General features: G+C 44.6%; 2 protein-coding genes and 1 long non-coding RNA gene across 16 annotated transcripts; 2 read left to right on the plus strand and 1 right to left on the minus strand.

Annotated features, from left to right (window-relative positions):
* The first annotated feature begins 26952 nt into the window (after positions 1-26952).
* Positions 26953-57038, plus strand: hsdl1 (hydroxysteroid dehydrogenase like 1). The gene is made up of 5 exons (XM_041187471.1): positions 26953-27037; positions 27208-27689; positions 50378-50823; positions 51529-51756; positions 55546-57038. Exons 2-5 carry the CDS (start codon positions 27470-27472, stop codon positions 55639-55641), a joined length of 990 nt encoding a protein of 329 aa, XP_041043405.1. The 5' UTR covers positions 26953-27037; positions 27208-27469; the 3' UTR covers positions 55642-57038.
* LOC121277812 lies at positions 56316-65123 on the minus strand. Of its 3 annotated transcripts, none has more exons than XR_005942975.1 (4): positions 64898-65123; positions 61185-61510; positions 60773-61033; positions 56316-57345 (listed from the first exon to the last, which is right to left on the minus strand). It is a non-coding gene; the product is annotated as an uncharacterized LOC121277812 (long non-coding RNA). The 3 variants fall into 3 exon arrangements; XR_005942973.1 differs by having other exon boundaries at positions 60773-61048; XR_005942974.1 differs by lacking the exon at positions 60773-61033.
* Positions 65044-483409, plus strand: tbc1d32 (TBC1 domain family, member 32). Of its 12 annotated transcripts, XM_041187465.1 has the most exons (35): positions 65044-65316; positions 82163-82241; positions 106432-106590; positions 109211-109372; positions 113438-113615; positions 148951-149022; positions 149406-149531; positions 163079-163157; positions 191939-192042; positions 192147-192208; positions 192557-192707; positions 201881-201940; positions 207333-207429; positions 207662-207799; positions 209695-209787; positions 210151-210293; positions 211761-211888; positions 214188-214386; positions 225790-225872; positions 231197-231335; positions 241707-241794; positions 256171-256289; positions 266869-266988; positions 268528-268616; positions 283898-284020; positions 284115-284223; positions 329482-329575; positions 356255-356371; positions 359824-359901; positions 406391-406460; positions 407306-407421; positions 419374-419528; positions 420967-421107; positions 441553-441741; positions 482987-483409. In XM_041187465.1, the coding sequence occupies exons 3-35, from the start codon at positions 106436-106438 to the stop codon at positions 483095-483097; spliced, it is 3888 nt and encodes a 1295-aa protein (XP_041043399.1). In that variant the 5' UTR covers positions 65044-65316; positions 82163-82241; positions 106432-106435; the 3' UTR covers positions 483098-483409. The 12 variants fall into 12 exon arrangements, 7 of the variants coding, with proteins under 7 accessions (XP_041043399.1, XP_041043397.1, XP_041043398.1 ...); XR_005942968.1 differs by lacking the exons at positions 82163-82241; positions 482987-483409 and adding an exon at positions 424133-424256 and having other exon boundaries at positions 441553-441671; XM_041187463.1 differs by lacking the exon at positions 82163-82241.
* The last annotated feature ends 81210 nt before the right edge of the window (positions 483410-564619 follow it).

Below are 564619 nucleotides of genomic sequence, written 5' to 3' on the forward strand. Positions count from 1 at the left end.
AGCGGGGACATGTTATTAATGAAAAGTTAAAATTTTTATTTTATTTTTAATTGCTGTTGGAAACCTCATCCCGCCTGTGGATGAGATTTCCTAAAAAATGCAAAGGCCACTTGACCTTTTCACCTGCCCGTCAACCATAAGGTTGGACGGCAGCAAAAAGTTACATTTAACTGGTACTTCAATGGCCTTAGTAGGCTGTTAATTGTCGGCTGGCGCACTGCCAACTCCCACGCACACCCGCCAACCGAAATATCACGTGAGTGCGCGATGACGTCGGGATGCTCACCCGACCTCATCGCATATCATTTTACGCTTGTTTGGGTTGGGTGCACGCTTGCCCAACAAGCAAAAAATTCAGGCCTAAAGGGCATGAGTGAAGCAGACGGGTCTTTACAACAATCATTTCAAGATCATCTTTTAGTTCCAGTTTTTTATTGAATTTGAATTCTACCAACAGCTGTGTGGGATTCAAACCCAGGTCCCCCGATTACATCTGGGTTTTTGGATTACTAGCCCAGCAACAATACCACAATGCCATCGCCTCCCCGCTAGGAGTGAGCCAGATGGATTTTTATGATAATCAATTATAGTTTCATGATCACCATTACTGAGACTAGCTTTCAGTTCCAGATTTTTTTTTTATATTAATTGACTTTAAATTTCACTAGCTGCCGTGGTGGGATTTGAACCCATGTCCCCAAAGCATTAGCCTGGACCTCAGGATGACTAGTTATAGCTCGCCCCAAGTCCCATTTACGCATCATATCTTGTTGACTTCCATTCACTCCCTGTCTGAAAGCGCCTGAACTTCAAAATTCAAAGTTCCTCGTTTTCAAATCCCTCCATGGTCGTGCCTCTCCCTATCTCTATTATCCCCTCCAACTTTACAAGCCTTCAAGTTATTTGCACTCCTTCAATTCCAGCCTCTGCCAAATCCCGGATTTTGATTGTTCCACTATAGATAGCTTTGCCTTAAACTGCTAATGCCCAAGCTCCAAATTCACTCCCTAAGCCTCTCCACTTCTTTCTCCTCCTTTAAGATGCTGCTTAAAATCTACCTCTTTGATCAAGTTTGATCAAGGCCATCCATCTTAATACCTCGTTTAGTAGCTTGGTGTCAAATTTATTAGATAACATTCTTGTGAAGCGGCTTGGGACATCTTATTATGTTAAAGGCACAATATAAATGCAAATTGTTTGTTTTGTATGAAATGTTTGTTGTTTGGATGGCTTGTTGATTTTTGTTGTTAGAAAAAAACAAAAAAAACAAAAAACTGCAGATGCTGGAAATCCAAAACAAAAACAGAAATACCTGGAAAAACTCAGCAGGTCTGGCAGCATCGGCAGAGAAGAACAAATGACGTTTCGAGTCCTCATGACCCTTCAACAGAACAGTTCTGTTGAAGGGTCATGAGGACTCGAAACATCAACTTTGTTCTTCTCCGCCGATGCTGCCAGACCTGCTGAGTTTTTCCAGGTATTTCTGATTTTTGTTGTTGTTGGTGCTTATTCTAGAATTTGCTATCATTGTCCTTAGTAGATTACATAATTTTTCAACCTTGTAGGTTGTATCTTACATTAACATCGCAATGTTTTATAGACATTTAACAATCAGCATTGTGTGTCACTGAGATTTTGTTGCATAGTGCTGGATGCTACACTGCTATAATCGGGTCACTAAGTTTATTTTCTACCCAGAATGTTTGTGGTTTGATTGCATGTATGTTTTTTGGAATTGAGCCACAGGTCAAAGAACTATCATGTCCTTAAGTTAGCCACTGAGCCACTCATCCTCGAACCTGACTTGGTGCATGTAAACTGTGCAAAGTCATTTTCGCATTCACCTTATTAACTGGAGATAACCAACCCTGTATGTGATAAGAACCTAACAAAAATAACTTGCATTTATAGAGCACCTTCAGCATAAAAGAATGTCCCAAATGGTTTATAGAAATCTGCGGAACACAAATGCTGAGCCAATGAAAGACAGATTAGGAAAATGCTTGGTTAAAGAGATGTGCTTTAACAGGAGTCTCAAAGGAGAAGAATGAGGTGGAGAAGGATTTAGGTAAGAAATTCCAGAGAGTAGGACCTTAGAAGCTGAAATCACAGCTGCCAATAGTGGCAAAAAGGGAGGAGGTGTGCATATGAGTTAGGGGAAAGTTCAGAAAGGGGTGCAGAAGGGAATGGAAAAAGTTAAAGAAATAGGCAAGGCCAAAGACAAAGAGCATTTGAATGAGAAGTATCCATTCGGCTCACAAAACTCATTCCTTCCATGTATTACTTAAATACATTCTGTCTTGAACTCTACACAGCCTATTTAATCTGTTGAGTAAAGCTTCTGCAAAGTTCCTCCCTCGCACCAAAGGTAAATTAAAGAAAGCTGGATCTCTCAGAAGTAAAAATCAATAAACTGTTATCAACACTTACATGTTCACCCTTGACTCGTTGACTTCCCCACCATTACATTTGGAGTTCAGCAATAACAACTTGCTTTTCTATAGTACTTCTTGTGCAGGGAGATATTTCAGGAGGGTTCCATCTAAACTCACATGAAAAGAATGCAGCCGCCCCACCCCACATCAGCTACCGAAGCCCTAATATGGAATAATTTACGTTTGCAAATTGGGACTGCTGTCATCGAGTGCGTATGTAAAGTCCAGCGTGATGATGTCGGGTTATAAAACTGACACACCAGTTTTAAAAAAATCAATAATGGGCAATTGAACTTGTTAACCCCCATATTATGCTGCCCATACCATAATGTGATTGTTGTGGACAGGCAGGCAAGACTGGGGAGTCCATTTTTTCATCATCAGAGGTGAAAAAGAGGGAAGGAAGGTGGGGTACATAATTTGGGGGAAGCACTGTGCCCATCCATGCAACCTCAACAAGATGATACCACCTTTTGTGGCTCTGCGCCAGGCTTTCAAGACCGCCCCCCAACCCCTCTCGCCCCATATCCCTAGGTGCTCGATCCACTAACACCCAAAAATCCCGGATTTATCTGAGTCCAGGATCCACATCATCGTTGGACAGCTTGCAAACCCAGCAGCACCCACAGCTGAGTTCTGATGCTGCTGGGACTGCTAGAGCTGCTGATCAATCAGTTATCATTGAGGGTTGACTTTTTTTAAAATCAGTTGGTTTGCGACTGACTTTTACAAAAGGGTGTGGGGGGGGGTGGTTTGAGCAATATGCACCCCTGCCTGTAAAATACAGTCCTCTGACTCAGCCTCCAATCATTCCACGCCCCCTCATTCCTGACTCAAGACCTGATTGTCTGACCACTGACCACCAATCACTCCTCCATCAGCCTAGCAAACACACCCATTACCCACACCCCCACCCCCAGTAAGCAATTATCCCCGGCCAGCAGCCCCATCCCACCACAACAAATTTGGGACATTATTTGTAAATAAGTATAGTAACCCCTTATTAAACAATTAGCATCGATAAAGAGTGTAGCAGGGCAAGCCAGGAGCAGCACCAGACATACCCAAAAATGAAGAGTCAATCTGTTGTTAGGAAATAGAGACAATTTAAGTAAGTTATATTTGTATTTGTGGGTGTTAAGAATGGGATTTAGCTTTAAAGCTTAAGGTCAAGTTGAGTTTTAGTTTGACTTTAAAAGGTGAAACCTGGGATTTTGAGTTGCTGTGAGGTATATTATGCAGGTTGGAATCTGAAAAGGCTTTGGAGATTGCCAAGACTTTTTTACAGATGGAAAATATAACCCTAACAGGTTTACAGAAATTAATCAAGAGTAAGATAATGGAATTGGGGAATAAGCTGGAGTTAGAATTACCCATAGGGGTGAAGAAAGTAGACATAGTTGGGATAATAGTGCAGCATTTGAAACTGGAATGGATACTACTCCTCCAGGGGGATGAGTCAATTGAATTGGCTGAAAGATCCAGTTGCAAGCGAAGCAACTTGAACATGAAAAGGTACTGAAAAAACTTGAGTTAGAGGTGAAAGAAAAAGGATTGGAATTGAAAAGGCTGCAGGCAAAAGAAAAAGAAAAATAAAAGGCAAGAGATTGGACATTTCAAAGGGAGCAAGCAGAAAGGCAGGAGAAAGAAAGGGATCGAGATAAGGCAAGCAACCTTGACTTCTAGAGGGAGAAGTTAGCAATGTAGGAAAGAGAGAAGGAATGGGAAAGGGAATACTGACTTAAAAAGCTGGACTTTAAAAAAGAAGCCTCAGATGCTGAGGATGAAAAAACCTCAAACCCAAAGCCCAGTGGTGAAATGTTTAGTTTGTACAAGCCCCCCCACCACCCCTACAAAGCTTGTGGAAAGGGATGTTGAGGCATTCTTTACCTCATTTATAAAGGTAGCTAAGCAAATGAAGTGGCCAAAAGAAACTTTGACAGGGTAGGTTGGTGAGTAGAGTTCACAAGGTTTATGCTTCACTTTTAGAAGAGGTTTCTGTGGGTTATGATGCAGTAAAAAAGGCTATTCTGAGTGCATGTGAGTTTATCCCGGAGGCATGCAGGCAGAAATTTCAGAAGATAAGGAAACAGCCTGGGCAGATCTATATTGACTTTAAGCAAAGTAATTTTGTCCGTTGGATACAGGCATTAAAGGTAGAGATGACGTATGAAGCTCTTAGAGAAATATTTCTCTTGGAAGTACTTAAAGATTCACTTCTTCCTGTAGTTAGAATCCACATTGAAGACCAAAGGGTTAAAATAGCTAGACAGGCAGAAGAGATGGCAGACGATTATGAACTGGTCCATAAATCTAAACCCTTTTTCCAACAGCCCCCAAAACCCAAGAAGGATATAAGCTGGGAAGGTGAAAGGAAGGCATGTAGCCAGGGAAGAGAAGGGACAATTGGGAATTCCCAGGAAATTCCTCCTTAGACCAAAAAGAAGGTGGATCCTTGCAGAAGGCATCCGAGAAAAAGTGTTGTTTTGGGAGTAAATTCCAAAGTGAGTTCTTGGAGAATGGAGATTGGAAACCCTCGTGTGAAGGACGGAGTTCAGTGAGACTGGTTGGCTCACAGTGTGACAAGCATCTGTGGGGAGTTGACGAGAGACCCATAGCATCTGTCTGGGGTGGCATCTGTCACTTGGTTTCAGAGTATGGTGTGTCTTGGTTTACATGGGCTGTGTACTTACTATGAACATTAGAGTATAAGATAACTTTTGTAACCTGTGTTATTCAGACAAATCTGTATACATCTATAAAGGTGTGGCTATTGATGAAGGAGTGATGTAATACAGTTCATTTTTTCTTGTTTAATTAATGTTTTATTCTTTTGTTAAAAGTTCATGAACTGACTCCGGTGACTCTGTTCAGTAGCCACTCACCATGTATCTAAACAAACAAGTATAAGTTAGGATCCATCAAGCCAGATCCCACTCTGGGATCAGGCATGTCCACCAGTAACACTGGTGAAGCTACAGCTCAGGGCTACTTGCATGCCAAGTAGCGTAAGAAGCATACGATAGGCAGAGCTAGGCGATCCAACAACCAATGGATCAGATATTAGCTCTGCTGCCCTGCCACATCCAGTGGTGAATTGTGGTGGACAATTAAACAACTCAATGGAGCAGGAGGCTCCACAAATATCCCCATCCTCAATGATGGAGGAGCCCAGTACATCGGTGCAGAAGTTAAGGCTGAAGCATTTGAAAAATCTTCAGCCAGGAGTGCCAAGTGGGTGATCCACCTCGGCCTTCTCCAGAGGTCCCCAGCATCACAGGTGCCAGTATTGAGCCAATTGATTCACTCCACGTGATACCAAGAAACAGCTGAAGGTACTGGATACTGAAAAGGCTATACGCCCTGACAATATTTAAGCAATAGTACTGAAGACTTGTGCTCCAGAACTTGCTGCACCCCTAGCCAAGCTGTTCCATACAGCTACAACATAGGCGTCTGCCCGGCAATATGGAAAATTTCCCAGGTGTGTCCTGCAAGCAAAAAGCAGGACAAATACAACCCAGCCAATTACCCTTGATCATCAGTAAAGTAATGGAAGGGGTCATCAGCAGTGCTATCAAGTGGCACTTGCTTAGCAATACCCTGCTTACTGACACCCAGTTTGGGTTCCACCAGGATCACTCAGCTCCTGACCTTATTAAAGCCTTGGCTCAAACATGGACAAAAGAGCTGAACTCATGAGTTGAGTGTATCTGCAGGAACTTCCCAAGGCTCCTGAAACAGCACCTTCCAAACCCAGGACCACTACCATCTAGAAGGACAAGGGCATCAGACACATGGGAACACCACCACCTGGAAGTTCCCCGCCAAGACACACACAATCCTGACTTGGAAATATATTGCTGTTCCTTCATTGTTGCTGGGTCAAAATCCTGGCACTCCATCCCTAACAGCACTGTGGATGTACCTACACCACATGGACTGCAGCTGTTCAAGAAGGCAGCTCACTACCATCTTCTCAAAAGCAATATGGAATGGGCAATAAATGCTGGCCTAGCCAGCGACGCCAGCATCTCGTAAATAAATAAAAACAAAATCATCTCAGTTCCAGGACATCACTGCAGGAGTTCCTCATTGTAGTAAATAGGTCCAACCATCTTCACCTGCTTCATCAATGACTTTCTCTCCATCATAAGGTCAGAAGTGGGTATGTTCATGAATGATTGCACAATGTTCAGCACCATTCACAACTCCTCAGATATTGAAACAGCCCATGTCCAAATTCAGCAAGACCTAGACAACGTCCAGGCTCGATAAGTGGCAAGTAACATTCACACCTCACAAGTGCCAGGCAATGACCATCTCCAAAAAGAGAGAATCTAACCATCATCACTTGACATTCAATGCCTTTACTATCACTGAATCCCCCACTATCAACATCCTGGGGGCTAACATTGACCAGGAATTGAATTGGATTGGCCATACGTATACTGCCGCTACAAGAGCAGGGCAGAGGCTTGGAATTCTGTGGCGATTAACTCACTGCCTGACTCCCCAAAGCCTGTCCACCAACTACAAGGCACAAGCCAGGAATGTGATGGAATACTCTCCAATTACCTGGATGAGTGCAGCTCCAGAAACACTTAAGAAGTGGTGGCATAACGGTATTGCCACTGGACTAGTATTCCAGAGACCCAGGGTAATTGCTCTGGGGACCTGGGCTCGTTTCCTACCATGGCAGATGGTGAAATTTGTCTAATGATGACCATGAAACCATTGTCAATTGTTGTAAAAACACAGCTTGTTCACTAATGTCCTTTAGGGAAGGAAATTTACTGTTTTTACATGGTCTGGCCTACATGTGACTCCAGACCCACAGCAATGTGGTTGACCCTTCAATGCCCTTTGAAATGGTCTATCAAGCCATTCAGTTCCCAAGGGCAAGTCGGGATGGGCAATAAACGCTGGCCTTGCCAGCGATGCCTACAACCCATGAATGAATAAAAACAAGGAATTCAACACCATTCAGGACAAAGCAGCCCACTTGATTGGTACCCCATCCACAAACATTCACTCCCTCCACCACCAATGAACAGTATCACCTACAAGATGCACTGCATGAATTCACCAAGACTCCTTAGGCAGCACCTTCCAAACCCACGACCACTACCATCTAGAAGGACAAGGGCAACAGATGTATGGGAACACCACCACCTGGAAGTTCCCCTCCAAAGTACTCACCATCCTGACTTGGGAATATATTACCATTCCTTCACTGTCACTGGATCAAAATCCTGAACTCACTCCCTAACAGCACTGCAGCGGTTCAAGAAGGCAGCTCACCACCACCTTCTCAAGGGCAGTTAAGGATGGGCAATAAATGCTGGCCTAGACAGTGCTGCGCACATCCCATGAATGAATTAAAAACATATCTGGCACCATGGATGCCAGAAATAACTAACAAGTTTTCTTGTGGGGTATCTTATGTTCTGAAGTATAAATTGGTGGCAGGAGTGGAAGTGGGAGTGATTTCTTCTTGGGGTTTTGACGGCTGGCTAAGCACAATCTCATGCTGTTCATCTCATTACATATGCATGTGAGATGCACGGCGCATCATCCGGTGGGGGCAGGTAGGAATTAACTGACCTGCCCTTGCCTCCTGGGGTTGAACGTACTGGCACCATATTTAAAGAGCACCTGGATAGACATTCACTTACTGCAAGCCAGGATGGTGGAGTGTCTGGGGAAGGGTGGTGGGAGGGGTGGGAGTGCCTTCGCGAGCTGGGTCGGTGGTATTGACAGCGAGGTCCTGGGGGGAGAACTCAGGTACTGGTGATAGAAGGGAACAGTCACAGTTGGAGGGGTGAGTGGGATGCGGTAGGATGGTAGATGCAGGGTGAGAATCTGGTGTGTGAAGGTCTCATTGGGGTGTCACGGAGGGGGACAAGACAGGAGGCTCAGATAATGGCAGGCAGCAGGGTCAGTGTGAACATGGGGTCAGTGATGATTGCTGACTCTGAGGAGAGGAAAGGCATGCAGAGGTGGATCACTATAGTGTCCAGGATAACGGGAGATTCAAGGGTGACAAAAGGGAAAGTAATGGTGATATTGGGTGGGACTATGGTGGTGGGAGGAAATAGGTGAGTGACAGGGGAAGGTAGAAGTTGGTGGAGCGAGTTTGAAAGGAGATGGGCACCATTTTTCCAAACTGACTTTGACCATGTTGTTAGTCAGTGAGATCCCTCGAGATGGAAGGAGGGTCTTTTCAGGTGGGTGGAGTTCAAAATCAGCACAAGTGGCCGACTAAAGCAACACTTTAATAATCATGAGGCAACTGGTTGTTAAAGATGCTCACTTGTGTTCTCTTCTCAATGGTGAAGTCCGCATTGCAGCAAATTTGTTCTCGACTCATGGGTCTCATAACATCAAGATCCCAGCAAGGTTTGGAGCTATCACTTATTTTGTACCATTTGCCATTGGCTGCAGTCAGAGGCAGGGGTGAAGGGAGGGAGGGCAGTGAATGCCACCAAGGGCAGAGCTGGCAGAGGGCAGCCAACTCACAGCTCCAAAAATCCATCCTCCTGGGTGAAGGGTCATGGCTGACAAAGGATCATGCGGTTAGTCTTTCTATACTGCCAAGGCAATAGTCTCTCTATAGAGTTTTGAGGGTAGTGGGGAGAAGTGGAAAAGTATCCACTTGAGGCTTCTCATACATGGCCCTCATCACACTGACCAAAGAGCAATGTCTCCATTCGCATTCATGTATGAACAGGAAGAACACCCATCTCTGTTCCTCCAGGATGTCCTTAATCTGGAAGGGTTGGGATTGGATGTCATGTCTAGATAAAGGCCAGGTGAAGGGCTTGGCACTCGCCTGCAGGCTTTGAAATGGAGGGAAACCTGTAAAGGGCATGCTCACTTGATGTACCACTTCAATTCGTTCATATATCTTCTGAGGTGTCGATGATGCAGGCTGCAAGCAACCCTGCCTTGGTAATGATTCACATCTAGATGGGGAGAAGGGGAGCCATCGTAGGTTGGCACAGGGCCAGGAGGAGCAAGGACCTGAGCAGCAAGAGGCAGTGGGGCCTCAAGAAGGTCGAGTTCCTTGTGAACAGGGTACACCCTAATGGCGAGCACTGGCCTGGCCATGGATGTATGAGCAAAAGGCAATGCCAGAGGCACATTCATATGCCCCAGGATGTGGATTCTCACATCTGCCAACTTCTCCAGTTCAAGCTGCAACCGCAAAGACTCTGGAGGAGTAATGTGGATCTCCTGGCCTGCGTTGAGTAAATAGTCCCCATGCCATTTTAAAATGGTGCCAGTACCTTCAGCCCCACAAGGTCACAGCAGGGCAGGTGACCTCCTGTTCACCCCACCATGAGATTCGCCAAGCTCCTTGTTGATGCATAATTAATGAGCTGAATAGTGGAAGATTGTGTGTGTTCAGCCATCCCACCACCCAGCGGGAATCATGCCGACTTTCCCGACTACCACTGGACTTAAACTCCAGAAGATTCCGCCCTAAGTAAAAATAATCCAGTAACTACGGGACAATCAACTTAACCTTGGTAGTGGGAAAGCTTTCAGCACTTATGCGGATTAATTAAAGAAATCCAGCACATATTTGTTAAAGGCAAATTATATTTAATTAACTTGATTGAGATTTTCCATGAGGTAACAAAAAGGGCTGATGAAGATAAACAAGTTTTGTGGTATACATGGACTTGCAAAAGGCCTATGATGAAATGCATTGCAATAGGCTTCTCAGCAAAGTTGAAGTTGAATAAAAGGGACAGTAGCAGCATGGATACGAAGTTGACTGAGTGAGAGGAAACAAAGAATAGTGGTGAACAGTTGTCTTTTGGAATGGTGGCAGATATACAGCAGGATACCCCAGAAATCAGTACGAGGACCACTGCTTTCCTTGATCAATATTAATGACCTAATTTGGTGTACAGGGCAAGATTTCAAAAGTTGCAGATGACACGAAACTTGGAAATATTGTGAACTGTGAGGAGGATAGTGAAAGACTTTAAAGGACATAGTGAAATGGATGGACATGGGACAGGTGAAATTTAATGCCAGGAACTGTGAAGTAATGCATCTTGGCAGGAAGAATGAGGAGAGGAAATATAAAGTAAAATGCACAATTCTAAAGAAGGTGCAGGAACAGAGAGACCTGGGTTATACTCTTTTGCGTAAAGCAAATAATCAAATTAACAAAAACTGAAAATGCTGGAAAAACTCAGCAGGTTTAACAGCATCTGTGGAGACAAAAACAGAGTTAACATTTCGAGTTCATATGACTTCTTCAGAGCTAAAGAGAACTAAACACATGACGAAATTTGTACTGTTTAAGGGGGTGGAGCAAGTGAAGCTAGATAGAAGGCCAGCAATGGGTGGGGGCAAAGGAGACACTGACAAAGATGTCATGAACAAAAGAATAAAGAGGGTGTAAATGGTAAAGGTAATGGCTAAAGAAGATGCTGATAGTGGTATTAAGTTGAGAAAGCAGAATGTGATAATAGCAGGACAAGGGAAACCACTGTGAAAAAAAAACATGAACAAGTGACAGATGGCCAGTGTGAGGGTAGGGTGGGGGGAGGGAACAATGGGGTGGGGGGGGGGGCGGCGAAGAAAGATTGAAAATAGGATAAAAGGTGGGGATAAAACAATGCCTCCGCATTCAAAGGATCATCCTCCCCCATTTCCGCTAGGGCCATCTGTCACTTGTTCATGTTACATAGTGCTTATCCTGCTATTATCACATTCTGCTTTCTCACCTTAATGCCACTATCATCACCTCCTTTAGCCCTTACCACTACCATTAACATCCCCTTGGTCCTTTTGTTCATGACATCTTTGTCAATCTCTCCTTTGCCCCCACCTATCGCTGGCCTTCTATCCAGCTTCACCATAAGACCATAAGCATAGGAGCAGACATTAGGCCATTCGGCCCATTGAGTCTGCTCCGCCGTTCAATCATGGCTGATAAGTTTCTCAACCCCATTCTCCCACCTTCTCCCCATAACCTTTGATCCCCTTACCAATCAAGAACCTATCTATCTCAGTTTTAAATACACTCAATGACCTGGCCTCCACAGCCTCTTATGGCAATGAATTCCATAGATTCACCACTCTCTGGCTAAATAAGTTTCTCCTCATCTCTGTTCTAAAAGGTCTTCTCTTTACTCTGAGGCTGTGCCCTTGGGTCCTAGTATCTCCCACTAATGGAAACATCTTCCCCACTTCCACTCTATCCAGGCCTTTCAGTATTCTGTAAGTTTCAATCAGATCCCCTCTCATCCTTCTAAACTCCATCGGGTATAGACCCAGAGTCCTCAAACATTCCTCATATGTTAAGGCTTTCATTCCTGGGATTGTTCTCATGAACCTCCTCTGGACCCTCTCCAGGGCCAGAACATCCTTCCTGAGATACGGGGCCCAAAATTGCTCACAATATTCTATTGTGGTCTGACCAGAGCCTTATAAAGCCTCAGCAGCACATCCCTGCTTTTATATTCTAGTCCTTTCGAAATAAATGCCAACATTGCATTTGCCTTCCTAACTACTGACTCAACCTGCAAGTTAACCTTAAGAGAATCCTAGACTAGGACTCCCAAGTCCCTTTGCACTCCAGATTTCTGAATTCTCTCCCCATTTAGAAAATAGTCTATGCCTCTATTCTTCCTATTAAAGTGCATGACCTCACACTTGCCCATGTTGTATTTCATCTGCCACTTTTTTGCCCATTTTCCTAACCTGTCCAAATCCTTCTGCAGCCTCCCCGCCTCCTCAATACTACCTGTCGCTCCACCTATCTTTGTACCATCTACAAACTTAGCCAGGGTGCCCTCACTTCCTTCATCCAGATCATTAATTATAAAGTGAAACGTTGTGGTCCAAAACTAACCCCTGCGGAACTCCACTAGTCACCAGCCGTCATCGTGAGAAGGACCCTCTTATCCCCACTCTCTGCCTCCTGCCAGACAGCCAATCTTCTATCCATGCTAGTACTTTGCCTCTAACACCATGGGCTGTTATCTTACTGAGCAGCCTCCTGTGCAGCACTTTGTCAAAGGCCTTCTGGAAGTCCAAGTAGATAACATCCATTGGCTTTCCTTTGTCTAACCTACTCTTAACCTCCTCAAAGAATTCTAACAGATTTGTCAGGCATGACGTCCCCTTGACGAAACCATGCTGACTTTGCCCTATTTTACCATGCACTTCCAAGTATTCTGAAATCTCATCCTTAATAATGGACTCTAAAATCTTACTAACGACCGAGGTCAGGCTAATCGGCCTGTAATTTCCCGTCTTTTGCCTCACTCCCTTCTTAAACAGGGGGGTTACATTAGCGATTTTCCAGCCCTCTGGGACCCTCCATGACTCCAGTGATTCTTTAAAGATCATCACTAACGCCTCCACTATCTCTTCAGCTATCTCCTTCAGAACTCTGGGGTGTAATTCATCTGGTCCAGGTGATTTATCCACCTTCAGACCTTTCAGTTTTCCTAGCACCTTCTCCTTGGTAATGGCCACCATACTTACCTCTTCCCCCAACTCTCTTGAACTTTGGGGATGTTACTCGTGTTTTCCACCGTGAAGACTGACGCAAAGTACCTATTCAGCTCCTCTGCCATTTCTTTGTTCTCCACTACTACTTCTCCAGCGTCATTTTCCAGAGACCCAATGTCCACTTTTGCCTCTTTCTTACCCTTTATATATCTAAAAAAACTCTTGCAATCTTCTTTTATATTACTGGCTTGTTTACCCTCATATTTAATCTTCTCCCTCCTTATTTCTTTTTTAGTTGTCTTCTGTTGGTCTTTGTAGGCTTCCCAATCCCCTGGTTTCCCACTGCTCTTCGCCACATTGTATGCTTTCTCTTTAGCTTTTATGCTGTCCCTGACTTCCCTTGTCAGCCATGGTTGCCTCATCCTCCCTTTAGTATGCTTCTTCTTCCTAGGGATGAATTTTTGCTGCATCTCCCAAATTATTCCCAGAAACTCCTGTCATTGCTGTTCCACTGTCTTTCCTGCTAGGCTCATCTCCCAGTCAATTCCGGCCAGCTCCTCTCTCATGCCTCTGTAGTTGCCTTTATTCAACTGTAATACCGTTACATCTGATTCCAGCTTTTTCCTCTCAAACTGCAGGGTAAATTCTATCATATTATGGTCACTTCCTCCTAAGGGTTCCTTCACCTTAAGCTCCCTTATCAAATCTGCCTCATTACACATCACTAAATCTAGAATTGCCTGTTCCCTAGTGGGCTCCACCACAAGCTGCTCCAAAAAGCCATCTCGTAGACATTCCACAAATTCCTTTTCTTGGGATCCACTATCAACTTGGATTTTCTCAGTCTACCTGCATATTGAAGTCTCCCATGATCACTGTAACCTTGCCTTTCTTACACATCTTTTCTAGCTCCTGGTGTATCTTGCGCTCCACATCCTGACGACTGTTCGGAGGCCTGTACATTTCTCCCATTATGGTTTTTTTACCTTTGCGGTTCCTCAACTCTACCAACACAGATTCTACATCATCTGACCCTATGATCTGATCATTTCTTGCTATCGATTTAATTTCATTTCTTACTAACAAAGCAACCCCACCCCCTCTACCAACCTGCCTATCTTTTTGATAGGATGTATATCCTTAGATATTTAGCTCCCAGTCCTGATGCCCTTGCAGCCATGTCTCCGTGATGCTACCACATCATACCTGCCAATTTCAATCTGTGCCACAAGCTCATTTACTTTATTTTGTATACTGCGTGCATTCAGATACAACACCTTCAGTCCTGTATTTCCCGTCCCCGTTCTCACTGTCGTCCCTTTATCTGATGTGCTTGAAGTTAGATTCCTAGGCCTTTCCAAACATTCTGTCCTATTTTGTGTTCTGGAGACTTTAATAGCCTCTCCTGGGCTCTCCTTTCTTTTCAGTTTTTTCATAATTTTCCATGAAGTTGAATCCACCCCCCAAACGCTAACCTGCTGCTGCTTTATTTCCCATTTGTCATACTTCTTGGAGTTTTACCTTTCCCTCCCTCCACTTTCCAGTTTAAAGTCCTGTTGACCATCCTATTCACCCTTTTCGCTAGAACATTGGTACCAGATCGGTTCAGATGGAGACTGTCCCAATGGTACAGATCCCTCCTATTCCAATACTGATGCCAATGCCCCATGAAATGGAACCCCTCTTTCCCGCACCACTCCTTTAGCCACGTGTTTAGTTCCCTTATTCTCGTGTCCCTATGCCAATTTGCATGTGGCTTGGGTAGTAATCCGGAGATTATAATCCTTGGGGACCTATTCTTTAATTTAGTTCCTAGTTTCTGATAATCCCCAAACAGGTCCTCTTTCCTAGTCTTACCTATGTTATTTGTCCTGACGTGGATCACAACAACTGGATCCACCCCCTCCCTCTCCAATATCCTTTCAAGCCGGTCAGAGATGTCCCTCACCCTGGCACCGGGCAGGCAACATACCATGCGGGACTCTCGATCCTGCTTACAAAGGAAGCTATCAATTCCCCTAATTATAGAATACCCTACAACTACCACTTGTCTTTTTGCTCCCCCTTCTCGAATGGCCTCCTGTGCCACAGTGCCATGGTCAGCTGGCTCATCCTCCCTGCAGCCCTGTTCCTCATCCACACAGGGAGCAAGTACCTCATACCTGTTGGACAAGGTCAAGAGCTGAGGCTCCTCTGTCTCTGAACACAGGATCCCTCTACCTGCATCACTTGCAGTCACACCCTGCTGACTCTGACCACTGACTGAACTTGAGGTACTTAATCTACCGGGTGTGACCGCCTCCTGAAACAAAGCATCCAGGTAACTCTCCCGCTCCCGGATGTGCCACAGCGTCCGGAGCTCAGACTCCAGCTCATCAATTCTGAGCTGGAGTTCCTCCAGCAACCAACACTTGATGCAGATGTGGTCACTTTGGTTCACAATGGGATCTGCCAGCTCCCACATCATATAGCCCATCACCTGCCCAGCCATCTCGACTTCGATAAATAATTTATTAATTAGCTTTGCAGTGTTTTTTTTTCAAATTTGGTGCAGATTTCCTACCAATCAATCAGGTCACAGCTTTCCTGTGATGTCACATTTTCAGTTTTGGCTTCAGTTACTCTGTGCCCTGAGGTCACCGCTCCGGTGCTCCTCCCTCCGAGTCTGCTCCCTGGAGACAAGACCGCGAATCCCGACGTAAGCTAGATTTATACTCACTGCTCCGGTGCTCCTCCCTCCATGTCTGCTCCTAGGATTTGCTCACCAATCATCTGCTTTTTCTTTAAAATCCACTTTCAGAAGGGTGTCCCTTACAGGTCTGGTGCACTTCTGAAGGCACTGCCTCTTCCTCTCTCACACTTTTTTTTAGGATTGAGGAGGAGGGAGGGACGGAAACACTACAGCAATGTAATGTTTGGAGCTATTCCATTCTTTGACAGTGGGTCCTCCTCGATTCCCTCCTGAGTCACAGTGGCTGCGGTGACTTCTCCCAGAATGCTTCAGGCACTTCTCACCAGCACCCTCTGTTGGATGCTCTTTCTCCTGTTGAGTGCAAGAGTCCTTCTCCTCGATTCCCTCCTGAGTCGCGGTGGCTGCAGTTACTTCTCCCAGAATGCTTCAGGCACTTCTCACCAGCATCCTCTGTTGGATGCTCTTTCTCCTGTTGAGTGCAAGAGTCCTTCTCCTCGATTCCCTCCTGAGTCGCGGTGGCTGCGGTTACTTCTCCCAGAATACTTCAGTCACTTCCCATCAACGCCCTCTGTTGGATTCACCTGCTCCACCTCCCTTAAACACTATAAATTTCATCACATTTTTACTTCTCTTTAGCTCTGAAAGAAGAGTCACATGGACTCAGAATACTAACTCTATTTTTCTCGCCACAGATGCTGTTAGACCTGCTGAGTTTTTCAAGCATTTTCTGTTTTTGTTTCAGATTTCCAGCGTCCGCAGTGTTTTGCTTTTAACAAATTAACAAATTGGCAAATACCTTAGCGGGGGCAAAGACCTGGAGTTATATGTGCACAAATCACCAAAGGTGGCAGGCCAGGTTGAGAAAGTGGTTAAAAAAGCATACAGGATCATAGACTTTATGGGCAGAATTTTCCCCCCGTTGGGGGGAAAATTGATGGGCGGCATGGTGCCATTTTACGTGGGCGGGCCAATTAAGGCCCGCCCAGCCTAACATCCGCAGGAAAGTGCTATGCGCTCCCTGTGTGGGCGTGGGGGGTGGGGGGGGGGGCGGATGCCTAAAATCGAGAGTGTGCTCTTTCGCGCATGTACATGAAAGAGTGCACTCATCTCCCTGAGGCTAAGTGCGGCCTCAGGGAGATTGCCTCGACTTTTAAAAATATTAAAAATAGAAAAAAAATTTCCCTTACATGTCCCCTCATGTGACAATGTCACATGAGTTGGGACATGTTCATAATTTCCAAGAAAACTATATTAAAATTTTTAAAGTCCTACATGAAACCTCATTCCGCCTGTGGATGAGGTTTCATGTTTTTTCTAGTTGCCGCTGGGGCTCCTGACCTGCCCACCACCTTTAAGGTTGGATGGGCAGGTCCTCTAATGACTTTAATTGATCTGTCAATGGCCTCGGAATGAGGCCAGGTCAGTGGGCACACAGCTGATTTTGCTGCGCTCCTGCCTTCCTGAAAATTTAAACGGGGCACGCCCGATGTCACCACGCGCTGATGGTAAAATCCTGCCCTATATGTAGAGGCATAGAGAATCTTGATAAAATTCTAGTTCAGCCTGAACTGGAGTATTGTGCCCAATTCTGGGCACTGCACTTTATGAAGGATGTGAAGGCTTTACAGAGGTGCAGAAAAGATTTACAAGAATGGTTCCAGCAATAAGGGATGTCATTACGTGGATAGAACGATGAAGGTGGGGTTGTTTCCTCAGGGAATATTGAGAGGGGATTTGATAGAAGTTTTCAAAATCATGAAGGGCCTAGACAAAACGGATAGAAACTGTTCTCATTGGCAGAATTGGAGAATGAGCACACCAATTTAAGGTAGTTGGCAAAATAACCAAAGGTGACATGAGGAAAAACAGCGAGTGATTAGGATCTGGAGAGCATTGCCTGAGACTGTGGTTGAGGTAGATTCAATTGTGCCTTTCGAAAAGAAATCAGATAAACACCTGAAGAGAGAAAATTTGCAGGGCTGTGGGGTAAAGGGCGGGGGAACTGGACCAGCTCAGCTGCACTTAAAGCGAGCCTGAATGGACAGGACTGGCCGAACAATCTCCTTCTGTGTTGAAATCATTCTATGATTTTATCATTCTAATGCATAGGTAGAAAAAGGCAATGGGGTTGACAGGGTCTGTTTAGATTATGCTTTACGCCAATAAGGCAGGTGGCACGCTTCCAGCTGGAAATGTGCATAAAAACAGAAAATGCTAGAAAAACTCAGCATGTCCGGCAGCATCTGTGGAGAAAAAAAGAGTTAATGAGTAAAAGTCCCCACAGCACTTTTTGTGGTGGGTGGGAGCGGTGAATCTAGTGGCAAGCAGAGTTGGAAATCTGCATAAAAATAGTTTGCAATTCTCCCAATGGCGGATTAATGGGGGGATTGGTTATCAGACTGACTAATGGCGTGAACGCCATCAGCATTCATTAACACCTCATGAATGCTCATTAAAACAGCTGCTTGCCAGAATCTTGCCAGGCCTTCCAATCGTGCATCACGCCAGTGGGAAATTATATCAACCTTAAACATGTTTGAAAAGGAGTGGCATGCACAAGTTGGACCTCAGTTCGCTCGTAGATTTGAGGTGGGTACAACATTCTTAGCCTACCTACCACAGCGCTGCGTCGGTCTTGTTGCGATGAACATCACACTGCTGGAGCTGTAGGGTTGATCTGCTCCTGCTCTTTGCCTACGTTGTCCCAAAGAACAGCACTGTGCTGGGGTACTCATGCAGGCCTCCACTTTCAGACAGTGACCAGTACAGTGGCCGGGACTGGGGAGTGCAGGGGTTTCCTACTCCTGATGCCTGAGACCGTTATCCACAGGACAGCACTGTGCAGAACTCCACTTTCAGGAAATAGCACTTCAGCTAGGGTGGGCTGTGAGGCGAGGGTGGGGATGACAAACACGAGGTGGGCAATAAGGTAGGAAGGCTGTGGAATTGCAGTAAGGCAGAAGGGCAAACATGAGGGGGTGCAAAGGGGAGGGAAGGCTGTGGAATTGCAGTGAGGCAGAAGGACAAACACGAGGGGGGAAAGAGGAGGGAAGGCTGTGGAATGGCAGTCAGGAGGAAGGGCAAATATGAGGGGGGCAAAGGGGAAAGAAGGCTGTGGAATGGCAATCAGGAGGAAGGGCAAACAAGGGTGGGCCTTTCTGGGTCACCCTCTAACCTCTTGTTGCTGCAAGAGTGAGCAGGAATCTGCTTAGAAAGAAAGGAGGAAGACCTCCTTGCAATGAAAGCCACTGAAAGCGAATGACTTCATTAGCACTGTTAAATGGCTACTGAGAACTCATTGGCTTCACATCACAGTAGCTACATCGCAAGAGTAACACATAAAAATTTAGAATTTGGGAATGCAGCCAATAGTGAAGGAAGCAAAGATGTATTATATATGGCATTCCATCAATGGTGTACCTACACCACAGGGACTGCAGTAGTTCAAGAAGATGGCTCATCACCACCTTCTCAAGGGCAATTATGGATGGGCAATAAATGCTGGCCTAGCCAACGATGTCCACATCCCAGAAATTAATTTTTAAAATTCCAACAATGAAGGCCTATCATGTGTTCACCAGATCTGACACTCCTAACGGGCCAAAGGACAACCACTTGTTGACTGTGAGCAATTGATTAGTCATTAATATGCCATATCGGAGATTGGAGCACAGAGTTAGGTTGGGTCACACATCTCAATTAAACCATAGCATCCCATGAGGGGCTCAAGGTGTTACATATTTGCGATACCGTCTTGGTCACCTTGATGTGTGAGCTAGTGTCTCAGGGACAAAGCGGCATCAGCCACCATGCACGTAGAGCAGGAAAATTTAAGGACCCTTACAGTTACCATATGTTTCATCTTCTGAGCTTCACTTTCTTGCCCCTTGAATCATTAATGTCTTCAATGTTTCCTTTCATCGAGGAGGGAAAAGCACATATGGATCCGGGGCTCAATGCTGCCTTTGTCAGGGTCCTAATTAATGGAGGAGGCGAAGGAGGAAGAGGCAATGCTGCACGCAGCTCCAGCAGAAGGTCAACCCTGAGGGACATGGTCAAGTGGAGCCAGGGCATGAACGGGAGGGACAGGAAGAGAGACCCAGACAATGGAGGTGAATCACCAGGCCAAAGATGTATCGTAGAAGAGTTTCTTACTTATAAATGAGTGAGAGGCAATGCAGTGCACGTCTGTGCTTGTCCCAAGCTCTGGTACATCACATATGCCACATTCTTTGTGAAGACCTGACGCCACGTGGAGTTGGAGGATATGCCCCGCCAATGGTTTTGAAGGTGATCCCAGTAGTCAATTTCTTTGCCTTTGTGTCTTTCCAGGGTTCGACAGGGGACTTGCACGGCATCTCTCAGACTGCAACACAGCGATGCATAAAGGAGGTCACAGGTGCCCTTTACAGGAAGACCCATCATTATGTCATGTTTGCTCGGGACAAAGATAGCCAGGCTGCAAGATTCACCAGCTTCGCCACCATCTCAGGCTTCCCAAGAGTGCAGGGTGGCATAGGCTGCACCTATGTGGTTATATGAGCTCCATGGCAGCAGCCCCAATGTTTTTAAACCACAAGCGCTACCATTCCATCAATGTACATCTGGTGTGTGATCACTGGAAGCACATACTGCATGTTTGTACACAGTACCCTGGGAGTTGCCATGATTGCTACATCCTGAGTCACTCCCAGATGCCTGAGGTTATCGAGGGGCCATTACGTCTGCAGGGATGGCTGCTTGGGGATAAGAGGAACCTAATGAAATGCTGGCTGATGACACGTTTTGCCCTCAGAGTCGTTCTGAGGAGAGATACAATACTGCTCACAGCTCCACATGCTCTCTTATAGTGCAGACCACAGGGCTTCTGCAGATGCGCTTCAGATGCTTGGACTGTTCAGGTGGCTCACTACAATGCACTACCGATAGGGAATTCCGCATCATCACAGTGTGTTGCGCTCTTCACAATCTGGCAATGCAAAAAGGTGAACCTCTGCCAGAGGATGAACTGGAGGAGGGTGAAAACTCATCGAAGGATGAAGATCTGGAGGCCCAGGAACCTCAGGAGGCTGCTGAGTGTCAGTATGAGCGCGATCACACCATGGAGGAAGGGAGGCATGGGAGACGTGCCCGTGATACATTAATGGCTTACAGGTTCCAGGAAGAGTAAAGTTAAGTGAGGGCACATGGCCACATCTCTCCTAGCCCTCAATGTTATTCCCTTTCATCTCAGGGGATATCCAACCACTTGCAACGAGAACGAGTCCTGCATGCACACTTGCGCATTCTGGCCTCATGAATTGTCAGGCCATGATCTCTGATTTTGTCCATACAACCCTGTGAGTGAGCTCACTCTGGGAACTGAGAGTCCATTGAGGAACAAGATCGATATGAGAGAAGTCTTGAAGATTTTGCTGCCATCTAATGATGCAAACACTGCTGCGACTGAGATGTGGACATGCCTAGGGACCTACTCCTTCTGTGCATGTCTTTTCTTCTCCACTACCACTGAGGAGACACAAATGCTGCTAGATGATCAATGCTGATGAGCTGCCCTCACTCTGGTGTTCCTTGAGGAAGAAGGGCTAGAAACACTTACATCACACGCTTGAAATAAAGATTTAAACACATCTCCCTGACAGCACACAAGAGTGGGGAGATTAGTTCAACTGAGGTTGACATCACAGGAATGTGAATCTCACAATGGGACACTAGCACTGAGTGGGAGGATGGCTAAACCTCAGCATAAGAGGATTCCAATGTACAAATTCATAACGCCTTCAGTTGCCCAAAACATTCACATAATCACCAAATGTATTCACAAAAGTGCAATTACTTTACATGTATAGCACACCCATGACCCAAAAGGGAATACAAATTTTCTTAACTTTCCTAACCCGACCACTAAGCCTGGGTGTAGCCTTGACATCTGCAGCAGAGGTGGAGGCAGCCTGCTGACTGCTACGTGCTGATTTCAGTGATGACCGAGGCCTGGAGGGCCCTGGCCTGGTAAGGGGTCTCTTGCTCAGGGTTGGAAGCGCCCTCAGTGGCCTGAGCAGCTGGAGTGGATGTGGCTACAGGCAGAGGGGGCCGTGAGCGGCTGCACATCCTTGGGGTGTCCTGAGAGGAGGCCCCCGGGGTATCTGGATGACGCTCATTCTCCCTGTGGGTGGCCGGGAGTCCCGGCCTGACTCCTGCAGGAGGTGGTGCACCGGAGGTAGATCAAGGTGCCTCATCCCCATGTCATCTAAATCTTGACTGTACCCACCAGGGTGTGTGGCCTTGGAGAGCAGGGGCGAGCACAAATTCGGCAAGACCTACTGAACCAAGATCTCCATGGTAGTCGCACCTCCCCATGTGACTTTGAGGCGCTCGCATGTCGGAGCCATAACATCAGACAGAACGTGGGCATACTCCTCCACTTTCGCTCTAGTTTGCTGAGTGTCGAGTCTCTGCCTGATGTTCCGCCGCCTGTCGTTGTGTCTCCAGTATTGAGTTGGCAGCTGCTTCCAGAGGCTCATTATCAGACTTGGACTGAGCGGGTGGCTGTTCTCCAACAGATCCTCTGAGTGCCGGAGACCTGGGCTGTCCCTGCCTCCGACTGCTGTGGGGACGTGTCAGTGAGGTGTTCTCCAGAAAGAGCTCAAGCCTGACCTATACCTATGCCCCATCAACATGTGTGTCTCTGAGCTGGTGGAAGGTGCATGTGAGCGCCGTGATGGTTCTTCCAGAGATTCCTCCTCAGACGTGGTGTGGGGGCTTAGACTTGTGCTTGGCTGCTTTGTGGGCCTCGGTCTGTTGGTGCCTAGAAAATAGAAAATTTAGTTTCAGTTGATGACCATGAGCTATATAAGACTGCATTTGAGTCACTGTAATTGTCAGGATTTGATGAAGTGATGGAGCTGTGATCCGTACTAGGTTGCTGGGAGACGCCGATCTCCCCTTCTCCAAAGGAGCAATTCCTGTCCTCCCCAGCCAGTTCGGCTGCAGCTTCCTTAAACTTGCTGAGGTCAATGATGTCTGCCATTCCTCCTCCGGTCTGCGCTCTCTCGTGCCTGTTGTGCACCAGCTTGGACTGTATGAAGAAGAAAGAAAGGCATGTGATGAGAAGTGATGGAGCAGAAGTTGGATGAGATGCAGGTCCCCTGTGTGTGGTGAGCCTCCCCAGAAGGGCCAGAGGATGAAGTGTGAGCAACATGTTAGATGGGATGGTGGAGATGTGAAAGTCTCGGTGAGAGAATGAGTGTTGATATGGGTCCCCCGCTAATGGTTGTGTGAGATCCCTCCGAGTCCAGAGATGTGAGGCTGCTTTGCTTCCTGGATCCATCTCTGGGATACAGGGCAGGGCTGAGTACTCACACTCCTCTCATCAAGGCCTGGAGGTGGGTGAAGCAGGTGCTACTGTCTTCTTGAGGCTTTCGGCCTTCTCCTGGTGGCTGGAAGACATCTCTGCACCTGTCCTGAAGGACAACTGGTGGGCTGGGGAGAGTATGATGTGTATGTTGGACTGACATTTAAATGTGGTGCCCAGACCTTTGACCTTGCCAGCTGATGGCGGGCAGGCGAAGCAACTCCCGACTCGCCTGTGCATAATTAATAAGTTTCCATGCGTGGAATCAGACATGAGTTCCTGCCATTCTGGCCAGTGGGGTGGGTACCATCGAAATCACCTGCCATTGCACTTGGTCTCATTAATGGAAAATTCCTCCCAATGTTTTGAGTTTCTTCAGAGCTCTGTTGAAGAGTCATACAAACTCGAAACATTAACTCTGTTTCACTCCCCACAGATACGGCCTGACCTGCTAAGCTATCGCAGTATTTTCTATTTTTATTTCAGATTTCCAGCATTCCCAGTATTTTCCTTTTATCTTAGTGGAAATGTGCAAACATTTTCTATCCATCATATTGAATGCTTAGGAGGCTATTTAGTGCCTAAAAGTGGATGCTGCAGAGCTAATTTTTACATTAATGTCTCTGAGGGGTAGGATATAAATAATAAATAGATCACGAACTATGATGTTCCACACAGCAGTCTATTACAGCTATGTGCGCTTATCTTTATAACCTTCAATCTCACTCATAATCAGATAAAATCCATCTTTTTCAAAGGTGCAAGTCAATACAAGATTAATTGCTTTTGCGGGGAGCATATTCCAGATATCCTAAGTGGCGAAAACAAACCCATCTAATCTCACACCCTGTTTGAGGTGTGCTAATTTTCTATTCATATTCTCTATTTTTGCACTCATAGTATTAAAAAAGGCTTTGGCCTTTCATATTTTAGAAATGTCATGTGTTCTTCTGAGACCAAAGCTCTTGAAGTAATGAGTGTCATGGTTTTCCTGCCAACATTACGAATGTAAAGGTCAATTTGAAAGGAATCTAGCATGATAATATATTCAGACTTAACTCACCTAATCATCTGGAGCAGCAACAAATAAAGTGAATAAATTGCTGAAACATATTGCTTATTCACTGGAGCATAAGTCTGGAAATGTCATGTTTGAAACATATAGTTGAAAAAAAAATCACTTTGAAAGTTGTCTCTGAATTTGACAATCAAGACCATAGTGGCAGAGGAGAGCCATCAAATTAATCCATGGAAGAGGGGGGGGTGTGTGTGGAGGGGGTGGCAGTGAATTTTACCACTCTCCCCCCCCTAAATGGATGGGAGAGACATTACAAGGGCAGAGTAGGGATGTGTTTAAATTGTTAATGTGAATGTGCTTATTCCCACTTTAACTCCAGCGGGTCAGGAGATGGCATACCTGTGCAGTGCCCACTTTGGCACTCCCCTTGTAAGTGCCACACAGCCAGCCTAGCTGTACTGCATCCACCATGCTGAGAGACTGCAGTTTGAAGCCAGGCCCAAAGGACTCAGAACAAAAACAGAAATACCTGGAAAAACTCAGCAGGTCTGGCAGTATCAGTGGAGAAGAACAAATGTGATGTTTTGAGTCCTCATGACCCTTCCACAGAACTAAGTAAAAATAGGAGAGGGATGAAATATAAGCTGGTTTAAGGTGGGGGGGGGGGGGGGGGGGGGGAGAGAGAGAGAGAGAGAGAAGTGGGGGGGTGGGGGTGGTAGGGACAAGCAAGCAGTGATAGGAGCAGATAACCAAATGATGTCACAGACAAAAGAACAAAGAGGTGTTGAAGGTGGTGATATTATCTAAAAGAATGTGCTAATTAAGAATGGATGGCAGGACATGCAAGGTACAAATAGCTCTAATGGGGATGGGGTGAAATAAGACTAAAAGGGCATAAAAGGTATAGATTTAAAAGTAATGGAAATAGGTGGGAAAAGAATATAAATTATTGGAAAAAAAGAAGAAACGGAAAGGGGGTGGGATGGAGGAGGGAGTTCAAGATCTAAAGTTGTTGAATTCAATATTCAGTCCAGAAGGCTGTAAAGTGCCTAGTCGGAAGATGACATGCTGTTCCTCCAGTTTGCGTTGAGCTTCACTGGAACAATGCAGCAAGCCAAGGACAGACATGCGGGCAAGAGAGCAGGGTGGAGTGTTAAAATGGCAAGCGACAGGGAGGTCTGGGTCATTCCTGCGGACAGACCGAAGGTGTTCTGCAAAGTGGTCGCCCAGTCTGCGTTTGGTCTCTCCAATGTAGAGGAAACCGCATTGGGAGCAACGAATGTAGTAGACTAAGTTGGGGAAATGCAAGTGAAATGCTGCTTCACTTGAAAGGAGTTTTTGGACCCTTGGACGGTGAGGACAGAGGAAGTGAAGGGGCAGGTGTTGCATACTTTGCTTATGCATGGGGAGGTGCCATAGGTGGGGGTTGATGAGTAGGGGGTGATGGAGAAGTGGACCAGGGTGTCACGGAGGGAACGATCCCTATGGAATGCCGTCAGGTGGGGTGGAGGGAAGATGTGTTTGGTGATGGCATCATGCTGGAGTTGGCAGAAATGGCGGAGGATGATCCTTTGAATGCGGAGGCTGGTGGGGTGATAAGTGAGGACAATGGGGACCCTATCATGTTTCTGGGAGGGAGGAGAAGGCATGAGGGCAGATGCGCGGGAGATGGGCCGGACCCAGTTGAGGGCCCTGTCAACGACCGTGGGTGGAAAACCTCGTTTAAGGAAGAAGGAGGACATGTCAGAGGAACTGTTTTTGAAGGTAACATTATCAGAACAGATGCGACAGAGGCGAAGGAACTGAGAGAATGGGATGGAGTCCTTACAGGAAGCGGGGTGCGAGGAGCTGTAGTCGAGGTAGCTGTGGGAGTCGGTAGGCTTGTAATGGATGTTGGTGGACAGTCTATCACCAGAAATTGAGACAGAGAGGTCAAGGAAGGGAAGGGAAGTATCAGAGATGGACCACGTGAAAATGATGGCGGGCTGGAGATTGGAAGCAAAATTAATACATTTTTCCAGATCCCGATGAGAGCATGAACTAGCACCGAAGTAATCATCGATGTACTGGAGAAAGAGTTGTGGGAGGGGGCTGGAGTAGGACTGGAACAAGGAATGTTCCACATACCCCATAAAGAGACAGGCATAGCTGGGGCCCATGTGGGTACCCATAGCCACACCTTTTATTTGGAGGAAGTGAGAGGAGTTAAAGGAGAAATTGTTCAAATTGTTTTTGTTTTTATTACCAAAGGACTCAGAACTGCTTGAGGTCATTCACTATGCCCATCTATAAAGTGCCCTTAAACTCAGCAATCTTCCAATCACTAGGCTTCATTGGAGAAACACTAGTTCGAAAATTAGCACAAACAAGTGCTAAATGCTTGCAAAAGGGTGACTTTTATTTTTGGAAACTGTTTGCGATCAATAGAATAGTGTTGTTTGATAATCTGTGCAGCCAGATGGTTAGTACGAGATACAGCAAAAATGGGCAAAGCAAGAGTGGAAAAAAATGCATTAATACCACGTGTTGTTTCCCATGGACCATGTTACCTACAATTTGCCACTTAAAACCATGTTTATGCCAGTCAAGTATAACTGATATTCTCATCTTTTGGTGCTTAGTCCTGAGAGTGAGAGAGACTTTAAACGCATTTAAAGAAATGGAGGAATTTTCTTTTAATTTAAAGTGCATCAAAATAAGCTACATTTTTAAAGCAAAATGAATAAACAAGATTTATCAGGCTTGAATAATTGTAGCAGACAGATTTTAATCAGATTTCTTAAGGGGCAGGATAAAAACAAAACTAGAAGCATTCAATGGAATTAAAATAAATTGGTGGTAATATTCCTTACCTGAAATTATCTACTGTTTGTCATATCAAATAAAATTACAGTTATAGGTTGAAGGATTTTTTTTGTAAGGCATAGTATTGAACACCTAAATCCTGTAAGCTCCTCCTCAACACTCTAATAGGGGACCTTCAGAGGTCACTGCCTATAACTTCCTAACAGCAAGTACTAGCTGTACAATTCAGCAGGCCTGTGAGCAGAATTCAGGTAGAGATTATTTCAATTGTTCTATAATCTTGTGAAATAGGAGATGTTTAGCAGAATGAAGGAGCACATATCTGCATAAACAGTTTAAGCCAAATGCAAGGCATGTCTAAGAATAAATATTTATAAGGAATTTCTGTATGCTGTAACCAGTCTTATTTGTTTGCTTACAGTGGGTAAAAAGAACAGAAACTTTGCCAGGGGACTAAGACAGACTATCATCAAGGGATGCAGCACTACGAAATTCTATTGCATAGCTAACTGTCAGATTTTGTTTGAGGAATTTTCCAACAAACTCTATTTGGCAGCCCATTCTGAAAGTCAGACTGTTGTCTTAGAACACTTGCTCGAGTTGCACTGAAGTCACAAATTTGTGCTGTGACGGATTACTGCAGTGTCCTTCCTCTAGGATAGAGGTCATCCCTATTGTATACAATGGCAGCAGTGGACAGTTTCCAATTACTGTACAGACAGATTGCCAGGACATGTAATACCTACATAGATGCACTAGCCATTGTGGGAGCATGGTACGTGACAAGGAAAAGCATCTGCCTTATCTGTGATTTCTACAGCATTATCCGACTACATTTCATCCCGAGACTGGTAAGCAGAAGAGACCTGCTGAAACACTTCGGCAAATGGGCATTGGTGACTGGTACGTTCCTTTTCTCAGTCTTTATGTGAATGGCACTGACTAGATAAATTAAACTGTAGTGGCAGTGCAAAGTAGTTTAATTTGCACTAATGCTGCAGGTATACAATAAATGCAGCTGCAACAATACTCAAGAAGCTAAAAACCATTCAGAAAAAAGCAGTCTGCTAGATCAACATCCCATCTACCAGTTTAAATATCTAATTGTTCCGCTGTCAACATACTGTGGCTGCAGTGTTTACAATTGCAGGATACACTGCAGCAAATTGCCAAGACTTCTTTGGCAGCAACTCCCAAACCTGCATCCTCCAGTATCCAGTAAAGATCAGCAGACACATAAGAACACCATAACCTTCAAGTCATCCCAAATTGGATGTATATTGCAGTTCCTTCATCGTCACTGTTCAAAACTCTGGAATTCCTTACCTAATAGTATTATGGGAACATCTCCACATGGACTGTAGAGGTTCACAAAAGCAGCCTGCCAGCATCCTCTTGAGGCCAATTAGGAATGGGCAATCAATGTATGTCTTGCAAGCATCACCCACGCCCCTAATTATTTTTTTAAATCCAAAATTGTGACATGAACTGACATCAGAATGAAGAAGTGTGAGATTCACTGGCGGAGGTGGTCTCACTCTATTTCCTTTTATTTGGACCTCGATACATGATTTACACTCTGCAAGTTTAATGCTGGTGCAAAGCCAAAACAGGCACACCGATGATACACTTGTCTGAATGCACCATATAAGAGACGTTTGCACCATTTAATTTTAATGGTTGTTTATCGGTATAATATTTTGGGCAGAATTGTCCCAGATTTGTGGTAGCAGGCAGGAAAAAGAACGTCTTAGCCACCAGCCACAATGCTGGGTTTTTGCACTGTATCGTCCCATTCCCGGCATGTCCCGCCTCATTAATAATGCATTTCTGGGAAACACACTGGGTCACTGGTGGGGCGGCCTCTGATTTGCTTGCCCCACCATCACCTCAGGCATTCAGAAATCTGGGTGCCATATTTATAGGGGGCCCCTGCACAGAGCTAGCACTCTAAGGTATTGGAAACTTATGGCTGCCAAAGGGAGGAAACGTGCTACCCTCAAATTTAGCAACACTTCCCTCGAGTGCCTACTGGACACAAGAGGCCTGTTGTGAAGTGCTCTATCACTGGTCATGGCAAAGATCAACAAGCAAGGCGACAAATCCAGCATGGGTGGTCAGGGCCAACGCCACGCAAAAGAGGACAGCCACCCAGTACCGAAAGAGGATGAATGATCTCCTCCGTTCTGCCAGGGTAAGTCACTCTTCTTATCACTCCCAACTCACACGCTCACAAACCCATGACACATCCACAGGGATCTCACTCACTACCAGTTCAAGGGACAGCACCATTCACTTTCTCTCACACACACACCTGCATCTGTCCTGCAGATTATGTCCTCATCCTGTCCAATGGCACCACTCAACACCCACACATGACAGACATCCTTCTCATCTGGCCTGACAGCATCTCTCCATCTGTATTCATGCAGGAAAAGCTGGCATACAACAAAAGGGAGAGGTCATGGACTTGTGGAGGAATGCCTGACATTAAGTTCCTAATAGACTTTGAAAAAGGATTCATCCAGCTGGGGCGACGATCTGGACCGTTCCTGTGCTGATGGTGAGGTTGGCGGTTCTCAGCCAAGTGAGGATGCAGCAGTGCAATATCAATCAGAGAACCATGCTGTGAGTCTGTTCCCCTGTTCCGCAGTCCCCTGCCATGTACTAATTATCTCTCATTGCTTTCACAGGCACATCTGGGAAGCAGCCGAGGGGGTCCGTGACCAGGCCCTTGACTCAAGCCCGAAGACACCTTGGAAGAAGAATCTGATGACACCCTAATTGAAGACCTATCACAGTGCTCACACATACCCTCCACCAGCACAGAGACAGACACTTCAGTGGGACCTGGCTCTAGGATAGCCTTGGGATCAGAATCTGGTGAGCACATTGCACTGTCTAATCAACGCAGGCGGCAGCAGGGACTTCCCAAAATTTCTGGCACTTGGAAGACTGCTGGAAATCTGCTGAGTCCGAGTCAGATGACGAACCTCTGGACTTGGTTACATCTCAGTTGTTGAAGCTGCAAAGGCGAGCTCAGAAACATCAGGAAGGGATTTCCGCTGCACTCCTCAGATTGCAAGGCACGATGGAAGAGTCCGCCAGCCTTCACTCTGAGGTGATAGCACCGGCATACCAATACACCGAGGTCAACACTAGTATGATGGTGGTTGCCATGGAGGCCGTGGTCCAGGAAATCGGCCCTGCACTGCTGCGCGGGCTCAACTCCATCGCTGATGCCATAGTTGGCCTGCAATAGTGTCAACGCAAGAGGGGCAGCTCGATCTTACTCCAGCTACCCCTTCTCAAGGAGACAGCCAGGGGCCCTTGGGCACCCATAGGGAGGAGGATCAGGTGCATAACCTGGGGCCATTCACCCAGGTGACTCTGGGAATGTCTGGCCTATCCGAATCCCCCCTTCCTGTGACCCCAGCAGCTCCAAATCTACAGGCCGAGGAGGGTGCCACTGCCACACAGCAGGACCCAAAAGCAGGCCGGGGCCCTCCAGAGGATGCCCGTCAAGATCATCACATTCAGTGCGCAGTAGTCAGAAGGCTGCCTCCATCTCCACTGGGGAACATCACACCATAGCAGCAGGGGATCTGGATTCGAATCCCACATGGTGGAATTTGAATTCAGTAAAAATTAAAAGCCTAATGATAACCATGAAACCATTGATGATTGTCATAAAAACCCACCTGGTTCACTAATGTCTCTTAGGGAAGAAAATCTGCTGTCCTTACCTGGTCTGGCCTACATGTGACTACAGACCCATCGCCCTCTGATTAAGGACAATTAGGGATGGGAAATAAATGTTGGCCTAGCCAGCGAGGCCCACATCCCACATATAAAAAAAGGGTTCAGCTTAAGAAAGATGCCATGGGGTTAGGAGAAGTTAAAGTTTCCCCGCTGCATCCCACAGGGCGTAAGTGACCTGCCATCAACCAGACAGGAGTCAAACATTCACATAAGCTATGTGAAGACGTATGGAGTGTCCCCACTGCATGTCATCATCGTCCTCCTGAACGTAGGGACTATGGGCATCTGCTGCATCTCCATGATAGAAGCCTTATCATGAGGGTATATGCGCTGCCATCAGCCAGTCAGGAGTCAAACATTCATTTCATCGTCATCATCCTCCATGAATCTGATGGTTATGAGGGCCCCCCTAGTGCGTTTGCCTCATCTGGACAATGAGCCATCTCTGTCTTTCCTGCCTTTGAGGACCTCATTACCCTCATCCCCATCAATGTCCTCCTCAGCGGAGGAGCTGCGCAGCTCCTCCATTTCCTCCTCGGCCAGCTTTCCTCCCTCCTGTTTGTAGCACCAGGTTGGGAAGGGCATAACAGGCGACGACGATGCATGGCACCCTCTGGACCATATTGCAGGGCTCCACCAGACAGGCCCAGGCACCGGAACCTCACTTTTAACATCTTAATGGTTCACTCCACCAAAGTGTGAATTGCAGCATGAGCATCATTGTATCATTGTTGCAGTCATCAGCCATGCCCTCTGCGGGTAGCCCTTGTCCCCGAGGGGCCAACCCAGCAGCCTTTGTGGACTTTGGAAGATGTCAAGGATCTGAGACCTACTGAGAATCTAGGAGTCATGGACACTCTCTGGGAATTGTGCGCAGATCTGCAAGATGTGTTTGTGGCGGGTGCACAGTAGCTGAACATTCAGTGAGTGGAAGACCTTGTAGTTTACTGCGCATTGCCATGGAGATCTAAGCATCATGTGAGTGCAGTTGGTGACACCCTGCACCTGTGGGAAACCTGAGATCTGGGCAAATCCCAGGTGAAATGCACAAAGTTGTCTGCCTTCGTGTATATGGTGTCCATGACCACCTGGATGTATGTGGAGGCTTGCGAGATACTACAGGTCACCTGTGGAGCCCTGGAAGGAGCCAGTAATGTAAAAATTGAGCATCACAATCACTTTCATGGCCACAGGCAGTGGATGCTCTCCAAGTCCCCATGTCACCAAATTCTACAGCAGGTGACACATGTGACCAGCCAGCTCCCTGGACATGCACAGTCTTCAGCGACACTGGTTCTCGGTAATCAGCATGAATGATAGGCGCCACCCCTGGGTCTAGCTAGGTGCTAACTGGCGATGGTTCACTGTGGCTCTTCTGCAGCATGTGGAGGAGCCCCAGCCGCCCCTCCTTCTTGAGGGTGCTACTCCTCCCTCTGCCCAGCCACGCGTCTCCATTGTTCTCTGCTCCTTCATCTCCACTTGCTGTGAGCCATGAGGCACACAGCCAAGTCACCAGGCTCCATGCTCCTTATGTACTTCTCCTGCAGGATGAAAGGGAGACACGTGGGTTAGCATTGGTGTCCTGGAAACTTCTCATGGTTACTGGTGTGGTTCAGGCTCCATCTCATCGTATGCCAGAGAGTGCTGGCCACCACTTGGATGGCCAGAGTTTAATGCACTGAATGGTTGTCTGAAATGCCACTATCCTCCCCCCCCCACCCCCCCCACTCCACGTGACCGATTGGTGCTAGCTTCTGGACTGCATGCTCTCAGCTCAGGTGCTCAGGCGCAGGCATTCTCCTAACCTGTACTGCAAGGCTCATTGTTAGCTTGAACCATGGGGTAGATTAGTCCAAAACTTAATGACGGCATTGCAACGTGCCCAGTTGTCTAACTGTTCTGCAGCCCCTTAAAACACTCCTTAATTTACAGTCTGTGCCGGAGGGTTGAAAAGTTCTGGAGCATTTGGTGGCACTTTCATGTCTCTGTGTTGCTTGAGTGTGCAGATAAGCTAGAGGCCTGACTCCAAGCATGTCAATGTGGCTACGCCGGAACTGTCTCAGCTGCGGAGCAATGGTTCCTTTACACAAGGTTTCCCTAATGTGTGGCCGCTTCCCCTCATCCCCGCCTCCTACATGTGCTAGTACGCTACCATCAGACCATGTTGCTTTGCACCCTGCCCCTCCCCCCAACCACAGTGCAGCCAGCTGGGATAAGGTGACTTGCCTGTGCTCTAACCTGAAGGCACGGCACCTCTTCCATGGAGTTGAACAGGTGACCCTCGCGAGCACTGCGCAACATTAGTGTATACTTGCTTCCCAGTTCCCTTTGAAATGCAGCTCACCAGATGCACACCTTTTAAATACCGTTGTGAAACATCGATATGCCAAGATGGTCCAGCGTGGGGGGCTGATTCCAGCAAGCAGTGTTTGTAGTGAGACGCTAAAGTGGTGAAATTAGATTCCCGATGTGCGGAGGTGGGAAAGGTGGCCAGCCATTGACAGGTGGAGTGGATGATCACAAACTGGTTTCACGAAGGCGTAAAGCAGATTTTTGGCCTTCCTGCCGTGTTGTTATCCCCCCACCTCTGCCCCACCACACCTGCCATGACACCCACTACCAATGGGGGCAGAAATTTCTGGCCTTTCTATATTTCCTACGTTATATAAAATATAAAAATAAGCCTCTGTTTTAGTGGTCTCCTGCTCAAAATGCTTTTGACAAGCATTACCAAAATATGGAAGGACATCACCTGCAATTTCACTATTGGGTGTGTCAAATATGAAAGTGTTATGCACGCACAACTGAAATTCTAGTAATAACACTCTATTCCAATTTATTTTAAGTAGCATTCAGTATACCAGACATAGTATTGGTGACACACCATTAAAAAATCAGGAGAATGATCAGTCCATAAAAGCTGGTACCAACAGTTCCAATGTTTTTGGAGGGTAGGGGGGGCTGACTGGGTGAATTGACCTGTGCCACAAAACCAGAGGTATATTTCAGCTCATCATTGCCAAAATGGAGACTAGTTAGCTCAGTTGGCTAGGTGGCTAGCATGTCGTTCAGAATAATGCCAACAGCATGGGATCGATTCCCATTCCAGCTGAAGATGACATAAAACCTACCTCCACGTTCTGCCCCTGAGAGGAGAAGGCAATGGCAAATCACCGTTGTCAAAAACTGCCAAGAAAACAACATCAAGCAGGCAATGAGCCAAAGACCTGTCTTTGGGCAGACCACACATAACATGACGTGAACTGCTGAAGCATGCCTAGACTTAACTCTAAGCCATTTTTTTAATATTCTGTTAATAATAAAGTGAGCATTTTGCCTGCACTTCGCCAAGTGTAATATCTGGACAAAATGTTTTTAATTTGCAGGTACTTGACAAATGTACATCATTATTACCTTCATTTCAGGTGATATATGGCGACATTTTGTGAGACTGTGTTCTACTGTGGTGTGGAACTTTGTTAAATATATCTTGTGCATCTTCTTTTTGGCTTTTTTTCCTGATACATATTTTTTGCCTGGAAACAGAACCCTTTTAAATGGCCTTATATATGGTGGGCAATGCTGAATAGCCCACTGGATGTATTGCTTGAAAAAAAAATTGTTTTTGACCTAATGGAAATCCAGTGCATCTTTTTTTTTAGAAAGTCCTGCTTTTTTACATTTGAGAATGTTATATTATTGATAAAGTCTGGCTGCTGAGAGCTCAGTACATCAGCTACACTGTTTTGCCTTTTTAAAGTTCTTTTTGGAATGTATGTATCACTGGCTAGGCCAGCATTTATTTCCCATCCCTAATTGCCCTTAAGAAAATGGTGAGGAACTGTGCCTTGAACTGCTGCAGACCACGTAGTTTAGGTACAACCACGGTGCTGTTAGGGAGGGAGTTCCAGGATTTTGACCCAATAATATTGAAGGATAGTTTCAATAGTTCCAAGTCAGGATTGTGTGAGACGTGGAGGGGTCTTGGAAATGATGGTGTTCCCATGCGTCTCCTGCCCTTGCTCTAGATTATAGCAGTCGCAGGTTTGCAAGGTGCTTTCAAAGAAGGCTTGATGAGTTGCTACCGTGCAGCCTGTGGATGATTTACATAAATCTGGAATATAACGCTAGGATCAGTGACTCTGACCATGAAACCATCATCGATTGTTGTATAAACCCACCTGGTTCACTAATGTCCTTTAGGGAAGGAAATCTGCCATCCTTACCTGGTCTGGCTTACATGTAACTCCAGACCCAGAGCAGTGTGGTTGACTCTTAATTGTCCACTGAAATGGTCTTACTTGCTAGCCACTTAATTCAAAGAGTCAGTGGGCAACAGATGCTGGCCTTGCCAGAAATGCCCACATCCCATGAAAGAATAAAGAAAAAAAAAGCTACCACTGTGTGGCGTTGGAGGAGGGAGTGAATATTTAGGTGGTGAATGGGGTGCTGATCAAGTGGGCTGTCTTGGATGGTGTTGAGCTGCTTGAGTTGTTAGAGCTGTACTTATCCAGGCAGGCGGAGAGTATTCCATCAAACTCTTGACTTGTAGATGGTGGACAGGCTCTGGGGAGTCAGAAGATGAAGGTGTACAATGTGGGTTTTCATTATTTTTAGAAACTGAAAATTTTAATGAAAGGTGGAATTATGTTATGACATTTCTTATATGTTCATTTATAATTTCTTAACCTGGTGCACTCAAACGCCCTTTTACAGATAAGTAACCATACTTGGCAACCTTCATGAATGTTTTTGAAGTTTACTTTCTTTTTTGTCTAGGTGCATTCATGTTTGGTGAAGGAAAGTTTATCTTTCTGTTGTGATCACTTGGACAGACAAATACTGTCGTCTGTTGGGGAGATTTATGAGTTTCAGCATTTCATTTATGGTTTATTCTTTAGTTCTGTTCCCAGTTGAAGTGAGCTAAGTTTAATATTGTAGCAATTTATTACTTATTTTTGCTATGTTTGCCTGATACTCCAGTATTCACTGTCCAGTGGTATCCAAGTGACCATAAATTTATTTCCTTTCCCCTCCCACCTATGTCTTAGTGACTGTGAAACTATTTGCATATCCACATTATTGCTCTAAGAACTATAAATGTGGAATAAACAAGTGATAGCATCTGGAAATGATATAGGATTCTGGGAGAGTTATTTCCATCAAGTGTTCTAAAACAGGTTAAATGAAGAAAACTTGGATCTTGGAATACGGAGTAAAATTTCAAAATTTGCAGATGATTCCAAACTAGGAGGGAACTTGGCAAACGGTGAGGATGATATGGATTGCCTGCAACAGGGATAGGCTAGTAGAATGGGCAGGCAAATGGCAGATGGAATTTAATACAGAGAAGAGTGAGGCGATGCATTTTAGCTGAAGGAATGGGGAGAGGCTATATGGACTTAATGTCACAATTCTAAAGAGTGTACAGGAACAGAGGGACTTGGGGGGGTGCATGCACGTCAATCTTTGAAGGTGGCAGGACATATTGAGAGAGTGGTTAGCAAAGAATATTGGATCCTGGGCTTCATAAATAGAGGCATTGAGTGTAAAAGCAGGGAAGTTATGCTGATCCTTTATAAGCTCTGAGTAGGGCCCAGCTAGAGTATTGTGTCCAGTTCTGGTCACCACACTTTAGGAAAGATGTGAAGGTCCTGAGAAGGTGCAGTAGAGATTTACCAGAATGGCTCCAGGGGTGAGGTGGGATGGTGGGGGTTGGCTGGTTACAAATTTAGGTGGGAAAGGCTGGTGTTGTTCTCCTTGAAGCAAAAGGGATTGAGGGAAGATTTGATGGAGGTGTACACGATTATGACAAGTTTAGATAAGATGTCGAAGGATCATGAGGACTCGAAACGTCAACTCTTTTCTTCTCCGCCGATGCTGCCAGACCTGCTGAGTTTTTCCAGGTAATTCTGTTTTTGTTTTTGTTTTGGATTTCCAGCATCCGCAGTTTTTTTTCTTTTTATATATATATATATTTATATATATATATATATATTTATGAGGGAAAATTCTTCCCATTAGCTGATGGAACAAGGACTTATGGACACAGATTTCCGATTTTAGGCAAGAGATGCAGGGGAAATGTGAGGAAGAATTTTTGAACACAGCATGTGGTAGTAACCTGGAACTTGCTGCACAAGAGGGTGGTGGAAGCAGAAACAATCAATGATTTCAAAAGGAAAGTGGATGGCACTTGAAGGAGATAAACTTATAGAGTTGCAGGGATCGAGCAGAAGTGAGACTGACTGAGTTGCTCCATGGGGAGGCCATTTGGACTCGACGGGCAGAATGGCCTCCATCTATGCCATAATTGATTCCATGATTCTGTAATTCACGAATATCTTTTCTGATTGCTTTTAGGTGGCCAACATGAGTGAGTTGTACAAAACAACTTTGACTCATTCAAAAGTAGCCAAATTCTACTGCCTACATGCATGAAATTGCTTTTTTTTTCCCCGATCTTGGTGCACCCGCGTTTATCCGACCTGTGTTTTTTTTTGCAGGTTGACTTGAACCTTCAAAGCTTGAGCTAGAAAGATACAATTTTCTGAGAATCCCATGTTAAGGTGCTTTTAACATCTTAGTTTTGGCCCTGGAAGAGTGATGCCCAGTGTCGATGCTTCAGAAATAGAGCCATTTATATTATATTATTAATGTTTTTAATTATATTTAGGATGCTGCCAACAGTGTAGAAAATCAAGAATCTGTAGAACCAATATGGTAAAGGGGCATTAAATTAAAATGTATTATTTGAGAAAATTTCAGTGTGACCCAAGGCATAATTTCTGTGTTGCAGAGAGTTGTAACGAGCACTTTCCAGTCATTTTTGAAAAATAATGTTTAAGTTTCCACAGCTACTAATAATCCCGGCAATAAACCAGAAGTTTAGTTTATAAGTTTCCTTATTGTTCAAAATTATTAAAGCAAAAAAAGCAATGGGCTGCCTTTATCCTAATACCCGGTATCAGTGCCACCTATATGTGTGAACCTGATTATTTCTACTTCAGCGTTTAAAAGGAAAATGGATGAGTTCCTCAGTGTGATCGACACAACTGCATAATTGGCAAATTTGTCTCCTAGTTACCATGGTCTCCTAGAACTTGGTTGCCTTCATACATTGGAAAGGCTTTTTTCTAGATTTTCTTCCCTAAAGTGGCATAAGATTTTTTTCTCTGTTTATTTGCCTCTCCTGGGAAATTGCATGGTTGCCTGGGGGAGGGACTAGGGAAGGTAAATGTACTCTGATATTTTCACTGTAACTTTTTTTTGCAAAAATATACTTTATTCATAAATCTTCAAAAACATTTTGAACCATTTCAAAATCACCATTACAAAAATACAATCAGGTTCAACTTTTACAACATGAATCACAAGGTGTATCAGTACAAACAATGAATATTACAGTCATTGGCAGACATTCATTTTAAGCTGTATAGCCTGAGGGGCTCTTTACAGTTCCCAGTCCCTCAGTGCACTGTGGCAGAAAGGTCTTAGGCAGCGACCCTTCCCCATTGCGCCTTTGTAGCGGCTGCCCCAAGCTTAACTGTGTCCCTCAGCACGTAGTCCTGGACCTTGGAATGTGCCAGTCTGCAATACTCGGTCGGGGACAACTCTTTGCGCTGGAAGACCAACATGTTTCGGTCAGACCAAAGATCATCTTTCACCGAGTTGATGATCCTCCAGCTGCAGTTGATGTTTGTCTCGGTGTGTGTCCCTGGGAACAGCCTGTAGAGCACAGAGTCCTGTGTCACAGAACTGCTCGGGATGAACCTCGACAGAAACCACTGCATCTCTCTCCAGACCTTTATCGCAAAGACATAATCTACAAGGAGGTGAACAACGGTCTCTTCCCCACCACAGCCACCTCGAGGGCAACGTGCAGAGGGGGTGAGACTCCTGGCATGTAGGAAGGATCTTACAGGGAGGGCCTTTCTCACCACCAGCCAAGCTACATCTTGGTGCTTGTTGGAAAGTTCTGGCGATGATGCGTTCTGCCAAATGACTTTGTCAGTCTGCTCAGGGAACCATCCCACAGGATGCACCCTCCTTTTCCCTCAGGGCCTTTAAGACGTTACATGCCGACCACTGCCTGATGGACTTGTGGTCAAAGGTGTTTCTCTGCATAAATTTTCCCATGAGGGACAGGTGGTACGGCACGGTCCAACTACTTGGAGCGTTCCGCGGCAGTGTGGCCAGACCCATCCTTCGTAACACTGGGGACAGGTAGAACCTCAGCATGTAGTGACATTTGGTGTTTGCATACTGAGGGTCTACGCACCGCTTGATGCAGCCACACCCAAAGGTGGCCATCAGTATGAGGGCGATGTTGGGCACGCTTTTCCCCCCTTTATCTAGAGGCTTGTACATCGTGTCCCTGCAGACACGATCCATTTTCGACCTCCAGACAAAGCGGAAAATGGCTCGGGTGATCGCCACCACACAGGAGTGTGGAATGGGCCAGACCTGCGCCACGTACAGCAACAGCGAGAGTGCCTCACACCTGATGACCAGGTTCTTACCTGCAATGGAGAGGGAGCGTCGCTTCCACATGCCCAGTTTCCTTTTCACCATAGACACTCGCTCCTTCCAGTTTCTAATGCGTGCCCTGGTCCCTCCGAACCATATCCCCAGCACCTTCAGACCGTCAGCCCTGACAGTGAAGGGGACAAAGGATCGGTCAGCCCAGTTCCCAAAGAACATGGCCTCGCTCTTCCCACGATTTACCTTGGCTCCCGAGGCCAGTTCGAACTGGTCGCAGATGTGGATAAGTCTGTGCACCGACAGCGGATCTGAGCAGAAAATGGCGACATCGTCCATGTACAGGGAGACTTTGATCTGAGTGCCTCCACTGCCTGGGATTGTCACTCCTCTTATGCCCTGATCCTTCCTGATGGACTCAGCAAAGGGTTCTATGCAACACACAAAAAGAACAGGTGAGAGAGGGCAGCCCTGCCTGACTCCAGATTTAATAGGAAAGCTATCTGATTCCTATCCATTGATCGAGACTGCACTACTGATGTTAGTGTAGAGCAGTTGGATCCAATTGTGAATTCCCTCCCCAAACCCCATTTTGTAGAGCACGTCCACCATGTAGGTGTGCGATATTCTGTCAAAGGCCTTCTCCTGATCCAGGCTAATGAGGCAGGTGTCCACACCCCTATCCTGCACATAGGCAATTGTATCCCTGAGCAGCACGAGGCTGTCAGAGGTCTTCCTGCCCGGCACAGTGCAGGTCTGGTCAGGGTGAATCACCAATTCCAGAGCGGATTTGACCCGATTGGCGATGACCTTGTACAGAATCTTATAGTCCACATTCAACAGTGAAATGGGTTGCCAATTTCTAATTTCCTCCCTTTCCCCCTTGTGCTTGTAGATGAGGGTGATAATGCCTTTCCTCATGGATTCTGACATACTGCCAACCAGGAGCACACTCTCGTACACTTCTAGCAGGTCCAGGCCGATCCAGTCCCACAGAGCCGAATACAACTCCGCCGGCAAGCCGTCGCTTCCGGGAGTTTTACTCTTCTTGAAGGACTCAAGGGCCTCAGTCAGTTCGTCAGGAGTTAGCGCTATGTCCAGACTCTCCCGTGTACTGTCGTCTAAGACCTCCATGTTAGAGGACAGGAAGGACTGGGAGGCCGTGCTGTCTGTGGGCTTCACGTCATATAATCCGGCATAAAAGGATTTGCTGATCCTCAAAATGTCGGACTGTGATGACTTTACTGAGCCATCATCTTCCTTCAAGCTGCTGATCACAGAGCTCTCTCTGTGTACCTTTTGGAAGAAGAAACGTGAGCATGTCTCGTCCTGCTCCACGGAGCGGACTCTGGAATGGAAGATGATCTTGGAGGCCTCCGAGGCAAAGAGCGAGGCTTGCTGGCTCTTCACCTCTTGGAGTTCCTCCTTGACATCGACCCCCATCGACTGCAGCCGGAGCAGATTCTGCATGTTTTTCTGGAGTCGGGACATTTCCCTCTGTTCCTTTCTAGCTTTCTGGGTGCCTTTGAGGATGAAAAACCTCTTGATGTTTCCCTTGGTCGCTTCCCACCAGTGTGTCAGTGACTCAAAGTGGGGTTTCATGGTTCTCCAACCTTTGTAATCCCTCTTGAGCTCCTCAATGTTCTCTGGGGTCAGCAGTTTCGCGTTTAGCTTCCATGCCCCCTGCCAACCCTCTGGTCCTTCTCTAAGTGACAGTCAGCCAGTAGGAGGCAGTGGTCAGAGAAGAACACCGGCTTGATGTCGGTGGATCTGACTGTGAATGCACGGGACACAAACAGGAAATCTATCCTGGAACAGACGGACCCGTCAGGCCGCGGCCAGGTGTATCTACGCTGCGCTCCGTCTGCAGGGTTGCTGAAGACGTCATGCAGCTTGGCATCCTTTATTGTTTCCATCAGGGATCTGGATGTAGCATCCAATCTGCTGTCGGCCCTGCTGGATCGTCCATCCGCATCAATGATGCAGTTGAAGTCACCACCCAGAATGACCGGCCTGGAGGTTGCCAGCAGCAGTGGGAGCTGCTGAAAAACGGCCAGCCGCTCAGCCCCTTGTGACGGGGCGTAGACGTTAATTAACCGGAGTGGAGCATTCTTGTACATTACGTCTGCTACAAAGAGGCGCCCGCCCACCACCTCCTTAACCTGGGAAACGGTGAAGCTGCCTCCCCGCAGCAGAATACCCAGGCCGGAGGAACGAGAGTCGTTTCCTCCCGACCAGATCGATGGCCCATGGGACCACCATCGTGACCACTGCCTGTAGGAGCTGAGGTGTGGTATCGCACACTCCTGCAGAAACAACAGGTCAGCTTTGACCTTGGCAAGGTAGTCCAAGGTCGCAACACATCGCGTAGTAGTTTTAATGCTACGCACATTTATGAATACAATCTTTACACCCATTTCAAAGCAGTTAGTCGCTTACCAAACCTGTTGTCTCTGAGAGTTCCAGACCTTTGGTCTGCTCCTTCATGCCTGTAGTGTGCTCAAATTGCTTCACTTTGGATGGGCTGAAGAAACCTGAACCTCCCCATTGGCGGTGTTCTGCTCAGGTGGCATCTGGGGGTCTGTGCAGAGAGCGGGGTTTGAAATGTCCTCTGTTGGAGAAGCTTCTCCAATCCTCTCCCCCTCTGGGGCGTTGCTGCACCCAACTTCCCGGAGCTGGGGTGCGCTGAGTGCCTCACTGTTCCCACTTTCCTGGGGTTGTGGTACACTGGCCTCTTCGGGTTGTGGGCAAAGTTGGGGTGCGCTGGTCTCCTCGTTGTCTCCAATGTTCTGGAGCTCGGGTGTCTCCTCCTCCAACTCCCTAGCATTTTGCCGCTTCTTCTGTTGGCGCCGCCCTGGCCCTTCTTCGTCCGAAGAGCTGCTGCTCTTGTTATCCATGTCGGATAGGAGACGCCTCTTGACTCTTGTCTGGGAAGTGGCTTGGTTTCTTTTTAGCCCCTTCTTCCTTTTGGCTCTCTTCACCAGCTGCCACTCCCCCTGCTGCTTTCCCACTGCTGCCTCCTCCTCCTCGTTGATTCGCTCTCCTGAGGAGTGGGAGGTTCAGGGGGCAGTGCTGTTGGTTGGCCGTCTGTTGCCCCAAACTTTTCCTCCACCTTGTCTCTCTCTGTGTCCTCCTTTGTCCCGTTGTTCTCCTGGGGGCCTTGGTGGTTGGAGTGACACGAGGCATTTCTTCTGCTTCCCCCTCGTTGGCTTTGGCTGCCTGTGCATTAGTACGGCAACTTTTGGGGCAGGTCTTGTAGAGGTGACTTGCCTCGTCACACAGGTTGCAGCATTTAGCCTGTTTACAGTCTTTTGTCTGGTGCCCTTCCTGTTTGCAGTTCTTGCAGAGGACGGCACTGCAGTTGGCCGCCACATGACCAGACTTGCCGCATGAGCGACAAAGTTTGGGTTGCCCAGCGTAGACCAGGTAGCCACAGCTTCCCCCGATAGCGAATCTAGAAGGGGGGTGGAAGACGGCTCCCTTACCGTCGGTCTTGAGCGTTACCTTAACCTAGCGTTTACATGTCCAGATCCCCAAATCATCTCTAACCGCGGTGCAGCTCCCAACCTTATCGAAGTACCTGGTAAGGAAGGTGAGCACGTCAGCGACAGGGACGTAGGGGTTGTACAGATGCACCGTCGCAACCCATTCTCGTTGCAACGGCAGAGCAAAGAGCGGCTGCGCCGTCAGGATCTTCATTTCTGGCAGGTCTTTCTTTTCCTCAAACACCTTCAGGAGTTTGACACAAGCTGCCACTTGCTTGAAAGTCACATCAAAAAATCCAGCGCTGGGGAAATCCTGTAGGCAGTAGATCTCCGCAGCCTCGAAACCACACAGCTTGAATAGGATCCTCTTGGTGAAGAAAGTCCTATCCGTTCCTGTTCCTTGCTCGCTGCCCTTCACCATGACTCGGATGGTGTTAGGTACCCCATGGTAAGGAGTTCAACTGGTTATAACCATTGCTGTTTCCCTGGTAGAAACATGATGAAGGTCTCTCCCCTGCCAGGTAAGTCACTGTAACTACAACGAAAATGTTTATGCTGCAGAAGATACAGTCAAGCATGAAAATTAATGTGACTTCTAACATAGGTTGTTCCTCTCACACTTTTCTCAAAGTCTGGTTTTTGCTCAGTTATACAGGAATTGGCTTGGAAATGTAAGCGACAGTCAGAATAGAGCTGTACTTTGATTTATGGGCATTAGAATAGTCAAGACTGAAAGACCAGCTGCATCAAACCCATCCTGTCATTACATAACTTCTGCATATTCGCTGTCTTTCTCTTCCCTAGCCCCTCCCCCAAGCAACCATGCAATTTCCCAGGAGAGGCAAATAAACAGAGAAAAAAAATCTTATGCCAACTTCGGGGAAAAAAATCTCGAGAAAAGCCTTTCCAAAGTATGAAGGTAACCAAAGTCTAGGAGTTCATGGTAACTGGGAGACAAATTCCCCTATTATGCAGTTGTGTCGATAACACTGAGGAACTCATCATTTCCCTTTTAAACGCTAGGTAGAAATAACAGGTTCATACATATAGGTGGCATTGATACCAGGTATTAGGATAAAGGCAGACCCATTGTTTTTCTTTCTTAATTTTCCTTATTGTTCAAAATTATTAGACTAAATTATATTATTCTTGGTGTCCACAAAACACTGCGGTCTTATATGATACAACTGTCAAAATTCAACTCAGCATCCACATTCTTAGACACTGTGCAGCACCTGACTCTCAGATTCCAGAAAAGAGAGAGGACAGCTCTGCATCAATAAATGGAGCATTTGTATGCATGCTGTCTGTGCTTTACCCTCTATGTCATTTCCTTGTCTCATCTCTATCCTAAGAATTAATACTGGGATAGAAAATAGTGAATTTTTGTCTTTAACGTGGGCAGAGAGCACACTCCTGTTATGTGCTTTCAGCATGTGAAGCTATGTACCCAAACGATAATTTATCCTAAAGATTGCAGTTTAAACCTCAAAGTTATATGTGCCTGCAGGTTGATTTCACTCCTTGATTCATCAAAAATATCCAATTAGACAGCACTTGACATCCAAGGAAGTTTTGGTATTTTAGCAGTATTAAACCTGAAACTCCATAAAGCATTACCAACAAGTAGTCATCGTTCTGAAGATAAAATTAGCTTAACCCTGATTCAAAGGGAATTCATCACTTTGTAGGGGAGGCGGTGACGTAGTGGTATTGTCACTGGGCTAGTACTCCAGATACCCAGGGTAATTCTCTGGGGACTTGGGTTCGAACCTCACTACAGCAGTTGGTGAAACTTGAATTCAATGAAAAATCTGGAATTAATGATGACCATGAAATCATTGTTGATTGTCGTTTTAAAAAAAAACCCATCTGGTTCACTAATGCCATCCTTGGGGAATGTCATCCTTGTCTGGCCTACATGTGACTCTAGACCCACAATAATTGACTTTTAAATGCCCTTTGTAAATGGCCTAGCAAGCCATTCAATTCTCAAAGGCAATTAGGGATAGGCAATAAATGCTGGCCCAGTCGGCGACGCCCACATCCCATGAACGATTAAAAAATTTTTTTGACCTTCTATGGACACCATTGCTTTCTTGCTGCTTTGTATTCTGTTGAAAATACTGGTCATTTCTGATCACCATTCCTCACTTAGCTGTGGTCTAGTTTCCAGCTAAACAGCGGTCCCCAGAAGGGTTGTGATCTCTTAATTTTCTGCTCCCGTAGAAAATGGTGCTTTCTGGTTCTAGAGTGTAATGCCCATAATTGCTATAGCCAAGAACCCAAAGAGAAGCACTAGCCTGAAAGAGGCACACTTGAATAATGGAAGAGATGCACATGGCTTGTGAACCATGTGTTGGCCATTATCACCATACAGAAATCACTATATAATCAGTTAGTTTATCACTTGATCCTTCATTGACACTCACACTGCACATGATTAGGGCTATTGTACTAAGTTGCTATGTTTGTCAATGATTGAATAAATATCTGAACATATCTAACACGATTTTAGAGTATTTAGTCCACTTATATTGCAAGTGCCAGAACTGCGAATTGTTTGTTTTATTTTAGTCTACAGAAAGTTTATACCAGCAGTGTCATGAAGTGACAAATAACTGTGCCTACCATAGAAATAGCAGAGATTGGACATATTATGTACTGTATGTCTTGTTTAGCTTGTCATATTTTGCAAACCTGTGCACTATGAGATCATATAATCCACTTCTGTTTGTTTGTTCAGTTGCTGAAGTAAAATAAAACGGAAGTTACAATGTTCAACCACCTCCGCGCCTACATGTGTATTGGTTGATCTTTGAAAAGTTATTGACATTACCAGTATTAAAACGTAACAAATTGGTGATGAGGATGACGGACCTTTGTGGTAAAGCCACTCGAAAAGCAAAACTAAAGTGAAAGAGTTAGTAGAAGGAAATTACTAGTAAAAGAAATGAAAACGACAGTAAACAAAAAGTAACTGACAAAGAAGAGAAAATAAAAAGGCAGAAAAGACTACACTTACTGGACCGGGGGACATTTTGATGAGACTGTTGAACTCCTACACTGGACGCTTTGAGCTTTTTGCCCTTGCAAATGGAATTGAAGATGACAGAAAGATGGCAACTTTCTTAAGTGTGATGGGAGCTAAAACCTTTGACTTATTAAGAAGCTTGGCGAAGCCTTACAAATCTGGCACAAAATCGTATGAGGACATTGTAAAAGTCCTGGAGACGCATTTTTCTCCTAAGCCACTTATCATAGCAGACAGATTGAGGTTTCACAAAAGAAACCAGGAAAAGGGGTAAACAATTGAACAATATGTTGCGGTACTTAAAACGCTCACTGAGCATTGTGAATTTAAGGAGGTACTAAACGATAACCCTCCATGACAGGTTGGTCTGTGGCCTTTGTACTGAAGCATCCCAGAAATGCCTCCTGACAGAGGCTAACCTCACTTTGCAGAAAGCCATAGAGATTGCAGTTTCCATGGAGCTGGCTGCAAAAGAAGCACAGCAGCTTAGTGCATCAACTCAAGTGCACAAGCCAGCTGAGTGTGCACACAAGATAGCAAGCAGCTGAGAATGTTACTGTTGTGGAAAGCCTGGTCACCATCCATCTGAATGTTGGTGCAGAGACCTTGAATGCCGTCAGTGTGGCAAGAAGGGACACATTGAGTGTCCCTGTAAAAACAAAAATGTAGCAGTGAATCAGAAAAGCAAACCAGAGAAAAAGAAATCTGTCATCTAGCATAACAAGAAGAAAAATCTGCATGTTATACAGCAGGAATGGGAGGACCAGAGTGACACTGAGTCTGAAGAAGAAGGGCCCCTCCATATCTTGTCAGTGGCAGGTGGTTCACAGGACAACTAGGTAACACTGCTGCTGGAGGGCCAACCAAATATGTATGGAACTGGGTGCAGGGGCAGCAGTTTCTTTGGTCCCAAATGGTGTGTATAAGAAGAAGCTTAAACATCTTTCCTTGACATCTGCAAAAATCATTCTGAAAACATATACAGGGGAATCTGTACCTATGATGGGCAGAACGGAAGTTAAAGTGGAACTAAATGGACAGACTGCTAAGCTACCACTGTTTGTGGTGAAAGGCAACTACCCAGCTTTAGTTGGATGGTCATGGCTTGAGAAGATCTGGTTAAACTGGGCAGAGGTGCACAGCATTGCAAAAGAAGAAACTGGCCTGACAGCTCTTATAAAAAAACTTGTTTTCGAATGCGATTTGGGAAACATTAAGGGAGTTACCGTAAAAATTAAATATCAAAGCTGACTCTCAATCAAAATTTCTGAAGGCCAGAACAGTGCCTTATACCATACGACCAACAGTCAAAGCTGACCTGGACCTGGTCAAGATAGGAGTCTTGGTACCTGTCTCCCATAGCGAATGGGCAACACCCACCATTCCAGTGCTCAAGAAAGATGGCCCCATATGTATCTGGGGAGATTTCAAGGTTTTGTGCAGAACAATATCCACTTCCCCAGATTGAGCACCTTTTTTGCTGGCCTGGCTGGTGGACAGAAATTCAGCAGACTAGATCTATACCAGGCCTACTTACAAATGCATGTTGATGAGAAGTCACAAGAATATCTGACCATTACAACACACAAGGGACTGTACCAATATTGCTGCTCGCTTTTTTGAATAACATCAGCTCCAGCCTTGTTTCAGAGGACCATGAACCAGCTCCTGAGTGGATTGCCTGGAGTTGAGTGTTACCTTGACAATATCTTGGTAACGGGCAAGACTGATGAGAATCATCACAAGAACTTGGGTGCCACCCTACTAAGGCTAGAGGAGTATGGCCTATGGGTTTGCAAAGACAAATACGAGCTTTTTCAGCTCTCTGTGGAATATTTGGGGCACGTCATTGCTGCTAGGCTTCACAAAGCACCCTCCAGGGTCCAGGCTGTTGTGGATGCTCCAGCTCCTGATAATATCAGCCAGCTTTGCTCAGTCTTATGGCTGCTGAATTATTACAGGAGATTTATTCCACAGCTGGCAACCCAACTGACACCCATATATAAGATTGTGTCAGTACAAATCCTGGAAATGGACAGAAGACTGTGATGTTGTGTTCAAGAAGGCTAAAGCAGTGCTGACAGATTCCAAGATACTGACGCACTTTGATCCCTCCTTATCTCTACAATTTGAATGTGCTGTATCGCCTTATGGAGTTGGGGCCGTTGTTTCACACACAATGCCCTCAGGTGTGAAGAGGCCCATAGCATTCATTTCATGGACTTTAAGCAAAGCAGAAAGCCAATACACTCAAATCGGACGTGAAGCACTGGGAATCATTTTCGGAATCCAGAAATTTCACTAGTACCTGTTTGGATGGAAATTCACGCTGCTGACTGATCATCGGCCACTCACCTCAATATTCGGTCCACGTGGGCATCCCTTCGGCAAGTAGGATGCAGCATTGGGCATTGATGTTGAGTGCTCACACATGTGACATCAAGTATCGAAAATCTACTTTGCATGGCAATGTAGATGGTCTTTCGAGGCTGCCCCTCCCAGTCAGCCACGTGGACACTGCTCAGAAAGACATCTTTTACTTTGCACACATGGAGAGCATACCCATCACTCCAGTCCAAATCAAGAAAGCCACTCGAGTGAACCCAACATTGTCCAAAATCATGGACCTTGTGATGCAAGGCAACTCTTCCCTGAACTTCTGAGTCTACCTGACCTTCATCCTTCTGTTTCCAGGATGATGGAGTTATCAGTCACTTTGGTACTGTATGCTTTGAGGCATGCGAGCTATCATTCCACCAACATTGAGGAAACCAGTCTTGGACCAACTGCATTCTCGACACTGGGATAGTTCACATGAAAGAGATTGCAGGAAGCTACTTTTGGTGGCTTGACCTGGACTAATATGTTGAAGCCAAGGTAAGACCTTGTTCTTCATGTCAGAATGTGAGAAACATGCCTCAATTGGCACCGCCCCATCCATGGGATTGGCCAGAAAACCCATGAAAGAGCATCCACATCGATCTTGCTGGTCCGTTTGAAGGAACCATGCTCATTCCAAATAGCCAGAAGTTTCATTGATGTCCTCTACCACTGCTGAGAGTACAATTCAAAGGCTAAGAGAAATGCTCAGTCATTATGGGTTACCAGAACAACTTGTGTCTGACAATGGACCTCAGTTTGTCTTGCAGGAGTTTGAGAACTTTTTGAGAAGCATCAGAATTCATCACATCACCTCAGCATCATATCACCCATCCATCAATGGATTAGCAGACAGATTTGTTCCAACCATGAAACACGCTTTAAGATCAACACAGGGACATTTCTCCATTCAAAAGCGTCTGGACACATTTCTACTGACATACCGAAACACGCCTCATGCTATGACTAAAGCATCTCCAGCGTTCCTACTAATGGGACGGCAACTGTGCACTTGCTTTGATCAGCTGAAACCAACAGAAACACGACAAGTTGCGCAAGATCAACAGTACAACCAAGTGAAGAGTAGAGCACAAAGATCAAAGCCAAGAATTTTCTGTTCTGGACAAGAAGTTCTAGCTTGTAATTATGCTACCAGAGCTAAATGGGTTCCTTCTACGGTGATTGCTCAGACAGGGCCTGTTTCATACACAGTCCAAACTGCAAATAATCTCATCTGGTGGAAACATGTTGACCAACTGTTGCCAAGTCAAGCATCATCTTAGGATACACCTCTTATGGAAGAGCCTGATTTTACCACTTCGAGTGAGCCATCTCCAAATCAAGGAATGCCGACTCCAGTCTCACCTCCTCAGTCTAGCTCAAGTGAAGTTGAAATCGTCTCACTTTCACCTGCATTAGAACCAACTTCAGATTCTGCTACAAGTCCAAAGTTGTCATTTAAAAAGCAGAGTGACTATCCACAATTAAAGTATGGCTTGAGGCTTCAGTCAATACAATGAAAGTCAGCAGTTTTGCTGTACAGCGATTATTTTCAAGATTAGCATAGGCACTGGGTTCCACAAAAGCAGAGTAGAGACGAAAATATTTGAAAAATGTATCCTGTTACGTTTTAATGCTGGTACTGCCGATAACTTTTCAAAGATTAATCAATACACATGTAGGCGTGGAGGTGATTGAACATTGCTCAAAATGTCATTAAATGAAGTCTTAAATGAACATAACTCTGTAAAAGCACCAGAAGTCTACTGTAACTCACACCGGGAGAGAAGACCTCCTGAGTGTCTTAAGTTATAGTTAAGGGTGAACCCATGTGTTTTTTTGGGGGGGTGGTGATGTACAGGATAATCCCCAAGGTTCAACCGGGAATAGAGGCAGTCTTTCCCTGGTTCACAAAATGTTTTGTTAAACTGACATTTCCAATAAGGGGGGAGGAATATGTATATCTTGTTTAGCTTGTTGCACTTTGCAAGTCAGTGTACTATGGGATCGCAGAATCCATTTTTAGCTTGGTTGTCGAAGTAAAATAAAACGGAAGCTGCAATGTTCAATCACCTCCATGCCTACATGTGTATTGATTAATCTTTGAGAAGTTATCGGCAGTACCAGTATTAATACGTAACAGGATACATTTTTCAAATATTTTGACCTCTACTCTGCTTTTGTGGAACCCAGTGCCTATGCTAATCTTGAAAGTAATTGCTGTACAGCAAAAATGCTGACATTCATTGTATTGACTGAAGCTTCAAGCCATACTTTAATTGTGGATAGTCTCTCTGCTTTTTAAATGAATTTTGTGAAAAGGTTTTAGAAATATTCATATTTTTTCTGTTTGTGTGTTAATGGGTAGACTGAATTAAATCTTTCGGTCAGTCCACATTGCATGTTACCAAAATTCATTTTGATAGTAAGATTTATCATTGTTTCCTCAGGTGGAACAGATGGGATTGGCAAGGCCTATGCCGAGGAGTTGGCTAGCGAAGGCATTAATCTGATTCTCATTAGCCATGACCGAAGCAAACTGGAAGCTACAGCCACAGCCATTTCAGCGATGTATAATGTTGAAACCATTATAATAGAAGCTGATTTTACCAAAGGACGAGAGATATATCAGCCAATCCGAGAAACCGTGGAGGATAAAGAAATAGGCATCCTCGTGAATAGTGTGGATGTGCCCTATGATCACCCACAGTCTTTTTTAAACATATCTGAGGACAAACTCTGGGATCTCATAAATGTAAATATTGCTGCAACCAACATGATGATCCATATTTTGTTACCAGGAATGATACAGAGGAGGAAGGGAGCTATTGTTAACATTTCCTCAGGGTCTTGCTGTAAGCCCACACCGCAGATGGCCACATATTCAAGTGTTAAGGTATCTCTAATGACTTCTGCAATTATAGCATGCTTTATAACACTGTACCCAGAGGAGAATAGGTTACTTGTGGAAAGCTTCAGAATGATTTATCTAAAAACCATGTTAATAGCCCTTCTGAAATTTTAACTCTGAATGTTGTACCTAAAATTATAAGTGCACTCTCCATATAAAAGTATAATGTGAGTTATGTGTCACGATTGTTTAATTATATTAGGATTTTGCATAAGGAATGCTTTAAATAGCCATTGATGAGATATTTAGGGTGATCTTTTTGTCTGCATCATCCACTAGAAACTTTTTTTAATGAGGAAGAATGTTAATTGCAAATTCTTTCCTTTTTTAAAAAAAAAAAATTTCTCTTTGCGATTATCCTAGCTAAGCAAGCAGGAAAGGAACCTAGTGCAAGTATATGACAAATGGTCACAGCAACTTTACATCAGGGATGGGTGGGGGAAGGCTTGCCTGCTGAATTAACCGAATTTGTAAGAGTCTTGTTGACCTTTGACTTTCTGCCAGCAGTATTTTTCACAAGGAAATCTGGAACTATAAGCTGCTGGAAATCATTTTTTTAAACTAATTCTAGGGCTGTCATCTTGACTTTTAATGAAAGACAGTTAATTTTGTGGCTCTATTAATTCAGAGTTAGCCTGAATTTGTCTTCATGAATTATACATTTTGAGATGTGACTTTGTTGTTTTTCAGACTTATTTGGACCATTTTAGTCGAGCTTTGCACTTTGAATATGCATCTAAAGGAATCTTTGTTCAGAGCTTGTTGCCATTTTACATAAAAACCAACACAGCCACATACACCGATGGATTGTGCATCTACTCCTGGATAGCACCATCAGCTAATGTATATGCACGCCATGCAATTTCTACCCTTGGAATATCCCACAGGACTGCTGGTTACTGGATGCATTCAATACAGGTGATTATAATGTAGAGTGTTGGAATTGTTGAGATTCAAAAATTACATTAAAGGACTTGAATTTATATAGAGCCTTTCACAACCTCACAGCATCCTAAAGACTTTCACAGCCAATGCAATATATCACAAGTGTAGTCAGTCACTGTTACAATTAGGGAAGTGTTGCATAGCAAGGTGCCACAAAGTTAAAAGAACAGATTTTAGTGATGTTAGTTGATGGATAAATGTTGGCCAGGACATGGGAATATTCTGTTCTTATTTTTGAAGGGTGCCATGGGATCATTTACGTTCAGTTGGTAGATGGCATCCTTTCTTACTGCTATATTGCAGCATCAGCATATGCTATGTGCTCAAACCTCTTCTGTGAGTCTGAGGCCTTGGCTCAGTGGTAGCACTTTCACTTGCATCACAAAAAACGTTTTCAGCCAGAGGTCTACTAGTCATCTGCTTTTCTGAAAACAGTGACTCATGCATAGAAAGGTTTACTGAAACTCAGCAGCTCTCCAATGAGCCATTCTTTGTGGAAATTGGCTGCATTCTTAACTATAGGTCAGAAGGTTGTGGAGCTGAGCCACACCAAGATATGAGTACATAGCCTAGATTGTATGACAATTTAAGTCGATGTTAAAAAGAACTCAGTTCTTACAGATGTGAGGTGAGTCCAGAGGTGGGGTGAGAGTGACTGCCCTTGACATCAAGGCAGAATTTGACTGAGTGTAGTATCAAGGAGCCCTGGAAAAATTGAGTCAGTGGGAATCAGAGGGCATACTTTCTGCTGGTTGGAGTCATACGTAGCACAAAGGAAGATGGTTGTAGTTGTTGGAGGTCAATCATCTCAGTTCCAGGACATCACTGCAGAAGTTCCTCATGGTAGTATCCTAGGCCCTATCATTTTCAACAGCTTCATCAATAACCTTTCTTCCATTATAATGTCAGAAATGGGATGTTCTCTGATGATTGCACAATGTTCAGCACCATTTGTGACTCCTCAGATAATGAAACTGACTGTGTCCCAATGCAGCAAGACCTGGATAATATCCAGGTTTGGGCTGACAAGTGGCAAGTAACATTCATGCCACACAAATGCCAGGCAATGACCATCTCCAACAAGAGAGAATCCATCCATCACACCAATGGCATTACCATCACTGAATCACCCACTATCAACATCCTGGGTTTACCATTGACCAGAAACTGAACTGGACTAGCCATATAAATAGTGTGGCTACAAGAGCAGGTCAGATGCTAGGAATCCTGTGGCAAATAACTCACCTCCTGACTCCTCAAAGGCTGTCCAACATCTGCAAGGCACAAGTCAGGAGTGTGATGGAATATACTCATCCAGGCAAGTGGAGGGTATCTCCAACAACACTCAAGAAGCTTGACATCATCCAGGACAAAGCAGCCCGCTTGATTGGCACCCCATCCACAAACATTCACTCCTCCACCATCGATGCACAGTGGCAGTAGTGTACACCATTTACAAGATGTACTGCAGGAACTCACCAAGCCTCCTTAGACAGCACCTTCCAAATCCAGGACTGCTACCATCTAGAAGGATGAGGGCAGCAAACTCATGGGAACACCACCACCTACAGTCCCCTCCCCCACCTCCCAAGCCACACTCCACCCTGATTTGGAAATATATTGCTGTTCCTTCATTGTCGCAGGATCAAAATCCTGGAACTCCCTCCCTAACATCACTGTGGGTGTACCTACACAACACCAGTTCAAGAAAGCAGCTCACTACCATGTTCTCAAGTGCAGTTAAAGATGGGCAATAAATGCTTGCTTAGCCAGCAACACCCACATCTCATGAATGAATAAAAAAAAGGCTCTGAGCAACATCTTCCCTTTAACCAGTATCAAACAGGCAGATTAATTATTTATCCCACCAAATGAAAGAGGTCAGCTAGTGAATTATGTTAGATGTCAAAGATTTGATGCAAGAACCCCAGTTGTTTATAGCATGAATAGTGTGACAATGGATTATACAATGAAGATCAATAAAATCCAAGTGATAAATGTTTCTAGGAATGGGATGCAAGAGTGAGCATTTTAATAAACAAGCAGTTTGATCAGGTGAGACAATTTAAATACCTGGGAAGTGTAATAATTGACAATGGCAGATGTGCCAAGAAAGTGTGAGCTAGGATTACCATAGGGAATGTTGCATTTAATAGAAAGAAGAGGATATTGACTGGCCGACTGAATAGAGAACTGTAGAGAAGATTAGTGAAGGGTTTTGTATGGAGTGTGATGTGAAACAGGATGACAGGCTTTAAAACAGCTTTGAGAAGCATGGAAAAAGTAAAGTGAAAAAATAAGAAAAGTAATAAGGAAATATTGGCAATGATACTAGAAGAATGTTATTTGGTTGATGCCATCAGAAAAAGCCAAAATAATTGAATTGGGCATGTGCTGATGTGATGTTGAAGGAGTTGTTAGGAAGGTTGAATGGCAGAAGACCAAGAGGGAGGAAAAGAAGGATACGCCGGAGCCACTCGACTAATAGGCAATAGTATGCAGAATTGAATGGAGAAGCACAAGACTGAAGTTATTAAGTGAGGCAGAATAGAGCCAAAATCGTTTGAGGATGATTATTAATTTTCATAAAAGCAAAATACTGCGGACGCTGGAAATCTGAAACAAAAACAAAAATTGTTAGAAAAACTCAGCAGGTCTGACAGCATCTGTGGAGAGAAGGACTGAGTTAACATTTCGAGTCCAGATGACTTCTTCAGAACTAAAGAGAAGTAGAAATGTGGTGAAATATATACTGTTCAAGGGGGGTGGGTCAGATGAAGCTGGATAGAAGGCTAGTGATAGGTGGAGGCAAAGGAGAGATTGCTAAAGATGTCATGAACAAAAGGTCGAAGGGATGTTGATGGTGGTGATACTGGCTAAAGGAGGTGCTATTGGGGACATTAAGAGTAGAAAGCAGGATGAGCAAGTGACAGATGGCCCTAGTGGGGGTGGGCTGGGGGGGAAGGGGACGGCGTGGGAGAAAAGATCAAAATAGGCTAAAAGGCGGGGATAAAACAATGAATGAAAATAAATTTTTAAAATAATAATAGAAATGGGTGGGAAAAAATGTATATATTAAAAATACAAAATAAGTATTTGAGAAAAGGGATTAAAAAGGGGTGAAGATGGAGGAGAGAGTTCATGATCTGAAGTTGTTGAACTCAATGTTAAGTCCAGAAGGCTGTAAAGTGCTTAATTTTCCAAAAACCATCTGTCACTTGCTCATTCTGCTTTCTACTCTTAATGTCACTATCAGCACCTCCTTTAGCCAGTATCACCACCATCAACACCCCTTCGACTTTTAGTTTATGACATCTTTTGCAATCTCTCCTTTGCCTCCACCTATCACTGGCCTTCTGTCCAGCTTCATCTGTCCCACCCCCTTTAAACAGTATAAATTTCACCACATTTCTACTTCTCTTTAGTTCTATAGAAGAGTCATCTGGACTCGAAACATTAACTCTGTCCTCTCCACAGATGCTGTCAGACCTGCTGAGTTTTTCCAGCAATTTTTGTTTTTGTTATTAATTTTCATAGTTGATGTGCTGCATTTTTTTTTCAAAGGTATAAAATTATTTTCCTTAATGATCTTAAACTGACTCCCAAGTGCAAAAGTTTATGAACATTGCTAACTTTATTAGGCTGTTAAATTGTTTTGATACGTACAGTGGTACAGAACATCTTTAAGTGAAAGGCATCTATTGTATGAAAGAAAAGGTTTATTGGTTGGGTGAAATTATTTTTGTGATTTTTCATTTTCAGTTTTTATTTGCCCAGTACATGCCTGAATGGCTGTGGGTGTGGGGAGCTACTCAGATGAACAACAGGTTGTATGCTGCCTTTCTGCAGAAATCATAACCCAAAGACATATTGGCTGGCAGCAAACCTTTCAACACCCTGTGAGCAGGATGAAATAATATAGTGTTGTTTGTGACCATAGAAGATTTCTATTGCATAATCACTTCACTCTGAAACCTACTTAATGGGAAGCGACACGGACAAGCATCTAACAACGTTATATCACTTGTATATCTTCGAAACGCTCAAAATCAAAATACTGTATGTACCAATAACATCAGTACAGGTATCTTTATTGCCACCCACACCTGATGCACCTATATAAATGATTTCATTTTTAAATCTACAAAAAGCTAGTTGCCTCAATGAGTTAATCCAGTAAATTGATGAATCATACCAGTTCAGAGAAAATCCAAACAGTATTTGTAAGCAAAATGTGAATTCCTTTTGCGCCAGAGAACCACCAAAATTCTAACTGGATCCAGCTATAAAAGCAGTTCTGCATGGAATAACAGTGCTGAAATATCCTGAAGAAAACTAAAAGCCACCGATAACTATTGAAAAGATTGAAGCACACATTGTACTTCTATTCATCCCCAGCAATATCCAATTTAAAATATATATTTTAAACTTCTGATTTGAAAATATGAAGAATTACAGGTTTGTATTCTGTTTTTGAAGAAACATGAATTCATGAATTTCCTGATTACCTATTGAGTATTCTCTCTCGTACATTCAGACACTTGCCATATTTATTTCACTTATGTATCTACATATATGACAAACAATGCCAAGAAATTAGTTATCAGACTATAAACTATTAAAAAGTTTCACAATGCTATTCACTGGCTTTGCTCTTCAGCTTATAAGTGAACTTCAGTTTGCCTACAGTCTTCTATCTTTTCTGGGCATCATTGTGCATATGAAATTTTTTATATATAGTCAATATATTTACTATTTTTGTGCATTAACTTTCTTATTATTGTCAAAGTTTCATATTGATCTGCGGCTAAATGTTCATAGGAGTTGTACTAGCTCAGTGATATAGCAAGTTTTGAATATAAGCATTTAATGCTGTGCAGGACACTCCTTAAGTGTTAAACTATAACACGTTAAAATTGTGTATTGCATTATCACAACTGGGTGAGGTATGCCCTTCAACCCATTTGATCACATCCTCCTAGAATGCCAATCTTACTGGCTTCTCACAACTTCTAGCATTGTTGTCGGCTAAATACTTGTTCATGCTCATTTGTGTCTTACTAAGTAGAATTTGTATGTTGTTTAACAGTAATGTGAGGTAAGGTGCTCTAATTATAGTTTAAGGTTTTATGGTACACTTTTGTTTTAAATGATCTGCTATCCTGAAATGTCTGCAACTCTATCTTATTGATGTTCTGGTGTGATATTTGTAGCAACTAACTGGAATACATTAAAATATACATTGACTGCAAAAATATGCACATTTTCATTGTTTCAGTTTGGCAGTTGATCCTATTTTGTAGGAGATCCATTAAAAAGATATTTTAAAAATACAACATTTATTCTTAAATCATTGAAAATATAATGAAGAGGAACACAATATAGTAAACAAGGAGACTATTTTCTTCTTTCCCCTCCAGAAGCCAACACTGCCCCAGCCTCTGAGCACTAGTCAGGCAGAGTGCACTGAAATTTATCTTTTGTTTGCAGTTCCTTATAATGGGCAGCGTTCTAGTGATAAAAGCAGAAGATGCTGGAGGTACTCAGCAGATCAGGCAGCATCTGAGGAGAGAGAAACAAAGTTAATCCATCAGGTCAATGAAAGGTCATCAATCTTAATCATTTACTTTGTTTCCCTCCACAGATGCTGCCTGATCTGATGAGTAATTCTAGCATTTTCTTTTAGTACAGATATCTAACATCTGCGATATTTTGCTTTAGTATTCTCATGAATCTGTACTATACACGAACATTTAAATATGCTCCTTGTATTGTGGTGCCCAATACTGAAATAAAGTAATATATAATTATACAATATATAATTAAGATTTTACGTAAGCTCATTTTTACCAACAGCTTTTATATTCAATACTTAAAGTATTAAACTATAATAATCCAATCTTCAGCCAGAAGTGCTGAGTGGATGATCCATCTCGGCCTCCTCCAGAGGTCCCCAGCATCACAAATGCCAGTCTCCAGCAATCCATGTGATATCAAGAAACGGCTGAAGGCACTGGGTACTACAAAGGCGATGGTTCCTGACAATATTCCGGTAATAGTACTGAAGACTTGTGTTCTAGAACTTGCCGTGCCCCTAGCCAAGCTGTACCAGTGGCATCCAACCGACTATGTGGAAAATTGCTCAGGTACGTCCCGTACACAAAAAGCAGGACAAATCCAACCTGGCCAATTACCGCCCCATCAGTTTACTCCCGATCATCAGTAAAGTATTGGAAGGGGTCATCAACAGTGCTATCAAGTGTCACTTGCTTAGCAATAACCTGCTCACTGACGCCCAGTTTGGGTTCTGCCAGGGCGACTCAGTTCCTGACCTCATTACAGCCTTGGTTCAAACATGGACAAAAGATCTGAACTCCTGAGATGAGGTGAGAGTGACTGCCCTTGACATCAAGGCAGCATTTAATCGAGTGTGGCATCAAGGAGCCCTAGCAAAACTGGAGTCAGTGGGAATTGGGGAAAACTGTCTGCTGGTTGGAGTCATTTCTAGCAAAAAGGAAAATGGTTGTGGTTGTTGGAGGTCAGTCCTCTCAGCTCCAGGACATCACTGCAGTAGTTCCTCAGGTTAGTGTCCTCAGCCCAACCATCTTCAGCTGCTCCACAAATGACCTTCCTTACATCATAAGGTCAGGAGTGGGGATGTTCACTGATGTTTGCACAATGTTCAGCACCATTTGCGATTCCTCAGATACCGAAGCAGTCCGTGTCCAAATGCAGCAAGACCTGGACAACATCCAGGCTTGGGCTGACAAGTGGCAAGTAACATTTGCGCCACACATGTGTCAGACAATGACCATCTCCAATAAGAGAGAATCCAATCATCACCCCTTGACGTTCAATGGCATTACCATCATTGAATCCCCCACTATCAACATCCTGGGTGTTACCATTAACCAGAAGCTGAACTGGACTAACCGTGTAAATACTGTGGCTACAAAAGCTAGGAATCATGTGACGATTAACTCACCTCTTGACTCCCCAAAGCCTGTCCACCAGCTACAAGGCGCAAGTCATGCGTGTGATGGAATACTCCCCATTTTCCTGGATGAATGCAGCTCCAACAACACTCAAGAAGCTTGATACCAGCCAGGACAAAGCAGCCCACTTGATTGGCACCACATCCACAAACATTCATTCTGTCTACCACCGACACACAGTAGCAGCAGTGTGTACCACCTAGAAGCTGCACTCCAGGAATTCGCCAAAGGCTCCTTCGTCAGCACCTTCCAAACCCATGACCACTTCCATCTAGAAGGATAAGGGGCAGCAGATAGATGGGAACACCACGACCTGGAAGTTCGCCTCCTGACTTGGAAATATATCGCTTTTCCTTCACTGTTGCTGGTTCAAAATCCTGGAAATCCTTAACAGCACTGTGGTTGTACCTACACCACGTGGCCTGCAGTGGTTCAAGAAGGCAGCTCACCACCACCTTCCCAAGGGCAATTAGGCATGGGCAATAAATGCTGGCACAGCCAGCGAAGCCCACATCCCGGGGGTGAACAAAAAAAAAACTACTTATGATAAAACTCTGAAAATCATTACCATTTTTTGATACAACCTTAGGACCTTGAATATTGTACTCCAAGTTGCGTGAACTTGTTTCATACCACCCACCACCTTCCGCAAACCCCACCTGCCCTTCTCCACAGCCCCAGCACCTTTCCTCAGCCCCCTTTCGTCTCAACTCCTCTCATCTCTGCACTCTGTTCACATCCCTCTCCTCTCCCTCCTCACCCCTTCTCTCCATTCCCTCCTCACCCTCCACTCTCCTCATGCCCCTCCTCTCACCTCTCCCCTCCCATCTCACCCATTTTCCTCTCCCTCCTCATCCCTCTCTTCTCCCTCCTCATCCTCTGCCGTCCTCATGCCCCTTTTCTTACCCTCTGCTCCTCTTCCTCATTTGCCTCTCCTCATCTGCCTTCTCTCCTCCTCCTCCTCTCCTCCCTTTCCTCACCACACTCTCCTTGCCCACCCCTTCTAATCGCCTTCCCCTCTGGCTGCCCCTCTCCTCGCCCCTCCACCCCACACCTGCTCCTCGTTCCCCCCACCGGTCCTCAACCTCCCCCTGCTCCTCGTTCCCCCCACTCCTCGTTCCACCCGCTCCTCGTCCCTCCCCTTTCTTCATCCCTCTCCTCATCCCTCTGTCCTCTATATGGCCCCCACCTCTCCTCGCCCCCTTTCCTGGGCCCTGTTTCCGCGGCCCTCTTCTCCCTGGCCCCTTTTCCTCCCCTCCCACCTGCTCCTTCTGCTCAACTCCTGCCTGCCCCCTTCTCTTCGCCTCCATCCACCCCCTCCTCACTTGGCCCACTCCGCACTCCATCCGCCCCCTGTCCTCGCCCAGCCCACCCTATGTTCTCGCCTGGCGCGCCCCCTGTTGTGCCTCACAGAAATACAAGGCTAGACGTTTGTTGTCAGTGCCCCTTCTAAGTTCAGTGATACCTCTTAAACAAGTTAAAAGATTATCCTTCACTCTCATATTTAATATTTTATTCATTCATAGGATGGGAAGGCCAACATTTATTGCCCATCCCTAACTGCCCATAAAACTCCCTGTGAGGGGGAATGGGGGCGAGTGATGGGAGGGATATGGTCAGGTGAGCTTCACTGTTCATCACTGGCATACTCACAAAAGTATCCATGCCAATAGTGTGCAACAGGCCAGGCCAAAGTCTTCGATGCTAAGGTTAGTGTTGGAGACGTTTCTGCAGGGGCACAGGGGAAGGGGGTGGTGCAATTCTGTCCATCGGAAATTTGAACTCACTGGGCAATTTATCATGCATGTGCACAGGTCAGGACTTCCGCAACATCCCAATGTGCAACAGCATGAAATTACTTAACGATCTGATATATTAACTTGCACACTGGTAGGATAACTCAAACAAGCTAATGTTTCAAGACACAAAACACCAACTTAAGCCTTTAAACATCGCTGTTCGAAATCATCATATAAATGTGGAAATGTATAAACCTATAATCTGGACGCTTTGCTTGATTTGCAGCTCCAAAGAGGTGGTCAGGACCATGTTCTAACTGCAAGTCCAGTTTGTGGGTGTTAAGGGTAGTTGGGGGAGAATGTCCTTTTCTGAAGAGTTCCATGAACTTTGCAGTCACTTAATCTGTCACACCACAAAATTTGAGGAGATCAACATACATAACTTCATGATTGTGGGTATTCTGAATCTGGACAAGTGATGCAAACTTTGGAAGATGAGGATCTTGGGGTTTGGCCCTGTAAGAGAAGTATCTGTAGAGATCAAAGATTTAGTTTTGACAGTAATCAACAAATTACAGAAAACAAAATAGCTGAGTTTCCTTGTATTTGTATTCATCTCCTTGGGTACAATTTCCCTTTGATTCAAAGAAAATATTTTGACGCTTACTTGCTTTGTTTCCCAGGGTTTCTCATTGTGATAACCACTTGTGCAGGATAGAATGTGTTCTTCAACTTAAGATGGAGATCTGCCTTATGGGATCGGGACAAAGTGTTGTGCTGGCATTGAAAATAAACTTTGAAGAGATTGAATTTTCCACTTTCTGATCTGGTTGTTTGTACTCCAAATGTAATTTTGCTCTTCTCCTGGTACCCTGCAAGCTACCTGATGGCCCCTTCTTTATTGGTCAGGGCTACACAAAATTCCATCTCAAAATCTTTGCCAAGAACAGTTACGGAGCACAAGTGATACTCATAGCCAGATGGGTGGCTTCCCTGGAGAATGGACAAAGCAAAACAGAAAAAAATAAGCATATAATGTAATTTCCATGCAACTAGTGTTTCATACAAAAGGAAAGTCAAAGGTGGAATTTTTAGGGCCCAATTGACATTTGTGCCCTAAGCTCATTTGGCCATAGATCCAGCCTCAATTTATGATTATCGTAAATAATGTTATAATGCATCAATTCAATTGAGGCAAATACAAGGATAACTAAATATACCGAAAGTCAGGGATAGCTGTGTACGAATGGCAATGTCTCATTCTCGCAGTTAGTGCTACAGAAGCAACAAAATGACAACTGCTGTTGTGACATGGTCACATCTATGCCTGAGTCTAATGTTCCAATGAACTAATATGCAAGAACTATAAATCAGGTAGTCAAAAGATCAAGGGAGTCTCTTATCTAAAAATCTCTGCTTATCTCCCCCTGCATGTCTTGGGTAGCAGCCGTATTATCTTAAAAATATATTAAATTCTCCAAGAGAAAGCTATCAGTTTAGTACTCTTGTCTACCTCTTCACCAGAGTGTATATCAGCACCAGAATGAAATGTAACATTGAGCTGCACTCAAAATGAGTTCCTTCAATTTCCATTTGGTGTTACATTTTTGCTTCCTAACTCTGTTCTACCCTCAATCATTTTCTCTCATACCAGTTTACACATCCCATTAGTTATCACCCCAACTCATTCATGAGCCCTGAAGAAACTTGGCTGCCCAATGCTCAAAACGCCAATCCAAAAAACAATCACCTTCACAGGAGTTGATTACAAACTACTCACGGACTTATTTCAACTCAATTCATCCTGTCCCCTCACATTCCCTTACAACTGTTCTCTCTCTCCCACTCCCTTTGCCATCTCTGTCACCCTCTTCTCCCCTTTCCCACTTTTTCTCACACACCTCTTTCCCACTCTGTCTCTGTCACTCTTCCTCCCTTTCCCACTGTCTCCCTCCCCCTCCCCCATGCTATCTCTCTCACTTTCCTCCCTTTCCCATGCTGGCTCTCTCCTTTCCCCCTTTTCCATGAAGTCTTTCTCTCTTTCCCCCCTACTTTCCCATGTCATCTTGCTCAGTCATCCCCGTTCCTACTCTGTCTCTCTCCCTTTCCCATTGTGTCTCTCACTCCCCCCTTTCCCACGCTCAATCTCTTTCGTGACCCCCCTTGCTTGCTCTGTCTGTTTCACCCCCTTTTTCCCAAGTTGTCTTTCTCTCGCCCTCCCCCCAACAGTTTCACACTTCCCATTTCCCAATCTGTCTTTCTAATTCTTCCCCCTTTCCCATGCTCTTTCTTACTCTTCCCCCTTTCCCATGCCGTCTCCCTCACTTTCACCCCTTTCCCCTGCCGTCTCCCTCACTTTACCCCTTTCCCCTGCCGTTTCCCTCACTTTCCTCCCTTTCCCCTGCCGTTTCCCTCACTTTGCTCCCTTTCCCATGCCGTTTCCCTCACTTTGCTCCCTTTCCCATGCCGTTTCCCTCACTTTGCTCCCTTTCCCATGCCGTTTCCCTCACTTTGCTCCCTTTCCCATGCTGTTTCCCTCACTTTCCTCCCTTTCCCATGCTGTTTCCCTCACTTTCCTCCCTTTCCTCCCTTTCCCAAGCTGTTTTCCTCCCTTTCCTATGCTGTTTTCCTCCCTTTCCTATGCTGTTTTCCTCCCTTTCCTATGCTGTTTTCCTCCCTTTCCTATGCTGTTTCCCTCCCTTTCCCATGTTGTTTCCCTCCCTTTCCCATGTTGTTTCCCTCCCTTTCCCATGTTGTTTCCCTCACTTTCCTCCCTTTCCCAAGCTGTTTCCCTCACTTTCCTCCCTTTCCCATGCTGTTTCCCTCACTTTCCTCCCTTTCCCATGCTGTTTCCCTCCCTTTCCTCCCTTTCCCATGCTGTTTCCCTCCCTTTCCTCCCTTTCCCATGCTGTTTCCCTCCCTTTCCTATGCTGTTTCCCTCCCTTTCCTATGCTGTTTCCCTCCCTTTCCTCCCTTTCCCATGCTGTTTCCCTCCCTTTCCTCCCTTTCCCATGCTGTTTCCCTCCCTTTCCTCCCTTTCCCATGCTGTTTCCCTCCCTTTCCTCCCTTTCCCATGCTGTTTCCCTCCCTTTCCTCCCTTTCCCATGCTGTTTCCCTCCCTTTCCTCCCTTTCCCATGCTGTTTCCCTCACTTTCCTCCCTTTCCCGTGCTATCTCTCTCCCCATTTCCCATTCTGTCTTTCTCACTCTTCTCCCATTTCCATGCTGTCTCTATCACTCTCCCTGGTTCCTATTCTCCCTCTCCCTTTCTCAAGCTGGCTCTCTCAGTTTCCTTCCTTTCCCATGCCGTCTCTCTCTCTCTCTTCCCCCTTTCCCATGCAGTCTCTCTCACTCTCCCTCCTTTCCCATCCTGTCTCTATGTACAATATCCAGGCTTGGACTGACAAGTGGCAAGTAACATTTGCACCACATAAGTGCCAGGCAATGACCATCTCCAACAAGAGAGAATCTAACCATTGCTTCTTGACATTGAATGGTATTACCACTGCTGAAACCCCCACTATCAACAACCTGGGGTTTACCATTGACCAGAAACTGAACTGGACTAGCCATATAAATGCTATGGCTACAAGAACAGGTCAGAGGTTAGGAATCCTGTGGCGAGTAACTCACCTCTTGACTCCCCAAAGCCTATCCACCACCCATAAGGCACGAGTCAGGAATGGAAAACTCCCCATTTACCTGGATGAGTGCAGCTCCAACAACACTCAAGAAGCTTAACATCATCCCAGGCAATGCAACCCACTTGACTGGCACCCCATCCACAAACATTCACTCCCTCCACACTCCTGCAGAGTGGCAGCAATGTATACCATCTATAAGATGCACTGCAGGAATTCACCAATGCTCCTTAGACAGCACCTTCCAAACCCACGTGTGCTACCATCTAGAAGGACAAAGGCAACAGACACATGGGAACACCACCACCTGGAAGTTACCCTCCAAGCAATACCATCCTGGCTTCGAAATATATCGCTATTCCTTCACTGTCACTGGATAAAAATCCTGGAACTCCTTCCCTAACAGCACAGTGGGTGTACTTACACCACATAAACTGCAGCAGTTCAAGGCAGCTCACCCACCACCGTCTCAAGGGCAATTAGGGATGGGCAATAAATGCTGGCCTGTCCAGCATTACCCATATCCCATGAATGAATGAAAAAAAATCTTCAGGCAGGAATGCAGAATAAATGATCCATCTTGGCCTCCTGACCTCCTATAAACTACCCCAAGACCTATAAATTACCAGCAAACCCTCCTTTGGATTACCCCCAGACAACGATCCCAGCATGCGTCACCCCCATGACTTCCAAAAATTACCACCAGCACCATTTCCTCGATTATTTAATAAGCAACTCACGTTTAAAGTCGCCAGCCTCCAAATCATTTTTTTCTGAGCTGAGTGCCCACACCCAACGAGAGCGATTTTCCTACAGATCATGCACGAGACTGCGCGGGTACGCGCCCCGAAGCGCGTCCTAACGGCCTTGGCACGAGCGCGTCCGTGGAATTCCTGATTAGCGACCATTTTGGGAAAGAAAATTCGCGGCCGCCGGAAGGGTTCAGCAGCCGGAGGTAGCAAAGTCCCAGGCCCGAGGAGAGTGCAGACAATGAGGGGTTAATATACTCAATACTAGGAATAATTGGTCAGGGATTCGAGGAAGGAGAAGTAAATGTCCAGATAATCAAATGCTGTGCAGAACCAGATGCCGTGAATAGTGGTAGACTAAAGGAAGGCAGCTTGTCAGATATCTAAATGCTTTGTGCGTTTGCATTTAGGTAAGTTTTTTTATGTTTGCTTTGAAGGCAGAGGTTAGGAGAAACCTTATAGCCCCTTTCCTTGAGTGAGTAAATGTCTTGGGTACAGTCTATAATGTTGTACTTTATCTGTGAGCAAAGTGCTCTTAATTCTCCGCTTTCTTACATCTTCAGTTGATAATTGTCGGTTACCTTGTAATTGGAAACCAATGTGTTTACTGTACTTAAGTGGTGGTAAAATGGTGTGCTAGTTCTGTTGTACTGTTTTATTTTTAAAAAAGCCTATTTAAACCTTTAATAGAGTAATACACATGAAAAATATTGACTTAACTTTTTAATTTTTTTCAGGCACGAAAGAAAAAATACATTTACATACATTCAATTTTAACTTGAATGTAAACAATACTTTGTACATTTCATTTCTCCACTGATAGTTCAGTAGTATTGATGGTAATTTGTCAACTGAAGGGAGATGGTTGCGTTGCCATTTGCTTTGGGGTTTTGAATATGTTGTTGTATTCTTTACTTGGCCTGACTGGATACCCCCACTTTTTATTTTCACAGATTAAACAAACATTTTATTACATAAGCTTTGAGTATTTCTGACATTTCTGAATTGCTCCTGAAAATTGGTTCACTCAATGATACAGGCTTTCACTTGAGTCACTAATTTAAGCTGTCAACTCATTCCACAAAGGGGTAAAAGAGTTTTATTTGAGAAGAATATTACTGTCCCTCACCAGAAAAGTCTTTGGATCTTCTGCTTATTTCTTGACCAGAGGCCCAAATGATTGGTGTCCATTCCCTAGCTATGCCCTTCCCTATCTCTGTAACCCACAATACTCTGAGGTTCTCCTTCCTCCAATTCTGGTCTCTTGTGCGTCCCCTCTAGCTATTGAGGATCTAAGCTCTGGAATGCCCTCTGTCATGTCTCACTGGGGATAGTGCGCTGCAATGTGAAGCCCCACTGCTCCCCAAACCGTGACCGATGTGAAGAGTTTGATCAAACCACCAAATTGTTTAATTTAGGTTAACAGAATATGAGCACCAGGTTTGTAAACTTAATAAGTAAATAACTGTTTATTGAACAAATTGTCTTTAACCAGTGGTAAAAAATATAAACTACTAATTTCTAACTCTATAACTTAAACTATAGCACTTCTTAAATCCCTATGCACACACATAAAAGACACACAAAAACATGAATTTTAAGGGTGGGGTAAAACAGTTCAATAGCACCATGGACTGATGGGCCGAAGGGCTTTTTTCTGTGCTGTGGACCTCTATGACTATAACACCAATTCTGGAGTCCAAGATTTGGTTGGGGTTTGGTTGGTTGATTTTGATCGATGTCTTTGAAATTCCTTTCAGTTCTTTGTTGATGACACAAGGTGGTCTTCCCAGCACTTTCAGTAGAGCACTTGCTTTCAATGCCTCTAACATTGATTCCCCTTTCCCTTTTGACTGAGGTTTTCAGAGAGAGAGAGAGAGCAAGTTATAGAGAAATGAGGAAATAAGCCAGCTAGCTATTATTGTAGCATTACTGGAATCTGAGGAAGAGGTTTTAGGTCTTTTCCTTTTTCAGGCTAGGAGCTATTCTGCTGCACTGCTCTCACACAAACCCTGTTCACCTGGTCAGGAGCCACTTAAAATGTTGGTGCCAGGCAGTTCCCCATTAGACCAGACTCCTCGGCACTATCCTGTCTTTCATGGCAGACTCTGTTCCAGGACAGCAACATTGTATATATCCTTCCTACTTTTCAGTAGACGCCTTCAAACTGCAGCCATTGTAATTTTAATCCACAGTCCAACAGAAATAAAAACATATGCTCTTTACATGCCTCCATCCTTAAAAGAGAGGAAGTGCCATTTCAAAAATGCATTTCATCAGAAGGCATGTGACACATGGACAACAAAACACGAGACTTACTTCCATTCATCCTTACTCCCATTCATCCTTCCCCTTATACAATCTTCAGCATTTCATATCCCTTTAACTTATTTCAGTATTTTACACCTGGGACAATGCATCCGCGATCACATTATCTTTGCCGGCAATGTGAACTATCTTTACATTGAATGGTTGAAACAATAGACTTCATCTAAACAGTCTTGCATTTCGAGTTTTATGATCAGTGTAGATTAGTGTTTCTTTGTTATCGTGTTGAATGTAAACTTCAAAGTGTTGAAGAGACAACAACAATGCTAGAGTTTCTTTTTCTGCTGTAGAGTACTTCCTCTGATATTGAATTAGTTTCTTGGAAAAGTATCCCACTGTCTTCTCTATCCCTAATTGATTACCTTGTAATAGGACTGACCCTACCCCCAAGTCTCTAGCATCAATTACCGTTTTATATGGTTTGGTAAAGTCAGGGGTGGCCAACACTGGTTCACTTATTAAGATTATCTTCAGCTTTTCAAAGGCTGCTTGGCATTCTGCTGACCATACCAATGTTGCCTATTTTCTTAACAAATTGGTGAGAGCTGTTGTGCTGAAGTTAGGCACAAACTTCTGATACAATCCACACATTTCCAAAAACCTCATGATTTCCTCATTTAGTTTTAGGAATAGGGAATAAGTGTTCACTCTTGTTGTTCTTGGCAGTACTGGCCCTTGTCCTACAATGTGACCTAGGTAAGTTACCCTTGCTTTTGCAAATTCACTTTTGGCCAGATTTATGACTAAGCCAGCCAGGTGCAATTGCTTAAAAAGGTTCTCTAATTGCTTTATATATTCTTCCCATGTGTTACTATATATTACAGACGTCATCTAAATAAGCTACATAGTTAGGTACTTCAGCCATGACTTGATTCATAAATCTCTGGAATCTAGCTGGGATGTTTTTAAACCCAAATAGCATAACTTGACATTGATACAATCCATTTGGTGTAACAAAGGTGGGCATTTCTTTAGTGCTTGATGTTAATGGCACTTGCCAGTACCCTTTCAATAGATCCATTTTAGAAAAAAATGAGGCACTGCCAACCCTATCGATGCAATCTTCTAATCGAGGAATTGGGTATGAATCTGTCCTCGTAACTGTACTCACTTTCCGGTAGCCTATACAAAATCTAGATGATCCGTCTGGCTTAGGGACCAGCACGACCAGTGAACTCCAGCTGCTTTGGTTGCGCTCAATCAATTGATTTTCTAGCATATATTGGATCTCCTGTTTCTACCTGAGCTTGTTTGTCTGGGCTTAGCCGATAAGAACGTTGTTTTATCGGCACTTGAGTCTCCTAGACATCATGTCTAGCTAACGTAGTACATCCAGGTGTATCTCTACAAATTTCCTTATACTTTCTAAGTAACCTTACGAGATCTTCCTGTGGTCCTTCCTTTAAATATGAGAACACAGTGTCTAACTGTCCCAGTATTTTCGTATTGGTTAGTATTTTCATGTTGGCTAGTCGAATTGTAGGATATTTGCTTTGTGCACTGTCTACTTCTTCCTCTACCTTACTCTTTCTGTCTCTTGTTATCCATCATTATTCCTACCACCTGGCATACTTGCTCTTTCCCAGCATCTACCCTGTGATGATCTTGCTTTAGCATGTTTATATGACATAACCGTTTCTTCTTCCTATGCCTTGGAGTATCTATCAGTCAATTTACTGGCTGTCCTAAATACCCTGTAGGGGCCGCCGAATTTCGCTTTCAGGGGTTCAGCCTGCAAAGGTTATAATACCATAACTCAACTCTTGCTTGGAACGTTCTAGTTGTAGCATGTTTGTCTGCCCATTCTTTTATTTTTACTTGGGAAATTTTTAAATGCTCTCGTGCTACTTTACATGCTCCTGTGAGTCTTTCTAGGAACATGAACATGTAATCCAACATGGAGGATTTGTCTTTCTGCTTTAGGAACTTTTCCTTAATCACTTTTAATGGACCTCTTATTTCATGATCATAGATCAATTCAAATGGACTAAATCCAGTAGATTCACTTGGAGAATATCTGGTAGCAAATGGTAAGAAATCTAATCCTTTGCCCCAATTCTTTGGGTATTCATGGCAACAGGTCTTAATCATGGTTTTGAGAGTCTGATGATATCTCTCTAAAGCTTGTTGTGTCTGTGGGTGATAGGTGGTAGCTTTAGTTGTTTGATACCCAAACTGTTGATTACGCCTGGCAAATTTTAGACATGAAGTTAGAATCTTGGTCAGATAGTTTTTCACTCATTATGGCCTACCAATTGAAAAACAGAGTTAACATTTTCACTACCACCTTAGCTGTAATTGTCCTTTAAAGGAATATCTTCTGGAAATAGGGTTGTCATATCCATGATTGCAAGAATATACTGATATCCTGCTTTTGTTTTGGATAATGGTCCTGCACAATCTACTAATACCCGACTGAATGGTTCTTCACAAACTGGTATGGGTATTAAAGGTGCTGGTTTGATTACATGTTGAGGTTTACCTACCACCTACCATGTATGGCACGTTTTACAAAATTGCAGTACGTCCTTATGAAGTCTTAGCCAGGTAAAATGCCTGTTATTCAATGCTTGGGTTTTCCATATTCCTACATGTCCTGCAATAGGTATTTCATGTGCTACTTGCAATATGCGCTTACGATATTTGGACGGTACCACTATCTGATGAACAACCGTCCATTCCTCATCCGCAGGTCTGTGAAGATGTCTCCACTTCCTCATCAGAACTCAGTTTTTCATGTACTAGTATTCCGGAACTCCTTCAGCCTCAGCTTCAGTGTGAGCTGACTGTGCTAATTGTTTAACTCTGGATTTGCTTTCTGAGCTTCAATTAATGAAGACACGCCAAACACTTCTTTTGAATTATCCCCATCCTTAAAGTTTTGGCTCCTCTAACATTTGCGTGTGGTATTACTTTGACCTCTGGTAGTGAACTTTATTTAGCCATTGATACCAGGAACTTGTTCTTGTAGCTGCTCCGTCTCTTTAGTCTCTCTTGGACTTTTCGTAATTATGCGTGAAGCTATAACTTTCACTTTTGCCAAATCATCTTCTAAGAGTAAATCAACTCCATCCACAGGTAACTTCTTAACTACTACAACCACCGACCCTGACAACAAATCACACTCCAGTTGCACTTTGTGCAATGGAACCGTTATATAATCTCCATTTATCCCGTTTACCAATACTTTAGCTTTCATTGAACTCTCTGGAGGGAAAACTAGGTCCTTCTCCAGCAAAAGAGTTTGAATAGCTCCTGTGTCCCTTAATATAGTAATGGCTTTAGCTGCATCATTTGATGAAAAAGGGTTTATCTTCCCTTTAGACAAAAACCCTTTTATATCTCTCATCTACCTTATTCACTTCACCTGCGTTCACAGCAGTGGTTACCTCCAGAAGCTTATTGAAGTTAAAGCTACAATTTGATCTGTGACAAGTTTCTTTTTGAGTTCCCTTTTTGGACTCTGCACCTACGAAGTCCCTCGCAGCTTCCAGCATTCTGAACGAATGTGTCACACTTTATTATAATGGAAACACCTTAGGCCTTTGAGTTGCACCTCTATCATCAGTAACTTCCTTTCTGATCTGGGGAGAGATCTCAAGGTATTCCCAGCTATCCATTCTTTACTTTGGCTACTTGCCTTCCTTTTACACTTCCATTTTTGATCCTTTTCAAATTTATGGGAGTGGTGGGAAAAAGGTTTAGTTTTATGGATCAGCTCACAATCGTCAGTCATTACTGCTGCCTGTCTAGCATTTGTAACCCCTTGGTCTTCAACATGGGTTCTTATTACAGAAGGTTGCTCTTGCCTTTTCTTCTGCCTCTGCTGAAGCCTCACTTCCAATTTCAAATGCTGTGCTGTACCTTCAATTATCTCTGCCTTCCTAGCTTTGGCAATCGTATTCTTAACTTACTTGCCAATTCGATTAACCTGGCTTTTGGGATACCTTGCATAATTGTTAGGGACATTGCTTCCACCTGCAGGAAAGCTTTAGCAGTTTCCAGTGCCATCTCATTTTTGTACCTTTTAGCTTTTATTCCTTACTAAATCTGCACCCAAATCATTGTTGTCTTTTGCTGCAAAATATCCTGGACCCACTGGGGATAGTGCACTACAGTATCAAGCCCCTCTGCTCCCTGAGCCACGACAAATGTAAAGATTGATCAAACCACTGAATTGTTTAGCTTAGGTGAACAGAATATGAGCACCAGATTTGTAAACTTAATAAGTAAATTACTGTTCATTGAACAAATTGTCTTTAACCAGTGGTAAAGCAATATAAACTGCTAATTTCTAACTCTATAACTTAAACTGCACCCCTTCTTAAATCCCTATACACACACATACAAGACACACAAAAAACAAGGATTATAAGGGTGGGATAAAACAGTCCAATAACACCAATTCTGGAGTACAGGATTCAATGGGTTGATTTTGATCAATGTCTTCCAAATTCCTTTCAGTTCTTTCTTGATGACACAAGGTGGTCTTCCCAACACTTTGTCTTTAGTTCACTGGTTTCAATGTCTCTAAGAGAGCGAGCAGGTTATAGAGATATGAGGAGAAAAAGCCAGCTAGCTATTGTTGTAGAAATACTGGAATCTGAGACATACGGGAGCGAGGTTTTAGGTCTTCTCCCTTTTCAGGCTATGAACTATTCTGCTGCACTGCTCTCACACAAACCCTGGTCAGGAGCCAATTAAAACGTTGCCAGTTTCCCATTAGACCAGACTCCTCTTTGGTGCCATCTTTCATGGCACACTCTGTTCCAGGACAGCAACACTGTATATACCCCTTGCACTTTTCCAGTAGACATGTCCTTCAGACTGCAGCCATTGTAATTTTAATCCACAGTCCAACAGAAATAAAAACATATGCTCTTTACACTTTATTTCTTTAAGATGCTGCTTAAACCTACCACTTCAAGCAAGCTTTTGGTCGTCTCTCTTACTATCGCCGTATGTGATTCAGTTTCAGTTTTCTTTAATAAGGTCCCTGTGAAGTACCTTGGGCTATTTTATTTTGTTAAAGCTGCTACATAAATGCAACTTCTTGTTATCGCTCTTCTGTTTAATTGAAATTGTCTTCACCTTGATAAGCCTCTGCAACCTCCCTTCCAATTCCCACATCTTCCTGACTTGGAACTATATCTCTGTTCCTTCATTGGGTTGAAATCTTGGAGAGCTCTTTCTAACAGCACTGTGTGTACACCTATAACCACATGGACTGCAGATCAGGAAGGTGGCTCACCACCTGCTTCTCAAGGGTAATTAAGAATGGGCAATAAGTGCTGGCCTAGCCAGTGATGCCCACATCCCATGAAAGAATTTTAAAAAAGCTCCTCAATACATGTCAAGTGTCCATCTGAAATGGTGACGCTCAGTGTTTACTGAGTTCTGTCTGGTCAGCATTTTGTGGTGGTAGTGCTATACAGTACAATGGAGAGTATTCCTAGTATGAAAGTGGTACTTTGTCTCCACAAGGACTGTGGAAGTAACCATTGCATAGTCCTTGTGGAGACGAAGTCCCATGGTAACATTGACAACACCCTCCATTGTGTTGTGTGGCACTGCCACCATATTAAAAGGGATAGGATAGGTTCAGAACAAATTTCAGGTCAAAACTGCACATCCATGAGGTGCTGTGGGTCATCAACAGCAGAATTGTATTCAGCCACAATCGTCAACATCGTGACCCAGCATATCCCTCAATAGCATCAGGTCAAAAGATCAGAATAAAAACAAAGTGCTGGAAATACTCAGGCCTGGAAGCACGTGGGGAGAGAGAAGCAGTGTTAATGTTTCCTGTTAATTCTGTTTTTCTCTCTCCACAAATGCCCCCAGACCTGTTGAGTATTTGTAGAGTTTCCTGTTTTCGTTTCGGATTTCCAGCATCCACAGTGTTTTGCTTTTGTTTGTATAAACCAGCTGTTCAACCTTGGTTCAGTGAGAAGTTTAGGAGGGAATGTCAGGAGCAGCACCAGGCGTATCCAGAAATGAGGTGCCAATCTGCTGATGCTACAACACAAGACTATATGCATGCAAAATAGCAGAAGCAGCATGCTATAGACAGAGCTAAGTGACCCCATAACCAACAGATCAGATCAAAGCTCTGCAGTCTTGCTGCATCCTGTCATGAATAATGATGGACAATTAAATAACGAACCGGAGGCTCAATAAATAATTAGGGAGCCCAGCACATCAGTGCAAAAGACAAGGCTGAAGCATTTGCAACCACCTTCAGCCAGAAGTGCTGCGTAGATGATCCATCTTGGCCTCTTAGTGAAGTGCCCAATATCACCAATGCCAGTCTTCAACCAATTCGACTCACTCCACGTGATACCAAGAAACGGCTGAAGGCACTGAATACAGTGAAGACTATGGGCCTTGACAGCATCCCAGCTGTAGTACTGAAGACTTGTGTTCCAAAACTAACTGCACCTCTAGCCAAGCTGTTCCAGGCCAGTTATAACACTGTCATAAAAACAAAAAAACTGCGGATGCTGGAAATCCAAAACAAAAACAGAATTACCTGGAAAAACTCAGCAGGTCTGGCAGCATCGGCGGAGAAGATAAGAGTTGACGTTTCGAGTCCTTATGACCCTTCGACAGAACTTGAGTTCGAGTCCAAGAAAGAGTTGAAATATAAGCTCAAATTATATTCCAGCTTATATTTCAACTCTTTCTTGGACTCGAACTCAAGTTCTGTCGAAGGGTCATGAGGACTCGAAACGTCAACTCTTTTCTTCTCCGCCGATGCTGCCAGACCTGCTGAGTTTTTCCAGGTAATTCTGTATAACACTGGCATCTACCTGACGGTGCAAAATTGCTCAGGGATGCCCTGTCTGCAAAAAGAGGACAAATTCAATCTGGCCAATTACCAGCAAGTTGGATATGACGCTGTTCCCATGCATCTACTACTCTTGTCCATCTATGTTGAGGGTTGCGGGACTGTGAAGTGTGATCATGAGATCATAAGAAATCTGAGCAGGAGTTGGCCATTCGGCACATTGAGCCTACTTGACAATTCAGTAAGATATTGGCTGATCAGATTGTAGCCTTAATGATAATTTATCACCTGTGCCTTATAACCCTTGACTTGCTTGTTAGTCAAAAGTCTGTCTGTCTAAGCCCTGTTTATATTCAATGACCTAGCCTCCACTGCTGTCTGTGGAAGAGAATTCCAAAGACTGATGACCCTCTGAGAGAAGAAATTCCTCCTCATCTTCATCTTAAATGGGAGTCTCCTTATTGTTAAGCTGTGCATCCTAAGTTCTAGATTTTCCTCTTACATCCTCTTAGCATCCATTTTGTCAAGACGCCTTTGAACCTTGTATGTTTCAATAAGATCACCTCTTAATTTTTCTAAACTTCAATGAGTAGAGGCCCAACCTACTTAACCTTTCTTCATAAGACAGGCCCATCATCCCAGGAATCAACATAAGTGAACATTTTCTGAACTTCCAATGCAAGTGTATCTCTTATTAAGTATGGTGACCGAAACTATATATAATGCTCCAAGTGTGGTCTCACCAATGTCAGGCACAGTCTAGCAAGACTTCCCAACTTTTACACTCCATTCCTCCTACAAAGGCCAACATTTCATTTCCCTTCCTAATTTGCTGTACCTGCAAACCTTTTGTGATTCATCTACCAGGGTACCCAGATCGCTCTCTACTGTAGCATTCTGCAGTCACTCTCCATTTAAATATTACTTTGCTTTTCTATTCCTCCTACCAAAGTAGATAACCTCGTGTTTTCCCACATTATGCTCCATCTGCCAAATTTTTTGCTCAATCACTTAACCCATCTATATCCCTTTGCAGACTCATTGTATCCTCCCAGCTTCCTTTCATACTTGCCTTGGTATCATCTGCAAATTTGGCTACAATACAGTTGTTCCCTTCATCCAAGTCATTAATATGGATCGTAAATAGTTGATGCCCTGGCGCTGATCCCTGTGCCACTCCACTAGCTACTGTTCACCAATCTGAAAATGACCCATTTACCTCCATTCCCTGTTTCCTGTTACATTTGTCCAATCTTTATGAAGATTAAAATCTCCCATGATTTTTAAATTCTTTCATGTGATGTGTGTGTCACTGGCAGGGCCATCATTTATTGCCCAGCTCTAACTGCCCTTGAACTGAGTGGCTTGCTAGGCCATTTTCAAAGGGCAGTTAAAAGTCAACCAGATTCCTGTTGTTATTGCAGTATCTTTCTTACAAGCTCCTACTGTTTCTTGATTTATACTTTGTCCTATAGTGTAGTTACTGTCGAGGCCCATAAACCATGCCCATCACTGTTACAGACAGGGTCAGCAGAGAATTGAAACCCTTGTACCCTTTCCCTTACTGTCCCTAATCACTTTTTTTTGAAAAGGAAGATGTGGGTGTATTTCTTGGCCCCTGGGCTGTGTGCAGTCAATTTAAACAACAGCAAGCTTTCATGAGTTTAAATGAAGAGGATAATTTATCCACACATTTACCCCATAAGTCTGAATGTTGTTTTACTCACACAAGTGAGAAAGATACATTTCAAGAGAATGGTGCATGTTTACAAGCTGTAAACAAAAGAATAGGTCATAGTTCACGTGTTTGACTTGTCATAAGAAAAACATTCATCGTGGGCCTGTTGAAGGTGGCTTATTCACTCAGAATGGGTAGTTTAGGTGGGTTCAGTAGCTGGAGTTGTATAACCGGGATAATTGCAGGATTCCCTTGAAGAGATGGATGTTCAGCAGGTTGCAAAGTTAGCCACTTTTTCTGTAGCTCTTCTTGCCATGAGGTCAAGTTTCTTCACAGGTGGACTTTGTCATGACTCCACTGGGGATAGTGCACTGTAATATCAAGTCCCACTGCTCCCTGAGCCATGATAAATGTGAGAAGTTTAATCAGACCACCAAATTGCCCCAATTTTACCTAACTGTATATTAATTTAATTTGGATTAACAGAATATGAGCACCAGGTTTGTAACTTAACAAGTAGATAACTGATTATTAAACAAATTGTTTTTAACCAATTAAAAAAAAGAAATATGAACTGCAAATCTTAACTCTTTAACTTACTCTACCCCTTTTTAACCCCTATATACAAACATGCACACATATAAGACACAAAACAAGGATTTTAAGTGCGAGGGGAAAAAAACAGTTCAATAGCACCAGTCCGGAGTACAGGGTTAGATGAGTTAATTTAGCTTGAAGTCTTCCAAGTTCTTTGCAGACCTGTACTGCTCACATGAGGTGAAGTTTCAGCACTTCCAGTCTGTAGCTTATTAGTTGAAAACCTGCTTTTAATGTCTCTACTAGCGATTTCTCAAAAAACAGGATACAGGGATGTGAGGGATAGCTAGCTAATTACTATGCAGAATTATTGGAGTTTTGCTGAAAACACAGGAGAGAAAGAGGTTTTCAGGTCTTTCCTCTCCTCTTGGCAGGTTGGGATCCTTCTGCTGGCTGCTGCTATCTCCCTGGTCACCTAGTCAGCAGCCAATCAAACACAGTCACTAGGCAGTTTTCTCTTAGACATGACCTTTCCGGCACCAACGCAAACTATTCATTGTGGACTGCACCCACCCCTTCCGGGTCCCCACACACATTACCTCTATGGTCCCTAATTGGCCCTACTCTTTCCTTAGTTATTCTCTTGGTTTTTATATGTTTAAAAAAAAAACCCTTTGGATTTTCCTTTATTCTATGCACTAATGTTTTTTCATGCACTCTCTAAGCTTTCCTAATTTCCTTTTTAAGATCTCCCCGCACTTTTTATACTCCTTAAGGGACTCTGACGAATTGAGCCCTCATACCTGCCATAAGCTTCTCTTTTTCTTCTTAATCATAACTTTTATAACCCTTGACACCCAGGGTTCTCTGGACTTGGTCCCCCCCTTTATCTTTACGGGAACACATCTGCCCTGTATTCTCGCTATTTCCTCCATAATGCCTTCCACTGCTCTGACATAGTTTTATTTGCAAGTAGCTGCTCCCAGTCCACTAGGGCCAAATTGTATCTCATCTTAGTAAAATTAGCCTTTCCCCAGTTTAGAACTTTTATTATAAAAGCAAAATACTGCAGATGCTGGAAATCAGAAACAGGAAATGCTGGAAAAACTAGCAGGTCTAACAGCATCGGTGGAGATTAAAAAAAGAGTTAATGTTTCGAGTCCTTAAAACTCTTCGTCAGAGCTAGAGAGAAGTAAAAATGTAATGAAATTTATACTGTTTAAGGGGGGTGGAGCAGGTGAAGCTGAATAGAAGGCCAGTGATGGGTGGAGGCAAAGGAGAGATTGCCATAGATGTCATGGACAAAAGGACAAAGGGGTATTGATGATGGTAATACTGGCTAAAGGAGGTGCTGATGGTGGCATTAAGATCAGAAAACAATATGATAATGGCAGGACAAGGGTAAGCACTCTGGAAAGAACAACTTGAACAAGTGACAGATGGTCTCTGTGGGGGTAGGGGGAGGGGACGGTGGGAAAAATAGTGAAAATAGGATAAAAGGTGGGGATAAAACAATTAATAAAAATGTGGATAAAAATAAAAATTAAAAAGTAAGAATGAATATTGTAAAAAGGGGATAAAAAGGGGTTGAGGATGGAGGAGAGAGTTCATGATCTGAAGTTGTTGAACTCAATGTTAAGTCTGGAAGGCTGTAAAATGCCTAATCGGAAGATGAGGTGATGTTCCTCCAGTTTGCGTTGGGCTTCCTTGGAACATTGCAACAGGCCAAGGACGGACATGTGGGCATGAGAGGAGGATGGGGTGTTGAAACGACAAGCAACAGGAAGGTCTGGGTCATACTTGCGGACAGACAGAGGTGTTCTGCAAAGTAGTCACCCAGTCTGTGTTTGGCCGCTCCAATGTAGAGGTGACTGCATTGGGAGCAGCAAATGCAGAAGAACAAATTGAAGAAGGTACAAGTGAAGTGCTGCTTCACCTGAAAGGAGTGTTTAGGCCCTTGGATGGTGAGGAGGTAAAGGGACAGGTGTTGCATCTTCTGCAATTGCATGGGTAGGTGCTGTGGGAAGGAGATGAGGTTTTGGGAGTGATCGAGGAGTGGACCAGGGTGTCCCGGAGGAAATGGTCCCACAGAATACTGACAGGGGAGCTGAAGGAAAGATGTGTTTGGTGGTGGCCTCATATTGGAGTTGGTGGAAATGGGGGAGGATGATCCTTTGAAAGCGGAGGCTGTTGGGGTGAAAAATGAGGACAAGGGGGACCCCATCATGGTCTTGGGAGGGAGATGGAGGTGTGAGGGCAGAAGTGCGGGAGATGGGTCAGACACGGTTGAGGGCCCTGTCAACCGCAGTGGGTGGGAAACCTCAGTTAAGGAAGAAGGAAGATATGAACTTTTATTCCCGGCCCAACCTTCCCCTTTTCCATGACTATCCTAAATCTGACTGAGTTATGGTCACTATCTCCAAAATGCTCCCCTCCCAGAGAAACGGTTCCAATGCCCCAGGAATATATAGACCTCCCTCCTGCATCATCTCTCCAGCCATGCATTCATCTGCTGTATCCTTCTGTTCCTATGCTCACTACTGCGTGGCACTCGGAGTAATCTGGAGATTATGACTTTTGAAGTCCTGCTTTTCAATTTCCTACCTAACTCCCTAAAGTCTACTTGCAGGACCTCATTTCTCTTTCTTCTTATGTTATTGGTCCCAAGGTGGAACACGAGCGCTGGCTGTTCACCGTGCCCCTTCAGAATGCTCTGCAGCCGTTCATGACATCCTTGACCCTGGCACCCAGGAGTCAACATATCACCCTGGAGTCATGTCTATGACCACAGAAGCACCTGTCTACTCTCCTCACTAATGAATCCCCTTCCACACTCCTGCACCCCCCTGAGTAGTCAGACCACCCACAGTGCCATGGGCCTTGGCTTTGGTTGGCCGCCACAGAGGAACCATTACTCTCACTATTTTCCAAGGCTGAAAAACGGTTTGCAAACGAGATGTACTCGGGGCATTCCCTCACTACCTGCCTGGTCCCCTTCTTCTGTCTCGGGGTCACCCATTCCCTTTCTGCTTGCGCTTCCTTAAGCTGTGGGGTGACCACATCCTGAAATGTGCTATCCACGAACGTCTCAGCTTTGTAAATGCACCATAGTGCCCCCAGCTGCCGCCAAAACCTGGAGCTCAAGTTGCTCCAGTTGGAGGCACCTCCTGCACATGTGGTCATCCAGACCACCAGGAGCATTTAGGATTTCCCACATGGCACATGATGTGCAAGTCATTGGGCTGAGCTCCCCAGATATATCTTAACTAAATAGAATATGGACCCTTGCTTTTATTTTACTCTTGCTCCTCCTTGAGTATAGACGACATGCTAGATCCCTAAAATAGACTAGAAGATGTGCTGCTAACTGCCTATCCCAGGGTCCTCCTCTTGTGTTCTCCTCTAGGTACTGCTGACTGCCTGTCCCAGGGTCATCCTCTCGCACTCTCCTCTCGACTAAGATATAGCAGTCTCCAGGTTTAAAATGTCAGGGGTGTAACTGCCCTGTTTTGCAGCAGGTATTCTTCAGTGGGTGTTCTTTCCAGACTGCCTGAGTTCTCTCTGGTCCTTGAGATGATAGAATTGTTATCTGCAGCTGGTTTTGGTCACATGATGGCAAGTTTCAGCACCTTCCATTGTCTACATAATGGGCTGGAGCCAATGTGATTGATACACATTGGAGGAATGATTGATAGCTGGTATATTGATGGGCTACGATGAGCTCACTGGAAGCCTTATTTGACATTGCATCCTCACGGCTCCAGCACATCTGGTAGCCACTGTTTATTATATCTCTTCCATTGAGCTCATAAAGATGACAATTTGCATTAGAGAGCTTTTCAGAGGCATTTTCAGACGTGTTAATCCTTTGTCTGTGCAGGAATTGCAATGTCATCTGATCTCTGGCAGCCATCTTAGTAGCCTGTTTAATGTCCATTTTTAAAAGAAAAACAGTCCAGAAAATTATACCGTATATAGAATGTAGTCCACATTTAAAGTTATGAACAGGTCATGCCTTCACTGGGCATGACATGAGTGACTCCTTTCTTTTGCTATTTCCTATCTCCATCCAAGCTCATTCTACATTTTGATCCTCCAAATCAAGATCATTTCTCACTACTGTGCTGATGTCATCCTTCGTTAATAGTAACAGTTACTCCACCTCCTTATCCTTTCTTCCTGTCCTTCTGAAATGTCGAATGCCGTTGAATATTAATGTCCCTGCTATGGTCACTTTGCAGCCATGTCTCTATAATGGCTATCATTTCATACTCATATAGTTCTGCTTGTGCTATCAATTTATCCTCCTTCTTGTGAATGCTGTGTGCATTTGGATAAAGAGCCTTTAATTCTGTTTTACGATTTTTCCCTACTCTACCCTTATTTGCTGGTGCACTCCTTTGAGACTCATGCTCTCAGCTGCAAAAAACAGTGTCTGTCCCCGTAACTATACTATCCCCAACTACAACTACATTCCTTTTTGCTCCCTACATTTGAACAGTGTTGTGGTCAATTTCCTCATCCTCTCTGCAGTCCTTGTTCTCGTCCATACAAGCTGCAAGAACTTCAAACCTGTTGGATAATTGTAAGGACTGAGGCTGCTCCATTGCTACTTCTTGGATCCCCACATCTCCAGCTCTTACATCACAGCCTCCTATCCCTGACCACAAACCAAATCTGAATTGCCTAGCTTAAGGGGTGTGACTGCCTCCTAGAACAATGTGTCCAGGTAACCTACCCCTCCCTGATGCATCACAGAAGTTCGGACTCCAGCTCCTCAACTGTAAGTCGTAGTTCCTTGAGCTGCAGATGTGGCTGCTGTGAACCACAAAGGGTATCTGCCAGCGCCCACATACTACAGCTGCAACACAGCCCTACCCTGCCCCCTTTATTTGATTGGTGTTTAACTAATTAGGCTCCAAGTTTAGATTATCACTCTGATTATCTGTTATTATATTTTGGAATTAACTAGTTAGGCTTTAAATTTAACATAATACTTGTATCATCCTTGTACTGGTTAGAGGGGGAAAAAATTTAAAACTCACCAAATACCTACTTGCACATCTACTTAATACCTCCAGCCTTCAGCTCTCAGGTCTTGCTGTCTCCAGCTTCCTCTCTTGGACCAGCCCTTTTTTGTAAAAGACCGGAACAACATCTCCTCCCTCACTCTGCTGAATTCCCGAACTTGCCAATTTAAGCATTCAGCTTCTAGCATCTAACGTCGTTCGACTGTGTGTTGAAGAAACCTTTGCTTTTTGCTGCAGTGCACCCTGTAATTTTCCAGGAAATATCACTCTTCACAGAAAGAGTTAGCGTAGCTACTCTGGGCAGATATCTTGGACTTGAAAAGTAAATAGAGATTAATACTGGGGGTGTGTTATAGACCTGGTAAATAGAAGAAAGCAGATAGTTTGGTGCATAAAGAGTTTCTGAAAATAAAAATGTTATTTTAAGGATTACCTAAATAAATCTAATATAAATTGGGAAAGCTGTTAAACACAATGCTTCATCACCCAGTGTTTAAGAAGTCACTGAGGGCAGTCCCCTTCCTGATTTGGTAGTCATAAGTGACCTAGTGGGAGGGGCCTTTTGCATCCTGTCAATTTGGGTTGTTCAAGGCACGAAATGACAGTGCTCTAACTCACTGGGCTTTCTGTCTTTGATTTTTTTTTCATGCACTAACAGGCTGTTCAGGCCTTGTTTTTTCAGTATTTGTGCTAGATGCAAATTCACTCCAAAGCCAGCCAACTCGCTTACCGTGTATATTCACAGCATACCTTAAATTTTAGAAATAAAAGTCCTAAGTTAATGTTGTAATGCAGCTGCTTCTGCAGAGCAAGAAAATGCCTTGTCTCTTGACCAAATAACATGACTGTCAATACATTGAAAGACAGTAAAGGGCAATTTTATGTTCATGTAGTGACAGTGCAGCAAAGCATGCCAGGATAGAGGAGAGGTGGTGATATTGCAAAGCGAAGTCAGTGGACAAGTCGTGTGTGGTGAGTATATTGGTAAGACTTGAATTTTTATTTTAATGATTGTGTTTAAATTAATCAATACTAGATCAATTAATTAGCATACAACTAAGGCCAAATATAATTTGAAATTAGTGTTCAATTAATTAATGAAACTTAAGGGCTAAAGATAAAGTTAAATAGGAAGGGATAATGGAGGATTCTAAATTTTTCAAAAAATTAAAATCTAAGGTTTTTAGATATTAGGAATTAAGTTAAAACATTTCAGTTAACCTTATAAAATAGTGGTGTTAGCACAAGAGAAGCAGCTGACTGGTGAGCCTTTTAGTTATGCAAGTTTTAAGTTTAATAGTCTAATAATTAGGCAAAGCCGGGCAGCTCAAATTGCGGTCTGAGCACCCTTTTCCATGTGGGGCCTCCTAGACACATCTTGTGTCCTGGATAACATACGTGCAGAAGTGTCATGAGTTGCAGCAGCTCAAGCTATAGGTTTTGAAGCTTGATCAGCAGCTGGTGTCCCTGTGGTATATGCGTGAGGCTGAGACTTTCCTGGAATGCACGTTTATAGATATGGTAAGAATGGAGTTTAAGGGTATCCAGGCAGAGAAGGAATGGGTGACTGTCAGGAGTCAGGGAAAACCCGTCAGGTAGTGCAGGAGTTCCCTGAATGCATTTCGTTCTTTATCCAGTATTCTGTTCTGAGCAGTGGTGAGAGCATATGTACAAGCATACAAATTTAGGAGCAGGAGTAGGCTATTTGGCCCCTCGAACCTGCTCTGCCATTCAGTAAGATCATGGCTGATTGTGGCCTCAACTCCACATTCCATTTAAACCCTTAGATTCTTGACTAACAAGGGAGTCAATCTACCTCTGGCTTAAAAACATTTACTGACCCTTCCTCCACTGTCCTCTGAAGGAAAGAGATTCAAGATCCTCTGAAAGAAAAAAAATTCTTCTCATTCTGTCTAAAATGCGAGACCCCTTTAGAGCTCAGGAACACAGCTTAAATCTCTCCCACAAGGAGAAACACCTTTCAAGTTCCACCCTGTCAAGTCCCCTCGAGATCTTTTATGCTTCAGTAAGATCCCCTCTCAATCTTCTAAACTCCGATGAATACAGGCCCAGCCTATCCAACCTTTCCTTGTAAGATAATCACCCCACTCATCCCAGGTATCAGTCGAGTTAACCTTCTCTGAACTGCTAATGCATTTGAATCCTTAAATAAGGAGACCAAAACTGTACACAGTACTCCAGATGTGGTCTCACCGATAATCTGTACAACTGGAGCAAAACATCTCTACTTTTATGTTCCATCCCTCTTGCAATAAACAACAACATTCCATTTGCCTTCCTAATCACTTGCTGTACCTGCGTAATAACTTTTCCTGATTCATGTACCAGGACACTCAGATCTCTCTGTACCTCTGAGTTCTGCCATTCCTCTCCATTTAAATTCAATTAATAAAAATTGGAATTGAAAGCTAGTCTCAGTAATGCTGACCATGAAATTATCATCGATTGTTGTAAAAGCCCATCTGGTTTACTAATGCCCTTTAGGGAACCAAATCTGCCATCATTAACCCGATCTAACCTAAACGTGACTAGACCCATAGCATATGGTTGACTGTCAACTGCCTTCTGAAAATGGCCTAGCAAACCACTCAGTTCAAGGGCAATTAAAGATGGGCAACAAATGCTGGCCTTGCCAGGGATGCCCACATTCCATGAAAGAATGAATTTTTAAAAAATCTGCCAATTTTTTGTCTGCTCACTTAACCTATCTAAGTCCCTTTGTGGACTCCTTATGTCCTCTTCATAACTTACTTTCCTACCTATCTTTGTGTCATCAGCAAATGTAGCAGCCATACATTTGGTCCCATCATCCAAGTCAGTGGTATAAATTGTAAATAGTTGAGGCTCCAGCAATGATCCCCCGGCACTCCACTCGTCACATCTTGCCAACCTGAAAATGACTAATTTTACCTGCTCTGTTTCCCTTTAGCTAACCAATCCTCTTTCCGTGCTAATATGTTACCCCCTACACCATGAGCTCTTATTTTGCATCGTAACCTTTGATGTGGTGACTTGTCAAATGCCTCCTGGAAATCTAAGTACTGTACATCTGTAGGTTTCCCTTTATCCATGTTGCTTGTTACTTCCTCAAAGAACTCTAATAAATTAATCAAAAATGATTTTCCCTTTCACAAAATCATAGTGTCTCTGCTTGATTGTATTGAGATTTTCTAAGGCCCTACTGTTCCAGGCTCAAGTTCAACTCCAGGGCTTGAGCACAAAAAAAAATCAAGGCTGTCACTCCAGTGCGGTATGAGGGAGCAGATCCCATGGCTATATTTCAAAGAAGAGGAAGGGAGTTATCCTTGGTGTCCTAGCTAATATTTAGTGCCCTGTTTCTGTAGTGCAGTGGCTATCATATTGGCCTAACATATGAAAGGTCCCCGGTTTGTACTGGGGCAGAAAAATTATAACCTCCTCGTTAATGGATTCCAGCAATTTGTGATGGCTCCTCTGGGGTTTGTATCTTTTCTTTTATTCATTCGTGGCATGTGGGCTTTGCTGACTGGGCCAGCATTTATTGCCCATCCCTAGTTGCCTTTGAGAAGGTGGTGGTGAACTGCCTTCTTGAACTGCTGCAGTCCATGTGGTGTAGGCACACCCATAGTGCTATTAGGAAGAGAGTTCCAGGATTTGGACCCAGTGACAGTGACGAAGTCAGGATGGTGAGTGACTTGGAGAGAAATTTTCAGGTAGTGGTGTTCCCATCTATCTGCTGCCCTTGTCCTTCTAGATGGTAGTGGTTGTGGGTTTGGAAGGTGTTGCTGAAGGAGCCTTGGTGAATTCCTGCAGTGCATCTTGTGGATGGTACACACAGCTGCTACTGTGCGTCAGTGGTGGAGGGCATGAATGTTTGTGAATGTGGTGCCAATCAAGCAGGCTACTTTGTCTTGGATGGCGTCAAGTTGCTTGAGTGTTGTGGGAGCTGCACTCATCCAGGCAAGCAGGGAGTATTCCATCACACTCCTGATTTGTGCCTTGTAGATGGTGGACAGGCTTTGGGGAGTTAGAAGGTGAGTTACTCATTGAACAATTCCTAGCCTCTGACTTGCTTTTGTAGCCACAGTATTTATATGGCTAGTCCGGTTCAGTTTCTGGTCAATGTAAAGCCCCAAGATATTGATAGTGGGCGATTCAGTGAAGGTAATGCCATTGAACATCAAGGGGCAATGGTTGGATTCTCTCTTGTTGGAGATAGTCATTGCTTGACACTTGTTACTTACCACTTGTCAGCCCAAGCCTGGATATTGTCCAGGTCTTGCTGTATTTGGATATGGACTGCTTCAGCATCTGAGGAGTCACGAATGGTGCTGAACATTGTGCAATCGTCAGAGCACATCCCCAGTTCTGACCTTATGATGGAGGAAAGGTCATTGATGAAGCAGCTTAAGATGGTTGGGGTAAGGACACTACCCTGAGGAACTCCTGCAGTGATGTCCTGGAGCTGAGATGACTGACCTCCAACAACCACAATCATTTTCCTTTGTGCTAGGTATGACTCCAATCAGCGGAGAGTTTTCCCCCGATTCCCATTGACTCCAGTTTTGCTAGGGCTCCTTGATGCCACACTCGGTCAATTGGTGTCAAGGACGGTCACTCTCACCTCACCTTGGGAGTTCAACTCTTTTGCCCATGTTCGAACCAAGGCTGTAATGAGGTCAGGAGCTGAGTGGCCCTGGCGTAACCCAAACTGGGTGTCAGTGAGCAGGTTATTGCTAAGTGCCGCTTGATAGCACTGTTGACTACCCCTTCCATTACTTTACTGATGATCGAGTGAAGGCTGATGGGATGGTTATTGGCCGGGTTGGATTTGTCCTGCTCGTTGTGTACAGGACATACCTGGGCAATTTTCCACATAGCTGGGTAGATGCCAGTGTTGTAGCTGTACTGGAACAGCTTGGGTAGGGGCGCGGCGAGTTCTGGAGCACAAGTCTTTAGCATTATTGCCGGAACATTGTCAGGCCACATAGCCTTTGTAGTATGCAGTGCCTTCAGCTATTTCTTGATATCACTTGAAGTAAATCGAACTGGCTGAAGACTGGCATCCGTGATGCTGGGCACCTCCGGCGGAGGCCGAGATGGATCATCCACTTGGCACTTCTGGCTGAAGGTTGTAGTAAATGCTTCAGCCTTCTCATTTGCACTGATGTGCTGGGCTTCTCTATCATGGAGGATGGGGATATTTGTGGAACCTCTTCCTCCAGTGAGTTGTTTGTCCACCATCATTCACAACTGGATGTGGCAGCACTGCAGAGCTTTGATCTGATTCATTGGTTGTGTGATCGCTTAGCCCTATCATTTGCTGCTTATACTATTTGGTATGCAAGTAGTCCTATGTTATAGCTTCACCAGGTTGACACCTCATCTTTAGGCATGCCTGCTGCTGCTCCTGGCATGCCCTCCTGCAATCTTCATTAAACCAGGGTTGACCCCCAGGCTGGATGGTAATGGTAGAGTGGGAGATATGCTGGGCCATGAGGTTACAAGTTGTTTTCGAGTACAATTTTGCTGCTGCTGATGGCCCACAGCGCCTCATAGATGCCCAGTCTTGAGTTGCTGGATTTGTTTGAAATCTATCCCATTTAGACGTGGTAGTGTCACATAACGTGATGGAGGATATTCTCAACGTGAGGGCGGGACTTCGTCTCCACAACGACTTTGTGCGGTGCTTACTGCTACCGATGCTGTCATTCAGCTGCGTTAGGCAGGTTGGTGAGGGTGAGGTCAAGTACGTTTTTCCCTCTTGTTGGTTCCCTCACCACTTGCCACAGACCCAGTCTAGCAGCTATGTCTTTTAGGGCTCGGTCAGTAGTGGTGCTACTGAGCCACTCTTGGTGATGGACATCGAAGTCCCCCACCCAGAGTACATTTTACGCCCTTGCCACCATCAGTGCTTCCTCCAAGTGGTGTTCAACACGGAGGAGTACTGATTCATCAGCTGAGGGTGGGTGCTACATGGTAATCAGCAGGAAGTTTCCTTATCCATGTTTGACCTGATGCATGCGACTTCATGGAGTCTGGAGTCAATATTGAGGACTCCCAGGGCAACTCCCTCCTGATTGTATGCCACTCTGCCACCACTTCTGCTGAGTTTATTCTGCCGGTGGGACAGGACATACCTAGGGATGGTGATCGTGGCGTCTGGTATGATTCCATGAGGATGACTGTCAGGCTGTTGCTTGACTAGTCTGTGAGACAGCTCTGCCAATTTTGGCACCAGTAACGAGGGCTTTGCAGGGTCGACAGGCCGTTGTCACTTCCGATGCCTAGCTTGATGCTGGGCGGTCTGCCTGGTTTCATTCCTCTTTTGTGACTTTGGAGTGATTTGTTACAACTGAGTGGCTTGCTAGGCCATTTCAGGGGGCATTTAAGAGTCAACCGCATTACTGTGGGTCTAGAGTCACATGTAGACCAGACCAGGTAAGGACGACAGGTTTCCTTCCCTGAAGGACATTAGCGAACCAGATGGGTTTTTAATCGACACTTGTTCTATGGATCATTAGACTTTTAATTCAGATTTCACCATCTGCCGTGGCAGGATTCGAACTCGGATCCTCAGAGCGTTACCCTGGGTCTCTGGATTGCTAGTCCAGTGACAATACCACTCTGCCATCACTTACCCGTCACACCATGACTGCCTCAGTTGAACTGGTGGGCAGGAGGTAGTTTAGAAAAGCAATAGTGATAGGGGATTCCTTAGTTAGGGGAGCAGACATGTGCTTCTGCAGTTAAGGTGTGAATCCAGGATGGTGTGTGGCCTCACTGGTATTAGAGTCAAGAATGGCACTGAGTGGCTGCAGAGCACTCTTGTGGGTGGGGATGAGCAGCCAGTGACTGTGGTGCATATCTGCATCAATGACATAGGTGGAAAAGGGGGTAAGGTCCTGAAAGCAGAGTTAAGGACCTAGGAAAGAAACTAGCAAGCAGGAGGTAGTAATCTCTGGATTAGCTTTGGTACAAATATAAGTGAGCATAGAAATAGGAGGATAGCGCAGATGAATGAGTGGCTGGGGAGAGCTCCCTGGAAATCGTGTTTGACAAATTTATTAGTTATTTGAGGATGTAACAAGCAGGGTGGATAAGGGAGTGGGCCAGTAGATGTGGCGTATTTAAATTTCCAAAAGCCATTCAGTAAGTTGCCACATAAAAGGTTACTGCACATGAAAAGAGCTCCTGGCTTTTGGTGAGATATATTTACACAGGGAGTTGGCTAACTAACAGGAACAGAGCCTGGATAAATAGGTCACTTTCAGGTTGGCAAACTGTAACTAGCGGAGTGCTGCAGGGGTCAGTGCTGGGGCATCACTATTTACGATCTACATTAATGATTTAGATGAAGGGACCAGCTATGTTTTAGCCAGATTTGCTGATGATACAAAGATAGGAAAAAAGTTGAGTAGGGTACAAAAGAGTCTGCAAAGGGATATAGGTAGGTTAAGAGTGTGGGCAAAAGTTTGGCAGATGGAGTATAATTTGGAAAATGTGAGTTTGTCCACTTTGGTAGGAAGAATGGAAAAGCAGAATAATATTTAAATGGGGAGAGATTGCAGAATGCTGCAGTACAGAGTGATCTGGGTGTCCTGGTACATGAATCACACACAGTTGTATGCAGGTACGGCAAGTAATTAGGAAGGCAAATGGAATGTTGGCCTTTAATGCAAGGAGAGTGGAATAAAAGTAGCACAGGACATTGATGAGACCACACCTGGAGTACTGTGTACAATTTTAGCCTCCTTACTTAATGAGAGAGATTTTTGCATTGGAAGCAGTTCAGCGAAGAGCTGGTTCCTGGATGAAGGGCTTGTCTTATGAAGAAATGTTGAGCAGGCTTGGCCATGCTCATTGGAGTTTAGAAGAATGAAATGTGATCTTTTTGAAACATGATTCTGAGGAGCCTTGATAGAGTAGATGCTGAGAGGATGTTTCTCCTTATGGGGGAATCTAGAACTAGGGAGCACAACTTAAAATGGATCTGGGTGTCCTAATGCATGAATTACAAAAGGTTGGTATGCAGGTACAACAGCTAATGAGGAAAACTAATAGAATGTTATCATTTATTGTGAGGGGAGTTGATTACAAAAGTAGGGAGGTTATGCTTCAATTGTACAAAGCATTGGCAAGACCACATCTGGAGTATTGTGTACAGTGTTGGTCTCCTTATTTAAAGAAAGATGTAAATGCACTAGAAGCAGTTTGGAGAAGGTTTACTGGATTAATACCAGGAATGGGCAGGTTGCCTTGTGATGAAAGGCTGGACAGGCTAGGCTTGTGTCCACTGGAATTTAGAAGAGTAAGAAGTGACTTAATTGAAATCTTTAAAACCTGAGGGGTCTTGACAGGGTGGATGTAGACAGAGTGTTCTCCTTGTTGGAGAATCTAGAACTAGAGGTCATTGTTTAAAAATAAGGGGTCACTCGTTTAAGACAGAGATGAGAAATTTTTTCTTGAGGGTTGAGAGTCTTCGGAACTCTTCTTCAAAAGGCAGTGGAAGTGGAGTCTTTGAATATATTTAAGGCAGGGCTAGATCGATTCTTGATTAACAAGGGGGTGAAAGGTTAGCAGGGGCCAGCAGGAATGTGAGGTTGAGGTTACATTCAGCTCAGCCATGATCTTATTGAATGGGGAGCAGGCTCGAAGGACCAAGTGGCCTACTTCTCCCAATTCTTATGCTCAAATGTAAAAATAAGGCATCTTCCATTAAGACAGAAATGAAGCGGAATTTCTTCTGAGGTTTATTAGTCTTTGAATTCTCTTCAACAGAGAACAGTGGAGGCTGCACAATTGAATTCATATTCCGGGCTGAGTTAGACAGATTTTTGATTAATGAAGGAGTCAAGGGTTATGGGGGACATGCAGGAAAGTGAGGTTAAGGCCACAATTAGGTAATTTTTAGTAGAAGCTGCCCAAGCAATTGAGATACTGGATGGGCTAAAATTTAGTATCTCGCTCTCGAGGATCAGTACTCAAATAAGTAAATAACTGAAGGGGAGGGTTACCATGATCTTATTGCATGGCGGTGAAAACTCATTGGGCTGACTGGCTTACTCCTGCTTCGGTTACTTATGATCTTATGATGAAAGAATTGGAGAATAAGGTGAATCTGAAAAATGGTGCATATGAGTGATGTCAGGCTAATGATGCAATTGAGAACCAGGGTGAATCTAGAAAGTTCAGGTAGGAAATGAAAAAACAAATGAAGAGAAAAGAGACTGTAGCAGAAAGAATGGCAGCTTGGGAATCCAAGAGTATTCAATGGACATATAAATAATAAAAGAGTTGGAGCCAATTATGGACCTGAAAGAGGGTGTCCACATGGAGGCAAGAGCATGGCTGAGATACCAGATAAGTTCTTTGTATCTATCTTTACCTAGGAAGAAGAAGCTGCCCAAGCATTTGAGATACTGGATGGGCTAAAAATTGACGGAGGTATTAGATCTGCTGGCTGTGCTTAAAGTGGATAAGTCAACAGGGCTGGAAGAGATGCACCTAAGGATGCTGAGGGAAGTAAGGGTGGAAATTGCGCAAACACTGGCCATAATCTCCCAATCCTCCTTGGATACTGGGGTGGTGCCAGAAGACTGGACAGCTTATTCCTTGGTAAAGGTAGATGCAAAGTACTCATTTAGTATCTCGCTCTCGAGGATCAGTACTCAAATAAGTAACTAACTGAAGGGGAGGGTTACCAGATCAGTAATCTGCCAGAAAGATTAGTGTCTGATAGAATTAGGCTACAGGTATTTATTCAGATCAGGGCTGCGAGACTGTAAAGCTATTGGGGCATCGTGCTTTTTCCTGCTGAAAGTGCTTAGTGGGTGGAGCCAACAAAAAACCTGTACTACAGAGCTCTGGGTGTGGTGGAGGTTTAGGCTGCAGGCACAGCAGATCAGCATTGCTTTCCCTTCAGGGAAAACTCAGTTTGAAAAATAAAGGAACCCTTGAAAAGCAAGGAACTTTGGCACCATGGCTACAAAATGCCCTGTGATGAATTGGAAGGACCCAGACTTCCTCTCCGAATGCAAACTTTTTATCCAAACAGTAGAGTTATGCTTTTTGGATCTGGCATTTGCTAAATCTGACAAGCAGGTGATTAAAATTAAAATAGCAATTGGCAATGAAGGATTCATCACATTAACACATCAGGACGCTCTGAAGATAAGACGTTTTGTTTTCCATAAAAATCCAGAGCGTCAAGTTGAGGTGAATTTCAGGATCTACTGACTAGAGTTAATGGCATCCAGGCAACAGTCCAGTATAGCATATAGTCCAGTCAATAGACCAGTTTGAGTGTTAATGTCACAATAAGTGCAGAGACTGTGATTTCTCAGAGGCAGAGCTATCAGAAAGAATCATGAAGCTTGTTATTGCATCAACCCCAATCATAGAGTTCCAGAAAGACTTGTTGGAGAAGGAAAAAAGGACACGCTATCGACACCCAGTTCAAGTATCGTAGGAAATCTGAAGCCGTAGCTGTGGGTAGGCAACACCTACAAGTGCTGGAGGTAGCAAAGTACCAAGACAGGGCAGGAAATGTGGGCGATGTGACCTTATACACGAGTCATGGAATTGTTCTGTATTTCGAGACTACTACAAGGCGTGTGGTCTGAAGGGACATTGGGTGTTACAATGCAAAAAAGTCTAGCTGTGAAGGTGTGGTCAAAGAGTACGGCATGCCATGGTCAAGGAAGAAGTAGACTGCACAGTAACAGTAGCGAGAAAGAGTATACCAAAGGTCAGCCTAAGCACAGGCATATCCATGAATTGGGCAGCAAGCTAGGTCACATAGAAGATAGAGAGAAAGAAATTCTTGAGCTTGAAAGTGAACAGGCTTTCCACACCGTACAGTAGCGCAACATGTGGATGCAATCACTCAGTTGGAAGCAGTACCATAATTGATATAATATGCCCGAGCAAGACTGGCAGCCATACTCTTCATTTTAAGATAGACACGGGAGGTAGTGCCAATATTCTACCATTTAGAATATTTAAGGATATCTATCTGGACAAGTGGGAATCAATCTTATAGCCTACAAGAGCTAGGCTGACAGTCTACAATGGCTTGCCAATCTATTGTGTGGGACTACTAACACTAAAGTGCAGATATGGCAGTTCTGCATGGTCGTCACATGTTTTCTATGTAATAGACACAAATGGTCCAGCAGTAGCTGGACTACCAGCATGTAGGGTGCTCAGATTCATGATAATTCACAAAACCAACAAAGCACTAGTGCTGGAATATAAAGTCAAGTATGACCCCATTGAGTCAGTTAAAGATTTACAGCTAAAGCACCTGGACAGGTTTGAAGCTGTGGAAAGTTTCAGAGGAGATGCTATTCAACACTTCGGAGATGTGCAATTCCTTCAATTGATCCACCTAGGAAGTGTATTGTGGACAGCTAGGACAAGCAATAGATAAAATAGAATGGATAAAATAGAATGCTATGGGATTATTTGTTGTGTTCAGCAACACACTGATGTAGCTCTGTAACCACTGTGATCAAGAAAGATGGTACAGTTTGTTTGTGTTTGGATCCAAGATGATTAAATCAAGCACTTGAAAGGTATCCTTGTAAAATACCTACCTTGGAGAAGCTCAGCTCAAGATTTGCTAGAGCAAAATTATTTTTTTTCTAAATGTGGTGTGAAACATGGTTTTTGGCGGTCAGTGCATTTATCAGAAGGCTCACAGGAATTAACCATGTTTAGAACACCATTTGGGAGGTCTTGTTTTCAGCGATTACTGTTTGTAAGTCAAGACCTATTCCAATAAAATATGGTTAGGATTACTGAAAATGTTCCAAGTTGCACATGTATAGCAGATGATATTGCAGTCATGGTACGCTAAGGAAGAGCAGGATTGAAATCTTCATGTGCTAATGGAAATAGCTAGAATTGTTAATCGAAAAACAGGTGAAATACATGTAAGCCACATCAATTTCTTTGGTTTGATTTGTTCTAACACTGACCAGATGCAAGCAAGATAGAAGATGTGCAGTCAATGCCTTCAACTCCAGACTGAAGATTTGCAACAATGTCTAGGTCTGTTTAATTTCTTAATTTCCTATATATCCAACTTTGCTGAGAAAGCTGCTAAGAAAAGGCGTTCAGCTTGTGTGGCAAGAAGACCACCAACATGTATTTGAATCGCTCACGCAATCGTTGAGAAAACTTGCCCTCTTCAGTACTATGACCTGGGAAAGGGAACAATTTTGGAAGTAGATGCTTTGCAAAAAGGGCTAGGAGCACGTTTAATATGAGAAGGAAAACTGACGGTGTTTGATTTGAAAATTCTTTTGCCGGCTGTTCCTAAGCTAACTACTCTAATAGAGAGCATGAAACACATGCTGTTGTGTTTGGAAACACAAAGTTTCACACCTACCTTTTTGGGAAATGTTTCATTGTTCAAATAGATCATAAGCCATTAAAAATGGCATGAAAAAAACTCTTACCAATGCATCACCTAGACTACAGTGGTTACTGATTAAAATCCGAATGTATAACTGAGGTTCGATATAAGCCAGGGAATTGTACGGTTACATTAGACATGTTAAGCAGTTTTCCTAACCCATGGAAAACATTTCCTTATATCTGTAAGTTGATGGTAAGGATGTAGAGGTTGAAGACAGATACAATGTCAAACTGATGAGTTTTGGGCAGCATGTGTGTGAACAGCTCAAGAAACATCCAAAGATCCCATGCTAAGAGAGTTGTGGCAAGTTTTATTATAAGCGGATGGCCTGACACAATACAGGAGGTTCAAGATAATCTCCAATCTTTTTGGCTATACCTTGTCAAGCTCGGACTAATGAGAGGTATCCTTTAAAGGAAGATAAGTGTTGGTTCCAGAAACACCTTGTCCAGACAAGGTATCACAGCTACATCAAGGCCACATGAGTATTGACCTGACAGGATGCCTGACGAGGGAGACAGTGTATTTTCCTGGAATAAAGGAACATAGGAATAGAAATAGGCCATTAGGTCCCTTGAGACTGCTGCACCATTCAATTAAACCATGGTTGATGGTCTACCTCAAAGCCATTTCTTTGCACTATCCCCATATTCCTTGATGTCTTTACTATCTAGAAACCTGTCAATTTCTGTCTTGAATATACTCAATGACTGAGCCTGCACAGCCCTCTGAGATAGAGAATTCCAAAGATTTACCACCCTCTGACTGAAGAATTTCCTCTTCACCTCAGTCCTAAATAGCCCACCCCTTTTTCTGAGACTGGTTCTAGACTCCCCCAGCTGGGGAAAACATCCTTCCTGCTTCTACTTTGTCGAGTCCTATAAGAACTTTATATGTTTCAATGAGATCACCTCTCATTCATCTGAGTTCTAGAGAATACAGGCTCAGACTCCTCAATCTCTCCACCATTCCAGGAATCAGTCTGTTGAACCTTCGTCGCACTCCATCTATGGCTAGCATATCCATCCTTGGGTAAGGAGATCAAAGCTATAGCAATACACCAGGTTCAGTCTCACCAAGGCTCTATATAATTGCAGCAAGACTTCTTTGCTCCTGTACTCAAAACTGTCTTGTGTTATAGGCCAACATATCATTTGCCTTCCTAATTGCTTGCTGTACCTGCTTGCTAAATTTCAGTGATTTATGATTAAGGGCACAGAGATCCCTTTGGATATCAAAACCTCCCAATCTCTCACTGTTTTAAAAAAAAAATACTCTGCATTTCTGTTTTTCCCCCCCAAAGTGGATAACCTCACGTCTTTTCACATTATATTCCATCTGCCGTGTTCTTGTCCACTCATTTAGCTTGTCTAAATCCCCTTGAAGCCTCCTTGCATTCTCCTCATAACTCTCATTCCCACCTGGTATCGTGTCATCAACAAACTTGAAAACATTACACGGTGAAGAAGAGTCATAAGGACGCGAAACGTTAACTCTGTTTCTCTCTTCACAGATGCTGCCAGACCTGCTGAGTTTTTCCAACATTTTCTGTTTTTTATTGAAAATGTATACATTTGGTCCTCACATCCCAATCACTGATATAGATTGTGAATAGCTGAGAGCCAAGCACTGATTTTTGCAGTACCCCATCAGTCATTGTCTGCCAACCTGAGAACGATCCTTTTGTTCGTCCTCTGTTTTCTGTCCGTGAGCCAATTTTCAATGCCATTACGTTACTCCCAATCCCACGTGCTCTAACTTTGTTTACAAATGCTTTGTGTGGGACTTATTGAAAGCCTTCTGAAAATCTAAATATACCATATCCACTGGTTCCCCTTATCTATGCTGCTAGTTACACCCTCAAAAAAGATCCCAACTGGCTTGTCAAAATTATTTTCCCTTTCATAAATTTATGTTGACTGCCCAACCCTACCATTATTTTCTAAGTGTTCAGTTATCACATCCTTTATAGCATTTTCCCTACTACTGATGTCAAGCTAACAGGTCTGTAGCTCCCTTTTTTCTTCCTCCCTCCCTTTCTTAAATAGTGGGGTTACAGTTGCTACTATCTGCAGGAACCGTTACAATCTATAGAATTTTGAAAGATGATCACCAATACATCCACCATTTCTGCAGCCACCTCTTTCAACACTTTGCAATGTAGAACATCAGACCCAGGGTTGTTTTTTTTTAATCAACTTTCAGCCCTATTAATTTCTCCAGCACTGCTTTTTAACTAATAATTTCTTTCAGTTCCTCCGTTCCCTCTAGTCCCTTGGTTTTCTAGTATTTTTGGGAGGTTTTTCGCATATTCCTCTGTGAACAGACATAAAATATTTGTTTACCTTTCTGTCATTTCCTTAGTCCCCATTATAAATTCTTCTGTCTCTGCGTGTAATGAGCCACATTTGTCTTTGCTAACCTTTTCCTTTTTACATATCTATAGAAGCTTTTACAGTCCATTTTTTATGTTTCCCACTAGTTTACTCTCATTCTATTTTCCCTTTTGTTATCAGTTTCTTAGTCCTCTGATGAATTCTAAGCTCCCAATCCTCAGGCTTACTGCTTTTTGTTGGCAATTTTATAAACCTCTTCTTTTGACCTAATATAATCTTCTACTATTAGCCATGGTTGGATCACTTTTCCTGTTGGGTTTTTGTGCCTCAAAGGACTGTATATTTGTTGCAAACCATGCATTAATTCTTTAAATGCTAGCCATCAACCTGCTAGCCATCAACCTTTTTAATGTAGTTTCCCAATCTACCGCAACCACCTTGCTCCTCATACCTTCATAGTTGTCTATATTTAGATTCAAAGACCCTAGCTTTGGATTGAACTACATCACTTTAAAACTTAGTGTAAAATTCTATCTTAATATGGTCATTCTTCCCTCAAGGCACATTTACAACAAAATTATCAATCAGTCCTAACTCATTGCACAGTACTAGATCTAGAATAGCCTTTCCATATTTGGTTCCTCAACATGCTGTTCTAGTAAACCATCTTGTATTCATTCCAGGAATTCATCCTCCACAGCATTAGTGCTAATTTGGTTAACCCAGTATATATGTAGATTGTAGTTCCCTCCGGATTACTCTTGTTACATGCACCTCTAATTTCCTGATTTATAGCATGCCCTACATGGCGGCCTATAAATAACTCCCAAAAATGTTTGCTGTCTCTTGCTGTTTATTGGCTGCACCCAAACTGATTCTACATCTTGACCTTGTGACGTAATATCCGATGTCACTAATGTACTGATCTCATTTTTTTATTAACAATGCTACCCCACCTCCTCTTCCTTTTTCCTCCATCCTTCCTAAATGTTGAATACCCTTCAATATTCAGCTCCTAGCCTTGGCCACCCTGCAGCAACATCTCTATTGCCAATTATTTCCATTTGTACCATCAGTTCACCTACCTTGTTGCGTATGTTGCATGCATCAAGATAGAGGGACCTTTAATGTTTTTTTTAACATTTTGTTTGTATTTTGACCCTATTTGATGCTGGCCTTAATTTTTGCTGCCTTCCAATTTCGCTTACTACTTTTCTTCCTTTTATTACCAGCTTTGTTTCTCTATCTGAATTCCCCCACTGCCAAGCTAGTTTAAACCCTCCCCAACAGCACTAGCAAATCTCCCTGTGAGGAATTTGGTCCTGGTTCTGCTAAGGTGAACTCGTCCTCCTTGTACAGGGCCCACCTATCCCAGTGCCTTAGAAATCTAAAGCCCTCCCTTCTGCATCATCTCTCCAACCACACATTCATTTGCTCCATCTTCCTATTTCTGTAATTACTAGCATGTGGCATCGCAAGTAATCCTGAGAAGTCCTATGAAGTCCTGCTTTTTAATCTCTTTTTCCTAACTGCCTAAAATTTACTTTCAGGACCTCATTCCTCTTTCTACCTCTGTCATTGGTACTGATGTGGACCATGACCTCTGACTCTTGAATACCCCCCAATGCCCCATAAGAATGCCCTGTAGTCACTCAATGACATTCTTGACCCTGGCATTAGGGAGGTTGCATACCATTTTGAAGCCACCTCATTGGCTCCAGAAATGCCAGTCTATTCCCACTAACTATTGAATCCCCTACTGCTATTGCTCTTCCACTCTTCTTCCTCACCTCCTGTGCAGCTGGGGTATCCATGGTGCCACAGACTTGTCTCTGGCTGCATTTCTCTGAGGAACCATTGTCCTTATCAGTATCCAAAACTGAAAACTGGTTAGTGAGACTGGGATGGACTTGGAACTCCTGCACTACCTCCTAGACTGTCTGGCAGTCACCCATTCCCTCTCTGCCTACACTCTTAATCTGCAGTGTTAACACCTCCCTAAACATGCTATCCATGTTGTTCTTGTCATTGCGGCACATCCACAAAGACACCAGCCATTGCTCAAGCTCTGAAGCATAGAGCTCAAATTTCTGCAGCAGGTGATACTTCTGAATATGTGGTCATCTAGATCACAGAAACATCCATGACTTCCCGCATGTTACAGGATGCGAATTCCATGCAGCCGAGCTCCCTGACATGCCTTAACTTTGTTTTGCCTTAACTTTTCTTCCTTTGTGCTTGTGTTATTTACTTATTTTTAAGTAGCTACTTTTACAGGAAAGTGTTTTTTAAAAATTTTCAACTACTTACAGACACTCCCTAACTGCAGTTTCTCACCAACCAATCAATTTATAGTTTTCCTGTGATGTCACCGTTTGACTTTTTTGCAAGCAGTCAGCTCCTGATTAGAGGTGCTCCCATGCCAGTCCGGTTCCTCTTAGCTCCCTGAAAGTAAGTCATTGAAAGAGACTTAAGGGTGTATGAGATGTGCCAAGAGCACCAACCAAGCCAGTGGAAAGAACTGCCACATTCTCACAAGATTCCATTACACCCATGATCGAGGGGGTGCAGTTGAGGTGATTTTCTCTTGGCCACCTCAAAATTTACGATTGTTTGATAGTTAAGTACATTAGTAGCAAATATGATGAGTGCAATCTTTGTCTGTTTAGGCTGCTTCTGTCTCTGTCCTGACATTCCCTGTCCTGGGGCCTTCCTTAGGACAGCCTTTGGTCATAATGTCTCAGTCCATTTGCCTTCTTAATTAGGGAGCATGCAGGTAAGAGGACTTATTTAGTGTTATCTTTCTTGAACTCCGGGTGTGAAATTTAAAAAATTTCCCGTGAGGAGGAAGGGGTCGGTGTTCATATCTACTTGTCACCTCCAACTCTTCTTTCAGAGATTAACCTCAGTGGGGGAAACAAGGTTGTGGTGGTGACCTCTTCCCTGACCTCACTGGATGAATATGGTTCTTCACTGTCCCCACTCCCACTTCAGTCATTATTTTGTGGTCCTGGCTCAGGTGACCCCACACATTGCCTTTTCCTCATTGTATAGAAAAGGTGGAGCAGAGAAGGAAATTCTCAGAATTATATTGTTCCAGCAAGAGCTGGGGTTACCTGCTCTGGTTTTGGAGACAGCAGCCACACGACCCGCTATTGAAGATCTGTGCCTGAAGCTGTCTGAATTGAGTTAATCATGGGGCGTGCCCTGCTTCAGGTGAGGTGACTGCTTGTTGCTTAACCAACTCCCTCAAAGACCTCATTGCATCTTCTAATTCCTCACTCAATCTGGCATTTCCTGCCTGCAACTTAATGTTCTGTTCCAGTGTTTACTTTTGTTTTTTTTCTTGTATTACACACTCTGTTTTGTGTTTCCTGTTTCGAGTCTAATAGTGCAGGACAGCAATGCTGTTCTGCCAACCATTGCTTTACTTTTGCAATTATCTATCCCTTCCCTTAATTCCTTGTGGTTTTTATTTCAGCTGTAAGGCACACACATGCATTCTGGGCCAACTTATTCCACACCTTCTCCAACTTCATATTTTGTTTTTCTGAACCTCTGTAGAAAGTGCATCAAGGATATACTCGTAATCCCTGTCGCATTCTGAATTCCCAGAATATCTCTTGGCTCGGGCATACCTGTTTTCAATGTCAGGCTCTCTGTCAGTTTTCCTGTAATATGCCATTGCTCCTTGCTTCGCTCAAGAACTTTACCACGTGCTTTTTAACTAAACCTTGATCTTGACCACTGACCCCACTTTTGACACCATGTCTAACGTTTAGTCCTGTAGTTGGATTAAGCTATCATAAGGTCATAAGTGATTTTAATGTAGTTTTTAAGAAGCAACAGATAAAATATGTATAAGCTAATTATAAAGTAAAAACATATGATCTGTGACAAGTGAGAACGGTTAATTGGTCCCAGATCAGATATTTGATGGGGGAAACAAAGGCTTGTTGATCTGTGGTTGGCAGCATCAGCCTCCTCTGAACATTTACTGGTGCTAGCCAGTATTGTTAGAATGGAGCCAGCATGGATCACTTCAACAAACTCTCTTTCCTGTCCAAAGTGCTATTTTTTCCCCCTCTCGAGCATGGATTTTAACCTTTAATCAGTAATTTTGTTTACATAAGGGTCAGGGGAGCCACGTAAGCCTCAATGTAAAAATTCTTATCCTTGTTTTCAAATCTCTCCATGGCCTTGTCCCTCCCTTTTTCTGTATCCGCAACTGTCTGAAATCCGCATTATAGGAAGGATGTGATTGCACTAGAGAGAGAGCAGAGGTGATTTACCAAGATGTTGCTTGGGCTGGAGACTTTTAGTTATGAGGAGAGATTGGATAGACTGGGGTTATTTTCCCTGGAGCAGAGGAGATTGAGGGGGGACATGATTGAGGTGTATAAAATTATGAGGGGCATAGGGTAGACAGAAAGGAACTTTTTCCCTTGATGGAGGGATCAATAACCAGGGATCATAGAATTAAGGTAAGGGGCAGGAGGTTTAGAGGGGATGTGAGGAAGAATTTTTTTCACCCAGAGGGTGGTGGGAATCTGGAACTCACTGCCTGAAAGGGTGGTAGAGGCAGAAACCCTCATAACATTTAAGTAGTATTTGGATGTGCACTTGCGATGCCATGGCATACAAGGCTATGGGCCTAGTGCTGGAAAATGGGATTAGAATAGTTAGGTACTTGTTTGACCGGTGCAGACCCGATGGGCCAAAAGGCCATTTTCTGTGCTGTAAACCACTATGACTCTATGTTCCAAAATTGGCTAAGAGGCAGGAAGCAGAGGGTGATGGTAGAGGGATGTTTGTGACTGGAAGTCTGTTTCCATTGGGGTTCCGCAGGGCTCAGTGCTGGAGTCCTTGCTGTTTGTGGTGTACATAAATGATTTAGACTTAAATGTAGGGGGTGTGATCAAGAAGCTCGCGGATGACACAAAAATTGGTAGGGTGGTAAATAGTGAGGAGGATTGCCATAAACTACAGGAGGATATCAATGGACTGGTCAGGTGAGCAGAGCAGTGGCAAATGGAATTCAACCTGGAAAATACACTTGGGGAGGGCTAACAAGGCAAGGGATTACACTATGAATGGCAGGACCCTGGAAAGTACTGAAGATCAGAGGGACCTTGGTGTGCACATCCACAGATTCCAGAAGGTAACAAGGCAGGTAGATAAGGTGGTTAAGGAGGCATATGAGCTACTTGCCTTTATTAGCTGAGGCATAGAATATGCGAGTCATAGATTGGGTAGGCTGGGGTTGTTTTCCTTGGAGCAACAAAGGTTGAGAGGGGACCCGATAGAGTTGTATAAGATTATGAGGGGCATAGATAGGATGGAAAGGAAGGCACTTTTCCCATTAGTAGAGGGGTCAATAACCAGGGGGCATAGATTTAAGATAAGAGGTAGAAGGCTAAAAGGGGAGTTGAGGAGAATTTTTTTCACCCAGAGGGTGGTGGGAATCTGGAGCTCACTGCCTGAAATGGTGGCTGAGTTAGAAGCGCTCGTAACATTTAAGAAGTATTTAGAAATTCACTTGTGTTGCCATAGCCTCCAGGATTATGGGCCAAGCGCTGGAAAATGGAATTAGTGTAGTTAGATCTTTGTTGACTGGCGCGGGCACGATGGGCCGAATGGCCTCCTGTTCTGTAGACATCTATGAGTCTATGATATTTAACCTTATCTGGAATGTCTTATTTTAGGGCTTGTGCTAGAGACATGTCCTTGGCAGAGATAGCAGGCCACTGGCTGTCCTGTGTTTTTCAGCCAGTAAGCTGCCATGGAAGTTTTCTTCATGAGAGAAGGAGAGAGCTATTTTTAAAACATTCTTAAAATTACTGTTTCTCACAGTAACAGAGAAGATTGATGAGGGTAACATGTTGTGAAAATAGACTTACGAAAAGCATTTGATAAAGTGCCACATAACGGGCTTGACAGCAAAGTTAAGCCCATGGAATGAATGGGACAGTAACAGCAAACAGCACGGATATGAAATTGGCTGAGTGACAGGAAACAAAGCAGTAGTGAATGGTTGTTTTTCAGACTTAAAGTAGATTTGTGATGGGGTTTCCCAGGGGTCAGTGTTGGAGCTAATGCTTTTCTTGATATATATTAATTACTTAAAAATGGATGTACAGGGCAGAATTCCAAAATTTGCAGCTCACACCAAGTGTGGAAGTCATGTGAGCTGTGAGGATAAACATCATCTTGATAAACTTCAGGAAGATATAGGCTGATGGAATGGGCAGATAAGTGGCAGATGAAAGTTAATGCAGAGAAATGCAAAGTGATTTATTTTGATAGGAAGATTGAGGAGAACAACATAAAACAAAGGGTACAGTCCCAAAGGGAATGCAGGAGCAGTGGGACCTTGGGGTATATGTGCACAAATCATTGAAAGTGGCAGGCAGATTGAGAACACGGTTAAGAAAGCATGTAAGATTCTGGGCTCCATAAACAGAATGCATGGAGTACAAAAGCAAGGAAGTTTATGATAAACCAGGCCTTAACTGGAGTATCCTGGGCACTGGATTTTAGGAAAGACGTGAGAGAGGCTGCAGAAAAGATGGGATTCACAAGAATGGTTCCAGGGCTGAAGAACTTCAGTTATGTGGATAGGTTGGAGAAGCTGGGCTGTTCCCCTTGGGTAAGAGAGATTGGGAAGTGCTTTGATGGATGTGCTCAAAATGATGTAGTAGCTGGGTAGATCGGATAGAGAGAAACTTTTCCTGAGAACCAGAGGACACTGATATAAAATATTGGCAAAAGAAATAAGTGACATGAGGAAACACTTTTACACAGCAAGTGGTTAGCATCTGGAAGGCACACTGCCTGTGGGTTTGGTGGAGGCAGATTCGAGCATGGCAAAGGGAACTAGGTAGTTATCTGAAGAAAAAATATTTACACGGCTACAGGGAAAAGACAGGAAAGTGAGCCTAGGAGAGTTGGATTTGCAGAGAACCGGTATGACATCAAAGGCTGAATGGCCACCTGTGCTGTAACCATTGTATAATTCTATCTCTAAGTATGAATGTTGAAAATCAAATCAAAGTCATGGAAAGAAATACTTAAAAGCACAAAAGCCAAAAAACATAAATGGAAATTTTCTGTCACTCTGTAGCTGAGAATGATGTCTTTGATTCTCTGGTTTCAGCTATAGCTGTATAATGGCAGGATTGCTTTTAAGAATGAGTTCCAGAAATGTTTAATTTTATAATGCCATCATACATCACTCAAGGTTGTTTCCGATCGGTCAGGAGGGGCATGAATACTTACAATATGAATGCCAAATATAGCAATAATGAATTCATATTAGAGAAGATTTTCAAAAAAGTGAGGAATTACAGCATCATCAACCGTCAGCCAGAAGAAACCATGGGGAGCATTTTTCCCCTGTTTTGGCGGGGGGGGGGCGGTGGCATGTGTGGGAGCGGGCGCTGGTGGCCGGCCTTCCTATTGGCACCCCCAATCGGGGGGACACCGCTATTTTACGTGAGTGAGCCAATTAAGGTGCGCCCAGTGTGACGTCTGCCAGGAAGCACTATGCGCACCATGTGCGGGTGGGGGGGGGGCGGATTTCCTCAGCCGGGAGTGTGCTCTTTCGCGCGTGCAAAGTGCTGCCTCAGGGAGATCGGCTCCGATTTATAAAATTGACAGAAAGGTAATAAAACATTTCCCTGACATGCCCCCTCGCGTGACACTGTCACATGAGTTGGTACATATCCTCAACTTTTATTTAAACATTTGATAAACATTTCAAAGCCCTCATGAAACATCGTCCAGCCCGTGGATGAGATTTCATGCTTTTTCCAAGGCCCGCCTGGGCTCCCAGCCTGCCCGCCAACCCTAAGTTTGGACAGGCAGATCCACCAGTCAAGATAATTAGATTTTTAATGGCCTTAATAGGCTGTTGACAGTTCGGCTACAACTGAAAGCCTAAATGACACAGGGCGACATTGGGATGCACGCCCGACATATCTGTATCAGTTGACATGTCGGCGAGTGGGCCTTGCCCCGCAGGCCGACCAGAAAAACCTGCCCCATCTGCTGGGTTTTGATAAAGTAAGGAACCATGACTTTACTCCTTGAATTCAGTAGGAATGAGACCACCAAGACTTAGAGGTTTTTTACAAAACTAAATTAAATATTTATTAAAAGAAGAAAAAGGTTTTTAAGCACATACAAAGGTCTGCAAATTAATACTATAATAGCTCCTAAATCTCTTAATTAATCCAGCTCAAGTTACACCTCCATTAAGGCAGCAGTAAAACAATAGATTTCAACAGACCCACGAAGTACACAGTATCCTGAACAAGGATATTCATAATGAGGTTTCTGAGCTTTGGTTTCTGCAGACAGCAGCTTGATGCATAGAATGGTGGATTTTCGCACTGTTAGATCTTAGAATTCCTTCTCCTTACACATAACCTTGTCTCCATAATACAGGTTTCTCCCTTTTTAATATAAATACCATTATCTCAATATGTCTTTGCAACTTTTTCCATAATATAAACCTTCCATAGTGCTCATATTATCAGTAACCTTTGGGAAAAATAAACACACTGGCTTAGCCTCAGTTGGCTAGGTATAACACCTTATCATCTTTTTGAAATTCACGACTCTGGTTTATCTGAAAATGCAAATGTTTTTCACACTTCACATTCTAAAACTTCAGCCATGTTTACGTATTTAGCATTTCAAACCTAGCTTCTCCTTTGATAACGCAAAGTTCCAGACTAGCTGCCTGTAATTCAGTTAAAACCCCCACAGACACAACCTCACGCAGAGAAACTAATCCAAGCCCCAGTATTAACCTACCTTTACAATGCATCACTATAATAAGAAAATTATATTTTCATGACAACCTGCTGAGGCATGCAGCCACACAAGAGTGCAGTTGGCACTGGCAGCCACATTTAGAATGCTGCCTGCATTGGAAGTAATGGACATAGATTAATCCTGCATCACAATTCCTGTGCCCATTTGCATGTACTATCGAATTTAACCAGCACCCTTACATATTATTTAAATTTTAATCCTTTCTTGATACAAACTAATGTATTTTCTAGAATACCTAGCCCTGTGTATTTTAATTTTAATAATTCTGGAGTTTATTTGCAGTCTGTTCCTCAATTTAAAGCTACTTAATTTGAATGATCTGACAAATCACATATTTTTATCATTAAGTTTCTCATTTTGCTGTGTTATTTAGAACCATGGAATGGTTACAGCACAGGAGGCCATTGGCCCATTGAGTCTGTGCTGGCCTTCTGGAAAAGCAGTTCACCTAGTCCCACTCCCCTTGCCTTTTCCCTGTAGCCCTGCAAATTTTGCTTTTTGGATAGTGTTCCAATTCCCTTTTGAAAATCTCAATTGACCCTGCCTCCTTCGTGCTTTCAGGCAGTTTATTCCAGACCCTAACCACTTGATGCTTAAAAAGTGTTTCCTCAAGTTGTCATTGCTACTTTTGTCAATTACCTTAAGTCTGTGCCCTCTTGTTCTCGATCCTTCTATCAATGTGAACAGTTCCTTCCTATTTGTTCTATCCATAATTTTGAATATCTCCATCAAATCTCCTCTCAACCGTCTTTTCTCCATGAGAGCAGTCCCAACTTCTCCAATCTTTCTACATAACTGGTTCCGGATATGAGAAACTTCATCCTCCTGAATCTTTTCTGCACCTTTTCTAATGCTTCACATCCTTCCTAAAGTGTTGTGCCCAGAACCGGATGCAATACTCCAATTGAGGTTGAACCAGTGTTTTATACAGGTTTAACATAACTTTCATTCTTCTGTACTCAATGTCCTTATTGATAAAGCCCAGGAAACTGTATTCTTTATTGCGCTGTCAACCTGTCCTGCCACCTTCAATGATTTATGCACTTGACACCCAAGTTCTCTGCTCCTGCACCTGCTTTAGAATTGTACTCTTTATTTTATGTTGTCTCTCTGCATTTTTCCTACCAAAATGCATCACTTCACACATCTCTGCATTAAATTTCATTTGCCACTTGTCCACCCATTCCACCAACCAGTCCATGTCCTTTTGAATTTCTGCTATTCTCCTCATGGTTCACAATTTTGTAAAGTTTGTATCACCTGCAAATTTTGAAATTATGCCCTGTACACAAGCCTAGATCATTCAGTATATATCAGGAAGAGCAGGGGTCCTAACATTGATCCCTGGGAACTCCACTATAAATCTATCTTCAATTCAAAAAAACAACTGTTCACCATTGTTTCCTGTCACTCCGCCAATTTCATATCCCTTTTTATTCATCCACCCCCTCCCCCCTTATGTTGCTTAACTCATTTTTTAGCACAAGCATAGCTTTGAATTATCAGGAAAAGACTATTGTCACATTCCGAAGTGTAATTGTTTTCATTATATTTACAGCAAAATGTCCCATCTTTCTAGCAAAATTGAATCAGAGCTTCAGCCTTTGCTTAGGCAGCTACTGAAGAGCATAAAGGAGAGAATCTCAGGAGCACCTTCAGTCGAATGTGCAGAAGAGATCTTGTTACACTTGGAGGAAACTGACGAAAATTTTCACAAGTACGTTAAGAAAATGTCACCGTTGGTTGATTTAGATACTAAATTGATGTAGAGGTTGAACCTCGATTTAAGAGGCCTGAAATTGAATTCTAGGTGCAACTGGCATTCACACACTGGCTTCCTCAGAGCAAATTTTGTCTAGAAGGTAGTAAGAAATAGCTGACATCTTCCCCATAGTTATATATGCCTCCTGGTAAGGGGATTCTAGTACAGAAGTGTTAACTTCAATACTTATCTTTTTGAACTGCACTCACCATCTCACTCTCCCAACAATAGAGGAAAGCATGGATCAAGGTGGGAAGTGTAAAAATTACAAAAATAAATTTAAAGGACTTTATCAAAGAATATGGGGAAGCAACGTTTTATAATGGAAATCATTGTTTGAATGAGGGTTTGAATGATGAAGTAATTGGGAACATTCCATTTACTTTCTGCAAAGATGCATGTCAGAGACAAACTATAAAGGGTGACATTCTTTTCTCTCTTAGAATTAAGTTGATTGCCATGATTACTTCTTACAAAATACTGTTTATGACTAACTTAAACTACTTGTGTATTCTATTTTTCTGACTCTTCAGTTTGGACTGTAAAAGCATAATCTGGGCTTTAATGCAGTTGGTAACAATTATATTTTGAGGCAGTTGTTAGCTTTACTGCACCTGAACAGCCATGACACTTATTTTGAGAAATATGCAACATATCAGGGAGAGCAGAAGATAGATTTGGATAGCTTCAATTATCTGACCTACCAGTGATATTAGTGTATAGAACTTGAGCGAAATACAAAGCTGTGATGTTCTCCCATCAGAGAAAGAAATAATAAAATTCATGGAAAGCAGAAAAAAAATATTAAAAAACAAAGTCTATTTTAATAACATTATAGCTAATATATATTACAAATGAAGGTGGAAGAAATTAAGAAATTTGTGCATGAATTGCAAAAGGCTAGTATGCAGGTACAGCAAGTAATTAAGAAAGCTAATAGAATGTTTATCATTTATTGCGAGGAAATTGAATACAAAAGTAGGGTGGTTATGCTTCAGTAATACAACGCATTTGTGAGACCATATCTAAAGTACTGTGTATAGTATTAGTCCCCTTATTTAAAGAAGGATGTAAATGTGTTGGAAGTAGGAAGAGAAGGTTTACTAAACTAAATCCTGGATTGGGCGGGTTTTCTTATGAGGAGAGGTTGGACAGATTAGGTTTGTATCTGCTGGAGTTTAGAAGAATAAGAGGCAACTTGATCAAAACATGCAAGATCCTGAGGGGTCTTGACAAGGTGTGGATGTGGAGAGGACATTTCCTGATGTGGGAGAATCTAGTACAAGAGGTCAATGTTTAAGACTAAATGGTTGCCCATTTAGGACCGAGAAGAGATCTTTTTTTCTCTCAAGGGGGTCATGAGTCTTTGGGACTCTCTTCAAAAGATAGTAGAAGTAGAGTCTTTGAATATTTTTAAGGCGGAGGTAGCTAGATTTTTGATAAGCACGGGAGTGAAAGACTATTGGGGGTAGGTGTGAATGTGGAGTTGAGGTCGCAATCAGATTGGCTATGATCTTATTGAATGGCGGAGCAGGCTTGAAGGCCAAGTAGCCTACTCCTCCTAATCCGTATGTTCTTTAAAAATAAATTTTAGTCCGTATCAATTGAATTTGGCAGCCTAAAACTGACAAAATATGTTCACATAGCATATTTAATTTTTAGTAACTTCACAAGTATATTTTCTTATCCCCTGTTCTCCACTTTCCATTTTCCATTTGAGAGTGGTTGGTGATATCGCTTATATCTCTGAGTCTGAGTTCAGTGGGAGATTGGCAAAAGTTGCATTGCCCCTCCAATGTGACGCCCCCCTTCCCCCCTCCATCTACCCAACTTCAGCCTTACTTCCACTAGGAGGCAATTAGGCTTTGCCTTTCCTTTCCCATGTTGTTGTGAGATCGGTAGCTCATCATATAATTCAAAGATATAAGCCTGTGCTACTTTGGTAGTGTCAACTTAATTTTTTATTCTAATTGACGTTGATAGATTTTTGGGTCTTGAGATAGAAGATCAGCCGTGATCTTATTGAATGGTGGAGCAGGCTTGAAAGGCCAAATGGCCTACTACTCCTATTTCTTACTTTATGTTCCAGTTGACTGCATATTTTTACACCCAATGAATGATGAAGATTTCTTCTGTTCGCTATTGTAGTGAAATTGTTTTATGATTCCATTGAAACAAAGCACAGAGAAAATCTTTAACCCCAGATGTTTCCATTATTCTCGGATGCACTTCAAATTTTAATATAGTTGAGCAATTAAATTAACTGTGATGCCTTATTCGCTTTGCTGATCCAATGGCAAGGTGGGAAACTATAAAGTTAAGAACTAAAGCTCAAAGACTACTACTTTCACAAGCAGCACAATTTCTTTGCTTTTATTTGAGTGAACAAATTTGTGAAGAAAACCAACAAATGGAACTTTTTTGTATATGATCCATTTTTTCACCTTACAATTCCAGACAAAAAGCCTTTTGAGCAGGCTTGCAAAATGGCTAAAGCTAAATGGATGAATGCATCATTTTTGCTTTCGGTTAGAATCCTAATTTCTACTTTTCAAATTTGTTTTTGTTTCTCTAGTTATGAGCTAGTGAAGTATCTACGGAATTATATAGACTCTGCATTGGGCTCTGTGATTGAGGAGGAGACTGAGAAATGTACTTCTGCAGAGGGCCGATCTCTAGGTCCAGGCCAAGATACACTTGTTCAACAAGTTACAAGAAAAACTCGGGAATCTGAAGAGTAAGTTGTATACATTATGGCCAAAAGCTTTCCCTGCATTAACACCCAAAGAGATACTCAATCTGGATAAGGACAACATATGCAACTTAAAAGATTGCAGACACTTGTACATTAGGCTGTCCTCCATTTACAAGGCACAAGTCAGGAGTGTGATGGAATACTGTCCATTTGCCTGGGTGAATGCAGCTCCATCAACACGCGAGAAGCTTGACACTATCTCAGACAAAACAGCCCGCTTGATTGGCATCCCATCCACCGTCTTAAACATTCACGCCCTTTATCACCCTTTATCACTGCATACAGTAGCAGTAGTGTGCACTTTCTATAAGATACACTTCAACTTGCCAAGGCTCCTTTGATAGCATCTTCCCAACCTGACGAGGGCGGCAGATGTATCGAAACACTACCACCTACAAGTTCCCTCCAAGCCACACACCATCCTGATTTGGAACTATATCACTGTTCCTTCACTGTCGTTGGGTCAATCCTCCTTCATAATAGCACTGTGGGTGTACTTAAATCATTTGGACTGCAGTGATTAAAAAGGTGACTCATCACCACCTTCTCCAAGGCAATTAGGGTTGGGCAATAAATGCTGGCTTACCAGTGATGTGCGCGTCCCGTGACGCGCTTAGTCCTTCTCTGAAAGGACCTGAAGTTTCACTCCACAAATGGAAATGAAGGTTAGCACATCCCTCAACTTCTATACATGTGGATCATTCCAGACATCCAGAGGGGACATTAGTTGTCTCAATTTCTCTGCTCCTCTCACCCACTCTAACCTGTATCTTTCTGAACTTGCCTCATTCCGTTCTCTCAGGTCCAACCCTGACTTTGTCATCAAACCTGCTGACAAAGGAGCTGCTGTTGTTGTCTGGCACGCTGACCTCTACCTTGCAGAGGCTGAGCGCCAGCTCGTGTACACTTCCTCCTACCTCCCCCTGGACCATGACCCCACCACTGAACATCAAGTCATTATTTCTAGAACTGTCACTGACGTCATCTCCTCTGGAGATCTTCCCTCTACAGCTTCCAACCTCAGTCTCCCAACCTCGGATGGCCCGCTTCTACCTCCTACCCAAAATCCACAAACAGGACTGTCCTGGCAGACCGATCGCGTCAGCCTGTTCCTGCCCTACGGAACTCATTTCTTGCTATCTTGACTCCATTCTTTCTCCCCTTGTCCAGTCTCTTCCCACCTACATCCGCGATTCCTCTGATGCCCTACATCATATCAACAATTTCCAGTTCCCTGGCCCCAACCGCCTCCTCTTCAGCATGGACATCCAATCCTGCTACACCTCCATCCCCCACCGGGATTGGCTGAGGGCTCTCCGCTTCTTCCTCGAACAGAGGCCCGAACAATCCCTATCCACCACCATTCACCTCCGTCTGGCTGAACTTGTTCTCGCACTGAACAATTTCCCCTTAAACTCGTCTCACTTACTTCAAATAAAAGGCGTGGCTATGGGTATCAGCATAGACCCCAGTTATGCTTGTCTCTTTATGGGGTATGTGGAACATATCTTGTTCCAGTCCTACTCAGGCCCCCTCCCACAACTCTTTCTCCGGTACATTGATGACTGCTTCGGTGCTGCTTCATGCTCTCATCTGGACCTGGAATAATTTATTAATTTTGCTTCCAATTTTCACCCCTCCTTCATTTTCACATAGTCCATCACTGACACTTCCCTTCCCTTCCCTTCCTTGACATCTCTGTCTCTATTTCTGGTGATAGACTGTCCACCAATGTTCATTACAAGCCTACTGATTCCCACAGCTACCTTGATTACAACTCCTCACACCCTGCTTCCTGTAAGGACTCTATCCCATTCTCTCAGTTCCTTCGCCTCCGTCGCATCTGTTCTGATGATGCTACTTTCCAAAACAGTTCTTCTGACATGTCTCCCTTCTTCCTTAACCAAGGTTTTCCACTCACTGTGGGCTCTCAACCGTGTCTGGCCCATTTCCCGCGCATCCGCCCTCACACCTTCCTCTCCCTCCCAGAAACATGATAGGGTCCCCCTTGTCCTCACTTATCATCCCACTAGCCCCTGCATTCAACGGATCATCCTCCGCCATTTCCGACAACTCCAGCATGATCCACCACCAAACACATCTTCCCTTCACCCACCCCCCTGTCGGCATTCCGTAGGGACTGTTCCCTCTGGGATACCCTGGTCCACTCCTCCATCACCCCCTACACCTCAACCCCCTCCCACGGCACATTCCCATGCAACTGCAGAAGGTACAACACCTGCCCCTTTACTTCCCCCCTCCTTACTGTCCAAGGGTCTAAGCACTCCTTTCAAGTGAAGCAGCACTTCACTTGCACTTCCTTCAATTTAGTCTACTGCATTCGCTGCTCCCAATGTGGTTTCCTCTACATTGGAGAGACCAAATTCAGATTGGGTGACTGCTTTGCGGAACACCTTTGGTCTATCCACAAACATGACCCAGACCTCCCTGTTGCTTGCCATTTCAACACACTACCCTGCTCTCATGCCCACATGTCCGTCCTTGGCCTGCTGCAATGTTCCAGTGAAGCTCCATGCAAACTGGAGGAACAGCACCTCCTCTTCCAATTAAGCACGCTACAGCCTTCCGGACTTAACATTGTTTTCAGCAATTTCAGATCATGAACTCTCTCCTCCATCCCCATCCCCTTTCCGATTTCCCTTTTTTCTAATTATTTATATATTTTTAAATATATTTTTCTTTTCCCACCTATTTTTATTATTATTTTAAAATTTATTTCCATCCATTGTTTTATCTCTACCTTTTAGCCTATTCCAATCCCTTCCCCCTACTCCACACCCAGGAGGGCCCCTGTAATTTGCTCGACTTGGTTTCTACCCTTAATGTCACCATTAGCACATCCTTTAGCTATTATCACCACCATCAACACCCCTTTGTCCTCTTGTTTATGACATCTTTGGCAATCTCTTCTTTGCCTCCACCTATTACTGGCCCTCTATCCAGCTCCACTTGTCGCATCCCCCTCAAACAGCTTATATTTCACCTCATTTCTATTTTTCTTTAGTTCTGCTGAAGAGTCATATGGACTCAAAACATTAACTCCATCTTCCTCTCCACAGATGCTGTCAGACCTGCTGAGTTTTTCCAGCTATTTTTGTTTTTGACCCAGAGGGGACCTGTGCTGTCTGGTCAAGTAGCAGTGAGCAACAGCATTCAACAGGTGATCGTTGCCCTGTTCCATAGTGCTGGAGGGTTATCAGATTTGGATTCTGTGGAGAAGCAAAAACAGAAACCACTGAGTTTATTGAATGCCTGGCTTCTCCAGTCATTAGAGTAATTGATTGGATGCATGTGTAATTGAAGGCTGTCATTAACAACCTATAGTTATATAATCCAAAAGAGAGCCCACTCCTTAAAGTGCAGATAGTCTGTAATACAAGGATACAAATACCTCATTTTAACGTGCAGCATGTGGATGCCTACTGTAACACCTTTCAAAACAATTCAGTCATGGCATGCATTCTGGGAGAAGGTTGTTTTACAATGTTTAACAGTAATGACACAAATGACTTTCTGTCTAGCACCTTCAGCCCTTGACACATGCAGGAGGTGATAAATGGGGATTAAAATTCCCCCACTTCATCTAAGCACCTCTCCGCTGAGACAAGCTCTTCTACTAGCTGCTTCATTGTGCTGCCTATGGATGGAGTGTTTGCTTGGGTATGGTTGATGGATGCCTATCTGATGAGCTTTGTGTTTGTTCTTCATTGACACTCACTACCATTTGCTTCTGGAGCAAGGATGATGCTGTATTTGTTAAGAGGATTGAGATCCTAACCTGTCTCATGCAGCCTTCTATGTGCAGGTGGTTTTGTGTCTGCTGCTGTAAGTCTTGCACAGGGATTACCTTTGTCAACTTGATTCTTAAATTAACTTTCTCGTTTATGGTGTTTCAACATATCAAGCCATCAGGATCAAACTTCTGCTTTATAAAATTAGTAAAGGATAATTAAGTACAGTATTACTGCTTTAAGAAGCTAAGGTTTATTACTTGGTAAACTGATAGTTTGTCATGCTTTGTTACAGATACAAGGAGATGATGAAATCGTTAAAAAATACTATGATGATAGTAGTTGAATCTCTGATTAATAAATTTGAAGAAGATCAACTAAAGAAAGAAGAACTACATCGAAGGAAACAGCATGAGCAGCACACTAGTTACTGCATGGACAGTTGCTCTGACAGTGGGTCCTCATTCAATCAGGTAGATAATACACTACTTGTTCTGTGGGGCTTTTCGTTGAGTATTTCATGTTGCTGAGTGTTAACAATCAGACCACTAATGATGATTGTTAGATAGTTATCAAATGCTAGAACCCTGATGAGTTCTGTTTCCTGGGTAAAAAAACTCAAACTGTATTGTTTCATTGGTTGTGTCAGTACAAACCAGTGCATTGATCTGCTAAGTGATTGAGATATTTTATTTTTAAAAACATTTCATTCCATTGCTACCTGATTTTTAAATTTATAATGTTGAATTATGTTACAAATCATCATATTTCTCCAGATTAATTATACCTTTTCTTCTCTAATTATACGAAAAATAATTTCATATCATTCGCCTTATCAGCAGTGGTTAACTGTAAAAATCTATTCAAGAGCAAGGGACTTAAGTTATAAAAATATAGCTATTTCTTGAAAATATCATATCCTGGGTGAATTGAAGATTTAAAAAAAAAATGTCTCCCAGTCAGTTATAGATCAATGTAATGTATCAAGGGCCCATACAGATTGTGGCAGTGCAAAATTTAAGGCTTGGTTTGTGGTGAGCTTGATGCTTCCGGGCATGGATTCTAATAGGCACTACAGGTGATTTCTTCTATGTTAATAAAGGGGAAGTGGGCTTAGTTGGCTAGGTGGACAGAGGGGATGCAGAATAACACCCAACAACACGGGTTCATTCCCCATACCAGCTGAACCATGATTAGCAACACATGGACAACGAGGAAGCTACAGGGTGAGCAATTGAGGGGGAAATATGTCCAGTATTCCTGTTTCTAACACCTGTTCAGCAGAGCACCATATTTGATACTGTATGATGTGGTCACTTTGACGAATGCACCACAGGAGTCTCAGATACAGGTCACAATCGTTTATTCGAGCAATTGCAAGGAGAACACCATCTCAATACAGCTTGAGACAGTACTCTGCTAAATTACATGTATTCAACATATTTATACAATATTGGTCACGTACAAGAACAGTTTCCAGATTCTGATCTCGTAAACATATAGGTTTACATTAAACGGACATCTCTGGTAACAAGTACATGCACTGTATGTCCCTATTTGTTTTCACACAGGCAGAGCCCTCCTACCTAAACTAGGACCATCTATTCTTCTCCTATCTGTTGACGAGCACACTTAATCTTAATTGTTATTGTCATCCTCTGACTACAGTCCAGCTCCAAGGCCTTTCTGTTGTTTGCAGGCCCTTAAGGCTGTGCAAGGTTCATCTGGTAACCTTTAACTACCAATGTGCTTGGAGATTTTAAGTAATTCATTCCCTTTCAATAAGTTCTTATTGTACCCCTATATTCCCCCTAATAATTACTGTATCCCTTTTATTTCCCCAAGGTAGCCAACTACAGTGGTGTTGTCCATTTCTCTCTCTTCTCTCCAACCCCCCCGCCACCCCACACACTTTACATACTGCCACCCGTTGATACTGGTCAGGTATCCAGTTTTAGCACGTAAAGGGTACAGGTCAAACCATCTGTATCATCTGGTCCTTTTAATCTGAACCAGATTCCTGCTCCACCTACTAAAGCTCCCCCAACACCACCTTTTTTGTGACCTCCGGGTGCGGTATATCAAGTGCATTTGATTCATTATCAATATCAGCTGAAGTATGACTAGGGCATGGGAGACATTCTGAATCCAGGGGTGTACCTGTAACGTTTGAGCCCCAATTCCACAGATCCTCCCACCAGGTGGAAGCATCTATTTGCTCTAACCTGTTGCTGCAGTGTATAGTAAGTTCTGTATATCTGCTGAGCCTGTCTTCAAATCGTGATTAGGTGCTCAGGTAATAGGAGAATTTCATAGGAGAACTGGTTCAAATACTGTCAGGTTATCCTTAAGGCTTTCCTTGACCTGAATAGTAGTTGTTCCTCTCTATATTTCAACCTGTTCCACCTTCCCCACCATTGCTGGCACCTGTGGGTATAGGCACACCGAATGATTGTAGATGGGGCATATCTAGTTACCCCCATACTGGATTCTTTCCTGCCATGTGGTGATACAATATCTCCCATTCCCTACATATGCAACGTGGGTTGGTTCTTTGCAGCCCATATAGTTTGCATTGTACAGTTTGCTGCTGCTTTAAATCCACACTTCGCTTCATCTGTCTCGTATATTGGGTGTGCATACCACTGCTGTGGCCTCTATCCTACACTCTTCTAATGTGGTGCTAACTGTATTCCCTTCTATGTCTACTGCGTATGGTGGAATGTCATGATACTTAATATAGTAATTCCCCTGTATAACCCCAATATTTTCTACTTTATATAATGTCCTGCATGGTGTTGACATAGTTATGACAGGTATTACCAATACAATGCCTGAGCATATTACTATTCTCAAAACGTTCGACATTCATTCTATATACGCATGTTAAACCTCTGAGCTGGCAACTGGTTAAGTCATGATTCTTGTGTCGTGAAAGATTCATTAAGTGCTCTTAGTTACCCGTAAAGGAACTACCGTTTCATTAATCTGTCTTAAATTCTCTTGGGCTTGTTCCAGTGCCCTAGATCCATAGGTGTTGCAAACATCATTTCTGCTTGCTTCATCTGAAATATTTTTTCTCCCAATCAGTTTGTTAATAGTCCTCGCATGACCTTCGAGCATGATAGCCAGGCTTTGAATTAAACATGTCATGTCCTGGTCCATATCTAATTGGGTATCCTGGATCCCCTGTCCCCGCCCTAAAACCTCCTTAAGCTTAAAGCTCAGGGTACGGACCTTCTGATCTACAATTGCTAGGTCAATGGAATTAACTATTGATGTCCCTGTATTGAATAACGTGGCAGCATCATTTATCAGGCTGTGCTTAGCTCAGTCCCCCTCTGGGTCTGACTGCACCCTGCCGTTAAACTGGACCGCTTCAGCCATCAACTGGCTCGTCAGAGCCATATAAAGTGGTTGGTTGTGGGTTGGGCACCACTGGGGCAGGGTGACACCAGATATGTTCAAGACTATGGGTACCAGCTCGTGGTGTACATTATCATACAAAACTTCTGATTAACCAGTACCAAACCATTCGTCAGTCCTGGGTGCATAGTCGGCCAAGGTGGGTTGGTCGGTATGGTTTGAGGGGCTTCAATTATCTCTACTTGGACTGTGGAAGTAGATGTGGAAGGTGGCTGGATAGTGACCTAATCTTCTCTTTTGGGTGGACCTCCCACGCCCGATCTGAAGCAAACCCTTACTACAATTCGAAAGCACTTGTTCTCCTGCTGTTACATTTATCATTCCCCGTTGCGTGTCGCGTTCGGCACTGTCCATGCTGTACCAAAGTTCCTCCTGCGGTGCGGGATGAGCAATGATGATCCCTGACCTTGTTGCCAGTACTGATACGCCCACGACCAGGATCGTAGATCTGTGGAGACATTAATATCGGCTCCCGTTCTCCGGGTTACCGCTTGGTCAATTGTCATGTATCTTTAACTGTGTGTAATGCCTCCAATTACTTCCTGTTTTCATATGTACAAGTGCGCATGTATCACCTGTCATAGTTACCTTGTATGGTCCATGCCTGTTCGCTCCAGGCTCACTTTGACCATCTCTGACTTCCTTCCTTAACTCATGCAATTGCTTACTTATTTCCCTCACATAGTCTCACATCCTTCCTTTTAGTTTTAGTGGTCCTCCATCTCCCACTCCTACTATGATCCCCTGGGGTCACTGCATTGCTCTCCTTGTCATTATTTCAAATGAGGTGAACCTGGTGGTCCTGCTTGGGGTAGTCCCTAAGGCACATTAGAATATTGGGCTGTTCCCTGTCTCTTGAATTGCTTTTGTTATTGATTTTTTTTTTGAGGTTGGTTCATCCTTTACAGCATCCCCGAGCTCTGTGGCTGGTAGGGAAAGTGAAATTTCTGTTTAAATTTATATATTTCTTTAATAACTCTTCCTGTGAAATGAGTTCCCTGATCTGAATCCATCTGGATAGGCACCCTCCACTCCTTCCAGTCTACTGTCTCCTGCTGCTGACCCACATCGGACCTCAATTCCTTAAATTGCCGACACAACTCTACAGTGTGCCTTCTTATCCTATCTTTCAATGGCTCAGTGTCTTCACTTCCAGTGACGGTTCTCTCTGCGAGCCGCTAACTCTGTCTGTCATCGTAGTGTTAATCCTGTGGTCTTACTTTTTGTAGCTCGCAGGCACATTAATATAATCACTAGTACATCTATTTAGCCTTTTTCCAGCTTTCCCTTTACCCGTATGCATCTTGTGGTAAATTGTTGTTAAGTATTATTTCTCGTTACATTTCAATTCCTGAACTACAGATTCCACATAGAAGTAAAACTAAGTTTTTTTTTTCCTGACCATGATCATCCTAAGATTCTCTTGATCAGTTTCTCTATTGTCTTGATCGTTTATAATGTTTCCTTGCTGTTTAGGCCGTATTAACCATTCCGTGTCAACGAGGATCTTTTGTCTCTAGATCCTTGCTTATCTCCCCCTGTACGTTTCCAATGTCTCAGTTGATGGCCAGATTATCAAATTCACTTCCCTTAAAGTTTGTATATTGTGTCCTCTTTCCCTAACTCTTTCTCCTACTTGCCTCATACCATTTTACACATGCAACAGCTACCATCTTGTTCAGGTTGCCTGGAGAGACTTTAAAATAAAAAAAAAATTCTGATAACAGTTTTAAAAACAGAGATCAGCTATTGACATGTTTTGCTTCCTTATCTTCTCAAACAACATTTTATTGTCTCAAAAGTAACCCACTAAATTGTGTCTGGCCCGTTTCTTTTAGAATTATCCCACATTCATTACCTTGGCCAAAAATTGGATTTCTGCCAAACTTTGTCAAGGCCTTGAGCATAGCTTCATATTTTGGGAACAGACTTACAAATACAAAAGCTTGCAGCATTTGAATTAGTGCCAATTGTTGCCAAACCTTTTAAAATAAAAATTCCCTTTTGAGAAATTATCAGGAACCAAGCCTCAAATTTTAAACTTTGCAAGAAATATAATTTACGCTATCAAAATTAAAACTACCTCCTTCTTATGTGTATTGATTTGTATCCAAGTTATAATTTCCATATGTTTATCGACACATTCTTTACCTTTGGATAGCATCCTCGTTATTCGAAGTAACCTGTTAAATTACACTGCACTTTACACCTCAAGCCTTGTCCCAACTTCAAATAACAGTGCTGTTGAGATGCAGATTTCCTTTCGTATTTAATTCATCTCTTTAAAAGAAACCCCTTTTTATCCATTGGAACCAGCTAGACAGTGTGTTTATTCCTTTTGGTTTTCCTAAAATCCCTTGAACTTCAAGTAATTTTTTTCCTCAGAATTTTAGAATAGTAACTCGTATGAGTTAATGCAACTCGTATGTATCAATCCCAATCAGCTTGGAAGTTGGTGATGCTAGTCTGCAAAGGGGGTGGTACAAAGGTTGGCTCATCTAACCTTGTCTAGCTTCATGATACCTTCAAATTGTGACCCTTTTTGCCAGAAATCTCAACTCAAACGTTATACTCAAAATTTTGGAATGTTTTAGTATACTTTTCCTTTAATCTAACATGGGGCTTTCACCCTTAAAATGCTGAACTGCACACACAAATGACAATTTACGGAAGAAAACACATTAAAGCTCACATACGAATGCTTCCTTGCACACAAATAAACATATATTCAAAGGTATGTATTTATATTCCTGTATCCTTAACGATTTAAAACTCTCATAATCTAAACGAAACTTCACATAGCAGCGGGGGAAATAAAGGGATCTTGAAATCTTGAAGGCTCCATGTATAGGGACAATCAAACTGACGAAAGCTCACATTTTCCCTAGCTCCTGCCTGTTAGTGCTTATTAATTCCCTAGTGGTACCCCCCTTTTTCTTTCACTGTCACTGTCACACAAACTCTCTCACTCTCACTCCCCTCTTCAGCACAAGCAGTATCATCCTTCCACATTTTCAGGAAAACCTCGTGATCCCGCACGGGATGTGGTCATTTAGCCTTCACCAGTATATGGGTCCAAAAATCTGGGTTGCTATGCCGAGTTTTAAGTCCCAGCAGTTCTTTAAGTAAAACCTGCTTCTCCTCCGGGCTGAAAGGTATGTGCTTAACTTTCTTCGTAACCCCTCTCAATTTCCTCATCCTCCCCCCATTCCTCAGCCCCCTTTCTCCCTTCAGTTTTTAATTAGCCTTTCCTGACTTTTCCTAACTGTTACTGCCATAGGGGCCATGGGATTCAACGAGCACAGTGGGGTGGTCTCAATTCCCTTGTAGGTTTCTCCTTTGGAGCTCTCCTCCTCTTGATCAGTATCACTACAAGCTGCCGCTACTGTTCTGATCTGTCCTGAACCTGACTTTGTCTCTCTCTCTCTCTCTCTCTCTCTCTCTCTACGACTGGAACTTAGTATTAACCCGTCTGCACAACTGCAGATACAAGATAATAATAACCATCACCCCTTTCTTTTCCTTATCCTTTTTCTGCTCCATCCACCACTGTTTTTGTTCTTTGGGGGTTCCCTGTGGATTCCACCCCTCCTTCTGCATTTTTAGTGATTAGTTTTGACTGTTGTTCCGCTATGAACCTCGTAATGGAGTCCACGGTTCCCCAGTGGAGTTCCATAGCGCTATTTTGTTTCCCTGATGGCATTCTGTTCTTATTTTCCATCTATCTCTGTGCGGTATGTTTGCACGGTCCTAACAACTTAATTATCTGATGTATGTGCGGTTTTACTGGGACCTGGCCTCCCTGTGCGTCTTCGGCTAAGGTTATATTTCAAACTGTAACCCGCCAGCACGGCTCTGCCTCCTATCTCTGGTAATGATCCGGCCCTCCCTGCGCGGCTTTGGCACCGCTAGCCCGCCTGCACGGCTCCGCCTCTTACCCCTGGCGCCTCCTGTCCTGAGTCGTCCTTCTGATTCTTTGATACTTGACCGGACCATTCTCGGGTAGGCTTACTGCACTAACTACGGGTGGTAAATAAATATACTCACCCACTTTGCAGAGCTATCCTGATGATCTGATCCAAGCATCCTGCCGACTGCGCCAAACTGATGTGGTCACTTTGACAAACGGACCACAGGAGTCTCAGGTACAGGTCACGATTGTTTGTTCGAGCAATTGCAAGGAGAATACCATCTCAATACAGCTTGAGACAGTACTCTGCTAAATTACAATTATTCAACATATTTATACATTATTGGTCACGTACAAGAACAGTTTCCAGATTCTGATCTCGTAAACATATAGGTTTACATTAAACGGACATCTCTAGTAACAAGTACATGCACTGTATGTCCCTATTTGTTTTCACCCAGGTAGAGCCCTCCTACCTAAACAAGGACCATCTATTCTTCCCCTATCTGTTGACGAGCACACTTAATCTTAATTGTTGTTGTCATCCTCTGACTACAGTCCAGCTCCAAGGCCTTTCTGTTGTTTGCAGGCCCTTAAGGCTGTGCAAGGTTCATTTGGTAACCTTTAACTGCCAATGTGCTTGGAGATTTTAAGTAATTCATTTTCCTTTCAATAAGTTCTTACTGTACCCCTATATTCCCCCTAATAATTACTGTATCCCTTTTATTTCCGCCTAACACTGTATAAGACCATAATCTGCTACAAATAGTTAACCCAACATTTAAGTAGCCTTCCAACAATCACTGTGCAGACTTGTGTATAATGCGTAACCAATTGAGAAACATATTTCATGTTCCTGCTTGTGAAACTTTGAGAGCAGGGGATTTAAATTTTGGAAAAGGAACAGCTTAAAAAAAATTGAAAAATACTGGAGTGGTAGAAATTTTTTCATGTTATGAATTTCATGGATCTCTATAAAAATATAATTTTTCATAAATCTTGGATATGCCTGTTACTGGATTCTATTCAAAGCAAAAATAAAAGCAAAAAACTGCAGATGCTGGAAATCCAAAACAAAAACAAAAATACCTGGAAAAACTCAGCAGGTCTGGCCATCTCCACCTATCACTGGCCCTCTTTCCAGCTCTACCTGTCTTCCCCACCCCCGCCGCCAAACCAGCTTATATTTCACCTCTCTTACACTTTTACTTCCTTCTTTTGAAGGATCATTCGGACCCGAAACATTAACTGACCTCTATTCAAAGCAGTTGTTCTCAACACCTGAATAAATACATATATTATTTAGTACTCCTCTAGGTGGTGCTGTGGCAGGTCTTTTCAGTATTTAGTATCAAATGGTACACAATCCCTGCTCTTTTGTAAAGTATATCACCTCGTGAATGTAAAATCTGGCCACCAAATTTCTATAAATTGCTTAAATGGTTTTGATTTTTTTTTGTTTTCCATTTCTCACAGTAACTGAAATATTTAATGTTCAAAAATAAGGGTTTAAGCAAAATAAATGTTGCAAAACAAAATTATATATTTCAATAAATTAGTACATTTACCTACTGAATTGAATTTTAAATAGCCAATTTTAAATTGGTAGTACAGAACTTGAGTGTTGTTGAAAAAATACTTTTTTGGTCAAACCTTTTCGTCTTATACCCATAAGGACAATTTGCAAGAATGGCAAATGTAAAGGGGAACAGCAATTTATACTGAGAAGAAAGTGCTGATTGCTTGACAAGTAAACTCTGATTGGTAGAGGCATTGCCATGGAAAATGCAGCAGTTGATGGTGACTGACAGTTAACTGCCAAGCATTGCTTGAAATTTAAACCAGGTAGCTTGACTGATTGGTTAAGGCATTGCCCTGAGGAATGAACCAGCGACTGGCTGTCACTTATTTTGTTTAGCTGAAACAGGCACAACGTGTGTACATGTTCTTTCTGTCTGCAAAGAACAGTGCCACACTGAGAGCCCGACTGACTATCTTAAATTGGTTGTCAGCGTAATCCTGAACAAGCATGACTATTTCAACAAAAGGCACGCCGTTCTTAATGACAGGTCCAAATTTGTATTCATTGGATCTGCCGCTCAACATGACCAGACTGCCTTACCTAAAAGTAAGCTGAGAAAAGTTTGCTGGGCTTGAGTAAAAGTGGTCAGCTGCTGCATGACATATATGACATGGTTTGTCCTCAGGACTTGTTGCATCTGCATATGTATGGGCTGTCCAAGGAACACACAAGTGATGTCCCTTTACGCCCTATCTTATTTATGACTGGTTAAGTACAACATGAATTTGCCAAATGGTTGGGCAAATTGTTACAACCAGTTTTAAGCAAGTTTTCTACATACATGGTGAAGGATTCCTTCACATTTGCAAAGACCATACAGGGTTTGCATATTGATAGCAATGCTATGTCCATGTACTCATTTGACAATGCTAGCCTATTCACCAATGCTCCACTTAAGGAAACCATGGATATTTGTGTTGTTGCACTATGTCATAGGGATCTAACCCACCAACATTGTGTGAATCAGTATTCATCGAACTTATGAACTCGACAACTCATGCAGTTGAGTTCAGTTTTAATGACACAATTTATGCCCAAATACGTAGTGTTGCCAATGGAATCTCTGTAGGCCCAACAAACATCTTTGTTGGGTGCTATGAAAAATGCGTCCTTGATGGAATGACACCTAACCCCCTATTATCCCTTGCATATTTCCGATATGTGGATGATACGTTTGCTATATTTAAATCTGTGGCTGCATGTAATAATTTCCTTTACATGTCTTATGGGCACCATCCTGTGCTCAAATTCACCTATGAAATGGAGCAGCCAAATGAACTCCCTTCCCTTGATGTATTGGTTGAGAAATCTGCCATGGGATTCTCTACCATTGTCTGCCACAAGCCTGCCTTCATTGGTCAGTATACCTGTGGGGACTCTTACAGTTCCATGTGCTATCAGATTGCCCTTGTTGTCAATCTCATCATTAGGGCCTGAGCCATTTGTTTACCAAGCAAGCTTGATGCTGCAATAAGGCACATCAAAGGCATCCTGCAGGAAAATGGCTACCCTGATCAGATCATTTTGCACTGTATATTGCGCAAACCTATGAACGGGCCTGAGGCAGTCACTTACGGCCTTGAAAAGTGCCTAGTCTACCTCATTACCCTGGAAGGGCAAGGTATCTTAGAAATTTGAGCAACAGGTGAAGCTAACTATTTGACGCTGCTACTATGCAGTCTTAACACGAATGGCATTTGCCAATAACAGGATGCTGCCGTCAAGCCAAAAGGACGTCTGCCTATCTCACAAATGAGTAATGTAGTATATGAATTTCCGTGCCAGCGTGATGCTGGTTATATGGGCCGCATGTCCCAAAAACTAGTGGATTGCATCAAACAGCATGTCCTTTTCACTGTTCACAACGGGCAAGTTACAGACCATATCCAACCAGCCCATGCTTGCAAAACTCAAAACACGGTGTCCAACATTGGATGTGATTCTGCGATTTGGACACCATTTGCTAAATAATCCACATGGTGCTAAGTACCACAGTAAGCTGTGTTATGATTCCAGCTCAAGTTACTACAGGACAAGTCAGATCCCATGGTAGAAGCTGGCTTGATCGATCTTAACTTTAATTTTTTGTTTAGAAACGTGGAGGCCAGCTGATGAACAGTGTCACAGGAGTCTGCTGATGAACTTCTGACAAAAGAATAAAACATTTAATAAATAATTACCTTGTGTTTCTTTTTTCTCTTATTCCTAGTCTTTTAACTCAACAAAGAATGTTTCATTTAAGTCCACAGCCCAATTGTCCTTTTTGTTAGCTTTAGGGGTAATTCCTTATTCAAACTTCTGAACTTGTGGTAAATTCTCATTTTGAGATAATATCAGAATGGCATTTTTGTGCATTAACAACTAATTTCTCCTCTGATCAAAATCTCTTTTAGCTATTTCAAGGATGTTATTGAGATGCTTCTTATCGTCACTCAGAAGGGTTTCGTACTCCTGCTTGGTTTGATCCGCGAACATTTTACAATCTTGTTTTTTTTCTCCCAATCCTATTTCAAACTAGTCTTTTTCAATTTTATTTGAGCGATGTCAATCACTTCCTCCTTCTGTAGTTTTATGGTTCATTCTAACCCTTCAACTCTTTTACATAAATCTCAAAAGTATCTCTAATTTCAGTTATCAAAACCATTGATCCCATAGCATTTCTTTTTATCTGGCAAATTCTACAAACACCTGATTAGGTTTCTTTTCTGTAGTCCTAAACGATAATTGATAAACTTCAGGGACAAGCTCATAAGCATTTAGTGTTGTCTTCTTAACTGCTTTGTGGCCTGCAGATTGTTCCTCTGACAAATTAGTATACACATTCATAACTGTACCTGATAGGACAATTTGTAACATTAAAGTCCAAGCGTCTTTTGGCCGCTTCAACTTCATAGCTAAATTTTCAAAGTGAGGTGAAATATCTTTCAACTCCATCCTCTGAAAATGTAGGAACTAAATGTAGATTATTAGTTAGATCAAATTCCACAGAGGAATCGGAATCATCCCCTGAACCACTGTCCTCTCTTTATTCCTTTATTCTAAGTTTTTCTCAAGCCAAGTCTTGTTGTCTGATTTCTCTCTCTTTTTGAAACTCAAGCTTTTGCATTTCTAATTCTTGCAATATTTTTCTTTCTCTTTCCAATTTGAGTTTTCCCATTTGCATTTCTTTTGCTTTTTTTCCTTTTCCTTTCTAATTAATTTCTTTTTTCATTTCTGTCTCTTTCTAATTCGCGTTTTTTCAATTCTCTCTTTTTTGTACTTCCAGTTCAAATTTTTTCATTTACAATTCATTCTTAGCTAACTCTAGGTGTGACTCATCAATTTCAGGTTTCCCTTCTTTTAACTCTAAATGCTGGTAATTACTTTACTCACATCATCCTTATGAAATCATGCTTTTATTTCTACTTTCAATTTTTCTGCTAACTCTGTTTAGCCTTAGTCAAAGACTTAAAATAACCCACTGTTACATCTTCTACTCCCTGAAGAGTCTTAGCAACAGCCAAAGCTATTTTGAGTTCCAACTCATGGAATATACCTCACAGCAAATCCAGTTTCTATGCCCAGTACCTCCACATACTCGTTTCTTAAAGTATTCACAGATCCCACTGAAATTCAAGGATTTCTAATCCTATAAGAGATCCCACCTTATTACGAGATCCTGGACCAGCCCCAAAATTATGTTCCCAGCTGCAGTTAGTACTGGACAAGTCAGATCCCATGGAGAAACCTGGCTTGATCGATCCTAACTTTTATTTTTTGTTTAGAAACGTAGAGGGCGGCTACTGAACAGAGTCATAGGCCTCTGCTGATGAACTTTTAACAAAATGATATATTTATTAAACAAGAAAAGATTAACTATATTACACCTTCACCCCCAACTATACCTTTACAGAAAATATATTTATATAAAAATATACTACATACACACATATTTGTAAAGTTAACACAAGTTACAAAATCTGTTATATTCTAATGTAAGTATACAGTCCATGAAAACTAATAGGTGAACTGCAGTCAGACACACTATGCTCCAAAACCAAGTTTCTACGCATTTCTTAGCAGCCCTCCAGGTGCTCGTCACACTGTAAGCCAAACAGTCTCACCGAAATGCTGTCCTTCTCGTGAGGGTTCCAGTCTCCATGTCTGAAGAACACAGCCTGGAATTCTCTCTTGAATGATGCTTTTACTCTGACATTTCCAACAAAGATCCACCTCCAGGGTTTCAGCCTTTTACCAAGGTTCGTTTCTCCTGGATCTCTACATGCATTCGAGCTTCACCTTTCACATGTACACTTTCAGATATCTGGCTGTGCCAAGCAGAACACCACTGCTCCAAAGGCCTGTAGTAAGGATGTCCGTTTACCTCTGTGTTAGCATTCCAAAACTGGTTTTCGTTATCTGTGATTACTGTTATATCTCCTAAGAAAGTGTTTTGCAGGTCATGGTCTTAAATTTCATGGAAGAAATTTCCTTTGACAGAATTCTCCTTTTGTTTTGTGAACCAAGATTTCTTGGAACAGCAGGCCACTTTAAAATGGCCTAACTTGCCACAGCCATGGCACTGTGCAGTTCAGGTGGGGCATTCTTCCCACCTGTGGACCTTCTCCCTACCACAGTGTGAACATTGGAAAATGGCAATTGGTGCCTTTTCAGGGTGTTACCCTGGTTGTTGCCTTGCTATGCTTTTGGTTTTAGAACCCATAAATTAAACGACTTAATCAGGCTGTTCTTGGGAAATTTCCTTCACATCTCAAACAAAAGCCTTATTCTGCCTCTGCAGTTCGGCTGTTGGGTCAGCTGTCCAGCTTTGCTTAAAGCTAAACCTTCCCAAAATTGTAATGAGTTAGAGAAATTATCATCTAAAATGACAGCAACTATTTGATCTCTGATCAGATTGTCTTTTAGTGCTCCATACTCACAATTTGTGGCTAGGCGTTACAAGTCATTAGTGAACGGCTCACTCCCTTCACTGCTTTTGACTGCTCTGGTTAAACCTTGCTCTATCGGTAATGATATTTCTATGAAGACTGAAGTAAGAGTCAAAGGCTCCAATGTCATCCTCATAGGAGGCTGTCTGTTCACCTCTTGTCCGGCAAGCGCATCATCCACTCTGCTCCCAACAGGGTATAACGAAGTGCTGACTTGATCTTTTGTTCTCTTTAGTTGGGAGGCCTGAGGTGTTGTGGTATTAGATGCAGTGTTTGTACCAATTTTGCCATTGATCAGCCTGTCTGGGCCCTCAATATTTTGCCATTGCTCGCCTGGATCTGAAGTTATCTTTTCCCATGCTGCTTGTCCTGCCAGTCACTTGGCTGCTATTGTTATTTGGTGATCTCCAGCGTGCTGCTGGGTTGGCCTGGAAGTCCTTCATTCTCTCAGCTGCAATACTGCTGGGCCTCACTTAAGGTTTTTCCTGTTATTTTCTATTGTTCTCCTTTCAGTGTAGCCGCCACTGCCACCATCTTTTATGATAGGTTTGTCTCTGGATTCATTAGCTTCTTATTCTGGAAGAGAGTCTTGCTGGAGGCAATAGTCTTTGTTCAGAAAAAAATATTTACATGCTATTTACAAAGGTTAAATAAGACTAACATAAAGCTAGAACTTTCCTCTGAGATGCTACTCAGACATCCTCTCTGAGAGTGACATCACTGTGACACAGCTTCCTTTTGCACATTCTCAGTATTCTCTTATTAGAGATGATCTTTACATCCACAGTTTTCATTGCTCAGCATTGATGGCCATGCCTTCAGTTGCTGAGGCCCCAAGCCCTGGAACACTCTCCCTACAACTCTCTCCGTCTACCTCACTTTCCTCCTTTAAGACAATCCTTAAAACTTACCACTTTGACTAAGTTCTTGGTCATCTGACCTAACATCTCCTGATGTGACTGAGTGTCATACTTAGTTATATAATGTTCCTGTGAAGTACTGTGGGCCATTTCATTGTTAAATGTTCTATATAAACATAAGTTGTTGTTGTTGTTGACATGGGTTCGCTGTCAAAGCCTATCCCTATTTGCCCTGACATTGTGCTGGGCTTTCTTCTTGAACCATTGCATTGTAGCAGTTTGATTTTTTTTAAAAGATTCTTTCATGGGATTTGAATGTTGCTGGCAAGGACAGTATTTGTTGCCCATCCCTAATTGTTCTTGATAAGGTATTGGAGTGCCACCTTCTTGAACCACTGTAGTTCATATGCCGGAACATCCACAGCACCTTTATAAGGGAGTTTGAGATTTTTTGATCCAGCAACAGTGAAGGAATGGCGATATTTACCAAGTCAGGATGGTGTGTGACCTGGAGAGGAACCTACTGGTGGTGATATTCCCATTTGCCTGCTGCCCTCGTCTTTCTGTTTGGTAAGAGATCGCAAGTTTGGAGGCTGCTGTCCAAGCAGGCTTGGAGAATTGCTACAATTAATTGTGTAGATGGTACATTGCTGCATCTGTGCACTGGAGGTAGAGGAAATGAATATTTTAAGGTGGTAAATGGGATGCCAATCAAATGGTATTGAGCTACTTGAGTGTTGTTGGAGCTGTACTCATCCAGGCAAGTGGAGAGTATTCCATCACACCCCTGACTTGTGCCTTGTAGATGGTGGATGGGCTTTCGGCAGTCAGGAGATAAGTTACTTGCTGCAAAATTCCTAGCCACTGACTTGGTCTTAAACCACAGTATTTATATGGCTGGCCCAATTCAGTTTCTTGTCAATGGTAAACCCCAGTGTGTTGATGGTGGGGGATTTAGCAGAGGTAATATTGTTGAAAGTCAAGGGGAAATATTCAGATTGTGTCTTGTTAGAGATGGCCATTTCTGGGTACTTGTGTGGCATGAATGATATTTATCACTTATCAGTCCAATCCTGGATGTGGTCCAGGCCCTGTTGCATACAGGCATGGATTGCTTTGGTAGCTGTGGAGTTGCAAATGGTACTGAACAGTGTGTAGTCATCAGCGAGCATTCTGACTTCCGATCTTATGATGAAGGGAAGGTTGTTGATGAAGCATCTGAAGATGGTTGGGCCTAGGGAACCACCCTGAGGAACTCCTGGAGGTGAGATGATTGACTTCTGGCAACCACAATCATTTTCCCTTGTGCTCCGTATGACTTCAACCAGTGGAGAGACTTACCCTAATTCCCATTGACTTCAGTTTTGCTTGAGCTCCTTGATATCACACTTGGTCAAATATTGCCCTGTTGTCAAGGGCAGTCACTCTCACCACCTGAGTTCAGCTCTTGTCCATGTTCGTAGTTCATGGAGGCCTGCCTCCTCATCTTGCCCTATGCTTGTGGAGTGATGTCCCTCAAGCTATATATAACCCATTGTATGTGTGTCTGTCTCTCTAATGGAGACAGATGCTTTCGGTCCTTTATGGACTATGGCTAATTATTACTGGACCAAGGCTGTAATGAGGTCTTGAGCCAAGTGCCTCTGGCAGAATCCAAATGGAGCATTATTGAGCAGGTTATTGCTGAGTAAGTGTTGCTTGATATCTTCCATCACTTTGATGATTGAGAGTAGACTGATGAAACCATAATTGGCTGGATTGGATTGGCTTTCTTTTTGTGGACAGGACAGCCTGAACAATTTTCCATATTGTCGAGTAGTTGCCAGTGTTGTAGCTGGACTGGAAGAAATTGGCTAGGTGGCGCAGTTAGTTTTGGAGCACAAGTTCTGGAGTACTACCGACAGGTATGTTGCCATGGCCTGTAGCTATTGCAACACTAAGTGCTTTTAGCTGTTTTCTTGATATGATATAAAGTGAATCAAATTGGCTGAAGACTGGCATCTGTGATGTTGGGGACATCAGGAGGAGGCTGAAGTGGATCATCCATTTGGAACTTCTGGTTGAAGAGGATTGCAAATTTTTCGGTCTTGTCTTTTGCGCTGATGTGTTCATTCCCCTATCATTGACAATTAAAATATTTGTGCACCCTCCTCCAGTTAATTGTTTAATTGCCCTCCACCATTCACGACCATTCACCACCATTCACAACAGAGCTTTGATCTAATCCTGTGGTGTGTGGCATCTCTTAGGTCTATCATATGCTGCTTCTGCTATATGGCATGCATGTTGGGCCTTTGTTTTAGCTTCACCATTTTGGCACGTCATCTCTAGGTTTGCCTGGTGCTGCTCCTGGCCTGCTCTCCTGCACTCCTTATTGAACCAGGATACAACTGAATGTCTTGTAGGCCTTTTCAGAGGACTGTTAAGAATCAGCCATGTTGATGAGGAGTTGGAGTCACATATAGGCCAGGCCAGATGACAACAGCAGTTGTTTTCCCAGAAGGACATTAGTGAACCAATTGTGTGTTTATGACAATCAAATATCTTCATGGTCATTTTTACTGATGCTAGCTTTTTAATTTCCAGATTTTAAAAAGCTGACTTCACATTCTCAAAGGAGAACACCTGATGCCATATGTGGCTTCTGCCTCATGGTTTTCTTTCTGCCCTGTCCTTTACTAGGCCCAGTCCACTGATTTTTCATTTCTCTTTTCAAAAGCTCATTTATGAGTTCCAAAGTGCCTTGCTGTCAGATGTTCTGTGTGTCTTTTCCATTTTTCCTACCTTTCTCATTCAGAACTCTTCCATCATGTTACACCTACTCTGACAGTTGGCATGGTCTTGGCCAATTGAACTTTTACAGTGTATGAGTTTTGGAATCACCTGTATAATGGCTGTTCAAACTACCGATCAATCAAAAACTCATTTGAACTATTTTTCTTCTAGAGAATGACAAAATGCATCCCTGATCTGAGTCAGTTATAGATGTATTACAGAACGGTTTCTAATTTTCTTTTCCTGCTTGATAATTCTTTTAGTTGAAAGTAATAATCTTTGTCAATCTTTTAACACTCTTCTAGTAGAAAGTAAAACTCTGGGTCATATTTTCATTCTGAGAAAAGCATTTTGTTCAAAGTAATGTTTCATGAGATACTAAATTCTGGAAATTGCTGTGTGTGTATTATTAAGAGACTAGCTGAAGGTTCATTTTGGTTTCTGAGGGTTACAAAGAGTTTTTATTACATGATTTTACTGTTTTCAGCATATTGGTGGCTATAACTCCCTCACAATGGGTCAGCGAATGAAGAGGAATTAGTAAACTTAAGCTGACAACATTCACAAATGATACAATGGGTAAAATAAATGAATTTAACTTGATTTAAACATTGAGCTGGCTCTTTGTCAATGCCTCTGTTAAACTTGGAAATTGCATTAAATTGAATTGGAAAAATCAAGCTTGAAAGGGTAGGAAAAAGTAGTTAAGGTGCTATTACTTTGCAGATCTAGTTTGTAGCTGTGACATATGTTGGAAGTCATTATGAATTAGTGCTTGCTGTATTAGTTCTCTTGCCGCATTGCTGATTCTACAACTAACTCCTGGTCCTTTTCAGTCTGTTACTCTTTTCAGGTTGAATTAAAGAGCATGCAGATGGAGAGATCTGCAGTAAGGTGTTCACTTATTTCCTCCCCCACAAGATCCAAATTTGTTCTTCAATCTCCAGTGGCATGATTGATAATTATTCTGTTTGTGGAATTTTCTGTTTGACGTGTGGGGGGGCAGGCCCTGCACATCAGTGCGTAAAATGATGCGCGGTGACGTCGGGTGAGCATCCCGATGTCATCGCGCGCCATCGCGATATTTTGCTGGGCGGGCGCATGATGAAATTCGATGCACGCCTGTCATTAATTAACGGGCTAGTTAAGGCCCTTAATTCGTCATTCGAGGGCGATTTTCAGGCGCCCGTGCAATCTTTGGGTCGGCACATGGGCGAAACGGGCAGGCGGGTAAGAGACTTGTCTGAACCTCACCCATGGGCAGGATAAGAGGGCTCATGGCAGGATAAGAGGGCTCAGTGGGGTTGTCAATCTGCTTTGTGGAGTATTTATTGGAGAAAGTATTTTAAACTTGGCTGTGTGACTGCAGCAGTTCAGAACGAATTCCAGCAAATTTCTGCGCACTTTGAACCTTCAGGTCAGCACTCTGCAGTCAGTAATCTTTATCGGGCATGCAGCTTTCCGGAGGCCTCCCCTTAGCCTGGGTATGGGTTCTGACATGTCCACTGGAGGCAGCTCCTCTGAGGAGGAAGGGAGGGTTAGAATGAGGAGGAGGCCAGGAGTGCACATTCAGCCTCCAGAGGAGCCACCTTTGGGATTACAGGCGCAGACAGAAGGGGCTGCAGAAAACGCCACTATCCTGCTGCCAGGATATACAGGCGGCGATGCAGCTACCTCAATATGACTGAGGTACAGTGCTGAAGGAGGCTCTGACTGTCAAGGGAGACAGTCAACTATATCTGTCAGATGATTGGCCCTGAGATCTCTCCCAACTGTGTGGGTGGATGCCCCATGCCAGTGGCTCTGAAGGTCACAGCTGCCCTCAACCTCTATGCCTCTGGCTCCTTCCAGGATTTGGTGGGTGATCTTTGCAGTGTCTCCTAATCAGCTGTCCACACTTGTGTCAAGCAGGTTCCGGATGCTCTGTTCAGGTGTGCATTGACCTTCATCCACTTTTGCTGGCACCAGGCAAACCAGGCACAGCGAGCTAGAGGCTTTGCGGCCATTGCTGGCCTCCCCCTCGTCCAGGGTGCAATAGGCTGCATACATGTGGACATCAAGATGCCAGCAGGTGAGTCCGGTGCCTTCGTCAATAGGAAGCGCTTCCACTCCATGAACATGCAGATAGTGTGCGACCATAGGATGCTGATTCTACAAGTCTGTGCAAAGTACTCAGGCAGCTCCCACGACATCTACATCCTCAGACACTCCCAGGTGCTGGGGCTCTTCAGTGCTCCAGCTTGGCTTGATGGCTGGCTGCTGGGTGATGAGGGCTATCCCCTCAGAAGCTGGCTCATGACACCTCTGCATTCCAATATCAGAAGCTGAGCAGCAATACAATAGGAGTCACGCCTGCACAAGGGCTGTGGTGGAGAGAGTCATCGGTCTTCTCAAGATGCGCCTCTGATGCCTGGACCGCTTGGGGGCGCACTCCAGTACCCCCTAGATCGTGTGTCGGTGATAGTGGTTGCATGCTGTGCTCTCCACAATCTTGCGCTGGAAAGGGGGGACACAGTGGATGATGACGACGTTGATGCAGTGTCTGCGGCTGCGCGCAATGAGTCCAGCACTGATTCTGAGGATGCGCAAGCACAGGGAAATGCTGAGGGGCTAGACGCTGACCCGGGACTACAGCAAGGAGGTAGAGGCACCCGGGAGGCTTTAATTTAATGAACCTTGAGCTGGCTCAACACAAATGGATCAGCAGGACCAGCCTTGTCTGGCACTTCCATACTTGGCACCTAAGTGCTAAATCTGCCAGGTTATCAGCAGGAACTAAGGGCTTTGGACATAAACTTGAATGTCCAAACAAACACTCATGACATTTATCTTAAACATACACAGGCAGAACAAAGGAGCCACCCTCAGCCATGGTAACACATCTGATTTTTATTTTAAACATCCGATGTTCTCTCAAATCCAAAACAAAATGTTAAGCAAGCGGAAAAAAATTATAATCTCAGGCCAACACAAAAGCACCAGTGAGAAATCTGCGGTGTACCTAAGGTGCCTTATGCTTTCGTTTATGGGTGCTGTGTCTTGGCTGCCCCATCGCTTGGAGAGGCATCTGAGACAGCCTGCTGACTCTGCTGTCCTGTTGGCCTCAATGACCTTGGCGGTCGTCCTCTGGCCCGTGGAGTCTGTGCTGGGCCTGCCAGAGAGGGATCTGCCAGTTGCACAGCTGGCATCTCGCCCGTCGTCACAGCCTCACCTGATGAAATGGTCACTGGGAGAGGGGCGGAGCAGCTGGTGCCCTCATCCGGAGCGCCACGAGAGGAGCCTGCAGATACGACAGGCAGTTGCTGCGCAGACGTGAGGTCGCCTCGGACCTCCCTGCTCACCTTGGATGGATGGGCAACAAGTTGGGAAGCTTGAAGCCTACACCATCTCCCACATTGGCACTGACCAGCTGTAGCCACTGGCGCTGTGAGGGCTTGCAGGTCCGAGCATAACCCCAGGAGGACCTGATTGTTGTCCTGGAGGCGACTCTCCATGAGAGTTGCCACTCTCTCCATGGAGGAAGCATGATGCTCTGCCATGAGGCTCTTTGCATCAGTGATGCTCTGTATGGACCTCTTCACCACGGACATCAAGCGAAGCACAGCCTCATGTATCACTCCCAGATGCTCCCACACACCCGGCATTTCCTGCAGCTGCTGCTGCATAGCAGATGACTCCGCAGGCACATTATCACGCACCGACTGAGCATGTGCCTGGGCCCCTACAGCCCTCTACTGGTGCCGTCGGCACTCTGTCTCTGCCAGCTCCTCCAGCGAATGTGAAGTGCCCTCTCCACTGTGCCCCGGGACACTAGCCGATGTTCCATTGCCCACTGAGGTGCTAGTACTTGCGCTGGTGATTGCCTTGCAGAAATGGTGTGATGCAGGTGACACTTGAGGGCCCTCAGGTGTGAGAGGGGGCATCTGCAGCTCCTCCTGGTGGCCATGCTCTGATGATGCTGAAAAGAACAACAAGAACAGTGGATCAGTTAGCGTGCACACAGTGACACACTTCATCCCTTTCCCCCGGCTCATTATGCGTTCAACCTTCCAGAACCAATGGACATGAACATTGGTGGGGTGGCAAATAGTGAGGAGGATAGCCTTACATTACAGGCGGATATAGACGGGCTGGTCAGATGAGCTGATGAATATCAAATGGAATGTAATGTGGATAAGTGTGAGCTTATGCACTTGGACAGGACAAACAAGGCACAGGAGTACACGATGAATGGTAAGACCGTGGAAAATAGGGAGGATCAGAGGAACCTTGCTGTGCATGTTGACAGATCCCTTAAGGTAGTGGGACAGGCACATAAGGTGTTTAAGAAGGCAAATGCCATACTTGCCTTTATTGGCCGAGGCATAGAATATAGGACCAGGGAGGTAATGTTCCAAGTGCAGAAAACACGGCCTTGGCCACAGCTATACTTCTGTGTGCAGTTCTGAAATGCGCTTCACGGATGTGATTGGAGTGGACAGAGTGCAGAGGTCATTGAATAGGATGCTGGCTGGCCTGGAGAGTTTGACTTATGAGGAGAGATAGCATAGACTGGGGTTATTTCTCCTGGAGCAGAGGAGATTGAAGGGTGACGTGATTGAAATGTATAAACTTATGACGGGGCATAGATAGGGTTGACAGAAAGGAACTTTTCCCCTTGGCGGAGGGATCAGTAACCAGGTGGCATAAACTTAAGGTAAGGGGCATGAGGTTGAAAGGGTGTTGTGATGAGCAACCTTTGCACACACAGGGTGTTGGGAATGTGGAATGCACTGCCTGAAAGGCTGGTGGAGGCAGAAACCCTCCTAACATGTAATAAGTATTTGGATGTGCAGTTGCGATGCCATGGCATATAAGGCCATGGGCATAGTGCTGAAAAATGGGATTAGTAGTCTTAAGGAACGTGTTTGACCCGCGCATCCTCGAAGGGCCGAAGGACCTTTTTCTATGATCCACACCTCTGACCCTATCACCGTGACCGAGCAATGTTGCAACGATAACAAGTTAAACAATCATCAGTGTTATGGATGTTGGGAGGATGTTGCGGATCTCACTTTTGGCCTCAAATACCTGGCCGTTCCACCCCAGCCTCACCTGCACCAGTTAACCTGGGTGCATGGCGCCTCTCAAGCTCCAGGGCCTCCTGTTCGAAGCGGCTTAACATCATGAGGTGAGCCTGGCTGCCTCCAGTCCTCAAACGCTCCGATGCATTATGATCATTCTTCTCCTGACAAAGAGGACACGCCATTCTTTGCAGCAGTTTGCACATGGACTCTGCACACGTATGACCCACCCCAAACACAGTGGCCCATATCAGGCCTCTAGTGCCTCCTCTCCCCGCTACAGCCAATCAGTCACACAAAGATACTATGCCTGCTCCCGAACCCCCCAACAACCGCCTTGGACACATGTTGCCTACATCACTTTAGGAAACACACAGTCTTTGCTCCCATAGCAAGGAAGTGCAATTACGTGCAGCATTGAGGGCAGCAGATGGTTCTTGGCCACAACACCTTGAGGCTCCCCTTCCACCATCTCATCACTGTGAATAGGACATGTGTTGGAGTTCGGAGTAGGTGCTTAGCTGCACCTCCCGCAGGCTGCCCCCAGACTAGTCATGTGCGACTAAGAACAACACATGGTGCGGGGGAGAACTCATCTCCTCATGGACCACTGAGGCTGATCTAAGCATGGGTTCTATCTGCTTGCCCACCTAGCGTAGGAAAAATGCCAACATGGTTCAATGCAGTCACGACAGTAAGACTTGGGGGGTGGGGGGGCAGGGGGGGGGGGGCGGCGGGGTGGGGGGGCGGGGGGGGGGGGGGGGGGGGGGCAGGGGGGGGGGGGGGGGGGGGGGGGGGGGGGGGGGGGGGGGGGGGGGGGGGGGGGGGGGCGGGGGGGGGGGTGGGCCGGGTGGGGGGCGGGGGCCCTCAAAGGCTAAGGCTCCCTGCTGGGTTAAATGCCTAATGCCACCATGGTACTTGCCCTTCCAGAGCGCAACAAATCATTGAAGTGCTTACGGCACTGGATCCAAGTGTGCTGCACCACATCGCAGGAGCTCACCACCTCTGCCACCTCCTCCCAGGCATGTTTGGTCATGTGGCGGGGGCCTCCTCCCATTCTGGGAGACCAACACCTCTCGCTGTGCTGCCACCTCCTCAAGGAGGGCAGCAAGGCATTCATCTGAAAAGCGAAGTGTGCATTGGCCTACCTTGCAGCCTGCCCTGCTCCTCTGGCAGACCCTGCAGCCTGGCCTGCTCCTCTGCTCTTCCCTCCAGTGTGCCCTGCTCAGCCGACCCCCTCGGTGTGACGTCGAAGTGGCCATTGTGAGCAGCCTACAGGAGGATGCCAGGCCTTCCTTTAAACAGACTGCCAGGTTGCCATTAGACCCGGCGGTCTGTTCACGCCCGCCGCCGCCTGCACACTTCCACTGTCCACAGAAATCAGCAAATATGCCGGGCAGGCCTTAATTGGCCCTCCCGCGTAAAATGGCGGCGTGGACCCAATCACGGCGCCAATTGGATCCGCGCCCGACAGGCAGAAAATTCTGCCCATGAATTCAATTGTACCTATGCTATACTTCTGTTCATATTGGTGCAAAGGTACCTTGACCATTGGCTACAAAGCATATCCCTGGACTCTCCATTAGACATGTTCCTGCACTAGCTTCCCTTCAAATAAGGAAGGGAGAGACGAAGACAATAATAGGAAATGGGACGTTCCACTGCATTATTCTATTATGGCTACAAACCAGCAAGAGATTGAGTTCAAAATCCATTATGTTGGGCACAGCGTTGTGTACAAGGAGCCAAATAGCAATCAGCTGGTTCAATCAGTGACTGTTGGCAAACTCTCAAAGCCAGCATATTTGCGGAATTGTTTTGTTTCCTCACATTGCTCAGTAACAAGAATTACGACGTTGAAGTTAGGTGTCGTGCAGAGGTCCTAAAGGAGCTGGGACAGACTACTGCCTCTGCTGATTCAGTATGAGAGTTAGCCATGCACCACATACTTTTGTGAATGGTATACTTGGCTGTTACTGAACTTTCTGCTGGAAACGACAAGCTTCATTACTGTAATTGATATAAAGGTGCTGTAGTGTTGAAAAAGAAAATTGCAATCATTAGTAATTTCCAGTGGCATGAGAAACGGGTAGGTTGTGCATGGTAGCTGGCAGTCCCAGAATTACATGTTAGGAATGCTTCATTTTCCCACCTAAATAGTGTTTTTTCATTCTTTCATGGGATTTTGACCTTGTTGGCTGGACCAGCATTTTTATTGCCTATCCCTAATTGCCCTTGAGAAGGTGGTGGTGAGCTGCCTTCTTGAACTATTGTAGTCCATGTGGTGTAGGTACATCCACAGTGCTGTTAAAGGAGTTCCAGGATTTTGATCTTGCGACATTGGAGGGACGGCTATATAGTCCCAAGTCCATGTGGTGTGTGGCTTGGATGGGAACTTATAGATGGTGGTGTTCCCATGCATTGGCTGCCCCCTTGTCCTTCTAGGTGGTAGAGGTTGTGGGGCAGGAAGGTGCTGTGGAAGGAGCCTTAGTGAGCTGCTGCAGTACATGTTATATGTGCCACACACTGCTAACACTGTGCTTGGTGGCGGAGTGAATGGATGTTGAAGGCGGTGAATAGGGTGTCAATCAAGCGGGCTGCTTTGTCCTGGATGGGGTCGAGCTGCTTGAGTGCTGTTGGAGCTGTACTCAATAAGGCTAGTGGAGAGTGTTCCTGACTTGTGTCTTGTAGATGGTGGACAGGTTTTGGGAATCCGGTGGTGAGTTACTCTTTGCAGAATTCCCAGCCTCTGACCTCCTCTTGTAGCCAAAGTATTTATATGGCTGGTCCAGTTGAGGTTAGGTCAATTGTAACCCCTGAGATGTTGATAGTGGGGGATTCAGCAATGGTAATGCCATTGAATGTCAAAGGAGATGTTTGGATTCTCTCTTGTTGGAGATGGTCATTGCCCGGCACTTGTGTGACGTGAATGTTACTTTTCACTTATCAGTCCAAGCCTGAATGTTGTCCAGGCCTTGCTGCATGTGGGCATGGAGTGCCTCAGTATCTGAGGAGTCACATATCATGCTGAACATTGTGCAATCATAAATGAACATCCCCACTTCTGACCTTATGATGAAGGGAATGCCATTGATGAAGCAGCTGAAGATGGTTGGACCTAAGACACTACCCTGAAGAGCTATTTGCTGTGATGTCCCGGGACTGAGATGATTGACCTCGCAACAACCAGAGCCATCTTCCTTTGTGCCAGATATGACTCCAACCAGTGGAGAGTTTTGCCGGATTCCCATTGACTCTAGTTTTCCTATGGCTGCTTGATGCCATGCTTAGTCAAATGCTGCCTTGATGCAGTCACTCTCTCACCTCACCTCTTGCAATCAACTCTCTTGTCCATACTTGGATCAAGGCTGTAATGCGGTCACGGGCTGAGTAGTCCTAGCAGAACTCAAGCTGAGCATCAGTGAGCAGATTATTGCTGAGTAATTCTTGCCTGGTAGCACGGTCGTCGACATCTTCCATCACTTTGCTGTTGATAGAGAATAGACTGATGGGGCGCTAATTGATCAGGTTGGATTTGTCCTACTTTTTGTGGACAGGACATACCTGGGCAGTTTTTCACATAGCTGATTGGATGGCAGTGCTGGAACAGCTTTGCTAAGGGCATGGCTAGTTTTGGAGCACAAGTCCTTCGGTATTGTTGCCGGAATGTTGTCAGGGCCCAAAGCCCTTGCAGTATCTGGTGCCTTCAGCCGTTTGATGTTGTGTAGAGTGAACCAAGTTCGCTGAAGACTGGCACCTGTGATGCTAGAGACTTTAGGAAGAGGCCAAGATGGATCATCCAGTCGGCACTTCTGGCTGAAGATTGTTGCAAATGCTTCAGCCTCGTCTTTAGCACAGATGTGCTGGGCTCCCCCATCGTTGAGGATGGGGATATTTGTGGAGCCTCCTCATTCAGTTAGTTGTTTAATTGTCCACCACCATTTATGACTAGATGTGGCAGATTTGCAGAGCTTAGATCTGATCTGTTGGTTGGGGGATTGTTTAGCTCTGTCTACCCATGCTGCTTTTGTTGTTTGGCATGCAAATAGATCAGTGATGAAGCTTCATTTTTAGGTATGCCTGGTGCTGCTCCTGGCATGCCCTCCTGTACTCTTCATTGAACTAGGGTTGATCCTCTGGTTTAATAGTAATTGTAGAGTGGTGGTATGCCAGACTGAGGTTACAGATTGTGGTTGTATACAATTCTGCTGCTGATGGCCCACAGCGCCTCATAGGTGCCCAGTCTTGAGTTACTATATCTGTTCTAAATCTATCCTATTTAGCATAGGGGTAGTGCCACACAACATGATGAAGGGTATCCTTAATGTGAAGACAGGACGTTGTCTCCACAAGAATTGTGTGGTGGTCACTCTTACCAACACTGTCCTGGACATATGCATCTGCGGCTGGTAGGTTGGTGAGGGCGAGCTGAAGTAGGTTTTTCCCTCTTGGTTCCCTTACCATATGCTGCAGACCCAGTTTAGTCCTTTAGGGCTTCGTCAGTAATGGTGCTATGAAGTTACTCTTGGTGATGGGCATTGAAATCCCCCCCCTAGAATACATTCTGTGTCCTTGCCAACCTTCCTGTAAATTGTGTTCAATATGGAGGAATACTGATTCGTCAGCTTGGGGGGGGGGGTGGGGGTGGGCAAGGAAATCTCCTGATTATCACGTCTGACCTGATGTCATGAGACTTAATGGGATCCAGAGTCAATGTTGAGAACTCCATTGGCAACTCCCTCTTGACTGTGTACCGTTGTATTGCCACCTCTGGTGGATCTCTCCTGATGGTGGGACAGGCCATACCCAAGGAAGGTGATGGAACATAGTTATACTCACGGAATTATACATTACAGACAATATCAGTCTGTTGCTGAACTAGTCTGTGGGCCAGCTCTCCCAAGCCCCCAGATGTTGATAAGGAGGACTTTGTAGGATCAACAGAGCTGAGTTTGCTGCTGTGGGTCTGGAGTACTTGTAGGCCAGACCATGTAGGTCAAGGTAGGTAAGGATGGCCTTCCCTCCAGGACATTAGTGAACCAGTTGAGTTTTTACGACAGTCGACAGTGGTTTCGTGGTCCCTATTTACTGAGATTAGCTTGTTTTTTTTAAAATTCCAGATTTACTAACCAAATTTAAATTCTACCAGCTGCCTTGGTGGGATTTAAATCCATGTTCCCAGACCAATAACCTGGGCCTCTGGATTACTAGTCCGGTGACGTTACCACTACACCATTGCCTCCCCCCTTCCCCATTTCTTAAAAGAACACTAGCTGAACTTCTCATGAGCTTTCTCATAAAGTTTTCTTAGTCCTGAGAGAATGCACTTCTTGGACTATCTATAACAGTCATAATTTTAATTAAAGAAAATATGCAAACATGTTCAGCTATGTAGCAGCCCTCTGTTGCAATGAAAATAGGGAATCAAGACCTGATGATACATTTGGGTCAAATAAGGTTAGAGGAAAAGGATAAGGGACGGGAATAGGAAGAGTAGCTTCAGGGCGTAGCAAAGAATGGGTTGGGGAGAGAGGAGGGATGCAGGAAGACTAAGCAGCCAATGAAAGAAGAGTAGTGGAGGGCATGCTTTGCAGGAAAAATGTGCTTGGACTATTTAAAGCCCTACCAATATATTTTTGTCATGGTGAATGAGACAAAGGGGTGTGTAGGCATGCTTATATGTGTATGAGAGGCGTGAGGACTGGAATGGTGTGATATCCTTGACATTGGAAACTCCTATTATAGCACCGCTTACAGGAATAACTGGCACTAAAGGCAGAGTTTGCCCATTCGTACAAGGCTATCCATTAAAGCTTTTCAGGAAACAGCCTATATTAAATATAAATATTAAGACAGTAAGTAGCACACAACAGCCAATTGGTATTGCACGAGTACTATGAAGATAGCGCATGTGCTTTAATTAGTAAAAAGGGCTTAACGTAACATTGTGACCATTGGCCATTTGATGTTGATCAGTTTGTTTGAACTTAAACAATTCCTAATTGTTCTATCTTCCCAAAAAGAATAAATCTATGATTTCTACTGTCTCTGATTTATATAGTAAACATAGCCGAATCACAATCCTGTACTGCTTTGGCCAAACAGCTCCAAATATGCAGAGAAAAGAAAACAAAATTGAGGCAGAGATTTCGAACTGAAATTGTTGAACTCTGTGTTCAGTCCAGGAGACTGTAAAGTGCCTGATTGAAAGATGAGATGCTCTTCCTTGAGCTTGCGCTGAGCTTCATTGGCTCACTGCAGTAGGCTGAGGACAGAGGGGTTAGTGTGAGAACAAGGTGGAGAACGGAGGTTTTCTGCAAAGCGCTCACCCAATCTCTGTTTGGTCTCCCCAGTGTATAGCAGACTGCAATGCGAGCAGCCAATACAGTGTACTGAATTGAAAAAAAGCACCTAAATCGCTGCTTCACCTAGGAGTGTTTGGGGCCTTGAATGGTGAGAAAAGAGAAGATAACAGGACAAGTATTGCATCTCCTGTGCTTGCATGGGTGGCGCTATCGGAAGCAGGCAGGGATTTGGGGATGATTTGAGATGTGATCCAGGGTGTTGCAGAGAGAATAGTATCCTTCGGAATGATGGGAGAGTAGGGGAAGATGCATTTGGTGGTGACATCATGCTTGAGTTGGTGGAAACGGTAGAGGATGATCTGTTGTCTATGGGAGATTGGTGGGGTGGAGGATGAGGACAAGTGGAAACCTTATCATGGTTCTGGGAGGGCAGGGAAGGATTGAGAGCAGAAGTCCAGGAAATGAGTTGCAAACAGTCAAGAGCCCTGCTGTAGGCGTTGGGGGATGGCTTGTGGTAGTTGGAGGGGGTCCTTGGTTGAGGAATAAGGAAGACAAATCAGAATTTTATGTTGGCATCTCCTACTGAACTGATTTGTAGTGAATTGGATCCTATCCCACAACCACACCCCCTCCCACCACCCACCGAGTAGTATTTTGTACATTGTGATTAGATGTTCCGAACACGTTTCCTGTTCTATCCTCCCTTTTCCCTAGACTTCCAGCCCCCACAATGAATCTACATTAAATCCTAGGAACGCCACAGTTAGGAGTACACATTCTACACGAAGCAATAGAGAGGGTACCGCACAAATTTACTGAAATGGTGCCTAGTATGAGGGAATGCAAATACAAAAAGATTAAAAAAATGGTGCTGTTTTTGTTCAGAGAAGATTATGGGTTGGAAATACTCCGGTCTGGCAGCACCTGTGAAGAGAGGAACAGAGTTAATGTTTCATGTAATTGGCCTGAAATGTTAACTCTGTTTCTGTCTCCACTGATGCAACTAAACCTCCTGAGTATTTCTAGCATTTTTGGTTTTTATATAAGATTTCCGACATCGGCATTATTTTCTTTTTTTGTAAGGTTATAGGGCAATTAGTGATGTTCAAAATTGTGAAGAATTGAAACAGAATAACTAAACACAGACTCTTTCTAGTGTTTGAGGGATCTAGAATGAAAGGACATGATGTAAGATTAAATGTAACATATTTCAGGCAGACTGCATGTCAACATTTTAAATAGATTTAGTAGGAAGATTAAAGAGGGGGATATAAAGGCGTATAGAAATATTAGGTATATGGAGAATGAACAGCAACATGGAGTGTCTGTTTCTGAGTTGTGTTTTCCATGGAACTCTCTCCCTCACCCTCACCCCCCACTCCACTTTCTCTCTCCTTTGTCCTCAGTCTTTCCCACTTCAGTCACTCTCCCCATCTCTTTTCTTACCCGGCTACTTTTCCCCTCATGGACCTTGGCCTAATTATCCCTCTGCTATGTAATGCTGCTTGACCAAAATACAACTTTTGGACTTGACTCCCTGCATGCAGCGCCATAACACATTTCTTTTTGGATGAGTGGCTTCCATTTATCTGGGCCCTAAGCTATACCTCTGAGGAAGAAAGTCAGAAACGAGCATTATCTGGCTGTGATGAGTGCGATTCAGCGTTGCAGCCACACAATAAATTGTGCAGTCAATTTGCAGCCACCTAGGACAAAACATGTCCTTTGAATACCTGATCAGTTCAAATTTCAAAATATGGTAATGATTACAAAGTCACTGAAAAGGCCAGGATGGAAAATCATAAGAAATAGGAACAGGAATGGACCATTTGGCCCCTCGAGCCTGCTCCACCATTCAGTAAGATCATGGCTTGTGTTTCAATTTCTACATTCCCATCTACCCCCAATAACCTTTCATTCCCTTGCTTAACAAGAATTTATCTACCTCTGCCTTTAAAATATTCAATGACCCGGCCTCCACCACCTTCTGAGACAGAGAGCTCCAAAGTCGCACAACCTACTTGAGAGAAAAAAAATTCTCCTCATATCTGCCCTAAAAGGGCGAGCCCTAATTTTAAAACTGTGCCCACTGGTTCTGTGCCCACTGGTTCTTGTGGTTCAACCACAAGAGGAAACATCCTTTTGACATCTACCTTGTCAAGGCCATTTAGGATCTTGTATACTTCAATCAAATTCCCCCTCACTCTTCTAAACTCAAGTGGAAACATGCCTAGTCTGTCCAAGCTTTCCTCGTTCCAGGTATCAATCTAGTAAACCTTCTTTGAACTGCCTCCAATGCGTTTACATCCCTAAATAAGGAGACCAAAACTGCACAGAAGTATTTGAGGTGCAGTCTCAACAAAGCCCTGAATAGCTGAAGCACAACAGCCTTACTTTTATGTTCAATCCCTCTCCTAATAAAGAATAACATTCCATTAACCTCCTTAATTACTTGCTGTACCTGCATACTAACTTTTTGTGTCTCATACTAGAGCATCTAGATCCCTCTGTACCTCATAATTATGCAGCCGTTCTCCATTTAAGTATTACGCTGCTTTTTTGTTCTTACTGCCAAAGTGAACAACTTCACATTTTGCCAGACCTTTGCCCACTCATTCAACCTAACTATATCCATCTGCAACCTCCTCATATCCTCTTCACAACATACTTTCCTATTTATCTTTGTGTCATCTGCAAAGTTAGCTACTATGTCTTTATGCCCCTCATCTAAGTCATTGATATGAATCGTAAAAAGTTGAGGCCCCAGCACAGACCCCTGTAGGATTTCACTCGTCACATCCTGTCAATCTGAAAAAGACTCATTTATGCATACCTTCTGTTTTCTGCCAGCTAGCCAATCTTCTATCCATGCTAATACGTTACCCACTACACCATGTGCTTTTATATTCCATAATAACCTTTGTGTATCAAATGCCTTCTGGAAATCCAAGTACAGTGCCTCTATAGGCTCCCCTTTATCCAACATGCATGTTACTCCTTCAAAAAACTCCAATAAATTGGTTAAACATGATTTTTCTTTCACAAAACCATGCTGACTCTTCCTGATTGCCTTGAGCTCTTCTAAGTGCCCAGCTATAACCTCCTTAATGATCAATTCTGACAACTTTCCCATGACAGGCGTCAAGCTAACTGGCCTATAGCTTCCTGTTTTTTTTTTACCTCCTTTGAATAGAGAGGTTATATTTGCTACTTTTCCAGTCTGATGGAACGTTTCCAGAATCTAATGAATTTTGGAAAGTTAACACTAGTGCATCAACTATCTTATGAGCCACCTTTTTTAAGACCCTAGGATGTAGCTCATTTGGGATCTGGAGACTTGCCAGCCCTCAGCTCCATCAGTTTGCTCAGTAACATTTCCCTGGTGATTTCAATTTCATCAAGTTCCTCTCTCCCTTTCACCCCCTGATTTGCAGCTAAAATTCCTAAATGACATTTTTTAAAATAATTGCTCCCTGTACATCTCTGCCTCTCTACTGTGCTGTCCTTCTTTAAGGTACAGATAGTCCTTAAAACCTATCTTTCTGAGTAAGCCTCTATCTATCCTAATATCTCATGTGGCTTGGTGTCATCTTGTTTGATAATGCTCTACAAAACATCATGGGATGTTTTACCACATTAATGGCACTATATGAATGCCAGGTTGTTGTTGTTTGGCATGGTGATGTGGGGAAAGGAGCCACTGAGGGCTGCAAGTTGCAAATTTGGGCTGATGTTTGTAGGGAAAATCTGGCTTCAGTATGTCTCTTTCCATTTCCTCCCCAATCATTCAAGTTTCCTCATATCCCCTCATTTCCTTTGTGACTGCTACCCCTCACTCTTTCTACTAAATACCCTACTTGCTGCTTTCTTCTCCTGGTCCTCCTCCTTTGACCTGCTCAACTGCTGTAATTTTCTCTTCCCTTTGCTCCACGGCCACTTAACTCACCTTTAACCTCCCATCCACTTCCACTCATTTTTCCCCCAGGTGGGTGCCAAAGCTAGTGACCCATCACCTTGAACCATTTTTCTCCTGAAATGAAAAAAAGTTGCCTTGTGAGTCTTTCTGTGTATATGTGCCTATCTCGCTCGCTCACGCTTTCTCTCTCTCTGTGTGTCTCTCTCTCTCTCTCTGTGACTCTGATTAACATTCTCTTTTTTTTAAAAAACCCAATGGGCCTGTAATTATGAGAAAAATAGTGTTTGCCATTATTTGTTCATAAATGCATCAATTTGTGGCAAAGTAGATATGTGCCATGCGTTCCAGTTCTCTACAAATTGCTGGGTGATTTGTTAGCCTTGTTAGTCTCTGTTGTTAGCCTTGACAAAATCGAACAAGTTACCATCTTGCAGTGAGACTCCCCATTAAGTTTATGGTGTGTCATAAAATGGCTGAATTTATGACAGTGCAAATTAATCTTTCCTCAGTCATTTAGGACTGGTAATTAATGTCATAAGGACCCTGCTAATGGTGTGATTTATGGTTCTGACATGATGTGCAACCTTGCGACCCACGATTTTCAGCTCTTGATACTCAAATGCAAATTGGATCGATTATTTTAGAAAATAACATTTTTGAATACAGAATATAAGTAATTTAAGACATGATTTGTTATGTTTAGCATATTTGAGAAGCAAAAGATGATTTTGAACCAATAATTCCCAAAACGCTCTACTGCGGGGTCTTCCTTGTCATTTGAGTCTATTGTAGACTAATTGATAGAAATTGATTGTTATGATTAGTCATCAACTCCATTGCCATTGTGTCATGCATTTACTAGGATTTTAGAACGACAAGTATATGGGTGTAAAAGCAAAATATTGTGGATGCTGAAAATCTGAAAAAATAACAGATTCAGTAGTATCTCCAGCATTTTCTGTTTTTATTTGAGAATTATATATGGTCTTTTCTCACCTTGCATTTCCTGCGTTCCTATGAAAGCAGTTCCACTACTAATAATGATGGACGGTGGCTGCTGATTCTATATTTCATGTCAAGAATCTTTTTAAACTTTGCACACCTACCTTGTTATTTGTTCATTAACTTCTGAAAGATCAATATAATGATTCCACATAGCTGAGTTACATTGTCCTCGTCTTCTGCTTGCTCTTTTAAATTGTTTCCTTCCTTTTCCTTTCTGTCTCTTTCATCTCTCTCTTTATGCCTCTTTATTTAATTTGACACTAATTCCGAAATTAATATCATCTGTTTCTTCCTTTATCCTTTTTTTTCATTGGTTAAGCATATTGACTGTTGGACATGACATTCATGAAATTCCAGAAACAGAATTGATATCACTGCATCTTTATTGTTCAGACTTTGAGCAATTTGCAGTGCAATTATAGTGCAATGTGAACAGTAAGATTAAAAAGGTCAATTAACGTTGTTTGCTGAGAGATGCTCCATTGCCACAATTTCTGGCCCATTATCAATATTACCTCAGAGTTTTTGAAAGTTGCTCTCTTGTTCTTGAAAATTATTTGTTGACGAGCTACTGGGCAGAGTTCCATATGTTAGAGGATTACCCCATTCCTAGAGGTGACTGATACATCTGGGAAAATTAGGTACGCTGCTTGTGCTCAAACTGCATGATTCAAATTTAACTTTGAGTCACAACTTTGATCAAAATGGTTGAAACCTGGCCTTTTTGGAAAGGCTTGGAGCCTTTTACTTAAAATTAAAATGATAATGCAAGCAGCAAAAGACACCAAAGACTATTCATATAATAATTTTATAGTGAAATCTAGATTTTAAAAATATTGAAATCCCTATTTTGGGCATTAGAAATCTTTGTCACTGAGAAAACAGGAAAATATTTCAGGTACTATTTTAAGTGAATTGTAGGTACTTGGTAGCGAGATTGCATGATCCTAGTGCAATATATTCTAGTTTCAGAAAATGTGTTTATTTTTTAAATAATGAATATTAAATCCTGATACTGCATTGATGCCAAACAGTGTATTGGCTAGATTCTTATTGAGCAACTGTTATAATTTTTTTATATTTGGCATCCTTTCATTTACAAAAGATGATGGACAAGCAGCAAACAAGCAGATGAGGTGTCTTATGGTGCACCTTTCCTGATGGCTGAAGAGGCCAGTTCTTGAGAGGCAGGTTCTGCCACAGCTATCAGGTGTCATTGCAGGTTGTTGTTTTCAGTGTTGGCATCTGTTGCCACTGGTCATTCTGGTGGTGCATGTCAGCCCACAGGAGGTGTCACCATTTTCCTCTTGTCAGCGAATGACTCCCAGGTTTGACAATTGATGTTTATGGCCCTCATGTCATGCTTGCAAGCATCTTTGAAATGGAGCTTTGGGCATCCAACTGGTTGTCTGATTCTAGCTACCTTACCATACGGAAAGTTCTCGGGTTTGCGACTGTCTTCCATCCTGTGGACAACCTGAGCCTGTCAAGCCGCCTCTATTTGATGCATGCTCACAAACTTGGGAGCTCTGCCTTTGAGAGGATTGCCTCATTTGTGATTTTGTCCTGTCAGCATCTCCTGTCCTGCAGACAGTGAAGAGGGAAATTTTTGAGCTTTTTTTCTCGATAGCTGTAAGTAGTCCATGTTTCACAGCCATAGGAAAAGTGCTGAGAACACAGGTCTTATAAACCATCAGCTCGATCCTAAGGGTCAGCTTGATGTTATTTCATGTGTGCTTCGTGAGTCAGCCAAGGTGGTAGCCGCTTTCCCTATGTGTGCATCAAGTTCTGCATCAAAGGACAGATTGTCTGTCACCATGGACCTGAGGTGGCAGAATTTTCTAACAACTTCAGAGGATAATTTACAATGTAAGCAAAGCAACAATAAGGCCTAATTGGTGTATGAACCAATGGTTTCCATGTTGTGTGGAAGACTTTTTCACATCACGTGTAGTGGATAAGCACTTGTTCATTAAAGCCTTTAAAAAGTCTGCACATAATAGAAAATCAGTAAGTATGATTTAATATTTCATTGCAGAGCTACACATTTATGAATCAGGAACAGATACAGATTATAGTAGGAAGAATGGATCCTAGCCAACCAAAGGAGGTAAGAGTTTTTATGTGGGAATTATTAGATATACACCATATTATTGCAGATGTCAGTGTTTCTTGAGTATTTTTTTGTTGTAGTGGCAGGTGAAGAATAAATTACAGAAATGAATGTTTCATCTGGCTTCAACAAACAGGAAAAAAAATAGCAAAATGAACAGTTCAATTTTATAGCACTGGAAAAACTGCCTTTTCTTAGCAAACTCCCTGTATTCTCAACTTACACAGCCTTTCAGTTGCCCATGTAAGCATATGTAACACTAATCTGAGATCTTAATATCTTAATCATTAATATATATACAATATTTTTAATATTGATGTGCTTTGTCTTTAATTGTTAGAACATTTTTATCAGAAATTGATTGAAGTTCCTTTTTTTAGGTTCGACAGGAAGCTTTGCAGACTCTCTGCTGTGCTCCTCCATCCGACGTATTAAATTGTGACTGCTGGGCTACTCTCCGCAAGCACCTTGCAGCGGCTCTTTCAGATCCGGACTCTGCACTGAGTGTAATTAATCAAAAATAGACACTTCAATTTACGAAGCATTGATAAGCAACTATTAGATTTAGAATTCAGTAAGACTTGATCAATAAACAAAAATGTTTAATTATAAATAATTCTCTCTTTGCCATACATTTACTAAGATGATTTGGAATCTATTAGGGATGCAATCCTCCTGCTTATGTAATTCAAATGGCAAAAACAGTCGTTAGTAGTACAGAACTTGAGTACTGCTGAAAAAAAAGACATGTTGAAGCTTTTTGTCTTGTACTCATCAAGACACTTCGGTTGAATACCAATATAAGGTGAAAACAATTTATTCTGCATGTTAAGAGAGTGCTGATTGGTTGGCAAGTGGACTCTGGTAGAGGTGTTGCCGTGGAGACTGCATCAGTGATGGTGACTGATAGTTAACTGCCAAGCATTGATTGAAATTTAAACCAGGCAGCTTGACTCTGGTCAAGGCATTGCCTTGAGGAATGAGTCAGTGAATGGCTGCCACTTATTTTGTTCAGATGAAGCAGACACAATGTGTGTACATGTTCCTTCTGTCTGTAAAAACAGGGCCCTGTGCTTTAATATATGTAGCTTCCAGCACACACAAGTGCACCACACTGCGAGTCTGACTGACAATCTTAAATTGGTTGTCAGTGTAATTCTTAGCACGCTGAGGATTATTTAGCAAATGTTGTATAATCGTGGAATCACATCGAATGTTTGATACTGTGTTTTGAGTTTTGCAAGCATGGGCTGGTTGGGTAGGGTCTGTACCTTGCCTGTTGCGAACAGTGGCTTGGACATACTGTTTGAGACGATCCTTCAGTCTTTGGGAGGTATGGTCTACATACCTAGCATCACACTGGTACTGAAATTCACATACCACGTTACTCATTTGTCTGATAGGCAGAACGTCTTTTGACTTGATGGCAGCGTCCTGTTAGTGGCGAATACACTCATGTTGCTATTGCACAGTAGCAGTGTGAAACAGCTAGCTAGCAACCATTGTGTGAATCAGTATTCATTGAACTTCTGAACTCGGCAACGCATGTAGCTAAGTTCAGTTTTAATGATGCCACGTATGCCCAAATAAATGGTGTTTCCATGGGATCCCCTCTAAACTCAACTGTTCCAGACATCTTTGTTGAGTTCCATGAGAAACGGGTCTTCAATGGAATGACACCAAACATCCTACCCCTTGAATATTTCCAATGTGTGGGTAATAATTTTGCTATATTTAAATCAGCAACTGCATGTAATAATTTCCTTATTTGTCTTAATGGGCTCCATCCTGCATTCAAGTTCACCTTTGAAATGGAGCAGTCAAATGAACTTCCCTTCCTTGACATCCTAGTTGAGAAATCTGACCAGAGTTTCTCTACACAGTTTACCCCAAGCCTACCTTCATTGGTCAGTATACGCTATAAGATTGGTTTTATCAGCAACCTTGTAAATAGTGCCTGAGCCATTTGCTCACCTTGCAAGCTTGATGCTGAAATAAGGCGCATCATAGGCATCCTGCAGGATAATGGCTACCCTGATCAGTTCATTTTGCGCTGTATACCATGCAAACTCATGAACGGGCCTAAGGCTTTCACTTTCAGCCCTGAAAAGTTCCAAGTCTACTTCAGATTACCCCAGAAGGGAAAGGTATCAAAAATTTGAGCAACAGGTGAAGCTAGCAGTTTCACGCTGCTACTATGCAGTAGCAACACGAGTGGTATTCACCACTAGCAGGATGCTGCCGTCAACCAAAAAGACATTCTGCTTATCACACAAATGAGTAATGCGATAAATGAATTTCAGTGCCAGTGTGATGCTAGCTATGTAGGCTGTACGCCCCAAAGACTGGCAGATCGTATCAAACGGCATGCCCCAGTCGCCGTTTGCAACAGGCAAGGTACAGACGGTACCCAACCAGCCCTTACTTGCAAAACTCAAAACACAGTGTCCAACATTAGATGTGATTCTGTGATTGGACAACATTTGCTAAATAATCCTCACTGTGTTAAGAATAAGGCTGAAAACCAATTTAAGATTGTCAGTCGGGCTAGCAGTGTGGCTCATTTGCATGTACTGGAAACTACATATATTAATACACAGAGCCCTGTTCTTTGCAGACAGAAAGAACATGTACACACATTGCACCTGTTTCAGCTAAACAAAATAAGTGACAGCCATTCACTGGTTCATTCCTCAGAGCAATGCCTTGACCAGTCAGGGTCAAGTTGCCTGGTTTAAATTTCAAACAATGCTTGGCAGTTAACTGTCATTCACCATCACTAGTGCAGTCTCCATGGCAACACCTCTACCAGACTCCATTTGCCAACCAATCAGCACTCTTCACGTGCACTATAAATTGTTGTTTTCCCCTTATGTTGGTATTTTTGCGAAGTGTCCTGATGAATGCAAGATGAAAAAGTTTTTTCCAGCAAAACTTAAATATTAAAAACTTGGATTTTTGGAAAAAATGTGTATCCCTGGCCACACTTTCTTGCATTCATAAAGTAAATCTTCAAAAGGGCACTCGAGGATGAGGAAAGATCGTTTCTGCTCTGATGTGGAGAAATTATTTGATATGACAACAACATATTTATGTAGCACCTTTTAATATAATAAAACATCCCAAGGTGCTACACAGGAGCATTATAAAACAATATGGCACTAGGTCATATAGGAGATATTGGGTCAGATGACCAAAAGCTTGGGCAAAGAGGCAGGTTTTAAGGAGAAAAGGGAGGTAGAGAAGTGTAAGAAGGGAATTCCAGAGAATAGGGTGTAGTGAGCTGAAAGCATGGCCACCAGTGATGGAGCAATTAACATTGGGGATGCTGAAGAGGCCAGAATTAGGTGAACACATATCTCTGATTGTAAACAGAGATAAGGAGGGGGATTTGAAAATAAGGATGAGAATTTTAAAATCAAGATGTTGCTTGACCAGGAGCCAATGTAAGTCAGCAAGCACAGGAGTGATAGGTGAACAGGACTTGCTCTGAGTTCAGATATGGACAGCAGAGTTTAGAATGATCTCAAGTTTACGGAGAGTAGATTGTGGGGGACCAGCCAGGAATATACTGGAATAGTCAAGTCCAGAGGTAACAAAGGCATCGATTAGGGTTTCAGCAGCAGATTAGCTGAGGCAGGGTTGAAGCCAAATGGCGTTACAGTGGCGCAAATAGGTGATCTTAGTGATGTCACAAATATGTGGTTGTATGATCATCTTGGGGCCAAATATGATGCCATTATTGCAATTTGGAATAGATTGGTTTGGTCTCAGACATTTGCCAGGGATAGGAATAGAGCTGGTTGCTAGGGCATGTGATTTGGACCGGGGATGAAAAATAATGACTTCCGTCTTCCTGGTATTTAATTGGAAAAAAGTTCTGCTTATTACATACGTATATACATGCAAATTAAGAGCAGTAGGCCACTCAAGCCTGCTCTGCCGTTCAATAAGATCATGGCTGATCTGACTGTAACCTCAACCCCACATTCCTGCGCCCCCGATAACCTTTCACCCCTTTGTTAATCAAGAAGCTTATCTAGTTCTGCCTTAAAAATATTCAAAGACTCTGCTTCCACGAACTTTTGAGGAAGGGAGTTCCAAAGACTCACTACCCTCTGAGAAAAAATACTTCTCCTCATCTCTGTATTAAATGAGCGACCCCTTATTTTTAAACAGTGACTCCTGGTTCTAGATTCTCCCACAAGAGGAAACATCCCCTCCACATCAAATGCCTTCTGGAAATCTAAGTACAGTACATCCACCAGTTCCCCATGTGACTGCTTCAAAGCACTCCAATAAATTAGTTAAACATGAGTTCCCTTGTACAAAACTATGTTGACTCTGCTTGATTAATTTGAAGTTTTCTAAGTACCCTGCTATAACATCCTTAATAATAGCTTCTAAAATCTTCCCTATGACGGATGTTAGGCTAACTGGCCTGTAGTTTCCTGCTTTCTGTCTCCCTTCCTTTTTGAATAAAGGAATTATATATGCTATCTTTCAATCTAACGGAACCTTCCCCAAATCTAGAGAATTTTAGAAAATTGAAATCAATGCATCAACTATCTCTCTAGCTACTTCTTTCAAGACCTTAGGGTGATGTCCATCCAGACCTGGTACTTATCACCTGCAGTGCCAGCAATTTGCTCAAACCACTTTCCTGGTGATTGTAATTTTCTTGGGTTCCTTCCATTCCTGATTTACAACTATTTCCAGGATGTTACTTGTGTCCTCTATAGTGAAGACCGAAACAAAATACACGTCAGCGTGCTTTCCCGCCAACATGGATGGACGATACGGTGGGGTTCCAAGAGCCTGGTGGGGTGGCCTTTTTTATATGCTAATGTATTACAATTAGCTCCCCGCCGACTGATGGTGGGAAATACGGCCCGCCGTTGGTGGGCTGAGCGGGAGATCGCGACCTGCCTTCACACCGTCGTGAAGTGGGTCCCGCCATATTTTCCGCGCACGCCACCTATCATGCTTGCTGCCAGTGGGCTTGGAATATTCCTCCCATAGAGCTGCATAAGTAGTGGCAAACCTTTAAAGAAATAATTCAAAATTATCAGTGAAAACACATTCCATTCTGGGGAAAATCCCATGTGAAAAGTGATCCATCCTTGGCTGACAAAAAAAGTTGATCATTTTACATTAAAGGAGGCTTAAATATTTTGAAAAAGCCTGAGGATTGGGTGAGTTTTAGAATCCAATAAAGGTTGACTGAAAAATTGATGAAAGGGGAAAAAATAAAATGAGTGTCAACTGGCAAGAAATGAAGAAACAAATTGTAAGTGTTCCTGTAAACACGTAAAAGAGAGTAGCAAAAGTAAATGTTGGCCCCTTATAGGCTAAGATAGGAGAAATTATAATGGAGGATAACAAAATGGGTAGGGACTTTAATTATTTTACAATTATTTTTTATCTGTCTTCACAGCATAAAGATACAAAAAGCATACCAAAAATAGCAGGGAGCCAAGGGGTTAATGAGATTGAGACACTGAACGTAATTAGTATGAGTAGAGGAAAAGCACTGGAGAAACTAATGGGACTGAAAGGCAACAAATACCCCTACCCTGGTGGCCTACGTCCTAAGGCACTAAGACCAATGGCTGCAGAGATAGTGAATGCATTTGTTATGATCTTCCAAAATTTCCTAGATTCTATAATGGACCCAATGGATTGGAAGTTAACAAATGTAAAACTGCTGTTCAAGAAAGAAGGGAGGTAGAAAGCTGAACTACTGGCCAGTTAGTGTGTCATCATTGGGAAAATGCTAGAATTTCTTATTAGTGGTGTTAATAGAAAATCATAATTATATTAGGCAGAGTCAAGGTAGGTTTTATGAAAGGGGGGAAATTGTGTATGACAACTTAGAATGTTTTGAAGATGTAGCTAACACGGTAACCAGTGGATGTAATATATCTGCATTTTCAAAAGGCATTTGATAAGGTATTACATAAAAGGTTATTGTACAAGATAAGCAGTTGTGGGGTTGGAGTAATATGGATAGAGGTTAACAGACAGAAAGCAAAGCTTTGAGTTGGCAGGCTATAGCTAGTGCGGTGCCACAAAGCCAATGCTGGGGCCTCAGTTATTTACAATCTCTACTAATCATTTAAATGAACCTACCAAGAGTAATATATCCATGTTTGCTAGCGATACAAAACTAGATGGGTCAGTAAGCTGTGAGAAGACTGCAAAATGATACAGTCAGTGAGTAGGCAATAGGGTGGCAGATAAAGTGTAATTTTTTTCTTTATTCATTTATGGGATGTGGCCAGCATTTATTGCCTATCTCTAATTGCCCTTGAGAAGGTGGTGGTGAGCTGTCGTCTTGAACTGTTGCAGTCCATGCAGTGTAGGTACACCCACATTGCTGTTAGGGAGGGAGTTCCAGGATTTTGGCTCAGCAATGTATTTCCAAGTCAGGATGGTGTATGGCTTGGAGGTGAACTTGCAGGTGGTGATGTTCCCATGTGTCTGCTGCCCCTGTCCTTCTAGATGTTTAGTGGCAGGGTTTGGAAGATGCTGTCTAAGAAACTTTGGTGAGTTCGTGCAGCGCATCTTGTAGCTGGTACACAGAGCTGCCACTACACACTGGTGGTGGAGGAGTGAATGTTTGTAGACGGGGTGCCAATCAAGTGGGTTGCTTTGTCCTAGATGGTGTCAAGCTTTTTGAATGTTGTTGGAGCTGCACTCATCCAGGCAAGTGGAGAGTATTCCATCACACTCATGACTTGTGCCTTGTAGGTGGTGGACCAGGCTTTGGGGAGTCAGGAAATGAGTTACTCACCACAGGATTCCCAGCCTCTGACCTGCTCTTGTAGCCATAGTATTTATATGACTAGTCCAGTTCAGTTTCTGGTCAATTATAACCCCCAGGATGTTGTTAATTGGGCACTCAGTGATGGTAATGCCATTGAATGTCAAGGGGTGATGATTCGATTCTCTCTTGTTAGAGATGGTCATTACTCGGCACTTGTGTGGCACGAATGTTACTTGCCACTTATCAGCCCAAGCCTGGAGATTGTCCAGATCCTGCTGCATTTGGACATGGACTGTTTCAGTATCTGAGGAGTCACATATGGTGCTGAACATTGTGAAATCATCTCCACTTCTGACCTTCCAATGGATGAAGGTCATTGATGAAGCAGCTGAAGATGGTTGGTAATGTGGGGAAGTGTGAGGTTATTCACTTTGGAAGGAGGTATAGAAAAGCAGAATATTTTTTAAATGTAGAAACACTTTTAAATGTTAACGTTCAGAGGGATTTGGGTGTCCTTGCACACGAAGCACAAAAAGTTAGCATGCAGCTACGTTAAGCAATTAGGAATGCAAATGACATGTTGGCCTTTATTGCAAGAGGATTTGAAGTACAAGAAGGAGTAGGTCTTACCTTGTACAGGGCTTTGGTGAGATCACACCTGGTGTGTTGTACACAGTTTTGGTCTCGCTATCTAAGAAAAGATATATCTGACTTGGAGACGATACAGCTAAGATTCACTAGATTATTCTTGGGATCAGAGGGTTGCTCTATGATAGCTTGAGTAAATTGAGCCAATATTCTCTATCGTTTAGGAGAATGGGAGATGACCTCATTGAAATTTAAGATTCTGAAGGGGCTTGATAGGGTAGGCACAGAGGTTGTTTCCCTGGATGAGGATTCTAAAACTAAGGGCCGTAGTCTCCAGATAAGGGGTTGATTGATTAAGACCAAGATGAGGAGAAATTTCTTTATTGGGAGGGTTGTGAATGGTTGGAATTCACTATGCTAGAGGGCTGTGGATGCTCAGTCATTTAGTATATTCAAGGCTGAAATAGGTAGATTTTTGGACTCCTGACTATGGAGATTGGGTGGAAAAGTGTAATTGGAGCTGAAGATCAGCCACAATAGTATTGAATGACAGACGAAGCTTGAGAGGCTGTATGGCCTATTCCTGTTCCTGTTTCTAATGCCGTTAAAGCATTTCGAAGAGGACAAGAAAAGATGCATTGGGATTTTTTTTATCCTCCCATGGGATGTGGGTGTTGTTGGCAAGGCCAACATTTGTTGCCCAATCTGAATTGCCCTTGAACTGGGTGACTTGCTAGGCTATTGCAGAGGGCAGTTAAGAGTCAACTGCATTGCTGTGAATCTGGAATCTCATGTAAGCCAGACTGGGTAAGGATGTCAGATTTCCTTCCCTAAAGGGCATTAGTGAACCAGTTGGGTTTTTATAGTTGTCATGGTCATTATTTTTGAGAGTTGCTTTATATTCCAGATGTATAAATTGAATTTAAATTCCGCCAGCTGACATGGTGGGTTTTGAATCCCTGTCCCCAGGATATTAGCCAGGGCTTCTGGATTACTAATCCAGTAACATGACCACTACACCACCATCCCCCCAATATGAGGGAGGCAACAGGAGTGTGAAGTTGTAAAATAATTATAGACTTAAGACGTTATTTTATAATTCCTTTCACTTCCTATATTAAAGAGAATTGGATTTTGTGCACGGTCTCATTTCTGTACTACCATAGCTTGGGAAAAATGGGTCTTCAAAATTTGATTTTTGCTCAGTTACTGATCTTTCCTTGTACTAGCAAGATTGTAAGTAGAAATAATTAGAGTGACAAGAGAGAGAAAATGGGAAGGGTTATCCACATGTTGCATGTTTCCTGGCAAGTATCTTATTAATCCAGGTATTTGGGTGAGGGTGGATCAGGCTCAAGTGGAAAATAATTTACATTTATTAGGGTTTTTATGATACTTGAAATTGAGGAGTTATCTCTGTGTAGACCACCAAAAGTGGATGAACTGGTCAAATCTATTGATCACTCAACCTTCCAAATTAACCTAAATTTGGCAAAATTCAAGTTTTTGCAAAAGACCGTGTGATTGCTTATTGTTCAAAGCAAGTTTAGTTTCTTAAGAAAAAATGCTTATATAGAATTGCTCTTGATAAGAATCCATCCCCCAATACATCAGAGCTGATTGATTTGAACCACATATTTCTAAATTAAAGCCCAGCTTTAATTGTTCAGTTCTGTAAATACTAAGGGTGGAATCATCCCAGATTTGCACTAAGCGCAGCACTGGGCGTGAAAAAAGTCGTTTTACCCGCTGGCTGCAACGGTGGGTTTTTGTGCTGTATTGTGCCCTTCCTAGTGTGTCCTGCCTCATTAATAATGGATTCATGGGAAAAGCTGGTTTGCTGGTGGGGTGCCTCTGATTTGCCCACCCCGCCGTCGCCTTAGGCCTTGAATAATCCAGGCGCCATATTTAAAGCGCGCCCCTGCACAAAGCTAGCACTCAAGGGATCGATAGCTGCTAGAAAGCCATGAGCAAAGACCAGCAAACAAGGTGACAAATCCAGGATGGGAGGCAGTGGCAGCAGGGGTCCGTGCAAAAGAGGACAGCCACCCTGTGTCGAAAGATGATGAATGATCTCCTCGGTTCCGCCAGGGTAAGTCACTTTTCTCATCACACTCAGTTCACACACTCAGATCCATCATTCAGCCACAGGGATCTCAGTCACTGTCAGTTCAAGGGACATCACCATGCACTCGCTAATACACACCTTCATCTTCCCTGCGGATTGTGTCCTCATCCCGCCCATGACAACACTCACCACCCACACATGCCAGGCATCCTCCTCATCTGGCCTGGCAGGCATCCTGCTTACATTCTGTCTCCATCTGTATTCATGCAGGACAAGCTGACACACAACAAAAGAGAGAGGTCACAGACTGGTGGAGGAATGCCCGACATCAAGGTGATCACAGACTTTGAAAATAGTCATCCAGCTGGCTGGCGATGATTTGGACCGTTCCTGTGCTGACAGTGAGGTTGGCTGTGCTCAACCAAATGAGGACCCAGCATGCAACATCTATCAGACACCCATGCTGTGAGTCAGTTCCCGTGTTGCGCAGTCCCCTGCCATGCATTAATTGTCTCTCCTTGATTTCGCAGATGTATCTGGGAAGTAGCCCAGAGGGTCCAGGAGCCAGGTCCTTGACTCAAACCCCGAAGACAGCTGGGAAGAAGAATCTGATGATATCCTAATTGAAGACCTGTCACACTACTTACCCACGCACCTCAATGGGACCTAGCTCTAGAGTAGCCTCAGGAGTCACAACCTGGTGAGTGCATTATACTTTGATCCACAGCAGGCGGTGGCAGGGACTTCCCAGGTTTCTTGTAGTCAGAGGACTGCTGGAGGCCAGAAATCATATGAGTCCAAGTCAGATGAGGAGCCTCTGGGCTCGGTCATACCTCAATTGCTGATGCTGCAAAGGCAAGCTCAGAAACACCAGGCAGGGACGTCCGCTGCACTCCTAAGATTACAAGGTACGATGGAGGAGTCCATCCGCCTTCATTCCGAGGTGATAGCGTTGGCATGCCAACGCACCGAAGTGAACACTGGTAGGATGTCGCCACCATGGAGACCTTTGTCCAGGACATTGGTCCTGCACTGCTGTGCGGGCTGAACTCCGTTGCTGAAGCCATAGTTGGCCTCCAACAGTGTCGACGTAAGAGGGCTGCGGGGCACTTTGATCTCATTCCTGCTTCCCTTTCTCCTCCAGGAGTCAGCCAGGGTCCCTCAGTCACCCATAGCGAGGAGGACCAACAGCTCAACGCCCTGGTGCCATCCACGCAGGTGACTCTGGGAATGTCTGGCCGATCCCAATCCCCTATTCCTGTGACTTGTGCAGTTCCAGCTTAGCAGGCTAAGGAGGGTGCAACTGGCCCATAGCAGGACCCCCAAAGCAGGCTGGGGCCCTCCAGTTCTTGGCCCTCCAGAGTATGCCTGCCAAGCTCATCATAGACTGGACATAGCAGTCAGCATGCTGCATCCACCTCCACCGTGGATGTCCAGGGAGCAGGGTTAGGACTGTTAAACAGATGAAGTTGTACAGCCTGGGCACTGGTGTTAATAATCAGTTTTACACGATGTTCACTATTATAAATAAACTCCCAAGAATGTCTCCTTGCCTATGGCCCTTTGTTATGATGAGGAGTGTTTGTGTCACTCAGATATGAAATTTTGGTTCCTGCAGAAGATAAAGGCAGGTGTCTCAGTCCAGGGCCTCTCCGCTGTGCTTTGTGCAGCCTTCAGACTAAAGTGATGGTCTGGCCTCACACTCACTGGACATATTGGTGATGCCTGCACCTCGATTGTCATTACTGTGAGAATGTTGTGGGCTGGCCTAACAGAGCTCCATCGTTCTCTGTGTGCTCTCAGCACCTTTTTAGGTGCAACTGGTCAGCATCTGCGACTGATGATGGTGTGCTCCTCAAGGGGGACAGGTGCTGATGGCTGACAAAGGATCAGGTGCATTTAAAGTTTCACGGCTGCGTATCCATGATATGACTCTGATCAGAGTGCAAGCGAGATGCCCTTTGCCCCCATGAATGTCTGATTCCTGTCAGGCTATGTGAAGCTCTATGGAGTGTCCTCACTGCATGTTGTCACCATCATCCTGGAATCTGGCAACTTTAGGGCCTCCACTGCGTTGCCATGACATGAACCTGAGACTAAGGGTATGTGCGCTGCCATCAGCCACACAGGAATCAAACATTTACAGCTACGAGGTGAGGATGTCAGGACTTTCCTTACTGCATCTCGTCATCATCCTCCACGAATCTTGCTGCTATGAGGGCCTCCCGAACATGCCTACCTCACCTGGCCAATGCAATAGCCTGATCACTGGCATCCCCTTCAGCGTCCTCCTCAGAGGAGATGTGCAGCTCTTCCATCTCCTCCTCAGCCAGATCCTTCCACTGTTGCAGTGCCAGGTTTTGTAGTGTGCAGTAAGCTACAATGATAATGATGCGCGTCACCCTTGGTGGACTGTATTTCAGTGCCCCATCAGACCTGTCGAGGCACTGGAACCTCATTTTCAAAATGCCTATTGTTTGCTCCACCAAAGTCCGGGTCGCATCATGAGCTTCATTATACTGTTGCTCTGCTGCAGTCTGAGGCCGTTGCTGGGGCATCATCTGCCACGTCCTCTCTGGGTAGCCCTGGACCCCGGGGAGCCAACCCTTCAACCTCTCTGGACCCAGGAAGATGTCGGGGATCTGAGACCTACTAAGGATGTCGGAGTCGTGGATGCTCCCTGGAAATGGTGAGTAGACCTGTAGGATGTGCTTGTGGTGGTCGCGTACCAGCTGAACATTCAGTAAGTGGAAGCCCTTGCATTGACGTGGTTAACTGCTTGTTGCCACAGAGATCTAAGCACCATGTGAATTGGTGGCACCCTGTACCTGTGCAAAACCAGAGATCTGCGCAAATCCCAACGCTTTCTGGCTACCTGGCTTTCCAGATCCAGGTTGAAATGCACAAAGCTCTGTGCCTTTGCGAAGATGCTGTCCATGACCACTTGGATACGCTTATGCATGGAGGCTTGCGAGATCCCGCACAGGCCACCTGTGGAGCCCTGGAAGGAGCCACTGGCATAAAAATTAAGTGCCGCGATCACTTTCAGGCTACTGGCAGCGGGTGCCCTCTGTCCTTATGGCATCAAATCCTGCAACGGGTGGCATATGACTGACCAGTTCCTTAGACATACGCAGTCTTTGGCGACATTCTTGATCATCTGCAGGAATGATAGGGTCTAGAGAGACACCTACAAGCGAGGTCTCTGTGCATCTTCAGCTGCATATGCAGCAGGCCCTGCTGCCCCTTCATCTTGAGGGAGTTGCTCCTCCCTTTGTGAGCCAGGTGCTTCCACCGCGCTCCTCTACTTCTCTGCTCCCTGTAAGCCATGCTAAACCACCAGGCTTCATGATCCTGATCAGAGCTTTCAGCTCTGAAGAAGGGCCATACAGAATTGAAACGTCAACTGTTTCTCTTTCCACAGATGCTGTCAAACCTGAGTTTTTCCAGCACTTTCTGTTTTCATTTCAGATTTCCAGCATCCATAATATTTTACTTTTATCCATGATCCTGATGTTCTTCTCCTGCAGGATCAAAGAGAGAGTTGCGTGGGTTACCATCATCTGTGTCCTGAGAAACTCTCTTGGTTAAGTCTGAAGGCTCCTTCACGCATGCCGAAGAGTGCTGGCCACCACTTGAATGGCCAGTATGTAGTTCACTTCATGGTTGTCCAAAACTCCGCTCTCCTCCGTTTCACTGCACATGATTGATTTTGGCATCTTTTGTCACTGGCCTACATGCTGTGCTCTCAGCTCAGGCGTTCTCCTAACCCGCACTGCAAGGCTGCACTGTTAGCTTGAACCATGATGAGACATTGCAAGGGGCTGTGAGCGCCTCCAACAGGACTTTGCCATAGCTACCTTTTGCAAGGGGATTTTACAACTTACCCAGTCGACCAATTGTTCTTTTTCCCCCTAAAGTGCACATTAATTTGCAATCTACTCTCAAGGGGTGAAATGTTCTGGAGTATTTGATGGCACTTTTATGCTTTTGCATTGCTTGAGTGGGCAGAAAAGCTTTAGAGGACCACCTCCAAGGATGTCAATAGAGCTCCTGCTGAATGGTCTCAGCTCTGCAAGACTGCTAATTTCTGACAATCTTCTCCAGGTGCGTAGCTGCTTCCCTCTTCCCCCAGCATGTGCTTGTGCACTTCCTTCAGTCTGTGTTGACTTGCCCACCCCCCACCAGAAAGCCAGCTGGAAAAAAGCAACTTGTCTGTGCCCACCATCACCACCAACCCCCCCCACCCCAGTTTTGAAACATTGCACACTGATCTGCCCAGACGATCCGGTGTGGGGGGATAATTCCAGTGAGAGGGGCATATAATGAGATGCTCAGGCATTGAAATTAGGTTCCCAGAAATGCGGTCCGCTATTGATAGGTGGAGCGGATGATTGCACACTATTCCCATGGTGCCATGAAACCATTTTTTGGCTTTCTCACCATATTGTTCCCACCTCTCCCCACCCCCCCCCGCAACCCGCATGATGCCCACCGCCAGTGGGACTGGACGATTCCGCCCTAAGTATTTGTGTGTTCCTGGATGGCTAGTAAAATTTCTAGACGCATACAATGGTGATGGAATGTTAGATGATTTAAAAATGATGCATTGTACTCATTTTCTTTAGGAAAAAAGCCTACGATTTTATGCAAAAACATTTTCATCATCACCATTCACCATTACGAGAGAAACCTACACAAGTCTGGGTATGGTTTAAAAAATTGCTTGCGTTTTAAAACTTATAAAACGTTTCTCAAGTTTTGACATTTAAATCTGTTCTTTGTGGCTTGATGATAAGAATGTGTCTTGTTGCAATGTTTTAAAAAAATCTATATTAACTGTATATACACACAACAAACTCTGGTGCCTAGGGTTGTTGGAAGAGTAGTTTATCTCCTGGCTCCACTTATTAGAAATAAAGTGAAATCCAACTGAATGTTGAGGAGATAATATAATAATATCACTGGTATACATTTGATGCCCATTTGATATGAATAGTTTACAGTTTTAATATTGTTCACTTTTGATTTTCCAATTTTATGATCTACTCAAGTGGATTAATTTTGAATGTTTACAGTGAAAAAAATTGGTCTTTATACAGCTTCTCTTTATAAGACTTAATTGGTAAATGAGTTGTGATTACACAATACACTATTGCCTTAATCAGAAGAAATTTCTGCAACTAAAAGCACAAATTGTAACATGTACATTAGCTAAATATGTGGGGATAATAACTTCCTGAGGTTTTTAAATATATTTGGATAGATGTTTGATTTATAGTTGTCACTTGATTCAGTTGTCCCAATAGTGTTATTTGAAGACAAAAGCATTCTGACTTACAGGCATCTCTCTTGCAGCTATTTCTTGTGGTTCTCAATTTGTTTCATTTGTAACCATTGCAAATAAAATAGCTTATAAAATAGTTGTCAATTTACTCCATATTATGGCCATCTCATTTGGCCACATATATTTATATTTTATGCAATAAACCTTAGTACAAAGGCCAACTGCACAAAAGTGTGTAAGATGACAACTGTTTATTTCAGTGTTGTTTTCAGCACATTTTGAAAACAACTGTTTTGATTTTTACAATACTTTAACTTGCCCTTTTGAATCCATTTCATTTTCTATAACCTGTATATTATTTGACTTTTATCTGCTTTTGATTTGTTACATTTGACTGGTTCACAGATTTTGATTACCTCCATTAGTTCTATTTGCTTTGTTAGCATAGATTAACTGTCATCAGCTTTGTCACTTCATTTGTTCAGGTCTTTAAACATGTCTAGGATTTGAAGCATTTAATTTATATGTTTGCTGCTCTGTTTGGTGAAAGCACTATTTATACAGTGATTTTTGACACTCAAGGAAAAAGTGCCAAAGAGTTTAGTAGAGAGCTAGCAATTGTTAAAGAACAATAAAATCTGGAACTGACAGGAAGAGGAATAAGCATAACTGGAAAGATGAAGACATTTGTTCTAAACAAAATGTGACATGAAAAATGTGACATATGGGAAATAATATTTATGTTATTGAAAACATTTAGTAGGTGCCAGTTTATTTCAGTTGGCAGCATAGCCTCCTCAACCTGAATGCTGAGAGCTTAAATCTCAATCCGTGATTTGAGCTGATAATCTAGACCTTTCAGTCTTCTAATGAGGGTTTGCTGCATTTGGAGGTGTCAGTTTTTAATGAGGCATTCAACTGAAGTTCTGCCTCCTTGGTCAAGTAGAAGTAAAAGATCCCATGGAGGCATATAAAGAGCATGCGTCCTGAGGTCTTGATCAACATTCTTTCCTCAACTAACACCATCAAAAATAAATCTTTTTATTCATCTCAATCGCTGTTTTGATTCAATGTGGAAATGGTTCAGCCCAACATTCCATTGCCAAAGTCATATTCGTTCAGAAAACTAATGCAAAACTATCAAAGACGGTTGGACTCTTTTAAGAAATGAATATTATTGAAATGAGAAAGAACTTTCAATTATATGGAGTCTTATCATATTTTTGGACTATCTAAAACACTTATAGCCAACTATTTAATTTTGAATTGTAGTTGGTCATGGGTTTAAAAAAAGAGGCAGCTAATTTTTGCATAGCAAGGTCCCACAAACTGACAACACAGCTCTCCCTCACTAGCACCCTCAAACATGAGCTAATTTACACGTATCATGTCCCAAAGACATTGGAACGCAGTAGTAGGCCATTTGGCCCATCGAGCCTGCTCAGCCATTCAACATGATCATGGCTGATCATCCACTTCAATGCCTTTTTCTTCACATTACTCCCATATTCCTTTACATTATTGACAGATTTCTAAATACCAATTTTTACTTAATGACTGAGCTTCCACAGTCCTCTGGGATAGAGGATTCCAAAGATTCACAACCCTCTGAGTAAAAAAAAAATTCTCCTCATCTCGGACCTTAGTCGCTTTCCCCTTATTTTGAAATTGTGTCCACTGGTTCTGAACTCATGGGGAGGCAATGGCGTCACTGGACTAATAATCCAGAGACCCAAGGTAATACCCTGGGGACCTGGGTTTGAATCCCGCAACAGCAGACGGTGGAATTTGAATTCAATAAAAATCTGGAATTAAAAGTCTTATGATGACCATGATACCATTGTTAATTGTTGTTAAAAAAACTCATCTGGTTCACTAATGTCCTTTAGGGAAGGAAATCTGCCATCCTTACCTGGTCTGGCCTACGTGTGACTCCAGACCCTTAAAATTTCCTCTGAAAATGGCCTAGCAAGCCACTCAGTTGTATTAAACCGCTATAAAGCCTCAAAAGAATGAAACCAGACGGATCACCCGGCATCAACCTAGGAACAGGAAATAACAACAGCAAACTCAACCCTGCAAAATCTTTACTAGTGTCAAAATCACAGATTAGCTGTCTCACAGACTAGTTGAGCAACAGCCTGACATAGTCATCCTCACAGAATCACACCTTAGATCATAATAGATTATGTCCCAAACACCACCATCACCATCCCTGGGCATGTCCTGTCCCACCTTTAGGACAGACCCAGCAGAGGTGGCGGCACAGTGATATACAGTCCAGAGGGAGTTGCCCTGGGAGTCCTCAACATCGACTCCGGATCCCATGAAATCTCATGGCATCAGGTCAAACATGGGCAAGGAAACCCCCTGCTGATTACCACATACCGCCCTCCCTGAGCTGACGAATAAGTACTCTCCCATGTTGAGCACCACTTGGAGGAAGCACTGAGCATGGCAAGGGCACAGAATGTACCCTGGGTTGAAACTCCAATGTCCATCACCGAGTGTGGCTCAGTAGCACCACCACTGACTGAGCTGGCAGAGTTCTGCTAGACTAGGTCTGTGGCAGGTGGTGAGGGAACCAAGGAGGGAAAAACATACTTGACCTTATCTTCACCAACCTGCCTGCTGCAGATGCATCTGTCCATGACAGAATTGGTGGGAGTGATCACCGCACAGCCCTTGTGGAGACAAAGTCCCGCCTTCACTTTGAGGATACCCTCCATCATGTTGTGTCGCACTACCGCCGTACGAAATGGGATAGATTTCAAACATATCTAGCAACTCAAGACGGGGCATCTATGAGGCGCTGTGGGTCATCAGCAGCAGCAGAATTATATTTGAACACAATCTGTAACCACATGGCCCAGCATACCCCCCCCATTCTACCACTACCACCAAGCTAGGGGATCAATCCTGGTTCAAAGAAGAGTGCAGGAGGGCACGCCAGGAATAACATCAGGGATACCTAAAGATGAGGTGTCAACTTGGTGAAGTTATAACACAGGACTACTTGCGTGCCAAACAGCATAAGTGGCAAGTAATAGACAGAGCTAAGCGATCCCACAACCAACTGATCAGATCTAACTTCAGTAGTCCTGCCACATCCAGTGAATGGTGGCAGACAATTAAACAACTTGCTGGAGGAGGAGGCTCCACAAATATTCCCATCCTCTATGATGGGGGAGCCCAGAACATTAGTGCAAAAGATAAGGCTGAAGCATTTGCTGCAATCTTCAGCCAGCAGTGCAAAGTGGATGATCCATCTCGGCCTTCTCCAGAGGTCCCCAGCATCACGTGCCAATCTCCAGCCAATTCAGTTCACTCCAAGTGATATCAAGAAACGGCTGAAGGCACTCGGTACTGCAAAGGCTTTGGGCCCTGACAATATTTTCGTAATATTACTGAAGACTTGAGCTCCAGAATTTGCCGTGCCACTACCAAGCTGTACCAGTACAGCTGCAAACTGGCATCTACCTGGCTAAGTGCAAAATTGCCCAGTTATGTCCTGTACACACACAGCAGGACAAATCCAACCAGGCCAATTACTGCTCCATCAGTCTATTCTCGATCATCAGCATGTTGATGACCCCTTCCATTACTTTACTATCAAGCAGCATTTGCTTAGCAATATAACCTGCTTACTGATGCCCGGTTTGTGTTCCACCAGGGCCATTCGGCTCCTAACCTCATTACAGCCTTGGTTCAAACATGGACCGAGGCGATGTGACAGTGACTGCCCTTAACATCAAAGCCGCATTTGACCCAGTGTGGCATCAAGGAGCCCCACCAAATTGGAGTTAATGGGAATCAAGGGAAACTCTCCACTGGTTGGAGTCATACCTAGCATAAAGGAATATGGTTATGGTTGTTGCAGTTCAGACATCTCCGCTCCAGGACATCACTGCAGGAGTTCCTCAGAGTAATGTCCTTGGCACAATCATCTTCAGCTGCTTCACCAATGACCTTCCTTCCATCATAAGATCAGAAGTGGGGATGTTCGCTGATAACTGCACAATGTTGAGCGCCATTCACGACGTCTCAGCTGCTGAAGCAGTCCACGTCTAAATGCAGCAAGACCTGGACAATATCCAGGCTTGGGCTGACAAGTGGCAAGTAACATTCATGCCACACAAGTGCCAGGTAATGACCATCTCCAACAAGAGAGAACTTAACCATCCCCCTTGACGTTCAATGGTGTTACCATCGCTGAAACCCACACAATCAACATCCTGGACGTTACCATTGACCAGAAACTGAACGGACCAGCCATATAAATACTGTGGCTACATGAGCAGGTCACAGGCTAGGAATCCTGTGATGAGTAACTCATTTCCTGACTCCCCAAAGCCTGTCCACCATCTACAAAGCACAAGTCAGGAGTGTGATGGAATATTCCCCATTTGCCTGGATGAGTGCAGCTCCCACAACGTTCAAGAAGCTTGACACCATCCAAGTCAAAGCAGCCCACTTGATTGGCACCTCATCCACAAACATTCACTCCCTCCACCACCGACGCACAGAAGCAGCAGTGTGTACCACCTACAAGATGCACTGCAGGAATTCACCAAGGCTCCTTCGACAGCATCTTCCAAACCCATAACCACTACCTTCTAGAAGGACAAGGGCAGCAGATAGATGGGAATACCACCAACTGGAAGTACCCCTCCAAGTCATTCATCATCCTGGCTTGGAAATATATCGCCATTCCTTCACTGCCGCTGGGTCAAATCCTGGAACTTCTTTCCTAACAACACTGTGAGTGTACCCTACCTACACCACATGGACTGCAGCGGTTCAAGAAGGCAGCTCACCACCACCTTCTCAAGGGCAACTAGGGATGGGCAATAAATGCTGGCCCAGCCAGCGAAGCCCACATCCCGTGAATGATTATTTAAAAAAAACTCACCTGCATCTTCCCTGTCTATCCCTTTTTAATTATTTTGTGGGTTTTAATGAGATCACCTCTCATTCTTCAAAACCCTAGACAATACAGGCCCAGTTTCCCCAATCTCTCTTCACAGGACAATCCCACCATTCCAGGACCAAGTCTGGTGAACCTTTGTTGCACTTGCTGTATGGCAGTAATATCCTTCCTCAGGCAAGGGGATTAAAACTGCGCACAGTACTCCAGGTGTTGTCTAACCAAGGTTCTATACAATTGAAGCAAGACTTTGCTACTCCTGTACTTAAATCGCCTTGCAATAAAGGCTAACATACCATTAGCCTCACTAATTGCTTGCTGCACCTGTATGTTAGCTTAACTTATTGATGAGGACACCCAGGTCCCTTTGTAGTTCTACACTTTCTAATCTTTTGCTGTTTAAGAAATACTCTCCCATCTGTCCCTCCTACCAAAGTGGATTACCTCACTTTTTTTTCCATTAATTTCCATATGTCATGTTTCTGTCCACTCACTAAGTCTCTCCAAATCCTCTTCAAGCCACTTCGCATCTTGCTCAGCACACAATCTCAATTAGCTTTGTGTCATCTGCAGACTTGGAAATATTAATTTGGTCCCTACATCCCAATCATTGATTTTTATTGTGAACAGCTGGGGCCCAAGTACTGATCCTTGTAGTACCCCACCAGTTACAGCCTGCCAAAGTAAGGATGACCTGTTTATTCCTAGAGTTGACGTTTCGAGTCCTCATGACCCTTCGACAGAACTTGAGTTCGAGTCCAAGAAAGAGTTGAAATATAAGCTGGTTTAAGGTGTGTGTGTGGGGGGCGGAGAGATAGAGAGAGAGAGAGAGGTGGGGGTGGTGGGGGGGGTGTGGTTGTAGGGACAAACAAGCAGTGATAGAAGCAGATCATCAAAAGATGTCAATGACAATAGTACAATAGAACACATAGGTGTTAAAGTTAAAGTTGGTGATATTATCTAAACGAATGTGCTAATTAAGAATGGATGGTAGGGCACTCAAGGTATGGCTCTAGTGGGTTTTTTTTATATAATGGAAATAGGTGGGAAAAGGAAAATCTTTATAATTTATTGGAAAAAAAAGGAAGGGGGAAACAGAAAGGGGGTGGGGATGGGGGAGGGAGCTCACGACCTAAAGTTGTTGAATTCAATATTCAGTCCGGAAGGCTGTAAAGTCCCTAGTCGGAAGATGAGGTGTTGTTCCTCCAGTTTGCGTTGGGCTTCACTGGAACAATGCAGCAAGCCAAGGACAGACATGTGGGCAAGAGAGCAGGGTGGAGTGTTAAAATGGCAAGCGACAGGGAGGTTTGGGTCATTCTTGCGGACAGACCGCAGGTGTTCTGCAAAGCGGTCGCCCAGTTTACATTTGGTCTCTCCAATGTAGAGAAGACCACATTGGGAGCAACGAATGCAATAGACTAAGTTGGGGGAAATGCAAGTGAAATGCTGCTTCACTTGAAAGGAGTGTTTGGGTCCTTGGACGGTGAGGAGAGAGGAAGTGAAGGGGCAGGTGTTGCATCTTTTGCGTGGGCATGGGGTGGTGCCATAGGAGGGGGTTGAGGAGTAGGGGGTGATGGAGGAGTGGACCAGGGTGTCCCGGAGGGAGCGATCCCTACGGAATGCCGATAAGGGGGGTGAAGGGAAAATGTGTTTGGTGGTGGCATCATGCTGGAGTTGGCGGAAATGGCGGAGGATGATCCTTTGAATGCGGAGGCTGGTGGGGTGATAAGTGAGGACAAGGGGGACCCTATCATGTTTCTGGGAGGGAGGAGAAGGCGTGAGGGCGGATGCACGGGAGATGGGCCGGACACGCTTGAGGGCCCTGTCAACGACCGTGGGTGGAAAACCTCGGTTAAGGAAGAAGGAGGACATGTCAGAGGAACTGTTTTTGAATGTAGCATCATCGGAACAGATGCGACGGAGGCGAAGGAACTGAGAGAATGGGATGGAGTCCTTACAGGAAGCGGGGTGTGAGGAGCTGTAGTCGAGATAGTTGTGGGAGTCGGTGGGTTTGTAATGGATATTGGTGGACAGTCTATCACCAGAGATTGAGACAGAAAGGTCAAGGAAGGGAAGGGAAATGTCAGAGATGGACCACGTGAAAATGATGGAGGGGTGGAGATTGGAAGCAAAATTAATAAATTTTTCCAAGTCCCGACGAGAGCATGAAGCGGCACCGAAGTAATCATCGATGTACCGGAGAAAGAGTTGTGGAAGGGGGCCGGAGTAGGACTGCAACAAGGAATGTTCCACATACCCCATAAAGAGACAGGCATAGCTGGGGCCCATGCGGGTACCCATAGCCACACCTTTTATTTGGAGGAAGTGAGAGGAGTTGAAGGAGAAATTGTTCAGCGTGAGAACAAGTTCAGCCAGACGGAGGAGAGTAGTGGTGGATGGGGATTGTTCGGGCCTCTGTTCGAGGAAGAAGCTAAGGACCCTCAGGCCATCCTGGTGGGGGATGGAGGTGTAGAGGGATTGGACGTCCATGGTGAAGAGGAAGCGGTTGGGGCCAGGGAACTGGAAATTGTTGATGTGACGTAAGGTGTCAGAGCAATCATGGATGTAGGTGGGAAGGGACTGGACAAGGGGAGAGAGAAGGGAGTAAAGATAACGAAAAATGAGTTCTGTGGGGCAGGAGCAAGCTGAGACGATCGGTCTACCGGGGCAGTTCTGTTTGTGGATTTTGGGTAGGAGATAGAAGCGGGCCGTCCGAGGTTGGACGACTATCAGGTTGGAAGCTGTGGGAGGGAGATCCCCAGAGGAGATGAGGTCAGTGACAGTCCTGGAAACAATGGCTTGATGTTCAGTGGTGGGGTCATGGTCCAGGGAGAGGTAGGAGGAAGTGTCTGCGAGTTGACGCTCAGCCTCCGCGAGGTAGAGGTCAGTGCGCCAGACAACAACAGCACCACTCTTGTCAGCGGGTTTGATGACAATGTCAGGGTTGGACCTGAGAGAATGGAGTGCAGTAAGTTCAGAGAGAGACAGGTTAGAATGGGTGAGAGGAGCAGAGAAATTGAGACGACTAATGTCGCGCTGACAGTTCTCAATGAAAAGATCGAGAGAAGGTAAGAATCCAGAGGGAAGGGTCCAGGTGGAGGGAGAATATTGGAGATGGGTAAAAGGATCCGTTGAACTGGAGAGGACTCCTGCCCAAAGAAGTGAGCCCGGAGACGAAGACGGCGGAAGAAGAGTTCAGTATCATGCCGAGCCCGAAATTCATTGAGGTGAGGGCGTAAGGGTATGAAACTAAGTCCTTTGCTGAGCACTGAATGTTCAGCATCGGAGAGGGGAAGGTCAGGGGGTATAGTGAATACACGGTTGGGATTGGAAGAAAGGGTGGGGACGGAGGGACAGGCAGGGGTGGAGGGTCCTAGATGGGTGTTGGTGTCGATGAGTTGTTGGAGCTTGCGTTCCTTAGCACTTGAGAGAAAGAGAAAAAGTTTCTTGTTGAGGCGTCGGATGAGCTGAAGGATAAAATGAAACTGGGGGCACGCGCAGCTTTGAAAAAGGGTACGGCGGTGCTGCTGGAGGGAGAGGTCGAGTGTGTTCATATGGCGGCGCATGGCACTGAGTGTGGATTTCAGAATGTGACAGGAACAGCAGTCCGAGAAATGTTTTATGTCCCGGAGATACCTGTAATCCTGGGTGGGTTCGAAACATGAGGGGTGGAATTTCAGTTGAAATCCACGTGGGGTAAGTCGGAGACGGAGACAGTCACTGAGAAAGGAGATATGGCTGTGAAAGCGGGTTTTAGTAAACACCTTGTCAAACACTAGGAGGGAAATGGAAAGCAAGGAAGGTGAGCAAGACAACAGAGAGATACGGAAATCTTGTCGCAGAGAGGAACAGAACTTCTTCAAGGAGGTAGGCATTTCTTGAAGAGCAGTGGCAGTCAATTAAACACAGAGATAAAAACAAAAAAACTGCGGATGCTGGAAATCCAAAACAAAAACAGAATTACCTGGAAAAACTCAGCAGGTCTGGCAGCATCGGCGGAGAAGAAAAGAGTTGACGTTTCGAGTCCTCATGACCCTTCGACAGAACTTGAGTTCGAGTCCAAGAAAGAGTTGAAATATAAGCTGGTTTAACGTGTGTGTGTGGGGGGTGGAGAGATAGAGAGAGAGAGAGGTTGGGGGGTGGTGTTGTAGGGACAAACAAGCAGTGATAGGAGCAGATCATCAAAAGATGTCAACGACAATAGTACAATAGAACACATAGGTGTTAAAGTTGGTGATATTATCTAAACGAATGTGCTAATTAAGAATGGATGGTAGGGCACTCAAGGTATAGCTCTAGTGGGGCTTTTTTTTAATATAATGGAAATAGGTGGGAAAAGGAAAATCTTTATAATTTATTGGAAAAAAAAGGAAGGGGGAAACAGAAAGGGGGTGGGGATGGGGGAGGGAGCTCACAACCTAAAGTTGTTGAATTCAGTATTCAGTCCGGAAGGCTGTAAAGTCCCTAGTCGGAAGATGAGGTGTTGTTCCTCCAATTTACGTTGGGCTTCACTGGAACAATGCAGCAAGCCAAGGACAGACATGTGGGCAAGAGAGCAGGGTGGAGTGTTAAAATGGCAAGCGACAGGGAGGTTTAGGTCATTCTTGCAGACAGACCGCAGGTGTTCTGCAAAGCGGTCGCCCAGTTTACATTTGGTCTCTCCAATGTAGCGGAGACAACATTGGGAGCAACGAATGCAATAGACTAAGTTGGGGGAAATGCAAGTGAAATGCTGCTTCACTTGAAAGGAGTGTTTGGGTCCTTGGACGGTGAGGAGAGAGGAAGTGAAGGGGCAGGTGTTGCATCTTTTGCGTGGGCATGGGGTGGTGCCATAGGAGGGGGTTGAGGAGTAGGGGGTGATGGAGGAGTGGACCAGGGTGTCCCGGAGGGAGCGATCCCTACGGAATGCCGATAAGGGGGGTGAAGGGAAAATGTGTTTGGTGGTGGCATCATGCTGGAGTTGGCGGAAATGGCGGAGGATGATCCTTTGAATGCGGAGGCTGGTGGGGTGATAAGTGAGGACAAGGGGGACCCTATCATGTTTCTGGGAGGGAGGAGAAGGCGTGAGGGTGGATGCGCGGGAGATGGGCCGGACACGCTTGAGGGCCCTGTCAACGACCGTGGGTAGAAAACCTCGGTTAAGGAAGAAGGAGGACATGTCAGAGGAACTGTTTTTGAATGTAGCATCATCGGAACAGATGCGACGGAGGCGAAGGAACTGAGAGAATGGGATGGAGTCCTTACAGGAAGCGGGGTGTGAGGAGCTGTAGTGGAGATAGCTGTGGGAGTCGGTGGGTTTGTAATGGATATTGGTGGACAGTCTATCACCAGAGATTGAGACAGAGAGGTCAAGGAAGGGAAGGGAACTGTCAGAGATGGACCACGTGAAAATGATGGAGGGGTGGAGATTGGAAGCAAAATTAATAAATTTTTCCAAGTCCCGAGTGGTCTCCTCTACATTGGAGAGATCAAACGTAAACTGGGCGACCGCTTTGCAGAACACCTGCGGTCTGTCCGCAAGAATGACCCAAACCTCCCTGTCGCTTGCCATTTTAACACTCCACCCTGCTCTCTTGCCCACGTGTCTGTCCTTGGCTTGCTACATTGTTCCAGTGAAGCCCAACGCAAACTGGAGGAACAACACCTCATCTTCCGACTAGGGACTTTACAGCCTTCCGGACTGAATATTGAATTCAACAACTTTAGGTCGTGAGCTCCCTCCCCCATCCCCACCCCCTTTCTGTTTCCCCCTTCCTTTTTTTTCTAATAAATTATAAAGATTTTCTTTTTCCCACCTATTTCCATTATATAAAAAAAACCCCACTAGAGCTATACCTTGAGTGCCCTACCATCCATTCTTAATTAGCACATTTGTTTAGATAATATCACCAACTTTAACACCTATGTGTTCTATTGTACTATTGTCATTGACATCTTTTGATGATCTGCTTCTATCACTGCTTGTTTGTCCCTACAACCACACCCCCCCCCACCTCTCTCTCTCTCTATCTCTCCGCCCCCCACACACACACGTTAAACCAGCTTATATTTCAGCTCTTTCTTGGACTCGAACTCAAGTTCTGTCGAAGGGTCATGAGGACTCGAAACGTCAACTCTTTTCTTCTCCGCTGATGCTGCCAGACCTGCTGAGTTTTTCCAGGTAATTCTGTTTTTGTTTTAGATTTCCAGCATCCGCAGTTTTTTTGTTTTTATCTCTGTGTTTAATTGACTGCCACTGCTCTTCAAGAAATGCCTACCTCCTTGAAGAAGTTCTGTTCCTCTCTGTGACAAGATTTCCGTATCTCTCTGTTGTCTTGCTCACCTTCCTTGCTTTCCATTTCCCTCCTAGTGTTTGACAAGGTGTTTACTAAAACCCGCTTTCACAGCCATATCTCCTTTCTCAGTGACTGTCTCCGTCTCCGACTTACCCCACGTGGATTTCAACTGAAATTCCACCCCTCATGTTTCGAACCCACCCAGGATTACAGGTATCTCCGGGACATAAAACGTTTCTCGGACTGCTGTTCCCGTCACATTCTGAAATCCACACTCAGTGCCATGCGCCGCCATATGAACACACTCGACCTCTCCCTCCAGCAACACCGCCGTACCCTTTTTCAAAGCTGCGCGTGCCCCCAGTTTCATTTTATCCTTCAGCTCATCCGACGCCTCAACAAGAAACTTTTTCTCTTTCTCTCAAGTGCTAAGGAACGCCAGCTCCAACAACTCATCAACACCAACACCCATCTAGGACCCTCCACCCCTGCCTGTCACTCCGTCCCCACCCTTTCTTCCAATCCCAACCCCAGCCGTGTATTCACTATACCCCCTGACCTTCCCCTCTTCGATGCTGAACGTTCAGTGCTCAGCAAAGCACTTAGTTTCATACCCTTACGCCCTCACCTCAATGAATTTCGGGCTCGGCATGATACTGAACTCTTCTTCCGCCGTCTTCGTCTCCGGGCTCACTTCTTTGGGCAGGAGTCCTCTCCCAGTTCAACGGATCCTTTTACCCATCTCCAATATTCTCCCTCCACCTGGACCCTTCCCTCTGGATTCTTACCTTCTCTTGATCTTTTCATTGAGAACTGTCGGCGCAACATTAGTCGTCTCAATTTCTCTGCTCCTCACCCATTCTAACCTGTCTCTCTCTGAACTTACTGCACTCCATTCTCTCAGGTCCAACCCTGACATTGTCATCAAACCCGCTGACAAGGGTGGTGCTGTTGTTGTCTGGCGCACTGACCTCTACTTCGCGGAGGCTGAGCGTCAACTCGCAGACACTTCCTCCTATCTCTCCCTGGACCATGACCCCACCACTGAACATCAAGCCATTGTTTCCAGGACTGTCACTGACCTCATCTCCTCTGGGTATCTCCCTCCCACAGCTTCCAACCTGATAGAAGCGGGCCGTCCGAGGTTGGATGACTATCTCCTACCCAAAATCCACAAACAGAACTGCCCCGGTAGACCGATCGTCTCAGCTTGCTCCTGCCCCACAGAACTCATTTCTCGTTATCTTGACTCCCTTCTCTCTCCCCTTGTCCAGTCCCTTTCCACCTACATCCGTGATTCCTCTGACACCTTACGTCACATCAACAATTTCCAGTTCCCTGGCCCCAACCGCTTCCTCTTCAGCATGGACGTCCAATCCCTGTACACCTCCATCCCCCACCAGGATGGTCTGAGGGTCCTTAGCTTCTTCCTCGAACAGAGGCCCGAACAATCCCCATCCACCACTACTCTCCTCCGTCTGGCTGAACTTGTTCTCACGCTGAACAATTTCTCCTTCAACTCCTCTCACTTCCTCCAAATAAAAGGTGTGGCTATGGGTACCCGCATGGGCCCCAGCTATGCCTGTCTCTTTATGGGGTATGTGGAACATTCCTTGTTGCAGTCCTACTCCGGCCCCCTTCCACAACTCTTTCTCCGGTACATCGATGATTACTTCGGTGCCGCTTCATGCTCTCGTCGGGACTTGGAAAAATTTATTAATTTTGCTTCCAATCTCCACCCCTCCATCATTTTCACGTGGTCCATCTCTGACATTTCCCTTCCCTTCCTTGACCTTTCTGTCTCAATCTCTGGTGATAGACTGTCCACCAATATCCATTACAAACCCACCGACTCCCACAACTATCTCGACTACAGCTCCTCACACCCCGCTTCCTGTAAGGACTCCATCCCATTCTCTCAGTTCCTTCGCCTCCGTCGCATCTGTTCCGATGATGCTACATTCAAAAACAGTTCCTCTGACATGTCCTCCTTCTTCCTTAACCGCGGTTTTCCACCCATGGTCGTTGACAGGGCCCTCAAGCGTGTCCGGCCCATCTCCCGCGCATCCACCCTCACGCCTTCTCCTCCCTCCCAGAAACATGATAGGGTCCCCCTTGTCCTCACTTATCACCCCACCAGCCTCCACATTCAATGGATCATCCTCCGCCATTTCCGCCAACTCCAGCATGATGCCACCACCAAACACATTTTCCCTTCACCCCCCTTATCGGCGTTCCGTAGGGATCGCTCCCTCCGGGACACCCTGGTACACTCCTCCATCACCCCCTACTCCTCAACCCCCTCCTATGGCACCACCCCATGCCCACGCAAAAGATGCAACACCTGCCCCTTCACTTCCTCTCTCCTCACCGTCCAAGGACCCAAACATTCCTTTCAAGTGAAGCAGCATTTCACTTGCATTTCCCCCAACTTAGTCTATTGCATTCGTTGCTCCCAATGTGGTCTCCTCTACATTGGAGAGACCAAATGTAAACTGGGCGACCGCTTTGCAGAACACCTGCGGTCTGTCCGCAAGAATGACCCAAACCTCCCTGTCGCTTGCCATTTTAACACTCCACCCTGCTCTCTTGCCCACATGTCTGTCCTTGGCTTGCTGCATTGTTCCAGTGAAGCCCAACGTAAACTGGAGGAACAACACCTCATCTTCCGACTAGGGACTTTACAGCCTTCTGGACTGAATATTGAATTCAACAACTTTAGGTCGTGAGCTCCCTCCCTCATCCCCACCCCCTTTCTGTTTCCCCCTTCCTTTTTTTTCCAATAAATTATAAAGATTTTCCTTTTCCCACCTATTTCCATTATATAAAAAAAAACCCACTAGAGCTATACCTTGAGTGCCCTACCATCCATTCTTAATTAGCACATTCGTTTAGATAATATCACCAACTTTAACTTTAACACCTATGTGTTCTATTGTACTATTGTCGTTGACATCTTTTGATGATCTGCTTCTATCACTGCTTGTTTGTCCCTACAACCACACCCCCCCCCAACCTCTCTCTCTCTCTATCTCTCCGCCCCCCACACACCCACCTTAAACCAGCTTATATTTCAACTCTTTCTTGGACTCGAACTCAAGTTCTGTCGAAGGGTCATGAGGACTCGAAACGTCAACTCTTTTCTTCTCCGCTGATGCTGCCAGACCTGCTGAGTTTTTCCAGGTAATTCTGTTTTTGTTTTGGATTTCCAGGATCCGCAGTTTTTTTGTTTTTATCTCTCTGTTTATTCCTACTCTGTTTGCTGCTTGTTAGCCAACTCATGTCAGTGTATTACTTCCTATCCCATGTGCTATAATTTTTCCTAAGCAACCTCCTGTGGGGCACTTTATCCAAATCCTTCTGAAAATTCAGGTATATACTTCCAACACTCCCCTTAATCAATTCTGTTCATAATGTCCTCAAAAATAACTCCCAAAAGTTTCGTCAAACATGATTTTCCATTCATAAATCCGCATTAACTATGTCGAATCAGTTCATTATTATTCAAGTGTCCATTTATCACATCCTTTATAATGGATTCTAGCATTTTCCCTACTAATTTAAAGCTGTTCTCCATTTTCACCCTCCCTCCCTTCTTAAATAGTTGGGTGACATTTGGTACCTTCCAATCTGCAGGAACCTTTCCTGAATCTATATAATTTTGGAGAATGATCACCAATGCGTCCACTATCTGTATAGCTACTGCTCTTAACACTCTGGGAAGTCGAATATCGGGTCCTGGGGACTTTTCAACTTTCGGTCCCTTTTAATTTCTCCAATAGAACCTCCTTACTAATTCTAATTTACTTCATTCTCTCTAGTCCCTTGGATCTCTAATTCGGGGAGATTTCTTGTGCCTTCCTCAGTGTAGACAGACACAAAGTAATTATTTAGCTTCTCTGCCATTTCTGTATTTCACATTATAAACTTACCTGACTTTGCTGTTATGGACCCAAATTTGTCTTAGCCAAATATTTCCTTTTTATGTACCTAAAGAAACTTTTACAGCCTGTTTTTGTGTTTTTTGCTAGTTTACATTCATACTCTATTTTCCCTTTCTTTACCAGTTTCTTGGTCCTCCTTTATTCTAAAATGCTCCCAATCCTCAGGCTTACTACTATGCCTGGCAACTTTATAGGCCTTTTTTTCTTCTTTTATAATCCTTAACCTCCTTTCTTAGCCATGGTTGACTGGCTTTTTTTCTGAGCCTTAAAGGAATGTATAGTTGCTGTAAACTATGAAATAATTCTTTAAGGACTATCCATTGCCTATATACTGTCATACCTTTTAATATGTTTTCCCAATCCACCTCAGCCAATTTGCCTCTCATTCTTCATAATTTCCTTCGTTTAAATCAACACCCTGGCTTCAGATTGAACTACCTCACTTTCAAGTACAATGTAAAATAATGTATAATGTCACTCATCCCTAAAGGTTCTTTTACAACAAGATTATTACTTATCCCTTTTTTGTTACATAACACAAGGTCCAAAATAGCCTGTTCTCTAGTCGGTACCTCAACACACTGCTTTAGAAAACCATCCCTGACACTTCAGAAACTCGTCCTATGAAGGCACCCATGATTACTGTGTTACCCGTGCTACATGCTTCTCGAATTGCTTCATTAATGCTATGCCCCACACTACGACTCCTATTTGGTGTTCTATAAACAACTCCCATCAATATTTGCTGCCCCTTTCGGCTTCTTAGCGCCACCCAGACAGATTCCACGTTTTGTTCCTCCCTACTAACATACTGATCCCATCTTTTATTATCTGCACAACACCACTTCCTTTTCCCTCTCCTTCCTAAATGTCGAGTAACTTTGAATATTCTGTTCTCAGTGCTCGTCACCCTGCAGCCATGTTTCCATAATTACTATTAGATTCTGTTAAGGTGTAACTTGTCCACCTTGTATAGGTCCCACCTGCTTCTGAACTGGTCCTAATGCCTCAGAAATCTGATGCCCTCCCCCCTACACAAATCTCCGGCCATATGTTCAATAGCTCAATCCTCCTATTCCTATGCTCACTAGCACATAGTATTGGGAATAATCTTGAGATTACTACTCTTGAGGTCCTGCTTTTTACTTTCCTTCCTAACCCCCTAAAATCTGCTTTCAGGACCTCCTTCCCTCTTCCTACCTATGTTGTTTGTACCAATGTGGACCACAACCTCTGGCTGTTCACCCTCCTCAAGAAGGATTCCCCGCAGCTACTCCGTGACATCCTTGACCCTGGCACCAGGGAGGCAACATACCATCCTGGAGTCACGTTTACAGTTGCAGAAACACCTGTCAGATCCCCTATCACTATTGTTCTTCCTCTCTTCTCCCTCCTCTTCTGTTCAGCTGAGCCATCCATGGTGCCACGAACTTAGCTCTGACTACAATCCCCTGGGGAACCATTGCCCTCACCAGTCTCCAAAATGGAAAACTGATTAGCAAGCAAGATGGACCCAGGGTTCCTCCACTACCTGCCTGGTTCTCTTAGACTGCCTGGCAGTCACCCTTTCCCTCTATCTGTACACTCCTAACCTGTGGTGTGACCATCTCCTTAAACATGCAATCCACATAGTTCTCTGCCTTATGGATGCACCACAGTGAGCCCAGCCACTGCTGAAGTTCTAAAACCCAGAACTCAAGCTTTTGAAGCTGGTGACACTTCCTGCAGATGTGTTTGTCTAGGACACTTGGTGCATCCATGACTTCCCATATACCGCTGGATGTACTTTCTACTCAGCCGAGCTGAGCTGCAATACTGTAACTTTAAAAACTATTTATTACAATTAGAATAAGTAGAATGGAACACCTTACCAGTTACTCACCAATCAGCCTCTTACCCTGTACCAAAGAACAGCCAACTACTGGAGGCTGGAAAAAGAAAGAAGCACTTCCCTCACTGAACTCCCTCGCTCACCAAACTCTCACTTTATACTGGGAACACTGAGGAAGCACTGAGGAAGATTTATTTTTATGCTGCCTGAAAAACAAGTGATTCAAGATTCTGAAAACCAGTTTAAGCTAGTTACCTAATTAACTAGCTGCAGCTGCTCTAGAGTTTGTGTACTCCTGCCTTAAAGCTGGAATAAAACTTAACCTCTCTAAACCTAAGAGTAATTTTTAGTTAATTGCTAAATTAAGGAAAAAACTAGACTTTAGATATAAATTAACTCTTAAAAGTCTCACTTATCATCTCTCAGTGCAGACTGTAAGAGATGTACAACATGCAAGAGATTGTGTACTGTTTAAGTCAAACCTTACTTTTTGCTTATTTAAAGAGTGGACTTTGCTAAACCAAAACATGGCTCCTTTAGGACACATGATTCACAAGTTAGCTACAGTTTCTGGAAATTTCCAACAGCAGTTACAGGATAAAAGCACAATCTTTATCCTTGTGGTATCTCACAGCTCTCATTTTGAAGGCACATTACAATCAACAAAACCAGGGGCCAGCAGGCAATCTGTCTCCCCAGACTTGTCCATTAACAAAGGGAGAGCCATCTAAACTCATTATACCTGTAGAGGCGCTAATAACCATGATCCATCTCCTAAGGTGACCAGTGGATTTTGGCCAGAGGCATAGGAACTACTTAGAAGATGGTGATTAGTTTTCAGGGGACCTTCCAGGTGGTAGTATTACCATGTGTCTGCTGCTTTTGTCCTTCTAGATGGTAGCAGTCGTAGGTTTGAAAGATGCTGTCTAGGAGTCATGGTGAGTTGCTGCAGTGCATCTTGTAGATGGTACACACTGCTGTCACTGTGCTGGTGGTGGAGGTAGTGAATGTTTGTGGATTGGGTGAGCTTCTTGAGTGTTGTTGGAGCTGCACTCATCCTGGCAAGTGGGAGTATTCCATCACACTCCTAACCTGTGCCTCATAGATGGTATTGGGGAGTCAGGAGGTGAGTTACTGATCTCAGAATTCATGGCCTCTGACCTGCTCTTGTATCCACAGTACTTATATGGCCAGTTCAGTTCAGTTTCCAGCTAATGGTAACCCCCAGGGTGTTGATAGAGGGGGATTCAGTGATAGTAATGCTATTGAATGTCAAGGAGCGGTGGTTAGATTCTCTCTCGTTGGAGATGGTCATTGCTTGGCACTTGTGTGGCGTGAATGTTACTTGCCACTTGTCAGCTCAAGCTTGGATATTGTCTGGGTCTTGTTGCATTTGGACATGAACTGCTTCAGCATCTGAGGAGTTGAGACAATCATCAGCAAACATCTCCACTTCTGATCTCATGATGGAAGGAAGGTCATTGATGAAACAGCTGAAAATGGTTGGGGCAAGGACACTACTCTGAGGAAGCTCTGCAGCGATGTCCCCGGATTGAGATGATTCACCTCCAACAACCACAACCATCTTCCTTTGTGCTTGGTGTGACTCCAATCAAGTTTTCCCCCTGATTCCCATTGACTCCAGTTTTACTCAGGACTTGGGCAGAAGACTCTCAGGAGGATAGTGGTACCATTTTATGGATCTCAGAGCACCCCCGAAGGGACCAAATATCCCTACCAACTCGTGGAAGTCCCTGGCTTGTGACTGATCAAAATGGAGAAGATTTAGCTGGGAAGATATTGAGCACATTGAGAGACTTCGGCAACGTGCAGCGGCAAAGTCAAAGTGTAAGAGAGAGGGCACAACCCTTCAAACCACTAATCTATTCAACCCTTTACCTACCCTACATGTGACAGAGTCTGCAGATCGTGCATTGTACCAATCAACCATCTTGGAACTCATTTAACCTGAGTGGAAGCAAGTCATCCTCGATTCCGAGGGATTGCCTAAGAAGAAGAGATTCCATGAAACTTCAGAGTATCAGATATGCGTGCTGCAATGAACCACCTTATGAAATACTGGAGACCCCGCAATACATTCTGGGTTTACTGGAATCATCCTTTTGGTGGAAGAAGTGCATAACTGGACTGTGCGATGTGGACTGCAACTAGAGTTGCATGGCTGAAATAGAGACCTTTCCTGCAGTTGGAGAAGGGCAACTCAGAGGCCCTTCTGAGTTGGTTCCTAGCACTTTTCCCAAGCACATTGCTGTTTCCCTCTTTCTCCCTTCCCCATTTAGAATTTTTAAGAACTCGGCATATAAACCATCTATCTACGTTTGCTGTTCTACCCTCAGCTAGGTAATTCAGCTCAGAGTCTGCTTCCATTGAACTGGTTCATTTAAAGCTTTCAATTTGCCTTACAGACCTCACTAGTTTTTCTAGCCTCCATGCAAATGACCCTTCATGGTTTGTTGAACCAGACATCAAATTAGTATTCTGTCCCGACTTTGAAGATAACCTCGCTTGTACGTTGGAGAGCATTGGACTTGATGATCGTTTGCCACAAAGAACTTTAATCAAAGAATACAATTTATCATTTTATGTAAGACTGTGTACTGTTGCGGATGAATGGAGCTTTGACCTTGCTTCACCTCCCTAAATGCATACTGGCTTCTCATTATGATGCAACTTACTCTATCTTTGCTGCAGCTAATGATTGCTCTGAGAAGGCTTTAAGTACAGCTTTAAAAGTTTTCACTTTGCTCAACATTTTTCTGTCCTTTTGCACTTTAACAAAGAGTCACTTAGTTATGGAGAAGCAAGCAAACTCTAGCCCAAAACAAAAACAGAATTACCTGGAAAAACTCAGCAAGCCTGGCAGCATTGGCGGAGAAGAAAAGAGTTGACGTTTCGAGTCCTCATGATCCTTCAACAGAACTGAGTGAATATTAGGAGAGTGGTGAAATATAAGCTGGTTTAAGGTGGGGGGGTTGTTGGTTGGGAGGAGAGAAGTTGTGGGGGGGGGTGGGTGTGGTTGTAGGGACAAGCAAGCAGTGATAGGAGCAGATAATCAAAAGATGTCACAGAGAAAGGAACAAAGAGGTGTTGAAGGTGGTGATATTATCTAAACGAATGTGCTAATTAAGAATGGATGGCAGGGCACACAAGGTACAGCTCTAGTAGGGGTGGGGTGGAAAGACTAGCAGGGCTTAAAAGATTTTAAAAAAATGGAAATAGGTGGGAAAAGAAAAATCTATATAAATTATTGGAAAAAAACAAAAGGGAGGGGGAAGAAAAGGAAAGGGGGTGGGGATGGAGGATGGAGTTCAAGATCTAAAGTTGTTGAATTCAATATTCAGTCCAGAAGGCTGTAAAGTGCCAAGTTGGAAGACGAGGTGCTGTTCCTCCTGTTTGCGTTGGGCTTCACTGGAACAATGCAGCAAGCCAAGGACAGACATGTGGGCAAGAGAGCAGGGTGGAGTGTTAAAATGGCAAGCGACAGGGAGGTTTGGGTCTTTCTTGCAGGCAGACCGCAGGTGTTCTGCAAAACGGTCGCCCAGTTTACATTTGGTCTCTCCAATGTAGAGGAGACCGCATTGGGAGCAACGAATGAAGTAGACTAAGTTGGAGGAAATGCAAGTGAAATGCTGCTTCACTTGAAAGGAGTGTTTGGGCCCTTGGATGGTGAGGAGAGAGGAAGTGAAGGGGCAGGTGTTGCATCTTTTGCGTGGGCATGGGGAGGTGCCCTAGGTAGGGGTTGAGGATTAGGGGGTGATGGAGGAGTGGACCAGGGTCTCCCAGAGGGAACGATCCCTATGGAATGCTGCCGGGGGCGGGGGTGAAGGGAAGATATGTTTGGTGGTGGCATCATGCTGGAGTTGGCGGAAATGGCGGAGGATGATCCTTTGAATGCGGAGGCTGTTGGGGTGGTAAGTGAGGACAAGGGGGACCCTATCATGTTTCTGGGATGGAGGTGAAGGCGTGAGGGCGGATGTGCGGGAGATGGGCTGGACACGGTTGAGGGCCCTGTCAACGACCGTGGGTGGAAAACCTCGGTTAAGGAAGGAGGACGACATGCCAGAGGAACTGTTTTTGAAGGTAGCATCATCAGAACAGATGTGACGGAGGCAAAGGATCTGAGAAAATGGGGTGGAGTTCTTACAGGAAGCGGGGTGTGAGAAGCTGTAGTCGAGGTAGCTGTGGGAGTCGATAGGCTTGTATTGGATAATGATGGACACTCTATCACCAGAAATTGAGACAGAGAGGTCAAGGAAGGGGAGGGAAGTGTCAGAGATGGACCACGTGAAAATGGAGGGGTGGAGATTGGAAGCAAAATTAATAAATTTTTCCAAGTCCCGATGAGAGCATGAAGCAGCACCGAAGTAATCATCGATGTACCGGAGAAAGAGTTGTGGGAGGGGGCCGGAGTAGGACTGCAACAAGGAATGTTCCACACACCCCATAAAGAGACAGGCATAGCTGGGGCCCATGCGGGTACCCATAGCCACACCTTTTATTTGGAGGAAGTGAGAGGTGTAGAAGGAGAAATTGTTCAGCGTGAGAACAAGTTCAGCCAGACGGAGGAGAGTAGTGGTGGATGGGGATTGTTCTGGCGTCTGTTCGATGAAGAAGCTAAGGGCCCTCAGACCATCCTGGTGGGGGACAGAGGTGTAGAGGGATTGGACGTCCATGGTGAAGAGGAACCGTTTGGGCTAGGGAACTGGAAATTGTTGATGTGACGTAAGGTGTCAGAGGAATCACGGACGTAGGTGGGAAGGGACTGGACAAGGGGAGAGAGAAGCAAGTCAAGATAACAAGAAATGAGTTCCGTGGGGCAGGAACAGGCTGACACGATCGGTCTACCGGGACAGTTCTGTTTGTGGATTTTGGGTAGGAGCTAGAAGTGGGCTGTCCGATGTTGGGCGACTCTCAGATATCAGATATCTGATAGATTATCTATAGTCGCCCAACCTCGGACAGCCCGCTTCTATCTCCTACCCAAAATCCACAAACAGAACTGTCCCGGTAGACCGATCGTGTCAGCCTGTTCCTGATCCACGGAACTCATTTCTTGTTATCTTGACTCGCTTCTCTCTCCCCTTGTCCAGTCCCTTCCCACCTACGTCCGTGATTCCTCTGACACCTTACGTCATATCAACAATTCCCAGTTCCCTGGCCCCAACCGCTTCCTTCTCACCATGGACGTCCAATCTCTCTACACCTCCGTCCCCCACCAGGATGGTTTGAGGGCCCTTAGCTTCTTCCTTGAACAGAGGGCCGAACAATCCCCATCAACCACTACTCTCCTCCGTCTGGCTGAACTTGTTCTCACACTGAACAATTTCTCCTTTAACTCCTCACTTCCTCCAAATAAAAGGTGTGGCCATGGGTACCCGCATGGGCCCCAGCTATGCCTGTCTCTTTATGGGGTATGTGGAACATTCCTTGTTCTGGTCCTACTCCAGCCCCCTCCCACAACTCTTTCTCCGGTACATCGATGATTACTTTGGTGCTGCTTCATGCTCTCATCGGGACTTGGAAAAATTTATTAATTTTGCTTCCAATCTCCACCCCTCCATCATTTTCACGTGGTCCATCTCTGACACTTCCCTTCCCTTCCTTGACCTCTCTGTCTCAATTTCTGGTGATAGTCTATCCACCAATATCCATTACAAGCCTACCGACTCCCACAGCTACCTCGACTACAGCTTCTCACACCCCGCTTCCTGTAAGAACTCCATCCCATTCTTTCAGTTCCTTTGCCTCCGTCACATCTGTTCTGATGATGCTACCTTCTAAAACAGTTCCTCTGACATGTCGTCCTCCTTCCTTAACCGAGGTTTTCCATCCATGGTCGTTGACGGGGCCCTCAACCATGTCCGGCCCATCTCCCGCACATCCGCCGTCACGCTTTCTCCTCCCTCCCAGAAACATGATAGGGTCCCTCTTGTCCTCACTTACAACCCCACCAGCCTCCGCATTCAAAGGATCATCCTCTGCCATTTCCACCAACTCCAGTGTGATGCTACCCCCCCCCCCCCCCCCCCCACTGGCGACATTCTGTAGGGATCGTTCCCTCCGGGACACCCTGGTCCACTCCTCCATCATCCCCTACTCCTCAGCCCCTACCTATGGCACCTCCCCATGCCCATGCAAAAGATGCAACACCTGCCCCTTCACTTCCTCTCTCCTCACCGTCCAAAGGCCCAAACACTCCTTTCAAGTGAAGCAGCATTCACTTGCATTTCCCCAACTTAGTCTACTGCATTCGTTGCTCCCAATGCGGTCTCCTCTATATTGGAGAGACCAAATGTAAACTGGGCGACCGCTTTGCAGAACACCTGCGGTCTGTCTGCAAGAAAGACCCAAACCTCCCTGTCGCTTGCCATTTTAACACTCCACCCTGCTCTCTTGCCCACGTGTCTGTTCTTGGCTTGCTTCATTGTTCCAGTGAAGCCCAACGCAAACTGGAGGAACAGCACCTTGTCTTCCGACTAGGCACTTTACAGCCTTCTGGACTGAATATTGAATTCATCAACTTTAGATCTTGAACTCCCTCCTCTATCCCCACCCCCTTTCCTTTTCTTCCCCCTCCCTTTTGTTTTTTCCAATAATTTATATAGATTTTTCTTTTCCCACCTATTTCCATTCTTTTTAAATCTTTTAAGCCCTGCTAGTCTTCCCACCCCACCCCTACCAGAGCTGTACCTTGAGTGCCCTGCCATCCATTCTTAATTAGCACATTCATTTAGATAATATCACCACCTTCAACACCTCTTTGTTCCTTTGTCTGTGACATCTTTTGATTATCTGCTCCTATCACTGCTTGCTTGTCCCTACAACCACACCCCCCCCACCACAACTTCTCTCCTCCCAACACCCCCCCCCCACGACCTTAAACCAGCTTATATTTCACCCCTCTCCTAATATTCACTCAGTTCTGTTGAAGGGTCATGAGGACTCGAAACATTAACTCTTTTCTTGTCTGCCAATGCTGCCAGACCTGCTGAGTTTTTCCAGGTAATTCTGTTTTTGTTTTGGATTTCCAGCATCCGCAGTTTTTTGTTTTTATCTTTTGTTTTTAAACTCTAGCCCACGTTTATTTAACTTCAGCTGCAGACATGAGGTGATCTTTGAACCCATATTATTTACTGAAAAGGTACCAAGGACAGAAGAATACAGTTAAATCAGAGATTTGAATATTTGGATTGATTTCAATAGAGCAGAGAAAATTAAAGAGAATTTTGAACATTTCTCTTAATTTCAGAAAGATTTGAAAGGATAAACAGTATTGTTTCCACCAAACAGTAAATCAGTAGCATAAGGCCACAAATTAAAGATAGCAACAGAAGAAAAAGTGGGAAATGGAAATCCTAGAATAGGTGCAGCACAGAAGAAGGCTATTCAACCTAACAAACCCATGTTGGCTCTCTGTTAGTGCTACTTTCACTGCTTTTTCACCATAGCACTACAGATTTATTTTTTCAGGCGCTTGTTTAGTTTTCTTTTGGAAGCCAAGATTGAATCTGCCTGCACCACCCTTTAAACCAGCATATTCCAAATTTTAACCACTCGCTGCAGGATAAAAGATTTTTCTCATGCCTTCTTTGATTATTTTGCCAATCATTTTAAGTCTGTGCCCCCTGATTCTCGACTGTTCTACCAATAAAAACAGTTTATTTCTATTAACTGTGTGCATATCCGTCACGATCTTGAACATCTCTATCAAATCTCCTCTCAGGTTTCTCTTTAAGGAGAACAACCCATTTTCTCCAGCCTATTCACATAACTGAAATAGTTCATTCCTGGACCAGTTTATTTACATATTTTCTGTGCCCTCTCTAAAGTCGTCATATCCTTCCTAAAATGTTGTGCCTAAAATTGGACACACTATTCCAATTGAGTCTGAATCAGTGTTTATATAATGGTTCATCATAATTTCTTCACTTTTGGACTGTATGCCTCTTTTTATAAAGCCCAGGATTCCATATGCCCCTTTAACAACTTTCTCAACGTGCCCTGCCACCTTCAGTGATTTGTGCACATGTAGCTCTGGTGTCCCTGTTTTTGCATGCCTTTAGAATTGCACCTTTTAGTTTATAGGGTAGGTTAGAAGACTTACTTTTCAGGCAAATAGTTTCTTGATTATGGAAAAATGTTAAAGCACGAGGAAAGTGCTGCAAAATGGAATGAGTGTGCGGGTAGCTTAAATTTGAAAGTGGCACTGGCACATGCACCACTGGGTGGAATAGCCTGCATTTATGATGAAATTTTAATGGTTCTACAGCTTACTAGACAAATAGGGAAGGTCTGGTTTAAAGAGGAAAGATAAAACAAAATAAATGAAAATTTAGCATCAGAAGTAACTAGCACCGAAAAGTAGGATGGAAAAATATTTACGTAAGAATATAGTTAAGGGCCTGGATTCTGCAGCAATAACAACAGTGAGACTTTGTTCTCAGTGTTACTACAGAGGAAGTTGGGCAGCAGCATCCAGCATTTGCACATGCACTTTTAAAAGTAGAAATCTTTCAGAAATACCTGCTCTTCCACTGAACGCTCTATAATAGTTCTCACCAATAGACTTGGCTTTGAAAGTCATGCGATGGCATGAAATTAGAACACTTGAGCGCTAGGTCCTCCATTAAGGATGCCATTATAAGTTACAGCTGGTGCATTAAGGAGTAAGAATTACCAAACAACCTGATTGGTGCTGAAAATTTACTTTTTCAATTTTGGAATTGTGGAGTCTCATTCTCATTCCTTCCAAGGTTGATTAGCATTTTATCTGTTTAACACCATCTGTCCATCCCAATTTTTATTCTGCTTTTATGCATAATTTTTATCTAATTAATACTTTCTGCATAGCTGAGGGAGTCTTTGATTTGATTGCTTGAAGAGTTGGGCTGTTCCTTGCTGTGCACTCAGATTCCACAGATCCCTATAGAGGGCGCTGCGCTGAATCGGAAACTATTGGAGCCTGCTCTTAAAAGCCTACAAAACCTTGTGGGTAACCATCAGCAGATGAATGGTGAGTGCCATTTATTTGCTGCTGAGCACAAAATCCTGGCCTTCATTTTTTTTACATGAGCAATATTTCTGTTATTTCATGGCAATAGTTGCACAAATATCCCTGCTGCTGTACGTGAGTATTTTGGATTACCTGGTGCAGCAAGTAGAAATAAAATGGGCAGGAGGATTGTATGCCTGTAAGGAGGCCTCCCTGATTTTTCATCCAAGCACAGAGGCAGGAATATCTATCCTATCTTCATTGAGTAAATAGCACCAAAGTGGAGGGTTGGTAGGGCTAAAGAAAATCACAGTGGACATCACCATAATATGGTATTTTCTAAAATAACTAATGAATTTTCATTTTAATTAATTAACATGCTGTTGAAACGAAATAATATGGAGATGTGTCATAAAGTTTGTGTGTCAACTGAGTCACTAAGTGACAAACTGTATCTTGCTTGTGAGCAACAAAACTTGTGTACTCATGTCATCCTCACCAAGTGTTTTCTATGTATGTTTGATAGGATGGGAAGTAAAACAACAAATGATTTGTATTGATGTTGAAAATTACAGCCAGTTCCTTAGATATTCGGTTACGATATGTGCTGTTTAAAGCCATCCTTGTAGCATGTTTGTGACAGAGAAGAACTTAATTCTGTTTAGGATTAGCTTTCTTTATAAATTACTTGAAAGTCTAATAAGTTACTGATAAGGGAAGATGGTGGTGGTAATGTCATTGGGTTAGTAATCCAAAGGCCTAGGCTAATGCCATGTGTGCTATGTGTTCAACTGGTGGAATTTGAACTTGATTGATTAATCTTAAAAAATCAATTACCTAAAAGGAAAATTTGGAGTTGAAGGCTAGTCTCAGTAATGGTTCCATGAAACTATCATTGGGCGTCATGAAAGTCCATATGGTTCATGAATGCCCTTTAGGAAAGGAAATCTGCCAACTTTGCCTGTCCTGGCTTACATGTGACTCCAGACTGTCATCCATTTGGTGACTCTTAGCTGCCCTCTGAATTGGCCTAGCAAGCCATTCAGTTGTACCAAACCGCTACAGAAAATTGATAAGGAATAAAACTGGATGGATCGCCTTGCATCGACTTAGGCACTGGAAACGACAATGGCACGTCCAACCCTGCAAAGTCTTTCTCGCTAACATCTGGGGCCTTGTGCCAAAAATGGGAGAGCTGTCCCAAAGGCTAATCAAACAACAGCCTGACATGGTCATAGGACAATCCCCTCATTCCCCGGATTAATCTATGAGGAAAGATTGAGGAGACTGAGCCTGAATTCTCTGAAATTTAGAAGAATGAGAGGTGATCTCATTGAAATGTACAAAATTCTTACAGGGCTCAACAGGGTAGATGCAGGAAGGATGTTTCCCTGTTGGGGGTCTAATGCCAGGGGACACAGTCTCAGAATAAGAGGTAGGCCATTTAGGACTGAGATGAGGGGGAATTTATGCAGTTAGAAGGTGGTAAATCTTTGGAATGCTCTATCCCAGAGGGCTGTGGAGGCTCAGACATTGAGTATGTTCAAAGCAGAGGCCGATAGATCTCTAGATACCAATGATATTAAAGGATATGGGGGATAGGGCGACAAGGTGGGGTTGAGGTAGAAGATCAACCACGATCTAGCTAAATGACAGAGCAGACTCGATGGGTTGAATGGTCTACTCTTGCTCCTATGTTCCTACTCCCTTTCATACCTTAAAGACAATGTTCAGGGCACCACATCACCATTCCTAGGTAAGCCCTGTCCCATCGACAGGACAGACAGCGGTGATTGCAGCACAGTGGTATATAATCAGGTGGGAGTTCCCTGGCAGCTCTCAACATTGACTCTGGACCCCATGAAACCTCATGGCATCAGGTCAGACATTGGCAAGGAAACCTCCTGCTGGTTACCACCTACTGCCCACTCTCAGCTGATGAATGAGTACTTCTCCATGTTGAATGCCACTTAGAGGAAGCACTGAAGGTAGCAAGGTCAGAGAATGTACCCTGGGTTGGGGACTTCAATGTTCATCACCCAGAATGGCTTGGTAGCAAGGTTTAGGCAAATCTTCTTAATGATCTAAAATGTTGAACTTATGACAAGATTTATTTACTTATATTACATATTTAATTTTGGCAATTTGCCTCATATCTTAATGGAGTATTCTTTTAATATGTATCTTAATGTTATATTTGTTTTCTTGTAGCTAAGCATTTGGAGTCCTGCTTTACTTCGCAGCAAAGCCCAGTTCCCACACTTTCTGCTGGCATAGATATAACAAGCCCTGAAATTGTACGGTTACTTAAAAAGGTAGCCTTAATGTTTGTTGATGCAAGTTGTACTTTTTATATTTTATAATAATCAGTATTTTGTAAACTTTTATTAAAATTTAAAAATCTTAATGTTGCTTACAGTTTCGCCTCCTTAATGAGTTCCAGAAAGAAGTTCCATCCTTTTGGATACGTCATCCAGAGAAGTATGTTTATAAATTTGTTGAGATTTTATGGATTAGAACTAATGGGCATTATTTTACATTATAACTAAAGACTTAACCATTTACTTTTTGTGGTTTATTGTGCTGAATAGCAGAACACTTAATCACATATATCCGAAAAAATTCAAATACAAAAATTTTGTCAGATGAAAAACCTTGAAATACTCTGCTTATGGAACTTTTCCTGCAAAAGTAAAATGTATTGCTTAGCTTGTCAGCTTAAAAAAGTAGCATGAATAATACTGTATTGCATATCTATGTGATTCACAGCTAAGAATTTGCCACAGCATTAACAACAGTTGTAAATCTCGGATTTTCAATTTTCTAAAGGTTTATGGAGGAGATAGTGGAGAGCACTCTGTCATTGCTGTCAATAACTCATGAACAGAGTCTCAGAGCTGAAACCTCGCACCACGCACTGGAACCTGTCTATTTTCTGGCATTGTTGGATACAAAAGCTTCCTGGTTCAATAAGTGGATGGTAAAGATAATTAATATAAAAGAACCATAGTGATAGCAAACAGTGAACCTTAAAACAGCAGTGATAATTCTACTATAGGGTTGACTTTTGACAAATGAATAGAATCATGGAATTTGCACACACAATCTTGGACTGCACTATTACCAATTTTCAATGCAGATTTAATTGGATTTTGGTCACTATTACCCAATTACTGTCTGAAGTTCAGGTCACTTACTTTGCATGCATTATTATCTAGCGCTGCAACTTCTTCCTTGGATGCACTTTAAGAACCCCTCCCCATTTTAATTGCAGACATTACATAGCTCCATGTACTTTAAAATAGTTGCAACTGTGTTACCACTTCAAAATTCTATATAAATTACATACAAGCCTCACTCTCCATTTTCTTTTGCACTTTTCTGTGGTCTATTCCTTCATTTGTTCTCTGCCCAAAGGCATATCCTTTACTTATTGTCTGCTGATGCTTCAGGCTGAGTATTTTTTCTTTGCAGTTTCTGTCAGTGATGGTTTTCCACTTTAAGGGGCAGGGTAAGGAGGCAGGTCATAAGTTTGCCACAGCTGGAACCAGAAGCAGGCCCAGGCATATCTTAAAATGAGTGTCAATGTGGTGAAGTTATAATACAGGACTACTTGCACACCAAACAGCAGAAGAAGCATGCGAGAGATAGAGCTAAGCGATCCCGTGACCAACATATTAGAGCTGAGGCTCTGCAGTCTTGCCACATCTAACCATGAGTGGTGTTGGACAATTAAACAACTAACTAGAGGAGGAGGCACTACAAATATCCTCTTCCACAATGATAGGGGAGCCCAGAACATCAGTGCAAAAGACAAGGCTGAAGCATTTGCAACAATTTTCAGCCAGAAGTGCTGAATGGATGATCCATCTTGGCCTCCTCCTAAGCTCCCCAGCATCACAGATGCCAGTCTTCAGCCAATTCAATTCACTCCATGTGATATTAAGGAATGGCTGAAGGCACTGGATACTGGAAAGCTGATGGGCCCTGACAACATTCCAGCAATAGTACTGAAGATTAGTGCTCCAGAACTAGCAGCATCCCTAGCCAGGCTTTTCCAGTACAGCTAAAATACTGGTCTACCCGGCTATGTGGAAAATTGTCCACTTTGCTGTGTCTACGAAAAGCAAGAGTAATCCAACCTAGCCCACGACACCCTCCATCAGTCTACTCTCGATCATCAGCAAAGTGATGGAAAGTGTCATCAACAGTGCGATAAAGTGGCAGTTACTCAGCAATAACCTGCTCAATGACCCTCAGTTTGGGTTCTGCCAGGGCCCCTCAGCTTCTGACCTCGTTACAGCCTTGGTCCAAGCATGGACAAAAAAACTGAATGGAAGAACTGAGGTGAGGCTGACTCCCCTTGACATCAAGGCAACATTTGCTGTGTGTGACATGAAGGAGCCCTAGCAAAACTGAAATCAGTGGGAATCCAGGGGGAAACTCTCCATTGGTTGGAGTTATGCCTAGCATGAAGGAAGATGGTTGTAGTTGTTGGAGGTCAATCATCTCAGTTCTGGGGCATTGCTGCAGGAGTTCCTCAGGTTAGTGTCCTAGGCCCAACCATCCTCACCTGCTTCATCAACCGTCCCTTCATCTTAAGTTCAGAAGGGGTATGTTCACGGATTATTGCATATTGTTCAGCACCATTCATGACTTCTCAGATACTGAAGCAGTCAGTTTCCATATGCAGCAAGTACATGGGGAAGTAATTAGGTGACACAAAAATGAATATGGAGAGACATGTTTGGCTAGGAAGGACAGAGGTTAAAATGGGAAAATTTTGAAGAAGAAAAGTGTGCATGTGTCAGAAGGTGACAGTGTTCTGGTATTTATAAAAGTGCATCAAGCATTTAGAACCATCAGTCAGAATAGTAAAGCAATATTAACAAGCCAAATATTGCACCTATACATTTTTAGGAAAATTAGAAAAGGAAGGAAGGCCTGGTCTTATTACAATTCCAGGTTCAATTAAACAATGTGTGTAAACATAATGCTCAGGCTAAGTATGTTTCGGGAAGTAAGTAATAATAAAGCATGTTTCACCGTGTTAGCAGTAAATTACAGAGCAAAAAGGAGCTGGCTAGTGAAGCTGGCTGGATGGTTAGTGCGAGGTTCAGAACAACACCGACAGCGCTGGTTTTGTTCCCGTTCTTTTTAAAAATTAATTTATAGGATGTGGACGTCACTAGCTAGGTCAGCATTTCTAATCCATTCCTAATTGCCCTTGAGAAAGTGGTGGTCTGCTGCCTTCTTGAACTGCTGCAGACTATGTCATGTTGGTACACCCAGTGTGCTGTTAGGAAGGGAGCTCCAGGATTTTGACCCACCAACAGTTAGGAAGGCAATATAGTTCCAAGTGAGAATGGTGTATGACTTGAAGGGAAACTTGCAGGTGGTGGTGTTCCCATGAATCTGCTGCCCTTCCAAAGGATCCTTAGTGACTTGCCACAGTACATTTTGTAGACAGTACATAGCTGCCACTGTGAGTCAGCAGTGAAGGGAGTGAATGTTGTTGGTGGTGGATGGGGTGCCAGAGTGGGCTGCTTTTTCTGGATGGTGTCAAGCTTCTTGAGTGTTGCTGAAACTGCACTCATCCAAGCAAGTGGACAGTATTCCATCACACTCCTGACTTGTGCCTTGTGAATTGTGGACAGTGATTTGGGGAGACAGGAGATGAGTTACTCTCCACATAATTCCCAGCTTCTGACCTGCTCTTGTAACTACAGCATTTATATGGCTGTCCAGTTCAGTTTCTCATCAATGATAACCCCCAGGATGGTGATTGTGGGCAATTCAGCAATGGCAATGCCATTGATTGTCACGGGGCAATGGTTAGATTCTCTCTTGTTGGAGATGATCATTGCCTGGCACTTGTGTGGCGCAAACATTATTTGCCTGTCAGCCCAAGCCTGAACATTAGCTCCTCTCCACTAACTTAGTGATTTAAGTCCTCCCTTACTGCTTTATTTAACCTCTGTGCAAAAGCCTTAGTAAATGTTTAGTTCAGTTCAGTTAAAGCAGATCCCATTTGTAGATCTTTCCCCTTGTTCAGTCCTCTATCCTGTTTTTCTCTATATTGTGTGTTCCAGCATGAACCATAACTTCATATTGCCTTGCAATATTGCAACATCTTGCCTTGCCCTTTCCAGTATTTTCTACATTGGCTGCTATCCTTACCTAGACACTAGGCAAGGCATAAGAGTGTTTGGGATCCTTGTTCTAGAAAAATATATCAATTCCTTTATCCACTGCTTGTGTTTTCTCAGTACTATAACTTCTTTCCTCAGGTAATAATTTGCTTAATAGCGCAATTTCACTGCTTGTGATTTGAGTCAGCGTCCTTTCTTGTGTCACAGACATCTGGCGTTGGATGTCCATCAGACAACTTCAGATTCTGAGGAATTTTCTATACTGTTACTGAGTTCTTCTTTTCTCCCAATGTTTATCCACCTTCCTTTATCTGCTTTGTTTTACTTTCTCCATTCTAAATACTGCTTCCAGGTGTCTGGCTTTATTTCTAACGCTGGTCACATACAGATATAAATATTGCAACATTGAACCTGCTGACTCCTCTGTAGCTTTTTCCTGTAGGTTGAGTACATCCTGCAATGTGCAATTCAGCAACTTTGAGTTAAATCATCAATAGTGACAACAACTTGCATTGATGCATCAATTTTAAAGTTTGGAAATGCTTTGATGTGCTTTTCTTTATATTCCTTCATGGGGCGTGGCATTTTAATTGCCCATCCGTTATTGCCCTTGAGAAGATGATGGTGAGCTGCCTTCTTGAACCATTGCTGTCCATGTAGTGTAGGTACATCCACAGTGCTGTTAGGGGAGGGAGTTCTAGGATTTAGACCCAGCGACAATGAAGGAATGCGATATACTTCCAAGTCAGGACAGTGTGTGGCTTGGAGGGAAACTTGCAGGTGGTGGTGTTCCCATGCATCAGCTGCCTTGTCCTTTGAGGTGGCAGAGGTCCTAGCTTTGGAAGGTGCTATTGAAGGAGCCTTGTTGAGTTGCAGTGCATCTTGTAGATAGTATACATTGCTGCCACTGTGCATTCGCTGGAGGGAGTGGATGCTGAAGGTGGTGAGTGTGATGCTTTCTCTTAGATGGTGTCATGTTTTGTGAGTGTTTTTGGATTTGCATTCATCCAGGCAAGTGGAGAGTATTCCATCACACCCCTGACTTGTACCTTGTAGATGGTGGACAGGATTTGGGCGGTCAGGAGGCGAGTTTTTCTCCGCAGAGTTCCCAGCCATGAAACCTGCTCTTGTAGCCATTGTAATTATGGTTGGATTCTCTCTTGTTGGAGATGGCCATTTCCTGGCACTTGTGTGGCATGAATGTTACTTGTCACTTATCAACACAAGTCTGAATGTTTTCCAGGTCTTGCAGTTTTTGGACATGGACTGCTTCAATATCTGAGGAGTTGTGCATGGTGCTGAGCATTGTGCAGTCATCACCTAACATCCCCACTTCTGACCTTACAATGGAGGGAAGATCATTGATGAAGCAGCTGAAGGTTATTGGGCCTAGGCACTACCCTGAGGAACTCGTACAGTGCTGTTCTGGGACTGAGATAATTGACCTCCAACAAGCACAACCATCTTCCTTTGTGCTAGGCATGACTGCAGTTAGTGAAGTGTCCCCCCCCCCACCGATTCCCATTAACTCCAGTTTTGCGAGAGTTCCTTGATGCCACATTAAGTGAAATGCTGCCTTGAAGTTAAGGGCAGTCATTCTCACCTCACTTCTGTAGTTCAGCTCTTTTGTCCATGTTTGGGCTGAGGCTGTAATGAGGTCAAGAGCCGAGTGGCCCTGGCAGAACCCAAACTAAGCGTTCATGATTGCTTGTTGCTGAGTAAGTGCCACTTGGTAACACTGTCGACAATCCTTTCCATCACTTTGCTAATGATCGAAAGTAAACTGAATGGGCGGTAATTGCCTGGGTTGGATTTGTCCAGTTTTTGTGTACAGGACATATCTGAGCATTTCCACATTGCCAGACAGATGCCAAAGTTGTTGCTGTACTGGAACAGCTTGGCTAAGGGCACAGCTAGTCCTGGAGCACAAGTCTTCAGTACTGTTGCTGGAATGTTGCCAGAGCTCATAGCTTTTGCAGTATCCAGTGCCTTCAGCTGTTTACTGATGTCATGTGAATTGAATTGGTTGAGGACTGGCACCTGTGATGCTGGGGGCGTCAGGAGGCAGAGACTCAGCCCTTCTGGCTTAAGATTGTTGCACATGCTTCAATTTTTTGCACTGATGTGCTGGGCTCCCGCACCATTGTAGATGGGGATATTCGTGGTGCCTCCTCCGCCAGTGAGTTGTTTAAGTGTCCACCACAATTCACGACTGGGTGTGGCAGGGCTGCAGCAAATAGATCTGATCTGTTGCTTGTGGGATCATTTAGCCTACAGAGGCATAAGGAATCAAAATTAACACAAACCAAAGCATAAGCTTGGTTAAAGATCTGGGCTTTTAAGGAGGTTCTTAAAAGAGGCCAGGGAGCTGGACAGGTTTAGGGGGAAAATTATCTTCAAATAGCGTTGATAAAGGCATGGAGATTATCTTTGGGCTTTGAGATGTAGGAAGTTAGATGTACTTAGTTTTAGTAGTCTCAGTCTTCTTAATGGGTACAATTCTTAATTTTGCATTGTCTTTGAAGATTCATAAGAATGGCTGCTGTTAAAAGAAAGAGTTGTTACAGTTGTGACATATGGCTCATTGTTTGGACAGTCATAGTGGATTACATACAGAAACAAGAGATGTTTATTCCTCAGTACTGATATACTTTCTTGGTGAAGTCAACATGGATTAAAATTACTAAGATCTTGTATTTTGTTGAAAACATTATTCTGCTTACCCTAATACATGCTTCTGACAATTCCAGATTCAGTTATTCCATTGCTTTCCTTCCTAAATTTCAATCCTTTCTCTCTCTCTCTCTTTCTCACTTTCACTTTCACTTTCATTGACTTATTGGCCTCCAAAACAAAAAATATATGCTCCTCATGGCTTGACACTACCTTACTTCTGCAAGTTTCTCAGTTCCGAAACTGTTCCCCAATGCATGACTGCAGTGACTTTAACCTTATGTTCCTTGCCATCATTCGGTCCATCATTGGAGGTTGATCTTTGGAACTTTCTCCATAGGCATTACCTCTTCTACTTTCCTACACCTTTACAACATTTGTCAAAACCCATCTCTTAAACTATATCTTCTAATACCTCTGCACCAACTTGGCATTGATTTATTGCCCATTTGTGTAGCACCTTGGGACAGTTTTATGTTAAATGTTCTACACAGGTTAAAGTTATAGCTTTTATTGTTGCAGTTGCACTGCAGATAGAAATGTACCCAGTTTAAAGTGTTTAGAGCAAGGACAGTGCCCTCATGATGACAAGTTTGTGCAGCATGCAAAAGACCACCACAAATCTTGACATGCGGTCTGCTGTGTAGTGCAGGGTTCTTCCAGAATAGTTTGGGCAGTGAATGTATTGTTTAAGCACCCAAATGGTCTGTTGAATTACATTTCATGTGGCTGCAGGCTTTTGTTATATGCATGTTGCCTGGGTGTATGTGGGATGCACACCAGAGTCATGAAATATGTTGTCAAAGAAAATAATCTTTGTCACCTAGTAGCCAAATGCAGGTGGCACAGTGCACTGCTGTATAATGAAAGAATCATGACTGCTGGCAGCTTCCCAACATTGACATGCATGATACGCTGCATAAGGTTGCACACTAGCTGGATGTTGAGAAAGTGGAATCCCTTTCGGTTATGGTACATGTGAGAGCTGACATGCAGTCTCCACAAAGTGAGATACATGTGGCCAATGGAGAAGCCTATAATTCTTGCAAATCCTCAAGTCCATTCTGCCTGCTTCTCTCTGGCAACCTTCTGGCCACTGCCACTGCTGACCTCACCCTGCTCCAAGATTGCATTGCCGCTGCTACAGATGGCAGATTTTAGCGAGCAAGTTTTTTCAGAAGCTGTGATGCCTGACGAACAGCTTCTTGCTGAGGTTCAGGTAGGAGAATTGCTCCCTGAACACCCTGGGCAGATATAGCCTCCTGCTGAGTGCCCTTCTCTCCCATGTTGTCCTACCTTTTTTATTCTCCATGTTATGCTGTACACAAGGTAGATGCTGCCGCATTCATATCTGGGATTTCTGGAGAATCCTTGAATTCAGGATAAAGTCCTGCAGCACGTGCCTCTCCACTCCTTGTAGATTTCAGCGGCTTAAAAATAACTCTGGAAACCACTAAACAATTCAACAATTGTAGCAAGGGCTAGTATAAATCAATTGGCAACTAACCTGCAAGAAGTTGATGATCCCTTTAAATTGCTTTGGTGGGGGCTCTTTCTGCTGCTGAACACATGTTGAGTTGTGTTTGTTTTAAGGGACCAATTTGGCACCACTGGTGCCAAATCAGTGTTACACTGGTTGATGTTACAAACTGTCTATCCTGCATACCACCGGCAGATGTTAACACTCTCACCAAAATGACATTCACCATGGTTAGCATCAGAAGTGTGCTGGTGCACTGTGGATTCCATTTTGGGCAAAATTACACTCCATACCAAAGGACACAACCAAGTTGAATTTCACAGACTTACTGAGTTAATATTTGTATTAAAATCTCTACTTGAGGTAGACAATGTCTATGATGGTAAACTTTTGATGTTTCAGATTGAATTTTGAAATAGTTGTGTTGGGATCGAGCCAGATATTAAAATTTTAAAGTGTGAAACCTGACACCAACCCACCTGCCTCGAAGTTTAATGGAAGCAGGGCAAGGAATAGGCAGCCAACCAGTTCCCAGGAAGCAAGTTGACATTTTAAATTTTGAAGACGCTGACAGCCTCTGATTAAACAGTGTCTGGCCAGGTTTCCCATGCTCGGGACACCTGATAGCTGAAGAGAAGTGAAGACAATTTTGAGGAGAAGTTAAGTGCCTTTACTACACTACTTGTGGGCCAGGAGGAGGAGTTCATCATCCCCCAAAACATCCCAAGGATCAAGTTCTGGATCAGTGCTCTCCCCCTTGGGTTCTGAGCCTCCACTCTGTGTCAGAGATCAGACCCAGCACCACCAGAGGTTGTGGATCAGACCTGACAGCCCTTGCAGCCTGTCATGGAGTCTTCCCTTAGTTGGAAAACTAAGCCTGTGTTATGTAGCCAGGCTTCCAGATGGGAAACCTGCGAAGAATAAAAGTTAAAACTCCACTGCATGCAGGGAAACCCAGATTTACCAAAGGAAACTCTATTGCTATGCCTATGTAACCTACCACTGTTAATATCTAGGCCTGAGGGACTGCTCCAGTTATTTCCCGACCTTGAACTGAATACATTGGATATAAGGTATTTCTTCCCCTTTCCTAAAACTCCAGCTTGGCATTTAAGTTTCCTGTGTCAGCCCTCCAGTGGACCATTTGAGTGGGAATACCAGATTACAGGCATTTCATTTTGTGCCATGAATTCACCAAATAAGGTCTTGTTTGAAGCTTCATTTATTTTATATAGAAGCTTCCTGCTCGACGGAGAATGGACTTTTCCACTCCATCAGTCTAGGCTGGATATAAGCTCAGATCTCAAATTTATTTTAGCTCCTGCATTATAAGCCTTCCAATAAGTCTCCTGACGTTAGACAATTTAACTCACATGTCCAACATCTGTGTACAAATTTACACATGTATACAAATATATATGCTCGGCAACTTTTTGTAACTTATTACAGCAACCCAAAACATTGAAATGTAGGAAATAAAATGATCCTTTACGGCAAAGCATGAACGTGTAATATCAGACATATATAAACAAAGCTAAGAAAATATATGTACAGTTTTTCATACTTGGCATATCAAATGTGAATATTAAGAGAAATCATAATTGAAGTGTCCTAGTTCGGTTATGAATTAATATGTAATAGGAAGTAACTATGGATCAGAATTGTGCTGGGAGTAATGCAAGTCAACTGTGCCTGGCCTTGTTGATAACACACAAAGTTGCCTTTCACAATTGTTTTTTCATACTTAAGACATTATTTCCATAAAATATTGTCTTTAAGTAACTTGGTTTTTGTCGGGTCAGCTATTAGATCTTTCAGGAGATTAATACAATTTGTTCTCATTCATAGCATGGTTACTACAGCAGAACTGTGGTTCTAAGACTTCTTGAAAATAAATACAAGTCCTTGGTAAGTGTTCCAGAAACAAGAATTGAATTTTTTCTCTCACCTGATATAAACTTCAAATATTTCAATTATAAATCCAGTTGGTCCTTGTTTTTCAGTCAGTCAAAATTGTTTTTTTTTCTGTATTATTTATTGAACTTATGTAGTTAACAGTGAATTTTGTTAGTGCAAGAAGTAAAAAGGGATCCATTGGATTATGTTGGACGATGTATAGGAACGCTTAAAGGGCGAGCCACATTAAGAATATTCATGAACCTTCTCCCAAGAACTTCCAGTTAATGATATTAACTAAAATCAAAGCTTACCTCCAGTAAACTTTTGTCTTTGTATTCCAATAACTATCAAACTCTAAAACGAGCATGAAAAGTGATGGCTGTAACAGGACAAGAAAGCTATGAGCAACACTGTAATCAATAAATAGAAACAAAAAGAGGCAAGGAGAATCAAGAGTCAATATCTTAAAAAAAAAAGGCAATAACAAATGCTTTTTACAAAACTTGTTAGGAAAGAGACAGCCATTGGAGAAACGGAGAGGGAGCACAGTTGATCCTAAAGACAGAAATTAGGTGGATTAGAGTGAGAACTGAATACCAAACATGGAAGAAGGATAGAGTGAGAAGAAGCTTCAGTGATGCTAGCCTCTTTCTGTTTCATTTCAATATTAAACCTTCAAATGCAAATGGTAGACCAACAATTATACGTTTGTGAGCGAGGACAAGAGGGAAAGGAGCATGTGACAAATAGGCTGATATGAGGCCTGAGACAGGGAAAGAGAGGAGTTAACTTTATTCATTCATGGAATGGGACATCACTGGCAAGGCCACAATTTCATGCCCATTTGTTATTGTCCTTGAACCGCTGCAGTCCATGTGGTGTAGGTACACCAACAGTGCTGTTAGGGAAGGAATTCCAGGATTTTGACCCAATGACAGTGAAGGAATGGCAGTATATTTCCAAGTCAGGACGGTGTGTGGCTTGTTGGGGAACTTCCAGGTGGTGGTGTTCCTATGCACCTGCTGCCCATATCCTTCTAGATGGTAGCGGTCGTGGTTTTGGAAGATGCTGTCTAAAGAGGCTTGGGGAGTTCCTGAAGTGCATTTTGTAGATGGTACACACTGCTATCACTCTGCGTTGGTAGTGGAGTGAGTGAATGTTTGTGGATTTGGTGCCAATTAAGTGGGCTACTTTGTCCTGGATAGTGTGAACCTTCTTGAGTGTTGTTGGAGCTGCATTCATCCAGGCAAGTGGAGAGTATTCCATCACACTCCTGACTTGTAGATTGTGGACAGGCTTTGGAGAGTCAGGACATGTTAGTTGCCGTGGCATTCCTAGCCTCTGACCTGCTCTTGTAACCACAGTATTTATATGGCTAGTCCAGTTCATCTTCTGGTCAATGGTAACCCTCAGGATGTTGATAATGGAGGATTCAGTGATGGTAATGCCATTGAATGTCAAGGGGTGATGATTAGATTCTCTCTTGTTGGAGATGGCCATTGCCTCGCATTTGTGTGGTGTGAATGTTACTTGCCACTTGTCAGCCCAAACCTGGATGTTGTCCAGGTCTTGTTGAATTTACAGATGGTGCTGAACATTGTGCAATCATCAACGAACATCCCTAATTTTGACCTTATGATGGAAGAAAGGTCATTGATGAAACAGCTGAAGATGGTTGGGCCTAGGACACTACCCTGAGGAACTCTTGCAGTGATGTCCTGGAACTGACACCTCCAACAACCACAACCATCTTCCTTTGTGCTAGGTATGACTCCAGCCAGTTTTCCCCCTGATTTCATTGACCCCAGTTTTGCTAGGGCTCCTTGATGCCACACTTAGTTAAATGCTGCCTTAATGTCAAGGACAGTCACTCTCTGAACTCACCTCTGAAGTTCAATTTGTTTGTCTTTATTTGAACCAAGGCTGTAATGAGGTCAGGAGCTGAGTGATCCTGATGTAACCCAAACTGAGTGTCATTGAGCAGCTTTGAAGAGTCATTTGGACTCGAAACGTTAACTCTTTCTTTCTCTCCACAGATGCTGTCGGACCTGCTGAGTTTTTCCAGCATTTTTTGTTCTCGTTTCAGATTTCTAGCATTTGCAGTATTTTGCCTTTATGTCAGTGAGCAGGTTATTACTAAGCAAGTGCAGCTTGATAGCACTGTTGAAGACCCTTTCCAAGACTTTACTGATCGAGGGTAGACTGATGGGCCGGTAGTTGGCTAGGTTTGATTTGTCCTGCTTTTTGTGTACATGTCATACCTGGGCAATTTTCCACATTGCTGGGTAGATGACAATGATGTAGCTGTATTGGAACAGCTTGGCTAAGGACGCGGCAAGTTCTGGAGCACAAGCCTTCAGTACTATTGCAGGAATATTGCCCAGGCCCTTAGCCTTTGCATTATCCAGTGCCTTCAGCTGTTTCTTGATACCATGTGGAATGAATTGAATTGGCTGAAGATTGACATCTGTGACACTGGGGATCTCCAGAGGAGGCTGAGATCCACCTGACACTTCTGGCTGAAGATTGTTGCAAATGCTTCAGTCTTATCTTTTGTACTGATGTGCTGGGTTTCCCCATCATTGAGGATGGGGATATTTTTGAGCCTCCTCCTCCTCCAGTGAGTTGTTTAATTGTCCACCACCATTCACGACTGGATGTGGCAAGACTGCAGAGCTTAGATCTGATTTGTTGATTGTGGAATCACTTAGCTCTGTCTATCGCTTGCTGCTTACACTGTTTGGTACGCAAGTATCACATGAATTGTAGCTTCACCAGGTTCACACCTCATTTTTAGGTATGCCTGATGCTGCTCCTGGCATGCCCTCTTGCACTCATCATTCAGCCAAGGTTGATCCCCTGGCTTAGTGGTAATGGTAGATGGGGGATATGTTGGGCGATGAGTTTACAGATTATGAATGAGTACAATGCTACTACTGATGGACACAGCACCTCATGGGTGCCCAGTCTTGAGTTGCTAGATCTGTTCCCATTTAGCAGGGTGGTAGTGTCGCACAACATGATGGAGAGTATCCTCAATTTGAAGACAGGACTTTGTCTCTCCAAGGACTGTGCTGTGGTCACTCCAAATGACACTGTCATGGGCAGATACATCCAGAGCAGGCAGATTGGTGAGATTGAGGACAAACATGTTTTTCCCTCTTGGTTCCCTCACCACCTGCCCCAGACCCAGTTAAAGAGCTATGTCTTCTGGGACTCTCCCAACTCGGTCAATAGTGGTGCTACTGAGCCACCCTTGGCTATGGACATTGAAGTCCCCCATCCAGAGTACATTCTACACTCTTGCCACTCTCAGTGTTTCCTCCAAATGGTGTTCAACATGGAGCAGTACTGATTCATCAGCTGGGTGGGGTGGGGTTGTGCTACGTGGTAATCATAGGAGGTTTCCTTGCCCCGTTTGACCTGATGCCATGAGACTTCATGGGGTCTGAGGTCGATGTTGAGCACTCCCAAGGCAACTCCCTCTCGATTGCATCACTGTGTCACCACTTCTGCTGGGATAACGATGCAGGTGTCTGGGACATTATCTGTAAGGTATGATCTGTGATTTTGACTGTGTCAGACTATTGCTTAACTACTCTGTGGGACAGCTCTCCAATTTTGGCACTAGCCCCCACATGTTAGTAAGGAAGACTTTGCAGGGTCGACAGGACTGAGTTTGCTATTGTTGTTTCCGGTGCCTAGGTTGATGCCAAGTGGTCCATCTTGTATCATTCCTTTTAGACTCTCTTTTTAGCTGTTTGATACAACTGAGTGGCTTGCTAAGCCATTCCAGAGGGCATTTAAGAGTCAACCACATTGCTGTGGGCCTGGAGTCACATGTAAAGGGTAGCAGATTTCCCTCCCTAAAGGAAATAGTGAACCAGCTGGGTTGATTTTTGCGACAATCAACAATGGTTTCCTGGTTATAAATAGACATTTAATTCCAGATTGTTATTGGATTCAAATTGCACCATGTGCCACCTTACCCTGGGTCTCTGCATTGCTAGTACAGTGACAGTACCATTACGCTACTGCCTGACACTTGTGTGATGCAAATGTTACTTGCCATTCATCAGTCCCAGTCTAAATGTTGTCTAGGTTTTTCTGCATGCAGACACATATTGTTTCATTATCTGAGGAGTTGCAAATGGATCTGAACATTGCAATCATCAACCAACGTGCAGGAAGATCATTGATAAAGCAGCTGAAGGTGATTGGGTCTAGGACCCTGCCCTGTTAAACTTCTACAGTGATGTGCTGGGATGAGATGATTGACCTCCAACAACCACAGCTGCCTTCCTTTGTGTTAGTTATGAGTCCAGCGAGAGGAGAGTTTTTCATCCAATTCCCATTGACTTAAATATTCCAAGGATTCCATGATACATGATGCCATGTGATGACAAGGAAGGTAGCTCTCAGCTCAGCTTGGAATTCAGCTCCTTTGTCCCATGTTTGAACCAAGGCTGTCGTAACGTCATGAACCGAATGATTCTTGCGTGGATTGTTCATCAGGTTTTTGGTAAACAACTGCCGCTTGAACGGCATCTATCACTTTGAGAGTAGGCTGATAGGGTCCTCATTGTCTGAATTGGATTTTTGGTGCTTTTTATGTACAGGACATACTTGGGGAAATTTCCACTATCATGGGTAAATGCCACTCTTGTGGCTGACCAAAAGAATGTTGGCATAAATGATTGCTAAATAACACTGATCAGTTGGAAAGTAGAAATGTGAAAGCTTATAATCCTGGGCCTATGTTCATTGGAGCATTAAAATATCTATATGGAAGTACTGTTTCAAAAGGAATCCCTCCATTTTGTTTTCAAAAAGCTGAAGACAGAGTTATTGACTCATTTTGCAGCACGCTCTTTTCCAATTAGAGATACAATTTGTCAACCACACCAGCTACTGCTTAGAAAACCTGAAATGTAGTGACATCCCTTTAATTAATGGAAGAGCCTTGATTTAGAAAATGTTTGTGTGGTACCACCAAGTTAAGTTTTCTAAGAAGATTTCATTGAGATAGGAAAAACATTCACGGTTTTTGTCTTCAAATATTGTTGAGAATGAGGAAATGTACGATTCCAATTATAATGTATTTTTGTTTTATAATTGGCATTGCAGGATATATTGGAGGCACTTAAGAGGGAATTGTATTATTAACTGAAAAGGAACAATGTGCAGGTTACGGGGAGAAGGTGGGGGATATGGCACTGGGTGAATTGTGCATTCAAAGAGCTGGCACAGACACGACAGCACGGATGACCTCTTATGTTGTAACAATTCTGTGATCTGATTGTATACAATAGCCACAGAGAAAATATTCAATGTTGAAGTGGTAAGATGAAATGAAGTATCATTGGAAAATGTAAAACATTAATTATATATTTTTGTACAGATAAATGCTGCAGTTCGTCAATGTTTAGATTACTTTGATTCGAAACATTTAGAGGATGATGGTACTGACAATTTATGTACCATGCTGTATCACTTAAGTAAGTAGCTTTGTTAGCTTTATTCATGTCTTTAGAGCAATACACTGAAAATGATTCAATCTAGTATTTATATAATTTTTATTAAAAGTCATGAGATAAAACATTAGCTGCTAAAAAGGTTGTTTTACGGAGGGATATTTTTGCCAAACTGAATAACATTGAGAAAACTTATTCTCCTTCTTTGTGCACGGGTTGCTTTATAGTAGTTCTAATTCTTCTTTTGTTTCTAAAGACAGTGGCCGAAGGACATATTATACAGGACATGAATTGCAATATATTTACTTTGTGCATTCACTTTGTCTTCTGGGAAGATTGTTGATGTATACGCATGGTAGACAATTATTTCCTGTAAAGGTGAAAAACAGAAAAGGTAACAAATATCCAAATGAGTTACTAAAACTTGAATTATAAAATATTACAGGATGCTTTCTTTTGAGCTGCTTCACACTGACAGCTTTATGATTTTAATGTGCATATTTATCAATCTATAGCTGAAATTTGAGATGTAAAAATATGCATATATTGTACGATAGGCACTGAATTATCCTATACTTTTTTTTTACAAAACAGGGACCAAAGATGGTTAAAATGCTAATTAGCTGAGCTTTGATAAGCTGTAATAAGAAACTTGTTTCAGTAACTGCAAAAGACACCACATTCACCCTTCTGGAAGTGCTCAGTGGGGGTTAGTTTGATCTAGGGCCATCCTGTAGGTTATGAAAACAGCAAGGTAAAAATTGAGACAGAAATGTTTCTTTGTCAGTAAGACTGAAATAGAAAACTATGGAAAGTTTGTTCCAGACTTCAGAAATTTGCTGTGATTACCATCTCACCCATTTTCTTACATTTTACTTAGTCCTCCCTTGATTTTTTATAATGATTTCTTAGCATATTTGTTATGCTCTCTAACACTTTTGTTTTAGGCTCATAGAACAGCTTCACATCCTGTTTATCCTATCCTGTTTCTTCAATGCCTTTCATTTGTTTACTGTTGCTTCCTCTTATTTGATGAAATGATCTATTACATCATCCAGCTATCAATCAACTAGTAAATCTGTGCCTTTGTTTGTTTCCTTTTCTTCCTCCTTTGTTTATGTTATTAACTTGCCTGCCCATCTCTTATTTGTCTGGTGACACTGCCTGTTCTTTCCACAGATGCTGACTGGCCTGTGTGTGTAGCCATCTTTATTTGATTCTGTTTCTGGAGCATATGGAGTGTTTTCCTGTGCAGTTTGTCAAGGAAAAAAATATTTTATTTATGAAATGAGAGCTTATTCAAATCCAAATTTTTGCAGATTTTGCTTTTGAAAGGTTTGAAAGAATATGTTTAAAACTTGCAGCAAAATTTGCTGAAAATCAGTTACGCTTGCCATATCTTCAGGGACATGTCCCTAAAGGGGTTTAGGTTGAGGTTTCAGAGTGCTGCTTTTCAGCACACCAACATACTTTCTACAACAGAGCTCCATTACCATGGGAAGCTTTTGTGACATGGATCAAAAATCCTGTCAGTATCAGTAAGTACCTGTTCTATGAGCCTAAAACAAAAGTGTTAGAGAGCATAAGAAATATGCTAAGAAATCATATTAAAAAAATCAAAATAGTTACTCCCAAACTAAGCACTGAGCTCAAATTCAGCATGATTGTAACTGACACCTCAGAAGTAGATTCCTTTCAGCAATGACATACTGCTATTCTGTCAAAAGATTTTTGTTCAAGTTTAAGCACAAAGCAAATGTTTTAAACACTGAAGTATTCCTTCTATTTTGCATTCCTAAATTGCTAGGTTGTAAGAATATTAGAGAAAAGGAAAACACTAAAAAGAATAATGAAATATGCTTTGTAGCCAGGAAACAGCAGAGTAGATAACTAACCAAAAGAAGTGAAACTTCAATACCTTTGATGAAAATATATCCCATTTATTTTAAATCCAACCACAGAAAATGGTAACTGTACACTGCATATTAATTGTGTAATGTGCTTTGTTTGAACTCCCCCTTTCTCTTCATTTCACCTCATCCTCCCTTTTATGGATGCTGCTGTGACCTCTGAAATTACACACCTCATCAGAACTGGAGATAGTATTGACTTAAATACTATTCTGATAGATTATATAGAAAGTCTTGCCTTTCAGGCAAGGCTACCATTAACAACTTACTCTGCACTTCTTGTGATAGATCACTCATATATAAAGCAGTAAGGATTGAAGCCAGGAGCCATGTATTCAGAAAACTAATTCTATAAACTGACAATTTTTTTTAAAATTAGAACCAATACCTCTGATGGACTTGTTAGTACTATTAATCCGGATGATGTACCAGCACCCAACATCAGCACAGAATGGAAATATTACACAAACAGGTAATAACTAAACACTGTGATATGTTTTTTTACAAAAGCTCCGTACAGCCAAGAAGAAAAATACTGCAATTGAAAATTAGAAATAAAAATAGAAAATAGTCGAAATACACATGGGATCTGCCAGTAACTGAAAAGTGAAGATATTTTATTGTTTTCAGTAACAGTTCTGACAATAGGTTTTTACATCAAATGGCAGGTTTGTCATACAGATAGAAATCCATTTGTCAGAACTTTGCTAGAAATGACAACCCATCTTTTCCCTTTTCAAATGCTTCTGGGCCTACTGTGGTTTTCCATCAAATTTTGAAAAGTCAACAGTTGAGCATTGTTAAGTTAAATACTTATCAAACATTTTTCTTTTAGATTCCTACGCTCCTGCAAATCTTGTGATGGAAGTGTTGCGCATGTTATGTGGCCGAAAGGAATGTGCTACTGAGTGCCTCTACAGAAGCATTGTTATAGATTCCCTTCTCTTTCCAATATCCACATTGCTGAAAGGAGAACAGGTAGGGTAATTTCAACAAATTTTATCAGTGCTTTAGGAGTTCAGTTGTAATTGTAACTTTTTCACGTGTGCTTTTAACTTGCATGTAGCCTTTCAAAAAACATTTTGAAATTTTAAAAAAAGTTACTATGCTATTTTGCTTTTTGGGCACTAAATGGCCTACTTTGTTCCCAATATAACAAGCAGGAAATGTACTTCCTGTCATATTGGACAGGATAGATTCACTGCTGGTTGGAATGCCCATTGAGCAGAATAATTCCTGCATGTCTTGTTAAACTTGTTTTTGATTTTTGAACTCCTTGTGTTTAGCTTGCCAAGTACTTAACTCAAACAGCACAATGTGGTCCAACCAATCAGGAAGGCAACTATACTATGCTGAATACAATGTTGAGAGTGGCAGGAAAGTGCTGTACTCCTGCTTCCCTCTACACACTTAACCCCCACATCTACCTCCTACTGCCAGCCATGCCAATTACCATTCCCAACTGTCACAGCTTCCCTTGTCAGAACATCTCTGGTTTCCGATTGCCTCCTTTCATTCTGTTGCTCTGCCTTCCTGGCTGCCAATGCCTGATGTCCATTCTCTCACCCTAGCTCACTTGTCTGAGGACCACTGTGATACCAGCTGGTAGCTGATGACCAATCATGATTCGTCAGAAACAGTAGGCAGCTCGCTAAATCTGTGGAAATTTGGCCTGCGGCCCAATAATGGGGTAGCCTTGCCATTTGGGCATTGGGATTGCACCCTGGCGCACCCAAATTTCTGGGCATATAACACTGAGGTCTGTATCTTTCAATATCAGTAAAGCATGTGATATTTTTACTTTCATTTGGTAGTCATGTGACACAATAGTAAATTTGCTGCATCACAGAGGAGCATCCAGTACAGAATAGAATGTCCAAAAGTGGTTTTCTTTATTTATTTTAACTTTGAAATTGAGGAACACTGAGGTGTGTTTTTCGTTTCTGAGATTAGTGAAACTAATAGGATGAATGTTTTCTGACTTTATCAGTGGTCGGAATCCTTTGTGAAATGAATTTCGGAAATTGCAACATAGTTCGATGTAGGAATGTGTGGGGACAGTACAAAATTGTGTATAATTTGACAGAAGTTGGTAGTCTCATTCAGAAATGATAAGAATAGCTCTTGTCAGAAGTTGGACTAATGAGATTCTTCACTGAGGAACCTGAATGGAATATAGGAGAGAGTGATTTACCATGCATCTACTCTTATTATGTCAAACATGGCACTCCTAGCACTTGCATTCCTCATCCTAACGAGTACAAAAATTCAGTTATAAAAAGTCACAAAAAGTTAGAGCAATACAACAATTGCAAAAAAATCTGTAAAACAATTTTACTGTGTGAAAATGCTATGCCAGTTCTTTAAATAGTCTCTTAGCTATTTTGCTCTGAAGTAAAAGTGCAACAGCTTGGATAATCATATTGATTTATTTACGTTGAATAGATGATGGTTACCGGTATTGAAACAGTGCTGATAAATACAGCAGATATTTTGGCAAGGATAGCCTCCACAGACCGAGGGCTTTCGCTGCTGCTTTTTGGTGAAAATGACAAAGGTTCTGCAAGGAATTGGTAAGAACATGCATAAAGCTTAAGAGAAAACAAAAGTCGGGTAATTAGCCTGTGGTTAAAATATGTGCCTTTTTTATCTCTTGGACACAAGCTCTAATTCTCTTCCAACAACTAAGCTTAGCAAGTGAAATAAAGTTATAGAGTCATTGAGGTCTGCAGCACAGAAAATGGCCCTTTGGCCCATCGAGTCTGCACCGCTCAAACAAGTACCTAACTATTTTAATCCCATTTTCCAGCACTAGGCCCATAGCCTTGTATGCCATGGCATTGCAAGTGCACATCCAAATACTTCTTAAATGTTATGAGGGTTTCTGCCTCTTCCACCCTTTTAGGCAGTGAGTTCCAGATTCCCACCACCCTCTGGGTGAAAAAATTCTTCCTCACATCCCCTCTAAACCTCCTGCCCCTTACCTTTAAATCTATGCCCCCTGGTTATTGATCCCTCCGCCAAGGGGAAAAGTTCCTTCCTGTCTACCCTATCTATGCCCCTTATAATTTTATACACCTCAGTCATGTCCCCCCTCAATCTCCTCTGCTCCAGGGAAAATAACCCCAGTCTATCCAATCTCTCCTCATAACTAAAAGTCTCCAGCCCAGGCAACATCCCGGTAAATCTCCTCTGCACTCTCTCTACTACAATCACATCCTTAAGTCATGGTGCTTTCAGTCTAGTTGCTAAAGGACTTCATAGTTCTCCTGTGTATTCTTCCTATTCATGTTAAATAAGTAGAACACCTTGCAAGTCATTTGACCGTTTAGTTTGCAACCGTCTGTACGTTTTAATTTCATATATACGTTGTTCCCTCCTTCATATACGTATAAATAGTTCAAACTGAAGGACAAGGGGTAACATTCCTTTCAGAATTCTGTTGTTAACTTCTCCTAAGCTGTTTTCCCTCATTCATCATTGCATTATCCATTCTGTTGCTGTTAGTTTTCAGTTGAAGCAATTAATTTGACATTAATTCCATTAATTCAAATCTTCCTTATAAACTTCATATGCAGAGCATTATGGAATGCCTTCTCAAAATTAGATGGACCGATCAACGATTACCTAGGCATCATACTGGTATAACTAAAGTAACCTCAGTCCAGTCAACCCTCCAAAGGCATCCTCACCAATATATGGTGACTGGTGCTCAAATTTTCAAACCAATTATTCAAGCAAAAGCTTGAAATACTCCTACACACAACATCAAAAGAACCTTTTTCACCCAAAGCGTGGTAAGAATCTGAAAATTGCAATTACAGGGAGTGGTTTAATTGAATAGTATAGACGAATCCACTCGAAAGCCAGTCAAGCATATGAGGGAGAAGGGCTACAATGATAGCCTTGGATGAGAAAAGATGGGAGGAGGCTCGATTGGAGCACAAACACTAACATGGACTGGTTGGGCTGAATGACCTGTTTCTATGCCTTATTTCATATCAATCAACCAACATTTCATACTGTTCCATCACCATCATGGAGTTGTCCTTTCCCATTGGCAAGACAGATCCACCATATGTGGGGAGCAGTAATATACAGTCATATGGAAATGGCTATGTGAATCCTCACATTGATGAATTCTGTGATTCTGGACCCAAAGTTAAGGAAATCTGCTTATCACCTTTCAGCTAAAGAATCAGTACTCTTCCATGTTAAACGTAATTTGGAGGAAATTGAGGGAAGCAGGGTGCAGAATATACTCTGTGTGGAAGGTTTCAATGTCCGTAACTAAAAGTGGATTGGCTGTATTACCAAATTGACCAAGTCCTGAATAATTTAGTAGCTACCACACAATTCTTATGCAAACAGTCTCATCACCTCTCAAGAATCTTCTATTGTGTGTTCTGGCACTTTCACCATGCTAAGGGGACAGAGTTAAGGACTGCTCAAGCTTTCAAAACTGAGGCACTGGGAACGATTAGCTGTAGCAGAATTGTATATTTCCACAATCTGAACTCATGGACCAACATTTCCCCGCTTTTTGATCAAGTCAGGAGACTAACTATTTCAGTGCAGAGTATAGAAGGGCATGCCATGTGTGGCATCAGATATATCTTAGGATGTGGTATGAACCTAGTGAAGCTACTACACAGGGCTATCTGCATGTTAAACAATAAAAGCAGCAGACAATATACAGAGCTAAGCATTCCCAATGCATTAGAGCAAAACTTTGTAGTCCTACTGCATCTAGCCAAGATTGGTGGTGGGTAACCAGGCAATGAACAGAAGTTTAAATGTTTAACAAACTAGAAGATGAATTATGAATGAGCCGTGTATCATAAGAGTTATATTTTGTTTTTATCTTGCCAGTCCTTCTGCGCGAGTAATTGCTGAGTTCACCAAAAGGTTACTTGATGGGAAGCTTCCTACTTTAGCTTCAACAGAACCATCCTCTGCTCTGAAGGGGGCTTTCATCTTTGTCTGTCGTCAGATGTACAATACTTGTGAGGGTCTAGAGGTACTGATGCCTTATGGCTTACATGAATCCATCTCCAAAGCACGGAAGAAGGTAATAATTACAAATATAGCATTAATAGCTGCAACCAACCTGGTTATGTTTTTTCCCTTATGTCCAGCCCTTTTGGAAAAACCAACAGGGATAAGCTAATACTTGAACTGAGGAATCTTTATTCATTTAATGTATCATTCTTAACTTCCTGCATTAGTTATATTCCACTGTGCTAACTAATGCACTTGGAAAAATACTTCATCTAGGAACTATTATGAAATTGTGAACAGACAAACAAAATAGTTAAATTTAGCACACAGTAAAAAATGATGCAAGTGTATAATCCAGTGCAGTATACTAAAATTGCTTGGAGGAATTGCAGTTCCATTGCAAAAAATTATTTGGGAAAACTCAGCAGGTCTGGCAGCATCGGCGGAGAAGAAAAGAGTTGACGTTTCGAGTCCTCATGACCCTTCAACAGAACTAGGTGAATCCAAGGAGGGGGTGAAATTTAAGCTGGTTTAAGGTGGGGGGTTGGGTGGGGGGAGAGAAGTGGAGGGGGGGGTGCGGTTGTAGGGACAAGCTTTTGCTTGCTTGTCCCTACAACCACACCCCCACCTCCACTTCTCTCCCCCCACCCAACCCCCCACCCCCCACCTTAAACCAGCTTATATTTCACCCCCCTCCTTGGATTCACCTAGTTCTGTTGAAGGGTCATGAGGACTCGAAACGTCAACTCTTTTCTTCTCCGCCGATGCTGTCAGACCTGCTGAGTTTTTCCAGGTAATTCTGTTTTTGTTTTGGATTTCCAGCATCCACAGTTTTTTGTTTTTATCTCTGTTTTTAGCAAAAAATTATTTTATGTGCCATCCATATTTTTGGCAGTACAGGTTCAGTTTCGACTTCAAAATACGTCCATGCTGCTTGGTCGCACTTCCAGTGCAGGCCACAGCAGGTGACATTTGGAGGAAGTCATTGGTTTAGGCTCTGGGAGCCTACACCAGAAGTATGTAGGGTCAGCAGATCATGACATTCATCAGTGGCTAACGCTAATTTAACTCTAGCGATGTTATTTGATCTCACCACTCCAACCAGCGCCCCCTCTTAATCTCACACAACTGAATATGTGTTCAGCAGCAGGAAGGAACCCTGCAGTGTTGGAACTGAATCACCAATCACTTTCATATGAGTTGCTAATTGATTTCTACTGGCTCTTGCTGAATTGGCAAAGGTGTCTGAAGGTTTGTACTGCAACTTAGTTGTTAAAATCTACAGGGAGTGATGTGGCACATGCTGAAAGTCTCGGTTCTCACTTCAAGGGCTCTGCCCACTTCACTTGCTCCCAGCCATGGGTGCAGTACTTTGTGTCGCTCTTTGCCTGCAGCATGAAAGGGAGAATGAGCAGAGGTAGCACAAGAGAGGCCCTTGTGTGGCAGTACCACCCTGCTAAATGCGATAGACTTCAAACAGATCTAGTAACTCAAAACTGTGCATCCATGAGGCGCTGTGGGCCATCAGCAGCAGAATTGTAGTCAACCACAATCTATAACCTCATGGTCCAGCATATCCCCCACACTACCATTGCCATCAAAATGGGGAAATCAACCCTGGTTCAGTGCAGGAGGGCATGCCAGGAGCAGCACTAGGCACACCTAAAAATGAGGTGTCAACCTGGGGAAGCTATAACACAGGACTACTTGTATGCGAAACAGCATGCGATAGACAGAGCTAAGCAATCCCACAACCAAAGGATCAAATCTAAGCCCTACAATCTTACCACATCCAGTCATGAATGGTGGTGCACAATTAAACAACTAGCTGGAGGAGGAGGCTCCACAAATATCCCCAACCTCAATGATGGGGGATCCGAGCACATCAGTGCAAATTTGCAGCCATCTTCAGTCAGAAGTGCCAAGTGGATGATCCATCTCAGCTTCCTCCTGAGGTCCCCATCATCACAGATGCCAGTCTTCAGCCAATTCGATTAACTTCACGTGATATCAAGAAATGGCTGAAGACACTGGATGCTGCAAAAGCAATGGGCCCTGACAACATTCCGGCAATAATACTGAAGACTTGTACTCAAGAACTAGCCATGTCCCTATCCAAACTGTTCCAGTATAACTACCACACTGTTATCTACCTGGCAATATGGAAAATTGCCCAGGTATGTCCTGTACAGAAAAAGAAAAAGAAATCCAAGCCAATCAATTACCGCACCATCAGTCTACTCTCGATCATCAGCAAAGTGATGGAAAGTGTCATCGACATGGCTTTCGAGTAGCACTTACTCAGCAATAACGTGCTCACTGATGCTCAGTTTGGGTTCCGCCAGGGCCACTCAGCTCCTGACATCATTACAGCCTTGTTCTGAACATGGACAAAAGTTCTGAACTCCTGAGGTGAGGTGAGAGTGACTGCCCTTGACATCAAGGCAGAATTTAACTTAGCATGGCATCAAGGAGCCCTAGCAAAACTGAAGCCAATGGAATTCGGGAGGGAAACTCTCCAGTGGTTGGCATCATAACTAGCACAAAGAAGATGGTTGAACCTGTTGGAGGTCAATCATCTCAGCCCTGGGACGTAGCTGCAGGAGTTCCTCTGGGCAGTGACCTAGGCCCAACCATCTTCAGCTGCTTCATCAATGACTTTCCTCCATCATAAAGTCAGAATAGGGGATGTTCACAGATGATTACAAAATGCTCAGTATCATTTCGACTCCCCAGATACTGTAGCGGTCTGTGTCCATATTCAGGCCTAGGCTAATAAGTGGTAAGTAAAACTCACGCCACACAAGTGCCAGATAATGACCATCTCCAACAAGAGAGAATCCAACCATTTCCCCTTTACATGCAATGGCATCATGACTGCTGAATCTGCCACTATCATCATTCTGGGGGTTATTGTGGATCAGAAACTGACTGGACCAGCCACATAAATACTGTGGCTACAAGAGCAGGTCAGAAGCTGGGAATTCTGTGGAGAGTAACGCACCACCTGACTGCCCAAAGCCTGTCTACCATCTACAAGGTGCAAGTCAGGAGTGTGATGGAATGCACTCTGCTTGCCTGAATGAGTGCAGCTCCAGCAATACACAAGAAGCTCAACACAATCCAGGACAAAGTAGCCCGTTTGATTGGCATCTCATCCACTACAATCAGCATTCACTCCTGTTATGACTGAAATGGGAGGAGTGCATGTATGATCTAGCCCCACTAATCCAGAGGCCGTGCCATTAATTTAAGAGTTTAATTTCCTCACCAAGATGGTCAATCGTCTATCTCCCCTACTGATGCCCAGAATAAGAGTCCTCAACCAGGCTTATTTCAGTAAACTCAGAACAATTGGCTTGCTGCATTGTTCCAGTGAAGCCCAACGCAAACTGGAGGAACAACACCTCAACTTCCGACTAGGGACTTTACAGCCTTCCGGACTGAATATTGAATTCAACAACTTTAGGTCGTGAGCTCCCTCCCCCTTCCCCACCCCCTTTCTGTTTCCCCCTTCCTTTTTTTTTTCCAATAAATTATAAAGATTTTCCTTTTCCCACCTATTTCCATTATATTAAAAAAAAACCCACTAGAGCTATACCTTGAGTGCCCTACCATCCATTCTTAATTAGCACATTCGTTTAGATAATATCACCAACTTTAACTTTAACACCTATGTGTTCTATTGTACTATTGTCGTTGACATCTTTTGATGATCTGCTTCTATCACTGCTTGTTTGTCCCTACAACCACACCCCCCACCCCCCCCCCCCCCCCCCACCCCCCACCTCCACCTCTCTGTCTCTCTATCTCTCCGCCCCCCCCACACACACACCTTAAACCAGCTTATATTTCAGCTCTTTCCTGGACTCGAACTCAAGTTCTGTCGAAGGGTCATGAGGACTCGAAACGTCCGCCGATGCTGCCAGACCTGCTGAGTTTTTCCAGGTAATTCTGTTTTTGTTTTGGATTTCCAGCATCCGCAGTTTTTTTGTTTTTACCTCAGAACAATTGTTTATTATAAAATGAAACTTCTTTTTAACATGTTGCAAGTACTGGTGAACACAATTATAGTTGGGAATTCCCCCAGCAGACACACACACAGGCAAGCAAGGAGCAGATAGAGTCCTTCTGCAGAGATGAGCTTTAGAGGATGGGTGTTATAAAGTAAAGGATAAAGTTCGCAGGGTATCGTCGCTGTCGACCTGGAGTTCCTTCATGTGAATCCCAGTGGACGTCTGGAAGTTCTCACCAACTGGTCTCAGCTTTACAGATCTAAATGCAGACCTGTCACACTCAGATGAGGGTTCTCTGGCTACAGGTTGATAGCCATACACAACTTTAGGCAAGGTAGAGAGAGAGAGAGAGACAGGCAGTTAGGTTAGCCTACCTTCTTCAGCTTGTTCCCCAATAAGACTGCCTTCAAAACCTGCAGGTTCACAACTTCAGTTTTTTTCTCTTTCCCATGTGATTTCCAGCATGTAGCACCCTTTGCCTTTTCAGCTTTTTCTCCCCCATCAATTAAAGTGATTGAAGTTCAAACAACAAAATGTTCCTCAAGTAGCAAGAAGGTCAGGTGATTTCTTGGAAGAGGCCTGCTTGTTGACAGTTCCAAAATGAACTTATGACCTTTTTTAAAAAAAAAATTCCAGGTTAGCATCCAAATGTACAGATAATGCCATGTTCTTCCATTTTGTAAAATAAAAATTCAGTCTTGAGAGATATGATTCTAACACTCCCTCCACTAATGATGTACAGTGGAAGCAGTGTGCACCATCTATGAGATGCACTCCAAAAACTCGGCAAGGCTCCTTTGACAGCACTTTCCAACCTGTGGCTTCTACCACCTATATGGACAAGAGCAACAGATACATGGGAACACCACTAGTTGCAAGTTCCCCTCCAAGCCGTTCACCATCCTGACTTGGAACTGTATCGCCATTCCTTCACTATCGCTGGGTCAAAATCCTGGAACTCCTTAACAGCACTGTGGGTGTTCCTACAATACATGGGCTGCAGTGGTCCAAGAAGCCAGCACACTCTTGGGCAGTTAGGGTTGGGCTATAAATGCTGACCTAGCCAACGATGTTCAATGAATATAAAAAGGACTAAGAGTGAATTTGCCAAGGGACCCTGAGCAGCTAGGGGCTAAATTAAAAAGCACAACCAGAAAGGTGGTAACCTTTGGATTACCACCTAAACCACGAGCAAATTGGCATAGGGTCAATAAGATCAGACAGTTGAATGCATGGCTCAAAGCTTGGTGTGGGAGAAATGGATTTCGATTCTTGGCACTAGTGCCAGTACTGGGGGGATAAAAAGCTGTTCTATTGAGACAGGCTTCACTTGAACCTTGTTGTGACCTATGTAATTAGGAAGTTAAAGAGAAAGGACAAGGCAATAATGTCAGGTAGCATTTTGAGTAATGATAACTAGAGTGAACAGAAAGGGACAGAGCATATAAACGTAAGAGTGCATCAACAAATAGGGTCAGAGTAGGGAAAATGGAAAAAAAAGACAAAATTAAAGGCTCTTGAACTGAATGCATGCAGCATTCATAACAAAATGGAGGATATGATGGAACAAATATATATAAATGGGTATGATCTGATAGCTATCATGCAGACCTGGTTGCAAGGTGTGCAAGGCTGGGAGCTAAATATTCAGGGGTATTTGACATTTCGGAAGGATAGGTTAAAAAGGGAAAGGAGGTGGGCTAACTAATAATAAAGGATGAGAGCAGTACAGTATTGCGAGATGAACTTGGTTTGGAAGATTAAGATGTACAATCAGTTTGTGTGGAGATAAGAAATTACATGGAGAAGAAGCCACTGGTGGAAATAGTCTATAGGTCCCCTAATAGCTACACTATAGACAGAATAAATCAAGAATTAATGGTGGCTTGCAGGAAAGGCACTGCAATAATCATGCGTGACTTCAATTTTTATATTAATTGGAACAATCAAATTGGCAAAGGTAACCTTGAGGACAAGTTCATAGAGTGTATTCAGGACTGTTCGTTAGAATATTATGTTCTGGAACCAATCGGAGAATGTGCTGTTTTAGATCTGGTGATGTGTAATGAACCAGGATTAACTAATGATCTCACAGCAAAGAATCCTCTAGGGAAGAGTGATTGTAACATGATAGAATTTCATATTCAGTTTGAGGGCAAGAAGCTTGGATCTGAAACCAGCATCTTATACTTAAGTAAAGGCAATTACAAAGGTATGAAGACAGAGTTAGCTAAAATGGACTGGAAAAATAGATTAAAAGGTAAGATGATGGATAAGCATTGGCAGACATAAAGCCATAAGTGCATAGAAGGAGGGGATTTGGTTTGGCCCATCAAGTCCATGCTGGTGCCCTGTAGAGCAGTCCAATCAGTTGCATTTCATTCGCTGTATCCCCGTAACTCTAAGTTTATTTCCCTCAAGTCCCCATTCAATTTTCTTTTGAAATTATTGATCATTTCTGTTACCATCACCTTCAAAGACAGCAAGTCCCAAGTCATTACCACTTGCTGCATAATCAAGCTCTTCCGCTTGTCTCCCTGCACCTCTTGCTCAAAACCTTAAATCTATGTCCCATAGTCTTGTGCCATCAGCTAATGGGAGCAGCATTTCTTTGTCTAACTTAATGAAATACTCTGCCTGTTGTCTAATCAGAGCGATGTAAAGTTTCAGTTTAAAGAGATACTTCATCTTACTACAATGATTCATGGTAGGCCAGAAGATTGGGCAAATTTTAGAAAATAACTGGATGACTTTAAAAAGAAAGAGGGAGAAAATGAACTGAGTGAACTAGCAAGAAAGATAACAGGCCGTAAGAGCTTCTACAAGTATATAAAAAGGAAGCTAATATAAACGTTGGTCCCTTAGAGGATGAGACTTGGGAATTAATAATGGGAAGCAGTGAAATGGCAGATACTTTGAACAAATATGTTGTTTCTGTTTTCATGGTAGAAGACGATAAAAGCATCCCAAGAATAGTAGAAAATCAAGGGGGAAAAGGGAGGGAGGATTTTAAAAAGCTGATTAGTTTTAGAGAAAAAATACTAGACGAACTAATAGGACTAAAAGCTGACAAGTCTCCTGAGCCTGATGACCTCCATCCTCGGGTCTTAAACATAATAGCTGCAGAGATATGGGATGTATTAACTATAATCTTCCAAAACTCCCTAGGATCCTGGAAAGGCACCAGTGGATTGGAAAGCAAAAATGTTTTTTTATTCGTTCATGGGATGTGGGTGTTGTTGGCTAGGCCAGCATTTATTGCCCAACCCTAATTGCCTTTGAGAAGGTGGTGGTGAGCTGCCTTCTTTTTCTGTAGCACCACTTTTGCAGAAAAGAGGGAGATAGAAAGCAGGAAATTATCATCCAGTTAGCCTAACATCTATCATTGGGAGAATGCTAGAATCCATTATTAAGGAAGTAGTATCAGGACATTTGGAAAACTGTAATACAACCAAGCAGAGTCAGCATGGTTCTATGACAGGGAAATTGTATTTTTTCCTACTCCTGTTCCTACTTCTCATGTCCTTATGGTGAGCATTTGTCTGTGCAAGTATTAGTGTTTTCTATAGGCTTCCTCATTGAAGTCCTCACCTGAGTCCTCTGGAACAGGCTTTGTGCAATCTCACCCTTCAGCAAGCTGCCTTGTGCTGCCTTGTTCCTCCTGTCTTGCCTGCAGGTCGCTTGTGTCCAGTTTCTCACCATATGTGTAGATCCTGCCACTAAGCTAGCTTCTAAAGTACACAAAATGTCAGTATCTAAGTTGCTGGTTATGCATGCAAGAGTGAATCACGTTTCATCTTCATTGCTGTCTTCCTGCTCTTCCACCTCTTTCTCTTCACTACAGCCTGGCCAAGTGCTAGTTCTTGGGTACTTGAAAGGGTTAAGGCACAGGGGTGATGTTGTGGCGAGGAGAAGTGGAGAAACCAAGGAATGCATGCTTACCCCATCTGTTGCTTGTATATCAGAAGAGATTGTGGGATGAAGGGGAAATGCAATCTGAAAAGCAGGTTAGGTAAGAGCATAACTTCAGCTCCTATTGTTTCGGTCTTGCCAAAGGCCATGGCCTCAGTCAGGACCTCTGCAGTGATGGTGAGCATTGCCACCTTCATTAGTGTGAGGATATTTAGCTGTGCCTCTCCCCTGTTGGTTAGTTCCTGCAATCAGTGCCATCTTGTCCTTTAAGAAGTGTGTCATTGAATGTAGTGCCATGTGTGAATTATACGGCTCTCATTTTTGAATAACTGGCAATGTGTGCAAGATGGGAGTATGAGGCTTGCAGTATTGTCAAGTATACGAGAGTGAGGTGAAACAGTGAAGCTATGCATCTGAGGTATGAGTTGTGATTGAGGGAGATTGTTGGCAAGCGAGTGATGGGGGATGGTGTGGTATGTGTTGAGCAGTGTTTGAGGCCACTGTTGTAATTGGTGGGATATGTCATTTGATGATGCATTCATTGAGTTTGATCGTTTGGACAAGGTCATTGAATTTCTTGTGGCACTGCATTCTGGACCTTGGGGCTGGATTGCTGGCATTAACCACTGACTATCAGGTGCTACTTGCCTTCGCAGTGCCTGTATAGAGGGCCTCTCTCTTCCTGTCCAACCCCTGCACCAAGGCCTCCAGTATTGCAGCAAAGAAACTTGGAGCCTGTTCTATCTCCTGTTGCTCCATGATCATGCCTGCATGTACTTCCCCAACCACTTCCAGCACCTGCTCCAGCTCCAAAGTACACCTCTGCTTTAAGAAGTGTGTGCTGGTTTTAAGTGGTGCAGGCTAGCTTGAACTCATGTTGGCAATCATGCAAATGAACAGGAAGCAAATTGCAAGGGTTAACCATGCATCGTGATCCCTGCACCCATTTTCAGGCCTTAGTGACTTTCACAGCCTACATGTGATCATCTTTTATTGTATGTTCAATATCCATCTAATGGCTGCAATAGTACAAAAGTCAAATTAGAAATAATAAGAATGACAAAATATTTTTCATGTTCAATGCACTCTGAATTTTCAGAATGTAAGCTTATCTATGCATATATTATTTAAATTCTTATGTCTGCATACAATTGGGCAATAAATGCTGGCCTAGCAGGTGACCCACATTCCATGAATAAATAAATAAAAATTCTGTCTGTGAAGCCTTACGCCCTATTATCACTGTCACCACACTTTGTGACAACATTAATGTGTTAAAACAATAACTTAATTACATTGGCCTGTTAAATTATTGTTAGTTTCTTTTAATTCTCATGTCTTCATTATTTTTTTCTGTTTGAAGATCATAGCTTGCCTTAAAAGTCAGGGCTTGGATTTGATATATTTATTGAGAGCTCGGCATTAGGAGCGTGCAGTGTGCCTAAATTCCCAGGATGCATCAGTGCTGTTCAGTCAGCTTTACCAATGAAATATTTTTCTTTCGCTACTGCCTTCTGCTTGGTTGTTTTGCAAACTAGTTGAAAGTTGGAGGACACATTTCAAAATCCTTATTGAAGTAATGTTTGTTTTTTAAAAAAAAATTCATTGATTTGCTGGAGAGCCCTCTGTCGTATGACTTTAAGATGCTGCTCACTGCTGTTGTAATTTACGAATTTGCTGATATCCACTGCTATTATGGGTTGGATTTTACACTCCCCTGCTGGCAGGTTTGAAGACAGGGGGTCATTTAAAATCCAGCAGGTGGCCTTTCCACTGCTTACCTGCCTGTCCTGTTTGTTGGGGGCGGGGGAAGGGTGCATGGAGGCATCAGGCCGATTGCCCTTGGCTTTTTGAGGCCCTTAAGCAGCCAATTAATGGCCACTTAAGGGGCTCATCCCATCCCACTGGTATTTTACTCATGGCAGGGTGAGTAGGCCTAGTCTGCAATCCAGGAAGCCCAGTTATTTGCGTGGCTGGTGTTGGACAAAGTGGGGTGGGTGGAATTTCCTTTGCGGGCCCTCTGGGTCCGTAGAACACACCCCATACCCCTGCCCACGGTCATCCTCTGCTTTAATCCTGCACCCTCTCTCAGATCTCCAATTCTGAGCTTACCTGGGCTCCTCCAGTGTGGCAGGACTGCCTCTGGTCCCAGCCATGGCCACCGATCCTGGTGCTGCTGGGACTACTGATTGGTTGGCAGCTCTCGAAGGCAGAAATTCGCCCTGAGAAAGGGGCAGAAATCATGTCTTAAAACAATTAATATTGCTCCCAGTTTAAATTGCTGCAGGACAGTGGTCTGAATCGTGGGCAGGCTCCTTCCCGACCTTGAAGCCAGGGGGCAGGGACTGCGTGTCCTGTAAAATCCAGCCCTGTGAATTTGTTGATTGAATGCTTCATACTGCTTTGTTAATTTGTTTTACTAGTGTCTATTGAGTTATGCTGTAATATTCATCAGTATCCTTTTGATGTCAGTGAATTGTGAAGCATGAAGACTGTGTTGGTATATGTGAGTTCAGTATTTCTGCTGGAAGTAAGGTGTCAAAAGTCATTTAGTTCTAATTTAAATTCTCATTTTATTCTGTTTAATTAAACCTTCATGTTAATATTGTAGTATTTTCTGTTATCTATAATTTTTAGGATATATTGTCATTCTATTGTATGTGAGCTAAAATATTCTTAGACTATACAGCTCTTGATTTCCCCATTTGGACTTCCACATCCAATTGACTAGTACGTTATTAAAAGTTTGGCATATTTGTGCACTTCTGTCCACAAAGCTTACTATTTGATGTCATGATTTCTGGACATGCTTCAACGTTGACATTTAGTAATGATTGATTGTCCACCAACAAATTATAATGGTGCTTCTTCATATAAACAGTTTCCATGATTTATGTATCAACAAATCAAACCCCAACTGCCCACCCCAGTATGAACCCTCATTCTACCCAGCACTGCTAAATACCAACTATCTTGCTCCATCTTGTACATCTTACATACTATCCTGATGTGTATTTTGAGCTTTAATACTGATATCACATAAAATTAAGTACATAGGTATGAATACTAATAAATGTAAAGGTCACTCATTTACTGTCTTCATAGTTAATGAACAGAGTGGTGAAAGTGAATTCCCAAAACACTAGCAAAAAATATCAGAATGCCTTTGCTGAATGGAATTTAATTTATCCATCTGCTATAAAACAGGACCCTGATCTACCAGCTTCATCACATAATCTCTCCCCTATTGTTATAAAACAGGTTATCATGGGCAATCTGCTAGTAAAGGAAAATGTGCTAGTTGCCTAGCAAATTTAAGTTAATATATTTTATGATCTTGATTTTATTTCAGGATGTAAATTAATATGGTTTTTGTGTATTCTGGTGGAATAGTGTCCATATTTTTTTATGTGATGTTGACTATGACTTCATATTAAAATGTTTCATGCATTCTATCCTTATTCAAAATATGGATTAGACTAAATCTTTATATAATTATTGAGTTGTTCCCATAAATCAATTTTAACATTTGTTTTGTGAACCAGGCCTGTTTACTTTCGGAACGAATACCTACTCCGATAGCAGGAAGTGAATCTGACTCTTCAATGGCTCAGGAATTACAAAATACGTAGGTGTATCTACACTGTTGTTTTGCAGTCTTGTGCAGTCATGCTGGTTGAGGACAATGGGCTGGATTTAATGCAGCCCATTGCAATGGGAAGCATCAGTTGAGGCCTCACATCGGTCTCCCGGCATCAGCGAAACCTCCCTGATAAGCTCTCCAGAAGGGGCCGACATGGGATTCCCGGCTGTCATCACCACGATGTCAATTAGGTTAATTAATTAATTAACTAATTGACACCCAATATCCCTGAGCCCACCAATTTAGGAGTGGCTCCGAGATTAAATGGAGGTTTTCCTGCACCCTTGGAAGGCTGCCCAGCAAACCTGTCAAGTTTGCTAGCAGTCACCCGAGGGGGGTGGATCCCTCACTATTATCCCTCAGCTGGGATCTCATGATGACCCTGGGCCTGGGATAGGTGCATTGCCACCAGCTGCCTTTGCTCCAGCTGGTTCAGGCAGCACGAGCAGCTACCCACCTTTGATTAACTGGCAGCCCTCAGCAGGCAGGGCTTGCACCGCTGGGGACCTCAATCACAGGAAAGAACCGACGGTGGCCACTTAAGTCCTGAAAGGCACTTGATTCCATCAGTCCTCCCTCACAGAACTAAAGGGAGTTCCCACCAGTTCTCCGACTGATGAGCGAGACCATCTTGCCCTGTTGGAATCCCGGCCAATGACCTCTAAGCCCTGATTGTAACTCAGGACATGCAAAATCGGGGTAGATGGGGCGCGAGGTGGGGTGAAAGCCACTGCATTGCGTTGAATGTGGGACCCAGTTATTTCTAACCCCTGGACTGATCCTGTCCAAAGACAAAAAAAAAATGTCATCAGGCCAATGAGCAGATATATCTGATTTTAAGGTTTTGTTCTGGATGGAAGTGCCCGAAACCTGCTTTTGGTGTGTAACGAGGAAGAAAGGCCAAAATTTTGGAGGCCCATAGACTTCTTATGGAGCCCAGGGGTGTACTCCTCCTCCTGACCCACATGGAATCCTCAAAATTTTTAAAAAAATCACTTTCCTGGTACTTTTGGCCACTCTGCTACCTCTTGCCAGATTCATTGATTGATAGTTTGTACTTCATTTTCTTTTTCACTGGCTGAACAGCAATCTTGCAGGATTGCTTGCCCATTATATCACTGATTAGATTTTATGGAAGTTTACCACTTAGGTAGTGAAGATGAAAATTGTATCTGATTATAAACAAAAGAAAATCAAATCCTGTTTTAAATATATTTTTTCCTAACCTTGGAAAGTTATATATTGTTATGGAATCCCAAGGAATAATGCAGCACAAAAAGTTTTTTGAAAAAACAAAATAATTTATATTTGTGAAGCTGGATGAATCATAAAATCAGACTTACTTGTACTTTAGAACTTTAGTTTAGAAATTCATGTTTTATTCTTATATACCATATATAATTATGTAAAAGTCAATTTCATGTAAAATTCGACCCCATAATTTTTAGCCTAAAAAAAAAAAGTTTTTCCCACATGTAAAAGTCAACCCTAATTTTTCAGGGATCAAAGCCCCAAAATTTCCGAGCCAAAGTATAATCTTTACAATCACATTCAAAAACTCAATTCATTATTCGTTATAATTCCTCCAGTTCATACTTGTCAATTAAGGCAAAAACAATGTAGATTGATTTTGATTTTTGTGGGGAGAAACTTACAGACCAGAAAAGAGCAATAAATAGTGCACATGGAAGCAGGATATAGGGAACAACTTCCATCCAGAGTGAACTTAAAATAAATGAACTCATGGGTCTTGTGTCCTCAATCACCACCCTCAGCCTTCCTGGGTAGGAGAGCCTGCAGGCCTTGCCAGTTGGGCCCATGCGAATACCAACTTGGTGGAATTCCCCTGCAGCAAGGCTTAGGTCAAGGGCTGGGAACTGTCAGCGTGACATTTTCCAAAAGCGTGGCCCTTCCTTTTCCCTAACCCCTGAGCAGCATTGAAACAGCAAGTCCAGCCAATGCTGCTGCTTCTGCTCTTAGAGTGTGGGGTTTGGGGGAGACTCCCTAATAAAAGCACAGAGAGAGACAATAAACAGCTGGTATAGGGGCTCTGCTTCCCCTGTTACCTTAAGGATTCATTTGAGCGCCATGTTAGAACAGATGTGTTTTAGTTGAACGTAAGCCCCTCAAGAACATTGGGCAGAATTTTCCCATTGGCATGCGGGGGCGGGACCTGCACGCCGACACGTAAAATGACGCGTAGTGACATTGGGCGAGCGTCCTGATGTCACCACGCGCCATCGTGATATTTTGTTAAGCGATGATATCTGATGTGTGCCCGCCATTAATTAATGGACCCCTTAAGGCGCCAATCAATGATGATTTTTCAGCGCCCGTGTGATCTTCAGGTAGGCGCACGGGTGCAGCAGGCACGTAGGACACGTTTGTATAAACCTCATCCACGGGTGGGATAAGGGCTCAGTGGGGTTGCGAGTGTGTTGTCAAATATTAATTTTTCAAAGTTACTGATGCTTGCCTGTGTGATCTACAATACTTCAAAACGCATACCGGCTGCTTGGATTGGACTCTCAACCTTCAGGTCAGCACTGCAGTGAGGAATCTTTTTTGGGCCTGCATGTTTCAGGAAGCCTTCCGTTAGCCTGGGAATGGGAGCTGAACTGGCCATTAGAGGCACCTCCTCTGAGGAGGAAGGGAGGGCTAGAAATGGGAGGAGGCCAGGAGTGCACGTTCAGCCTCCAGGGGAGCCACCTTTGGGAGGACAGACGCAGGCACAAGGGGTGCAGGGCCAATAAGTAGTCCAAGGAGGAAGAGGCCGCAGAAAGGAGGAAGGGTGGGGGGGGTCACCCGGGGTGAAAGCCTACCTCCTGGGTTAAGTGACCAATGCCAACATGGTACTCATCCTTCCCAAGCGCAACAGATCATTGAAGATATAAAAACAAAAAACTGCGGATGCTGGAAATCCAAAACAAAAACAGATTTACCTGGAAAAACTCAGCAGGTCTGGCAGCATCGGTGGAGAAGAAAAAAGTTGACGTTTCGAGTCCTCATGACCCTTCAACAGAACTAGGTGAATCCAAGGAGAGGGGTGAAATATAAGCTGGTTTAAGATGATGGTGGGTGGTGGGGGGGGGGGAGGTTGGGAAGTTTGGGGGGGGTTGGGGGGGGCGGAGAGAGAAGTGGAGGGGGGTGGTGTGGTTGTAGGGACAAGCAAGCAGTGATAGGAGCAGATAATCAAAAGATGTCACAGACAAAAGAACACAGGTGTTGAAGTTGGTGATATTATCTAAACGAATGTGCTAATTAAAAATGGATGGTAGGGCACTAAAGGTATAGCTTTAGTGGGGGTGGGGGGGCATAAAAGATTTAAAAATAATGGAAATTGGTGGAAAAGAAAAATCTATATAAATTATTGGAAAAAACAAAAGGAAGGGGGAAAAAACGGAAAGGGGGTGGGGATGGTGGAGGGAGGTCAAGATCTAAAGTTGTTGAATATAATATTCAGTCCGGAAGGCTGTGAAGTGCCTGGTCGGAAGATGAGGTGCTGTTCTTCCTGTTTGTATTGGGCTTCACTGGAACAATGCAACAAGCCAAGGACAGACATGTGGACAAGAGAGCAGGGTGGAGTGTTAAAATGGCAAGCGACAGGGAGGTTTGGGTCATTCTTGCGGACAGACGGCAGGTGTTCCTCAAAGCGGTCGCCCAGTTTACGTTTGGCCTCTCCAATGTAGAGGAGACCGCATTGGGAGCAACAAATGCAGTAGACTAAGTTGGGGGAAGTGCAAGTGAAATGCTGCTTCACTTGAAAGGAGTGTTTGGGCCCTTGGATGGTGAGGAGAGAGGAAGTGAAGGGGCAGGTGTTGCATTTTGCGTGGGCATGGGGAGGTGCCATAGGTGGGGGTTGAAGAGCAGGGGCTGATGGAGAAGTGGACCAGGGTGTCCTGGAGGGAATGATCCCTATGGAATGCCGCCGCGGGGTGAGGGGAAGATGTGTTTGGTGGTGGCATCATGCTGGAGTTGGCGGAAATGGCGGAGGATGATCCTTTGAATGCGGAGGCTGGTGGGGTGATAAGTGAGGACAAGGGGGACCCTATCATGTTTCTGGGAGGGAGGAGAAGGCGTGAGGGCGGATGCATGGGAGATGGGCCAGACATGGTTGAGGGCCCCGTCAACGACCATGGATGGAAAACCTCGGTTAAGGAAGAAGGAGGACATGTCAGAGGAACTGTTTTTGAAGGTAGCATCATCAAAACAGATGCGACGGAGGCGAAGGAACCGAGAGAATGGGATGAAGTCCTTACAGGAAGCGGGGTGTGAGGAGCTGTAGTCGAGGTAGCTGTGGGAGTCGGTAGGCTTGTAATGGATATTGGTGGACAGTCTGTCACCAGAGATTGAGACAGAGAGGTCAAGGAAGGGAAGGGAAATGTCAGAGATGGACCACGTGAAAATGATGGAGGGGTGGAGATTGGAAGCAAAATTAATAAATTTTTCCAAGTCCCGATGAGAGCATGAAGCAGCACCGAAGTAATCATCGATGTACCGGAGAAAGAGTTGTGGGAGGGGGCCGGAGTAGGACTGGAACAAGGAATGTTCCACGTACCCCATAAAGAGACAGGCATAGCTGGGGCCCATCATTGAAGCACTTGCAACACTGGACCTAGGTGCGTCGCACCATGTTGTGGGATTTCACAATCTCCGCTACCTCCTCCCAGGCACGTTTGGTCATGTGGGGGGGGCCGCTGCCTCCTGGCTTGGGGTATGAGCACCTCCTGCTGTGCTGCCGCCTCCTCAAGGAGGGCAGCAAGGTAATAGTCAGAAAAACGAGGGGCACAGTGCCCCCCGCCCCACCCTCCTGCCTGGCCTGCTCAGCAACAGCCCTCTGGGGAGCCCTTCCACTAGCCATGATTCACAGCCTTTGAAAGGCTGCAGAAGCTCTTTAAAACAGGCTGCTGGATTGCCACTGGACCTGGCAATCATTGCAGTCCCGCCGCCGCCTGCCTACTCCCGCTGCCTTCGGGAGCCATGATTCACGCTGGGCAGGCCTTAACTGGCCCGCCCATATAAAGTGGCGGCGTGGACTTTATCGCGTGTGGCGATCGGGACCACGCCCACCCGACAGGCAGAAAATTCTGCCCATTATCTGTGTAAAAGCTTACCCCTTAAGTTTTTGCCTAAAAAATGGGCCTCAAAAATTTGACTTTAACATGAGTATGTACGGTATGTAGTTCCATTGTTGACTTTTTGTAGTTAGGAAGAATCCTGTTCTTGGCATATTATTGTAACCATTATAGCATAAATTGCCACGATTTCTTAGGGACCATAAAAATGAAATCTTCTAACTCTCTTGTCAGGATGCTCTTGGAAGAAATGCTGCTAGACAATCTACTAAACTTTGCTGCTACTCCAAAAGGGTTGTTACTTCTGCAGCAAACAGGAGCACTCAATGAGTGTGTAATTTTCATGTTCAGTAGATTCACTAAAAAATTGCAGGTATGTGTGAAACATTTGACAATATATGATTTTTCATTGATATTGATCGTTTGGGAATGAAGGGATGTATATTTTGCTCCTTTTATAATAAACTGTTATTTTATCAGTTGCTAATTTGTGTCTAGTATTTTGGACTGTTGGCTTTTGATCATTCTTTCCTGTATCACCCTGAACCCATTATTAACCCTGACATGGAACTTTATTTCCTCTCGTCCTCCTCAACCTCTCCAGCATTTGACATGATTGACAACGTCATCCATTTACATGGTTCCTTCTGCTTTGTCCATCTCCATGGAACCATCTTTATGTATTTACATTGCTATCTGCCCCAGCAGAGCTTGGTCTTGGTTTCTTCTCCTTGCCTGCATGGTCAACTTAGGAGAGCTCCAGCGTTTTATCTTTGGCATCCACCTCTTCCTCGTTTACATATGCTGAAGACACGCAGTTCTTTTTCTATATCACCCTCGACTCTATGATGAACAATGATTGTTCACTATCAATTCATCAATGATCCTGAACTTCCACAAAATGAAAGCCATTCTATTTAGCTCATGCCATATCAGAGCAGCCTGGCCTTTGTTCTTTCTGCATATGGTCACTTAAGATAAATCAGATAATACAACACATTGGTGTCGTATTTGACCCTGAATTGAGCTTCACACTCCATATTCTGTCCATCATCATGAGCACTTACATTGTCGTCTTCTTTATTTCTGACTTAGATTGAGAGTTTAGATCCCCCTCCTAGTCTTAAGCATATAGGGCCAGATTTTCCCGTCCTGACATGGGGCTGACCTACGTTGGATGGGCGAAAAAGAGGCAGGGACCTGCAATTCCAGGATTCCCACTCCCATTCCTGATGCCAGAAATTTTGTTCATCACGTGTTAAGAGGCAGGTTGCATACCTCTTTCCAGCTGTCCTGACATTGCCGTCTCTATTCAGAATAATTTCAGACCACCTGCAATTTTCAAAGAGCCTGGCCAACTTTTGAAAGCAACGTGATTCACACAGCTCAGAGTTGTCGTGAACCATGGTTTGGAGTCAGGAGCTGTGTGACAGCTAGGTTTAAAAAGTTTCAAATTCACATGTCATAATGAAATGCTGCATCATAAGTTATATCTCTTTTTAATAGTGATTGATGATAGGGCTTTGTATTGAAAAAGTAAGTGAACTTTAAATTGAACAGAATTTGAAAGCGACTTTTCGAGTACATTATCCACAGGGTAAAGTGCTATTCTGTATTGCACAATAGTGAAAATAAGATTTGACTGTGAATTGGCCCTTTGATTTGATGTTTTCCTTGATGTTAAGCGCATCCATCTGTTTGGCTGTTCAAAACTATGACAGATGGTCACGTTTGGCTGACTTCAAGGCTCTAATGTATTTTACTGTGGAGGTTTTGTTAATAATAGTTGTTCAATAGGTTCTCATTATGAAAGCTTGGCTGAATTTAAAACCCACTAGTGGGTTCATCTCATCAGAGGTTGTTTGTGTAGTTGTCAAGAGGAATCTCATTATGAATGCTTAGCTGAGTTCCAGTGGATTCAGCTCAGCAGGGGCTGTTGATACAGCTGTCAAGGGGAATGTGAGTTTTGTCATATTGACATATTTTTGAGCTGTTCAGAGAATTATGGTTCTTAAGAGTATATTGAAGTATGATTTTTATTTTGACAGATTTATGAGCTGTTAAATACTTGTCGATGTTGTTATAGAGTTTCTGAGTTCTGAATATTGTGGATACTGGGAGTGAGTAGGGGTGAGTTGGAGGAGGGTAAGGGGATGTGAGGGAGGATAACAGTAAGGGTGGGCTAGGGGTTTAGGGTACGGGGCCTCACAGAAATGGGCCAACGTCTGAGTGAGCGGAGGTGAGCATTTTAACCAGGCAGCCTTGGCATCTGCCCATCTCCACTTCCACTTCCATCCCTGCCTCAGGCTTCCCGCAGGAGGTGGCCTCGATTCCAGCCTGTGCCCACCACCCTGCTGTTAAGATTGCTACAGGCACTGCCAGTCAGGAGGCTGGATCGTGATGTTGGGAAATCCGACTCCCAATTATGCCTCCAAGATGAAGATCCAGCCTATAATCTAGACTGACACATCAGTGCAAGGCTGACACTTTGGTGCAGGACTGACAGACAGCTGAATTGCTAGAGGTAATACCTTTCAGGTGAGACATTAATCTATAAACCCACCTGCCTGTCCAGTGGTTTAGGTGATTGCTAACATTCCCATGGCGCTATAAGAAGAAAAGCAGATAATTTTCTCTGTGTTGTGTCTACCGTTCCTTTCTCTCAACCAACGCCAAAAAGATTTAATGCTTCATTTATCACATTACTGTTTAGCAAATACAGGTGTGAAAAATGGCTACCTCTTTTACTAATATAACAGTAACTGAACCAAGTAATTCATCTGGAACATTTGAAATATGATCAGGCACTTTATAAACGTAAAGTCTTTACCTTTTGTTTTCTTTTAATTAAACCTCATGTACCAAGACAAATGAGAGATTCTTATGTTTTTAGTTATTTTTTTTCTCTGCCTGAGCAAGTTTCATCTGCTGCCCCCCGCCCTCAACATCTCCACTACTCAAATTGTTAATTCAATGTTGGGATATGATCATATGGTCTATGGGAAGAATTTTACAGTCCCCTGTGGGTGGATTTGCAGGCTGTGGGCCTTTTAAGTTCTGAGTGCCTTTCCTGCTATCTTCCCACCCATTCCCAACCTGGCTGTGATTTAATGGCTGTCGGATGAGACTTTGGGCAGTCCACCCACCCTTGTGCCAATTGAGGCTCTGAAATGGACATTTTTCAACCAACAGGAGGAGATCAGAGATGTGTGGAAAGCCTGGCAAGTAGTCTGCCTGTGCCTAAGGTAGGGATGGGGTCAAATGCCTCCTTCAGAGGCCCCACTAAGGTCTGCCCCTCCTGCCCTTTTCCCCTCAGGTGCCCCCTAGCCCCGTGGCCTTTGCACCACCCCAGATCCTCCTCTTCAGGCCCCCGCCAAGAATCTTCCCAACTGAACTGTCATCTGGCCCCTGTTCTTCGCTGGGGTCAGTTACATTTTCAGCAGTGGCTAACACCTCCCAAATGGAGTGGAACTCTCACCCCTAGTCACTGAACATTCCTCGGAGCGTTAAATGGCTGCAGGGTTGGGTTCACTACCAACTTTTCTGGCAGAAGGGTGGGAAACCCTGCCACCTGTAAAACCTTGGCCTATGTGTGCTGTGCCCTGAACCTGGCCATGCATCATGAGTCAGCTTAGGCAATGATTATCAGACATACATGACCGACCAGTTCCCTAGACAACGGGGCCAGAAAATTCCGACCAGAGAATTCTCTATTAATTAGTGGGGGAGGTTCTCTGAAATGGTAAATTATTGTTCATTTGTAGACATACAGGACAAGACAAAAAAAGATAAATTTATTCTAATAAGTATAATTGGATTAAAAAATAGACATCAATGACTTCAAGAAAGAGGCTGTCCTATACTTCCAATTGTTTGGTTGATTAAATGAGCAACATAGCCCTTGAAAACCAGTAAGCAAAAAGGATGCTAGATAGCCATAGCCTCTCTTCTATTCAAATGAAGAGGTTTCCAGATTCCAGGTCAGTTCTATCCCTAACAATCATTCACAAACAGGGATTCCATTAGAACCTTGGCTGTTGTCCATTCTATCCAAACACAGAGAGGCTATGGCTATCTAGCATCCTTTTTGCTTACTGGTTTTCAAGGGCTATGTTGCTCACTTAATCAGCCAAACAGTTGGAAGTATAGGACAGCCTCTTTCTTGAAGTCATTGATGTCTATTTTTTAATCCATTTATACTTATTAGAATAAATGTATCTTTTTTTGTCTTGTCCTGTATGTTTACAAATGAACAATAATTTACCATTTCAGAGAACCTCCCCCCACTAATTAATAGAGAATTCTCTGGTCGGAATTTTCTGGCCCCGTTGTCTAGGAAACTGGTCGGTCATGTATGCCACCTGCTGCAGGATTTAGCGTCTTGGGGACATTGAAGGAATCCACTGCTAGTGGCCGTTAAAGAGACCCTGGTGCTCAATTGTTGTGGCAGGAGCTCCATCCAGGGCTCCATAGGTGACCTATGCGGGATCTCACAAGCCTCCACGCACAAGTGTTATCCAGGAGGTCATGGATGCCATCTTTGTGAAGGCACAGAACTTTGTGCATTTCGCCCGGATTCAGGAAAGCCAGGAAGCAAGAGTGCTGGGATTTATGCACGCCTGTGGTTGTCCACTGGTGCAGGGTGCCATTGACTGCACTTACATGGCATCTAGATCTCCATCATCTGCCAAGGGCTTCCACTCACTGGATATTCAGCTGGTGTATGATCACCACAAACACATAATACAGATCTGTGCACGATTTCCAGGAAGTGTCCACCACTCCTACGTCCTTAGCAGGTTTTGGATCTTCCAGGGTCCAGAGAGACTGCAGGGTTAGCTCCTTGGGGATAAGGGCTACCCACAGAGGACTTGGCTGATAATGCCAATGTGGCAGCCTCAGACTGCAGGAAAGCACCGGTATAATGAGGCTCATGCCATGACTCGGACTTTGGTGGAGCAAATGATAGGCATCTTGAAAATGAGGTTCAGATGTCTGGATAGGTCCAGTGGACCACTGCAGTACAGTCCCCAGAGGGTGTCACGCATCATGATCGCTTACTGTGTGCTGCACAACCTGGTGCTGCAACAGTGAAAGGACCTGGCTGAAGAAGAGATGGAGGAGCTGCACATATCCTCTGATGAGGATGGCAAAAGGGATGGTGATGATGAGGTCGTCGAAGGTAAGGCTGCCAGCGAGGCCATTGCATTGGCTAGACGTACTCGAGAGGCCCGCATAGCTAAATGATTCACGGAGGATGATGACAAGATGCAGTGAGGACAGTCCTGACATCCTCACATTGCATCTGTGAAAGTTTGACTCCTGTGTGTCTGATGGCAGTGATGATTGTGGTTGGTGGAGGGCAACCATCTCAGTTCCAGGACATCACTGCAGGAGTTCCTCAGGATAGTGTCCAAGGCCCAGCTATCTCAAGCTGCTTCGTCAATGACCTTCCTTCCATCACAAGATCAGAAGTGGGAATGTTCGCTGATGATTGAACAGTGTTCCACACCATTCACAAAAACTCAGCTACTGAAACAGTCCAAGTCCAAATGCAACAAGACCTGGATAATATCCAGGCTTGGGCTGACAATTGGCAAGTAACATTTAGAATCATAGACGTTTATAGCACAGAAGAAGGCCACTTGGCCATCGTGTCTGCACCAGTCAACAAAGATCTGACTACACTAATTCCATTTTCCAGCACTTGGCCCATAGCCCTGGAGGCTATGACAATGCAAGTGAATATCTAAATACTACTAAAATGTTACAAGAGTTTTTGACTCAACCAGCCTTTCATGCAGTGAGTTCCAGACTCCCACCACCCTCTGGGTGAGAAGGTTTCTCCTCAACTCCTCTTTTATGTTCTCCTCTTAACTTAAATCTATGCCTCCTGGTTATTGACTCTTCTACTAATGGAAAAAGTGCCTTCCTATCCACCCTATCTGTGCCCCTCATAATTTTATATACCTCTATCAAGTTCCCTCTCAACCTTCACTGCTCCAAGAAAAACAACTCCAGCCTATCCAATCTTTTCTCTTAGCTCAGACCCTCTGGCCCAGGCAGCGTCCTGGTAAATCTCCTCTGCACCCTCTCCAGTTCAATCACATCCTTCCTATAATGCGGTGACCAGACTGCACACAGTACCTCAGTTGTGGCCTAACCGGCATTTTACACAGTTCCAGCATAAGCTACCTGCTCTTGCTTTTATTAGCCCAGGCATAGAATACAAGTATCCCATGTGCCTTCTTAACCACCTTATCTACCTGCCCTGCTACCTTCAAGGATCTGTGGATATGCACACCAAGGCCCCTCTGATCTTCAGTTCTTTACAGGGCCCTGCCATTCATAGTGTAATCCCTTGCCTTGTTAGTCCTCCCCAAGGGCATTTTCTGGGTTGAATTCTATTTGCCACTGCTATGCCCACCTGACCAGTCCATTGATATCCTCCTGCAGTTTACAGCTCTCCTCCTCACTATTTACCATCCTACCAATTTTTGTGTCATCTGCAAACTTCTTGATTATACCCCCTACATTTAAGTCCAGATCATTTATGTACATCACAAACAGCAAGGGCCCCAGCACCAAACCCTGTGAAACCTCACCACAAAACATCCGTGTACCATCACCCTCTGCTTCCTGCCTCTTGGCCAATTTTGGATCAGACGTTCACTATTCCTTGGATCCCATGGGCCCTTACCAGTCTGCCATGAGGGACCTTATCAAAAGCCTTGCTAAAGCCCATGTAGACCACAATAAATGTGTTACCCTCATCAACACTCCTGGTCACCACCTCAAAAAATTCAATCAAATTTGTCAACCTTAACAAACCCATGCTGATTATCCTTGATTAATCCATGTCTCTCCAAGTACAGATATATTCAGTCCCTCAGAATTCTTTCTAGTAACTTCTCCACCGCCGATGTTAGACTGTCTGGCTTGTAATTTCCTGGTCTATCCCTTCACCCCTTTTTTCATAATGGGACAACGTTAGCAGTCCTCCAGTCCCCTGGCACCTCACCTGTGGCCAGTGAGGATTTGAAAATTACTGCCAGGACCCCTGATATCTCTCCCTTTCCCACCCTCAACAGCCCAGGATACATTTCATCCGGGCCTGCAGATTTATCCTCTTTTAAGGCCGCTAAACCCGCTAGTACCTCCTCTCTCTCATGTTAATTTCCTCTAATATTTCACAGTCCTCCACCCTTATGTCTATACCTACGTCGTCCTTTTCCATTGTGAAGACCGACACAAGGTGTTCATTGAGGCCTGTACCCACATCTTCTTTGTCCACACAAAGATTACCTTTACGGTCCTTAACTGACCCTACTCTTTCCCTAGTTATTCTCTTGGTGTTTATATGTTTAAAAACCCCTTTGGGTTTTCCTTTGTTCTACCCACAATGTTTTCTCATGCACTCTTAGCTTTCCTAATTTCCTTTTTAAGTTCCTCCCTGCACTTTTTATACTTCTAGGAGTATAAAAAGTGCACCACCAAGTTCCAGGCAATGACCATCTCCAACAAGAAAGAATCTAACCATCATCCCTTGATGTTTAAAGGCAGTATCTTCGCTGTATCCCCACTGTCAACATTCTGGGGGCTACCATTGACTAGAAACTGAACTGGACTAGCCATATAAATACCGTGGTTACAAGAGCAGCCCAGAGGCTAGGAATCCTGCGACAAGTAGAATTCTGACTCCCCTCCTGACTCCCCAAAGCCTGTCCACCATCTGCAAGACAAAAGTCAGGAGTGTGATAGAATACTCTGCCTGGATGGGTGCAGCTCCAACAACACTCAAGAAGCTTGACACCATCCAGGACAAAGCAGCCCTTGATTGGCCCTCCTTCCACAAACATTCACACTCTCCACCATTGACGGACAATGGCAGCAGTGTGTACCATCTACAAGATGCACTGAGAAACTCACCATGGCTCCTTAGGCAGCGCCTTCTAAACCCATCCAGAAGGACCAGAGAACACCACCACCTGGAAGTTCCTCTCCAAGCCACTCACGATCCTGACTTGAAAATATGTCGTCGTTCCTTCACTGTCGTTAGGTCAAATTCTGGACCACCTTCTCAAATGGCACTGTGGGTGTATTTACACCACAGGGATTGCAGTGGTTCAAGAAGGCAGCTCACCATGACCTACTTGAGGGCAATTAGGGATGGGCAATAAATGCTGGCCTAGCCAGTGCTGCCCACATCTCATAATTTTAAAAAACATACCCTCAGTGCTCCGGCTCATGTCATGGAGATGCAGCAGAGGCCCTAGTAGTCACTAGGTTTCAGGACAATGATAACAATATGCAGTGAAGCCTCTTCATAGATCTCCACGTTGGCTCTGTGAATGTCTGATTCTTGTCTGGCTGAGGGCAGCTCACTTGTGCTCCGTGATTAGGGTTATATCATGGAGACACAACCGTGAAACTTGAAATGCACCTGATCCTTTGTCAGCCTTCAGCACCTGACCCCTTCAGGAGCACAGTGTCACTGGTCACTGGTGCTGAAGAGTTGGGGGGCCAGCCCCACCTCAAAGGTGCTGAGAGCACACAGAGAGAATTATGGAACTCTGTGATGCCTGCCCACGACATTCTGGCAGCAATGACAAGCACCATCAAGGTGCGGGTATCACTAATGTGCCTAGTGAAGTGGGACCATCACTGTACAGGGAAGAGGCCCTGGGCTGAGACACCTGCCTTTATCTTGTTCAAGGACCAAAGTTTCACATTTGGGTGACACGAACACTGCTCATCATAAGAAGGAGCCATAGGCAAGGAGACGTTCTTGGGAGTTTATTTACGATACTGAACATTAAGTATAAGTGATTAACACCCGTGCCTAGTCTGTGCAACTACACCTTCTTAACCCTGCCACTACCCCTTGGTGCTCGCCCGGCATCCACAGCAGCAGTGGAGGCAGCCTTTTAACCTCTATACCCTGTCTATGATGATCTTGGTGGGCATCCTCTGGAGGACCGAGACCTGAACGGCCCGGACCTGCTATCGGGATCCTGTTGTGTGGCAGTGGCACCCTTCTAGGCCTTTTGGAGCTGGAGCTACTGGGATCACAGGAAGAGAAGATTCAGATGGGTCAGACATTCCTGGAATCACCTTGGTGGATGGTGGCCCCTTGGGTGTGCACCTGCTGATCCTCCTCCCTATGGGTGCCTGAAGACTCCTGGCTGACTCCTTGAGGAGAAGGGGAACCTGGAGCGAGATCAAGCTGCCCGGCAATCCTCTTGTGTTGACACTGTTGGAGGCCAACTATGGCGTCAGCAGTGGTGTTCGGCCTGTGCAGCAGTGCAGGACCAATGTCCTGGACCAAGATCTCCAAGGCACCTACCATCCTATCAGTGTTGACCTCAGTGTATTGACATGCTGGCGCTGTCACCTCAGACTGAAGCTGGATGGACTCCTGCATCGTGCCTCTATGGACTGCATGGACATCCCTTCCTGATGTTCCTGAGCTTGCCTTTGCAGCTCCCCCAACTGAGGTATGACTGAGCCCTGAGGCGACTCATCTGACTCAGACTCAGCAGATTTCTGGCCTCCAGCATTGACCTGAGTGCCGGAAAACTGGGAAGTCCCTGTCTCCTCCAGCTGTGGATCAGACAGTACAATCTGCTGACCAGATTGTGACCCCCGAGGCTACTCTAGAACTATGTCCCACCGAGGTGTGTGTTTCTGCGCTGGTGGAGGATGTGGGTGAGCGCTGTGACGGGTCTTCAATTAGAGTGTCATCAGATTCTTCTTCCTAGCTGTCTTCAGGTCTTGAGTTGAGGACCTAGCTCGTAGACCCCTTTGGCTCTTTCCCAGATATGCCCGCAAAAGCAAGGAGAGATAATTAATGCATTGCAGGGGACTGCATAACAAGGGAGCTGACTCACAACATGGTCACACATGGATGTTGCACTACTGGATCCTCACTTGATTGAGTACCACCGACCTCACTGTCAGCACAGGAACGGTCCAGATTGTCGCTGGACAACTGGATGATTCTATTTTCAAAGCCCTTTTTTTTTGATCCATTCACAGGATGTGGGCTTCGCTGGTTGGACCAGCATTTATTGACTATCCCTAGTTGCTGCTGTCTCCCATGCTGGATTTGTCACCTTGTTCGCTGGTCTTCGCCCAGAGCAGGGTTACAGGACTTCATGGTGGACCTCCACTGTGTCCAGTAGACACCCTGACGGAGGCAGCATGTTCCCTCCCTTGCAGTAGCTTCTGATCCCTTAGAAAGTGCTAGCTCTGTGCAGGGGTGCCCTTTAAATATGGTGCCTTGATTTCTGAAGGTCTGAGCTGACAGTGGGACGGGCGAACCAGAGGCCAACCTGCCAGTGATCCGCTATGTTTCCCAGCTGTGCGTTATTAATGAGGTGGGACGCACTGGGAATGGGACAATATGGTGCGGATAACCGCCATTGCGGCTAGCGGGTAAAACATCCTTTTTCCCACCAGCTACTGCACTTTGTACAAATCTAGGATGATTCCGCCCTCTGTCTCCATCACCATTGCAGCAATTACATTCACTATTGTTATCAAGTGCTGAATCATCCTGAATTCTGATACTATGTACCACACACTAACACCGGAATTCCAATTACAAACTGGCAGACTTGTTTTCTTCAGTCATGGATTAACATTGCATTGATAGTATTATTGATATGGTTAGTGATATCATGCGAAACAGGAATTATAAGCAGAGAATTTACTTACTTTGCCTTTTCTTTTAACTTGGCAGGTCAGCAAATGTGAAAAGTTTGGATATGGAGTAATGGTTACGCAGGTAGCTGCAACAGCCCCTGGCATTGTGGCACTGCAAAGTTCAGGTAAAATATTAATTGAACAGATATCTAGCAAATTGAATATATTTCGCCATTTAGAATAATTTTATGTTTGCAATGTAAAGTGAAATATACGTGCATTGTACAAAATGTATTAATCTTTAATATTGCAGTTGAACACTATTCAGATCATAAATATTTACATTTTCATTTAAAAAATCTTTCTTAGGTTATTTCCACACAGTTTCCATATCAAATAAGTGAGCAGTAGATCTGTTTATATGCTGCAGCCAATGTTTCTCTAACTAGTTGCTAGGAGTTTTGTGTGACAGCAATGTAATAGAAATTGCGCCTCATTTGATCCTCACACCTATGCTTTTGCTAACTCTTCAACTGGAGCTATCAGCTCAAATAATGTTTTTGTGCCATCTCTCTCTGCCCTTCTAATATTCTTCCATTCCAAATACATATCCATTTCCCTTTCAAACTATGATGGAATGTTTATGGTTCAGTAGCCACTTGTAAATTTCATATTCTAATAATCATTCGTTTGGTAGTACAGAAGTTGAGTATTGCTGAAAAAAGAGGCATGCTACTGAAGCTTGCACCAGGACAGCTACTCAAGAAATACCAACAGTAAAGGGAACAACAATTTATACTGCATGAGAAGAGAGTGCTGATTGATTGATTGGCAAGTGGACTCTGATTGGTAGAGGCCTTGTCATGGAGAAGCAGCAGAGAACAGTGAACTCTTAACTACCAAGCTTCCTTTTTATTCATTCATGGGATGTGAGCATTGCTAGCTAAGCCAGTATTTATTGCCCATTCCTAATTGCCCTTGAGAAGGTGGTAATGAGCTGCCTTTTTGAACTGCTGCAGTCCCTGTGGTGTAGGTACACCCATAGTGCTGTTATGGAGGGAGTTCCAGGATTTTGACCCAGCAACAGTGAAGGAACAGCGATATATTTCCAAGTGAGTAGCATGGAGGGGAACTTGCAGCTGGTGATGTTCCCATATATTTGCTGCCCTTGTCCTTCTAGATTGTAGCAGTTGTGGGTTTGGAAGGCCCTACCTAAGGAGCCTTGGTGAGCTTCTGCAGTGCACTTTGTAGATGGTAAACACTGCTGCCCTGTCCGTCGATGGTGGAGGGAGTGAATATTTGTGGAAGGGTGCCAACCAAGCAGGCTACTGTGTCCTGAATGATGTCAAGCTTCTTGAGGGTTGTTAGAACTTCATTCCTCCAGGCAAGTGGAGAGTATTCCATCACACTCCTTACTTGTGCCTTGTAGAGGGTGGACAGGCTTTGGGGAGTCAGGAAGTGAGATACTCACCACAGGATTCATAGCCTCTGCCCTGCTCTTGTAGCCATAATATTTATATGGCTAGTCCAGTTCAGTTTTGGTTCAATGGTAACCCCCAGGATATCGTTAGTGGGGGATTCAGTGGTGGTAATGCCATTGAATGTGCGATGGTTAGATTCTCTCTTGTAGGAGAAGGTCATTGCCCGGCACTTATGTGGCGTGAATGTTACTTGCCACTTGTCAGCCCAAACCTGGATGTTGTCCAGGTCTTGCTCCATTTGAACATGGACTGCTTCAGCATCTGCGGAGTCATGAATGGTGCTGAACATTGTGCAATCCTCAGCAGACATCCCCACTTCTGACCTTATGATGGAAGGAAGGTCGTTGATGAAGCAACTGTAGATGATTGGGCCTAGGACACTACCCTGAGGAACTCTTGCAGTGATGTCCTGGAACTGGAATTGACCTCCAACAAGCACAACCATCTTCCTTTGTGCTAGGTATGACTCCAGCCAGCGGAGAGAGTTTTCTCCCTGATCCCCACTGATTCCAGTTTTGCAAGGGCTCCTTGATGCCAAACTCGATCAAATGTTGCCCTGATGTCAAGGGCATTCACTCTCACCTCACCTCTGGAGTTCCGCTCTTTTGTCCACGTTTGAAACAAGGCTGCAACAAGTTCAGAAGCTGAGTGACCCTGGCAGAAACCAAACTGAGCAGGTTATTGCTAAGCATGTGCTGCTAGACAGCACTATTGATGACCATTTCCATCACTTTACTGATGATTAAGAGTAGACTGATGGGGCGGTAATTGGCTGGGTTGGATTTGTCCTGGACAACTTTCCACATTGCCGGGTAGATGCCAATGTTGTAGCTATACTTTAACAGCTTGGCTAAGGGCGTGGCAAGTTCTGACGCACAAGTCTTCAGCACTATTGCCAGGATATTGTCAGGGTCTATAGCCTTTGCGGTTCTGGTGCCTTCAGCCATTTCTCGATATCACGTGGAATAAATCGAATTGGCTGAAGAGTGGCATTTGTGATGCTGGGGACCTGTGGTGGAGGCTGAAATAGATCATTCACCTGGCACTTCTGGCTGAAGATTGTTGCAAATGCTTAAGCCTTATTTTTTTGCACTGATGTGCTGGGCTCCCCCATTATTGAGGATGGCGATACTTGTGAAGCCTCCTTCTCCAGTGAGTTGTTTAATTGTCCACCACCATTCACGACTAGCTGTGACAGGACAGCAGGGCTTATATCTGACCTGTTGATTGTGGAAAAGCATCACTCTGTCTATCACTTGCTGCTTACGCTGTTTGGCACACAAGTAGTCCTGTATTGTAGCTTCACCAGGTTAACATCTTATTTTTAGGTATGCCTGGCGATGGTGGTGTTTAGACATGATCTGCAAGGTGTGATTCCGTGAGTATGACTATCAGGCTGTTGCTTAATTAGTCTGTGAAACAGTTATCCCAATTTTGGCACAAGACCCCAGATGTTAGTAAGGAGGACTTTGCAGGGTCAACAGGGCTGGTTTGCAGTTGTTATTTCCGGTGCCTAGGTTGATGCTGGGTGGTCCATCCGGTTTCATTCTTTTTCTTAACCTTTTAGCGTTTTGACACAATTGAGTGGCTTGCTAGGCCATTTTAGAGGGCTTTTAAGAGTCAGTCACATTACTTTCGACCTGGAGCCTAATGTAGGCCAGACCAGGTGAGGATGGCAGATCTTCTTCCCTAAAGGGCATTAGTGAACCAGATGGGTGTAGGGGGTGGTGGTGTGTATCAGCTTCACCTCTGACTTCTGAACGGTCCGAATCGCTCCCATTCCCTGGGTTCTAGACTTTAGACTTATTTGGGGGTTGTGACAAAGTGCAGCAGACAACTGGTTTTGGTGCAAGAAAAAAAAATTAGGTTTATTGAAGTCTCAAATGAACTTATAACATTAGGATTACACTGAGATTATACAGACCTACAAAATACACTTAGCTACGAATGGGGAACACATGGCATAACGAGGGAAAATCACGCTACCAATCCCCTTACCCTTGTCCCACCCCCAAAACCTAACTAAATTGAACTAGGAGAGGTCAGGGATCATGCTCACCAACCAGGGTTTCTTGACAGTTTGAAATCCAGCTAGGTAAGCCGGTTGCAGTTTTGGGGTACGCTCTTTGTGTCCTCTGGGCTTGCCGCCCCACGTGGTCCTGGTCTGTGGAATCTGCGAAGGTTCTTCAGTTGGGTGGAGGGCGCGGTTGTGGGTGGTCGATCTTCGTGGAGGGCTGCGGTTGCGCCCTTGTTGTCTTTGGTTGAGCCTGCCACCCCGTGCCCCTCGCTGTGATGTTGCCTGCGGGCCTGCAAATCTCCAGCTCTCCTCCCGCCGCTTGGCTCAGCTACCTCTCCCTCCTTAAACTCTGCTTCAACCGCTCCAAAACTGCACACCCTCTTCCCTTTGTAACTGGTGGCCCAGTTATACTATTTTTCGAATTTCTTATCTCAATCCAAATCAAGGTTAGTTCTTTGTTTGATTTTGGTAGGCTTCTTCAGGTGATTGTTGTCTCGTTGTTTTTAATGGGCTCGCATGATGTTTATCGTTGTCTTCCTGTCCCCGTAACTAGTCTTGAACTGCAAGCCATTGTATATGTGAAGTATTGATAGGTTCGCAGAATTGCATTGATTGCTGCTTTCCTGCCTTAGTAGTTAGTAGCGATTATTTATGCAAGATTTTGATGGGCTTTAGTTTCATGTAAGATGAAGTCTTTCTCTGGGTTGATTGTTTTAAAGGGAAGAATGCATGTTCTGTCTCCCCTCATTGTCTGGATTCAGGCAACAATCCACACTGCACTCAACAAGCCCGGGCATGTCCAGTCCCAGGCTTTCATGGGCCTAGCCTCCTGTCTGCAGGGTTCTACACTTAACTCAGCAGTTGGGTCCTCTGCCACAAAAGTCCAAAAATCATATCCATGTTGATGATATGAAAAATGTGGGGATTTTGAGAACCCTTCATGGGTTTCCAGATGGGTTTTGATGATGGTTTCATGATCATCATTTGACTTTTAATTCCATATTTTTTGTTGAATTCAAATTCCACTATCTGCCATGGTGGGATTTGAACACTGGTCCACTGGGTCACTGGATTAGCAATCCAGTGACAATACCACTACACTACCATTTTGTTTCAAATTCAAACCAGGTAGGTTTACTCTGATTGATTGACCAAGGCATTGCCATGCAGAATGAGCCAGTCCCCCAAGCTCTTGTTTAGTTGGGGAAGGTCCAGTGCCTGTTCATGCCCTTTCTGTCTGCAAAGGACCAGGCTGTGTGTGTGATATTATGTCAGCCGACATTTCCAATAATTGCATGATATGTTTGGTATATTTGAATCCGCAGCGGCATGTAAGAACTTCCTTTTAACCTTAATGGGCTCCATCCTGTACTCAAATTCACCTTTGAAATGGAGCAGTCAAATGAACTCCCTTTCCTCGACATGCTAGTTGAGAAATTCTCTATGACTGTTTACCACAAATCTAACTTCACTGGTCAATATGCACATTAGGATTCCTACAGTTTCACGCTCTATTAGATTGGCCTTATTGGCAATCTCGTATATAGGGCCCGAACCACTTGATCACCGTACAAGCATGATACTGAAATAGGGTGCATCAAAACCATCCTACGGAATAATTGGCCAGCTTGATCGGATCATTGCTCGCTGTTTATCACGCAAACTCATGAATGGGTAAGGCCGCCTCTTTTGGACCTGAGAAGTGCCCAGTCTACCTCAGATTACCCTGAAACAATAAAGTGTGTCAAAAATTTTGAGCAACAGGTTAAGCTAGCCATTGCACCTTGTTATTATGCAGTAGCAACATGAGTGGTATTCTCCACAAACTTGATGTTGCCGTCAAGCTAAAAAGACATTCTGCCTCAAACAAAAAGAAAAATAGCTGGAAAAACTCAGCAGGTCTGACAGCATCTGCGGAGAGGAAGACAATTAACGTTTCGAGTCTGTATGATTCTTCATCAGAACTAAAGAAAAATAGAAATGAGGTGAAATTTAAGCTGTTTGAAGGGGGTGGGACAGGTAGAGCTGGATAGAGGGCCAGTGATAGGTGGAGGCAAAGAAGAGATTGCCAAAGACGTCATAGACAAAAGGACAAAGGGGTGTTGACAGTAGTGATATTAGCTAAAGGGTGTGCTAATGGTGACATTAGGGTAGAAAGGACGAGCAAGTGACAGATGGCCCTAGTGGGGTGGGGTAGGGGGGATTGATCGAAATAGGCTAAAAGGTGGGGATAAAACAATGGATGGAAATAAATTTAAAAATAATAATAGAAATAGTTGGGAAAAGAAAAATATATTTGAAAAATATATTAATTATTAGAAAAAATGGGATGGGGATGGAGGAGAGAGTTCATGATTTGAAGTTGTTGAACTCAATGTTAAGTCTGGAAGGCTGTAAAGCGCCTAACCGGAAGATGAGGTGCTGTGCCTCCAGTTTGCGTTGAGCTTCACTGGAACATTGCAGTAGGTCAAGGATGGACATGTGGGCATGAGAGCAGGGTAGTGTGTTGAAGTGGCAAGCGACAGGGTGGTCTGGCTCATGCTTGCAGACAGGCCGAAGGTGTTCTGAAAAGCGGTCACCCAGTCTGTGTTTGGTGTCTCCAATGTAGAGGAGACAGCATTGGGAGCAGCGAATGCAGTAGACTAAATTGAGGGATGTGCAGGTGAAGCGCTGCTTCACCTGAAAGGAGTGTTTGAACCCTTGGACGGTGAGGAGGGGTGAAGTAAAGGGGCAGGTGATGTACCTTCTGTTGTTGCATGGGAAGGTGCCGTGGGAGGGGGTTGAGGTGTTGGGAGTGATGGAGGAGTGGACCAGGGTGTCCAGGTGGGGGAGCAGTCTCTATGGAATGCCGACGGGGGGCATGAAGGGAAAATGTGTTTGGTGGTGGCATCATGCTGGAGTTGGCGGAAATGGCAGAGGATGATCCTTTGAATGCAGAGGCTGGTGGGGTGATGAGTGAGAACAAGGGGGACCGTATCATGGTTCTGGGAGAGAGAGGAAGGTGTGAGGGTGGATGCACGGGAGATGGGCCGGACACGGTTGAGGGCCCTGTCAACCTCCGTGGGTGGTAAACCTCGGTTAAGGAAGAAGGAAGACATATCAGAAGAACTGTTTTGGAAAATGGCATCATCAGAACAGATGTGACGGAGGCGAAGGAACTGAGAGAATGGGATGGAGTCCTTACAGGAAGTGGGGTGTGAGGAGCTGTAGTCGAGGTAGCTGTGGAAGTCGGTAGGCTTGTAATGAATATTGGTGGGTAGACTATCACCAGAGATTGAGAAAGAGAGGTCAAGGAAGGGAAGGGACTTATCAGTGAAAGACCACGTGAAAATGATGGAGAGGTGGAAATTGGAAGTAAAATTAATAAATTTTTCCAGATCCAGACGAGAGCATGAAGCGGTACCAAAGCAGTCATCGATGTACCGGAGAAAGAGTTGTGGGAGGGGGCCTGAGTAGGACTGGAACAAGGAATGTTCCACAAACCCCATAAAGACGCAGGCATAACTGGGGCCCATGTGGGTACCCATAGCCACACTCTTTATTTGGAGGAAATGAGACGAGTTTAAGGAGAAATTGTTTAGAGAGAACAAGTTCAGCCAAATGGAGGAGAGTGGTGGTGGATGGGCATTGTTCGGGCTTCTGTTCGAGGAAGAAGCAGAGAGCCCTCAGTCCATCCCGGTGGGGGATGGCGGTGTAGAGGTATTGGGCATCCATAGTGAAGAGGAGACGGTTGGGCCAGGGAACTGGAAGTTGTTGATATGATGTAGGGTGTCAGAGGAATCGCGGATGGAGGTGGGAAGAGACTGGACAAGGGGAGAGAGAATGGAGTCAAGATAGCAAGAAATGAGTTTCGTGGGGCAGGAACAGGCTGACACAATCGGTCTGCCGGGACAGTTCTGTTTGTGGATTTTGAGTAGGAGGTAGAAGCGGGCCGTCTGAGGTTGGAAGCTGTGGAGGGAAGATCTCCAGAGGAGATGAGGTCAGTGACAGGTGAGGTCAAGACATTCTGCCTATTGCACAAGTGAGTAACGTGGTACGTGAATTTTAATGCTTGTGTGGTGCCAGGTATGTTGGCCGTACATCCCAATGTCATGGATTGTATCAAACAGCACATCCCTTCGGCTGTTCACAACAGGCAAAGTACTGACCGTACATAGCCAGCTCGTACTTGCAAAGCTCAAAACATACTGTGTAACATTAGATGTAATTCCATGATTGGAAATCACTTGCTAAACTATCCTGATTGTGCTAAGGATTACACTGAGAACTAGTTGAAGATTAGTTGGACTCGCAGTTTGGCTCATTTTACACACGCTAGAAGCCACATGGATTCGCACACAGGGCCATGTCCTTTGCAGACAGAAGGAGCATGTCCATACAGTATGCCTTTTCCAAATAAATAAAAGCTTGGGGAACCGTCATTTCCTGGTTCATTCCCCATGGCAATGCCTTGACCTATCAGAGTTGACCTGCCTGGTTTGAATTTTGAACAAAAGCTTGGCAGTTAACACTTAACTACTTTCACGCTGCATTCTCCATGGCAACTCCTCAAACAACCAATCAGCATTCTCTTCTCATGCAGTATAAATTGTTGTTCCCTTTACTGTTGGCAATCTTGCGTAGCTGTCATGATGAGTGCAAAATGAAAAGCTTTGATAGCAAGCCTCCTCTTTCAGCAATATTCTAATAATTCTCTATGTGAATAAAAAGTATAACTTCAGCCTTCATTTTTTCATTATTTCCTATGTTGCCTTGTAATTATGTCAATCAGTGACAACAGACTTTTGCCACTTACTCTGTCAAAAATTTTCATAAACTTGAAAACTTCTACTATATTCAGTCAAAACTGTCCAAGTTCAGATGAGGAAAATTCAACTATTTGAGCTTTCCTTCATAATTATAACTTCTAATTTCTGGTATTATGTTAGCAGTTACGTACCATACCCTTTTCATAACTTGCATTTTCTTTGAGATGCCCAAAAGTTGTACCATACTATATGTCTGAACTTAACTTGCTTTTAGATTCAGTGTCCTGTTTCTTTATATAAACATTACAATCTCATTTACTTTTTTATAGCTTTTCCTACCTGTGCTCCTATCTTTACAGATCATGGAGTGTAATGATTAACATAGACCTGTTTCAGTGCTGTAGATTTGTATAATCTCTGGTCTGTCACCCTGTAAAGAATCTTACCATTTAGGATTACTGTTCTTTTTATCAAAATATACCATTTCACAATTTTCTGCATTGAACATTCTGCCACCTATCTGGATACTCCACTAGCTATATCTATTCTATGTTCATCCTTATAGTTTGTCATGGTCTCTAGTTTGGTATCACAACAAGCTTCAGTATCATGCTTCCTATGTCCGTGTACAAATCATTTTATATAAATTCTAAATAAGATAAATCATAGCATAGACCCGAAGGAAACTTGCCCTCTGATTTTTAGTTTCCTTTTTTTCTCAAGAAAGCAAATTAATACTGGGAAGTGGTGGGAAGGCAAATAGGTAAGCTACTGCACTCACTTCAACTGCCCACCCCTACCTGGTTTCCACCAATTGCAATGTGTTAAATTCCAGCTCTCTCTGACTACAGAGATAAAACACTTGATGGGATAGAATTGACAGATGGCTGAGAGATTTGCCTTTATTTGCAGAAATATACAGTAATATATTGCCAGTAGGGAAGCAATGAATGCATTGCGTATACGTTCAACTGCTGGAATATGTGGATGAAGAGACAGGTTCAGCTACATCAATTCCCTGAATGTATAAGTGCAATCATATAAAGACAGAAAAAGGCCTTTAAAAGAGCTAATAACATTTTTACAAGGCAATAGTTAGGGCACAGTTAGAAAATTGTGTAGTTTTGAGCAACTAATTGTAGAAAGGTCATCAAAACCAATAAAAGTACAGTGTCACCAGGATGAAATTGATCGTCAGGAAAGACTTGAGAAACTAGGACAATTTCCAGATTTTTAATATATGTGATTTCAATAGAATGAATAGGACAAAACTATTTCTTCTCTTTATGGAGTCAGTTACAAATGTTCATCAATTTAAAATTGTCACTAAAAGAATGAGGAGCCACTGCTCTAACTTTCATAGCTCCTTCCCACCTCCTACTGTCAGCTCATTACAGTGTTGCTTTAATCCCTTCTCTCTACTCTTGTTCCACCTCCCACCTTATTGCCTTTGCTGGGCTGCTTTATGCCTACTCTCCTACTCCCCCAATGTCAACCTTCAGTTCTCAGTACAATATATAAAAATTTTTTAGCAGCACTTCTTTTGCTTCTTATCTCTCTGATCTCTCGACTGCAGTGATTATATTCTTCAGTTGGGTAGAAAAAGGAGCGAAGAGAATGGGAAAATAAAGTGTCATAGAGTCATAAGAGGTCTACAGCACCCTTTCAGGCAGTGAGTTCTAGATTCCCACCACCCTCTGGGTGAAAAAGTTCTTCCTCACATCCCCTCTAAACCTCCTGCCCCTTACCTTAAATCTATGCTCCCTGGTTGTTGATTGCCCCACCATGCGGAAAAGTACCTACCTGCCTACCCTATCTATGCCCCTCAATTTTATACACCTCAGCCATGTCTCTCCTCTGCTCCAGGGAAAACAACCCCAGTCTATCCAATCCCTCCTCATAACTAAAACTCTGCAACCCAGACAACATCCTGGTAAATCTTCTCTGCACTCTCCACTACAATCACCTCCTTCCTACAATGCAGATTCCAAAACTGCAAGCAGCACTCTAGCTGTGGCCTAACCAGCGTTTTGTACAGTTCCAGCATAACTTCCTTGCGCTTATATTCTATACCTCGGCTAATAAAGGCAAGTATCCCATATGTCGTCTTAATCACCTTATCTACCTGTCCCGCTATCTTAAGGGACCGGTGGACATGCACACCAAGGTCTCTCCAATCCTAGGTACTTCCCAGCGTCCTACCATTCATCATGTATTCCCATGCCTTGTTTGTCCTGCCCAAGTGCATCACCTCACACTTATCCAGATTAAATTCCATTTGCCAATGATCAGCCCATCTGACCAGCCTCTGACTATATCCTTCTGTAATCTAAGGCTATCCTGCTCACTATTTACCACCCCATCAATTTTCATGGCATCCGTGAACTTACTGATCAACCCTCCTACATTCAAGTCTAAATCGTTTATATATACCACAAACATTAAGGGACCCAACACCGATCCCTGTGGAACCCCACTGGACACAGGCATACAGTCACAAACACACCCCTCGACCATCACCCTCTGCTTCCTGCCACTCAGCCAATTCTGGATCCAATTTGCCAAATTGCCTTGGATCCCATGGGCTCTTACCTTCGTTATCAGTCTCCCATGTGGGACATTATCAAAAGCCTTGCTGAAGTCCAAGTAGACTATGTCAAAAGCATTGACCTCATCTATACACCTGGCCACCTCTGTGAAAAATTCAATCAAATTGATCAAGCATGACCTCCCTCCCCCCTTAAGAAAACCAAGCTGACTGACCTTGATTAACCCCTGCCTCTCCAAGTGTCCCTCAGAATTGCTTCCAATAGTTTCCCCAGCACTGGGTTAGACTCACTGGCCTGTAGTTCCCTGATTTATCCCTTCCTCCCTTCTTGAATAACGGTACCACACTGGCTGTCCTCCAGTCCTCTGGCACTTCTCCTGTGGCCAGAGAGGTATTGAAAATTATTGCCAGTGCCCCTGCTATCTCCTCCCTTGCCTCACTCAACAGCCTGGGATACATTTCATCCAGGCCTGGAGATTTATCTACTTTTAAGACTGCCAGACCACTTAGAACCTCCTCCCTTTCTATGCTAATTTCTTTAATTATATCACAATCCTTCTGCCTGATTTCCATACTCACGTTGTCCCTCTCACTTGTGAACACCAACACAATTTGTTCATTTAGAACCCTCCCTTTTTCTCTTTATCCAATCCTGTATATCCCTCGACATCTAGGGTTCCCTGGATTTGTTGGTCCCACCCTTTATCTTCACTGGAATATGTTGGCCCTGTACTCTCCCTATTTCCTTCTTGAATGACTCCCACTGCTCTGACACAGATTTACCTAAAAGTAGCTGCTCCCAGTCCACTTTGGCCAAATCATATCTGATCTTATTAATATTGGCCTTCCCCCAATTTAGAATCCTGATTTCTGGCCCATTCCTGTCCTTTTCCATAACAATCTTGAATCTAACAGAGTTATGATCACTATCTGCAAAATGCTACCCCACTGATACCCCTACCACTTGCCAGGCTTCATTCCCTAAAATTAAGTCCAGGACTGCCCCCTCTCTTGTAGAACCTTCTACGTACTGGCTTAAAAAGCTCACCTGGATGCATTTGAAGAATTCCGCTCCCTCTAAACCTATCACACTATGACTAACCCAGTTAACGTTGGGGAAGTTGAAATGCCCCACTATTACTACCCTGCTATTTTTACACTTCTCTGAAATTTGCCTACACATCTGCTCTTCTATTTCTCTCTGACTGTTTGGGGGACCATAGTACACTTCCAGCAATGTGATTGCTCCTTTTTTGTTTTTCAGTTCTACCCACATGCCTTTATTTGAGGAGCCTTCTGAGATGTCATCCCTCCTCCCTGCTGTAATTGATTCCTTGATCAATATTGCGATACCCCCTCCTCTTTTACCTCCTTCCCATCATGCCTGAAGACCCTATATCCTGGAATATTGAGCTGCCAATCCTGCCCCTCTGTGTTAATTTCCATGTGTTAATTTGTGCCCTCAACTCATCTGCCTTATTCGTCAGACACCTTGCATTAAAATAAATACCTTCCAACTTTGCCAAACTCCCTTGTGCCTTAACTTGCTTAATATGCCTCCCAGACTCATTTGCTCTCTCTTCTAATTTTGGCTGTGCATCTTCCCTTGCTGAACCTGCTCTCAGGATCCCATCCCCCTGACAAGTTAGTTTATACCCTCCCCAACAGCACTAGCAAACTTCCCTGCAAGGATATTGGTCCCATTCCGGTTCAGGTATAACCCATCTGCCTTGTACAGGTCCCACCGGTCCCAGAAATGGTCCCAATGTCCCAGAAATTTAAAGCCGTCCCTCCTGCACCATCTCTCCAGCCATGCATTCATCTAGACTAACCTCCTATTTCTAAATCTGCTAGCGCCTGGCACCGGAAGTAATCCAGAGACTCCTGCCTTTACGGTCCTGTTTTTTAACCTTCCTAAATTCTGCTTGCAGGACCTCATCCCTCTTTCTACCTGTCATTGGTACCAATATGTGCCACGATCTCTGTCTGTTTGCCCTCCCCCTTTAGAATGCCCTGCAGCTGTTCAGTGACATCATTTACACTGGCACCAGGGAGGCAACATTCCATTCTGTGGCCGTAGAAACACCTCTCTGTTCCCCTTACTTTTGAGTTTCCTATCACTATTGCTCTTCTCCTCTTCTTCCTCCCCCTGCCTGTGCAGCTGAGCCACTCAGTGCCATGAGCATGGCTGCACTCCCCAGAGGAACTGTTGCTCTCACCGTTTTCCAACACAGAAAAATGGTTGTTGAGCAAGATGCACCCTGGGGACTTCCTGACTACCTGCCTGACACCTTCCTTCTGAATGATGGTCACCCATTCCCCCTCTGCACTTCCGTAAGCTGTTGGGTGACCACGTCTAAAAACATGCTATTCACGAAACACTCAGCCTCGCGGATTCACCTCAGTGGCTCCAGCTGCCACTCAAGCTCCGAGTGCAAGGTCAGAGCGCAAGGAGCGTCTAGGACTTCCCGCATGTTGCAGGTGGTACATAACATGGGACTGAGCTGCTCTGCCATGCCACTAGTTGAAAAAAACCATTACTTTAAGTTAAATACAGTTTTTAAAAAAAAGTTAAATTATTTATCTACTTTAAATAAAAGCTAGATGTCTTACCTTTTCTTAGCTTAATCTATTTTAAACTGGAGAAAAATACTTACCCACTACTCACCAATCAATTCTCAGCTTTGTGTTGACACCACATTTTTTTGAAGCTTCCCTGCACTCGCGCTGGTTCTGATCTCTCTGCCGCTCTCTCGCACTTATGATGTCACTCTTGTTTAATTTTCAACAAGAACTGACTGCAGGACACTATCTTCTTGGACTGCTTCACTGCGATGCTGGCTGTAGGACACTCTTCTTGGACTGTTTCACCATGATGCTGGCTGCAGGACACTCTTCTTGGACTGCTTCACTGCGATGCTGACTGCAGGACACTCTTCTTGACCTGCTTCACTGTGATGCTGACTGCAGGACAGGTCCCAGGACGTAGGAAGTGTTTGAGGGTAGTGTAAAAAGACTGAGGAGGCAATGGAAATGGAAGAGTGGTGGGAAGGGGTAGTGAAGGGATTGAAGAGAGGGCGTTTTGATCATTTCAAGTTCACTGCTTCTGTGGCTTGCAGTCCCCCACCAAACCTTCAACATCCCAGCCTGTCCCACTTTTTGCATGCTGCAGCTGCTCTCATTGCTCTCATATTTAAGTTTTCCCAGTCTCTTGGTCCCTTCCTTGTCTGCCTACAGATACCAGCAACCCCTTCTATTCTTCCTAAACCTAATTTCTCATTACTGCCAGTATTCAGACCCCCTCACCATTACCACCTTACAAATACAGGTCCAGATTCCTCAACCCCCATGGTTTCAACAAGTATTCCTGCATCCTCTAATTTATGGTTGCTGCTGAGATTTATGATTCAGCTTTGCCATTTGAAAATAATATAAAAATTCCCATTGTTATTCCTATCAGCACTTTTGTATATTCCCTTAAATGTTGCCAAACATGCAGGTCTTATTTCTTCCTTCTGCTGATGATATTGGATTTTCACAATTTCAAAAAATGTAAGATGTATGTAATGAGATTACCAGTCTTAGCCACAGTATTAAAAAATATTCAAGGTAATAAGTCATACATGAGTACCTTCAGCTTCGCTAACAACCCATTTGACACGGAATATCCAATTAATCAATATGGTATATGTTAGCTGTCAGATTTTTGATATACTGTATTTTTATTGTGTCATCATTTGACCATTAGAATCTACTTTTGCTATTAGGGTTCATTAAAGCCCTTGTATTGGAGCTGTGGTCTGTTCTGGAATGTGGAAGAGATGATGCAAGAATGATCAACCCCAAACCAACACCAGTGGAGCCTATAGACAGAAGTTGTCAGAAGGTAGGGGAAAGTTTGAAATGGAGCCCTGAATTTTAAATGATGTCAGTGCAAATTAATGATATGCTTTCCATTTCAGGTGACTCATGTCAGAGCCAAACTGTCCCAGGTTAGATACAGTGCAGTAAATAGTTCCCTCTATCAAAGGAGCACCTTGTAGTATCCCAGTTTTCTGTGTCTCACACCAGCTATTACGTGTACTCTCAAATTGCCAGTTCTAATTTGTTTCGGGTAGTTTTCTGCTATCTACACACAATTTAAATTGTCTACACCTATTTTACAGAAGACACCTGTAGCCAGATAAAACTATCAATTCATTAGCTTAAGATGAATTGGAACCTAGATTCCAGTAGTGAAAGCCTAACACTGAACTAACCTGACAAAGAATCAGAATTATGAAAGGTTCTGATAGAGTAGATCCAGAAGAGACTGTTTCCACTTGCAGAGAAGAGCTAAACTACAGGCCACCAATATAAGAGGGTCATCAAGAAATCAAAAAGGGAATTCAGAAGAAACACCCAGAGAGTGGTGAGAATGTGAAACTCACTGCCACAGAGTGGTTGAGGCAAATAGTGTAGCTGCATTTAAGGAAAGCCTAGTTAAACATATGAGGAAGAGAGTTATGATGATAGGGTTAAATGAGGAAAGATGAGAACAGGCTTGAGTTGAGAATAAACACCAGCATGGGCTCATTAGACCAAATGACCTGTTTCTGTATTGTATCTTCTACGTAATTCTATGTGACGCAAAGGTTTGCATTAACTCCAAAGAAATTACCCATTTGCAGTTCTCTGTTTTCCGTTAAATCTCATTTTATTCCTGTAGAAATTGTTTTCATTATTAGTTCATTCCAATAATCATAGGAACTTGCGTTTACTTTTTTATTGCTGAAAAGAGAGACACATCGCCGAAGCTTTTTGTCTTTCATTCATCAGGACAAACGCAAAAATACCAAATTCCAAACAGTCACAACAATTTATACTACAGAAGAAAAGGGTACAGATTGGTTGGCAAGTTGACTCTGACTAAGGTATTACCATGGAGAAAGGATCTGGGAACTATAGGCTCCCCAAACTCTTCGGTGATTCAAAAATAGCACAAGACCTGAACATATTCCTAATAGCTACACTAATGACCAATTCGAGATAATCAGTCGAGTTTATAAACTGGTTCATTTATGCTTTCTAGAAGTGACATTTCTGTGTACAGAAGTGTACACCGGGACCCGTTCTTTGCAAATGAAAGGAATATGTTCAAGTCTTGTGCCTTTCTTTGAATTACCCAGAAGCCTGGGGAGCCAATAATTCCCCGTTGCTTTCTCCATGCCATGCCCTGACCAATCAGAATTGACTTGCCAACTAACCAACACCTTTCTTTTGTAGTATTAATTATTGTGATCATTTGAAATTTGGCATCCTTGTTTGTCTTGATGAGTGTATGACAGAAAGCTTCAGCAACATGTTTTTCTTTTCATGATTTATTTAAGTTCCGTATTTTGTCAAGATATAATAATTCTCAATGTTATTGGATATTTATTGTAAAATAGAGTAATCATGGAACGTGTCTACTCAGCAGGTCTGACAGCATCTGTGAAGAGAAAGACAGAGTTAACGTTTTGAGTCCATATGACTCTTCTTCAGAGCTAAAGAAGTAGCACTGGAGAAGGGTCATATAGACTCAAAATATTAACTCTGCCTTTCTCTCCACAGATGCTGTCAGACCTGCTGAGTTTTTCCAGCATCTTTTGTTTCTGTTTCTGATTTCCAGCATGCGCAGTATTTTATCTTTATCTATGGAATGTGTCTGTGTCTATGGGCAGGATTTTCCCCCCCATCGGGGGCGAAGTTGAAGGGCGGCATAGGCGCGCTTCCGATCGGCACCCCCAGTCGGGGCTGCGGCGCCATTTTACGTGACGTCTGCACAGAAGCGCTGTTGTGCGCTACCTGTGCAGGTGGGGGGCGGGGGGGGAATCATAAATCGGGAGTGCGTTCTTTCGCTGTTGTGCACAAAAGAACGCAGTCATCTCCCTGAGGCTAGGTGCTGCCTCAGGGAGATCAGCTCTAAATGTAAAAAAGCTAAAAAATAGAATAATAAAATTTCCCTAACATGTCGTCTCATGTCCATAATATTTATAAACTTTATTAAAACTTTTTAAAACCTACATGAAACCTCATCCCGCCTGTGGATGAGGTTTCATGCTTTTTCTAATTCCTGCCGGGGTTCCTGGCCTGTTTAAGGTTGGACAGGCAGGCCCACTACTTAGTTTAATTACTCTGTCAATGGCCTCAATTGGTCATTGACAGGTCGGCGGGCCCGCAGCTGATTTTGCTGCACCCCCGCCTATCAGAAAATTTAAATGGGCTGCAGCACGTCATTTTACAATCGGGGGACGGGGCCCGCTTGCCAGTGGGAAAATCCTGTCCTATGTGTCCGTGTGTATGTGTGAGAGAGATTTAATTGAATTAGAGGCAGCTAGTCTGGGTGCTTTAGTCTAAGAGAGGTTAAGTTTGAAATGTTAATTAGATAATCATGTGGAAGTTTAGAAACAAAGGTGTCAAGGGAATATTGGCATTTTGAAATAAACCAGATTAGGTTGTTTTCAAAGGAGGGGTGAAATGTGTCAATAGCCAGGTGAAGTTTAGAAATGGTGGGCAGAATATTGTGCTTGTCGAATGGACACATGCCCGACTTGAATGAGTGTAAATGATGCGCGATATTTCGGTTGGCGGGTACGTGCAGGAGTCAGCAGCACGCCTGCCAACAACTAATAGGCCCATTAAGGCCATTAAAGTTCTAATTAAATGAAATTTTTTTGCTGCCCGTCCAACCTTAGGGTTGGCAGGTGGGCGAAATTTCAATTTTTTGTGAAACCTCATCCACGGGCGGGATAGGCTTTGATCATTGATTTTAAGTTTTATTTTTCCCCTAATTTGTAACATGTCCCTGCTCATGTGACAGTCACATGAGGGGACATGTTATTAACATTTTTAAATTCTTTATTTTTTATGTTCAAAAAGCTTCAGCTCCCTGTGCCCCAGGGAGCTTTTACTGCACGCACCCATGTGCATGCATGCAGTTCTGCGCTCACCCTCCCCCCCACAGGCAGCGCTGCAGCACACGATTCATGCTGTCTAGCCGTTAATTGGCCAGCCAGTGTGAAATGGCGGTCACAGCCCGATTGCGGGCGGCGGTCCAATTTGCAGCCGCTCTCCCCTGCCAAGCCTGCACGGCGACTGGAAAATTCTGGCCCGTGTGTTGATTTTTCCCTAAGATTACTGGTAAAACTTAGTGCTATGTTTCATTGCCAGGGCGATTAAGTCCAAAGACATAGTGAAACAATGTGGATTTGCATTCAAAGAGAAAGATACGTATAAAGAAGGAGCAAGGGCTGCGTGTAAGGGAAGGAATTTTTAAGATCTTACAAGTGTGTGAAAAAGCCTTCAGCATCTATGTCTCAAGCTGCTGCCTTCAAAGGACTGAAGTTAAGAAAACTCATTTGAAAATTGACTTGCTCAGGGTATCATGTTTCTTTGCCAGGGTCTTTTAAAATCTATGTGTCTTACTGTTGCCTTAATGAAAGTATAACTGGGAGTTAAATTGATTAGGGAATTTAGAAATGATCATAGTAGTAATTAGTAGATCTATGTATGTATTTAAAGTCATTTCTTCTATTAATAAATATTTAATCTAGTTTTGTAAAAAGCTATAAGACTTGGTAGCCTTATTACTATTAATGCATGCATCGCAAACTTTATACAAATTGTAAAACAAGCTGTGGCAGTTGTTTCAAGTTCCCCTTTGGGATTTGAACAACTCAGCATTTACCATCGGCTGTGCCATATCGTACTTCCTCTTTTTATTAATTATTTGTCTAGAATTGAAGTTCTGCTGCAAAATTGAAGGTCTTGTGGGTTGTGGTTAGAATTTAAAAACAACTAGCAAATAAGGAAAAGAGCAGTTAAACTTAAATTAAGTAGAAATCTATCTCTTCTACATCTTAAGACAATGTTAAATTTTAAAAAGTTGTAGCAGTTTGATTTATATTGAAACAGGTTCTTATAGGTAGTGATTCTACGGTCAACATTTTTAGGATATGATTTTAGTTGTTACTTAAGCATACATTTCCGATTGCACTCTTGCAACATGGAACCTCACCTGCAACAATGTAAATCATGGATTTATGATAATACAGCCTTTGACTTTCCACCTATTCATTTCATTTGCGGACAAGAGTCTGCAGCCAGAGAGTCCAATCAGAAGATTTACCCTTTAATATTGTATTGGCCTTTCACCCTAATGGAGCAATAACTTGTTCAGCAGATTACTGTGAGTAAGAAAGTTCATAGTTTAAAGGTTGAATCTCCCTCCACTATCTGATTGTGTAAATGTATTTTATGACTTCTTGATTCATTTTACTTCAGTAATGTAGAATTATTTCAATTTTAGTTGTGAGATGAATTTTTGATGTTTTATAGCAGCAAGATTTTGAGCTTCTTTCCTCTCATTGAAAAAAGAGACATGTCTGAACTTTTCATCTTGCTCTCGTCACACTCGCAAGAAAACCAATATAAGGAGAAGACAACATTTTATATTGTATGTGAAGAGAATGCTAATTGGTTGGCAAGTGGTGTTGCCATGGCGAATGCACCACTGATGGTGCCTGACAGTTAACTATTGAGCATTGTTTGAAATTTAAACCAGGCAGCTAGACCCTGATTGGTCAAGAGCATGGCCCTGTATATTAATATATGTAGCTCCCAGTACATGCAAATGCGCCACACTGCGGGCCCGACTGACAATCTTAAACTGGTTGTCGGTATAATTTTTAGCACATTGAAGATTATTCAAAAAATGTTGTCCAATTGTAGAATCACATCTAATGTTGGATACTGTTTTGAGTTTTGCAAGCACTGGCTGGTTGTGTAAGGTTTGTACCCTGCCCATTGCGAACAGCGGCTGAGAAATGCCGTTTGATACGATCTGCCAGTCTTTGGGACATACAGCCTACATACCTAGCATCACACTAGCACTGAAATTAATATACCCATTACTCATTTGTGTGAAAGGCAGAATGTCTTTTTGGCTTAATGGCATAACCTGTTCATGGCAAAAAACACTCGTGTTGCTACTGCATAGTAGCAGCGTGAAACAGCTAGTTTCACCTGTTGCTCAAATTTTCAGATACCTTACCCTTCCAGGCTAATCTGAAGACCGGGCACTTTTCAGGGCCGAAAGTGACGGTTTTAGGCTTATTCATGAGCTTGTGTGATATACAGTGCAAAATGATCTGATCAGGGTAGCCATTATCCTGCAGGATGCCTTTGATGTGCCCTATGTCAGCATCAAGCTTGCATGGTGAGCAAATGGCTCAGGCCATATTTACAAAGTTGCCAATAAGACCAATCTTATAGCTTGTGGAACTGTAAGAATCCCAACACATATATTGACCAGTGAAGGTAGGCTTGCAATAGACGGTGGTAGAGAACCCCCTGGCAGATTTCTCAACGAGTACGTCGAGGAAGGGGAGTTCATTTGACTGCTCCATTTCATAGGTGAATTTGAGCGCAGGATTGAGCCCATTAAAGACATGTAAGGAAATTGTTACATGCAGCCATGAATTTAAATACAGCAAACATATCATCCACATTTTGGAAATATGGGAGAGGTAGGAGGTTACGTGTCATTCCATTGAAGACACGTTTCTCAAGGAACCCAACACCATCTATTTGAGCAGACAGGGTGTCATTAAAACTGAGCTCAAATGTGCAAGTTGCCAAGTTCATAAGTTCATTGAATATTGATTCATGCAATGGTGGCAATTGGTATTCTTGCAAGTGACCTGATGAATGCAAGGCGAGAAGCTTAGCCATGTCTCTTTTTTTCAGCACTACTCAAGGTCTGTACTACCAAATGACTATTCCTTTTCATTATTTTAGTATGAACTTAGAGGGCACTACTAAAATTCAATTCCTGAGCTTAAGTGGAACATAGCAGCCTAGGAACAGGAGTAGGCCATTCAGCCTGTCGAGCCTGCCCCTCCATTCAATTAGATCATGGCTGATAGACTACTTCAATGCCACTTTCCCACACTATCCCCATATCCCTTAATGCCATTAGTTCCAGAAAGCTATCAATTTCTGTCTTCAACATGCTCAATGATTGAGTTTCCACAGCCCTCTGGGGTAGAAAATTCCAAAGATTCACCAGCCTCTGAGTAAAGAAGTTCCCCCCATCTATGTCTTAAATGGTCTGCCCCTTATTCTGAGACTGTGTCACTTGGTTCTAGACTCACCAGCCAGGAGAAACATCCTACCTATGTGCACCCTGCCACATCCTTTAAGAATTTTGTAAGTTTCGATGACACTCTCATATTTCTCATTCTTCAAACTTTGGAGAATACAGGCCCACTTTCCTCAATCTCTCTTCGTAAGAGAATCCTGACATGCCAGGGATTAGTCTACTGAACCCCTGTTGCACTCCCTCTATGGCAAGGATATAATTTCTTTGATAAGGAGACCAAAATTGCACACAATACTCCAGGGACAGTCTCACCAAGGCTATATATAATTTCAGCAAGACATCTTGCCAGCATACCATTTGCCTTCCTAATTGATAGTGGCACCTGCATGCTCGCTTTTAGTGACTTTTGAACAAGGACACCTAGATCCCTTTTGACATCAACACTTCCCAACCTTTCACCATTTAAGAAATACTCTGCATTTTTGTCTTTCCTACAAAAAAAGTGGATAACTTTATAGTTACTCACATTGCATTCCATCTGCCATGTTCTTGCTTATTCGTTTAATCAGTCCAAGTCTGCTTGAAGCTTCCTTGCATCTTCCTCACAACTTACATTCCCACCTAGTTTTGTGTCATCAGCAAATTTTGAAATATTACAGTTGGTCCCCACGTCCAAATCATCAGCAGCAGTGTGTACCACCTACAAGATGCACTGCAGAAATTCACCAAGGCTCCTTCAACAGCATCTTCCAAACCCATGGCCACTACCAACTAGAAGGACAAGTGCAGCAGATAGATGGGAACATCACCACCTGGATGTTGCCCTCCAAGTCACTCACCATCCTGACTTGGAAACATATCGCTGTTCCTTTACTGTCACTGGGTCAAAATCCTGGGACTCTCTTGCTAACAGCACAAACCATATGGACTGCAGCGGTTCAAGAAGGCAGCTCACTAATACCTTCTCGAGAGCAATTAGGGATGGGCAATAAACGCTGGCCCAGCCAGCGAAGCCCACATCCCATAAAATGAATATATAAAAAAAAAATAGATTGTGAACAGCTGTGGTCCTAGCGTGATCCTTGTGGTATCATACTAATAACAGCCTGCCACCTTGAGAATGACCTGTTCATTCCTACTCTCAACTTTCTGTCTGTTAACCAATTCTCAATCCATATTAGTGCATTACCCCTAACCCCAATGTACTCTAATTTTGTTTACTAACCTCCTGTGTGGGACCTTATCAAAAACCTTCTGCAAATCCAAATACACCACATCCACCAGTTCTCCTTTATCTATACTACAACTAACATTCTCAATGAGCTCCAGCATGTTTGCCAAGCATGATTTCCCTTTCATAAATCCATGCTGACTTTGTGCAATTTTACCATTATTTTCTAAATGTCCAGTTATCACATCCTTTATAATGCATTCTAACATTTCCCCTACTACTGACATCAAACAAGGTCTATAGTTCTCCATTCTCCCTTTTGCTCCTTTCTTAAATGGTGGGGTTACATTTGCTACTTTCCATCCTGTAGGAATCTCCCCAAAATTTATATAATTTTGAAAGATAACCATCAATGCACCCACTATCTCTTTAGCCACCTCCTTCAACACTCTACGACGTAGCTCACCTGGTCCAGGGGATTTATCAACTTTCGGTGCAGTTAACTTTTCAAGTGCTACCTCTTTACTAATAATAATTTCTTTCAGTTCCTCAGTTTCATAAGTCCCTTGGTTGTCTGGTAAAGCTGGGAAGTTTTCTGTGTCATCTTCTGTGAAGAAAGACACAAAGTAATTGTTAAGTTTCTCTGCCATTTCCCTATTCTCCACTATAAATCCTCCTGTCTCAACCTGTAATGGGTCCATGTTTGTCCAAGCCAATCTTTTCTTTTTCACAAAACTAAAGAAGCTTTTACAGTCCACCTTTGTTTCTTCCTAGCTTGCATTCATATTCTCTTTCTTTTATCAGTTTCTTGGTCATCCTTTACTGAGTTCTAAACTGCTCTCAATCCTCAGGCTGGCCACTTTTTCTGGCATCGTTAGAAGCCATTTCCTTTGATCTAATGCAACCTTTAACTTCCTTTGTTAGCCACAGTTGACTCACCTTTCTCATTGGGTATTTGTACCTTAGAAGAATGCCGATCTGTTGTAGATCATGTAGTAGCACTTCAAATACTAGCCATTGTTTGTCTATCATCAAATCTTCAGTGTATTTTTCCAATCCACTCCCTATAGCCAACTTGCCCCCATACCTTTATTGTTTCCTTTGTTCAGACTTAAGACCCTAGTTTCAGAATGAACTATATTACATTTAAACTTAATGTGAAGCTCCATCACATTATGGTTACTATTTCCTAAAGGCTCCTTTATAGCAAGGTTATTAATTAGCCCTTTCTGATTACATAATACAAAATCTAAAATAGCCTGATCACTAGTTGATTCTTCAACGTACACACTCCAGGAATTCATCCTCCACAGCATCCACTGATCAGGTTTACCCAGTCTGTGTAAATTGAAATCACCCAAGTGATAATTTTTCGATTGTACAAACTTGTAGAACTAAGCCATTTAATATGTGAAGTTCGCAAGTTTGATTCCTGGTCTGTGCTGAGTTAACTGATCTCAGTTGGGTGCTATGATTGGCCTCAGTCACCCTGATTAAAAACCAGCGAAACTTACTAGAAGCGCAAATATGTGGACATAGGGTGAGGACAAGATTAGACTTGGCATTAGAATGTCTTATTGATGCTCATGCATGACTAATGCCGCTTGAGTAAGCTACCACAGAGTAACAGGTGTCTACAGAATGTTAGATGTTGAAAATGCTTTCAGGTAGGGACGGGGAAATTGAATAGGAAAATCCTATTCAGGATATTTTTGTACATAACTGCTGAAGGCTGCACAGTAATTAGTTCAGAATGCTGCTGAACTTACTCTTATACAATCTTGTGTATACTTAATTCACTAAATGCATTGACATTATGATATTTTATAGTTTTAACAAAATAGAATTATATAGAAATATCACTGCTAATGGAAGCTGTGTAGAAAAGACCATGAATCAATTAAAATTTTCAAATGTGGGTTGAGAAAAATATTTTGTGACATTTTATTGAACAAAACATTTCATCTCACTTTCAACTAGTTGTATTCAATGGGCAGATCCTCGCGAACATTCGGTCAATAAGATGGCCCAATACTGTTGATTTTTGGAAGAATGGCATATTTTCAATATATGAGAATAAAGAACTTCTAGATGACCCAAGTTTCTTTGTGGCCAATAAAGTGTGGTCACTTTTTAAAATTCATTCATGGGCTTCACTGGCTAGGCCAGCATTTATTGCCCATCCCTAGTTGCCCTTGAGAAGGTGGTGGTGAGCTGCCGTCTTGAACCGCTGCAGTCCATGTGGTGTGGGTACACGCACAGTGCTGTTAGGAAGGGAGTTCCAGGCTTTTGACCCAGTGACAGTGAAGGAAGAGCGATATATTTCCAAGTCAGGATGGTGAGTGACTTGAAGGGGAACTTCCAGGTGCTGGTGTTCCCATACATCTGCTACACTTGTCCTTCTAGATGGTAGTGGTCGTGGGTTTGGAAGGTGCTGTCGAAGGAGCCTTGGTGAATTGTTGTAATGTAGGAAACGTGTCAAAGTCCTACAAACAGTAATGGGACAAACAGTTGTGCTTTGTTTTTAGTTGAAAGATAAATATTGGCCAGGACAATGGGAGAACTGCCCTCTTTTTCTTCTTGTCATATTATATGATCACATACGTCAAACTGAGTGAGCAGACGGACCTTGCATTAATATCTCATCTGAAAGACAGCACCACACTTCCTTAGTACTACACAGAAATGTCATCTAAATCTGGAGTGAACTGTTTTCCTGATGTGAGTTTTATGAGTGCAGATTAACAGCTACTTAAAATATCTATCAGTCCATTTACATTGATCAATTGTTCGTTATCACAATTAGCCTTAATGGGGTGAAAAGAAAAAAGAAAGGCTTGCATTTATATGGTGCCTTTCACAACCACCGAAAGTCTCAAAGCCCTTCACAGCCTGTGAAGTACTTTGAAGTGTAGTCACTTTTGTGGATGTTTGTAATCACCATGGAAACAGTTTGTATTGGTTGGATTAGTTACAGGGGAACATTTTTCATTGTATTTTGCTCCAAATAAAATTATGACCTCTGGGTGTATTTAGGCTGGGGACAATTAACTGGTCATGCTTTTGTTGTACTTGTTACCTGTGTTTTATGTTGTTGAATTTTCCTTCATTATTACTATGAACCCCATTTAATTTTTATAAATATTAATATAAGTTTTTGTGTGCTTTAAGTCATTCCTAGCTCTGATAAACCTGCTTTCATCTTTCTACGCTGTATATGAACTGATTGGCAATCTGCCACTGCCAAACAAGGCATCATACTCCTTGCGCGAAGTGCCGACCTCCATTGTTGTAAGTGTAACAGCAATTTTGTGCAATTACTTGAGTTGTTGATTTATTATTTAAAAAATTCCACATAATAATGTTTTAAGATAAATTTGTTTACCTTAAACTTTAGCAGCTGGAGTTATTTTTTCAAACAAAGTGACAGTTTTCTTCTTTTAAAATTCATTCTTGGGCTGTGTGTATCACTGGCAAGGCTGGCACTTATTGCTCATCCCTAGTTGCCCTTGAGAAGGTGGTGGTGAACATCCTTTTTTGGCTGCAGTCTGTGGTGAAGGTGCTCTCACAATGCTGCTAGGTAAAAGTTCAAGAATTTTGACACAGCGACAATGAAGGAATGGTATGCCTGAGTCAGGATGGTGTGTAATATGGAGGACAACTTGGACACTATGGTGTTGTCATGCAGCTGTTGCTCTTGTCGTACCAGATGATAGCGGTTGAAAGTTTGGGTAGTGCTGCTGAAGAAGCTCTTGCATGTTGTTTGCATTGCATCTTGTAGATACTGCAACTATGGTATGCCAATGATGAAGGGAGTGAATTTTTAAGTCAGTGGATGAGCTACTAGTGAAAAGATTGCTTTGTCCTGGTTAGTGTCAAGCCACTGAGTGGTATTGGAGCACATCTATCCAAACAAATGGAGAGTATTCTGTTACACTCCTAATGTGCCTTGTAGGGATAGAGGGGCATCAGATAGTCATAAGGTGAGCTGCTTAATGCAAAATACCCAGTCTCTGACCTGATATAGTAAGCATGGCATTTATGTGGCTGACCCTGTTCCTTTACTGGTCCATGATGTTGATGGTGGGGGACTTGGTGTTGGTAATGTCATTGAATGTCAAGGGGAGATGGTATACTCTCCTGTAGGTAGTACACAATGTAGCCGCAGTGCACCAGTGGTGGAGAAAGTGAATGTTTAAGGTAGTGGAGGCTGTTGATCAAACAGGGCACTTTGTCCTGGATCGTGTGGAGCTTTGAGTGTCTTTGGAGCTACAGTCATCTAAGAAAATGGAGGGTTTTCCATCACCCTTCGGATCTTGTGTCTTGTAGATGGGAGAAAAACTTTGGAGAGTTAGGAGGTTAGAGAGTTACTCATCAGAGAGTACCCAGCCTCTGACTTTCTGGTGTGGCCACAATATTTATGTGACAGTCCAGTTAAGTTTTCATCAATGGTGATGCCCCAGGATGTTGACTGGAGGAATTCAGCAATGGTAATGCCATTGAATATCAATGTTTAAACTTTTTGACCTCGACCCCAGCATTCTTTTATTGTACGGCACATACATGTGTTGTAAACGACATAACAGATGCATGTTCTCATTTATTTCATCCTATATCAATTGCCCCAATACTGTGTTTATCTGCTAGAATACTAGTCTTAAAAAAACTGTACTCAAAATGTGATTATATATTCTGTGATTGTACATAGATTCTTTATACAGACTAATTGAAAGATTAATTTGCCTAAGTGAGTATGTCCACAAAATATACAAAATAAACTTATCTTTATAGTATTTAAAACTGATGTATTATGCTTTTTTCTCTTTAAAGGATGTAATTGATCGACTGGTAATTATGAATTCGAATGCCAAAATACACTCTCTGTTCAACTATGAACATTCCCATATGTTTGGTGTTAGGTAAGCTGGAATCCTATTCATTAAAGCTAGAAAAAAATTTCAAACTCATTTTCTTGTTCATTTAAAATATTGTATCAGGGATTTCTTATTGATCATTTAAAATATAGCCTGTCCTTAGGAATCCTTAATTTTTATTTCTCCCTCCCTAACTTGAGATTGGTGTTGAAACGAATTGTACCCCCTGTCGGTGGTAGGCAGGAATGTGGAGTTGGGGTTACAGTCAGATCAACCATGGTCTTGTTGAGTGGCAAAGCGGGCTGGAGGGGCCGGGTGGCCTGCTTCTGCTCCTAATTTGTATGTTCGACAGAACGGTAGCAAATATTCACACACTTTTACAAGCCTTTATTTTCAGAGATGCACAATACAAACAACGAGCCTCATGGGATGTGGGTGTCGTTGACAAGGGCAGCATTTATTGCCCATGCCTAATTGACCTTGAACTGAGTGGCTTGATAGGCCATTTCAGAATCAACCGCATTGCTGTGGGCCTGGAGCCACATGTAGGCCAGACCAGGCAAGGACGGCAGATTTTCTTTCCTAAATGTCGTTCGTGAACCAGATGAGTTTTTACAACAATTGATGATAGTTGCCCTGGTCACCATCACTGATGCTAACTTTCAATTCCAGATTTTTATTTATTGGATTTAAATAGCTGCTGTGGTGGGATTTGAACCCGTGCCCCCAGAGCATTAGCCTGCCCTCTGGATTATCAGTCCAGTGACATTGCTACAATGCCACTGTTTCCCCCACCCACTCCTTGCCAGCTTAATACCAACTCATGCCCCCCCCCCCCCCCCCCCCCATCCACCACCCTTTACCCTTATACTCTCCATGCCACTATCCACCCTGGACTGACCTCAGGAGCCATGTTGAGATGAAATAAAATAAAGTTATAAATATGTGTTACAGTTTTTACTATTGTAAAAAATCCCATTCATGAAAGCTCATTCAGAACACTTAAATCTCCTCGAATACTTGATCCTCATTAAAAGTAAGCAGACTTGTATCCATAATTCCACATCAAAGATAGTTAACTCTTTAATAATCTCTGAGCTGCCAATCAAAGTGTTAACTTTGGATCCCCTACTGAGATAATGATAAGTTGTGGAAAGTAGCCAAGCATTAATAATGACATAATGATAGCCCGTGGAGTAATGCCAACAAATAGCTATTGCAACTGCCAGAACAGATTTTTTCAATTCCCTCTGACACAGGTAGCCTATTTTCTAAAGAAATAAAGGGCTGGAGATTTAAATAACTTCAGAACTTGACAGTTCTAAAGACCTTACCCATCTTTCAAGAGCATTTACAACTGTTATAAAAATTTGTAACTCCCGTGTTGGGGATTAAGGCCCTTGCTGCAGTGAAAGTGGGGTCTGTTTGAATTCAGCAGAGTTCAAATGGCCTTGCCCAGTTTGTGGCTTACCTCATGTGAATCAGGCCCTCTCCCCTTTTTTCCTACTGGCAAACTGGGGTCTGTTGGAAATGGGAGCATGACTTTGTGATCTGGGTCCAGGCAGCCATTTTTAAAAGTCCCAGATTCTCCATGAAAATCCAGGCCAGTTTGTTCCAGTCCAGTGAGAAAAGAAGTATTGCTAGACCCGGTTCTTGGGAGTGAGGTGGATCAAGTGTCAGTAGGGGAACACTTAGGGGACAGTGTATCGTAAGATTTAGGTTGGTTATGGAAAAAGCCAAGTAACAATTTGGAGTAAGAATTAATTGGGGGAAAGCCAACTTCAATGGGCTAAGAATGGATCTGACGGATAAATTGGAATGAAAGGTTGACAGACAAAACTGTAACTGAACAATGGGCTCCCAATTAGGGATGGGCAGTAAAAGTCCTAGCCTAACCAATGATGCCCACATCCTATGAAAGAATTTTAAAAAAAGTTTTTAAATAATAAATAGTTTGGGCACCGTCAAGGTATATTCCTACAGAAGGGAAAAGTAGGCCAAACAAATCCAGAGCTCCCTGGATGATAAAAGCGATCGAGATCAAGATGAAGAAAAATAAGTGTGCTTATGTGAAAGGGAGTTCAAGCACTCTCCGATCCTGCAACGACCACACGAGTGTCAAGATTCTTTCACCAGTTTTATTCAAGCATGCAAGATGGGTACAAGCTCCCTGAATGGTTACATTTCCTTGCGGTTATACTTTTCCTTTATCTTACTCTATTTGCATGCACCAATGATCAATGTCTACGTGTCTTAACCTCGTTACAAGACCCAATCATTTACACACACAATTAGTCCGTTAGTTCTATCCTATTACCTTTGAGACACTCGTATATGATTATATTATCCACTCCTATTCAATGTATACACACACACCTTGGCTCTTATCTGGTCCAGACTATGACTTGTGGTTTATCAAAAGCCACTTCTTTGTCCATTGTATTTGGTTTTTAACTCTTTCACCTCCCCATTCATTATGATAGTAGTTAGGTGGATAATACAATTGAGAACTAGGCTGAATGTAGAAAGTTCAGAGGGGAATTGGAAAAAGCAAATAAGAGAAACAAAGAAAGAGTATGAAAAGAGACAGTAAGCTAACATAAAAGGGAATGCAAAAGTCTACTATAGGCATACAAATAGTAAAATGGTGGTAAAAGGAGGAATGGGGCTGAGCTGCACCTGAACCGGAATGGGACCAACATCCTTGCGGAGAGGTTTGCTCTGTTGGGGAGTTCTGTTGGGGAGAGTTTAAACTAACTTGGCAGGGGAATGGGATCCTGAGAGGAGGTTCAGCAGGGGGAGATGCATAGCCAAAATTAGAAGAGAGTGCAAGTGAACCTGGAAGGCATAGAAATTATAGGCCAGTTAAGGCTCAAGGGAGTTTGGCAAGGCTGGATTGTATTTATTTTAATGCAAGGAGCCTGATGAATAAGGCTGATGAGTTGAGGGCACAAATTAACACATAGAAGTATGATGTCATTGCTGTCACAGAGACATGGTTGAGAGAGGGGCAGGATTGGCAGCTCAGTATTCCAGGATATAGGGTCTTCAGGTGAGACAGGGAAGGAGGTAAAAGGGGAGGGGGGTATCGCAATATTGATCAAGGAATCAATTACAGAAGTAAGGAGGGATGACATCTCAGAAGACTCCTCAAATGAAGACAAATGGGTAGAAGTGAAAAACAAAAAAGGAGCATTCACATTGCTGGGAGTGCACCATAGGCCCCCAAACAGTCAGAAATAGAAGAAGATATGTAGGCAAATTCCAGAAAAATAATAGGGTAGTAATAGTGGGGCATTTCATCTTCCCCGGCATTAATTGGGTTAGTCACGGTGTGATAGGTTTAGAGGGAGTGGAATTCTTAAAACGCATCCAGGTGACATTTTTAAGCTGCACCAGAAGGTCCTACAAGAGAGGGGATGATCCTGGACTTAATTTTAGGGAAGGAAGGCGGGCAAGTGGTAGAGAGGAAGCAATTTGCAGAGAGTGATCGTAACTCCGTTAGATTCAAGGTTGTTATGGAAAAGGACAAGGATGGGCCAGAAATCAGAGTTCTAAACTGGGGGAAGGCAGATTTTAATAAGATCAGATATGATTTGGCCAGAGTGGACTGGGAGCAGCTACTTTTAGGTAAATCTGTGTCAGAGCAGTGGGAGTCATTCAAGAAGGAAATAGGGAGAGTACAGGGCCAACATATTCCAGTAAAGACAAAGAGTGGGACCAACAAATCCAGGGAACCCTAGATGTTGAGGGATATACAGGATTGGATAAAGAGAAGAATGGAGGCAAACGGCAGATACCGAGGGCTCAAAACAGCGGGAGCGCTGGAGGAGTATAGAATTTATAGGGGGAACTTAATAAGGCAATTAAGAAAGCAAAAAGGGGGCATGAAAACATTGGCAGGTAAAACAAAGGAAAATCCAAAGTTATTTTACAAGTACATTAAGAGTAAGAGGATAATTGGGGAAAGAGTAGTGTCCATTAAGGACCATAGTGGTCATTTGTGTGTGGAGCCGGAAGGTGTAGGTAGGGTTCTAAATGAATAATTTGTGTTGGTGTTCACAAGTGAGAGGGACGACATGAGTATGGAAATCAGGCAGAAGGACTGTGATATAATTAAAGAATTTAGCATAGAAAAGGAGGAGGTTCTAAGTGGTCTGGCAGTCTGAAAAGTAGATAAATCTCCAGGCCCGGGTGCAATGTATCCCAGGCTGTTGAGTGAGGCAAGGGAGGAGATAGCAGGTTTTCTGGCAATACTTTTCAATACCTCTTTGGCCACAGGAGGGGTGCCAGAGGATTGGAGGACAGCCAGAGTGTTGCCATTATTCAAGAAGGGAGGAAAGGATAAACCAGGGAACTACAGGCCAGTCAGTCTAACCTCAGTGGTGGGAAACTATTGGAAGCAATTCTGAGGGATAGAATTAAGCTACACTTGGAGAGGCAGGGATTAATCAAGGACAGTCAGCATGGTTTTGTTAAAGGGGGTCATGTCTGATCAGTTTGATTGAATTTTTCACAGAGGTGACCCAGGTGTGTAGATGAGGGCAATGCATTTGACGTAGTGTACTTGGACATCAGCAAGGCTTTTGATAAGGTCCCACATGGGAAACTGATAACGAAGGTAAGAGCCCATGGGATCCAAGGCAATTTGGCAAATTGATCCAGAATTGGCCGAGTGGCAGGAAACAGAGGGTGATGGTCGAGGGACGTTTTTGTGACTGTATGCCTGTGTCCAGTGGAGTTCCACAGGGATCGGTGTTGGGTCCCTTGCTGTTTGTGGTATATATAAACGATTTAGACTTGAATGTAGGAGGGTTGATCAGTATGTTTGCAGATGACATAAAAATTAGCAGGGTGGTAAATAGTGAGCAGGATAGCCTTAGATTACAGGGGGATATAGACGGGCTGTTCAGATGGGCTAATCAATGGCAAATGGAATTTAATCTGGATAAGTGTGAGGTGATGCACATGGGCAGGACAAACAAGGCATGGGAATACATGATGAATGGTAGGACGCTGGGAAGTACCTAGGATTGGAGAGACCTTGGTGTGCATGTCCACCGGTCCCTTAAGATAGCGGGACAGGTAGATAAGGTGATTAAGACGACATATAGGATACTTGCCTTTATTTGCTGAGGCATAGAATATAAGCACAGGGAGGTTATGCTGGAACTGTATAAAATGCCGGTTAGGCCACAGCTAGAGTATTGCGTGCAGCTCTGGAATGTGCATTATAGGAAGGTTGTGATTGCAGTATGGAGAGTGCAGAGAAGATTTACCAGGATGTTGTCTGGGCTGGAAAGTTAGTTATGAGGAGAGATTGGATAGACTGGGGTTATTTTCCCTGGAGCAGGGGAGATTGAGGGATGATATGATTGAGGTGTATAAAATAACGAGGGGCATAGATAGGGTAGACAGGAAGGAATTTTTCCCCTTGATGGAGGGATCAATAACCAGGGAGCATAGATTTAAGGTAAGGGGCAGGAGGTTTGGAGGGGATGTGAGGAAGAATTTTTTCACCCAGTGGGTGGTGAAAATCTGGAACTCACTGCCTGAAAGTGTGGTCGAGGCAGAAACCCTCATAACATTTAAGAAGTATTTGGATGTGCACTTGCAATGCCATGACAAACAAGGCTATGGGTCTAGTGCTGGAAAATGGGATTAAAATAGTTAGGTACTTGTTTGAGCGGCGCAGACTCGATGGGCCAACGGTCCTTTTTCTGTGCTATCGACCTCTATGAGCCTGCCATTGAAACAGCAATTTCCTGGGAATGTATAATTAATGTGGCAGGTTTGGGATGATACAGCTTGAAAAGATGTCATTGCCGCCAGCATTAAAACGTCACCCGCTGCCACACTTAGTGCAAATTTGGAATGATTCTGCACTAAGTTTTGGAAAAATAGTTTCACTACAACAATGGCAACTTGCATTTTTTTTTAGTATTTTTAATTACAAGACAAATTTCCCAATATACCTCATGAGTGCAAGAAAAATATTAATGCCAAGCCAAAAAAAATGATCTTGAAAGAGGTAAGCTTGATGAAAGCATTTCTGTTGAGGAAAATTTTAAAGGTCTGGAAGTTTGAGAGATAGTGTGGTTTTGTGGTTCAAAACAGGGTGCCTTGGAAGCTGAATACATACTTTTCAAAGGCATGGCAAAAGGAAATGTGGGCTGAGGGTTTGGATGCGCATATGGCGGGAATTTAAGGAAGGAGATGTTCAGTGGGGTGGGACGAGAGCTGTTATTATTCTTGGACAGTTTACAGATTTGGGGAGGAGAAAGGCCAGGAAAGGATGTAACACAAGAATGACCATTTGAAATTACGTTTTCAGGGATTGGAGAACAAATCATGTCAGCAAGATCAGGGGAAATGGACAGGCAAGATTTGAGGTAAGACATGATATGATATGGGCAGAGCCACTTTGAATGAGGTGAAGTTTATGGAGTGAGGAGGATGGGCAGTCAACCAGGAGAGCATTGGATGGCAGTTTTAGCAGCAGGTGGCTGAGATACAGGTGAAGGCATCAATAAGATGGAAGTAGGTGCTTTGTGAGATGGAGAGGACGTGGGATAGGAAGCTCAGTTTGGGAGTTGAATGGGACAAATAGGTTGCTCACAGTCTAGTTCAGTCATGGATATTAGGGGGTGAAATAAATTTTGTGGGCACGATGACACACTTAAAAATTATTGCTAGAAGGAATTTTGGCTCATTCAAGACTGGCTGTTATTTCACATAGGTGGTTTCTCCCCAAGTTAGGCCCTTGCAAGTTGAATAACAATACAGAAGTTACTGTACTTCAATGTAATGCTTGAAATCAAATGCACCTATGGACATAGTATCCAATCATCTGCACGGATGGGAGCTGGGTCCAGGCTAGCACGAGTCTGAGTGGCCGTTCCCCAGGCCCTGCTCCCAGCTTCGCACTAGGTTTCCGGCCACCTCTTCCCCCCTCCCTCGTTTTGTTTTCAGCTTTTCTGCAGCGTCTTCTCATGTGATTGGTAATGGTGCAGCGGAAAGTCATCTTCATGGCGGCAACTACCACATAGGCCAGTTGAAGAGAAGTTACAATCCCCGCTCACACAGTGACCACAGAGACTCAGGCTTCCTTTAACCGGTTTTATTCAAGCATATGCAAGGGAGCCGCAATCATTCCTAAGAATGAAGACCCAGCTCCCAGTTTGATTACATATCATTACTTTTGTACTTTTTCTTATCATAATATCATAGTACCATTTGAATACATCCAATTGGTAACCGATACACCGGTCTCAAGCTAACTATCCTATTGAGTACGTAAACATCTGATTTTGCTAACCAATTATTCTAAAGGAGGTACACGTAATTATATTATCCAATCAAAATTAAAACACATACGCAAATGCCTTGGTTCTCACAGCTCAAGACTGTGTTTCATCAAAGCCCCCTCTTTGTCTATTGTCCCATTTCTAAGCTAAAACCATCTGCCCCTTCCCTATGTGAGGGGGGAGTACACCTCATCTAATTTATGTCGTGCTTGTGTCCCCAGTCAGGCTCTCAAGGCTATGCAATGTTCATCTGGTAATCTTTAACTCTTAATGTGTTTAGCAGTCATGCCTGCCTGGAGATTTTAGGGGCTTTTCAGTAAATTCTTACTGTATTCTCTTTTAGCATTTTTAATTTTCCCCTTACAGTCCCCCCTTTTGGCCCTTGGCAAAGCCCAAGCTGGGCCACACCTTAAGTTGAGAATTCCTCTTCTGGTCCTTCAGGCGGCCAGTCGTCCAGACCACCAGAGGAATCCTAAACCACTTGGTTGTATAATATAACCTTCCCTTCCCTTGTCTTCTCCCTTGGAGTATGCAAAGGTCAGGGAACTGATGCGCACCTTTGGTTTGTTACTGTTTGTGCCTGGAGAGCCCCTTTCCAGGTTTTATGTTGGTAGCAGCAGAGTCCGATAACCCATAAGAGCATGATTCCTGTGACTATCATCATACCCATTCTAACAATTTCCCACCAATTCATCAATCTTCCGGCCGTAGCATAAGAAGTAGCTGATTGGGCTAACCTCCTGGCCGATTGGGTGGCTAAATCCACTTGCACACGCCCCCTTGCGATTTGCTCTCTAGAAGCTTTTACATACGATTAAGCTCTTCTTGTGGCTTCCTGCATGGCTAGGTGTGCTATTCTGATAGGAGTTTGATCAGTGAACATTGTGTCATTCCACCTAGGGCTAAACATCCCACAGACCCTGTGGTTCTGCCTGGCAAATGGAAGTCTCCTTTAGTAAATAGTTTGGCCACCTGTCGGCAGAAACTCGAGTTGCTAGCACAAAGTCCCCGTAAAAGAAATCAGCCTCGCTGGTCATGAAGCACCATTGAGTTGAGGATACCTGAATTGCCTTAAATGCTTCCTGAATCGGTAAAGCGAATGTAACTTTGTTTGTGTTTGTAAATACCTCCAGTGTTTGGCATGAGCGTACAATGTAATTTCTTGATTCTGAACAACAGTCCCTAGCACTCATCAGTACCATGTCTTTTACATAGGATATATATCCACATAGCCCCACGCGGAATACCATCCCCCCTTTATCTACTACTAGGGACTCAAACCTATAGCTGTTTAGGGAAGCCCCCTTTGGATAATGTTCTTGGGGAATGGCCATGATAAATTTTATAACTCCATCCCCTGCTCCACCTTAAGGTTGTGTAATTATCAATTTCTGCCACCCCTTGCGTAAATGTATGAGGTTTAATTGGTAAACTGACTCGAACATGTGTTCGGGACTTGTTCTGAACCTGATATTTTCAATGTCAGATTTTATCTTGTTAAATCTTGTGCTTTCATATCACATGCCCTCCTTGTGGTTTGTGATTTGGCTGTGTCTATTATCCCGTCTGCAGTCTGCCTAAGGATCCATAGCAGACCTCCTTCTTGTAGCTCCACGGCTGTCAGGGCATGCTCTGTTCCATGTGCACTGAAGCGCAACCCTCAGGCAGTCACAACAGCCACCCAGGAGGCATAATCATTTAAGTCATAGATCTGATCTGAATTAAGCATGGAATTGGCACTCTCAAATGGCCCTCCGATATCGCCTAGTATACTTCTTTTTAACCTAGCCTGGGCTTTTGCTCTAATTCCGTGGATGATTCGAAATTTATAGTCATTGACTATCCTCTTCAGTTGCTTCTAGCCCATTTTATGGAATTCTGGTGGCTGTGCCAAGTCATATGCAATACTGACAGTAGTCCTGAGATATTATATGTCACTTCCAGGGAGACCATAGTTACATCATGCAATAATGGTTTTGACTTTCCTATCCTGACTATCCCATCTGTGGGGGGGACTTACTACATCTGGACATTGAGTGGGTCTTTGATATCCACACGTCATCAAACACTGTGTATCATAACAACCATGCCTATCTATTATATATCTACATGTTTCTTGTCAATATTGTCCTTCAGGACCTGGTTCCCAAACAAAGGGAGGTAGGTCTGTCCATCCAGCGGTCACATTAATCTCTTGATACATCCAAATGCTTGTTGATGAAAAACTGGTAGGGGGCGCGTATATTCTACATCCCCCATACCACCAACCCTGTCTAGTTCTCATTGTTATACTCGAGTGGTGTTAGCTGGACTGGCTGCCCTGGTGCTGTTAAATATAAAGTACTTTTACAACTCTTTGTGTGATTACATGTGGGGGTCCTGTTCCCAGCTGTTCGTTTGATGTGTTCGTGTAGTGACTTGATCCATAATCCAGGTGTTGGGTTTTCTTATCCATTCCCCACTTCCTTCTTGGGGAAGTAGTACGTACTACCCACGGTGAAGGCAGATGTCATTATTGACTTTGACCGTTGGTGCTTCCCATGCCAGCGCTGACACGCCCATAGTCAGGATCACGGACCTGTGGAAACATTAACATTGGCTCCCATTGCCTGGGTTATCATTATTTCTTTCATATGGTTTTAATTGAGAATAATGTTTCCATTTGTTTCCCGTTTTCGTATCCACAAGTGCGCACGTATCACCTATCATTACCTCGTATGGTCCATGCCATCTGGGTGCGAGCCCAGTTCGTTCTGGGTTCATTTTAACCATTACCCTGGTCCCCCCCTGAAGGATCAGTTGTTGCTCTTTGGATTTGCTTGTTTCCATATCCTTAGTCATCTGTCAGTCCCTAACTTCCTCTCTCAACTCATATAATTGCTTACTTAATTCCCTTACGTAGTCCTGTATTTTTCCTTTCAGTGGCCCTACATCTCCTCCTCCTACTGTAATGTCTTCAGGTAATTACATGGCTCTTCCTGTTATCAATTCAATGGGGTGAACCTGGTAGTCCTATTTGGTGTAGCCTAAGGCGCATCAAAATGCTGGGTAATACAGAATGGTGGCCCAGCTATTCCCTGTCTCCTGAATTGCTTTGGCTATAGGTGTTTTTAAAGTTTGGTTCATCCTTTCCACCATCCCTGAACTCTAGGGGTGGTAAGGAATATGGAATTTCTGTTTAATCTCCATAAGATTACACATTTCTTTAATGACTCTCCCTGTGAAATGAGTTCCCTAATCTGAATCCATCTGGGTAAGCACCCCACTCCTTCCAGTTTACTATCTCCTGCTGCTGTCTCATGTCGGACCTCAATTCCTTAAGCTGTCTACGCAACTCAACAATGCACCTTCTTATCCTCTCTTTCAATGGCTCACTATCTTCACTTCCAGTGACAGTTCTCTCTGGGAGCTGCTTAACTCTGCCTGTCATCAAGGTGTTAATCCTGTGGTCTTACTCTTTGATGCTTGCAGGCACATTAATATAGTCAGTAATACATCTATTTAGCCTTTTCCCAGCTTTCCCTTTACCTGTATCCACTTGTGGTAAATTGTTGTTAAGTATTATTTCTCCTTACCCTTCAATTGCCTCAACTACAGATTCCAAATAGTTTTACCTCTAAGGATTTTTTTTCCTGACCATGATCATCCTAAGATTCTCTTGAGATCAGTTTCTCTATTGTCTTGATCGTTTAAAATATTTCCTTACTCCTTAGGCCATATTAACTATTCCATGTCAATGGGGATCTTTGTCTCTAGATCTTTGCTTATCTTCCCCTGTGCGGTTCCAATGTCTCAGTTGATGGCCAGATTATCAAATTCAGTTCCCTTAAAACAGTTTGTACATTATGGTGTCCATTTTCCCTAACTCTTTCTTCTACTCTTAATCTTTTCCTCATTCAATTTTACACATGCAGTGGCTACCATCTTATCTTGTTCAGGTTGTCTGGAGAGACTTTACAGTCCAATAAAGTATTCTCAAAACAGTTTTAAAACAGAAATCAGGCATTGACATGTTTTGCTTCCTTATCTTCTTCTTAAACAACATCTTATTGTATCAAAAGTAACCCACTAAATTATGTCTGACTTTTTTAGCATTATCCCAGATTCATTAACTTGGCCAAAAATTGGATTTCTGCCAAACTTTGTCAAGGTCTTGAGCTTAACTTCACATTTTGGGAACAGACTTACAAATACACAAGCTTGTAGCATTTGAATTAGTGCCAATTTGTTGTCAAAAGCCTTTTAAAATTAAAATTCCCTTTTGAGAACTCGATCAAGAACCAAACCTCAAAATGTTAAACTTTATGAGAACTGTAATTTACATTATCAAAACTAAAACTCTTTCTCATGTGCATTTGATTTGTATCCAGATTAGAAGTCCCATATGTTTCTTGACACATTCTTTATCTTTGGATAGCATCCTCGTTATTCAAAAGTAACCTGTTGAATTACATTGCACCTTACATCCCAAGATTGTCCCAAATTCAAATTAGGGTGCTTTTGGAATGCAGATTTCCTTTAATATTTCATTTATCTTCTCAAAAGAAACCCTTTTTTCATTCGTTGGAATCACCTAGACCGTGTTTTTATGTCTTTTGGTTTTCCTAGAATCTTCCTGAATTTCAGGTAAATTTTTTTCCCCTCAGAATTTTAGAATACCAACTCCTATGTATCAATCCCAGTCAGCTTGGAAGCTGGTGATGAGGGTTATTCCCTACTAGTCTGCAAGGGGGTGGTACAAGGGTTGGTTCATCTCAAACAAAGGCAAGCCCTGTTTTATCTTTACAATACCTTCAAATTGTGATTTTTACCAGAAATCTCAACTCAAACCTTATACTCAAAACTTTGGAATGTTTGAGTATACTTTTCCTTTAATATGGGGCTTTCGATTCTAAAGTGCTGAACTACGTTCACAAATGACAATTTAGGGTCAAAAACACATTAAAACTCACATACTAATGCTTCCTTGCGCACAAACAAACACATATATAAAGGTATGTTTTTTCCTATAATATTGAACTTAACTCTAAACGAAACTTCAAGTAGCAGTGGGGGCAGGATAAAGGGATCTTGGAGGTTTCTCTGCTGCTGCCTGTCACTGCTCTCTAACTTCCCTAGGGGTACCCCCTTTCTCTCCCTCTCTCCAGTACAAATAGCTCTTGAAACTCAGATTAATTCATTTCTTTTAAGTTACAAAAATTCTGTAGTGGACCTTTCAGGTCCCCTGCTGCTGTGACTGGCGCAGCAGAGAAACTTCCTAGGGAAGTTAGAGAGCAGTGACAGGCAGCAGCAGAGAAACCTCCAAGATCCCTTTATCCTGCCCCCACTGCTACTTGAAGTTTCGTTTAGAGTTAAGTTCAATATTATAGGAAAAAACATACCTTTATATATGTGTTTGTTTGTGCGCAAGGAAGCATTAGTATGTGAGTTTTAATGTGTTTTTGACCCTAAATTGTCATTTGTGAACGTAGTTCAGCACTTTAGAATCGAAAGCCCCATATTAAAGGAAAAGTATACTCAAACATTCCAAAGTTTTGAGTATAAGGTTTGATATCTCGATTGAGATATTTCCATATTTGTTTAGTTTGTTGAAGATACAGACTCAAAATGAGTACTGTAACTTTGTCAGTTTTATCATTAGTCTGAGCTTCCATCACTCCTTGGAGCATAACGGTGGGTCGCTCGGCTGCCACCCTTGTTTCATTTTGCTGATCAGCTTTCTGTGCTTCCTGGCAAGGTGAAGGGACATGGTTCCTTCACCTCCCCACTCTGCAACAAACTCGAGTTTGGTCTTCTTGGCCACACACACAGACCCACACTAAATGGTCACACATGCGCTAAAACAGGGACCCATAGTTCCCCCGAGATCGGAGTCTCCTGGCACTCAACCACCCCACAATAAAACAGGACTCCACCGCCTCACAATAAAACAAGACTCAACTGCTCCACAATAAAACAGGACTCAACCGCCCCACAATAAAACAAGGACCCACAGTTCCCCCACCTGTCCACCTGAGTCTCCCTGGCTGAAACGTTTGGATTCGCCCTATTAGACTTCCGTCCTAGTCTGACCCGAACAACCAGAGAGTATCTTTCAAAATGAAAATACTCACCAGATCATTGTTCAGCCTTCACAAAGGTCCAGGCGAACCTTGCTGATTATGTCACTGAAGAGGGTAACCCCTAGCAACTACCACATAGGCCAGTTGAAGAGGAGAAGTTACAATCCCCGATCACACAGCGACCACAGAGACTCGGGCTTCTTTTAACTGGTTTTATTCAAGCATATGCAAGGGAGCCGCAATCATTCCTAAGAATGAAGACCCAGCTCCCAGTTTGATTACATTTCATTACTTTTGTACTTTTTCTTATCATTATACATTTGAGTACATTTGAATACATCCAATCGGTTACCGACACACCGGTCTCATGCTAACTCTATCCTATTGAGTACATAAACATGTGATTTTGCTAACCAGTTATCCTAAAGGAGATATACATAATTATATTATCCAATCAGACTTAAAACTCATACGCAAAGGCCTTGGTTCTCACAGCTCAAGACTGTTAGTTTGTGTTTCTTCAAAGCCCCCTCTTTGTCTATTGTATGTCCTCCCGTATCTAAGCTAAAACCATCTGCCCCTACCCTACATGAGGGGGGAGTACACCTCATCTAATTTATGTCGTGCTTGTGTCCCCAGTCAGGCTCCCAAGGCTATGCAATGTTAATCTGGTAATCTTCAACTCTTAATGTGTTTAGCAGTCATGCCTGCCTGGAGATTTTAGGGGCTTTTCAGTAAATTCTTACTGTATTCTCTTTTAGCATTTTTAATTTCCCCCTAACAGGGTTCAGCCGGAATAACTGCTCCAGATCCTCCGATCACACGGTTTGTCCCTCCCAACCTTGCTACCCCTCCAATCAGAGAGAATCTGGAGGAGCAGCAAGAATGGGAGAGGGAACCTGTGATTGGAGGAGCTGGAGCAATGAGCGTGGGAGAGACAGAAACTGTGACTGGAGGAGCAGCTCCTTAAAAATTCTGTTCCTCCCATGCTTACTGCTCCTCCAACTAATCTCTGCTTAATTTCCTAACTCCCAATAAGATGCAATGTAAGGAATTGTGTATGGGGGTGATCAATCATGAATTTTTCACCTCCATCTTTGATTTCTCTGGGCTACCATAAAATCTCCAGGGTGAATTTGCACACCATCCTCCTGTATTTTGAACACTGTTCCACTTCTGATAAATTCTGTAATTAACGTTGATATCTGAATCCAAATCATTTACCTATTCAGTAAATGGTTTTCCTCCACAGTCTCTCTTTTTTAACTATTAAAGGTGACTAAATCTTGGCTCTTGACTTCAAATGGCGCACACAAAAGGCAACATTGGAGATCTTTGTGAGCATCTTCTCTGCCACTGAATGTCATAACCCAGGCCAAAGGCAAACATGAATATTTTAAAGGAGCCATATTCTTTTAAATAAAGGTCGTCAGACCCAGCAGGCTTGACTATCTTTAACATGATATCTTCTGTAGCCTTACCTAGAATCACAGAACTCTTGCCACTTCTCGAGGGTATATCGTTGTAATTCCTGGACTGCCTTTAAAACTAAACAAAATCACACAACAAACTATTTTTGTTGCATTGATCCACCATGATCATAAAATGAAGCATTCGTTTGAAACCTAGTCACATAATGTCAGTGGCCCTTTTCATTTCTATTTACTGCTAGGTAAATTAAACAATTTGGCATTCCTGATATAGGACTTTGCACAATGGAAGCACATTTTGAGAATTTGGGTACAAAGATGAGTTTTAACAAAGAGAAAATTGTGGTCACACTGCCCTCCACTCCTGACACATGTCCCCACTTGACAAAGCTGTATTTTTTTGCATGATTTATTAACCTGATTTTTCCTAGCCTGGAAGTTAATGCAAATTTATTGGTCATGTGTTTCAGTTATACCAAATGAGCTATCACTCAGTTATTACTGATGAATCTTTTTTTTCTCGCTAGGCTGCTGAGTGTTATGTGCTGCAATCTGGATATTCTTCTACTTTTAGAATCCCAGTACCATGTATCAGAAATTCTCTTGAATGCACAAAAAGAGAATGTTCGAGAAAACTTAGAAAATCCAGGGTAAGGAATTGGTAATACCCTTAACATACCACACGATTTAAATTGAAAAAACAAGTTTTTTTCCCTGAAGTAATTATAATACTATATTTTTCAGAGATTTCATAATTGATGGTCTCTCTGTGGAGAGGAATCATATACTTGTCCGCATGAATCTGATCGGTGGACCATCAGAACGGGTTTTGCCTCCAAGAGTTTTGCAAAAGGTTGGAAAAATATTGTTTTCTTGTTGTTTTGCAGTTTCCTTCTTATTTCAAATGGAATGATGTGTGTGCATTTTTATTGACCACAGTGATGAGCTCATTCATTTCTTTATCTTCAGTGTTGATAGTATCTGATACCTTCTTCCTCTTCTTCTACTGTCCCTTCTGCCTGCCTGAACTCCACTACATTTAGTCCTCATAAGATTCATCTCCATGACACACACACACTCCTCCTTTGAATCCTTCACAAACACTGTAAATAGCTACCTTTCCATTGTGTTGCAATCCCCATAGAGACCGGTAACTTTGAAAATAGAAATTCGTATTTCCAGTTGATAGCTGAAAGGATGGCATGACAAGATTTCACTGTTTGACTTTTTACTATAACAAACAGACTAAAAGCGCTATTGACTAAACACTCTTTTTGTAGGCAACATACTTTAAACTAGAGTTTACGACTTTCCCCCTTTAACACAATCAAAAATCCCATTTCACAGATATACTTTACACTGTCCTTTAAGGAGTTGTTTGAGTTTTCTGGATCCAGTCCAAAATGATTCTTACCTCTCAAGGGTTTAATTCCCTTCCTTTCCTTTCCCTACCTGATAACTTTTAACCCAGGAACTGTCTTTCACAATGAGAGTTTATCCTGTAGATTCTCCCTGTAGTGTAAGCTAGGCAAATCTTCTAGCATCATTCCAAATACTCATGAATTTAGTCTTTTCAATCTGACCACACCTGCAATCCTGCATGATGAACCATGGAGATTTTCAGCCTCTGGCTCCTAACTCTCTTCCAGATCCTGGCAGAGTGCCTGTCTGAGAGTTTCAGGGATGTCTTAGAAACCCATTCCCTCTCAAAGCCCATCTCCATGGCAATGTGAATCACATTGTAAACAGATAGAAATGCTAATAATCAATTCTTGAGGCTTCAATTTTCTTTTATCTTGCAAGTAAATGGACAACTTACAGTTTAGGAACAGGATTAGGCCATTCGGCCCATCAAGCCTTGCCATTCAGTTAGATCATGGCTGATCATCCACCTCAATGCCACATTCCCGCACTATCTCCATCTCCCTTGATGTCATTAGTCTCCAGAATCTATTGACTTCTGTCTTGAATATGCTCAATGATTGAGCTTCCACAGCCCTCTGGAGTAGAGAATTCCAAAGATTCACCACCCTTAGAATGAAGAATTTCCTCCTCATCGCAGTCTTAAATGGCCTGCTCCTTATCCTGAAATTATGTCCCCCAGCTTTAGACTCACCAGCCAGGGAAAACATGTTATTTACATCCAGCTTGTCACACCCAGTAAGAATTTTTGTAAATTTCAATGAGGTCACCCCTCATTCTTTGAAATTCCACGGAATATGACCTAGTCTGCATCTGCTATGTTCTAGCCCATTCACTTAGCCTGGCTGAGTCCTTTTGAAACCTCCTTGCACCCTCCACTTAACTGTTTGCATCCCAACATTCTCAACACATCCCTCGGTCTTTGGAGACCAGCACTCGAACCACTGTAATCATAGACGCTGCTGCCATTGCTTTCAAGTGTGAACACTTTACTCCTTCTTTCGAGCAAAGCAAACCGGTCCTCCCTTTAATCTTTAACAGCCGAGACACCCAGGCCTATTGTCAGGCAGACTTCAGAACAGGCAACAAGACTCCCTTTATTTCGCCCTAAATTAAAGAGACAGTCCCAAGACATAAACTTATAGACCTCATAACTGTAACAAGTGATATTGCTCCTACTACCCCACAAAACTGTTGTGATCACCATATTCTTAAAGATCCTACTTTTGACTCTCTTCATTCTCTTTATGTCTCTAACCTCTCTTTCCTTTGACATTGTCATCTAGCTCTCTATTTGTCTGTTGTACCACTTTCTGTTTGAATCCATTTAGTTTGCCTATTGTACTTGTTATGACATGGCAGATGATGTGTGCCCGGTAGACCAAACCCACAAGGGAAATTTGGTCACGCTATCACAATAGTTTTGCAATTTGCATTTATTATGAGAAGAACTGTGCACTGAATTCAGAATTAAGGAGGTCACCAAGACCTTTTAGAGGTTTTAAAAATTAAATTAGAATAGTTATTAACAAAATAAAAGATTTCAAACACCATGCATAAGATTACAATTACTTACCACTATAACAGCTCGTAAAATTCCTAATTACCTGATTTCCAGTTACACATCCCCTTTAAGGCAACAGTCCAAAATAGTTTTTAGATTTAAAACTAAATCAACAAGTTAACACAGTACCCATTTGATAATAGAATTCCAAATGGCCTTCCCCAACTTCAGTTACTTTACATAACAGACTTATGCACAAATGACTGGAGGCTTCTTGAAGGCTGCTTCTTGAAGGCTGCTTCACACACTTCTGTTAGATCTTACATGGCCTTCTCTTCACATAGCCTTTCATTCTCTTTTATATATGTTTCTCCCTCTTTAATATGTAAATTCTGTTGTTCCATATGTCTTTGAAACTGTATCTTCCTCATAATATAAAAACTTACATGTTGCCAATATTGTCAGTAATCTTTGGGAGAAATAAACACACTCCTTAGCCTTGCTTACCCAGTTAGTTGTAAGCAGACTAACATCCCTTTGAAATTCAAACAATCCCTTCATTTATCTTAAAAAAAAATGCAAATTCCCTTCATACTTTACATGCTAAGCCAGCATCCATGTTTACTGATTAGCATTTTAAGCACATTTCTATACCTAGCTTCTTTTGATAATTTCAAGCTTGCAGTCTACTTGACTCCAAGTGTAATTAAATCACAGACAGAACCACCTATACTTACACCCTTCAACCTACTTCACAATAAACCAGAAAAAATTATGAAAATTATTATACTTACACAACACCCCCTCCAATGACATCATCAGTGTAAGAACTTTTCGTCATTTCCATCCTTCACGCTGGAACACTCTTCCTAATACCTTTGGATGACTCACTGGATTAAGGGGAGAATTTTCCTCCCATCGGGGGTTTGTGTGGGGGCAGGCGTGAACCCAGTTGGCACCTCCGTTCGGATCTGCACCGCCATTTTATGTGGGCGGGCCAATTAAGGCTTGCCCAGCTTGACGTGTGCTCCCTGTGCAGGCGGAGGGGGATTCCCTGAGTTGGGGCCTGCGCTCTTTCACACATGTGCGCGAAAGAGTGCAGAAATCTCCCTGAGGCACAGAGGTGCCTTAGGGAGATTAGTTTAAGGTTGAAGAAAAGAAAATATTTTAAGACATGTCGCCTCATGTGACAGTGTCAAAAGAGCTGGGATATGTCAAGGAACATTAATGAAAAAATGTATTTAATTTATATATCCTTCATGAAATCTCATCCTGCCCGTGATTGAGGTTCCATGAAAAATACGAAGGCCACATGGGCTCTTCACCTGCTTGCCACCCTAAAGTATGGCTCCCCCTCCCATGGCCCTTCATGTTACCATGCAGGACTAAATGTGGCTGAGAGCTCAGACACCCATTACTCTGATGAAGCACCTGATCCTCAGTGAAAACATTGCTTAATTGACAGCTTTGGCTCTCTGATCTCTGATATTAATTTCACAATGTTTATATACACAATGTTAAGAGGTTGTGCCTGTAGGTTCTATTATTGATACTTTAAAGGGTCTGGATGATTGACACTTAGTGAAATGACATTTTTTAACATAGTGGCAAGTGATGAATGAATGACTTTTTTCAAAACTTTTTTTTTTAACACATAGTATTGTCGATATAGGGTTCACTGATTATACACTGTATAGAACCAATGGGCGAATAAGTGGAATAAGAGGTATGAGGGGCCATGGGGATGGGAAGATGCCATAGCTCGGCATGGGGGGGCATGAAGGGCCATGCAGAGGTCAGTGGGGAACATAGCTTGGCATAGGGGGCATGAGGAGTACCTTTTGAACTCACCTTTAAAATGACACCTCTGAGGACTAGGAGCAGCCTGTCTCCACAATGGAGCCAGCCAGGTCGGGAGTGCAATGCGCGGCCTCACAACCCAAACAAACTTGCACCCTTAAAGGGCACTCCTGAAAATAGCAAAGCCTGGGAATGGGGTCAGGAGTCTCAGAATGAGGGCCTGCCAATTAGGAAACTATGTAGAATATTATTGTTTATTGTGAGGGGAATTGAAAACAAAAGTAGGGAAGCTATGCTTGAGTTATACAGGTTACTGATGAGACCACATCTGGAGTACTGTGTACAGTATTAGTCTCCTTATTTAAGGAAAGATCTAAATGTGTTAGAAGCAGTTCAGAGAAGGTTTACTAGGCTAATACCAGGAATGGGTGGGTTGTCTTATGAGGAAAGATTGGACAAGTTAGGCTTGTATCCACTGGAATTTAGTAGAGGAAGAGCCAGCATGATCAAAACCTTTAAGATCCTGAGGGGTCTTGACAGGGTGGATGTGGAGAAGATGTTTCCTCTTGTGGGAGAATCTAGAACTTGGGGCCACTGTTTAAAAATAAGGTGTTGCTCATTTAAGACAGATAAGGAGAAATCTTTTCCCTCAGAGGATTGAGAGTCTTTGGAACTCTGTTCCTCAAAGGGCAGTGGAAGCAGGGTCTTGGAACATTTTTAAGACAGAGCTAGATAGATTCTTGATTAACAAGGGGGTGAAAGGTTATCAGGGGTCGGCAGGTGGTTACAATCAGATCAGCTGTGATCTTATTGAATGACGAAGCAGGCTTAAAGGGCCAAGTGGCCTACTCCTAATTCGTATGCTTGTACCTTTGAGGTACAGAGGGATCTGGGTGTCCTGATACATGAATCACAAAAAAGTTTGTATGCAGGTCATTAGGGAGGCAAATGGAAGGTTTATTGCAAGAGCAATGTATTATAAAAGTAAGGAAGTGTTGATGCAGTTCTGTACAGGGCATTGGTGAGATCACATCTGGAGTACGGTATACAGTTTTGGTCTCCTTAAGAAAGGATTCAATTGTATTATAAGCAAGCCAGAGAAGGTTTGCTTCTGATTTCCTGGGATGGAGAGGTTATTTTATGAGGAAAGGTTGAACAAGTTGGCCCTGTATCCATTGGAGTTTAGAAGAATGAGAGGTGAGCTTATTGAAGCATATAGGATCCAGAGGGGACTTGACAGGGTGGATACTGAGAGGATGTTCCCCTTATGGTGGAGACTAGAACTAGGGGACACAGTTTAAAAATAGGGGTCTCCCACTTAAGACAGGGATGAGGAGATTTTTTTTTCTCAGAGTGTCATTAGTCTGTGGAATTCTCTTCCCCAGAGAACAGTGGAGACATGGCCATTGAATATTTTTAAGGCTGATTCGATAGATTCTTGATTAACAAGGGAGTTTGAGTTTATAGGGGGTAGACAGGAAAGTAGACTTGAGGCCATAATCAAATTCAGCATGATCTTATTAAATGGTGGAGCAGGCTTGAGAGGCCTAATGGCTTACTCCCCCCAATTCATATGTTCGTATATACGTGCATTTGTTTGGACCAGGAAGCAAAGCAAAGGGAAGAATGTGGGGCTTCAGGATGACCAGGATAAAGAATCTTACCAAATATTCCTGGAAGGGGAATCTTGTGATGTACTCCATAAGTTAATTGATTTTCTGGACCTTTCAGCTAGAAAACATTTGCACTTTGACTTACTGAAAAGTGCTAGCTGATAACGACATAGCAAGGACAGTTGGGACATCTGGAACATTTGTGAATAGCGGGACCAGTGGTCTATCTCCTTAACTCGTGAGCTTTAAGGATAGAGAATGAAACAGAGGAATAAAGGAAAAGGAAATATCATGAATTAAAGACAGGTTAGACACAGAAAGAGACTAACGTGAGAATCTGCGTAAGAATGTTGTTCAATGAAATATGTGACCCCGTACTTTTTTAACATATGTACTAGTTGTTTTCCATGTCAATACACACAGGGAGTTAAGCATAAGGGAGCTAGGAATACAGGAACACCAGTAGGCCATTTAGCCCCTCAAACCTTTTTCGCTCAATTTGGATCAAGCTGTATAGGGATTAAGTGGGTGAGACCAAAAAGAGGTAGAGCGTTAGAAAGAAACAGGATGAGGATGGAGAGGCCAAAAGAGGGGGAGAAGCCATGGAGAAGGAAGCAGGAGAATGGGGAAAGGTGGGGAGTACAGGAGATTGGGCAGATCAGGAGGGGAGGAGAGAGAGAACTGGGTGAAAGGATAAGCAGGGGAGTGTAAGAGGAGTACAGGGGTAAAGGGGAAGAGAAGAGGCCAATAAACCGCTTGGTGAGAAGGCCAAATTGCAACTTGAATAAGCAATAATTTGTGGCGGGGGGGGAGGCAGGAGGTGGCCTGTTGAGGCAGGAGGTGGCCTGTTGAGGCAGGAGGTGGCCTGTTGAGGAATCCTGCAGCATAGCAGGGCTGATGACCAGTGTGGACAAAACAGACCAGAAAACCAGAGGTAACACTGAATCTTCCACCATCTAACAATGGGCAAGAAATGTGGCCATGCCAGTGTTGCTAAGTTCTGAAAACATTTTTTTAAAATTCTAGTATGCGTTTAAATATCCTCAATCCAATGTATGTCAGTGGGTGGGGGATGGAGGGGAAATATTGCAGCGGCAGAAAATGAGTGATATATTGGCATTTGCTGGAGTGGTTGCCAGCAGAAGCAGCAATTCTCAGGGAGTGCAAAGCATAGGATGTGGTCTAGTGGAACCAAGGCAACATAGGGTGATAGTTGTTGAATAGTGAGGTGAGAGTGACTAGTTTTGACATCAAGGCTGCATTTGACTGATTGTGGCATCAAGGACTCCTAGGAGTCAGTGGGAATCGGGGAAAACTCTCTGCTGGTTGGAGTCATGCCTAGCTCAAAGGAAGGTGGTTGTGATTGTTGGAGATCAGTCATCTCAGCTCCAGGACATCACTGCAGGAGTTAGGGGTTAAGTAGCTGGGCTAATTAGTAAGTTTGCAGACGACACAAAGGTTGGAGGAATTGCAGATAGTGAAGAGAATTGTCAAAGGATACAACGGGATATAGATCGGTGGAGACTTGGGCAGAGAAATGGCAGAAGGAGTTCAATCCGGACAAATGCGAGGTAATGCATTTTGGAAGGTCTAATACAGCAGGAATTATACAGTAAATGTCAGAACCCTTAAGTGCATTGACAGGCAGAGGGATCTCGGTGTACAGGTCCACAGGTCAGGTCACTGAAAGTGGCAACGCTGGTGGATAAGGTAGTCAGGAAGGCATATGGCAAGCTTGCCTTCATTGGCAGGGGTATTGAGTATAAAAGCTGGGAAGTCCTGCTGCAGCTGTATAGAATCTTGGTTAGGCCACATTTGGAATATTGCGTGCAATTCTGGTTGCCACATTACCAGAAAGGTATGGAGGCATTGGAGGGTGCAGAGGAGGTTTACCAGGATGCTGCCTGGTCTGGAGGTTATTAGCTATGAGGAGAGGTTGGAGAAACTCTGATTGTTCTCACTAGAGCGATGGATATTGAGGGGCGACTTGATAGAAGTTTACAAAATTATGAGTGGCATGGACAGAGTAGATAGTCAGAAGCTTTTCCCCAGGGTGGAAGAGTTAATTACTAGAGGAAATAGATTTTAGGTGAGAGGAGAAAACTATAGAGGAGATGTGCGGGGCAAGTTTTTTACGCAGAGGGTAGTGAGTGTCTGAAATTCGCTGCCAGAGGAGGTGGTGGAAGCAGGTACAATAGTGGTGTTTAAGAGGCAGCTTGACAAATACATGAATAGAATGGGAATAGAAGGATAAGGACCCCGGATGTGCAAAATGTTTTAATTGATGGGCAATATGATCGGCGCAGGCTTGGAGGGCCGAAGAGCCTTTTCCTGTGCTGTACTTTTCTTTGTTCTTTGTTGTTCTTTGAATTCCTCAGGGTAGTGTCCTTGACCCAACGATCTTCAGCTGCTTCATCAATGACTTTTTTTCCATCATAAGGTCAGAAGTGGGGATGTTTGCTGATGATTGCACTATGTTCAGCACCATTTGTGACTCCTCAGAGACTAAAGCAGCCCATGTCCAAATGCAGCAAGACCTGGACAACATTCAGGCTTGGACTGACAAGTGGCAAATAATATTTGCACCACACAGGTGCCAGACAATGGCCATCTCTGACGAGAGAATCTAGCCATCGCCCCTTGACATTCAATGGCATTACCATTACTGAATTCACCCACTATCAACATCCTGGGTGTTACCATTGACCAGAAACTGAACTGGACTAGCCATATAAATGTTGTGGCTCCAAGAGCAGGTCAGAGGCTTGGAATCTTACAGCGAGTAACTTACCTCCTGACTCCCCAAAGCCTGTACACTATCTACAAGGCACAAGTCAAGAGTGTGATGGAATGCTCTCCAGTTGTCTGGATGAGTGCAGCTCAACCAACACTCAAGAAACTTGGCGCCATCCAAGACAAAACAGTCCGCTTGATTGGTACCCCATCCGCAAAGATTGACTGCCTTCACAGCTGACGCACAGTGGCAGCAGTATGTACCATCTACAAGGCACACTGCAGAAGCTCACCAAGGCTGCTTAGACAGTACCTTCCAAGCCCATGACCACTACCATCTAAAAGGACAAGGGCAGCAGATAGATGGGAACATCACCACCTGGAGGTTCCCCTGCAAGCCACTCACCATCCTGACTGACTTGGAAATATATTGCCATTCCTTCACTGTCTCTGGGTCAAAATCCTGGAACTCCCTCCCTAATAGCACTGTGGGTGTACTTGAATCACATGGACTGCAGTGGTTCAAGAAGGTAACTCACTACCATCTCCTCAAGGGCAATTAGGGATGTCAATTAATGTTGGCCTAGCCAGCAAAGCACACATCCCTCGAATGAATAAAATATATGTGGCTGAAACAAGGATTTTTGACCAAGAGGAAAGGTAGTCAGGAGAATGAGATTTCCAAGAATGAAAAAGATTAAAAAGTAGATTTAAGTTCATGTGTGAAAGTTCTACCTTGCCTCCAACATAGACATCTCAGAGATTTAGGCTGTGCCACTTGGTGCCCAGTTATGAACTACACACAAACTTGTCCAGAATTCTTTAACATAAATTTACCATATATTATAACAGTTATGTTATGCTTGTGACATTTCAAGTTTAAAATCCCTATCATAGCACCAATTCCATGCATAACTACAGCAAGTAATTGTTGACATTTTTAAAATATGTTTTTGCATTGACACAGTCTGGCATTTTGACATAGAATATTACAATCCACTCAGCATTTTTAGGATGTACAGTATATATCTTGCACTTGTATGCTTTCCCTAACAACTTTACGAATTATAAATTCTTATAGCGCCACCACAGTCACAGCATGACATATTTACTTAGACAGTTTCCATTATAAATATAGACATAAGGATTTATAATGGGAATATAAATATAATGATAGAATGTGCTTTTTTGAAGGGAACTGAATATTATCTGCATGCCCTTATCTAATTATTCCTTTCCAGCAATCCTACTTCATCGGAAGGCTACACTTGGGGCAGAATTTTCTGTGCCTGCTGGTGTCAGACATGTTTGGTGGCACGAGTGTACAATATGGCAACAAGGCCAAAATTCAGTTTCACGATGACGTGAAACCAGTTTGCAATTGTCCGCTCAGCCTGTCAATGGCAGGTTCCATTTCAGACGTCAGTAACTTCAGGGTAATACATCTGCATATCATTGTAAGGCCAGCCCGCAGGAATCATCCCCCCACGCTGGATTGTCCGCCCATGTTGGGAGGAAAACATGCTGATGCAGAACCATCTTGACAAGTATGACGTGCAGAAGTTGGGACTTACTGCCAGGGCCTTGCTCACATTGCAGACACCTGAGGAGCAGAAGATGCTGGAGCTTGACAAGAATGGGACCCTGGAGGAGCATCGATGGCAGCCTAGGTGGATTCTCATGGATATGGCTCCACTGGAAAGTTATCGTTCAGAGTCTGCTCACAACATATGATGGTCAAGGGGGTGGAAAGGAAGGTCCAGCTGTTTTTGGGAGAGGAAGGTCTAGGATCAATTGGGACAGGAAGAGGTGTCAGGGGATGGTGAGTTTGAGAGGGGGAAACGAAGGTGTTGGGTGGGGGGGTGTGGGGGGAGGTTTGGAGGGGCGGAACGAAAGTGTCGATGGGGCGGGGGGGGGAGATTGGGAGGGGGAACAAAGGTGTCGGTGGGGGGTGGAAGGCTGGGAGGGGGGAATGAAGGTGCCGGGGTGGGAGGTTGGAAGGGGTGGAGAGACTATGGGGCAGGAAGGGGCAATGGGGGAGGAAGGTGAAGGGAAGGGGAAGGAGTTCAGAGGGGGGAAGGAGTCCAGGGGGAGGAAGAAGTAAGGGTGTCTGAAGGAGGCAGGACTAAGGGGGGGGGGCTGGTGTTGGGGAATCAGGGGAGATGGTGGGGGGGGAGGAGTCTAGAGGGCAGAAGGAACCTGGAAGGGGCTATGTCCAGATGAATGTGCAAGCAAGGGCTCTGATGAGTCCAGGATTGCCTCCTGGGGACCGAACTGAGGATGGGTGTGGTACGAGGGAATGGCAAGAATGAGGGCAGAGTGAGGCAGTAGGGTGGGAGGATGAGGGTTTGACGGTATCAGTAGAAGAGATGGCAAGGGTGGTTAGTGGGTACTTGGAGGCAGACACGGACCCTGGGGATGGGAAGGAGAGGTTAACTTGCACGTTCACCCAGACATCCCGAAAAGAAAAGGGTTGTGGCTGGAAGGCCGGGGGGCGGGGTTGGAAGGTGTTGCCAGGGGGTCGACAGTGATGGGGGAAAGGAAATGCGTGACTGAGGGAGGGGAAAGGACAGGAAGCGAAAGAAAAACTGTATTACTACCATGCTGTCTAAATTGAAAGTGTAAGACGAGTCATGGTGGGTGAGATCAGGTGGTGTATGGGAGTGTGGTCAGTGGGTAGGCGGAGATGCAGGTCAGCTCAGATGATCAATTGAAAGCAAACCCCAGCAGGCAGCGTTGAAAATGTTCAGGACATGGAGATGAGTGTGATATGGGAAGGTTCCGCATAACTGGGAGAGTGCTTACACATGGCTCCAAACAGCCCTGCTACATTCACAATTCTCCTTCCAAAATTACTCGTGGGTCAGCTGCATGCAGCTGAACTGCTGAGGGGAGGGCCAGGTGGGTGGGTGGAGTCGGGGCGGGGGTTTGATGGGGGATGCACCTGGAGCACTCGCGAAGCCTATCAACGAAGCTGAAGGACATCTTTACATATTATTCACTGAAAGTGAATAATTTGCACTGTTGATGACCCCTTCCATCACTTTACTGATGATCGATAGTGGACTGATGGGGCGGTAGTTGGTTAGGTTGGATTTGTCCTGCTTTAATAGATATGCGAAGAGAAGGAATGATGTATTATAGCTTTTTAGTAGTTACATCTAATGCCCAGTCTCTGCCTGCCCCCAAAATCCACTGGCCCTACTAGCTCCTGTTTCAGTGGATATTAGTATCTCACCCTGTGCCACCCCATCTCCTGCCTTTATGGCACCAGCCATTATCAGTGTATTTGATAGTCAACTCTTGAATTTGAGATATATAAATTTCTCTTGTTCTGGTCATATTTTGAAAAAGTATTCCTTGGTCTGTTTTGTTAAACTTACAAGATGGTGAGGGCTGTGGAGGCAGCCTCCAGAGCAAATGAGGCCAGATGGAGATGTGACGATGTGTGTGAAAGAGTGAGTGGTGATATCCCTTGAGTTGTCAGTGAGAGAGATGCCAGTGAATGTGTGATGGGCTAGAGTGTGAGAGTTTAGAGTGATGAGATGGCTGCCTTACCCAGGTGGCACAGATGAGATCATTCGTCCTTTATCTGCATTAGATGGCCAACCTCTTCTGTGCAGCATTGGCACTGATCACCATTGCCATCGCCTTCCAAGCCTGAGTGGTAATGTTGCTACCCCTCCGGCCAGAGCTGAAGTAGAGGACATCATGGCAGGCCTCCACAGTGTCCAAAAAGTGCTTGAGGGACACATCACCAAACATGGGGGCTGCAGTCTTCTTGCCTTTCGGGGCTATGTCTTATTTGCAGCAGTCCGGGCGGCTGGCGTGATGAAGTGGCGAGGTGACAGCGTGGCATGCGAACCGGAGCCCACCCATCATCGAAATGGCATGTTTCCTGGGAATGCATAATTAAGGTGGCGGGTTTGAGGTGATATGGTGTGAGACACCGCCATTCCGGGTGGTGGGTAATATGTTGCTTCATCCGCCCACTACTTAGTGCAAATCTGGAACGATTCCGCCCTATGTTTCCTGTCACTCAGCCAATTTCCTATTCAAGTGCCTACTTTCCCTTAGTTCCATGAGCTAGAATTTTGCTCACTGTATCAAATGTCTTTAGAAAATCCATATACACCATATCAACAGCATTGCCCGTATGACACTTCTCTGTTACCTCCTCAAAAAAAACTCTAAGTTAGTTAAACTTGATATTCCCTTAATGAATCCATGCTGGCTTTCCTTAATTAGCCTGCACTTGTCAAATTGATTATTGATTTTGTCCCAGAAGTTTCCCTACCGCTGAAGTCAAACTGACTGGTCTGTAGTTACCAGCTTTATCCTTGTACCCCTTTTTGAACAATTTGAGCAATTCTCCAGTTCTCTGGCACTACCCCTATGTCTAAAGAAAACTGGAAGATTATCACTACAATTTCCACTTGCTTCCCTCAGTAACCTTGGATGCATCCACCTGGTCCTGGTACCTTATCTATTTAAAGTGAAGATACCCTTTCTAACACTTGCTTGTCAATTGTAAGTTCTTCAAGTGTACCGGTTGCCACCTCTCTCACCTCGGCCTGGGTAGTATCATCATCTTTTGTAAGAAACAATACTAAGTCCTCATTTAATACCTCCGTTATTTCTACTGTCTCCATGTGCAAGTCCTGTTTTTTTATCCCTAATGGCCCCTACTCTTTCTTTTACCACCCTTTTATTATTTATATGCTTATACAAGACCTTGGGATTCCCTTTCATGTTGGCTGCCAGTCTCATTTCATTCTCTCTGCTTTTCTTCTTTGTTTTTTCACTTCCCCTCTGGTCTTTCTATATTCAGCCTGATCTTCCCTTGTATTTTCTACCCACTATCTGTCGTACATGCACTTCTTCCTTTTCATCTTCACTGCTATGTCTCTCGCCATCCAGGGCACTCTGGATTTATTTTTCCTACCTTTTCCCTTCAAGGGAACATACTTTGACATTGCCAGCAATACATTTTCTTTGAATGTGGCCCATTAATCAGCCACTGTCTTCTCTGCCAACATTTGATTCCAACTCACTCAACTCAGATGCATTCTCATCCCATCGCAGTTGGCTTTCCCCCAATTAATTATCCCTGCTCTGGATTGTTCCTTGTCTTTTTCCATGGCCAGCCTAAAACTTATGATGCAGTGGTCACTGTCCCCTTAATGCTTTTCCACTGATATTTGATCCACTTGACCCAACTCATTCCCCAGAACAAGGTTCAACGGTGCATGCCCTCTGTTGGACCAGAAACATACTGTTGCCAAAAATTATCTTGAACACGTTCTGGGAACTTGTGCCCCTCTTGTCTCTTTGCACTATTCCCATTCCAGTCTATGTTTGGATGATTGAAGCCCTCCATTGTAATTACTCTATAATTCTTGGACCTCTGTAATTTCTTCGCAAATTTGTTTCCTTACATCCCTTTCACTGGTTTATATACACTAAATAATGTTATTTTACCTTTTATGTTCCTTACCTCTAGCCAGAGAGATTCCGTACTTGACCCCTCTGGAACATCCTCTTTCTCCAGCACTGTAATGCCATCTTTAATCAATACTGCCACCAGCCCCACCCTCCCACCCCCCGTCCCCTTGTCTTCCTTTTGTGTGTCTCCTAAACACCTTCTACCCAGAAACATTTAATGCCCAATTCTGCTCATCTTTGAGCCATCTCTCTGTTGTAGCAGTAATATCATAATTCCATTTGTCAACCTGTGCCTGTAGTTCACCAACCTTATTAACCACACTGTGCATTCACATACATGCACATTAAGCCTGATTTAGGTTTTTTTTTACTTTTCCCCCTTGTTCTGACCCCATCTAATGATTTACTATTGTCTTCTCTAATTCTATAAAAGTCTCCAAGTATTCTATTAACCTTGATGCTACTCTCTGATATATCCTCTTTATCAGTTAATACTCCTCTCCTTCCCACTGGTAGTTTTTTCTCCCCTCCACTCTGAATTTCCCCTCAGGTTCCCATCCCTCGCCCAATCTAATTTAAACCCTCCTCAACAGCACTAGCAAACACTTCCTGCGCGGACACAACTACCAGTGCTGTTAATGTGTCCTCCTTGTACTTGTCCCACCTGCCCCACAACTGGCCCCAATGCCTCAGAAATCTAAACCATTCCCTTCTACTCCATTTACCCAGCCACATATTGAACTGCTCAGTCTTCTTATGCTTATGCTTACTCGCACATGGCATTGGGAGTAATCCTGAGATTTTCGCTCTTGAGGTCCTGCTTTTTAATTCCATTACCAAGTCACTAAAGTCTGCTTTCAGAACCTTGTCCCTTTTCCTACCTGTGTCATTGGTCCCAGTGTGGACCACGACCTCTAACTGGTCACCCTCCCCCAAATGGACGTACTGCAAATGTTCTGTGATGTCCTTGACCCTGGCACCAGGGAGGCAACATACCAACCTGGAGTCGCGTCTATAGCCACAGAAATGCCTGTCTTCTCCCCTAACCATGGAATCCCCTGCCACTATAAACTTCCACTCTTCCTCCTCCCCTCCTGTGCAACTGAGCCACATGAACTTGGCTCTCGCTGCAGCCCTCTGAGGAACCATATTGTTCATCAGTGTCCAAAATGGAAAACCAGTTAGAGAGCGAGATAGCCTCAGGGGATTCCTGCACCCATTCCCTCTCTGCCTGTGTACTTCTCAGCAGTGGTGTGACCACCACTCTAAAAGTGCTATCCATGTAATTTTCAGCTTTGCGGATGTACCACGGTGACTGCAGCTGCTGCTCAAGTTCTGCAACCCAGACTGCAAGTTTCTGCAGCTGGCGACACTTCCTGCAGATGTAGTCATTGATGGCACTTTGACCCTGCATGACTTCCCACATCCCGCAAGATGCACATTTCACATGGCTGAGCTGCGTTGACATACCTTAAACTTTATTTAAAAAGTGTTTATTACAGAACGTTATAATATAACATAACACATCTGTCACTCACCAATCATCTCCACTGTGTCGAGTCTGGAAAGGCCTACACTTACCAACCAATCAACTTATGGGACGCCTATGTTATCACTTTTAGAATTAATCTGTAAACTCCCTGCTCTCTCTCCTCTGCTTTGAGTTCTCTGTCCGAACTCCCGTTGATTTATTGGCTTCCCGTCTTGAAAGGTAACTGCCAGCTGCTGGAGGCAAACTCCAACTTTAGCACTCTAATGCATCCAAAGCAGCACTCCAGTGCAAACACAGGCGTTGCTGCATTAGGAGGACTTCCAAGAGCAGACACCACCTGGGCCTGGTAGTGGAGTTTTGCTGCTCATTGTCCTGCATATAACTGGAGGAACTAAGCCTAAATAAGCTTTGCTGCTTATGTATGTGGACTGTTTCAGTATCTGAGGAGTTGTGAATGCTACTGAACAAGGGATGAACTTTTGACCACTTGATAGAAAGAAGGTCATTGATGAAACAGCTGAAGATGGTTGGCCTTGGACACCACCCTGAGGAACTCCTGCAGCAGGGTCCTAGGATTGAGATGATTGGACGCCAACAACCACAACCATCCTCTTTTATCCTAGGTATGACTTCAGTGGAGAGATTTTCCCCTGTTTCCCATTGACTTCCATTTTGCTAGGGCTCCTTGACACCACACTCAGTCAAATGCTGTATTGATGTCAATGGCAGTCAGTCTCATATCACCTTGAGTTAAGCATTTTTGTCTATTGTTGGTTCAAGGCTATAATGAGGTCAAGAGCTGAGTGGCCCTTGCGAAACCCAAATTGAACATCAGCAAGCAAGTTATTGTGTAAGTCATCTTGTTGGCACTGTCAATGACACCTTCCATCTGGCTAACCCAGGCTGTCCAAAAATATCAATGCAATAAACTGATAATTTCTTTTACTTGTTCATGGGATGTGGGCATCACTGGCTAGGCCAGTGTTTATCGCCCATCCCTAGTTGCCCTTGTTCAGAGGGCTTTTTTTTTTAAAGAGTCATTCACATTGCTAGGGTCTGGAATCACATGTAGGCCAGACCAGGACATTAGTGAACTAGATGGGTTTTTACAACAATTAAATCCAGTCATCTCCAGACTTTTAATTCCAGATTTTTATTAAATTCAAATTTCACCATCTACTAATTAACGAAGATGACCATTAGAGTGAATGGGTGCGAGTATGTGAGGGTGAGTGAGAACCCTGAGCCTGGGAGTGAGCCAGGCACACGCATTCACTCACACTGTCTCTCACCCACTCTCTATCCCTATCACATATACTCACTCTCCCTCGCTTGCTCTCTCTCATGCACCCTCGCTCTCTCATGCTCGCCCGCGCCTCCTCTCACACGCTCGCCCGCGCCTCCTCTCACACGCTCGCCCGCGCCTCCTCTCACACGCTCGCCCGCGCCTCCTCTCACACGCTCGCCCGCGCCTCCTCTCTCACGCTCGCCCGCGCCTCCTCTCTCACGCTCGCCCGCGCCTCCTCTCTCACGCTCGCCCGCGCCTCCTCTCTCACGCTCGCCCGCGCCTCCTCTCTCACGCTCGCCCGCGCCTCCTCTCTCACGCTCGCCCGCGCCTCCTCTCTCACGCTCGCCCGCGCCTCCTCTCTCACGCTCGCCCGCGCCTCCTCTCTCACGCTCGCCCGCGCCTCCTCTCTCACGCTCGCCCGCGCCTCCTCTCTCACGCTCGCCCGCGCCTCCTCTCTCACGCTCGCCCGCGCCTCCTCTCTCACGCTCGCCCGCGCCTCCTCTCTCACGCTCGCCCGCGCCTCCTCTCTCACGCTCGCCCGCGCCTCCTCTCTCACGCTCGCCCGCGCCTCCTCTCTCACGCTCGCCCGCGCCTCCTCTCTCACGCTCGCCCGCGCCTCCTCTCTCACGCTCGCCCGCGCCTCCTCTCTCACGCTCGCCCGCGCCTCCTCTCTCACGCTCGCCCGCGCCTCCTCTCTCACGCTCGCCCGCGCCTCCTCTCTCACGCTCGCCCGCGCCTCCTCTCTCACGCTCGCCCGCGCCTCCTCTCTCACGCTCGCCCGCGCCTCCTCTCTCACGCTCGCCCGCGCCTCCTCTCTCACGCTCGCCCGCGCCTCCTCTCTCACGCTCGCCCGCGCCTCCTCTCTCACGCTCGCCCGCGCCTCCTCTCTCACGCTCGCCCGCGCCTCCTCTCTCACGCTCGCCCGCGCCTCCTCTCACGCTCGCCGGCGCCTCCTCTCACGCTCGCCGGCGCCTCCTCTCTCACGCTCGCCGGCGCCTCCTCTCTCACGCTCGCCGGCGCCTCCTCTCACGCTCGCCGGCGCCTCCTCTCTCACACGCTCGCCGGCGCCTCCTCTCTCACACGCTCGCCGGCGCCTCCTCTCTCACACGCTCGCCGGCGCCTCCTCTCTCACACGCTCGCCGGCGCCTCCTCTCTCACACGCTCGCCGGCGCCTCCTCTCTCACACGCTCGCCGGCGCCTCCTCTCTCACACGCTCGCCGGCGCCTCCTCTCTCACACGCTCGCCGGCGCCTCCTCTCTCACGCTCGCCGGCGCCTCCCCTCACACGCTCGCCGGCGCCTCCCCTCACACGCTCGCCGGCGCCTCCCCTCACACGCTCGCCGGCGCCTCCCCTCACACGCTCGCCGGCGCCTCCCCTCACACGCTCGCCGGCGCCTCCCCTCACACGCTCGCCGGCGCCTCCCCTCACACGCTCGCCGGCGCCTCCCCTCACACGCTCGCCGGCGCCTCCCCTCACACGCTCGCCGGCGCCTCCCCTCACACGCTCGCCGGCGCCTCCCCTCACACGCTCGCCGGCGCCTCCCCTCACACGCTCGCCGGCGCCTCCCCTCACACGCTCGCCGGCGCCTCCCCTCACACGCTCGCCGGCGCCTCCCCTCACACGCTCGCCGGCGCCTCCCCTCACACGCTCGCCGGCGCCTCCCCTCACACGCTCGCCGGCGCCTCCCCTCACACGCTCGCCGGCGCCTCCCCTCACACGCTCGCCGGCGCCTCCCCTCACACGCTCGCCGGCGCCTCCCCTCACACGCTCGCCGGCGCCTCCCCTCACACGCTCGCCGGCGCCTCCCCTCACACGCTCGCCGGCGCCTCCCCTCACACGCTCGCCGGCGCCTCCCCTCACACGCTCGCCGGCGCCTCCCCTCACACGCTCGCCCGCGCCTCCCCTCACACGCTCGCCCGCGCCTCCCCTCACACGCTCGCCCGCGCCTCCCCTCACACGCTCGCCCGCGCCTCCCCTCACACGCTCGCCCGCGCCTCCCCTCACACGCTCGCCCGCGCCTCCCCTCACACGCTCGCCCGCGCCTCCCCTCACACGCTCGCCCGCGCCTCCCCTCACACGCTCGCCCGCGCCTCCCCTCACACGCTCGCCCGCGCCTCCCCTCACACGCTCGCCCGCGCCTCCCCTCACACGCTCGCCCGCGCCTCCCCTCACACGCTCGCCCGCGCCTCCCCTCACACGCTCGCCCGCGCCTCCCCTCACACGCTCGCCCGCGCCTCCCCTCACACGCTCGCCCGCGCCTCCCCTCACACGCTCGCCCGCGCCTCCCCTCACACGCTCGCCCGCGCCTCCCCTCACACGCTCGCCCGCGCCTCCCCTCACACGCTCGCCCGCGCCTCCCCTCACACGCTCGCCCGCGCCTCCCCTCACACGCTCGCCCGCGCCTCCCCTCACACGCTCGCCCGCGCCTCCCCTCACACGCTCGCCCGCGCCTCCCCTCACACGCTCGCCCGCGCCTCCCCTCACACGCTCGCCCGCGCCTCCCCTCACACGCTCGCCCGCGCCTCCCCTCACACGCTCGCCCGCGCCTCCCCTCACACGCTCGCCCGCGCCTCCCCTCACACGCTCGCCCGCGCCTCCCCTCACACGCTCGCCCGCGCCTCCCCTCACACGCTCGCCCGCGCCTCCCCTCACACGCTCGCCCGCGCCTCCCCTCACACGCTCGCCCGCGCCTCCCCTCACACGCTCGCCCGCGCCTCCCCTCACACGCTCGCCCGCGCCTCCCCTCACACGCTCGCCCGCGCCTCCCCTCACGCATATGGCCTTCTTCAGACCCGGGTCTTACAGACTCGAAACATTGACTCTGTTTCTGTCTGCACAGATGCTGCTAGACCTGCTGAGTTTTTACAGCATTTTTTGTTCTAGTCAAGCAACAACTTGACATAGTCACACTCACGGAATCATACCTTACTGATGATGTGCCAGACACCAACATCATCATCTTGGGCATTTCCTTTCCCACTGGCAGGACAGACCCAGCAGAGGTGGCGGCATTGTGGTATACAGTTGGGTGGGAGTTGCCCTGGGAATCCTTAACATTGACGCCAGACCCCATGAAGTTTCATGGCACCATGTCAAACATGGACAAGGAAACCTCCTGCTGATTACCACCTACCGCCCCCCCCTCAGCTGATGAATAAGACTCCTTCATGTTGAACACCAATTGAAGGAGGCACTGAGGGTGGAAAGGGCGCAGATTGCACTCTGGATGGGGGACTTCAATGTCCATCATCAAGAGTGGCTCAGTAGCACCACGACAGACCAAGGTGGCAGAGCCCTAAAGGACACAGCTGCTAGGCTGGATCTGTGGCAGGTGAAGGCACCAACAAGAGGGAAAAAATGTACTGACCTCATCCTCACCACCCTGCCTGCCGCAGATGCATCTGTCCATGACGGTATTGGTAGGAGTAATCACCGCACAGTAGTCGTGGAGACCAAGTCCAGTCTTCACATTGAGGATACCCTCCATCGTGTTGTGTGGCACTACCATTATGCTAAATGGGATAGATTTCAAACAGATCTAGCAACTCAAGACTGGGCAACCATGAGGCACTTTGGGCCATCAGCAGCAGAGTTGTACTCAACTACAATCTGTAACCTCATGGCCTGGCATATCCCCTACTCTACCATTACCACCAAGCCAGGGAATCAATCCTGATTCAATGAAGAGTGCAGGAGGGCACGCCAGGAGCAGCACCAGATATATCTAAAAATGAGGGGTCAACCTGGTGAATATATAACACAGGAATACTTGCATGTGAAACAGTGTAAGTGGCATGCATTGGACAGAGCTAAGAGATTCCACAACCAGTGGATCAGATCTAAGCTCTGCAACCCTGCCACATCCAGTCACGAATGATGGCGGACAATTAAAAAATTCACTGGCGGAAGAGGAGGCTCCACAAATAAATGATGGGGGAGCCCAGCACGTCAGTGCAAAAGATAAGGCTGAAGCATTTATAACAATCTTCAGCCAGAAGTGCTGAGTGGATGATCCATCTTGGCCTCATCGGGAGGTCCCCAGCACCACAGATGCTGTCTTCAGCCAATACGATTCACGCCACATGATATCATGAAGCTGCTGAAGGCACTGGATACTGCAAAGACTATGGGCCTTGACAATATTTCGGCGATAGTACTGAAGACATGTGCTCTAGAACTTGCCGCTCCACTAATCAAGCTGTTCCAGTACAGCTACAACACTGGCATCTACCCGGCAATGTGGAAAATTGCCCAGATATATCCGATACACAAAAAGTAGGTCAAATCCAACCCAGCCAATTACTACTCTTCTCAGTTCACTCTCCATCATCAGTAAAGTAATGGAAGGGATCATCAACAGTGCTATCAAGCGGCACCTGCTTAGCAATAACCTGCTCACTGAAGCTCATTTTTGGTTTTGGAAGGGTCACTCATCATCTGACCTCATGTTCAAACATGGTTAAACAAGCTGAAATCGAGAGGTCAGGTGAGAATGACTGAACATGACATCAAGGCAGCATTTGACCAAGTGTAGCAGCAAAAATGGAGTTAGTGGGAATAGAGGGGGGTAAACTCTCAGCTGGTTGGTGTCAAAGGTGGTTGTGGTTGTTGGAGGTCAATCATCTCAGTTGTTGGACATCACTACAGGAGTTCCTCAAGATAGTGTCCTAGGCCCAACCATCTTCAGCTGCTTCATCAATGACTTTCCTTCCATCATATGGTCAGAAGTGGGGAAGGTCGCTGACTTTTTCTTAATGTTCAGCACCACCTGTGACTCCTCAGGTACTGAAGCAGTCCATGTCCAAATGCAGCAAGACCTGGGCAACACTCAGGCTTAGGCTGACCAGTGGCAAGGAACATTCGTGCCACAAAAGAGAATCTAACCATTGCTTGACATTCAATTACATTACCATTGCTGAATCCCCCATTATCAATATCCTGGGGGTTGCCATTGACCAGAAAGTGAACTGAACTAGCCATATAAATACTGTGGCTAAAAGAGGCTGGGAATCCTGCAGCGAGTAACTCACTTCCTTACTCCCCAAAACCATCCACCATCTACAAGGCACAAATCAGGAGTGTGATGGAATATTCTCCACTTGTCTGGATGTGTGCAGCTCCATCAACACTCAAGAAATTCGACACCATCCAGGACAAAGCAGCCCACTTGATTGGCACCCCATCAACAAATATTCACTCTGTCCACCGTTGACACACAGTAGCAGCAGTGTGTACTATCCACAAGATGCACTGCAGGAACCCACCAAGGTTCCTTAGAATGCACTTTCCAAACCCGTGATTGCTATCATCTAGAAGGATAAGGTCAGCAGACACAGGGACGTCATCATCTAGATGTAGGTATGGGAGAAGACACTTAAAAATGGAGGTGCCCTCTCTCCAACTTTTTTAAGTTTAAAAAACTAGCTTTTGCAGCTAGGTCACGGCTGTAGTGGGAGACTCCCTCTACAGAACAGCCTGCGGCTGCTGCAGCACCCAGGCAGGCAGGCAGGAAGGCCGTTTTAGAAGAAAAGCAAAATACTGTGGATGCTGGAAATATGAAACAAAAACAAAAAATGCAGGAAAAGCTCAGCAGGACCTGCATGAGCCCCAGTTATGCCTGTCTCTTTATAGGTATGTGGAATTTTCCTTGTTCCAGTCCTACTCAGGCCCCCTCCCACAACTCTTTCTTCGGTACATTGATGACTGTTTTGGTGCCACTTCATGTTCCCGTCTGGACCTGGAAAAATGCATCAATTTTGCTTCCAATTTCCACCCCTCCATTACTTTCGCATGGTCCATCTCCGACACTTCCCTTCCTTGACCTCTGTCTCAATGCTGGTGATAGACTGTCCACCAATATTCATTACAAACCCACTGACTCCCACAGCTACCTCGATTACAGTTCCTCACAACCTGCTTCCTGTAAGGGCTCCATCCTTTTCTCTCAGTTCCTTTGCCTCTGTCGCATCTGTTCCGATGATGCCACTTTCCAGAACAGTGCTCCTGACATGTCTTCCTTCTCCCTTAACTGAGGTTTCCCATCCACAGTGGTTGACAGGGTCCTCAACCGTGTCTGACCCATTTCCCTTGCTTCTACCCTCACACCTTCCTCTCCCTCCCAGAACCATAATAGGGTCCTTCTTGTCCTCACTTTTCACCACATCAGCCTCCACATTCAAAGGATCATCCTCTGCCATTTCTGCCAACTCCAGCATGATGCCACCAGCAAACACATCTTCCCTTCGCCCCCAACCCCCATTCGAGTACACCCTTGACCACTCCTCCATCACCCCCAACACCTCAAACCCCTCCCACAGCACCTTCCCATACAATTGCAGAAGGTGCAATATCTGCCCCTTTACTTACCCCATCCTCACCATCCAAGGGCCCAAACACACCTTTCAAATGAAGCAGCACTTCACTTGCACCACCTTCTTCAATTTGGTCTACTGCATTTGCTGCTCCCAATGTGGCCTCCTCTACACTGGGGAGACCAAACGCAGACTGGGTGACCACTTTGCAAAACACCTTCGGCCTGTCCGCAAGCATGATCCAGACCTTCCTGTTGCTTACCATTGCAACACACTAGCCTGCTCTCATGGCCACATGTCCGTCCTTGGACTGCTGCAATGTTCCAGTGATGCTCAATGCGAACTGGAGGAACAGCGGAACAGCACCTTATCTTGTGATTAGGCATTTTACAGCCTTCCGGACTTAATTTTGAGTTCAGCAACTTCAGACCATGAACTCTCTCCTCCATTCCCACCCCTTTCTGATCTCTCCCCTCCCCCCCCACCCCCACCTTTTTCTTATTAATTTCTGTTTTTTAATTTTTGTTTATTTTAATTTTTTCCCCACTTTCATTATTATTTTTCATTATTCATTGTTTTATCCTCAGCTTTTAGCCTTTTCGATCTTTTTTTCCCACCACTGCCCCTTCCCCCCACTCCCACTAGGGCCATCTGTCACTTTCCAGAGTGCTTACCCTGGTCCTGCCATTATCACATTCTGCTTTCCACTCTTAATGTCACCATTAGCACCTCCTTTAGCCAGAACCACCAATATTAACAACCCTTTGACCTTTTGTTTATGACATCTTTCACAATCTCTCCTTTGCCTCCACCTATTGCTGGCCTTCTACCCCACTTCACCTGTTCTGCCCCTCCTTAAACAGTATATATTTCACCACATTTCTACTTCCCTTCAGCTCTGAAGAAGAGTCATAAGGACTCGAAACGTTAGCTCTGCCTTTCTCTCTACAGTTGCTGTCAGACCTGTAGAGTTTTTCCAGCATTTTGTATTTTTGTGTAGGAAGGCCCTGATGCCTCCCCGTCACTCATATTGTTACCACAGAAATGGCCCAGGGGCAGGATGCAGTTGGGGAATCAGCATGCAGGCTGGCTGTGCAATTTTTGGCTCCCACCTCATTCCAATCCCTGCTTCGGCTGGGCCTAAGAATCAAGCCCATTGAGCTGGGTTTCACTTATGGAAGTACTCTGAGATAGCACATATGAAAAAAAATCCAAGTCCTTATTTTACAATATTGAAAAGATTATTGAGGCGCCCCTGGTGTAGGTTTACCTATACCAATAACTAGGGTTGGGCTATACAGAATATTTTGATGTGAGTTTCTCCCCTAATTTGCATAATTTACTAGCGTATGAAAAGCTTTGTCTGTAAAACAATTGATTGAGGAGCAGTAAATCCAGTCTGGCGGCAGTTTTTCAAGGGTAGCGTACCATTATTAGTGCAGGTTTTTTTTTAGTGATTGCAAATGTTAGCTAATTGTTCATGATGGTTTAATAAAGACATGGGCAACACAGCCCCTTTTGATGCTGAAGGGTTGCTTGCTTCAGGATATATGCCCAAGCAAGCTGATCCTATTTACCTGTTTTTATTCATTTACGGGATGTAGGCGCTGCTAGCTAGGCCAGCCTTTATTGTCCATCCCTAATTGCCCTTGAGAAGGTGGTGGTGAGCTGCCTTGTTGAACCGCTGCAATCCCTGAGGTGTAGGTCCACAGTGCTTTTAGGGAGGGAGTTCCAGGATTTTGACCTAGTGACAGTAAAGGAATGGTGATATATTTTCAAGTCAGGATGGTGAGTGGCTTGGAGGAGAACTTCCAGGTGGTGGTGTTCCCATGTATCTGCAGCCCTTGTCCTTCTGGATGGTAGTGGTTGTGGGTTAGGAAGGTGCTGCCCAAGGACACTTGGTGAGTTTCTGCAGTGCATCTTGTAGATGGTAAACACTGCTGCTACTGTGCGTCAGAGATGGTGGGAGTGAAAGTGAACTTCAGGTAAAAGTATAAAAGCTGAAGGAGGGAGGTTGGCCACTGATTATTGCAGTCACCCAGTTGACTGGCTTCATATGAGGAAGAAGTTGACTGCTTACAGGTGGAAGGCAACAGAAATTTTGTAGCTGAATTGCACTTACAACGATTATTAGATCTATCATATATGACACAAAATTGAAATTGGGACCTTTGTCCTTCTGCGATGTATCATTTGAAGCATTGTGCACAACTGTTGCCTTTTTGTTTGGAATACTTCACAATGCCAAAGCTTTACACGCAGGCCCCAATCTTTATGGGGAGGCAGGAAAGGAGCAGGGCCTGTGACTTGTCAGAAGTCTAGAAAAACTGAAGCAGAGATCTTGATGAATTTAATGGCAGGAACCCATTTTAATTTTTTAGTCAGTTTGCTCCATAGCAGCCAGCAAGATGAGAGGCTGGCTAGCTGCCAGGTGAGAAAGCCTGCTGTTGAACAATCATCTGAGACTTGAGGGAAGATTGCAAAGGGGGTATAGGCAGATAGAAACTTTGGATTGTGAGGAAAGGGGTGTTCAGTCGTATTAGGAATGCAGCTCGTGACAGTTTAGTTTGGGGAACTGAGGGTGAAGCACTCCTGCTTCTCTTGGACTACAAGCAGTGCTTGAACTTGCCAAATCCCTTTAGCTGCCTGGTTTTCTGTGGCCCAGGAAACCCAGCTTTCAGTTGCTAAATCCAAATTGCTGCTAAAATCAGATGCATACAACCTTATTTAAATATTCTAATTACTGACCTGCCTCTGAGGAGCAGGTTATTCATCTGACCCACAAACTGCCTGCCGTTGTGAAAGTGGAAGCAGGCACATTCATGGCTGGTTGGAGTCAGGTTTCCCATTTTTAAGAACTTACCTGCCCATCTGAGGTGTTCAGATTCACCCCACAGCTTTTTGAAGATGGAAGTTGCAGCCAAGAAATACTGTAATGAAAATACTAAATGTTAGAGGAAATATTTGTGTGTTGTATTAGTTACTGAGATAGACAAACTCACTACATTATCATAACTTGAATTAGACCTAATTTGAAGAAACATGCATTTGTTTATATAAGAGGTTTAACACTAATTTCGACACCTATGCAAGCTTAAAACTGGACGAATTGATTTGCTGAGGTGTCTACTTTTCTACTGTGTGTAGTTTTGTGCATAGTGTCAGTAATGATAATTTCAGAGGACAATCCACTTCTTCCAAGAGCTCTCTGCCCAATGTTTCTTTCAAATAATGTTGGCTTACCGTACAATGCAAGCATCATGGCTGCCTCCTGGTTAGTTGTCACAGGAGAGCTCTGGGAAGCATGTAGAATTGGTTTTGGATTTCTTTAGAGCTGGGAAGCATAATGGGCCAAATGACTTCCTTCTATACTGCAAATGAATGGGATTCTATGGTCCATGTCACTTTGATTTATCATTCCACTTTCATTCAGTGCTTTCACAGCAATTACCAGAGAATTGTATTTACAGCTTAATCCTTCAGCTATCTTGCACTGCTGCTCCTATCGTCTCAGTCTTTAATAGGTTTAAAGATTCATATGCATAGTCAGCTCCAAATACTTTTATCATGCTGAAGTCATTCATGTTTTCTCTAAGTGATGCTCGTGGCTGTTGGTTCATGGTTTATCTCCTGACCCTTTTCCCATCAACTAGTTAGTTTTGCAGAACTGTACCTTCTCCATATCAATAATCTCCAACATGAATCAACCAATTGTATTCACTTTTGCTGATGATTCTTTAATGATTATGAAACTCAAGCTGTACATTCTAGAAAGAAGACAGGTGTGGAAAATCTATATTAAATATTAAATAATAAGGTAGTCAAGGTGAAATCAAGAACATAATTTTGAAAGAGTAGAATAGGAAGAAATACGTTTAAAATAGTGTAAAAATAATCAGTATTAGAAAGAACATCTTTACTAAAAGTGATAAATGCTTCAAATAAGTTGTCAGGCAGAATAATGGAGTTCGAAATTTTAGGGACATTCAAATTGCAGATTGACGCTTTGGTCATGGAGTTAATATTATTAATGTGGGATCTTTAAAGTTTAAAAAAAGAACTTTTTCTCATCCTTGACTTTTATTTTCAAAATTCAAAGCCTTACAGAGCAAATAGCCATCTTTCCTCACTTGCAATCTTCTTTCTGTTCAGTGGACAGTGAAAATTGTGTTCTTTTCACTTCAAAAACACTGCAGAGCTTATTTTCATTACTCTAATTCCCCAGAAGTGCCAGCATGAAAGACATAGTCAACTTCAAACTTTACAAATATGCTACCATTTAAGTTACAACTTCTTACTCAATTAATTTCCATATATCTAACATCTAAAAGTACTGAGATAAAAACAAAAAAACTGCGGATGCTGGAAATCCAAAACAAAAACAGAATTACCTGGAAAAACTCAGCAGGTCTGGCAGCATCGGCGGAGAAGAAAAGAGTTGACGTTTCGAGTCCTCATGACCCTTCAACAGAACTTGAGTTCGAGTCCAAGAAAGAGCTGAAATATAAGCTGGTTTAAGGTGTGTGTGTGGGGGGCGGAGAGATAGACAGAGAGGTGGAGGGGGGGGTGTGGTTGTAGGGACAAACAAGCAGTGATAAAAGCAGATCATCAAAAGATGTCAACGACAATAGTACAATAGAACACATAGATGTTGAAGCTAAAGTTGGTGATATTATCTAAACGAATGTGCTAATTAAGAATGGATGGTAGGGCACTCAAGGTATAGCTCTAGTGGGTTTTTTTTTAATAATGGAAATAGGTGGGAAAAGGAAAATCTTTATAATTTATTGGAAAAAAAAAAGGAAGGGGGAAACAGAAAGGGGATGGGGGAGGGAGCTCACGACCTAAAGTTGTTGAATTCAATATTCAGTCCGGAAGGCTGTAAAGTCCCTAGTCGGAAGATGAGGTGTTATTCCTCCAGTTTGCGTTGGGCTTCACTGGAACAATGCAGCAAGCCAAGGACAGACATGTGGGCAAGAGAGCAGGGTGGAGTGTTAAAATGGCAAGCGACAGGGAGGTTTGGGTTATTCTTGCGGACAGACTGCAGGTGTTCTGCAAAGCGGTCGCCCAGTTTACGTTTGATCTCTCCAATGTAGAGGAGACCACATTGGGAGCAACGAATGCAGTAGACTAAGTTGGGGGAAATGCAAGTGAAATGCTGCTTCACTTGAAAGGAGTGTTTGGGTCCTTGGACAGTGAGGAGAGAGGAAGTGAAGGGGCAGGTGTTGCATCTTTTGCGTGGGCATGGGGTTGTGCCATAGGAGGGGGTTGAGGAGTAGAGGGTGATGGAGGAGTGGACCAGGGTGTCCCGGAGGCAGCAATCCCTACGGAATGCCAATAAGGGGGGTGAAGGGAAGATGTGTTTGGTGGTGGCATCATGCTGGAGTTGGCGGAAATGACGGAGGATGATCCTTTGAATGCGGAGGCTGGTGGGGTGATAAGTGAGGACAAGGGGGACCCTATCATGTTTCTGGGAGGGAGAAGAAGGCGTGAGGGCGGATGCGCTGGAGATGGGCCGGACACGGTTGAGGGCCCTGTCAACGACCGTGGGTGGAAAACCTCGGTTAAGGAAGAAGGAGGACATGTCAGAGGAACTGTTTTTGAATGTAGCATCATCGGAACAGATGCGACGGAGGCGAAGGAACTGAGAGAATGGGATGGAGTCCTTACAGGAAGCGGGGTGTGAGGAGCTGTAGTCGAGATAGCTGTGGGAGTCGGTGGGTTTGTAATGGATATTGGTGGACAGTCTATCACCAGAGATTGAGACAGAGAGGTCAAGGAAGGGAAGTGTCAGAGATGGACCACGTGAAAATGATGGAGGGGTGGAGATTGGAAGCAAAATTAATAACTTTTTCCAAGTCCTGACGAGAGCATGAGGCGGCACCGAAGTAATCATCGATGTACCGGAGAAAGAGTTGTGGAAGGGGGCCGGAGTAGGACTGCAACAAGGAATGTTCCACATACCCCATAAAGAGACAGGCATAGCTGGGGCCCATGCGGGTACCCATAGCCACACCTTTTATTTGGAGGAAGTGAGAGGAGTTGAAGGAGAAATTGTTCAGCGTGAGAACAAGTTCAGCCAGACGGAGGAGAGTAGTGGTGGATGGGGATTGTTCGGGCCTCTGTTCGAGGAAGAAGCTAAGGGCCCTCAGACCATCCTGGTGGGGGATGGAGATGTAGAGGGATTGGACGTCCATGGTGAAGAGGAAGCGGTAGGGGCCAGGGAACTGGAAATTGTTGATGTGACGTAAGGTGTCAGAGGAATCACGGATGTAGGTGGGAAGGGACTGGACAAGGGGAGAGAGAAGGGAGTCAAGATAACGAGAAATGAGTTCTGTGGGGCAGGAGCAAGCTGAGACGATCGGTCTACCGGGGCAGTTCTGTTTGTGGATTTTGGGTAGGAGATAGAAGCGGGCCATCCGAGGTTGGGCGACTATCAGGTTGGAAGCTGTGGGAGGGAGATCCCCAGAGGAGATGAGGTCAGTGACAGTCCTGGAAACAGTGGCTTGATGTTCAGTGGTGGGGTCATGGTCCAGGGAGAGGTAGGAGGAAGTGTCTGCGAGTTGACGCTCAGCCTCCGCGAGGTAGAGGTCAGTGCGCCAGACAACAACAGCACCACCCTTGTCAGCGGGTTTGATGACAATGTCAGGGTTGGACCTGAGAGAATGGAGTGCAGTAAGTTCAGAGAGAGACAGGTTAGAATGGGTGAGAGGAGCAGAGAAATTGAGACGACTAATGTCGCGCCGACAGTTCTCAATGAAAAGATCGAGAGAAGGTAAGAATCCAGAGGGAGGGGCAGTTTTTTTGTTTTAACTCTGTGTTTAATTGACTGCCACTGCTCTTCAAGAAATGCCTACCTCCTTGAAGAAGTTCTGTTCCTCTGCGACAAGATTTCCCTATCTCTCTGTTGCCTTGTTCACCTTCATTGCTTTCCATTTCCCTCCTAGTGTTTGACAAGGTATTTACTAAAACCCGCTTTCACAGCCATATCTCCTTTCTCGGTGACTGTCTCCGTCTCCGACTTACCCCACGTGGATTTCAACTGAAATTCCACCCCTCATGTTTCGAACCCACCCAGGATTACAGGTATCTCCGGGATATAAAACGTTTCTCGGACTGCTGTTCCCGTCACATTCTGAAATCCACTCTCAGTGCCATGCGCCGCCATATGAACACACTCGACCTCTCCCTCCAGCAGCACCGCCGTACCCTTTTTCAAAGCTGCGCATGCCCCCAGTTTCATTTTATCCTTCGGCTCATCCAACGCCTCAACAAGAAACTTTTTCTCTTTCTCTCAAGTGCTAAGGAGCGCAAGCTCCAACAACTCATCGACACCAACACCCATCTAGGACCCTCCACCCCTGCCTGTCCCTCCGTCCCCACCCTTTCTTCCAGTCCCAACCCCAGCCATGTATTCACTATACCCCCTGACCTTCCCCTCTCCGATGCTGAACGTTCAGTGCTCAGCAAAGGACTTAGTTTCATACCCTTACGCCTTCACCTCAATGAATTTTGGGCTCGGCATGATACTGAACTCTTCTTCCGCCGTCTTCGTCTCCGGGCTCACTTCTTTGGGCAGGAGTCCTCTCCCAGTTCAACGGATCCTTTTACCCATCTCCAATATTCTCCCTCCACCTGGACCTCTCCCTCTGGATTCTTACCTTCTCTCGATCTTTTCATTGAGAACTGTCGGCGCGACATTAGTCGTCTCAATTTCTCTGCTCCTCTCACCCATTCTAACCTGTCTCCCTCTGAACTTACTGCACTCCATTCTCTCAGGTCCAACCCTGACATTGTCATCAAACCCGCTGACAAGGGTGGTGCTGTTGTTGTCTGGCGCACTGACCTCTACCTCGCGGAGGCTGAGCGTCAACTCGCAGACACTTCCTCCTACCTCTCCCTGGACCATGACCCCACCACTGAACATCAAGCCACTGTTTCCAGGACTGTCACTGACCTCATCTCCTCTATGGATCTCCCTCCCACAGCTTCCAACCTGATAGTCGCCCAACCTCGGACGGCCCGCTTCTATCTCCTACCCAAAATCCACAAACAGAACTGCCCCGGTAGACCGATCGTCTCAGCTTGCTCCTGCCCCACAGAACTCATTTCTCGTTATCTTGACTCCCTTCTCTCTCCCCTTGTCCAGTCCCTTCCCACCTACATCCGTGATTCCTCTGACACCTTACGTCACATCAACAATTTCCAGTTCCCTGGCCCCTACCGCTTCCTCTTCACCATGGACGTCCAATCCCTCTACACCTCCATCCCCCACCAGGATGGTCTGAGGGCCCTTAGCTTCTTCTTCGAACAGAGGCCCGAACAATCCCCATCCACCACGACTCTCCTCCGTCTGGCTGAACTTGTTCTCACGCTGAACAATTTCTCCTTCAACTCCTCTCACTTCCTCCAAATAAAAGGTGTGGCTATGGGTACCCGCATGGGCCCCAGCTATGCCTGTCTCTTTATGGGGTAGGTGGAACATTCCTTGTTGCAGTCCTACTCCGGCCCCCTTCCACAACTCTTTCTCCGGTACATCGATGATTACTTCGGTGCCGCTTCATGCTCTCGTCAGGACTTGGAAAAATTTATTAATTTTGCTTCCAATCTCCACCCCTCCATCATTTTCACGTGGTCCATCTCTGACACTTCCCTTCCCTTCCTTGACCTCTCTGTCTCAATCTCTGGTGATAGACCGTCCACCAATATCCATTACAAACCCACCGACTCCCACAGCTATCTCGACTACAGCTCCTCACACCCCGCTTCCTGTAAGGACTGCATCCCATTCTCTCAGTTCCTTCGCCTCCGTCGCATCTGTTCCGATGATGCTACATTCAAAAACAGTTCCCCTGACATGTCCTCCTTCTTCCTTCTTCCTTAACCGAGGTTTTCCACCCACGGTCGTTGACAGGGCCCTCAACCGTGTCCGGCCCATCTCCCACGCATCCGCCCTCACGCCTTCTCCTCCCTCCCAGAAACATGATAGGGTCCCCCTTGTCCTCACTTATCACCCCACCAGCCTCCGCATTCAAAGGATCATCCTCCGCCATTTCCGCCAACTCCAGCATGATGCCACCACCAAACACATCTTCCCTTCACCCCCCTTATCGGCATTCCGTAGGGATCGCTCCCTCCGGGACACCCTGGTCCACTCCTCCATCACCCTCTACTCCTCAACCCCCTCCTATGGCACAACCCCATGCCCACGCAAAAGATGCAACACCTGCCCCTTCACTTCCTCTCTCCTCGCCGTCCAAGGACCCAAACACTCCTTTCAAGTGAAGCAGCATTTCACTTGCATTTCCCCCAACTTAGTCTACTGCATTCGTTGCTCCCAATGTGGTCACCTCTACATTGGAGAGACCAAACGTAAACTGGGCGACCGCTTTGCAGAACACCTGTGGTCTGTCCGCAAGAATGACCCAAACCTCCCTGTCGCTTGCCATTTTAACACTCCACCCTGTTCTCTTGCCCACATGTCTGTCCTTGGCTTGCTGCATTGTTCCAGTGAAGCCCAACGCAAACTGGAGGAACAACACCTCATCTTCCGACTAGGGACTTTACAGCCTTCCAGACTGAATATTGAATTCAACAACTTTAGGTCGTGAGCTCCCTCCCCCATCCCCACCCCCTTTCTGTTTCCCCCTTCCTTTTTTTTTTCCAATAAATTATAAAGATTTTCCTTTTCCCACCTATTTCCATTATATAAAAAAAAACCCCACTAGAGCTATACCTTGAGTGCCCTACCATCCATTCTTAATTAGCACATTCGTTTAGATAATATCACCAACTTTAGCTTTAACACCTATGTGTTCTATTGTACTATTGTCGTTGACATCTTTTGATGATCTGCTTCTATCACTGCTTGTTTGTCCCTACAACCACACCCCCCCCCTCCACCTCTCTGTCTCTCTATCTCTCCGCCCCCCACACACACACCTTAAACCAGCTTATATTTCAGCTCTTTCTTGGACTCGAACTCAAGTTCTGTCGAAGGGTCATGAGGACTCGAAACGTCAACTCTTTTCTTCTCCGCCGATGCTGCCATACCTGCTGAGTTTTTCCAGGTAATTCTGTTTTTATCTAAAAGTACTTACTGATTTTGTCATCCGCAACCTTTGAATGACCTAAAATCACCTGAGGGTTAGCAGACCCTACTAAGGATTGACAAGGCGTCTGTTGTTTGGGACTGTGCAAGAAATTATTCCCATTTCAATGCTTTCGATTCTATGCAGCAGCCCCAGACAATGCAGGTTGTGCACTTCTCCACAGATTGTCATGTTGTGGAAGCTGCTGGATCCGTCACCTAATCACTACAACCATTCAATCCCTCAAACCTGTTCTACCATTCAATCAGAGCATGATTGACCAGTCCCATTTATCTACTTTGATCCCTATCCCGTGATATCCTTATTTAACATAAATCTGTCGATCTCAGTCTTGAAAACTTTTTTTTCTCGTTGCTGGCAAGGCCAGCATTTGTTGCCCATTCCTAATTGCTGTTAAGCAGTGGTGGTGAGCCAACTTCTTGAACTGCTGTAGTCCATTTGATGTAGGTACACCCAAAGTGCAGTTAGGGAGTTCCAGGTTTTTGAACCAGTGACAGTGAAAGAACGATGGTATGGTTCCAGATCAGGATGGTGCGTGGGGTTAGGGAAACTTGCAGATGGTGGTGTTCCCATGCACCTGCTCCCTTGTCCTTCTAGGGATAGAGGGCGAGGGTTTGGAAGATGCTGTTGAAGGAGGTTTGGCGAGATGCTGTAATGCTGAGAGTTGCATATGGTACACACTACGGGCACTGTGCACCATAGGTGGAGGGAGTGTAAGTTTGAGGTAATGGAAGGGGGTTCTGAACAAGTGGGCTGCTTTCTCCTGGGTAGTGTTGTTGGAATGCACTCATTAAGGCAAGTGGAGAGTATTCCATCACTATCCTGACTTGTGCTTTGTAGATGGTATAAAGAATGGCAGAGATGATTAAAAGGTTAATCAGGAGAAAGAAATTAGAGTATGAGAGGAAGCTAGCTAGAAATGTAAAAGTTGACAGCAAGAGTTTCCACAGGTATTTAAACAGGAAACGAGTTAGTGAAATGAGTGTTGGTCCTCTAGAGAGTGAGAAGAGGGAGTTAATAGAAGATAATAAGGAACTGGCAGACAAAATGAACAAATATTTAGCCTTTGCCTTCACTATAGAGGATACACAAAAAACATTCCAGTAATAGCTGTGAATCAGGAGGTGGAGGGGAGAGAGGACCTGGGTGAAATTACAATCACTAGGGAAGTGGTACAGCCAAATCTCCAGGTCCAGATGGACTTCATCCTAGGTTCTTAAAAGAGGGTGGCTAATGAGGTAATAGATGTGTTGGTGCTAATGTTCTGAAATTCCCCAGATTCTGGAAAGGTTCCATCGGACAGGAAAGTGGCAAATATAACCCCTCAAGATGGGGGGGAGGCAGAAAACAGGAAACTGTAGGCCAGTTAGATTGATGCCTGTCATGGGGAACGTGTTAGAGTCGATCATTAAAGAGGTTATAGCTGGGCACTTAGAAAAACACAAGTTAATTTGGAAGAGTCAACATGGTTTTGTGAAAAGGGAATTATGTTTAACCAACTTGTCAGAGTTCTTTGAAGGAGTAACGTGTGCTGTGGATAAAGGGGAGCCGCGGATGTACTGTACTTGGATTTCCAGAAGGCAATTGATAAGGTGTCTGAACTCCAGAGGTGAAAGTGACTGCCCTTGACATCAAGGCATCATTTGACCGAGTGTGGCATCAAGGAGCCCTAGCAAAACTGGAGTCAATGGTAATCGGGGCAAACTCTCCACGGTTGGAGTCATACCTAACACAAAGGAAAATTGGTTGTGGTTGTTAGAGGTCAGTCATCTCAGCTCCAGGGCTTCACTGCAGGAGTTCCTCAGGGTAGTATCCTCAGCCCAACCATCTTCAGCTGCTTTATCAATGATCTTCCTTCCATCATAAGGCCAGAAGGGGGGGGGTGTTTTACTGATACTTGTATAGTGTTCAGCACCATTTGTGACTCCTCAACTACTAAAGCAGCCATGTCCAAATGCAGACAATATCCAGGCTAGGGTTGACAAGTGGCAAGCAACATTCATGCCACGCAGTGCTAGGCAATGCCATTTCCAACAAGAGAGAATCTATCCATCGCCCATTGACATTTAATGTCATTGCCATCGCTGAATACCCCACTACCAACACCCTGGGGGTTGCCATTGACCAAAAACTGAACTGGACTAGCCATATAACTTTTTAAATAAATCATTTACAAGATGTGGGCATCACTGGCTAGGTCAGCATTTATTGTCCATCCCTAATTGTCCCTTGAACCAAGTGGCTTGCTCGGCCATTTCATAGGGGCAGTTAAGAGTGAACCATATTGCAGTGGGCCTGGAGTCACATGTAGGCCGGACTGGGCAAGGATGGCAGATTTCCTTCCCGGAAGGGCAGTAGTGAACTAGAGGAGTTTTTATAACAATCGACAATGGTTTTGTGGTGATCATCATCGATTTGGGATTTTTTTATTGAATTCTTTCGTGGTGGGATTTGAACCCCGGTCCCCAGGACATTACCCTGGGTTGCTGGATTATCAGTCAAGTGATAATACCACCACACCATTGTCTCCTTCAGTACTGTGACTGCAAGAGCAGGTCAGAGGCTGGGAATCCTGCGACAAGTAACTCACCTCCTGACTCCCCAGAGCCTGTCCACCATCTACAAGGCACAAGTCAGAAGTGTGATAGAATACTCTCCACTTGCCTGGATGAGTGCAGCTCCAACAGCACTCAAGAAGCTTGACACCTTCCAGGACAAAGCAGCCCGCTTGATTGGCACCACGTCCACAAACATTCATTCCCTCCACCACCGAAGCAGCATCTGCAAGGAACTCACCAAGGCTCCTTAGACAGCACCTTCCAAACCTATGACCACTACCTTCTATAAGGACAAGGGCAGCAGATACATGGGAACACCACCACCTGGAAGTTCCCCTCCAAGTCACTCACCATCCTGACTTGAAAATATATTGTCATTCCTTCACTGCTGGGTCAAAATCCTGGAACCCCCTTCCTAACAGCACTGTTAGTGTACCTATGCCACTTGGACTGCATTGTTAAAGAAGGCAGCTCACCACCACCTTCTCAAGGGCAACTAGGAATGGGCAATAAATGCTGGCCCAGCCAGCAAAGCCCACATCCCATGAATGAATTAAAAAAAAGGTTGTGTGACATTAGTGTTCCTTGTCACATATCAGCCCAGGCCAGTTGTCCAGTTCTATGTGGACATAGACTGCTTCATTATCGGAGGAGCCCAAATGGCACTGAACACTGTGCTATCATCATCACTCTGACCTTGTGATGGAGGGAAGATCATTGATGAAGCAGTTAAAAGTAGTGGGTCCTACAGGACACTACCCTGAGGAACTTGTGCAATGATACCCTGGGACAGATGATGTCTGGTGCAGACATGATGGGCCAGTGGCCGCTTTCTGTGCTGTAAACCTCCTATGATTGGCCTCAAGCAACCATAAACAAGTGGAGATTTTACCCCCAATTCCATTGACTTCACTGTTGCTTGGGCTTATCGATGACACACATGGTCAAATGCTGTGTTGTTTGTCTGCACTGGAGTGCTGCTTAGGGCTGCAGTAGAGTGCTTAAGTTGGAGTTTGGTGACTGATGGAATTTAAAGGTTAATTTCTATCTAAAGTCTAGTCTTTCTTTAATTTAGTAATTAAATAAAAGTTGCAGTTTGGATTGGAAGAAGGTGAGTTTTAGGCCAGTTTTAAAACAGGGTTCATATAGGCTCTGCTTGCAGCAGCAATTAGTTAATTAGATAACTGGCTGAAACAGGTATTCAGAGGCTAGATTCAGAGACTATAAAAACAGGCCATCTTACAGTGCTGACTTTGGGCTGCAGTAGAGTGCTTAAGTAAGAGTTTGGTGACTGAGGGAATGAGGTGATCCTTTGAGTACCGTGAGTACGGTTGGGTAAGTATTTACTACTTTTATCGCTTGTAGTTTTTAAGGTCTTATTTTGTGGTTCATCGTTTGTAAGGGCTTATATTCTGTAACAAGGAAAGAAGGGCCCTAGAGCAATTGATATTATTTGATATTAAGTATCTTCCAAAAGGTTTAATTTAATTTAAAAGGGTAAGTCATGGCAGGAGAGCTCAAAGCAGTGGTGTGCTCCCCCTACTCTATGTGGGAAGCTGGGAATATTTCCAGGGCCAGCATGTGTGTGGGAAGTGTCTCCAGCTGCAGCTCCTGGAAGCCTGGGTTTCGGAGCTGGAATGGCGGTTGGGAGCACTGGAGCATCCACGAGGCGGAGAGTATTATGCATAGCACGTATAGAGAGTTGGTCACACTGCAGGCGAAGAGTCCACAGGCAGGAAGGGAATGGGTGACCACCAGGCAAAGCAAGAAGACTAGGCAGGCAGTGCAGGAATCTCCTGTGGCTATTCCTCTGCAAAACAGATATACCATTTTGGTTACTGTGGTGGGGTATGGCCTCTCAGGGGAAAGCAGCAACAGGCAAATTTGTTGCACTACGGTTGGCTCTGCTGCACAGGGGAGGAGTAAAAAGTGTGGGAATGCAATAGTTATAGGGGATTCAATTGTAAGGGGAAGAGATAGGTATTTCTGTGGCTGCAAACGAGACTCGAAGATGGTATGTTGCCTCCCTGGTGCTAGGATCAAGGATGTCTGAGTGGCTACAGGACATTCTGAAGGGGAAGGGTGAATAGCCAGTGGCCATGGTACACATTGGTACAAACGACATAGGTTAAAAAAAAGGGATGAGGTCCTAAAAACAGAATATAGGGAGTTAGGAAGTGAGTTGAAAAGTTGAAAAAAGGTAGTGATCTCAGGATTACTACCAGTACCACGTGCTAGTCAGAATAGAAATAGCAGGATTGATCGGATGAATACACGGCTGAAGAGCTGGTGTGAGGGAGAGGGTCTCAGATTCTTGCGACACTGGGACAAGTCCTTGGGGAGGTGGGACCGGTACAAACTGGAGGAGTTACACCTGGGCAGGACCGGGATTGATGTCCTAGGGGGAATGATTGCTAGAGTGGTTGGGGAGGGTTTAAACTGAAATGGCAGGGGGATAGGAACCCATGCAAGGAGTCAGAGGAGGGGGAATCAAGGACAAGAGCCAAAGTCAGAAAGGGGAATAAAAAAAGTGATAGGCAGAGAAATCAACGGCAAGAATCAAACTGGGCCTCAGTGAAAAATAGCAGGAACGGGACAAGTAATTTTAAAAAGACAAGCCTTCAGGCTTTGTGCCTTAACGAGAGGAGCATTCGCAATTAAGTGGATGAGTTAACCGTGCAAATAGATGTAAACAGGTATGATATAGTCAGGATTACAGAGACATGGCTGCACGGTGACCAGGGATGGGAACTAAATATCCAGGGGTATTCAGTATTTAGGAAGGACAGACAAGAAGGAGAAGGCGGTGGAGTTGCATTGCTGGTTAACGAGGAAATAGGCGCAATAGTGAGGAAAAATATTAGCTCCAACGATATGGAATCTGTATGGGTAGAGCTGAGAAATGCTAAGGGGCAAAAAAATGTTAGGGGGGATTAGATATAGACCCCCAAATTGTGGTGGTGATATTGGGAATGGCATTAAGCAGGAAATTAGAGATGCATGCAATAAAGGAACATCTGTAATTATGGGTGTCTTAATTCTGCAGATAGGTTGAGCAAATCAAATTAGTAAGAATACGGTAGAGGAGGAATTCCTGGAGTGTATACAGGATGGTTTTCTGGACCAATATGTTGAGGAACCAACTAGAGAACAGGCCTTCCTAGACTGGGTATTGTGTAATGAGAAAGGAATAATTGGCAATCTAGTTGTGTGAGGCCCCTTGGGGATAAGCGATATGTGATAGAATTTTTCTTCAAGATGGATAGAGATGTTGTTGATTGTGAGAATAGGATCCTGAATCTTAAAGGAAACTATGATGGCATGAGGCGCGAGTTGGCCATGATGGATTGGGAAATGTTACTTAAAGGGATGACAGTGGATAGGCAATGGCAAACGTTCAAAGAATGCATGGGTGAACTGCAACAATTGTTTATTCCTGTCTGGCGCAAAAGTAAAACAGGAAAGGTGGCCAAACCATGGCTTACAAGGGAAATTAGAGATAGTATAAGATCCAAGGAAGAGGCATACAAATTGGCCCGAGAAAACAACAGACCTGAGGATTGGGAGCAGTTTAGAATTCAGCAAAGGATGACTAAGGGATTGATTAAGAAGGGGAAAATAGAGTATGAGAGTAAGCTTGCGGGGAACATAAAAACTGACTGTAAAGGTTTCTATAGGTATGTGAAAAGAAGAAGACTGGTGAAGACAAATGTAGGTCCCTTACAGTCAGAAACAGGGGAATTTATAATGGGGAACAAAGAAATGGCTGACCAACTAAATACATACTTTGGTTCTGCCTTCACAAAGGAGGACACAAATAACATACCAGAAATGTTGGGGAGCACAGGGTTTAGTGAGAGGGAGAAACTGGAAGAAATCAATATTAGTAGGGAAACGGTGTTGGGAAATTGATGGGATTGAAGGCTGATAAATCCCAGGGCCTGATAATCTACATCCCAGAGTACTTAAGGAAGTAGCCCTCGAAATAGTGGATTCATTGGTGGTCATCTTCCGAGATTCTATAGATTCTGGAACAGTTCCTACAGGTTGGAGGGTAGCTAATATAACCCCACTATTTACAAAGGCGGTGGGGGGGGGGTAGAGAGAAAACAGGGAATTATAGACCAATCAGCCTGACCTTGGTAGTGGGGAAAATTCTAGAGTCCATTATAAAAGATTTAATAACTAAGCACTTGGAAAAAAAGTGGCAGAATCAGACAAGAGTCAGCATGGATTTACGAAAGGGAAATCATGCTTGACAAATCTACTGGAATTTTTCGAGAATGTAACTAGTAGACTTGATGAGGTGAAGCCTGTGGATGTGGTTTATTTGGACTTTTAGAAGGCTTTCGACAGAGTCCCACATATGAGATTAGCGAGTAATATTAAAGTGCATGGGATTGGGGATAGTGTATTGAGATGGGTAGAAAATTGGTTGGCAGACAGGAAACAGAGTAGGAATAAACGGGTCTTTTTCTGAATGGCAGGCAGTGACTAGTGGGGTACTGCAGGGATCGGTGCTGGCACCCCAGCTATTCACAATATATATTAATGATTTAGATGTAATATCTCCAAATTTGCAGATGACACAAAGCTGGGTGGGAGGGTGAGCTGTGAGGAGGATGCAGAGATGCTTCAGTGTGATTTGGACAAGCTGAGTATAGTGGGCAAATACATGGCAGATGCAGTATAATGTGGATATATGTGAAGTTATCCACTTTGGTAGCAAAAACAGGAAGGCAGATTATTGTCTGAATGGCTATAAATTGAGAGAGGGGAATGTGCAACGAGACCTGGGTGTCCTCGTACACCAGCCGCTGAAGGTAAGCATGCAGGTGCAGCAGGTGGTAAAGAAGGCAAATGGTATGTTGGTTTTCATAGCCAGAGGATTTGTGTACAGGAGCAGGGATGTCTTGCTGTAATTATACAGGGCCTTGGTGAGACTACACCTGGAATATTATGTACAGTTTTGGTCTCCTTATCTGAGGAAGGATGTTCTTGCTATAGAGGGAATGCAATGAAGGTTTACCAGACTGATTGCTGTGATAGTGGGACTGACATATGAGGAGAGATTAAGTCAATTAGGATTATATTCACTGGAGTTCAGAAGAATGAGGTGGGATCTCATAGAAATCTATAAAATTCTAACAGGACCAGTCAGGGTTGATGCAGGAAGGATGTTCCCAATGGTGGGGGAGTCTAGAATCAGGGGGTCACAGTCTGAGGATATGGGGTAGACCATTTAGGACTGAGTTGAGGAGAAATTTTTTCACCCAGAGAGTGGTGAGTCTGTGGAATTTGCTATTACAGAAAGTAGTTGAGGCCAAAACATTGTATGTTTTCAAGAAGGATTAGATATAGCTCTTGGGGCGAAAGTGATTAAAGGATATGGAGAGAAAGCGGGGGCAGGCTATTGAGTTGGATGATCAGCAATGACCATAATGAATGGCAGAGCAGGCTCAAAGGGTCGAATGACCTACACCTGCTCCTATTTTCCATGTTTCTATGTTATCAAGGGCAGTCGCTCTGACCTGATGTCTTGAATTCAACTCTCTTGCCCATGTCCCCACCATACCCATAGCATTTTGGTAGTGCGAATTCTGGATTTCTACTACGTATGGAAAATGTGCTTCCTAATCAGATACTAAATGGCCCAGCTCTAAATTTAAGATTATGTCCCTTTTTTCTTGTTTCCACCACAAACATAAATAACTTCTTTGTCTACCCTATCGAATCTCTTAATCATCTGAAATGGCTCAATTGGATTCATCCTCAATGGTCTTAACCCAAGGGCCTTCCAAACCTAGAAGGACAAGGGCAGCAAATGCATGGGAGCACCACGACCTACAAGCTCCCCTCCAAGCCATGCACCATCCTGACTTGGAACTATATCGCTATTTCTTCACTGTTGCTGGGTCAAAATTCTGGAACTCCCTCCCTAACAGCACGAGAGTGTATCTACATCATGTGGGCTACAGCAGTTCAAGAAGGAAGCTCACCACCACCTTCGCGAGGGGAATTGGGGATGGGCAATAATGCTGGGCTAGCCAGCGACACCCATGTCCTGTGAAAGAATTTTTAAAAATACTTGCTGGGTTTATGCACCTTGTCCTCATAATTCATCACTTTAATCCTGAGTATTGTTCTGTACTGAACCGTTTTCCATGCCAATAAAAGTTATCAGAAAAGAAAATTGGGTGGGTTGTTAAACAGGCTGCCAATTTGTTATTGCTCATTTTGTATTACTATTGAAGATCTATTTCATCTTAATTGTTTTCTAATCTTCCACCAGTTTCTTATCCACACCCCCCACAATTGAGTTTAATTTAATAATCTTCCATGTGGAAAGCCTTTTGTAAATCGCGGCATACCATGTCATAGGACTAACTGCTGTCCACAAGAGTTGTCACTTTCAATGGACTTCTACAGTTTACTCATTCTATCGTTCATATAGCAAGCTTGTAGTGATTGAGGGAATTATTAATCTCTCTCCTCCTCAAGGTGTCATTTGTTCAATCAGCAGTAGTGTGTGGAGCATCCAATCTAGAAAAAAAGATTATCCACTTCATTTAACTCCATCAGAATTATTCCTTGGAACATAGTGAATACGCTAGGCTTTCATTCAGCCATCTTCGAAGCCTGGTCGGAAGTGACATTATTAATTAATTTTCTTTTTGAGGAAATGCCTTTTAGAGAAGAGTGGGGAGCAAATGGAAGCTGGAGGGTCAAGCAAGCCCTTGTATGATGTTGTGTGGGAGCATGGTTGGTCACATGCCTGTTATTTCACAAAACAAGATAAATGAAAATTATTGCTCATGTAATTTTTTTTCAGTAAGGAGTGGTTCTTGCCTGAACCCGCACCCCCAACCCCCCCCAAAAAAAAAAGTGGTGTGTGGAATGTGATACTGTATTGGTTATGGTACTGGGAACTGCAACCCAGAAGTTTGGAGTTCAACTTACACCATTGTTAGGATCTTGTTAGGGACCATAAATGTTTACTGGTATCTGAACACCCTGCAATTAACTATGCCACATGATTTCATGTTTTTTAACAAAAACAAATTTTATTGTATTGGTAAAGCAAAACTTAACAAAACAAACGCCACCAAATTAACATTCTAGATTATAAGGACTTATGCTATAAACTCTAGTTCTACTTTATACTTCGTCTTTTCCCACCCCCCACTACTCAAGAGTTCGCTTAACTTACAAAATCTTGAAGATTCTTTCCTGTGTCCTGGGACCAACCCAAAAGCTTTGTCACAGTCCTCTGAAATTTACTTTAATTCCCCTTCGTATTCCTGCTATTCGTTGAGGTACCAATTATATGGGAACTCTTCCGTTATCGGCTAAGTGAACCTCCTATTTTCTTTAAAGACCTCACAACCATGGACTCTTCATTTCCTTGTCCTGGCTTTTGACTTACATAAACTGTTTTTTCCCAATCTGTTTCCACAAATTCTGTATAGCTTTTTCTAAGCTTCCTATTCAGACTGTCTGTTTTCTGCCGTAAGGCTCTGTGAAGATCACTGCAAATTTCTTCCACTAGCTGCAAGCTACAGCGAACCTCCCAGCTGCTTTTCCCTAATGAAATCCAAACTGAACAGTCTGTTTCTGTCAGCAAAAACACACAGATATATTAAACAAAGGAACATTTCACTCTGACAACTCATCTTCCAGATAACGTGGCATGCTCTTGGATGCTCTCAAACAGAACAGTAAACAAATCATTTTACCTTCCATGCTACTCTTTGATTCTGTAACCCATATGAATAATTTATGTTGCTAATGGAAACATATGAACCCCCTCTCCCAGAATTGCAGGCCTGTTAAGGAACTGTCTTGTTTAAAACCTGGTTTTACCTTCTTATGATCTGGGAGCTACATACATAATTTAAATCTTTTACGGAATTAAGGGCAGACCTTCTGGTTCTATTATGTTAAGATAGACCCCCTATTGTTTATTGCTTTTACAACCCTACCCATGACATTGTACGCTAAACATAGGTTAGTTTTTAACTGTAATTGACTCCAAATTCTTTGAATTGCATTTATTTCACAGTTGCTTATCAGATGCCCCCATTTATCTACATAGAATTATAAGTTATATCCTAAAACATATGAATTTGATATTCACAACACCATGCTAAGTTATGAAATGACAAAAAATCATTTATGGACTGGAACCAGGAAAGCATCACCATGAAAACCACTGAACCTTGTTTTTGGAACAACCCAACCTCTTCAATAATGTCATTCAGGAGTGGGAACCTGTCACTCTGAGGATCATTATATTTCCACACTATGACCATGTGTGATCTCTAAAATGGCTTAATCATTGTAAAAAACCTCAAGACGACAGGCACATATATGCAATAAATGTCTTTTTGTCATCATTGTCACATCCCAGGAGATTTCCTTTTTAATAAGGATTTTTTTTATTGTCATTTTAGTGTTAAAAGTAGAATATCCATTGGAGAACTATTGAATGAAGAAATATTCAGCTCACGAGCAGACTGACACATCCCACGCACAACTTCATTAATCATGGATTACAGTTAGGTCATGAATTTATTAACATCTTGCCTTATCAAGCAGTATTGTTGAATTAATGCTAGTAAGTGCCACATCGGGGAGATTATGAGTTACAAATTTCTATTCACTGGGAATCTGATTAAAACTGTCCACACTCATTTCACTTAGAATCTATAACAGCATCAGAGATATTACAGAATTTGTTCAAACTGAGAAGGACAGTGTGCGTCAGTTCATGCCATTGAATTGCCCCTTCTATTTGTCTTGTTAATAAATTAGCTAAAATATTTTCCTGGTGGCTTTTACTTTTCCCTAACCATCATTATTTATGAAATTATTTACTATAAACTTTGTTTATTTCGATTTTGTTCAATAAGCAATTCAAAGGATTTTGCACAATTAATCTTACTTTAATCTCAACATTCTAGAAATTCTATTGAAACGATGTAAAAGCCACAACTTGTGTTTTCGTACTAAGGGGCCTTTATAGCTTTCTGAATGCAATCACAGTGATGAATTTTCAGCTTGAGAAATTGTAAAAACAAAAATTTAAATAGTAGTGTTTTTTGAAGATCCACATGAATATGTATTTTGATTTGTTACAGAAATTCTACAGTCTTCAAATGATTAATAATCAAAAATGACAATTCATAATTATTTGAATTCACTGCACTTTTAATAAAAATTACATCATAACTGCAGAGTCTTGATTTTAAAATATTAAATAATTTGAGTGGTGTGCAACTCATGGTGGATATGATCTATAATCTTTCTACAGTTTTTTTTTCGTTTATTTTTCAGACAAACTTAGTCCCATTTTGTGATAACGCTCATCAGTATGCTCAGGATGTAGTATTTGCTGCAGTGTTTCCTTTGTATGCTACATGCTTCTATTAGCTGTCAACTTTATACAAAGGATGAGAAAATTACTGCCAATAGAGAAATATTAGGAATCATGCTGAAATTACAGTAGTTATTTTCCCTTGGGGCTTCAACATCTTATGCAAAGACATCAGTATGATCTAAGAATGCTGCCTGCGTGGATAGCTATGTTAGCTTTTGCATTCACGGAGAAAGAAAAGGATATCTACCATTCTGCATTTTTTGTTTTCAATTTAGTGTTATTGCATTACAATATACTGTCTTCAGTGAGAAAGCAGTGAACTCTGAAAACATAAATGACGCAAGATACTGTTTTAAAAAAAAAAATCAATAAATATATAAGCTGTAATTTGTAATCTGGGGAAACATTGTTTTACATATGTTTTTACAATTTCATATTGCACTTTTTTTTTCAGGGAAATGACCCATATCGTTGGCCACTATTTTCCTCTTACCCTTTGCCAAAGTGTTACCTTCGAGAGTCTTTGAAAAACCTTACTCTAAAACAAGGTAAGATGCTAGAAAACTAGTGCATTTGTGGCCAGTGGAGTTCACACTTTGTAATATTTAACGTAATGGGAACAAACAGCCTTACACTTCAGCTAAGGATTGCAAATTACATTCTTTCATACTCTTTACAGGTAACATGATTTTCTCGTATTATTGAAGGAGATGATTATTTTGTGTAGACTGCTGTAGATGGAATAAACACCAGTGACCAGAACTGCTACACCATGGCCTTTGCCATTGCAGAATATTTTATGATTATAACTATAACTATAGAACTAGAAAACATAATCCTAAGGGTAGAGCTAGACCAGTTGTTTCCAAACATAAGCCTTCAGCTCACATACATTGATGCTGAAAGTCTAACTTACTATGAAAAAATAGTGCTGCTAAGATGTTAAGATAACTATTACTGTAAGATCAGTAAAATATATGTTTACAGCAAAATTGAATAATTTAAATGTACACTATAGCCATCTTCATTTCTTTCTTCTCATAGTTACTATTCAAAGCATTTTACTTTCTGTTGTTATTACTGTTTCTGTACCTTATGTTTTCCTTATTTTGTTTTATATTTAAATTGTAAGTGACCGCTTTTCTGTGCCTCCGATGTCCCTTCATTCCTTTTGGATTCAAGGTGTATCAAAATAAAATTCATACCATGATAACTAAAACTGAGCTGACCATATCATTGAAGCAACCCTGTCAAGCTCTGATGGCCCTTTCAGGGCAGCTTCCAGAAATCCAAAGTAGCTAAAGCGATGATGATAACCAGGTAGTGAGCATGATAGAAGGATTAGCATGCGGTTGTATCAGTGCATCTTCTTATTTCAAACAGCTTTTCTGTGTTGCTTTGCAGATGAGCATGTTTGGTAACAGTAGAATTAAGACCTTATATTTTGTTTTTACCCTTGCATGTTTGGCTTTTACCCATGAACCCTGACATTATGCTATGGGATACTGGCAAAAAATGTTACATGCATTTGTCGGAAATTTTTCTCTGCTATTTTAGCAGGAATGTTAACCAGCTTATCTGAACAGAGAAATTTTAAGACAAATACATTATGGGCAGGATTTTATGTTCTGCGGGCGCGTGTGTATGCGCCTGACCCGGTCAGGTGTAAGAGACCGCACGATGACATCGGGCAAGCGTCCCAACGTCACCGCGCACTCGTGTGATATTTCGGTCAGCGGGTATGCACGAGAGTCAGCAGAGGGCCCGCTGACAATTAGGAGACCTATCAAGGCCATTAAAGTTTCAATTAACTGCCATTTTTCACTGCCCATCCAACTTTATGGTTGGCGGGCGAATTGGCCAGCTGGTCTTTGGATGCTTTAGGAAACCTCATCCACTGGCGGGATGAGATTTCCGACATTAATTTTTTTTAAAATAAAAATGTTTTCACATAATTTTTATTTTGTTTATGTTCATGTGAGTAAGTCCTATGTGGGAACATGTTTTTCTGATTTTCAAAAGCTTTATTTTTAATTTTTAAATTCAGGGAGCTTTCAGTGCACGCTCACCTGCGCTCACAATCCTCCCACTCCCACTTGGCAGTGCTGAGCTTCTCTGTGTGCCTTTCACGCTGGCTAGCAGTTAATTGGTTAGCCAGTGTGAAATCGTGGTCGGGGGCTGATTGTGGGCAGCAGACTGTTTCCTGGGCCCACCTGCCCAGTGACCCCAAAATCCTGCTCTATATGTTCATACGTTAGTATCCAGAGAACTGTAATACAAATTTGTATTTATATAGCACCTTAAACATAAAATATCCCAATCGGTTCTACATATTAGATTGTGAAACAAAATAGGACATGGGCCAAATAAGGAGATATTAGAGCAGATGACCAAAGGTTTGGCCAGAGAGGTCAGCTTTAAGGAGCATCTTAAAGGATGAAAGCGAGGCAGAGAAGTGGAGAGGCTTAGGAAGCGAATTCCAAAGTTTAAGGCTCAGGCAGCTGAAGACACACCAACAATGGTGAAGCAGTTAAAATCAGGTATGCTAAAGACACCAGAATTTTAAGAGCCCAGATACATTGGAGGGCTGTAGGGCTGGTGGAGATTACAGAGATAGGAAGGGGCAAGGCCATGGGGCATTTGAAAATGGGGATGAGAATTTAAAAATTGAGATGTTGTTTCACTGGATGCCTGAGCAATTCAAGGAGCACAGGAGTGATGGGTAAACAGGACTTGGCGCAAGTAAGGACACGAGAAGCAGAATTTTGGATGAGTTCAAGTTTATGATAGGTAGAACTTGTGAGGCTGATCAGGAGTGCTTTAGAATAGTCAAGTCCATGGGTAACAAAAATATGGGTGAAGGTTTCAGTATCAAATGAGCTAAGGCAGTGGCACAGCTGGGCAATGTTATGAAGGTGGAAATAAGTGAACTTTATAATGGCAAGGGACTTAAGAACAGAAGTAGGCTATTCAGCCCTTCAAGCCTGTTCTGCCATTCAATAAGACCATGGCTGATCTGGTTGTCGTCTCAACTCCACTTTTCCATCTGCCCCCATAATCCTTGACACCACTGACTATCAAAAATCTCCCTAACTCTGCCTTGAATAAATTCAATGACCCAGCCTCCAATGCTTTCTGAAGAAGAGAATTTCACATACGATCCTTTGGGAGAAAAAATTTCTCCTCATCTCTGTCTTAACCGGTATACCTCTTATTATTAAACTGTGTCCCCTGGTTCTAGTCTTTCCCACAAGTGAAAACATCTTCCCCGTTTCAAATCCCCTCAAGACCTTATATGCAGACTAAGATCATATCTCATTCTTCTGAACTGAAATGGGTATAGGCCCAACCTGTCCAACCTTTTTTCATAAGTGGTTGGAAACTCATCTTGGGGGTCAGGTTTGACACCGGGTTTGCGAACCACCTGGTTCAGCCTCAGGTAGTTTCCAGGAAGAGAGATGGAGTCGGTGGCTAGGAAACAGTTTGTTGCAGGGACCGAAAAGAATGGCATCAGTCTTCTGAATATTTAATTGAAGGAAATTCTTTCCATTTACTACTGGATGTCGGAGAAGCAGTCTGACAATTTATTCACAGTATGAGAAAAGTAGGATGACATAAAGCTGGTGTTGTCAGTGTACATGTCAAAACTGATATGTTTTCAGATGATGTCACTGAGGAGCAACAAGGATAAACTGTTTCCAACACAGCTTCCAACCTGATAGTCGCCCAACCTCGGACGGCCCGCTTCTATCTCCTACCCAAAATCCACAAACAGAACTGCCCCGATAGACCGATCGTCTCAGCTTGCTCCTGCCCCACAGAACTCATTTCTCGTTATCTTGACTCCCTTCTCTCTCCCCTTGTCCAGTCCCTTCCCACCTACATCCGTGATTCCTCTGACACCTTACGTCACATCAACAATTTCCAGTTCCCTGGCCCCTACCGCTTCCTCTTCACCATGGACGTCCAATCCCTCTACACCTCCATCCCCCACCAGGATGGTCTGAGGGCCCTTAGCTTCTTCCTCGAACAGAGGCCCGAACAATCCCCATCCACCACTACTCTCCTCCGTCTGGCTGAACTTGTTCTCACGCTGAACAATTTCTCCTTCAACTCCTCTCACTTCCTCCAAATAAAAGGTGTGGCTATGGGTACCCGCATGGGCCCCAGCTATGCCTGTCTCTTTATGGGGTATGTGGAACATTCCTTGTTGCAGTCCTACTCCGGCCCCCTTCCACAACTCTTTCTCCGGTACATCGATGATTACTTCGGTGCCGCCTCATGCTCTCGTCAGGACTTGGAAAAATTTATTAATTTTGCTTCCAATCTCCACCCCTCCATCATTTTCACGTGGTCCATCTCTGACACTTCCCTTCCCTTCCTTGACCTCTCTGTCTCAATCTCTGGTGATAGACTGTCCACCAATATCCATTACAAACCCACCGACTCCCACAGCTATCTCGACTACAGCTCCTCACACCCCGCTTCCTGTAAGGACTCCATCCCATTCTTTCAGTTCCTTCGCCTCCGTCGCATCTGTTCCGATGATGCTACATTCAAAAACAGTTCCTCTGACATGTCCTCCTTCTTCCTTAACCGAGGTTTTCCACCCACGGTCGTTGACAGGGCCCTCAACCGTGTCCGGCCCATCTCCCGCGCATCCGCCCTCACGCCTTCTCCTCCCTCCCAGAAACATGATAGGGTCCCCCTTGTCCTCACTTATCACCCCACCAGCCTCCGCATTCAAAGGATCATCCTCCGCCATTTCCGCCAACTCCAGCATGATGCCACCACCAAACACATCTTCCCTTCACCCCCCTTATCGGCATTCCGTAGGGATCGCTCCCTCCGGGACACCCTGGTCCACTCCTCCATCACCCCCTACTCCTCAACCCCCTCCTATGGCACAACCCCATGCCCACGCAAAAGATGCAACACCTGCCCCTTCACTTCCTCTCTCCTCACCGTCCAAGGACCCAAACACTCCTTTCAAGTGAAGCAGCATTTCACTTGCATTTCCCCCAACTTAGTCTACTGCATTCGTTGCTCCCAATGCGGTCTCCTCTACATTGGAGAGACCAAACGTAAACTGGGTGACCGCTTTGCAGAACACCTGTGGTCTGTCCGCAAGAATGACCCAAACCTCCCTGTCGCTTGCCATTTTAACACTCTACCCTACTCTCTTGCCCACATGTCTGTCCTTGGCTTGCTGCATTGTTCCGGTGAAGCCCAACGCAAACTGGAGGAACAACACCTCATCTTCCGACTAGGGACTTTACAGCCTTCCGGACTGAATATTGAATTCAACAACTTTAGGTCGTGAGCTCCCTCCCCCATCCCCACCCCCTTTCTGTTTCCCCCTTCCTTTTTTTTCCCAATAAATTATAAAGATTTTCCTTTTCCCACCTATTTCCATTATAAAAAAAAACCCCACTAGAGCTATACCTTGAGTGCCCTACCATCCATTCTTAATTAGCACATTCGTTTAGATAATATCACCAACTTTAACTTTAACACCTATGTGTTCTATTGTACTATTGTCGTTGACATCTTTTGATGATCTGCTTCTATCACTGCTTGTTTGTCCCTACAACCACACCCCCCTCCTCCACCTCTCTGTCTCTCTATCTCTCCGCCCCCCACACACACACCTTAAACCAGCTTATATTTCAGCTCTTTCCTGGACTCGAACTCAAGTTCTGTCGAAGGGTCATGAGGACTCGAAACGTCAACTCTTTTCTTCTCCGCCGATGCTGCCAGACCTGCTGAGTTTTTCCAGGTAATTCTGTTTTTGTTAAGGATAAACTGTAGTTCATTCTGTCCATCTTTTGTGTCAACTCTTAGCTAGAGCAACATTAATCCCTTTACACCAATCTCCCATTGCCCTGTTTCAAAAACAACTTCAAGTATTCACCCACTTTTCTCTCAAATTATTTAATAGTTTCTGCCTTGATTACCCCAATGCAAAGCATCACATGCTGTCTCAAATGAGTAATTAAATTTCTCCCAACCCTGCCCCCTCACTCTCTTAATAGTTCTCTATCATTGAATCACCAATAAGAGAAAATGGGCTTCCACAGTCCACCGGGATAAAACATTTCAATAATTTAAAACCTCTTTTTTGCTGCATGGATATAGTTACAGTATCTCACCCCGTTCCTCATAATCATAATAGGAGTGAATCTAATGGCTTGTGTCATTAGTTAGATTTAAATTTGATTTTTTAGTCCCATTGTCATAGGGTGGAATTTAATGCCCTCTCCTTTGGCATGTTTGATGATGGGATGCATTTAATTGGAGTGGAGGATGGTAGGTGGGGACCCTGCCATCTTCCCACCTTTGCCCTGACTAAGACCGTGGTGGGAAAGCTCGTGGCCATGCTCTCTGACCCACTGCCAATTGAGACCTTTCAGTGGGCAATTATTGCTTACTTAAGGGCCTCATCCCACCATCACTAGTATGCATGAAATGCAGGAAGCTCAAAAAGCACACTCTGTGGGGGGTTGCTTGTGGATTTCCAGGGGTGGAGGGGGGTGTCTGTCATTCAATGTCTCACGCTCAATGCCTGATCAAGGGTCCCAGCAGCGAGAAGGGGTTCTGCTGAGAGTCAGCTCTCTATTCTAGCTGCTGACTGCCCTCCCCCTCTCCGCTACGACTCCCATTCTGCGATCCCCCTCCTGCCATCACACCTGTGGCCTGGATGATACTGGGTCTTGGATGGGTGCATTACTGGCAGCAGCCACCGCCTCCCCCATGATGCTGCTGAGCAATGAAGCTGTTGGCCTCTGGCCTGCACGTCTCGTTGGATGGGAATTCTGCCTCCTGGGGTCCTCGATCCCAGGGAAGCCCTGCAGCTACCCTGTTAAGTGCCTGACTGGCAATTAATGTGACGGGCTTTCTTGATAAGAAGTGGCGTGGCTCTTGCCAGCTCTCCAGCCGGTGGATGAGACCCCCATCACCTATATTCAATTCTGCCCATAGTCATTTTGGCACAAAAGCAAAAGGAGAGCATTGGGCTCATCAAACTCATGCTGTTCTCTGTAGAGCAATCTAGTCAGTCTCATTGCCCTGTTCTATCTCAGTAGCCTTGCAAGTTTATTTCCCTCAAGCGTCTATCCAATTTCCTTTTGAAATCATTAATCATCTCCGATTCCACCACTCTTCTATATAGGTAAAGAGTTTCAGTTCATTATCAGTCATTGCCTCACATTTTACTTTGTATTCCAAAATCAAATCATTTATATGAACCAAGAAAATGAGTGGTCCTCTAGCATTGGTCCTTGGGGAATGCTCCAGTCTACCATTCTCCATCCTGAAAAACAACCATTTAAAACTTGTCACTGTGTTCTGTCCTTAAGCCAATTTTTTTGCCCAAGCTGACAATGACCCAGCCCCACATTCCATGAACCGCTCATGAGTTTTCATAACCATGAGTTTTGTTAACTAGCCTTTTATGTAATGCTTCGTCAAATGCCTTTTTAAAATCCATCTGGACAACATCCATTGCATTCCTTCATCAACCTTTTTTGTTATTTCATCAAAAAAATCCAGCTAGATTAGTCAAAAATGATTTGCTTTTTACAAATCCATGCTAGCTGTTCTGAATTTATTCAAACCTTTCGAAGTATTTGTTGATTTTTTTTTTTTGCAAATTTTTGTTTCTAAAACCCTACCCGCCACTGATGTTAAACTGACTCTTCTGTAGTTACTAGGAATGTCTTTGCAACCTTTCTTAAATGTCACGTTTGCCATTCTCCAATTCTCTGGCACATCCCCCCTCTGCCTCCCCAGTATCTAGGGAAAATTGGAAGATTAAAGAAGTCCCTTCCGTTATTTCTTTTCCCACTTCCTTGAGCAACCTGGGATAAAAGCGCTCAGACCAGGTGACACCCATTCTAAGCATAACCAGCCTTCCCAGTACTGTAAGTCCTTCTTTTAGGTTGCCCCATTTTAAGTTGTTTCAGTTTAATGTGCTTTTAATGGGGCTGGTATTCATGTTTAGCGTTGTGTGCTCTCATTTACATAGGGTGGAATCATCCCAGATTTGCACGAAGTGTGGAAGCGGGGGGTAAATCAATGTTTTACCGGCTATCCACGATGGCTGGTTTTCATGCCATGTCATCCCAAACCTGCCACATTATTTATGTATTCCAGGAAACATGCCGTTTCCATAGCAGGTGCACTGCTTTATCAAGCCAGGCGCCATATTTAAAGTCCAGCTGTGCGCACCACTTCTCAGTGCTTCCAGCCCATGACTGCAGCAGGGAAGATGTCCATGAAAGGCAGAAAGACTGCAACCCCCAGGTTTAGCGACATGTCACTGGAAGGCCTTTTGGATGCCGTGGAGGCCCGTCGGAATGTCCTCTATCCCTGCTCTGGCCGCAGGACGGGCAGTGGCGTTACCAGCCAAGCTTGGGAGGTGATGGCAGCCGTGGTCAGTGCCAATGCTGTTCAAGAGTACAGCCACCCTGTGCTGCAAGAGGATGAATGATTTCCTCCGTTCCACCAGGGTAAGTCACTTTTCTCATCACTCTCAACTCTCACACTCACAAACCCATCACACATCCATAGGGATCTTATTCACTGCCGGTTCAAGGCACATCACCATTCACTTTCTCTCACTCACCATTGTTGTGCTCATCCCATCTGTGGGACCACTCACCACCCACACATGCCAGGCATAGTTATATCTGGCCTGGCAGGCATCCTGCTTACACTTTCCCCAACTCTAATCATGCAAGACAAGCTAGCATACAAAAAGAGAGAGAGGTCGCAGACCAGTGGAGGAATGCCTGAAATCAAGATCCTAAGGGACTTTGAAAACAGAACGATCCAGCTACACCACATGGACTGCAGCAGTTCAAGAAGGCAGCTCACCACCACCTTCTCAAGGGCAACTAGGGATGGGCAATAAATGCTGGCCCAGTGAAGCCCACATCCCGTGAATGAATAAACAAGGAATAAAACCAAGCTGTGCCACTGCCATGCATTAATTATCTCCCTTTGCTTCCACAGGCACATCTGGGAAATAGCCAACAGAGTCCATGACCCAGGGTGTCCAATCAAGCCCCAAAGAAACCTCTGAAGATGAATCTGGTGGCACCCCCCTTGAAGTCCCATCACAGCGCTCACCCACACCTTCCACCAGCACAGAGACGCACACCCCGGTGGGACCTAGTTTTGGGATCACAATCTGGTGAGCACATCGTACTGCCTGATCCACAGCAGGTGGCAGCAGACTTCCCCAGTGTCTGAGACTCGGAGGACTGCTGGAGGCCAGAAAGATGCTTGTCTGAGTCAGATGATGAGCCTCTGGACTTGGTTATGTCACAGTTGCTGAAGCTGCAAAGGCAAGCTCGGGAACATCAGGAAGGGTTGTCCACTGTCCTCCTCAGAATGCAAGGCACAGTGGAGGATTCTGTCTGCCTTTACTTTGAGATGATAGCGCGGCATGACAATGAACCAAGATCAACACTGGTAGGCTAGTGGCTGCCATGGAGACCTTGGTCCAGGACATTGCTCCTCCACTGCTGCGCAGGCTCAACTTCATTGCTGATGCCATTGTTGGCCTCCAACAGTGTATACGTGAGAGGGGTACGGGGCAGCTTGATCTCACCCCAGCCACCCTTTCTCCTCAAGGAGTCAGCCTGTGGCTCTTGGGCACCCATAAGGAGGAGGATCAGCAGATGCGCACCCCGTGGCCATCCTTCCAGGGAGTGTCTGGCCCATCTAAATTTCCTCTTCCTGTGATCTCAGCAGCTCCAGCTCCACAGGCCGATGAAGGTGCCACTCCCTCACAGGACCCCGAAAGTGGGCTGGGGCCCTCCAGGTCTCGGCCCTTCAGAGGATGCCTGCCAAGGTCATCGCAGAGAGAGCTGTGCAGTCTTCAGGCTGCCTTCACCTTCGCTGTGGATGTCAGGGGAGCACAAAGGCATAATGACAGGGTTAGAAAATTTAAGAAGATTTAGTTGCACGGCCTGGGCATGGGTGTTAATCACTTGTACGTAATGTTCACTCTTGTCAACAAACTCCCAAGAATGTCTCCCTGCCTGTGGCTGCTTGTTCTGATGAGGAGTGTACATGTCACTCAGATGTGCAACTTTCTGCACAAGATAATGGCAGGTGTCTCAGTCCAGGGTCTCTTCCCTGTACTTTGTGCAACCTTCAGACCAAAGTGATGATCCGGCCTCACAACTCCCTGGGCACAGAACTGATGCCTGCACCTCTGGCACTTGTCATTGTTGCCAGAATGTCTTGGGCAGGCATCATAGAGTTCCATCCTTCTCTCTGTGTACTGTCAGCACCTAATAAGGTGGGGCTGACCACATCTCTTCAGCATCTGCGACCACTGACACTGTGCTCCTGAAGGGCTCAGGTGCTGAAGGTGGACAAAGGATCAGATGCTTCTAAAGTTTCATGGCTGCATTTCTATGATATGACCCTGACCACAAAGCGCAAGTGAACTGCCCTCGACCAGACAGGAGTCAGACATTCTCAGAGGCTATGTGAGAATCTATGGAGTGTCCTCACTGCATGTTGCCATCATCCTCCATATGAGGCCTCCCGAGCGCATATGCCTCGCCGAGCCAGTGTGAGGGCTTCATTCCCATCATTGCTGCCTTTGAGGACCTCCTCACCCTCATTCCCATCGGCGTCGTCCTCATCCGAGGAGACCTCCATCACCTCCATCCCCTCCATCACCTCCTCAATCAGCTTCTCTCATCGTTGCACTGCCAGATTGTAAAGGGCGCAGTCGACAACGATGATGCATGACACCCTCTGTGGACTGTATTGCAGGCACCAAAACCTCATTTTCAGTATTCCAGGGATCTGTTCCATCAAGTTGCAGATTGCAGCATGATCCTTGTTGTACCTTCGCTCTGCTGCAGTCTGAGGACGCCTCATGGGTCTCATCAGCTACAGCTTCTGCAGGTAGCCCTTGTTCCCAAGGAGCCATCCCTGCAGTTTCTGTGGACCCTGGGAGACCCCAGTGTTCTGTGACCGACTGAGGATGTGGGACTCCTGCACAGTCCCTGGAAATTGTGCGCACACCTGCAGGATGCATTTGTCATGTTCGGACACCAGCTGCACATTCAGCAAATGGAATCCCTTGCTGTTGATGTAGTTGACTGCATGTTGTGATGGAGACCTGAGCATTTCCTAAGTGCAGTCAATCACACCCTGGACTTGTGGGAAACCGGAGATCTGGGTGAATCCAATCGCTCTTGCATCCTGGCCCCGGGCGAAATGCACAAAGTTGTGTGTCCTCACAAAAACGGCATCAGTGACCTCATGGATGCATTCGTGCATGGTGGCTTGAGATATCCCACAGAAGTCACATGTGAAGCCCTGAAAGGAGCCACTGGCATAGAAATTGAGCACCACTGTCACTTTCATGGCCACTGGCAGTGAATGCCCTCCATGTCCCCATGGCACCAAATCATGCAGCAGGTGGCAGATGTGACCGACCAGTTCCCTAGATATGCCCAGTCTTCGGCGACACTGCTTCTTGGTCATCTGCAGGAATGAAAGGCGGTGTCTATAGACCCTGGGTGTTGCTAGGCGCTGACCAGGGGCGACTCACTGTGGCTCTTCGGTAGCATGGGCAGGAGGCCCAGCCGCCCCTTCTTCCAGAGGGTGCTGCTTCTCCCTCTGCCCAGCCAGGAGCCTCATTGCTCTCTCCTCCTTCGTCTTCGCTTTCTGTAAGTCATCGGACAGACAGCTAATTCACCAGGCTCAATGCTCCTGACTCCCACAAGATGAAAGAGAGAGACACAGGAGTGTACTAAGAAGCTGTTCTGGTTAAGTCTGAAGGCCCCTTAATGCTTCCCGGAGAGTGCTGGCTACCACTTGGATGGCCAGAGATTAGTGTGCTGCATGGCTGCCTGACACCCCACCCACCTCCGCCCAATGCACCCAACTGATTGGCTGCAGCTTTGTTCATTGGACTGCATGCTGTGCACTCAGATCAGGCGCAGGCATTCTCCTAACCTGCCCTGCAAGACAGCACTGTTAGCTTGAACCATCGGGGAGAATGGTCCAAACCGGAAAGCTGACATTGAAAGGGGCTGTGAGTGCCTCCATCAGTGACTGCTCTAGGGCCAGCTTTAGCCAGGAAATTGCACAACATGTGCAGTCATACTATTGTTCTGCAGTCCACTAAAATACTCGTGACTTTGCAGTCTGTGCTGGGGTAGGTCTGGAGCAGTTGGTGGCGCTTCAATGCCTCTGCGTTGCTTGAATGGGCAGATAAGATAGAAGCCCGACTCAATCATATCAGTGTCTGTGCTTGAACTGTCTCAGTTGCAGAGGAATGGTCGCTGCACATCGTTGCTGTGTACTCACCTCCAAGTTGCCCTCAAAGTGCAGCCCACCAAGTGCACACCTTTTATTTGCTGTTGTGAAACCTGTCGGCATGGACGGACGATCCAGTGGGTGGGCCAGTTCCGGTGGGCTGGCCTAATAATATGTAGATGTATTGCAGTGAGGTTCCCAATGTCCGATCGTGGGAAACTTGACCCACCATCGGCGGGCTGAGCGGATGATTGCAGACTGGTTTCATGCCATTGTGAAAGCAATCATGCCATATTGTCCGCTGGCGCCACCAAACACTCCAACACCGGCAGACACAGAAAATTCTGGACATAGTTTCATGCCAGGTGTGACATAGGTTTGCGTCACCCAAACAGTGCCACTTTGGAGTAGCCTCTCCCGTTCTCGATCCTTCCGCTCACAGCCAACCCTCCCATTGCTGCCAACCTTTCCACAGGCCGAACCTCCTGGTCACTGTCCCTCTAGCTTGAGGCTTTCCTCCACTGCCCTGCAACTTGAAGCTGCTCTCACTCTCTGTGTTACTTCCTGCCTCTTACCGCTCATCTCCCGAGTTTGGAGCAGTGAGCAGGAGTGTCGGTGAGTGTGATGATAGGTGGTGACCAGGAGGGTTGGCCAGTAGAAAGGTCAGGGATTACAATCAGTGGCTAGTGGGAGAAGTGAGGAATAGGAGAGGCAAGGAGCAGGAGGAAAGTTAAAAGAGTTAGCATATTTCTTACATTGTTAAATTAGCTTTCTTTTAAAAGTTATTTCTTTTACAAATCTAGTAATTTAGCAATGCATAGTACAATATTTAAACTTACAGGGTATAATTTTGTAATTTTTTTTTCCGATGGGAAGATCCGTCTGAATCTGGCTAAAGCTTTTACAATACTATAAAGAGAAAATCTGATTCACTTACTGTTATTTCATTTAAAGTTGCACTTTTCAGAAATGCAACTGTGACATTAAGTGAGGAATGACTAAACAACTGCTTGAACAATTTTCACCCCATCCAATACCTCTCCATTTCTACCAATATTTTCTCAACATTCTCTTCCTTTGTAAACACCAAAGCAAGTACCCATTAAGTATCCTAGCTTTGCCCTGCTTCTTTTAGCATATATCACCTTCTTTGTCCCTCATAGACTCCAACCCACCTCTTGCCATCTGTGTGCAATGTATATGCTGGTAGAAGATTTTATTGTTCCCTTTATGTTAACTGCCATTTTATTTTCATATTCTCTCTTTGACAGTCTCAATTTCCTCATGCTTCCCCCCTCAGCTTATTCTGTTTGACCTAGCTTTCACTTAAAGAACATAAGAACATAGATATAGAAGCAAGAATAGGCCATTCAACCTCTCGAACCAGCTTTGCCATTCAGTAAGATCACAGTTCACCTGATCATGGCCTCAGTTCCATTTTCCCATTTACCCACCCTAATCCTGGACTTCCTTGTAACCAAAAACCTAACTCAGTCTTGAATGTATGCCATGACCCAGCCTCCACTGCTCTCTGGAGTAAAGAGTTCTAAAGATTAACAACCCTTTGAGAGAAGAAATCTGTGACACCTAGTTCTTGATTCCAGGAGGAGGAGAAAGGTCCTTTCAGTATCCTATTTGTCAAGTTCCCTCAGAATTTTATATGCTTCAATAAGATCAGATCTCATTCTTCTAAATTACACTGAGTACAGGCCCAACTTGCTTAATGGTTCCTCATAAGAAACCCCTTCATCCCAGGAATCAGCTGAGTGAACCTTCTGTGAATGCCTCCAGTACAAGTACATTCCTCCTTGAGTAAGGAGGCCAAAACTGTATGCAGTACTCTAGGTGCAGTCTCACCAACGCCCTGTGCAATTAAAACAAGACCTCCCAATTTTTATACTCCTACCCCCTTGCAATAAAGGCCAACATTCCATTTGCCTTCCAAATTATTTGCTGTACCTGCATGCTAACTTTTTTGTAATGCATGTACAAGGGTGCCCAGATCCTTTTGCATCACAGCATTCTGCAGTCTCTCTCAATTTAAATAATAATATGCTTTTTAATTTTTCCTGCTAAAGTGGATAACCTCACATTTTTGCACATTATACTCCACCTGCCAAATTTTTTCCCGCTCACCTAACCTACCTAATCCATTTGCAGACTCTTTGGTCGGAATTTTCACCTCCCACCAGCATCAGGGTTCGTGGTGGGTAGGGGCGGAGAATGTGAAGGGAGAGAAAAAATTGGTTTCCCGATGGCAAGGAATGACGGTGGGTACTTGAGGTCCTGACCGTCATGGCAGGTCACCATTCTTGCTGAAAGTCATCGGGAACTGGATTTGTTTATGATTTAGTGTTATTTGAATCAGCAACATACCGGAATGTTCCCACCCCACCCCCAGCATATCCAGTGGGAATTCATGCTGGCCCGATTTATGACCGGACCAACATGGCAAGAGAGCACTTGCCTGAGAAGCCGCTACCTGGAGCACTGGTGGGCCATACGGCCCCAGGTAGGGTGCACCAAAGAAATGGTAGGGTGGGGGGGTGGGTATTGGGAAGACATGGGGAAGGGGAAGCCAGGAAGACTTAAAGGGGTCAGGGGAAACCGGGAAGCCTTGAAGGCTGGTGGGGGGGAAGCCAGGAAGCCTTGGGGGGGTCGAGGGATGGGGAGTGCAGAAATATTCAGAGGGGGAGGTCAGTGCTGTCAATGCTGGAATCCTCAGGGGGTGAACAAGGGTACAGGTAATGGGAGGGCACTGTGAGAGAGGGGGCATTGGGATGCAGTAGGGCGGGCAGGTGAGGGTCTGGATGTGGAGGGAGTAGGTCTTGTCTGGTGAGTCATTGGAAAGGATAAGAAGTTTTACACTGATCTTGGCATTGAGCAGGATCAGAGTGAGCATGGGGACTGTAACAGTGGGTTCATTGGAGAGGGAAAGCATTTGAAGGGTGACAATGATGGACTCTCAAGTGATGCAAGGATGAAAGTAATACCCAGGGGATCGATGGTGGGGGGATGAGCGGTTAGCTAACAGGAGGAGGGTAGAAGGTTTTTGGAGACGGTTTGGATAGTGATGTACACCATCCTGCGGCAAAGGCACATCAGGATATCGACACACTCAATGCCCAACACAAAAGATGCTAGATGGGAGCAGGGCCATCGGGCGGGCAGAGCTGAAGATGTCCAGTTAACTGGACAACTGAAGGAGAACCCTGATGATATATCCTGACAAGGCAAATGTCTCTTTACAGTGTCCAAGGGCAGTGGAGGGAAAGGGAATAGTGTGATTGAGAGGCTTCTCGTACATGGCTCGCGTGAGCCTTCGCAAAGAGCGATCCCTCCATGTGCAAATATGATTAAGGGGGACATCGACCCTGCCTTGGGCCCTCCTTGGAAGCGGTGGGGCAATGAGGAGCACAGCCAATAACACAAGCAGCAGCAAGAAAAAAACCAGGAGACTTCCATGAAGGGCAATGATTCACATATTTGCAAAAGTACAGTATCTACATGCAATGATCGTACACCTGTACCACCAGGATGAACTTAATATTTTTTAACTTTTCTTACCAACCCACTATGTCTGGGTGCTTCCCCAATTCTGCAGCAGAGGTGGAAGCAGGCTGCTGAGTACAATCCCTGTTGTCTTTGATGACTTTGGTGGCGTCCTCTGCAGGGTCGAGGCCTGGAGAATCCCAGCCTTCTTTGGGTCTCCTGTGCTGTGGCAGGTGCAGCCTCAGTGATGGAGTCACAGGTAGAGGGGATTCAGAACGCATGGAGACCCTTGGAGAGTCCTGGGTGGAAGTCCTAGGGCTGTCTGCCTGACGGCTCTCCTCCATTTAGGTGTCTGAGGGCCCCTCCCTGATACCTTGAGTAGAAGCGGAAGTTGGAGGATGGTCAAGGTGTTCCATTCCCTCCCTCTTGCGTAGCCACTGTGGAAGCTCACCCATGGCTGCAGCGGTGGCGTGCAAGTCTGAGCACATCTCGGGCAGAAACTGGACCAGGTTCACCATGGCATCAGCCATCCACCCCATGGAGACTTCAATGCACTCAGATGTTGGAGCCATGACATCTGAGAGCACACAGACGGAGTGAGGCAAGGCAGGAGATAGCAGGGGCACTGGCAATAATTTTCAATACCTCTCTGGCTACTGGAGAGGTGCCAGAGGACTGGAGGATAACCAATGTGGTACCGTTATTCAAGAAGGAAGGGAGGGTTAAACCAGGGAAATAGAGGCCAGTCAGTTTAACCTCAGTGATGTGGAAACTATTGGAAGCAATTCTGAGGGACAGAATTAATCTACATTTGGAGAGGCAGTGATTAATCAAGGACAGTCAGCATAGTTTTGTTAAGGGGAGGTCATGTCTGACCAATTTGATTGAATTTTTTGAAGAGAGGACCAGGTGTGTTTTTGAGGGCAATTGACATAGTCTACTTGGACTTCAGCAAGGCTTTTGATAAGGTCCCACATGGAAGACTGATAGCGATGGTAAGAGCCCATGGGATCCAAGGCAATTTGGCAAATTGGATCCAGAATTGGCCGAGTGGCAGGAAGCAGAGGGTGATGGTCGAGGGGTTTGTTTGTGACTGGATGCCTGTATCCAGTGGGGTTCCACAGCGATCAGTGTTGCGTCCCTTGTTGTTTTTGGTATATATAAACGATTTAGACTTGAACGTGGGAGGGTTGATCAGTAAGTTCATGGATGACACGAAAATTGGCAGGGTGGTAAATAGTGAGCAGGGTAGCCTAAGATTACAGGAGGATATAGATAGGCTGGTCAGATGGGCTGATCAGTGGCAAATGGAATTTAATCCGGATAAGTGTGAGGTGATGCACTTGGGCAGGACACACAAGGCACTGGAATACACGATGAATGGTAGGACCATGGTGTGCATGTCCACTGGTCCCTTAAGGTAGTGGGACAGATAGATGAGGTGGTTAAGAAGGCATATGGGATACTTGCCTTTATTAGCCGAGGCATAGAATATAAGAGCAGGGAGGTTATGCTGGAACTGCATAAAGCGCTGGTTAGGCCACAGCTAGAGTATTGCATGCAGTTCTGGAAAGCGCATTATAGGAAGGATGTGCTTGCAGTAGAGAGAATGCAGAAGAGATTTACCAGGATGTTGCCTGGGCCAGAGAGTTTTAGTTATGAGGAGATTGGATAGACTGGGGTTATTTTCCCTCGAGCAGTGGAGATTGAGGGGGGACATGATTGAGGTGTATAAAATTATGAGGGGCATAGATAGGGTAGACAGGAAGGAACTCTTAGATAAAAACAAAAAACTGCGGATGCTGGAAATCCAAAACAAAAACAGAATTACCTAGAAAAACTCAGCAGGTCTGGCAGCATCGGCGGTGAAGAAAGGAGTTGACGTTTCGAGTCCTCATGACCCTTCGACAGAACTGATGAATGGTAGGACGATCAGTTCTGTCGAAGGGTCATGAGGACTCGAAATGTCAACTCTTTTCTTCTCTGCCGATGCTGCCAGACCTGCTGAGTTTTTCCAGGTAATTCTGTTTTTGTTTAGGAAGGAACTCTTCCCTTTCGTGGAGGGATCAATAACTAGAGAGCATAGATTTAAGGTAAGGGGCAGGATGTTTAGAGGAGATGTGAGGAAGAATTTTTTCACCCAGAGGGTGGTGGGAATCTGGAACTCACTGCCTGAAAGGGTGGTAGAGGCAGATACCCTCATAACATTTAAGTATTATTTGGGTGTGCACTTGTGAAGCTATGGCATACAAGGCAATGGACCTAGTGCTGGAAAGTGAGATTAGAATAGTTAGGTACTTATTTGACCAGTGCATACTCAATGGGCCGAAGAGTCTTTTTCTGTGCTGTAAACCTCTATGACTCCTCCGCCTTGCGTGCCACTATGTTGAGAGTCTCTGATACACCTGTTTGATGTTCCCCTGCACTTTGCTGTTACTCCAGCAGCTTCTCCAAGACCGCTTCCAGAGTCTTATCATCAGACTTAGACTTAGTAGAGGCCTCTTCTCCAACAGTCCTCTGAAGGCTGGGGACATTAGCTGTCACTGCCTCCTTTTGCTGTGAACACTTGCCTGAGTGGTGACTGCCAGCGTGTGAGCACCGAGCCTAAACTAAATCTTATGAGCCACCAAGGTGTGTGTCTGGCCTGCTGGAGGGTGCAGGGGAATGCTGTGACGGCTGTATAGGTGAGAAGTGTCCTTGTCCTCTACCAAGGTCTCCTGCGGGCTGGGTCTGGGGTCAGGTGCGAGGGCTGGCCTTGTCCTCTTCCTGCTGGCACCTGGAATGCAGAGGAGAGAATGCGTAACTGCCTGGACTGCCTCCTACATTGCACACTGTCTCACCCTCAGGCCCCGATTTGCGGAGATTAAGCACGCTTCCTCACAAGATTCTTGGGGGAAGCTGACCTCTCCATCAGCTCAAGCATGGTCATGATCCTCCCTTGCCTCTCTGCAGCCTGCTGCCCAAATTGTGTGAGGGGACAGATCGGGCATGTCCCCTTCCTTCTTCTGCCTCTCTCACTGGTGCGCTGTTTTCTCCTGCATTAAGGTAGATAGATGGATTGTCAGTATTTCTGATGCAGGAACAGGTTGCATGCTGCTAGTTCTGTAGCTCATACATGGCATTGTGACCCCCCAATGCCTGTCCACTGTATACAAGGCACATGTGAGGAGTTTGAGGGAATACTGTCCACTTGCCTAGCTAAGTGTAGCTTCAACAGCACTCAGGAAGCTGGAGATCATCCAGGATGAAGCAGGCCACTTGATTGGCATCCCATCCAGCACCATCAAATTCAGTCCCTCCACCCCCAACCCATTGGCAGCTGTGTGTGCTACGTGAAAGATGCACTGCTGCTAGTCCCCAGGGCTACTTCAGATCCCTCCAGCTCCACGAGCTCTAGCAGCTAGAAGATTGAGGGCAGCAGAGGCATGGCATCAGCAGCATGTGCAAATTCTTCTCTACTTCAGCCTCTGGCCCCACCACCTCCCAGCTCCCACAATAGCGATGTCTTCAGTGTGGCTGGGTCAGCAACCTGCAGTTGCCTCCCTACCAGCAGACCACATGGACTGCAGTGGGACAATGAGGCAACACCCCAGCATCTTCCCAAGGGCTTTTAAGGATGAACAGCACAGATGCTCCTTGCCATTGATGCCCATATCCCATGACAGACTCATAAAATAGTGAGGCGAGTATAGCGAGCAGAGGGTTTACTTACCCTGACAGCATGGATTAAATCGTTCATGCATTTCCTGCACTGCAGGGTGCTCCACCTCTGCACCCTTGTGACACTGACCAACCCGGCAACCTCCTCTCAGGCTGCTGTGATGAGTCTAGTGGGCCTCCTGCTCCCATCCCTTGGAAAGAGGACTTAACTCCTAACCTCCATGATCTGGAGGTGTGTGTCCAGGGAGGCAGCACTGAACTGTGGGGCTGGTGCATGCCGTTTCCTGGAGGCCACTTTTGTGCCCTGAAATCCTGGTGTACTGAATTGCTAGCTGCCTGGGTGCTTTTTAAATAATGGCGGGGCATGCGACTTCCTTCCCACCTTGGTCACACGATGCAGCGTAATCCTTCCGGCTGCATAATTAATCAGTTGAGCAGCACACTTTTTGACATGCTCACCCACTCCACATTCCAGCAGAAGTATCACTGACTTCCTGCTCCTGCCAAATAGACATAGGCCTAGAGCATAAAATTCCATCCTTTGTGTCCTCCACACAACTTGCTTTCTTACATATTTTTGTATTGTCATCAAATTTGGCTACAATAAACTTTTAATATGGATTAAAATTAGTTGAGGCATCAACTCTGATTCCTGTGGCACCCCAATAGATACAGTTTGTCAACCTGAAAATGACCCATTTTTCCTGACTCTCTTTCCTGTAGTTATCCAATCCTCTATCCATGCTAATCTATTATCCCTGATACCAAGACATATTGTGAAGTAACCTTTTATGTGGTACCTTATCAAATGTCTTTTAGAAATCCAAATATACTACATCTATTGGTTCTCCTTTATCCAGTTACACACTCAAAAAATTCAAAATATCTGTCAAGCATGATTTCCTTTTCATATAACCATGTTGATTCTGCTTGATTGTATTATGATTTTCTAAATGTCCTGCATCAATTTCCTTAATAATGGGTTAGAGCATTTTCCCAATGACCGATGTTAAGCTAACTGGCCTATAGTTGCTTGTTAGGACCCCTGCTCTTCCTGATTTGTATTAATAACCTAGACCTTTCTGTACAGGGCTTAATTTCAAAATTTGTTAATGATATGGAACTTGGAAATATTGTAAACCATGAGGAGGATAGTGTAGAACTTCAAATCAATAGACAGGTTAGCGGAATGGACGGGCAAGTGGCAGATGAAATTTATTGCGGACAAGTGTGAAGTGGTTCATTTTGGTAGGAATAACGCAGAAGAGACAATGTAAAATAAAGGGTATAATTCTAAAGGGGGCACAGAACAAAGGGACCTATATGTACATAAATTATTGAGGGTGTCAGGACAAGTTGGGGGCAGCTATTAAAGCATACGGCATTCTGGGCTTTATCAAGGGGCATCGAGTACAAAAGCATGGAAGTTATATTAAACCTGTTTAAAAACATTGGTTCGGCCTCAACTGTAGTATTGCATCCGGTTCTGGGCACCACACTTTGGGAAGTATGTGAAGGCATTAGAGAGGGTGCAGAAAAGAATCAGGAGAATGGTTCCAGGGATGACAAACTTCAGCCGTAGATAGATTGGAGAAGATTGTTCTCCTTGGAGAAGAGAATGTTGAGAGGAGATTTGATACAGGCATTCAAAATCTTGAGGGATCTAGACAGTGTAGATAGAGAGAAAATGTTCTCATTGGTGGAAAGATCGATAACCAGAGGGCACACATTTAAGGTAGTTGGTAGGAAAAGCAATGGCGGACATGAGGAAAAACTTTTTAATGCTGTGAGTGGTTAGGATCTGGTATACACGGCCAGAGAGTGTGGCGAAGGCGGGGTCAATTGAGGCTTTGACAAAGCAATTGGATCATTGGTCTAAATCTTCCAGTCTCCGGATAGTCGAAGACCAGACAGGCAAAATGTCGTCCTACCTGCCGACGGCGATGGCAGGTTTTCACACCGTATTGTCCTAAACCCGACTCATTATTTATGCAATCCCAGGAAACATGCTGTTTGCTTGGCAGGTGAGCTCTCATTCGCCCTCCTGCCATCACCCTGCCGTTGTGTCACGCCGGCTGCCATGTTTAAAAGGCAGTTGCCAGCACACCGCTCATCGCTACCAGTTCACCACTGCTGCCCAGGAGACATGGCCAGCAAAGGGAAAAAGACTGCAACCCCCACTCCCGGTTTAATGACAGGTCCCTCGAGCAACTGCTGGATGCCATGAGGGCCTGCCGGGATGTCCTGTACTCCCACCCTGACCGCAGAGTGGGCATCAACGCGATCAATCTGTCTTGGGAGGTGTTGGTCAGTGCCAACACTCTTCAGAAGAGGACAGCCACCCAGTGCTGCAAGAGGTTGAATTATGATCTCTGTTCCGCCAGGGTAAGTCATTATTTTCATCACTTTCAACTCAGTCACAAATCCAGCACTCATCCTCAGGGCCCTCGCTTGCTGCCAGTTTAAGGGACATCACCTTTCACTCTCTTACACACACTTTCATTGCCCTCAGCCCGTCCATAGGACCACTCACCACCCGCACAGGTCAGGCACGTTTATCATCTGGCCCAGCAGGCATACTGCTTACACTTTCTCCATCACTATCCAACCAAGCTGGCACACAACTAAGAGAGTGAGGTCGCAGACTGGTAGCAGAATGCACGAAATCAAGGTCCTCACAAACTTTGAAAACAGCCATCCAGCTAGCCGGCGAGGATCCAGACACATGCTGCACTGACAGTGAGGTCGATGCTGCTCTACCAAGTGAGGATCCAGCAGCGCAACATCCATCAGACAACCATGCTGTGAGTGATGTGTCCTCTTTCACAGGCCACTGCCATGCACTAATTATTTCCCCTTGCTTTCTCAGGCACATCTGCCAAACAGCTGACAAAGTCCGAGGCCCAGGGCCTCCAATCAAGACCCGAAAAAACCGCCAAAGGGGAATCTGAAGGCACCCTCCTCGACGTTCCATCACAGCGCTCACCCACACCCTCCACCAGAACAGAAACACACGCCTCGGTGGGACCTAGCTTTAGAATAGACACAGGATTACAATCTGGTAAGCACATCACACTGATCCACAGCAGGTGGTAACAGGGACTTCCCAGGTCCCCGGCACACGATGGACTGCTGGAGGCCAGAACTTTGCTGAGTCAGATGACGAGCCTCTGGTCATGTCACAATTGCTGAAGCTGCAAAGGCAAGCTCGGGAACACCAGGAAAGAATGTCCACTGCTCTCCTCAGATTGCAAGGCACGATGGAGGAGACCATCAGCTTTCAGTCAGAGATGATAGCACTGGCATTGCAATGCACCGAGGTCAACACTGGTAGGATGGCCATGGAGACCTTGGCCCAAGACGTCACTTCTCCATTGCTGCATGGGCTCGACTCCGTTGCTGACGCTATAGTTGGCCCACAACAGTGTGTGTACGTGAGATGGGTGTGGGGCAGCTCAGTCTCACTCCAGCTACTCATTCCCCTCAAGGAGTCAGCCAGGGGCCCTTGGGCACCCACAGGGAGGAGTGTCTGCAGGTGCACACTCTGGGCCTATCCACTCAGCTTACTCCGGGAGTGACCAGCCCATCCAAATCCCCTCATCCTGTGACCTCAGCAGCTACAGCTTCACAGGCCGAGGAGAGTGCCACTGCCACACAACAGGACCCCGAAAACTTTCTGGGGCCCTCCAAGTCTCGGCCCCGCAGAGGACGCCTTCAAAGTCATCACAGACAGAGCGTCACAGTCAGCAGGCTGCGTCCACCTCTGCTGTAGATGTCCGGCGAGCACCAAGATTTAGAGGCAGGGTTAGAACAGTGAAGGAGAATTAGTTGCACAGCCTGTGCACGGGTGTTAATTACTTGTACACACTCTTCACTATTGTCAATAAACTCTCAAGAATGTGTCCCTGCCTATGGCTCCTTGTTCTGATCAGCAGTGTTCTTGTCACTCAGATGTGATAAAGGAAGGCGTCTCACCCCAGGGCCTATCCCCTGTGTTCAGTGCAGCCTTTAGACCGAAGTGATGGTCTGGCCGCACACTCCCTGGAAACATTACAGATGCCTACACCTTGGCAGTGCTTGTCAGTGCTGCCAGAATGTAGTGGACAGGCGCCACAGAGTGATCTCATTCTCTCGATGTGCTCTCAGCACCTTTCAGGAGGGGCTGGCCCCTAACTCTTCAGCATCTGTGACCACTGATGCTATGCTGCAGCTCCTGAACAGCTCAGGTGCTGAAGGCAGACACAACATCAGATGCTTCTAAAGTTTCTTGGCTGCATCACTATGACATGACCCTGATCATGGAGTGCAAGTGAGTTGCCCTCGGCCAGACAAGAGTCAGACATTCTCAGAAGCTATGTGAAAATTTATAGAGTATCCTCACTGCATGTCATCATCATCCTCTTGCAATTAAGCACCTATTAGGGCCTCCACTGCATCTCCATGACAGATGCATTCTCACAGAGGGTATTTGCACTGCCAAAAGCCAGACTGGAGTCAAACATTTGCAAATGCACTGAGATGATCTATTAGGTCACCTCACTACACGTTGTCATCATCCTCCACAAATCTAGCAGCTATGAGGGCCTCCCGAGCACGCCTGTCTCATCTAGCCAGTTCGAAGGCCTCATGCCCGTCAACGTCACCTCCGAGCACCACCTCCCCCTTATTCCTGTTGGCGGCGTCCTCATTGGAGGAGATGTGCAGCCCCTCCATCTCCTCCTCAGCCAGCTCATCTTCCTGTTGGAGAGTCAGGTTGTGAAGGGTGTAGCAGATGATGACGATGCGTGACACCCTCTGCAGACTTTATTGCAGGGCCCCACCGGACCGCTCCAGGCACCAGAACCTCATCTTTAGCATCCCAATGGCCTGCTCCACCAAGTTGCGAGCTGCAGCATGAGCCTCATTATAGCGTCGCTCTGCTGCAGCCTGAGGCTGCCTCATGGGTGTCATCAGCCACGGCCTCTGCAGGTAACCCTTGTCCCCGAGGAGCCATTGCTGCAGCTTCTGTGGACCCTGGGAGACTCCAAGGATCTGTGACTGAGGATGTAGACATCATGCACACTCCCTGGAAACTGTGTGCACACCCGCAGGATATGTTTCTGGTGATCGTATACCAGCTGCACATTCAGTGAGTGTAATCCCTTGCGGTTGATGTAGTCCACCGTGTGCAGTTACAGAGACCTGAGCGCCACATTGGTGCAGTTGATCACACCCTGCACCAGTGGGAATCCTGAGATCTGGATGAATACAATGGGCCTTGCATCCTGACTGTCCCGGTCCCAGGTGAAGTGCACAAAGTTGTGTGCCCTCATAGATGGCATCCATGACCTCATGGATGCATATGTGAGCGGTGACTTGTCATATCCCAGAGCGGTCACCTATGGAGCCCTGAAAGGAGCCACTGGCATAGAAATTGAGTGCTGCATTCACTTTCACAGCCACTGGCACTGAATGACATCCATGTCCCCTTGGTGCCAAGAACTGCAGTAAATGGCAGATGTGAGCGACCAGGTCCCTAGACATGCACAGTTGCTGGCGACATTGGTTCTTGGTCATCTGCAGGAATGACAGGCAGCTTTTATAGACACTAGGTGTTGCCACGGCTCGCTGTCGCTCCTGGGAAGCGCATGCGGGAGCCCCAGCAGCCCTTTCTTCCTGAGGTTGCTGCTCCTGCCTTTGCACGGCCAGGCTCCTCAGCTGCACTCTCCTCCGTCATCTTCGCTCTCTTTAGGCCATCAGGCGTACAGCTAGATCACCAGGCTCTATGCTTCTGATGTGATCCTCCTGCGGCATGAAAGAGAGGGAGAGACATGGTTAGCATGGGTGAGCTGAGCACCTTTCCTGGCCCTGTGTGACGGCTCCTTAACGCTTCCTGGAGAATGCTGGCCACTCTTCGGATGGCCACAGATGAGTGTGCTGCATGGCTGCCCAGCCAGCCTGCGACATGGGAGAGACATGCTGAGATTGCAAGGAGTTGTGAGCGCCTCCAGCAGTGACTGCTACATGGCCAGCGTTGTCGAGGAGATTGTACAGTGTGTACAGTCTAATTGCTGTGCGGTCCAGTAAAGAGGTCGTGGACTTACCATCTGTGCCAGGACGGTTGGGGGGTGGAGAGTTAAGGTCTGAACGCTTGGTGGCACTTTGGTGCCTCCGCATTACTTGCATGGGCGGGCAGGCTAGGAGCCCAACCCCAATTATATCACTGTGACTGTGGCTGAACTGTCTCAGTTGCAGAATAATTGTCAGTTCTACATGGCCACCACCCTCGCCTACCCAGCGGGCAGGGAAAATTCCACCCAGTGGGTCCGATGCTGATTGGAAGATTTGGGCCTTTATCGGAAAAGGAAAAATTTGCAGGGCTATGGGGAAATGGCCGAGCAGTGGCACTCGGTGAATAGCTCCTTCAGACATGACTGACCAAATGTCGTCTTCCTGTGCTGTAACCATTCCATGATTCTATGATGTACTCTTCTGTAAGCAGCCACTAGAAAAGGATGACAACAGCTCAGAGTTCTTTACCTTCACTTATTTCAACTTACCTCTCTATGGAAATACCTTATCTTCCCTGCTGTGAAGTAGATACTAAATGGAAACATATATTCTTTATATAACTGAAGATGCCATTTAAAATCTAAATTCTGGTATTTTCTTATAGCAGTGTAATAGAGAACATTCAAATTATGTTCACCTAGAATATACCAGAGATGGGAAATTTAAAATCATCCATTGCTACTTAGTAGTGTTCTCCTTTAGTGCACAGCAGTTAGTCCAGTGTGACTGTTGCTTATAAATTAAGCTCTGAATGGAACAGTTTAAACCATCAAACCAACCATAAAATCAGACAGAATAGCTGACTTTTATGATATTTATGTGATGAATCATTCTTCCCTGTTTTTATGTAACTTTTAACCTGGAAGTCTTTAATTGCTTGGCCCCAAATCAGTATGGCTGATTTAAACATGTTTAGGAAGTTCATTGCCCTTATATTGAATGTAAAAAAAAAATTGTATTTCTATAGTCATGGGCCAATGTATTGTGTTCAAAGTTCTCTTAGAACTGACTTGGAAAGAATGCAGAGGCATGTTTGATGAGTGTTCTCAAAAATGCCCCTATGAATTGCTCTGTTTTAAATGGCTCACAAGTTAATATTACCATCAAAAAGTATCATTCACCAATATAAAATTAAATGATGTCAACATACCAAGGCATTTAGTTTAGTCTATTAACCTTTTAGACTGGTTACATTTGTATCCATCTTGGATATCAGCTTTGGCACAATGGTAGTCAGAAGGTTATGGGTTCAAATCCTCTAGATATTTGAGCATATAATCGAGGCTCGGTGTAGTAGGAAAGGAATTCTACATGGCCAAAGGTGAAACATTAAACATTAAACCTACCCTCTCAGGTGGACAGAAAAAAATCCCATGACATTATAAGAAGAGCAGGGGAGTTCTTCCAGTTGTCCCAGTCAATAGTTATTCCTTAACTAATAGCACCAAAAAATGGTTATGTCTTCATTATCCTATTGCTGTTTGTGGGATCGGCAGCTGTCATGTTCCCTGTACTGGAAAATTAACTACAATTCAAAAGTACTTAATTGGTTGTAATGCGCTTTGGAAAATTCTGAGGTTATGAAAGCTGCTATATAAACGCAATCTTGCTCTTCCTTTGTCGAACTGTCCACTACAAATATTGCCTGAAACCAAATGAATAGTGTATTTTTTCTGTATTTAGATAATAGTATGCCAATGTAACTAATAGTTGATCTTACCATTATTTAGATAATGAATTTAACAAGTTGTTGAAAAATTCAGAGAAGCAAACAGACTGGCTGAAGAACTGTAAAAAGCAGTTCTGTAAAATCATGATATCCAGACCTGACATCATCAAGGGAAGCAGTAAGTATGCAGTTCTGGACAACTACAAACATTTTATGATTTTGTGTGGCAACTAGCTTTATTATTCAAGCACAAAATATACACCAAGTATCAGCAGTTCTAATGGGAACTTGGCAGTATCATTAGATGTTTAAATCTTATTCTCCTTTTACAACGATGGTTTGGTCAATTCCCTTTTGTTGGGAAAATAGTAGTGTTGGTTTCTTTTATAAGCTGTAGGTCTGGAAGTATTCTGTCCCTTTTAAAAGAAAATTGTGCACAGATTAATCAATTTTAAAAAATGACATTCAAATCCATTTGATTTAAAAGATATTAAGCACATTTGAACACAAAACAATGATTTAATGAATACTTTATCCAAGTATTCACTAAAAAATTCACCAGTAAGATGCTCCTTCGCTCCAGCTTTGAAGATAATCCAAATTGAATTCAAGATTTTGACATCAATATAAGTCCTACACAAACAATCCTTAGAAATAAATAGTAATTATCAGAGTACTAAAAGGGCATTGTATTGGATTTGTGAAGAACTGGCAGTCATCCCGAGGAAGTCATTGAATGCTGGGAGGTTCTACTGGGTTAACATGCATCCATTTTCAAAAAATGGGACAATACAAAGCCAAACAAGTACTGCAGCAGAAAGACCTTTATCACCATTTGAATTGCTCTCAACATGACTGCTGAGTTCTACCATGACTTAGCAATGAAGTCAATTTTTTGACTGTATGAAGCTATCTGTACAGTTCAACAACTTAGGAAACCTCCGGCTATAGCACTACCCTATAAATTTCTCCATTGAATAGTCACAAAGTCTTCAGCATTGATTAATGCCAAATCTGGGCTGATTCCCATTGATATGCCATCTTTAGTGCTGTCCGATAGGAAAAAATTTTTTGCCTTGGGGGTCAGTGCTGAATCATGACTTACAATTGGTAACCTAGCAGAAAACAAAAGTAGGACCATCCTTTTGGGCTGGCAGTAAGGTCAAATTTACATTGTGCCCAATCATAACAAGCTGAATCCTTCTGTCCACCATCCCTGTATCGCCACCTAATGAGGTGGTGATAGTCCTTGAATGTGCAAATAGTGTTGACATCTGTCAAGCATATGCAAATATGTCTGATCTAGAAATGTATAATCTTGCTCATAACTACTCAGAAAACCTGCCTAATCGGAGCATGAAAGACTTTTGCAAAATTGCACTACATCTACTGAGTAAAATAGGTTGTGAGATTTGTGTTCATGCACAACCACTTATCCTAATTGGTTCTAAATTAACAATCTACTTAGAAACTACAAGTGGTACAGTAAGAAATGCTTTTCTGGGGTTTAAGCTAAAGCACATTGCAGCATAATCAGGCCCATGCTACACATTACCTGGGAGTGCTCAGTGGTGAGAGTGGGTAATGAAATAGAAAAGCATATTCCATTTTACAGCACTTAATTAAGAAGAGGGATTAGAATTTCAATTAGAACTGACAGTGAATTATAAAAGGAACTGGAACCTCTGTTTGAATTAAGAATAAAAGTCAATTTGAATTGGGACAATGGATTTCAGTTTGAATTTGGAAAATAGAATGAAATGGAATTCAAGTTAGATTTAAGAAAAAGAATTTAAATTAATAACTTTTACCTGTCAATTTGGATTGGGAAGTGAGTACAATATTTTACTAAATTGTAAAAGTATGGATGTTATCTTTACCAAACACCTGTAGCTTTGTAAAGAAAGATTGGTACACAGAGGAACTTCTGCTAATATAGCTATAATGTATCTCCTTGTCCTCTGAGACACTTCCCTTTCTTGCAGAATAAGCCAAGTGTTCTGATATGGCAAACATTTGAAAACAGACACCTGGGTGGCCCTTTCTCAACCATGGCTCAGTTAGCACTTCTGCCATTGAGTCAGAAGACTTTGGGTTCAAGTCCCATTCTAGAAACTTAAGCACAAATGTCTACGCTGACACTCCAATGCAGTACTGAGGGAAGCGCTGCACAGTTAAGAGTTTCTGTCTTTCAGATGAGACATCAAACTGAGGCCTTATTTGCCTTTGCGGGTGCACATAAAAGATCCTATGGCAGTATTTCAAAGAACAGCAGGGCAGTTATCCCCAGCGTCCTGATCAACATTTATCCTCAATCAGCATGACAAACCTAGATTATCTGGTGATTGTCACATTGATGTTTGTAGGAGCTTTCTATAACAGTGCTACACTTTGAAAGTACTGCATTTATCATAAAGCATTTTGAGATGCGCAGTGGTCATGAAAAGTGGTATATAAATGCAAGTCTTTGTTTTAGCGAGGAAATGCTGCACTGTGGAAGGTGCCATCTTTCAAATGAGATGTTAAACCAGGCCCCATTTGCCCCCTCAGTTGGACATAAGAAATCACTATTTTGAAGAAGACTTATCCTCAGTGCCTTGGCTGTTAGTTATACCTCAATCAATGACATAAAAACAGATTATTTGGTCATAATCAAATTGCTGTTTGTGTGGGATTGCTGTAAGTACATTGGCTGCCAAGTTTCCTACATCACAGCAGTGAATACACGTCAAAAGTACTTAATAAGCTGTAAGGTGCTTTGAAATGTCCTGAAACTGTGAAAGTCGCGATATAAGTCTAAGTCTTTTTCTTTGGCCCTGGTTTCAATATATACATGCAAACGAACATACAAACTAGGAGCAGGAGTTGGCCCCTCTAGCCTGCTCTGCCATTTGATAAGATAATGGCTGATTTGATTGTGCCATGTTTATCCCCTATAACTGTCTACCCCCATAACCTTTGACTACCTTATTAATCAAGAATCTATCATTCAGCCTTAAAAATGTTCAATGAATTCCTGACTCTGAAAAAGAAAATTATAAGATGAAAAGGAAGATGAGAGGCTGGCAAAGCCAGAACCATTACAACACCAGTTCAACCCAGCTCTACTCCAATACATGCTAGGAAAGCTCCTGAATCCCACACCTGAACTTCATTCCCTCCATGGTCATTGCCAACAAAAAACAGATTTTCAGTCTGTAGTGCTACTGACAAACAACAAATCCTACAGATTTTTTGACCAACGTACAGTTCTCCAAATAAAATGGAAACAAAATGAAACTGAAAATAATTCCCTGTATTTAGTTTGTTCTGGTCACTTTTTGATTCATTTTCTTTCCACGCTGTTTTCATGATTGTTTTATATACTTTTTGTTGCGTTTTTCAACTGAGCACTTTTCTGGCGCTATCTCTAACAGACTGAATGCTATTGTCTAAATGTCATAAAAATTGTAAAAACCTTATTCACCTTTTTCTTTTCCAACAATAAATTGATAAAATGCAACTTAGCAAACATTTCTAAAATTGCTAACAAAAAAAAATGTTCTAGTAGTTGAGCCAGAGGTTTTTTTGAATAAAGGCAGACCTTATTTTGTTGTCCAGGAATGTCTTTCTTATTTCTTCAAATTTTAGTTCTTGTAGAATTGCTGGAAAAAGTTGTGGGTCATCTCTCTGACAATCCATCAGAGTGTTTCTTCAGACCATATGAAGGTGAGTTGTTTTTAATCTGATGCCTGAGAGACTAAATGCAACATAACCTGACGTTGACACCTGTCTTGCTTTACAAGAATAGTTTGAAATTAAAATGCTAATTGTGTTGATGTAAAACTGATTTTTTTCAAAACCAGTTTTATTGCAAATATTATAAATAGGGGTTTCCCAAAATTATTTTCAGGTATAGTAATTAGGCATTTAACTTGATGAGTCAAGTTTTATATCACGGGTCTGGAAAATGCTGCAAGTAATCACAGTTCTTGGGTTGATGGGTTTAAGTAATTGGTCAATGGATGACTAAAATATCCTTCACTTTGAATTGCTTTTGGAAAGACTTCTGAAAAATCTTGTTTTCCCAGCTGTTCTTATTATAAATCCATGGATGAATATTGAAGCAGTTGCACGTTTGGAAAAGAGAGCACACGGTGCCTCTGTGGAGTAATTCCTGAGGAAACATTCTTTCCAAAATGCTTTGAGTAATTTTCTACAAAGGAGATTAATTAATAGCAAATAAAAAGTGGGCTCATATGTTTCTAAAGCAGCTGTGAACATGGCACTTGTACACTGGTCAGAATATAAAATGTTATGAAATGGTTAAAATTCTGAAGCAATTGATTTAATCAAAATCTTTGATACAGCAGTTTATTTTAAATTAAATGTTTGTTTTTACTTCTCTTATGCAATTTTCCTTACATGCTGAAGTAACCTAATAGACCAGTGAGGTATCCCTCGAGCTCTTCATGATGTTAGTGAGATGTGTTTCTTTTGTTGAGGTAGTGGCTAAATATCATCAGCATATTTTTTTAAAAAAACACAAAACTTATGCTCTCCGTTCAGCAAGCACTCTACCAAGATTATGTGTTGTGATTAGTTCAGACCACCTATGGGGCTCTATTAGTAGAGTTGACAATTGAGATTGAGAAGCTAGTAGCATTCACAGATGATAGAGATGATATAATGGGTGGCCTGTTTTCTGTAATTGCACCCAAAGTGAAATGTGATAGCAGCAGTGAATGAGGCAAAGTTTGGCGGTGGGGCCTTTGCAACCTCTCTTCCTTCCCTGCTTTCCATCATTACTGCTACTCACTGCTCCTTCACTGCTTGCTGTTCTCAAATGCATGGGGTGGGGTTGTGGGATAGGGTGCCCTGTCCACCCAGTTACCGGGCATCCCTGGAATACCATGTTGAACATGAGAATATGAGAGTCTGGAGGTCAAGGAATAAAGAGAGAGTGCCTGGCTGAGGTGTGTTCTCTCTTCCCATGTAGACCCCATTAAATTAACCTGTGGGGTTCTTGGACTCTGCCTACAAGGCTGAGCCAAAGGTACGTAGTGAGCTTATCTTCCCTTGTAAATCATTGGTGATTCTGCACATGCTGCGTAGGACTAGCAATGCAGTACCAGTCCTAACCCAACTGCCAAAGGACTCATCTCCAGTTGACCTTAAAGTCAGTAGGAATTTGCACAAACAACACTGGGATGAGGAGAAGAGAAAAATTAATCACAAACACTCTCATCCAAGAATACAGCCATGCCCTTGGCCACTTTTATCACTTGAACCTTCTCTAAAACAGAGATAATTTCCCTAACCACTTTCTTCTCTTCTTGAGCAATTACATCTCCTACCCTTCTTCCATCCCACCTACCTTCAGTCTCTATCCTTGGAGTAAAACTCCTAGCTACCTCACCAGCACCTTCAAGCTCCCAGCTTCCTCCCCTCTGTTTCACTACTTGCATTGCAACAGTGACTGCACTTCAGAAGTGCTTCAGTGGCTGTGAAGCACTTTGAGATATCTGGTGGCTGCGAAAGGTACTCTAAATGCAAGTCAGTCTGCCTTTCTGTCATCCTAATTCCCTTCTCTTCACTTTTGATGCACTCGTTCCAATCAGTTCACAAATAATCTCCTAATCTAGCACTCCCATCAGATCTCGGTACAAACTCAATTCTAAGGGCTACAAGCTTGAGCAGACATGATTCACAAGGCTGGGCCATTCATTGCCAGATCTGCCTTAGCCACTTCAAATAATATTGAATGTCTCTCTTTACAACCAAAACCTTCCACTAACATTGAATCATCTAGGAGGAAAAGGATAATTACAAACTGCTTCATCACAGATTATATTCTGTGAGACTGATGTGAAGAGCTCATGAAAAGCTATTCTCCAAAATTGAGGCTATCTGCTTCACTGCCTCTATTTCTTCCAACCTCATAGCTCCTGCCACCAATTCTGTAATATCATGTAGTTTCTCCTTCTGTACTCAATGGATTACCTTTTTCAAGATTCATCTCAATGGGCTGAATTTTGCGTTTGTCGGGCAGTTGGGCCCGACTGAATCAGCAGTGGGCGGTGAGCTGATCCCCGTCGCCGAAATGGGCCGCGCTGCCATTTTGCACAGGCAGGCCAATTAAGGCTGGCCCAGCGCGTTTCAGACTCCCATGTTCAGCAGGAAAATTAAATTGGCGGTGGGCCGATGGGGAACTGGCAGTCTATATAAAGAACGGCCAGGCAGCCTCCTTTAAGCTGTTGACCATGGCCAGCGACCGGGCACCTGGAGGTGAGGGCAGAGGAGGAGAGGGGGGGCAGGCTGCAGGGTAGGCCAGCGGGGGGGCCACTGTGCCCCTCGGTCCTCCAATGCCTGCCTTGCTGTCCTCCTGGAAGAGGTGTCAAATCATTGGGAGGTGTTGTTTCCAGAGGATGGGAGGAGGAGGGCCTCCCACATGATCAGGCAGGCGTGGCAGGAGGTGGTGGAGGCTGTTAGCTCTCAAGATGCTGTGCGGCGCACAGGAACACAGTACCACAGGCGCTGCAATGATTTGTTGCACTCTGGAAGGGTGAGTACCATGTCAGCCTTGGCCATTTTATCCAGAAGGTAGCCTTAGACTTTGAGGCCCCCCCCCAACCTCCCACCACGTCTTAGTGTTGTTATTGCATTGGGCACTTGACGCATGGGGGAGGGGGTTGGGAACAGCCGTACTATCTTCTGGTGACTGATCACCAGTAGTGTGGACAGGAGCCGCTGGAGGCCTCGGATGGGCCACTGTTTTTGGGGTGCAGCGTGCGCGTGCAGAGTACATGAGCGATCAGCCCCAGTAAAAGCTCTTCTCTATTCTGCAGCCAAAAACTGAGAACAATAGCCAGGAGCGTCAGCGGACTGGTGGTGGGCACGCCGTGCTCCAGCACCTCACCACTTATGAGGAGCAGGCCATGGAGCTGGGGAAGAGGCAGGCGGCAGGTGTCGTAGAGGCTGGGGTGCAGCAGCCAGGTATTTGAGGGCCACAGTCCCATCCCTCTGTCTCCCCACCATCCAAAGCTGATGATTGCTGCAATCGTTAATGCAGCAACACTGCTCATTCACAGACTGATACAGTCAGACGTGTGAGTCATACACAAAGGTTCCTCGGCCCCTTGAGGATGCGCATCTCTAGCACCTTCCAAAGTCACCTTATCCCATTTGTGACCAATATCCCCATGGCCTAACATGCCATGGCATCGCTGCTGTACATCCAAAGGCTTGTATCATCTTAGGAGGGTTTGTACCTCCACCACCCTTTCAACCAGTGCGTCCCACATTACTCTGTCCAAAAGGTCCTCAGCACCTCACCTGTCAACCTCATGGCACTCAACTTAAATAAATGCCACCACATTAGTCATCCTTGCGCCAAGGGGAAATGTTGCCTTCTGTCCACCTGTTCTATTTCCCTCATAACAGTATGAAGGTCAATAATGTGACCTGTCAATCTCCTGTGCACCACGGCAAATGTTGCAAGTGTTTGCAATGATTCCTCATCACTGCAACTCTCCAGGCCAGCATGCATCCAGGTCAGGAACCCCTGCACTCTCCCCACTCCAATGCCATCCCTCCCATGAACAACAGGTCACAACTGAACACAGAAGTGTAGATGTGGCCTCGACAGCGTTTTCTGCACTTGCAACATGACCTCCCTTTTCCTACATTCTATTCCTCGGCTAATGAATGCAAGTCTGGCTTCGACCTTGTTAAATGCCTTATGTTCCTGTTCTGCTACCTTAACGGGTCTGCCCATCAAGGTCCTTGTAATTGTTGTGACTTCCTATGGTCCTACCATTACTCATGTATTCCCGTACTTTGCTTGTCTTGCCCAAGTGCTTAACCGCGCACTTATCCACATAACATTCCATGTGGCATTCCTTAGGCCATCTGACCAACTGTCTGTATGCGCGTGTAATGCTTGGGCCTCCTCTTGACTATTTTCCACCCCGCCAATGTTCGTCTCCTTAGGCTCTTGAAGGGCGAACGACTTATGAGGCTGGGGGGGAAAGGGATGAAAGATGTTACTGACTGAATGCTAACTGATGCACTGTCCTTGTTGTTAATTTCAGCATCACCACCACATGGCCGCCACCAACAAGTCCAGAGCCCGCACTCCACACCTGAGGACCAGCTTACGTCATATTCTTTCAGCGAGCCAGGCACCAGCGCAGCAACAAACAGTTCGATGGGGATTATGACGTTGGCTAGTGTCCCAGGGCACAGTGGAGAGGGCACTTCACAGTCGCTGCAGGAGATGGCACGGACAGAGAGTGCCGATGGTGCCAGCAGCCGAAGGACTGCAGGGGACCAGGCACATGCTGAGTCCGGCAGTGATGATGTGCCTCTGGAGATGTCAGGCATGCAGCCTCTGCAGGACAAGCGGCAGGGTGCGCGGGAGCATCTGGCAGGGTTGCATGAAGGTGTGTTTCTCTTGGTCTCTGTGGTGGAGGAATCCAGGCAGAGTTTCAGTGATGGCATGAACCGCAGGACAGCTTCAGGCTTCCTCCATTGAGACTTTGGCAACTCTCATGGAGAGTGGCTTCCAGCGGATTGAGAATCTTCTGATTGGGTTACGCTCTGACCTGCAAGTCCTCACAGCGCTAATGGCCACAGGTGGTCATTCGCAATGTGGGAGATGTTCTGGTCACCAAGTGTCGCCGCTCAGTGCCCATCCATTTGCAGTGAGCGGGGAGTTCTGGAACTGGCCACTCCTTCCCAGGCGGGGCCAGCACAGGCTCCACGGGCCAGAGGACGGCCGCCAAGGTCATCGAGGCCATAAGGACAGCAGAGTCAGCAGGCTGTTGCATAAGCCACTCTGAGTGATGGGGCGGCACCTAGATGTAGCACCCAAAAACATAAGCATAAGGCACGTTAGGCACTCAATGGGTTTGTCACTGGTGATTTTGTGTTGGCCCTCAGGGAATATATCATTATCTGAGCGACGTTTGTGCTTTATTCTGGTGGCAATAAAGTCAACTTTTCTGACCATGACTGAGGATGTTTCCTTTGTGCTGCATTTGTATGTCTCACAGACATTATCATGAGTGTTTGAGTGGACATTGATGTTTCTGTACTAAGCCCTTAGTTGCAGCTGATGAGGTGGAAGATGTAGCAATTAAGTGCCACGTGTGGAAGCGCCAGGCAATGCTGGTCCTGCAGATCCATGTGTGTGGAGCTAGCTGAAGGTTCGTTGAATTGAAGTGTCTCGGATGTCCCTGCCTCCTTGGTGTAGTAGCGGGTCAGCGTGCTGCCACTCATCATCGCCTTGTGCTTCCTCATCTTCCCAGACAGTGCTGGATTCATCATGTGCAGCCTCATCCAGTGCATCAAGGTCTTCATCGTCAACTGCACCCCCCCTTTCCAGTGCAAGATTGTGCAGAGTGCAGCATGATGCCACTATCAGAGACACACAATCTGGGGGGTACTGGCATGCGCACCCTGAGCGGTCCAGGCAACGGAAGCGCATCTTGAGAAGACCGACGGCTCTCTCCACCACAGTGCTTGTGGTACCGTGGCTCCTATTGTAGCGCTCCTCAGCTTCTGTTCTTGGATGGCAGAGAGGCGTCATGAGCCACCTTCTGAGGGGGTAGCCTTTATCACCCAGCAGCCAACCATCCAACTGAGCCGGAGCACTGAAAAGCCCCAGCACAGGGGAGTGTCTGAGGATGTAGGCGTCGTGGGAGCTGCCTGGGTACCCTGCACAAACTTGCAGAATCTGCATCCTGTGATCACACACTATCTGCAACTTCAAGTGGTGGAAGCTCTTCCTGTTGACAAAGGCACTGGGCTCACTGCTGGTGCCTTGATGGCCACATGTGTGCAGTCTATAGCACCCTGGGCGCAGGGGAAGCCAGCAATGGCCGCAAAGCCTCTGACTCGTTGTGCCTGACTTGCCTGGTCGCAGCGGAAGTGGATGAAGGTCAATGCCCGTCTGAACAGAGCGTCTGTAACCTGCTTGACACACGTGTGGACAGCTGATTGGGAGACACCGCAAAGATCATCCACCGAACCCTGGAAGGAGCCAAATGCATAGAAGTGGAGAGCAACTGTGACCTTGAGAGCCGCTGGCATGGGGTGTCCACCCACACAGTTAGGGGAGTTCTCAGGGCCAATCATCTGACAGATATAGTCCACTGTCCACCTTGACAGTCAGAGTCTCATTCGGCACTGCACCTCAGTCATAATGTGGTAGCTGCTTCGCACCATGTATACCCTGGCAGCAGGATAGTGGCGTCTTCTGCAGCCCCTTCCACCTTGGACAACCTCTTGGCCCTGCACCCCTTGTGCCTGCGCCAGGCCTCCACTCCTGGCCTCCTCCTTATTCTATCCCTCCCTTCCTCCTCAGAGAAACTGCCTCCAGTGGAGATGTCAGAACCCATACCCAGGCTAAATGGAGGCCTCCGGAAAGCTGCCCGATAACACACTGCAGTTTGTGGGACCTCGCTGTGTTCAAATTAGCAGCTGCATTTCCTAGATCATGACAGCAACTACATGTCAAAAGTACTCCATTGACGTTGTTGTAAAAGGCTATATGTCAATTCAAATGTTATTTTCAAATTATCAAGTGTTTTGTATCATGCAATAACAAAGTCAAAAAGATCAAGTTCACCTTTACATGATGTAATTGACATCTGAGCTATTATTTCTGTTTATGTATGCAAAAATTGGACCTAGTATTGTATAGTAGAATGGTGCAGCACAGAAGGAAACAATGGCTGTTCCACAGAAGGTGGATCATGGCTGATCCAGCCCTTTAATAGAACAATCAGTGATTGGTTCAGTTTTCACTGCCTTGACATTGTATAGGGAACAGATATCAGTATCAGCAGCTTCTGGTTCAATTATATTGTGCACTTCTGTCATCTTGGACTGCTGTTTGATTGGCTGTCTTGATTTCGCCCTGCATTGCTTTATAAAATGCCCTTTTTGTAACAGTAGTAGCATTCTGCCTCTTTATATCTACAGGTTTCTGGTACAAGGTTAGCCCCACATTGGTAATAAATTATTTTCTGAATCACTGGTGAAATGCTTCTAGTATTCCTTTTTGTTTTTCGAGAGGTAGAGACTGTTTCCTGCTTTACGGTTGTCTCCCTGGTTTTCGCGCCACGTCTGGCGGTAGGCTCCCGCTCCATCTGAAGAACGGCACCATGTTGCATACTCTGCAAAGCCTGCGAGTCCCTCTCAGCACACTCCATTGCTAGCGCTATTTCCATGGTGTGCTTCAGATCAATATTAACTTCTGCAAGTAAATGGTGCTGAATGGCGTTGTCATGTCCAGTGCAAACCAAACGATCTCACGACATGTAATGGACTGTATCTCCGAAGTCACAGTGCTAAGTCAACTGTTTTAACTTTGCGATATACGTTGCAATTGACTCACCTGGGCCCTTACTCTAGAGTTGAACTTGAATCTTTGTATAATCACTGATGGCTTTACACGTCTAGTAGCTTGTTAAAAGATTTGGAATTCGGTGCGTTCGGAGCCATCAGACCACGGATGAGGTTATATGTCTTGTTCCCGCAAACACTTAGAAGAATTGCTTTCTGCTTTTCTTCCACTGTTATTTCATTTGTCACAATGTAGAAACCTAGGTGCTCTATGTATTGGCTCCGGTCTTCCATTGATGAGGCATATGAGTCGATCTGCCAAAGAATGGCATGACTGGTGAGTATATTTTTTTTCCTTCCCTTAAAAATTGATATACTCACACTCAGGAGGTAAGGTGCAGTGTTGGAGCTATTTATTCTCGTCGCCAATTGTAATAAACTTGGTGTACTGGACAGGTTTCTTGTTAGAAACTGCAAACTCAGAGCTCATGAAGAAGCTACATGCTTGAACCAGGACTAGAAAGCTCTGCCCCTAATATTACCACCACTTAGGGCTGATTTGTCTGTACAGTCACATGATTCCCAAAATGGTATGAAAGGTTTTACTTACAATCACTACATTATTGAATCTGCTTCCATCAGCCAGGAAGTGCATTCCAGATCACAATAACTCAGTGTAAAAAAAAAAGTTCCTCATAGTGCATCCGGTTCTTCTGCCATTCACCTTAGATCTTTGTCCTCTGTTTACCTACCCGTCTGCCACAGCAAACATTTTCCCTTGTTTACTTCTTCAAAATCATTCACAATTTTAAACACCTTGTACCATTTTTTTCCTTAACCTCCTCTTCTGTAAGGAGAACAACAACACCTCTCCAGTCTTTCCACATTATTGAAATCCTTCAACCCTGAAACTATTCAAGTAAATCTCTTCTGCACCCTCTCCAAGACCTTAACATCCCTCCTAAAGTGGGACAGACTTAATTAATAACCCTGTAATGGAGCTCTGCGGAAGAGGGATTGTAATACAATGGAATTTTATATTGAGTTCAAGAGTGATTTAGTTAAATCTGAAACTAGAGTCTTAAATTTGAAGAAGATAAACTATGCAATTCTGAGGGATAAGCTGGTGAGGATTGATTAGGAAACCAGATTAAAATATATGACGGGAGATAAGCAAAGGTAAACATTTAACAAATGAATTCATAATTTGTAACAAATATACACTCCTTGAGGAATAAAAAACCCTTGGGCAAAATGGTTCAACTGTGGCTAATAAGTGGATTTGAAGATCGTATTAGGCTAAAGAACATAAGCATATTCAAGACGGAAATCAATAGATTTTTGGACACTAGGGATCAAAGGATACAGGGATTGTGCAGGGCATTTGAGTTGAGCTGGAAGATCAGCCATGTTGTTAACGGCCTAACTATGCTCCTATTGTTGTTCGTTACTTATTAATTTTCTAACATGCACCTCAACAATTTGTAAACAGATTAGTGGTTAGATTGTGTAGATCAAAGCATACATGCAAATTCATGGAAGGCAAACCTTTTCAAGCATTATTTAGACATGAATTCTGGAATTTAGATAACCTAGTTAGTAAATATGTTGTTCTTTCACTGCTTGAACCTAGCTCAGAACGATGGGATCTATACTGCTATCTCACTTTATTGACATCAAAAATTCACCTCCAAAATAAACTTTGTGGGTAATAATAAATAAAAACAGAAAAATCTGGAAAACTCTGCAGGCCTGGCACCATCTGTGTTCAAGTCCATATTCTGGGGGTGGCGGACATGATGTGTTTCAGCATAAGATTCCTTTATTGCTATTAAGGACCTGTGTCACTAAAAGCAAAGTGAACTTCTCTTTATTGTTGGATTTTTGTTCATGAAGGCAAAATGACCTTTTTAAAAGTAGCAGCTGCATGTGGCTTTGATATGGATGTTTGAATGTCTGTTCTTTGATCTATGAGGCAAGACATAAAAACGTAATGAAAAGAAAAGACTGGCTTCCCTCTAAGAAAGACAATTCCAACCACCTTTGCAATCTCTTCAAATTCAGATTCAGTAGGCTGGAATCAGTTTTCTTCAACTCAGACCAGGCTGGGAAAATGTTCAAGTCCCAGTAGCCAACACGTCATTAACTCCTGTTTTAATTCATTCAACTTAATCACAGTATTTGAAGCCCACAGCCAGGAAAATAACTTACTTGATCCTGAGAAAAATATTGAGGCTCTAATTTTCATATGTTGATAAGTTATAGGAGCAATTTAATGCTAGGCAGGAAATAACACGGGCTAGGATTTAATGGAGCTCACTGGAGTGGGCATGATGGTGGACAATTGGACGGGCATGTCCACTTCCAATTCCTGACATTGAGAAAATTTAGTGTTTTTTTTATTCATTCATGAGATGTGGGCTTCGCTGGCTCGCCAGCATTTATTGCCCATCCCTAATTGCCCTTGAGAAGGTGGTGGTGAGCTGCCTTCTTTAACCACTGCAGTCCATGTGGTGTAGGTACACCTACAGTGCTGTTAGAAAGGGAGTTCCTGGATTTTGACCCAGTGATCCAGTTGGGATGGGAGGGGTGCTGAGAAAGCTGGTGGAAACGGGAATTCAGCCTGCTGGCAGCGGATGTCAATTAAGCTCATTAACGAGCCACATAAAGCCAATTATCCTGAGCCCACTGAATATAATGGTGGCTCTGGGATTTAACAGTACTCTCACGATCTACCACAGCTTCTCAAGGTCGCCTGACAAATCCTGATGGGTTTGGGTTTGCCAGCAGCCAACCGGGGTTTTGGAGTGGGGGGGTGGGGGGGGGGGTCCTTTGTTCACAGGCACATGGTGCTCGATTGAGGGACCTGGCATCAGGAAGAGGGGGCGGGCCTGCTGAAAGCCACACCCTGCCCTTTCATCCAAATTTCCCTCCTCCACTCCCAGTGGCCCCATCCTGCCCCACTCACCTATCTCCAGCAATGATCCCCAATGAAGGTCTCGGAGTATTGCCGATAGCAGCCATAGCTCCTGGTGGCGGTGTCAGCAATGGAGAGTTGCTGGCCTCTGGCTGCAGCTATCAGGAATTGGATTTCCATCCTCCGTGGACCTTGATTATGTGGGTGGCCTGACTGACCAGGTAAGTGCCTGAGCACACTTAAGTTTCTTCGGGCCTCCAGGACAGAAACGACAAGTGCTCTCACCAGGTCTCCAGCCAATGGCGGGACCACTGCCACTGGAGCTAAATTCCATCCATGGTGTTCTTAAAGCTCATTTTGTGGTATTAGTGTCAATGTGCATTTTCTAGCATAATTGGATGCCTTCCACTGGTTGACAATAAAATAGCATTTATTTAGGGTGGGATCCTATTGAGTTAAATATGTCATTTTCTATGTCATTATATGGTAACATAGTAGTAATGTTACTGAACCAATAATCCAGAGACTTGGGCTAAAGCTCCAGAGACATGAGTTCAAATCCCACCACAGCAGCTGGAGGAATTTAAATTAATAAATCTGGAATAAATGCTAGTCTCGTTATTAATCATAAGCAACCAGATTCTAGTCAAGGACAACAGCAGCCTCCTGATGTTGCTGGCCCAATTGTCAGGAGACTTTGGAAACTCAGATTTTTAAGTTATTAAAAAAAATGTTTCAATCAGAATGCCAAGACTCATTAGGGTTAGGAGAGTTGAGGCCACTGCCTTCCATACATACACTCTCCTCTTTGGACCAATGAGTGGTTTCTACCTGCTGTCAGAAAAATGCCCTTAAAGCATTTAATTAGCCTCATTTCCCCTTGGAGCGAGTGGCTGCTCTGCATCCCATCCTGCTGTTGGAAAAATCCCCATCGACTGAACTGCATTGGGAAGCCATCCCAACATGGTCCCTGCTATTTTACAGCCTCATCTTTATCTTCAACACACCCCCACCCCTCACCAACCTCCCCAGCCTCCCTGCCTGCCATTCCAGGGGCCAGTAAAACTCTGTGGAACATGGATAAGCCTTTTAGACCTTTGAGCCTGTTCTGCCATTCAATTAGATCATGGCTAATCTCTCTCTCACTCCATTTATCCCCTTTTGCTCCATATCCCTTAATACCCTTACCTGACAAAAATCTGTTTGTTTCACAGTTTACTTAACCTCAGCAGGTTTTTTAAGGCAGGAAATTTCAAATTCCACTATCCTTTGTGTGGAGAAGTGCTTCCTCATATCACCTCTGAATGGCTTAGCTATAATTTAAAGTTATGACCCCTTGTTCTGAAATCCACCAGAATAAATAGCTTCTCTCTTTCTGCCCTGTCAAATTCAATAATCATCTTAAACACTTCAATTAGATCACCTCTTAAACTGCTTTATTCAAGATAATATAAGCCGAGTCCCTGCAACCTGTCCTCATAAGATAACACTTTTGATCCTGATATCATTCTGGTGAACGTGAGCTGCACCCTTCTAATGTCAATAGTCTTCCTGAGATGTGCCTAGATCCAAAAGCAGTACTTCAGATGGGGTTTAAGCAGAGCTTTATAGTACTGTAGCATCATTCCTACTCCTTTGTGTTTCAGACCCCTTCAGGCTGACATTCCAATAGCCTTCTAAATTATCTTTTGCACTTGTCTTTTAATGATTTCCCTAATGACCCTTAGATTTGTCTGGCCCATCACAGTTCCTAGCTTCTTACCATTTAGAAAAGACTTTGATCTGTTTCTCTGAAGTCCAGAATAGTTGAAATTGCAATTGCCTCTATCTAACACAGTTTCCTCCTTAGCCTATCAATGCTCCTTTGCCACTTCCTCCTTCCATCTATGCTGCTTATTTTGCGACCTAACTTAGTGTTGTCAGCAAACACTTTTTTATTCTTTCATGGGATGTCAGGGTCACTGGCAAGGCCAGCATTTGTTTCTTATCTGTAATTGCCCTCGAGAAGGTGGTGGTAAGCCACCTACTTGGATCACTGCAAGTCCATCAGGTGTAGTTACACCGACATTGTTCATCCTTCAAAGCGAAGGTGACCATGTCTGTCATCTGGGGTGTTTGGTAGGGTTCTAGTGGGTACGTAGGTGACTTCTAAGACCGACCTACACCCGATAGGTTCTTCTGCAAATAGGACAGTGTACCGCAGACAATAGATACTTTGGGATACAGGATTTTGACCCAGTAACTGAAGAAACGGTGAATTATTTCTAAGTCAGGACTGTATGGCTTGGAAGGAAAATTGCAGGCGGTGGTGTTACCAAGCATCTTGCACTTCTCCTTCTAGCTGGTAGAGTTTGTGGGTTTGGAAGGTGTTGTTGAAGGAGCCTTGGCAAATTCCTGTGCTGCATCTTGTATGTGATACATGCTGTTGCCACAGTGTGTTGGTAGTGGAGGAAGTGAGTATTTAAGGTGGTGGATGGGGTGTCAATCAAACAGGCTGCACTGTCCTTGATTGTGTTGAGCTTCTTGTGTGCTGTTGGAGTCATACTCATCCAGGTAATTGGAGAGTATTCCAACACACTCCTGACTTGTCCCTTGTAAGATGGTGCCCAGGCTTTGGGGAGTCAGGAGGTGAGTTACTCACTGTAGAATTCCCAGCCTCTGACCTTCTCTTGTAACTATGGTATTTATATGGCTCTTCCAGTTAAGCTTCTGGTCAATGGCAACCCACAGAATGTTGATGGTGGGAGATTCAGTAAGGGTAATGCCACTGAATGTCAATGGGAGATGGTTACATTCTCACTTGTTGAAGACGGTCATTGCCTGGCACCTCTGTGGTGCAAATGCTACTTGCCACTTATTAGCCGAAGCCTGAATGATGTTAAGACCTTGCTGGCATATGGGCACTGACTGCCTCCGTATCTGAGGAGTCATGAATGGTACTGAACACACTGCAATCATCAGCAAATGTCCTCACTCATTGCCTTATGATGGAGGGAAGATCATTTATGAAGCAGCTGAAGATGGTTGGGCCTTGGACACTATCATCGAGCTGAAATTACTAGCCTCCAACAACCACAACTATCTTCCTTTGTGCTAGATATGACTTTTGGATTCCCATTGACTTTAATTTTGCTAATGTCACACTTGGTCAAGAGTTACATTGATGTCAATGGCAGTCAATGTCAATGGCTGCAGTAATTGGCCAGATTTGTCTTGCTTTTTAAGGATAGGATATAATTGGGCAATATAATTGGGCAATTTTCCACGTTGTCAGGTAGGTGCCAATGTTTTGGCTGGACTAGAACAGCTTGGCTCAGGGCACAGCTAATTTTGGAACACAGATCTTCGGTACTACTGCAGGGAAGGTGTGATGGCCCATTCCCTTTGCAGTATGCAGTACCATCAGCCATATTTTCATATCATGATATCGTGAGTAAAGTTGGCTGAAGATTGGCAACTGTGATGCTAGGAGCCTCAGGAGGAGGCTGAGATGTATCATCCTCTTGGCACTTCTGGCTGAAGATGGTTGCAAAGGCTTGAGCCTTGTCTTTTGTACTGATGTGCTGGGCTCCCTTATCATTGAGGATGGGGATATTTGTGGTGCCTCCACTTCCAGTTAGTTGCTTAATTGTCCACCGCCATTCTGGATGTGGCAGATTCTGATCCATTGGAGATACTTGGAGCTGCATCTCCCTATTCCTTCTTCTAAGCCATTGATAAATATAGTGAAAACCTTTACAGGCTCTTAGAGTGCACCGTGGGTCACGTCTTGCCAATTGAACTACATACCAATTATCCCTGCTTTCTGCCTTCTACCACCTAACCAATCCCCTACCCATGTACTCTAATATAGACTCGGATAGTAATAGAGTAAAGGGAAAAGAGGGGGAAGAATTCCTGCAATGAGTACAAGCCAACTTTCTTTGAGTTTATTTCCAGCCCATTGAGAAGGAAGCCAGATGGATTAAGTTTTGGGGAATGAAGAGGGGCAAGTGGAGCATGTTTCTGTGGGAGAGCAATTGGGAAACAGTGATCATAACACCAAGTTTAGAATATTGCTGAAAAAAGAAACGCCAAATCTTTTCATCTTGCACTCATCAGGACACTTCACAAGAATACCAATATAAGTAGAAAATCTATACTGTATGTGAAGAGAAGAGAGCGTTGATTGGTTGGCAAGTGGACTCTGATTGGTAGAGGCATTGCCATGGAGAATGCAACAGTGATGGTGACTGACAGTTAACTGTCAAGCATTGTTTGAAATATAAACAAGCAGCTTGACCTGATTAGTCAAGACATTGCCCTGAGGAATAAGTCAGCGAATGACTATCACTTCTATTTAGCTGAAACAAGCGCAATGTGTATACATGTTCGTTCTGTCTGCAAAGAGCAGGGCCCTGTGTATTAATATATGTAGCTTCCAGTACATGCAAATGCACTTCACATTGAGTCCGACTGATGTTCTTGAATTGATTGTCATTGTAATTTTTAGCATACTGAGGATTATTTAGCAAATATTATCCAATCACAGAATCACATCTAATGTTGGACACTGTGTTTTGAGTTTTGCAAACACGGGCTGGTTGGGTATGATCTGTACCTTGCCAGTTGTGAAAAGTGGCTGAGACATGCTGTTTGACACGATTCGCCAGTCTTTGGGATGTACGGCCTACATACCTATCATCACACTGGCACTGAAATTCATATACCACATTACTCATTTGTGTGATAGGCAGGATGTCTTTATAGCTTATTAATAAAGGAATAGAGTGCAAAAGCAATGAAATTACACTAAATGTTTATACAGTATAGGCTAGGCCTCAGCTGTTTAATTCTGGGCACCACATTTTAGGAGGGATGTCAAGGCTTAGGAGAGGGTGAAGAAGAGCTTTACAAGCATGTCAACATACCAACATGGAGTTGGAAAGTCCAACTGCAACAGTGTATGCCTACTTATTCTGTGTAGCAAACATTATCTTGTGGCCAATAGCACCTTCTACCACCAAAAAAATTGTTTTGAGACATCTTGGCAACATTCAAGATCAAAGCACTGGCACCCAATAGACTATGGGATAGTCAGGGTCAAGGATTGAAAAGATGTGCACGTCACACGTGCTGCAGCTATGGCTGATGAATGTTGGACAGATCATTACTCATTCGTTATTGGCACTTGAGACGGCCCCCAAATGAACTGACAGCTGTGGGGATGGATATGGAGAACAATGCCAAACTCGAGGAATTTCAGGATCAAATCAATCAGGAATTACAGGAACAGATGGTCCCACCATCAAGAAACAGTCAAGATGACTGACTTTCAATGAAATCCATCAGTACTCATATATGCCAAGATATCCTCGGACACACCAGTAAAAGACACCAAGAGTGGTGGAGAGCGATATAGAAATATGTAAATTCACCAATTGTAAATGGACAGCGTTCCAAACCTGGCAAGTGGATCCAGAAAAGAAGCTCTCCTGTTAGATAGCAAAAGCTGAAGTTCAAAGAGGAACCTGTGATTTGAAGAACAAATGGTGAATAGAGAAGGGTGAGGAAGTTCAACTCCTCTCTGACAAGCATGGCATGTGTGCCTTTTTTAATGCAACCAAAGAGATCTATGGACCCTCAGCACATGGACCAACAACAGTAGGATCCAAAGGTGACAAGTCTCTCCTCAAAGACATGGACAGTATCAACATGCGAAAGGGCACTTTATAGAACTTCTCACCCAGAACTCCCAAGTGCAGGCGCACTTGCTGGAGAACGCCTCACAACAAACAATCAGAAGTGAGCTAGACAGTAATCCAGCACTCTACCAAATGGAACTGCTGTTGACGAGATGAGAAACAAAAAAGTTTCTAGCTCTGTCAACGCCCCAGCGGATATGCTGAAACATACTGGAGATATACTGATCTCTTGGATGCGTGCCCTATTTGTGAAGCTCTGGCAGAGTGAAGAAATTCCAAGTGACTTTACAGTTGCCATGGTGATCACAACCTTCAAGAAAAGAGACAAGTCGAACTGTAGCAACTACATGGGCAACGTTGTTCCCAACTGTTGACAAAATTCTTGCTAGGCTGCTTCTTAGTCACTTTTCATCAATTGCAGAGGAGCTCCTCCTTCCAGAGTCCCAGTGTGGCTTCCAACCCACCTGAAGAACAACTGATACGATCTTCACAGCACATCAACTTCAGGAAAAGTGCAGAGAGCAGAACATCTCTTTGTATATTGGCTTTCTTCAATCTCACAAAAGCCTTTGACAGGATGAATCGAGCTGCCCCTTGGGAGGTTCTACAGTGATTTGGATGTCCAGCTAAGTTCACAACCATCATCCTTCTCCTAAATGACAATATGCAAATAACAGTACCATGCAAAGGCTCTCAAAACAGGCATCAAACTGGGGTGTGTCTTTGCACCAACACTATTGTTAATATTTTTGCAGAAACACTGCAACTTACTATTAACAGACTTCCCCCAGGTATGGTAATAACTGATCACACTGATGGTAAACTCATCAGCCTCAATTAAGTGTATAACCACTTCTGTAATAAAACTACAGTATGCTCTGAAGAACAGTCATACAAACTCGAAACGTTAACTTTGTGTCTCTCTCCACAGGTGCTGCCAGACTTGAATTTTTCCAGCATTTTGTTTATTTTACAATATACTAATGATGCACAAGTTAATACTCACTCCGAAGAACTATAACAGCATTACAGAAAGGAGAGAGGCCTAATTCTTTAACTTTTGATGGATCTCAAGCAGCATCCTATACCTTTGCTGGTCTGGATCTGTTTCTTTCCTACTGTTCACAAAATTGTGTCTTATTGAATGTTCCTTATGAGAAACCTGGTTTTTGTCATGTGACCTTAGTATCTGTTTTTTCTTTGCTCTCACTACTGGTCTCTGACGACCTGGCCATTGACACACAATAGTGTTTGAGTTTCACCCTTTTACATATCCTTGTGATAGAATAGGGGTTTCTTCACATCAATTCTTTGGAACTCCACTCTGTAGCTAAGAGGTCTGCAAGTCTGTTGTGAACCAGTTTCTTCAATTATTTGGACAATGACAGTCATTAATCCACTGGAAAAGTTTGTTGCATTTTAATGACTCGTCCTGACATGCAGGCTAGCTTTCAGGGCCTTGTTTAGTTCCATGTATATTTACAGGAAAATAAAAGGTCACCTGACCTCCCAACTCCATTTTGTTTCAGTAGCAGAATGTCCATTATCTATTTTGTTTTAGGGTAAAAATGTTCATTTCAAATAAATCCACGAGTCCACATTGTGAGTGTGACAACAAATGGTTGACATATTCACCGAAGCCTTTGAGAACATGGAACTTGTCCTGAACACTAGGAGGACCAAAGTCCTCTACCAACCCATCCCAAATGTATCAAATTCAATGTCTTCAATTGAGATTCATGGTGAAGTGTTGGAAAATGTCCTTCACTTCCCTTATCTTGGAAGCTACCTCTAACAAAAAAAGCTGACATTGATGAAGAGGTATCTCACTGCATCCAATTAGCTCAGCCTTTGGTAAAATTATACTTGAGTTTTCAAGAACAGTGTTATCAGACCCGATACTAAGCTCAAAAGTCTCTAGAGCAATGGCTCTAGCCATGCTTCTCTATGGTGATGAAGCTTGGATAACTTATAGATGCCATATCAAGGCCCTTAGGCTGCCTTGTAGGATCTTGCAAATCAAGTGGGAGGACAAAAGAACAAACTTGAGCGTCGTCCAAGACTCAAACTTGCCACTTTAGCTGAGATGGACGGGACATGTCAGAATGCCTGACTCAAGACTTCCAAAATAGCTGCTCTATTCAGAGCTATGTCACACAAGGGTCATAGGAAATATTTCAAAGACAATCTCAAAGCCTCCATGAAGATCTGCTCTATTAACATTAACACAGGAAGCAGAAGCCTAATTCTGGCACAATTGGCGATTCATCATCAAAAATGGTGTCAAGACCTTCTAATCAGCAAGAGCAGCCACTGAGAGAGAACGGTGAGAGACAGAAAGGACAGCTGCTGCAGCCAAAAATCTGCCACCATCTGTACTGGCTGGCAACCGAATCTTCACTGTCAGAGAGCCTGCAAGGCTAAGGTAGGGCTTGTAAGTCAGCTGCGAACCGATGGCCAATACTGACATCTCACTTCCACTCAGCCACCCGCAAGAAAAGCCATCCTCAACACGAGAGATTGCCAATGGATCTGCGATACGGTGCTTCAGTTATGTGGAGAGAGTAGAGAAGCTGGGGCTGTTCTCCTCAAAGCACAGAAAGTTAAGAGGAAATTTGATAGAGGTATTCAAAATCATGAAGGGTTTGATAGAGCAAATAAGAGGAAACTGTTTCCAGGGTAAACAACCAGACAACACACATTTAAGGTAATTAAGCAAAAGAGGCAGAGGTGGCATGAGGAAACTTTTTTTAATACAGTGAGTTGTTGTGATCTGGAATTTTTCTGCCTAAGTGGGTTGGAAACAGATTCAGTAGTAACATTCAGAAGAGAACTGGATAAATACTTGAAGGCAAAGCACATACAGGGCAGTGGGAAAAGCACAGGAGAGTGGGATTAATTGGATGGGCCTACCAAAGAGCCAGCACAGGCTTAGTGAGAATGAACTCCTTTAGTGCTGTATCATTCAGTGATTCTCTGTCGATAACATCCAATTACATGTGCTTTCGTTCTTGGTAACAGTGGCTGGAGATGAATCTTTTCGAGTATCTTCTGGAAGTGCACATAAATAACAACCATAGTATGGTCATTTATTTACCAAGTTAGTAACCTCCCCAAAAAATTCACTCGGTTAGTTAAATATGACTTACCCTTGAGGCTCTGATATATGCCGTTAAATCAGCTGTTTCACTAATCAGTGGGGGCACACCAAAGGCTAGAATCTACGGGCAGAATTTTACAACCTGCGGGCTGGCGTGTGCCCGACCCAATCAGGCGTAATATTGCGTGAGATGACCTCGGGCAAGCGTCCCACGTCATTGTGCACTTGCGTGATATTTCGCTCAGTGGGCGTTCACAGCAGTCGAAAATGCACCTGCTGACAATTAAGCGGGCAGTTAAGCCCATTAACGGTGCGATTGAATGTGATTTTTTTGTGGCCCATCCAACTTACGGTTGGCGGACAGACCAATCGGCCAGGCGGCCTTTACATTTTTGATGAAACCTCATCCAAGGGCGGGATGAAAGCTTCGTTGGGAAATAAAATAAAAATAAATATCAGGGCACAGCAATTTTAGGAGGTATGTTTTCAGGTGCTTGGTTGCGCTGCATGGATATTTTTTCCAGCTTTTTAATACTTTATTATTTGCAGGCCTGCAGCTCTCTGAGGCAGCCGTCTGCCTTCAGGGAGCTCTCTTGCAGTTCTCACTTGCGCTTGTGGTGACATCATGGCCAGCCCTCTTCCCACTCCCACCCTGGCAGCGCTGAGCTTTTCAGCATGCTTTACACGCTGGCTGGCCATTAATTGGCCAGCCGGTGTGAAATCACAGTCGGGGGCCTGACAAGGGAAAAATTCAGGCCTATATTCCTAATATTGCTGTCTCAGTTCAGAATATGCCAGGCCTCTGGCCTTCCCTATCAGAGCACCATACTAGTGGAACTTGGGTGGTAAGACTAGGCTGCTCAGGAGCAAGTTCCTGTGATGCAGTCAACATGAACTTCCTGCCAGAAACTAGGTACCATGGTAAGAGAACCACCTCAGTCGTACCTAAAAGGAGCAACAAAATGAAAGACATATGTAGGCATCCCTAGAAAGCATGGTGGGTAGAAAAGAGTAGGCTTGCTTTTATTCATTCTGAACCTCATTTTATTAAATTTGTATTTTCACTGACATCATGCTTTGGGAATTCATGGAGGTTAAAGTCATACAGAAAAGTGCACACTTTATAGGTACTACCTTATTCAGCCAGCTTATTGACAGGGGCATGTAGGAATAAAGAAAGTTAATGTGTTATCATGTTGTAGGACATATTGTTTCTTCTTAGCCAGTCCCTTCGGATCGAGGAGATTGGCTTCCACTCTGCCTTGAAGGGTTCTGAGATGGCTGATAAATCCAAATGAGATCTGCAGACTCTGCTACATGAGGGGCAGGTGGCACTTGGAGGGTCAGGTAGATGAGTTGTTGGGAGGTTTGGGTGCTCTCTCTGACACCTGAGCTTTGACTCTGCATGTTCTTGAAGAAATCTCTTAGTGTTTGGTGCTTTCCCAAATAAATCTCCAGATTGGTCAGTCATGAGCTCAGGGGCTCCCATGAGTCAGGGTGAGAGATGTTTGACATCTTCAGGAATGCTTTGGAGACATCCTTTCCGTTATCCTCTTGGGAGCATCCTACCAGGATTGAGTTCCAAGTAGAGCAGTCACATCGCACCAACCCTTTTTTCCATCTTCCTTGCTGTAATGCTGCACCTCATCTCCAGCAAATTAGTCGCAGGTGTGGAGATAATTTACAGAACACCCAGGAAACTGTTCAACTTGCACCGCCTTCAATCCAAAACAAAACTCACCCCAACTTCAGTCATTGAGCTTCAGTATGCTAATGATACTTGTGTGCGCTCACTCAAAAACCTGAACTCCAGGTCATTGTTGACTTCTCTTCCAAAGCATCTGAGAAAATGTGGTTTTCACTAAACACCCAGAATACTAAAATAAAAACAGAAAATGCTGGAAAACTCAGCAGGTCTGGCAGTATCTGTGGAGAGAGAAATAGAGTTAATGTTTCGAGTCCATATGACTTCTTCAGAGGTAAAGAGAAGTAGAAATATGATGGATTTTATACTGTTTAAGGGGGGGGTGGTGGTGTGGAGCAAAATAGAAGGTCAGGGATAGGTTGAATTGCACCACCTCCCACAGCTGCCTCGACTGCAGCTCCTCACATCCTGCTTCCTATAAGGACTCCATCCCATTCTTCCACTTCCTCAGCCTCCATCACATCAGTTCTAATGATGCTACCTTCCAAAACGGCGCTTCTGGAGGGTTTCCCCCACAGTGGTTGACTCACTGTGTCCAACTCATCTCCTGCATCTCTTCCCCTCCCTCCCAAAACCATGGTAGCGTTCCCCTTGTCCTCACTTTTCACCCCACCAGTGTCCCCATTCAAACAATCATCCTACGCCATTTCCGCCAACTCCAGCATGATTCCACCACCAAACACATCTTTCCTTCACCCCCCCCCCCCGCAAACCCCGGATCAACAATCGATAGGAGCTGTTCCTTCCTTGACACCCTAGTTAACTCCTCTATCACCCCCAACTCCTCACCCCTTTCCCAATGCACCTTGCTGTGCAATCGCAGCAGATGCAACACCTGCCCCTTTATCTCCTCCCTCCTCACCATTCAAGGCTTCAAACACTCCTTTAAGGTGAAGCAGAGCTTTTGCACCTCCTTTAATTTGGTCTACTGTATTTTCTGCTCCCATTGTGGTCTCCTCTACATTGGGGAGACTAAACACAGACTGAGTGACTGCTTTGTGGAACACCTTCACCCAGTCCACAAACATGATCCAAACCTTCCTGTTGCTTGCCATTTCAACACTCCACCCTGCTCTCATGCCCACATGTCTAGTCCTTGGCCTGCTGTAATGTTTCAGTGAAGCTCAAAGCAAACTGGAGAAACAGCACCTCATCTTCCAACTAGGCACTTTACAGCCTTCCAGACTGAATATTGAGTTGAACAATTTTAGCTCATGAACTCTCTCCTCCATCCCCACCCCCTTTCTGATTTTCCCCCTCCTTTTTGTTTTTCCAATAATTTATATAGATTTTTCTTTTCCCACCTATTTCTATTATTTTTAAATGTATTTCCATCCATTGTTTTATCTCCACCTCTTAGTCTTTTTCGATTCCTTCACCCCACCCCACCCCCACTAAGGCTATCTGTACCTTGCTTGTCCTGCTTTCTACCCCTAATTAGCACATTCCTTTAGATAATATCACCACCTTCAACACCTCTTTGTCCTTTTGTCTATGACATCTTTTGGTTATCTCCACCTATCACTGGTCCTCTATCCAGCTCTTCTTGTCCCACCATTCCCCACCCCCCCCCCCCCCCCCCCCCCAGCCCTTAAACCAGCTTATATTTCACCTTTTTTCTATTTTTACTTAGTTCTGTGGAAGAGTCATGCAGACTCGAATCGTTAACTGTGCTCCTCTCCTCAGATGCTGCCAGACCTGCTGAGTTTATCCAGGTATTTTTGTTTTCGTTTTGGATTTCCAGCATCCACAGTTTTTTGCTTTTATCTTGGTCATCAGGACCCTGGTTGGGATTTGGAAGGCAGCCATGTGCCCCCCACTTTCCACCCCCAACACCATCCAAATGGGTAGACAGGTGTTGGGATGTTGAACAAGCTGGTACTAGAGATATAGCTGAAGTAATGGTTGTACCCACCTGATGTATTCAAATTTTGTGCCCTCCCACTGACTCTAAAACTCTGGCAGAATCAGTGCCAGAGGACACTTACATGCTATCTTGGCATAAATGCTGGGATTGTAACCCAAAGAATTTCAGAGCCTTAAAGTTTAATAAAGGGTTCAATAGACTGAAGTTTCTAATATTAGCTTCTTAGCAATAAACATTTAATTACTGACTACCTTTTTCTCTTTAAACTTAGATGTATTCTACCCTTCTGATTTCTTGTTGATAACTCCTCTACAATGAAAGCTACACTTAAAATAATGTAAATACTCTGATGTACTGCTACCCTTCCTTGCTTTCTCTCCATCTCAATGTTACTATGCATATTTGTTCCTTGATACTGTGTCTGTCACAAATGTACCTAAATAAGCTCTTCATTTTCCCTTATGCCTATTGCAATTTACTTTTTCTATTTTCTTTCTTTATTCATTGCTATTATTTTACCGTGGCTTACTGTGTTTCCATTTAGTTTCCAATCTTCATTGTTTACAGGTTCCTGAAATTATTCAAAACATTTTTTTTCTTTTATGCCTCTAACCATTTGTCTAAGCTTTGCTAATTATCCTCCATTCTCTATTATTTATATTCCATTTGTACTTATATACAATACAGCCATAACAAATAAGAGCAGGTTTCATATTTAGTACTGCCAGAAAGAATGTGCTCATCACTTCATCTGTTTTGTCCATGAACAAGACTAAAGTGTATTTTGTGCCATGAATGGATTTCACATTTGTTGGTTTTTCACATTTGAAGTTGATCAGCTAAGCTGCTCATTCATGGGAGGATATGTCCTTCCCACTAGTTCTTGACTCACCTTTTCTCATATTGTTATAGAAAAAAATCTGTCATATTTTGTCTGTATTTGTCTGCAGGAACTTTGTACACAGTTAACCCTTACATTGTTTGGATATAATCAAGCTGTCAGCATCACTGACCAAATATCTTACCCGGTGGCAGTCTTTCCTGTCATGTAAAAACTTAATGACGGTTGGTTAAAGCAAAATCCTGCAAATGCTGGAAAAACTCAGCAGGTCTGGCAGCATCTGTGGAGAGAGAAACAAAGCTAATGGCCAGGATTTTCCCCTTGGCGATTTGGGGGCGGGGCCCGCTCGCCGAGAGGAAAATGACGCTGGATGACGTCAGGAGGAATCCCTGACGTCATCCCGGTCCCTTTAAAGTTTTAGGAAGTCCGGCGGACAGCGAAATCAGCTTTCTGCCCGCCGACCTGTCAATGATCAATTGAGGCCATTGACAGGCTAAATAAAATAATTAAAGACCTGCCCGTCCAAGCTTAAGGCTGGCGGGCAGGCCAGGAGCCCCAGCGGGCTCCAGATTATTCATGAAACTTCATCCACTGGCGGGATGAAGTTTCATGTCTGTTTTTTAAAAATTAATAAATTTTGTGTGTTTATTATTAACATGTCCCATTATCTATTTTTAGACTTGACTTACCTTTCACGAATCTCCCTGAAACAGGACTTTGCCTCAGGGAGCACTGTGCTTTTTCGCGCGCATACGCGAAAGAGTACACTTTGACAGATGGGGAATCCCTCCACCCCCAACACAGGATGCGCATAGCGCTTCCTGTTGGGCAGGCCACTGGGCGGGCCTCAATTGGCCCGCCCACTCAAAATGGCGGCGGGCCCTGTTTCGGTGGCGGGCGTCTGCTGTCTGCCCGCCGCCAAGCCGGTGGGGCCCGCACGCCATCCGAGAGCAAAATTCTGCCCAATGTTTCAAATCCATATGACTCTTAGCCACATCAATTATGTCCATCTTTAGCCTTGTTGCATTCAATTAAAATAATCACATTTGGTATTGTCTACCAGCTAATAAGCTTTTTCTTAAAGTGTGGGTCCAACTCCCTCAAAATTGGACCTGGGAAAATCAGAAAAAAAAGTTTTAAAATTAACATTTATGAAACCAAATAATGATTCCTACTCCTCCTCCACCCGACAGCCCTCCAACCAACACCCCTCTAACGTCCTCCCCACGCCACATACCATCATAAATTCTCCAAACGCCCCTCAACCCCAATCTACCCTCTCTCCATTCACCCCACCTCCCCAACACCACCTATCCCCACTACCCAGCCCTGCTCCCCCCCCACCCACCAACTTCCCCAGCAATAGCCCAGCAATGAATGAAATTGACCTGGCAAACTGGCTTCATTCCTCCTTCTCTGGACTGCCTTCAATGCCAGTATATCTTTCCTTAGATTAGGGTACCAAAACTGTTCACAATATCTAGGTGTGGCCTAACTAGTGCCTTGTAAAGTTTTAGCAAGACTCCCCTATTTTTATATTCCATTCCCTTTGAAATAAAAATCAACATTCCATTTGCCTTCCCTATTACCTGCTGAACTTGTATGTTAGCTTTCTGGGATTCATGCACGAGGACTCCCAAATCCCTATATGATGCAGCTTTCTGCAGTCTTTCTCCATTTAAATAATATTCAGCTCCTCTATTCTTCCTGCCAAAGTGCATAATCTCGCATTATATTCCATTCACCAAGTTTTTGCCCACTCACTTAACTTGCCTATATCCCTCAGTAGACTCTTTGTGTCATCCTCACCACTTGCCTTCCCACCTATTTTTTGTGTCATCCACAAACTTGGTGATAGTAGATTCACTTCCCTCATCTAAGTCATTAATATGTATTGTAAATAATTGTGGCCCCAGCACTGATCGCTGTGGCACTCTGCTAGTTACAGGTTGCCATCCTGAAAATGTCCCCTTATCCCAATTCTTTTCTTCTATTAATTAGCCAATCCTCTAACCATGCTAATATACCACCTCATCTACTGGTTCCCTTTTATCTAACCTACTTATTACCACCTTAAAGAATTCTAATAAATTTCAGGCATAATTTCCCCTTCATGAAGCCTTGTTGACTCTGCTTGATTATGTTATGCATGTCTAAATGCTCTGCTATTACATCCTTTATGATAGACTCCAACATTTTCCTAATGACAGATGTTAAGCTAAGTGGCCTATGGTTACCTGTTTTTTGTTTCCCTCCCTTTTTGAATAAGGGTGTTATATTGGCCGTTCTCCAATCCTCTGGGACTTTTCCAGAATCTAAGGATTTTTGGAAGATTACTACCAATGCATCCACCATCTCTGTAGCTACTTCCTTCAATATCCTAGGATGCAACCCATCAGGCCCAGGAGACTTATCGACCTTTAGCCTCATTAGTTTCCCAAATACTTTTTCCCCTTGATTATTTAGTATTTTTGGAAGTATTTATTCAATTCCTCTGCCATTCCCTGGTTCCCCATTATTATTTCCATAGCCTCATTCTCTAATGGGCCTATGTTCACTTTGGCCTCTCTCTTCCTTTTTATATATTTAAAGAAGCTCTTACTGTCTTTTTATATTACTTGCTAGTTTACCCTCAAAGCTTCTTTTCTCCCTCTTTTTTTTTTTGGTCATCTTTTGTTGCTTTTTAAAACTTTCTCAATCCTCTGACTTACCAATAATTTTTGCCTCATTGTATGTTTTTTCTTTCAATTTGATATTAACCTTAACTTCCTTGGTTAACCATGGGTGGTTTATCCTCTTCCTAGAATCCTTCTCGCTCACTGGGATACATCTTTGTTGTGAGTCTTGAACTATTTTCTGAAATGTCTACCATTGTTCATCAACCGTCTTTTCTGCTAAACTCCTGACATTGCAACCTTGGATCTTTATTGGCAATATCTGGAAGTGAGGTGGTGTGCTGGTAAGCGGTTTCCTCCAAATCATTTCTAGAGGATTGTTGTCCATTTTGACTGAATTTCTTACTAAACAGATGTGTGTCGAATCTGCTGATTTCAAAATCGAGTGCTAGAGTCTTTCATTCAGTGCTTGAGTAGTTTCCATGGGCAGGTGATTGACTCTTCGACTTTTGGTTTGCTATCCTGCAGGAGGCACCCTTCAAGACCTTTCTGTGAGGCATTTACTTCTATCATAGCCACTTTCTGTGGGTCATAGCACTGTAGGCAAGATTTGACTGAGAGTGCTGGCTTTTGTGCTTTAAAAGCATGTTGATGGTTACATTGCTAGAGGAACAGTGTGCCTTTCTTCAAAAGCCCCCTGAGTAGGGATACCTTTTCTAAGAATTTTGGGATGTATGCTGCTAGGATTTTGAGTGATCTTGAGCATCTCTGCAGGTCATGCTTATCTTGTAGTGTGCATAGAGTGAATGAACACACCATAGGAACATGTCTCCAATTTTACTTGGATCGGGGCAAGTAATCATGTTGGAATAGATAGACCTGAAAAAAATGATGTGGCCTGGCTTGATGGAACAGCTCTTGCAGTCTTCATCAGAAGTGTTCCTCTTCTGTGTGCCCTATCACAGCGATGTTGTCTGTGATGCGTTTGCAACCTGGGAGATGATCTGTTATTCGGTCCATGTGTTGCTGGAAGATGTCTTGGCTGACTGATGGCCCAAAAGGCAGGTGAAGGAAGTAGTATCTGCCAAAGATAATTGGAATAATTGGCAATCTAGTTGTGCGAGGCCCCTTGGGGATGAGCGCCATAATATGATAGAATTCTTCATCAAGATGGAGAGTAATGTAGTTGATTCTGAGACTTGGGTCCTGAATCTTAATAAAGGAAACTACGATGGTATGAGGCGCGAGTTGGCTGTGATGCATTGGGAAACGTTACTTAAAGGGATGACGTTGGATAGGCAATGGCAAACATTCAAAGAGCGCTTGGGTGAACTGCAACAATTGATTTTTCCTGTCTGGCTCAAAAGTAAAACAGGAAAGATGGCCAAACTATGGCTTACAAGGGAAATTAGAGATAGTATTAGATGCAAGGAAGAGGCATACAAATTGGCCAGAAAAAACAACAGACCTGAGGATTGGGAACACTTTAGAATTCAGCAAAGGAGGACCAAGGGATTGATTAAGAAGGAGAAAATAGAGTACAAGAGTAAGCTTGCAGGGAACATAAAAACTGACTGTAAAAGTTTCTATAGGTATGTGAAGAGAAAAAGATTGATGAAGACAAATGTAGGTCCCTTACAGTCAAAAACAGGGGAATTTAGAATGGGGAACAAAAAAATGGCTAACCAACTAAATGCAGACTTTGGTTCTGTCTTCACAAAGGAGGACACTAATAACATACCAGAAATGTTGGGGAACGCAGGGTTTAGTGAGAGGGAGGAACTGAAAGAAATCAGATTTAGGAGGGAAATGATGTTGGGGAAATTGATGGGATTGAAGGCTGATAAATCCTGGGGCCTGATAATCTACATCCCAGAGTACTTAAGGAAGTGGCCCTAGAAATAGTGGATGCATTGGTGGTCATCTTCCGAGATTCTATAGGCTCTGGAACAGTCCCTACAGATTGGAGGATAGCTAATGTAACCCCACTATTTAAAAAGGGAGGTGGAAAGATAACAGGGAATTATAGACCAGTCAGTCTGACGTCGGTAGTGGGGAAAATTCTAGAGTCCATTATAAAAGGTTTAATAGCTGAGCACGTGGAAAACATTGGCAGAATCGGACAGAGTCAGCATGGATTTATGAAAGGGAAATCATGCTTGACATATCTACTGGAATTTTTCAAGGATGTAACTAGTAGAGTTGATGAGGGGGAGCCAGTGGATGTGGTTTATTTGGACTTTCAGAAGGCTTTCGACAAAGTCCCATGTAAGAGATTGGCGTGTAAAATTAAAGCGCATGGGATTGGGGGTAGTGTATTGAGATGGATAGAAAACTGGTTGGCAGACAGGAATAAATGGGTGTTTTTCCAAATGGCAGGCAGTGTGACTAGTGGGGTACCGGGGATCAGTGCTGGGACCCCAGTTATTCACAATATATAATGATTTAGATGAGGGAATTAAATGTAATATCTCCAAATTTGCAGGTGACACACAGCTGGGTGGGTGGGTGAGCTGTGAGGAGGATACAGAGATGCTTCAGTGTGATTTGGACAAGCTGAGTGAGTGGGAAAATGCATGGCAGATGCAGTATAATGTGGATAAATGTGAATTTATCCACATTGGTAGCAAAAACAGGAAGGCAGATTATTATCTGAATAGCTATAAATTGAGAGAGGGGAATGTGCAACGAGACCTGGGTGTCCTTGTACACCAGTCACTGAAGGTAAGCATGCAGGTGCAGCAGGCGGTAAAGTAGGCAAATGGTATGTTGGCCTTCATAGCCGGAAGATTCGAGTACAGGAACAGGGATGTCTTGCTGCAATTGTATGGCCCTTGGTGAGACCACACCTGGAATATTGTGTGCAGTTTTGGCCTCCTTATCTGAGGAAGGATGTACTTGCTTTAGAGGGAGTGCAGCGAAGATTTACCTGACTGATTCCTGGGATGGCGGGACTGACAGAGATTGAGTCAGTTAGGATTATATTCGCTGGAGTTCAGCAAAATGAGGGGGGATCTCATAGAAACCTACAAAATTCTAACAGGACCGACAAGGTAGATGCAGGAAGGATGTTCCCAATTGGGGGGGGGAGTCCAGAACCAGGGGTCATAGACTGAGGATATTTAGGACTGAGGTGAGGAGAAATTTTTTCACCCAGAGAGTGGTGAACCTGTGGAATTCGTTACAACAGAAAGTGGTTGGGGCCAAAACATTGTATGTTTTCAAGGAGTTAGATATAGCTCTTGGGGTGAAAAGGCTCAAATGGTATGGGGAGAATGCAGAAGCAAGCTATTGAGTTGGATGATCAGCCATGATCATAATGAATGGCAGAGCAGGCTCAAAGGGCCAAATGGCCTACTCCTGCTCCTAGTTTCTGTGTTTCTAAAAAGGGTTCTGAAAGTTGTCAGCTTTTGTGATTCCTCTGACAAGTGTACTGATCAATATCCATTCTTGGCTTTGAGCTTGAAGAAATGCTGGGCTCCCGCAAACATTATGTTGAGTTCTTCCAGGGTTTGTTTTTCTTTAGGCCTTTGTTTAGTCTCCTTGGGTTTAGACACAACAAACCTATCTTGACTGCAGTGGTCAGGAAACTGTGCAAGTCTGTGTGGTGGTGTACTTGGCTAATTATGCCTTTCTTCTTCATGCTGTCAAGCTCAAACCTTAACTTGTCCCATGTACACTTTCATAGTGGGTCAATGATGTTATTGCATCTTCCTTGAGATGAGGGACTGTGTCACCGTGGAAGTTGCCAACTGTGTCAAACCATTCTGGTTACATCCTTTGGAGGTTCTTGACTGACTTTATACCAAAATGCAGTTGTAGATAACAGGGTCAATTGTAACTTCCTCCACCTTGTGGACATCAGTGGGGGAGGGGCAGCTAAAATGAAGGTGGGGTTAGTTGGGATTTACCCACTCACTTCCCACATCTATGTGGCTGAAGGCAATATTAGATTACAGGTGACAAGGATACTTGTCTGAAGAGGATATCATTAGGTGCAGTGTTCTACTTTGACCTGAGCCCTGATTGGACATCCTCTACTCACAGTCCTCCAGGCCTTTTTTGGGCAGAAAGTCGGCAAGTGGCAAGCTCATGAAATTTGCCATTAAAATCAGTTGACTTTCCCTGTTGTCACTCCCAGGTGGGCATGTAGCTTTCTGCATTGAGTTTCTGCCCCAGAGTCAAAATTGTGCTCATCGATTATTCAATTAGCTCTACTGAACAACTACTGAAGTTCATAGGACAGGCAATGTTTTCGATTCTTGCTTGGACAAACGATCTTCAACGTTGTGAAGGCTTCTGCCTTTGCTGCGGAGTCAACTTGTTCAGCCAGACTGTGCGGATTCTCAGTGTGTTATATATTCATCTTCGTCCGATTCTTCTCCTCTGGCCTAGTGTTAGCTCATTATGTGTACAGTGTGGAGATGAGTCCCATCGGCCATTGCCCCTAGGTGGTATATGTCTACAGCTAAGGCACTGTCTGTTCTGGCTTCTCCCTTTATACTCGCTACCGGACTACCTGCAGAACTTAGCCCAGTGTCTTTTGAAACCGCAGACATTGCATGTGTCTCTATAAGTGAGCACTTATGCGACTAATGGGAGAGCCTGCAATTGCCACAAGTCATCTTCTGCTTAGGTGAGTTGCCCCAGATCCCAGACCTTGTAAGCATTATCTTCCTGCTCTGATGGCTTCATACTTCTTTTCATCTTGTAGCACGCTGTCAATTCCATGTCCCTTCAGCTTACCTAGCAAATCCTTCTGGAATTCTTCTATTGGTGTTCAATTGATGACTAATTCCATGATGCACTCAGAGCTCTGCATCTGTGAAGTCGCATTTGTTTCCTTTTTCTCTGCACCTAATAACAAACTCGTCAATGCTCTCATTCATTTTTTGCTCATACCGCATAAGATCTAAATGATAGATTCTGAAGTTTACCTTTTCTTTAAGCTGGTTTGCAGCTTTGACCAGAGCTTTGCAGGATCTTAGCGGTTTTGGAGGTGTTTATCCTACAAAACCCTTCACTGTCCATGGTGATTTTAATTTTGATTACTTGCTTTTCTACATCAGCAACCTCATTACCTTTGCCTGAACTACTTAAACTCATCTGGTATATCGCAGATCTTTTGATTTATTTCTGGGTACCTGGTCACCATTGTCTCTGTCTCCTACCGCTGCTTGTTCTAAGGAGTGAATTTTGATGGTGAAGTGGTAGCTGACCACAATGGCCTCAGAGCTGAACTGGAGCCTCTCCCTGAGCTGTGCACCTGTAGTGTGGGCCTCAAGATTAAGGAGATCCGAAGACCTCTGATGCTGGGTACAATTACAGGTGTGCAGGTGTGGCAACGATGTAGGTAAAAATCCGCATCTAAATACACAATTGCTATCCACGTTTTACTGGCTAATGTTGCTGCTGCATTTACTGTGTTTGATTGGGGCAAAGAGCCAGAGTGCATTCAGCTCGCCTATAATTTTTTTTTTGTTACGTTGGGAGAACTTTGATCAGATTGTGCCACTTGCTTCTTGTTAGGCTGCCAATCTTCCACCGCTGCCACCATGTTGTATTATGTGTGCTTAGATCAATGCAAACTCAGTCGCAGATTTTGCATAGACATTGTACTTGGTGCTTTATTGAAAAACTATTCTTACATGTGATCCTAGGTGGGCATCATAGTGACACCACATGGGTGATTGCATCATTTCCAGTCATGACGCATACATATGCATAAGCCCGCATTCAAATACCTTCACCTGCCTGCACCATCACTCATATACAGCACAAAAGGAGGCCATTCGGTGCATCATGCCTCTTTGGTAGAGTTATCATTTAACCCCTCTCTTTTCCCATAGCTTTGTAATTTTTTCCCCCTTTAGTTTATCCAATTCCCTTTTGAATGGTCCTATTGTATCTGTTTCCACCATGCTTTCAAGTAATGCATTCCAGATCACAATTTGCTGTGTAAAGGTTTCCTCATGCTGCTTCTGGTTCTTTTATCTTAAATCTGTGTCCTTTGGTTACCGATTCTTCTGCCACTGAATACAGTTTCTCCATCTTTACTCTAGCAAGACCATTCATGATTTTGAACACCTCAATCAATCCTTGTCTTCCTCTGCTCTAAAAACTATCCCAACTTCTCCCATCACTAATTCAAGCCCCTTATTCCTTGTACCATTCCAACAAATCTCTTCTACACCTTTCCAAGGCCTTAATATCCTTCCTAAAGTGTGGTGTCCAGAACTGAACAAATAATCCAGCTGAGCCCTAACAGTGTTTTATAAAGGTTTTGCATAATATCCTTGCTTTTGTGTTTTATTTCTCTGTTAATAAGGCCAAGGACCTCATATGTTTCTTTTAACTGTGTTCTCAATTTGTTCTGAAACTCTCATATATTTGTGCACATGCCCCAGGTCTCTCTGTTCATTTTAAATTGTACCATTTAGTTCCTATTCCCTCTCCTCATTCTTCCTACCAAATGCATAGCTTCACTCTTCCCTGCATTAAATGTCATTCATCATGTGTTTGGCCATTGTCCCAGTTTATATCCCCCTGAAGTCTGTTACTATCCACCTCATTGATTACTGCATTTTCAAGGTTTATGTCATTTGCATGCAAACTTTGTAATTATTCCCTATGTATTAAGTCCACATCACCAATATGTATCAAAAAGAGCAATGGCCTAAATAATGACCTCTGGGGAGCACTACTGTGTACTCCCCTCCAGTCGGAAAACAACTCCCTGCCTTCTGCCCATTAGCCAATTTTGTAACCATGCTGTCCCATCAATCCTAGGGCCTTTAATTTTGCTATCAAGTTTATGATGTACTTTTTCAAACGCATTTTGAAAGTCCATGTAATATAAACTGCACTACCATCACTAACCCTGTACTTCATCAAAGAATTTGATTAATTTAATCAAACATAATTTTCCCTTAAAATCTGTCCTGACCTTCATTTATTAGTCCATATTTTTGAAGATGTGAAATAATTTAGCGCTGGATTATTGTCTGATAATTTCCCCACTCACTGTCATTGTAGTAGGCTGGTAGTTGCCAGGTTTATCCCTCTCCCTTCTGTAAACAAGGGTGTAACATTTGTGGTCTTCCAATCCTCTGGCACCATCCCCATGTCCAAAGAGGACTGGATATTTGTGGCCAGAGCCCCTCCATAACCTATATGCATCTCATCTGTACTGGGTGACTTTTCTACTCTGAGGACTACCAACTCTTTGACTAAAGCTTCATTATTTTGATCCTATCCAATAACACCACTGCTTTTTCCTTTACTGCTACAATAGCAGCATCCTTTTCTCAAGTGAAGACAGATGCAAACAACTCATGCTATGAGCCTCAGTAGTTGTTTAAAGCTAATTGAATAATTGATTAGCACAATTTTGACTCCAGGACAGGAACTCAATGCAGAAAGCTACTTGCCCACCTGGGAGTGACAACAGGGAAAGTCAGCTACTTTTAATGGCAAATTTCATGAGCTTGCCACTTGCCAACTTTCTGCCCAAAAAAGGCCTGGAGGACTGTGAGTAGAGGATGTCCAATCAGGGCTCAGGTCAAAGTGGAAGATTGTGCCCAATGATATCCTCTATAGACAAGTATTTTTGTCAGCTGCAATTCAATATTGCGTTCAGCCACACAGGAGTGGGAAGTGAGTGGGTAAATCCCAACCACCCCCCCCCCACCTTCATTTTAGCTGCCCCTCCCCCACTGATGCCCACAAGATGGAGGAAGTTAAAATTGACCCTGTTATCTACAACTGTGTTTTCATATATGATAAAGACTAACCATCAGTTAAGTTTATGGAAGTTTGCAGAATTGCATAAGGCATCAATGATGTTCAAAAATTTAATATACTACTATGGAAAAAATAATTGGATGGAACCTTCCGTACCCATTGGCATCGGGCATGTTTGGTGGCATGAGTAGGCAATATGGCACAAAAGCCAAAAATTGGTTTCACAACATCGGCTGCTCAGCCCACCAATGGCAGGTTACATTTTCCGCCATCGGATATTATGAACCTCATTGTAATACTCAGCATATCATTATAAAGCTAACCCGCTGGATTCATTCACCACTCCACCCCGCCGCCTGCTGGATCGCCCGCATAATCACGCCGATGTGTTTTCAGCATTCAAAGGGTGTGCACTTGGCGGGCTGCACTTTGAGGGGAACTCGGAGGTGAGTGCACAGTGATGTTGCAGAGCTCTCACGAGGGACGCCTGTTGGACTTCAAGGTTGAGGCACTTTATTGGGGAGGCGGGGAACAGAGGCTATCCCACGGTTGAGGCTACTTTGGGAAGGGGTTGCAAAGGCTGCGCTGCGGTTGAGGTGACTTTGGGGGGAGTTGGGGTTGCGAGGGCTGCCCTGTGGTTGAAGGTACCACCCAAGCATGTACAGGGTAGGGAGGTGTGGGTGAGGGAAGCGGCCACACATTAGTGACACCTTATATAAAAACCATTCCTCTGCAGCTGAGACAGTTCAGGTGCAGCCACGTTGATATGATTGGAGTCGGGCCTGTAGCTCATCTGCCCGTTCAAGCAATACAGAGGCATCAAAGTGCCAACAAGTATTCCAGAGTTTTTCACCCCTCGAGCATAGACTGCAAACTAATGAGCGTTTTAGTGGACTGCAGAAAAGTTGGACGAGTGGGCATGTTGTACAATCTCCTTGCTAAAGCTGGCTGTGGAGCAGTCACTGATGGAAGCGTTCACAGCCCCTTGCAAGGTCAACATGCCGGTTTGGACCAGTCTCCCACATGGTTTAAGCTAACAGGGCAGCTTTGCAGAGCAAGTTAGGAGAATGCCTGAGCTGAGAGGACAGCATGCAGTCCAATAGGCAAAGCTGCCTCCAATCGATCAGGTGGAGTGGGGCGGAAGAAGGTGGTGTTTCAGGCAGCCATGGAGCGCACTAATCTTTGGCCATCCAAGTTGTGGCCAGCACTCTTCAGGATGCGTTAAGGGACCATCAGACTTAGCCAAGAGAGGTTCTTCGTACACCCATGTGAACCCACATGTCTCTCTCTTTCAACCTGCAGGAGGAGTACATCAAGATCATGGAGCCTGGTGAGCTAGCTATATGCCTGATGGCCCACAGAGAGTGAAGGCAATGGAGAAGAGAGTGACTGATGCACCTGGCCGCACAGAGGAAGGAGCAGCACCCTCTAGAAGGGGTGGCGGGGGCTCCCACACATACCACCGAAGTACCACAACGAGCTGTTGCTGGTCGGTGCCTAGCGATACCCAGGGTCTATAGACGCCACCTTCCATTCCTGCAGATGACCGAGAACCAGTGTCGCTGAAAACTGGGCACGCCTAGGTTGGCAACATCTGCCAGCTATGAAGGAATTGGCGCCACGTGAACATGGAGGGCAACCATTGCCAGTGGCCATTAAAGTGGCAGTGGCTTTCGATTCCTACGCCAGTGGCTCCTTTCAGGGCTTCATAAATGATCCCTCTGAGATCTCTCAAGCCTCCACCTACAAATGCATCCATGTGGTCGCGGATGCCACCTCCACAAGGAAGTACAACTTTGTGCATTTCACCCGGGGCCAGGAGAGCCAAGTTGCAAGAGTGATTGGATTTACCCAGACCTCGGGTTTCCCAGAATTGCAGGGTGTAATTGACTGCACTCGTGGCACTCCGATCTCTGTAGCAACTTGTGGTCAACTATGTCAGCCGCAAGGGATTCCATTCAGTGTGCAGCTGGTGCCTGACCACGACAAATGTATCCTGCAGATTTGTGCATGGTTTCCAGGAATGTAGGTTTCCTACATTCTCAGTCGGTCACAGATCCCTAAGGGTCTTCTAGGGTCCACAAAGGCTCCTTGGGGACAAGGGCTACCTGCAGAGGATGTGGCTGATGACACCCGTGCAGCAGCCTCAGATGGCAGCAGAGTGAAGGCATAACATGCTGTAACTCGGATCTTGGTGGAGCAAACTGTCAGGATGCTGAAAATTAGATTCCGGTGCCTGGGACGGTCTGCTGGAGCCCTGCAATATAGTCCACAGAGGGTGTCACGTATCATCATCGCCTGCTACCCCCTTTATAACCTGGTGCTGCAATGGGGAGAGGAACTGGCTGAGGAGGAGATGCAGGAGCTGGAGGTCTCATCCGATGATGATGACGTCAATGGTGATGAGGGTGAGGAGGTCCTCGAAGGACACGGTGATGGCGATGAGGCCCTTGCACAGGCCAGCTGAGGCAGACGCACTCAGGAGGCCCTCGCAGCTGCTAGATTTGTGGAGGAGGATAATGACATGCAGTGAGGAGACACCATACGATCCTCACATTGCATCTATGAAAGTTTGACTCCAGTCTGGCTTATGGCAGCGCGCATGCCCTCTGTGATAATGCTCCTGTCATGGAGACTCTAATAGTCGCTCGATTGTAGGAGAATGATGACATGCAGTGAGGACACTCCATAGATCTTCACATAGCCTCTGAAAATGCCTGACTCCTGTCTGGCCGAGGCCAGCTCCCTTGATCTCTGTGATCAGGGTCATATCATAGAGACGCAGCCATGAAATTTAAAAGCACCTGATCCTTTGTCTGCCTTCAGCACCTGACCCCTTCAGGAGCACAGCATCACTGGTCACAGATGCTAAAGAGATGAAGGCCAGCTCCACCTTAGAGGTGCTGTGAGCACACAGAGAGAATGACGGAACTCTGTGGCGCCTGCCCACTATGTTCTGGCAGCAATGACAAGCACCATCGAGGTGCAGGCATCAGTAATGTGTCCAGGCAGTATGAGGTTGGACCATCACTTTTGTCTGAAGGCTGCACAAAGCACAGGGAAGAGTCCCTGGACTAAGACAGCTGCCTTTATCTTGTGCAGAAAGGTTTCACATCTGAGTGACATGAGCACTGCTCATCAGAACAAGGAGCCATAGGTGCAAAGAGACAAGAGAGTTTATTAACGAAGTGAACATTATGTACAAGCCATACCCAGGCTGAGCAACCCACCATTGCCAAACATTCAGCTGATATGTGTTTACGGCTGGGGAGGTGGTGGCGTAGTGATATTGTCACTGGACTGGTAATCCAGAGACCCAGGCTAATGCTCTGGGGACTTGGGTTTGTATCCCACCATGGTAAATGGTGAAATTTTTTTGGCTTTTTGCAGTTTCTCTTTAAGGGGCTGCTTCTTAATTTTGTTAATTTAGTTTATTTGGTTGACTCAAAGGAGTTACCTCTTCCTGATTGGACACAGGTGTTGAGTAATTGCTGCCTGAGTTGCTACTGTTGCTGGAGCTGGAAGGAGCAGGAGTTGCTGCTTTTCCTGTGAAGCTATTGCTACTGCTTTGGGGTTTTTTGTAGCCCTTCACCTGGAAAAGGAAGACTGCTGCTCATAAGGAGGAGAAAAGGAGTTCAGGGAGTGGACTTTTTCTTTCTGGGGACTCCTATAACCTGCTCCTGCTACACCCTGCTGCAGGGTGGGGCCTTGAGAGGCCTGAAGAGCTTGGGAGTAGGAGCTTGGAGAGAGCCGGAGGCTAGAGGACACGACTCCAGCTGGAGGGGGAGGACTTTTGCTGTGCTGGAGGTGGGTGCCTCGGGGCGAAAAGAACCATAACTGATCGCCTGCAGGGGGAGGGAAGGGAGAGCTGCTTTCTACAAAGGTAGGGCAGTGATTGACTGAGCTTTCAAAGGGGAAAAGAAACCTGCAACCTGCCCTGCCTTCCCTTGCCTCGCCTGGGCTAGCTAGTGCTGCACAGAGCCGACTAAATCCAAGGACATCACCACCTGTTCCTGTACTGTACCTAGGCAGTGCTAGCTGCCCAGGTGAAGACTGCTCCCCCTGCAGCAGAAGGTCGGGAATACACCACCATCCCCCAACCCCCGCACCCACCTCCTCCAGAAACATTGAGGTATCTGCCTGGCTTTGTGTCCCCTCTTGCTCTTCCCTACTCCCACTCCCCTTTGCTTCAGATGTTTTCTTTTGTGTTACCCGTATTGGGTTGGGTGTAGCACTCCCTGATGGCGGCAACTACATCTTCGGGATACCCATGCGGGGGGGTGTTGGCCTCTTTGGTCCCTGCTTCCCCTGCAGCCCCGTCACCTTTTAAATTGCTGACCAGACAACCGTAGGTGAGGTGCTACACCATGACTATTGAGGCCTGCGTGAAGGCAATGGCCAGGATTGTCGGCCCCTCGACCATAGTCTTGGCCTCAAAGATATAGGGAAAGGTCGTGTTGTTTTTGAAGGCCGAGTGGGCAGTGCACCTCACTCTCGAAAAGGGGCTCACAGTGGGTGGGACCTTCCTGGCAGTGGACCCCTTGGAGGCCACCGCCCAGAGACTTATATTATCCAGGCCCTTCGTCCCTGATGAGCTCCTCCTCCCCATCTTTGTCATCCGAGAGAGGTGAGGTCATGGGTGGCGCCGATCCCACTCGGCCTAAAGGACACTAGCCTTCATCATGTGTACTCCTTCCAGTGCCAGGATTTTGTTCGCCTGGCCCAGGTGGAGTGCACGGAGTGGGCTTTGATATAACCTATGAGGGGGCTGCCTATCGTATTTTTTGGTCGACGGATGGTGTGAGGTGCCATGCCTGCAAGGGCGTGGGGCATGTAAGAAACAACTGCCCCGCCTCCCAGACCGCCAATACCATCCAGGCAGCTGCAGCTGGCACTGCCGCATCTCCCCCCCCTGCCACCGCTCCATCTTCCCGCAATGGGAGGACCCGCTGGCAGCCATCACCATCTCGGCTGCTGGTAAGGTGAGTGGTGAGACCCCACATCATAAGAAGGTGTAGAGGAAGACTGCCACCTGGAGGTGCGCTTCTCCCCCCGCCTCCCAAACCTGCCCTGATCCCCAGACCCCTGAAGACACCGCTCAAGGGAGAAAACATTGTTCGGCCCTGGCGACGTGGCAATGCGTGCTCCAAGGCCTGAGAGCCTCGGCACCAAGTGTTGAGCCGAGCGTCGTCCCTGCATGGGTTCCCGGGTCCACTGGCGACTTGGCATGCAACCCCCGAGCCGGTGGTCTGACTAATGAGGTTAAATCTGCCAAAGCCCCAGAGGGTAGAGCGTCCGGGGGTGCCTGAAGGAGGTGGTGCGGGCCTCGCAGATGGAGGTTTCCCCAGCCCCTGGACTACCCTGGAAGGGGCACCACCCCTTGGAGGGGGAGGACCTCACGACTCGTGTTTCCTCCCCTGATGAAAAGGTGGTGGTGTCTCTGCCCCATAAATCCTCACTCTGCCCTCTGCGGGGAGTCCAAATCCCTGACCCCCTTGCTGCAGTCCCTTGAGCAGGGCCCTTTGGGGGTTGGATGAGAGTATTACCCTTGTGGTCGTGCCCCACCCTGACCCACCTTGTACCCCCGAGATGCCATCTGGCCCACCAGGGGCCTGCGGCGCCCCTCATGGCCCCAACCACTGGGCCATCTGGTGGTGGTGGTGAGGAAGGCCTTCCCGTTCCCTCCCAACCTTTAGTGCCGGGCACCTCCATCTGAAGTCCGGAGCTTTTTCTGGACTCACCGGGCGACCCAGTGCCTGAGGGGGAGCGGGGCTGTGAGCCGCCGCCACTCTTTGGCCCATATCCTCAAGATGAGACCAGAAAGGGCCCCTCTGCCCTTGATCCTGGGGATGGGATCAAGGTGGAGGTGGAGCCAACTGGTAGTTCCAAACCAGCCCCCATACTCAATACAGAGGATAAGTTGGAAGGTGGAGCGATGAAATGGAGGAGGATGGGGTTTTGCTGGTGACCACTAGGGATGACTTAGAGTCGTTGTCAGGTGAGGTGGTAGATCCTCTGGTGCCCCCCCCCACCAGTTCTCCCCTCATCTCTTTATGGGATCTCCAGGATTTTCTAGTGAGCAATCGTGGTTGCCAAGACAGGATCCAGTCAGCCTTGGACCAATGACATTCTTTTCCACTTGTGTTCTGGTCCGCCCGTGAGGCCCTCCAGGCCCCTGAGCTGGACCGGAACGCCAAGCGAAGGGCCCATGCGTTTATTGCTGGGCTCCTGAAAGGGAGGAAGGTTTAAAAAAAGTCCTCTCCTCCTTGCACTTTGCACAAGGTGATGGTAGCACTTATTCTGGCAATAGGGACTACCGTAGCTGGTCTAAACATCAACAGCTGTAGGGATGCACAGCGCAGGTTCCAGAACTCCTCAGTCCTCAGGGACGGGAAGTGTGTGGTGTGCTTCCTACAGGAAACCCATACCGTTCCAGGAGATAAAGCTATGTGGCGAGGGGAGGGTCTACATGAGTCACCTAGCCTCCAATTCTGGCGAGGTTGGCTATCTTGTTGGCCCCACATTTTCAGCTGGAGATTTTGAGGGTCAAGGAGCTGGTGCCAGGCCAGTTGCTGCGCCTTATTGGGTGTCTAAGGGATGTGGTGTTTCACTTTGTGAATGTGTACACTCCACTGGGCGTGCAACAGCAAGTGAGCTCCTTTGAGGAAGTGTCCACTTATCTGGGCTCCATCGCATGGGCGAGTGTATTATCCTCAGTGGGGGGGTTAGGGGGGTGATTTCAACTATACCCTTGAGGCTAGAGACCGTCTCAGTGCCTAGCACCACACGCTAGGCATGAGTAAGCTGAGGGACCTGGTCATGTCCTTTGACTTGGTGGACGTCTGGCAGCATCTCCATCCTGAGTCCAGCGTTTTCACTTTCATGTCACCTGGAGTTGAAGCATCCAGACTCAACCGCCTTTCCAAGGCATCCGTGTCCTGAGTTTTGTTGGCTTCTGTGTGGCAGGTGCCATGCTCGGACCAATGTTGGGTGTGGGCGGAACTCATTCTGTTCTTAGATGGGGTACGCATAATGGCACTTTAACAACCTGTTGCTAGCAGGAGGATGAGCGGTTCCTGGACTTGTTCTGTCATTTCTGGGCCAGCTGGAGAAGGAGGCAGGGAAGCTTCCCCTCTTTGAGGCTGTGGAGGGATGTGGGCAAGACCCATGTCCACACCTTCTGTCACGTTTATGCCAAGCGGTTGACAAGGAGACAAAAATCCAGGTCGAGGAATTAAGAAGGAGGTGCTCGACTTGGATGTACGTCTCCATCAGCCCCATGCGGACCCGGTCCTGTGGCTGGTGTATGAAGAGAAGGGCGCGCTGCAGGACCTGCAACTTGTCGGGCCCCGTGGCGCGTACGTGAGGTCGCGGACCCAGTTCCTCCAGAACCTGGATTGCGGCTCCCCCTTCTAATACTCACGGGAAAAAAGGCACGTGATCTGTCAGCAGCTCTCTGCACTGCTGGCTGATGATGGAGCCCTTGTCAGGGCCATTGCCAAAACCTACTATGCTGCGCTGTTCTCTCCGGATCCGTCCAGTGAAGATGCTCACAGAGTTTTGTGGGAGGACCTGCCCGGGTCAGCCCAGAGGGCACTGGAAAGCTGACTCCCCTATAAGAATGGGGGAGCTGACCGGCACCCTCAACAGCCTCTCCAGGAGCAAGTCCCCCGGACCGGACGGGCTGACCGTGGAGGTCGTCAGGGCGTTCTGGGACGTCCAGGGGAATGACTACGCAGGCATCCTGGGAGAGAGTATCACGACCGGGGAGATGCCCCTTTCGTGGTGCAGGGCCGTGATTGCCCTGCTGCCTAAGGGGGATCCCCGCCTGCTTACCAACTGGTGCCCGGTCTCCCTCCTCAGCACGGATTACAAGGTCTTCAATGTCTTCTCACCTTGGCACCTTGCCGGACCACATGATCCACCCTGATCAGTCCTACACCGTCCTGGGCCGTACCATCTTTAATAATGTCCACCTGGTCTGGGACATTATCCACTTCTCCCAGCGGACTGGTCTTTCGAGTACCTCCCTGTCTCTTGACCAGGAGAAAGCATTCGACAGGGTGGATCATGAATATTTATTCGGGACTCTACGAGCATTCGGCTTCAGGACGCATTTCATCGCCCGGATCTGACATCTTTATGCTGCTGCATGTGTCTAGTTAAGGCTAACAGATCCTTGATGGCACCCTTTTGTTTTGGGAGAGGAGTGCGTCAGGGCTGCCCCCTGTCTAACCAATTGTATTCTGTCTATGTGGACCCTTTCCTGCGATTCTTGCAGAGGAGGTTGTCAGAGTTGGTTCTGCGCAGGCATCGAGGTTGTCCTCCCAGGTTATGCCGATGATGTGGACCTCATATTCACCAACCTGGCTGACTTGCGGAGGATGCACATGTGCCAAGAGGTCTACTGTGCCGCATCCTCTGCCAGGATCAACTGGAGCAAGTGTTCTGGACTCCTGGTCGGTGAGTGGCAGATGGATCCCCTACCCAAGGAGCTCAGGCCTTTCACCTGGAGCAAGACCTGTCTCCTCAACCTGGGGGTCCACCTCTGCCCTGCTGAGGAATCCTGGCCGGCAAACTGGCAGATGCTGGAGGCCAAAGTCACCACTCCCCTGTGGTGCTGGACAGGACTGCTCCGAATGCTGCCTTACCGGGGTCGGGTTCTGGCTGGTCACTTTGATCCCTCCTTCAGATTTTGTCATAAAAATCCAGAGGATGTTCGTCGCCTTCTTCTGGGACAAAAAGCTCCACTGGGTCGCTGCTGAAGTTCTGAATCTCCCGCTTAGGAAGTACACTGGTGTGCCTACGCACCCAGGCGGTGACTTTCCGCTTTCAGGCCCTGCAGCGGTACCTTTATGTCAAGGCCCCTCCGAGATGGTGTTCCCTGGCAACGTATTTTTTCCACCAGGTGCACAGCCTGAATTATAACGTGCAGCTCTGTTTATAGACCTGAGGGACCTTTGTGGCTCCTTGCAGGCGTTGCCAATCTTTTACTAAGACCTGATCAAATTCTGGAATATGTTCGCCATCAGGAGTAACGACTATCGTCAGAGAGAAGGCTGTGGCTGCCGGGGGGACCAGGATCGGGCACGTGCTGGGTGGCGGAGGAGTGGGCTGGATGATTCCCCAGGAGTTGGTGAAACGTGCATAGTGGACATCCGACTTGCGGCCAGTGCCATTCAAGACATTAGGACAGTCGTGCTCAACCCCAGCATCACACTAGGACTCGAGGTGGCGCAGGTATATGGTGGTCTTCCTTCTGAGCGTACCCCTGTTCGGACGGAATTCCGCATTGGCCGCAAGCCCCGAAACCTCTGGTGGGAACCGGAGCTGTGCAACCTGAGTCACCTCACGGAAATGCCCTCCTTGCCCTTTAGGATGGCGTGAAGAGGTTTCCTATATGGGCTGCTGCTATACTTCCATGCCCTCACACGCCTCCCTGATACACCCTGGCATGCCTTGTTGCCATCTGGCAGTGGAGGTCCCCAGTGGGTTCTCTCTACACAGGAGTTCTCCCCCTTTCCATCGGGGATCTGAGGTGGAGGGTGTTGCATGCAGCAGCCCCATACAGCCATAGGATGTGTCGGTTCACTGACTCCCAAGATGCCTGTGTCTCTTGCAGCCTTGTGGAGTCCTTGGACCACGCATATGTTAATTGCTGTAGGCTCCACCCCCTTTTTAGTTATTTGAAAAACCTTTTACTGTTGTTTTGTTTGCACTTCGGTCCCACGCTCCTGATCTATGGGCACCTGGTGCAGAGGGGTGCCAGGAGGGAGGAGGACCTCCTCGTGAACCCACTCCTGGGCCTGGTCAAGTTGGCCATTAACAGGTTCAGGCAGCGGGTGATCGAAGGGTCATCCAACCCGGCTGTCTGCCCCTCTTCCACGGCTACAGTCGCAGCCAGGTGTCCCTGGAGAGGGAGCACGCAGTATCTGCCAGCATCATCAAGGCCTTCTGTGCTCGGTGGGCACCATGGGAGCGGGGTGCTTATTAGACCCTTTTGATCATATTTTGATTTAATGTTGGTAAGTTTCCTTTAAATGTTGTCTTTGTATTTGCAGCTTTCCTTTAAAGGGCTGCTTTTACTATATCCCTGATTTTGTTAATTTAGTCTCCGCTCTGGATTAATTGGTTTTGACTCAAAACAGTTGCATCTTCTTAACCTTCCTAACCCTGCTGCTATGTCTTGGTGCTCCCTGGGCATCCACAACAGAGGTGGAAGCAGCCTGCTGACTGCTATGCCCTATCTGTGATGACCTTGATGGGCATTCTCTGCAAGGCTGAGACCTGGAGGGCCCCAGCCTGGTTTTGGAGACCTGCTTTGTGACATTGGCACTCTCCGCGAGCTGTGGAGCTGGAGCTGTGGGGTCACGGGAAGAGGGGATTCGAATGGGCCGGAGTCACCTGGGTGGATTGCCCCAGGGTGTGCACCTGCTGATCCTCCTCCCTATGGATGCCCAAGGAGCCCTGGCTGACTCCTTGAGGAGAAGGGGTAGCTGAGGTGGGATAGAACTGCCCCGCACCCCTCTCGCTTACACACTGTTGGAGGCCAACTATGACGTCAGTAATGGGGTTCAGCTCACGCAGCAGTGCAGGAGTGACGTTCCGGACCAAGATCTCCATGGTAGCCGTCATCTTACCAGTGTTGACCTCGGTGCGTTGGCATGCCGGCGCTGTCACCTCAGCCTGAAGGCTCGTCATCTGACTTGGACTCAGCAAATTTGTGGCCTCCAGCAGTCCTCCCAAGTACCAGACATCTGGGAAATCCCTTCCACTGCCAGCTGTGGACCAGAAAGTGTGATGTGCTCACCAGATTGTGAACTTGAGGCTACTCTAAAGCTAGGTCCCACTGTGGTGTGTGTCTCTGCGCTGCTGGAGGGTGGGGGTGAGCTCTGTAATGGGACTTCATGGAGGGTGCCCTCAGATTCCTCTTCAGAGGTTTCTTTGGGGCTTGCTTGGAGGCCTTGGGTCATGGACTCCGTTAGCTGTTTCCCAGATGTGCCTGCGAAAGCAAGGAGAGATAATTAGTGCATGGCAGTGGCCTGTGAAACAGGACACATCACTCACAACATAGTTATCTGATGGATGTTGCTCTGCCGGATCCTCACTTGGTAGAGCAGTACAGGAACGGTTCAGATGCTCGCCAGCCAGCTGGATGGCTCTGTTTTCAAAGTCCGTGAGGATTTCATCCTCCACCGGTAAGTGACCCCCCCCCGCCCAAGTCTTGTGTGCCAGCTGTCCTACGTAAATAGAGGTGGAAAGAGTGTAAGCGGGATGCCTGTCAGACCAGATGATTAGTATGCCTGGCATGTGTGGGTGGTGAGTGGCCCCGTGGATGGGATGAGGACTATGACAGTGTGAATGAGACAGTGAATGATGATGTCCCTTGAAATGGCAGTGAGCGAGGGCTCTGTGGATGTGTGATGGGTTTATGAGTGTGAGAGTTGAAAATGGGGAGAAGAATGACTTACTCTGGTGGAACGGAGGACATCATTAATCCTCTTATCACACTGGGTGGCTGTCCTCTTTTGCAAGACGTGTTTGCTGAGCACCACTGCCACTGCCTCCCGAGCCGGATGAGTGAGGTGGTTGCCCGTCCTGCGGCCAGAGTGGGGACACCATGGCGAGCCAAAAGGTGCTCAAGGGATGCATCATTGAACTGTGGGAGCTGCAGTCTTTTTACCTTTCAGAACCATGGCTTCTTTGCAGCAATCGTGGGCTGGAAGCACTGAGAGGCATGTGCATGGATGTACTTTAAATATGGCGCCTGGCGTGATGAAGTGGCGAGGTGATGGTGTGACAGTCGAATGAGAGCCCGCCGCCATGGAAGCAGCCTGTTTCCTGGAAATGCATAATTAACGTAGCAGGTTTGGGACAATACGGCATGAAAAGCTGCCATTGTGGCTGATGGGTAAAACATTGTTTTACCCATTCTCAATAGTTGCACATGTAAGAACTTTAATATAGAATCATACATCACAGAAGTAGGCCATTCGGCCCATCATGTGTCAGTTCTTTGAAAGAGTTATCCAATTAGTTCCCTCTTCGTGCTCTTCCCCACCACCTTCCAGACTTTCCTTTTTCCAAGTGTTTATTCAATTTCCTTTTAAAATTTACCATCGAATCTGCTTCTGCCACCCTTTCAGGCATTGCATTCTAAATGTTTTGAGCCCAAACACCTCTATCTTAAAAAAAATGTTCTCCTCATTGCCCCTCTATCTTTTGCCAGTAATGGAAGGACTGTTATTAGTAAGACTTTAGTTGGTTGGATCTGTCTCTCTGCTTTCTTATTCCATTGCAGTTTGGATTTTGAAATTCTGCTGCAGTATACTGGGGTAGAGATGGTGGGCTTCCATCTGAATATTGCACTAAATATTTCCTTTTTTTCCCATAGCTTCTGATATTAGTGTCAAACATCTCAGTCTCTCTCCCATTCAGCAGCTTGGAATAAAGACAGTTGTCAGGTATTTTGCACTTTATATACATGTTTTAAACTGTGTGTTTAACTTTTCTCAAAGCAGCAGGTCTGTGGATGAAATGGAGAAGTATTTAGACTTCCTAACTCTGAGTTCAGACAAGTGCAGAAAACTCTTGGTAAATTGTAAAATGTTGAATTCCTTTAGGGTCTGTTGATGTATTTTATTTTACATTAGGTGGCACTAATGCCATTACAAAAGTGTAAATTTTTCAAAAGTAACCATGTTTAAAGCTAGTACTTTTAATCTTTTTTTAAACAATATTCTAGTTGTATATCTGTTTCATAATATTACACATTGACAGGTCAATAAAATTAGTACCATACCTTGACTATAGCTAATCAGTTGTATAGCAAAACAAATAAAACTACAGTAAATTTTGTGTCATCCGGCCCTCTGCCAAGCAGAATTCTCAACTAATCAGAATTTCTGGTGTTTCCCTATTACGAATCATCACTTTACCAAGGAAACAATTACAAAATTATCTGTACTCCATACCTGTGTACTGTATTATTTTATACTTTAATTTATGGTTTAATGTACTGTTAAAGATTAGAAGTAAAAATAATATCATTCTTTACTTCCTGTGTACTTGCATATTAGTCCATGCTACAGTAAATAGAACTCTCCATTAACCAGCATTTTTGATTATCTGGCACCACTCATTCCCAGCGCATAGCGGATAATAAAGACGTTACTGTAGTACAATTTGGTAGGTGTTCTTAACCAATATATTCAAATAGCAAAAAATATACGAATACACAAGTCTTATTTCTTTAGGATGCTGATAAAATAGTCTAACAACTATGTTTCAAAATCTCTCTCTATTTCAGATATGGCAGGTTCCTTGGTTTACTAAAGGATGATTCTGATCAGGAGCTTGCAATTTTGCTAATGCGTTGTGAAAGATTTATGAAACAGCAGCAAACTACCATAAGCTCCTCACTTTGTATCCTTCTGCAGTTTGATACTTTGTCTTGTGAATACTTACTGCTTTTGCAGAGCTATATTCTTGTTTTTATTACTGTGAATTACATGTACTGTACAGATTTGATTACTTTGGATTCCCAAAACTCTGCCTTTATGTCTTAGATCCCACTTCAAATCCAAGCCAAGTTATTTGTTTTTTTCATTATTATTAATTTCTATTTTGATGTTTCTTAATTAGAATAGTCCCAAGAATATAACTCAACCAGTGATTTTTTTTTTATTATGTGGTCCCAAGGAGTAGAGAGTAGTGTAGGTTTGTTTAGAGGAATAATGATCAGGAATTCATTATTTTTTTTTCACTCTGTATATGTTGTGCTGTGTACCAAATGAAATTCTATCATCAGACAGTGTATTCTAGATCACAACAACTCACCAGATCTACAATTCACTTCATACTGCACCGCGTTCTCTATAAAGTATTAGGCTTACAGCTCACCAACATGTGTTTCATTGCAACTACAATAACCTAGTGCACAAAAAGTGCTCGGTGGAAAGCATTTTAAAATTAAAGTTTAACATCAAGTTTTCTGGCTGGACTTTGAACATGATTTTGTTGACAGATGCCATTTGCAAAGTTGTTTTGCTGTCATTTGTGGTATTTTGAACTCATAGTGGCAAATGACAAAACTGAGAATCCTAGAAACCTAAAATAAGAGCTAGAGAAACCTTGTATGCCTGTCAATATCTGAAAAGAGAAATGATGGATTAGCATTTCAGGTGAAGATCATCTTATCTAAATGCCAGTTCTGACAAATGGCCTCTCAACAAAAAGGTAACTTTTTGCAGATGCTGATCAACCTGCTATTTTCAATAACTTACATAGTGCCAGTATTGTAACAAACCATCCCAAAGCACTTCATATGATCTTTATATAACAATATTTGCCACTGATCCACGTAAAAAATTAACAAAAGCTTGGTCAAAGAGGTAGATTTTTTTATCATGTCTTCTGGTTCTCGTAAGTTAGAAATAATCATGCTTTAGACTCAAAATGCTGGAACTTCACTGAGTATATTTCTTTCATCCCTCCATATTGCTGCTGGACTGGTACATTGTTATTCGACATGTGACTATGGTGCAGCAGTAAAATGTGGCATCCTGGGATATATTCACATAACAATTAGTTACTAGCTCTATACGAAGGGTATAACAATATAACATCCCTCTTTAATAAATATGTAATGCCTCCATGTCAGTGTTCCAATTGTTAACATTTTTTCTAAACTAAAGAAGATTAGCAATTGAATTTTTAAAATAAAATGAGCACCTTAAGAGTCTCTTATGGCTTGTTTTCCGGTTCAAAGATATCCACGGTATCACTTGGGTTGTGCCTCCGTTTCATTTTCACAATATTCATTCAATTTTTCACCCTTTCTCTGGCACCTAACTCAGGTTGATATTTCAATCTAATTCAGTGTCATATTTGTTTAAAATGTTTGTGTTTTTACTCACCGACAACCAGAGCGACCAACTCTTCGGGGAATAAAATAAAGGACACTTTGGCATGGGGGTCTATACAGGGTGGGTGGAGGTGCTGCTATCCAGACTGTGAGAGCAGGACGCAGTGAGGAATGGTCGGCAAGCCTGTGGGAGCTGTGGGGGGAGTTGGTGTGGCTAGGGAGCCATTGGGAGGGGTTGTCAAGACTGTTGGGGGGTGGGGTGTGTTTCAAAATGTGGGAGCGGGACACCAGTAAGAAAGTACATTTTGCATGCGCAGTGCATTGTGCGCATGCATAAGAATCTCAAATGTGAAATATGGGACAAACGCCATCCTAGCAGCAAACAACTCGGGGCACTGGACAAATGCTTCAAATATGGGATGGTCTCATGAAATCCAGGACCAGCTGCAGAAACCCTGCTGCCACCATGTTGTGTCTTCTGGTTCCCATATGTTATAAATAATCACACTTTAGACTTAAAATGCTGGAACTTCATTGAGTGTATTTCTTGCATTTCTCCATATGGCTGTTAAACCGGTACATTGTTAGTCAACACGTGACTGCAATACATGCTGCTGCCGCTGTGCATTTGTGGTGGAGGGAGTAAATACTTAAGGTGGTGAATGGGTTGCCAAACAAGCAGGCTGCTTTGTCCTGGGTGGTGTCGAGCTTCATGAGTGTTGTTGGAGCTGATCTCATCCACGCTAGTGGAGAGTATTCTATCACACTTCCAACTTGTGCCTTGTAGATGGTGGACAGGATTTGGGAAGTCAGGAGATGAGTTACTTGCCACAGAATTCCCAGCCTCTGACCTACCCTTGTAGCCACAGTATTTATATGGCTGGTCGCATTCAGTTTCTGGTCAGTGGAACCCCCAGGATGTTGATAGTGGGGATTCAGCAATGGTAGTGGCAAACCCACTGTCTACAAACCCTTCCATCACTTTTTTTATTCATTCATGGGATGTGGGTGTCACTGGCTAGGCCAGCATTTATTGCCCATCGCTAATTGCTCTTGAGAAGGTGGTGGTGAACTGCCGCTTCGAACCACTGCAGTCCATGTAGTGTCGGTACACCCACAGTTAGGAAGAGAGTACCAGGTGTGTGGCTTGGAGGGGAACTTCCAGGTGGTGGTGTTCCCATGCATCTGCTGCCCTTGACCTTCTGGATAGTAGCTGCCGTGGGTTTGGAAAGTGCTGTCTAAGAAGACTTGGTGAGGATCGCGAGTAGACCGATGGGGCAGTAATTACCCAAGTTGGATTTGTCCTTTCTTTTGTCTACAGGGCATACCTGGGCAATTTTCCACACTGTTGGGTAGGTGCCAGTATTGTAGCTGTACTTGTAGCAGCTTGGCTAGGGACACAGCTAGTTCTGGAACTCAAGTCTTCAGTACTATTGCCCAAATGTTGTCAGGACCTATAGCCTTTGTAGTATCTAGTGCCTTTAGCTGTTTCGTGATATCATGTGGACTGATTTTATTTGGCTGAAGACTGGCATCTGTGAGGATGGGAATATTTGTGGAGCCTCCTCCTCCACATAGTTGTTTAATTGTTCACCATCATTCATGACTGGATGTGACAGGATTGCTGAGCTTAGATCTGATTGTGGGATCACTTAGGTCTGTCTATGGCATGCTGCTTCTGCTGTTTGGCACACAAGTAATCTTGTGTTGTATCTTCACCAAGTTGACACCTCATTTTTGACACCTTATCATTGACCAAGCTTTTGGTCATCTGACCCAGTATCTCCTTATGTTGTTCCATGTCACATTTTGTAATGCTCCTGTGAAGCCTTGGGATGTTTCAGTACATTAAATGTGCTATATAAATATAAGTTGCTGTTGCTGTTTTGATCAAATCACAGTCAAATCAGCTGCAGCATCTTCAAATATTCTTATAATAATATTCTTAAAGTTACAATTTGCCTCAAACAGAAAATAATATGTAGGTTCAGCGTTAAAAAACCTGTTTCACAAACTGACTGTTATTACCAGAAATGATATCTTTTGCATAGGTCATTCATCCAAAATCCCTTTGTTTTGCAAAATTTTCACATTAAGTGCATTATGCTAGTTACAAAGAAGAAATACTTGATATAAAGGGCGTGGTGCCATGTTTTTCACATTTTTGACACCTACTGAGTCATGGAACAAGCTTCACGAATGAAATAAGTATGCCATATTACTTAGCAGTACGCTGCTATGTTACAAGCACAGTATGAATTTGACTTTTTTGTACCCAATTTATGATGTGACTTTATGGCCATGTCAGTTGCAATACACAAAATTACTTCTACCTCCAAAGGGACTTCAGTCGTTTTACTTATAACTTTCAAAAATCCATACTATATCAGAATCTAATACACCAAACCGAAATAATTTTTATTGAGAATGTAATGTTGCTTTAATTTTACTGGCATTTTCTTTTTAAAATGATTATCAAGGCTCTTTTTTGTATTATGTTCGCTAAACGATTTAAGAATTATAGTCAAGCGATCTGCTGGCAGGCCTCTACTTGTGATGTTCTTAGTTAACAGGTGCACATGAGCAACCAGGAATATTTGTGTCTCATTATTCATCCTCACTGTAGGAAAATACTTGGGCTCCATAAATTGACCAGTGAAGAGATCACAGGTTGGAACCTATACTTTACCAGTTCATTACATAGTGTGCTGGTTCTCCAGCAAGCTGAGAAACTGCAATAACCTCATTGTAACAGAGGGCAGAATTTTCTGTGCACACTGGCATTGGGCAGGCGTGAGCAGACAATATGGCAGGAAGGTCAAAAACTGATTTCATGGCGTCGTGAAAACATTTTGCAATCGTCAGCTCCGCCCATCAATGGTGGGTTGCGTTTCCTGCCGCTGCACTTTGTGAACTTCATTGTCATACATCTGTATATCATAAGCCCAGCTTTCCAGAATCATTCCCCCCACGCTGGATCACCTGAGCAATCATGCCGACGAGTGTCATAACAGTATTTCTAAGACGTGCACGTGGCAAGCTGCACTTCGAGGGGAAGTTGGAGGTGAGTGTACAGTAACGTTGCACAGTGCTTGCAAAGGTCCTGAGTTGGACCTCAAGGTTGAGGCATTGCGCATTCAGGCAAGGGCACAGGCAAATCACGTTTTACCTGCTTGCTGACAGTGCGGTGCCAGGCCAAGTGCTGCACTGCAGATAAGGCGAGTTGGGTGCAGGGAGAACAAGGGCTGCACTGTGTTTGAGGGAAAAGCTGCTGCCAGTTGGTCAGATGGAGTGGGGCAGAGGTGGGTGGGGTTTGGGTAGCCATGTAGCACACTAAACTTTGGCCATCCAAGTCGTGACCAGTACTCCCTGGGATGTGTTAAGGGGGCTTCAGACTTAACGAAGAGAGGTTCTTAATACACCCAATCTAGCCCGCGCATGTTTCTCTTTCATCATGCAGGGAGTACATCAGGATCATGGAGCATGGTCATAAGACAGAGATAGATAGGTTCTTGATTGGTAAAGTGATCAAAGGTTATGGGGAGAATGGGGTTGAGAAACTTATCAGCCATGATTGAATGGCGGAGCAGACTCGATGGGCTGAATGGCCTAATTTCTGCTCCTATGTCTTATGGTCTTATGAGCCTGGTGACTGAGCTTGTATGCCAGGAGAAGAGAGCGATGGAGGTGCCTGTCTGGACAGAGGGAGGAGCAGCACCTTCAGGAAGAAGGGACAGCTAGGGCTCCTAAGCACGCCACTGAAGAGCCACAGTGAGCTGTCGCTGGTCGATACCTAGCTAGACCCAGGGTCTACAGACGAAGCTTGTCATTCCTGCAGATGACTGAGAACCAGTGTTGCTGAAGACTGCGTTTGTCCAGGGAACTGGTCAGCCGTATCTGCCACCTGCTGCAGGATTTGACAGCACAGGGACTTGGAGGGTATCCACTGTCAGTGTCCGTGGAAGTGACCGCGCCGCTCAACTTTTACACCAGTGGCTCTTTTCAGGGTTTCTGTGGGATATCGCATGCATCCACCTACAAATGCATCCATGAGGTCACAGACACCATCTTCGTGAAGGCACATAACTTTATGCATTTCACCCAGGATCAGGAAAGCCAGGATGCAAATATGCTGGGATTTGCCCAGATCTCAAGTTTTCCATAGGTGCAGGGTGCCATCCACTGCACTCAGATCTCCGTGGCAACAAGTGGTCAACTACGTCAACTGCAAGGGCTTACATTCGCTGAATGTTTAGCTGGTGTGCGACCACTGCAAACGCATCCTGTAGGTCTGCGCATAGTTCCCAGGGAGTGTCTACAACTCCTACATTCTCAGTAGATCTCATATCCCTGAGGTCCACAAAGGGTTGGCTCCTCGAGCATAAGGGCTACCTGCAAAGGACATGGCTGATGACACCCGCGAGATGGCCTCTGCCACAGAGGGAAGGTACAGCGAGGCTCATGCTGCAACTCATACTTTTTGGTGTTTCAACTCATTGTTGAAAATGAGTTCCAGTGCCTGGACTGGTCCAGTGGAGCCCTGCAATACAGTCCACAGAGGGTGTCACACATCATTGTCACCTGCTGTGCCCTTCACAACCCGGCACTGCAATTGGAAGAGGAGTTGGCTGAGAAGGAGTTGGAGGAGCTGCATGTCTCTTCCAATGAGGAGGATGTCGACGGGGATGAAGGTGAGGAGGCCCGCGAAGCTGATGATGACAGCAATGAGGCCATCGCACTGGCCAGACGAAGCAGGCATGCTTGGGAGGCCCTCTAGCTGCTAGATTCATGGAAGATGATGACGACATGCAGTGAGGAGATATCATAGATCTTCACATTGCATCTGTGAACATTTGACTCCAGTCTGGCTGATGGCAGCGCAAATACCGTCTGTGATAAGGCTCCTGTTATGGAGACGCAGTTGAAGCCCATTGTCCCTATATTCCAGGAGGATGATGACGACATGCAGCGGGGACACTCCTTAGATCCTCACTTAGCTTATGTGAATGTGAGACTCCTGTCTAGCTGATGGCAACTCACTTGCACTCTGTTAATAGGGTCATATCATGGAGATGCGGCAGGGAAACTTTAACTTCTCCTATGGCATCCTTCATGAGCTGAACCCTTCAGGACCACACTGTCACCGGGCACAGATGCTGATGAGATGGGGGGGCCAGCCGCACCTCAGAAGTACTAAGAGCACACTGAAGGAATGACGAAACTCTGTGCCGCCAGCCCAGGAAATTCTGGCAGCAATGATAAGCCCCATCCAAGTGCAAGCTTGGCTGATGTGACCAGCGACAGTGAAGGCGCCCCATTAGTGTGCTGGGAAAGTTGCATAAAGCACAGGAGAGGAGGCCCTGGACTGAGACACCTGCCTTTATCTTGTGCAGGGACACATCTCAGTTTCACGTCTGAGTGACACAAATATTGTTCATTAGAATAAGGAGCCATAGGCAAGGAGACAATCTTGAGAGTTTATTAATGAAGTGAACATTATGTACAAGTGATTAACATGCCCCTAATGTGCAACTACATCTTAACTTTGAGCTTGGCCTAAATAGCCAATTGGTTATGGTACTGGGTTTGTAACCCCAAGATCAAGAGTTCAAATCTCACAATGGCAAACTGTGAAACAATGTAACTTCATCTGAAACGGATGGATACGGGTTTGTACTCGAAAGAGTTACATCTTAACTTTGAGCTTGGCCTAAATAGCCAAGTGATTATGGTACTGGGTTTGTAACCCCAAGATCAAGAGTTCAAATCTCACAATGGCAAAACTATGAAATGGAAGAGACATTGAACAAATATTTTGCTGGGTGGCGGAGGACTGGGCTGGATACTCCCGCAGGAGTTAGCGCGTCGCGCGTCTGTGAGTGTCCAGGTCGCAGCCAATGCCATCCAAGACCTGAGAACGGTCGTGCTCGCACCCGATGAATTAGGGGCTGTGCCTGATTTATCCCAATTTTGTTAATTTGGTTTAACTGTTTTCATTTAAAAGATTATCAAGAGTTCAAATCTCACAATGGCTAACTATGAAATAATGTAACTTCATCTGAAACAGATGGAAACGGGTTTGTACTCGAAAGAGTTACACCTTCTTGTCGTGCTCGGACCCGATGTAATTTTAGGTCTTGAGGTGGCCCAGGTGCACGGTGGTCTTCCGTCTGAGCATTCCCCTGTTCGGACGGAATTCAACATTGGCCCCAAGCCCCGAACCCTCCCTCGGGTGCTGGTGCCCCGCAATATGAGCCGCCTCGGGGACATGCCCTCTGTGCCTTTTGGCACGGCAAAGAGGAGATTTTTGTACGGACTGCTGCTGCACACCTTCCATTTTCTCGCTCTTTTCCGCCGCCCGGACACGCCCTGGCGTGCCTTGTTGCCGTTCGGCGGCGGAGGCCCCCGATGGGAGGCCCTGTACGGAGGTATCCTCCCCCTTTCTATCCAGGACCTGGGTTGGAGGGTGTTGCATGCAGCAGTCGCTTATAATAGGAGAATGCATAGGTTCACGGACTCTCAGGACACATGCCCTTTTTGCGGTCTTGTGGAGTCCGTGGACCATGCATATATAGGGTGTGGTAGGCTGCACTCCCTTTTTAGTTATTTGAAAAACCTTTTATTGATGTTTTGTTTGCACTTCAGCCCCACGCTCCTCATCTATGGGCACCCGGTGCGGAAGGGGGTCGGGAAGGAGGAGTACCTCCTCGTGAACCTGCCCCTGGGCCTGACCAAGTTGGCCATTAACAGTTCCAGACAGCGGGCAATCGACAGGGGAGTCCCGTCCGATTGTTTATCCCTCTTCCACGGCTACGTTCGCGGCTGGATGTCCCTGGAGAGGGCACGCGGTGTCTGCTGGCACTCTCGAAGCCTTCCATGCCCGGTGGGCACCGCGGGGACTGGGGTGTTTTGTTGACCCTTTTAATCACATTTTGATTTAAAGTTTGTAAGTTTCCTTTAAACTTTGTTCTTGGTTTTACAGATGACCTGAATTAGTGGCTGTGCCTGATTTATCCCAATTTTGTTAATTTGGTTTTAACTCGAAAGAGTTACATCTTAACTTTGAGCTTGGCCTAAATAGCCAAGTGGTTATGGTACTGGGTTTGTAACCCCAAGATCAAGAGTTCAAATCTCACAATGGCAAACTATGAAACAATGTAACGTCATCTGAAACAGATAGAAACGGGTTTGTACTCGAAAGAGTTACATCTTAACTTTGAGTTTGGCCTAAATAGCCAAGTGGTTATGGTACTGGGTTTGTAACCCCAAAATCAAGAGTTCAAATCTCACAATGGCAAACTATGAAATAATGTAACTTCATCTGAAACAGATGGAAACGGGTTTGTACTCGAAAGAGTTACACCTTCTTGTCGTGCTCGGACCCGATGTAATTTTAGGTCTTGAGGTGGCCCAGGTGCACGGTGGTCTTCCGTCTGAGCATTCCCCTGTTCGGACGGAATTCAACATTGGCCCCAAGCCCCGAACCCTCCCTCGGGTGCTGGTGCCCCGCAATATGAGCCGCCTCGGGGACATGCCCTCTGTGCCTTTTGGCACGGCAAAGAGGAGATTTTTGTACGGACTGCTGCTGCACACCTTCCATTTTCTCGCTCTTTTCCGCCGCCCGGACAGGCCCTGGCGTGCCTTGTTGCCGTTCGGCGGCGGATGCCCCCGATGGGAGGCCCTGTACGGAGGTATCCTCCCCCTTTCTATCCAGGACCTGGGTTGGAGGGTGTTGCATGCAGCAGTCGCTTATAATAGGAGAATGCATAGGTTCACGGACTCTCAGGACACATGCCCTTTTTGCGGTCTTGTGGAGTCCGTGGACCATGCATATATAGGGTGTGGTAGGCTGCACTCCCTTTTTAGTTATTTGAAAAACCTTTTATTGATGTTTTGTTTGCACTTCAGCCCCACGCTCCTGATCTATGGGCACCCGGTGCGGAAGGGGGACCCGGTGCGGAAGGGGGACCTCCTCGTGAACCTGCTCCTGGGCCTGGCCAAGTTGGCCATTAACAGGTCCAGGCAGCGGGCGATCGACGGGGGAGTCCCGCCCGATTGTTTATCCCTCTTCCGCGGCTACATTCGCGGCCGGATGTCCCTGGAGAGGGAGCACGCGGTGTCTGCTGGCACTCTTGAGGCCTTCCGTGCCCGGTGGGCACCGCGGGGACTGGGGTGTTTTGTTGACCCTTTTAATCACATTTTGATTTAAAGTTTGTAAGTTTCCTTTAAACTTTGTTCTTGGTTTTACAGTTGACCTGAATTAGGGGCTGTGCCTGATTTATCCCAATTTTGTTAATTTGGTTTTATTGGTTTTATCTCAAAAGAGTTACATCTTAACTTTGAGCTTGGCCTAAATAGCCAAGTGGTTATGGTACTGGGTTTGTAACCCCAAGATCAAGAGTTCAAATCTCACAATGGCAAACTATGAAACAATGTAACTTCATCTGAAACAGATGGAAACGTCCTTTCAAGGGCCAAGGCCTGCTGGGTCCCAGTTATGTGGCAGTGGCACCCTCGTCAGACTATAGAGCTAGATTTTCGAGGGTCACAGGAAGAGGGGATTCGGATAGGCCGGACACTCCCAGAGTCACCTGGGTAGATGGCCCCGGGGTGTGCACCTGCTGATCCTCAACCCATATTTGTGCCCGAGGGGCCCTGGCTGTCTCCTTGAGGAGAAGGGGGTAGGTGAAGTGAGATCAAGCTGCCCTGCACCCTCTCATATTGACACTTTTGGAGGCCAACTATGATGTCAGCAACAGAGATCAGCCCGCGCGGCAATGCAGGACCAATATCCTGGACCAAGGTCTCCATGGCGGCTGCCACCCTAACAGCGTTGACCTCAGTGCCTTGGTATGCCAATGCTATAACTTCAGCCTGAAGGAGGACGGACTCCTCCATCGTGCCTTGGAATCTGAGGAGCACAGCGGACATCCCTTCCTGATGTTCCCGAGCTTGCCTTTGCAGCTCCAGCAACTGAGGTATGACCAAGTCCAGAGACTTGTCTCTGACTCGGACTCAGCAGATTTCTGGTCACCAACAGTCCTTTTGAGTGCTGGAAACCTGGGAAGTCCTTGCCTCTGTCTGCTGAGGATCAGACAGTGCGATGTGCTCACCAGATTGTGAGGCTACTCTAAAGTTTGTTCCCACCGAGGAGTGTGTCCCTGCACTGATGGAGAGTATGGGTGATCTCTGTGACTGATCTTCAGTGAGATTTCAGCAAATTCCTCTTGTAAGATGTCTTCGGGCCTTGAGTCGGCGACCTGGGTCATGGACTCCCTCAGCTGTTTCCCAGATGTGCCGGCTGTCAGTGCAGGAATGGTCCAGATCTTTGCCAGCCAGCTGGATGACTCAATTTCCAAAGTCCATGAGGACCTTGATTTCAGCCATTCCTCTACCAGTCTGCGATCTCTCCCTTTTTTTGTGTGCCAGCTTGTCCTGCATGAATATAAATGGAGAGAGTGTAAGCAAGACCCCTGCCAGGCTAGATGATAAGTATGCCTGGCATGTGTGCGTGGTGAGTGGTGCCATGGATGGGATAAGAACAGTGAAGGTGTGTGTGAGAGAGTGAATGGTGATATCCCTTGAATTGACAATGAGTGAGATCCTTGTGGATGTGTGATGGGTTTATAAGTGTGTGAGTTGAGAATGATGGAATGAAGGATCATTCATCCTCTTTTGGTACTGGGTCGCTGTCCTCTTTTGCGGGACGTCAGCATTGTCAATTGCCTCCCAAGCTGGTTTGTTGATGTTGCTGCCCCCACTGTGGCCAGAGCGGGGGTAGAGGACATCATGGGTCTCCACAGCATCCAAAAGGTGTTCCAGGGATGCATCACTGAATCGTTGGGCTGCAGTCTTCTTGCCTTTCGGGGCCATGTCTTCTGTGCAGCAATCCTGGGTTGGAACCACTGAAAGGTGTGCACACAGCTGTACTTTAAATATGGCGCCTAGCATGAGGACGTGGCGAGGTGATATCATGGTGGGCAAATCAGAGGGCACCCGCCAGTGAAACAGCGTATTTCCCGGGACTGCATGATTAATGAGGTCGTATTGGGACAATACGGCTTGAAAAGCCGCCATTACGGCCGGTGGATTAAACGTTCTTTTACCTGTCCACTCCCGCACCTTGGGCAGCATTGTCCCAGATTTGCACTGTGTTCGTACATCAGTACGTTCTAAATTATTTCAAACCTATGACCTCATAAGAACTGTAAAAAGGGTACATTCTGCTGCAGGTTAAGATACTCCATTAGTTATAATTGATGCATTATTTAATAAAACATTATCTTTTATGCATTCCATTACTTAAGCTGCTAAATATTTACCAGACCTTTCACCTAAGCTATGTAAAGATGATGTAAAAATGTAGATTCTGTAGAGCTATGTAAGACAATTGCTTTGCACGTAAGGAGATGTGAGACCCGAATTCAAATTTAGTGCTGAAAACATAACAGCAAAGATGTGCTTTAATAAATTGATTTATGTTGTCAGATTTCCTTGACTGCAGCTTACAGGCTGTCTACAGGGAGGTTATGTTGGGCATGACTGGTTTGCATCTACTGCATTTTTGATAATGTCAGGGAATGGAGAGAGAACTCTAAAATTTCTACAACAATTTTCAAGTCTTCTCGTCTCAGCATTTCTCTGGCTGCCCCGTCTGCATTCTTCTGTATGTTTCTCAAGGAAAATTTGCCATTATCTACTAAAGTTTTTTTTTATTGCATTCTATATGGCAAATTTTTGAAAAAATTGGGTAGATTCCCCACCTGCCTACACCTAGAGGACTTTAGCAGCAGGCTGGTGGGAGGTGCAGTCCGTTTTGTGAGCTGGGCTCATTGCCATTGTGCCAGTAGGCCACAGGACAGGGGTAGATTACTAGTTATGTTAATAGACTACTTATCCAGATGTTATCATGGTCATTCCCACCATTGCATCTTGGGAGTTTGAATTCAGGAAAAAGATATTATTGATTTTCCTCCAGGGCAAACGTAAGTAGAACGAGGAGCCTGTCTTCACTATTGGAGTTAATCTGACCCATAAAACTACATTGGAGTCAAAATGTAATCAGGGCAGCCTTTGTCAAATAAACCTGCTATAGAGGAAAATCCATCCTTTACTGCCAGCACTCATACATGAGCAATGGCTGCTTAGGTGAGATATTTGAGTTGACTAACACCATATCCTAACAACAAGTTAATGGTGTCATTTTTACTTTTGCCGTTTTTCAATCCAGCAATGGGCAAGATCCCACGGGGAGTCATCGGTGAGAGGCCCAAGTCATTTTGAGGGGCAAGCCTCATTTATTTAATCTTTGGAACTCTCTAACCCATTGAGCATTGGAGGCTGAGTCAATGAATATATCCAAGGATGGGTTTGACAGATCTTTGATCTGCAAGGGAGTCAAAGATTATGGGGGAGGCAAAAAAGTGGAGTTGAGGCCATAATCAGATCAGCCACAATCTTACTGAATGGTGGAGCAGTCTCAAGGGGCTCCAATTTCTTATGTTTGTTTCTACGTTTTCATTTTGATTCTTCTACATCAAACACCAATGTCCAAGACAAAGCCCAAAGCCCACTCTTAAAAAACAGTACTGCTTTAAAGATGACACAGAAATCTTCAGGTTTTCCTGCCTTCCTCTGCTGAACTTGCACAGAGAGCAACAGGGATTGAATGTGTAGAGAGAATTTCTTCTAAATATCAGTTGGTTCTGAATGGTAAGGTAATGAGGATAGTTATTTTTTTTGAAAAGGATTGTGGTAGCATAAATCCATGGGGTTTATTTTTCATTAAATTGATGAAAATAGGATGTCAATGCAATAGAAAGGCCCCACCATTTTTTATAGAGTCATATATCCTAATGTTACTTCAAAATGATTACACATGGGTATTCGCCATTGATTTCCAAACACATTTTGAATTTTAAACTTATTGAAGGATAATTGTTTCTTTCTGGCTTGATTACATTAAGACAAAATGAAAAATGTGAAAATTAATCAAAGTATGCAAATGGATAATATATATGATATGTTATCCAGAAGAAGAACACTACTCATTTTTCTTTGGTGCTCATTCATTTCTTATTTTGTTTTTGCTGTCGCTTTGGCAGATCCACCTTTCTGTGGAAAGTACAGAGTCTGGCATCCATCCTGTGTATTCTTGCACAGCTTACTATATTGAGATGTTACTGAAGACAGAGGCGCCACTTGTCTTCTCAGCATTCCGCATGTCAGGGTTCACTCCTTCACAGGTGAAATGTTAATTTAAATAAAACGCATGCATCTGAAAAGTTTCATAGCTACAACTGGAAAGTTTATTGATGTAACTTGTTTTATGATATTAATTTTAATGACCTGTAGACTGTACACAGGCTTTTAGAAATAAACTAAAATTTTATTTCATAGGTTGATGATATTTCTAAAGGTCTGTGTTTTGTTGCAGTACTAATGTGTGGGATTGGGTATAAAATGAGTACGTATATTACCATATTTCTAATGACTCATGATAAGTTGTGGAAGACATGATTTTTCTAATCTGCTGTTTTAATTTTCCTGGATTGAACACAGATTTTGGGATAATATTATTCTAGAGTGTCACAAAAACATGGCTAATGTTTATATCACTTTCTGTGGTAGCATAGGTACTAAAATCAGGCAGAAAAACAGAAAATGCTGTAAAGACTCAGCAGGTCCAGCAGCATTTGTGGAGAGAGAGAAACAGAGTTAACGTTTCAAGTGCATGTGACTCTGATTCACAACTTCTTTAGCTCTGAAGAAGAGTCATATGGACTCAACACGTTAACTCTGTTTCTTTCTCCACAGATGCTGCCAGAACTGCTGAATTTTTCCAGCATGTTCTGGTTTTATTTTGGCTTTCCAGCATATGCAGCATTTTGCTTTTAAAATCATGCATGTAAGGTTACCCACTTTACCTGACTCTCAAAATCAAGCAATTATTTTTCAGTCAGAATTTGCTAACAGTTTCCATCTTTCTGTTGACATAAAATGTATACTGCAAATGACAAAGCTTGTCAGCAGAACTGCAATTGTTCTATCAGTTAAAACATAAAAAGACTTAAATAGAGGCAAATATATTGGGCGGGGTCGCAAATCTCTCATGCTAGAAATGCAACCCTCTCAACCCTACGCCCTCCATGGGTGCTGTCTCAGAGGATGGAAATTGATCCCATTTTGTTTTATTTTAAATATTTAAATTAAAAACTGTTCTAGGAAGAGCAATTGATTGATTCAATTTATATAGCGGTTTTCATGACCTCAAAGTCCTTAAGAGCTTCACCACAATAAGTACTTTTGAAGTGTGGTCACTGTTGCTATGTAGAAAACATTTATGCACAACAAGGTCCCACAAAGAGTAATGAGATAATGACCAGATAATCTGTGCCAAACAACATCTCTCAAACAGCAATAAGGCAAATGATTGTTAACCAATGCCTCCAAATGCAAAATAGCTAAGAAGGGAATGTTAGCCAGGATACCACTCTTCTTTGAATTGTGTTAAGTTTATGTTCACATGAACCATCAAAACAAACAGATAAGATTTCTGTTTCATGTTTCAACTCAAATACAGCACCTTTGCCAATGCAGTACTCCTTTAATTGCTGCACTGAGATTGAGAATTCAAAACTTGAGTATGAACTCAAAACGTTTTGACCCAATAATGACAGCTCTGCCAACTGAGACCAGTTAACATTGATTAATTAAAATACGAGGAATTCAAACTTTCGTTGTGATAAGTTCTAGAGTACAGAATTTCATCAGCATCTTACATCTCGCCATTATCTTTAAATAGATCCTAAGGGGCTGTGAGCACCAAAAATTGATATTCAGGATCAAATGGTATTCAGAATACCGAAGAATATTTGTGAGGAAGTGACAGAGGAGTTAAAGAAGATTTTTAAACCAAGTTAACCAAGATGGGAGCTATGCCAAAAAAATGGAGGGTGGCAAATATTACACTTCAATTCAAAAAGGGGAAAATGGATACACCAAGTAATTATCGACCAGTCAGCCTTACGTCAAAACTGCAAGATCAATGACAGAGTGAATTACAGTTAAACATCGGGTAGATCAAAACCATTGTCTTCAGCCCCTGCCACAAACACTTCCCTCACCATCAATTCCATCACCGCCCCACCCCAACCACTATCTCAGATTGTAGAGGAACACTCTTCAACATCTCAACCTCAACATCCTTCTGCAACCTAAGCTTCCGACCTCAGATACAATCCATCACATTGACCAGTTACTTTTTTTTTATTCATTCATAGGATGTGGACTTCACTGGCCAGGCCAACATTTATTGCCCATCCCTAGTTGCCCTTGAAGGCAGCTCAACACCACCTTCTCATGAACCACTGCGTGTAGGTGCACCCACTGTGTAGGTACACCCATAGTGCTGTTAGGAAGGGAGTTCCAGGATTTTGACCCAGCGACATGAAGGAGCGGTGATATATTTCCAGGTCAGGATAGTGAATGACTTGGAGGGGAACTTCCAGGTGGTGGCCTTCCCATATATAAGGTCCCCTTATCCTTCTAGGTGGTAGTGCTTGTGGGTTTGGAAGGTGCTGCCAAAGGTGCCTTGATGAATTCCTGCAGTGCATCTTGTAGATTGTACACACTGCTGCTACAATGCATCGGTGGTGGAGGGAGTGAATGTTTGTGGATGTGGTGCCAATCAAACGGACTGCCTTGTCCTGCATGGTGTCCAGCTTCTTAAGTGTTGTTGGAGCTGCACTCATCCAGACAAGTGGGGAGTATTCCATCACCCTCCCGACTTGTGCCTTGTAGATGGTGGACAGGCTTTGGGGAGTCAGGAGGTGAGTTACTCATCGCACGATTCCTAGCCTCTGACTTTCACATCCATAACATCACTCTTCTTTATCGCTGCCTCAGCCTCTCCCATTTGATTCCTCATCAGTTGTCACCAAGGTGGCATGGTTGAAGGTAGCTTAGGAGGCGATCAGAAGGAATATTGTGCCCAGATCGTGGATGCAACATAGGAAGCAGTTTATTGATCTAACCAGGTCAGGAAAAGTAAGTACCTTTGCTAATTCAACTACATTCTGTGCTTTAAGCTGCCTAATTCTATCTTGCTAAGCATTCTCTGTCATGTCACTTCCCACACGCACACAACTTCATTTAATTTCATTTCATCAGTGACTGAACTATGAGAAGACTGGGTATTGTGATTGGCAAGATCACAACTGTGAGGATGTTTTCCACGACTAAATCCTATCTTTTTCTCTTGTCTTCCAGGACCTTCACACATAGAGTAAGTACACAGGACATACAAGAGGACAATTCCTCAGGGACCTCATTCCTTCTGAGGGTGCACCGTCACAGGACTCCCAGCCATCGTCATCACAGATACACACACTCAGTGAGTCCACATAGAGTTATTTGGTTTTTTACCTGGTAATTCACACCCCACAAGTGAGCATGAGCAAGCATTGATGACAGGAACAGTTGTGGAGAGTCTGTTTTTTGGAACGCAATGCTCTCCAAGCTCTTCTCAGCTGGATACATACTAAACCCCAGGGCCTATTGTTGAACAGGAAAACTCTGGAGGTGCATCCACAACTTTGCCAGGTATTGGCAGATGTGGCATGCTCAATCTCAACAATACGATGCCAATTCAAACACCAATGGATTGGTAGAACAGGGAACTATGAGAATATTTGCCATGGAGAGAGATTCTTCCTCCAAGGAGCTTTAGTAAGACTCTTAAGTGAGTCCGTGCAGCCGAGACCATGCTATGCAGACTTTGGATGCCAACTTTCTGCTGCCTTAAACAATATGACAGATACCTTATCCATGGCCTCACAACGCATCGCTGATCTTCATCAAGCTGGATCACAGCAGTGGATACAATGAGTGATGTGACTTTGGTCCAGAAGAAGCATGATGGCGAAAGGGGTCATTTAAGTGAGAACTCAACTGAAAGCGCTGTAACTTCTCACCCATTACACCCCTCAGTTGGTACCCAATATGCTCCCCCATCTCCCAATGGCCATGTCTGGCCCGGCACAGGTGCAGGTGGTCTTTGGTATGACCTTCAGAGATTCTGAAATTCAGAGGGCACAGTAATCAGAACATGGATCTGCTGAAGCCACACGGTACGCACCACATAGACACAGTAGGATGCATAAGTTGAAGAAATTGTCAACCACCAAGGGTATATACATGGGTGTTTGACATAATGTTATTTTGGGCAGTTCCCTTTCTTTTATAACAGTACATAAGAGTTAATGATTCACATTGTTTTCATGTCTTCACTATTGCATCCCGAGAGCCAATTCATCCTTTCAGTTGTTCTTGATAAATATCAGTGCAAGACAGGACTCATTGGACAAATGTACTGAAGGGCTCTACTGAAAAGGGGAGGGTTTTTTATTCATTCATGGGATGTGGACGTCGCTGGCTAGGCCAGCATTTATTTCCCATCCCTAATTGCCCTTGAGAAGGTGATGGTAAGCCGCCGCCTTGAACCGCTGCAGTCCATGTATATTAAGAACACCCACAGTGCTGTTAGGAAGGGGAGTTCCATGATCTTGACCCAGTAACAGTGAATAAATGGCAATGTAGTTCCAAGTCAGGATGGAGTGTGACTTGGAAGGGAACTTCCAGATGGTGGCGTTCCCATTTGCAGCCTTTGTCCTTCCAGGTGGTAGAGGCCATGGGTTTGGAAGGTGCTGTCAGAGGAACCTTGGTGAGTTGTTGCAGTGCATCTTGTAGATGGTACACGCTGCTGTCACTGCATCGGTGGTGGAGGGAGTGAATGTTTAAGGTGGTGGATGGGATGCCAATTAAGTGGGCTGCTTTGTCCTGGATGGTGTCAAACCTCTTGAGCGTTGTTAGAGTTGCACTCACCCAGGCAAGTGGAGAGTATTCCATCCACTCCTGGTTTGTGCCTTATGGATGGTAGACAGGCTTTGGGGCATCAGGAGGTAAATTACTCTCTGCAGAATTCCCATCCCCTGACCTGCTCTTGTAACCACAGTATTTATATGGCTGGCCCAGTTCAGTTTCTCGTCAGTGGCAATTCCCAGTATGTTGGTGAGGAATTCAGCGATGGTATTGCCACTGAATGTAATGGGGAGATGGTTAGATTCTCTCTTGTCCGGAGATGGTCATTGTCTGGACTTATCAGCGCAAGCCTGAATATTGTCCAGGTCTAGCTGCATATGAACACAAACTGTTTCAATATCTGAGGAGTCGTGAATGGTGCTGAACATTGTGCAATCATCCGCGAACATCCCCACTGCCACGTCTGACGGAGGGAAGGTCACAAATGAAGCAGCTGAAGATGGTTGGGCCTAGGACACTACCTTGACAACACAGTTTTTGCTGGTGTTGGGAGAGTAAAATTTGGAACCAAATTAAAAACTATTTAAAAATACTTCATTAACATCTGCAAAGGACAATAATTGCTCCAGTAAATATCCACCCACATCCAATTGGGAAAATCCCAGCTTCAGCAAGTAGATTCTTTGCCAGTATCCAAATGCACCTTTGTTAAATCGGAATGGGTATTTTGGAGCTGAGTTGTAATCCTGCTCAAAAAAATCCCCCCGCCCACTCCCAACACAGCAGTTCATGGAGATTAAAATTCCCCCCTGAAGTATTGTGGAATGTGAATGTTTCTCAGACTGGCTTATATAAAAATGATCTACACTTAGACTTAAAGTTTGCTAATGCTGCCAGCTTGACAGAAGAACAAACTGTTAGGAAGAATGCAGGATGTCTCAGGCGATTGTTAAGGTCTGGTAAGCTCAGTTCAGCTTGGCTCTGATAACATACGTGGCTTTGAGCAAGGTAACAGTTTCAAGCCTCACACCAAAACTTAAGAATTAATATAGGCTGCTACTTGAATTTATTACTGTCTGTACTACATTTATGTGGGTGCTGTGTTTAGGGTAAGGTCCTATAAAAGATGACCAAAGACTTTGGAGCAGAAGTAAGCCATTCGGCCCATTGAATCTGCTCTGCCATTCAATGAGATCATGTCTAATCTGATAATTCTCAACTCCACTTTCCTGCCTTTTCCCCATGACCCTTGATTCCCTTACTGATTAAAAATCTATGTACCTCAGCCTTGAATATACCTAACAACCCAGTCTCCACAGCCCTTTGCGGTGAAGAATTCCACAGATTGACGACCCTCCGAGAGAAAAAATTCCTCCTTATTTCTGTTTTAAATGGGTGCCCCCTTACTCTGATATTATTCTGCCTGATCCTAGACTCTCCCACAAGAGGAAACAACCTCTCAGCATCTACCCTATCAAGCACCCTAAGAATCTTTTATGTTTTAATAAGGTCACCTCTCATTCTTCTAAACTCCAATGAGTACAGGACCAACCTACTCAACCTCTCCTCATAAGAAAAGCCCTCCATTTCCAGGATCAACCTAGTGAACCTTCTCTGGACTGCCTCCAATGCCTGTCTTTCCTGAGATAAGGGGACCAAAATTGTTCACAGTATTCTAGGTGTGGTCCAACTAGTGCCTTGTATAGCTTTAATAAAACTTTCCAATTTTTATACTCCATTCCTTTTGAAATAAAGGCCAACATTTTATTTGCCTTCCCTATTACCTGCTGAACTTGTATGTTAGCTTTTTGGGATTCATGCACAAGGACTCCTAAATCCCTCTGCGCTGCAACCTACTGCAGTCTTTCCCCATTTAAATAATATTCACCTCTTCTATTCTTCCTGCCAAAGTGCCTAACCTCACATTTTCCCACATTATATTCCATCTGCCAAGTTTTTGCCCACTCACTTAACCTGTCCATATCCCTCTGTGACTCCTTGTGTCATCCTCACCATTTGCCTTCCCACATATTTTTGTGTCGTCCGCAAACTTGGCGATAGTACATTCACTTTCCTCATCTAAGTCATGAACATATATTGTAAATAATTGAGGCCCCAGCTGTGATCCCTGTGGCACTCCGTTAGTTACAGGTCGCCATCCCAAAAATCCCCCCCTTATCCCAACTCTGTCTTCTATTAGTTAGCCAATCCTCTATCCATGCTAATATACTAACCCCAACACCATGGGCTCTTATCTTATTAAGTAGTCTTATGTGTGGTACTTTTGTGAAAGCCTATTGGAAATCCAAATATATTGCATCTACTGGTTCCCCTTTATCTATTCTGCTTGTTACTTCCTCAAAGAATTCTAATAAACTTATTGGGCATGATTTCCCCTTCATGAAGCCATGCTGACTCTGCTTGATTAAATTATGTAATTCTAAATGCTCTGCTATTACATCCTTTATAATAGACTCCAACATTTTCCCAATGACAGATGTTAAGCTAACTGGCCTATAGTTACCTGTTTTTTGTCTCCCTCCCTTTTTGAATAAGGATGTTACATTGGCCTTTCTCCGATCCTCTGGGACTTCTCCAGAACCTAACGATTCTTGGAAGATTACTACCAGTGCATCCACTATCTCTGTAGCTACTTCCTTTAATATCTTAGGATGCAACCCATCAGGTCCAGGGTCTTTACCCCCATTAGTTTCCCTAGTACTTTTGCTCCAGTGATAATTATTGTATTTATTTCTCCCCACCACCACCACCCCCCCTCCACTTTTGCCCTCTGATTATTTCGTATTTTTGAAATGCTATTAGTATCTTCTACCATGAAGACTGAAGCAAAGTATTTATTCAACTCTTCTGTCATTTCCTGATTCCCCATTATTATTTCCCCAACTCATTCTCTAATGGACGTATGTTCACTTTGGCTGCTCTCTTCCTTTTTATATATTTAAAAAAGCTCTTACTGTCTGTTTTTATATTACTTTCTAGTTTACCCTCAAAGTTTATTTTCTCCCTCTTTATTTTTTTGGTCATCTTTTTTTGTTTTTTAATTTTCACAATCCCCTGGCTTACCACTAATCTTTGCCACATTGTATGTATTTTCCTTCAATTTGATATTGTCCTTAATTTCTTTGTTTAAACATGGTTGGTTTTTACCCTTCCTTGAATCCCCTGTCCTCACTGGGACATATCTTTGTTGAGAGCCATGAATTACTTTCTTAAACTTCTGCCATTGTTCATCAACTGTCTTTTCTGCTAAACTGCTTTCCCAGTCCACTCCAGCCAACCCTGCCTTCATTCCATTGTAATTACCCTTATTTAAGTTTAGCACAGTTTGTTTCCGATCCAAGTTTCTCACACTCAAACTGAATGCTAAATTCTACCATGTTATGGTCACTGTTTCCGAGCAGATTCTTTACTCTGAGATTATTTATTAAACCTGCCTGATTTCACATTACCAAATTCAAAATAGCCTGATCCCTGGTTGGATTCACAACATATTGTTCTAAGAAACTGTCCCGGATACACTTTGAATTGTTGCTCGTTTCTACCTCTGCCAGTTTGGTTTTCCCAATCTACATGAAGATTAAAGTTATGCATGATTAATATCCTGCCTTTTTTACATGCCCTCATCATCCCCTGATTTATTCTCTGTTCTACATTATAACTACGGTCAGGGGGCTATAGACTACTCCCACCAGTGTCATCTTCCCCTTGTTATTTCTTAGCTCTACCCATCTAGATTCTACATCCTCTGATCCAAGGTCCTTTCTTGCTATTGTACTTATTCCATCTCATACTAACAAAGCCACCCCACCGCCCTTTCCTTTCTGCCTGTCCTTTCGAAAAGTCACATACCTGTGAATGTTTAGTTCCCAGCTTTGATCTCCTTGTAACCACATCTCCATAATGGCTATAAGATCATACCCATTAACCTTTATTTGTGCCATTAATTAATTTCTTTTGTTCCGAATACTACGTGCATTTAAGGGCCATTAATTTTGCCTTTTTTCCATTTTTCCCCCTTTGACCCTATTTGCTGCTTTTTTGTGTGTGTTTGTATACTCTGTCCCTTCCTGTCACACTCTGGGTATCATTACCTGAATAGTTGCCCTGTAAGGCCATATCTTATTGCTTTGGAAGCCCATGTATTCCCTTTCAGGAACACCCCCCACTCTATTTAGTTTTAAGCCCTTTCTACAGCCCTAGTTATTCGGTTCGCCACGACACTGGTCCCAGCATGGTTCAACCGAAGCCAGTCCCCCCTGGAACAGGTCCCTTCTACCCCAGTACTGGTGCCAGTGCCCCATGAACTGAAACCCATTTCTCCCACACTAATCTCTGAGCCAAGCATTTAACTCTTTGAATTTATTTACCCTGCGCCAGTTTGCCTATGGCTTAGGTAGCAATCCCGAGATTATTAGCTTGGAGGTCCTGCTTCTTAATTTAGCTCCTAACTCTTCAAATTCTTTCAGCAGAACCTCCTTTCTAGTTCTATCAATGTCATTGGTACCAAACACGGCTGAATCCAAAACAGTTGGGCATAAATATATGAACAAATCAAATGAAGAATTTAGTAGGAATTTCTTTGCATAGCGAATGGTGGGACTGTGATACTAGCTACCACGTGAAATCATTGAAGCTGTATTGGTGCATTTGAGGAGAGTCTTGACTCACATGAGAAGAAGAAAATTGAGAGCTATGGGAGCAGATTAGGAAGAGGTAATTAGAGTGGGAGGAGTGGGAGTGGTTCTGATGAAAGGTCATCGACCTGAAATGTTAACTCTGGCCTGGATTTTCATTGTTGCAAAAACGGCGAAGGAAGCTGTTCCAAGTCCTACCCCGAACACGGAATCTACCATTTTTATGGGGGCGGGAATGGGGACAGGTCAGGATTTGTGCATCCATGTTCTGTTGAGGCAGCCTCCCATATAAAACGGCGGCTTCCGCCAGTCATGCCTGTTTTTCATTAGTCAGGAGTGGAAAATGTGACGTTTCAGATTAGACTGGTAGGAGCAGGTTTCTTTGCAGAGTCCTTTGGAAAGGTGGGGCACCCCTTTGGAGAGGTAGGATACCCCTTTGGATGTGGTCCTGGGTCACCTTTGGGGGAGGTCAGGTGTCCTTTGGGAGAGGAAAGGGCCCTTTGGAATTTATAAAAATGGACTTGAATGTGCATAAAAGTGAATAAACTCATTGTAATTGTCGGAAGTATCAAAAGGACCTGTCAGGAGGACTTGTCGGGAGCAACTGACAACAGGAGCTTCGGCCTTTAAACTTTTGAAAAAATTGTGTGGAGTATTTAATAAAAATCATTTCTTGCTATTTCACTCTGTCCATTGATATAAACCTGAGGGCTACCATTACTGGATTGGTGCTGCATGACTGATTTCACAACCTTCCATTATCATAGTGGGGTGCCTGCCATTTCACAGCTACAAGTGGCTATAGACTGTTTGGAGTGGGACAATTCCAATGTTTACTTTTATAATAGGTTATATAGTTGAAGGAACGCAACTGTAGTGAATGGGTTTTTATGAATGAGAATTCTGTTTTTAAATAAGGTCTGCAATAGCCACTTGGAACTTTATTTAATCTCAGCATGTGCCCTGAGGTCGGCCCATGGTGAATGCTGGGTGAGTTGACATGGAGGGTGTAAGGGCAAAGGGTGGGAGGCATGAGTTGGCTGTAACTTGGCGTGGGGCTATAAAGGGCCATGGGTGTGGGTAGAGGGGCATAAATTGGCATGAAGGGTATAAGGGACTATGGGGGTGGGTAGAGGGGCACAGGTTGGCATGGAGGGTATAAGGGACTATGGGGGTAGGTAGAGGGGCATAGGTTGGCATGGATGGGACATTGGAGTGTGTGTGGAAGGGTGAGGGCTGTTTTACGTTTTATTGTTTTTTAAACTTCCACACAGTGTCGGTGCATCGAGGCCACCCTTCTGCCCAGCCCACTTCCACACCCGGCAGCCTCTGCATTGTTTCTGGAGACACCTGCTGTGACTCTCATTTTCACCCACAACCCCACCCCGCCCCTAGGCCAGACTGAAAATCTAACTTTCTGGGCACTTTCTCCCAGGTTAAGTTTGCAGAGCCGAGAATTGTTCCAACTCTGCACTCCCAGCCCTGCCAATCTGCTGAGCATTTCCAACCTTTTTTGTTTTTATTTTATATTAAGAGTGGGAGGAGGCCTAAATTTAGTCCAGGTGTAGTGGGCCAGATGGCCTTTATAGCCTAAATTTTGCAATGGACATCATTTTAACATTGGCATTAACAATTTAATAAAGGACAAAATTAACAGGCTGAATTTAACAGGACCTTGGTAGCAGGAGAAGAGATGAGGCATTGGTAAAATGCTGGGGAGCCACATTGGGATAGCTTCCTGACGCAGCCCTGATGCTGGAGAAATTTCCAAGAAACTGGATTGGAAGCATATAAGGCTTCAACTAGACCATCAAGTGGGGCTGCTGGCATTTTGCCAGCTGTGGAGTAGCCCATTGTGCATAGGGAGGCTGCCAGCTTCATGGGTGCAGCCACCCTGTGGCAGCCTTAGCATAATTAGAATTGGATGTTTCATGGTCTAAAGAGGGGCCCATGAAAGGGAATGCCACCTCCACCTTCCCTCCCCCTGGGGCCCAACGGACCATCTGGAAGGGCCTTCATTCCCCGACACTGGATCATCAGGCCACGTAGGCATGCAATTAGAATGACATCTTCTGCAACAGGATATAAGCGATGTGCGTGCACCTGGTGACCTGAACTTAACTCATCACTTTGCGGTTAGTTTGCCTACCTTGCATGGCACAGTGCTCGCAGGAATCAGCACCAGGCTTCGCAGGCAGCATCACATCACTTTCGGGGGGTGTCACAGGCAAGTCTCTATCTACCTCACCAGCAGTAAGGCAGGGGCACTTTTAATAGGCTGCAGGCATAGGGCTGCTCTGGGGAACTGGCTTGAGGCTTGGGAAGGGGCTGCAGGGCTAAGCCTGTACTGCGGGTTACAAGTAGAAAAATTTACACTCAGACACATGACTGGAGGGGAGAGTGAGTGGGGGGTATATGTTGAACAGTGTAGGTGACCTCAAGATGGGGATGGGTGAGCCTTAGCCATAGGCACATCCATTTCAAAATGTTCAGGGGCTAGTAAAGGGACATGCAGCAGAAGCACGATGGGATCAAGTAATACAGGGACTGGATTGGGAGGTCTGTGAGGGAGCGAAACCTGAATGTGAAGCTCCTCTGGGACAATGGGAGGGGTTTTCATACTCACACAGGGAGGGTCCAAGCTGGTCTGGCAGTGAGAGCTCAGCACCACCATCTTCTAACCTGCAGCAATGGTGCAGTGCAAAATTAAAATGAGGAGAAGCTCTGCGGGTGGATTGGAGGGCAGGTGCATGTATTCGGGGGGCTGATTAAAGAGGCACCCAACTAAACTGTGCATTTCCCAATGAGGAGAGAGGCACAGCTGGGACATATTAGGAACTTTTCAGTGAGAGTGCAGGGAATCAGGAAAGTGAAGCAATGATGCCCATTCGTGCGAGACTAACCCCACAAAGTGGCACTAATTGATCTCCTTGTTTTAACTCCTTGTTCACAGCATGGAAATTCCTCAGAGTAATAACGAACTCCAGAGCATATGGGCATAGACAAGTTTGAAGCCGGTCAGAAAGTTGGTGCTGGATGGTTCAGTGAGCTAAAGAGTTTTAACTTGAAAAATAAAGATTTTAAAAAGGAGGAAAACATGTCTCCACATGTGACTCTGCCACATGAACAGAGACATGTGAAAAACTACTTTTTAAAATTTTTTTCTTTTTTCTTTTAGTAATTGTTGGAAACCTCATCCCGCCTGTGGATGAGTTTTGCAAAAAAATGCAAAGGCCATCTGGCCTAATTGCCCGCCCACCAACCGTAAGGTTGGATGGGCAGTGTAAGATTCAATTTAATTAATTGATTAATGGGCTTAATAGCCCTCTTAATTGGCGGCGGGCACATTTCCAACTCACGTGTGTCCTCCGACCGAAATATCGTGCAAGTGCGTGATGACGTTGGGACCCTTGCCCTACGTCATCGCACGCTATTTCACACTTGTGCCGTGCTCCGAGCTGGAAATCCTGCCCCAGGAGTTTAGTATTAGAGTGCAGCCAATGAGGCTCCCAGTGCCCGGGCTGAAAGCAGCACATCCAAAAGCCTGGCCAAAGTAATGTCTTAGCAGTCTTGTTGTGGGGCATGGGGTGAGCCTTGATACTACACTGGCCATCGTTTCAGGGGTGAGTACTCTCCACACGGGAACAAACCCCTTGAACCCGCATTCACTGACGAGTCATTGTCAGAAAGAGGACACTTGGAGACTAATGCTGAAACTTGTCTCTCTGGTATTGCAGAGAGGAGACCATCAGGACTATGAAGGCTGGATTTATCGCTACCTGCATTATTGCTTATAGGCAGGAGAGAAGAAGGAAAAGATTGTGACAGAGACGCCCTGGATACCAAAGAGAGGAGCAAGATCCTCCAGACCAAGGGCTAGCAGGGCTACCTCCAGACACAGGGGATGAGGCTTACAAAGATATCATGCGTAGGCGGCTCGCAAGAGCCAGGGTGTACAGAACTTGCATGTCTTATTTGCAGCTGAACGAGAACCAGTGTTGATGACGGGTCCGCATGCCCAGAGACCTGGTGACTCACATTTGCCACATTCTGCAGGAATTGGTGCCACGGAGACTGGGAGGGTATCCATTGCTGGTGGCTGTGAAAGTAACGGCTACTTTGAACTTCTACACCAGTAGTTCCTACCAGGACGTCATTGGGGACCTCTCTGGGATTTCTCAAGCGTCCACACACAAATGCATCATGAGATCACAAATGCCTTTTTTGTCAAGGCCCACAATTACGTCACCTTTGACAGAGACCAAGCAAGCCAGGATGCCAGACCACTGAGATTGCTGAACTTGCCAGATTCCCACAGGTTCAGGGTGCCATCGACTGTACTCATGAGACTATAAAAGGCCCCTAGCTAAAGGCATTCCAACACATAAAGGCTACCACTCACTCAATGTATAGCTGGTCTGCGACCACAAGAAACATCATACAGTTTTGCGCTAGATACCCAGGAAGTGTCCACAACTCAGACATGTTGAATGGATCGCAGAGCCCAGACATCTTCGAGGGACCAAACAGCATGCAGGGCTGTCTGTTTTTTGACAAAACGGCATCCACAAAGGACATCGTTGATGACGCCAGTGTGGCAGCCTCAGACTCCAACAAAAAAGTATGAGTCTCATGGTACTAGCCAAGCATTGGTGGAGCACACCATATGGGATCCTAAAGATGCGATTCCGATGCCTTGACAGATCTGGTTGAGCACTCCAGAGGGTCTCACGGATCATCGTGGCTTGCTGCATGCTGTACCGCCTGCAAAGGTGGGGGGACGGACTTGCTAGATGATGAGCTGAAGGAGCTGCACATCTCTTCCGATGAGGAGGACCTCAAATTCGAGAAAGACAATGCTGTAGGAGAAAAGACTGCAGCCTGGGCCAGACAAGGCAGGAGTTCACGTGTGGCCCTGATAGCCACCAGGCAAATGACAAGTTGTAGTGAGTACTCTATTAGACATGAGCCCTCCCGCATGGACCAGCATGAGGGCCAGCATGAGCACCAGCATTACAATTCCTCTCATTTCACCCATGCACTTCAATTTGAGAGTGAATAGTTACTCATCAGGCTCATGTTGTCCTGATCCTTTGAAAGATGCTGAAGCCTCGGCAGCATGTGTCCTTGCTGAGATGAGGTGCTAACTGGAGGAGGGCATCCTGGAATCAAATGTCAAAAGGTGTTGTCTCTTCAAGCGTCTCCAGCATCCCAGTTGCAACGGCAGCCTACAAGAGCCAGGAGCTGTTCCAGTTTCCTCAGTGGTCTTGTAGCTGTAAGCCTTCAATATGACAAGGCTCCTCAAGGAGATCAACCTGAAGCAATGGAATGACACAGTCCGTAACGTCGATTGTGAATCGGATAATTCACATTTGGGCAAGGCAGCTGATAATGTTCCGCCGCTGTGAATCCATTTATAGATGACTCAGTCACCTATGGTGTATTCTTCCAAATCACACTGAAATCCAGCACTCTCAGGGATCCTGGGCTGCATTTATCCCCAGCTTGAAATGGGTGCAGACCACCTGAGCATGACAATGTCAAACACTAAACTCAGTTTTGTTGAAGAATCATACGGACTCGAAAGGTTAACTGTGTTCCGCTTCGCAGATGCTGCCTGACCTGCTGAGTTTTTCCGGGTATTTTTATTTTTATTTTTAATGTCAAACACTTGCCTGCTAGACATTAAAATGCCTCCTCTTTAACACATACATTGTGCCCTCGTGGCCAGCCATGGCCCTTGCCAAGTCCAAAATGCACACACACACCATGAAGCCCTCAAGGGCACGCATCATTTCGAATGAAGAGCACACTTCAGCTTTAGTATATCCTTGCTCCTATCCCACTGCTCCTAAATATTGTCTAAAGCAACCATGTGCTCTTCCAGGGAATGCTCAAAGGCTCTATTGCCTGCCAGAAATGATCATTTGGAATTGCAGTGATCTTGGCGAGTGCTCAGGTGAGGGGATGCACAGTGCTGCATCTCTAATTTGTGACAAGGGCCTTGTCCCCGCAAGACACACAACTACAGGGTGGGAGGCTCACAAGGTTGGATATTTGAGTGCCAGGACAATAATGTGCCTGAGAGGGGCCGAGCTTCGTCACTTTGAGGTGGCAAGGTGCCCCACTTACTGGTGAGCTTAGCAGATGTACACTCGGAAAGTTAGAAACACGGTTGACAGACAGGAGAACACACGAGCTCTGAGTATGGGCTCATAGCATGAAAACCCTACAGGGAGACAAGGGAGCACATGGGGTTGCATGGTATATGACTCATCTCCATGTGTGAACATCTCCTTGGATACTGCATTTTCACCTTTCGAGAATGCAGACGAGATAGGAGAACACCACTGCCTCAATCATACACAGCCAAAAATAAACATGATATTACCCTGCAAAGTATGTGAATGAGGTTTGTTCCACAAGCACACTTAACATTAAGGTCAAAACATCACTAATGTCAAGAATGATGCGCAAAAGGGGTACACGCTGTGGTGATATGGAAGCACACTACTTTGACGAGAGGCCCATTTTAGCGATATGTGGGACAAGTGGGGGAGGGACCATGGTGTGTCACTGAGTGACTGCAAAACAACTCATCATAACAAGGAGGCATAGCCCAGAGATGTGGAATAGGTGCGATTCTATTTACCATTGTGAACATTATATACACGTTGTGAGCACCCGTGCCACCGTTGTGTTCCTATTATTCTTTTGATTCCCTAATCCTACTGCTACATCTGGATGCACCCCCAGCATCCACGAGGTGGAGGCAGCCTGCTGACTGCTCCGCCCTGTTGACTGTGATGATTTCAGTGGGCGTCCTCTGGAGGGCCCCAACCTGCTGTGCAGCAGCTGCACCCTCCTCAGCCTGTGAAGCTGGAAGTAATGGGGTCACAGGAAGAGAGGATTGGGATCAGCCAGACACTCCTGCAGTTACCTGAGTGGATGGCCCTGGGGTGTCCAGCAGCTGGTCCTCCTCCCTATAGGTGACCAAAGGCCCCTGCCTGACTCCTCAAAGGAAAGGGGCAGCTGGAATGAGATTGAGGTGCCCTGCATCCCTCTCGCGTTGACACTGATGGATGCCACCAATGCCTATACCAATGAAGTGCAGCTCCTGCAGCAGTGCAGGACCAATGTCCTGGGCCAAGGTCTCCAAACCAGCTGCCATCCTACCAGTGTTGACCCCTTGGTGCACTGACATGATGGCGTGATTACCGCAGACTGAAGGAGGACAGACTCCTTCATTGTCTGTTGCAATCTGAGGAATGCAGCTGACATCCCTTCTTGATGTTCCTGTGCTTGTCTTTTCAGCTCCAACAACTATTTTAGGACGGTGTCCAGTGGCTCGTCATCTGACTCGGACTCAGCAGAAGCATGGCTTCCAGCAGTCCTCCGAGTGCCGGTGACCTCGGATGCCCCTGCCTCCACCTGCTGTGGACCAGATTGTGCGCTGTGCTCACTAGATCGTGACCCTGAGCCTGCTATAGAGCTAGGAACTACTGAGGTGTGAGTCTCTGCATTGGTGGACGGTGTGGGTGAGTGCTGTGAGGAGTCTACAAGGCTGCTGTGTTCTGGTTTCTCATCCAACATGTCCTTGGGGCTGGAGCTAAGGGTCTGACTGGCTAAGGGCATCAGGCGCTTGGCAGAGGTGCCTATGAAAGAAAGGAGAGATGATTAGTGCAGAACAGCCAAGGAAAGAACTGGAGAGTGCACGAACAGTAACGTGGACTGATGGATGATCTGGAGCAGAATCCTCAGGTGTGTGTTTGCTGCCGACTTCACGGTTGTTGCAGGCACTGTCCACATCCTCTCCTGCCAGCTCGATGGCTCTGTTCTCGAATTCCATTAGGACCTTGAGTTCCAGCATTCCACCCTGGGTCTGGGAACTCTCCCTGTGATTATGCACATTCTTTGCCTGCATAAAGATGGAGAGAGTGTGAGCGAGCTAGGGCAGATGAGAAGGATGCCTGGCATGTGTGCGTAGTGAGCGGTGCCATGGGCGGGATGAGGACAAGATCTGCAGAGGAAATGAAGATGTGTGTGAGAGAGTGAGTGGTGCTGTCCATTGAGCTGGCAGTGATATCCCTGTGAATGTCTGATGGGCTTGTGAGAGTTGAGCGTGTTGAGATAGTTGACTTACCCTTGCAGCACAGATGAAATCATTCATCCCTTTCTACGCTGGGTGGTAGACTTCTATGTAGCATTGGCACTGACCACCACTGACACTGCCTCCCAAGCCTTTGTGGTGAGGTTGGGGGACCTCCTGTGGCCAGAGAGGGGGAAGAGGACATCGCGACAGGCCTCCACGGCATCACTAAACTTTGGTGCTGCCATATTCTTGGCTTTCTGGGGCTATGTCTTGAGTGAAGCAATGCTGGGCTGCAGACGTTCAGAACGGTTTGCATGGTTGTAGTTTAAATATGGCACCCAGAGTGAGGTAGGGTGAGATCATGGCATATTGGGCAAATCAGAGGCCACCTGCCAGTGATAATGTGTGTTTCCTATGCCTGCGTAATTAATAAGGCAGGAAGCAGGCGATATGGTGTGAAAACCTGCCATTGCAGTCGGTAGGAAAAACACCAATTTTTACGCCGGCTACCACACTTAATGCAATTCAGGGAAAATCCTGCCCAATGTTTCATATTTTTAGACAGGGTGCAAAATAATGGTTGTATTTACTTGTAAGTTTAAATATTTGTTCAGCATCATCTCTGCCAACCATTGGCTAGATTACTATTAAATTAAAAAGCAGTGTAGAAGAGATTGCACAATGCCTGACCTGAGAGCTAATAGTTCTATAAATAAATACCTTGAAAATCTAACACATTGGAAATAGTACTTAGTCTTCAATTAAATCTGAGTACTTTTCTTCATATCTATTCATATGTAACTGTATATTGTGTTTGTAGTAATATTTATTCTGTGGAAATCAATCCTTGGAGAAATTAATTAAGCCTTGAGGCCTTTAATGGATACTTGTGCTCATCTAATTCTGGCTTCTTGAGCACTCATGATTTTAATTGCTTTGCCATTGGTGACGACATTCAGATGCCAAGCCATAAGCTTTAGAATTTCCTCCCCAAAACACTCTTGTTTTCTTTTCTCCTTTAAGATGCTCTTTAAAACCTATCTATCTCTTTGACCAAGCTTTTCTCTATCTGCCTTAATATATAGCTAAGTGTCAAATTTTGTTTTTTAATGCTCCCGTGAAGTATGTTGGAATGTCTTGTTACATTAAAAGTGCTATATAAATACAAGTTGTTATTTTACATTTTGGATCCCTTTTGTTATTTGTGCTTTTTTCCCTACTATTAATTCCATTCCCCTCTCCATCTCCCTTCAAAAGTAATATGAGCTAAACACTATCCATCTTTTATCTTGCATTCTAATGAACATTTTGTCCTTTGTTGTATAATTTCTTCTTGTTTACCTGTGGTTCTACACTTAGATTGGAAGTTGTCAATCTGCACAGATAGCAATTTGAGTTGGCAGGTAACACCTCAGGACTGTAAATTCCCTAGACAAGTAAACCTTCAGCTATGTCGGGACCTCTTCCACCACATTTTGCCATTTCCAACCTTATGTACCAAATATAGGGGCTGGAAAATGATTTTTCAATGTAAGGAACCTGTGTTTGTACAAATCATATGTTCGACGCTTCTAATATCAGTTTTCACTAACAAGATTCTCAGCACATTTAGGATTTGCAAGAGGAATGAAAAACCTTTCTTCCCAAGTGCCAAGCTGGTGAACACAGCAGGGAGCCTCAGATATCAGGAATTCATGCACAATCATATATTCCCATTGTTATTAGTACATTAAATGAATGGTAAATCATAATGAATGGAAAACCATAGAAGCACGTGGAAGTATTCTCAATATTGGATCCTAGTGGGTGAAGCCCTGTGTTGGTAACATAATTTTGCAGAATTGATTCATATATCTTAACGTAAAAACACAGTTAACTATAACAAAAGTAAGAAATTATTTCTCTTGAATCATAATCTGGGGATTAGAAAGTAATCTAGAGTTTATCCTGATTGCTTAGTGAGTTTTTTGGATCGCCTTACACAACAATCAGCCTTAGAGATAAGAAGATCCTTGATTCAATTTCTGGTTTGTACTGAGTTAGCTGTTCTTAGCTGAAGTGCTGATTGAGCTGGGGAGTGGAAATATCAACCCAGGTTCCCACTTCTGATTGCTATCAAATCACCCTTTCCGGAAACTTAACTGGTTTAAATGTGAAAAATGTCCTTATGTGGTATGTTTACTTTCCATGAAATATGGTGATAGTGAGTTTGATATCTTGCAATATTTGAATTGGAAAAAAATGCTTTTGAAAAAATCAACTATAAAAATTCATCACACTTGTGATGGAATCCATGGTTTCAAATCTTGTACTTCTTGAATCAGACCCTAATTGAAAAGGGTGACTGAAAAGGGAAACTGACCCTTCCAGTTGCTAAGGAAACTAAGACTGGAACTGAGATTGGAAACCAAAACTTCTGGCTGAAACTATAAAAGCAGACAACCATCAGAGCTCAGTAGTAGATGATGATTCCAGTGCCATCCAGGCAGGCTCAAGAATACAGAAACTGAGAATAAGTAAAGATAAAGTTGCTGCAGTTGTTTCTGTTTCTTGAATATAACATTGGTGGAGCTACGCCATCCAGACTCCCGTAAGCAGAGTTGAGGAGATTCTGTAGACATGTGCCATTTTTGTGACGACCGTGCCCATTGAACTCGGGTTGGTTGTGCACTGCTGTTGGCGGAGGATCTATTTAATTCCAAAAGAAGAGGAGCTGAAATAAGAGGAGGAAGACAGAACTTTGTGACTGAAATTGATGACATAAATGCTGGATGGGCTGGCAAGCTAATTCGTAAGATCTGTCTTAGTTGTATCTGCAACTTAATGTGTAAAAATTGACCATAATTTGCCTGATAATTCCTGTTTTAGAGTATAGGTGATTAACTAAGATAGTATTTAGTGTTTGCTTTGTTTGACTGCTGTACAGTAAAAATTCTGCTGTTTTGGAATCTTGTGGCTTCATGCTTTTGGTAAATAAATGGGTTTTCAGATTTCCTCTTTAAACAACATTATTGGTCATGACCAAGATTGTAACATTGCATATTGTTTGAATTCGGAATTGGTGTTTCATTATGATCAGTAGAAATGTGTAAATAGTTTGTTTTTTCCTTTATACCACACAGATTTGTCAACACTGGCTGGCTCAATGCTTCTGGAACTATTTAAACTGGACTGAGATTGGTCATTACATTGCCATCTGTCTTATCTTGGGCCCTGATTATCAGGTTTACATGTGTATAGCTTTGCTGAAACACTTACAGCAAGAGATTCTTCACCACATGCAGGCTCAGGATCTCCAGGTTTTTCTCAAGGTAAGCACAAAGTATATAAAACAAAAACAGAATTACCTGGAAAAACTCAGCAGGTCTGGCAGCATCGGCAAGAAGAAAAGAGTTGACGTTTCGAGTCCTCATGACCCTTCAACAGAACTGATCTGTTGAAGGGTCATGAGGACTCGAAACGTCAACTCTTTTCTTCTCCGCCGATGCTGCCAGACCTGCTGAGTTTTTCCAGGTAATTCTGTTTTTGTTTTGGATTTCCAGCATCCGCAGTTTTTTGTTTTTACAACAGAAAAGATATATTGGGCAGAATTTTCCAGTCAGCATGCAGGGGGGCGTGTCCAACACGCCGATGCATAAAATGATGCGCGATGACGTCAGCCGTGCGCCCTGACGTCACCATGAGCCATCGCAAAATTTTGTTCAGGCGTGCAAAATGTAAACAGCTTATTAAGGCCATTAAGAAATTAATTGAAGCACTTGTGAACACTGCCCATCCAACCTTAAGATTGGTGGGCAGGTGAAAAGCCCAAACAGCCTTCGCATTTTTCAGGAAACCTCATCCACGAGTGGGATGAGATTTCCTGAAACTTTTATTAAATAAATAAATAAATTTTCATTAATTTAAAAACATGTCCCATTCATGTGACACAGTCACATGAGGGGACATGTTTAAATAAAATTTTTAATCATTTATTTAATTGTTTTGATATCCATTCAATCTCCCTGATGCAGTTCCGTGCCTTAGGGAGATTGGTGCACTCTTTCATACACATGCTTGAAAGAGCGCTGGCCCTGGCTCTCCCTCCTCCCCCCGCCTACACAGGGAGCGCTGAGCGCTACCGTCGTGTATTACACTGGGTGGGCCTTAATTGCTGCCCGCCATAGGAAAAATCCTGCCCATTGTATTTTTTTTAAAAAGCACCTTGTACCTGCAAGTAATAAGCAACACTAGATAAATGCTTTATATGTGCATAATAAGCTTGTGTACTCCCATTATTTAAGGTTTTCTGACAGTGACGGAATGAAATTATTACAATAAAAATAATAAAATGACAAACAAATTGGTGCAGTCAATTCCATTTGAAGAGCAGTAAAGCTATTGTCAGTGGAATTTGTTTCAGCTCAGTTTCCTTCATATAAATATAGTATGACTTCATTGTACAAGTCAGCTAAAAATGTTATTGTTTTAGGAGTGATGATATTTGAGATTGAATCAATGCTGATACAGTTGATGGACTTATTGGGCCGAATAGTCCATTCCGGTCTTGTTAGTCTCATACTTCTGTAAGATTTTCTACTAGAATAGTGTTTGCAGTGACTACTGAGGAGTTTGCTATCTAAGCTATCTTGCCGTTCCTGCTAAATGAGAAGGCTTAACTGTTGGAACATGTTTGGTAGTACAGAACTTGCTGAAAAAAAAAATATATCTAAGCTTTTGTCTTGCAGTCACCATCACAGGTGCACTCTCCATGGCAACACCTCTACCAATCAGAGTCTACTTACCAACCAATCAGCACTCTCTTCATATGCAGTATAAATTGTTTTTTTTCCCTTATATTAGTATTCTTGCGAAGTGTCCTGATGAGTGCAAGACGAAAAGCTTAGACCTGTCTCTCTATTGGGACATTGGTGTATATGGCAAATGTTTATAACATTGAATTTTTTTGCTAATAACTGGAGAGAAGGCTATGGAGAGTACACTGAATGTTTTATTTTTGGAGACAAAGATATGAATGACGATTTTACATAGTAGAGCCCATTTTCTGAATATTCACTACTGCTCAGTAATGGATGTGCATATTGGGAAATTGACTTTGTGTTATGCTTAGTTGTCATTAACTTGCTTCCACATACAAGTAAACACTTCAAACTTCATTAATGCCGGGTCCCAATTATTATATGATTTGTATGATTCGCATTCAGGTACACCCTTTGTTTTCATTGCATACTGTTTTTAAGCATCCTTCATATACATGTTCATAGCATTTTCCCTTTCATGAATTTAGTTGCCATTAATACATGCTGGTAAGAAACCTCATCCTGCTATTTAAGGCTAAATCACTTGTATCAAACTTGGCGTTGAATTTTATGTCCTGGGAGCGGGTGCGCGCCCAACCCGAACAGGAGTAAAATAGTGCATGATGATGCTGGACGAGCGTCCCAATGTCATCGTGCGATATTTTGATTGCGCTGCCAACTCACACACACCCCGCCGACAATTAATAGGCTTATTAAGGCCATTAAACTAGCAATTAATTTGTATTTTTCTCTTCCTGTCCAACCTCATGGTGGGTGGGCGAGTAGGCCAGGCAGTCTTTGCATTTTTTGGAAACCTCATCCATGAACGAGATGAGGCTTACAACAGTAATTTTAAAAAATAAAAACTTGTGAACATCATTTTTAATATGCCCTGTTCGTGTGACAGTCACATGTGGGGACATGTTTCCCTTATTTTAAAATCTTTATTTTTCATTGTAAAATTCTTCAGCTCCCTGAGGCAGCTCTGTACCTTCAGGGAGCTTTCAGTGTGTGCTCCCCGCGCATGCTCAGACTTCAGCGCTCACGTTCCTCCCGTCCCCATCCTGGCAGCGCTGAGGTTCTCAGCGCATGTTTCATGCTGGCTGGTCGTTAATTTAGCTTTTTTCCCCCAAATATAATTATATTGTGTTGCTAATAATACCCAATTGATCCACGTATAGTGTTGATGAAACTCTCATTTTAAAGAATTACATAGCAATGAAAAAGCCAGAGAATTATGCAACATTGAAGGATCAAAGTTATTAACAATAGGCCAGATCTGCTCACAGAAACAAAGTCTCATGTACTGAACTAAATATCATAATAATGGGACAAAACTAGTAACCTAGTCAGTTCAAGTCCAAATTAATTCAATAAAATCTAGTAATTATATGGTAGTTCAGCTGGGCTTAGTGGCAGTATATATGCCTCTGACTCAAAAGGTTATGGGTTCAAGTCCCTCCAGCACTTAAGCTGCCACTTAAATTCAGTATTTAGTGAGTACTGCATTATTGGAGGGGCTGATTTAGGATGATATGTTATTATTGAGATTCTGTAAAAGAACAAGTCCAGAAATAGGAAGCAAATATAACAAATTTGGGAAGAATTTATTTTCACAGAGAATGGTGGAAATGTGATATTTGCTGTCTGCATGGCGTGGTTAAAGCAAATAGCATTGACATGTTTAATGGGAGGCTTGCTGCACACATGAGGAAGAAGAGAATAGAAGGATTACAGCATTGGGGAGGCGGTGGGCATGATGGTAATTAGAGTGGAAATGGGCATGTGTGGAGTAAGAATATTAACATACACTAGTTGGCTGAATCTATGAAATCCCTTCTAGGAAGGGGAGAAACCAACCATGGTTAACCAAGGAAGTTAAGGATAGCATCAAATTGAAAGAAAAAACATACAATTTGGCAAAGATTAGTGGTAAGCCAGAGGATTGGTAAAATTTTAAACACCAACAAAAAATAATAGAGGGAGAAAATAAACTTTGAAAGTAAGCTAGCAAGTAATATGTAATTTAAAAAATGGTCAATAAGAGCTTCTTTAAATCTATAAAAAAAGAAGAGAGAGACCAAAGTGAACATAGGCCCCATAGAGAATGAGCTGGGGAAATAATAATGGGGAACCAGGAAATGGCAGAGGAGTTGAATAAATACTTTGCATCAGTCTTCATGGTAGAAGACACTAATAGCATTCTAAAAATGCTAAATAATTAAGGGACAAAGATGGGGGAGAAAATATATACAATAGGTTTCACTGGAGAAAAAGTACTAGGGAAACTACTGGGGCTAAAGGCTGATAAGTCCCCTGGACCTGATGGGTTGCATCCTAAGATATTGAAGTAGCTACAGAGGTAGTGGACACGCTGGTGGTAATCTTCCAAGAATCCTTAGATTCTGGAAAAGTCCCAGACGATTGGAAAACTGTCAGTGTAACACCCTTATTCAAAAACGGAGGGAGACAAAAACAGGTAACTATAGGCCAGTTAGCTTAACATCCGTCATTGGGAAAATGTTAGAGTCTATTATAAAGGATAGAATACAGAGTATTTAGAAATGCATAATATAATCAAGCAGAGTCAGCATAGCTTCATGAAGGGGAAATCATGCCTGACAAATTTATTAGAATTCTTTGAGGAGGTAACAAGTAGGAAGTAACATGAAGGAAAACCAGTAGATGCAATATATTTGGATTTCCAAAAGACGTTCGATAAGGTACCGCATATAAGGCTACTTAATAAGCTAAGAGCCCATGGTGTTGGGGGTATTATGTTTTCATGGACAGTGGATTGGCTAACTAATAGAAGACAGAGTTGTGATAAAGGGGGGCATTTTCAGGATGGCAACCTGTAACTAGTGGAGTGCCACAGAGATCAGTGCTGGGGCCACAGTTACTTACAATATGTATTAATGACTTAGATGAGGAAAGTGGTGAGGATGACACAATGAGTCTACAGAGAGATAGAGACAGGTTGAGTGAGTGGGCAAAAGACTTGGCAGATGAAATATAATGTGTAAAAATGTGAGGTTATACACTTTGGCAGGAAGAATAGAGGAGCTGAATATTATTTAAGTAGAAAAAGACTGCAGAAAGCTGCAGTACAGGGGGATTTGGGGGCCCTCGTGCATGAATCACAAAAAGCTAACATACAAGTTCAGCAGGTAACAGGGAAGGCAAGTGGAATGTTGGACTTTATTTCAAAGGGAATGGAGTATAAAAATAGGGAAGTCTTGCTAAAACTATACAAGGTACTAATTAGATCACACCTAGAATACTGTGAACAGTTCTGGTCCCCTTACCTAAGGAAAGATATACTGGCATTGGAGGCAGTCCAGAGAAGGTTCACTAGGTTGATCCCGAGTATGGAGGGATTTTCTTATGAGGAGAAGTTGAGTCGGTTGAGACTGTACTCATTGAAGTTTAGAAGAATGAGAGGCGAGCTTATTGAAATGTATAAGATTCTTAGGGGGCTTGGCAGGGTAGATGTTGAGAGGTTGTTTCCCCTTGTGGGAGAGTCTAGGACAAGAGAGCATAATGTCAGAGTAAGGGGTTGCCCATTTAAGACAGAGATGTGGAGGAATTTCTTCTCTCAGAGGGCAGTGAATCTGTGGAATTCTTTACCGCAGAGGCTGGGTCATTAAGTATATTCAAGGCTGAGATAGACAGATTTTTAATCAGTAAGGGAATCAAGGGCTATGGGGAAAAGGCAGGAAAGTGGGGTTGAGAGGATTATCAGATCAGCCATGATCTCATTGAATGGCAGAGCAGACTCGACGGGCTGACTGGCCTATTTCTGCCCTACGTCTTATGGTCTTATGGGTTTAAAGAAGAACAGGGAAAGGTCCTGGCCAACATTTTTCCCTCAACCAATGCTACCAACAGGTTCCTGGGACCTCGCTGTGCGCCATGTTTTCCTGTGCAATAGCGGTCACTGTAAGATAATTCCTTAGTTATGAAATGCTGTGAAACATTCTGTGGTTGTGGAAGGTACTGTCTAAATGCAACTTGTTTTTAATTTGCTGGTACAATGACCATGAGGTTGTTGTGAAAATCCACCTTGTTTCCTTATGTCCTTAAGGGAGAGAAACAGCTGTCATACAATTCGTTCCATAAACACACTGTGTGGTTGAATCTTGATTTCCTTTGAAATGGCCTACCGGTTGAATAAACAATTATAAAAGAAGGCACACCATTACCTTACCAGGACAGCTAGCTATAAGCAATAAATACGACTTTGCATTGTATCACTTACCATACATACCCATGTAAAAATCGAACTTATGTAAAAGTCAACCTGCAATTTTTGGCTTAAGATTTTGTAATTTTTCATATACATCATGTAAAATTCAACGTTATTTTTTTAGGTATCGAGGGCCAACAGCTGCTCTGATATCCTCCCCACAACCCCCAGGGTCCCCTTCACATGCTCAAAGAAATTCAACAGGAGGAGATGCTGTCCAGGAAAGCCCTGGTGTTGATCTGCTTGACTACCAGAAGCTGCTTGAACTGATGTTCTGCTAATATCGCCATTGCAGATGGCCCAAATCACAGTGCTCCCTAGGGAGGCACAATCACGACCGGCCCAACACCAGGGCTTAGAACTCAACCCTACAACTTGTCAGATTGCAGCAGACCGGACCTCGCCAGTGTACACCTATCCATGTCATAGCAACAAGCTAAGGGCCGCTGGCCAATCATCTAGATAGCCAAAACAAAAACAAAAACAGAATTACCTAGAAAAACTCAGCAGGTCTGGCAGCATCGGCGGAGAAGAAAAGAGTTGACGTTTCGAGTCCTCATGACCCTTCGACAGAACTAGCCAGTCCATGTAAATAAGGCTGTGGGGTCTCAAATCAAGCTTGCACATCCATGTAAAAGTCAACCCTTAACTTTGCCTAAAAAATTGGTCTCAAAATTTGAACCTCTACACAGGTAAATTTGGGCCTGAATTTTACCCTTGGCTGGCGGACCCACAACTAGTTGGGAAACAGGCCGCCACCCGCAATTGGCCCCCAACCGCGATTTCACACTGGCTGACTAATTAAGGCCCACCCAGTGTGAACCGCTTCCTCCCAATAGTCGGGAAGGGGCGGGCTGGGGCCTGTCAGTTGCTAGGTCCAATGGCAACCTGGCAGCTGGTTTAAAAATGGCACAGGCAGCTCCTTGAAGAATGTATCTTCTGCGTGATGAACACTGAATTTATGGCACCAAGTGTGGCTGGAGATGCCAGGCGGGAGGGCAGGTCGGGTGGGCACTCGGCCCCCCTGGTTTTCAGATGATTGCCTTGTGGTCCTCCTGAAGGAGCTGGCTGCCAGGAGGAACACCCTTGTCCCCAGAGATGGAAGGAGGAGACCACCGCACGTAACAAAAAGAGCTTGGGCGGAGGTGGCAGCGCTGGTCAGCAGTCATGACTTTGTGCGGCGCACTTGGGTGCAGTGCCGCAAAAGGTTTAAACGACCTGCTGTGCTTGGGAAAGGTGAATACTGAGTTGGCATGGATCAGTGTGTTGAAGTGTTAAGGCCTGACTTTTCCACCCCCCCCCCCCCCCCCCCTCTCCCTGCCACCCCCGTGAAGCTCAGGGGTGCTAAAGTCTGAGTGCCAATTGTCAATTACACCAGAGCTGGCCGATGTGGTGAGCCCTGGCTGCTTGGACTGAGTGCCGCTCGAGGTCCACAACTCGGATGTGCCCTGCAAGATGTACCTCAGGTGGGGTTGGCCAGGCTGCAATAGCATTGCAGGCAGAGAGTTTAATCCATGCTCCACTGACCTTTCAGGAGAAGACAACCTTAATAACATTGAAAGGTTGCGGACAGACTGAGGCCCACAATCCTTCTAATCCTATCCGGATTCGAGCAGGACGTCTTGGAGCTGGAGATGCACCAGGCACCTCGGTCAACCAGCCTCAGAGAGGTTGGGGTGTCAGACGAAGGTCAGAATGCGGTACACAGAGATGAGAGTTTTGGATGGTGCAAATGTTCTTGTGTAGTCTCATCATTGATGGGAGCCTCAAAACTGGATTCCCCATTGATCGTTGAAAGATGACGGCACCATGATGCAGATCTCAATTGTCTTACCAGGGTGCCTGGTTGATGTGTGATGACTTAAACTAATGACATGCTCCCTTAGATTCGCCAGCACTTATTTACAGGATCCCAAAGAGCCACCCCTGATGCCAGAGGACAGCCAGGTTTCACATGCACCTGCATCACACCTGCTCTCTGAACCAGGCAGCAGCGCAGACACCAGCACCTCGGTGGGCATTAGATCCTCAGCTAGAATGTTAGAGCACAGCAGTGAGGGCACTTGGCACTCATGTAGGGAACAGGCAGAGGCAGAGTGTGCCCGGGGCACTGGCAGTCAGAGGACTGTAGGAGACCGGGATGATGCTGAGTCGCAGGCAGATGATGAGTCTCTGGAATCTGCCATTAGGTGGCAGATGCTGGGTGTCCATCAGGATGTGTGGGAGGATCTGGCGGATATCCATGAAGGGTATGTGTGCCATGGTCTCTGTTGTGGAGGGGTCCATGCAGAGCATGGGCACTGCGTTGACCCTCATGGCTGAGCACACAGCCTGCTCCATTGAGAGAGTGGCAATCTTTTGGAGAGGCAGCTCTAGGAACAGAATCGCCGGCTCCTGGGGTTGTGCTCGGACCTGCAAGCCCTCACACGGGCAATGACCTCAGGTGGTCAGTGCCATTGTGGGAGATGGATGAGGAGCCCAGTATTGCAAGTAGGTGCCCATCCATCAATGGCGCGCAGGGAGGTCCAGAGCAACCTCACGTTGATGCACGTGCTGATTGTCTCTGCGGGCTCTTCTCATGGCACTCTAGATGACGTCAGTAGCTCCTCTACCCCTCTGTCAGTGGCTGTTGCATCTGATGAGGCTACGATGACTGGGGAGATGCCAGCCGTGGCAAGGTCGCTCCCTCCAAGGCGGGGGCAGCACAGGCTCCACTGGCCAGAGCCTGACCGTCAATATCATCAAGGACAACAAAACACCAGAGTCAGCAGGCTGCCTCCGGTGCCGGTGCCAGCAAGGAGGGGGGCAGCAAGACGTAGCACTCACAAGCGTAATTTTAAGGCACCATGAGCACAAGAGGGACTGGTCATAGGTGATCATCTGTTGTGTAATGTTTTGTTTACGTTTTCTGGTCTGGGAATTAAGACCAAAGAAGGTAATGTTAATTTTTTTTGTCAAAAAGAGATAAATTTTGTTTTTCTCCTAATGGCCTGATTATGCTTCATCTTTTTATTGTTACGGTGCAGGGTATGCCAGCATGTAATGCTGGATGTGCGTGGTTCTTAACTTGGTTGCACAGGCACTGAATCGACTTTGGGTTTAAATGAAAGGGTAATTTCAGACATCTGAGCTATAGGCGGCAGCCCTGTCATGAGGTGGAAGCAGATCTTTGCAGCCTAGCTGAAAGAGTGTTGGATCAAGGCGTCCCTGAAAAATACAGAGGTCTTCCTCCCCACCCTCAGCGTTCTCCTCACCGTGCTCCTCTTCTGATTCACTAATGGATTCATCTCTGTGGACGGTAGAGCTGCGTCAACATCCTCTTCCTCCAGTGGATCCCCCTTTGCCAGGGCCAGATTGTGGAGAGCGCAGCATGAACCACTATCAGTGACATCTGCTCTTGAGAGGTATTGTGGTGCTCCCCCTGATGATCCAGGCATCAGAAGCACGTCTTCACCTATGGTCATCGCTATCACGGCCCTTGTGGAGGCATGACTCCAGCCATAACACTTCTCTGACTCTGTCCTTGGGTTGCGGAGAGGAATCATGAGCCATCATTTCAACGGATAGCCCTTGTCACCCAGCAGCCATCCACCCAGCTGGGTTGGGGCACTGAATAGCCTTGGCACCTGTGAGCATCTAGGGATATAAGCTTTCTGGGAGCTGCCAGGGTACCATGCACAGACTTGCAGAATCTTCGTTCTAGGTCACACACTATCTGGACGTTCATTGAATGGAATCCCTTCCTGTTGACAAAGGCACCCGGCTGACCCACTGGCGCCTGGATGGCCACGTGTGCGGTCGATTGTATCCTGGATGCGGGGATCCCAGCAATCGCTGCAAAGCCTCTGGCTCGCTCAGCCTGGCTGGCCTTGTCCGTACAAAAATGAACAAATGTCATTACCTACCTGCACAGAGCTTCTGTCACCAGCTTGAAGCAACTGTGGACAGCTGATTGGGACACTGCAAAAGATCCCTCACTGACCCCTGGAAAGAGCCAGAGGGATAGAAGTTGAAGGCCACTGTGACCTTCAGAGTCACTGACATGGGGTTTCCACCCACACAGTTGGAGGTGATCTCAGGCCCAATCATCTGACAAATGGAGGTCACGGTCTCCCTGGAGAGTTGGAGCCTGCTTCGGCATTGCATCTTAGACATATTGAGGTAGCTGCATCACTGCCTGTAAACCCTGGCAGCAGGATAGTGGCATCTTCTGTGGCCCCTTCTGCCATAGACTATCTGCTGGCCCTGTGCCCCTTGTACCTGCGCCTCTCCTCCCACAGGTCCCTCCCCTGAAAGCTGCATTGGGATACCTGGCCTCCTCTCCCTTCTGCCCTTCTCTTCCTCCTCAGACGAGCTGCCACCAGTGGAGACCACAATCCCTATTACCAGGGATACAGAAGGCTGTCTGATACCTGGAAAGGTCCACACAGTTTGAATTTTCCAGAGGCCTTGGAGACACCAATGAGTCCTAAAATGAAGCCTAGAAATGCTAGAATGAAACTCGAGAGATGAAGCTGTTAAGTTCAAATAAGCAACCAGCAGCAAACTATCTCCTACACTCCTTACTACTCTCACTGGCAATACTGCTGAACCTTTTTATCCCGCCCCCGGATGAGGTTTTGCAAAATGTGGGCTGCACGTTTTGCCTGTGCAACGAGCACAAAATCGCACAGGCAACATAAAATCAGGTTCAATTGGGTTTTTAATGGCCTTAAGTGGCCTCTTAATTGATGGTGCGCATGGCTCCGACTCCTATGCCTACCCACCAACCTGAAGATTGCACACATGCAGGACCATCTCGTGCTATTTTACGCCCGATCAGGTTGGGCATGCGAGGTGTAAAATTCTGTCCGTGGTACATCCTGAGAACAAACTTTAAAAACAAATGGACCATCTCTTCTTTCCTTGAGGGATCCAAAGGTACAGTCTGCAAAGCCAAGGCTTGCAAATCAGACAAAGTCAAGGCAGGATGGCAGTGATCTCCTTTTGCAGATTTTTGTAAGATTGCTCTGTGACAGTTTCTTTAACTAAGAGCTATTTGAAAGCAATACTATTCTATTATCAATGATTAATTTGAAACCAAAGTCTAAAAATTAACTAATGGCCATGGGCTTAGCGTCTTTGCATAACATTGCTACTTTGGAGGTGTTAACTCATTTAAAATAAGTGGGTTAACAGCAGACAGAAGGATATTATACTAATGTTGCCAGCATTAACTCTTAACTTCAAAGGAATAATGGTAGTGTTAAAGAAACATGTCAAGAAATAAGAACGTAAGAACCAGTAGCAGGAGTAGATAATTCAGCCCTTTGAGCCTGCCCCACCATTCATTACGATCATGGCTGATCTCATTTTGACCTCAACTCCAATTCCCACACTCTCCCCATAACCTTTCAACCCATTACTAATTAAAAATCTATCTCCTCCCTAAATTTATTCAGCGTCCTGGCATCCACAGCACTCTGAGGTAGTGAATTCCACAGATTCATGACCATTTGAGAAAAGTAGTTCCTCCGTATCTCTGATTGAAATCTACCACCCCTTAGCCTAAAACTATGGCCTCTTGTTCTAGAATGCCCCAGAAGGGGAAACATCCGCTCCACGTCTACTTTGTCTATCCCCTTTAGCATCTTATATACCTCAATTAGATCTCCTCTCATCCTTCTAAACTCTAGCGAGTATCAGCCTAAACTGCTCAATCTCTCCTCATAAGACAGGCCCTGCATCTCTGGAATCAATCCAGTGAACCTCCTCTGAACTGCCACCAGTGCAACCACATCCTTCCTCAAGTAAAGGGACCAAAACTGTATACAGTACTCCAGGTGTGATCTCACCAATGCCTTGTACAGTTGCAACAACACTTCCCTATTTTATACTCTATTCCTTTAGCAATAAATGCCAAAATTCCATTTGCCTTCCTTATTACCTGCTGTACCTGCATAGTAGCTTTCAGTGATTCATGCACGAGGATACCCAGATCCCTTTGCACTGAAGCATTCTGAAGTTTCTCTCCATTTAACTAATAAGTCACCCTTTTTATTCTTCCGACCAAAATGGATAACCTCACATTTATCCATGTTAAACTCCATCTGCCAAATTTTGGCCCTTTCACCTAACCTGTTCATATCCATTTGTAAATTTCTTATTTCTTAATTGCAACTTACTTTCCCACCTATTTTCATGTCATCTGCAAATTTAGCTATAGTACCTTCTACCCCTGAATCCAAGTCATTAATATAGATTGTAAATAGTTGGGGCCCAAGGACCGAACCCTGTGGCACCCCAGTGATTACAACTTGCCATCCAGAAAAAGACCCATTTATCCTGACTCTGCTTTCTGTTGGTTAGCCAATCCTCTATCCAAGCTAATATATTACCCTTAACTCCGTGTGATCTTATCTTGTGCATTAATCTTTTGTGCAGCACCTTATCAAAGGCCTTTTGGAAGTCCAGATATACTACATCTACAGGATCTCCATCATCCACTTTGCTTGTCACATCTTCAAAGAACTCTAAGTATACTCTTTTGCTAATAAATGTAACAATGTACACAATTTCCTTTATAGCTATTGATCCATTTGAGTAAAGCATATTTGCTGAGATGAATTAACACACAGGTTAAAAGATATATATTTAATAAAAGGATACATTTTTCAAGACCCAATGCTACAAGCAGGGTGTCACATAGTCAGAATATATCAGAAAATCAGGTGCACACTGTCTATTCTTTTCCATCCATTTTATTGTTACAGAATTGATTCAGTTGTTGCATGGTATTCCTTTGCTGTCTTTTGCTGAAGAGATTTTCTGATAGCCAGTGGTTGTATGCACGGCCCTGCCAGCGGCACTGAGTATTGCAAAATTTGCCCTGAAACGTCTATGTCAAATGCATCAGATAAGGAGTCAGAAATCAGTATTTTTATGAATGAATTGCTTCCAACTCCCTTAGATATACAGGATACTATCTTCTACATAGAAAATAGAAGCAGGAGTACGTCATTCATCCCTTGTTCCGCCATTCAATATGACCATGGCTGATCCTCTATTTCAATGCCATGCTCCTGTTCTCTCCCCATACCCCTTAATGCCTTTAGAGTCTAGAAATCTATCTATTTCCTTATTGAATATATTCAGTAACTTGGTCTCCACAACCCTCTGCAGTAGAGAATTCCACAGGTTCACCATCCTCTGCATGAAGAAGTTTCTCCTCATCTCAGTCCTAAATAGCCTACCCCGAATCATGAGATTATGACCCTTTGTTCTAGACCCCCCCCACCTCTCCAGCCAGAGGAAAGATCATCCCTGCATCCAGTCTGTCCAGCCCTGTCAGAATTTTATACGTTTCATTGAGTACAGCTCTCATTCTTCTAAGCTCCAATGAATACAGGCCTAGTCAGCCCAATCTCTCCACATATGCTAATCCTGCCATCCCAGGAATCAGTCTGGTGAACCTTCGCTGCACTCCCTCTATGGCAAGTATATCAATTTCTTAGGTAAGGAGACCAAAACTGCACACAGTATTCCAGGTGTGGTCTCACCAAGGCTCTGTGTAACTGCAATAAGATATCCTTGCTCCTGTACTCAAGTCCTCTTGTAATAAAGGCCAACATAACATTTGCCTTCTTAACTGCTTGTTGCACCTGCATGCTTGCATTCAGTGATTGGTGTACAAGGACACCAAGGTCCCTTTGTACATTAGCGTTTCCCAATCTATCACCATTTAAGTAATACTCTGCAATTCTGTTTTTTTCTACCAAAGTGGATAACTTCACACTTATCCATGTTATACTGCATCTGCCATGTATTTGCCTACTCACTCAACTTGCCTAAGTCGCCTTGAAGCCTCTTAACAACTTCCTCACCACTCACATTCCCACTTAGTTTAGTGTCGTAAGCAAACTTGGAAGTGTTACATTTGGTTCCCTCATCCAAATCATTGATATATATTGTGAATAGCTGGGGCTCAAGCACTGATCCCCGTGGTACTCCACTAGTCACTGCCTGCCATTCCATTATTCCTACTGTTTCCTGCCTGCTAACCAATTCTCAATCCATGCCAATATATTACCCCCAATCCCATGTGCTTTAATTTTGCACACTAATCTCTTATATGGGACTTTGTCAAAAGCTTTCTGAAAATCCAAATACACCACATCCACTGATTCTCCCTTATCCATTCTGCAAGTTACATGCTTAAAACACTTCAGTAGGTTTGTCAAATATGATTTCCCTTTGATAAATCCATGTTGACTTTGTCTCATCCCATTGATATTTTCTAACTGTCCTGTTATCACATCCTTTATAATAGATTCTAGCATCTTCCCTACTACTGATGTTAGGCTAACCAGTCTGTAATTCCCTACTTTTTCCTCCCTCTTTTAAATAATGGGGTTACATTTGCCACCCTCCAATCTGCCAGAATTGTTCCAGAATCTACACAATTTTGGAAGGTGACAACCAAAGCATCCACTATTTCCATGGCCACCTCCTTTCGTACCTGGGATGCAGATTATCAGGCCTTGGGGATTTATCAGCTTTCAGTCCCATTAAGTTCTCCAGCGCTGTACTTTTAGTAATACTAATTTCCTTCAATTCGTCCTTCTCACTAGACCCTTGGTTCCATAATATTTCTGGGAAGTTATTTGCGTCTCCCTCCATGAAGACAGAATTAAAGTAGATGTTTAATTTCTCTGCCATTACCTTGCTCTCTCTTATAAATTCTCCCATTTCAGACTGTAAGGGACCTAAATTTGTCATCACCAATCTTGTTCTTCTTACTTACTTTTAAAAGCTTTTACCGTCCTCTTTTATGTTCCTTGCAAGTTTACTCTCACATTCTATTTTTCCCCTCTTAATCAATCTCTTGGTCCTCCTTTGCTGAATTCTAAACTGCTCCCAATCCTCAGGTTTACCACTTTTTCTAGGAACTTAATATGACTCCTCTTTGACTCTAATACTATCCTTAATTTATTTTGTTAGCCATGTTTGGGCCACTTTTCCTGTTGAGGTTTTGTGCCAGAAGGGAGTATATAACTGTTGCAATGCATACATTCATTCCTTAAATATTAGCCATTGCCTCTCCACTGTCATCCCTTTTCATGAAATTCGTAATCTATCTTAGCCAACTCACACCTCATACCTTTGTCGTTTCCTTTGTTTAGATTTAGGACCCTAGTTTCGGATTGGACGACTTCACTTTCCAACCAAAGGAAGAATTCTAACATGTTATGGTCACTGTTCCCAAAAGAACGGTGCGCAACAACATTATTAATTAACCCCTTCTCATTGCACAAAACCAAATCTAGGATAGCCTGTACCCTAGTCGGTTCTTCGACATACTGGTCTAAAAAATCCATCTTGGATACACTTCAAGAATTCATCCGCCACAGTATTATTGCTAATTTGGTTTGCCCAGTCTATATGTAGATTAAAGTCATCCATGATTACTGTATCACCCTTGTTATATGCACCTTTAATTTCCTGTTTAAAACCATTCCCTACCTTACCACTACTGTTTGGAGGCTGTAGACAACTCCCACTAATGTTTTCCAGCCCTTGTTGCTTCCTAGTTCCACCCAGGCTGATTCTACATCTAGATTTTCTGAGCCAATATCCTCTCTGACTATTGCACTGATTTCATCCTTAATTAGCAATGCCAAACCTCCATTATTTTGTGTGAAACTAACACTGTGCTAAATTGGATAGATTTCGAACAGACCTAGCAACACAAGACTGGGCATCCATGAGGCGCTGCGGGCCACCAGCAACAGCAGAATTGTACTCAAACACAATCTGTAAACTCATGGCCCAGCATATCCCCCACTTTGCCATTACCATCAAGCCAGGTGATCAACCCTGGTTCAATGAAGAGTGCAGGAGGGCATGCCAGGAGCAGCACCAGGCATACCTAAAATTGAGTCGTCAACCTGGTGAAGCTTTAACATAGGACTACTTGCATGCCAAACAGCATACGCAGCAAGTGAAAGACAGAGCTAAGCAATCCCACAACCAACAGATCAGATTGAAGCTCTGCAGTCCTGCCACATCCAGTCATGAACGGTAATGGACAATTAAACAACTCACTGTCAGAGGAGGCTCCCCAATTTCCCATCCTCAATGATAGGGAGCCCAGCATATTAGTGCAAAAGATAAGGCTGAAGCAGTTGCAACAATCTTCAGCCAGAAATGCCGAGTGGATGATCCATCTCTGCGGCCTCCAGAGGTCCCCAGCATCACAGATGCCAGTCTTCAGCCAATTCAGTTCACTCCACATGATATCAAGAAATGGCTGAAGGCACTGGATAGTGCAAAGGCTATGGGCCTTGACAATATTCCAGCAATAGTATTGAAGACTTGTGCTCCAGAACTTGCCATGCCAAGCTGTTACGGTACAGTTACAACACTGGCCCGGCTATATGGAAACGTTTCCCAGGTATGTCCTGTACACAAAAAGCAGAACAAATCCAGCCAGTTACCATCCCATCAGTCTATTTTGATCATCAGTAAAGTAACAGAAGGGGTCATCAACAGTGTTATCAAGCAGCACTTGCTTAGCATTAACCTACTCACGCCCAGTTTGGGTTCCGCCCCGGCTACTCAGCTTCTGACCTCATTCCAGCCTTGGTTCAAACATGGACCAAAGAGCTGAACTCCAGAAGTGAGGTGCGAATGACTGCCCTTGACATCAAGGCTGCATTTGACCAGGTGTGACACCTACGAGCCAAAGCAAAACTGGAGTCCATGGGAATCAGGGTTGGTGGGAACTCTCATGCCTAGTCATACCTAGTACAAAGGAAGATGATTGTGGTTGTTTGGAGGTCAGTCATCTCAACTGCCAGACATCACTGCAGGAGTGAGTTCTTCAGGGTAGTGTCCTTGGCCCAACCATCTTCAGCTCCTTCATAAGGTCTGAAGTGTTTACTGATGATTGCACAATGTTCAGCACCACTCGCAGCAACTCAGATACTGAAGCAGTCCATGTCCAAATGCAGCAAGACCTGGACAGTATCCAGGCTTGGGCTGACAAGTGGCAATAACATTCACGCCACAGAAGTGCCAGGCAATAACCATCTCCATCCAACAAGAGACAATCTAACCATTGCCCAATGACGTTCAATGGCATTACCATCACTGAATCCCCCACTATCAACATCCTGGGGGGTTACCATTAACCAAAAACTGAACTGGACTAGCCATATAAATACCGTGGCTATAAAAGCAGGTCAGAGGCTAGGAATCATGCGATGACTAACTCGCTTCCTGACTCCCCAAAGCCTGTCCACCATCTACAAGGCACAAGTCAGGAGTGTGATGGAATACTCCCCATTTGCCTGGATGAGTGCAGCCCCTACAACACTGAAGAAGCTAGACACCGTCCAGGACAAAGCAGTCCACTTGATTGACAAATGTTCACTCCCTCCATCGCCAGTGCACAGTCGAGCAGTCTGTACCATCTACAAGATGCACTGTAGGAATTCACCAAGGCTCCTTAGACAGCACCTTCCAAACCCACAACCACCACCATCCAGAAGGACAAGGGTAACAGATAGATGGGAACACCACCACCTCAAAGTTCCCCTCCAAGTCTCTCACCATCCTGACTTGAAAATATATCACCGTTCCTTCACTGTAGCTGGGTCAAAATCCTGGAACTCCCACCCTAAAGCACTGTCAGTGTACTTGCACCACATGGACTGCAGCGGTTAAGGCAGCAGCTCACCACACCTTCTCAATGGCAACTAGGGATGGGCAATAAATGCTAGCCCAGCCAGCGAAGCCCACATCCAGTGAACGAATAACAAAAAATCTCCTTTTCCTTTTTGCCTGTCCTTCCTAAATATTGAATACCCTTGGATATTCAGTTCCCACCCTTGGTCACCCTGAAGCCATGTCTCTGTAATCGCAATCATATTGTGCCCGTTTACATCTATTTGTGCTGTTAATTCATCTACCTTATTGCAAATGCTCCATGCATTCAGATACAGTGCCTTTAGACTTGCCTTTTTATTCATTGTTTTTTGTACTAAGGCTCTATTTGCTGCTAGCCCTTGTTTCCTCTGCCTTCTACTTTTGCTTTTCACTTTTCTGACTTTCATTTCTGTCTTTGTTTCCCTCTCTTGTGTCTCCCCATTGAGGTTCCCATCCCCTGCCATTCTAGTTTAAACCCTCCCCCACAGTACTAGCAACTACCCCTGTGAGGATATTGGTCCTGGTCCAGCTGGGGTGCAACCGTCCAACTTGTTGAGGTCCCATCTTCCCCAGAATCAGTCCCAATGCCTCAGAAATCTAAATCCCTCCCTCCTACACCATCTCTCCAGCCACGCATTCATCCAGTCTATTCTCCTATTCCTGATCTTGCTAGCACGTGGCAATGGGAGTAATCCTGATATTACCTTTGAGGTCCTGCTTTTTAGTTTATTACCTAGCTCTCTATATATTCTGCTTGCAGTACCTCATCCCTCTTTTTCCTTATCTCGATGATACCGATATGGACCACAACCTCTGGCTGTTCATCCTCTCCCCTCAGAATGTCCTGCAGCCGCTCAGTGACATCCTTGACCCTGGCACCAGGGAGGCAACATACTATCCTGGTGCCACATCTATGGCTGCAGAAATATCCGTCTGTTCCCCTTACCATAGAATACCCTATCAATATTAATCTCCTACTCCCCACCCCACCCCCACTTGCCGTGCAGCAACTGAGCCACTCATGGTGTCATGGACTTAGCTTTTGCTGCATTCCCCTGAGAAACCATCTCCCCAGCAGTATCCAAAATGGAAAATTTATTAGAGAGGGAAATGGACCCAGGGGCCTCCTGCACAACCTGCCTTGTGCCCTAACTCTGGCATTCACCGATTCCCTTTCTGCCTATGTACTCTTTACCTGTGGCCTGACCACCTCACTGTACGTGCTATCCATGATGATCTCAGCCCTGCAGATGCTCCACAGTGACTCCAGCTGCTGCTCCAGATCCAAAACGTGGATTTCAAGTGTCTGCAACTCGAGACACTTCCTGCATATGGTCATCATGGACACTGGAAATATCCCTGACTTCCCACGTGGCACAGGAAGAGCATTCCACATGACCGAGCTGTCCTGCCATGACTAACCCTTAAAATACTCCATTTACTTTTTCTTCTCTAGTTTAGAGAAAATTAAGGACAGTAGAAATTCTTCCTGAGGAAAGGTAGAAAATGAAAGGATCACCTCCTTCCCTCTTCTCACTCACTCACAGCACTCCATGCAGATAAGGCAGCACTGTAGATGGCCTGCTTTTATTTTCCCTGAATCTAGCTTTTGCAAACCTGTTTAAGCCAGTTATCCAATTAACTCACTGCAAGCAGAACCTGAATGAGCCCTGTTTTAAAGCTTGACAAAAACTCAGCTTCTCCCAACCCAAGGAGCAACTTGTAGTTAATTGTTTAATTAAAGAAAGACGAGACTATAGATTGAAATTAACCCTTAAAACTCCCTCACTCACCAAACTCCAACTGAAGCACTCAAATGCAGTCCAAGACAGCACTCAATGCAGACTATCACTACATTATTGTTGTTGACTACTCTGAAAATAAATCAGCCTTTATTTTAAAAAAAACTTAGTTTAATTTAATTACTTTTCTTCCTGAGGTATCTGGGATGCTTCCATTATTCGCCATTATAATTATTTTTCTTTAATAATATTCTGTAATTGCTTGTAATCTGGTCCATTCATATGTGCAAAAAAAAACATTCATTTGAAGATTGCATGAATTAAATTTGAAAAGGTAAAACAAAAAGCACTAACAGGTGTGATGGGTTTGTGGTATTGTCTGTCCTAGTGCCTGGGGCCACCTCCAATCCACTCCCAGGGGGCCCGAATCTCTCCCTGACACCCTCATCGTGGAACTTAGGCCTGACAAGGCACTTTCTGCCATTGTGTGTCTGCTGAGTCTGCTGAGAGCAAAGAAAAGCCAAAGAGTGCAGAGAGCATGGATGCACACAACTCACAAGTACTGCAGCCACTAGAGTCATTTAGCTACATGTGCCAGATAAGTTATGCATGACATGTGCCAGATAAGTTATGCATGTTCCTAAAGTTTTGTTAAGGGGTATTATATTTCAAAATTGGGCATTTCTTTCCATTTTAAACAGAACAACAGTTCCTAACTTTCTGTTGAGGGCCACAACCCCCAACCAAAATTTTCCTGACATAATCATCGCCCTTGGCTGAGGAATGATGATAACTTGTCCATTAATGTAATCTCCTGGCCTGGCTACATCATCTACCATTTGCCTTGCCAAGGTGGGAGTTATTACCAGGTCACATCTTGGCCTGACCCCATGCTCCTCTGGTATCTCAACTTGCTCCACCCCTCACAACTCTCTTTCAAAATCATCACTCTCTACTGCCTGTCAAGTAGGACGAAAATTGTCTCACCAACATAATTTCACTGCTTTCCTACCTCTGCTTCCGTTTCAAACAACATCTCATCCTCCGTGATTTCAACCTCCATCTCAATTCATTATGTTCTCTGTCCTCTGAGTTTATTTCCGTCTTATTCTCCCTAAACCTCTGCCACCAAACTTCCCAATCCATATTCACAGCCAGCTTGATGACCTTGCCAACCTGGTCTCACTACACCTATAGTTTCAATTATGGATAAGGCCATCTCTGATCATTACTTTATTATTTACCATCCGCATTCCCCCTACCACAGCCCAACACTCCCTCCTTCTGAAACATCCCAGGAAAAAAACTATTCCCCAAATGACTTGCAACAGCACTTTTAAAATCCGAACAATCTAACTCTGATTCTCTGTTTGCCACAATGTTCCTGCAACTACAGATTTACTTAACTACACCCTCACTTCAACCTTGATGCTCCAGCCCCCAATGAAACCATTGCTCTCTTACCTTGGCCGATACAATCTCCATCTCCTTAAATCCAAGGGTTCCAGGCTTAAAGGAATATGGCGGATATCTGGTTTAGCCATCTACCACCGATTCTGGCTGGATTAAAACACTATCGGGACCTGCTCTCGTCTACTACATCTGCTCACCGTTCCAAGATTACCCTGGAATGCAAAGATAACCCATGGCTTCTTTTCTCGACTGCAGACCCTCTTCTTAGACCCCCCCTCCTCCCTCACCTCCAACAAAAAGTGCAAGGTGCTCATGAACCTCATTGTCACTAAGATCAAGATCATCCAATCAGCTGCCTGTCATAGAACTATAGAAAAGTTATGGCACAGAAAGAGGCCATTCACCCCATCCTATATGTGCCAGTTGAAAAATAAAAAAATGAAAAACTAGCTGTCCATTCTAATCCCACCTTGCAGCACCCAGTCTGTAGCCTTGAGAGTTACAGCACTTTAGGTGCAGGTCTAGGTTACTTTTAAATGGGTTGAGGGTTTCTGCCTCCACCACTAAACCAGGCAGTGAATTCCAAACACTCACCACCCTCTGGGTGAGGAAGCTTTTCCTCATGTCCCCTCTAATTTTTCTACCAATCACCTTAAATCTGTGCCTGCGGTAATTGACCTCTCCGCTAAGGGAAAAAGGGCATCCCTGTCTACTCTATTTAGGTCCCTCATAATCTTGTATCCCTTAATCAGGTCACCCCTCAGCCCCCTCAGTTCCAAGGAAAACAAGCCCAGCCTACCCAATCTGTCCTCATAGCTGCAATTTTCAAACACTGGCAACATTCTTGTAAATCTCTCTACTCTCTCCAGAGCAATTATGTCCTTCCTGTAATGTGGCAACCAGAACTGTACACAAAATTCCAGCTGTGGCCTATCCAGCATTTTATACAGCTCCATCATTGCATTCCTGCTTTTATATTCTACATCTCGTCCAATAAAGGAAAGCATTCCATATGCCTTATCACCTTAGCCACCTGTCCTGCCACCTTCAGGGACCTGTGGACATGCAATCCTCAAAAAGTTCGATTAAGTTAGTAAGACATGACCTTCCACTAACAAAGCCATGCTGACTATCCCTGATTAATCCATTCCTTTCTAAGTGACAGTTTATCCTGTCTCTCAGAAATGATTCTAATAATTTTCCACCATCGAAGTCAGACTGACAGGCCTATAATTGTTTGGCCTATTCCTCGCACTCTTTTTAAATAATGGTACCACGTTCACAGACATCCAATCCTCTGGGTATCTTGCCTGTATCTAGTGAGGATTGAAAAATGACCCTCAGAGCATCCTCTATTTCTTCCCTGGCTTCCTTTAACAACCTGGGATACAATCCATCCAACCCTGTGATTTATCCATCTCCAAGGATGTCAGTCCTTCCTGTACTTTTTTTTTTATTCATTCATGAGATGTAGGTTTCGCTGGCTGGGCCAGCATTTATTGCCCATCCCTAGTTGCCCTTGAGAAGATGGTGGTGAGCTGCCTTCTTGAACTGCTGCAGTGAAGAAACGGCGATATATTTCCAAGTCAGGATGTTGAGAGACTTGGTGGGGAACTTCCAGGTGGTGGTGTTCCCATCTATCTGCTGCCCTTGTCCTTCTAGATGGTAATGGTCTTGGGTTTGGAAGGTGCTGTCGAAGGAGCCTTGGTGAATTCCTACATTGCATCTTGTAGGTGGTGTACATTGCTGCTACTGTGTGTCGGCGGTGGAGGGAGTGAATGTTTGTGGATGTGGTGCCAATCAAACGGGCTGCTTTATCCTAAATGGTGCCAAGCTTCTTGAGTATTGTGGGAGCTGCACTCATTCAGGCAAGTGGGGGGTATTCTATCACACTCCTGACTTGTGCCTTGTAGATGGTGAACAGGCTTTGGGGAGTCAGGAGGTGGGTTACTCGTCGCAGGATTCCTAGCCTCTGTCCTGCTCTCGTAGCCACAGTATTTACATGGCTAGTCCTGTTCAGTTTCTAGTTAATGATAACCCCCAGGACGTTGATAGTGGGGGATTCTGTGATGGTAATGCCATTGAACAACAAGGGCGATGGTTTGATTCTCTCTTGTTGGAGATGGTCATTGCCTGGCGCGAATGTTACTTGCCACTTGCCAGCTGAAGCCTGGATATTGTCCAGGTCTTGCTGCATTTGGACATGGATTGCTTCAGTATCTGAGTCATCACGAGTGGTGCTGAACATTGTGCAATCATCAGCAAACATCCCCACTTCTGACCATTCAATGGAAGGAATTCATTGATGAAGCAACTGAAGATGGTTGTGCCGAGGACATTACCCTGAGGAACGCCTGCGGTAATGTCCAGGAGCTGAATGACTGACCTCCAACAACCACAACCATCTTCCTTTGTGCTAAATTTGATTCCAACCAGTGGAGAGTTTTCCCCCTGATACCATTGAGTCCAGTTTTGCTAGGGCTCCTTGATGCCACACTCTGTCAAATGCTGCCTTGATATCAAGCGAAGTCACTCTCACCTCCCCTAGAGAGTTCAGCTCTTTATTCCATGTTTGAACCGGTGCTGTGATGAGCTCAGGAGCTGAGTGGTCTGGCAAAACCGAAACTGGACATCAATGAGCAGGTTATTACTAAGCAAGTGCCACATGAAAGCAGTGTTGATGACCCCTTCTATTTACTTTACTGATGATGGAGAATAAACTGCTGAGGCTTTAATTGGCTGGGTTGAACTTGTCCTGCTTTTTATATACAGGACTTACCTGGGCAATTTTCCACATAGCCAGGTAGATGCCACTGTTGTAGCTGTAGAGGGAAAAGCTTGGCTACGGGCGCGGCAAGTTCTGGAGTACAAGTCTTCAGTACTATTGCCGGAATATTGTCAGGGCCCATAGCCTTTACAGCATCCAATGCCTTCAGCCATTTTTTGATATCACATGGAGTGAATTGAATTGCCTGAAGACTGGTATCTATGATGCTTGGGACCTCTGGAGGAAGCCAAGATGGCTCATCCACTCAGTACTTGTGGCTGAAGATCGTAGCAAATGCTTCAGCCTTATCTTTTGCACTGATGTGCTGAGCTCCTCTATCATTGAGGATGGGGATATTTGTGGAGCCTCCTCCTCCAATATGTTGTTTATTTGTCCACCAACATTCACAACTGGATGACTGCAGAGCTTCGATCTGATCCGTTGGTTGTGGGATTGCTTAGCTCTATCATTTGCTGCTTATGCTGTTTGGATGCAAGTAGTCCTGTGTTATAGCTTCAGCAGGGTGACACCTCATTTTTATGTATGCCTGGTGCTGCTCCTGGCATGCCCTCCTGCATTCTTCATTGAACCAGGGTTGACCCTCATGCTTCCTCCAAGTGGTGTTCAACATGGAGGAGCATTGATTCATCAGCTGAGAGAGGGCAGTACTTGGTAATCAGCAGGAGGTTTCCTTGCCCATCTTTTACCTGATGCCATGAGGCTACATGGGGTCCGGAGTCAATGTTGAGGACTCCCAGGGCAATTCCCTCCCGACTGTAGACCACTGTCCTGCCAGTGAGACAAGACATACCTGGGGATGATGATCGTGGTGTCTGGGACAAGGTATGATTCAGTGAGGATGACTATGTCAAGCTGTTGCTTGACTGTGAGACAGCTGTCCCAATTTTGGCACTAGCCCCCAGATGTTAGTAAGAAGAACTTTGTAGGGTTGACAGGCCTGAAATTTCCGTTGTCTTTTTAGGTGCCTAGGTCAATGTCAGGTGGTCCGTCTGGTTTCATTCCTTTTTTGTGACTTTGTAGCAGTTTGATACAACTGAGTGGCTTGCATTTTAAGAGTCAACCATATTGCTGTGGGTCTGGAGTCACATATAGGCCAGACCCGATAAGGACAGATTTCTTTCCCTAAAGGACATTAGTGAACCAGATGGGTTTTTACAACAATCGACAATGGTTTCGTGGTCATCATCAGACTTTTAACATCAGGTTTTTATTGAATTCAAATCCTACCATCTGCCGTGGCGGGATTAGAACCCCGGTCCCCAGAGCTTACCCTGGGTCTCTGGATTACTAGAACATAAACAAAAGTACCTGGAAAAACTCAGCAGGTCTGACAGCATCTGCGGAGAGGGATACAGTTGACGTTTCGAGTCCGTATGACCCTTGTTCAGAACTAAGACATATAGAAATAAAATGAAATGTAAGCTAGTAAAATGGGGTGGGACAGGAGAGCTTGATAGGAGGCTAGTGATACGTGGAGGCCAAGAAGAGACTGCCGAAGATGTCATGGACAAAAGGACAAAGGGGTGTTGATGGTGGTGATATTATCTAAAAGATGTGCTAATGGGGACATTAAGGGAAGCAAGCAAGTGGCAGATGGCCCTAGTGCGGGTGGGATGGGGGGAAGGGATCAATTTGGGCTAAAAGATGGAGATGAAACAATAGATCGAAATAAATTTAAAAATAGGAAGAAAGAGAAAAAAATAGCTGTAAAAAAAAAAGGATAAATTATTGGAAAAGGGGGTATAGGAAAGGGGGTGGGAATGGAGGAGAGAGTTCATGATCTGAAATTGTTGAACTCAGTATTAAGTCCAGAAGCCTGTAGAGTGCCTAATCGGAAGCTGTTCCTCCAGTTTGCGTTGAGCTTCACTGGAACATTGCAGCAGGCCAAGGACAGACATGTGGGCATGAGAGCAGGGTGGTGTGTTGAAATGGCAAGCGACATGGAGGTCTGGGTCATGCTTGCGGACAGACTGAAGGTGTTCTGCAAAGCGGAATCATTGGGAGCAGTGAATGTCGTAGAGTGGGTGCTCGTTGCTCCCAATGCGGTCTCTTCTACATTGGAGAGACCAAACGCAGACAGGGTGACCACTTTGAGATCTTTTAGATAACATCACCACCGTCAACACCCCTTTGTCCTTTTGTCTATGACACCTTTGGCAGTCTCTTCTTGGCCTCCACCTATCACTGGCCCCCTGTCAAGCTTTCCTGTCCCACCCCCTTCTACCAGCTTATATTTCATCTCTTTTCTTAGTTCTGATGAAGGGTCATACAGACTCGAAACATCAACTGTATCCCTCTCCGCAGATGCTGTCAGACCTGCTGAGTTTTTCCAGGTATTTTTGTTTTTGTTCTAGATTTCCAGCACCCACAGTATTTTGTTTTTATCTCTGGGTTACTAGTCCAGCGACAGTACACCATTACCTTCCGATGCTTCGCCTCTCACTATGCTTATTGTACCTAATGTTTCACACTCCTTTTTAATTAGAATATCTTCATCATCCCTCTCCTTAGTGTAGACAGAAACAAAATACTCATTTAGAACCCTGCCCACATCTTCAGCATCATGGCACGTTACCGTATACATCTCTGATAGGCCCTACAGTTTCCTTCGTTACTCTTTTGCTCTTAATGTACTGGTAAAAATCATTGGGTTTTCTTTGATTTTTCCTGGCAATATTTTTTTGTATCCTCTCTTTATTTTCCTAATTGCTTTTTTTACTTCACCCCTGTACTTTCCATATTCTTCCATGCTTTCTATAGTATTAAGTTTTTGTGACTGTCATAAGCTTGCTTTTTATGCTTTATCTTAGATTGTATGTTTCTAGATAACCAAAGGGCTCTACATTTGGCAGTACCACCCTTTTTTCTTTGTGGGAACACCTCTGCACTGTGCCGGTAGAATCTCACTTTTGAATGCCTCCCACTGGCCTGTCACTGATTTCCCTTCAAGTAGCTATAACCAGTCCACTATAATAAACTTGGAGTGCAGGGTAGGTTTCTTGTAAGAAACAGTAAACTTTACTTACAGAGCTCCTGATGAAGCTACATGCTAGTACCAAGACCAAGGTTAGAAAGCTCCGCCTCTAAGATTACCCATGCTAAGGCTGATTTGTCTGTACAGTCACATGATCCCCATAACATTATGAAAGGTTTTACTTACAATTACTACATCCACTTTTGCAAGATCACTTGTCAGCTTCATAAAATTTGTCTTTCCCCTATTTAGAACTTTTACTCCTGTTTCTAACTGTATTATGGCCACTATCTCCAAAATGGTCACCAGCTGCTACTTCATCCACTTGCCCAGCTTCATTTCCTAAGACTAAATCTAGAATTGCAACCCCTCTCATTGGGTTAAAAAAGCTCTCTTGAATGCAGTTAAGAATTTTGTGCCCCTTAAGTCTATTACATTGTTTGTGTCCCAGTTGATATTAGAGTAGTTGAAGTCCCCAACTATTATTGCCCTATTATTGTTTTTGCACACAGAAATTTGCCTACATAGTTGTTCTTCTATCTCCCTCTCACTATTTGAAGGTCTATAGCACACTCCTAGTGGTGTGGCTTCTGAACCCAACCTATGTAGCCTCACTTGATGCTTCATTTAGTATATCATCCCTTCTCACAGCTGTAGTTGATTCTTTAACCAATAATGCTATACCCCCATCTTTTTTAGCCCCTCTCTATCCTGCATGAAAACCCTATATCGAGGGATGTTGAGCTGTCATCTTTGCCCTTTAAGCCAAATTTCTGTAATAGCAATGATATCATGCTGCCATGTGTCTATATGTGCCTCATCTTTTTCTAATTTACCTCCTATCTTCCATAAGCCTTTTCTGAACTCAACCCTGTCCACGAGGCCTACCTTCTGCTCCCCAGATCTTGTTCCCACTAAAATGCTGACCACCCAACTTCCCTTCCTGGTACATTCCCATGTTAGCGAATATTTTTAACGGTTCTCTCTCTTCAGGTGCTTCCCACCTCTCCTTTAAATATTTTGTCATCACCCCCCTCCTCAAAAAAACACTTGATTCCACCATCCTTGAAAACTATCATCCCATCTCAACCTTTCTTTCCTCTCCAAAGTCTTTGAACCTATTTTCGCCTCTCAAATCCATTCCCATCTTTCCCAGAACTCTGTGTTTAAATCTTTCCAATCGGGTTTTCGCTCCTGCCACAGTACCAAAACAGCTCTTACCAAAGACACAGATGACATCCTACCTGACTGTAACAAAGATCTGTGCTTCTATTCTTATCTGTCCAATCATGCAATGGCTTCTCTCCTGCCCCACAACATTACCTCTGGTGTTCCCCAAGGATCTATCTTTGGCCTGCTCCTATTTTCCAACTACATGCTGCCTTTCAGCAACCCCATCTAAAACACAATGTCAGCTTTCATTAGTGCGCTGATACCCAGCCCTACCTCCTCACAACCTCTCACAACTCCTTCATAGTTGCTAAGTTGTTAGACTACTTATCCAACATCCAGTATTGGATAAACAGAAATTTCCTCCAATTAAATATTGGAAAGACTGAAGCCATTGTTTTTGGTCCTTGCTCCAAACTCCATTCCCCAACTACTGCCTCTCACTGGCAACAGTCTGAGTTTAAGCCAGTCTGTTCGCAGCTTTGGTATCACTTTTGATCCCAAGATAAGTTTCTGATCTCATTTGCGCAGCCATTGAGATCACCTATTTCCACCTCCATAACAATGCCCACTTTGTCCGTGTTTCAGCTCATCTGCTGCTGAACCCCTAATTCATGCCTTCATTACCTCTAGACTACTCCAATGCACTCCCACATTCTACCCTCCATAAGCTTGAGGTCATCCAAAACTCTGCTGCCTGTGTCTTAACTCGCAGCAAGTCCCTTTCACCAATCGCCCCTGTGCTCACTGACGTACATTGGCTCCTGGTTAAGCAACACTTTGATTTTAAAATTCTCGTCTGTGTTTTCAAATCTCTCCATAGCCTTGTTGCTCCCATTTTCTGTAATCTCCTACAGCCCCACAACCCTCAGATATCTGCACTCCTCTAATCCTGACCTCTTGGGTATCCCCAATTTTAATTTCTCCAGCATTGGTGGCCGTGTCTTCAGTTGCTAGGCCCTGATTTCTGGAATTCCCTCCATATACTTCTCTGCCTCTGTTCCTGGCTTCCCTCCTTTAAGACACGTATTAAAACCCCTTTGGCCAAGCTTCTGATCATCTAACGGAATAACACCTCTGTGGCTCTGTGTCATGCTTTGTTTTACAATGCTTCTGTGAATAGCTTTGGGATGTTTTCTTACATTAAAAACACTATAAGTTGTTTTTGTTATTGATAATCCCAGGAAAATTGAGATGTGTCAAGGTGAAAATCATTGTTCTATTTTAATAGAACTTTTTGTGTGATAATCCTTGCGCTGAAGAGCAAGAAACAAAGATGTAATGCTTTATGTCAGTTTGCTTAAATCAGCCAATCAATGAACATCCAGCAACTCCTAGTGCAACAAGAAATATGTTGGCTCGAAATGGCCCTGAACAGTTCAGATCTATACATACCACAACAGTAAGTGAAAATGTAGAGCAAATCCATGGCTACAACATTTAGAAATTATCAAGACCTTTGCTGGTTCTTAAAGAGCTATTCACTTAGTCCCATTCGAAAAACAGCTGACGTTCATAAGATAGCCTTATTGGAAAACTATTTTGCAAAATTTATGGAGTGGAAGTAAAATACAAGAGGGAACTGAGGATGTTTGTCAAAAGTATAGATGTAGAAATAGGGCACTAAATTGGATAGCCCCCAAAATTGGGCATGTGAATCATGATGCATGATTAACCCAAGCTTGTTCTCTACCCCAGAGGGTTATGGATTTTTCATCATTTAATATACTTAAGGCTGAGAAAGACAGATTTTTAGTCTCCCAGGGATTCAAGGGATACGAGGAGCAGGCTGGAAAGTGGAGTTGAGGCAGACGATCAGCCATGATAGTATTGAATGGCAAGGCAGGTCCACTCTTGATCCTATTTTTTGAGGCCCTAAAATCTCAGCCTTTTGCCATGCAAGGCCAGCTAGCTGCAGATACCAATGTTCCCAGCAGCTTTCAGGAACTTACAGGAGTTCAACAATTTGTCCTCCTACAGGTTACTAAGATTGCTGACGCAGCTTCCCAGGAGAATGGCAGTGACTCCATGGAGCACGAGCCTGCTGTCCTCTGCCAGACTGATAGCACTTGTGCTTGCACCTCTGTCACTCCATCCTTTGCTGTTGCCTGTCAGCCAACCAGATATGCTTCTGCCACCCATGCTGAGGTGGTGTAGTCCAAAGCCAGCTTTTCTCGGGACATGGTTGGAGGAAGACATCCTGCAAGACCATCCACAGTGTTCCTCTGTGAAAGTCTACATTCTTCCATCAGCCATGCTGCAGCTACTGGAGTAGCAGTGCATATTTGCAGCAAGACAAGCAAAGACGCATGCAATTCAAAGGGAATGCGTAACACGAGTATTGCATGGAGTATTGGATGATTTGTTGGATAAAGTTAGCATGGAATGATTGTTTTCTGGTGGCTTTAATTTCACGATTGTCACCAAGAGGGTGCTGTGATGGTCAGTTGCAGAAGGATGATAAAGTGTGGAACTGTTCAATAGCAGGAAAATGGGGCTTTATTCAAGGGAATCAGTTGAATGTTGTGCTCACAGGCATGCCATCCAAAATGTATATGTACCAGCTGCCTCCTTTGCTTCCTGTTTTTCGCCTGCCTCTCCTTCCTCCCCTACTTTCTTCTTTTACTGAGGTGCTATGCGTGAGAGCAAGAGCTGTGCCCTCATGATGGCCAGATTGTAGAGGATGCAGCAGACCACAATAAATCAGGACACCCACTCCAAAAAGTATTGGAGGGCTCCTCCAACAGGATTGAGGTAGCTAAACTGCTACTTCAACACGAAAATCGTTTTGTGAGCGTGGCTCTCATTATAAGAAACTCAAGGTGAAGTTGGATTACGGAGGGAAATCAAGAGCCAGATATAGAGTGGATAGACCTTGTCACACAGCAGTCATCCTCTAGTTTGATGTGTTGGCTGAAAGATTGATGGATAGCAGAAATGCAGGATGAACACATCATGACTACTGCCAGGATAGTGGGTGTTCACCAGCATGATGTGCTGAGCATGTTTGCACACCAATTACATATTGAGTGAATGGTAACCTCAATGGTTTCAGCACATCTCACCATTGAGATGTGGACTGAGCAAAATCATATATTTGGAGTCAGTGGTACGCTGCACTATGGGGAAGCCTGCTTTCTTGGCACAACAATAACACTCCTCCTGCTGCTCTCAGTTCAAAGGTGAAATCCCCTTTCTTAGCATGCAAAGCCTCTCTCAACTCAGTGATAGACATCGCAATAGATAGCAAACAGCAAGATGTTAGCTATGTCACCTATTCCAACCTGGAAGGATGTCAACATGAAAAAATTCGTGGCCATGATCTCCTTCATGGACGCTGATGGTGATGGTCCTCTACCTGCTCTGAGGCTGCAGGTCTGGTTCCAAATGGTGGCAGAATTTTGTACTCACTTCCTTGGTGAATTGCAGACACTGAACAGACTGCTTCCTGGCTTAGGTGGAGGTACATCAAAAGTAGGAACAAGATAGACCATACAGCTCCTTGAGTCTACTCGCCATTCAATACAAATATGGCTGATCTTCTGCCTCAACTCTACTTTTCTGCCTGCTCCCCGTATCCCTTGATTCCCTGAGAACTCAAAAATCTATCTATCCCAACCTTGAATATACTCAATGTTGGAGCATCCACAGTCCTCTGGGTTTGAAAATTCCAATTCTGAGTGAAGAAATTTCTACTTTTATCAGCCCAAAATGATCAGCTCCTTATCCTGAGATTCCCTAACCAGGAGAACCAACCACTTATGTCTACCCTGTCAAGCCCCTTCAGAATCTCAAGTTTCAATGAGATCACTTGTCATTCTAAACTCAGAGAGCATAGGCGCTATGTACTCAGCCAACAATCTTAGGAGAGTCCTCTCATCCCAGGTACCAATGTAGTGAACCTTCACTCTACCGCCACCAAGACAGGTATATCTTTCCTTAGATATGGAGACCAAAACTGCACACAGTATTCCAGATGCAGTCTCGCCAAAGCTGTATTCAATTGTGGCAAAACTTTCTTAATCTTGTACTTCAGTCTCCGTTCAATAAAGGCATGCATGCCATTTTCCTTTCTAATTGCTTGCTAACCCTGCATGCTAACTTCATTTTCCTTGTATGAGTACATACAAGTCTCTCTTAAAAATACTCTGTTTTTTCATTCTTATTGCAAAGTAAACAAGCTCGCACTTCCCTTAAGATACTCCATCTTAAACCCTGTTGACTGCTGAATTATGCTGTCTATATCCCTTTTCAGCCTTTTTTTTCCTACTCACAGCTTACTTTCCCACCTAGCTTTGTATCACCAGCCTAGGAGGTCATTGAATATCTTGCAGTACAATGTCTGTGTCCTTTTGATGACACCACGACTGCTGATCCCCTCTGCCTACTCAAACATGCCATTTGCTCTCTTACAGGACTCTGTTTCAGCCGAAGATCAGGAAGAAAACCTCCTGCCTCTTGGCCACACTGTCTATTAGCACCTCAAGGGAGGGATTGGTAAATCTGGGGTCCAGTTATAGCTGCCACTTGCCTTTTTAAAGGGCCCACAGGACCGAGTCCCACTTTAAGCTGCTCTGGCTCCTCTGATTCAGAGCCAAACCCACTCCATGGTCAATCAGTCATTTAAATTTGCAAATTGCATCGCATCCATGATACGAATGCATTGGCGCCCAGGATCCCAATGCAAGATGAAAATCCGGCCCACATGTGTAATACATATTATCTGTGCTAGTGAGTTTATCTGGTAGTAATCAATACCAATTATGTTGGCAAAAGATTACTTAGGCTGAAGTGGTCAAGGCTTAACTTTCTGTGGCATATTTAGTTCATAGTTACCGCACAATTACAGCAGCTTCCTGCCGTTCAATTGATGAGGCAGGCCGTGATATGGGCCAGAATTTTCAGCTTGGTGAGTGGGGGTGGGACCCGCTTGCCGAGGCATAAAATGATGGCGCCCTGACATCACCGTGCGTCATTTAGATTCCCAGTTCAGCAGGCGTGCAGCCAAGTCGGCTGTGCACCCGCTGAACTGCCAAAGGCTTATTAAGGCTGTTTAAATATCAATTAAAGTAATAAACTGAGCTGCCCATCCAACCTTAAGGTTGGCGGGCAAACGAAGAGCCCAGGAGGTCTTTGCATTTTTCATGGAACTTCATCCACGAGTGGGATGAAGTTTCATGAAGGGTTTATAAATTAAATAAATTTTTTCATTAATGTTCATTGACATGTCCCAGCTCATGTGACACTGTCACATGAGGGGATGTCTTAAAATTTTTTCTTTATTTAAATTTTTAAAACTTAAACTAATATCCCTGAGGCACAGATTTCTGCACTCTTTTGCAAGCATGCACAAAAGAGCGCAGGCTCTGACTCAGGGAACCCCCTGCCAGCCCTCACAGGGAGCACTCAGCACTTTCAGGCGCACATCACGCTGGTCAGGCCTCAATTGGCCCTCCCACGTAAAATGGCAGTGCAGACCCAATTGGGGGCATCAATTGGGTCCACAGCCATCCCCGCACAACCCCCCACCCCCCCCAAAAAAAACAGGGGGAAATTCTCCCCATGGTGTTTTTGCAAGTTTAACAGCAGAGCAGTATAACTCATACAGAAATTTTTAAATAAAAACATAAAAATTTACATTTTTAAACTTGCATCTTCCCTTGCCTGAAGTGGTGCCATTTGCACATGAATAATGGCAAGTGCCATTAGCTTCAATGTTAATTTGACAGCAAGTTCTAGCCCAATGTATCATTTTAGGCAGATCACATTATGTATAAGGCACACTTTGTCAGTTAATCTTCCAAAGAAAAGAAAATGAGGGCATCACTAAAAGATGATAATGTTATACTAGATACAGAGCCTGTGTAGATGAAATGTGAAATTGTAAGATTTTATAACTCTGTTTTTAGAAAATTGTCCCTACTGTGTATTTCCAAACAAATGGCTTGTGTTTGCAAATCTGAAGATAAACTGCATGAAAAATGCATTAGCATCCATTCATGCACTAGGACATAAGTGTATTATTATTCAACAGCACAATAGTTTTTTTAATCAGAAAATGCAGTTGCAATGGCAAAAGATGGGGTTAAGGTCAGATGGCAAAGCTTTGTGGCACTAACAGTAATTGAACAGCCATAAGCCAAGCATGTGAGCAGAAAAGTAACTATACTTCATTATCTACTTTAGATTCAGCAGACTTTCTGTTTTAGAGAATTTGCTGTTTCTGCACACTATGATGAAACAAAGTACCATTCCAGTAATTTAATCCCGAATATTATTGATTTTTGACAGACGATAATCAGTCATGTACGATTGCAGTTGGATACCTTGTATTCTATTTTTTATATTCAGTAACTTATGTATTGGTATTCATGTTGTACTCAAGTTAGTATAAAAATGTAGCATGTACTTGATGTAGACATTCGTTATATCAAAGTATTTTCTAATTTTGAAATACTCTTTTAATCCATAAATTTATTTTATTCCTTGTAGCTCACCATCCATTCTATAGTATATAGATTACTTCTAGTTCTCATTCCTTTGACCTTTGGTTTAAATCCTGTTTTACTTTTCTAAATTAAAGCTGAGTGCAACAAATTAAATATGAATGTAATTAATCTGTAATTATCTTAAAAGTCCCATCTCTAGCTGTATTAAATTGTTCATTGTGTGTAATGTGTATAAAGCATCACTGTCTGTGATTTGTTGAATTTTAAATACATGTAGCCTGTAAACTACGGCTATATTCCTTATATTTCCACACTAAGTGATGCTGTAATTATTCTATGTTATAGACTGACATTATTCTCCTACTTTCCTACTTCTCCTTCCGGTTATGTATCTGGAGTTCATATCCTTCCTTCTGAATGGTATAATTGTGCAGTTACAGCCTATTCTGTAATTTGATATACAATGAACTATGGAGAAAGTATAAATTATTTTAATCTATCGTGTAAAAAGATCATTTTTCCTAATATTACTGTGGGATACTGTGAAACAGGTTTGTAGGGGTTGTGTGTGTGACTAATTTAATTAAACTAAAGACAGTCAGACTGCAAAATTTAAATCATCAAAGGGGATAGGTATGAAAGCAGGCATTTGAAATGGAAATGGGTGACCTAAGATGAGAGCCCAGGAGATATAGCATGAATGGAAATTTGCATTAGGAGATAATTGAGGAGTGAATTGTTAGCTGTTGAATTTCAAAGAGGCGTAACAGAAAGTTTTGCAACTGGTAAAAATCATAAATAAATAAGGCAAGGTTATTAAGTTTATTTTTCCCAAAAGTGCTGGCCATAATGACAACATGAAAGATTTTTATATTCTGGGAAAAGTAACTTCCAAAGAAAGTTTAGAACAATGGGCTTACATTGTTCTAAATATATTTAAAATATATTTAAGAGAAGATTGAAAGCTGTACAAGGTGAGCGACTATGAGATCTTGGTGGGAGGAGGGGCGTGGTGGGAGGGGTGCGGTACAGTGTGAAGACAAACCTGTGAAAAGCAGCCTCTAGCCACCCCAGAGAAGTGCTTGCTCACTCTAGAAAGCAAAGTTTTGTTTTAGCCTTGGATTTCCATTGTCAAGTGAACAGGAGAGGAAAGCCCTATGAAATAGCTTCCTTATAGTAACAGTGGGTGCCTTGCTTGATGTTTTATAGATTAAGAATCTATTTGAACTGTTGCCTGGAAAAGGGTGTTTATTTGGGAGTCTTGCTAAGTAGAAATCTTTTAGAAAATGTTATAAGACTAAATTTAACCGTGTAACTGTAACCTTGTGTGTTTAAGTTTTCTTTCCTTTTGTGAATGTTTTAATTTAATATTTAAAATCTCCAAAAGTGGTAGTGGAACATTTACTCCTGACTTCAGTGCACATATCTTCTCGTAATAAAAAATACAAATTGCACATTGTTGTGATAGCTTGGCCAAAATTCCCTTTGGGATTTGGTCAGCCTAGCAATTAACAATGCCATATCATTAGAATTATTAGGAACTAGAGATGGTTTAAGTAAGTTATATTTGTATTTGTGGATGTTAGGAATGTGTTTTAGTTTTCAGTTTAAGTTAAAACAAACACAAGGTAGAAAAACTGTGCAGTTGCCTAGTGACAGGGGTCCAAAGAGAGGGACCCACAGAGACAGAGAAAACAGAAAAATAGCTTTAGTTCTGTTGAAACCAGGATCCAAGAGGAGCTGGACAGGAGAGGGAACTGCAGAAAGCAGATTTCCCATAAGAACAGGAGAAGGTCCCAGAAACCAGGGAGTGGGACAAAAAAAAGTCTCAAGAAGACCTTCTAGTCAAAGGAAAAGAACAGGAATCTGCAAAAGGTCCTGTTATGTGAAACTAAGAGTGAGGAGTAGAGGAAGGCTCCAAGCTTAAAGGGAGAAAGCTGCAGAACATAGACTTAAAGCAAAATAGGCTTGCAACAGGCCAGATGATCCAAGGGAACAGCCAAAGGTTGGTGAGTGCTTACTATGGGCATGTGAAGCAGTGGTGTTCTGTTGGCATGGCTGAGTATCTGAGAGAGTGTGTGTGGATGAAAGCTTGAATGCACGTGGCGAGGAACAGTGGGAGGAGAGATCAAAACCCTGGAGGTGGACCCTTGTAGAAGGTGTCTGAGAGAAAGCAACATTTGGGAGAAGATTCCAAAGTGCGTTCTTCAAGAGTGGAGATTGGAGACTCTTGTGTGATAGATTTCAGAGAGAGCAGTTGGCTCACCATGTCACAAGCATCTGAGGGAAGTTGATGGGAGACCCACAGCATCTGTTTGTTGTGGCATTTGTCACTTAGAATGGGGTGCATCTGATCACAGGTCATCTATTGGTTTACATGGACTTTGTACTTACTGTAAACATTAGAGCATTAGATAGGTCTTGTAACTTGTGTAATCCTTAGTTTATCAGCTGACTCCTGTGACTCTGTTTAGTAGTTGCTCTCCACCTTCCTAAACAAAAAATAAAAGTTAGGATCTGACAAGCTGGGTCCTACCCTGGGATCAATCCTGTCCACTAGTAACATCAACTGGGATCATAACACCATTTATAAAAATGTCAACATTGTTTGGAATTTTCTATTAATTGCTGTGGAAATAAAGCACAAGCTGATCAAAAACCAACGAAAGCAATGATATGGCATTTTCAATCTCTTATGATTTAAAAAGATGGTTATTAACCAAACTTTTCAAATTATCTGTCTGACTCAATACTTGAAGCGCAACCCATATAGTTTAAGATTATATTTTGTGTTTTGAAGAATATTTGAAATGTAAGAAAAGATGAAGGGAAGTCATTTAAGTGTTGCTGAAGAAATACTTTTTTGTCAAAGCTTTTTGTCTTGCACTTGTCAGGACAAGAATATCAAATGTAAAGGGATTCATAATTTATACTGTATGAGAAGAGAGTGCTGATTGGTTGGCAAGTGGAGTCTGATTGATAGAGGTGTTGCCATAGAGAGTGCACCCGTTGATAGTGACTGACAGTTAACTGCCAAGCAATGCTTGCAATTTAAACCATGCAGCTTGACTCTGATTGGTCAAGGCATTGCCCAGAGGAATGAACCAGCAAATGACTCACTTATTTTGTTTAGCTGAAACAGGTGCAGTGTGTTTACATATTCTTTCTGTCTGCAAAGAACAGGCCCTGTATATTAATGTATGTAGCTTCCAGTCCATGCAAATGCACCACAGTGAGCCCGACTGACAAATTTAAATTGGTTGTCAGTGTAATTCTTATCACACTGAGGATTATTCAGTAAATGCTATCCAATCGCAGAATCACATCTGATGTTGGACACTGTGTTTTGAGTTGTGCAAACACGTGGTGGTCAGGTACAGTCTGTACCTTGCCCATTGCAAACAGTGGATGGAACATGTTGTTTGATACGATCTGCCAGTCTTTAGGATGTACAGCCTACATACCTAGAATAACACTGGCAATAAAATTCTTATACCAAATTACTCATTTGTGTGATAGACAGAACCTCTTTTGGCTTGTGGTAGGCCATGGTAGAGAAAACCCTGGGTCCACAGTCTACCGCATGCCTACTTTCACTGGTCAATATATGCATTGGGATTCTTACAGTTCCACATGCTATAAAATTAGCCTTATCGGCAATCTCGCCCAAGCCATTTGCTCACCATGCAAGCTTGATGCCAAATAGGGTGCATCAAACCTATCCTGCGGGATAATGGCTACCCTGATCAGATCATTTTGCGCTGTATATTGCACAAACTCATGAACGGGCCTAAAGCCATTGCTTTCGGCTGTGAAAAGTGCCCAGTCCACCTCAGATTACCCTGGGTATCTCAGAAATTTGAGCAACAGGTGAATCTAGCTGTTTCACACTGCTACTAAGCAGTAGCAACACAAGTAGTATTCACCACTAACAGGATGCTGCCGTCAAGCCAAAAAGACGTCCTGCCTATCACAGAAATGAGTAATGTAGTATATGAATTTCAGTGCTAATGTGGTGTTATGTAGGCCATACATCCCAAAGACCTGCAGATCCTATCAAACAGCATGTCCCTTTCTGCTGTTTGCAATGGGCAAGGTATGGACCATACCCAACCAGCCCGTACTTGCAAAACTCAAAACCCAATGTCCAACATTAGATGTGATTCTGCGATAGCACAACATTTACTAAATAATCCTTGGTGCACTAAGAACAATGCTGACGACCAATTTAAGATTGTCAGTCGGGCTCACAGTGTGGTGCATTTGTGTGTACTGGAAACTACATATTATTAATACATGGGGCCTGTTCTTTGCAGACAGAAAAAACATGTACTAACATTGAGCATGTTTCAGCTAAACAAAATAAGTGACAGTCATTTGCTGGTTCATTCCTCAGGGCAATACCTTGACAAATCAGAGTCAAGCTGCCTGGTTTAAATTTCAAACAGTGCTTGGCAGTTAACTGTCAGTCACCAACTGATGCATTTTCCATGGCAACTCCCCTACCAATCAGAGTCCACTTGCCAACCAGAGTCTACTTGCCAACCTATCAGCACTATCTTCTCATATAGCTTAATTGTTGTTCTGTTTACATTTGTTATTCTTGCAAATTGTCCTGATGAGTGCAAAACGAAAAGGTGGAGAGCTCTCTTTTTCTGGCCATAGAGGTCCAAAATGGAGTCTGTGGCACATGTAGTGCATGCCCATTAAAAGTACACAAGAGAATGCAGATCATGATGTCAATCAGCTTTAACATTGACGTGATGCCAGTGCTGCCATTTTGGACCTCATGCTCCACGTAATGCCCTCTCTTAATCATGTTTAACAGCAAAAAGGACCTGTTCCACCAGTGCCATCTGAAATGATTATCAGTTACTTTCAGGTTTCTGAGTGATTTCTCGTGGCTGTTGCTATGATTGTATTAGTGTTTGGTGTTTTCTACAGTTCTTTAAAGTTGCTAGCATCTACAATGAGTGGTGTCAGCTGCTGACATATGTATTGTACTAGGCATGTTTCCTTTGGAATAAAGCATGACTGGGAAAATTTGCAGAACACACAGCAGGGGGAAAACTGCTAGAAGAGGGGAAAGAATAATGGTGAAGAAGGGCTCTCAACAGGAGGCTATCTTCAACCATGTTGTTCAAGGAGCTATTTTCTTACCTGAACCTAAGCAAGGAATAATGTGTCAGATGTCTGTACTTCAGTAAGGATGTCCTCACTGAGATCTGCCAGCTGCTGCAGTCACAACAGTAACCTTGGAGTAGGACAAGGACCTCATTGCCAGTGGTTTGAAGGTGAGAGCAGCCATGAACTTTAATGCTTCGGGCTCCTTCCAGGCTGAAGCTGGAAATATTAGTAACAGGTTATCCTTTGACGGCATGGCTCATGATGTCAGTGCACAACTCACTAAGTTGTGAAGAGGATGTAATGAGGCTACAAAGTTACATGGATAGGTTAAGTGAGTGGGCCAAGATCCAGCAAATGGAGTATAATGTGGGCAAATGTGAAATCATTGATTTTGGCAGGGAAAATAAAAAAAGCTTATCTAAATGGTGAGAGATTGCAGAACTCTGAGATTCAGAGGGATCTGGGTGTCCTAATGCATGGATCACAAAAGGTTAGTATGAAGGTAAAGCAGGTAATTAGGAAAACTCATAGAATGTTATCATTTATTGTGAGGGGAATTGATTACAGAAAGTAGGGAGGCTATGCTTCAGTTGTAAGGGCATTGGTGAGATCACATCTGGAGTACTGTATTGGTCTCCTTATCTAAAAAAGATGTAAATGCACTAGAAGCAGTTCAGAGAAGGTTTACTAGACTGATAGGAAGGGCCGAGTTATCTTATGAAGGAAAGGCTGGAAGTTAAGGCTGTATCCACTGGAATTTAGAAGAGTAAGAGGTGACTTAATTGAAAGCTTTAAGATCCTGAGGGGTTTTGACAGGGCGGATGTGGAGAGGATGTTTCCTTTTGTGGGAGAATCTAGAACTAAGGGTTACTGTTTAAAAATAAGGGTTCACTCATTTAGGACAGAGACGAGGAGAAATTTTTTCTGAGGGTTGCGAGTCTTTCGAACTCTTCCTCAAAAGGTAGTGGAAGCAGAGCTTTTGAATATTTTTAAGGCAGAGCTAGATAGATTATTGATTAACAAGGGGTGAAAGGTTACCAGGGGTAGACAGAAATGTGGGGCTGAAGTTACATTCAAATCAGCCATGATCTTATTGAATTGTGGAGCAGGCTCAAGGGGCTGAGTGGCCTACTCCCACTCCTAATTCATGTGGTCATGTATCAGTATATTCTCTCATATATGCGCAGCATGATACACCAAAAGGCATGCTTCCTCATGAAATAAGATGGTGCAAACCATTGGTGTGCTGGAACACTGTTTCCACGATCTGTACTTTTCTGAACAAACCCTGCACTACTTGACAGAGCGGGTGTCAAGATTCACAGTTTCCTGCTTTTTCCTGCACAAGCTCGTCATTACAAGAGCACAGCTCTTACCTCCAACTATACAGTGAACAGCTGAAGAGCAGGAAGAGGAAGCGAGGAGACAACCTTTGACAGCCCCTTTCTGGCTAAGCTGTCTGTGAACACCCTATCAAACTGTGATGCAAGTAACAAACCCCAATTCTCCATTTAACAACTATGGAGCACAGATTGGTCATGAAAGAGTGCTTTGTTAACAAGAGTATTAAAGTTGGGAATTTGGTGCAAGTGTGAATTTGCTGCAGAAGTTAGATAGATCAATTACTAATAAAATTAAAATAATTCAATTAAAATATTTTAACTAATCAAATAAATAAGGTTGAACAGTCATGGCAGGGCAGATGGGTGCCATAACTACAGCATATGGGAGTTGGCAATCCTAGTCCCTGTGCCTTTTTTAAATGTGGTATAAATTAATTTTTTTGTAATAGCAAGTACGTAGTAAGATCGGATAGGGACTGACCACAACTCATTTGTGGTTTCTTTAGTCTTCAGTTTTCACTTTTGAATTTATTTACAGTATCTTGTAGATGGCTATAGCATATTTTTTCATAAATTACAAGTATATCGTGATATTTAAAGCAGCAGTATAATGTACTGTACCCCTATATTAAATACCAGTAGTGATAAGGGAAAAAAAGTGAATTTGAAGTTATTTGCCATATTTTCATAACCCTTTGCAATTAAGAAAGTGGTGCTTTTTTATTTTCAGAGAAAATATCATGGTGTTTTAATCCCAATTATCTGCTTCAGCTGTCAGAATAATTTTCAATTTCTTTCATTTTTGATTATATAGGAGGAAGCAATCCATGGATTTCACGTTAGCAGTTACCTGGAATTTATGCAAAATTTGGAACAATCCTACAGAACTACTATATTGACAGAAATGGAGAACATTAAATCATAAATAGTGAAAACAGTTTAAAAATTAAAGAGTTATTTACTACCTACTAGCCCTACCATGTTTAATTCTTATTTATGTTACATTCTCATCATGGTAATAATGGAATTGTTTCACAATATCTTATTTGAACAAATGAAGTAATTGTGTTACGGATTGCATGGGTAAGTTAATTACACGTGCAATAAATACGACTTCCCATTGAATGAAAAGCATGTTAAACAGCAGAGTTTTGAATAGAACTACATAATGAGTAAAATTAAACTTCAAAACCAAGCTTACATTGTCTGGAACCTGCTGCCCTAATAAAAGATTCCACAAAATGATGGTATAACACCCCTCTTTATTAATGGTGATTTTTCTACTGGTATTACAATAGCTCTCTTGCTTAAGTGTAGGGAATATAAATGATGTTCCCACGTCTCTCTATTCCTTGCAGATTTCAACTGCAAGTCACAGGTGATACAGGGTGCCTGTATGGTGGGCTATTTAAAGAACATGCAAATAAGAGAAATATATCAACCAACAGATTTTCCATATTTTGTACTTTGGCAATAATGGACACCAGGGACATCAGTGCAAATGGTTGTCCTTCTGTATGATTAGTGCTTAATTAAATCAAATTATGAATTGTTATTGTTTTTCACAATTCATAAATTAACTATCTTCTCTTCAAGTTCCCAATGTTGTATTTCTTCGCTTGTAAATACAAAACTACTTTGCATAGATTTTCCTATACTGGTACCTGTGCAGTCAATTGGAGTATTACTTGCTTGCGATTTTCACATTTCTGTATGCATTGTAATGTGAAATCTGCATTTTGGGCAATAATTGCAATAGTTGACTTCTATAACACATTTTTGTCAAAGTACATTCCACAATGGACTTTGCTCATGTAACATTCGAACCACTGAAGGCAGATTTCCATTGAATTGAATTTATTTCAGAGCTTAGGTGTGGTGGTGTGTTGGGGGGACAGTCATGGTCTCTCTAACATGAACTGCCTCCAATTTAATGAAATTTAAATTGCTGAAGAATATTCCGCAGTAATCAGTATTCCAACCACATTAAAGGAGTGAGTTTATTATGCATTATTGCTCTGTTTTCTGAATAGGTTTAACTGTTTAAATATCAACTCTTTGATCAAATGTCTTTGTTGTAGTAAATTTCTTATTTCATAAAGCTGTGTCATTTTCAGATAATTGAGCAGTAAATTGTGTCAGTACTGATGACAGCTTTTTGCATATTCTGAAATTTAGCCCGTTTAGTTATATTAACATCTCACTGTTATGTTCCATAGGAAAAGTTGCAAGGCTTACAACTGACAGCAACACAAACAAATCTAATTGTTTATTCCCCATAAACCAAACAATTTGAAATAATCTATTTCCATACTAACTTGAACAAACACTTTTTAAATAAATATGAATCAAATAACAGCAGTGTCAAGCAGATATATTTATAAACAATTGCCAGTGGGATTTAGACATGCGCCAATCCTTGGTGGAACCTCCACCATCAATATTTTCCTTTTAAAAATGCGTTTTTGTGTTTTTATGCTCCTTCCTCCTGCACTGCACCCTCCCCCATCTCCCCATCCTCGATTCTGAACAGGAGCCTCCTTTCACATATGTGTTGCTGAGAGGTTTTGCCAAACCTCCTGAGAATTAGGTGGAAGTTTTCTAAGCATATTTCCATTCCTGCAGATCAAGCATGAAAGGTAAGTCAAACCTACAAGGGACAGACTTTTTAGTTCAATTATTTTGGACATGTATTCTTGTCTTTTCGGACCATGTAAAAATATTTGCTTTCAGACTAATAACCTAAGCATTGCTTTCAGTAGTAATGAGAAACCAACTGCAAATAAACATTATCCAGTAGTTCCATTGGACAGGGAGAGCCACAAAGAAGAGGGAAAGTGCTAAATATCTCTTAAAATGCCAACATTTTTCACCTCAGGGTGTGCTGTTGTATCTCAGTAATTGGCAGGTCACTTGGTAAGAATGTGAAAAGCTTAGGAGAAAGCCTCCAACCTCATCCTCCCATACCTCCTCAAGGCCCTACATGCCAATGATTTTCAGGTTGTCCTTTTCAAAGGATCTCAAGAGCTTTAAATTACAGGGCTCTCATCCCAACATTGTCTGCTTCCTTCTTATGTCTCATCTTGTCCTGCAAATAAAGAAGCACCATTTAGAGGCTAGAAGTGCGAGAAACACATTCAGTGACATCCAAATGCCCACCCTGCAGATTATCATGAGTGTGAGTATGATCCTGGACCAGACCCGCAAGTTTTTGGTTAGATCCAACTAGGGGCCGATAACATTTTGTTTAAAGTAGAAAAAGTTTGAGATTCAAAGCACTAGGAGAATAAAACCACAGGATTCCACGTGCTTTGAACAAACAAAAATAAACTTTACTATACAAGGTCAAAAAGATAAAACAATTTACAATACCTATCTTTTACTCTAACATTCAGGGTTAATATAAGGTATATGTAAATTACAGGTATCTGTGGTTGAACACACCACACTGTACAATAAATAGCAAATATGGCCAAAACAGATCGCATGGATTTCTTAGCAACCCACCCAGATGTCAGTAAACATTGAGAGTCAAAAAAACTCATTGAAAATCTGTCTCCCGCATGAAGGGCTCCAAACTTTTCACTTTCAAAGATCAAGCCTCTGAATTCCTTCAAAGCCACTCCAACTCGGATTGCCTCAGTGACTGCATAGCTCGCAGGGTTTCAATCTCGTCTCCCAAGACTCCATTCCCCTGCAATTCTGCACTTCAGCCTCTACTTGTGCACTTTAATAATAGGTTAGCTTCGCTGGGCTGGCACAGCCCCTGAATTTCACCAAGTTCCAATCTCCCCGGCTACACCAAGCAATAAATGGCTCCCATGGCTTCTTCTGAGCCCAAACCATTGCTAGCATGAAGCCAGTGATGTTCTCAGCTCCCCAGGACTTCTCCTGAGCCCTAACTGCACACAGCTATCAAACGGCTCCTGGGACTTCACCTGAGCCCTAACTACGCAGAGCCAGCTATCAGCAATACTTTTGTTGCCTGGAGCCTGCTAATAGCAGCAGCTTTTCCTCTGCTGCAGAACACTCATTCCCCCAGCAAACACATAGATGAATTGGAACCACAGAACTTTCTTAAGGTCCACACATCTCTCATGACAACATAGTCTTCGAGGGCTCACTGAATGCTTTTAAACATTTTTTAATTATTCATTTGTGGGATGTGGGTGTCGCTGGCGAAGCCACAATTTATTGCCCATAACCCAATTTCCTTTGAGAAGGTGGTAGTTAGCTGCCTTCTTGAACTGCTGCCATCCATGTAGTGTAGATACACCCACAGTGCTGTTAAGGAAGGAGTTCCAGGATTTTTACCCAGTGACAGTGAAGGAACAGCAATATAGTTCAGGATGGTGAGTGGCTTGGAGGCAAATTTTCAAGTGGTGTGTTCCCTTATGTCTGCCGCACTTGTCATTCTAGATGGTAGTGGTCGTGATTTGGAAGGTGCTGTCCAAAGAGGCTTGTTGTGTTCCTGTCGTGTATCTTGTACATGGTACACTCTGCTGCCACTGTGCGTCAGTGGTGGAGGGAGTAAATGTTTGTGGATAGGGTGCCAATTAAGCAGACTGCTTTGTCCTGGATGGGATCAAGCTTCTTGAGTGTTGTTAGAGTCGCACTCATCCAGGCAAGTGGGGAGTATTCCATCACACTCCTGACTTGTCCCTTGTAAATGGTGGACAGACATTGGGAAGTCAGAAGGTGAGTTACTTGACACAGGATTCCTAAAAACAAAAAAACTGTGGATGCTGGAAATCCAAAACAAAAGCAGAATTACCTGGAAAAACTCAGCAGGTCTGGCAGCATCGGCGGAGAAGAAAAGAGTTGACGTTTCGAGTCCTCATGACCCTTTGACAGAACTTGAGTTCGAGTCCCTGTCGCTTGCCATTTTAACACTCCACCCTGCTCTCTTGCCCACATGTCTGTCCTTGGCTTGCTGCATTGCTCCAGTGAAGCCCAACGCAAACTGGAGGAACAACACCTCATCTTCCGACTAGGCACTTTACAGCCTTCCGGACTGAATATTGAATTCAACAACTTTAGGTCGTGAGCTCCCTCCCCCATCCCCACCCCCTTTCTGTTTCCCCCTTCCTTTTTTTTCCAATAAATTATATAGAATTTTCTTTTCCCACCTATTTCCATTATTTTTAAATATTTTAAAATATTTTATGCTCTCCCCACCCCCACTGGAGCTATACCTTGAGTGCCCTACCATCCATTCTTAATTAGCACATTCGTTTAGATAATATCACCAACTTTAACACCTATGTGTTCTTTTGTTCTATTGTTGTTGACATCTTTTGATGATCTGCTTCTATCACTGCTTGTTTGTCCCTACAACCACACCCCCCTCCACTTCTCTCTCTCTCTCTCTCTCTCTCTCCGCCCCCCACACACACACCTTAAACCAGCTTATATTTCAACTCTTTCTTGGACTCGAACTCAAGTTCTGTCGAAGGGTCATGAGGACTCGAAACGTCAACTCTTTTCTTCTCCGCCAATGCTGCCAGACCTGCTGAGTTTTTCCAGGTAATTCTGTTTTTGTTCAGGATTCCTAATCCCTGACATGCTCTTGTAGCTACAGTTTTTATATGGCTGGTCCAGTTCAGTTTCTGGTCAATGCTAACCCCCAGGATATTGATACTGGAGGATTCAGCAATGGAACTGCCATTGAATGTCAAGGGCTGATGGTTAGATTCTTTCTTGTTGGAGATGGTCATTGCCTGGCACTTATGTGGCACGGGCGTTACTTGCCACTTGTCAGCCAAAGCCTGGATATTGTCCAGGTCTCGCTGTATTTGGACATGGATTTCTTCAGAATCTGAGGAGCCGCGAATGGTGTTGAACATTGTGCAATCATCAAAAAACATCCCCACTTCTGACATTATGTTGGAAGGAACTGAAGATGGTTGGGCCTAGGACACTACCCTGAGGAACTCCTGCAGTAATGTCCTGGAATTGAGGTAATTAACCTCCAACAACCTCAACCATCTTCCTTTGTGCTATGTATGACTCCAACTAGCAGAGAGCTTTCCCCCAAATCCCATTGACTCCAGTTTTGCTAGGGCTCCTTGATGCCACACTCGGTCAAATGATGTCAAGGGCAGTCACACTCACCTCATCTCGGGAGTTCAGCTCATTTGTCCAGGTTTGAACCAAGGCTGTAATGAGGTCAGGAGCGGAGTGGCCCTGGCAAAACTCAAACTGAGCATTGATGAGCAGATTATTGCTAAGCAAGTGCCACTTGATAGCACTGTTGATAACATAGGACAGAAATTAGGCCATTCGGCCCATTGAGTCTCCTCCGCAATTCAATCATGGCTGATAAGTTTCTCAACCCCATTCTCCCATTTTCTCACTGTAACCTTTGATCCCCTTACCAATCAAGAACCTATCTATCTCGGTCTTAAATACACTCAACGACCTGGCCTCCACAGCCTTCTGTGGCAATGAATTCCATAAATTCACCACTCTCTGGATAAAGAAGTTTATCCTCATCTCTGTTCTAAAAAGTCTTCCCTTTACTCTGAGGCTGTGCTCTCAGGTCCTAGTCTCTCCTACTAATGGAAACATCTTCCCCATATCCACTCTATCCAGGCCTTTCAGTATTCTGTAAGTTTCAATCAGATCCCCCTCATCCTTCTATACTCCATTGTGTATAGACCCAGAGTCCTCAAACGTTCCTCATATGTTAAGTCTTTCATTCCTAGGATCATTCTCGTGAACCTCCTCTGGACCCTCTCCAGGGCCAGCACATCCTTCCTGAGATATGGGACCCAAAATTGCTCACAATGTTCTAAATGTGGTCTGACCAGACCATCATAAAGCTTCAGCAGCACATCCCTACTTTTATATTCTAGTCCTCTTGAAATAAATGCCAACATTGCATTTGCCTTCCTAACTACCAACTCAACCTACAAGTTAACTTAAGAGAATCCTGGACTAGGACTCCCAAGTCCCTTTGCACTCCAGATTTCTGAATTCTCTCCCCATTTAGAAAATAGCCTATGCCTCTATTCTTTCTACCAAAGTGTATGACCTCATACTTCCCCACGTTGTATTCCATCTGCCACTTCTTCGCCCATTCTCCTAACCTGTCTAAATCCTTCTGCAGCCTCCCCACCTCCTCAATACTACCTGTCCCTCCACCTATCTTTGTATCATCTGCAAACTTAGCCAGAATGCCCTCAGTTCCTTCATCTAGATCATTAATGTATAAACAAAGGACAAAGAAAAGTACAGCACAGGAACAGGCCCTTCAGCTCTCCAAGCCTGCGCTGATCATATTGCCTGTCAACTAAAACATTTTGCACTTCCGGGGTCTGTATCCCTCTATTCCCATCCTATTCATGTATTTGTCAAGCTGCCTCTTAAACACCACTATTGTACCAGTTTCCACCACCTCCCTTGGCAGCAAATTCCAGACACTTACTACCCTCTGCGTAAAAAACTTGTCCCACACATCACTTTTATAGTTTTCTCCTCTCAACTTAAATCTATGTCCCCTAGTAATTGACTCTTCCACCCTGGGAAAAAGCTTCTGACTACCTACTCTGCCCATGCCACTCATCAAGTGAAAAGCTGTGGTCCCAACACCGATCCTTGCGGAACTCCACTAGTCACCGGCTGCCATCCTGAGAAGGACCCACGTATCCCCACTCTCTGCTTCCTACCAGACAGCCAATCCATGCTAGTATCTTGCCTCTAACACCATGGGCTCTTATCTTACTGAGCAGCCTCCTGTGCAGCACCTTGTCAAAGACCTTCTGGAAGTCCAAGTAGATAACATCCATTGGCTCTCCTTTGTCTAACCTGCTCGTTACCTCTTCAAAGAATTCTAATAGATTTGTCAGGCATGACCTCTCCTTGATGAAACCTTGTTGACTTTGCCCTATTTTACCATGCACTTCCAAGTATTCTGAAATCTCATCCTTAATAATGGACTCTAAAATCTTACCAATGACCGAGGTCAGGCTAATCGGCCTGTATTTTCCTGTCTTTCTCCCCACTCCTTTCTTAAACAGGGGGGTTACATTAGTGATTTTCCAATCTCTGGGACCCTCCCTGACTCCAGTAATTCCTGAAAGATCACCGCTAACACCTCCACTATCTCTTCAGCTATCTCCTTCAGAACTCTGGGGTGTAATCCATCTGGTACAGGTGATTTATCCACCTTCAGACCTTTCAGTTTTCCTAGCACCTTCTCCTTGGTAGTGGCCACCATACTCATCTCTGCCCCCCGACTCTCTTGAATTTTGCGGACGTTACACGTATCTTCCGCCGTGAAGACTGATGCAAAGTACCTATTCAGTTCCTCTGCCATTTCTTTATTCCCCACTACTACTTCTCCAGCGTCATTTTCCAGCAGCCCAATGTCCACTTTTGCCTCTCTCTTACCCTTTATATATCTAAAAAAAACTCTTGCAATCTTCTTTTATAATACTGGCTAGTTTACCCTCATATTTAATTTTGTCCCTCATTTCTTTTTTAGTTGATCATTATTTCCCAATCCCCTGCCTTCCCACTGGTCTTTGCCGCATTGTATGCTTTCTCTTTAGCTTTTATGCTGTCCCTGACTTTCCTTGTCAGCCATGGTTGTCTCGTCCACCCTTTAGTATGCTTCTTCTTCCTAGGGATGAATTTTTGCTGTGTCTCCCAAATTACTCCCAGAAACTCCTGTCATTGCTGTTCCACTGTCTTTCCTGCTAGGCTCATCTCCCAGTCAATTCTGGCCAGCTCCTCCCTCATGCCTCTGTAGTTGCCTTTATTCAACTGTAATACCATTTCATCTGATTCCAGCTTTTTCCTGTCAAATTGCAGGGTAAGTTCTATCATGGTCACTTCCTCCTAAGGGTTCCTTCACCTTAAGCTCCCTTATCAAATCTGCTTCATTACACATCACTAAATCTAGAATTGCCTGTTCCGTAGTGGGCTCCACCACAAGCTGCTCCAAAAAGCCATCTCGTAGACATTCCACAAATTCCTTTTCTTGGGATCCACTACCAACCTGATTTTCCCAGTCTACCTGCATATTGAAATCCCCCATGATCACTGTAACCTTGCCTTTCTTACATAGCTTTTCTATCCCCTGGTGTATCTTGTGCCCCACATCCTGACTACTGTTCTTATTAATTATTATTAATGATCCCTTCCATCACGAGAACAGACTGGGGCGCTAATTGACCGCGTTAGATTTGTCATGCATTATATGTACAGGACATACTTGGGCAATTTTCCACCAGGTAGATGCCAGTGTTGTTGCTGTACTGGAACAGCTTGGCTAGGGGCACGGCAAGTTCTGGAGTACATGTCTTTGGTACTATTGCCGGAATATTATCAGGGCACATGGTCTTTACAGCATCCAGTGTTTTCAGCTGCTTCTTGATATCACGTGGAGCGAGTTGAATTGGCTGAAGACTGGGATCTGTGATGCTGGGGACCTCCAGAGGAGGCCGAGATGGATCATCCACTCGGCACTTCTGGCTGAAGATTTTTTCAACTGCTTCAGCCTCTTCTTTTGCACTGATATGCTGGGCTCCCCCATTATTGACAATAGGTATATTTTGTGGAGCCACCTCTTCCAGTGAGTTTTTATCCACCACCATTTACAGCTGGATGTGGCATGACTGCAGAGCTTAGACCTGATCCGCTGAAGTGAAATCTCTTAGCTCTGTCTATCACTTGTTGATTATGTTGCTTGGCATGCAAGTAGCCCTGCGTTGTATCTTCACCAGGTTGACATCTGATTTTTAGGTTTGTCTGGTGCTGCTCCTGGCATGCCCTCCTGCACTCTTCATTGAACCAGAGTTGATCACCTGGCTTGGTAATTGTAAAGTGGATGATTGCTATGGCACAGCAGATGATGTGTGCCAGGCAGACCAAATCCACAAGGGTAACTTGGTCGCACTATCACAATGATTTTGCAATTTGTATTCATTATAAGATGAATGCACTGAATTCAGAAGTAATAAGTCCACCAAAACCTTTAGAGATTTTAAAAAATTAGAATTAAAATACTAATTAACAAAATGAAATATGTCAGGCACATACATAAGACTACAATTACTACTATAATAACTCCTAAAATTCCTAATTAATCTGACTCCCAGTTACACTCCCTTTAAGACAACTGTCCAAAATAGATTTTACATTTAAAACAAACTCAGCAAGTTAACACAATACCCTGGACAGTGGGATTCCAAATGGCTTTTCTCCAGCTTTAGCTTTGTTAGATAGCAGACTTATGCACAAATGTTGAAGTCTTCATTATGGCTTTTCACACACTCCTGTTAGATCTCACGTGACCTTCTGACACACAACCTTTCATTCTTCTTTATATATGTTTCTTTCTTAATATGTAAATTCAATGGTCCCATTTGCTTTTGAAAATGTATCTTCGTAGTACAAAAACTTTCATGGTGCCAATGTTGCCAGTAACCTTTGGGAAAAAGATAAACATTCCTTAGCCTTGCTTTTCTGGCTAGATGTAAACAGACTGAGATCCCTTTGAAATCCAAATATCCTTTCATTTATCTAAAAATGCAAATTCCTTTCACACCTTACATGCTAAGCCAGTGTCCATGTTTACTCAGCAGCATGTCAAGCACCTAGCTTCTTTTGGTGATTTAAATTTGCAGTCTATTTGACTCCAAATATAATTAAATCACACACAGACAGACCCAACTATACTAACCCCCCCATAAACCTACTTCACAATAAACCAGAAAAATTGTATAAAAATTATTATACTTTCATGACAGTGATATGTTGGGCCATGAGGTTACCGATTGTGGTTGAGTATAATTCTGCTGCTGCTGATGGCCCACAGTGCCTCTTGAGCTACTAGATCTTTTCGAAATGTATCCTATTTAGCATGATGATATTGCCACACAACACGATGGAGAGTATCCTTAATTTGAACATGAACTTCATCTTCACAAGCACTGTGCAGTGGTAATTTCTACCAGTACTGTCATGGACAGATATATCTGCAGCAGGCAGGTTGGTGAGGATGAGGTCAAGTATGTTTTTTCCTCTTGTTGATTCATTCAAAACATTTGTGGATATGTGGAGGCAGTAGCATAGTGGTATTATCACTGGACTAGTATTCCATAGATCCAGGGTAATGCTCTGGTGACCTGGGTTCAAATTGGCAGATGGTGAAATTTGAATTCAGTAAAAATCTGGAATTAAAAGTCTGATGATGACCATTGCCGATTGTTATAAAAACCTATCTGATTCATTAATGTCCTTTAGGGAGGGAAATCTGCCGTCCTTACCTGGCCTGGTCTACATGTCTCCAGACTCACAGCAATTTGTCTGACTTTTAAATGTCGTCTGCACAATGGCAATTAGGGATGGACAATAAATGCTGGTCCAGCCAGCGACGCCCACATCCCATGAACAAATTTTAAAAAAGACCCAATCTAACAGCTTTGTCCTTTAGGACTCGCCCAGCTTGGTCTGTAGTGGTGCTACTGAGCCACTCTTGCTGATGGGCATTGTAATCCCCCACCCAGAGTACATTCTGTGCTCTTGCCACCCTCAGTGCTCCCTCCAAATGGTGTTAAACATGGAAGAGTACTAATTCACCAGCTGGGGGGTGGGGGGTGCAGAAACAGTAAGTGGTACTAACAGGAGGTTTCCTTGCCATGTTTGACCTGATGCTATGAAACTTCATGGGGTCCTCAACATTGACTCCAGACTCCCAGGGCAATTCTCTCCCAATTGTATACCACTGTGCCACCACCTCAGCTGGGTCTGCCCTGCCGGTGGGACAGGACATACCCTGGGATGATGATGTCTGGGACCTCATCATACTCAAGGAATCATACCTTACAAAAATGTCAGGCTGTTGCTTGACTAGCCTGTGAGACAACTCTCCCAACTTTGGCACAAGCCCCAAGATGAGAAGGACTTTGCAGGGTCAACAGGGCTGAGCTTGCCATTGTCATTTCCAGTGCCTATGTCAATGCCAGATGGCCCATCCAGTTCTACTCCTCTTAGGCATTTTAGCGGTTTAATTTAAGGGTCTGTGGGCCTGGAGACACATATAGGCCAGACCAGATAAGGACAGCAGATTTCATTCCCAAAAGGGAGCGTAACTGGGAGTCAGGTTAATTAGAAATTTTAGGAGCTATTATAGTAGTAATTGTAGTCTAATGTATGAGCTTGACATCTTTTATTTTGTTAATAAATATTTTAATTTTTTTAAATCTCTGAAGTCTTGGTGAACTTATTACTCCTGAATTCAGTGCACACATCTTGTAATAAATACAAATTGCAAAACTGTTGTGATAGGGCAACCAAGTTACCCTTGTGGATTTGGTCCACCTGATACACATCTGCCAAGCCATAACAATCATCCACTCTACCTAAGGGGCATTAGTGAACCAGATGGGTTTTTACAACAATCATTTTAGGTTCTTATAGTAAGTTCAGGTTTCACCATCTGCTGTGCTGGGATCTGAACCCACGTCCCCAGAGCATAATGCTGGATTTTTGGATTACTAGCCCAGTGACAGTACCACTATGCCACCAGCATAGTTATTATAGTAGTAATTGAGGTTGAGTGCCGGCCTGCCCCACTGGTGGTGGGGGGGTGGGGGGAATTAGTGTGCAAGTGCAGCCCTGCCTCTGAGGAAACTCTTGAGGGAGAGCAGGGGGAAGTGCAACCTTGCCGTTGAGGCAACTTGTGAAGGTGGGGTGGGGGGGGTGCGCAAGGGCAGCCTTGCCATTGAGGCGATGGTGGCGGGGTGAGATGGTGGTGAAGGACAACCCTGCTTCTGAGATAACTGGCGGGTTGGTGGGGGGATGTGGGTGAGCAAGGGCAGTCCTGCTGTTGAATATAGTGCACATGCATTCGGGGTGGAGAGGTAGGATGGGTGAGGAAAGTGGCTACGCATTCGGGAAACCTGTAGAAAGTGACCATTCCTCTGCAACTGAGACAGTTTAGTCACAGCCATATTGATATGATTGGGGTCGGGCTCCTAGCTTATCTGCGCACTCAAGCAACGCAGAGGTATCAAAGTGCCACCAAGTTCTCCAGAGCACCCTTTGCCCAGCATAGATTGCAAATTCATGAGCACTTCAGTGGACTGCACAGCAGTTGGATTGCAGATGTTGTAAAATCTCGCTAAAGCTAGCCATGTAGTAGTCACTGCTGGAGGCGCTCACAGCCTCTTGCAATATCGGCACCCTGGTTTGGACCAATCTACTCATGGTTCAAGCTAACAGGGCAGCCATGCAGCACACTAATATCTGGCCATTCAAGTGGTGGCCAGCACTCTCCAGGAAGCGTTATGGGGCTGTCACACTTGACCAGTTCAGGTTCTTAGTGCTATAACACTTAGTAGTTAGTTCCCTCGCCCATGCTAACGATGTATCTCTCCCTTTGATCCTGCAGGAGGAGTACATCAGGATCATGGAGCCTGGTAAACTAGTTGTATGCCTGATGGCTTACAGAGCATGAAGAAGATGGAGGAGAGAGTGACTGAGGTTCTTGGCTGCACAGAAGCAGGAGCAGCAACCTCAAGAAGAAGGGGCAGGTGGGGCTTCCGCACATGCCACCCAAGAGTAACAGTGAGCCATCACTGGTCGGCGCCTTGTGACAGCCTTTCATTCCTGCAGATGACAAAGAACCAGTGTCACGGAAAACTGCACTTGTCTAGGGAACCAGTTCTTCAATCTGCCATTTACTACAGGATCTGGTGCCATGGGGCCATGGAGGGCATCCACTGCCAGTGGCTGTGAAAGTGACTGCAGCACTCAATTTCTATGCCAGTGGCTCCTTTCAAGGCTCCACGGATGACCTCTGTCGGATCTCTCAAGCCTGTACACACAAATGTGTCCATGAGGTCACAGATACCATCTTCATGAGGGCAGACAACTTTATGCATTTTGCCCAGGACAGCCAGGATGCAAGAGCGATTGGATTCGCCCTGATCTTGGGTTTCCAAAAGGTGCAGGGTGCAATTGGCTGCACTCGTGGCGCTCAGACCCCTGTCGCAACACATGGTGGATTACATCAACCACAAGGGCTTCCATTCACTGAATAGTAGCTGGTGTGCGACCACCAGAAATGCATCTGCAGGTCAGCGCACGGTTTCCAGTGAGTGTGCATGATGCTTACATCCTCAGTCAGTCACAGATCCCTGGAGGCTTCCAGGGTTCACAGAAGCTACAGGGGTGGCTCCTTGGGAACAGGGGCTACCCACAGAGGCCACGGCTGATGACACCCGTGCAGCAGCCTCAGACTCCGGTAGAGTGACAGTATAATGAAACTCATGCTGTAGTTCTCAACTTGGTGGAGCCGACCAATGGGGTGCTGAAGATGAGGCTCTGGTGCCTGGACCAGTTTGGTGGAGCCCTGAAATACAGTCCGCAGAGGGTGTCATGCATAACCATCATCTGCTGCACTCTTTATAATCTGATGCTCCAGCGGGGAGACGAGATGGCTGAGAAGGAGATGGAGGAGCAGCAAGTCTCCTCCGATGAGGAGGTCCTTGAAGCGACGATGATGTGGATGAAGCCCTCGCACCAGTTAGACGAGGCAGGCATGCTCAGGAGGCCCTCATAGCTGCTAGATTTGTGGAGGATGATGGCGGCATGCAGTGAAGTAACCCCATAGTTCCCCACATCACATTTGTGAAAGCTTGACTCCGGTCTGGCTTATGGCAGCGCGAATAACCTTTGTGAGAATGCTGCTGTCATGGAGTTGCAGAGGATGATGACGACATGCAGTGAGGACACTCCATAAGTCTTCACATAGCCTCTGAGAATGTCTGACTCCTGTCTGGCTGAGGGCAGCTCACTTGCGCTCCGTATTCAGGGTCACATCATGGAGATGCAGCCATCAAACTTTAAAGCATCTGATGCTTTGTCCGCCTTCAGCACCTGAGCCCTTCAGGAGCTGGAGCACAGCATCATTGGTCACAGATGCTGAAGAGATGGTGGCCAGCCACTCCTTAAAGGTGCTGAGAGCACACAGAGAGAAGGAGAGAACACTGGCAGCAATGACAAGCACTGCCGAAGTGCGGGCAGCAGTAACGTCCCAGGGAGTATGAGGCCGGATTATCGCTTTGGTCTGAAGGTTGCACAGAATACAGGGTAGAGGCCCTGGACTGAGCCTTTACTTTGTGCAGAAAGGTTTACATCATCAGAACAAGGAGCCATAGGCAGGGAGACATTTTTGCAAGTTTATTGACAATAGTGGACAGTATATACAAGTGATTAACACCCATGCCCAGGCTGTGCAACTACTTCTCCTTAACGCTTGGCTTAAATAGCCAAGTGGTTATGGTACTGGGTTTGTAACCCCAAGATCAAGAGTTCAAATCTCACAATGGCAAACTATGAAACAATGTAACTTCATCTGAAACAGATGGAAACGGGTTTGTACTTAAAGAGTTACACCTTCTTAACGCTTGGCCTAAATAGCCAAGTGGTTATGGTACTAATGCTTGGCCTAAATAGCCAAGTGGTTATGGTACTGGGTTTGTAACCCCAAGATCAAGAGTTCAAATCTCACAATGGCAAACTATGAAAACTGGGTTTGTAACCCCAATATCAAGAGTTCAAATCTCACAATGGCAAACTATGAAACAACGTAACTTCATCTGAAACAGATGGAAATGGGTTTGTACTTGAAAGAGTTACACCTTCTTAACGCTTGGCCTAAATAGCCAAGTGGTTATGGTACTAATGCTTGGCCTAAATAGCCAAGTGGTTATGGTACTGGGTTTGTAACCCCAAGATCAAGAGTTCAAATCTCACAATGGCAAACTATGAAACAATGTAACTTCATCTGAAAACAGATGGAAACGTGTTTGTACTCTCCGTGCTCGGTGGGCACCGCGGGGACTGGGGTGTTTTGTTGACCCCTTTAATCACATTTTGATTTAAAGTTTGTAAGTTTCCTTTAAACTTTGTTCTTGGTTTTACAGCTGACCTGAATTAGGGGCTGTGCCTGATTTATCCCAATTTTGTTGATTTGGTTTTCATTTAAAAGATTATCAAGAGTTCAAATCTCACAATGGCAAACTATGAAAACTGGGTTTGTAACCCCAAGATCAAGAGTTCAAATCTCACAATGGCAAACTATGAAACAATGTAACTTCATCTAAAACAGATGGAAACGTGTTTGTACTCAAAAGAGTTACTTCTCCTTAACTGTCCTAACCCTGCCGCTACATCTTGGTGCTCCCCTGACATCCACAACAGAGGTGGAGGCCACCTGCTGACTGCGACGGTCTGTCTGTGATGACTTTGGCAGGCTTCCTCTAGAGGTCCGAGTCTTGGGAGGCCCCCGGCCTACTTTCAACGTCCTGCTCTGTGACAGTGGCATCCTCCTTGGCCTGTGGAGCTAGAGCTGCTGAAGTCACAGTAAGAGGGGAGTCGGGAGGGCCAGATACTCTCGGAGTCACCTGGTTAGATGAGCTCGGAGTGTGCACTGCGGATCCTCCTCCCTATGGGTGCTCAGGGGGCCCCAGGCTGACTCCTTGAGGAACAAAGGTATTTGGAGTGAGCTCAAGCTGCCCAGCACCCCTCTTGCAAGGTCAACTATGGCATCAGCGATTGAGTTAAGCCCGCGCAGCAGTGCAGGAGTTAAGTCCTGGACCAAGGTCTCCAGGGCAGCCCCCAACCTACCAGTGTTGACCTCGGTGCGTTGGAATGCCGGCACTATCATCTCAGCCTGAAGGTGGACAGACTCTTCCATCATGCCTTGTAATCTGAGGAGTTCCCTTCCTGATGTTCTCGAGCTTGCCTTTGCAGTTCCAGCAACTGTGACATGACCGAGTCCAGAGGCTCGTCACCTGATTCGGACTCAGCAACGTTCTGGCCTCCAGCAGTCCTCTGAGTGCCAGACACCTGGGAAGTCTCTGCCGACACCAGCAGTGGATCAGATAGTGTGATGTACTCACCAGATTGTGATCCCAAGGCTACTCTAAAGCTAGATCCCAACGAGGTGTGTGTCTCTGCGCAGGCGGAGGGTGTGGTTGACCACTGTGACGGGACTTAAGGGAAGGTGCCTCCAGATTCCAGCTTGATGGAAGCCTGGGTCATGGACTCTGTCGGCTGTTTGGCAGATGTGCCTGTGAAAGCAAGTAGAGATGATTAGTGGATGGCAGTGGCAGTGAAAGAGGACACATCCTCACGGCATGATTGTCTGATGGATATTGCATTGCTGGATCCTCACTTGGGAGAGCACAGCCAACCTCACTGTCAGCACAGGAACAAGCAGGGGTAGAGGACATCCCAGCAGGCCTCCACAGCATCCAAAAGTCACTGAACCTGGGGGCTGCAGTCTTCTTCCGTTTCAGGGCCATGTATTCCATGCAGAAATGGTGAGCTGGAAGCACTGAGATGTGTGCTTATGGCTGAACTTTAAACATGGTGTACAGTGTGATACAGTGGGTGATGGCAGGTGGGCGAATGAGAGCCCACCTGCCATGGGAACAGTGTGTTTCCCGGAAGTACATAAATAATGAAGCAGGTTCAGGATGCTACGCCGTGAAAATCCACCATCATGTCTGTTGGGTAAATCGTTGTTTTCCCCGCCCAGTACAACACTTAGTGTAAATTTGGGAAAATTCCGTCCTCCATCCACAACAGAAGGTTCCTCCTTGAGAAATTCACAGGTGAATTTTCAAGCCCAGTCTTGTGCTGATTCCATCTTTTGATCTTTATTGTCCTCCATGGTTATAGCTTTCTTATTTTTAAACACCACAAAGAATGTCTCAGCTAAATCCACAGTCAAATTGTCATCGTCTTCTTTAGCTATAGTCCTATCATCCTCTTTAAGTTCATTTTCCAGACTCAAACATTTAAATTCTCTTTTTGAAATAACAAGTTCAAACTGGCTTTGTTTTGTGCCAACAATTCGTTCTTTCTTTGATCAAAATCTTCCTTCGCTATATGAATGCCATTCTATACGTTTTATGCTCCAGCAGGAAGGTCTCATATTCTTATTTGGTCTGATTTTTAAATAATTAGAATTTTAAGAATTTTTCCTGTTCCCATCCTGATCAGGTCTTATTTAATTCTTCCTGAGTAATGGCAGCAGCTTCCTCATTTGGACTTTTATAAGTCTTCAACACAATTCAGGCACCACATCATTCCGATCCTCTTGGGGTTTAAAGTGTTCTTTTGTGAACTGCCCAGTTGCTGGATTCCTGCTGCTGCCTCCTGTATCTCACAATGGCAAGTACTTGTGATTCAATGTTAGGAGTCATTGACCCCTCTGGATCACTTTGCAGTCTCAGCCCTTTCCATTGAGAATTTTTATTTGACAATTCCGCAGGCATTTCTGGTATCTCTGTATTGTCCATTACTGAGGTGGATATATCAGGTTTTTTAAATCAGTTCTTTGCTCAACTGGATCACAATTCGGCAAGGGCTTTTTATGTGCAGAAACATCTTTTGGAATTGTGACATCTATCCCAGGTTGTGCAAAAGCTATGCAGCCAGCTATATCATTGCCATGTATAAAGTTTACATTTTTAATAAATAATTTTGGAACAACTCCAACCACACAAGGCCCCTTCAAAAGAGCACAATTTATATTTACTTTAAGCAATGGGAAAGGCTCACAGTTCCCATCAATACCCTGTATTTACATTCTGATTTAGTGAACTCTCTGAAGAAAGGTCCAAATCCTTTGCTAACAATCAGCCCTGAGCCGAGCCAGTATCTCTCAGGGTACCAATTTTTCTAAGCTCGCTCTTGGACAAAAATTGAGTCACTTCCCCTTCAAGTATGAACCCCTTATAATCCTTTGCATCTGTATCTGTTCCCAAGGTAAGAACATTAGATGCAATGGGTTTCTTACAATCTTAAATTTCTAATGCAGATTTTCCTGTGGGAATTCCTGTCACTTGCACAGTGCCACTGATTTAACACCCATTTCTTTTCCTGGTATAACCTTTTTTGAAGGGTCCTTAAGCATCTCTATTACTGACATTGGTTTACCATTCAGCTACCAACAGTGGCTTTGAGATGTCCTGTCTTATAAAAGCATTCTGGTGTCTTTACAATATTGTTATCCTTTACACTATCATAAGCTATGTGTTTATGCCTTCTCCCTCAAACTCGACTCTTCTATTCCTCCAGCTTTCCTGTGGATTTACAAATGGAGATCTACTGCCCCCAGTTGCCTATGTGATATATCATACCCATCTGTCAGATCCACTGCTTCCAATACCTTAGAAACCCTATGGTCTCCTGGATGTGACTTAATAACTATTGGGATGCTGTTTTCAAATTCCTCAAGTATTATAAGTTCTCTTACGTTCTCAGAAGGTTTTGCTAAGTTCAGTGATTGAAAGCACCTATCAAATCGCATTTCTTTCTCCTTAGCAAAAAACACATTAAGTACTGCAGTTTTAACTACCTCATAATCTGAGGATTGTTCTTTCGAAAGACTAGAATACAATTTAATAACCTTCCTGACGAAAACACTTTGCAAAATGAGAGTCCATGTGTCATTTGACCACTTTAACTTTGTAGCCCCCTTTTCAAGCAAGATAAATATCTCTGAGCTCCGTTTTCAGTGAATTTGGGCAATGTGCAAAGACTTTTTGTTATATCAAAGCTCAGAGTGGGATTCAATTCTTCATCTGAACTACTAGACTCTCTTTCACCTCGTAACCTAAGCTTTTCTCTAACCAGGTCATGCTTTTTGAGTTATTTCTCTCTTTGAAATTCTTTCCCTTTCCCCATTGCTAATCTCTCACTGGGGTTTATGTTCAAATTTAGCACCTTTCTTTTTCCGGTTTGAGCCTTTTCATTTCTCTTTCTCTTTTTCCAATTCAAGCTGTTTCTTTTTCAAGTTTGAATTTTTGCTTTCTTCTATCTCTTTCTATATTGCAACTGAATTCTAGCTAATTCAAGAGAATTGTTATCTAGTTTAACTTCCTTCTTCCAATTCCAAATGCTGTGCTATTACCTCAATTATTTCTGCTTTCTTAGCCCCTGCTTTTAATTCTAATCCTAACTCTTCTGCTTGTGCAACGAACGTAGCATTGCTTAATTGTTACAAATCACTTGGGGGAAAATTTTCCCTCTCCAGAAAAGTTATAGCAATTAACAAAGCCATTTAGCTTTTCAAATTGTACAGTAAAATACACCTAGGATTCCTATCAGCCTTAACCTCAGAAAGTACTACCACTCGTATTTGTCTGTGGATTCGAAATCCTATGCTTAAATCATCCTGCAAATCCTAGGCCCAATCATCTTCAGCTGCTTCATTAATGACCTTCCTTCCATCATAAGGTCAGAATTGGGGATGCTCGCTGATAATTGTATAATGTTCAACACTATTAGCGACTCCTCAGATACTGAAGCAGTCCATGTCCAAATGCAGCAAGACCTGGACAATATCCAGGCTTGGGCTGATGAATGACAAGTAATATTCGTGCCACACAAGTGCTGGGCAATGACCATCTCCAACAAGAGAGAACCTAACCATCGCCCTTTGACATTCGTTGGAATTACCATCACTGAATCTGCCACTATCAACATCAGAAACTGAACTGGACTAGCTGTATCAAAACTGTTGCTACAAGAGCAGATCAGGAGCCAGGAATCCTGTGGCGAGTAACTCACCTCCTGACTCCCCAAAGCCTGAACACCATCTACAAAGGAGAAGTCAGGAGTATGATGGAATACTCTCCGCTTGCCTGGATGAGTGCAGCTCCACAACATGTAAGAAGCTTGACACCATCCAGAACAAAGCAGCCCGCTTGATTGGCGCCCTATCCACAAACATTTACTCCCCCCACTGCTGATGAACAGTGGCAGCAGTGTGTACCATCTACAAGATGAACTGCAGAAACTCACGCACCTTAGCACCTTCCAAATCCACAAACACTACCATCTAAAAGGACAAGGGCAGCAGATACATGGGAACACCATCACCTGAAAGTTCCCCTCCAAGCCACTCACCATACTGACCTGGAAATATCTCGCCATTCCTTCACTGTCGCTGGGTCAAAATCCTTGAACTCCTTTTCTAACAGCATTGTGGGTGTACCTACACCACATGGATTGCAGCAGTTCAAGAAGGCAGCTCACCACCACTTTCTCAATGGCAATTAGGGATGGGAAATAAATGCTGGCCCAGCCAGCAATGCCCACATCCCGTAAAATGAAATTAAAAAACGAGGCCCCAATTAATGTTTTGGTCCTGGTCCAGGTCCCCAAGTCATTGCTAGGATCTGACGAGAAACCAATAACTTTTGTTTATAGTAGACTAAGTTTGAGATTCAAGACACTAAGAGAATAAAGCCACAATATTCCACAGGTTTTGAACAAAAATAAACTTTACAAGATCAAAAAGTTAAAGCAATTCACTATATCTTATACAAAAACAAAAATACCTGGAAAAACTCAGCAGGTCTGACAGCATCTGCGGAGAGGGACACAGTTAACGTTTCGAGTCCAAATGACTCTTCATCAGAACTAAGGAAAAATAGAAAAGAGGTGAAATATACGCTGGTTTAAGGGGGGGTGGGACAGGTAGAGCTGGATAGAGGGCCAGTGATAGGTGGAGATTGCCAAAAGATGTCATAGACAAAAGGACAAAGAGGTGTTGACGGTGGTGACATTAGCTAAGATATGTGCTAATGGTGACATTAAGGATAGAAAGCAGGACGAGCAAGGTACAGATAGTCCAGGTGGAGGTGGAGTGGGGGGAAGGCATCAAAATATGCTAAAAGGTAGAGATAAAACAACGGATAGAAATACATTTAAAAATAATGGGAATAGGTGGGAAAAGAAAAATATATATAAATTATTCGAAAAAGGGGAATAGGAAAGGGGGTGGGGATGGAGGAGAGAGTTCATGATCTAAAGTTGTTGAACTCAATATTCAGTCCGGAAGGCAGTAAAGTGCCTAGCTGGAAGATGAGGTGCTGTTCCTCCAGTTTGTGTTGAACTTCACTGGAACATTGCAGCAGGCCAAGGATGGACATGTGGGCATGAGAGCAGGATGGTGTGTTGAAATGGCAAGTGACTGGGGGGTCTGGGTGATGCTTGTGTACAGACCAAAGGTGTTCCGCAAAGCGGTCACCCAGTCTGCATTTCCAATGTAGAGGAAACCACATTGGGAGCAGCGAATGCAATAGACTAAATTGAGGGAAGTGCAAGTGAAATGCTGCTTCACTTGAAAGGAGTGTTTAGGCCCTTGGACGTTGAGGGGGGTGGGGAAGTAAAGAGGCAGGTGTTGCATCTTCTACGGTTGCATGGGAAGGTGCCGTGGGAGGGGGTTGAGGTGTAGGGGGTGATGGAGGAGTGGACCAGGGTGGCCCGGAGGGAACGATCCCTGCGGAATGCCGCCAGGGGAGGTGAAGGGAAGATGTGTTTGGAACATCATGTTGGAGTTGGCAGAAATGGCGGAGGATGATCCATTGAACGTGGAGGTTGGCAGGGTGATAAGTGAGGACGTGGGAGACCCTATCATGGTTCTGGGAGGGAGAGGAAGGTGTGAGGGCGGACGTGCGGGGGATGGGCCGGATACGGTTGAAGGCCCTGTTAACCGCCATGGTTGGAAAACCTCGGTTAAGGAAGAAGGAAGACATGTCAGAGGAACTGTTTTTGAAAGTGGCATCATCAGAACAGATGCAATGGAGGCAAAGGAACTGAGAGAATGGGATGGAGTCCTTACAGGAAGCAGAGTGTGAAGAGCTGTAGTCAAGGTAGCTGTGGGAGTCAGTAGGCTTGTAATGAATTTTGGTGGACAGTCTATCACCAGAAATTGAGACAGAGAGTTCAAGGAAGGGAAGGGAACTGTCAGAGATGAACCATGTGAAAATAGTGGGGGGGGGGGGGGGGGGGGGGGGGGGGGGTGGAAATTGGAAGCAAAATTAATAAATTTTTCCAGGTCCAGACGAGAGCATGAAGCAGCACCGAAGCAGTCATCGATGTACCAGAAAAAGAGTTGTGGGAGGGGGCCTGAGTAGGACTGGAACAAGGAATGTTCCACAAACCCTATAAAGAGACAGACATAACTGGGGCCCATGTGGGTACCCATAGCCACACCTTTTATTTGGAGGAAGTGAGACGAGTTTAAGGAGAAATTGTTCAGTATGAGAACAAGTTCAGCCAGATGGAGGAGAGTAGTAGTGGATGGGGATTGTTCGGGCCTCTGTTCAAGGAAGAAGCAGAGAGCCATCAGACCATCCTGGCGGGGGATGGAAGTATGGATGGGTTGGACGTCCATGGTAAAGAGGAGGCGGTTGGGGCCAGGGAACTGGAAATTGTTGATATGATGTAGGGCATCTGAGGAATCGTGGATGTAGGTGGGAAGAGACTGGACAAAGGGAGAGAGATTGGAGTCAAGATAGCAAGAAATGAGTTCCATGGGACAGGAACAGGCTGACATGATTGGTCTGCCCGGACAGTTCTGTTTGTGGATTTTGGATAGGAGGTAGAAGCGGGCCGTCCGAGGTTGGGAGACTATGAAGTTGGAAGCCGTGGAAGAAAGATCTCCAGTGGAGATGAGGTCAGTGACAGTCCTAGAAACAATGGCTTGATGTTCAGTGGTGGGTTCATGGCCCAGCGGAAGACAGAAGGAAGTGTCTGCGAGTTGACACTCAACCTCTGCGAGGTAGAGGTCAGTGCGCCAGACAACAACAGCACCACCCTTGTCAGCAGGTTTGATGACAATGTCAGGGTTGGACCTGAGAGAATGGAGTACAACAAGTTCAGAGAGAGACAGTTTGAGTGGGTGAGAGGAGCAGAGAAATTGAGACGATTGTCACACCAACAGTTCTCAATGAAAAGATCAAGAGCAGGTAAGAAACCAGAGGGAGGGGTCCAGGTGGAGGGAGAATATTGGAAACGAGTAAAAGGATCCGTTGAATGGGTTGAGGACTCTTGCCCAAAGAAGTGAGCACGGAGATGAAGGCGGCGGAATAAGAGTTCAGCATCGTGCCGAGCCCGAAATTCTTTGTGATGAGGGCGTAAGGGTATGAAACTGAGTCCTTTGCTGAGCACTGAACATTCAGCATTAGAGAGGGGAAGCTCAGGGTGAATGGTGAATACACGACCAGGGCTGGGATTGGAAGACGGGATGGGGACAGAGGGACAGGCAGGGGTGGAGGGTCCAGGATGGGCGTTGGTGTTGCTGAGTTGTTACAGCCTGCTTGCTTTTGCACTTGAAAGAAAGAGACAAAGTTTCTTGTTGAGGCCTCGGATGAGATGAAGAATAAAATGAAACTGGGGGCAAGGGCAGCTTAGAAAGAGGGTCCGTCGGTGCTGCTGGAAGGAGAGGTCAAGTGTGTTCATATGGTGGCGCATGGCACTGAGTGTGGATCTCAGGATGCGATGAGAACAGCAGTCCGAGGAGCATTGTATGTCCCGGAGATACCTGTAATCCTAGGTGGGTTCGAAACATGAGGGATGGAACTTCAGTTGAAATCCACATGGGGTAAGTCGGAGATGGAGACAGTCACTGAGGAAGGAAATATGGCTGTGAAAGCGAGTTTTAGTAAACACCTTGTCAAACACCAGGAGAGAAATGGAAAGCAATAAAGGTGAACAAGGCAAAAGAGAGAGGCAGAAATCCTATCGGAGAGAAGAGCAATACTTCTTCAAGTTAGGCATACCTTGAAGAGAAGTAGCAGTCAATTAAACGCTAAGATAAAAGCAAAAAACTGCGGATGCGGGAAATCCAAAACAAAAACAAAAATATCTGGAAAAGGTCAGCAGGTCTGACAGCATCTGCGGAGAGGAATACAGTTAACGTTTCAAGTCCAAATGACTCTTCATCAGAACTAAGGGAAAATAGAAAAGAGGTGAAATGTAAGCTGGTTTGAGGGGCGGGGGGGGGATGGTGGGACAGGTAGAGATGGATAGAGGGCCAGTGATATGTGGAGAGTGCCAAAAGGTGTCATAGGCAAAAGGATAAAGAGGTGTTGACAGTGGTGACATTAGCTAAGATATGTGCTAATGGTGACATTTAGGGTAGAAAGCAGGACGAGCAAGGCACAGATAGCTCTAATGGGGTTGGGGGTAAGGGATCGAAATAGGCTAAAAGGTAGAGATAAAACAATGGATGGAAATACATTTAAAAATAATGGGAATAGGTGGGAAAAGAAAAATATATATAAATTATTGGAAAAAAGGGGATAGGAAAGGGGGTGGGAATGGAGGAGAGTTCATGATCTAAAGTTGTTGAACTCAATATTCAGTCTGGAAGGCTGTAAAGTGCTTAGTCGGAAGATGAGATGCTGTTGCTCCAGTGTGCGTTGAACTTCACTGGAACAATGCAGCAGGCCAAGGCCAAGCTCACATGCCCACATGTCCGTCCTTGGCCTTTTGTCTATGACAATCTCCACCTATCACTGGCCCTCTATCCAGCTCTACCTGTCCCACTCCCGCACCCCACCCCGCCACCCCCCCCCCCCCCCCCCCCCCGCCCACCTCTAAACCAGCTTATATTTCACCTCTTTTCTATTTCTCAGTTCTGAAGAAAAATCATTCGGACTCGAAAGTTAACTGTATTCCTCTCCGCAGATGCTGTCAGACCTGCTGAGTTTATCCAGCTATTTTTGTATTTGTTTTGGAATTCCAGCATCCGCAGTTTTTTGCTTTTAGCACTATATCTTATACTCTGCCTCTCCTAATGGGGATTGCTGGTGGTGTGGGGGGGGGGGGGGGGGGGGGGGGGGGGGGGGGGGGGGGGCAGCGGGGAGGAATATGAATTTGTGGTGTAAGGATCTGGCATATGTGGGGTTAATGTGGGACTGACAACAGTTTCGCCCACACAGTGATGTAAGAGAGCACCTGAAACCAGAGTCAATGTGGTGTTGGACAGAGCCATTTTTTAAAACTTCATTCACGGGATGTGGGCTTCGCTGGCTGGGCCAGCATTTTTATTGCCCACCCCTAGTTGCCCTTGAGAAGGTGATGGTGAGCTGCCTTCATGAACCGCTGCAGTTCATGTGGTGTAGGTACACCCACCGTGATGGTAGGAAGGGAGTTCCATAATTTTGACCCAGTGACAATGAAGGAACAACGATATATTTTCAAGTCAGGATGGTGAATCACTTGGCAGGGAACCTCCAGGTGGTGGTGTTCCCATCTATCCGCTGTCCTTGTCCTTCTAGGTGGTAGTGGCCGTGGGTTGAGAAGGTGCTGTCTAAGGATCCTTGGTGAATTCCTGCACTGCATCTTATAGATGGTACATACTGATGCTACTGTGCATTGGTGGTAGAGGGAGTGAATGATTGTGGATGTGGTGCCAATCAAGTGGACTGCTTTGTCCTGGATGGTGTCTAGTTTCTTCAGTGTTGTGGGAGCTGCACTCATCCAGGCAAGTGGGGAGTACTCCATCACACTCCTGACTTGTGCCTTGTAGATGGTGGACAGGTTTTGGAGTATCAAAAGGTGAGTTACTTGTCACACGATTCCTAACCTGCTCTTGTAGCCACAGTATTTATATGGCTAGTCCAGCTCAGTTTCCGGTTAATGGTAACACCCAGGATGTTGATAGTGAGGGATTCAGTGATACTAAACCCACTGAATGTCAAGGGGCGATGGTTGGACTCTGTCTCATTGGAGATGGTCATTGCCTGACCCTTGTGTGGTGTGAGTGTTACTTGCCACTTGTCAGCCCAAGCCCAGATATTGTTCAGGTCTTGCTGCATTTGGACACGGACTGCTTCAGTATCTGAGGAGTCGTGAACAGTGCTGAACATTGTGCAATCATCAGCGAACATCCCCACTTCTGACCTTATGATGGAAGGAAGGTCATTAATGACGCAACTGAAGATGGTTGGGCTGAGGAAACTACCCTGAGGAACTCCTGCAGTGATGTCCTGGAGCTGAGATGACTGACCTCCAACCACCACAACCATCTTCCTTTGTGCTAGATATGACTCCAACCAGTGGAGAGTTTTCCCCCTAATTCCCATTGACTCCAGTTTTGCTAGAGCTCCATGATGCCACACTTGGTCAAATGCTGCCTTGATGTCAAGGGCAGTCACTGTCACCTCAACTCGGGACTTCAGCTCTTTTGTCCATGTTTAAACCAAGGCTGTAATGAGATCAGGAGCTAAGTTCCCTGGCGGAACCCAAGCTGGGCGTCAGTGACCAGGTTATTGCCAAGCAAGTGCCGGTTGATCGCACTGTTGATGACCCCTTCCATTACTTTACTTATTATTGAGAGTAGACTGATGGGGTGGTAATTGGCCAGGTTGGATTTGTCCTGCTTTTTGTGTACAGGACATACCTGGGCAATTTGCCACATAGCAGAGTCGATGCCTGTGTTGCAGCTGTACTGGAACAGCTTGGTTAGGGGTGCAGCAAGTTCTGGAGCACAAGTCTTCAGTACCATTGCCGAAATATTGTCAGGGCCCTTAGCCTTTGCAGTATCCAGTGCCTTTAACAGTTCCTTGATACCATGTGGAGTGAATCGAATTGCCTAAAGACTGGCATCTGTGATGCTGGGGACTTCCAGAGGAGCGTGAGATGGATCATCCACTTGGCACTTCTGGCTGAAGATTGTTGCAAATGCTTCATTCTTATCCTTTGCACGAATGTGCTGGGCTCCTCCATCATTGAGGAAGCAGATATTTGTGGAGACTCCTCCAGTTAGTTGTTTAATTATCCACCATGATTCATGACTGGATGTGGCAGGACTGTAGAGATTAGATCTAATCCATTGGCTGTGTGATCGCTTAGCTCTGCTTATGCTGTTTGGCACGCAAGTAGTCCTGTGTTAAAGCTTCACCAAGTTGACACCTCATTTTTAGGTATGCACGGCGCTGCTCCTGGCATGCACTCCTGCACTCTTCATTGAACCAGGGTTGATCCCCTGGCTTGATGGTAATGGTAGTGTGAGGGATATGCCAGGCCATGAGGTTACAGATTGTGTTCGAGTACAGTTCTGCTGCTGCTGATGGCCCACAGCGCCTCATGGATGCGCGTTCTTGAGTTGCTAGATCTGTTCGAAATCTATCCCATTTAGCATGGTGGTAGTGCCACACAACATGATGGAGGGTATCCTCAATGTGAAGGCAAGACTTTGTCTCCACAATGACTATGCAGTGGTCACTCCTACCATTGCTATCATGGACAGATGCATCTGTGGCAGGCAGGTTGGTGAGGATGAGGTCAAGTATGTTTTTCCCTCTTGGTTCCCTCACCACCTGCTGCAGACCCAGTCTAGCAGCTATGTTATTTAGGACTTAGCCAGCTCGGTCAGTAGTGGTGCTACCAAGCCGCTTTTGGTGATGAACATTAAATTCCCCCACCCAAGCACATCCTGTGCCCTTGCCACCCTCAATGCTTCCTCCAAGAGATGTTGAGCATTGAGGATTCATCAGCTGAGGGAGGGCGGTATGTGGTAGTCAGCAGGAGATTTCGTTGCTCATGTTTGACCTGCTGCTATGAGACTTCATGTTGAGGAATCCCAGGGCAACTCCCTCCCGACTGTATACCACTGTGCTGCCACCTCTGCTGGGCCTGTCCTGCAGGTGGGACAGGAATGGTGATGGTGGAGTCTGGGACATGATCTGTAATGTATGATTCCATGAGGATGATTATGTCGGACTGTTGCTTGACTAGTCTGTGAGACAGCTTTCCCAATTTTGGCACTAGCCCCCAGATGTTGGTGAGGAGGACTTTGCAGGGTCGACAGGGCTGAGATTGCTGTTGTCGTTTCTGGTGCCTACGTCAATACCGGGTGGTCCGTCCGGTTTCATTCCATTTTTGTGATTTTGTAGTGGTTTGTTACAACTGAGTGGTTTGCTAGGCAGTTTCAGAGGGCAATTAAGAGTCAACCAAACTGCTTTCGGTCTGGAGTCAAATGTAGACCAGACCAGGTAAGGACAGCAGATTTCCTTCCCTAAAGGACAGAGACCGAAAGGACTGCAGACCTCAGCTTGAAGACAGCCCCTATCTTGTTGCCTTACAGTTTATTTGTAAATAGGTCTACTGGTTAATAACTTAGGGTTAATACTTACAGTTAACCTGCTAAAGACTATAAAGCCTTCATCAAACCTATCAAGAAATGACCAACACTGCACAACATGGTCGCTCAACCCTCACCAAAATGCAGAGACAAATCGAAATGCTGGAACACTGAGGAAATATTCAGAAAAACATTCTGACCTGAAAAGAAACTCCAGAAGCAGAGGTGCAGAGGAAAAGTCGCCAGGAAAAAAACTCCATACAAAGGCTTGAAAGCTGAAGGCAGAAATTTAAAACTCCTTACAGGTGCAGAAGACTTCATTGAATCTCTTAGTGCAGAGTCAGCAACAGTTGCAAGGATGAACTAAATCTTTTAAAATTTCAGGTTGCAGCAAGTGCTGAGAATTTTTTTCATGTAATTTGGAGTCAGAAGTGCAGTTAGAGAGGAACACATCACTAAAACCTGATCCCCAAGTTGGAGCCTGAATACGTCCAATCTTGTCAGAAATGGAAAAAAAAGAAAGAATTAATTAAATAGTTTGGGAAAATCATGATTGTTCAAGTCCTTAAAAAAAAAGCAGAAGCTCGAATTGAACAGACTCGTGTTAGGAAATAGAGATAGTTTAAGTAAGTTATATTGGTATTTGTGGGTGTAAAGAATGAGTTTTAGCTTTAAACTTTAAATTTGATTTGTATTTCTGTATCTGCATGTCAAGAAAGGTCAAATGGAGTTTTAGTTTCACTTTAGAAAGGTGTTTGCATTTCTAATGAGGAGTTTTATGACCCCTAAAGAAGAGGTAAACATATAAGAGTAGAAGAGTTAAACTGCTTCCTAGCAACGGGGGTGTTGTGGGGGTGGGGGGTGTGGGCAGAGAGACAGGTCCCTCCCACAGACAGACACACAGATGAAGGAAAACAGCAGTTTGTTTTGGAAGCTGTTTGAGTTCAGTTGGTTTGAAGACAGCTGTGAAGCAGAAGCAGCCTAAAGGGGACTGATAGCTTAATCTCCTAAAGTCTCAAACTGAAGGAAACCCCAAAAAATCCAGGGGAGTGGAAGAAGAGAAAGTCCAAAGATGACCCTCCAGTCAAAAGAAGGACAGGAACCCGGAAAAAGTCCTGTTAAGTGAAGTTGTGAGTGAGGGACAGAGAGAAAGGCTCCAAGCTTCAGATTTAAAGAGACAAAAACTGCAGAAAGCAGATTTAAAGTGAGAACAGCTTGCAAGAGGCAAAAAGGTCCAAGGAGACAGTTGAAGGTCTGTAACTCTTTGCTATGGGTATGTGAAACAGTGGTGCACTATTGACAGCTGAGTCAGAGAGACAGAGTGTGTGGAAGATAGCTTGAATGCATGTGGTAATCCAGGGAAGATGAATATCAGAAGTAGAGTTTGAAACCCTGGAGGTGAATCCTTGCAGAAGGTGTCTGAGACAAAGCGTCAATTTGCAAGAAGGTTCCAAAGCAAAGTTTTGGAGATTGGAAACTCTCGTGTGAAGTATTGGAATTCAGTGAAACTGGTTAGCTGGCAGTGTGACAAGCATCTAGGGGGAGTTGAAGAGAGATCCATAGCATCTGTTTGATGTGGCATCTATCTCTTGAGGTCAGAATATGGTGTGTCTGACCACAGGGTGCTGTAGGTTTATGTGGACTGGGTACTTACTGTGCACATTAGAGCATAAGATAGCTTTTGCAACTTGTGTTATGCTTACAAATTTGTATACATCTGGAAAGGCATAGTTGTGAGTGAAGGTGTATTGTAATATAGCTCATCTTTTTTTGTTGAATAAATGTTTTATTCTTTTGTTAAACATTCATCAGCTGACCCCTGTGCCTCTGTTCAGTAGCTCCTCCTTGTATCTAAACAAACAAATAAAAGTTAGGATCTATTAAGCTGGGTTTCACTCTGGGATCAGGCTTGTCCAGGGGAGACCTCAGCAGGGGATCTTAACACTCATGACTCAAAAAAAAACTAAAACGCTGAACAAGAGAAGTCTGCAGGCAGCCAATCCAGGTGGCCATCGTTAAATTTGTTTCAAGCTGAGCGTCATCGCCATTGTAGTGGAGCCCACCAAAACCAGCAAGCACACAAAATCCCATTGTCTCTAAGTGAATGGCAATGCCATCTGAAATTCAGACAGCTCTTAAAGCAGAACATACATTTTTTAACATTTTGAACATGGATCAGAATTCCACACTTCCAAATCAATTCACACTAAGCCCAGATCAATCACAAAATTTGGGACTTTGGAGAAAAATATTCATAAGATACAGCATCACTTCAGGTTTAAATAAAAAGTCAGAAGAAGAGCAGGTGAACACGCTGCTTTAGTCGGTGGGCCCAGTTGTGGATGAAATTATTGCAAGACAGAATTAATGAATCATACTCAACAATCAAAGAGGTATTAAAATCATTCGGCATTTATTTTAATCTAGGAAGCAATCAACAACCTGAAAAAGCTATATTTAATAAGAGAGCCCAACATCAAGGACAACCTGTTAATTCATTCATTAATGATCTGTCCAGGTTGGCAGACGTTTGCGAGTACAAAGGTGTAAAATCGTAACTCATCAGAGACTGAATAGCAGCAAGAGTAGCAGATGATGCATTCTCTGATCTCCTGCCAGCAAAGGAAGATCCAACTTTGGAATAGGCAATCCAGATAGTTAGACACTCAGAACTCTGAGAGCAGCACAGGACCATTTTAAGGGGAGAGAACAAATTGTGGTGCAGAAGTCAACCCACAGTTCTACTAGCTGAACAACAAAGACATGTGGACACTCCAGGCCAGCAAAAGCAATACCCAAACCAGCCAGCAGAGTGATCATGACAACGCTGTGGAGAAAAGTGTCCCCACAGGCGAGTTCAATGACCTTCAATTTCAACCCAATACTTTCAGTGCAACAGGATTGGACACTACAGCAAACTGTGCAGGGCAAAAACTGAAATGTACAGAAGGCCCAAAGATCATCCACAAGGTTGGGACTGCAAGTCTGGAAGACATACAGCCATTCTTCTTGGAAGAGGTCAAGAATCTTGGTTTCCCCTTTGCAAGGTGAACTTTTCAGACAATGGCTGTTTAATAAATCTTAAATTCAACACAGGAGCCAGCGTACCAGTCCTGTCAGACAAAGGATCAGGGCTGGTGACCCAGCGGCTAATGCCACTCATGACATCCCTAGACGAGGCAGGAGGCTTAAAGCTCCTAATGATAGGCACCCTGCAGGCGACACTGAGATACAAGAATAAAACAATCCATGAGATCTTCTTTGTGATCCACAACCAGGACTGTTCACTACTAAGTCACAAAACCTGTGTTGAACTTAAGCTGTTACAAAAGATTGATGAGGCCAGCTAACAAAGGCCTGGCTCCAAATACAAACTTGAGTTCCCGAAACTCTTCGCAGGACTGGGGCAACTGAAAAACACTTAAAGGATCACACTGAGAAAGAACGCTAAACCTGTGCATCTATTCATGCCACATAAGATCCCACACTCACTCATGAGCAAATGCAGCAGCAGCTGAATGAGATGACAAAATTGGAAGTCATATCCCCAGTCACACAACCAGCTGCATGGTATTCCGGGATTGTCCCAGTCCCAAAACCGAATGGGTCCATCCGTATCTGCGTTGACCTGGTGTAGCTCAATAAAGCCGTAGCCAGAGAAGTACATCTCATGCCCTCAGTGGATGAAAGTCTGACTAAACTCTCAAAGTGCACGGCATTTTCAAAAGTGGATGCAAACAACGGCTTTTGAAAACTCCCTCTTGACAAGGAGTTCAGGCTGCTGATAACATTTATTATCCCTTTCGGCGGATTCTGCTTTAACCACCTGCCATTTGGAATCATGTCTCGCCAGAAATATTCTATGATGGTGTACCTCGTCTCCATATCTGACAGCCCTCTGGATGTGTAGTACACGTGGGGAAGCTGTTTCCATTAGTAGGAGAGTCTAGGACCCGAGGGCACAGCCTCAGAGTAAAGGGTCATTGAGTGTATTTAAGACCGAGATAGATAGGTTTTTGATTGGTGGGCAGTGCTGGGTCATAGCGAGCCAGAATGTCAATGGAGAGCAGCATCGTCTTGATGTTGTCAATGTCTGCTTTTGATGTGAGTCCAAACATGCTTGGTCTTTGCATGATGTTGGCCATTTTGCATCATTTGCCATACGGACAATGTATTGGTTCACGGTGCCAGTGCAGGTGAACATGACACGAGATTCACAGCAGACTTAGAGCACCTGCAGGAAGCAGGCAGATGCTGAATGACAAACGCAAGTTTTCCAAAACATCAATTTTATTCATGGGCCACATCTTCAACAATAAAGGCATCATAGCAGGCCCAAAAAAACCAAGACTACCTGCAAGTTCCTAACTTGACCCTTAATTCCAGACCTCCAGTGATTCTTGGGGATGGTGAACCAGCTGACAAATTGTTACCAAATTTGGCACAGGTCACAGAACCCTTGAGGCATCTACATAAGAAAGAGCAAGCATGGTGTTTGGATTCACATCGAAAGCAGACATTGACAACATCAAGACGATGCTGCTCTCCATGGACATTCTGGCCCACTATGACCCAACACTGCCTCCCACCATAGCACCGGATGCTTCATCCACAGGACTGGAGATGTTCCTGTTTCAAGAACAACCGGATGGAAGTCGCTCACCTGTGTACTACGCATCCAGAGGCTGTCAGACATGGAGACGAGGTACACCATCATAGAAAAGGAAGCCCTTGTAGTCACGTGGGCATTAAAGAAGTTTTCAGACTATATCATTGGCCTCAAAGTTACAATTGAAATGGACCACAAGGCACTAGCCTCCTTATTAAGCAAGAAAGAGCTAGCAAAGCTGTGCCCCAGAATCCAGGGGTTTCACCTGTACCTCATGAGGTTCACCTGCAAGACGGTATACATCCAAGTTAAAAACCAGACAACAACAGACAGACTTTCAAGGGCCACAGTGGACCTCCTGACAAAAAAGCATGTCAATCTCATCGAACAACTGCAAACATACTCCCAATTGACAAGGAGACTCCTGCCAGCAACCACAAGTAAACTCCAACAGATCTGTCGGGAACAAATGCATGAAGAGGAGTGTGCCTGCATCTGCAAATACTGCCAACAAGGATGGCCCAGCAGAGGGACCATGAAAACCTGGTTTGAACAACAAAAACACTTCACCATTATAGATGACCTCCTGGCCTATGATCAGCAGCTGGTCATCCCAGCCTCCCTGCGGCCAGAGATCCTTCAAATAATACACAGGGCCACCTGGAAATCATCAGGTGCAGAGCATGGGCCCAATCTGCTATCTGGTGACCAAGTATTTCCAAGGTGATTGAAGACACCATTGCAAATTGCCAGGTGTGTGTGTGGCACGGGCAGGATCAAAGAAAGCCCCTCATCTCCGCACAATTCTCTATCAGCCATGGCAGAGGCTGAGCGTTGACCTGTTCACCTTCAGCAGCAAATCATTCCTTCTGGTGATGGACTACTTGTCCAGATAGGTTGAGGTGAAGTAACTATATAAAATTACCACAGAGGTAGTAATTAAGGCATGAAAAGAGATGTCCACAAGCCACAGCATCCCAGATGTGATCGTGTTCGATAACACCCCACAATTTTCAAATGAGTACTTTGCACATTTCACCACATCCAGCTTCCACTTCTACCCCAGCTCCCCAAGGTACTCAAAGTCAAATGGGGAGGTTGAATGAGGGCTCCACACAGTAAAAGCCTTCCTTAAGAAGAGCAATGACTTCCCCAAAATTGTTCACAAAAAGTTCCACTCCTTTACAATGCGGGCCTGTCCCTATCCGAATTCCTGAAGGGCAGGAAACTCCGCACACAACTTCTACTCCTGCCAAGAAAGTTCATACCAGGGTTGGTAACCAAGGAATACCAGGACATCCAAGCAAGAGAGTATTCATACAGGCAGAAGCAAGCTTCCACCTTTAACAGAAGGTACCGCACTTGTTACTTGCTACAATTACAGGAAGGTGACAAGGTCTGGTTTAAGTTCCTTGAGAGAGAAGGTACCAATATTATAAAGGGCAAGGCCCAACCTCATTCCTATCTGGTTGGCACTGCAAGAGGGCACAGTCAGGAGAAACAGAAGTCACGACTTCATCCTTAGACTACCCATCGCCACTATGCAATAGAGAGATATTGAAGATACCTAGATGCCAGAACAGCCTCCAAACCTACAGAAAGAACAGCAGTGACAGAGCCTCCCACTCCTCCGACATTGTGTGAACGAGATATGGCAGTGTTATAAGCCCTCCAGACATCCTGAACCTTTGAATTCAAGGACTTGAAGGAGGGAGATGAGATAATGATAATGTAGCAATGACAGTGTAAATGTATGATAGTAATAACAATGTATGACATAAGGTAAACTATAATCACTTAAAATATATTGAATAAAGACTTGGGAGAGGTGAGGTAAAAGGGTCTGGAACACTTGGGTTAATGTGGGATTGAGTATAGTACCACCAACACAGTGATCGAAGAGTTCACTTAACCCACACCCAGAGTCAGTGTGGTGTTGGACAGAGCCATGAGCAGAACTAAGCACGGAGACATCCTAGCTTGTGCCCATTACTTTATATTTGTAAATAGCTCTAGTAGTTAATGAAGACTTACAGTTAACCTGCTGACGGCTTCGTCAAACCTACTGAGATGTAGCCAAAACCCTCAACATAATTCATAGCAAAAATGGAGACCCAGCTCAAAAAAGGGAAGGGATTGGTATTAAATATTCCTGGATTCATGAAAAATAGGGATGAAAAGAAAAGAGGAGGGGTGACAATAAAGGAGAATATTACGGCGCTGGAGTGAGAGCATATCCTAGAGGGATCAAAAACAGAATCCATTTGGTTAGAGTTAATAAACAATCGAGGCACCATTACTCTACTCAGTGCATTCTATAGCACACCAACTAGTGAGGAAAATAAAGGGCAGAATTTTACGTCCCGTGGGCAGGCACGTGCCCAACCCGATCAGGCATAAAATAGCAAACAAAGACATCAGGTGAGCATCCCGAAGTCATCGTGCACTTGCGCAATATTTAGGATGGCGGGCACAAGTGGGTGCTGGAGCCCCGGCCGTCATTAATTAAGAGGCCACTTAAGATCATTAAAAAACCAATTGACGCCAATTTTTTGTTGCCAGTGTGATTTAGCGCTCGTCACACGAGCAAAACAGGCAGGTGGCCAGCCAACATTTTCAAAAACCTCAACCACGGGTGGGATAAAAGGGGTGAGCAGCATTGCCAGTGTCAGTAGGGGGTAGTTTGGTACATAGTTTGCTGCTGGTGACTTATTGGTACTTGGCAGCTTCATCTCTGTTTGGGGCTTCATTCTTAGCATTTCCAGGCTCAATTTCAGGACTGATTGGTGTCTCCAAGGCCACTGGAGGATTCAGACAGTGCGGACCCTTCCAGGTATCAGACTGCCTTCTGTTACCCTGGTAATGGCGATTGTGGTCTCTGCTGGTGGCACCTCCTCTGAAAAAGAGAGGGACAGAAGGGAGAGGAGGCCAGGTGTCCCAATGCAGCTTCCAGGGGAGTAACCTGTGGGAGGAGAGGTGCAGGCACAGGCAGGGCCAGCAGGAAGTCCAAGGTGGAAGTGCCGCAAAAAGCACCACTACTCTGCTGCCAGGATTTACAGACTGCGATGCAGCTATTTAAATATGTCCGAGGTGCAATGCCGAAGGAGGCTCCACCTCTCGAAGGAGAACGTGACCTTCCTTTGCCAGATGATTGGGCCTGGGATCACCTCCAACTCTTTGGGTGGACATCCTATGCCAGTGGCTCCAAAGCTCACAGCGGCCCTCAACTTCTATGCCTTTGGCTCTTTCCGGGGGTTAATGGAGTCTCCCAATCAACTGTCCACAGTTGCGTCAAGCTGGTGACAGAAGCTCTGTTCAGGCTGGTACTGACTTTCCTTCATTTCCATATGGATGAGGCTAGCCAAATTGAGCGAGCCAGAGGCTTTGAAGCCATTGCTGGGTTCCCCCGTGTCCGGCATGCCATCGACAGCACACATGTGACCATCAAGGCTCCAGCTGGTCAGCCGGGTGCCTTTGTCAACAGGAAGGGCTTTCCCTCCATGAAAGCGCAGATAGTGTGTGACCACAGGATGCAGATTCTGCAAGTCAGTGCAAGGTACCCTGGCAGCTCCCATTATGCTTACATCCTGGGACACTCCCCGGTGCCAAGGCTATTCAGTGCTCCAGCCCAACTGGATGGATGGCTGCTGAGTGACAAGGGCTATCTGTTGAAGAGGTGGTTCATTATGCCTCTCTGCCACCCAAGAACAGAGGCAGAGAAGTGTTACAGTATGAGTCATACCTCCACAAGGCAGGTGATAGAGAGGACCATAGGTCTTCTCAGATGCACTTCCGATCCTGGACCATTCAGGGGGTGCTTTACAATATCCTGCAGAGCGGGTGTCACTGATAGTGGTTGCATGCTGCGATCTCCACAATCTGGCACTGGCAAGGGGGGCCCCACTGGAGGAAGAGGATCTTGACGCAGCTGCACAGGCCACAGATGATGAGTCCAGTAGTGAGTCAGAAGAGGACCATGGTGAGGAGAACGGTGAGGGCGTGGAGGCAAGCCTCAGTGACCTCCAGGGAGGCAGGGACAGCAGGCATGCCTTCGTCCAATGCATCTTCAGCTAGGCTACAAAAGACCAGCTTCAACCACATGCCAGAGCTGCAGCATCCATCTCAGATGTCTGAAATTACCCTTTCATTTGAACTCAAAATCCGCTCAGTGCCTGTGCAATAAAGTTTAGAGCCACTCACATACAGCATTACATACTGGTGTACCGTGCGCCAAAAAGAAAGGTGAAGCATACTCAAGCCATTACGACAAAAACAAAATTTATCTCATTTTAACTATCCAAAAAAATTTACATGATCTTCTCTGGTCTTCATTCCTAGACCAATAAAGATAAACCAAACATAAATGAACAGAAAATCACAGAAAATCTTGTGCTCATGGTGCCTTTAACTTACATTTCCAAGTGCTATGTCTGGATGGACCCCGCAGTGCTCACGCTCTGCATGGATTCTTTCACAACGGAGACCATTGCACGTAGATCTTCATGGGTCTCTGCCCGATCCTCCCAAACATCTTGCTGGGCATCCAGCATCCGCCCCCTAATGGACGACACCAAAGGCTCATTAACTGCCTTCAACTAGGCATTGTCCTCATCCCCAGCAGTCCTCCGACTGCTGGCGCCCTGGGCACTCTCTGCCTCCACCTGCTCCTCAATTGAGTGTGAAGTGCCCTCACCGCTGTGCATCGACATTCTAGCCCCCAATCTAATGCCTACCAAGGTGCTGATATCTGCGCTGGTGCCTGCTTCAGACAGCGGGTGTGACGCAGGTGCAAGTGAAGCCCGGTAGCTTTGCAGTGTCAGGGGTGGCCCTTCAGGGTCCACAGAGCGATTGCGTGCTGGCGAACCTATAAGGGAGAACAAGGACATGTCAATAGTTAAAGTCACCACACTGTCACTGTGAATGCCAGGCACTCTGGTGAGATAATGGAGACCTGCATCATGTTGCCATCATCTTTCAATGATCAAGGGGGACTCCAGGTTTGAGGCTCCTAACAGTGAAAGAACTACACTAGAATAGTTGCACAATCAGAAGCTCTCACCTCTGTGCACTGCACTCCTCCCTTCATCTGGCACCCCCGCCTCTCCACGCTCAGTTGCATGGGGAGCGTGCCAGCTCTCGGAGGGTCTCCGCCTGTGCATGCCCTCTCTGCTTGGTTATGGCTCACCTTCTCCTGAAAGGGCAGAGGAGCATTGATTAGTCCACTCCCTACCTGCAGCGCCATTGCAACCTGGCCAACCCCATCTGTGGAACACCTCACAGGGCATATCTGAGTTGTAGTCCTGAAGCCGCAACGTCCAAGCTGCCAGGGCTCATCGTCTTGGCCAGCTCTGGAGTCGCTGACACTTGGCACTCGGACTCTAGCACCCCTGATATCCATGGGGGGACAGCCACACCTCAACACTTCTGCACACTGATCCATGCCAACACAGTACACATCCGTTCTGAGGCATGCAGGTCATTCTGGCACTGCACCCCTGTGCACTACACCACATCATGGCTGCTCACCAGCACTGCCACCTCCCCCCATGCCCTCTTGGTGAGGTGCAGTGGCCTCCTCTTCCCATCTCTGGGGACAAAGGAGTCCCTCCTGGCAGCCACCTCCTCCAGGAGGACTGCGAGGCACTCATTGGAAAAGTGGGGGCTGAGTGCCCACCCGACCTGCCTGGCATCTCCAAACGTACTCAACTCCATAATGCGAATGTTGAAGATGCAAAGGAGATGATCTTCCGTGGCAGCCTTCCAGGGACTGCCTGGGCCATTTTTAAACCAGCCACTGGGTCATCATTAGACCCTCCGGGCCTTAATTGGCCCGCCAGCGTGAAATCGCAGTCAAGGGCCAATCGCAGGTGGTGGACCGTTTCCCAGCTGCTCCCAACCACCCACTGCATCCACCCGATGACCTCAAAATCCTGCCCATAGAGGATAAGAGTTGTAGGGAAAAGACAGAGAGATGCAGAAACTATAGAGTAGTGACAATGAGGGATTTTCATTATCCTAATGTAAACTGGGATAGTAATACCATAAATAGCAGAGAAGGAAAAGAGTTTTTAAGGTGTGCTCAAGAGAATTTTCTAGATCAGTTTGTTTCTGGCCAAACAAGGAAGGAGACACTGCTGGGCCTGGCTTTAGAAAATGAGGTGGGTAAAGAAGATCAAGTGTCATTAAGGGAACATTAGGGTACAGTGATGATAGTATCATAAGTTTTAGGGCAGCTATGGAAAAGGCCAAGCAGCACTCAAGAGCAAAATTTTAATGGGATAAATACAGATCAAGTCCAAGTAAATTGGAATCAATGACTGGCAGACAAAATTGTAACAGAACAAGAGGGCTTAATTCAGGAACAGTTGAGATACACTTCCATGAGGGGAAAAGGTAGGGCAAGCAAAGAGTTCCCTTGGTGACAAAACAGATAGAGATGAAGAAGGAAAAGGATGTGTATCACAGATGTAAGGTTGATAATACAACTGAGAACTGGGCTGAATAGAGAATGTCCAAAGGGGAAGTGAAAAAGGAACTGAGGCAAAAAGAGGGTATGAGAAGAGACTGATAACTAACAAAAATGGAATATTGGTCAGAATTGGTCCGAGAATGACTAAAAGGTTAATCAGGAGAAAGAAATTAGAATATGTGAGGAAACTAGCTAGAAATTTAAAAATGGATAGCAAGAACTTCTACAGATATTTAAAAAGGAAAAGAGTAAGTAAAGTGAGTGTTGGTCCTCTAGAGAGTGACAATGGTGATTTAATAGTAGATAATAAGCAAATGGCGAATGAAATGAACAAATATTTTGCTTCTGTCTTCACTCTAGAGGGTACAAAAAAGCATTCAGATAATAGCTGTAAATCAGGAGGTGGAAAGGAGAGAGGAACTTGGTGAAATTACAATCACTAGAGAAGCAGGACTGAGCAAACTGATGGAGCTGTGAGCTGACAAGTCTCTGGGTACTGATCGACTTCATCCCAGGGTCTTAAAAGAGGTGGCTAATGAGGTAGTAGATGCATTGATGTTAATTTTCCAAAATTTGTTAGATTCTGGAAAGGTTCCATCAGATTGGAAAGTAGCAAATATAACCCCTCTATTCAAGAAGGGATGGAGGCAGAAAACAGGAAACAATAAGTCAGTTAGCTTGACGTCTGTCGTGGGGAAGGTGTTGGAATTGATCATTAAGGAGATTGTAGCTGGGCACTTAGGCCAGGATTTCCCAGTCAGCAAGCAGGGGCAGGGCCCTCTTGCCGATGCGTAAAATGATGCGGGATGACGTCAGGCGGAACTCCCGACGTCGCCCCACCCCATTTCAATTTCCAGGTAGGCGGGGGCTCAGCAGAATCAGCTGTGCGCCCGCCAACCTGTCAATGGCCAATTGAAGCCATTGGCAAAGTCATTGAACTAATTAATGGACCTGCCCGTCCAACCTTAAGGTTGGCGGGCAGGCCAGGAGCCCAGGCGGGCATTAGAAAAAGCCTGAAAACTCATTCACCGGCAGGATGAGGTTTTATGCGGGTTTTAAAAAATATAATTAAAGTGTATTTAAAAGTGATGGACATATCAGGGAATTTTTTTTTCTATTTTTCAGATTTTTTATTGTGGAGCCAATCTCCCTGAGGCAGCACTTAGCCTCAGGGAGATGAGTGCGCTCTTCCGTGCGCATGCGCAAAAGAGCACACTCTTAGTTCAGGGCATCCCCCCCACCCACGCTTCCTTGCGGACTTCATGCTGGACATGCCTTAATTGGCCCGCCCACGTAAAATGGCAGCCGCCCCTGATTGCGGGCGGAAGGGGGGAAAATTCTGCCCTTAGAAAAACTCAAAGTAATCGGGAAGAGTTGGCATGGTTTTGTGAAAGCGAAATCATGTTTAACCAACTGATTGGAGTTCTTTGAAAGAGTAACATGCACTGTGGGTAAAAGGGGAGCCTATAGACACACTTGGATTTCTAGAAGGCATTTGATAAGGTGCCACATGAAAAGGTTATTGCAAAAAATAAAAGCTCATGGAGTAGTGAGTAACATATAGAAGATTGCTTGGTTGGCAGGAAACAGATAATGCGTAAATTGATCTTTTTCTGATTGGCATGATGTGACTAGTGGAGTCCCACATGGGGTCTGTGCTGTGGCCTCAACTTTTTACAATTTTACAATGACTTAGATGAGGGGAGTGAAGGCATGGTAGCTAAATTTACAGATGACACAAAGATAGGTAGGAAAGTGTGTTGTGAAGAGGACAGGAGGAAGTTGCAGACAGGTTGAGTGAGTGGGCAAAAACCTAGTAGCTGGAGTATAATGTAGGAATGTGTTTACTTTGGCAGGAAGAATAAAAAAGCAGAGTATTACTTAAATGGAGAATGGCTGCAGAATTCCAAGGTACAGAGGGATCTAGGTGTTCGAATGCATGAGTCACTAAAAGTTAGTAGAGCAAGTAATTGAGAAAGGCTAATGAAATGCTCTCCTTTATTATGAGAGGAATTGAACATAAAAGTAAGGATGTTATGCTTCAGTTATACAGTGCATTGGGGAGACCACATCTCGAATATTGTATACAGTTTTCATTTCCTTATTTAAGGAAGGATGTAAATGCATTGAAGGTGGTTCAGAGGAGGTTTACTCGATTGATACCTGGAATGAGCAGGTTGTCTTATGAGGAAAGGTTGGATGGACTGGGTACATTTCCACTGGATTTTAGAAGAGTGAAGGGTGACTTGTTTGAAATATATAAGATCCTGAACAGTATTGACAAGGTGGATGTGGAAAGAATGTTTCCTCTTGTGGGTGCGAACAGAACAAGGGGGCACTGTTTTAAAATTGGGGTTGCTCTTATAGGATGGAGATGAGGAGAATTTTTTTCTCTGAGGGTTGTGCGACTTTGAAACTCTCTGCCTCAGAAGGTGGTGGAGGCGGGGTCATTGAATATTTTTAAGGTGGAGGTAGATAGATTCTTGTTAAGCAAGGGAATCAGCGGTTATCGGAGGTAGATGGAAATGTGGAATTTGAAACACAAACAGATCAGCCATGATCTTATTGAATGGCAGAGCAGGCTTGAGGGGCCGAACGGCCTACTTCTGCTCCTATTTTGTATGTTCGTATGAATCCAAAAGTTGTCCCTAGGCATCTAAATGGATAGATGAGGCTAATTAAAAATGAAAGGGGATCTGTGCATGGATGGAGAGGCCGTGGCTAAGGTACTTTGCATCTGTCTTTATCAAGGAAGAAAATGCTATTGAAATCACGGTGAAAGAGTTGAGACAGTGGATGGGCTAAAAATTGATAAAGAGGTGCACAGAATTTTACAATCGCTGTATGGGCAAGTGGTAGGCCCAACCCTTTGTGAAATGAGGTGCGATGATATTGGGAGGTTATATCAATGTCATTGCACCACCAAATGCCCAATTGACGTCAATTTTGAGCAGCCTGTGCGCTTTGGCCCATGTGCCAAACATAAATCGGCTAGGAGGCCTTCACCATTTACGTTCATTCTACATCCAGGGTGGGATAAAAGGCCCAGAAGATATTGGTTAGGAGAGGAGTTAGGAGTTTTGCTGTGAGTTGTTTGTTGTTGGATTACAGATCGTTTTTGGATAAGTCTTGGCTTGCTAACTTTTGCAGAGGCTTTCTGCTGAAAGGTCCCTTCATTGCAGAAACCTGTGCAACCACCTGGTCAAACATAAATATTGTGTACTCAGCTGGAGGAACCTCCTCAGGAGAAGAGGAGAGGGTCAGAAGGGAGAGGAGGCCAGTTGCCTGCAGGCACCATCCCAGAATTGGCCCAATGGACCGAGAGGCACAGCCCAAAGGGGTAGAGAGCTAGCAGGATTTGCAAGGAGAAGGGCCCAGAGAAGGTGCCAATACCCAGCAGGTAGAGTGTACAGGCAGTGATCATGCTATCTGGATGTGACAGAAGTTCATTACCGAAGAAGGCTCTGCCTCTCAAGGGACACTGTCACCCCTACGTGTGACATAATCAGCTGCAAAATAAGCTCCAACTATGTAGGCTGCCACACTATGCCAGTGGCTCAGTAGGTGACAGTTACCCTGAACTTTATGCCTCAGGTTCTTTCCAGGGGCCAGTGGGAGGTGTCTGTGGATTCTCGCAATCCGCTGCCCAGACCTACGTTAGGTTGATCACAGATGCACTGTTCCAAAGGCTCAGCATCTTCGTTCACTTCAGGACAGATGAGGCCAGCCAGTCTGAGCGAACCAGAGGCTTTGCTGCAATTGCAGGATTACCCTGGTGCCATAAAGGCACCATTGGGGTAGCTGGGTGCCTTTGTTAATAGAAAGAGCTTCCATTCTCTCAATATCCAGATTTTGTGTGACCACAAGAGCCACGTACTGCAGGTTTGTGCCAGGTATCCAGGAAGTTGCTTTGATGCACACATCCTGTCTCACTCCCAGTTGCCAAGGCTGTTCATTACTCCAGCTCGCTTGGATGGCCGCTTCCTGGAGGACAAAGGCTATCCACTGAAAAGGTGCCTGATGACACCACTGAGCCACCCAAGAACTCCAGCTGAGAGCTACAACCATAGTCATGCATCCACAAGGACAAAATTGAGAGGACAACAGGCCTGCTCAAGATGAGGTTTCACTGCCTGGACTGCTCAGGAGGATCACTGCATTATCCTCCTGAGTATGTCTCCCTTATTGTTGTTGTCTGCTTTGTATCATGAAAAGATATTAACGTGTATAATGTTATTGGAAATTATTTTTAATTTGGACTTGTAGTAGGGTCTGTGTCTGTGTGTGGCTTACTTGAATTAAAGCCAACTAGTCTGGGTGCTTGATGTATAGTAGTTTGAGGTGTTAATTAGATAAACTAAGGCTAGAAGGTAAAGTGTACATTTGCATTTGTTGAATGAACCATTCAAAAGAAGGGAGTAAAATCTTGCACCTAGCTAGGAGACAACAAGCAATATTACTAATAAAATTGGTGCTATGAAAGGTGTTTTATTGTTAGAAGAGGTGGAATTCAAAGACCTAATGATACAATGGGGACAATTTTCCCCATGATGGGCGGGCTGAGCAGGCATGGGTGGTCGTGGACCCGATCGCTGCCCACGTTTGGCTCCAAGCTGCCATTTTATGCGGGCGGGCCAATTAAGGCCAGCCCAGCATAGTTCACGACTCCCGTGCATAGCGGGAGTGAGCGGGCGGCAGCAGGCATGCTCAGCCCGCCGGGTCCAATGATGACCGAGCGGCCTGTATAAAGGAAGGTCTGACAGCCTTGGAAAGGCTGCTCGCAATGGCTGGAGGGTAGGCCAGGGGACAGTGTGCCACTCGTTTTTCAGACGAGTGCCTAGCTGCCCCCTTGGAGGAGGTGGCAGCGCATTAGGATGTCCTTCTTCCAAGGGATGTGAGGTGGAGGCCCCCCTACCTGACCGATCGTGCCTGGGAGGAGGTGGCCGAGAGTGTGAGCTCTCATGATGTGATGCGGTGCACATGGCTCCAGTGCCACAAAAGGTTCAATGATCTCTTGCGCTCAGGAAGGGTGAGTATCATGTTGCCTCAAGTCACTTAATGCAGCCGTCAGCCTTTCCTCCAAACACCACATCTCCCAACACCCCCGCCAACTCTGAGTACAGTAACAGCATTGAATCCCTCACAGCATGGATCCCTTGCTGCGTGTTACAGCAGAGATTGCCCATGCCCAGTTCATCCTGAGAGGGTTGAGCTAGGGTGTGTTCTGCATCCTCAGCACGTGTGACACTCAGAGTATAGAATGGCAGTGAAAGTCAAGGGTTTGCACACTAGGCAGAGTGCTGGAACTGGGAAGCATGTTGAAGTCAGGGTGCTAACATGCTGGGAGGGGAGCTTCCAGTGGGTGGGGCACCAATCCATCTGCTGGTGTTTGCGCTCCACATGCTTGTGCCTCCTTGCTTAGCAAAGTGGCACCTTGTGGTGCCACCTGTGAAGGACGCAGCATTTGGGCAATGGGGGGTGCGGTCAGCCCTGGCTTGTTTGGGCGAACGTGCAGCAGCTTCAGGGTGACGAAGAACTGGAGCCCTGCAATGTCCCACTCTGGTTGGGTTGGCAGGGATGCGATGGGAATTCAGGTGCAGGCTGGACTAATCAATGCTCCTCTCTCCTTTTCAGGAACAGACTGCGCACAATGCATTGGAACGAATGCGGACTGGCGGAGGGCAGGGCCAGTTGACCATTCTTACGCCATTTGAGCAGCAGGCCATTGGACCTTGAGAGGTGCCATGTCCCCAGGTCCACTGGTGGTGTTGAGGCTGGGGTGCCACAGGGAGGTATGTTTGGCGAGCACTCAGGTCACCATGTGTGTCACAGAAGCCATGGCGCAGAAGCCATGATTAAACTTAGCAACATGGGTTTACCCTTGATTATTGAAGGATAAGTGCATAATGATCTGGGGGAGCAGCATGCAAGTTGACATTGGCCTTACTGTAACTAATCAAATGTCATTTTCCTTCCTTTCAGCATCACCGGAGCAGGGCTGGGAGGAGGAGACAGAGGGCCCACCTCTTGCCCCTGAAGCCCCCGAGCAAATGCACTCTCCAGCGTCACACCATCTCAGCCAGGCAGGCACCAGCACAGGTACTAGCACCTCGATGGGAATTAGATCTTCGGCATGGTGGTGAGGGCACATCACACTCGCTTGAGGTGCAGGCAGAGACAGAGAGTGCCCAGGGTGTCGGATGACTGCTGGGGACCAGGTACATGCTCAGCCGGCAGCTGATGATGTGCCTCTCAAGTCATCCATGAGGCAGTGAACACTGGATGTGCAGCAGGGTGTGCGGGAGGATCTGGCGGAGATACATGAGGCTATGTGTGGCATGGTGCCCATGCTGGAGGAGTCCACATGGAGCATCACCGATACAATGAGCCTCATGGCTGAGCATCATGCATCCTCCATGGAGAGAGTGGCACCTCCAAGAAAATAATCAGGTCCACTGGGGTTGTGCTCGGACAACCAAGCCCTCACAGTGACATTGGCCACAGCTGGTCAGTGCCAGTGCAGAAGATGATCTGGGCACCAAGTATCCCAGTTCAGTGCCCATCCATCTACGGTGAGCAGGGAGATCCGAAGCGACTTCACGTTGACGCACGAGCTGCCTGTCATCTCTGTAGGCTCCCCTTAGGGTGTTCCAGATGAGGGCAGCAGCACCCTCACCTCTTTATTAGTGACCATGGCATCCAGTGAGGCTGAGACGACTGGGGAGAAGACAGCTGTGGAACTGGCCGCTTCCCCCAAGGCAGGGCCATCAAATGCTTCGCGGGCCAGAGGACGTTCGCCAATGTCATCAAGGCCAACAGCACAGCAGAGTGAGCAGGCTGTCTCAGATGCCAGCGCCAGTGAGGGGACAGCACCTAGATGTAGCACTCGTAAGTGTAAATTTAAGGCACCTTGGGCACACCACTGATTTCTCACTGGTGCTTTTATATTGGCCCACAATACTTAGTTCAAGGCTCGCTGTGATGTCCAACACCATTGTTGTTTTGATTTATGAATTTATTTTTGTTTGCTCAATAAACCTTGACATGTTTCCATGCCTCAGGGTGATTCCTTACATCTGCAAGTGTATGGAAAGCCATGATGTTGTGAGTCAGTTGTTTGACATTGAGCTTTATTGACAAGGGCCTTAGTTAATGTTATTATCCAGGCTGATTTAGCACTCAGGTATGGAGTGTGGACCCTGCAGCCCTGGCGGGTGTTGAATGTCCATCTGTAGTGGGCTAACTGAAGGTTCTTTGGATTAAAGCCTCCCGGGTGTCCCTGCCTCCCTGGAGTATGCCCAGGTCAGCGTCCACCCCCTCAGCATTTCCCTGTGCCTGTTCATCCTCGAACTCACTGCTGGACTCATAGTGTGCATTTGGAGCCACTGTGTCTATGTCTTCCTTGTACACTGCATCCCCCCTTTCCAGCGCCAGATTGTGGAGAGCGCGGCAAGCAACCACTATCAGCATCACACAATTTGGCGGGTATTGCAGTGCGCCCCCTGAGCAGTCCAGGCATCAGAAGCGCACCTTGAGAAAACCAATGGTTCTCTCCACACAGCCCTTGTGGAGGTGTGGCTCCTATTGTAGAGCTGCGCAGCCTCTGTTCTTGGATGGCGGAGGGGTGTCATGAGCCACCTTCTGAGGGGATAGCCCTTGTCACCCAGCAGCCACCCATCCATCCAGGCTGGAGTACTTAAGAGCCCTGGCACTTGAGACTGTCTGAGGATGTAGGCGTCATGGGAGCTGCCTGGGTACCTTGCACAGATTTGTAAGATCAGCATCCTGTGATCACACACTATCTGCACGTTCATGGCTTGGAAACCTTTCCTGTTAACAAAGGCACCGGGCTCACCTGCTGGCACCTTGATGGCCACATGTGTACAGTCCATTGCACCCTGGACATGGGGGAAGCCAGCAATGGCCGCGAAGCCTCTGACTTGCTCTGTCTGACTGGCATCATCCCAGCAGTAGTGGATGAAAGTCAATGCACACCTGAACAGAGTGTCTGTCACCTGCTTGGCACAAACGCAGACAGCTAATTGGGAGACACCGCAGAGATCACACATTGACTCCTGGAAAGAGCCGGAGGCATAGAAGTTAAGGGCAGATGTGAGCTTTGGAGCCATTGGCATGGGATGCCCACCCACACAGTTAGCGGAGATCTCAGGGCCTATTGTTTGACAGATGGAGGTGACTGTCTCCCTTAAGAGACAGACCCTCCTTCGGCACTGGACCTCAGACATATTATGGTAGCTGCTTTGTCACCTGTAAACCCTGGCAGGATAGTGGCATGTTCTGTGTCCCCTTCCGCCTTCCACTTCCTGTTGGCCCTGCACCCCTTGTGCATGTGCCTCTCCTCCCAAAGGAGGCTCCCCTGGAGGCTAAATGTAGACTCCTGGCCTCCTCCCTCTTCTGGCCCTCCCTTCCTCCTCAGAAGGGGTGACTCCAGTAGAGAGCACAACTCCCATTCCCAGGCAAAGGGAAGGCTTCCTGAAAGCTGCAGACCTCAGAAATGATTTCTACTGTAGAGTCCTGACCAAGGCTTTTACTCCTGTCCTAGCAGCTGGTATAAATTTTGAAGTCTTCCTGCCAACTCAGATAAGTAAAAGTTACTTTCACCCTTAAATCCCTCAAACATCAGATTCATGACCCCACCCATCGCTCTTATCCCATCCGTGGATGAGTTTTATACAAATGTCTCCTACCCGCTTGCCTGTTGCATCCATGCGACATCCTGAAGATCGCAGAGGCTGCGAAAAATCGAGATCAATTATTGCCTCAAGGGCCTTAACTGCCTGTTAATTGATGGCAGGCGTGCATCCAAACTTATAACGTGCCCTCCTTCCCAAATATCGTGGTGGCACGTGGTGATGTCGGGACACTCACCTGACATCACCGCGCATCATTTTATGCGCAGAGGTGCGAGGCCTGCCCCCGCAAACCAATGGGAAAATTCTGGCCAATAAGAATTTATAGTCAAAGGGAAGGCTGGGTATAAACAGAAATGAGTTTTATATGTGCAGGTCAGAGGCATGTAAGATCTAAGCAGCCTGTAAGCCCTACAACTGTGTCTGCAAAGGAACCAAATTGCAAGGGACCTCATTTTGAATTCGTAAGGTCAAATGCGCTTTGCCTGGTGTCTGTTTAAAGTCTATGGGCTGAATTTTCCGTTCGTCAGGCGGGCGGAGCTGACCCAATCACGGGCGGGTGTGGAACCGATCACCGCTGTTGATCCGGGCTGCACCGCCATTTTGTGCAGGTGGGACAGTTAAGGCCCGCCCAGCACATTTCACACTCCTGTGGAGAGCGGGACTTTTAAAATTGCGGAGGACGTGTACAGACCGCTGGTTCCAATGGGAAACTGGCAGTCTGTACAAAGAAAGGCCAGGCATCCTCCTTTAGGCTGATCACCATGGCCAGCTACAGGTGCAGGGGGTTTGCACAGCGGGCTCCAGTGGAGGGAAGGCCAGAGGAGGAGGGCAGGCTGTAGGGTATGTCAGCAGGGGCCAAGGTGCTCCTCGCTTCTCTGATGCCTGCCTTGCTGCATTTCTCGAAGAGGTGGCAGAATGTCGAGAGGTCCTGTTTCCCCATAATGGGAGGAGGAGGGCCCCCCCCCATGTCACGAAGCGGGCCTGGCAGGAGGTGGTGGAGGTGGTCAGCACCCAAGTTGCTGTGCGGTGCACAGGAACCCAGTGCCGCAAGCGCTTCGATGATTTGTTGCGCTCTAGAAGGGTGAGTACCATGTCAGCCTTGGCCATTTGACCCAGCAGGTAGCCTTAGCCTTTGAGGCCCCCCCTCCCCCCACATCTTAGTGTTGTTATTTCATTGGGCATTTGGCGCATGCAAACAGACAATGACCATGCTTACATCAGCCTTAATGGTTGATGAAAAGATGGATTCTCCCCGTAGCATATGTTGGTGTTTGTCGCATTCGAGTAGTCTTGGGGCAACCTGCAGGGGAGGCCGCTAGACCCTTACTCAGAACTCCAACACCTGTCTTATAGATGGTGCTGAGATGGTGGAAGGCGTTGTGACCAAGAGCTATCTGCTGGCCTCAGCGCCGCACCTAGTAGCGCCTCATTTCCTCATTGGGCGCTAAGACCCGTGCGTTATTCAAAGTGATGGATGCTGAATGTGTCCAAGGTGGCCGTTGGGGGAGGGGGTTGGGACCAGCTGTATTATCTTCTGGTGACTGATCACCAGTGGTGTGGGCAGGAGCCGCTGGAGGCCTCAGATGGGCCACTGTGGTTGGGGTGTGGCGTGTGCATGCAGAGTACAAGAGCCCCAATAAATGGTATTCTCTGTTCTGCAGGCGAAAACTGCGCACAACAGCCATGAGCATTCACGCACTGGTGGTGGCCAGGCCATGCTGCACACACTGACCCACTTCGAAGTAAAGGCCATGAAGCTGGAAAGGAGCCAAGTGGCCAGTTCGGCAGGTGTCGGTGAGGCTGGGGTACAGCAGCCAGGTCCCATCCACTCTGTCTCCCCACCATCCAAACACTGATGATTGCTGTAATCGTTAATGAAGCAACACTGCTCATTCACAGACAGAGACAGTCAGACGTGTGGGTCATACACAAAGGTACCTCAGCCCCTTGAGGATGCGCATCTCTAGCACCTTCTAAAGCTGACTTATCCAATTTCTGACCACTATCCCCATGGCCTAACATGCCATGGTATCGCTGCTGCACTCCAAATACTTATTGCATATTAGGAGGGTTTGTACCTCCACCACCCTTTCAGCCAGTGCATCCCACATTACTCTGTCCAAAAAGGTCCTCAGCACCTCACCTGTCAACCTCATGGCACTCAACTTAAATAAATGCCACCACATTGGTCATCTGCGCCAAGGGGAAATGTTGCCTCTGTCCACCTGTTCTATGCCTCTCATAACGGTATGAAGGTCAATAATGTGACCTGTCAATCTCCTGTGCTCCATGGCAAATGTCACAAGTGTATGCAATGTTTCCTCATAACTCCAACTCTCCAGGCCAGCATGCATCCAGGTCAGGAACCGCTGCACTCTCTTCACTCCAATGGCTTCCCTCCCATGAAGCGCAGGTCACAAGTGAATGCAGAAGCGTAGCTGTGGCCTGGACAGTGTTTTCTGCACTTGCAACATGACCTCCCTTTTCCTAAATTCTATTCCTCGGCTAATAAAGGCAAGTCTGGCTTCCACCTTATTAAACGCCTTATGTTCCTGTTCTGCTACCTTAACGGGTCTGCCCAGCAAGGTCCCTGTAATCATGCTTACTTTCCACAGTACTACCATTTCTCGTGTATTCCCATACCTTGTTTGTCTTGCCCAAGTGCTTAACCTCATACTTATCCACATAACATTCCATGTGGCATTCCTTAGGCCATCTGACCAGCCTGTCTGTATGCGCGTGTAATGGTTGGACCTCCTCTTGACTACTTACCACCTCACTAATGTTTGTCTCCTTAGGTTCTTGAAGGTTGAGCACACTATGAGCCTGGGGGGAAAGTGGTGAATTGTGTTACTGACTGAAAGCTAACTGATGCACTGTCCTTGTTGTTAATTTCAGCATCACCACCGCATGGCCTCCAGGAGGACGTCCAGACTCCCTCCTCCACACCTGAGATACGTCATTTGGCACAAGCGTCACATCATTTCAATGAGCCAGACACCAGTGCAGCGACTACCACATTGGTGGGGAATCTAACATCGATTAATGTCCCAGGGCACAGTGGAGAGGGAACTTCACAATCGCTGGAGGAGATGGCATGGACAGAGTGCCGATGGCACCAGCAGCCAGAGGACTGCAGGGGACAAGGAACATGCTGAGTTGGGCCATGATGATGTACCTCTGGAGATGTCCATCAGGCAGCAAGCTGCAGGACAAGCAGCAGAGTGCGTGGGAGCATCTGGAAGGTTTGCATGAGGTGTGCTTCACTTGGTCTCTGTGGTGGAGGAATCCAGGCAGAGTGTCAGTGATGGCATGCACCTCATGTCAGAGTGTCAGGCTTCCTCCATTGAGGGATTGGTGACTCTCATGGAGAGGGGCTTCCAACGGATTGATCAGCATCTGATGGGGTTACTCTCAGACCTGCAAGCCCTCACAGCACTAATGGCTCAGGTGGTCATTGGCAATGTGCGAGATGTTCTAGGCACCAAGTGTTCCAGTTCGGTGCCCATCCATCTGTGGTGAGCAGGGATGTCCAAAGTGACCTCGCTCTGGTGCAGCAGCTGACTGTTGTCTCGGCGAGCTCCTCTCAGGGCGCCCTGGATGAGGGTAGCAGCTCCTCTGCCCCTCTGCCAGTGACTTGCATCCGTTGAAGGTCCGACAACTGGGGAGGTGCCAGTTCTGGAACTGGCCACTCCCTCCCAGGCGAGGCCAGCACAGGCTCCATGGGTCAGAGGACGTCCGTACAGTGATCGAGGCCAACAGGACAGCAGAGTCAGCAGGCTGTCTCACAAGCCACTCCAAGCGATGGGGCGGCACCAAGATGAGGCACCCGCAAACGTAAACATAAGGTAAGTTAGGCACTCCATGGGTTTCTCACTGGTGCTTTTCTGGGAATTGATTTTTGTCAACATCAGAGCAACATTTTGTCATGTTTTTGGTGGCACCATCTGATGGATGGCAATAAAGTCCACATTTCTGACCATGGCTGAGGGTGTTTCCTTTGTGCTGCATTTGTCTGTTTCACAGACATATCATGAGCGTTTGAGTGGACATTGATGTTTCTGTACTAAGCCCTTAGTTGCAGCTGATGAGGTAGAAGATGTAGCACTTAAGTGCCACATGTGGGAGCGCCAGGCAATGCTGGTCCTGCTGATCCATGTGTGTGGAGCTAGCTGAAGGTTCTTTGGATTAAAGTGTCTCGGGTGTCCCTGCCTCCTTGGTGTAGTTGCAGGTCAGTGTGCTGCCCTTCATCATTGCCCTGTGCTTCCTCATCCTCTGAGTCACTGCTGGATTCATCATGTACAGCCTCATCCACTGCGTCAAGGTCTTCATCGTCAACTGCGCCCCCCCTTTCCAGCGCAAGATTGTGCAGAGTGCAGCATGCTACCACTATCAAAGAGATGCAATCGGGGGGGTATTGGAGTGCGCCCCCTGAGCAGTCCAGGCATTGGAAGCGCATTTTGAGAAGACCGATGGCTCTCTCCACCACAGCCCTTGTGGAGCCTTGCCTACTATTGTAGTGCTCCTCAGCTTCTGTTCTTGGAAAGCGGAGAGGCATCATGAGCCACCTTCTGAGGGGATAGCCCTTGTCACCCACCAGCCAATCATCCAGCTGAGCCGGAGCACTGAAGAGCCCCGGGACCTGGGAGTGTCTGAGGATATAGGTGTCGTGGGAGCTGCTTGGGTACCTTGCACAAACTTATAGAATCAGCATCCTGTGATTACACACTATCTGCACATTCATGGAGAAGAAGCCCTTCCTGTTGACGAAGGCACCAGGCTCACTGCTGGCACCTTGATGGCTACGTGTACAGTCTATTGCACCCTGGACGCGGGGGAAGCCAGCAATGGCTGTGAAGCCTCTGGCTCGCTGTGCCTGACTTGCCTGGTCACAGTGCAAGTGGATGAAGATCAATGCCCACTGAACAGAGCATCTGTAACCTGCTTGGCACAAGTGCAGACAGTTGATGGGGAGATACCGCAAAGATCACCCACCGAGCCTTGGAAGGAGCCAAATGCATAGAAGTGGAGGGCAACTGTGGGTGTCTGCCCACATAGTTAGGAGATATCTCAAGGCTAATCATCTGACAGATGTAGTTGACTGTTTCCCTTGACAGTCGGAGCCTCTGTCGGCACTGCACCTCAGTCATACTGAGGTAGCTGCTTCGCCGCCTGTATACCCTTACAGCAGGATAGTGGCGTCTTCTGTGGCCCTTTCCACCTTGGACAACCTCTTGGCCCTGTGCCGCTTGTGCCTGCGCCTGGCCTCCCAAAGGTTGCTCCCTTGGAGGCTGATTGTCCAATCCTGGCCTCCTCCTTATTCTAGCCCTCCCTTCCTCCTCAGAGGAGCTGCCTCCAGTGGAGATGTCAGAACCCATACCCAGGCTAAATGGAGGCCTCCAAAAAGTTGCAGGCCCAATAAAGATTCCTGACTGCAGACTGGTGAGCTGAAGCTTCAAAGTACAGAGAAAGCTGCTGGAAATTGATCTGAACTGGTAACAATCACACAGGCAAGTTTAAAACACTTTCTGCATAAAACATTAACAACCGCTCTGTGCCCACATATCCCACCCGTGGATAAGTTTTGTTAAAAGGTCACTTACCTGCCTGCCCGTTGGGCCTGTGTGTTGAGGCAAAGATCGCACAGGCGCCTCAAAATCGGCATCGATTTCCGAGTTAAGGGCCTTAAAAAGCCGTTTAATTAATGGCAGGTGTTCGTCACACTTCATCGCGCTCCCACCCACCTAAATATCACGATGGCGCGTGCTGACATTGGAACACTCGCCCGACGTCACCGCGCTCCTTTTTAAGTGCTGACGTGCGGGGCCGACCCACCCACACGTCATGCATAAAATTCTGCCCTATGGGTTATTGTTGCCTTAGTGAAGATTTACCTGGAAGTGATTAATTTGAGAATTTGTTCAAAAGTTACAATTGTAATAATTTGTAGGCATGTGTATGTGTTTAACTAGTTGCTAAATTAATAAACGTTTAATTTAGTTTTACATAAAACGCTGCTTGAGGCTTGGTGGTTTTACTTCTGAATTCAGAAATTCAGAGCTGCATCTCAAACATACCAATTGAAAAAAAGATTATGACAGTTGTTCAAGTTTTCCTGTGGGATTTAAACAACTCAGCCTTTACCAACTGCTGTGTCATAACACTGTGTCCTACACAATCTGGCTCTTTCAAGGGGGGACCTATTGGGGGATGAAGACAGTGATCCTACTTCACAAGCTGCAGAGGACGATTCTAGTGCTGAGTCTGAGGCGGAGCCTAAACAGCCCCAGTGTGAGGCTCAAGATCCCAAATTGAGGATCCCTATTGCAGGCAAGTAGACCAGGGGGGTCTTGATTCAGGGGACTTTCAGTTAGGACTCCAAAGCAAGGAGTCAAGGTGATGGGAAGAGAAACTGATCGATGCTGATGAGGCACTCTTCTCACCCTCCAATCATGCCGCTGCCTCTGAAATAAACTTTGCAGCCCATTACATGTGTGACACACAAGTCCCAGGTCTCATCCCTAACAATTACATGAAGCACACTAGGGCCATTAGAGTTGATCTCACATTTTAACATTGAAGGGAGAGATATACATGCACCATTACTCACGGGTCAATGAAAAATTAATCACCTGTGAGACCCCTTGTGTGATCATAGTAACTTAAATTTCCACTTATGCATGCTACGTCTTTGTGCATCCCCCAATACATGGCAGCTGTATCGGAGGCAGTCTGCTGACTCCAATGCCCCTTCAGCTTTGATGACTTTGGCTATTTCCTCAGGTCATGTGTAGGGCATGTGTAGGCCCCGACTGGGTGGGATGGTCCAGCACTGTGGCTGGGCACTCCTCAGTTGTTGCAGCCTCCTCAGATGCTACAGTCAAAGGAAGAGAGATGAAGGAGCTGCTGCCTTCGTCAAGAGCATCCTGAGATGAGCCCTCAGATGTATGGAGCTATAGGTTGTCCACCAACAGAAAATAAAAGCTCGTGGTGTAGGAGTTAACGTATTGGCATGAATAGAACATCAGCTAGCTAACAGGAAGCAGAGAATTGGCATAAAGGGATCTTTTTCTGGTTGGCAGAATGTGATGAGTGCCGCAGCGATCAGTGCTGGGGCCTCAACTTTTTACAACTTATATGAATGGATGAAGGGATCGGAGGAACGGTTGCTAAACTTGCTGATGACACAAAGATATGTAGGAAAGCAAATTGTGAAGAGGACGTAAGGGGGCTACAAAGTGACATAATTAGGTTCAGTAAGTGGGCAAAGATCTGGAAAATGGAGTATAACATATAACGGCAAATGTTAAATCATTCATTTTGGCAGAAAGAATAAAAAAGAAACTTATTATCTAAATGGTGAAAGATGGCAGAGCTCTGAGCTTCAGAGGGATCTGGGTGTCCTAGTGCATGAATCACGAAAGGTTAGTATGCAGGTACAGCAGATAATTAGGAAGCGAATAGAATATTTTCATTTATTGTGAGAGGAATTGATTACAAAATTCAGATGATTATGCTTCAGTTATGCAGGGCATTGGTGAAACTACATCTGGAGTATTGTGTACAGTACTAGTCTCATTATTTAAAGAAAGACGTAAATGTGTTAGAAGCAGTTCAAAGAAGGTTTACCAGACTAGTGCCAGGAATGGGCGGGTTGTCTTATGAGGAAAGGCTGGACAGGCTAGACCTGTATCCACTGGAACTTCAAAGAGCAAGAGGCGACTTAATTGAAAGATCTTTAAGATCCTGAGGGGTGTTGACGGAATGGATGTGGAGAGGATGTTTCCTCTTGTGGGAGAATCTAGAACTAGGGGTCAGTTTCCTAGAACAATATGTTGTGGATCCAACCAGGGATGAGGGAGGGAGACAAAAAACAGGTAACTATTGGCCAGTTAGCTTAACATCTGTGTTTGGGAAAATATTCAGAGTCTATTATAAAGGATGAAATAGTAGAGCATTTAGAAATGCGTAACCTAATCAAGCAGAGTCAGCATGGCTTCATAAAGGAGAAACCATGCCTGACACATTTATTAGAACTCTTTGAGGAGGTAACGAGTCGCATAGATAAAGGGGAACCAGTAGATATAATATATTTGGATTTCCAAAAGGTATTGGATAAGGTACCGCACATAAGGTAAGAGACCACAGTTTTGGGGGATAGTAAATTCACATGGATAGAGGATTGGCTAACTAATAGAAGACAGAGAGTTGGGATAGTGGGGGAATTTTCAGAATGGCAACTAGTGGAGTGCCACAGGGATCAGTGCTGGGACCACAAATATTTACAATATATATTCATGACTTGGATGAGGGAGGTGAATGTACTATCACCAAGTTTGCAGATGACAAAAAAAATAGGTGGGAAGGCAAGCGGTGAAGATGACACAAAGAGTCTACAGAGGAATATAGACAGGTTAAGTGAGTGGGCAAAAACTTGGCAGATGTGAGAAATTGTGAGGTTATGCACTTTGATTGGAAGAATAGAGGAGCTGAATATTATTTAAATGGAGAAAGACTGCAGAAGGCTGCAGCACAGAGGGATTTGGGGGTCCTTGTGCACGAATCACAAAAAGCTAGCATGCAAGTTCAGCAGGTAATAGGGAAGGCAAGTGGAATATTGGCCTTTATTTCAAAGAGAATGGAGTATAAAAATAGGGAAGTCTTGCTAAAACTATATAAGGCACTAGTTAGACAACACCTAGAATATTGTGAATAGTTTTGGTCCCCTTATCTAAGGAGAGATATTCTGGCCTTGGAGGCAGTCCAGAGAAGGTTCACTAGGTTGATCCCGGGTATGGAGGGATTTTCTTATGAGGAGAAGTTGAGTTGGTTGGGTCTGTACTCATTGGAGTTTAGAAGAATGAGGGGTGACCTTATTAAAACATAAGATTCTTCGGGAGCTTGACAAGGTAGATGGTGAGAGGTTGTTTCCCCTTGCGGGAGAGTCTAGGACCAGAGGGTACAACCTCAGAGTAAGGGGTCACCTATTTAAGACAGAGATGATGGGGAATTTGTTCTCTCAGAGGGTAGTGAAACTGTGGAATTCTTTCCCACAGAGGGCTGTAGAGGCTGGGTTGTTAAGTATATTCAAGGCTGAGATAGATAGATTTTTAATCAATCAGGGAATCAAGGGTTATGGGGAAAAGGCAGGAAAGTGGTGTTGAGGATAATCAGATCAGCCATGATTTTCTTTGAATGGCGGAGCAGCCTCAATGGGCCAAATGGCCTACTTCTGCTCCTACTTCTTATGGCCTTATGGGCCACTGTTTAAAAATAAGGGGTCGCCCAATTAAGACAAAGATGATGAGAACTTTTTTCTCTCAGAGGGATGTGAATCTTTGGAACTCTTTTCCTTAAAAGGCAGTGAAAGAAGAGTCTTTGAATATTTTTAAGGCAGAGCTAGATAGATTCTTGATTAACAAAGGGGTGAAAGGTTATCGGCGGTAGGCAGGAATGTGGGGTTGAGGTTAAATTCAGATCAGCCATGATTTTATTGAATGGCAGAGCAGGCTCGAGCGGCCAAGTGGCCTCCTCCTGCTCCTAATTTGTGTGTTCATATAACATGAGGTTTTTTTGAAACTCCCTGTTCACCAGAGATGGACAGGCAGCTAGCAGAGTCACTCGGTCTCATCCATCTCTCACAATGACAGGTCACTGCCAGTGTGTGCGCTTGCAGTTCCGAATGCAACCCCAGAAACCTCTGATTGGGTTCCTGGAGCTGCCTTTCCATGAGAGTCGCCACTCACTCTATGGAGGAGGCTGTGCGCTCGGAGCTCTGGGCCTTCGTAGTGCTCCACATGGACTCCTCCAACATAGAGACCATGGCATGCAGACCCTCAGGAATCTATGCCAGATCTTCACACGCAGCCCGCTAGACATCCAGAACCTGCCACTTAATTAATGACTCCAGAGGCTCAACATCTTCCTTGGTCTCAGCATCGTCCTGGTCTTCAGCAATCCGCCAGCTCCTCAAGTGGGTGTGACCTGCCTTCTCCACTGTGCAGTACCATGTGCTCTGATATGTGTATGCCTCCCCCCTACGCCCCCACCCCAACATGCCTGTGTCTACACTGGTGCATGGTGCAGAGGAAGGATCTGACATGGCTGCGTCTGGCAGCAGCACATCCTCTGATGTCAAGGGAGGGTCCTCAGGGTCCTTTTAGGGCCTAGAGGATGTTCCATCTGAGGGATGAAGAAAAGATGTCAGTCTCAAGCATCGTTATGAGCTCAGAATGAACATATTCTGGTTGCTTCTCAGAGTGGATATCTGGGTGAGCAAAATGGACGAACAATGGGGATTAATGGTTTTCACATGTCAGTCTTACAACTGCTGCCCTACATCTTGCATACCCTTTCCCAATGTCTTCCCTGTCCACTGGACTCTTTCCCTTATCCGTGACTCCTGCCTTTCCGAAACTAGTAGACCTGGCTCCACATTTACATGCTATCTCGAGTACTCGCTCCTCTGCCTGACTTAAGATCAAAAGATTAGGGATACCACCACCCATTCATCCTCGCTCCTGTGCACTATGACTCCTATTCTCCTGAAGGATAAAAGTGCTTTCATTATCACCCCCTCTACATGCCAGAACATACTAGCCTCCCCCACCAAAGACACAGGTTCAGGTGCTCATCATATTGCCGACCTCACCCTTATGTACGTGCCAGCCATCCAGTCTGGTTACAAGTAGTCTTTCAAGACACATGAGTATGTGCCTATTTATGCTCAGCATTTCACACCTGTGGGCACCAGCAAGTGCTGCCACCCACAAACATCTCACCATGGTTACAACTGGACTCAGTCCCCAACCTTGCAGAGCACAGATGGTCATTGAACCGCTTCCTGCACTGGAACCAGGTCCTATGCACGTCATGTCTGCTGACCTGACTTGCCACCTCCAACCACGCCTTCTTTGTTAAATGTGGTGGCCTCCTCGATCTGTCTCACGACAGCAATATGTCCTGTTGGGCACTGACTGCCTCCAGCAGATCCCACAGGCACTCATCAGAAAGGCAGGCTCCAGGCATTTCCATCCCGTCTGGCATGGACTCCAGGTGCAGATGACATATTGCAGACACAATGAACAGCACAAGAACTAAGAAAAGTATTCTGACCTCCTGGAAATTCACAGCAGGTCCCTGAGGCTGTTGAACAATGATTGTAAGCCTTCAGGGAGCTCCATTTAAATCTCCTGTCTGCGCCTTCATTCATCCTGGCACCTGCCCTCTCCATGCTGTCCACCAGTTAATTGACCGGCCAACGTGAAATTGATGTCGGGAGCTGATCACGGGCAGGAGCGGATTTCACATCTGCTTCCAGGCCTGTCGATTGCGCTCCACCACCAAACCTAAATTTCAGGCTGTTGTATTAGAAAGACTGGCTGTACTTAAAGTTGTTGAATCTCCAGGACCAAATGGGACACATCCAAAGATACTGAGGGAAGTAAGAGAGCTAATTGCAGAGGTATTGACCATAATCTTCCAATCATCCTTAGGTACAGGGGTGGTGCCAGAAGACTGGAGAATTGAAAATGTTACACCTTTGTTTAAATAAGTTTAAGAAACTACTGACCAGCCAGTGTAACCTCGGTGGTGGGAAGAAAGCCTTCAGAAACAAAGATCCACGACAAAGTTAACAATCATCGGACAAGTGTGGATTAATTAAAGAAAGCCAGAACAGATTTGTTCAAGACAAATTGTGTTTAACTAACATGATTGAGTTTTTGATGAGGTAACAGTCCATGTCCATATGCAGCAAGACCTGGCAATATACAGATTTGGACTGACAAGTATGATCTATGCCACACAAGTGCCAGACATTGACCATCTCCAACAAGGGAAGATCTAACCATCTCCCCTTGATGTTCAATGGCATTCCCATCACTGAATCCACCATTAGCCAAGTCCTGGGGTATATTGACCAGAAACTGAACTGGATCAGCCATATAAATACTGTGGCTACAAGCAGGTCAGAGGATGGGAATTCTCATGGAGAATAACTCACCTCAGGCTCTCCAAATCCTGTCCACATATGTCAGGCACAAGTCCGAAGTGTGATGGAATACTCTCCACTTACTTGGATGAGTGCAGCTGCAGCAACATTCAAGAAGCTCAAGACCATCCAGAACAAAGCAGCCTGCTTGACTAGCACCACATCCACCACCTTAAACATTCAATCCCTTCACCATTGATGCACAGTGTGTACAATCTACAAAATGCACTGCAGTAACTCACCAAGACTCCTCCGGCAGCATCTTCTAAACCTGCGACCTTTACCACTTAGAAGGACAAGGGCAGCAGATGCATGAAAACACCATCATCTGCAAGTTCCCCTCCAAGCCACACACCATCCTGAGTTGGAACTATATTGCTGTTTCTTCACAGTCACAGGGTCAAAACCCTGGAACTCCCTCACTAACAGCACTGTGGGTGTACCTACACCAGATGGACTGCAGCAGCTCAAAAAGGCAGCTCATGTCTACCTTCTTAAAGGCAGTTTGGGATGGGCAATAAATGCTGACCTAGCCAGTAAGGCCCTCATCCCATGAACGAATAAATGAAAAAGCACATAGAAGATTGGTGAGAGTAATGTGACTGATGTGGTGTGCATGGACTTCCAAAAGGCTTTTGATAAAGTGCCATATAATAGGCTTGCTAGCAAAGTTGAAGCCCATGGAATAAAAGGGACAGTGGCAGCATGGATATGAAGTTGACTAAGTGACAGGAAACACAGTAGTGTTGAACGGTTGTTTTTCGGACTGGAAGAAAGTATACAGTGTGGTTTCCCAGGGATCAGCACAAAGACTACTGCTTTTCTTGATCTATATTAATGACCTACACTTGGGTGTGCGCAGCACAATTTCAAAATCTGTATATGATACAAAACTTGGAAGTATTGTGAAGTGTGAAGAGACTAGTGTTAGACTTTCAAGAGAACATGGATAGGCTGATGGAATGGACAGATGCGGTAGATTAAATTTTGATCAGAAAAATGAGGAAAGGCAATATAAAAGGGTATAGTTCTAAATGGGATGTAGGAACAGGCACCTGAGTTTAAATGTACACAAATTGTTGAAGGTGGCAGAGCAAGTTGAGAAAATAGTTAAAAAGGCATGCAGAATCCTGGATTTTATAAATACATACATAGAGTACAAAAGTAAGGAAGTTATAATTAAGGTTTTTAAAACATCGGTTTGGTCCCAGCTGATGTCTTGTCTCCAGTTTAGGGCACCACATATTAGGAAGGATGTGAAGGCTTTAGAGAGGGTGCAGAAAAGATTTATGAGAATGGTTCCAGGGATGAAAGACTTCAGTTATCTGGATAGATTTGAGAAGCTGGGGCTGTTCACTTTCAAGAGAAATGTTAAGAGGAGATCTGATGAAGATGTTCAAAATTACAAGTGGGTCTAGACTGATTAGATGGAAACACACTCTTTCATTGATGGAAAGGACGAGAACCAGAGGACACCAATTTAAAGTGAATGGCAAAAGAACTGATGGTGGTGACATGAGGAAAAGCATTTTTTACACAGCATGTGGTTACGATCTGGAATGCATACTCTTAGAGTGTGGTGGAAGCAAATTCAACCTTGGCTTCCAGAAAGGAATCGGATAAGCAACTAAAGAGAAAAATGAATGCAGGACTATGGAAAAAGGGCTGGGGAGCGAGACTAGCTGATTTGCTCTTGCACAGAGCTGGCATGGACACATTGGGGCTTAAGGCCACCTCCTGTGCTATAACTCTTCTAAGAAATTTTGCACCAAAAGTAAGCTTATAAGCCCAAGTTTCTTCTCAGCCACAATGGCACCAAATCCTCAGTAGCATGAGTCTTCTGCCTTGTTGTTATTTGTGCCACTGATAACTGGACTTTTGGGAGTCAGGGATATTTACAAGTCATGGGCAATTTGCTAGTGCTATTGGGGAGGATTTAAACTAACTTGGCAGGGTTTTGGGAACTAGGAGATAATATCAGAGGGTAATACCAAGGTGCATAGAATAACTTGTATCTTATAAAAAGCACAAAAGTAAGGAATAGTAAGATAATAGGTGGAGTTAGCATGAGGGAGTAAGTAATGAAGTCTAAATCAGGGTTACTATGCACGTATGTGAATGTCCGGAGCATGGTAAATAGGATTGATGAGTTACCGGTGCAGATTGCCATGTGAAAATACGTCATTATGGCTATAATAGAAACTTGGCTCAAAGAAAGGCAGGACTGGGTGTCAAATATTGCTGGATACAAGATGTTCATGAAAGATAGGAAAGGAAGAAAAGCAGGTGAGATGATGATATTGATTAAGGAGAGCATTATAATGCTGGTGAAAGAGGATGTCCAAAAGGGGTCAAGGACAGAATTAATTTGGCTAGAGATAAGGAACAAAAAATATGCAAATACATTGCTCAGTGTGGTCTATAGGCCACCATCTATTGGGAAAGATCTAAAGGAACAAATTTGCATGGAAATTACAGAGAGGTGCAAAAACGTATAGTTATGATGGGGGACTTTAACTATCCAAACGTAGACTGGGATAGTAGTAGTGTAAAGAGCAGAAAGATGCAAGAGTTCCTAGAGCGTGTTCAGGAAAATTGTCTACAGCTGTATGTTTCCAGTCCATGGAGAAAGGAGGTACTGCTAGAACTGGTTCTTTGGAATGAGGTGGACCAAGTGGATCAAGTATCAGCAGGAAACATTTAGGGGACAGGATCATTGTGTCATAAGGTTTGGGCCGACTATGGAAAAGGACAAAGAACAATCCAGGTTCAAAATAATTAACTGGGAGAAAACCAGCTTCAATGGGATAAGAAGGGATCTGGGCCAAATAAATTGGAATTAAGGATTGGTAGGAAAAACAGGAGCTGAGCATTTTTTTAATTCATTCATGGGATGTGGGCATTGTGGCTAAGCTAGCTTTTTATTGCCTATCCCTAACTGCCCTTGGGAAGGCAGGGTGAGCTGCCTTCTTGAACTGCTGCAGTCCATGTGGTGTAGCTACACCCACAGTGCTGTTAGGGAGAGAGTTCCAGGATTTTGACCTAGTGACAATGAGGGAACTGTGATATATTTCCAAGTCAGGATGGTAAGTGGCTTGAAGGGGAACCTCCAGGTGGTGGTATTTCCATGTATCTGCTGCCCTTATCCATCTAGATGGTAGTGGTCATGGGTTTGGAAGGTGTTGCCTAAGAAGCCTTAGTGAGTTGCTACATTGCACTTGTAGATGATACTCACTGCTGCTTCTGTGCATCGGTGGTGGAGGGAGTGAATGTTTGTGGATTTGGTGCCAATCAAGCGAACTGTTTTATCCTGGGGCACACAATAGGTTACCTTCAAAGAGGCTATAGTTTTGGCACAGTCAAGATATATTCCGTCAAAAGATAAAGGGAGAGCAAACAAAGCCAGAGCTCTCTGGTTTACAAAAGGGATAGAAATTAAGATGAAGAAATAATGTGCTTATGACAGATGTCAAGTAGAAAATTGAGAATCAGGCTGAAGAGAGGAGGTTCAAAGGGGAGGTGAAAAAGTAAGGAAGGAGTATGAAAAGAGACTGGCAGCCAACATAAAAGGGAATCCCAAAGTCTTCTATCGTAAAAGAGTGGTAAAAGGAGGAGTAGTGCCGATTAGGGATCAAAAAGGGGATTTGCACATGGAGGCAAAGGGCATAGCTGAGGTATAAAATGAGTTTGCACCTGCCTTTACCAAGGAAGAAGATCCTACCCAGACCATGGCGAAAGAGGAGATAATTCAGATACTAGAGCAGTTTAAAATTAATAAGGAAAAAGTATTGGATTGGTTATCTGTACTTAAAGTTGATTAGGCACTAGGACCGGATGAGATGTGTCCAAGGATACTGAGGGAAGTGAGAGTGGAAAGTGTGGAGGCACTAGCCATCATTTTCAGTCTTCCTTAAACTTGGGGGTAGTGCCAAGGGCAAACGTTACACCCTTGTTCAAAAACAAATATAAAAATAAGTCCAGCCAGTTTAACTCCAGTGGTGGGGAAACTTCTAGAAACAATAAACTGGGACAAAATTAATCGTCACATAGTCAAATTCAGGTTAGTTAAGGAAATTATGGATTTCTTAAAGGAAAATTGTGTTTACGTAACTTGCTGGAGTTTTTTGAAGAGGTAATGGAGGGCTAACGAGGGCAATGCTGTTGATGTGGTGTACATCGACTTCTGAAAGGCATTTGATACAATGCTACACAACTTGCTTACAAGTTTTGTAAGCAAAGTTATAGCTCATGGAATAAAAGGGACAGTAGCAACATGGGTACAAAATTGGCTGAATGACAGGAAACAAAGAGTAATTGGTTAATGGATGTTTTTCAGGCTGAAGGGTTGCTTGTAGTGGAGTTTATAGTGGGGTCAATGTTGGGACCCTTGCTTTTCCTTCTTCTTTTGTATGACTGGGTGTAGAGCAACAACGATAATTTTACATCAAAGTGGTCAAGCCAGAAAATTATGTCAGGAGTGGTGGTGTGTATTGCTGTAATACCTCCTTTGTATTTATAAGTCAGGCATTGAGTTGTTATGTGTTCTGTGGTCTGTTCTGGGTGACCAAAGTCACACACAGGAGAGTATTTAATTTTCCATTTCTGCATCAGGTATCTGCATCTGCCATGGTTTACACAGATGCAGATTAGGGATGCCCATGAGCTTTGTGGGAGGTCGAAACCAGGGACCTTCTGTGCCAGGTCTTTCACAAGGTATTTGTTCATGCCTTCTTGTGAGGACCATTCAATTTTCCAAGCTTCTTCAGGGTTGAACTCACATTGCCTGAGTTGTGCGCATGGGTCCAAAAGGACTTACATGACTCAAGCTGAGGTGTGGGATGCTGGTGAGGCACTGGTGAATGGGGAGGCATTTGTTTTTCTCAATTCACCGAACTTCACGGAGGGGAACTGTGTTGGGGCAGATGGGTGGTGGGGGGTTGGAGGTGGTGTGTGCCAGCACAGGTAGCCAGGGTGTTGGGGTCGACTTGAAGGTTCCAGTGATACATCTCATTGAAGTGTTTAGTTGAACATTAACCAGTCGAGTGTGGCTTTCTCTGCCCATAACAGTATATCATTGTCAGCTACGGAGTACAGGAGGACCGGTGCTCAAGTCTGTAGTACTGGCGCTGAGGATTCTAAACTGCTGTTTCCAGTTTCTTCAAGTGGTCATGGGTGCGGCCCAGGTGAGGTAAGTCAGTTTGAGATCATGTCATACAAGATTGCCTCAGAAGGTTACATTCAGGTGTGTTTAGCATTCTTGTTATCAAAATGAAACTCAGTGACTGTTGTTTTGTTGGGGTTTGGTTTGAGCCCCCACCTCTGGAAGAACTCAGACGTGATGCTAAGATCCCTGTTCAAAGTGGACTCGATGCTGTTTCTTTTCCTAGGGCGGAATCGTCCCAGAAGTCTAAGTGCAGTAAAGGGCGTGAGAAATGACACTTTACTTGCTGGCCTCAATGGTGGATTTTCACACTGTATCATCCACTTCCCACACTTCCCACCTCATTAATAATGCATTTACGGTAAACACACCAGATCGCTGGTGGATGGCCTTGGATTTACCGGCCACGCCGTGACCTCAGCGCTTCCACACTCTGGGCACCATATTTGAAGCGCATCGGAGCGCAGCATACTTCATGTCTCCAGACCAGCACTGTTCCAGATGGCCCTGAAAACAAAGGTGACGGCAGCCCTCGCTCTGGGTGCCTGCTGGACGCAGTGGAAGGCCACCGAAAACTCCTCTACCCCGGCTCTGGCTGCAGGAGGTCCACCTGAGTCACCAATCCAGCCTGGAAGGCGGTGACAGTGGCAGTCAGCGCCAACAGAGCACAGAGGAGATCAGCCATCCAGTGGAGGAAAAGGATGAATGATCTCATCCGTTCTGCCAGGGTAAGTCAACACCATCTCTCTCAACTCACACTCACAAACCCATCACACATCCACAGGGATCTCACACCTCAAGGGACAACACCACTAACTCTCACACACCCCCTCACATCTCCATCAGGCTCATATCCATTGGAGCTCACATCCTCATCCCGTCCATGGCTCCGCTCACCACACAAACATTCCATGCAGTGCCATGCATCCTGCTCAAGCTTTCTTCATCTGTTTTGATGCAGGTGAAGCTAGATCACATCAGGAGAGAGAAGTCCCAGACCGGGGGTAGAGTGGCCCACATTAGGCCCCTCAGTCACATTGAGGAGTGTGCCATCGTGCTGACTGATGAAGATGTGGACCGTTCCTGTAGCGATAGTGATGTCAGCAGCGAATGCCTGCGTAAGGATCCTGCACCACATCATCTCTCTCTCAACACAACTGTGAGTGCTCCATCTCCTGTTTTTGACTCTTCTGCCATGCACGAATTATCTCTACTTTGGTTCACAGGGAGCACTACCAAGTGACCAACATACTCAGCCAGCTCATCCCTCAGCTCTATCCAGGTCCTCACCTCCAGCCAAGAGGACACCACCTCCATTGAAAGCTGGAAATAAGCAGCCTGGAAAACCCATCACAGCGCTTACCCACACCCTGCACCAGCGCAGAGACACACACCTCGGTAGAACCGAGATCTAGAGCAGGCTCGGGATCACAATCAGGTGGTTACTGCACAGACACATGTCCGTAGCAGGAGGAGGCAGGTTCAGCTGAGCTCCCCGGCACTCAGAAGACTGCAGGGGAAGAGGCATCTGTCAGGCCTGAGTCAGATGAACAGCCTCTTGTTTCAGCCTTCCAATTCAGCAGAAGGTGGGGCAACATCATGCAGAGCTGTTGGAAGCCCTGAGCAGAGTGGCTGGCAAGTTGGAGATCTGCTTCCACTTGATCACTGATGAAGTGGTGCCCACATGTGCGCTTATGGAGGTCTCTATGGGAAGGGTGGGAGAGGCCATGGTGACCCTGCTCAAGCAGAACACAGAGATGTGTGCAGAGCTGCACTCCATAGCGGTAGCCATGGGTGAGTTCCTGCAGTGGCGATGCAAGAGGGAAACGGGGCACCTCGACATCCCTACATGTGCTCCCTCTCCTCAAGGAGTCATGCCCAGGCCCTCAGGCACCCGAAGGGAGGAGGAGTAGCAGCTGGATACCCCTGGGTCATCCACTCAGGAATCTTAGAGGCTGTCCGCTCCCTCTAAATGGCCTTTGCCTGTAACCCATTCAACATCCTCTGTCACCGTAGAGGGTGCAGCTGGCCCACAGGAGGACAGCAAAAGGAAGCCAGGGCCCTCAAGGCCTCTGCTCTCCAAAGGACACATGCTTAAGTCATCAGATGCAACAAGGCCAACCAGTGCACAGGCTGTCTCCACCCCTGCTGCAGATGTCAGGGCAGCACCTAGAAGAAGTGGTAGGTCAAGAAAAGTTAAGAAACTCTGATCGCAAGTGGTTGCACAGGTCAACATATTTTGTCACCTTATGATCTGAAAATATATTCACTTTCACTGAATAATGTACAATGTTGCCTTTCAGCTTCGTTGATAGGCTTCCCGAGTCCTCCCACTGCATTCACCCACCCCCGTCCCCCTGACACTAACAGTTCAGCTGTATGCAGCTGGACCACGAGTGATTCTGGAGGGAGAAGTGTGTGTGCCAGGCCTTTCGGAGCCCCATGCAAGTGCTCTTCCATGCACGTGGATCCTTCATCCATCACACTCATCAATGCTACCTGCCGGGCTTCTCTTTCAGTTGTCCGTCTGAGCTGAGCTGCATCTCCGCGCACCCACTGATCACACTCCCATGCAGCACCTGTGCCCGTCCAACATGAGACTCTGCTCACTTTGTGTGAAATGGTCGTAGTAACGTTTCTGATAAGCTCCTCCATTCTTTCTCCTCCCCCCAGTCACCCATGTCCTTTCCCCAATCACAGTCCACGCCCCCCCCCACCTCCCCCGTGGTATTACCTCTGACCTCCCCACCGTTAACCTACAGCTTGAACCTTTCTCCTTCATGAATGTCCAAGTGAATGTGCACATTCCCTACCTTCCTGAACATCCCACCCCCATCCACATTGACCTTCCCAACCTCCTCCTTCCCACCCCCAGGCCCATGTTTGCCTCTGTGTCCCCACCAACCACCCTCATCACCCCCTCTACCATTACCAATGCACCCTCACCCTCCAACCCTATTGGCTTACTCTGCCCCCTCTCACACTCACCATTCCATCCTACAACACCCAACCTGCGTTTGCTCCCCTGTCATTGACTCCACAGACTTCTCCCTTGTACATTCACTGAACATCCCACCCTCCCAACACCTTTCTCCACCCTTACTCCCTCCTCCATCCTTACTTTTTCCTCCACCCTTACTCCTTCCTCCACCCTTACTCCTCCTTCCCCTTGTTCTCCCTCCTCCCCACAGAAACCTCCCACCCTCCAAACTCCCTTCTCCCCGGACACCTTTCCCTGTCCAAACTCCTACCCTTACACCTCCCTTCCCCCTTACACCCACTCCCCCACTTGCACCATTCTCCCGTGTTGCACCCCCTCTCTCCCGTGTACTCCCTCCTCTCCCCCCCATACTCCCTTCTCCCCCTGGACACTCTCCCTCCTCCTCCGAGCCTCTTCCCCCAACATCTTCACCCCCCCCTTCCAACCTCACACCCCTGACATTTTTGCCCCCCCCTCTCCAGCATCAAACTCCCTCATAGTACACCTTCCTCTCCCACTCACACCTAGCTCTTCCTCTCCACACCCCCCCACCCTTCGCCAATCATTCTTTCCAGCCCAAGGTGTAGTCCACGAAGTGCCAAAGCCTCAGGAAGTCGCAGCTGCTGCGTGGAGACCTCCCATCTTCTGAGTGATGCTTTATGGTGGGAGCCATGAGCATGAGGGTCCACCCAGCATGCGATGCACATGTTCCTCCAGGGTCCAGTAGCTGTAGGGCACCAACATCATCTGCTCCTCAGATGTCCGATAGCTGAGCAAGGCCCAAAACATAAGTCCCGACTTCTGCACTTCACACTTGTCCGGACGTGTTCTGAGCTGGCATGTTTTCCTACCAGTGTAACAGTAAATCTGGCATGGGGAGATGATTCTGGTCAGTCCTTACTTTCATCCCATTAGCGGGATGCAAATCGGGTTCATAACGGCCTCCAGTGGGATTCACGATCTGCCGTGGCGGACGCCATCGGATGATCCCGCTGTGATTTCACACCGGTGTGAAACCAATTTCTGCCCCTTCTGCCAAATTCTACCCCCCGCACCCACCCACCAACCACGGCACCTTCTGCCAACGGGTGCGGAAAATTCTGGCTCTAACGTATATTAATGACCTTGAACTTGGTGTACATGGCATAAATTTCAAAGTTTTCAGATGATACGAAACTTGGAAGCATTGTGAACTATGAGGAGGATAGAGTAGAACTTTAAAAGGACATAGACAAGTTGGTGGAATGGACGGACAGGTGGCAGAAGAAGCTCAATTAGGAGAATTGTGAAGTGATTCTTTTTGGTAGGTGGAACATAGAGAGACAACACAAAATAGAGGGTACAATTCTAAGGGGAGTGCAGGAGTAGAGAGACTTGGGTGTATACGTGCATAGTTATTGAAGGGGGCAGGACAGGTTGAGAGAGTGGTTGATAAAGCACACAGTACCCTAGGCATGCTTAATGTCCAGGATATTATATTCCTAATGAACTGAACTCTCAACCTGTTCTCCCCACCCCAATGACATATGCACATATTTATATTTATGAATGAGGCAAAGAGTACAACAACAAGGAGGTTATGTTGAACTTGTATAAGGTATTAGTACAGCCTCAGCTGGAGTATTGTGCTGCACTTTAGGAAGGCTTGGAGAGAGTGCAGAAAAGATTCACAAGAATGGTTCCAGGGTTGAGGAACTTCAGTTATGAAGATAGATTGTAGAAGTTAGGACTGTTTTCCTTGGAGAAAAAGAGGCTGAGAAATTTGATAGAGGTATTCAAAATCATGAGGGGTCTGAAGTAGAGAGGGAAAAACTTCCCACTCGTGAATGGATCAGGAATGAAAAGGCACAAATTTAAAGTAATTGGCAAAAGAAGCAAAAGCGATATGAGAAAAAACATTTTCACGCAATGAATGGTTGGGGTCTGGAATGCACTGCCTGAGAGTGTGGTGGAGGCAGGTTCAATTCAAGTATTCAAAAGTGAATGTGCAGGGTTACAGGGTGAAAGTGGGGAAACGGCACTAAGGGAATTTCTCTTTCGGAGAACCAGTGCAAACATGATGGGTCGAATGGCCTCCTTCTGCGCTATAACAATTTGTAATTCGGTGATTATATATCTCAGATGGGAATCAATCTCCATGGTGGTGGAGAGGGACTTTACTTCAGCATCCTGCCAAGCATAATTAGGCCCAATGGTCTTGGGAAGGAGTTAAATTTTAAAAAAATGTTCTTTTTAAAATAGACTGTTTTCCATAATGCAATTTCAGTGGAGATACCAACCTTTAAAGTTTAAATGCCCCTGAATTATCCTCAGCAACACAGGCTGCAGAGGTATCTTTTGTTTTCAGTGATTATTGATGTATCATGTATTTTCCCTCATTTGCATCATATCAATGTGCCTTCCTAATTTTGGATGGTTTATTATGTTCCTGCAATTGCACCTCAAATTCCACATGTGTATGAAAGTAGTCACTGCATTATTGAATCTACAGATTGAGATTAGAGAATTGTTATGTTAATTTAATGGAGGAAATTTGGGCTACATCATTCAAGTATACTCACCCGTTGTGCAGTTCTATTGATGCTGCTCCCTTACCTTATAAATTTTCAAAGTGGTTGTCTAACAAGGAGCAGATTTAACACCGTTAGCACCCTATTCAGTTAGATTAACTTAATCATCAATGTCTTTGCCTGCAGAGTGTCCAGGGATGTGTACTTTCAGCAGAGGTTACTGCTAGTTATCAGGAAAGGAACCCTATCCTTTCTCCCACTATACAATTTACCTATCAGGTGTACGCGCTGAGATCAGTTTAGTGTCTCACTGTCCATGCCTTAGCTAAAATGGCCCAACGGAGCATAAACCACAATCAACCCTATGACATTCCTGGTTTTAAAGCTAACATTGTAGCTTGCAATTTTCTGTTATGACTGAAGTTCAATGCCTTATTTCTAAACTTAACCTAAGTACAATATTCACCAGTAATTTTTGCTTGATTTGGAGGGAATATGTATAAAAATAATAGCATCTATCTTGGGTTGCCATATCAAAATACTTCAAAGAACTACTCATGATAAATTGTTTTTGAAATATGAGTATTGTGTGGTCATTCTGTACCAGCAAGATCTCACAAACAACGAGGTGAATTAAATTCTTGTTAACCTGTAAGAATGTTGGCCAGAAGGCAAGAGAAGTTATGCCTTTCTTTGAATAGTGATGTGGCATCATTAATGGCCCCACTTGAATTGCTAAATAAAGATCCTATTTTCCTGTTAATGTTTCATCCAAAGCAGACCTCATTTGACAGTACGGCACTACCTCATTACTGCAACAGTCAGCCTGGATTATGAATTGATTTGCAGTATGGAAAAGGTTTAAAAGATCTATGTGCTTCAAATGAAATGATCAAGTTTATTTAAATTACTAGACCTTCACTGAAATATAAAAGGATGCCATAAAGCAGGTGAATCATTATTAACTGTTCATTGCCTTGCTACATTAGTAGATTGCACTTTCAAATCACTTCACTATTTACATAGACACATTTTTCTTAAGAAATGATTCCTAAATCCCAGAGGAATATGCCATAATGAGTTAGCATTGTAGCCTTATGCCTGAGTACTCATTATAAACATATATCTCATATTTGTTTCTATTTTCTGGAATCAATTTTGAAACAGCCACTAACTAATTGATTTCTGCAGGGCTGGGGCATTGACACATGAACTTTCAGTAGCTAGTCTCAGGTTCCAGCATCTCTCACCTCTTGCTAAACCACTGAGTGTGCAAGCTCAACAGCTAAAAAAAAGCTTTAAACACCCAAAGAGGGTGGAAGACAATGAGTCAAGTGTCACAGTCTCCATTAGTTTTAATCTTTGCTCCTCTGATAACTTTAAGGCCAGTAGTGTCAGCACTATTGGAGCCCTCTGCTGAAAAAATACTGAGCGGTCCCCTCCCAGCAACTTCCAGCGTGGCCTGTGCTCATTGTTGTGTTAGGAAGGGCGATAGCACGTGTTTTCCATGCATGTGCTGGAAGTGGGCAGATCATGACTCAGTCAACATCTAAAGTTGATTTGGCACCTGACCTGACATTTTGGACTTTGCACATTCAGTTAACATACTCTCTTAAGTACGCACAGCTGAACATGGGAATCCCCGATTGTGCAATTTAAAGTGATCACCATTGGTGTGTGACCAGGTCCAGACCATCAAATTGGTAAATGTCCTTGATTCTGGCAGCAATAATGGTGTTTTTATCCTGTGCCAATCAGCCGTTCCTGCCATCTTGAAACTACCATATAGAATCGAAGGGTGGCTGTATGGCAACAAGGGCTACCTGCTTCACACATGACTAATAAATCCACTTTGCCATCCAGCAACAGGTGGCCAGCACTCCTAAATCAAAAGCCATGATGCGACTAGGAATGTCATCGACATCCTTAAACAACAGTTCTCCTGCCTGGACCATTCAAGCAGAGCCCTCCTGGACACAGGCTTGATTGCACGTGCTCAGGCCTGTGTCTGCTAGTTCATTTCTGTTCTTTCCCGTTCTGTGCCATCTTGTAATCAAGAGAGAGTGAAGAGTGTCAATGAGTGTTTTGCAATGTTTGGGTGATGTGCCTGTCATGGTTGAATAGTTGGAAGTATGTGGATGCTGCACGATACAGCTGTGAGGCTTGCAGGAGTGATAAGTGGTTGAGGATGAAGTGGAGCATATGAATGTTAGATGTGAGTCCTGCTTTCTAAAGATCGTTGATGTGGGGATATGGTTTGTTGAGCAGTGTGTCATGTTAGTGGATAGGAGGTGGCATGTTGAAAATGCATTCACTGATCTTGACCACTCATGAAACTATTGAAGCTTTTCTGGCACCGTAGTCTGCTCTTTTGGGCCAGGTATCTGACGTTGAACTCCAGAGCTATCTGTTCCCCTCTCTTGTCAGCCTTCCATCCCCTGAGATGATGGTTTGCGCCATGGTGGTCAACTCTGTGTTAAACATCACCTGGCGTAGCTTAGCAGCCCCAGTTTTGCATGGCAGTCTCTGCCTCATTTGCTACAAAGGAAGCCAATGGGTTGAGAATGTACTGGATTCACTGGCCCCTGTTTTCTCTGGGCCCTCCGATGCGGCTAGCTGAGCTTTCCGTTTCTGTTCACCTCTTCCAATGTCCCTCTAAACAGGCAGCTTCCAGAGGTCATGGTCATCGGTCTCCCCATTGTCAATATCAGTGTCCGCCATTTTCATAACTCACTTGCAGTTGTCCTTGTAGCAAATGTATGGATGCACAGCAGGTTGGTCCCATTAGCCAGTTCACTGTATAGAGGATCTTTTGGTACACAGCCATCGTTCATCCAGTGACTCTGGCTGAGTCAGTGCAGATATCACTGGTTTAGCAATGAGTGTATGCTAATGGAATGAGCACACTCCTGGATCTAAATTGGTGATTTTGTCCTGCCAAGAGATGCTGAGGATACGTCGGAGACAGCGAAGGTGGTAACTGTTCAGCCTTTTCTCCTATCTAGCATATGTTGTCCAAACCTCACTACTATAAAGCAGTGCATTGAGTGTGCAGGCTTGGTAGAGTCACAGTCTGGTGATCTCAGTCAGGTTGCTGTTGTTCCACACTATCTTTCTCAGTTTGGACATAACAGCTGCAGCTTTTGCAATGTGTGATGATTTCAGCATCATGTGACATATTGCTGGTGATTTTAGAGCCTAGATATGTGAAGCTATCAACAACCTCTAGTGTCACATTGTCAGTGCTGATAGATGGCTGTATGGCAACATCTTGGACCATGACATTTGTCTCCCTGATGTAAATGGTCAAACCAAACTCTTTATGGGCATGAGAGAGTCTGTCCATTTACTGCTGAATGTGCTCCTCGGTATGAAATATTGGTGTGGCACCATCAGCGTAGAGCAAATCTCTGATGAGGACTTGGTGCACCTTTGTCTTGGATCTCAGGCGAACAGCTTTCAGTCAGTTCTGGTATGTAAGTAAACACCATCTGTAAATGAGCTGAAGGTATATGACAGCAGCAAAGAGAAGAATAAGCAAAAAGCTATTGGCGCCAGAACGCAGCCCTGCTTAACCCCGCTGTATGTCTCAAAGGGTTCCGCTGATGCTCTGTCATAGCTGATCTTATCCATCATGTCATGGAAAGAGATCACATCGAGCAGCTTCAGGGGCAGCCAATTTTCTCCAGCAACTTAAATAGATTGTCTCTGATCACAAGGTTGAATGCCTTAGTGAAATCCATGAAGGCAATATATAATGCCCTCCTTTGTTCACAGCATTTCTCTTGCAGCTGCCAGGCTGAGAAGTTCATATCAATTGTAGATCTTCCAGTTCCGAAACTACACTGGGATTTGTGATACGAACATATGAATTAGGAGCAGGAGTAAGCTACTCAGTCCCTCGAGCCTGCTCTGCCATTCAATAAGATCATGGCTGATCTGAATGCAACCTCAGCCCCACATTCCTGCTTACCCCGATCACATTTCAATCCTTGTTAATCAAGAATCTATCTAGCTCTGCCTTAAAAATATTCAAAGACTCTGCCTCCACTGCCTTTTGAGGAAGAGAGTTCCAAAGACACTCAGACCTCAGAGAAAAAATGCCTCCTCATCTCTGTCTTAAATGAGTGACCTCTTATTTCTAAACAGTGGCCCCTACGTATAGATTCTCTCACAAGAGGAAACATTCTCTCCACATCCAGGTCAAGACCCCTCAGGATCTTAAAGGTTTCAATTAAGTCACCTCTTACTCTTCTAAACTCCAGTGAATACAAGCCTAACCTGTCCAACCTTTCCTCATAGGACAACCCACCCATTTCTGGTATTAGTCTAGTAAACTTTCACTGAACTGCTTCTAATGCTTTTACATCTTTCTTTTAATAAGGAGACCAAGTACTGTACATACTTCTCCAGATGTGGATAGATGCATTCAGCCAAGGTGTGTAGTCTGACAAGGGCCAGTACTTTTCTCATGATGTTCAGCAGGGAGATTCCTTGATTGTTGTTGTATTCACTGTGGTTGCCCTTGTTCTTGTACAGGGTCACAGTTTGTGCATCATGCATAAACTGCAGAACTGCCCCCTCCCTCCAGCAGGGACAGAGAAGTTCATGCTGATGCAGCAGGAGTGCCAGTTTTCCATTCTGGTTGAGTTCAGGTAGTATAGCCTTAGCACCTGCAGCTTTGCTAACTTCCTCCTCTGTGGTTTCAATATCCAACTCTCCCATGGCACACAGGCACTCCATGTTGTCTTGAGCTTCCTTAATGACTTATGTTCTCTCTAGAGTATAACTCAAGGTAGTGCTCCACTCGTCTCTCCAACTATTTATTACATTTGGTGATGACCTCCCCTGCTGTTTTCTTTGCTGAACCTGCTGTCTTTTTGATCTCTTCATACATGCCTCTAGCATTCCCTGTGTCGAAAGACATCTGGATATTCTGGCAAAAGTTGTAACCAGTAGACAGTGGTGCACCACCTGGCAATCTGTTGGACTTTAGTTTGAGCAGCTCTTAGTGCATTCAAAGTCCAATTGCTTGAATCTCTCTTATAATTAATAAAAGCTGATTCCTTGGCTACAACGACAGATTCCAATTCAGCAATGTTAACCTTGAACCAGTCAGTGTTTTTCCACTTTTGCTTTCCATATGCTGAGAATGTGGTATTATAAATAGTACATTGAAAGATGTTCCGTTTCGCTTCTGTGTGGGAATGTGGCTGTTCAATCGATTCAAGGAACTATTTTTTTTTTTTATCTGGGTAGGCAGTATGGCTGACCCTGATATGAGCTTGGCATTTCTGCTTTAAATGTGATAACTTCAAGAGTTGCATTCTAACCCTGGTGCACAACAGGGAGTGATCTGTATTACAGTCAGTGCTATGGTAGCTGCGAGGATTGAGAATGCTGTTGATAGAGTCATGACTGGTTAGGCCCAGCTGGTTCCAATGCCTTGACCTTGGATAACTCCAGAACGCCTTGTGGCATAGTTTGTTCTGAAAGAATATGCTTGTTACACAGCAAAGTTCAAGTAGTCTTTGTCAGTTCTCATTTATCTTTCCCAAGCCATAATGTCCGAGGCAGGAGGACCAAGCCTCATGGCCCATGCCCACTCTTGTGTTGAAATCCCCCAATAGGGAAAGATGCTCTGACTTGGGGATCCTGCTGATAGCAATGTCAAGCTCTTCATAGGACTGGTCTTTCGTCTCTGTAGTGGAGCACAGTGTTAGAGCATGGATACTCATGAGGTTAACAGGCCTTTTTTGAATAGAGAGGTAGATGGACAGAACATATGCTGAACCATTTGTAAGGTTTCTTTCATCGAAAGTAGCAAATTCCTTACAGCGAAGTCTACCCCCTGCTTGTGTGTTTCCTCTGAACTAGTCCCCTGCCAGATTAATGTGTAATGTTTGTCTTTCAGTGGGCCGCTCTCAGGAAGTCTTGTCTCTTGTAGGGAAGCAATGTCAATGTTCAGCATTTCAGGTTCTGTATCATTCACAGCCTTCATGCTTTATTGACTAGCTGCAAGTCGTCTGTTAATCCCATGCATACGGTCCTGATGTTCCAGCTCATCAATCGAGGAGTTGGCATCTTCTTTCTTTTCATTTGTCTTGTCTACCCGGTCTGATGGATTCAGTCCACTTTTTGAGCACAGACTCTAAGCCCCAAGCACCCACTGAAGCAGATGGACCGAAGAAGGTCAGCACCTTACTAGACAGGGCTACCCCATTTAAAGTGAGCAGTGGCTGACCATTAGTCAGAGACAGCCTGTGGCAGCCGTTCCCTATGCCAATCAAGTTAGGCATATCACTCATATTGCTGTGTCCTGTGTTGTGTTAACACTTTATAGCAAAACTGGAATGTTCTCTCCAGGGCGCCTTGGGCAGCATCTTCCAAACCCACGACTGCTACCATCCGGAAGGACAGAGTCCCCCTTGCAACCTTTCTGGTTGGGTCTAAAGGAATGCAAAGCAGTACATTTTGTTATGATCCCTGCCAGACCAATAACTTTTGAAAGAAAGGAATCCCCACCAAGCCAACAGGAAGGAAACCAATGGATAGAATTTCAGTTTTTTAAACTTTTACTGTAACAGACCAACTATAACCAACATAATTCAAGCGTTAATTAACAGCTGAAGGATATTTCAAACAAAAAGGTAAATTTCACTTTAAATTGTCGATACATCAAAGCTATGTCTCACGTAGTTGCAAGCACTCTCATTACTTCCCGCACAAATTTGGCAGCAGTCTCTCCAACTCAGCCTCCACTATGTAGGACCTCTCAATCCTTTTGGCTCAAGTTGCATTCCCCAGCAGCCATATTCTATCTGAAGTTCCTGGATATGGCGAACACCAACAAGGCATCATCTCCAAACCCTCTCTGACTCAGTAAAAACAGTCCTGATGACACAAAATCTCAGAGATTCACTTGTCTGATCCCTTTAAACCATCTGGTGGGCTCTCGCAACACTGAAACAGCAATGGGTCTTGTCCAATCCACAATCCCTTGCCCTTCATGTCTTCAGCTTTCTGTCCTTTCCAACTATATAACACACACAGTAACATGCTCTATTCTCAGAGACCTCCTTCTCCACAGGAGCTGTTCAAAAAGAATACTGTTCCATTCAGAGAGAACCTTGCTTGTTTTTTTTCACCTGAATTCTCAATGTGTTCTGAACTGTCAAACAGAATTACAGGCTGACACCCCCAACACCACTGCAGTTCACTTTCTATTTACTCTTTGCTTCTTAGCTATGAACAACCTTAGGTCACATGAGTATTTCTTGGAACAATTTCTTGGTTCCATAATCAATTAACCCTCTTTCAGAACACACCCCAGTCCACTTCGGTCTTAAAGGAGAAGTTTTACCAACAAATACTGACTTTTCCAAAATCACATGTATCATCACAGTTTGATACCATCCTCATGGCAGAAATTCTAGAAAGATAATATATTGAAACATCTGTCCACTTTGGGCTGCGTTCCAGATTATTTGTTGGGGTTTACTCCCTTAGCCTTCAATTTTCCCAAGGTATCCACAAGACAATGGAGCCCATAGCTGGGAGTTTGATTCCTGAGCACCAGGGCATGTCCACATGCTAGTGGGCTTGCATACTGCATGTCTGGGGCCCAAACTCCTCCAAATTCCTCTGAAGCTTTGGCCTGGGGCTTCAAGGGACCCAGTTTCTGTGTCATTGCCTTTTAGCAATGCTGCTAGCCAGTGGTGTAGGCTGAAAATGAGGGCACAAACCAGCACTATCTGTTCCCAATACATTCTAAGTAAATTTTTGTTCCATTGCTCCTATTTCTCCCTTGTGAGAAACTCTTTCACATCCACATCCAGCCCTTGCTTCAGCTGGAATGCACCTTTAGAGATGCAGACTAGCTTTAAGAAATGCCAGCTAGCTTTCGCTGGTGCTTGCCTCACACAAACCTGGGGCTCCTGCTGAACATGCAGCCACTCAGTAGCACATTTAACACTGGCCTGCATATTGCAGTATTGGAGATGAGTTATTTTTTCATTCATGGGATAAGGATGTCACTGGCTGGGCCAGTACTTATTACCCATCCCTAATTGCCTTTGCGAAGGTGGTGGTGAGCTGCCTTCTTGAATCATTGCAATCCTTGTGGTGTAGGTACACCAACAGTGTTTCTTGGAGGGGGGGAGGGGAGTTCCAGAATTTTGACTCAGCGACAGTGAAGGAACAGCGATATTTCCCAAGTCAGGATGGTAATGCATGGAGGGTAACTTCCAGGTGGTGATGTTCCCATCTATCTGCTGCCCTTGTCCTTCTAGATGGTAGTGGTCGTGGGTTTGGAAGGTGCTGTCTGAGGATCCTTGGTGAATTCCTGCAGTGCAAGTTGTAACTGCTGCCACTGGGCATCGGTGGTGGAGGGAGTGAGTTTTTGTGGATGGAGTGCCAATCAAGTGGGCTGCTTTGTCCTGGATGGCGTTAAGCCCTTTGAGTGTTGAGGGGGCTGCACTTATCCAGGCAATTGAAGAATATTCCATCACATTCTTGGCTTGTGTCTTGTAGATGGAGGACAGAGTTTGGGGAGTCAGGAGGTGAGTTACTTGCTGCAGGATTCCTAGCCTTTGACTTGCTCTTGTAGCCACAGTATTTATATGGCTAGTCCAGTTCAGCTTCTGGTCAAAGGTAACCCCAGGATGTTGATAGTGGGGGATTTGGTGATGGAAATGCCATTGAACATCAAGGGACGATGGTTAGATTCTCTCTTGACTCCAGTTTTTCTAGGGCTCCCTGATGCCACACTCGGTCAAATGCTGATTTGATGTCAGAGCAGTCACTCTCACCTCACCTCTAGAGTTCAGCTCTTTTGTCCATGTTTGAAACAAGATTGTGATAAAGTCAGCAGCTGAGTGGCCCTGATGGAACCCAAACTGAGTGTCAGTGAGCACGTTGTTGCTAAGCAAGCGCTGCTTCCTTCACTTTACTTCTGATGGGGCGGTAATTGCCGAGTTGGATTTGTCCTGCTTTTTGTATACAAGACATATGTGGGAAATTTTCCACATAGCCGGGTAGATGCCAGTGTTGTAGCTGTATTGGAACAGCTTGGCTAGGGATGCAGCAATTTCTGGAGCACAAGTCTTCAGTATTATTGCTGGAATATTGTCAGGGCCTATAGCCTTTGCAGTATCCAGTGCCTTCAGCCATCTTCAGCCATTTCTTGATATCATTTGGAGTTAAATGAATTGATTGAAAACTGGCATCTGTGATGCTGGGGATCTCCAGAGGGGGCTGAGATGGGCCATCCACTTGGCACTTCTGGCTGAAAACTGTTGCAAATGCTACAGCCTTATCTTTTGCACTGATATGCTGGGCTTCCCCATCATTGAGGATGGGGATATTTGTGGAGCCTCTTCCTCCAGTGAGTTTAATTGTCCACTATCGTTTACTACTGGATGTGGCAGGACTGCAGAGCTTAAGTCTGATCCATTGGTTGTGGAATCGCTTAGCTCTGCTATCACTTGCTGCTTATGCTGTTTGGCATGCAAATAGTCCTGTGTTGCAGCTTCACCAGGTGGACACCTCATTTTTAGGTATGCCTGGCACTACTCCTGGCATGCCCTGCTGCACTCTTCATTGAAGCAGGTTTGATCCCTGGTGGGGTGGTAATGGTAGAGTGGGGTATACGCCAGCCATGAGGTTACAGATTGTGGTTGAGTGTGCTGCTGCTGAAGGTCCACGGTGCCTCATGGTGGCCAGTCTTGAGTTGCTAGATCTGTTCAAAATCTATCCCATTTAGCATGCTGATAGTGCTATACAACACAATGGAGGGTATCCTTGATGTGAAGATGGGACTTCATCTCCACAAGGACTATGCGGCAGTCACTCCTACCAATATGGTCAAGGACAGCTGCATCTGCAGCAGGCAGGTTGGTGAGGCGGAGATTAAATATGTTTTTCCCTCTCCGCCTGATGCAGACCCAGTCTAACAGCTATGTCCTTTAGGACTTGGCCAGCTGAGCCAGTGGTGGTGCTACCGAGCCACTCTTGGTGATGGACATTGAAGTCCCCCACCCAGAGTACACTCTGCACCCTTGCCACCCTCAATGCTTCCTCTAAGTGGTGTTCAACATGGAGGAGCACTGATTCATCAGCTGAGGGAGGGCGGTACATGGTAATCAGCAGGGGGTTTCCTTGTCCATTTTGACCTGTTGTCATGAGACTTCATGGCATCTGGAGGTGATGTTGAGGACTCTCAGGGCAACTCCCTCCTGGCAGCATGCGACTGTGCTGCCACCTCCGCTGGGTCTGTCCTGCTCATGGGACAGGACATACCCAAGGATGGTGATGGTGGTATCTGGGTCATTATCTATAAGATATGATTCAGTGAGGATGACTATGTCAGACTGTTACTTGACTAGTCTGTGAGACAGCCCTTCCATTTTTGACACTAGCCCCCAGATGTTAGTAAGGAGGACTTCGCAGGTTTTGCTGTTGTCATTTCTAGTGCTGGCTGGTCCATCCGGTTGCATTCCTTTTAGGCTTTTTAGCAGATTGATAGGGCAGTTCAGTGTCAATCACATTGCTGTGGGTCTGGAGTTACATGTAGTCCAGACAGGGTAAGGATGGCAGATTTCCTTTCTTACATTGGTAAACCAGATGGGTTTTTATGATAATTGACAATGGTTTCATGGTCATCATTAGACTTTTAATTCCAGATGTTAATTGCATTCAAATTTCACCATCTGCCGTGGTAGGATTCAAAACCCAGGTCCCTAGAGCACTACCCTCGGTCTCTGGATTACTAGTCCAGCGACAATACCACTATGCCCAAGTCTCTTTGGACCCTCAGTATTTTGAGCTTTTCACCATTTAGAATGTAGTCTGATGTATCTTTGTGTCCAAAGTGGATGACCTTACATTTACCTACATTAAAATCCACTTGCACCAATTTTGCCCATTCACTTAATCTGTCAATTTCTCTTTGTAATTTGATGTTTCCATCTACAATGTTTACAATGCTACCTATCTTTGTGTCACTTCCTAACTTGGCTTTCTATCCCATCATCTAAGCTATTAATAAATACAGTAAAGGCTCCAACACTGATCCTTGAAGAACACAATCAGTCACATCCTGCCTATTAAGTACCTTCTCGTTATCTCTACTGTCTCCTGTCACTCAGCCAATTTCCTAAC

Source organism: Carcharodon carcharias, chromosome 5 (assembly GCF_017639515.1).
Source record: "Carcharodon carcharias isolate sCarCar2 chromosome 5, sCarCar2.pri, whole genome shotgun sequence".
Lineage (NCBI taxonomy): Eukaryota > Metazoa > Chordata > Chondrichthyes > Lamniformes > Lamnidae > Carcharodon > Carcharodon carcharias.

Excerpts from the sequence above, each read along its gene's own strand:
- hsdl1 (XM_041187471.1), top strand. The coding sequence starts at position 27,470 with ATGGCAGCAGTGGACAGTTTCCAATTACTGTACAGACAGATTGCCAGG. Across the intron at positions 27,690-50,377 it reads CAAATGGGCATTGGTGACTG|GTGGAACAGATGGGATTGGC; the intron begins GTACGTTCCTTT and ends TTGTTTCCTCAG. Across the intron at positions 51,757-55,545 it reads ACTGGATGCATTCAATACAG|TTTTTATTTGCCCAGTACAT; the intron begins GTGATTATAATG and ends TTTCATTTTCAG.
- tbc1d32 (XM_041187463.1), top strand. The coding sequence starts at position 65,294 with ATGCTTTGTGCGTTTGCATTTAG. Across the intron at positions 149,023-149,405 it reads ATCCTAGCCAACCAAAGGAG|GTTCGACAGGAAGCTTTGCA; the intron begins GTAAGAGTTTTT and ends TCCTTTTTTTAG. Across the intron at positions 329,576-356,254 it reads AAACCTTACTCTAAAACAAG|ATAATGAATTTAACAAGTTG; the intron begins GTAAGATGCTAG and ends ACCATTATTTAG.